Source organism: Phocoena phocoena, chromosome 6, assembly GCF_963924675.1.
Source record: "Phocoena phocoena chromosome 6, mPhoPho1.1, whole genome shotgun sequence".
Taxonomy (NCBI): Eukaryota; Metazoa; Chordata; class Mammalia; order Artiodactyla; family Phocoenidae; genus Phocoena; species Phocoena phocoena.
In genome coordinates, this window is record NC_089224.1 from 850,807 (window position 1) to 1,427,522 (window position 576,716).

Here is a 576,716-nt window from a genome sequence, read left to right on the forward strand (position 1 = left end):
TAGTCTTCAAAGTTACTGTGCTCAAGGCTGTAGTCCTGTTTGCTTTTTATTACCCTAGACTGAATGATTATATTCTTTTACAAATGACAGAAAAACACTTTAAAATATCAAGTATATTTAAATATTTTCAAGTTTATAAAAGAAACAAATATTTTAACACTTCTGCTCAATTAAGTAAATAAATTACACAGATGTATTTTGTTATTTATCTCTCTTTGGGATTCTGGAGAAGAATTCTAGAAAAGTATATTCTTTTTCGGAATGAAAATATATTCCTGAGATTGGCAAGCATATTAGTCGTTATTTGCAAACCTAAAATATTCTTAAAAGCTTGGCACCCTGACCTTTGCGGCTCCATTGGTTCCATTTGTGTTCAGATTTTCTTGCTAGAAACAAGCTGCCATTTTAAATTAGTTTCTCCTAATTGTGTTCAAGTTGTTAGACTATGAATGAAAAGCCACATTAAAAAAAAAAAAATTCCTGGAAACAATTACTGACTCAAATGGCCTGTAAGCTGCATATACTTTTTTTTTACGACAGTTTCATTTTTCTCCCCGAAGACACCTGAAAACGATAGGCCCACTGATCTTTTTGCTGTTCTGTTCAGACTGAGCTAAACTGAAATTTATATTCTTATCAATAAGTAACAGTTTTTGAGTTTTGAGGGGTCATACCAGGGTGTAACAAAGCTTACCCTACCTTATTCCTTTAAAACTGGCAACATGATATAATGTGAATATAATGGGTTTGGAATTAGGCAGACAGGCAAACGTGGTTTTACATCCTACCTCCTTGCTCGTTCTGTGGCTTAGAAAGATACTCTATGAGCCTCAGTCTCCTCACGAATGTGTGAAACAGGGAAAATAATAGCCAGTACGTAGGTTTGTGGTGAGGTAAAGTAAGACCGCAGAGCTGAAGTAAATAAGTTTTTTTGCACCTAGTAAATGTGCATTTGTGCGTCATTACAGCCGTAAAGGGACATTGGCTATTTATTTGAGGGTAATGAGAATAGAGATAAATTTGGTTAGAATATACACAAATGCATTTATAATCAGATATATAAATATAAATCTTAGATACATATATAAATCAACCTTATATATATGCTTTTCAAGATCGCCCAATGGAAGCAGGTCTCTCTTAGTGGATATGCCAAGTCATTCGTCTGTCACGCAGGCTCCTCCCCAACAGCCTTGGGGGACGATATCTATGAATCTAACGTTAAGAAAAAACGATTGAAGTAGCTGGTAATAAAAAAGTCCACTGCCAATTACATGCCTCATATATTTGAAGAAAGAGGACATGCTTTATGTATAAACAGCTAATGCTTGGAAGCAGACAGTTGATTCAGCAAGTAATAGTCTATTTTAATACGGATACTGTCTTCCTAGGAAATTCTGTAAGACCCTGTCCGTTGGTTGTATCCATGACGGATTTGGTATAAGGTAGGTGAAATTGGTAAGTGCCATCATTACAGAAAGGACCAAAATCTCAAGTGCTTAAAAAAATAGAAATGATCCAAGTAGTGCCAATTTTATAATGAAAATATCGATCCTATTCGTGACATCATTATTTTGGTGCCATGTTTATGGGGAGTGGGACGGTATGCTGAAGAATAATTTGGGGATAAAAACTCACTTACCGGTGGTCTCTGTGTCCACACCACTTAGTGGGAAGCACACCTCCTGCTTAGGAGACAGACTTTCTTTCCAGCAAGAGTTCAGCCTGGTTCCTGATTTGGTGACGTAGCTGTCATCGGACTTTCCTTGAAGAGATACCTGGAGATCATTTCAGTCCTTTGGTTCCCAAGTTCCACTGTCAAGAAGAAAGAGGCTGGGAGGAAGCTTTTTTATTACTTGTCTGGATTCGGGCAACTTGTTCTTAAATTATAAAAACCCACTGAGCCTACTTCATTTTCAAGACAGAGATAACAGTCACTCTTATTTGGCACAAAGCAATTCTCTATAACAGTTGTGCCTTCACTGTGCTGTAGTTTACAACCAGCTCCCGATAAAGAGAAAAAAAGCCCCGATTTGTAGGTTTTGCCATTAGCATGGCAAAAATACTCCAGCTGTGACCAATCTGACTGAATCTTCTGAAGTGATGTCACTAAATCTGGAAATGGGAAGAGAGTTGATGAATAAATGCAAATACGGATTTTCAAATCTTTTTGAATTAATGAATAAATCCAGAGGCTGACCAGTAAAAAAAATTTTTTTTAACGAAAAGAATTAGATTTTTCTTTTGCTAAAAATTCCAAATTCTACATTAAAAATTCAGTTGTTCAGATGCACTGCCCTCATTTCAAGTGTTCATGAGCCACATTGACTGGTGATAAATGTATCAGCGAGATTCTAGAACAAACCACAAGACAGACTTGACTTCCTAATTTTTAAGCCAGTAGGTGGCTCTTCTTCCTGGTTTGCTGCTGTTCTATGTGAGAACCCGCAGTGTATGTATCAGCATTTGGGAGGGTCCTCACCCCACGCCTGGACGTGTAGAGAACACTCACAGCCCTTCACCATCACAACACAGTCAAAGGCAGGGTGCCTTCCGGATGGAGAAAAGTGCATATTAGCAGAAAATAGGTTGATTAAAAAGGAAATACACATATCTAAAAAGACCAATGGGCTCCCAGATCAGCAAAACTTATTTGCAAACAATTTCAAAGAATACTCAGTCTAAAGTATGACAATCAAAGAAAGCCACCAAGGCAGAGGTGAAAAGCACTCATTCTGAATCCTCCTGGGACAGTTCTACCTCCGCCACAAATATTTCCCAGGAGTCACCAATTCTCTACTGGAATTTAATTTTTCTCGGTATCAAGTTCTAATAAAATGACCCATTAAAATCAATTTAATTAATACTCATTAAAATCTTATTTACCATTTATCAAATTCAAATGTATCCTGTTTATCCTATTTATCATTCTATTTAAAATATCCTCTTTTGGGCTTCCCTGGTGGCACAGTAGTTGGGAATCCACCTGCCGATGCAGGGGACGCGGGTCCGTGCCCCGGTCCGGGAAGATCCCACATGCCGCGGAGCGGCCGGGCCCGTGAGCCATGGCCGCTGAGCCTGAGTGTCCAGAGCCTGTGCTCCGCAACGGGAGAGGCCCGTGTACCGCAAAAAAAAAAAAAAAAAATCCTCTTTTATATATGAAGTCTCCCTCTTAAGAACATGTAAATAATCAACTACTACACAGTTTCAGTTTTTATATTTGTGTTTCAAACACAAATCATGCGTTTCAAATCATGTTTCAAACCAGGTAATTCCTTGAGGTAATAGCCAGTAACTTAAATTTTAGTATTGCATAATCTAGGTCTGGCATATCCTGTCAAATGTACCCAGGAGAGATGGCGCCCTCTTATTTCAGAGCTTTGTGTAGTTAGTACAACAATCTTCCACTTAACAGCTAAGCGTCTGCTTCACTCAGAGTGCTAGGCATTTCTGAAGCAAGGAAAAGCAGGGCTCTGACTTTATTTAGGAGCTGGGGAAACTAAGGATCGTGGCTGGGATTCCGGAAGTACCAAACATGTGAAGGGATTCTGCTCCAGGGCTTAACTCTGGACCACGCTATCCCTGGGCTGTGGCGGCCACTGTGACTGCCCTCCGCCTCACAGAACACGCAGGAAAGGCCCTCTGCTTTCACCCTTCATGCCTCCGTCACATCCTTCAACCCGTGTTAGCACAGTAAATTGAAAACTACATTTCTAATCTATCACTGCCTTGCACTTGCAGATGCACTTCCCCGCACCTTGAACTGGATCACCACAATTCTACTGACCTCAGATCCCAAAGGGACCAACACTGCTACAAGAGTGTCAAATGTTTCAATCTGTCATTCTGTCACCCAAGATCCTTTTTCCCACAGGTCCCAAATTACTGTGAGCCAGGGATCTCAAACCAGATAAAACACTGAACAGGAATCTTGATACACGTCAGACACCTTGCCTCGTGTCACAGATGTTATTGCCCGGAAGCAGCTAAACTTGTTAAAAGAGAAACGTATGATACCAAAGACTGAAAAGTAGCCTTTTATATTAAGAGAACATCTTTCATTTGGAAACATCCCAAGGTGCTTTTCTCAAGCCAAACAGTTTGAATTTGCTGCCCTAAACTGAAATGCAGGAAAAGAGCGCACAATTTCCTTGTAGCTGAAGTATGCATTCTTTCAGAACATGCAACTTTAAAACATTTCTGCTCCTTTAGGGTAATACCACCCTCCATGTCCCATGGTCCATCCTTCCTCCTGTATGACTGCTTGTATGACGTTCATGTGACCTGTTGATAACATATGGCCATCAACCCACCACCTGCTTTAAGATATTTGGTTTACAAGGAGCAGAAACTCTCAAGTTCCCAAATGGGTGGATTGTTTTAAGGACACACAGGAAGCATCTAGGAGACAGGCATGTTGCCTGAAGCCATGGAAAGAATCCAGGACAGAGCAGAGCCCCTGGGGGCTGGAGCCCAGGCAGGTCTGGAGGCCAGGGTAGCAGATGTGCACATCTCACCCTGATGCTCCAGGAGGGACACGGACAACTCGTTTCCCTGGGTCCTACATCTCCTCCTCACTCAACAGGTGACTCTCTGTCTCCAATCTCACTGAGCCTGTCGTCTCCTAAGTTTGGTTGCCATTCTCACCTTCCATCATCAGCTTGCACTATAATTGGTAAATTCCTTCAATTTCCCCAATTCACGAGAAAGAAAACACGTTTGCCGCAGCTCATCTTTTTTACACAAGGCCACCACTTAAACATCTCTGGCCATGTCTTTTGTTTCACCACCCTCCCCACTCCGTCTTATTCCATAGATCCATAGATGGCAATTTCTAGATCACGAAATTGGTCTTGTAACTTCTTTTCATAAACGTTTTTCGATGATTTCCCAGAGATTCTGCGATAACTCCAAACTGCTCGACATGGCATGCTGGAGCCTCCCAGTCTGGCCTCGATCCTTCTGTTCTCACCAGCTCATGCTCTACTCATCAACTGCTCTCCTTCTCCACGCTTTCCCTCCATCCCAGGCCTGCCTGCCTCCTCTTCAATTACCAAGCCGGGTTCTTGGATGCTTTAATCCACAGAAATTGATAAGAGGCCAGACCACAAATTCAGGCAAAGCCTTACTGGGACTCGTGCAGTAGTCCGAGGGAGCGAAAACAAGTACTCCTAGAGCTCAGCAATGAACCTGGTAAAGTTGCAGGATATAAAATTAATACACAGAAATCTCTTGCATTTCTACATACTAACAACGCAAGATCAGAAAGAGAAATTAAGGAAACAATCTGATTTACTGTCACATCAAAAAAAAAAAAAATACCTAGAAATAAACCTACCTAAGGAGGCAAAAGACCTGTACTCCGAAAACTGTAAGACCCTGATGAAAGAATCGTAGATGACACAAACAGATGGAAAGAGATACCATGTTCTTGGATTGGAATAATCAATATTGTTAAAATGACTATACTACCCAAGACAATCTACAGATTCAGTGCAATCCCTATCAAATTACCAATGACGTTTTTCACAGAAATAGAACAAAAAATTTTAAAATTTATACGGAAACACAGAAGACCCCAAATAGCTAAAGCAATCTTGAGAAAGAAAAACGGAGCTGGAGGAATCAGGCAGTCTCTTCCCATTCTCTGGGAAGACTGGACAGCTAAAAGTAAAAGAATGAAACTAGAACATTCTCTAACACCACACACAAGAATAAACTCAAAATGGATCAAAGACCTAAATGTAAGACTGGATACTATAAAACTCTGAGGAAAACACGGGCAGAACACTCTTTGATGTAAATCGCAGCAATATCTTTTTGGATCCACCTCCTAGAGTAATGAAAATAAAAACAAAAATAAACAATGGGGCCTAAAATTAACCTTAAAAGCTTTTTCACAGCAAAGGAAACCACAGACAAAACGAAAAGACAACCCGTAGAATGGGAGAAAGTATTTGCAAACAAGGCAACCGACAAGGGATTAACCTCCAAAATATACTAAAACCTCATGCAGCTCAATATCACAAAAACAAACAACCCAATCAAAAAATGGGCAGAAGACCTAAATAGACGTTTCTCCAAAGAAGACGTACAGATGGCCAAGAAGTACATGGAAAGCTGCTCAACGTCACTAATCATTAGAGAAATGCAAGTCGAAACTACAATGAGGTATCACCTCACACCAGTCAGAATGGCAATCATCAAAAAGTCTACAAACACTAAATGCTGGAGAGGGTATGGGTAAAAGGAAACCCTCCTATACTGTTGGTGGGAATGTAAATTGGTGCAGCCACTACGGAGAACAGTCTGGACGTTCCTTAAAATCTAAAAATAGAGCTACCATATGACCCAGCAATCCCACTCGGGCATATACGCAGACAAAACTATAATTCAAAAACACACATGCACTCCAATGTTCATTGCAGCACTGTTACAATAACTAAGTCATAGAAGCAACCTAAGTGTCCATAAGTGGAGGAATGGATAAAGAAGATGTGGTACATATTTACGATGGAATATTACTCAGCCATAAAAAAGAATGAAATAATGCCATTTGCAGCAACACGGATGGACCTAGAGATGATCATACTAAGTGAAGTCAGACAAAACCAAATATCATATGATATCACTTATACGTGGAATCTAAAAAAATGATAGAAATGGACTTATTTACAAGACAAAAACAGACTTACAGACTTAGAAAACAAACTTATGGTTACCAAAGGGGAAAGGTGGGGGGAGGGATAAATTAGGAGTTTGGGATTAACATATACACTCTACTATACTATATATATATATATATATATACACTGTTTTACTATATAAAACAGATAATCAACAAGGACCTACTGTATAATACACGGAACTTCACTCAGTATTCTGTAATAAACTAGGAAAAGAATTTGAAAAAGGATAGATATATGTATAACTGAATCACTTTGCTGTACACCTGAAACTAACACAACATTGTAAATCAAATATAATCCAATATAAAATAAAAAATAAAAAAAAAAACAGCCTCACTAAAAGACCACCATATTTGTTACTTTAAATTCATTTGCTAAACCTATATATAGCATTTGATTTTTTTTGTCTTTTTCCAACCAACCCACAAGTTACATTTTGTGATTTCTATACATTTGTTATACAGATAAGGTTATTCTGTCACTCTTCAAAAAATGCAGCTGCTATAGAAATTCAGCTAAATATGTTAAGTATAATACCACAAAAATGGGCTTAAAAATACCACCGTCAACAAAGGAAATGATCTACTCTGCAATGCTGTGACAAATGAAAACAAAACAATCTGACAAAAAATATTTTTAAACGTATCTAATAAAACAATATGCAAGATGTCAAGAGCTCTGACTTTGAAACTCAAAATTAAAAAAGAACTTCTCTAGCTAGTTTGTGATGTATGCTTCTTAAAAATCAAGAAACAGATTAAGAATCCTGCACGCTACCATCTATACCCCAGAAAATCATTAAGGAACAGTTTAATTTGGTTGCAAGGTTCTTTATTTTGTAAACTATACATAAACAGTAAAAAAGAAAATGCATTTTACCTTAAATATTACATAAAGTTAACATTAAAGATTTTTTTCTCAGTGTATATAAATCAAATGGAAAGAATCCAACAACTTTATTTCAGTGGATTGTATGCTGGGAAACCAGCTGACCCACTGTTTAAGTGGTGACGCCAGTGTGTAACACCCAACAGGTTTTTCCACTTTTATGATGGGCACAAAACCATAGGTCTGATATCCTTAAAAGCGATGGTGTACCAGAAGGGCTACATGATTAATTAACATGCTAACTTAAATACAACAATTAAAGTAAGTTTTGTTGCAGTTAAATCTTAAATGCTACTCTACACGATAATCATAAACAAGTCCACACGGTAACTATGTAACAGTAGAAAAAAGAAAGAAAGTATTCTATTTTCTTCATTCCAGCAGCAGTACCGGGACTGGTATTAATTTGTGATTAGGTGTGCCTATCTATGCCTAATGTCCTATGTGGGGATGCATGCTGAAACCTTTCTATTTCTATTTTGCAAGGCACCACACAGTATGTTCTCTAAGTTTCGACACTAGTAACAAAAATGGCATAATTCTTAGATTAAATGCAAATATTTATCTAACATAGGAAATAAAATAAGAATGAAGATTTTTAAGTTTGATATTGGGGCAAATGACAAACGTTTGGTAAAAATACGGTTTAAAAGAATCTTTCCCTTTGTCTTTCTACTTTAAGTTCTGCACCCTAAGTTGCTGGTCAGAAAGATAAAGAAACCTAGAAAGATAAAGAAATCATGCTGGTTAAGATTATCAAACAAATCAACATGAGACTGCTGTGTAAATTAAAATAAAAATTAGAAAGGACAACTATGTTTTTAACTTTCAAAATCCACGGTTTTCCCCTACCGGCCATTTTGTAAGATATCTGGGCACATCCAGAATAACTTCAGAACTAAAAACATCACTAAAACTTCGTAAGTAAAAACACACAAACATGGTGGAGGTCTCCAGGATGGTGACTTCGTTCTTCTCACTTTGTGCTATTCCCTCACTCACCTCTATATCCCTGCAGCTCTGGGAAGAGTCTACTTGGAAACTGCGATTAAGGTCATGCATATTTTTATAAAATCCTTAGGGTCCAGGTCACTAGTATGTTATCGTAGATTCAACTTAGAATTTCTCCCAGAAAAATACCACATACGACCTCAAGCACTGGTTGTTTTGTTTGTGGCAGACTCACAGAGATCAGTAGCTCTTCATAATTTTCTCTTGTCTGGCTAGACTCCATACGTGTTCTCTTTTTCATATAAAAACTCAAAGTAAATGATACTTCTCTAAACATAAAGTTCTATGACTTTAGTTGCAATATTTGAAATAATTATACAAAATATAAGTGAGTTTTAGAATCATTTTGTTTTGGGGCAGGAAGGTACTCCTCAGTAGGGGATCACTTGGTAAATAGAAGAAACACAGAATTGGTTGCTCTCGGCTCTCATCCATCAGATGTATCCATCCTGGTCACCACCATCATCATCATCCCCTTCATCCTCATCATCATCTTCAATCTCATCTTCATCGTTCATAATGTCATCTTCATCGTCATCAGCAGCCCATTCGCGGAAATCTCCACTTGCAAAATCTCCAGAGATCTCAAAATCAATAGCTTAGGGAAAAAGTAAACATCAGTGTTATGTGACTGAGTGGCAGGATAATTTCTGAGGGTCAGAAAATTCTGATGAAAATTGAGGAAATTCATAAACTGAGTCATTCTGCTGTATACCTGAAACTAACACAACATTATTAATCACCTCTACTCCAAGAACAAAAAACTTTTTAAAGATAAATAAAATAAAATTTTAACTTGCTCTTTAGCTTTCTTAACAAAAATAAGGTAAGATTCATTCTTTGTCATTTGTTAAAATATACAGTGCTAAAAAGCGGAATTGTTGCTGAGGTCTGATATGTACGATTTCCAGTTCAGTAATATTGAGCTCGGCCCAGGTTTTATAAAGTCCATGTCAAACTTTGAATTTTACGAAGAACTTCCTCTCTTAGTGTGTAGGCAAAATAGTTGCCCCTCAAAGATGTTCACTTGCTCATGGCTGAAACCTGTGACTGTGTGACCTTACATGGTAAAGGGGCTCAGGAGATGTGATTAAATCACGGGCCTGGAGCTGACAGGTTACTGTGGGTAACTGGGGTGGGCCCAGGTGATCACCTGCATCCTTAAAATCAAAGAACTGGTTCCAGATGAAGTCAGAGGGCAGTGTGATTACAGAAGAACAGTCAGAAGCTGGGCCAAGGAACGTGAGCGGTCTTGGGAGAGGACAGGGCCAGGAAACACTGTCCTCGGGAGGGAGCCTCAGAAGAACCAGCCCTGAAGACACCCTGACCTTAGCCCGGAGAAGCCCATGCTGGACATCTGATGATCAGAAGCGTAAGATCACACATCTGTGTGGGTTAAGCCACTAACTTTGAGGGATTCTGTTGCAATAGCAACAGAAAACTAACACAGCCAGTAGGTATTTCAAAAAAAAGGTTCAGTAATTTATAATGACTATGGAGGCAATAATGCACACATATCTCAGAATGTAATCATTTACATTTGTAAATGTAAATGTAACATTACATCATTTCGTGTAAACATTACATCATTTCCCCCTAGTACCAGTGTGTTTATTTTCTACCCTTTCTAATATTTCGGTCTAATAATTCTTTGGTAGCTAATTATAGCAAATCCTATTAATGTCATCCAGTGCTTATGAACTGATCGATTTCACAATACAACACACTGAAGTTCGTATCTTTTGTGAAGAAAATGGTATTTGTACTCTTCTACTTCTTGTATTTTCTTAATAATTTCAACATGCCGAGAAAACTCACAAGTCACGTTCCCAAAACCATTTCCCTGTCACCTATTGAATTCATCTCCATATAATTATTATTTATAAAATAAACACCTGAAATTCTGTATCCATCACGGATAACTGAAATAACTGACAGTGTAACTCGTTCAAACTCTGTGTTACAAAGCTGTGTTCTCCACATGTAACAAGTATGTAATGTAGCTATTGAGTGCTGCACTCCATCGTACGGAATCTGAAAACACTGGCCGAAAGCCAAAACCAAGCTATTAAAAGTGTTGTGGAATAAATAAATGCAGAAAAGGCATTTAAGCATTAAACGCGATTGCTTTTATATACCGTTTACCATTTATCTGTTTCTAAACAATCACAGTGTATCAGTTTAAAAATTGCATAAAGGAGAAAGCTAAACATTTTCTGAAATAAAAGACGGACCAAGTACTTTGTTTACATTTTGGTCATTTGTATTAGTTGAAACATAATCCATTAATTCCGTCTGTATGTGTGTGTGTGTGTGTGTGTGTGTGTGTGTGTGTGTGTGTGTGTGTACAGCTAAGTGGCTTTTGTAGTGAAAACTCTCCACAGTACAAACAGAAATACTCACTTGAAACCTGCATTCTGAAAAAATATTTCATGAAAGACAAAAGACATCACACTTAAAACTTTACAATGTGTGTGTGTTATGCTCAACTTAACTGTAATATTATTTTTTTAGGTTTATATGTAAAATGCATGCTCAGAAAAAGAACTAGAATATTAATTATAATTACCCTTCAAACAATTAAAACTATATTTTCTCACCCAAACATAAGGAAACATGTTCACACAGCTGCAATTTATGGACCTTTACTTTAAAAAGGTTATTTTTTCTTTCATTGGTGCTCCCATGTTCTCCCTGAGTGACCTTCTCCAAAGGCACATAGATGGGAGGGTGCTGTGTGGTGACACGGCAACCACCAGGGCCCGGTGACTGGGCCCAGGATGGATGACACAGTCTGCCTTACCCGAGAGGAACACGGAAGGCATGCGACATCCTCCCCGTACTTGAAGGAGTAAAAGCGGCCCACCTTTCATTATTCTTCCTTAAAATACCTAAGTTATGCAGTTCTACTTGTTAGTTATACAACTTTTTCTAACATGCTAGGAGTGAGCCTTCCTGTCCCCCCGCCCCGCCCAGTACACTCCGTAGGGTTTGCATAGAGCTGGGCAGAGAATGCGACTCTCCAGCACTTATCCTGCGGGGGAGAAATCGTGGCACGCGCGGCCCTCCTCCTTACCACAGTCCACTGCACCGCGCCTCCTGGACCCCACGACCTCCCTTCCGTATCGGTCCACACACCAGCACTGCCCAGCGCCGCCGTGGCACTGCGTCGGCTTGTAGTAACCATCTGCGTCACACTGGGGGACGTACTGTCCTGTGAGACACGCACATGTGGTAGGAACAAGGGTCACCAACCGTGCACTGACTCACTCAAGACACACACATACGAGCTCCGGCTCCAGGCTACGAGCTACGGTGCAGGTAGAACAAAGCAGGCGCTGTCATAGTGAACTTGCATTTCTTCTGTTGAGCAAAGTTACTGTCTTGTCTTTTTAATCACTCTGCAAAGGGGGCTGTTTCCAGATGTACAATATACAGAATGAGAGCCGATGAACGCCACGCATGATAAGTCACCCAGACCACCCGGCAGGGCATATGGGACCCTTCACCGTCTCATCACTGCCGATTTTTGACTTTCATTTCCCCAAATTTTCATTCATGTATCCTCAGCTCTTTCCGCATCAAGCTGTTTTCTACAAATGCAGTCCTGCTTCATCTCTCTATGCATCTTCTCCTCACCTGGAATCCCTCTCCTTCCCTCCCTCTTGCAATGTAAAACTTGACTGAAATGTGACCCCCTTCTGTTAGGCTGGAGGGTTTCTGATATATCTCTTCCATCGTGTGTGTCTCTCAGTGCATGCGTTGACCACTACTCTGTGGCATCCTCTGTATTGGGAACTTCCGGTTCTCTTGATTTTGATTGCTATACGAACAACTCACACTCAGTCTAGCGGGAAGCCAGACACTTAGTTTCATAATATAATATCTAACATGTACCTGGCACACTGCTAGTGATAAGTGTGCAATAATAACTGAGACGTGAATTCACATTCTTCAATAAACACTCCCACGCTACAGTGTAAGCTTCAGGAGATTAGACAATTTTCCTGTCTTTCCTGACCAACCGTCTGTTCAGTGACCAGATACACTATAGTTACTTGGTGAAAGAAAAAAGGAAAAACAATGACTAACGAACACATAAAACATGAAACTGTTCCATTTAGTCCTGCAACAATATGCGATCATTATTTAACCCCTTAAAAAAGTTTCAAAATTCTGATATATAAATAATCAATTTAGTTTGAAAATTATAATTCATTTGAAGGATCTGAACTTCTGGTCTTCGAGTGAGGTGGACCGGATATCACCAATATGGGAAACTCGAGAGCACCTTCTGTGGATTTATAGCAGGAAAGATAAGGAAGATTTTCAATATTATTATCTCTACCTCTTAAAAAATACCATAATTTGACATACTTGACATAAAAATGTTAAGACGGACAGTTAGCGTGGCCATTTAATTTGCTGTCTCCGCCAGTACACTTTGGAAACAGAAGAGCATTATTAGGAATTAGCCTAGAAATGCAGACACCAACACAGCTTGCAGCCTGGATGCATCGCACCTGCTACCGCATAACAGTGGACAGACAGACTGTCAGAGAAGGACGCTTTCCTGCCCATTTCAGAAGGAATATTGAAGGGTCAGTGCTCTCTAGTAATGACTTTCATTTTCATTACGTAAGATGAATAAAGGTGACTCCTCTCAATTGGGCTCTAAACATGTTTTCATTTTACGTAACATCAAATAATCAAAGCCTGGACGTTAATAGCTTTTTGTCACTAATAGACCTTGACCAAGTCGAAGATATTTTCCCGTTGAATGTCAATGGCTTTTCCCAGTGCACATGAATGAACTTCGATTTGTAGAAAGAAACAAACCCAGGTACCAAGGTAACGTTTCCACCTGTGAGCTGGAAAGGTGCATCTTGTAACAGAGTCAAAAGAATTGTGATACATTGTAGCTTTTACCTAATGATGTGGCTTCACATCTAAAATGCTGTATTAAAAAATTTAGTCTATTTATTTTGAACTGTGAATTTTCAAGTAATATGAAAAATTTTCTCATATAAACATACAATATTGTAATTACAAAGACAGCATATCATAACACAGATTAATCAGATCTAAAACCATAAAATTATGTGCCACTAAATACACAAAAGCATTAACATACATGAAAAACAACAGCAACAATGTTGCATATGTGGTGTTCTACACTGTATGCTAAAATAGAAAAAAGGACATGTGTGGACGAACTTGTGAAATCCACATAAAGTGTGAGGCTTAATTAATAGGATTATAGCAATGGTAATTTCTTAGATTTGATAAATATATGATAGTCTATACGTGGTAAGATGGTAACTTTAGATGAAGCTGGGTGAAAGATACATGGAAACTCTACTGTACTTATAAAATTTCTGAATCTAAAAGTATCCCAAAAAGAGTGTATTGAAAAATTGTATGTTGACAAAAATAAAGAAAATAATCATATGTGATAGTTTAACAATCAGTTAATAGCCAAGCATTCTAATATTTCAAGGCTTTGGGTGAAATTTGGAATTATCTATGTATCTATTTATCATCTAATACATACATTGACTTAGTAAAAGGAAGTTTATAAAAAGTGCTGATGAGAAACTAAAAAATCTGTTCCAATTTTCCTGAGGAACTCAGCCCATGCTTTTAACCATCTCTCTCTCCCTCCCTCTCTCTTCCCCTCTCTCTACATACATACATACCATCAATTTGTGAACCGTCAACCACAGAATTAGAACCTTAGTTTCTGCTGCTTTACCCTTAGCATTGTTTAAATTTCTTTTTTACTTAATAACTTTCAAAATGAGCATGATATTAGGGTAATAAAACAGACAACATATCTTTCAATAGGTAAGATAATAAAAGTAAGGCTAATGACTTTCAAAAACGTCATAAATTTTGTTGCCGAAATTTAGTGAGGTCCCTGTTTGTTGGATGAATATCGATTTTGTGTTGCTGTTTCCTGAGGGTTATTTATGTAAGCAGTAAAGGTGTCAGGGAGTGATCCACAACTCACCGAGGAGCTTCTTCACCCCGAGCCGCTTCTGAATACTGCCGAGCTCTGTCTGGCAAGGTGGGTCTGCAACGGCATTAATGTCACCTCAACGGTTATAGGTAAACAAAGAGGGGGTGATTTTTATGTTACCAAACCTTAGCTAGATTTACAAGGCTTTAGAAGACACGTTACATATCAACTGTTTTACTTATGGAGACACATACAAGTAGATACATATACATGTATATACACACACATCCATCTACACCTACCTCTATGCCTACACCTACCTCTATACCTATAGTACATGTGCACCATCATGTACATCTACATATATGTCATCTACATCTACATCCACACCTATATCTACACCATCTACATCTACATCTGCACCTACATCTACATCATCTACATCTGCACCTACATCTACATCATCTACATTTACACCTACATCTACATCATCTACATCTACACCTACATCTACATCATCTACATCTGCACCTACATCTACATCATCTATATCTACATCCACACCTATATCTACATCATCTACATCTACATCTGCACCTACATCTACATCATCTACAACTGCACCTACATCTACACCTACATCTACATCATCTGCACCTACATCTACACCTATATCATCTACATCGACATCCGCACCTACATCTACATCATCTACATCTGTACCTACAGCTACATCAGCTACGTCTACACCATCTACGTCTACATCTACATCATCTACATCTGCACCTACAACTACATCATCTACATCTACATTTATGTCTACTTCTCTATAGAGAGGCTTTTCTACTTATTGTTTGATTATCTTAATTTCCTCAGAATGACAGAATTGGATGAAAGAAAGGAGAATGGTATAAAATACTTATAGGATGGAAAATGGTTCTTTTCATTGACTTTTAAAAGGTCAATCAACTCTTTGATGTAAATACAACTGACAGGTTGCTTCCCAAACGAACTGATTTTGTTTTCCCTCATTTAAAACAGTTTCTACGATCAAGAGAAACAGCTTCACATTGAAACACAATCTAGGAAAACGTGAATGCTTCCAAGTTATTCAGAGACACTGTTATAAATTTTGATACTGAATAACACTGACAGGCTTCAGTCTTTTCAGTTTAACCCAGATGTTTGCAGTGTATACCCAATATGGAAACAGGATGTAATATACAATATTTCTGAGAAGCCATCTTTAAAAATAATAAACTTAGAACATTAAACCAATTTGGAAATAAGTATATGCCTATTTTTCAAACTCTTTAAAACCACTTAGAAGGAGATTAGTTTCAGAGAAGTACAAAATTCTAAATAGACATAATATAGTTTGGCTTATTATATTTAATTATATATTTTCTAATATATATACATATTCTTATCTGAAAACAGTTCAATGTACTTTAGACTCCTATTGTAAAAACTTGCTGTTAATACTTGCTATATAAAAACTGTACCACAAACTACTGAAACAGCAAAACAATACACTAGTACTTGCTCCACTACAACTTTTTTAGTGAAAAGGCAAGATATAATTCAAATAATTTAAGAATTTTTTACCACACCAAGCTCACAATATGCAATTATTAAATTTGCATGTAAGCCGCAGAGTGGAAAGAGACCATGAGACAAACAACTAGGTATGTATTTTACAGTTTAATATGTCAGGCCAACAATGCTTTTCCTGGAGGAATCAAAAATGTGAAGAAAAAGTAATTTGCTTGAAAAACCTGATTACCTTATCGTTCTACTTCACACTGATACTGGCTCAACTGACCCCTTCGTTTTTTCTAATAATTTGTGAGTCTTATATTATTAACAGAATAGGAATGAAGTTGCATAATATGGGCTTATAGAGTAGACCTAAAATTTACTGCCCTCCAAATATGACATTTAAAACCAAGAGGAAAGATTCTAGCTGAAGTTTCAGTACTACATTGAAAGCAACTCTTCTCACTGCTATGGGACAGTTATTGTAAGTAGAAGCGATATTTCTCTTATCTTCCTGTGGGATTGCCCGAAATCAGGCACGTCTGAGTCTGACTCTCCCTGAATAAACCTGGGGCAGCCACAAACTGTGTGATGGGGAACCTGCCAGATTTCGAGAGAAGTCATGACAGATTGGGCTGTTCCACTATATACAGTACTGGATGGAGAATATCTATCCTGTGCTCTGTCTGGCCTTTGACTCAGGTACACTCGGAGGGCGCGACTGAGATTTCGCCTCTCATTAACCTCTCTTGCAAACAACTGATGTAGATGAAAGGGCAGTGAGGTGGCAAAGTGCATGAAGGTTTGGACACGATTAGGCACAAGTTTATACACAAGATTTATTTCCCCCAATCTAATGGTGATTTGACTTTATGGAAAATTCTGATTTTATACGCTTAAAATTATATGAAAATCATGAGTTATAAAATACAGGCTTTAATGTAATCATTAAATTTGCAAGTAGTTATTCCCAACAGTAGTTTTAAAAAATAAGAGAAAAAAAAAGAATTAAAATCTTTTACTAGTTAATTTCAAAATGCTGTTTTTAAAAAAATTAACATTGTTCATTGTTTTGCATTCTGAATTTAAAACCTCAAAGCCTTATATCGGAACCATTCACACATTATCTATATTATGAATGGATAACTGTCAATGCAATGATAACAATGCATTTTTATTTTCCCACACAATTTTGAACTGAATAAAATGTCACTGGGAAAAATAAATAAGGAAATATCTCTATGTTTACAACAGTAATATACAAAGGTGTTCTTTCTATACTCACAACTAGTTATTTCTAGGGAGTATATTTCTATTAGCTGTCAAATATAGAGACACAAGGTGATGTCAAAACTGCTAAAAAGGTAGACATTGCAGAGGTATGTGCGTGACCCAGTGGGTGACACACACACCTGCAGGCGGTGCCACCTCCCTGCAGGGAGGGCACCCGGACCAGCTCAGCCTCTTTCTCGGGAGGCCTCTGCCCAATCCCTTTCCTTCATGGAGCCTCTCACAGAATGGATATACTTAAATAACTTTATCAGGTTTACTTTGTGCAAATTTCAAATATTCATAACGCCAAAGGACAACATTGCCTGTACTTAATATCTTTCATTAAATTAAAGAAAAACATCCTTTGTAAAACTAATGCAGATGACGCCCGTTCTGACATTTCCTCCTGTGGCTGGAAGGCATAAACGACCTCGAAAGATGCGACTGTTCTCACTGTCGTCCCATCGGGTGTATCACTGGCCGGGGTCCTGCCCTGAACAGGATTTGCCAGCAAGCTGCCTAGGGGCGTCTCTCAGCATTTTATGTATGAGGACTTCGCGCAGTCCGAACGTAAAGGTAAGGCTGCCGGAGATGCAAACCACTATCAATATATACAGGATGGATAAACAACAAGGTCCTACCGTAGAGCACAGGGAACTACGTTCAATATCCCGGGATAAACCATAATGGAAAAGAAAATGAAAAAGAATACACATCTATATCTACATATATCTATAACTGAGTCACTTTGCTGTACAGTGGAAATCAACACAACATTGTGAATCAACTAGACTTCAATAAAATTAAAAAAAAAATAAGAGGTTCAGCTGCTGGAGAAAGAAGTTCAGATCCCCGTCCCCTGCGCTCATTCTATAACATGAAGGACTTTAAGATCACTAAGTGTCATCCTCAGCTGTGGGCGAGATCGTTACATTCTCACAGGACTATATGAGGGATAAATGATTTTATGTGCCCGAAAGACGGCATGGCCCTGAATAAATGTTAATTTACTTTCTCTTTCCTGGATCTTACACAACAGGACTTTAACTGAAACAGCAAACTAATAAATTGAGGTACTTTTTTGAGTAGGGGCTTAAAATATATTTTATGAAAGTAAGTTATTAACACCTAAGGTAACAAAAATCCCAAATTAATGTTTTTCCTACTTATTCTTTTATAAGTAATTAGAATGAAATCACACAAACCACCATCATATCCATTTTGTGTTGCTTAATTGTCATGATTTCAGAAAATCAGTCATAGAAACAGATATGCATTTTAACTAATTACAAGCTTTTTTTAGGTTACAATTTTTTTCCCTTGGAAAACTACAAGTATTTCACTTGCCTGAAATTTTATATTCTCAACCTCATTTATTAAACTTTTGAAATTAAGCTTAATTTATTTTTGAAAGGTATTTTTTTTTAAAACAACACTATTACTTTATTTTTCAGATATTTTCCAACAACCATACAACTATAGTCCTGATTGCAGTTTTAAGTCAACCTGGATTAATAACACCCCATTATACATTATTCTCTCCTCCTCTCTCTCTCTCTCTATATGTACACACACACACACACATACATATATTACTCTAATTATAATGAACTTAGAAATTTGTTGTTTTTATTGAATAAACAGGAAAAGCACATTCTTTATAAGGTGAAACATTTGAAAAAATGTTTTTAATGTTTATTCTTTTCCATGAAATTACTTAATGAGCTAACTCCATAGTCAGTTACCCTGATAGAGCTTTTGTAATATTTTCTAGCATATTAATGAATGGAATTAGCTAAACTCTCCTAAGCATTTGCGAAGTTGTATAATCATTTATCAGGTACTAAATTATCTCTACCGTGTAGTAAATGATCTCAGAGGATGTCTTCATGTGACTACGAAGATCTTGATACTTTGGAAGTAAGTATCAAGAATAATAAATGAAAAGTATATAAAGCAGAATCTTTTGGGGACCTTTAATCAGTTCTACGAATATTACTGCAAAATCTAGGAATGTTTTAAGGTAAAAATATTTAGTTCTGCAGTAGAAACATTCAGAGTTATTCAGAATATTTGAAAATGTTCATGTATAAAAGGACACTTGGACATGCTATCATGATAATCAAAAAAACTTAAAATAACATGTGTCATCATAATAAAAGACCATGTCTCTTTATGGTAGTTTACCTGGACTTACGTTTTTATACTGTAAATCAGCAGTCCCGAATCTTTATGGCACCAGGGACCAGTTCCATGGAAGACAATTTTTCCACAGATGGTGGAGGACGGGGTGGGGGGGAATGGTTCAGGCGGTAATGGGAGCTACGGGGGTGGGGGGGATGGTTCAGGTGGTAATGTGAGCAGTGGGGAGCGGCTGTAAATACAGATGAAGCTTTGCTTGCTCGCCCACTGCTCACCTCCTGCTGTATGGCTCAGTTCCTAACAGGCCACCGACCAGTACTGGTCCGCAGCCTGAGGCCTGGTGACCCCTGCTGTAGATGATTTAAGGGTACACTAGTCATTTAAACCAGGGAAAAACTTTATAGGGGTATTCAGTCACCTAAAAAGCACATATGCAATGTGTGTTTGTGTCAGTATGTGAGTCTGTGTTTGTGAGTTTGTGTGTCTCTGTGCGCATGTGTGTGTGTGTATGATTTAGAATATTTTAACAAATCCAATCTACTTTTTAAACTGTTTAAAGTGGTTTATAAACACATTAGTGGTTTAATCTATGCTACAAACCCTGCTGTTGACTCACTGCTTATCAATTTATGCATAAGCATGTCATCCCTAATCACCGAACTATTACTAATATATGAAAAAGTAATTGTGATAGCAAAATGACTGATATAATGTGCTGGCTTCCATATGAAAGCCTGGGAATCATTAACACAGATTAGAGTAGCTCGTTCTTTCTGATAGCTGTCAAGGGCTTTAAAAGGCAGTGACGATAGCAGATGTATCATGTTAGACTAACTCCCAATTTGTTTTTCAAAATTAGCATCGAAGTCACACATGTCATTTTTTCTTAGTTTCCCCAAACTTCATCATAATTTGAATGTTTTGGGTCTATTTCCCTTGGACACAATTTTAGTTATCGTTTCGCTGATTACATAAGCATGGCTTCAATTTTCCCTTACGTTACCGTTTCCTACTGGAGCAGGACCCATAAAGGACAAGCCTCATCCAACCCTTCAGGCTGCCTCGCCTCTCCTGGGGAATCGAGACTCTTTCTTTGCTAGCGCATTTTCATAAAGCTAAGTTATCTAAAAAGTTTGAAAGGCTAAGTCATTTGAAAATCAAAAGTGTAAAAATAACTTTATGGTGAATGCTGTGGTTCATTTGGCTCATTTAATAAGATCACAAAATAGAACATTAAAACTACACAGTGCGGTGATAAAAAACCCATGGGCAAGGCAGATAGCAAATTCATTTAAATGATTACTTTTAATATCTCTGTTCTCATATCTCTGTTTCTTGGTGGTTCATAATGGAAACTATAATGAAGTGCATTAATAAAAAGTATTAATTACTATTTTTCATGTCATTTAGCGTGTTCTGCATCCCTGAGTTATACTGTTCAATGTGCTGCTTATTTGCTCTTTTATTAAACACTCTAATTGGAAAACTATTCCTCACAATGAATGGGGTGTCACATACCGGTTTTCTTTTTAATTGAAAAAAATTAAAAAAAAAATTTTCCTTGGAGTGTAGTTGATTTACAACGTTGTGTCAGTTTCAGGTGTACAGCAAGGTGAATCAGTTATACACATGTACATATGTCCTCTCTTTTGTGGATTCTTTTCCCATGTAGGCCATTGCAGAGTATTGAGTAGAGCTCCCTGTGCTGTACAGCAGGTCCCTATCAGTTACCTATTTTATACATAGTGGTGTGTGTATGTCAACCTCAGTCTCCCAATTCCCCCCCCGAACCCTTTCTCCCTGGGAGCCAAAAGTTTTGTTTTCTGCACGTGTAACTCTGTCTCTATTTTGTAAATTGAGGACAGGGTACAAATGAGCTTGTCTGTAGTGCATGGCTTTACTGCATGGACAAGATGGCCTTTGGCTTGGTACCTTGCTGCCTCTGGAAGCAGTAGCACCACTCGTTGTTGGAGATGGAGCTGTCCTTGTACGTGTCACAGGAGCTGAAGAAGGCCTCCGCGCACCGCTCGTTCTTATCCAGGTAAATGCTCCCAAGCTCCGACTGGTCCAGGAGCAGGTCGTAGTTTGTATCAAGTCTGGTAAACATCCAGCCGAGTGAATCCTTGCAAATTGGCAAAATACTGGTATCAAATCCTAAAGGCAAAGATGGAAAGATATTAGCTAAACATGAAAGTTGCCATCAGCAGCAAGCAAAGTAAAGAAGTGTCACAGCGGGTTTGTAAGAACAAATCTGACTCCATGTTAGATCTGTTTCTTTTTCATTAACCTTTGTACTCTATTGCTTTTGCTACAGTTAAGAATGTTGCCTACAGCCTAACATACACAGGATAGCCCAGTTCTCAAGGCTCTGACCTTTAAGGGGGTAACATTTTTCCATTCACATAGAGATAAAAAGTTGCCCGACAGAGAATAACATTTGTCTCGTTGGAGGTTTACAGGAACATCGTGACCTGACCTGCGTGGACAGATGCAAGATCAAGGATGCTGACACCTTGAAGTTCACAACAACCAGCCACGCCCCTCCCCCACCCGCCTTTAAAAATGCTTTGTGAAACCCTTCTGGGAGTTTGGGGTTTTTTGGGCCTGAGCCACCCATCGACTTGCTTGGCCCTGCAATACACTTTTCTCTGCTCCAAAACCTGACGTTTCGATTTGTTTGGCCTCACTGTACGTCACACATACGAATGTGCGGTCAGGTTCCTTAGGGCACCTACTCAACAGTCAGAAGTCGGGCTTACATCCACCTTGAGTAACTGGTTTCAGAGTGAAGTGGGGTAGTAATACACACCTCTCAGGATAGCTGTGAGAGTTAACTAACCAGAATACAAGGCGTCTAGTACTACTAATCAGTCTTTCGTTCAGTGGCACTTACTCCTGTAATTATATATTATTTACTATTCTTTTTGCTGTTCAGGCTTTTTCTGAATAAATATGCTAGACACGTGCCTTGCTAGGTGGATATAGCTATAACTGAATAATAATACCCTACTCGTAAAGAAATAAAATTCATTTTTTATTCAAAGAAATGAAAATGCCCTTTGAACAAAAGTATAATTAACACATAATAAATAATAACTTCAATAACGCTCTGTATCTCGGTACAACCATGGTGACCGTGATAGTTCACAAGTAAGATCCGAAGCAAGAAGAACCAGCAGGTACTTTACACACTGCTCTGTCTTCTGCTTCCCACAGGCAACCTTCTAAGCACACAGCCACTAGAGTTAGGAAGCAGGGTGCGCTGGCAGCAGATGGGCATCAGAGCCACACACCATCGAAGTGTGGGTTACCCGGGTCAGCTGCTGACCTCGTGAAGGCCCGGTGTCCTAAAAAGCAGCAGATGCAACGTCAGCGTGTGAAGCGTAACTGGGAAATTGACTTTCAACTCTTCTTATCTGTCAGGTTTAAGCTACCTTGAACGCGGGTTTTGTCACCCCCGGTTTTTGTTTTATTTGCTACTTTTCACGCATTGCAAGTGAAAAATACCATACTCGCGTCACTGGTATGGGAGAGAGGGTGTGTTTGGAGATATGATGGCTTTCTGAAGGCCGAGCATCAGAAAGACTGAACCTTCAACGGCAGGGGCTGAGGAGCCGTTGAGCCGTTTACAAGCGGAACCCCTCTCGGGGGTAGTGACGTGTATGTTCTAACAGTTACGTGCACTATCTTGATAATTTTAGTCTGTTGAAATTCGAGATGCAAGAATAAGTGCAGATATAGATATTGAAGGTTTCCTGTTCAAATCCTGTCTAGCATTTTAAGGATACTTAGGATTAAAAATGAAACAGGACTTAAACAATTCATAATTTCACCACCTTTTCAGGGTTTATTTTACTAATAAATTCAGAGCATATTTAGTGCTTTCTACCTGTGCATCACTGTCTCGCAATGGGGGCCAAAGGTAAAGTGGTATTGTGACACTTTCATAAAAGCAGAGAGACAGAAATTCAGTGGTTTTCTCACTGTTTGTATTTTTCTTTGTAAAATTGTTTGCAGAGCCAAACAGAATTCTCCCAAACAAACAGACAGAGAGCAAACACGAACTGCTCAATTCCTATTGACTTTCCAGGTCTTGACCCTGGCTCTGAGAATGCAGGGTGCAAACATACAGACAAGACCCCATTCTCTTAGAGTTTATTTTGAAAACCAGCCTGGTTTGAGATATTGGTTGAAACTGCCTCTTACCACCCAAAGTTGTCAAATGCCCAGGGATTACATGAAGAACGCAACCTGCAGAAAAAGATATACTAAAGTCTGTAAAACCATTCAAAGAACCTGAGTTCGGGGTGTGAGATTCTGGTGTGCCTTGGACCCCACCCTTCCGTCCCCAGTTCATTTTAGGAGGCAATGGAGAAACTTAACTGCCTTCAGCAAGATCTTTTTTGACCCACCTCCTAGAGTAGAGAAAATAAAAACAAAAATAAACAAATGGGGCCTAATTAAAAGCTTTTATACAGCAAAGGAAACCATAAACAAAAGACAAACCACAGAATGGGAGAAAATATTTGCAAACAATGCAACCGACAAGGGATTAATCTCCAAAAATACAAACAGCTCATACAGCTCAATATCAAAAAATCAAACAACCCCATCCAAAAATGGGCCGAAGACCTAAATAGACATTTCTCCAAAGAAGACATACAGATGGCCAACAAACACATCAAAAGATGCTCAACATCACTAATTATTAGAGAAATGCAAATCAAAACTACAATGAGGTAGCACCTCACACCAGTCAGAATGGCGATCGTCAAAAATTCTACGAACAGTAAATGCTGGAGAGGGTGTGGAGAAAAAGGGAACCCTCTTGCACTGTTGGTGGGAATGTAAATTGATATAGCCACTATGGAGAACAGTATGAAGGTTCCTTAAAAAACTAAAAATAGAATTACCATATGACCCAGCAATCCCACTACTGGGCATATACCCTGAGAAAACCATAATTCGAAGACATACACGCACCCCAATGTTCACAGCAGCACTATTTACAATAGCGGGACATGGAAGCAACCTAAATGTCCATTGACAGATGAATGGATAAAGGTGTGGTACATATACACAATGGAATATTACTCAGCCATAAAAACGAATGAAATAGTGCCATTTGAAGACACGTGGATGGAGCTAGAGACTGTCATACAGAGTGATGGAAGTCAGAAAGAGAAAAACAAATGTTGTATATTAACGCATATATGTGGAATCTAGAGAAATGGTATAGATGATCTTATTTGTGAAGCAGAAATAGAGACACAGATGTAGAGAACAAACGTATGGATATCACGGGGGAAAAGGGGTGGTGGTGGGATGAATTGGGAGATGGGGATTAAGACATATATACTATTGATACTATGTATAAAATAGATAACCAATGAGAACCTACTGTATAGCACAGGGAACTCTACTCAAGTGCTCTGTGGTGACCTAAATGGGAAGGAAATCCAAAAAATAGGGGATATATGTATACGTATAGCTGATTCATTTTGCCGTACAGCAGAAACTAACACAGCATTGTAAAGCAACTATACTCCAATAAAAGTTAATTAAAAAAGAGAAGGAAACTTACCTGCCTTTATGAACAAAAGGTCTTGGAAGAGGAGGAAGGACACTGGGAGTTAGTGATGCGAGTTTATCCCATCTCCCCACCTACTTCTGAAGGGAGGGGTCATCTGGCGAGCCTCCCAGAGCTCTGCACTGGGTCGGGGGTGGGGGGGGGGGGCTGCAAGAGCATCCCGTAACTGCACCAGTCTGCAAGGACAGGGACAGTCTGACCCCTGGGGGAAGGCCTGCTTATCTGCTTTTTGATGAGTCCTGTTGCTGCCAAAGTGGGAAAGGCAGCTGGAGTACAGCGGCAGGGACGGCTCTGGGTCAAGCAGAGCCTGGAGGCTCACTCTGGGTGCTGGGATGCTGAGGTGGATGGGATACAGGGCACCCCAGAGGAGGTGAGCAGAAGCCAGTGGCTGGGGATCAACAAGAGAGCTCCTTGTTGGGAGGAGTGATGGAGGACCAGCGCAGAGACCACAGAGCAAGCGTACCCTGTCCTCAGCAGTGAGGCTGCAGTTCTGACGTGATCGGACTTTGTTTTATTGGGTGGGCCCAAGAGTGCCTTCGGTTTCTCATGTAAAAATAAAAGACACAGTTTTCATTTTCACCAAGAACTTTATGGAACAGCGTATTCACCCTTTTGCTCCATTACTTTCTGCCATTTTTCAGGCAACTTGATAATTCCATCTTCCCCAAACTTTTTATCTCTTTGAGCAAAGAACTGTTCCAGGTGCCTTTTACAGTCTTCCAGGGAATTGAAATTTTCTCCATTAAGAGAATTTTGTAAAGACTGAAATAAATGGAAATCCGAAGGTGCAAGGTCTGGTGAATACGGCAGATGAATCAGAACTTCCCAGCCAAGCTGTAACAGTTTCTGCCTTATCAAAAAGTTTCTGGTTATCAAAAAACATGTGGTCTTGTATTATCCTGATGGAAGATTATGTGTTTTCTGTTGATTAATTCTGGACGCTTCTTGCTGAGTGCTGCTTTCAGTTGGTCTGATTAGGAGCAGTAATTGTTGGAATTATTCATCTGGTTTTCTGGAAGGAGCTCGTGATAGAGGACTCCCTTCCAATCCCACCATATACACACATCACCTTCTTTGGATGAAGACCGGCCTTTGGTGTGGTTGGTGGTGGTTCATTTCACTTGCCCCATGATCTCTTCTGTTCCACATTGTTGTACAGTATCCATTTTTCATTGCCTGTCACAACTGGTTTTAAACATGTAACGTTTTCATTACGTTTCAGTAGAGAATCGCATGCAGAAATACAGTCAAAAAGGTTTTTCTCGCTTAACTTAGGTGGAACCCAAATGTCAAAGCAAATTCACATAACCAAGCTGGTGCAAATGATTTTCAACACTTGATTTAGATATTTTGAGTACGTCAGCTGTCTCCTGCGTGGTCTAACACTGATTGTTCTCAATTGTCTCGATTTGATCGCTGTCAACGTCAACTGGTCTACCCGACCGTGGAGCATCGCCCAGTGAGAAATCTCCAGCACGAAACTTTGCAAACCACTTTTGACACGTTCGATCAGCCACAGCACCTTCTCCATACACTGCACAAATCTTTTTGTGCGTTTCAGTTTCGTCTTTACCTTTCTTGAAATAATATGCCGAAAATGTTGCTTTTTTCCCTTCTGTCTTCAATATTAAAATGGCTACACAAAAACACACCAATTTTGATGTCTTTTTTTAAATGCACGCTGATATGACAGCTGTCACATACAAACTAACAAAATTGTTTCAAATGAAGTTAAAGACAGCTAAGTGCTACTAGAGCCATCTTACGGAGAAAACCGAACAAAACTTTTGGCCAACCCAATAGAAGGAAAACAGCCTCTGCACAGCATTAGATGGGAACTGGGCTGGAAGCTGGGAGACCAGCAGGAAGTAACCATCACAGCCCTCGTGAGAGATTTTTGTGGGTTGTTTGTATCACATCTTCACTCGAGCTTCTTTTGGACAATCATCACTCTTTAAAATATAAGTTTTAAAATGATCTCTGCCCAGCTTTTATGACATGCCAGCCAACATCCTTGTCAGTTTTAATGCCTTGCTATTTTTCTCAGTATAGGGTGAAAGAAAAGTGGTCTTAACCATTCAGTGGTTTTTGTAGCTCTACTTTGAGGAGAGCTTGTCTACAAATCAGATATCAACATGAAAGAATATTTCTGAAAATATGACATGCATAGATACTTAACAAACCTTAGACACAACAGGACCAAGAGTTTATCCTTTATGTTACAAAGAAACGGACTTCTTATAGATTACATGCTCGGTGAACAATCAATTTGATGACGTGTGATGTCTTAGACGGAGAATGTCAGGGAATCTGATTTGGATTCAGGTCACTGGCCTGAGTTCTGCCACTACCTCGTTGTGGTTAAGTTATTTAATGTATCAAGGCTGTAATGTCCACATTGAGACAATGTGGGGATTTTTAAAGTATGATCTCCATGTTACCCTGGAGATAAAAAATACAGTGAGTTTACGTTATTTGAATGATATATTTATACACAAAGTTGTGTTACAAGGGTCACGGGAATGATAAGTAACAGAAAAGGACTACAAATAAAATGATTCTGATAGTCTAAACTATCAATAAATGTATACTATTCAGTACGATTCTGTTGCTGCTACAAATATAAAATAAAATTAATTTGGAAAAAATTTTAAACTTTTGGAGCCACAGATACTATGTGGTGACTTTGAGCATTCTTGGATATGCTACTGTATATTTATTATATATAATACAGTACAAATATTATATATGTATATGTATATATATATATATATATATATATAGAGAGAGAGAGAGAGAGAGAGAGAGAGAGAGAGAAAAGAACTTTAGGTCCAGCCAGAAATCTGACTTGGGTCACCAAAGTAAAAACTTTTGCTTTCACCCAATTTCTGAAGTCTACTTTGCCTCATAGAAACATAACCACTCCAGCTTTCGTATGATTAGTATTTCCACTATTTTACTTTCAACTAATTTGCATTTTATATTTAAAATGGGTCTCTGAGAGACAGCACGGTAATGAGTCTCACACTTTTTCCAAGTCTGACAATCTCGGCCTTTTTACTGAAGTGTTAAGGCCACATGCATTTAATATTATCAAAATGGTTGTATTTAAAACTTCCATCTTGTTATTATTTGATTTCTCCCTCTATGATTTGTCTTTTCCTGTCTTGTTTTTATTAAACATGTTGCTTTTAGTTTTTATGATTCCCACTTAATCTCCACTATCGGTTTATGTGGCAGGCAAAACCGTGGTCCCTCAAAGATATCCACGTGGACCTATGTGATGCCATATCCAAAAGGGAGTTATGAGTATGGGTGGAATTAAAGTTCCTAATCAGTTGACTTTAAAATTGGGAGCTCATCATGGACTATCTGCATTGACCCAACCTAATCACATAAACCCTTAAAAGTAAAGAACTTTTCCCAGCTGTAGTCAGACAGAAATGACACAGGAAAAAAAAGGCTTTAAAGACGGAGGAAGGAGGCTGTGAGCCCAGGAACACGGGTGGTCCCTAGGAACTGAGCACAACACATAGGAAAGGGGGCCCTGGTCCTACAGCCGCAGGAGCCGAATTCTGACCACCATCCACCGACCAGGGAAATGGATCCTCTCCTGGAGCCTCCGACACCTTGATCTTAGTGTGGAGAGACCTGCGTTACACCTCGGACCTACAGAGCTGTGAAACAATGAAAATGTGCTCCTAAACTACTAAGTTTTGAGGTAATGCTACATCAGCAGTAGAAAACTAACGTAGTTTATTCACTATATTTATTTTATTGTTTGGTGGTTGCCCAGGGTTTACAGTACACGTCACTGGCTATCATGTCTACCTTCAAATGATGTCACAGCCTTGACATCTGCTGTAAGGAACTTACCAGAGTGTACTTAGACCCCAATTCCTCCACACTTTCTGCAATTCATCCGTTTTAATTCTACGTATTATAAACCCCACGCGCTGTTACAATGTTTGCTCTAAACAACTTAATAGCTTTTCAAGTGATTAAAAATGAGAAAAGAAACCCTTTTAAAGGAAACTTTGTTTTCTACGCATAACACTCTGACACCAAGTGTGTGGGTTTTCCGCCCAGCAGTACTCTATTTTCTGTGGACGGCAGTGAGGGTCCTGCAGCTCAGTTCAGTCCTTACCTCTGTCCTCAGATCCCAGAGCCTATGGGCTGAGCTCCACAAGACGGCGCCCACCCCACATACCAGCCGCGAGAGGTGGGGACTTGGGTCGACTGGGTTGCAGACGGGGGTTCCCACAACACTCCTCAGGTTCTGACTTATTAGAATGGCTCAGAACTCCGGGAAAACATTACCTACGTTTGCCAGTTCATTATAAAGGCAATTATAAAAGATAGCAATAGACAGCCCGATGAAGCGGTACCCAAGGGGAGTTCTGGAAGGTTCCCGGGCCGGAGCTTGTGTCCCACGGGGCTGGAGTGTGTCACCCTCTCAGCACGGGGGTGCACCCACCAACCCAGAAGTTCTCTGGACCCTGTGATTGGGGACTCTATGGAGACTCCATCACGGAGGCATGAATGACTATTAACTCCATCTCCTCCCGAGAGGACGGAGCGGGCCTGAAAGCTCCTCCCTCCTAACAGGGGCTTGGTCTTTCTGGGGACCGCCCCCCAACCTGAGGCCATCCAGGAGCACCAGAGTCGCCCCCTTCCGTAGAAGACGCTCCTTTCACCCAGCAGTTCCAGGGGATTCGGGAGCTCTGTGAAGGAGCTCCTATTACTCTCATCACGCAGGAAATAACAAGGGTTTTAGGAATCCTGTGTCAGGAACTGGGGTCAAAGACCAGATATTAGAACAAGATATGCTCCCAGCACCTCTACTACTCAGGAAATTAGGGTAACACAGACTCTGTGTCAGGAAACCTGGGCAGGGACCAAATGCATTATTTCTCACCATGTCACATGTCACCCCGATAGTCCTCTGCGTAGATAGAAACTTCCCCATGGCATCACTACCTTCTAGAAATTCCTGTAACATTTCTTGAAATCTCTCAACTTTGGATTGTTTAAAATGTCTTGATTTTAGGGCTTCCCTTGTGGCGCAGCGGTTGAGAGTCTGCCTGCCGATGCAGGGGACGCGGGTTCGTGCCCCGGTCCGGGAAGATCCCACATGCCGCGGAGCGTCTGAGCTCGTGAGCCACGGCCGCTGAGCCTGTGCGTCCGGAGCCTGTGTTCCGCAACAGGAGAGGCCACAATAGTGAGAGGCCCGCGTACCGCAAAAAAAAAAAAAAAAAAGTCTTGATTTTAGCTTTCTTTGCCAAGGATGGTAGTTTTTTTTCTTTTCTTTAAGCACATTAGAAATGTTCCACTGTGTTCTGGCCTCAAGTTCTCTGGCGAAAAGCTTGCCGATGCCCTGATCTCTGTTCCTCCCCACTTTATTGTTCTTCCAGCTGCTTTTAAGAGGCTCTTCTTAATGCTGACTTCCGGCATTTTGATCAGGGTATGCTTCGGTTCGTTCTTCTTTGTTTGTTTCTTGATGTTTGTTGTACTTGTATCTGTGGGTTTATAGTATTCATCAAGTTCAGAAAATTTCAGCCATTATTTCTTCATATAACTTTCTAAGCCTCACACCTCCAGTACCGTTATTCATAGGTAACGTATCTGACATGGCCCCAGAGTTCACTAAGACACAGGCTTCTGTTTGTTTCTTTCTTCCTATGTGCTTTATTTTGGGTAGTCTCTATCATCTCTCTTCAGGTACATGGACTTTTTCTTCTGCAGTGTCCAACATGCTTTTAACTCACCCAGCACATTCTTCATTTCTTGCCAGCTTCCCCAGACATACTATGTGGGTGTTTTCTTCATATATCCCCTCTTGCAACTGCTGTCCCTGTTTACCTTTATATAGCTGCGCATATCAATAATATTTACAATAGTTGTTGCAGGTCCCTGTATACTCGTCCCACCGTCACTGTTATTTCTGGGTGTATTTTCTGGACTGCAGTTTCTCCAAGTTGTGGACCATATTTTTATGCTTCGCAGCATACAGCATACTTGGCAGATCTCAACTGGATGCCGCACCTTGTGAATTTTAAGTTATCGGTGGCTGGGTTTTCTGGAATACCTCTACGTGTTATACTTACTTCTGGCATGAAGTTAAAAACCTGCACGTCAGTCTGACTCTGAAGGCAGCTTTAAGGCTTTGTTATGTGGGTGCACAGCAGACCTTCACTCCAGGACAGATATAGTCCCACCAGCAAAGCAAGTCTTATTTCACCACAGGGACGAACACCCATTTCTTCATCTGCTCACCACTGGGTTGTGGCCAGTTTTGTAATTACAAGTAAAGTTGCCATAAACATTCACATATATGTTTCTATGTGAGTGTACGTTGTAATTTCTCAAGGATAAATATCTTGAGATGGGATTTCTGGGTCACATGGTACGTTTATGTTCCTTCTAGAAAACACTGCCCGACCGGTCTTCAAAGCGGCTGCACAACTTTGCATTCCCACCACCAGCGGACGAGAGACACAGTTACCCAGGCCCCACCTAGCACTGCTATTCATTTGGAGCCGTTCTCATAAGGATGTAACACGCATCTCACTGTGAACAAAAGTTTAGCATCTCCCTAATGTTGATGGACGTCCAGATTCTTTTCATGTGTTACTTACATCATATCCCTTCTTTGGTGATGTGTACAGATGTTCTGCCCACTTTTAGTTGGGTTGTTTGTTTTACCACTATTGAGAAATGAGTGTTATTTATATTTCCTAGATGCAAGTCCTTTATCAGATATGTATTTGCCAATATTTTGTCCCACTTTGTGGCTTGTCTTTTCAACGCTTCATCAGTAGCTTTCAAAAGTCAAACATTTTTAACGCTGATGGAGTTTGGCATCACTTTTTCCTTTTATGCATCGTGTCTAAGAAACCTCTGCTGACCAAAGGTGACGTGTGTTTGTGCTTATGTTTTCTCCTATAAGTTTTATAGTCTTAGTCTGTCCACTTAGGACTGACTTTTACTTGAGGTAAATGATGACTTTGGGACTCTCTTCCATGGACTGCTCTGTTGGACACAAGTGAAACTCAGGCCACCCTTACCCCACTTGGGGAGAAAGTGAACCTCCCAGCTAGGAGCAGGGACTACACGTTCCCTTGTGCTCTGCACGTGCTGTAGGGCCTTGTGTGGCCCCATCGCGGGACGCACTGCAGCCTGGGCCCAGTGATCACATGGCCTGCCGGCCACGGCAGCTCCTCAGAGGGAAGCAGACACCAAGCTCTGGACCACTGCCTGGTTTCCCCAGGCTCTCTCCTGGTCACAGAGCCCAGGACGAGGTACACAGACGTGGTCCCTTCCCCAGGGTGGGCTGCTTGTCCCACTTCTAATCCCGACACCACCAGGGTCACTGCGGGCTTTGTTCCCGTAGCCGCGCATCTCAAAGGGAAAACCAGGCGCAAATGGGATCCCCTCCCCACCCTGTCCCAGCATCTCTACTTTCTTTCCTGGGCCTCAGAACTGCAGTCAAGGATAATCAGTCAAAATCAGTGCAAGGAACCCCAGGATCTTAAAGACAGTGACGCAAAATTAGTACATTTATGGATTATTATGAATGATCCCCTTTTAGTTTATATGTAATTAACTTTAAAACTAGTGAGAAGGTAATACTTCATATAAAAAAATTACTCATAAATACATTTAACTCGTTACCAACCTTCGCATTTTCCTGCAGATGTTAGAACACGGGGACGCAATGCTACGAGTGATACAGTCGAGACTAAATAAACAGAAAGTACATAAACTGTATTTAAAAAGCACGTGATGCTGTCTGCTTCTAGTATTTCTAAAAATGGCTCGCTCCCTATTCTTCTCCACTGCTCTGACTGGGTCTGTGTTGTGCGTCTGGGTTATAATGTGGCCCCAGTGTCCCAGCTGCGACATTCTTCTCATAAAAGGCTCAATGCCCAATTTCCAGGAGCTCACGACTCACAGTGTTATCATAAAGACGGGGGATCTGTGTGTGAAATGCTTTCCCATTGTCACAAAAAGGATCAAATCTGCTAGTCTGTCAATATGAGATGAGAGAAAAAACAACTGAGGGATAATTTAAATTTATAAAACTGAAATATGTATCAGTTAGGAAACTGACACAACGCAACATTCAAAAATGGTTTTTTAGAGTCTAAGGTAATTTGTACCTTATAACAAATTCAGAAATAACACACAGCTAGCTACGTATGGTTTGCTCAGAGTGGCTTCAGGTCACAGGCTGTGGTTCTGCATGGCGTGGCCTGAAGGTCTCCGACGGCTGTGACTTCCTGAAAGTTCCCCTTAGGTCTTTGCAAGGTTCTCCTCGCTTGAGAATGATAACTTTCATGAACTTTTATGATAGTTTTTTGAAACAGAAGTAACCTAGGGCTCAATTTTATAATAAATGTCATGCTTGAGATACTTATATTTTTAGGATGTTAAAAGTATGTGGCTTTCATCTGCATTAAAAGAATATTATATGCAAACAATTATATTAAAAAGAATAAAATTACCATGTCTGTATGCAGACAAGGATGGGAACCGCATTTAGGAGGAGGTTAGGTCATTTACTTTCTTCTCCTCTCCAGCGTTCCTGAGATATAGTTGACATAACATTGTATTATTTAGTCCAAAGTGTGTAGCATCTCTCTTAGCAACTTTCAAATACACAACAGAGCGTTGTTAACTGTAGTGGCCATGCTGTACGTTACATCCCAGGACTTATTTATCCCCAGAACCTCTTATCTTCTTTTTTTTTTTTAATTTTTTTTTTTTTTTGCGGTACGTGGGCCTCTCACTGTTGTGGCGTCTCCTGTTGCGGAGCACAGGCTCCGGACGCGCAGGCTCAGCGGCCATGGCTCACGGGCCCTGCCGCTCCGCGGCATGTGGGATCTTCCCGGACCGGGGCACGAACCCGTGTCCCCTGCATCGGCAGGCGGACTCTCAACCACTGCACCACCAGGGAAGCCCTCTTATCTTCTAAGTGGAAGTTTGTACCTTTCAATCCCTTTACTCAGGTCCCACATCACCCATGCCCACCTCTGGGAACTACCAATCTGCTCTCTGTAGCCATGAGTTCTCTTTTTTTTTAGATTCCTCATACACATGAGATCATAGGGTATTTGTCTTTCTCTGTCTGACTTATTTCACTTCTATCTGGGATATTTAAAAGAGAACATTTAAGTAAAGCCACGGTAATTGATTTACGTTGTAAAATTTGTCATTATCTTAAAACGCTTTCGATAGTTAAACTGAAATTTTTTAACGTGGTGTGAGACTCTATCAAAGTTTGTCTGAAAAAAGTAATTCTATATTTTACTTGTTACTTATTTTGTAACTCAGGTGTTGCTCAGCCATCAAGCATAGCTAGGGTGGGAAGCTGGGCACTGTGTTGAAAATAAATTACAACGAACCTTGTGGCAGAAGATAATGCTTAACTCTTGAGACATTTTCCAACATTCTCTCCTTTTATTTATTAATCCATTTTTGTCAGTGTCCTTCCTTTATCTGTTCCTTAAGTATTGGTATTCTATCTAAAGTATGACACAAATGAACGTATCTACGAAACAGAAACAGATTCAGCCAGAGAACAGACTTGTGGCTGCCAAGAAGGAAGGAGCGGGTAGGGGAGGGAGGGATTGGGAGTGTGGGATTAGCAGATGCAAACTAATATATGTAGGATGGATAAACAACAAGGTCCTGCTGTGTAGCACAGGGAACTATATTCAATATCCTGTGATAAACCATAATGGAAAAGAGTATTAAACAAAAGGCTGTAAAAAAAATAGTAAATATTGGTATTCTAAGAACTCATTTCTCAACTCATTTTTTTCTATTTATTCACACCAGCTCGTGTAGGGATCACTCACTTACGAGGTCTTAACCAACATCGCTCAGAGCCCACAGCCTATGTCTTCAGCTCCCCTACCTTTTCTGAGGTTCACACTACGTAAGTATAAGCACAGGTCTTATCATATAAGACATTGTATGATAACAGTACACTGATTATATAATCAGATATACGCATATCTCAGACAAGTGTGGTTTATAGGATATAGTCTGAATCCACTTTTATTTTTCCTCTGATGCTCTCTACACATTTGTTCTTTGGCGAAAGTTTCATTCTATCTCTGGGTGAAAACTCAGGTGGTCCCCTAATTCCTTCAGCTCGGCTTCAGGTAACAAGTGTAGGTGAACTGGCATTTCAGAACGCCTGACTTCACGTCACCCACACAGCCCCAAACCTGACCCTCCCGGTCACTACCCGGGGATGTGGCAGAGGCAGTCATGTAAGCGGAGCATTATGTACCCCAATCCTTCTTCACTCCCTTTTTTTCTTATGACTCTCCTCTTACTTTCTCTTTTTTTTTATGACCACCTCCAGTTTGGAAGTAGGTGAAGGATACTTAAGGGCGGGTGGGGAGTTTCTCACCACACTGATGTCTGGCTGAGGACGGCTTTGTGCTGGGGGCGTTCATCAGGCTTTGAAAGCTTCACCTGTCTTTCTCCTTGTAGATCCTTGTATGGACCTTCCAGGGCTCCCCGGTGTGAACAACTGCATGTCCTGGGTATGTGACACTCCTCCGCCATCACCTCAGCCCCTGTGCACCGGGTGGTCCATTCTCTGTTGGGACTTACTCACTACTCCCTCTTGGGCAGAATCACGCTGGTTCTCACTCACATGGCTCAAATATTGTCCACAGTAAATATCCTTGTGTGTCTTGACCAAACACACAACTCCAAAGCAGCAGCAACTTTCCTTTGCTTTGACATCAAACAAGTAAGCAGCTCATGACTGTCTCTGACTCTCAGATTTTCCTGGTGAAATTCAGACCAGAATCCAATTGTCTGGGAACACACAGAAAACTGAGCGGTTTTGTTGAAATCTGTCCCTCAATTTGAAGTGAAGGGAAGAACAAATCTATCATCTTCTTAGATAACATTAAAAACTTTGGACAGTAAAACGTAAGTTTTTTTTGTTTTGTTTTTTTGCGGTATGCGGGCCTCTCACTGTTGTAGCCTCTCTCATTGTGGAGCACAGGCTCCGGACGCGCAGGCTCAGCGGCCATGGCTCACGGGCCCAGCCGCTCCGCGGCACGTGGGATCTTCCCGGACCGGGGCACGAACCCGTGTCCCCTGCATCCGCAGGCGGACTCTCAACCACTGCGCCACCAGGGAAGCCCCATAAGTTTGTTTTGAGGTAGTGAATACATTTAGGGAAAGACATCCAAAGCAGTACAAGTCGTTCATTATCAGCCCAGGACAGGGATCCGGGGAAGGAAACGCTTAGACAAGACTCACTCAGGGACTCGCTTGGGCAGAAAGACTGATATCCCAGACCTGGTCAGGCACAGTAAGGATAGGGGAGTATCCTTCACTCGTAAAAGGAAAGAGAAATCACTGTGCAGTACCCTCTGAATTTTATATACCCCATGACTTATGAAATATTTAGCATACAGAAATCTTCAATTAAGGATATAAAAATTATCATGGAAATAAATGGTTTATTGTATGAAAATCATCTCCTTAAAATAATCTTTGTAGGTAGAGATATAAAGTACTAGGGATGCCCACCAAAATACTTTTTCCTAATATTAAGGACATGGTTTTATTTTTTTTTTTATTTTTTATTTTTTTTAAATCTTCCACATTTGTTTATTTATTTATTTTTGGCTGTGTTGGGTCTTCGTTTCTGTGCGAGGGCTTTCTCTAGTTGTGGCAAGCGGGGACCACTCTTCATCGCGGTGCACGGGCCTCTCACTATCGTGGCCTCTCTTGTTGCAGAGCACAGGCTCCAGACGTGCAGGCTCAGTAGTTGTGGCTCATGGGCGCAGTTGCTCTGCGGCATGTGGGATCTTCCCAGACCAGGGCTCGAACCCGTGTCCCCTGCATTAGCAGGCAGATTCTCAACCGCTGCGCCACCAGGGAAGCCCAGGACATGGTTTTAATCATTAAATCTCAAGATACCAAAAACCTGGGTAGAGTTTTGAAATTTGCAAGTTAGCGCCAAGACTAATATGAGTAAATTTGACAAAGAGATAATTTAATCGACAAAGATCTTTCTCTTGTGAGTTGGTACAGATTATCAATATAACTCAACTCAAGAAAGCTTTAAATACATGTATTAATCCCACTCTACAAAAGTTATTTGTATTTATAAGAAAAGAAACAAAAACATTCAGAAACATGATAATAAAGGCAAAATAACGATTAGTAATTTTTGCAAACATTTTAAAAATCTTTAGCCAAGATGAAATAGGAAACTATCCTCTTCGTGCAAGTGTCTTTATATGTCTTTATGTGTACGAGTGTGTCAGAGGCAGCTATCACAATCGACGCGAATTATGTATTTGAACTAGTTTAATATTCTTTGAGTACTGAGAGATCCACTGGGAGGTTACACAAAGACGCAAAGAGCAGAAGTTCTTAAGTTAAGAGCCCACAAAATCTATATTCAAATCCCAGCTCTACCACTTACTTATTGTGTGACTTCACGTTTTAACTCTCAACCTTCTTCATTATAAAGTGGAGAAAATAATATCCATCCCGTCCCCTTATCCTCCACATTCACCAATCCTTATAATCCTTTAGAGCACTGAAATTCCCATGAGACATCTAAAATCACTTTTAATAAACGCCTAGCAATGTCTCTTCTCTTCAAAGATGTGGCAAAATTTTCTGAAAGGCAGAAGTTATCAAACACAAAGTCTTTATAATCGAAGATCGTCTCTCAACGTTCCTGAGTGTTTACGCCACTGTAGAGAATGGAGTTATTCACATCTAGAATGTAGACACGTAGCAGTTCAGTCCCTCATCTTAGGGAAATGCAAGCCTATATTAACAACTGCATCTGTTTAGGCAGCAAATATATCAGCATAACTGAGATTCACAAAAAATCAATGAAAAGCCATCCAAAGGAAAGCAAAAACTCATTAAATGTAAATTTTGAAACATAGTCAAATTGACTGATGGATTGCCCTTACTCAACGAAGGTTTAAAATTTTAAAGAGTACTGTAATACCAAAAAACAAAAAAAAAAACAAAAAAGAAGACTGTTAAATTCAGGAAGGAAGAGGGGTAAACAGGAATATGTAATGGAAGATAAAGTATCATTTTAGCCCACCTTGGGTTCAATACACAGGTCTGGTAGATTCAAAGACAAAAATAAGGTAAGACAAAAATCCTCTCCTCAACCTGTCATTTAAACAGTTATTTTAGATTCTGTTTCCAGTAATGTCTGAGTAACATATACTGGACTGATTCTCCTACTCATAAATTGTTAAACTCTGCACATAATTTAAAAAAAAGACAGGAGGGAACCAAAGAGTGGATAAGAAGAAGCAGGCACACTCTGGTGGGTAAGCCACACTCTGAGGAGGGAAGTTCTATAGAGTGAATTCTCAGGTCTCACTGTTTTTGAGCCTGGGGACAGATCTGGCATGGCAAATCACATGAGGGACAATGTTGGCAAAAGAATGCAGACATTCCAGCTTGCAAGAATCAAAAGACTGTTTAAAACTGCTGAAGATCTAGGTCGAAGCAATTCGGAAAGGAAAAGAGCCAGAGAGCCCAACATTGTCTGCCCTAGATTCTGATGACCCATCAGACACACACACACACACACACGCACACACGCACACCGTGGACTCAACTCACCTCCACTAGAGGCTGCAAATCTGAACTGAGGTTAGAGCTGGTGCCCAAGAAATATAGTTTTCATTTAGAGCTCAACAAAATTAATCATCTGCTAAAACAAAAAACACTCAGTGGACTAAACTAACATAACAAAGCCTCCCACAATTTAATATCCATAACCTTGGGGGCACCATCCAGAATTAGGAGATCTATAAAGCACCAGGGAAATGCGACATGTTCTTAAAAGAGATGATCAACTGAGAATAAACCTGAGACGAACCAGTTGCTGAGTTAGCGGACAAAATTTTAAAGCAAATAAAATAGCTCTCTTTAATGAAGAAAAAAATATGCTTGTAATAACTGCAATGACAGGGATGATCAGAAGAGAAGTAGAAATGATAAGAAAGAACTAAATAGAAATTCAAGAATAAAATAATAGATAAAGCTACACAACTTAAAAAAAAATCACAGATGAAGCCAAGAGCAGAAGTGACTTCACAGAGGAAAGAAAGATACTTGTGTATAGATCAGCTGCAAGGATCTACTGGAAGAAAAGCCAGGATAGGAATAAGTAGAGCCTCTGAGACTGTTACATTGTATCAGGGAGCATAACACATGTAATTCAAGCCCAGAAGAGAAGAGAGAGAGAAAGGGGCAGGAGAAGTCGTCGGAGGAAAGGTGGTGGAAGTTTTGATAAATACCTAAATTTACAGATTAAAGAGATGTAACAGTCCTCAAGCAGAAACACAAAGGAGGTCATTTCTAGTCGAACTGTTAAGAACTAAAGATAAACGACACAGCACAATTAAACGATTCAGTTAAATCCTGGTATCCCATCAGAAATTACAGAGTCCAGGAAGGAAGGGTTGAATGGTATCTTTAAATGAAGAAAGAAAACATGTTTTTAATGCTTTCAAAAATCTATATCCATTGAAAATATTCTTCAGGCAAGAATTCCCTGCTTCCACTGAGGGAGGAAGTTGAAAGAGTATTTTTCTCACCCTAACAATAAGAAAAATATGAATAATCTACGAAACCACAATTTTTTGAGCTCATCAGGGACTCTGTGTCTCTGGGTAGTGTAATAACTCAGGACCCATGACAGGCTTGGGGCTCCAGAAGGAGACAGTGCGAGCATGTGATCACCTGAGAAAGCCACAGAACATTATATAAGCTATGGAGGAGAACGCAGCCAAGATCTTCCATGAATTGCGGAAGGCTTAGTGTATGTCTACTCTATGACAGCAGACAACCCCTGGAAGCCACAAAAGGAAGAGGGATCCACAAGCACCAACAGATTTTATTCCACAGACCTCAGCAACTGCTTTCAAGAAAGACACGGGGTGGGACAAGAGACCCAGGAAAGCCACCTGAGAAGCAGAAGCTGCTGTGAGAAAGTATGAGGGTCCTCCTATGCCCCCTTTCCTGTACCCCTCACAGAGCAAGCCTGAGGTTCCTGGGGGAGAGCGGGAGCCTCTGTCACCCTGTGGACACAGCTGAGGATACCTCACCACAGGAGTGGGAAAGAAAAGCCCAGCTCTCTCTGAGTGACAGCAGGACAATATTCAGGGTACAGATCACGGGAGAACCCTGCCACCAGCGGAAGATCGGGTCTCTGAGAAGGCCCCACCTCGAGACCCAGGTACATGGTCCTACCTACAGCTACAGCTCAACCAGAACAGAAAGGGATCTCCTAGGTCCGGGTAGCAACTGTCGAATACCGAGTATCAGTAGCCTGCCAGTGGGGGAAAGACCATGAAGGGGGACCTTCCCTGAGGCTGGGTTTCAAAGGAAAATCGTAAAGAAGCGTGTGGAGAAAAAGGCCATGGTAGCTAGCCTCACCACAAGCACAGGGCAGCACAAAGGAATCTGAAGCCTGAGGTGCAGTGAAAGTAATAATAAACAATAATAATAACAATTATTATTATAATAAATAATAAACCAAAGCACAATAATAAACCAAAGCACAACCAAGTTCAGGTATATGACTGGACCGACTTGATCACCTTATCAAAGGCCAAGCAAAAAAAACAGGAGGCAACGTCACTTCCAGGCACAAATACTGTTTACCTCAGTCTTACTATCTACTCAACATGTCCACTTTTAACGAAAGAAACATACAAAAATGGAAGGAAAGTTTTAAAAACATTGCTATGAGACGAAACACTCAATAGAAACAAACTCAGATATGACAGAGGCAGCAACTATCAGAGAAGTAATTTAAAATGAATATGATTCATAGATTAGATGCTGTAGTATAAAAGGTAAAATCTGCATTAAAACTATAGGCAGAAACTGTAAGAACAAAAACCCAAAAGATATGTCAGGAGAAGTAGGGAGAGGGGGCGGGGCAGGAGTGCAGGGCATACAAGGTCTGTAGATCATTAGCAAACAGACCAACAGACAGTGACTGAAATGGCAGAAGGAAAAGAGAGAAAATAGGGTAGAAGAAGTATTTCAAGAGTTAATGAAGAATCCTCCAAATTAATGAGATACCTCAGACCATAGAGGTAAGAATCTTAGAGGACACCAAACAGGATAAGAACCAAACAGAGAAACAAAACCTAGACACGTCAGAGTCAAAAACCAGTGATGGGGAGAAAAATCTTTAAAGCAGCTCGAGGCACAATACACATTTCTACAGAGGAACAAAGAGACGAGAATGACCAGCTGACTTCCCAGCTGCAACCACAGAAGCCAGAATACAAGGAAAATTCATCTGTAACGTGCTGAAAGAAAATGGGCTCTTGACCCCAAACTATTTACCCAGAGAAATTACCTTTGCAAAAGAAAGGTGAAGTACCTTTCAAGAAACAAAAACGGGAGAAAATTTATTTAAAACAGATGCGATCTATAAGAATTGTTGAAAAAAAAAAAGATTTCTTTAGGCAGAATAAATATGATATTAGGTAGAAACTTGGATTGCTACAAAAAAGAAACTGAAGATTTCTGGATGCTGCATAAATGAAGATAAATAGGAAATTCAGGTTTTTAATTTCACATTGTTTTAAAAGATAAGTGAATGTCTACTCTAAAGGCATTAGCAATGCATTTGTATTTGTAGCATATGTAAAAGCAAAACATACGTCAAAATAGCACAAAAGATGGGATAAACTGAGAGCTGTAATTCCTTCTAATGTATACAAAATGGCAAAACAGTATTTGAAGGTAGCTTGTGAAAAATTAAATTTATATCTTATAAATCCTAGAGCAACCAATAAAAATCTTTTAAAAGAAGGTAAAGTAAAAGTAATGTCAAGAGCAGAGTCAAATGAAATCATAAAAATACTTAACTGGTCCAAAACAAGGCATTATAAGAAAAGAAAATGGGCAAAGAGGAGATGGAAAAAATAAAAAATAACTAGGAAGAAAGGAGATTGTAATTAAACCATATCAGTAACTGTATAAAATGCAAATAACCTAAGCATATCAATTAAAATACAAAAAAAAAATGCCAGGCTGAATAAAAAACCAAGGCTCAACTATATATTATCCTAAAGGAAATCATTAAAAAAATGGCATAGAGTGAAATTAATAGATGGGGAAAAAATATCACGCAAACACTAATGAAAAGAAAGCCAAACTGATTCTACTAATAATATATTTGACTTCAGAATAAGGAATGTTACCAAGATAAAAAGGGGCATTATATAATAATAAATTGTTCAGTAAGAAGACAAAACAACCCTAAATGCGCTTGTTATCAGAAATGAAGCTTCAAAATACGTGACAAGGGGATTTCCCTGGTGGTCCCGTTGTAAAGAATCTGCCTTCCACTGCAGGGGACGTGGGTTTGATCCCTGGTCCATGAACTAAGATCCCACATGCTGCGGGGCAACTAAGCCCGTGCACCACAACTACCGAGCTCCCATCCTCAATGAGAGAGCCCGTGTACTGCAAACTACAGAGCCCACGCGCTCGGAGCCTGTGCGTCACAACCAGAGAGAAAAAACCCTAAAGCCACAACTAGAGAGAAGCCCGTGTGCTGCAACGAAAGATCCCGCGTGCTGCAGCTAAGACCCAACACAGCCAAAAAGAAAAAAACCCGAAAAAACGAAACACATGACAAAAAACGGAACAGAACTGAATGGAAGAACAGAAAATTTCCCAGTTATATCTGGAGACTTCAACACTATTCTATAAAAAAAAAAATCATGTTTAAAAAAAAAAAAAAAAAACACCATTGTAAAGCAATTATACCCCAATAAAGATGTTTAAAAAAAAAAAAAAAAATCAGTGGAACAAGTAGACGGAAAAGAGTATAGAAGAGCCGAACAAAATTTGCAACAAACTTGAAATAACTTCTACCGATAGAACACTCCAACACATAATAACAGAATACAGGCTCCTTTCAAGTGCATTTGGAACATATTGTAAACCATAAAATGGACTTTAACACATTTGAAAGAACTAAATCCACATGAAGAATGACATCAGAACGTAACACAATTACAGGAGAAATGCATCACAGAGAAGCTCTCAAAAAACAGAGAGATTAAAGAGAAAATAGAGGCATAGAGAATAAATGTGGCTTAAATAATTGCAAAGACGTTATTTTAAATCAGTAAGGAAATATGATCTATTGCCAGAATCCTATCACACGCCAATAAACGGGATGGTTTAGAGATTTAAGTGCAAAAATATATACATTAGAAGAATATCCATATCAGTATTTTCTTAGGGAAGTCTCTCTCACAAACTAAGAACTCTGACATCAAAAAAGATGCCGTGAGAACATATTTGCAATACGATGACGATTTAAAAGGTTAAAATGATGGAGAGTAATCAGCCTGCTGCCACGTACTGTGTATAGTGTGAGATCATTTACATTAAAAATGCTTATGTGAATATATATGCTTGTGTGAGAATGAAGTAGGATTGGAAACCATGTGTACCAGGTTGGTAACAATTTTCACCTAATGAGGGGAAGGAACGGATGGAGTTGGTAAAAGGACAATAGTTCTCTTCATGTTCCTTCATGTGCATTAAAAAGATAAGCATGTGAAGTTCCCTGGTGGCGCAGTGGTTGAGAGTCCGCCTGCCGATGCGGGGGACACGGGTTCGTGCCCCGGTCCAGGAAGATCCCACGTGCTGCGGAGCGGCTGGGCCCCGTGAGCCATGGCCGCTGAGCCTGCGCGTCCGGAGCCTGTGCTCCGCAATGGGAGAGGCCACAACAGTGAGAGGCGCGCGTACCGCAAAAAAAAAAAAAAAAAAAGCACATGTTACACGTAATCAAAATATATGATATTAAAAATTAAATAGGAAAGAACAATGTTATATATGTTTCCTTCCCAGCTGTGACACATTAGAATAATTTAATACTCATTAATGTCTCAAAGGAATCCTCATAAAATGAATCGCTTTTTAATTGGCTAGCCTGTGGCCCAAGGACCACTGTGGTGTCTAGAATCACATTAAATAACCTACGGCAGTTATGCGTTTGAGCTATTTTATTTCCTTATTACACTTTGTCCCTTCGTTTTTGCTATCACTTTTTGTTGCTTTCAAGACATCTACTAAGCAAACATTCCAGGTTTTTGTGTATTACTCAACTGGCATTATTAGAGTAAAATTTGACAAAAATAATGCTTACTTATAAATGACTGAATATATATGGAATGTGAAACTTTATGTTTTGTTTTCTTTTTCTGTACAGATTTTAAAAAACCTCTGTTGTTTTTTTTTGGGGGGGCGGAGGGTACTTTATCCCTTTTTTTCTAGGTTCAAATAGTTCAAATTACTGGTTAAATGTGCTCTGAACACCCTACATGATTGTATTTTGAAATCAAGGTATTTATTTAGTCGAAAATGGAATGTAATAAAATTGACAATAGTTCACTTACCCTGTGAGAAGCAACCAGCAGCCTACTTTTTAATGATTCCCAAGTTTTCAAAGCTAATAATGATTTCCTCTATTTGGAATACTACACTTCCTAAAGACTAGTCTCACCAAAATTTAGTGCTAGTAAATTCAACTGGATAATTTCCCAGGTTATAATAACGTAACAAAACATTTTTATTATAATACATCATTCACTTAGCACCTTATTTTATATTTATCGTTTCAATCTAACTAAATATGAAATAATTTCAATCTAGCTAAATAGGAAATACATAATTTCTATAAAATTACATCTAAATATTAAGACAATACCTTAGCAATAATTAGTGTATAATTAAATTTTATTAAGGAGAGAGTTATTGGATCTACCTACTAAAAGTAGAAAATGCAGATAACAAACACAACAAGCAGTGATCTGAATTTTCATTTTATTACTTGAAATAAGAAAATTTATCCACCGACTTTAGAGACCTTTGTTTTCAAAAATGAAGTTCCCTGCTATACCTAGAATGTTCCTGATTAAATTAAAATGGGACATTTTACGAATGTGCCGATTACTTTACACATGCAAAGTAGAGTAGTGAATTTCACATTGTTTAAGGACAGAAAGCGCTGACAAAGCAGACCCGCGGGGACACCATTCTCCACTCTCCTGTGCCCACACTTCAGTGGCAGCCAGCGCCGTCCCTGAACTCATTCTCTGACTCGTACTGTCTATTCGTCTATAAGGTTAGATCAAAGAGATGTAAGTTTTCAGAGTTATTTTGTAAGAAAATAAATATTCTATTCACAAACAGTCTAACAACATAGAAAGTAAACTCTATATTTCCAGACAGTAAACAGGGGCCATTTTAATGAAAATTACCTTTGATTTAAACATCGCTAGAGATACAGATCCACGAAAAGACGAGTATCTATCTCAAGGGTAACACGGTACGTGTTAAACAACAGATACTGGCACTTAAGCATACTTATTTGCACAACCAGAAAAATATACCCGTCTTGGCCCTCCCTTACATATTCGCCCCTGGCAATAATATTTCGACGTTTGAATGCAAACAAGAATTTTTCTCTGAATTGTTTTCCAGATCTGTCACTCTTTCTAGGTTAAACGGGAAGTTGGCTGGTGAAGCATAAGGCAGGTACTCTGACCACTCAAAACGCAGTGACCTGCCCCCCACCCCCAGGATGGACTTCATTCTACTGTCCCCTCATTGTACAGCGAGTGTTGCAGTCTAAAGTTGGGGTGCAGGTCAGGATGGGGGCTTCCCGTCCCCACGGAGGGACAGACTAGGGGTCCGAGGATGGACAGGAGGGGACGGACTCTGAGAGCCTGGCCGCAGACAACCGTAGGCTCTGGGGAAGGTCAAGACCCACTCCCTCTAGCCCTGGCACCGCGGGCTGGGTTCCACGATGGAGGCCAGCCCAGCTAAGGGACCCGCGGGGGGGAGTGGCCTCTTTCAAGGCTCAGAGACCGGGGGCTTTCCTGATGCTTTGAGGAAAAGCCAAAGGGAGGCTCTTCCCACCTCGTGAGAGAAGGCTGCCAACGAAGGGTCGGCCCCTAACAGACGGGCCCCAGTGAGCAGACTAAGGAAGGTCAGCGCATGGAAAGGACCCAACAGCCGGAGGGAAAAATCAATGACACGCGGAGCTGAGTGAGTGAGGAGACAGCCCACTTACATTTAAACACACACTCGGGTGCTTCCGGGCGCACACATTTAAAAGTACACAACTGCTCTGTAGACCAAAAACCGTCATTTCCCGGCTAAGCCATCCCGCACGTGCATTGTAGGTGGGCAGCAAACTAGGGGCCCAGACGACACATCAGAACACAGACCAGAGGCGTGAAAGGGCTGAAATTCTGCGTAACATAGAGACGTCTGCAGGGTCTCACATTCCTGCTTGGTAGGTAAGAGGGTCAACCGCGCAGAGAAGCATTTCCAAAGTCCTCAGTTTTGCTGCCTCTTAATCCCCACTGCCCTCTTCCCCGACAAAGGTGCTTCTAGCCCTGCTCACCCCTTCCTGGAAAGGAAAAGCCTTCTTCTGTTTGATGTGAGAAGCTTGCAAGTTTGAGGTTGAGGTATTCTCCCCATCGCAAGAGTCTTTAAATAAAGTCTCTCTTTACTTAGTCTGGGTTTGTTCCCCCTTTTCTTTTCCCCCGAGACATGGATGGTTGATCGGATGGGGATCCCACACGTCTGAAGCAAGGCCCTGCAGTGACACCCCACCTTGTGGTGGATGGTGGGCAGGACACGCAGCAGGCTTCGCTCTGCGCTGCTTCTTATTTGACATTTTTATGGTGTCCTGAACACCCCTTGGGCCCCACTGTCTTCACCCAGGGCTTCTCTGCTCAGTCCCGACCCTCCACTCCTGCGGTCAGTCACTCAAGTTCAGGGCTCCGTCCCAGCAGGGGCAGGTCTCGAGGGGTTCAGGGGCTCCAGGAGCAACCACCTTGGGCTCAAAAAGCTCATTTTGTTAAAAATATAGTTTCATCCTAAGATAAAATTTACCCTAAGATAAAATTTATCCTAACACTAATTTTCAAAACCTGTATAAGATAAAATCTACACGGATACAAAAAATGATGAAATGTTCCCCCCAAAATTATTTGTCATGGTCACTGCTGGCTAATATTTAAAGAGTGTATTTATTCACATAATATTTTAAAATTAGTGTTAAATATTATACTGGTACAAAACTAAAATGTGATTTCTTTTCTTCTCTAATGACAAAATTTTCTTGGATTATTGGTCTACTCTTGAAAAGAGATTGTAGGGCTTCCCTGGTGGCGCAGTGGTTGAGAGTCCGCCTGCCGATGCAGGGGACATGGGTTCGTGCCCCGGTCCGGGAGGATCCCACGTGCCGCAGAGCGGCTGGGCCCGTGAGCCGTGGCCGCTGAGCCTGCGCGTCCGGAGCCTGTGCTCCGCAATGCCGGGAGAGGCCACAACAGTGAGAGGCCAGCGTACCGCAAAAAAAAAAAAAAAAAAGATTGTAAAATAACTTTTTCTTTGTCTTCTGGGCAATCTGCCTGAATGGTAAACATTCTGTGTCTGATCAGAATATTTTCCTGTGCCTTATGTTTATCTTAATTATTAAAATTTTATCTTAATTATTAAAAAGAGAGTCAGAAGCCAACTATGTATGTTTACAAGAAAGACACTGAAGTCTAAGTAATAAATAAAGACAGACAATAAAAATGTTAGCAAGTATATCAGGCAAATGTAATAAGTTTGAAAGTAGGAGTGGTAACATTACTATCCGATAACGTGAAATCTATGCTAAAAAGTGGTAAGTAGGGTACAGTGTAATAAAATAAAGGGATAAGAAGCATAATTAATGGATAAAACAGAAATAAATCCATATATCTAAAAAACAGAGGAGCAAACACATACAGCAAAAAGCACAAAAAGTACTAGAAGGACCTATTTAAATACAATTATAATGTAATCCATCAATATGGATTTCTCAGAATTAAACATATAAGCTGACATAACTTAGGACGCTTTTTTGTTTGGTTTTGTGCTATGGACTGAATTGTGTCCCTCACCCCCAAATTCATGAATATGAAGCTCTACCCCCCAAAGTGATGGCATTTGGAGGTGTGGGCTTTGGAAGGTGATTAGGTCATGAAGGGAGAACCTCATGACGCGATCAGTGGCCTAAAAGACAGACTCCAGATCTCTCTCTCGCTCTCTCTCTCTCTCTCTCTGCCTTGTGAGAAGACAGCTGCCTCCAAGCCTGGAAGTGAGCCTTCACCCAGACCCCAATCTGCCAGCACCTGATCTAGGACTTCCCCGTCTCCAGAATTTGAGAAGCAAATGTGTAGTATTCAATCCACCTGGTCTAGGGTATTTAATTATAGTAGCCCGAGCTAAGACATTTTATTTTGTTTTGTTGTGCAAAAGCCCCGCCAACCTTTGCCAATATTTTGTGAACAATTCACTACCAAAAAAGGAAACCAAGATTAGATTAACAATGAAATGTAACAGCATGCTCACCAGAATGAACAGTTAAAAAGAATGGTAGTGATTTTTTTACTTCCAGGGATCAAGGCAAAAGTTAACTCATCGTGCTTTGCTGTTAGAAATTAGAAAGGCCCTAAGCTTTTCGCAAAGCAGTCTGGTAACATCTATTCTTGTTTATAATTTGAAATGCGAAGTAATATTGACCTATTACTTCGACTACCTGGAATCTTCCTTATAGAAATAAAAGCCTACCAATTAACCACAGAATTGATTGAGAAAGAGAAAATAATCATTCCTAGGGGAACAAGTGCTTGATTAAATTATGGTGTATCCACACAATGTAGTATTTTGATGGCTTCTTTGCTTCATCCATCCATTAATTCTACTCAGTTTTAACGTTAGTGAATGCTACGTGTCAAATTATTCTACATTCTGATGATACAATGGTGATCTCTCATTTATGGTTCTCTAGTGTGCAGAGAGAGAGAAAATCAACAAAAAATGTGTAGATGAATATTACAGTAGACGGTGAGAGATGCTATGGAGGAAAAACAGGACTAGAAAAGAGATGGGGAGCCCAGTACTGGAGGGCCGGTGTCAGGAGAGGCTTCACCCAGGGGTAGGTGGGTCTCAGGAGCTGAGGGACTCGGCCATTCCCCATCTAGGGACTTGTCTTATCTTTTAACAGCTTCCTTCTGGAGATTTACTCCCTTTGGCCTCTGACCCCTTCAAGCTCTATAAATAATCCTCTACCTACTGTTCCACTGATTCTGCAAAGACATTCAACTCCCAAAGAGCTTCCTGTTAATTCGCCCACAATATTAAGACTGTCTCATTTTTTGTAAGAAAAAGCCAGAAAGGGAAATAATATTTAGGAGTGTGTACAATTAACCAGGCATTGTACTGCGTGTCCTACAAGCTCTCCTTTTATCCATTGCCAAATACAGGTGGGATTATTAGTCTTAACTAAGCTCAACAAAGAAAGGTGAGAGTGAGAAATAAAAATATCCAAGTATGAGTACTGGGTGAACAGGTGTGGACATGAATCAAAAAAGTCAACATGGAAGGATCTGGAACAAAACTTTGCGCTATGCCAGACATGAATACAGGGGCAAACATACTTTATTATTTCTATTAAGTAAGATCAGGCATCTTACTTACTCTCAAGGCATCAAAAAATTAGCTTCTGTCAAAAATTTAAACGATAATTCTGGAGACAAGCCTGGAAGCACTCCTACGAGGTAGGGAAATACTGTGGTTTCTTTGAGGACTTCCTAAGAAGAAGCATATAGATGTGGCCACCACACATTCACACACAATTATTATGTCTTTCTGTGAAAGCTGAATGAAAAATAATGATTACATTCTTTTGAACATAAATACGATCCATAAACACCAAGTGTTGGGATTACAGAAAATTCCTTGGTGACAGGAAAACAAATGGGGCATTTTAGGAAACACAGATTAGGGATGGCCGTGCCCTCTTTATCAAGTGATTCTGTTAGAAATGTGTAGCTGAGGGTTGCGAGTGGGAGTTCACAGCCTCATGGCAATAAGCAGCGGGCAATGGGCCCTTCTCTTGTCAGCCGGACACTGCCCCTGATCACTGCCCCACCTTCGCCCCTTGCATCTTAGAGCGAATGAGGCGGTCTTGGAAAGCTCCCCCCAATTAAGCTCAGGTTTCAGTATCTTTCTTTTACACGCATGAAAAATGCTATAGATATTTTTTATAAATGAAAAAATATAAAATGAAGAGTTCATAAAATTATTCATAGCAAGTGCACTATTTCAGGTTGCAGTTCCTATTTCTAAGAAATGAAAACACACTTTTACATAGATTATATAGATGAAAGAATCACGTAAGATTCGTTTGGCTCTTAGTTCCTTCTTTCTTTTTTATTTATTTATTTATTTTTTTGCGGTATGCGGGCCTCTCACTGTTGTGGCCTCTCCCGTTGCGGAGCACAGGCTCCGGATGCGCAGGCTCAGTGGCCATGGCTCACGTGCCCAGCCGCTCTGCGGCATGTGGGATCTTCCCGGACCGGGGCACGAACCCGTGTCTCCTGCATCGGCAGGCGGACTCTCAACCACTGCGCCACCAGGGAAGCCCCTCCTTCTTTCTTTGATGAATCTGATTTGCAGCGTGGTAAACATCCTGTTTCTACTGACATACTTGGGTCAAATCAGAAATGACTACAGTGGAGGAGGGCTAATCGTGTTGTTTAAAAATCTAAGCCCTTCAAAATTATTACCTTTGCTCCCCGTGTTGTTCTACTCTTTAGCACTTCAGCCAAAAGACTGGAAAATATTCCTACTCTTTCAATTCAACTGGAAGCTCAATGCTGTCTCTATTTCCTTTTCCAATCGGAGTTGTCACAAACGCTTTATTTCCTTGCAAAATACATGTCATGGCTGAGCTTGGAAGTAAAAACAACGTTCAGACTTCTGTTCAGCATCTAAGTAAACAGGAAACTTTGACCTAAGTGATTCACTGGACATAAAATCCCATATCAAAGACAACGACACACATCAAATTTAGAAGCCTTACTGCTTCTCTCCGGCCGCAGCGATGCTTTCGTCTTCTTGTTCTGGCCTCCACTCTCATGCAGGGCCTTGAACCAGTCCCGCAGTCTGCTGGCCATCTCCCTGAGCTCCAGGTCACTGCAGCCTGGAAACAAAGAGGAACAACACAAAGCCTGAAGAGTCACTGAGCATCATGTCAGAGCCAGTTCTCAAATTATTCCAATACCTAAAAGGGGAAAACGAATACAGTTGCTAATTGTGCTTTAGCCTTGAAGAACGAAATATGTGTTTGCAACATAACAAGATGTAGTATAACAGTAACATTTCTTTAATAAAGAAATATGACTAGTGGAATTCTGCCTGCACTCTTCAGAGGCTCTGCCTGTTAACATCACATGGATCTAGTCATAATATTTACGTACTGAATACATCACGGGAAGATGCTGGTGGATCGTCTGGGGAAACAAGGGGCTGAAACACCAAAATGAATACGTACACATTTATTATTGGCTCTACCTATTATAACAGCTTATGAATTATAAACCTCCATTAGTATGTGCTATATATATAGGAATTATCAAATATAAACATGTGCTGTTTTTATTTGGTTTAATCTTAATCCTACATATTTTTTGACCACAGAAAAGGAAGAGCTCTTATTTGACATTAGGAAAATATTTAAGAAAATGACACCATATTTCTGTTGTACAAGAAAGGTGTTAGCAAACGTTGACGTTTGGACTTAATTCCTCTTTTCAAAATATTGTTATTTACCAATAATTATGCTCTTAAAATCAGTCTATACAATAAGAGTAGCAGAATATATTTTATAATATGTATGCGTGTGTGTGAGACTAGTGCTAAAATATGGTACGTCAAATTCAGTTAATTTGTTGCCAAAATATTTTGAAAATATAAGAACTACTTATTTATATTGTTACTGGAGACCTCATTCCTCTTCAAGTACCTAATGTGTAATTTCCTGAACCAAGTGCCCTGTAACAGACTCAGATTGTTAAAAACAATAATTTACACAATGATATTAAAGTGTTACATTACACTTAATATATGCTATACACATTATATTACAATATGTATTATATATAATGTAACATGTACAACATAAAAAATAGAGTGTGTGGCAATATAATTTAAGAATCTAAGACCACTTCCTGGTATTAAATAAAACTGCAGACTAATAGGCCCTCCCGGTACCCAGTGAGGTGGAAGACCCGTATCAGCAAATCACTGTGACATTTCAGGACCCTGGAGGCATGAAACAAGACCCTAAAACAGCTGTGGAGGTAGAGCAACACGAAGTGCCGTGTGCAAAGAATAAAGACTTGGAATGTCTTCAGACTTTTCAGGAGTAACATTGACAGGCAGAAAGAAAACTGTTAAATTACTTCGTAGTTTATACTGGGAATCCTACATCCAGAAAAATCAGGTGGAAGAGTAAGCTAAAGATATTTGAAATATACAAGATCCCAAGATTAACCACCCACATCACCTTTCCCCAGGAGCCACTCGAAGATGTGATCCATCAGAGAGAGAACTGACGACTGGATGTGAGACACAGGAAATAAGAGCCTTAGGCGAGAAGTTAGGCGGTTTCTGGGACGACGGGAAAGAGCGTCCCAGGACACGTGCTGTGGGTTTGAGCATGGCTGGTCGAGGGTTAGGGCTGCAGGATTTACCGTTGTCATTTCATCCAGGGAAACAATAAGCTACGTGAAGGTGGAAGAAAACATTACTTTTACAGGTCATGTCCAGGCTGGCTGAGGCTGAGGGACGGAGACAAAGAGTCCCTCTAATGTGACCGTGGACACTCCAGCCTGCGGCTCTGTGCCCACAGACATCCAGGCGAGAGTCTGCTGACTCCACGAACTACTATGCAGAAGAAGACGAAAGCCTACCTGAAGAAAGGCATTCTTCTACATAAGTGCATATGCTCATTTACCTGACACGTATCTCTGGAGGGAAAAGACAAGGCTGGTGAGGCTAGTTCTCTCCAGCGGGGGGGGGAAACCAGATGAAGGAAGGAAAGTGCTGTGAGGCAGTCTTATGTTTACTGTTCATCTCTTTTTTCCTATTCAATTGTGTGCTTAAACCCCTATTAGCATTCAAAAATAAACAGAAAGTTTCAAATTTCTTTCAAGAATTAATTACAATGCTTCCAACCCTCCACCCAGCATTTCTCTCTCTTAAAAATTATCTTGCAGGTGTACCACACATACGCAAGCTTATTTAAATTGCCAAGGTCATTTACTCAGCACTTCTCTAACAGCAGGGGCGTTAACAACACTGCTGTCAGCAGTGGCCTGGTGGGATAAGCCAGGGACACCCACCCGCAATGAAGCTCTGAGTCACTAATACGTTAAGAAGGTCATTATGTAGAGACATGGAACAATACCTACACTACAGCTTCTGGTGAAAAAAGATGAACACAAAAGATGTCAGGTACACTTCCGTTAGTATAAAAAGGGAGGAAAATGTGTTTGTTCATGTATGCCTAAAATATCTCCGGAAACACACAGCAGAGATCGAGAGACTTTCACCTCTACAAGGGGGATGGGGGAGAGGAGATCCAGGTTGGAGGAGACGTCTGTGTATGTACATTTATACTTTTATTTTATTTTTTCCCACCCACATGAGAGTCCTTTATTTATATATTTATTTATTTAACTTTCATTTATAATTTTAAACATTACACCATGTTAATGCATTACCTACTTTAAACATTCAAAAATGAATTTTAGTTCTTTCCTTTATCCACCTTATATTTTTCCCAAACCACACCCAGCAAAGAGCAAAGTTTCATCCAATAAAATACCTGCTGAAGAATGATAAAAAGTCTGTTGAAAAGATGGCATAAATTTTCTTTTATTGTGTTAGTTAATTTTAGTGATATAGTGCCTACAATGTATATCTAATGAAATGTTTGTAAACTTGTATGATTTTTATGAGGTTAAGTGATTTACATTTAAAAATAATACCATTAAAAAAATTTCCTCAAATATGAGACATCACACAGCTTTACTGTGTGTCACACACACCTGAGCTTAAGTTTCAACAGAAGGTTATGTATGTCTCGTAATAGAACATTCCAGGAATTAAGAATCCTGTGGTAATAATGATATGATAACAGCAGGTAACACTACACACTTACTGCTAGTTCTTTACAGATATGAGCAAGTTTAATCCTTATAAACACTCTATGAAGATTATACTACTGGGAGGACCTTCAAGATGGCGGAAGAGTAAGACGCAGAGATCACCTTCCTCCCCACAGATACATCAGAAATACACCTACACGTGGCACAACTCCTACAGAACACCTACTGAACGCTGGCAGAAGACCTCAGACCTCCCAAAAGGCAAGAAACTCCCCACGTACCTGGGTAGGGTAAAAAAAAAAAAGAGTAAACAGAGACAAAATGATAGGGAAGGTACAAGCACCAGTGGGAGGGAGCTGTGAAGGAGGAAAGGTTTCCACACACGAGGAAGCCCCTTCGCGGGCGGAGACTGCGGGTGGCGGAGGGGGAAAGCTTCGGCGCCGCAGAGGAGAGCGCAGCAACAGGGGTGCGGGGGGCAAAGCGGAGAGATTCCCGCATAGAGGATCGGTGCCGACCAGCACTCACCAGCCCGAGAGGCTTGTCTGCTCACCTGCCGGGGCGGGCGGGAGCTGGGAGCTGAGGCTCGGGCTTCGGTCGGAGCGCAGGGAGAGGACTGGGGTTGGCGGCGTGAACATAGCCTGAAGGGCGTTAGTGCACCACGACTAGCCGGGAGGGAGTCCGGGGAAAAGTCTGGACTTGCCTAAGAGGCAAGAGACTTTTTAATCCTTCTTTGTTTCCTGGTGCGCGAGGAGAGGGGATTAAGAGCACCGCCTAAACGAGCTCCAGAGATGAGCGCGAGCCGTGGCTATCAGCGCAGACACCAGAGACGGGCATGAGACGCTAACGCTGCTGCTGCCGCCACCAAGAAGCCTGTGTGCGAGCACAGGTCACTATCCACACCCCCCTTCCGGGGAGCCTGTGCCGCCCGCCACTGCCAGGGTCCCAGGATCCAGGGACAGCTTTCCCGGGAGAACGCACGGCGCGCCTCAGGCTGGTGCAACGTCACGCCGCCTCTGCCGCCGCAGGCCCGCCCACACTCCGTGCCCCTCCCTCCGCCCTGGCCTGAGTGAGCCAGAGTCCCCGAATCAGCGGCTCTTTTAATCCTGCACTGTCTGAGCGAAGAAGAGACGCCCTCAGGCGACCTACACGCAGAGGCGGGGCCAAATCCAAAGCTGAACCCTGGGAGCTGTGCGAACAAAGAAGAGAGGGAAACTTCTCCCAGCAGCCTCAGGAGCAGCGGATTGAATCTCCACAGTCAACTTGATGTACCCTGCATCTGTGGAATACGTGAAGAGACAATGAATCATCCCAAAATTGAGGAGGTGGACTTTGGGAGCAACTGGAGATTGGGGTGTGCTGTACGCGACTGACCAGTTTCTGATTTTTATGTTTATCGTAGTTTACTTTTCAGCGCTTGCTATCATTGGTGGATTTATTAGTTCGGTTGCTCTCTTTTTTTTTAAAATAACTTAAAAAATTTTTAAAATAATATTTAAAAAATGTTTTATTTTAATATCTTTCTTTTCTTTTTTTTCTCTCTTTTTCTCTGAGCCATGTGGCTGACACGGTCTTGGTGCTCCAGCCTGGTGTCAGGCCTGAGCCTCTGAGGTGGGAGAGCCAAGTTCAGGACACTGGACCACCAGAGACCTCCCGACCCTACATAATATCAATTGGGTAGAGCTTTCCCAGAGATCTCCGTCTCAATGCTAAGACCCAGCTCCACTCAACGACCAACAAGCTTCAGTGCTGGAAACCCCATGCCAAACAACGAGCAAGACAGGAACACTACCCCACCCATTAGCAGAGAGGCTGCCTAAAATCTTAATAAGTTCACAGACACCCCAAAACACACCACTGGACACAGTCCTGCCCACCAGAAAGACAAGATCCAGCCTCATCCACTAGAACAAAGGCACAAGTCCCATCCGCCAGGAAGCCTACACATCCCAGTGAACCAACCTTACCCACTGGGGACAGACACCGAAAACAACGGGAACTATGAACCTGGAGCATGCGAAAAGGAGACCCCCAAACACAGTAAGTCAAGCAAAATGAGAAGACATAAAAACACAAAGCAGATGAAGGAGCAAGGTAAAAACCCACCGGACTTAACAAATGAAGAGGAAATAGGCAGTCTACCTGAAAAAGAATTCAGAGTAATGACAGTAAAGATGATCCAAAATCTTGGAAACAGAATAGACAAAATGCAAGGAACACTTAACAAGGACGTAGAAGAACTAAAGAGCAAACAAAAATGATGAACAACAAAATAAATGAAATTAAAAATTCTCTAGAAGGAATCAATAGCAGAATAACAGAGGCAGAAGAACGGATAAGTGACCTGGAAGATAAAATAGTGGAAATAACAACTGCAGAGCAGAATAAAGAAAAAAGAATGAAAAGAACTGAGGACAGTCTCAGAAACCTCTGCGACAACATTAAATGCACCAACATTTGAATTATAGGGGTCCCAGAAGAAGAAGAAGAAAAGAAAGGGACTGTGAAAATATTTGAAGAGATTGTAGTTGAAAACTTCCCTAATATGGGAAAGGAAATAGTCAAGTCCAGGAAGTGCAGAGAGTCCCATACAGGATAAATCCAAGGAGAAACATGTCATCTGCAAACAGTGACAGCTTTACTTCTTCTTCTTCATGATCAAGAAAAATATTAAAAGCAGCATGGGAAAAGCAACAAATAACACACCAGGGAATCCCCATAAGGTTAACAGCTGATCTTCCAGCAAAAACTCTGCAAGCCAGAAGGGAGTGGCAGGACATATTTAAAGTGATGAATGGGAAAAATCTACAACCAAGATTAATCTACCTAGCAAGAATCTCTTTCAGATTTGATGGACAAATTAAAACCTTTACAGACAAGCAAAAGCTAAGAGAATTCAGCACCACCAAACCAGCTTTACAAAAAATGCGAAAGGAACTTCTCTTGGCAGGAAACACAAGAGAAGGAGAATATCTACAATAACAAACCCAAAACAGTTAAGAAAATGGTAATATGAATGTACATATCAATGATTACCATAAATGTAAATAGATTAAATGCTCCAACCAAAAGAAATAGACTGGCTGAATGGATACAAAAACAAGAGACACATTTCAGACCTAGAGACAAACATAGACGGAAACAGAGGGGATGGAAAAAGATACTCCATGCAAATGGAAATCAAAAGAGAGCTGGAGTAGCAATTCTCGTTATCAGAAAAAATATACCTTAACATGAAGACTATTACAGGAGATAAAGAAGGACACTACATAATGATCAAGGGATCAATATAAGAAGATATAACATTGTAAATATTTACGCAGCCAACATAGGAGCACCAATACATAAGGCAAATGCTAACAACCATAAAAGGGGAAATTGACAGTAACATAATCACAGTAGGGGACTTTAACACCCCACTTTCACCAAAGGACAGATCATCCAAAATGGAAACAAATAAGGAAACACAGGCTTTAAATGACACATTAAACAAGATGGACTTAATTGATATTTATAGGACCTTCCATCCAAAAACAACAGAATACACTTTTTTCTCAAGTGCTCATGGAACATTCTCCAGGATAGATCATATCTTGGGTCACAAATCAAGCCTTGGTAAATTTAAGAAAATTGAAATCGTATAAAGTATCTTTTCTGACCACAATGCGATGACACTAGATATCAATGACAGGAAAAAAAACTGTAAAAAATACAAGCACATGGAGGCTAAACAATACACTACTTAATAACGAAGTGTTCACTGAAGAAATAACAGAGGAAATAAAAAAATACCTAGGAACAAATGACAATGAAAACACAACGGCTCAAAACCTATGGGATGCAGCAAAAGCAATTCTAAGAGGGAAGTTTATAGCAATACAATCCTACCTCAAGAAATAAGAAACATCTCAAATAAACAACCTAATTTTACACCTAAAGCAATTAGAGAAAGAAGAACAAAAAACCCCTAAAGTTAGCAGAAGGAAAGAAATCATAAAGATCAGATGAGAAATAAATGATAAAGAAATAAAGGAAACAATAGCAAAGATCAATAAAACTAAAAGCTGGTTCTTTAAGAAGATAAACAAAATTGATAAAGCTTTAGCCAGACTCATCGAGAAAAAAAGGGAGAAGACTCAAATCAACAGAATTAGAAATGAAAAAGGAGAAGTAACAACTGGCAGTGCAGAAATACAAAGGATCACGAGAGATTACTACAAGCAACTATGCCAAGAAAATGGACAACCTGGAAGAAATGGACAAATTCGTAAAAAAGCACAAAGTTCCAAGACTGAACAAGGAAGAAACAGAAAATACAGACAGACCAATCACAAGCACTGAAATTGAGACTGTGATTAAAAATCTTCCAACACAAGCCCAGGACCAGATGGCTTCACATGCGAATTCTACCAAACATTTAGAGAAGAGCTAACACCTATCCTTCTCAAACTCTTCCAAAATATAGCAGACGGAGGAACACTCCCAAACCCATTCTATGAGGACACAATCACCCTCATACCAAAACCATACAAAGATGTCACACAAAAAAGAAAGCACAGGCCAATATCACTGATGAACATAGATGCAAAATTCCTCAACAAAATATTAGCAAACAGAATCCAGCAGCACATTAGAAAGATAATAGACCCTGATCAAGTGGGGTTTATCCCAGGAATGCAAGGATTCTTCAACATATGCAAATCAATCAATGTGATACACCATATTAACAAACTGAAGGATAAAAATCATATGATCATCTCGATAGATGCAGAAAAAGCTTTCGACACCCATTTATGATAAAAACTCTCCAGAAAGTAGGCATAGAGGGAACTTACCTCAACATAAAAAAGGCCATATATGACAAACCCACAACCAACATTGTTCTCAATGGTGAAAAGCTGAAACCATTTCCACTAAGATCCAGAACACGACAAAGTTGCCCATTCTCACCATTATTATTCAACATAGTTTTGGAAGTTTTAGCCACAGCTATCAGAGAAGAAAAAGAAATAAAAGGAATCCAAATCGAAAAAGAAAAAGTAAAGCTGTCACTGTTTGCAGATGACATGATACTACACATAGAGAATTCTAAAGATTCTACCAGAAAACTACTAGAACTAATCAATGTATATGGTAAAGTAGCAGGATACAAAATTAATGCAGAGAATTCTCTTGCATTTCTATACACTAATGGTGAAAAATATGAGAAATTAAGGAAACACTCTCATTTACCACTGCAACAAAAAGAATAAGATACCTAGGAATAAACCTACCTAAGGAGACAAAAGACCTGTGTGCAGAAAACTATAAGACACTGATGAAAGAAATTAAAGAGGATACAAACAGATGGAGAGATATACCATGTTCCTGGATTGGAAGAATCAACATTGTGAAAACGATTACACTACCCAAAGCAATCTACAGATTTAATGCGATCCCTATCAAACTACCAATGGCATTTTTCACAGAACTGAACAAAAAATTTCACAATTTGTATGGAAACACAAAAGACCCCGAGTAGTCAAAGCAATCTTGAGAAAGAAAAATGGAGCTGGAGGAATCAGGCTCCCGGACTTCAGACTCTACTACAAAGCTACAGTAATCAAGACAGTATGGCACTGGCACAAAAACTGAAATATAGATCAATGGAACAGGATAGAAAGCCCAGAGATAAACCCATGCACATATGGTCACCTTATCTTTGATAAAGGAGGCATGAATATACAATGGAGAAAAGACAGTCTCTTCAATAAGTGGTGAGGGGAAAACTGGACAGCCATGTGTAAAGGAATGAAATTAGAACACTCCCTAAAACCATACACAAGAATAAAGTCAAAATGGTTTAAACACCTAAATGTAAGGCCGGACACTATAAAACTCTTAGAGGAAAAACATAGGCAGAACACTCTCTGACATACATCACAGCAAGATCCTTTTTGACCCACCTCCTAGAGTAATGGAAATAAAAACAAAAATAAACAAATGGGACCTAATGAAGCTTAAAAGCTTTTGCACAGCAAAGGAAACCATAAACAAGATGAAAAGACAACCCTCATAATGGGAGAAAATATTTGCAAACGAAGCAACTGACAGAGGATTAATCTCCAAAATATACAAGCAGCTCATGCAGCTTAATATCAAAAAAAACAAACAACCCAATCCAGAAATGGGCAGAAGACCTAAATAGATATTTCTCCAAGGAAGATATACCGATTGCTAACAAACACATGAAAGGATGCTCAACATCACTAATCATTAGAGAAATGCAAATCAAAACTACAATGAGGTATCACCTCACACCAGTCAGAATGGCCATCATCAAAAAATCTACAAACTATAAATGCTACAGATGGTGTGGAGAAAAGGGAACCCTCTGGCACTGTTGGTGGGAATGTAAATTGATACAGTTACTATGGAGAACAGTATGGAGGTTCCTTAAAAAACTACAAATAGAACTACCATATGACCCAGCAATCCCACTACTGGGCATATACCCTGAGAAAACCATAATTCAATAAGAGTCATGTACCAAAATGTTCATTACAGCTCTATTTACAATAGCCAGGAGATGGAATCAACCTAAGTGTCCATCGACAGATGAATGGATAAAGATGTGGCACGTATATACAATGGTATATTACTCAGCCATAAAAGGAAACGAAATTGAGTTATTTGTAGTCAGGTGGATGGACCTAGAGTCTGTCATATGGAGTGAAGTAAGTCAGAAAGAGAAAAATACCGTATGCTAACACATATATGTGGAATCTAAAAAAAAAAAAAAAAAAGGTTCTGAAGATCCTAGGGGCAGGACAGGATTAAAGAAGCAGATGTAGAGAATGGACTTAAGGACACAGGGAGGGGGAAGGGTAAGCTGGGACGAAGTGAGAGAGTGGCATGGACATATACACACTACCAAATGTAAAATAGATAGCTAGTGGGAAACAGCCGCATAGCACAGGGAGATCAGCTCGGTGCTTTGTGACCACCTATAGGGGTGGGATAGGGAGGGTGGGAGGGAGGTGCAAGAGGGAGGGGATATAGGGATATATATATATGTATAGCCGATTCACTTTGTTATACAGCAGAAACTACCACACCATTGTAAAGCAATTATACTCCAATAAAGATGTTAAAAAAACCCAATATTTGGTATGAAGCACCAATTGGAAAATTTGGGCAATTATGAATATTTCATGTAGGTTTTTGTGTCCATATGTTTTTATTTCCCCTAGTGAAGTCATTAGAATTGGAATTACAGGATCTTGGGGTATGTTAGTTTCATAATAAAAGTTTTTTTTCAAAGTTAAAAAAAAAGATTTTAGTACTACTGCTTCCATGTAAGTGTCAGGAAATTGAGAGCTTTAGAACTGTCTGAGCTCAGAGAAGTGGGAGGACAAGTTCTGAACCCAAAAGGATAGACGTCAGAGCCCAGGTTCTTAATCCTGACAGGAAAACCCCCTCAGTAGTCTCAATAATAATAATCACCACCAGTGCCGCAGCCACGGCAGCAAAGCCGTACTTAGAATAGCCAAGTCAAAGCTTCACTCCAAGGCCATGAATTTCCGCTCTGGGAATTGAGGACTGTAGTCCTCATTACTGATGCGTGGTGATCGCCACGCAGAGCTGGGTGATGTTAGCAAAACACACTTTTAGAAGAAAATAACACGAAACCTATGTAAATATATCTTCTTGACTCAGAAGGAATCACTTGTCTTCCAGTCCAATTTTTATGCCAGTTAAGAACAGATCCCAGAGATGTGATGAACACCAAACGGAGGAGAGTTTATGCTGCTACAGACCTCACAGCAGTTCACAAAGGCCACGATGAAGTCACAGAAGACGTGCCTTGGGGCTTCCCTAGCGGCCCAGTGTTTGAGAGTCTGCCTACCAATGCAGGGGACACGGGTTCGTGCCCCGGTCAGGGAAGATCGCACGTGCCGCGGAGTGGCTAGGCCCGTGAGGCATGGCCGCTGAGCCTGTGTGTCCGGAGCCTGTGCTCCGCGACGGGAGAGGCCACAACAGTGAGAGGCCCGCGTACCGCAAAACAAACAAACAAAAAACAAACAGAAGATGTGCCTTCCCCTAATCGTTTAAGAGAAGCCACAGTATTGCCATCACTTTTTATGAGTCCAGCTGCCCTTGCCATATACACAAAAAAGGACATGCCTAGCTCATGCAAGCTTGAAATATATTACTTATAGGACGACAGTCACAATTCCCTGGCTACCAAATCCTTTGCTACGGACACGCTCCGATAGGAACACGAGCAGTCAGACCCCACCCACGTGAGGGTCTGACGGCCAGCAGCACTTCAGTAGTGTTCTTTTCCAGAAAAAGTCAATGATGTCTCTTCCTTCCTGATGTTTTCCAAAAGTTCTACTATATTGATTTTTTTCTAGATATAGAATCTTGCATTTATACAGCATGAAATGCTTTGAATGAGGTTTCACATTTGATTTTAATGTCAAGCCTGGAAAATTAGGTTAAGGATTATTATCATTTTTTCTTTTTACAGCTATGGAAACTGGGACACAGAAGTTAAATGCTGCCCTAAGTTTTATAGCCAGTAGTGACTAGAGCAGGCTTCGTGCTCACTGATTTAATTGTATTTGTAGTCAGGAGTGAATAACAGAACAATAAATCATAATCAATGTGAACAAAAGAAAAGCTGGGTTTCAATGCAAGGTTCTTCAGTTGTGTCCAGTTATAAACTAGGGCCTGATATTACACAAAGCAAAGCAGTGAAAAGGGAAGAGGTCTTAGAAAAAGTTACATATTGTATTTATAGTTGTGTACAGACACAAAGGTCTTTGACAAGAGAAGAAAACATGTAGAAGAATGGATGGGATTATTGTAGAAGAGAAAATAAAAGCAAGAGAGAGGAGTTACAGAGGAAGAACAAAAAAGAGATGCTAGGAGACATGAGGGGATCCATCTAGAAGTCCAATATCTGACTTACACAGTTATTGAGAAAGAATTTGAAGTGGATAAATTACTTTAAAAATACAGAAAATAATTCCTATAACTGCAGAAGGAGAGAAGTTTTCAGAGAGAGGGACCCTGAGTTCTTAGCTGAATGAATTAAACATACACATATACACACTCACACAAAGACATCTTTGAAAAGAGAATATGAAATATAAAACGATTACAAGAGCTTTCAGGAAGAAAACAAAACTGAACAAATAAACAGTCAAACAAAAACAAACAAATGGTTACTACCAAAGGCAAAGGATCAGCTTGATATCTCAATAGTCATTAGCAATAATGGATTACAGACAATTACGAAGCAAACCTTCAACATTCTAAAGAAAACTGATTTGAATCTCGTATGCCACATCCATTCAATTAGCAATCAATAGGGCAGAATAAAGGCAGTTGAGCTGAGCAAGGACTCAGAGATTTTTGCATTTGACACCACCAGAAGAGTGGGCTGAAGCAAAATGAGAGGAAATTAAGAAAAACAAAGGCAAGAAATTCACAAAAGAAAAACGGAGAAGGACATACTCAAAGGAGCTGTGCAGAAGATCTGGGGGGACGGCTGGGGGGCGGGGAACAGACCCAGGTGGTGCGGAGAGGGACGTGACAGAGCTTGTGAAAACTCATCACCGTCAGTCGTGATAAAGGCAGCTGGGGCGGAAATGGTAGACCGCACTTCAAATTGATGCTGGGGATACTCTCCACGGAGACTGAAGGAAATGCACTTGCACAGACGAAATTCCAGCATAAATTCTCACTCTGCAGTGAACAATATTTACATTATCACTGTAGGGTCAAAGTTCTTGATAGCAAAGTGACTCAAAAAGAATTCCCAGAAGACCTACTGGTGGTTATAGTATAGTATAATCTAAGTGTCGTCACTCTTGGGAATGAGTGGTCCCACTATGGCCACTGGACATGGGGAGATAGAGGTGAAGACACGTAGAGTGAGTAGCCGATGTTCCCATTTTACCAAATGAGCAGACAAGAGCCACCTGTGGACCTGAAAGCAGATGGTTACGTGTTCTGGGTTTTGTTTTGTTTTTTTTTTGCTACTTCTATTGCTTTTTGAAATTGAAATAACTGGAAAACTAAGAATAACCATATCTTTATATTGGACAGTGGGAGGGAAGTGAAATTTATTCTCATGTATCAAAGCAAAAAATCTAGAGGTAATGTCTGAAGTTGATAAATAGCCATTTCACCAACAGCTAATCACCAGATGGGGAAAACCATCAGGGCTTAAAAATGACCAGCTCTGTGACCAGGGCTGGGATGAGAAGTGTGGCAGGGGGCCCCTGGGGGTTTTATTATAATCCCTTCTAAGCCTTTCACTTCTCAGCCACACTTGAAAGTCAGAGGGTCACTCCCCTCTCAGCACCATGTCTCCCCTTTATGCAAACCCTGGGGGGTTACTGTATGCACAGTGAGGGGCGGGAGCTGAGGGGGGCAGTTTGCATTACAACACGGAGGGACCAGCTTCCTTTACACACCTATGAGCTCAGAGCATTCGTCACCTCACTTCAAATCATAGCTGTTCGGTGGCAAATCTGGTACTGCTAATTCAGAACAATGTCTATTCTGCTAAACCAGCCTCTTTTCCCCACCATTAAACAAAATAATATTATTAAGATGTCACTGGCAGGGCAGACACAAAGGCCTGTGAACCCACAACTGTATGGATCTACATGGGTAGGATCACCCAGAGTGAGGACGGATGGAGAGATCTGGGGACATTCAGTGCCTTTAGATGCCCAAAGCATTTTCTTTTGGAGGCCCCTACCTGTAGCATACATTAAAAATAATATATTAGGTATAAAATCTTTGAAAATATTTTTTAAAATTTTGCAAGTTAATTTAATTTAAAACTCATTCATTTTAAAATTGGCAATGATTTATCTGAAAGTCTTGGGCAAATCAGGAATTCTTCCCAAATCAGAAACTTTAAACATTCCTGAAGTTTAATTAAATTTTATAAACACAAAATTTAAAAACTAGAGAAATGCAAATCAAAATTACAACGAGGTACCATCTGACACTGGTCAGAATGGCCGTCATTAAAAAGTCTACAAACAAGAAATGTGGAAGACGGTGTGGAGAAAAGGGAACCCTCCTGCACTGTTGGTGATATACCCAGAGAAAACTATAATTCGAAAAGACACATGCATCCCTATGTTCACGGTAGCACTATTTACACAGAAGCAACCTAAATGTCCATGAACAGATGAATGGATAAAGATGTGGTACAGATATACAATGGAATATTACTCAGCCATAAAAAATAATGAAATTATGCCATTTGCAGCAACATGGATGGACCCAGAGACTGTCATACAGAGTGAAGTAAGTCAGACAGAGAAGGACAAATATTAAATATTGTATGATAGCACTTATATACAGAATCTTAAAAAATGATACAAATGAACTTACTTACAAAACAGAAATAGGGTCACAGACTTAGATAATAAACTTATGGTTACCAAATGGGAAAGAGGGGGATAAATGAGGAGTTTGGGATTAACATATACACACTACTATGTGTAAAATAGATAACCAACAAAGACCTACTGTATAGCATAGAGGACTATACTCAATATTCTGTAATAATCTAAATGGAAAAGAATTTGAAAAAGAATAGATATATGTATATATATAACTGAATCACTTTACTGTACACCCAAAACTAACACAACACTGCGAATCACATATAATTCAATATAAAAGAAAAATTTTTAAAAAGAGAAAAAAAACTACACTGAGGTATCAATTCACACCAGTCAGAATGGCCATCATCAAAAAGTATACAAACAAAAAGTGCTGGAGAGGGTGTGGAGAAAAGGGAACCCTTCTACACTGTTGGTGTGAATATAAATTGGTGTAGCCACTATGGAGAACAGTATGGAGGTTCCTTAAAAACTAAAAATAGAAATACTATAGGATCCAGTATTGTCACTCCTGGGCATATACCTGGACGAAAGTATAATTCAAAAAGACACATGCACCCCAATCTTCATAGCAGCACTATTTACAATAGCCAGGACATGGAAGCAACCTGAATGTCCATCAACAGATGAATGGATAAAGATGTGGTACAGATATACCATGGAATATTACTCATCCATAAGAAAGAATGAAATAATGCCACTTGCAGCAACATGGGTGGACCTAGAGATGATCATACTAAGTGAAGTAAGTCAGAAAGAGAAGGAGAAATATCGTGTGATATCACTTACGTGTGGAATATGAAAAATGGTACAAATGAACTTATTTACAAAACAAAAATAGACTCACAGACATTGAAAACAAACTTAGGGTTACCAAAGGGGAAAGAGGGGGAGGGATAAATTGGGAATTTGCGCGTAACACTACTGTATATAAAATAAACAACAAGGACATACTGTATAGCACAGGGAACTACATTCATTATCTTACAATAACCTGTAATGGAAAAGAATCAGAAAAAGAATATATATATATATATATATATATATATATATATATAGCTGAATCACTTTTTTTTTTTTTTTTTGTGGTACGTGGGCCTCTCACTGTTGTGGCCTCTCCCGTTGCAGAGCACAGGCTCTGGACGCGCAGGCTCAGCAGCCATGGCTCACGGGCCCAGCTGCTCCGCGGCATGTGGGATCTTCCCGGACAGGGACACGAACCCATGTCCCCTGCATCGGCAGGCGGACTCTCAACCAGTGCGCCACCAGGGAAGCCCCTAGCTGATCACTTTTGATGTACACCTGAAACAGTGTAAGTTAACTATACTTAAATTAAAAAAAAAACAACAACCCAGTTAACAGTTCCTGCAGGCTTTGTGATGGACAGAAGAAAGTGTCTGGGGTCGACCCCATTACACGTGTTACAGGAGCCATGTCTCTGTGGCTCTAAGTACAAAATCAGACAAGTTGGCCTCCAGACGCTCTTGACCCTCACCCCACCCCAGACACAGACGCACAGACACACACAGACACGCACACACACACCTTAGAGAAGACTTCTCACCAAGATTACATCAGTCTGAGTGTGCTGTGCCTTAAAGTCATACTCAAAATTTTCCATGATAAATATGGAACTAGAACCATGAGCCTTCAGCACTGCTATAAATCATACAGTTTTATTAAAACATGAGCTACAATTTTTATAGCAGTTGAAGAATACTGATGCTCACAAGAGTATATGAAACTTTCTGATTCATGGATAATTTAAAAAAATTTTTTTAAATTAATTTTTATTGGAATATAGTTGCTTTACAATGCTGTGTTAGCTTCTACTGTACAGCAAAGTGAATCAACTATATGTATACATATATCCCCTCATTTTTGGATTTCCTTCCCATTTAGGTCACCACAGCGCATTGAGTAGAGCTCCCTCTACTATACAGTAGGTTCTCATTAGTTATCTATTTTATACATAGTATCAATAGTGTATATGTGTCAATCCCGATCTCCCAATTCATCCCACTCCCCCTTTTCCCCCTTGGTATCCATACTTTTGTTCTCTACATCTGTGTCTCTATTTCTGATTCACAAATAAGATCATCTACACCATGTATCTAGATTCCACATATATACATTAATATACAATATTTGTTTTCTCTTTGTGATTTCCTTCACTCTGTATGACAGTCTCTAGGTCCATCCACATCTCTACAAACGTCCCAATTCCGTTCCATTTTATGGCTGAGTAATATTCCATCGTATATATTTACCACATCTTCTTTATCCATTCATCAGTTGATGGACATTTAGGTTGCTTCCATGTCTTGGCTATTGTAAATAGTGCTGCTATGAAGATTGGGGTGCATGTGTCTTTTTGAATTATAATTTCATCCAGGTATATGCCCAGGAGTGACATTACTGGATCCTATAGTATTTCTATTTTTAGTTTTTAAGGAACCTCCATACTGTTCTCCATAGTGGCTGTATCAATTTACATTCCCACCAATAGTGTTTGCAGATTTTCTGATGATGGCCATTCTGACCAGTGTGAGGTGATACCTCAATGTAGTTTTGATTTGCATTTCTCTAATGATTAGTGCTGTTGAGCATGCTTTCATGTGTTTGTTGGAAATCTGTATATCTTCTTTGGAGAAATGTCTCTTTAGGTCTTCTGCCCATTTTTGGATTGGGTTGTTTTGTTATTGAGCTGCATGAGCTGCTCGTAAACCTTGGAGATTAATCCTTTGTCAGTTGCTTCATTTGCAAATACTTTCTCCCATTCTGAGGATTGTTTTTTCGTCTTGTTTATGGTTTCCTTTGCTGTGCAAAAGCTTTTAAGTTTCATTAGGTCCCATTTGTTTATTTTTGTTTTTATTTCCATTACTCTAGGAGGTGAATCAAAAAAGATCTTGCTGTAATTTACGTCAAAGGGTGTTCTTCCTATGTTTTCCTCCAAGAGTTTTATAGTGTCCAGTTTTACATTTAGGTCTCTAATCTATTTTGAGTTGATTTTTGTGTATGGTGTTAGGGAGTGTTCTAATTTCATTCTTCTACATGTAGCTATCCAGTTTTCCCAGCACCACTTACTGAAGAGACTGTCTTTTCTCCATTGTATATTCTTGCCTCCTTTGTCATAAATTAGTTGACCATTGGTGAGTGAGTTTATCTCTTGGCTTTCTACCCTGTTCCATTGATTTATATTTCCGTTTTTGTGCCAGTACCATTGTCTTGGTTACTGCAGCTTTGTAGTATAGTCTGAAGTCAGGGTGCCTGATTCCTCCACCTCTGTTTTTCTTTCTCATGATTGCTTTGGCTATTTGGGGTCTTTTGTGTTTCCATATAAATTAAAAAATTTTTTGTTCTAGTTCTATGAAAATGTCATTGGTAGTCTGAGAGGGACTGCACTGAACCTGTAGATTGCTTTGGGTACTATGGTCATTTTCACAATATTGATTCTTCCAGTCCAAGAACATGGTATATCTCTCCATCTGTGTCATCTTTCATTTCTTTCATCAGCATCTTATAGTTTTCTGAGTACAGGTCTTTTGCTTCCTTAGGTAGGTTTATTCCTAGATATTTTATTCTTTTTGTTGCAGTGGTAAATGGGATTGTTCCCTTGACAGATAATGTGCTTTTTGAGGACCAGCCTGAGGGTGGAGGGTTTTATTCTGAGGCATTTTGTTCAGACACGAGATGGCCCATATTCAGTGGATGAGCCTCCGGGGGGGTGTGGGCAGTGGTGACACAGGATTCGTCACCTGCTGACAGGCAGTGGCTTTGGGGATTTTAAAAATGTCTCTCTGAAAAGCAGGGATGACTGGAGGGGATCAAGCAACACAGCCACATTCCAGGCAGACATCTTAGAGATGACAAACTCTTGGGATATTTAATGTTCCATAAAACACAGTCAAATCCATGTCTGTCCTCAGGCTGGAAGGAGAATGAAGGTCAGGTTGTGTCAACACTTTTTAAACTAAATTATCTGAATCAACAAACTTGAGCCTTCAAATGTCTGCTGATCTTTCCTACTAATGGAACATGACACTAAACTTAAACTTATCTGTGACATTTAATAATAATGCAATCAAAAAGGCTATTAGAATTCCATGCCTGGAGTTATTACTAATCTGTATTTCTGGAAAGAGCAATGAGGTACATTTATCTAATTCATCTGAATATACAGATGGCCTTGTTTCTACCCTTGTATTAAATGCAGACTAGATGTAGAGGTAACAAGAGGAAAAACTCTTGACAGCTGCCCCATCCCTGTGAGGAAACCACAGCCCAGGAAGCCCCCAGTACAGGAAGAGGCTTCAGCAGCAGCTTCTAGGGACGAAGGTCCTTACTTAAATAGCTCTCTCCGGGGTGGGTCGAGGGCATCATCACACGGGATCCTGGTGGGTCTGAGGGTCCCCGCTGGACTCTAGGATCCAGCACAAATTCCTGCTATGTGGACTAGTTTGCCGGAGCTGCCATAACTAAGTCTACACGCTGGGCGGCTGAAGCAGCAGAAACTGATTTTCTCACAGAGCTGGATGCTGGAAGTCCAAGGCCAAGGGGTCCACAGGCTACGTTCCACCTGTGCTCCTACGGCGTCTCCTTGGCATCAGGTTGGCTACCTTCTCGCCATGTCCTCACATGTCTGTGCATCAGTCTGTGCTCTGTCCTAATCTCCTCTGTGACAAGGACATTGGTCATATTGGACCAGGGCCCACCTATCGGACCTGGTGTTACCTGATCTGCCTCCAGAGGGTCCCTCTCCAAATGCACTCACGTCTGACACCTGGGGGGTCAGGGCTTCTATGCGTGCCGTCAGACCCTGACAGGAGGGGAGCCCTGCGCTGGTGGGACATTATCACGGTGTCACAGGATGGAATACCAACCATCCAAAACTCACATCATATGCAGCTTAAAAGGTTCTCCTCAAAGTATGTTTTCAGGTATATTTTAAATCTTTATATATTTCTGCATTTCAAACATTAAATATCCTTGACCATCATCACTCATAACTGTGTACTGAGGAAAGTGATGAAAAAAGAACATACATTTCTCTTTTGTTCCTAAGTCGTTTGGTAATCACTAAAACACACTAATTAAACAGTAAATCCCATCATAGCACACACGCCTCACAGATCGCAGTTCTGGGAAGTATTACATTTTCTTTCATGAAGATGGGTTCCACAGTCACAAGTTTAATAAACACAGAGCTGAAAAAATTTTAAACAGATTTATTTTATGCATAATTTATCAAGAATACTAATATGCTTTCAACAAATACGCATCTCTAAGAGTGATAATATATATAGCATTATGAAAACGATTTTTGTTATCACAGAACCATATCTTCTCTGGACAGTAATATTCTATGCATTTAAATATATTACACTTCACAAAAGGGAAAAAGTACTACACCTGTCATATATTTTCATGAATGCCTAATCTTTTGCACAACACAATTACATTGATAATAAACAGGACTTGAAAAATTATTGGTTGGATGGATGAATGGATGGATGGATGGATGGCTGGATAAATCAATGGAAACTATAATTTTACTGTTTTGTTTAAAATTTTTTTTTGAGATTCTCATTTTGTAGGTCTGGCAAGTTTTAGATATCCAGAAAATACATTTGATAATCCACATACTTTGCAAGCATAGCACTGCATTCTAACAGGTTTCTTTCCTACTGGATGGTAATTTTATGGTCACATATATATATACAAACAGTAAAAATAATAGTCTATCGGATTTGAAAGATGAGGTGAAGTAAGGCAGATCCATTCAGATTATTATTTTATCGGACAGACTGGCAGATGAATCTTTCATGGCAAAAGACAGACATTAAAGGTCACAGAAGGTTAGACAGTAATCAAAAGTGCATATTTAATCCGATGGATAACATTCGGGAGCATGCTTTTACTCTTGCATAATGTTAATAGAAGGCATGCCTGCCATTACAATCAATTCTAGGAGCCGTTAAGAGAATTACTGTAGAGGGAGGAGACATGGGAACATGTGTATATGTATAGCTGATTCACTTTGCTATAAAGCAGAAACTAACACGCCATTGTAAAGCAATTATACTCCAATAAAGATGTTAAAAAAAAAAAAATCACTGTAGAGGGAGGAGACATGGGAACATGTGTATATGTATAGCTGATTCACTTTGCTATACAGCAGAAACTAACATGCCATTGTAAAGCAATTATACTCCAATAAAGATGTTAAAAAAAAAAGAGAGAGAGAATTACTGTAGGGCAAAAAGGAAGTCACAAGTGCAAAGGTGGGTACATTCAGCAATCATCTGAAATAATAAAACCTGCCTGGCTTTCCAAGTTTAAGACATAAAAGTCTGAAATAAGCAGAAGAATCTTTAAATTCATAAAACACTACAAATACATTTTTCAGAAAATCCGTTACAGTAAACACTATTTAAATAGTACAATTTCTTCCTCATAGAGTAAAAGATATAATGTAATTCTGCATTAGAATATAATTGCTGTTTGTAGGGAAGCACAATAAAATGTTGATGAATTTATACTCCCTGCCCTGAAGTCAAAGGTAATTGAGCGATGTAGAAAAGCAGTGTTATTTAGAAAAAATGGTGATGAAAAAAACTTAAATTATGCAATATTGTTAACATATAGCTATATATATATTTTTTGTTTTTTTGTTTTTTTTGCGGTACACGGGCCTCTCACTGTTGTGGCCTCTCCCGTTGCGGAGCGCAGGCTCCGGACGCACAGGCTCAGCGGCCATGGCTCACGGGCCCAGCCGCTCCGCGGCATGTGGGATCTTCCGGGACCGGGGCACGAACCCGTGTCCCCTGCATCGGCAGGCAGACTCTCAACCACTGCGCCACCAGGGAAGCCCTATAGCTATATTTCTAACTACTACTTTACTACTATTTAAGTATTATGTACACAACCACTATAGAAACAGTTAAGTGCACGTCACATTTACATTTGAGCCCGCAAATTAGAAAATGTCCTCATGTCAGTGTCTTGAAGTTCTCCACAAGGCTCCAGACTTTGTTGTGACCTCAGTAATAAGTATTTTGATTCTCAGAAATATGTGACGCTACACATTTTACAGCTTATTTTTGCAGTTTGCCACAAGTGAATAATTTTGTTTTAACAAGGTCATCTCCTTGGAGATTGTTTATTTCCTTGGCAATTTATCCATAATTAAGAGGAGTTGCCATCAGATGGGGGACAAAGCTTCAATTTTGCATGTAAATGAGCTAAGTTATTCAATGGTGAAATTACAAGGCTATTTGCATGACTTTTTGTGAAAATATTTCTTATCATGTGAAATACTGTTTTAAAAACCTTAAAGACTATTGCTACTATATGTATCAAACGTGAACATATTACATCTGGTATAAAAATATTTTAGTAAAATTTTAAGAGATACATTTGTTTGTTTGGATTATTTGTGTTTTTTTATTACAATTGATTTGCCTTGAAGTATACACTACTATGATTAAGGTTCAAATACTTGCAACGCTGACTCAAGGATGTTTTAGTAGCACATCTATATCAGATAAAAAAGAATACATGAGAATCCAGCCACCTGCTGTGTGGCAAACCAAACATCTGTACTTAGGTGTAGGGTGTTTCCCGCAATCTGTAGCCTGCAGTGAGGGGGTCCCCACGGCCTGGAGGACGGATGCCAGTCACAAAGTCTCAGGGGCTGAGTCACTCGCTGTGGGACCAGGTGACCAAACCGAGGAAAGCGTGGCTGAGGATTCTCCATGTTCCAGGTCCAGGTGACCGGCCCTGCATCTGGCGTGCTGGTGCCGGGCCCCAGCCTTGCTTAAAGAAAGTGCTTCTGTTTGGGGTACAACACCGTTGTGACCCCAGGACCCCTGCCGCGGTGGAGCCCAGTGAACGCTGTACTTAGCAATACCTTTTTTTTATTTTTTATTTGCGGTACGCAGGCCTCTCACCGCCGTGGTCTCTCCCGTCGCGGAGCACAGGCTCCGGACGCGCAGGCTCAGCGGCCATGGCTCACGGGCCCAGCCGCTCCGCGGCATGTGGGATCTTCCCGGACCGGGGCACGAACCCGTGTCCCCTGCATCCGCAGGCGGACTCTCAACCACTGCGCCACCAGGGAAGCCCAGCAATACCTTTTTGATTAAACTCAAGTTTCCGTTAGTTTCTTTTCCCAATCCTGCATGTTGAGCAGGACACAGAACGAAAATCAAATACTTAATCATCGTCTATCTCAACTCTTTTATTTTTCAGATAAAAAGAAAAAAGTCCTTCTTACTATTTGTATTCCTTCCCAGAGTATATTTACTTTCTGGTTCTTTTTTTTTTTTCTTTTTCTTTTTTGGTCATATGGCACGTGGGACCCTAGTTCCTCAACCAGGGATAGAACCGCATCCTCTGCACTGGAAGTGTGGAGTCTTAACCACTGGGCTGCCAGGGAAGTCCCCATACTTTCTAATTCTTAATCCCAGAGAGCAGTTGAGGTGCACAATATTTATGGGCTCTAAAATGATCTCTCCATGGATGTCGATGTCTTAGTCTGGAGAGCATCACACCACCATGGGAACCGCTGGCACTCAGGACCCCTGCCCCCATACTCTCTGGTGGTGTTGAAGGGCTGGGCGACGTGCACCACATTCCAGGAGCCCCGTCGGCACCTTCCGGACAGGACTCCCCTCAGGAGGGTTTGCGCTACCCTAGAGATGCAGAAGAGGGGCAGTGATGAAGCTTTTGCTCCTGCCGCGGGAGGATGGCAGCGTCGCACGTGGGATTCTGCAAAGGCCCCTCTGGACCTTCGTTTTCTAAAGTCACGCATCTTTAGTTTATTTCGCTGCCTACCACCTCCTGACAGGAGCAAAACCAAGAGTCTGCCCTCCTTGACTTTTGTTTCTCTGACCCCCTCCCTGGAATGGCACCACTTCACGTTACCTGACATACCTGAGCCTTCACGCACACATAACCGAGCCCCGTCTGTGAGGTGGGAGCCAGGAACACAGGCAAACTGGGTGGGCTCCCAAGGAATAGGGGCACCTCTGTGTGATGACGTGGAAACCCCATTATTCCCCCAATACAGCAAAGCCGCTGTGTCCCCACTTTATCAGTACTTATTGTACTGAGGAGAATCAGTACAATACACAGTGGACTGAAATGACCTTTTCAACAAGTATCTGTTGTTAGTAGACATAAATGTACTTCTGATACAGCCTGGCTGTTCAAAGAACCAGAGAGACAAGAAAACATGAGAATAAATACCCATTTAGATAAGCTTTAGGTCTTATTCCTAAACTTCAGTGATTCTCCTCTGTTCAATGTTCTTTAGCCTCCTCTGGCTAATGAGAGAACAAAGATCATAAAGTTCACGAAGCATTTTGGTAGCGATTTGTGTTTATTACATTGACCACCAACCAGTATGGAGGATGTTGAAAGGAATATGCTTTGAGTCAGAAATAAGACTCCAATCCTGGGTTTAGTTAGGCAAGTTATCCTCTGAAGTTTTCTAGTTGCTTCATCTGCATAAAAGAGCTAATAACATGTATCTCAGGATGTGGGTGTTAACAGCCAATTGATACAATACCTGCGAAAGAGAGACGCAGCCCTGACAGCTGGAGATGGCTGAGCATTAAGACTCAGGCCTCGGTGTTACACGGGGTCGTCTGGCCTCAGAGCTGAGCTGTGCTTCTGTACAGAGCATCCCCATCAGACACGGGGGCTCTGAGACCATGACCACGACGGGGCAGGACAAAAGGAAAGCTGCTCTGAGATCCCAATTCCATATGGGTGCAGACACAGAGGAACACTTCTCCATTGCATGGCGTAAGCCCGCACCCCGACCCTGCTCTTCCAGACCAAGGAGTAAGTTCAGTAATTGTATTAGTTAGAGCTCTAGCTCCACTGCATCCCTCTCATCCTATTGATAAAAATTATTAAGCAAATCAAACAAAATTCTCTTCTCTTCCGATGACACCTGATTCAGAGCCAAGTTCCCAGTGCTTGAACCTTTTTGAAACCATTTAATGCAAATCTAAACGTGGATTCTCTATGTGGCAAGGAGCCAGCAGACCTGTCTTTTTTGACTACAAGGTGTGTCCCCAGCAGTCTTCCACTGGAGGGAGCTGACATTGGATAAGGCATCTAAAACATGATAATGTATCAGTATTAGTTTCTTTTAATTTTCTTTACATCACACCCAATGTTACTGAGACAGTGACCAAGCAAATACCGTCTTCTGCAGGCCATGCCATGGGGACGCTAACACTTGTGAGAGTGTGTGTGTGTCCATCTTGTAGCCATGAAACAGGTTCAAGACATTTTAGAATTTGAAATAAGAAACTGGGAACCGCACATCACAGTCCAAACTGTGAAACTAATACATGATCAAATCCCCATTACACTGCTAGCTTGCTGAGCTAGTACACGGGATGTACTCTTAAAAACAAAACACACACCCCCACACACAACATGAATTATACATATGAGAGAGAAGAGAGTTTTCTCCTCTCAAATAGCTTCCAATTCTGAAGCTTTCATTGTCTTTTTAAACAAAATCTTTCATTTGATCAAAGACTGCAATTAAAATACCTTTCGATATATATTTTTCTAATCAAAAAATCCAAAAGCAAGTTTATAATCACATGCTTACTGCTGCTTTCACAATTGCTTGAAGCTTCATAGTATCTAATTTTTAGGAGCAGTTTCACCTGCATGGTTCCTTGTTTTCTTCACTTATTTTTAAAAACAGTTTGCCAATTGCCACAGTAACTGACCTAGGACTTATTTGTTGTAAAGTTCATTGTTTTGCGGTAGCATTGGTTTTATCACTACATACGTTTCGCACGTAATGTGTTACAACGTGACTTCTGCACACGCTACAGGAGGTGACCCCCCTCTAGTTCGCATCACCACACACCGGACCCCCTTTAACAACTTCACCCACCCCCACCCCTTCCCTCTGGTGACCTCGAATCTGTTCTCTGTATCTACGTGTTGGTTTATGTTTTGTTCGTTTATTTTGCTTTTTCTATATTCCACATATGAGTGAAATCATATGATCTTTATCTCTCTCATGGACAGAGCATATGCCTCCATTTATTTATGTTTTATTTTTTTAAACATTAAAAAAATATATTTATTTATTTTTGGCTGCTTTGGGTCTTCGTTGCTGCGTGTGGGCTTTCTCTAGTGGCGGAGATTGGAGGCCACTCTTTGTTGCAGTGCGTGGGCTTCTCATTGTGGTGGCTTCCCCTGTTTCAGAGCATGGGCTCTACGCACGTGAGCTTCAGCAGTTGCGGCACGCGGGCTCAGCAGTTGTGGCTCGTGGGCTCTAAAGGGCAGGCTCAGCAGTTGTAGCACGTGGGCCCAGTTGCTCCACGGCATTTGGGATCTTCCCGGACCAGGGCTCGAACCTGTGTCCCCTGAACTGGGAGGCGGAATCCTAAACACTGCGCCACCTGGGAAGCCCTATATTTTCTTTACTTTCAATATTTTATATTTTTATAGTGGTCTTACACATTTTGAAAGAAATTCATTGCTAGGCATCTGATATTTCTTGATACCATTTTAAGTGATAATTCTTAAACTTTTTATTTCTCTTTCATTTCATATAAATAAAAAATTAGCACTTTGATGAATTTATATAAGTAGTCTTTATGAATTCACTTATTCATCCCAAAGTTTACCTCCAGATTCCTTTGGGTTTTCAACAGATTCACGCTGTCTGTGAATGGATGCAGTTTAATTCTTCCATTCTCATCATTACCACTTTTAGTTAATTTTCCAGACTTACTGCACTTCTACAACAATTGGATGAAATGAGTGTATGTTACTATAGCAGCATCCTTGTCATGCACCCCGTCTCAAAAACAATGTGTACAACGTTTTGTCACTAAGTATATCTGCTATAGACATTTTTGTAGAAGAATTTTATCAGGAAGGAAGTTATTTGATCATTAATTTCTGAAGCTTTTTTGTCATACATGGACATTGGCATTTATCAAATAATTTTAAATGTGATTTTTCAATGTATTTTTAAGTGTTACAAACAAAACTGATTTTTCAGTGTTAAAATTCCCTTTAATTCCTGAATCCATTCAAATTTGTTGTGATACATTACACTTAAAAATATATATATTCCTAGACTAGTTTTGTTATTATTTATTAGGCTTTTTACAATTATGTCTGTACATGAGAAGAACATATTAATTTCCTTTACATATTTTCTTATCTAGGTAATGCTGGATACGTAAAATAAACTGGGAAGTGCTGCTTTTTATTTCTTATCTAAAAGCGTGTTAATAAATTTAGTATTTCTTCCCTTAAATATCTGGGCCAAGATTTTCTTCTGCAGGAAGATATAAATGATAAATTCTACCTCTGTAATATGATTGGATTATTTAAATTTTCTATTTCTTCTTTTGCCAATTTAAGCAAGGTGCTACTATTTCATTCAGGTTATCATTGGTTTATATTACCAAACCACCAACTTTTACAATCCTCTCAATTGCTTTTTTAATTGTGTTGTATTAATTTATGCTCTTGTCTTCAGTATTGAACAAGTTCATTGAAAATTTAACTCCAGTTATTAAGGAGCTCAGCACTTCCCCTAAACCATCATAACGCACAAAATGAACCAAGTTGTTTCTTCCAGCAGGATGATTTTTTTATGACCTGGCGTATGACACGTAACCCAATATTTCCTCACTTTCAGCTAGGTCTTCAATATTCTAATAAACGCTGTTTAAATAAAATTTAAACTCTAATTAATCAGACTTGTAGAGAAGGTAATGTTAATATTTATATTTCATTCCCAGAAAAATAAATTGGTACATGTGGTATTCCATCTAGAGAACTATGCCGATGACTAGAGGCTTCACATGATAGAAACTGTCACGCTCAGAATTCTCAACATAAACATTTTCACTTTAAATGTAGGAAGAGACGACTTCCCCGGTAGTCCAGTGGTTAAGAATCTGCCTTCCAATGCAGGAGATGCGAGTTCCATCCCTGGTCGGGGAACTAATATCTCACATGCCGCGGGGCAACTAAGCTTATGCGGCTCAACTAGAGAAGCCCGTGTGCCACAACGAAGACCCAGTGCAGCCACAAAAAAAAATGTAGGAAGAGATTCCAACTGAATGATATTGAAGGATTTTGCTGACATATTTTTACAAGTAGTGTTTCTATTTATATTATATTTCTATTTGTAATATTTCAACTAAAATATTCAAAATATATCAACAGGACGATATTGAAAATTTTTTTAAATTCTGAGGTATGCCCCCATTGGATCATAATTCTTCACTGGGATGAATTTAAAAAGTTTTTTTTTTGAGCACAGAAAGGTTTATTGCAGGGCCAAGCGAGAACAGGTGGCTCAAGCTCAAAAACCCCCAAGTCCTAAATTAAAATTTTTATTTAAAAATCTTAAACTCTTGGGCTTCCCTGGTGGCGCAGTGGTTGAGAGTCCGCCTGCCGATGCAGGGGACACGGGTTCGTGCCCCGGTCCGGGAAGATCCCACATGCCGCGGAGCGGCTGGGCCCGTGAGCCATGGCCGCTGAGGCTGCGCGTCCGGAGCCTGTGCTCCGCAACGGGAGAGGCCACAACAGTGAGAGGCCCGCGTACCGCAAAAAAAAAAAAAAAAACTTAAACTCTTTACATTTTAAAAGTGCACACATACACATATACCCACACGCAACTACACATGGAGTAACACTATTATATTTTCTTTAATTTCATTGCTCATGTGTTTTCATTAAAGGTATTACTGGTTTGGGAGGCTGTGGGAGGGGAGTGGAGTATATTTTTAAATTAATAAACATAAGCATTTTGATTTCTTTTCTTTAATGAAACATAATGAATTTTCTATTCCAATGATTCCATTTCATGAGATAATTAATACAAACACTATAGCTATCAAGCCGGGAAACACAGCTGCTTTCTCTCACTGCTTCAGACTCATGCCCCATACACAAATTCTGTGCACGATTAATGCATCGTAAACCTTCAAATGATTAAATCAAATTACGTTTTCATAAAGTAAATCTGATCTCAGTGTCTTGTCACAACTGGTGAGACCACTAGTACTCGGTCTACAGGGCAAAGACAGAATGGCTGTGTAGACAGTATATTTTCACACATATCACAGTCACACCTGAGCATCTATGGAACAAATAGCTAGCGGATGCAAGACTCAGTGAAGGTGTGGCACCGAGGAGCGTGTAAGACCTGGCATTGGTGCTCTGCGTACTTGAAACTGAAGAATGGCAACTCTGAAAATAATATTACATAGCAATTAGGAGCTATTCTCAGATGTTCGTTCTTTGAAATAATCATTCATTCCAGGGAGGAATTATCATCAACAGAGCATATCCAAAAATACGACTGGGATAAATTAGAGTAATATACGCCATTACATGCATCATGTTTTATAATATATATTATATGTCATGCATATATAACATACAAAATATCATATATATCAATTATATTTTGAGGGAATTAAGAAAATGCTTATATATTATTTAACGGCATATATAATCTGTTGCTACAAAAATAGTGGTCAGGAAGAGTGGAGAAAAACTTTTCATTTTATAAACTTCACGATGAAAACTTTTCCTTTCAGAACTTATAAAATGTAGCTGACGCAGGGAAACATCTCCTGTACTTGGGACTTTTTTCCTCATATTGTCAGAGCATCACTGAACAGATAATGGGCCTATGACCCAACCAGGAAAATAAAGACCTGTGACCACAGAGCTGTTTAATCACAAGAACAGAATGCAAAGTTAACGCATCACGACACTGAGTGAAGCCGAGCTATTTTACTAGTAGTGAAAACTGTGCATTTTTTACGGTTACAAAATCCCGAACAAACTGTCTGGTGTACCACAAACACGAACGTACACGGAACATGACCTAATAAAGGGATGTGCCCATTTTTAAGTTTCTAACACAAGTTAAATCTTATAACAGGCCTTCAGTACAAGTACTGTAGCCGAGCAGGACCCTATGAGGCCTTCCCACCCACGTCCTCTGGCTGGTTCTTGTCTGTAGAAAAACTTTAGTCAGAAAATAAATTTAATCAGAGAAGTGAGAAAATGCAGAAAGAAAGGAAAACAGTCAAGCAAGACAAAATGATAATAGTTTAGCCATTATACAAAGTCAAGAACCTCTAGTACCTCCTCAAGGGCTGTAGATAATATTCTGAGCCATGGCCTTCGAGCAGTTTTGCAGATACTGGAGCCCCCACCAGGTGGGAGAAGTTAACTGCATGCTGCCCACAAGCACGTAGACCCCAGACCGGCTGGAACCAGAAGCCTGAGGATGCTGACTCACCACCAGCCAATCAGAAGGGCGTCCATCAGCTGACCACACACCCCACGACCCCCCTCCCTCACCCTGTCTTTAACAACCTTTCCTCAAAAGCCTCTGGGGTGTTTGAGTGTTTGAAGCACTAGCTGCCTAGACTCCTTGCTTGGCGCCTGCAACAAACACCACACTATTTTTCCACCACAACCTGGTGTCAGTAGGTTGGCTTCACTGCACATGGGCGAGCGGACCCAAGTTCGGTTCGATAACAGTAGCTCATCTAGCCAGCCCTGAGAGACAGTTTCCCCATTTGCAGGAAGAGGAAACTGAGTTCAGAGCATCTCCACTGGTAACCCAAATCCACACAGTTTGCTAGATCCCATAACTATGTATCAAATCTAGTGATTTACTGGCTTTCCAGTCACGTTCTTCTTACTATTAAGCTGCAGCACCCTTACAATGACAGGATTCAAGAAAACCTTGTGTAATCTGGTAGGAACTAAATAATCCCTCTATTAAGACAAAGCAGTTGTCTAAAAAATGAACTTAATTTCTGCTTTAATTGCAGCTCACCTTGTCATTTTCTCTCCTCTTTGGAAATGAAAGTAATTCATTTCAAAGTCATTTAATGCAATTTTCATATAAGTAGCCCATAGTTTTTTAAAGAAAGTTATCCATAATCTCTTTCCTGGCTTTAAAATATGCATTGTCTGTTGTTCAGATGCAATTTCAACTGTGTAGGCCTATGCGATTCTTAATATGTGTTTTTCCTCTAGGCTGTTTCGAATTTCTTTATACATCCTGGGTAATTGGTGCTATAAATTTCATTATTCATTCTGTTAGTTCATGCCAAAATGATTCTTATGGGTGTGTATATTTTGGCCCTGCAGGTTTTTAACTAATTCCATTGCCATCAAGTAGCATTTTTATCAAGCACCCTGTATGCTTTGTAAGGCTGCAATTGTGTTATTTCTCTCTCTCTCTCTCTCTCTCTCTCTCTCTCTCTCTCTGAGAGGGCAGGATTCCTCTGGAGCCACACAATATCACTGTGTTGATTGGAAAGGAAATTATATACAGATCAAACACTTTACCTTAAGATGAATGCATAACTAATTATAAATCATGCGTAGCCTATGGGGTCTGACAAGATGCTGATACAGCACATAATCCTTCCTTTCTCCAACCCAAACCTGGAGAAACCACAGAAGCAAGAGTATGGATGGATAAAAACGATTCAGAAAAACACCATTCAGATCTCGTAGAAGACGGAAGGCTTCTGCTTTGGTGTGAGCAGAAAACTCCAGCTGGGAGGACTGGGGTGCAGCACCTGTGAAGAGGCCTGGTGCCCCTTTACCTGCAGACGGTGCTGGGTGGACATTTCCTACGACAGAAGGCCTGGCAAAGCTGTGAAGGGTCCGAGGCTTCCCCTGCTTACACAGTAGCCTCCACAGTTTTATGGACTTGGGTAGAAGACCCAGACTGTGGGCCAGAAAGAAAGGCCAGTTTATTGCAGAGACGGGAGCAGGCAGAGCACAATCCTCTCCCTGCTCCTTCCTGGGCCCTGACTCAGGGCAAGCGGACAGGACCTGGGGACACGACAAGAGCAGTGAGGTACGCCTGTGCCCTGTGCTGTTTTACAGGGAGGACCCAGAGCTGAGGAGCTGCAGGCAAACCTGCTTTGCTCTGAAGGGAACACATTCCCCCTCAAGATGGCACCATGTGGGGACCCAGCAGAACGGTCCCCGACAGGCAGCAGCAGAAGTTCAGGGTCACAGGGCAGTATCGGGGAACCAGAGTCTGACATGGGTGAGAAGCAGACTATTTAACTAAATACACTATCCACTCCTGAGTGGCCCTCTGTCAGCAGCACCTCCACATCCATGCTGAGGTTGGAACCACTGAATATGAAGAGAGGAGCTCTAAGAAATATTAAAAATTAAGGAATACACATAAAAAAATGAAACAGGCAATTCAAGTCAAAAGTAAACCAGAATAACAATATTAATATCAAACAAAATGGAACACAAGACAAAAAACAGTTCAAAGGACAGAGACGGATTTTAAGAGGAGCAGTAGATAAAGAAAACATCACCGGAACAGGATAGAAAGCCCAGAGATAAACCCACGCACATATGGTCACCTTATTTTTGATAAAGGAGGCAGGAATATACAATGGAGAAAAGACAACCTCTTCAATAAGTGGTGCTGGGAAAACTGGACAGCTACATGTAGAAGAATGAAATTAGAACACTCTCTAACACCATACACAAAAACTCCAGATGGATTAAAGACTTAAATGTAAGACAAGACACTATAAAACTCTTAGAGAAAAACATAGGCAGAACACTCTATGACATAAATCATAGCAAGATCTTTGTTGATCCACCTCCTAGACAAATGGAAATAAAACCAAAAATAAACAAATGGGACCTAATTAAACTTAAAAGCTTTGCACAGCAAAGAAAACCATAAACAAAGGAAAAGACAACCCTCAGAATGGGAGAAAATATTTGTAAATGAAGCAACAGACAAAGGATTAATCTCCAAAATATACAAACAACTCATGGAGTTCAATATAAAAAACAAACAACCCAATCCAAAAATGGGCAGAAGACCTAAATAGACATTTCTCCAAGGAGGACATACGGATGGCCAAGGGGCACATGAAAGGATGCTCAACATCACTAATCATTAGAGAAATGCAAATCAAAACTACAATGAGGTATCACCTCACACTGGTCAGAATGGCCATCATCAAAAAATCTACAAACAATAAATGCTGGAGAGGGTGTGGAGAAAGGGAACCCTCTTGCACTGTTGGTGGGAATGTAGATTGATACAGCCACTATGGAGAACAGTATGGAGGTTCCTTAAAAAACTGAAAAGAGAACTACCTTATGCCCCAGCAATCCCACTACTGGGCATATACCGTGAGAAAACCATAATTCAAAAGAACACACGTACCCCAAGGTTCATTGCAGCACTATTTACAATAGCCAGGTCATGGAAGCAACCTAAATGTCCATCAGCAGAGGAATGGATCAAGAAGATGTGGTACATATATACAGTGGAATATTACTTGGCCACAGAAAGGAATGAAATTGGGTCATTTGTAGAGATGTGGATGGACCTAGAGTCTGTCCTACAGAGTGAAGTAAGTCAGAAAGAGAAAAACAAATACCGTATATTAACGCATATATATGGAATCTAGAAAAATGGTACTAATGGCAGGGCAGGAATAGAGATGAAGACATAGAGAACAGACGTGTGGACATGGTGGGGAAGGAGCGGGTGGGATGCATTGGGAGATTAGGATTGACGTATATACACTACCATGTGTAAAATAGATAGCTAGTAGGAACATGCTATAAACCACAGAAAGCTCAGCTCTGTGCTCTGTGACGACCTGGATAGGCAGGAAGGGGGGTGGGGTGGGAGGGAGGTCCAAGAGGGAGGAGATATAGGTATACAAATAGCTGATTCACTTCACTGTACAGCAGAAACTAACACAACACTGTAAAGCAATTATACTCCAATACAACAGTTTTTTTAAAAAGTAAAAAAGAATAAAAAGAAAATATAACAGTAATTGACAAACATACACATAGCAACAGAACACTACGATAGAAAGTAAGGGAACTGAGTGAGTTCGTGCATGCGATGTGGCTGCTCTTGTTATAAAGCCTTTACAATTAGTGACCCTTTTAATTCAGCAATCCTATGAAGTAGGTTACTACTAATACCTTCATTTTTAAAAATAAAAAACCAAAACACGAAGAGTTACTTTGTTCAAGATCACAGGGTTAATAAATACTTTCACCAGATAATTGCTTTGGAAACTAAAATAGTCAAAGCTGTTAAATCCTTTGATAAAATGCCTGTAATTACAAACGTACTCAGTAGACACTAGCTGTTGTTATAGGACCCAACACCCGTTTCCTGCCGAGAACCAGTGTCTGAGCATAACGATAGCAGTAATGTTTCTGGTACACTGATCAGAGCTGTGTAATAATTATACATTTTTTTTAATTTAAATTTTTAAAATTAATTTTTACTGCAGTATAGCTGGTTTACAATGTTGTGTTAGTCGCAGGTGTACAGCAAAGTGAATCAGTTATATATATACACATACCCATTCTTTTTTAGATTCTTTTCCCATATAGGCCATTACAGAGTACTGAGTAGAGTTCTCTGTCCTACATAGCAGGTTCTTATTAGTTATCTATCTTATATATAGTAGTGTGTACATTTTTTAGAAGAAGTAATTTCATTGTTTCCCTTGGCAGAATTAGGTTTAACTTACTTTCTTTTTGATTTATGCAGTTTTATTTAGGTCAGTAGTTACTGGTTGTATTGTTTCGTACGTAATGTAACCCTGAATCATCATATCCATTAAATCCCTCTATCCCTCTGCCAACAAAAACAGACACTTCACTTATCACACCTCATGCTAAAAGCTGCTATTAAACATTGCACCGAAACTTACACTTCTTTTAAAAATTCATCTGTGAACATATAAACTCACACTTATGCTAAAATTGATTAAAAAACCTGTTAGCTTAGTATGCGTCTCATTGCAACTATAGACAGGACCCTTACAATGGTTTCCCATCAACAATTGAAAACAGAACCTCGTGAATTTCTTATGTTTATAACTGAAAGAGAATTATAAATGAAAATTGTTGAACCAGGACATTAGGTGCTTTTTAAAAGTCTCTAGGCCTCACTATAATTTGAATTATAGAAGTCCATTAGTTGGCATTGTATTCTTAATACTGAATTTCCCATTGAATTTTAGCACACCATGGTACTGCTAGTATTTGGGAAAAGTAAAGGAAGAAAAGTCAGATTCCAGTTTTCTTTGTCATTATTTCAAAATTATAATTATTAAGGAAAAAGAACACATGAAAATCTCAATGAATGCAGAAAAATCGTTTGACAAAATCAAAAGTCCAATTCATGACAAAAAACCTCAACAAACTACGAATAAGAGGGAACGTCTTCAACCTGATAAAGGGCATCTACAAAAACCCTACAACTTTCACTGTAATTGATGGTGAAAGTCTGCAAGGATGTTTGTTCTTACACTCACACTCAACTTTGTGTGGGAGGTTTTAGATAAATGAGGGAAGTAAAATAAACAAAAGGTATCAGGATTGGAAAGGGACAAGGTAAAACTGGCTTTATTGGAACACACACACAAGTATAAGAACTGATAACGGAGTTTATAAGGTCACAAGGATACAAAATCCATTACAAAAATCCATTACGATTCTATGCTGCTGATAACAAACAACCCAAAATGTAATCAAGGAAACAATTCTAGGGCTGCCCTGGTGGCGCAGCGGTTGAGAGTCCGCCTGCCGATGCGGGGGATGCGGGTTCGTGCCCCGGTCCCGGAAGATCCCACATGCCGCGGAGCGGCTGAGCCCGTGAGCCAAGGCCACTGAGCCTGCACGTCCGGAGCCTGTGCTCCGCAACGGGAGAGGCCGCAACAGTGAGAGGCCCGCGTACCGCAAAAAAAAAAAACAAACAAAAAAAACAATTCTATTCACAAAAGTATCAGAAAGAATGAAATATTTATGAATAAATTTAATAAAACAAGTACACACTGAAACTGGAGAATACTGCTAAAAGAAATGAAAGCTTTAAATAAATTAAGAGATAAACTGTGTCATGGATTGGAAGACTCAACCTTATAAAGACGTCAGTTCTCTCCAAATTTGTGCACAGATCTGATAAAATACCTATCAAAATTCCAGCAGACTCTTTTTCAAAAACAAGCAAGCCAACTCTAAAATTTATATGCAAATACAGAGGACCCCCAATAGCCAAAACAATGTTAAAAAACAAAACAAAACAAAACCCAAAGTTGGAGGGCTTACATTTACTGATCTCAAAATTTAACAAAACGGTACAGTATAGTACGGGTATAAAGACAGACATTTTAGATCAAGGGAAGAAAATTGAGACTCCAGATATAAACACTTATATTTTTGGTCCTATAAACCCATATATTTACAATCAATTGATTATTTATTTATTTTATTATTATTATTATTTTTTTTGTGGTACACGGGCCTCTCACCATTGTGGCCTCTCCTGGTGCGGAGCACAGGTTCCACACATGCAGGCTCAGCGGCCATGGCTCACGGGCCCAGCCGCTCCGCGGCATGTGGGATCTTCCCAGACCGGGGCATGAACCCACGTCCCCCGCGTCGGCAGGCAGACTCTCAACCACTGCACCACCAGGGAAGCCCCAATCAATTGATTTTTGGCAGAGATGCCAAGTCTCACTCCAAACACAAACATTTACTTAAAATGGACCACACACCCAACTTTAAGCTCTTCAAAAATGAAAACAGAAACAGCAAAAAAAACAAAAACAAAAAAAAGGAGTAAATCTTCATGACCTTGGGTTAGGTGATGACTTCTTAGCTACAAAACCAATAACACTAGCAAAATGAATTGATAAATCAGACCTCGTAAGAGTCAGAAATTGTTGCACTTCAAAAGATACCATCAAGAATATAAGAAGATAGGTCACAGCCTGAGAGAAACATGTTTGCAAATTACATAGCTGATAAAGGACTGGTAGCCAGAATACATGAAGACATCCTACAACTCAGTAATAAAGTGACAAGTAAACCAATGAAAAACAAAGGGTTTGAATATGTGTTTTCTCAAAGAAGCTGGAAGAGCACTCTAGGGAGAGCGGTCTAAAAGGGCCTGAACACTTGACGGACAGCATGTCTACAACAAAGGGTAAAAGGGCAGCACTGAGATGGCAGGAGAGGCTGGGATGCAGACTTGCTGAGGGAAGAAAACACTGCAGCCCCGTCCAGCGATCCACCACCAGGAAGGGTCACAAACACAGTTATTTTCCCCGAGGAACAAGGGATTCCAGCTCCACATCGGGTACGACTAATCCTTAGCTCCTGCACAGGAAAGAGGCGAATCCAAAACACCTGACTTTGGAAACCAGTGAGGAATAATACATCCAGGAAAACGACAGAACTACAGGGAACAGAAAACCTGCTCTTTACAGGCTCCTGTGTAGACTCACTTAAACCCAAACCAGCACAAAAACACCCGAATGAAAAGGGCACAGACCTTCTGTGAAGGGGACCCGCTCGCTCACTAATCTTTTTTGTTTTATTTTTTGCGGTATGCAGGCCTCTCACTGTGGCGGCCTCTTCCGTTGCAGAGCACAGGCTCCGGACGCGCAGGCTCAGTGGCCAAGGCTCACGGGCCTAGCTTCTCTGCGGCATGTGGGACCTTCCCTGACCGGGGCATGAACCTGTGTCCCCTGCATCGGCAGGCGGACTCTCAACCACTGCGCCACCAGGGGAGCCCCCGCTCACTAATCCTGAAGCATCTGTCACAGAGGGAGAAACCGGTCGGGATGTCCACTGGGGTTCGAGACCCTGGCCGCTTTTGTGATCTCAGGCACCTGCTGACACCAGCACTGGTGGCCCCATCTGGGGATCCTCCCTCTAACCTGTTCACACCGGTGGGCGGGCCCACTGAGACCCCCACCCACACCTGGGCTGCAAAAGGGCCTCACAGGTGGTCAGGTGAAAAGCCCACCCGCCAGCACCTGTCAGCACCAGGGCACCACAACAGCCCCGACCCACCACACAGGAGGGCACATGCAGCCACCTGGGGACACCCCTGAGCCCCTGGCCATGGTAGCCATGCAGGGCTGTGCTTCTGAGCCCACAGGACAGCTCCCCCAGGCCACACCTTCAAGACTGGGAGAGGTAGCTGACTTACCGAAGACAGCGAAATAAATACAGAGAGTAAAGCAAAATGAGGATATGAAGAAATATGTTTCAGTCCAAAGAACAAGACAAAACCTCAGGCAAAGAAGTAAACAAAATGGAGATAAGCTACCTAACTAATAAGGAGTTCCAGGTAAGAGTCATAAAATTGCTCATGGAGCTCAAGAAATGGGTGAACGCACTGAGAACTTCAACAGAGAGAGAGAAAATACAAGAAAGTATCAAACAGAAGCTACAACTGAGCTGAAAAATACACTAACCGATGGAATAGACTTGGATGAACTGGAGAATCTCAGAGTGTATCAGACAGGCTGACCCCGACCAGGTTAAAGACATGCCCGTTCCTCGTCCCCCTGTGAGAACCCTTGGCACCTGCAGCTTGTTCAGTGGACCCAATAGGTGACTGGATGGCACAGGTGTCAGTTAACACGCCAAGGTGATGTTGCCCCCAGGCTGCCGTTTTCTCCACGGCAGGCTGAGACCCTCACCTCCAAAGCCCACTGACACCAGACTCCAATTTTCACAATCCAATCATTTGAAAATAGCCAGAACACGCAAATTCTTGCCCATTTAGAGCCTGCGTGCTTTGCACACCCCATGCACAGCGCCCACCAATTGTGGCCACTGGTCAGATGGGGCCCCGATCTGAGCTGCCCTTCAGGGTTCTCTGGGATGGAGACCCCAACACCCTGCCCAGTGACAGCGCCCCCTCCCGGCACCCAGCTGCTCTCCATGCCCCACCCTCCTCCCGTCCAGATGTGGACCCTGGGCCTCAGACCTCCCCACAGTGCCACGTCCTGAGGGAGCCCTCTCTCAGCAGCCCGTCCCAGAGCTGCCCACCACGGGCCCAACCCCGAACCTTCTACAGCAGGTCAGAGAGCCCTGAGCCGTGAGTGAGCTGCCACCTCTCTCTCCCTCCACACCTGCAGGGCCTGGGTCTGCCCCCCCCCACCCCCCACTCGTCCACCTTCTCTCTCCAAAGCAGTCATGCCCGACGGTCTAAGTTAATTTTCCACTGACATGACTCTGAACCGGCATGTAACCCAGCTCTGACCAAAGACAGGATGGTAAGTCGGCTAGGGTTTCTGTGACAGGTTTCTTTGCTTAAAATTTTAAAAAGTTAAATAAAATAAAGATATAGGATCACACCTGATTGGTCTAAGTTAGTTTGCTAATGGCATGACTCTGAACTATTCACTGAACTCAACCCTGGAGCACCTACCTCCATACACGTTTCAGGAGATTATAAATCCTAGTATTTTATCTGTAGTTTGATGGGACGTCTCATATCCTCACAGGGGAAATTACCCCAATGATACACTTTACTGAAGTTGTATTGCCGATGGGAAACAAGTAATTGAAAACTACTCTACCAGGAAGAAAATACCAAATTTGTTATATTAGTCTCCCTAAAAATGCAATCAGATTTAATTAGGTGGAACTATGGAATAATCATTTGCCTTGAAAGATTTCATTTATTCAGACATTGTGCTATGCACTTTATTTCCATGCTCATAAGAAAGCTCAGGATGTACACTATGACCCATGGAAATAAAAAGGACACTCTTATATGACTAAAAAAGTACCTAAGCAAATAGTCCATTTGATAAGTCTTGAGAAGTATCAGATTTGACCTTGCCCTATCTTTTGTCATGGCTTCCAGTGTTTTCCTGTCCTGTTTTCTGACATAAGAACGTACGGTATTAGGACTCTCGTTGTTAAATTGTTTCCCTACAAAGTTTGCCTTTACTTATCTTTATTATAAAGACTTGTCAAATAAAAACTTTCACAACATGCGAAAAGTGATCTGCTTCTCTATAAGAGTCTGTGAAACAGGTTTTTACTGAGCTCTATTTCGCTCTGTTATTTGTAGGCCATCAATTTAAATATGTAAAACATTCATGAATTCCCAGTTTAGCCTTTGGAGCAAGACAGGAATTTGGGCACATTTCATCCAATGGGAACTTCGACTCCTAGTTAGACAAAGTCCAGAAAATAGCAGATCTTTGTGTAAACAATAAAAGAATGATTTCAGAAAAAAAAAAAAAAAAGATGCACGTATTTTCTCATGCAGTGAATGTTCTAAAAATTGGCTACCAGGATATTTTAAAAGTAAAAAGAGCAATTTCTCAGTGTCGTATAAAATAACGGAGCATCACCTGTACATTTTTGATTCAGTGAAATATGATAAAATAATGGACTTCAAGTCTAAATCAATCAATCAAGCAATTATTCACTCATTCATTCAAATAACAGGAAAGATCTCATTTCAATAAAGAGAATGCCAAGCCAGTTGTTCTATGTTCCCGTAACTGAAATTCTTGTGGAGGGCTCTGAATATACACTGAGGACTGTTTTTGAGTGATGGACTTATTGGGTCACAAGGTATGTCCAATTTTAGAGTCACTAAGTCAAATGTTTTTTCAATTTACATTTTCATCCGGGTTATATGAGAATGCCCCAACTCATAGAATGGGAGCACCACACCTTAACAGGAATATGAGTTTGTCTTTGCAGCTTTCCTTTTTTCCCCTCCTTCTCTGTAAATCTATCTTATCCTCCATTCCTTAGCGGCCTCTGTGTTTTGGGCAGAGCTTCAGGTCAGGAGGAGAGCAAATGGTCTGACCAGAAAATCAAAATATCCTCTCTTATTGCTCCATAGTTTGGAGAAGGGCTGAGGCTAAGATCAAAACCGAAACCTTCTTAAAAGTGTTGCTGGGCTTATTAAGAAGATAACATTTGACTTTGTTTTGTTTGTTTGTTTATCTAGAGCTTAAAGGAAATGCAGACTTGAAGTGTCAACAATCCCTATATTCATTTATTTAGTTTTTATTTTTACCAACAGTGGGGTTTTTCAGGAGCATGTACCCTGAACACTGGAATTAACTTATCTATTGTTAAAGTAATAGTCAAACTAGTTCTAAATGGAGATTTCCTTAAATATTTAATCTTTGACAAGTGATTTAATTACTATATACCCACTCCCTAAGACCACGTCCTGCCTTCTGAAAAGGAGATAATAAGAAATAATTAGAAGACGTGCTGTGTTGACATAAGATAAGGTCTGTATATAACCGAGCAGGACCCTATGGGGCCTTCCCAGGACAGACCCACCGGACGTCTTCTGCCTGCCTGTGGTTTGTAGAAAAGCTTTAGTCTCCCAGGCCTCCCCTGAGTCCCAAGAGGCTGGCTCAAGAGTTAGGACCAGGAATGTGAAGATACACAGACAAAGAGTACTTGTTGGGCCGGGAAACTGATAACATTTTGGACTGCCATCCAGCCACAAAGCAGAGTCACCAGGCTGCCTGACACACATCCCTAAACTGCTTTGACAGGAAGCAGACCCCGTCAGATGGAAACTGCTGACCTCAAGCACCTAGACCCCAGACTGGAGGAAACCAGAAGGCTGGTGACGCTCGAAACTTCACCTGGATGCCAACCAGTCCGAGGATCGTGCCCGACCTGCTCAGGCCCCCTGCAGCGCCCCCATATGGCCTTTAACCCCTTTGTCTCCTAACTGGCAACTTGGAGACCGGCTGAGGACATTAGGTCACCTTCTTCCCAGGTTGCTGGCCTCCTGAATAAAGCATCTTTTCCTTTTCCACCAACACTTGTCTCTCGAGTATTGGCCTTTCGAGCAGCCGAACCTGGGGTGGGTACCAGCCTCATCTGGTACCGCATGTAAAGTGGCTGGGACACTGCCCGGCAGGTAATGGGCATGCAGAGGTTGGTAGGCACTGGAGCTGCTCAGTGAGTTTAAACCACATTTAATAGCATTTAACAAGCACTTACATTGTGCCATGTACTTGGTTTCTCTGGTAGCAAGTCATATTTTGTTTATGGTTAAAAGTTATACATTCCAATTACTTTTTGTAAAATAGAGCTGCCTTCAATAACCAGAAGGCTTTACAATAGGAAAAAATAAAAGGTTTCAGGTCAGTATTCAGAGAAAACAAGAGGAAAAACAGCAAAAACAGCATCATTTTAAAATCAGAAAAGTGTGTTAGGATAATATATTGTGGCTAGCTTGTCTCTGGGCTACATGACTGGCTCTGGATAGCAATAAATCTATAGAGCTTGTAGCACCAACTATGCCCCATATATTACCACATTCTGTGCCTGACACCCACTGCAAATCTGAGAGTGAGAATAACAGCCCCTGTATATACTTCACTCCCGACAGAAAAAAAATCCTAGGACAAAATGTAAATAATTCCGAGGACACACTGCTAACACTTTTCATTTATTACGGAGCATCTTTCTTTTCTAGAAAAAAAAAATTAGTAGCCCATAAATGTAAGATTTAAATTTCCCCAAATTCACTGAATCTGAATCAGCGTTATTTAAAACAAATGGCACTTTAGAAAAATGCAGAAACAGTACAATTCTCAACAGTCTAATTACTGTCCCTTATTTAAAAAATCATCACAGCTCAATTAATTTTTGTATGAAATTTAGTATAATGTCTCCAGCTCAAAAATTACTGGTTGATATGTCCTATAGTCTTTTCTTTTTCTTTTTTACATATTTATTGGATTATAATTGCTTTACAATATTGTGTTAGTTTCTGCTGTACAACAAAGTGAATAAGCCATATATATACACATATCCCCTCCCTCTTGAACTTCCCTCCCACTGCCCCCATCCTACCCCTCTAGGTCGTCACAAAGCACTGATCTCCCTGTGTCTTTTCCTTACACATAATCTAAATACTGTAGAACTAGAGTGAATATCATTTGCTTTCTTATAAGCTGAAAACACAGAGAATGATTTGTCATAGTTTATGATTTTAGCACATAATATATGATTTTTTCTAAAGAGATAGTTTCATATGTAAATAATTAATTTTGATTTGCCAAATTTTTCAAAATTTCCTTTGTATTCACTTAGCAAATCTCACCTATTTCCAAATGTAATTTAGCTTGGATTTATACTTTTTTGTTTGACTATTTCCAGAGAAGAAAAATAGTTATCATCAGCCATATGTAGGAATTAGATAATACCGCATAATTTATCATGTTCTGTGGGCGACACCTTTTCCCAGCCAGAGCTCCACACCATGGTATTCTCTAGGAGTGTGTCCTAAGGTGCACAGATTATCCTATCACGGGGCCTAATTGTATTTCCAGGATGAGAAGCTTCCTCCTCACGATGCTAGGGAAGTGATTGCTTTGCATGTGGGCAGAGTGAAATGAGCATTTATACGGTGGATGCTTTTGCATTTTCGTTTTAACACATTAAGAACAAAAATGCCTACAGAATATGTGCTATCACACATGCAGTGGCTCGTACTGCTGAATTTACAAACAATACATTTCAACAAAGCAAGCATTTCTTTTGACCACTGATCTTCAGGTAAGTTTTCCCTAAAAGGCTGAAATCCACCAAGAGAAATGTATCCTGCTTTTAATAATAGGGAGAAATGTTGCGAGATATAATATTCCTGCCAAGAAGACTGATGGTACATCAAGATTGTTCCCCTAATAAATAATATTTTTATCTGGAATACTGAAAATGTTGTGAGTATGTTTATTTAGGACAATTTCAGTGACCCACCTTAGACAATTTACTTAAGCGATACCAATTCAAACTATCCTTTAAAAAAAAAAAAGCCAACTTGCAAACAAAGAACTTTAAAGAAATTGTGTACTCTCACCACACAAAGGCAAGCCTATACAAACGCAAAATCATGGATTAGATGAGATACTGTTGATACAGATCATATGGTAAATATCAGACTAATATGGCCCAATGAAATCAAGGCTGTTGTAATTTTGTTTAAGTAGAGCTTATCCTATTTGGAGGTTAGCAGATAATTCTAAAGACCACCTTTGGAAAGAATGACAACATTCATGACTAGCCAGATGGCAGACTTCATTTCTACTCGCTAACATATTTCTTTTTGTAAATAGGGCTGAATTGTTATAAGTTTAGGGCAAAAGGACTATTCTAATGTCCTTTGATTTCTTTCTAACTTGGGAATTTCTTTTTTGACCTATCAATCTTTTAAACTGAATAAAGAGTATGATTGCATTTATTTAGTTATTTGCTAAAAAGAATAAAAACCATTTTCACAGCACCAGCCCTCTGGAATGACCCCCTTATCTGTTACTGTTCTCAACTCAGAAACACTTACTCTGCAAAGTCTGACAGAGTGTCCAAAGGTCTCTGGGAAGCCCCTGCTGGGCAGGACAGTCCTTTTACTGCTGAAAATTCAAATTCTTTAAACAAAGGGCCTGTGCATGGATTGTCACCTATGTCTTTTGGAGACCTTTATTTATGAGAACTTTAAGAATCTTATTTCTATTCCATATGGCGACCCTCCTACTTTACAACACTCACCTCTCTGGACTAGCAACGTTTCACTTTCTTCAGGTAAAATACCTTAATTCCTTAAATCATTCTCCATAGTACATGGGATAAGTACCGTCACCACCCTGTCTGTTCTATGGTTGCACCTCTACATCTGGATGTTCCAATTAAACAAGTTTGCACTGATATCTTAACAGTAACCCACACTGCTGTCTCTAGCTGGCATACTGGAAACTAAATCAAGTTTGCTTTTCACAAGAATTGCTTTCAAATCAGGTCCCTCATTCTATGATTTCTGGAATCTAAAAAAAAAAGTATTTATAAATGCTTATGTTTATTTGAAACTTGCTGCTTCTAAATTATGTGATGGCTTATTCTGACAAGCCTGAGTCTCACTGTGTCATTCACAGAAGAATCCATTCTTCTGAAGCTTGCTGGATGTTCAGATTTGATAAGTACATTTCCTAAGTTACTGGGAAATTGTGACAAACAGGTTAGAACCAAGGACAGACTAATATATAAGCACAGCTAGGGAACTTCCTCAAGGAAGAAGTTAACTTCTAGTACATTTCCTAAGTTATTGGGAAATTGTGACAAACAGGTTAGAACCAAGGACAGACTAATATATAAGAATAGCTAGGGAACTTCCTCAAGGAAGAAGTTAACTTCTTCTGTAACATCCTCATTGGTGTGCACAGACTTCATTAAAAGCTACTCTTGGATCTTTTTTTTTTTTTTTTTCAGTACGCGGGCCTCTCACTGTCGTGGCCTCTCCCGTTGCGGAGCACAGGCTCCAGACACGCAGGCTCAGCGGCCATGGCTCACGGGCGTAGCCGCTCCGCAGGCATGTGGGATCTTCCCGGACCGGGGCACGAACCCGTGTCCTCTGCATCGGCAGGCGGACTCTCAACCACTGCGCCACCAGGGAAGCCCTAACTTGGATTTTGAAATCAGGTTATATGAATCTTCCAACGTTTCATTCTTTTTCAAAATTCTTTTGGGCGTTCTTGCTGCTTTGCTTTTTCACATACATTTTAGAATCAGTTTATCAACTTCTACCAAGAGAAAAACAAAATCCTGTGGGGATTTTGATTGTTAATGTGTGGAATCTACTGAACAATTTGGGAGACAAACAGTAGTTTGGAAGGGGAGAGGGGGAAGATGGCATTAGATTAAGACGCGGAGATCACCTTCCTCCCCACAGATACACCAGAAATACACCTACACGTGGCACAACTCCTACAGAACACCTACTGCACGCTGGCAGAAGCCCTCAGACCTCCCAAAAAGCAAGACACTCCTCACCTACCTGGGTAGGGCAAAAGAAAAAAGAATAAACAGAGACAAAAGAATAGGGACAGGACCTGCACCAGTAGGAGGGAGCTGTGAAGGAGGAAAGGTTTCCACACACTGGAAGCCGCTTCGCGGGCAGAGACTACGGGTGGCAGAGGTGGAAGCTTCGGAGCCGCGGATGAGAGCGCAGCAACAGGGGTGCAGAGGGCAAAGCAGAGAGATTCCTGCCCAGAGGGTCGGTGCCGACCAGCACTCACCAGCCCGAGAGGCTTGTCTGCTCACCTGCCGGGGCTGGGGGGGGGAGCTGGGAGCTGAGGCTCGGGCTTCGGTCGGAGCGCAGGGAGAGGACTGGGGTTGGCGGCTTGAACATAGCCTGAAGGGGTTAGTGCACCACGGCTAGCCGGGAGGGAGTCCGGGGAAAAGTCTGGAGCTGCCGAAGAGGCAAGAGACTTTTTCTTCCCTCTTTGTTTCCTGGTGCGCAAGGAGAGGGGATTAAGAGCACCGCCTAAACGAGCTCCAGAGACGGGCGGGAGCTGCAGCTAAAAGCACGGACTCCAGAGACGGGCATGAGACACTAAGGCTGCTGCTGCCGCCACCAAGAAGCCTGTGTGCGAGCACAGGTCACTATCCACACCCCCCCCTTCCGGGGAGCCTGTGCAGCCCGCCACTGCCAGGGTCCCAGGATCCAAGGACAACTTACCCGGGAGAACGCACGGCGCGCCTCAGGCTGGTGCAACGTCACTCCAGCCTCTGCCGCCGCAGGCTCGCCCCGCACTCCGTGCCCCTCCTTCCCCCCGCCTGGGTGAGCCAGAGCCACCAAAGCAGCTGCTTCTTTAACCCCGTGCTGTCTGAGCGAAGAAGAGACGCCCTCAGGCGACCTACACGCAGAGGCGGGGCGAAATCCAAAGCTGAGCCCCGGGAGCTGTGCGAACAAAGAAGAGAAAGGGAAATCTCTCCCAGCAGCCTCAGGAGCAGCGGATTAAATCTCCACAATCAACCTGATGTACCCTGCATCTGTGGAATACCTGAATAGACAACTAATCATTCCAAATTGAGGAGGTGGACTTTAAGAGCAAGATTTATTATTTTTTCGCCTTTTCCTCTTTTTGTGAGTGCGTATGTGTATGCTTCTGTGTGAGATTTTGTCTGTATAGCTTTGCTTTCACCATTTGTCCTAGGGTTCTATCCGTCTGTTTTTTTTGTTTGTTTTTTTACTTAAAAATTTTTTTTCTTAATAATTATTCTTTATTTTATGTTATCCTACTTTATTTTATTTTCTTTTATCCCCTTCCTCCCTCCCTTTCTTCCTTTCCTCCCTTTTATTCTGAGCCGTGTGGATGAAAGGCTCTTGGTGCTGCAGCCAGGAGTCAGGGCTGTGCCTCTGGGGTGGGAGAGCCAACTGCAGGACACTGGTCCACAACAGACCTCCCAGCTCCACGTAATATCAAATGGTGAAAATCTCCCAGAAATCTCCATCTCAACACCAACACCCAGCTTCACTCAACGACCAGCAAGCTACAGTGCTGGACACCCTATGCCACACAACTAGCAAGACAGGAACACAACCCCACCCATTAGCAGAGAGGCTGCCTAAAATCATAATAAGTCCACAGACACCCCAAAACACACCACCAGATGTGGACCTGCCCACCAGAAAGACAAAACCAGCCTCATCCACCAGAACACAGGCACTAGTCCCCTCCACCAGGAAGGCGAAACAACCCACTGAACCAACCTTAGCCACTGGGGACAGGCACCAAAAACAACGGGAACTACGAACCTGCAGCCTGCAAAAAGGAGACCCCAACACAGTAAGATAAGCAAAATGAGAAGACAGAAAAACACACAGCAGATGAAGCAGCAAGATAAAAACCCACCAGACCTAACAAAAGAAGAGGAAATAGGCAGTCTACCTGAAAAAGAATTCAGAATAATGATAGTAAAGATGATTCAAAATCTTGGAAACAGAATAGAGAAAATGCAAGGAACATTTAACAAGGACCTAGAAGAATTAAAGATGAAACAAGCAACGAGGAACAACACAATAAATGAAATTAAAAATACTCTGGAAGGGATCAGTAGCAGAATAACTGAGGCAGCAGAATGGATAAGTGACCTGGAAGATAAAATAGTGGAAATAACTACTGCAGAGCAGAATAAAGATAAAAGAATGAAAAGAACTGAGGACAGTCTCACAGACCTCTGGGACAACATTAAACGCACCAACATTCGAATTATAGGGGTTCCAGAAGAAGAAGAGAAAAAGAAAGGGACTGAGAAAATATTTGAAGAGATTATAGTTGAAAACTTCCCTAATATGGGAAAGGAAATAGTTAATCAAGTCCAGGAAGCACAGAGAGTCCCATACAGGACAAATTCAAGGAGAAATACGCCAAGACACGTATTAATCAAACTGTCAAAAATTAAATACAAAGAACACATATTAAAAGCAGCAAGGGAAAAACAACAAATAACACACAAGGGAATCCCCATAAGGTTAACAGCTCATCTTTCAGCAGAAACTCTGCAAGCCAGAAGGGAGTGGCAGGACATATTTACAGTGATGAAAGAGAAAAACCTACAACGAAGATTACTCTACCAAACAAGGATCTCATTCAGATTCGACAGAGAAATTAAAACCTTTACAGACAAGCAAAAGCTGAGAGAGTTCAGCACCACCAAACCAGCTTTACAACAAATGCTAAAGGATCTTCTCTAGGCAAGAAACAGAAGAGAAGGAAAAGACCTACAATAACAAACCCAAAACAATTAAGAAAATGGGAATAGGAACATACATATTGATAATTATCTTAAATGTAAATGGATTAAATGCTCCCACCGAAAGACAGAGACTGGCTGAATGGATATAAAAACAAGACCCATATATATGCTCTCTACAAGAGACCCACTTCAGACCTAGAGACACATACAGACTGAAAGTGAGGGGATGGAAAAAGATACACCATGCAAATGGAAACCAAAAGAAAGCTGGAGTAGCAATTCTCATATCAGACAAAATAGACTTAAAAATAAAGACTATTAGAAGGGACAAAGAAGGACACTACATAATGATCAAGGGATTGATCCAAGAAGATATAATAATTGTAAATATTTATGCACCCAACATAGGAGCACCTCAATACATAAGACAAATACTAACAGCCATAAAAGGGGAAATCAACAGTAACACATTCATAGTAGGGGACTTTAACACCCCACTTTCACCAATGGACAGATCATCCAAAATGAAAATAAATAAGGAAACACATGATACGTTAAACAAGATGGACTTAATGATACGTTAAACAAGATGGATACGTTAAACAAGATGGACGTTAAATGATACGTTAAACAAGATGGACTTAATTGATACGTTAAACAAGATGGACTTAATTGATATTTATAGAACATTCCATCCAAAAGCAACAGAATACACATTTTTCTGAAGTGCTCATGGAACATTCTCCAGCATAGATCATACCTTGGGTCACAAATCAAGCCTTGGTAAATTTAAGAAAACTGAAATTGTATCAAGTATCTTTTCTGACCACAACACTATGAGACTAGATATCAATTACAGGAAAAGATCTGTAAAAAATACAAACACATGGAGGCTACACAATACACTACTTAATAATGAAGTGATCACTGAAGAAATCAAAGAGGAAATAAAAAAATACCTAGAAACAAATGACAATGGAGACACAACGACCCAAAACCTATGGGATGCAGCAAAAGCAGTTCTAAGAGGAAAGTTTATAGCAATACAATCCTACCTTAAGAAACAGGAAACATCTCGAATAAACAACCTAACCTTGCACCTAACGCAATTAGAGAAAGAAGAACGAAAACTCCAAAGTTAGCAGAAGGAAATAAATCATAAAGATCAGATCAGAAATGAATGAAAAAGAAATGAAGGAAACAATAGCACAGATCAATAAAACTAAAAGCTGGTTCTTTGAGAAGATAAAATAGATAAACCATTAGCCAGACTCATCAAGAAAAAAGGGAGAAGACTCAAATCAATAGAATTAGAAATGAAAAAGGAGAAGTAACAACTGACACTGCAGAAGTACAAAAGATCATGAGAGATTACTACAAGCAACGCTACGCCAATAAAATGGACAACCTGGAAGAAATGGACAAATTCTTAGAAATGCACAACCTGCCGAGACTGCACCAGGAAGAAATAGAAAATATCAACAGACCAATCACAAGCACTAAAATTGAAACTGTGATTAAAAATCTTCCAACAAACAAAAGCCCAGGACCAGATGGCTTCACAGGCGAATTCTATCAAACATTTAGAGAAGAGCTAACACCTATTCTTCTCAAACTCTTCCAAAATATAGCAGAGGGAGGAACACTCCCAAACTCATTCTACGAGGCCATCATCACCCTGATACCAAAACCAGACAAGGATGTCACAAAGAAAGAAAACTACAGGCCAATATCACTGATGAACATAGATGCAAAAATCCTCATCAGAATACTAGCAAACAGAATCCCACAGCATATTGAGAGGATCATACACCATGATCAAGTGGGGTTTATTCCAGGAATGCAAGGATTCTTCAATATACGCAAATCAATCAATGTGATACACTATATTAACAAACTGAAGGAGAAAAACCATATGGTCATCTCAATAGATGCAGAGAAAGCTCTAGACAAAATTCAACAGCCATTTATGATAAAAACCCTGCAGAAAGTAGGCATAGAGGGAACTTTCCTCAACATAATAAAGGCCATATATGACAAACCCACAGCCAACATCGTCCTCAATAGTGAAAAACTGAAAGCATTTCCACTAAGATCAGGAACAACACAAGTTTGCCCACTCTCACCACTCTTATTCAACATAGTTTTGGAAGTTTTAGCCACAGCAATCAGAAAAGAAAAGGAAATAAAAGGAATCCAAATCGGAAAAGAAGTAAAGCTGTCACTGTTTGCAGATGACATGATACTATACATAGAGAATCCTAAAGATGCTACCAGAAAACTACTAGAGCTAATCAATGAATTTGGTAAAGTAGCAGGATACAAAATTAATGCACAGAAATCTCTGGCATTCCTATACACTAATGATGAAAAATCTGATAGTGAAATTAAGAAAACACTCCCATTTACCATTGCAACAGAAAGAATATCTAGAAATAAACCTACCTAAGGAGACAAAAGACATGTATGCAGAAAATTATAAGACACTGATGAAAGAAATTAAAGATGATACAAATAGATGGAGAGATATACCATGTTCTTGGATGGGAAGAATCAACATTGTGAAAATGACTCTACTACCCAAAGCAATCTACAGATTCAATGCAATCCCTATCAAACTACCACTGGCATTTTTCACAGAACTAGAACAAACAATTTCACAATTTGTATGGAAACACAGAAGACCCCGCATAGCCAAAGCAATCTTGAGAACAAAATTAAGTATTTAAAAATCCAAATATGACTTCTGCTTTGCCTGTTGAATCCCCTGAAAATCTTTGTCGACTGTTTTTTTCAAATATTTATTCAAAATATTATTTCTTTGTTATACATCATTATTCTTGGGCTTTCAAATATGATTTCCAAATAAGCAATCAAACGAACAGTGAAAAGATAAACTGTAATAAAAAACCATGAAGACATCCAAGAGATGCCTTTAAAATTAGTCTTTGAGGTATACAGAGTACACTGAAATGTAATTTTACTTTTGTAAGCAGTTTAAAATGAAAAAGCACAGCATAGTTTACATTCTCTAACCTGTAAAGAGAAACATCAATCCCACTTATAGGCAGATTTTTTTCAATAAATATATTGAAAATATTTTTGGAGATTTATGACAATTTGAAAAAAAATACAGATGAACCACGTAGACTAGAAATATCGAAAGAAATAAGAAAAAGTTAGGTATGTCATGAATACATAAAATATACGTAGATACTAGTCTATTTTGTCATTTACCACCATAAAACATGCACAAATTTATCACGTAAAGTTAAAATTTATCAACACTTATGTACACAATTACAGACCGTACATGGCACCATTCACAGTTGAGAGAAATATAGACAAACATAAAGATGCACTATTCAATCATCACCGCACACAGTTAACCGTGGCACATGCTGTCCTGCTGTAATAATTTTGTACTAGCCCTGCTGCTGCTGCACTAAGCTCAAGTGTAGTGAGGAACCACTTAAAATGCTCTGAGATGCTCATCATCTCTGTCTGAGCCGTTCGCCTCCCCAGGAAATTGCGAATTTAGTAAAAAGTGATCTCTCGAAGTTCCTGCGTGTTTCTCATCGTGTCTAGTGCAAAACTGTAAACCCTGAATAATGCCATGGGACCCAGGAAGTGCCACTGGCGATGCTGGCCGTGCTCCCAAGAAGCAGAGAAAGTCAGGACATGACGAGAAAAGGCTGGATTGTTTGATGTGCTCTGTAGATTGATGCCCGCAGCCGTGGTTGCTGCCATTTCAAGATGAATGAATCCAGCGTAAGGACCATCATAAAAAAAGAAAAGGAAATTCGCGAAGCTTTCACTGCAGCAACTCTAGCACATGCAAAAATCTTGTACTTTTTGTGAAATACTCTTTTATTTCCTATTAAAATTGCAGCTTTTTTTGTGGGTGCTGTAAGGAAGGCTTACCTAGAGACGATAATATTACTGAAGAAAAAGCAAAGTCATTATATGACAGCTTAAAGTAAAAAGAAGGTGAAGGAGGTAAAACTGGAGAACTGAAGGCCAGCAAAGGATGGCGTGAGAACTGTAGAAAGAGGTTTGGCTTAAAAAAATGTCAAGATAACAAGAGAAGCAGCTTCTGCCAACCAAGAGGCAGCAGGTGAGTACACAGAAGCCGTTAAGTAAACCACTGGGAGGGCTTCCCTGATGGCGCAGTGGATAAGAATCCACCTGCCAATGCAGGGGACATGGGTTCGAGCCCTGGTCCGGGAAGATCCCACATGCCACAGAGCAACTAAGCCCGTGAGCCACAACTACTGAGCCTGCGCTCTAGAGCCCGCGAGCCACAAGTACTGAGCCTGCACTCTAGGGCCTGCGAGCCACAACTACTGAAGCCCGTGTGCCTAAAGCCCATGCTCTGCAACAAAAGAAGCCACCACAATGAGAAGCCCGCTCATGACAATGAAGGGTAGGCCCCGCTTGCTGCAACTAGAGAAAGCCCATGCACAGCAACAAAGACCCAACACAGCCAAAAATAATAAATAAATAAACAAATTTGTAAAAAAAAAAAAGAGAGAAAACCACTGGGAGCCACGACCTGGAAACAACCTAAATGTCCATCGACAGAGGAATGGATAAAGAAGATGTGGTACATATACAGTGGAATATTACTCAGCCATAAAAAAGAATTAAATAATGCCATCTGCAGCAACATGGATGGACCTAGAGATTATCACACTAAGTGAAGTAATTCAGACAAAGAAAAATACCATATGATATCACTCATATGTGGAAACTAATTTTTTAAAAATGATACAAATGAACTTATCTACAAAACAGAAACAGACTCACAAATTTCAAAAACAAACTTATGGTTACCACAGGGGAAATGTTGGGGGGAGGGATAAATTAGGCGCATAGGACTAACATATACACACTACTATATATAAAACAGATAATCAACGAGGACCTACTGTATAGCACAGGGAACTCTTCTCGGTACTCTGTAATGACCTGTATGGGGAAAAAAATCTAAAAAAGAGTCGATATATGTTTATGTATAACTGAATCACTTTGCTGTACACCTGAAACTAACACAATGTAAACCAAGTATACTGCAACAAAATTTTTTTAAAAAGAGAAAAGAAAACCATTAAAGGGCATTTGTCTAAACAGATTTTTCATGCAGATCAAAGCGCCCTATTCTGGGGGAAAATGCCACAGAGGACATTTATTAATATGGAAGAGAATCGAGCCCCAGGATTTAAGGTAGAAAAGGATAGGCTAACTACTGTTTCATGCAAATGCAGCTGGGTTTAGAATCGGAACTGACCTAACCAGGACTTCCCTGGTGTCCAGTGGTTAGGAGTTCGCCTTCCAATGCAGAGAGTGCTGGTTCGATCCCTGGTCGGGGAGCTAAGATCCCACATGCCTCAAAGCCAAAAAACCAAAACATAAAACAGAAGCAATATTGTAACACTTTCAATAGAGACTTTAAAAATGGTCCACATCAAAAAAAAAAAAAAAAAGAACTGCCCTAACCTAGGAGGCTGCTGACCCCTGAGCTGCCCGTCTGTTGGTTGTACAACAAGAAGGCGTAGACAATAAGAACCCTTTCTCTGTGCTGGTCTCATCCGTGCTTTGCCCGTTATGTCAGGAAGTGACTGCCTTTTAAAGTTCTTTTGATATTAGACAATGCCCTTCGCTACCTGGAACCCCATGAGTTCAACACCAAAGGCGTCGAAGTGGTCTGCCTGCCCCAAACACAATGTCTCTATTCAGCCTCTAGGTCAGAGGGTCCTGAGGACCTTTAAGGCTCATTACATATGACAGTCTATGGAAAGGACTGTCCACACTGCAGAAGACAACACCGACAGACAGAACATCCTGAGAGTCTGGAAGGATCACACCGTTGAAGACGCCATCACTGTTACACAAAGAGCCACGAACACCATCAAGCCCCAAACAATAAATTCCTGCTGGTGAACACTGTGTCCAGATGCTGCGCGTGACTTCACAGGATTTAGGACAGAGCCAATCAAAGAAATCATGACAGAGTTGCTGGTGTGGCAAAAGAGGCGAAGGAGGAGAAGGGTTTCAACACGTGGGTCTTGGAGAAATTCAAGAGCTAACTGACACCCCACCCGGGGAATTAATAGAGGGCAACTTCGTGGAGATGAGGGCTTCCAGACCAGGCCCATGATGCGGAAGAAGACGCAGAGGAAAGCGGTGCCGGAAGCAAAGGGACATCAGATTAGTCAAGGCTGCTTCTCACTTCTTTCACGACACGGACCCTTCTATGGTCCGGGCGCGGGAACCAATGCTGACAGTGGCAGAAGGACTGGTACCATGTAGGAACGGTTTTAGAGAAATTGAAAAGCAAAAATGTCAGGCAGCAATTACAGCATATTTCCGTAAAATTACACAGAGTATGCCTGCCTCTGTCATCCCTGAGGCACCGGGAAGCACCTCCGCCGCCCCCGAGACAGCGGGACCCCCGCCTCCACCGCCCCCGAGACAGCGGGACCCCTGCCTCCGCCACCACAGAGACAGCGGGACCCCCGCCTCTGCCGCCCCCGAGACACCGGGACCAACCCCTCCTCTCCCACCTCCTCAGCCTGCTCAGCGTGAAGGAGGATGAAGACCTTTATGATGACCGCCTCCACTTAATGAATAGGAAATAATCATCATGTCATACAGTTACTAAGTTTATCTGTTGTTTATGTGTGTCTGTGTGAAAATCTAACAACCGTGTGAGATGCCTCTGTGTCATCACCATCGTTGCCTAAGAATTCACTGTGTAGACCACTGTGTGCAGGACTTGTATCGAAGTGGACAGCCTATCTTACATGAGCATAAGGTGATAATTAATACAAAGTTAATAACGTGTTAGTTTTCTTACTGTTTTGTAACTTTGTTTTCAAAGAATTACACTACCATACAGTATGCCTCTCTCTCCTGCAACTGGGGAAACTGTGTACCAGTCTGTCATCATAGGTTAAGTGGTTTTTTAAAAAATGTAACAATGTTTCTAGTATTGCATTATGAATATGAGTCTAATACTCTATGCCATAAAATTTTATATTGATCCATCCATTCATTAGTATAGAGACTAGGCTACCGTGAAGCAATTGTATCGATTACATTAGGCTACCATAAAGATTCATATTACTGCTTCTTCATTATCAGTGCATGAATCATTAAACCTCTAAATAAATATGAATTTCCTTTTCATATCATCTTTTCATCTTTGATGTATAGGGTTAGTAATACATATGACATCTCCAGTGTTTTGTATCATATAAGACAATATCTATGTACGTATTGGCAGACGGACCATTCATGTTGTAAACAGATGACATAAACTTATGGCATCGATAAATACAGTACAGTACTGTAAATGAATTTTCTCTTCCTTATGATTTTCTTAATATTTTCTTTTCCCTAGCTTACTTTATTGTAAGAATACAGTTTATAATATATACAACGTAAAAAATATGTTAATTGACTTTATGTTATCGTTAAGGCTTTTAGTTAACTATTAGTAGTTAATTTGGGGGTGGGGTTCAAAAGTTCTGCATGGATTCTTGATGTGGGACGTCAATGGCCCTAACCCCCAAACTGCTCACGGATCAACTGTGTAGTGTCTAAGTTCAACTAAATTACTTGTTCCAAACACATTTCACAGAAAAAGAATATATTCTCATTTTTTTGCTATGAATTCAATCTGACTTCATGCTTTCTTTCTTTTACAAAGTACAGATGCAACCTATTTTTTCCTATATTCTGAAATATAAAATCAACAATTTTTTATGAGAGTATATTTACCCTTCATTGACTTTGCTTTCCTTTTTTTGAGGCTTAAACTTCTCATCAGAATCTTGGGAACTCATTGAGAGTTTTGAGAAATCTGGTAAGCTACATAAAGAAACTGTAATTTAATCTGAAATATTATTTGAAAACACTGTTTAGAGTGTGTGATGCTAAACTTCAGATATATTTTTTTGATTCCTTTGTTTACAGAAGAATTTCACAGAATACCTTCTAAATACAAATCAATTGGCCTCACTTCTACATTTAGAAAGAGAGTAAAAATTCAGTATCAGAAGTAGAAACGCAAACATCTTATTATATAACATTACCTTTAATGTTGGTGGAAGGACAGACACTTCGTAGTGTGAGGTAGGTAATACCCTTTTAGTAAGTGTTGTGTGGAATGGGGAAGGTGGGCGTGTGTATTACTGGAAATAACATATGATTTTGTACCCTTATTTGTGGTCATGTAATTATTTATTCCTTGTTCTAAACTTGAATGACATGCAGTTTCTGTGTTAAGACTGACATCTCTATAAAGGTTTGAGTGCAGAGACAGTTTGGCTAACAGCTTCCCTCTCTCCATCCGGTATAACTGTATTAGTTCTTTCAAGAAATGTATGCATTTTACCATATAAATCTACATGGATTACATCCAATTCATTTCCGGGGAAAGGATCAACCGATATCAAACTCTTAAGGAATCGCAATATATCCCATTTTAAACCCAGAAATGTTTAGTTTCTAGGTCCACCTCTGGGTTGTTTTTGAGTCGAAGTCCAGTAAATGCTGGCAGCGCCATGGTGGTGCAGTCAATCCTGACCTGCTGGGCTCACGCCAAACCTGCTAATAAACTGATGATCACCCCTGCTTTTAGAACGTGCTTATGTTGCACATCGTAAAGAACGATTTTCAGAGAACACAGATCATACGCTGGAAAGGAGTTAACAAGGACTCAGTATAAATAGCCCTTTGGTATTGCAAGAAGTAATGCAGGGCTTCCCCACTTTTATACCTCGTAACATACAACTGCATACACTTGAAATATAAAATTTCTAACTAGAATTTATAGGGAAGATAGAAATAAATCCCACAATAATTTCATGTAGAAAATAAAATATTTGTGTAGAATTTGAAACTGATAGAGATCAATTTCAAGAGCAACACACACACACACACACACACACACAAACAGTTTTTCAGGGAAGAGTCACAACACCTGCACATTTAAAACCATCCCTTTCCTGGATATTCTCTATTTTTGAACAAATATTAATTTTAACCCAGGAATGTCTTTCAAATGTTTCAAAAGAATAACTTCACTTTTAATCATAAATCATCATGCAACGTTTTCCAATAATTTTATTTATCTTTATTTCTGTGGATCTAGTAAAACAAAATTATGGAAGAACTTATCATTTATGAATATTACATTTTACAGAGAAGTATGCATGTTCCAAGAGTATATTAATATGCTGATATTAAACTCTTTCTTAATGAAAATTCATGTCATCGTACAGGAGATATTCTTTAAAAGTCCATTCTAGAAATGAAATATTAAAAGTAAATTTTTGCCCATTAGAGAAAGACATAAATAAGTGCTTACTCAATGCTATTTTTTAAGATAAATAAAATTTATAATCATAACTCAGTAATTTAACAAATTATTTTTCTTAATAGGGCTCTACAGGACTCAGAGCATGAAATAAATAGAGAAAAAATGACGGTGTCAGGTCACAGGAGAACCCATTCCCGCATCTTGTCTTATTGTGGATAAATTTCTCAGGCTTTCTGGTTTAGCAAATCACAGCTCCCCACACCCGTCTAAAAATTTCAACCAGTCTTAGATGGGGTCTCGTCTGTTAAAAGAAATACATTTTTTTGTGTGTTGCTTAATGTCTCTGACCCCACACCAAACCTTCCTGGGCACCAACGACCTGAAACACGAGGGACTCAGAACTCATGCTCCCCCTGGTCTGAGCAGGTCCCAGGAGGGCGAGGCTGAGCCCCTGTCCTTGGTGCTGAACCCACCGCGATAGACCCTCAAGGCCCCGGGTTTGAAAACTTTCAGTCACTCTGCAGCGGCATATAGATCAAAACTGCTTTCCTGGGGGCTTCCCTGGTGGCGCAGTGGTTGAGAGTCCGCCTGCCGATGCAGGGGACGAGGGTTCGTGCCCCGGTCCGGGAAGATCCCACATGCCCCGCGGAGCGGCTGGGCCCGTGAGCCATGGCCGCTGAGCCTGTGCGTCCGGAGCTTGTGCTCCGCAGCGGGAGAGGCCACAGCAGTGAGAGGCCCGCATAAAGCAAAAAAAAAAAAAAAAAAAAAAAAAAAAAAAACTGCTTTCCTCGAACCTTCTTCCCGTCCTCTAGTGCCCAGTTTGCATTTTAATGCTCACATATTCCAATATAAACTAATTAGCAATAACCAAGCACTGAAAAATTTGAGGAACTTGAAGTAAATTAACTTCACAAAATTATAATCGCTAAAACAATGAAGGTCTAGGCATTAATAAATGTGTTTAGATTTGTAGTTAAGACTATCATAATACATCTTTCATGAGATCATAAATGACCCGGAGAGGGTATTTTTAATTACTAAAATAATATACTGTGTAACTTAGGTTAATATGTTTAGAATCTAGATAAGCAGACATTTATTTGAGAAAGCATAAATTAACATAATTGTTATAAGAAGCTATACATATGTACACACACACACACACACACACACTACAAAGGCCAGGAGCTAGAAAGAATGTGAAAGATTTATCAAAGAAAATAACCAACTATAATGCCTAGGCCCCAGAACTGTACTGCTGAGTTATTTCAAACTCTCAATGGACAGGTAATTTCTAAATTATATAAATGCTACTGACTATAAAAAACTCTCCAACTTATTTTTGTAATGCAACCTGATTTTTAAAAAGCAAAAAAAATAAAATTACAAGTGAGTGACATTTAAGGTATGAACAAATTCTACACTTTGTTAGAATTCAACAGCATTTTACAAGTATCGTCAATTAAAATGAAATAGAAATTAAAAGGTTTCATTTGAAGAAATACATCCATAAATCTTTATAATTTATGTATTTTGTATTTTACAGATGAAGAAACTGAGACTCATAAATTTAAATAAATTGCCAAAGGCCACACAGCTAGTGCAGAACTGGGATGCTAAAATCTATACTCTTATTAGGCAATGAATGATGCTACCCCAGAGGGTAACAACACAAAACAAAAAGAAATTCTCTGGAACAGTTAAAACACACACACAGACACACAATCAAAGTTAGGACCGAGTAACTCCTACGTGCAGAACAACAGAATTCCTGTCATTGAGCATCTGTTTAATTCTGACAGAATAAGGCACAGAGGAAAATATGATGAGTTACATCGGGGTCCCCAACCCCTGGAACGCAGACCAGTACCAGTCCGCAGCCCGTCAGGAACGGACCTGCACAGCAGGAGGTGAGTGGTGGGCGAGCGAGTGAAGCTTCACCTGTATTTATAGCCGCTCCCCATCGCTCTCATTACCACCTGAGCCCCGCCTCCTGGCAGCCTTATGGTGAACTGTATAATTATTTATTTATATATTACAACGTAATAATAATAGAAATAGAGTGCACAATTAACGCACTGCGCTTGAGTCATCCCGAAACCATTTCCGCACTCCCAGTCCATGGGAAAATCGTCTTCCACAAAACCGGTCTCTGGTGCCAAAAAGGTCGGGGACCACTGAGTTACATGATTCTCAGCTTCTGAAAAAAGGGACCTTGAGTTGTACAAAACAATGTGGTGAGGATATATATAATGGAGACCATGAACCACGGGCCCAGAACAATCTCAGGTGGCATTCTGGTTAGTCTTCTATAAACCACCCAGATCACTAAACTCACAATTACCTTTGAAACAGTCTGTTTCCTTGCCAATCGTATTCCATTGTGTGGATTTCATCTCAGCAACCTTACTCGAATTCAATCTCTCCTCTTAATTCTACATCTACTGCCTTTGCTGGGACCTAAAGGCCTTCTTTCTGAATTACTGAGCAGCCTTTAAATGCATCTCCTGGGACCGCACCACACAAACAAACAAATATCACTCCTATAGCACAACAGCCCAGATAAAACTCAGGAAAACTGTTTTGGAAATGCTCTCTGCTCAAGAGCCTTGACTTCTTCTTGTGTCTGACTCTGATGAATTAAACCCAGAGTCTGCACCTCTGGCCATGACCGGATGGCACTGCATCCTTTATGAAAGCTCCAACACTCCAGCACAAATGGAGCCCCATGCCTTCAATGCCTCCAGGGTTTCATCTTCTTCTATTCTGTCCTCTCTCACCTAGCTTTACCTGAGGAGATCTTTATGTTATTCTATTTTTTAAAATAAAAAGTGTCTATATTTAAGGTGTACAACATGATTTTATATATATAATACATACGTCTCTATATAGCTACAGATATAGTGAAATGATTGCTACAGTCAAGCTGCTTTTCATATCATCTCCTCACACAGTTCTTTTTTGTGTGGGGTGAGAACACCTGAAATCTGTTCCCTTAGCAAGTTTCCAGTATTCCACAGTCTTACTAACTACAGTCTCCCTGCTGTATGTCAGACCTCTAGACTTATCTACATAACCTCAGCTTTGCGCCCACTCATAGGCACCTCCCCATGTCCCCACCTGCCCATCATGGTAACCACTGTTCTACTCTCTGCTTCTATGCATTTCACCTTTTCTTATTCCACACACACGAGAGACCTGCAGTGCTTTTCTTCCTTGGTCTGTCTTATTTCCCTTCTCAGAGTGTCCTCTAAGTTCACCCATGTTGTTGCAAACGGCAGGATTTCTTTTTTTGTTTTAAAGGCTGAGTAGTATTCCATTATATGTATATACCACAATGCCTTTATCCGTTCATCTGTCAACGAACACTTAGGTTGTTTCCATATCTTGGGTAGTGTGAGGAACGCTGCAGTGATCATGGCTGGGCAGATAGCTCTTTGACATACTCATTTGATTTTTTTCAGGTGTATGCCCAGGAGTGGGACTGCTGGGTCATATGGGAGCTCTATTTTTAGTTTATTCAGGAACCTCCACGCCGTTCTCCATAGTGGATGCACCACTTTACATTCCCGCGGACACTGTAGGAGTGTTCCCTTTTCTCCACACCCTCTCCAGCACTTGTTTACTTTTCTTTCTGATGATGCTAACGTCTTTGATAGGTCTTTTTCTCCTCCATCTCTATGGCTATCTCCACTCAAACTCAACACTTCAAAATATGAAGGTATGTGAACGTTTGTTTACATGCATGTTACAGGTGACCATAAAAAATATTAAAGTCATATTATTTTAATTAATAAAAATTTTAAGAGATTAGATATACAAAGCCATAGTGGGTACATAAAACCCATAACAAGAAAAGCATTTGGGGCCTTACGATACTCAAATCTAAAGCAGAAGAAAAATGTCAATTAAAAGAATCTTCTGAATCTAGCCAACCAAATGAATAACCAAATGGAGCCCTTAAGATCTCTCACGGGTCTAAACTGTGCGGTGCTTACAAACCACGGATGAGTAGATAATTTAAGATATGTTTAGGGTACACTCCTTAGAGTTTGGTGTTACCAACTACAAAATAAATGCTTCCTAAGGCCCCTTCCAATGTTCTTGACCTTTGGCTCTGCAAGTTCCCTCTAAGATTTAGGATTGCTTTTTGTGTGTACAGAAAATCGGTTGAAACACAGTTCATGCTCACAACTATGAATCGTGTAGCAGCCTGGCTACCTAAAATATTTCAGGTATCTTTAAAAATCAGCTATAAAGAAATATTCTTTGAATGAAGTTGATTCACCTTCCAAATGATAATTATATATTTGTGATCAAGCAATGAATTTTTTTACAAGGGGAAGGAAGTAATGCAGTAAAGGGACGTAGAAGCACTGGCCTCTGTAATATTGATTTTATGAGTCAGAAAAGCAGAAAACTGTATATAGTTAGATTACTGATTAAAGAGGGGTGTGCTTATCTAGTTACATAAAGCAAAAATCTAGAATTTTTTAAAAGGTAAATTATTTTTCTTTATTTGGGTTATTTGAATGGATATACTTGGCCCAATTTGTGCCCATCCTTTACTGCATACTTTAGCAGAAGAGGGGAGAACTTTATTTTCCTTTCTATATAGACAAAATGCAATATATTTTACTAGTTTTAATATATTTCAAGGAGATTTAAAGAACCCATTCTGATCTTAACAGAGTGAAAACATAACTGAATCAATCTGACCGCAAAGGTAGGAAGTTAGAAAGATTTAAGCAATGTTTTATTGTTGGTAGTTTCCTCCTCACTTTTTACAGAACAGAGATGACATTGAATAGAATTCCTTGGGCTGTACAGTCTGCTGAAGGCCTGCTTCCAATGTAAACGGCAGATGAAAGATGGGAAATGGTACTGAACCGGGTCTTACATTCCCCACATCTCTTGGCCTTTGGTGCTATGTAGAAATGACATCACAGTTTCCTCACTGCTCTTCCACAGCAGCTGCTAACATCCTGGACTCGCTTTTCCCTGACAATCCATCAGAGCAGGACAAGTTTAAGTATTTCTCGCCTCTGTTTCTACATACACTGACCACAAACGCTCTCTATCCTCTGCTGATACGGATCTAGGAAGTTTCCTTCTTAACATAACAATATAAACACCATGCACAGAATTTGAACATGCAACACAATCCTGTTAACAAGCGGTCTTCTTCTCACAGGTGTAACCTTCCATCTAATGCACTTTTAGTTCATTCTGCAGTTCGTGGGAGGTTATGATACAGCAACCCCACGTCAAACATCTCTTCTCATACAAAAGCAAGTTTAAAGGCAGAACATATTACTGAGGGTTCCCTGAAGAAGAAAAGCTGTGTGAGAGGTCCACGTGCACTTAGGATGACTCTCCTCAAATGCTGTCCTTAAAAGTTTCCGATGAAGAGAAGGAGATGTGGGTGTTCAATACCAAGGTAGGAGGCACTTCATACCCGAAGTGACTTTCAAAGGAAGGTGTATTCCAAGATGTAAAAGGGGGCAGGGCTGAGGCAGGCACAGCCATCCAAGCACTTCAGTCCATAGGAAACACACACAGTTCGCTCTTAATTACACAGGAGCTGATCAGCGTGTTCAAGGTCATGCTGACCATCCTTATTTGATCTCCACTAGAGCCCCTGGACTGGGAGACGGGGTGGGGGTGGGTATCCAGAAGAACGAAGCTCGGAGGTGGGGACTCGGGACTGGAGGGAGGCAAGCGGGAACGGGAGCCTGCAAGGCAGCTCACAGCCTTTCGTACACTTGCGGGTGCCTCTCTGCACGGCGTCTAATGCTCGAACACCAGCTTACCACTAACTTGCAAATCAGTTAATTGACTTTTGATTAATAAAATAGATTACTGGCTTTACTAAAACGGAAACATAACACAGCTTTTCAAATTAAAATTATTGGAAGACCTGAAAGATGGTGGAAGAGTAACACATGGAGATCACCTTCCTCCCCACAAATAACATCAGAAATACATCTACATGTGGAACAACTCCTACAGAACACCTACTGAAGGCTGGCAGTAGACCTCAGACCTCCCAAAAGGCAAGAAACTCCCCACATACCTGGGTAGGGCAAAAGAAAAAAGAATAAACAGAGACAAAAGAATAGGGACGGGGCCTGCACCAGTGGGAAGGAGCCGTGAAGGAGGAAAGGTTTCCACACACTAGGAGCCCCTTCGCGGGTGAAGACTGCGGGAGGCGGTGGGGGGAGCTTCGGAGCCGCGGAGGAGAGCACAGCAACAGGGGTGCGGAGGGCAAAGCGGGAAGATTCCCGCACAGGGGATCGGTGCCGACCGGCACTCACCAGCCCGAGAGGCTTGTCTGCTCACCCGCCGGGGCGGGCGGGGCTGGGAGCTGAGGCTCGGGCTTCGAGGAGAGGGGACTCGGAGCGCCGCTTAAAGGAGCTCCAGAGAGGCTGCGAGCTGCGGCTATCAGCGCAGACCCCCGAGACGATTATGAGACGCTAAGGCTGCTGCTGCCGCCACCAAGAAGCCTGTGTGCGAGCACAGGTCACTATCCAAACCTCCCTTCGGGGGAGCCTGTGCCGCCCGCCACTGCCAGGGTCCCGGGATCCAGGGACAACTTCCCCGGGAGAACGCAGGACGCCTCAGGCTGGTGGACGTCACGCCGGCCTCTGCCGCCTCGCCCCGCATCCGTACCTCTCCCACCCCCGGCCTGAGTGAGCCAGAGCCCCCGAAGCAGCTGCTCCTTTAACCCCGTCCTGTCTGAGCGAAGAAGAGATGCCCTCAGGCGACCTACACACAGAGGCGGGTCCAGATCCAAAGCTGAACCCCGGGAGCTGTGCGAACAAAGAAGAGAAAGGGAAACTTCTCCCAGCAGCCTCAGGAGCAGCGGACTGAATCTCCACAATCAACTTGCTGAAGCCTGCATCTGTGGAATACCTGAATAGACAAAGAATCATCCCAAAATTGAGGCAGTGGACTTTGTGTGATTTTGCTTGTATAGCTTTGCTTTTACCATTTGTCCTAGGGTTCTGTCTGTCTGGTTTTGGGGTTTTTTTTTTAGTATACTTTTTAGCACTTGTTATCAATGGTGGATTCGTTTATTGCTTTGGTTGCTCTCTTCTTCCTTTCTTTTTTAAATTACTTTTTAATTTTTAATAATTATTTTTAATTTTAATTATTTTATTTTAGTTATTTTTTCTTTCCTTCTTTTTTTCTCCCTTTTCTTCTGAGCCGTGTGGCTGACAGGATCTTGGTCCTCTGGCCAGGTGTCAGGACTGTGCTTCTGAGGTGGAAGGCCAAGATCGGGACATTGGTCCACCAGAGACCTCCCACTCCCAGCTCCACGTAATATCAAATAGCTAGAGCTCTCCCAGAGATCTCCATCTCAATGCAAAGACCTGGCTCCACTTAATGAGCATCAAGCTACAGTGCTGGACACCCTAGGTAAAACAACTAACAAGACAGGAACACAACCCAACCCATTAGCAGAGCGGCTGCCTAAAATCATAATAAGGTCACAGACACCCCCAAACACACCAATGGAGGCAGTCCTGCCCACCAGAAAGACAAGATCCAGCCTCATCCTCCAGAACACAGACACTAGTCCCCTCCACTAGGAGACCTACACAACCCACTGAACCAACCTTACCACTGGAGTCAGACACCAAAAACCGCAGGAACTACGAAACCGCAGCCTGCAAAAAGGAGACCCCAAACACAGTAAGTTAAGCAAAATGAGAAGACAGAGAAACACACAGCAGATGAAGGAGCAAGGTAAAAACTCACCAGACCAAACAAATGAAGAGCAAATAGGAAGTCTACCTGAAAAACAATTCAGAGTAATGATAGTAAAGATGATACAAAATCTTGGAAATAGAATGGAGAAAATACAAGAAACATTTAACAAGGACCTAGAAGAACTATAGAGCAAACAAGTAATGATGAACAACACAATAAATGAAATTAAAAACTCGCGAGAATGAATCAATAGCAGAACAACTGAGGCAGAAGAACAGATAAGTGACCTGGAAGATAAAAGAGTAGAAATAACTACTGCAGAGCAGAATAAAGAAAAAAGAATGAAAAGAACTGAGGACAGTCTCAGAGACCTCTGGGACAACATTAAGTGCACCAACATTCGAATTATGGGGGTCCCAAAGAAGAAGAGAAAAAGAAAGGGACTGAGAAAATATTTGAAGAGATTATAGTTGAAAACTTCCCTAATATGATAAAGGAAATAGTCAATCAGGTCCAGGAAGCGCAGAGAGTCCCATATCGTATAAATCCAAAGAGAAACACTCCAAGACCCATATTAATCAAACTATCAAAAATTAAATACAAAGAAAAAATATTAAAAGCAGCAAGGGAAGAACTACAAATAACATACAAGGGAATCCCCATAAGGTTAACATCTGATCTTTCAGGCGAAACTCTGCAAGCCAGAAGTGAGTGGCAGGACATATTTAAAGTGATGAAAGGGAAAATCTTACAATCAAGATTACTCTACCTAGCAAGGGTATCATTCAGATTCGATGGAAAAATTAAAACCTTTTCAGACTGTAAAAGCTAAGAGAATTCAGCACCACCAAACCAGCTTTACAACAAATGCTAAAGGAACTTCTCTAGGCAGAAAAAGAAAGAGAAGGAAAAGACCTACAATAACAAACAGAAAACAATTAAGAAAATGGTAATAGGAACATACATATGGATAATTACCTTAAAAGTCAATGGATGAAATGCTCCAACCAAAAGACACAGACTGGCTGAATGGATTCAAAAACAAGAGCCGTATATATGCTGTCAACAAGAGACCCACTTCAGACCTAGGGACACATACAGACTGAAAGTGAGGGGACGGAATAAGATATTTCATGCAAATGGAAATCAAAATAAAACTGGAGGAGCAATTCCCATATCAGATAGAATAGTCTTTAAAATAAAGAATATTACAAGAGACAAGGAAGGATACTACATAATGATCAAGAGATCAATCCAGGAAGGAGATATAATAATTGTAAATATTTATGCACCAGCATAGGTGCACCTCAATACATAAGGCAAATGCTAACAGCCATAAAAGGAGAGATCGACAGTAACACAATCATAGTAGAGGACTTTAACACCCCACGTCCACCAGTGGACAGATCATCCAAAATGAAAATAAATAAGGAAACACAAGCTTTAAATGATACATTAAAAAAGATGGACTTAATTGATATTTATAGGACATTCCATCGAAAAACAATAGAATACACTTTCTTCCCAAGTGCTCATGGAACATTCTCCAGGATGGTTATCTTGGGTCACAAATCAAGCCTTGGTAAGTTTAAGAAAATTGAAATCGTATCAAGGATCTTTTCTGACCACAACGGTATGAGATTAGATATCAGAGGAAAAAAATCTGTAAAAAATACAAATACATGGAGGGTAAACAATACACTACTTAATAACCAAGAGATCACTGAAGAAATCAAAAAATACCTAGAAACAAATGACAATGAAAACATAATGACCCAAAACCTATGAGATGCAGCAAAAGCAGGTCTAAGAGGGAAGTGTACAGCAATACAACCCTACCTCAAGAAACAAGAAAAATCTCAAATAAACAACCTAACCTTACACCTAAAGCAATTAGAGAAAGAACAAAAGAACCCCAAAGTTAGCAGAAGGAGAGAAATCATAAAGATCAGATCAGAAATAAATGAAAAAGAAATGGAGGAAAAAATAGCAAAGATCTATAAAACTAAAAGCTGGTTCTTTGAGAAGATAAACAATATTGATAAACCATTAGCCAGACTCATCAACAAAAGAAGGGAGAAGACTCAAACCAACAGAATTAGACATGAAAAAGGAGAAGTAACAACTGACACTGCAGAAATACAAAGGATCATGAGAGATTACTACAAGTGACTATATGCCAATAAAATGGACAACCTGGAAGAAATGGACAAATTCTTAAAAAAGCACAACCTTCCGAGACTGAACAAGGAAGAAATAAAAAATATAAACAGGCCAATCACAAGCACTGAAATTGAAACTGTGATTAAAAATCTTCCAACAAACAAAGCCCAGGACCAGATGGCTTCACAGGTGAATTCTATCAAACATTTAGAGAAGAGCTAACACCTATTCTTCTCAAACTCTTGCATAATATAGCAGAGGAAGGAACATTCCCAATCTCATTCTATGAGGCCACCATCACCCTGATACCAAAACCAGACAAAAATGTCACAAAGAAAGAAAACTACAGGCCAATATCGCTGATGAACACAGATGCAAAATTCCTCAAGAAAATACTAGCAAACAGAATCCAACAGCACATTAAAAGGATCATACACCATGATCAAGTGGGGTTTATCCCAGGAATGCAAGGATTCTTCAGTATACACAAATCAGTCAATGTGATAAACAATATTAACGAATTGAAGGAGGAAAACCATATGATCATCTCAACAGATGCAGAAAAAGCTTTTGACAATATTCAGTACCCATTTATGATAAAAACCCTCCAGAAAGTAGGCATAGAGGGAACTTACCTCAACATAATAAAGGCCATATATGACAAACCCACAGCCAACATTGTTCTCAATGGCAAAAAGCTGAAACCATTTCCACTAAGATCAGGAACAACACAAGTTTGCACACTCTCACCACTCTTATTCAACATAGTTTTGGAAGTTTTAGCCACAGCAATCAGAGAAGAAAAGGAAATAAAAGGAATCCAAATCGGAAAAAAAGAAGTAAAGCTGTCACTGTTTGCAGATGACACAAAACTATACATAGAGAATCCTAAAGACGCTACCAGAAAACTACCAGAGCTAATCAATGAGTGTGGTAAAGTAGCAGGATACAAAATTAATGCACAGAAATCTCTTGCATTCCTATACACTAATGACGAAAAATCTTAAAGAGAAAGTAAGGAAACACCCACATTTGCCATTGCAACAAAAAGAATGAAATACCTAGGAATAAACCTACCTAAGGAGACAAAAGACCTGTATGCAGAAAATTAAAAGACACTGATGAAAGAAATTAAACAGGTTACAAACAGATGGAAAGATATACCGTGTTCTTGGATTGGAAAAATCAACATTGTGAAAATGACTATACTACAGAAAGCAATCTACAGATTCAACGCAATCCCTATCAAACTACCAATGGCATTTTTCACAGAACCAGAACAAAACATTGCACAGTTTGTATCGAAACACAAAAGACCCCGAATAGCCAAAGCAATCTTGAGAAAGAAAAATGGAGCTGGAGCAATCAGCCTCCCTGACTTCAGACTATGCTACAAAGCTACAGCAATCAAGACAGTATGGTACTGGCACAAAAACAGAAATATAAATCAATGGAACAGGATCAAAAGCCTAGAGATAGGGCTTCCCTGGTGGTGCAGTGGTTGAGAGTCCGCCTGCCGATGCAGGGGACACGGGTTCGTGCCCCAGTCCAGGAAGATCCCACATGCCGCGGAGTGGCTGGGCCCGTGAACCATGGCTGCTGAGCCTGTGTGTCTGGAGCCTGTGCTCCACAACGGGAGAGGCCACAATGGTGAGAGGCCCATGTACCGCAAAAAAAAAAAAAAAAAAAAAAAAAAGCCCAGAGATAAACCCATGCACATATGGTCACCTTATGTTTGATAAAGGATTCAAGCATATACAATGGAGAAAAGACAGCCTCTTCAATAAGTGGTGCTGGGAAAACTGGACAGCTACATGTAGAAGAATGAAATTAGAACGCTTGCTAACACCATACACAAAAATAAAGTCAAAATGGATTAAAGACCTAAATGTAAGGCCAGACACTATAAAACTCTTAGAGGAAAACATAGGCAGAACACTCTATGGCATCAATCACAACAAGATCCTTTTTGACCCACCTCCTAGAGAAATGGAAATAAAAACAAAAATAAACAAATGGGACCTAATGAAACTTAAAAGCTTTCACACCAAAGGAAACCATAAAGACGAAAAGACAACCCTCAGAATGGGAGAAAATATTTGCAAATGAAGCAACTGACAAAGGATTAATTTCCAAAACATACAAGCAACTCATACAGCTCAATATCAAAAAGCAAACAGCCCAATCCAAAAATGGGCAGAAGACCTAAATAGACATTTCTCCAAAGAAGATATACAGATTGCCAACAAACACATGAAAGCATGCTCAACATCACTAATCGTTACCTCAAAACTACAATGAGGTATCTCCTCACACCAGTCAGAATGGCCATCATCAAAAAATCTACAAACATTAAATGGTGGAGAGGGCGTGGAGAAAAGGGAACCCTCTTGCACTGTTGGTGGGAATGTAAATTGATACAGTCACTATGGAGAACAGTACGGAGGCTCCTTAAAACACTCAAAATAGAACTACCATACCACCCAGTGATCCCACTACTGGACATATATCTGAGAAAACCATAATTCAAAAAGAGTCATGTACTGCAATGCTCATTGCAGCACTATTTACAATAGCCAGGACATGGAAGCAACCTAAGTGTCCATCGACAGATGAATGGATAAAGAAGACCTGGCACATATATACAATGGAATATTACTCAGCCATAAAAAGAAACAGAATTGAGTTATTTGTAGAAAGGTGGATGGACCTAGAGTCTGACATACAGAGTGAAGTAAGTCAGAATGAGGAAAAACAAATACGGTATGCTAACACATATATATGGAATCTAAAAAAGGAAAAGTGGTTCTGAAGAACCTAGGGGCAGGACAGGAATAAAGACACAGACGTAGAGAATGGACTTGAGGACACGGGGAGGGGGAAGGGTAAGCTGGTACAAAGTGAGAGAGTGGCATGGACATATATACACTACCAAATGTAAAATAGATAGCTAGTGGGAAGCAGCCACATAGCACAGGGAGGTCAGCTTGATGCTCTGTGACCACCTGGAGGGGTGGGATAGGGAGGGTGGGAGGGAGACGCGAGAGGGAGAGGATATGGGGATATATGTATACGTATAGCTGATTCACTTTGTTCCAAAGCAGAAACTAACACAACATTGTAAAGCAGTTATACTCCAATAAACATGTTTAAAAAAAAAAAAAGATGCTAAAGGAGCAAAACACACACACAAAAATTAAAATTATTATCTCAAATGTTACTTAACAAGTAAAGACCAATATAAATGGCATGAATGAACTTCAAAAGTTTTATCTCTAATAAAATATTGATCATGGGACTGTAACATGGAATATCAGGTATAGAATGTTTAAGACAATAACGGCTTATACTAAATCCACCTCACATCCACTAAGTTGTTTTCCTATGCATATCCATTATTCATATTTGTCAGGAAAAAGGCAAAAACAAATTCTCTGCATTAAGGACCCACAATAGCAGTTGTTAAATTACAAGATTCAGATGGCTATAAAAATATGATAAATGTTGACGATGATGCTTATGAAACAGTCTTTGTCTCAAAGAAACACCTGGCCCCAGCATTTCTTCCTTCAACTACGGCTGTGAAGAACTGAAACTAGCAGCCATGGAGATTGTTTTGAAAGGCATAAACAATATCTCAAATATAAAAATGCCATGTAAACCACAATATATAACCTGTAAAAGTCAATTTATATGCTGTAACCTGTGTCGGGTTAAATGTACTTCATTACTTTATTACACATCAAACCAATAAAAATAAAGATTTAAGAACTCTAATTGAAAGAAAGTTTAACTTATAAAATTCTTCAGCAGGAAATTTTATATACACACAGGCACACATATACACACACATACACACGCTCTACATGGGGTAGACACCTTTATTTAAAAAGGTTAGTATTAATTGATTTACCAGTTTCATTTTGACCAAACTAATTTATCACTTACTATGTTACTACTGATCAGTTGTTGGCTCTAAATTAAAAAAGAGATGTAAAACACGCATTTTAGGCAGAATAATTCACAAGAGGCATCACTGTAGTTTTCTTATATGTAGAAATAATCAGCCAGCTGTTACTATTGAAATAACAGAAATCTACAGAAAGACATTACTTGCTATAATAATTGAGGCTAAAGGAAGAAAAAATTCACTTACAGTATAATTATAAAAGTTCAGTATATGTATAGAAGTAAATTTAATTGTGTATTCAATGACTTAACATTCACCGCAAAATATTTTAATAGACGAAACAAATGTAAAAGTATAAATAAATTTTCATCACCCACCTCTCTTCATATTCCTGCTTGAGCCGGCGGTCGGATCTGAAGGACACGGGCAACGCCCTCCACACTTGACTGAGATCTGTTTTCCTAAGATGCATGCCTGGTATTCTAGTTTGCACTGTATAAAAAGAGAAAAAATAGTAATTCAAGTACATTTAGTTATATCAACCGGAAGTCAAGAACATGACAAATGGGCACCTGCAGTTCTATGACACCCGCTATAGACAGGTGAATGGGACAGAGCAGAGCGTGTTACACCTGAATCCGCATCCCGTGATGCCACTCCCAGTGCGGTGTCTGGGCCAGCACTGAAACGTTCTCAGCCTCAAGTCCTAATATGAATAATGGGGAAGATAATACCTAATCTAGTGGAATCTAAAAGAGTGATACAAATGAACTTATTTACAACACAGAAATAGACTCACAGACTTAAAAAACAAACTTTTGGTTACCAAAGGGGAAAGGCAGGGAAGGGATAAATTAGGAGTTTGGGATTGACATATACACACTACTTTATATAAAATAGATAATCCACAAGGACCTACTGTACAGCACAGGGAACTCTACTCAATATTGTATTATAACCTATGTGGGAAGAGAATTTGAAAAAGAATACACATATGCATAACTGATACACTTTGCTGTACACCTGAAACTAACACAACATTGTAAATCAACTACACTTCAGTAAAAAATCTAATCCACAGAATTTTAAGAATCAAATGCTAGTAGCTACCATGAATCAGGCTCTCAGCAAATGTGAATAAAAGCTGAATGAAATTAAAGGCAAACGATCGACACTGTTATGGAACATTAGGACACTTTTTTTAGTTTATTTTTGTTTTAATTTTCTTTGTAAACATTGCTCTTTATAAAATTTAAGCCTGAGTAATTTAAATAATCCTTAAGATAATATTTTATAACTGTATATTTGACATGATTTAAAAAACTGCAAACCTACTCCATCATTTAAGAGGCAATAATTATCTTCCGCCTCTAAAAAATATAGATCTTGCTAATTCTGAAGTAATGTGATTTCTTTCCTGGCTGGGTCCGTAATTTACTCAGTGCAAATGATTTTAAAATTAAATAGGGCAGACTTTCTGGCTCCAACCGACAAACGTACCAGTGACTAATTTAATTCAGCTTCAGCTGATATCAGGAAGCATGGAATATACCCAATGACTAATCAGATTACTCACATATATGTAACTTTTTTTTCCTTGCCGAATAACTCTCTAATGGACAGGCAAAATTCTTAACTAGGCCTGTTACAAAAGATAAAAAATTATTATATTTGAAATACATTTGTAGTGGTTTAGTGGGCCTTTTTGGAGGAATAAACTCTTTCAAAGGTATCATTATTTTTCATTATTCAATCTTTCAAGAATCCAAGAAAAATGACCTTGTCACATAAAATCGCAATGAATTTTAACTGTAATTTAAAATGCCCAATAGTAATCAAATGTAGAAATAAAGAGATTATGAGTTTTTTAATAAAAGACAATTTATATGAAACCTTGAGACTTCAAATTTAATATTATTTACTGTAACTACTTTTAATTTAATATTTCAGAAACCTGGATTGGTCATAAGATAATGACACAATTTAAGAAAAGTTCAAGAGCAATTGTAAGTGGCGTATGAAGAGACAAAGCCAAAAGTCAATATTAATTACAGCTAATGTGGAATTTTGAAATTTGAAAATGTTAGGTCCTTTCAAAGATGCTATGCCATACTCATTTACATTTTAAATGTAGTTTATTTTAGCAGTGATTTTTTTTAATAAAAAAGGAATGTCTGAAAAATACCTGAATAAATAAAAATAGCACGATCTTTATAAAAAGTTGATTTAATTTTCATCAAAAAAGTTTGACCTCTTAGCTAATTTTCTTGGATATGTTACAATTTAAAAATTTCACAGCTGTCTATAAAACTTGCATGATATGATGAAGTTGTAGCTTTGTAAAGAATTCTTTATAAAGAATTACTTCGTAAATGAAACAATTTCTCTTTCAGAATGATTCTATGGAACACTTCTTTTCTGTATGCGTGTCTGTAAAGAGCAACAGAATCAGATGTCTAGCAAATACACCCTATGTGTATAGTTATACGAATCTAGCTTTCTGTCATCAGAAAACCATTTATTTTTTTAACTCATGAATTGATTTTGAAAAAAATCTTCATGAAGAATTTTATTCAAAGAATATATTAAAAGTACTATTTAAAAATTTTTAGCTACACCCACTGATTGCATTTCTAATTAATAATATTCAATTTACTTAATTATCACAAAGCTGAAATATTTATAACAGTATAAGTGAACTAAAATATCACATAAAAGGCATGCTCATTAGTCTGTAATTAACCCAAAATGCAAATACTGTAGAGGAAGACATGATTAATGCATTCCTGATTACCTAAGACCTTTAGTCTTGAGAACACTTGAGTTACCAGTGATCCTGAGGACTCAGTCTGCAAGATGGGTTTTCTAATGTCAAAACTGACAACTGTCAGGGAAAATAAGTTATTTGTTTAAAAACAGGGTCAAAGAAGAAGATGTGATCTTTCCACTCGCAGAAAAGGACTCTGGCCAGGAGACCCTGGGATTGGCCACTGGTAAGGTTTGCAAGATGACGTAACCCCCATGGTCAGGGACATGGCTTAGACCAGAGGTTCTTGTCCAGGGGCTGACTCTGCTCCCTGGGGACATCTGGGGACAGTTTTGGTTGTGACCATGGGGCGGGGAGCGGGGGGGGGATACTGCTGAATTACTAGCTAGAGGCCAGAAGCGCTACTGAACACCTCGCAGCACACGGGTCAGCCCCTCCAGATTAAAGCGCTACCCGGCCTCGCATGTCAGTACAGCCGAAGCTGAAGAGCCCTGTTAGGGGCGCTGGTCTTCCAAACGACATCAGATGGATTAACTAAACTCTCAACGCCTCATCCACACTTCCTTAGTGTGTTTTTTCCTGAGCATTCACTAAAGTAACACTTACAAAATAAAAACAATGGTATAAACAAACTACCAGCTACAAGTACTTTATTTTTTAAATTTTCTTTTTAGTAAATTTATTTTATTTATTTACGTTCGGCCGTGTTGGGTCTTTGTTGCTGTGTGTGGGCTTTTCTCTAGTTACGGCAAGCAGGGGCTACTCTTTGTTGTGGTGCACAGGCTTCTCACTGCGGTGGCTTCTTTTGTTGTGCAGCATGGGCTCTAGGCGCGCGGGCTTCAGTAGTTGTGGCACACAGGCTCAGTAGTGGCACGCGGGCTCTAGAGCACAGGCTCAGTAGTTGTGGCGCACGGACTTAGCTGCTCTGCAGCATGTGGGATCTTCTCAGACCAGAGCTTGGACCTGTGTCCCCTGCATTGGCAGGTGGATTCTTAACCACTGCGCCATCAGGGAAGCCCTACGAGTACTTTAATTTCTCAGAAAACCCAGAAAATACAAAGTATTTTGTAAGACAAAGACAACAACAGACAACAGACAACAACATACAGTTTATCAACAGCAACGTTCATGAGGCATCCCTGAGTGTGAAGCTCTGGGATTTGATGCATTACTGTTTTGATCATTGAGTAAGACAGGCATACTTTTAAAAATAAATTTTACAAGTCAAACTTAGCTTCTGCATCTGATCAGAAATATCAATACATGGCTCAAATGGGATTCAAGCCCTCTTTTATAGTGTTTCTAACGTAGAACAAGAATGTAATTATCAGTAGGTACAAACAGCAACTATGTTCTATGTGCTCTTGTAGTGATAAACACTTTTCTTCAAGTGAAAATAAACTGAGGGACACGGGATGCTACACATCACTTTTTAGCCTCCGTTCTACCTGGGCTGGACTGGCGAACGCACCACATCATCCCTCTTTAACACCTTAGAGGCCCAGTATCTCAGACACGCCCTGCGCTTTCACAGGTGGCTTTCCTCACGTCAGCATGGCGCCCCCTTACCGAGCACAGCCTCCACCTGGGTTTCCCGGTCCCTGCTCTGTGTGGCCCAGCCCAGCCCAAGGCAGCCTAGGAGGGGGTAAAACCCTGACCCCTTCCTTCAGCTGGGATTTACCATCTGCACGCACACCCTCATTTCTCTTTTTGGAACACCCTACGTTTCGTTAAGGAGCAACACCCCGCTGATTCGGTCACCTTACTTCTCTTTCCACTACAGAATGCTCCATCACACACCTCACATGGGGACTCAGGTGACCTGTCGCCCTCCCACATTCGTAACTGGACCTGGGGGGGGTGGGGGCAGGTCCCCTGGAGGCTCACGGCAGGTGTGGGCACAGACATGAGGGTCCCGCACCCGAGCAGTCTCCGGGGCTCCCCGACAGCCATGTCAGTCCCCTTCTTCCAGACACCTGGCTTGCCCTCCACCAGGCCTCCAGTCAGCATCTTGAGACCGGGCTTCGGAAGGGACCAGCGGAATGTGGGCAGACCGAGGTGAGGTCACAGGAGGGGCAGGAAGGATGCTTCAACCCGAGTTCATACATTTACAAGCCTTGTCCTGTCCTGTCGACATGAACAGGAGAATACTGCCGCTCCGGCGGGCGACTCAATCACCCGACAAGGAGAACTGCCGAAAAGAACGAGGCAAGAAGATCATCCCTAACCCTCACCTCACCACACACATCCTCTTACACCCAGTGTCGTCTCTGGACCAGTATGTCTCCAATTCTGCAAACAGGAATGAGTATTACAGATGTTCTTCCTTCCAAAATTAAACACGTCACCGCAGAAACCTGCCTTGCTTGGCACACAGAGCTTACAGCGTCCCGCAGGGCTGCATCAAGACACACCAAAGAGAAAACGGTGGGCGTGGAGTGCGGACTCAGAACTGGTTTGGGGCTGGTTTTCCTTTGCTCAGTCTTTGTTCCCAGGTGTCCCTGGGGTTTCAACACTGCATTCCGCCTTCAACTCAATTTAATCCAGAGTAATCCTACAATGTCAGGATGCGTAATGACCCTCACCTCAGGCTAGTGTATGCTAGGCTTTATGTATGCATAAAGAAAACCCGCTTTTCATACATTGAATCATTTAGTGGAGCTGCAGGACCATCTAGTCAGGGTCTCCTAGTCCACGATTTCTGTGCATAAGGAAGAGCTCATGTATGGATTTTCCTCTTTGTTAGGCCGTTGTTGTAAACAGTTATTCTAGACTTCAAAATCTGGTAATAAATTTAAAAGATTTTAAGGGTCAAAGGGATAGCATGTTTCTTTTACCATCATTTCATGCTTACATGTTTCATTGAATTTTATCATTAAACCAAAATTCTTACTTAAATTACTCCAGATGAAAGTTTCTTTCAAGTATCAGTAATAGTTTCAATTAAAATAAGACCTATAAAAACATTTTGTTCGATGGCTGATACAATACATACATGAAATTAATAAAATTATTTTAAATGACTATTGATTTGTATTTCCTTTATTTACCTTCAGATATATAACATGAACTTTGTAAGGTAACAACTGAGAATTTTCCAGAGGTGCAGGAGTGGTTAAAAATACTTAAGAAATGGATGAACACAGAAGGTTGTGACACCATGCACTCCTAAAAATGAGGATGACATATGAGGAGACACTATCTTTACAGATATAAATGACAGTGAATTTTTAAAAAAAGAATGGGAGTAGGAAACAAGAGGTGTATTTTGAAAAACATACAAGGAGATGAAAGAATCAGGACAGAAGGTTAAATTTAGGTAAAAAGAGAAAAGCCTCTGAAGACCTCAAAGCAGCAGAAGACACCAACGATAATACAAACATGGAAACACTGACGTGTGATAGTTTGTGCACACGTTTTAATGTCTGTGGGGCTTACATACTGAACTTCTCATTTTAACTGTTTTCTAATAAGTAGAAAGCACGAGGAAATTCCTTGTTTATCATGCTTAAGAAATACCAAGCACCTGTTAAAAAGTATGTACTACTCTTAAAGCTAAGACATGCACTGAAGGGTCAGCTGTCCTGTACAGTTTGATGCACTGGTAGCAAAGATGCCCTTTGGGATGAACGGAAAGAGAAAGAGGGGAAGAGGGGTGCCATCAGCTTTGACACAAAGATACCAGGACACAAGACTTGTTTTTCCCGCTGTGTCAAGTGTCCCCTTGAGTAAAGGGGAGGGGGTAACTGAGGAGCTAGTGCCTCCAGAGCAAGGGTGCCCTCTGTCCACTGACCTCAAGACCGTGATGGGAGAGAAGATCCTGCAACCAAGACCGTGATGGGAGAGAAGATCCTCCGCTTCCCAGGAAGGACGGACGGCCTGCTATGGGGTGGTCAAAACACAGGATGAAGGACGAGTTACTACAGGGAAGGTGAATGTAAAAAGGACAAACGCCAGAGTCAGGTGAAGCAGAGTGGCAGAAAACTAGACGGCCTTTCTGAGCCGGACACTGCAACCAATATGAAGAATAAACTACCATCCTGCTGGAACATCTACTCACACGGATGTACATCTGGGACCAATTCACTTGCATCCTTGTGTACAGAACTACTCAAACGAGTTCACACTCATCCCTCTGATTCCGATCCAACGCCCAGGATCCCTTCAGGCCTATTTTCCGTGTCTGTCAGCACTTGGTTCAACAAGGAGAAATGTGGATTCAGTCACGTGCTCGACCTACTTTCATAATTATTCCACAGCACCACTCACGGTCCTCTCCTCAGCATGGAAGGTCCCGGAGCAGCCGCACTGGCCGCCCAAGCTCTCAGGCACAGGCAGGCACCCCTCCCGGACCGAGGTACCGGTTCAACCCACCTCGTGCAGTGGGTCCCACGGAGCGCGAGGCCCAGGGAGGGACCTAACTTTCTTTCCTGTAGCTCCATCAGTTTCTAAGAGAGGAGCGCTGAGATCTCAGGATGTGTTAGAGAGATGCAACAGTTTCTCCCTGTAGAAACTGCTTTATGTATCTGGAGACTAACGATACACACATAAGACTGGAATTCTTCGATTTTCCAGGTGAATTAACATATTAATCATTAGGCAGTAATCCTTTTCATCTTCTACGGCTTTTATCTGAAGATCTAATTTGTCCGACTATTCCACAGTATTGGGAGTCGAGTCCCCAGGAATCTCCTGTGTTTCTACACGTCTTAGAGCAGAGGCACTGAGTGCCTTTTGCTTTGTGGAATCTCTTAAATTTGTCTGAACATCGAGAGTCCTTGCCGGAGAGAGATGACGTGTCCTCTGCAGAGAAGGCAGATTTGTTTGCTTCTCAGTAAAACAGACGTAACTCCCCCCAGGGGGCAGAGGGTGGGCAGGCCTGTCTGCAGCCCACGGTCACCCATGGTGCTTCCTGTGCTGTGACACAAACCCCGTGTGTGTGGAGCACACAGCTGGGTCACTCCGCACGGCCCTTGGGCCTTGTGGGGGAAAGAGAATGGACGCCAGCACTAAGACCGAGCTGTTAGTGTCGTAACAAGTGATCCAAGAGGCCCGTGTCTTCTGCAGCGCGTGTGAAACAGGGTAAAAATCCCAGACCCGCAGAGTTCTCCACAGTTTTTTGCGGCAGCAAAGACGCTTTCTGGAGAAGAGAGGACTCCGGGCCCCGAGCCCAGGTCAGAAGAGGAGGAGATACCCGGGGCAAACACTCTCAGGCCAGTCACAGGCCAAAGCCGGCGACGGGCTCACCCACTGGCCCCCGGTTCCCGAACCCCTGGGCCTGGGCGCATGGCACGGCACCGAGCGAAGCCGGCCACACGGGCCCTGCTTACGGCTCCCGAGCGCCGGGCGGGACGCGGAAGGCCGTGTCGCTGAGCACGAGGCCAGCTTTCCAGGTCCCGAACGAGGCGGAAGGCCACGCACACGCACCCTCCTCCGGCCGAGAGCTGCGGCCCTCGAGGGGCCGTGCAAGTGTGGCCGCGACGGACGTGCCGGGCCTGCTGGGGAGGGGCAGTTGGATTGAGCCGAGGGCCCGGGCAGGGCAGGCAAGCCCGCTGCTTTTTCGGGGGTCCCTTCTGGACCCGCTGGCGCCCACGCCCCGCGCTGCCTGAGCCCGAGCGGCGTGCCCTCGGGGGGGAGCACCCGGGCGCCGCCGCTGAAGCTCTCGCGCTGACCCCTTCCTCGCCGTCTGCCTCCAGAGCCGCCGGACGCCTGCACTGCCCGGCATCTTCGGCGTCCACAGGGGGCCCCGTGCGAAGGAGAGTCAAGCCTCGCTCTGCACGGAAGGGATGGCCGATCCACTCCGGACAAATTTCAGGGGCCTGTTCCCTACAGCTCCTTAAACGACGTGGGTGGTTTCGCACGGTCAGCGTCTCCCACGCGGAAGGAACGCTGTTACCCCTTAGGTCGCCACCCCCAAAGTAGCCCCGGCCCCGGACTGTTCCCTTAGGGCCTTGGGGGAAGAATGACGGTGCTCTACGTGGTCCTTTCATCAGCTCAGCTGAGAGGCTGACCGGAAGCCGTCCAGCGAGCTGTGTCCACGCCCCACTGCATCCCCGACGGGCCCTTCTGGGGCCTAATCTCTCCTGACCCGCTTTCAGGTGACACTGTTGCTACTGCAGTTGCATCAGCTGACCGTGGACGCAGTGTTGAGACATATCTGCGTTATGAGTTTGACGTACTGGACTATTTGTCGTTTGACCTCAGGGCAACTTTTATCACAAAATCTACTCATTCACAGGCTGACAGGCACAGCTGACTGCGTTGCATGGACAGTCCTTGCCCCTCACCGTCCACAAACTACTGACCTTGGTAGGCAATGGCTGGTCTCTTCAAAATCCTGCTCAAAAGGATTTTGCTCACTGACTAAGGCAGTGTGGTCACAATTCCACTGCTTCCAGAAAGGGAACATAACCACTCAGCTGGCTCCTGGGTAACGGAAGCACGAGAGAGACTATATGGACTTATTTAAACCTTCAGGATCTTTACTTTCTTTCCTAATTGATGTTGCAGGCTGGTCCGACGCTGGACCTCTGCGTGACGGCCTGTCCACAGGGGACCTTGGGCATTAAACTCAATTCTGGTTCCAGTCCCTGGATTCCCTTGTTGGATGGAGGTGGTCCTGGACGTTTGTCCATGCAGGTCACAGGCAGGGATGTAACGGGTCTCTCTAACAAAAGTGCCCTCTTCCCTCCTGGGCTGGACGCTTATGGATGAAATGTTTATGGCTGAGGTTGAGAGGCTGATAGGAAGAAATGGGACCTCTGAGTTGCTGTCACTGGCAGGGTAATTTTACGGTAATGCAGGGAGAGCCACAAACAACCCCAACGCCCGGGGAGGGGACGCCTCAGGCCCTGGGAAGTGGCGGAGGGAGAGGCATCACAGATGCTCCGTCTTCCAGAAGAATGCCTGTCTCTCCCCCTCAAGGCAGGTGCCCTGTGTGCCCTCCTAGTGCTGCAGATGCCTTATTTAAAATACCTGACTGCTGGAGTTGCCCTCCCTGGACCCCCCTTCTCCATCCTCCCTAACTTACCACGCAGCCTCCAGAAACAGGAAGGCATGGACCAGCTCCTGAAACTCCTGTGTAAACACCTGCTGACATGTCCAGATGCCTCTCCCAGACCCCATTCTTAGCCATCCTCGGAGGTGGATGGATGCCACCAGGACTGTCTTTTGGAAAAACATAGGACATAGGGAACAGGCTTCTTTCCAGCTTTCACTCCAAAAACAAGGAGCAGAGTCAATTATTCCAACTCAGCTGGGACACCTAAGCTCACCCAGCCAGGCTGGAGGGCACATGGGATGCCCTGTCATCCTATGCTCCCTGAACAACGTAGGTCCTGCCTGCAGGTCATGGCAGTTTTAACAACACTTTCTTTCCAGGACACCCTGCACATTACTGGTGATGGACACCAGGCATGAACTCACCTCTGTCTTAAAAAAATGGTGATGTGCTCCCGCTGGGTGGTCTGAGACCATCACCTGCTTTAGGAAATGCCCCTAGCAGATGGTGTAGCCTTCAGATACCTGAGGAGCTCTCTCCACAGGGAAGGGACCCTTGGGCATTCAGTTCCAGGTGACACACCTGACTCATTCCTACGAGCATCTTGCAGGAAGTTCTCTCCCTAACAGGAGGGATCCAATTAGAAAAGCTGATATAAAAACTGTCACTGATCTTAGGTGAGGTGATCAATGACACCATGTTGCTCCTGGAAGGGATTCACTTCAGCTTCAAGACTGACCACTGGATGACATCATTGTCCTAAAAGCCTCCTCGGCCAAGTGAAGTCTACGCAGTCACTAATGCATCCTGCTGTCCCTGGGATAAATCCTCAAGACAAGTGGTGAGACGAAGACGGACACTTGAGGCAAAAGCCACTTGGATTTCTAAGGCAGACCTTGGGGGTTTACGGGGTTTGTGGGGAGGTGAGGCCCGGGGCCCTGGAGAGTGGAGGTGTCAACACTGCAAACAGGCTGGTCTCCCCTTCTGCTTGGATCGCCCTGGGTGTCAGCCTTCATTAAATGCTGCCTGAGACAAACTGACTGGGATTGGCCCCTGCACTGTTGATCGTATGGATACAGTGTTTGATGGAGCAAGGTACTTACAGGAGAAGTCTCTGGCCAAGAAGATAGGGAATGAGGGTGGATATGATAAGAGGCAGTTCTGCTAGGTCACACATAGTCTGCATGTCTTCCCGTCAGAGGCAGAGACAGTTTGTTCTGTACGAGGATGTTTGTGTAGCAGTCTTGGAAGAGACTTTCTCCTGAAGTATCTGCTTTTAATTATCTTTAGCTTTCAATGTCGTCAGTGTGTTTTTCCACTGTTTTATGAATTACATTAATCTTGTTGAGATTGTCTTTGTTTGTGTAATGGTATAATAATTTTGGCAAGTAATATGGCTTTTTAATCTGGCTGGATTTTATTTTGATAGTCAATCATTTCTTCTTACTTTTCTCACCTGGCACATTGTACTTCTTGTATTTGTAGATTCATGCCTTTCAACATTTCTGGAAAAAATTTCAATATCTCTTTTAACATTTTCTCCACCTTATTATTTCTGGCTTCTCTTTCTGTATCTCAGATTAAATTTACTTATCCCTTCTCATTCTGGTCTCTATCCCCTATTACCCTTTTTGGATAATTTTTCTGAAATATTTTCTGAAATATATCAGTCATTTTTCTGAAATATATAAATACACAAATATATACACATAAACATTATGTTTATATACTTAACAACTTATTATTTTGTTACATATATTGTTTTTATATGTATATTATCACATGCATATATTGTAGTTCATTAATTCTCTTCATCTAATGTCTAATGCATCTGTTTAATTTTTAATCATATTTTTAATTGAATAGGTCATATTTGGTTATTTTGCAAATCTAATATTTTCTGAAATTATGTTGGTCTTCCTGTATCTTTCAATACCACGTTGAGTCTGTAAACATTTTACACGTTAAAAACGTTTCATATAGTGGTTGTATGTTGTTTTACCTAATTATTTATGATAGTTTTGATATTTAAGTGTTGAAACCTGTCTGATTTTGTTCTTACATTGTTCCCTCCTTACCTGTTGGCTTCTGTCATTTAGTTTGTTGGTTTATTTATATTAGTGTGTTTCTTCTACTTATAAGATTTATTGGTATGTGAGCAAAGAGTTGGCAGAATACCATCTGGAGAATCCTTAGGAGTCTGGATTCCTGGTACTTTTCTACAGAGAGAACTTATGTTGGGATTTTCAAGTGTCAGGGGTACTGAGTACACAGAATCCCTTAAATTCTATTTATCATTCTGGAGCTTCCCCGATCTCTGCTCTGAGGTGGTGAAATCCAAAACCCCAGGTCTGTGAGAGAACACAGGTTCAAAGGGATAAGTACCGCAATAATGGTATTATTACCCAATAATGGTATTATTTCTTTTTTGCCCCCCCAGTTTCTATATTAGAGTTTAATTACCTCCTAGTTTCAGCTGGCTTTTGTTTAATTAGCTTATTTCAGAAGCCATAGCATCCTTAACCTGTTGTCTGTTCACAGAACTGGACCAATTTCCTTGGTGGAGAGCATTGAGGTGGAGCGAGCTAACAGACACTGAAACACACAGTGATCACAGAGAGAAGGCAGGAAATCTATAATTTGCCCATGCGTTCACTGGAAGGGTATGACAGCCACACACTACTGTGTTTATTCCATAATTTACATGATTATAAATCTACACACATATAAGTACATACTATACAGGACACACTTGACTTTTCTTTGTCGAGAAAAATAATTTCTCACTGTATTAACACCATATTCCTATAATAATGTTATCCACATTGCTATTAATAAATCATTAATATGCATAAATACATACCATATTACATTACACTGATTTATTACATATTATTATTTCATATCTTTCGTACTTTTATCTGTAGCCACGTTATTAGCCTTGCTGTTTACCAGCCCTGTGACCTTATGAATATATTTAATATCTTTGTGCTTCAGATTCCTTATCTTTAAATTATTAGTGTTTTTTGTGTCTCCTACTGTTGTCTGAGGAATAATTCATATGAAAATTTCACATTACATTAATGAATACGTGCATTAATATAGTAACTCAGAGCAGCCATCAACACACACTAGGCAGGCACTAAGTATCAGCCTTCTGAGAATCTTTTCTCTGCTGGCACGAGTTGTGATTTAGACAAAAGAGATGCAGACACAGCTTTTCCAAAGGTGCCACCAGCACGCTGGCCCTGAACTTGCTAGAAACTCACGGTTATATCTCAGCGGGAATGCCTTCTACCAGCAGGGTAAGAATGCCTCAGTTAACTTCACACATGGATGCCTCTTTATCTTGCTATAACCTGAGTTTTTAAAGAGCTGGAATATACATGGCTTCTCTAAATCTCTCCTATTGCCTATCATGATTCTTGCTTCTTGATAGATTCGTCACCTGATAAAGTGACGAATAATTGAGGTTACAAAGGACATCACTAGGGTAAAACCCAGGCCTGATAAGTGCATCAATCAGGAGCTCGCTGGCCTGTCCACGCCCAGAACAGCACGGTGGCCACCGTGTGCCTGAAGCTGACCTTGATCCTGGCATCGTTACTTTCTAGCTTCATGGCTGCTCTGTGTCTCCTTTCCCTCATCTAATGATTATGGACCACTAGAGAATCTGTCTTCTAGGGTTGTTTTAAATATTAGGTTAGCACACAAAATATTTAGACCATTACTTGACATCGTTGCTCAATTATTTTAGGAATTCCTGCCTATATGACTTTCACAGCGACAGCTACTACATGCCAACGACTTAGAGAATATGTATATTCAAGCATGCTCTACATATGTAAAGATTTTTAGAAAACCGTCTCCTTAGAAATGCAAACCCTGTGGAATATTTACAAAATACAAGCTCCTTTCATTGAAAAGGCAAAAATTTTATTATCTAAGAAAGCACGGAGATTCCACCAGTGAACATATGTGTTGTTCTCCCATTTTTAATAGATAGTAACACAAAATATAGACACTGACCCTGCATGTTCTATTCTATGAGGGCTGCAAAGAACCTGATTAGCATATACAAAACCTGTATGTAACTTCATACCTAGTAGTAAAATACTGAAAACTTTCTCCTAAATTTGGATTAAGGCAAAGAGGTACAATGAACATTGTACTGAAAGCCTTAACCAGAATAATAAGGCAAAAAAAAGAAAAAATGCATAAAAAGAAGGAAAGGAAGAAATAAGTCTGTGTCTATTCAAAGAGGATGATTAAAAAAAAAAGAGGATGATTATATGCGTAGAAAATTCTGAGACAGCCACAACAAAACACTGCTAGAAATAAGTGAATTTAGCAAGGTGTCAATAAACAGGGTCAGTACAGGAAGATTAGTTATATGACAATATACTAGCAAATAAACATCACAACTAAATTTACAGTAGCATTAATAAAAATAAGTTAGCAATACATTTAACAAAAAATATTACAGGTCCCTATACCAAAAACTACAAAACTTTTATTAACTTTAGCTAACAAAATGAAGAGGTATACCTAGTGTGTGGATTTGAAGATTGTTATCCATCTCCTCAAATTTATCTACCGATTTGACAAAATCTTAATGATTATTCAAGCTGGTTTTTTGTAGAAACTGACAGACCGATTCTAAAATTCATATGGAAATGCAAAGGGCAAGTGCTGAAGCAGCGCCGAAAAGGTGGAATCAAGTCAGACTTGCAGCACTTGAATTCAAAACTTAACATAAAGATACAGGCAAACAGGTTGTACGGCACATCCTAGGGGCAGATGAATAATTCCCCGAGACAAAACAGACACAGAGGGCTTCCCTGGGGGCGCCGTAGTTGAGAGTCCGCCTGCCGATGCAGGGGACACGGGTTCGTGCCCCGGTCTGGGAAGATCCCACATGCCGCGGAGCGGCTGGGCCCGCGAGCCATGGCCACTGGGCCTGCGCGTCTGGAGCCTGTGCTCCGCAACGGGAGAGGCCACAGCAGAGAGGCCTGCGTACCGCAAAAAAAAAAACAGACACAGAAAGACTCACACTTTCAGGACCACTTCATTTTTGACAAAGAAACCTAGGCAATCTGATGGGGCAAGAACAACAAATGGATGTTCCCACAACTGGCTACACTGAAGAAGTGATATTCACCCCCTGCCTCTTACCAAACACAAAGACCAATCACCACGTACACACAAACCTAAGAGTTAAAACTTTCAGTCTCCTAAGAAAACACCGAAGATTGTCTTCTACAAGAAGTTATAACCATAGAAAACTGATGATTTAGGCTTCTGTATCATGCAAAAATCTCTAAAAATATAATTCTGAAAAATGGCTCTGAAACCACAGGCTTCAAACCAGTGAGAAACAAGCAACTATAAACTTAAAGGGCATATATATTGCCGTCTTTACTTAGTGATTCAAATAAAAATAGTTATCACATTTATTATGTGTAGTAACTAGAAAAAGATGAAGGGCACTTAATTTTTTAAAAAGTTTTTCTGCTCCAAATTCCTATTTAAAAAAAAAAAAGTGGGGACTTCCCTGGCAATGCAATGGTTAAGAATCCGCCTGCCAATGCAGGGGACATGGGTTCGAGCCCTGGTCTGGGAAGATCCCACATGCCGCGGAGCAACTAAGCCCATGTGCCACAACTACTGAGCCCGCGCACCACAACTACTGAAGCCCGCGCGCCTAGAGCCCATGCTCCACAATGAGAGAAGCCACTGCAATGAGATGCCCACATACCACAATGAAGAGTAGCCCCCGCTCGCCGCAACTAGAGAAAGCCCATGCGCAGCAACGAAGACACAACACAGCCAAAAAAAAAAGATATAAAAGCAAAAATGATTTCGATTTAGACAATGGACACTGGACTTCACTGAGACATTGGGCAAATTACTTCACTTCTGTGCATCAGTGCATCTATAAAAGGGACAACCATGAGTTAACATACCCAAAGAGTTTACAGTATCTGCCCCCAAAAAGAGCTAAATAAATGCTTGATCAGTGTAGACGCACGTATCTCTATGAGACTATGAAGTTCAATGTAGTGAAAAGGTCATGGGTCACCGCACTGCAAGATCAATGCACAGGTTACAGCAGATGTCAGACAAGAGGCAGGCACAGGGCTGGTCCCCATAGCCGAGCCCTGGCATCCGCCCTGGGAGGCACTGGTCCGAGCACTGGGAAGGCCCTCAGAACTCAGTGTCCAGCTGTCCCAGCAGCGTGGCCGAACTTCCGTGCCCTGGGGCAAGGCACCCAGGTCCTCGCTAAGCCTCTGTCCAAAGGTGGTCACTGCACAGTCTAGGACCATCGGGGATTTGAGAACAAAAAGAAGCAGAAGATGATAAGGGACTCATAGCACTGCCCACTGCTTCATTTCCACCTAGTAAGGAAAGAGTTTTGGAATAATCACTGAATCTGGCATTTTCTGAGTTGCTGGTAAATGTTGTCAGTCTTGATGAAGCCGTGGCAAAGAGTGTCCAGTGTGTCATGGAGCAACTGGCAAGGCAGAGTGCGAAACAAGCGGTAAAGACCACGGGTCAAAATGTAGATTCAGATTTTACTGATGGCCGCTACTCCAAAGTGTGTGACAACATATACGTTTCCCAACTTTTCATTGTCCTAAGGAGCTACATTAAACATAATTAAAGAAATTAATAAAATTACAAAACCTCTATAATATCTATGGAGTTTGGTGAAAGACCATTTTAACACACAGTTACTCACGCAAAAGTAAGATTATGATTTCAAAAATAAATCAATATATCAATGTAGAAACTAGTGAACACTGTCCTAAACTCATTCAATATATATAACTCAAGAGTCTTGAACAGGTCAGGAAAGCAAGCCTACGTCTCTGTCAAGGCTACGGAAAAGCATAAAATAATCCATGAAGCAAAGTCTTGGGGAAGGAGATGCAGGTGTTTGGGGTACCGAGAGATTAAAGCCTTAACCCTCAAAAATACAGCATCCCAAGCCAGGAGCCAAAAGCCAAGCCAAGTTGAAAAGCAGTTCAAAGAGAAACAGTGCACATCTAATTTCTGACTGTCGATCTTTCAAAATAAAATTAGCTCAAAGTGTTCAGGGGAAGGAAGGCAGGACACGTAAATACCAAATGCTAATAGGAGAACGTGGAAACTTAAAATGGAATTTTCTCAAATTACGATGAAAAGTAAATGCTTCCACTTCAGTGCTAATGTTACTGTTCTATTTTATTAAATACAAGAACAATAACTGTTATATCTAAGAATTCAAAGGCAATAGATTGAAGAGACGCAACAGTGGTTCTCAACCATGCCTACACATAAAAATCACTTGGGGAGCTTTTAAAATTTAGATTCCCAGGGCCTCGTCCCAAACCAATTTAAGTAGCATCTCTGCGGCTGGTGTCGGAACTGCAGAATAAGATGGAGAAGCTTTCTATTTACTTGCCTTTCCTCAACACACACACACACACACACACACACACACACACACACACACACACACGCAGTTTCCTATACTGACCGGTATTTATTGCAATAGTTCAGCTCCCAAGCACCGCATGACTAAAAATCAGAGAAAAGTATCAAAAACCACCCAGCACGTTGCGCCTGGGGAGTTCACGTTACAGACACCCGGCTGAGCTCTAGAACATCAGTATTATTTGCTGACTTCTGCTCAGCAGATGTAGCGTACAACCTACACAAGTCAGACACAAACATGCCCTAGTTCTAACATAGATGCTACATTGGAGAACAACTCCTGGTTTCACCGAAGCCGGGCAATACAATGCAAAGACTTTGCCTGAAGGAACAAACAGAGACCTTCATCTTTTGCGTCAATTTCAGGAACGATTACCTCTCATACAGCCTTGAACAGACTTATATTTCGATTCTTCTGCTACTGCTGAATTCGGAAGAATTCGGAAAACATGGGTTCTTCTGAAAAGAATGATTAAGCAGACTTCCAAAACAGTCCATCGCTTTTCTTAACATGAAAAAAATTAGATAACATTACAAAAACACTTTTTATGAAAATCACGAGTCCCAAGATTTCTCCAGGTAAATCTATGTTTTCACAGTTATTCATCTGTGCCTTTGTCTTTTCTGTAAACATTTTAAAAACACTCCTCTGAGGACTGCTACACAAGCTGACACATTCAGAGCCTGAAGGCTAATAAAATAATTAGTCAAAATCGGTTCCTTTGTGTAATGAGGGGCACTTTCCAAGATTAAATCCTTGTTATGACCTTTGACTCACGTTTCCTTTGGAGACCTTCTGATAACTGTCTTTCTCACCTCAGCCCCAGCGCCTGGACCTACTGTGCTTTGTAACGACCTCTCCTCCAATTATGTTGTATGGCGGAATATAACTTATAACTTCATCTAGATAAATTGAGCTGAAAAGTAATGAGAAAATATTGTGGGTCTAAAATAGAACATATAGGAACATGGTGTGCAGTAGTAAACCGAACCGAACCGAAAACCCTGTACGTCAATGCAGGGTGTCCAGAATACAGAGGGATGGTAAGAAGACCCGGATGTAGGGTCCCTCACTCTGGACCAGATGGCCTGGCTCTGGCCAGTCGTCATCATATCAGGGTCACTCAGCTCCAAGCAAGGAGCTTCCCGGATTGTGCGGAGCTTGGGATTTGGAGCTCTACCTTTACTGAGCACAAACGCCCACCAGTCCCCAAAAGCTGTTTAAATCTGCCCTGTCAGGGTTTGCCTGGTCTACTGACAAAGCTGAGTGAGGCAAGAGCCAGAAGAAGGGTCCCGTGACTCCTGCACCTGCCTTATTTATTATCTTGTTCGTATGACAAGATAAGCTTCTCCAGACACTGGCCTCTGCAGTCTTTGTTCGCGATGCCCAAAGAGCCTAGGGCAATGCCTGTCTCACAGAAGAAAGGCTGAGGCCTTAATGTGAATTTCAATCCCATGAATTTCTAAAAAGTGTTAGTAAGAAGAGTTTAGCCTGGATTCTTCCTGGGCTGAGATCACTATTTAGTTTGCATTATATTATACAGTTCAGCCTGCTGTCAGTGTAGACACTTAAGACTAGAATTGGTGATCAAAAGTGGAAAAATCACCAACTTAAATGAGAATCAACAGAAATGAGGATTGAAGTTTGGGGTGACTAAAAACTCATATTCATTTGAACCATGTTTTTTATTTTTATGTCTTTCTATACAAACAAGGCACGCATTGAAAATGAGACATATCCAAAGAAATGTTAAATTAATAATTCAAGGATGGATTATTTAGAATAATTCTATTGACGATATCAGTGAGCGTGTAGGATTGTAAGCTGGGGCTTCACAACAGTGGGAAACCCCGAGGAATTGTGAATCCACGTGAATTAGTCTACTTATGGCAGGAGTATTTAGTCCTGAGTGGCAGACTGCGTTTCTCTAAAATCATCAAACAAAGACTCCCACGTGGTCTTAACAGGTAGAAACCTCTTGTGATCGTACCTCTGTGCCCTGTGACAGTACACTGTCAGAGAACGGATCATGGTAAGAGGGTCCTAGAGAAGCAGGTGGCGGCCTAACGCTGGCCCTCTCCAGGGAGGATGACACCCTCCCCGGTGCTAACACACCAGGGCCCACAGCAAGTACATTCCTGAGGCTGAGAAAGACACAGGGCTCCCTGAGGGAGATGCCGGGAATGACCTCAGCCTCTCTCTTGACTCAACCTGTTCAATCATCAACGTCCATCAAGTCAACTTAGGAGTCAAATTTGCTTCCCAAGGAACTCCAGCTACCACACTGAATACTAGAATCTGCATCCTTTGTTGTGAGTTAATAAATCAGCATAATGCGATCCACATCGTGAGCTGTGGGATGTGAGAATATGAGGTGGGTTCCTTCTCCCTTGCACTGACAGCAGGAATTGCAGCTTGCAAAACAGAGGGTGCCCGAGATCGAGGTAGTGTTGAGAGGATGGGTGACACACTCCTTCCTCCTAGCAATATCTCCACCCCCACATACACCCTGAAAACTTTAGCAAACAGGCACAAGGTAGCCTCACCCAGTAAGTACTAGGCACGTACCTACTGACTGTATTAAGCTTCCTCGTCCCTGTAGCCCTCTTCTCAATTGTAAACTGCCGGTGCAAGGTGTAGGAAAATATTTTCTGAGAAAAAGTATGGTTCATAAAGTGGTATGCACCAAACACGGTGTTCTGATAGCCAAAAACTTCTGGAATTTACTTTGCTTTAAGCAAAACTAGATATGAACCGAGGTAAGGTTACTTTATAGACTTCATGGATCGTATTTAACTTGAATATACCTATAGTTTCTAAAAGAAATGTTGATCTGTTTAATTACAGGGTAAAGTCCCAGTGGGGACACTACATAATGTGCTATCTTACCTTCTCAAAATACACTTTAGAAAAATCTAAATTCATAAATGCATCTGACGCTGAAGTTTCAGGCCATGAGCCGTATTCCTTCCTATCACATAATCAAAGAAAACTCATCGACGTTCTATTATGTAAAGTTCTTAAAACCTCCTAAATATTTGAACGATATGGGGCATCAAACGAGGTACAGATTAATGTAGCTAGAGACACCGAATCAGAGAAGACATCAAATCTGGGCTTCGGTGTCAGCTAAATATGTGAAATGTGCTATTTCTTTCTGAGACTTGTTTTTCTCTTTTGCTGTAAGGAATTTTGGGGGGCTTAAATGAGATAATATAGGAAATAACATAGGAAATAAAATAGTAATGATATGGACGGATTTTAGCTGGGACAGCTGTTATAACTGTTAACATTACTACATACATGGTAACGCTTCTGCCCTCTCTCAGAGTATCAAGAAAGGAAACGTTGGTTTTAATATCTGAGGGTTCAGAGTGTTCACAGAATCAATATTTCAAACTTTAAAAATTCTGTATAGGAGAAACAAATGTACAAATGTTTGAATCATATTCCCAACTAGTGATATTAATCACATTATTTTAAAAGTTAAAGTATTTGGATGACCACACCGGAGAACTAACAGTTTTAATCACTTACTAATGACTATGTACATACATATATGAATATGTATATGTTTTATAATAAATGACTATCGTTGTCTTACCTGAGAAGAGTAGGTATGTCCATCTGAACCACAGACGGGGCTGGTAGACACCCCAGAGCACTGCTGGCAGGCGGATGTCGGGGGACCCCTCCACTGCTTCTGCCCAACTCCTGCATCTTTCATACTGTTGAAAAAATAAAACAAGCATACTTAGTACATTTATTTAAAAAATAAATTTATATTAGCATCATGCCTTTTCTCCACTGTCATTCCAACTCTTCAAGATAAATTAGAATCAGTAAATTGTATCCTCATTTCCAATGTATTAATCTATACAGCGTTCTTTATAAACTTTTGTTTCATAATCAAGGTTTTCCTATAATAAAATAAGAATATATTCCTTAAAAAGATTCCACTGGTTACATATAGACTACAGTTATACTTCATCACATGGATTCTCTGGTTTTAATTTGTGGTTGTGAAATGTGTTTTTAACAGCCCCCCAAACAATTCACGTGTCTGGAACCTTCCCAAGGGCCCACCTAGAATTCTACTAGAAATAGTATTAGAAAGCAGACACCTAATTCACCAGGCGTCCCAGAGGCACATGAAAATAAGAGCAGCTTACTTTAGAGAAAATAGCAATAAGAAACACTTTTCCAGCGAAGACCAGTATTTAGAGAGCCCAATTAGCAGGTTCGGTGAGAGCCAATCCTCTCTTTCTCGTATGGAAAGAACTCAAAATACATCCATCTGGCTTTGATCTGGAATAAAGTGGGAAAACCCATTCTCTTCCGCTACCTACTTCTTTTTTTTTTTTTTTTTCCTACTTCTAAATTATCCGTTTCTCCACTTTGATTAAACTGCTTCTGCTTGGCCTATTTGTGTGAACAGTTCACACAGAAATGGGCAAAGGCCTTAAAAGTAGGAATAAAAACAACAGAGAATCTCTACACAAGCATTTCGTAGTTAGAAGTCCTCCAGTAAATCAGCACTCGGTCTTGTTCATTAAAACTGCTCATGGAGAGTAATTTGATGTCTCTATCAAGATGAGAAACGAGGTTTTACTGGAAACATTTGCTGCCCTTTGGCTTTTCTTTTTTTTTTCACGAATAAATCAAATCTACAAAAAAGTAACCCCAAAAGACAACTAAGACGTGTAGCGTTAATCCTCATTATAGGGAAAGAAGTTCGGACTAATGTACTTTAAATTGTGATAACATTTGAGTGGGCTTTGGGAAAAGGTTTATCACCTTCTCTTACCCTCTCATCCCTCTCCCCCGGCCGCTTCCCCCTCAAAAAGAAGCCTATGATAGCTCCAAACACATTTTCTTCATTTAAATTTTGTAAATTCTGCCAAATGACCACTTTAAAATCTTGTCTGGCCACAGATATAACCTCATAAAAGACACAGAAGGGAAAATAACCGTGCTGCTATTACTGATTAGAAGATTGGCACATGGGCTTCCCTGGTGGCGCAGTGGTTGAGAGTCCGCCTGCCGATGCAGGGGACATGGGTTCGTGCCCCGGTCTGGGAAGATCCCACATGCTGCGGAGCGGCTGGTCCCGTGAGCCATGGCCACTGGGCCTGCGCATCCAGAGCCTGTGCTCCGCAACGGGAGAGGCCACAACAGTGAGAGGCCCGTGTACCGCAAAAATATAATAATAATAAAATAAAATATAAAAAAGACCTACTGAATGGGAGAGGATATTTGCAAACTATATACCCAATAAGGGGTTAAAGTCCAAAATATATGAAGAACTCATACAACTGAACACAAAAATGAAAGAAAGGAAGAAAGATGGAAGGAAGGAAGGAAGGAAGGGAGGAAAGGAAGGAAGGAAGGAAGAAGTGACCTGATTAAAAAACAAGCAGAGGATCTGAATATAAATTTTTCCAAAGGAGACATACAAATGGCCAACAGGCACATGAAAAGATGCTCAACATCACTAATTGTCAGGGAAGTGCAAATCAAAACTACAATGAGATGGCACCTCACACCTGTCAGAATGGCCATCATCGAAAAGAACGCAAATTAACAAATGTTGCTAAGGATATGGAGAAAAGGGAGCCCTTGTGCACTGTTGTGGGATTGTAAACTGGTATAGAAAGTATGGAAAACAGAATGGCGTTTCCTCAAAAAACTAAAAATAGAACTACCATAGGATCCAGCAATTCCATTTCTGAGAATTTTTCTGGAGAAAACAAAAACACTAATTTGAACAGATACACACACCCCTATGTCGATTGTAGCATTATTCACAATGGCCAAGATATGGAAACAACCTAAGTGTCCATCAACAGATGAATGGATAAAGAAGATGTGGTCCATATATACGATGGAATATTATTCAGCCAAAAAAAAATGAATGAAGTTTTGCTACTTGCAACAACATGGATTACCCTGGAAGGCATTATGCTAAGTGAAATAACTCAGAGAGAGAAGGACAAATACTGTATGATCTCACTTACATGTGGATTTTCTTTAATATTCCCCCATTCAAGGTGCTAAGTTTCATACCAATATACCTGTTATGTCTCTAACGGCTGGAAAGTTAGGCTCACAGAGAAGTGTTTATCTACGGCTTGTGTTCCGGCACACAGCTCCCCCACAGCAGCTGGGTTGCATCCCCTCTCCCTGAGCTGTCTTCCGGTCCTGACTCACCCTGCACATGGGTCTCCAGCATCACTTTCCAGACTCAGTCACACTTGGAAGCTCATTAGCCTCTGACTTTCCTAATAAATCCCACGTGCATTCCTTCCACTTCTGTTGACTCAGTTTCAGTCTACCTGGTTTTCTGTTTCCTTAACCACGTCGTGCATTTTGACAATACAATTTGAACACAATTTCCACGTTTTAGGATCTACCTTGATTTTAGAAAGTGCGTAAATAACGTTACCAAAATGGTCAGCTGAAAAAAGCTCATTCCATTTTGATCTGAATTGCACTTTTGACCGTGTCATCAATGCATCCTGGCAAGTCAGCAGCCTCCCTGGGTCTTGACTTCTTCATGGATACAATTTGAAGCTTCATCTCTATGGATCATTTGCTCTAGATCATTCCGCAGTCTATAAATCTTTAATAAAATTACTTATGTGAAGACACACAGCAAAAATCAGCAGCATAGACAGTGAGTACCGGACACGCATTGTGGTTTTTGACCTTGGCTTGCGTTACTGAGCGACACAAATACCTCATCACGGCTTGAAGGCTGATGTTCCATAGGGCGAGATTGCTTGAGATATCTGAATCATAGACAAGTTAGACTGATGTCTGTATAATATATTCCGACAAGTAAATATGTTTTATTAAGCAGTGAGCATACTCACAATTATTGAAGACATCAATAAATAACTTCAAAACAGACATCACTATCAATGACCCTCATAATCTATTTCTCAATCTGAGCTCCAATGGATTGAATGAGTAATAAAGCTTCGAAACGTAGAAAACGTAGATGATGTTGAATTCAGACTCTAGGGTTCCGGGTCTCTGACGTTTCCATGTATTTAATTCCCAACAGTATTTTACTTAGTAAAGACCTCTTCACTTAAACTATGGTAAAAGTATATTCAACTGTAAAGGATCTCCGTTATGTAAGATAAGGAGAGTCACTGTAGTTGTTATGGGCTAGAAATGTCCTCACGTCTATTTTCAGCAAAACACAGGCCAACAGACTGGGAATTCATGATCTTAACGTACGATAAATCTTAACATACCTAATTAATAAGTATGTATAAGAGAGTTACTGATTGCTTTCAAGCCAATAAAATGTTACCATAAAGCAAAATTTCAGGAACTGAGTCAAATGTTTACACAAACGTAAGGTTAGATTTTCACGTTGTTTTGATAGCCTTTCACATGCCAGACACACATATTACAATTCTATTATTGTAGCAATCTCATGCAATGTGCATTATTCTTTAAATTCTGAAGCTAGGAAGAGGGAGGTTGAGAGAGCTTCATTATCTTCTCGAGTCTGTACTGCTTGTCTTTGGCCACTGTGGATGTCACGTGTTCTCCTTTTCATCTTGAAACTGATTTTGAAACTTGCCATAAATGTACACACAAAATTTTAAATGTCATGGAAGACCACACTCCCACAGTTCATAAATTTCTAGATCAGTTTCACTTAATAGGTAAAAAATGACAGCATAGCTCAAATTTTACTTAAAAAAATATCTACCACCAGTAAGTGCTATCTGGAGAGTACATCTGGCCAATTAAACCTGAAAATTATCTAGAGTGTAATAAATAATACAACATCATATATGTGATTCTGATTCAGGGAACCAGTACGAAGATTAATTAACTAATATATAAACTGGCTCTATTTAATTTGTGTTGACATGCATGTTTGCATGTCAGATATGAGCATATGAGAATATTTGCTCACTATACTTCCTGTATTTAAAATAAGATTTAGAAAATGCTTCATTTTTCCAATTATTAATGTTCACAAGTAAAGCAAGCTTTTAACCATTAACTGTGTCCTTAATTTAACCTTCAGCAGTTCTACAGCAAAGCAGGAACTAAGATTTGAGTTCATGAAAATGTGTGATTCTTAAAGATCAAGGAGACTCTATATTTGGAAAACTGTCTTGACATTTTTAAAATAACAGTGACAGATATGCAGCTTAAAAAGGGAAAAATATTCCACCTAAAAGAAAATGACTAATAACACAGCACTTATCAAAACACATGGGAACAGACTGATCATTCAAGATGTATTTTATATATCAAAAATACGTCTTGGGCTTCCCTGGTGGCGCAGTGGTTGAGAAGCTGCCTGCCAATGCAGGGGACACGGGTTCGAGCCCTGGTCTGGGAGGATCCCACGTGCTGCTGGGCAGCTGGGCCCATGAGCCACAACTACTGAGCCTGCGCTCCGCAACAAGAGAGGCCGTGACGGTGAGAGGCCCGCGCGCTGCGATGAAGAGTGGCCCCCGCTTGCCACAACCAAAGAAAGCCCTTGCACAGAAACGAAGACTCAACCCAGCCATAAATAAATAAATAAATAAATAAAACCCAAAATACTTAAAAAAAAAAAAGTCTTGATTATGAAAAATTCTCTTGATTTTTGTTTGTTTTTCTGAACGTAAGAAATATTCTTAGCAACTGTTGGATAAATAGACCTGACAGCTTTGGCAAAAGCCTTAACGATTAAATGACGCATTTTGTTTAAAACAATTATTAAAGATCATCCAAAGTTCAGGGACGGAAAACAGAGCTTTTCCTCCCTGTGCTGCCTTCACAGGGGTCACCTGTACTGGCCTCCTCCATACTGCTTCGCTGGAAAAGCAAAGTTACAGAAACAAGAAAAAAGAAAGAAGCTCCATGATTTGCTCGAGTCTGATTTACAGGCTGAGAGAAAGGTTAGAAGTTCAAAACCTCCACGATGCACTAACTCTTACAGCATTTTCAAGTTAACGAGTTAGTAAAATTTAAAAGAAGCCTAAGTTTTTGACTCCATAGTATTTCTCTCTCTACCAGACCGTGTTTAATCCCTGTCCTGAAAGCATCTTCTCAGCACATGTCGACTGATGCTGGCGCAGTCAGGGGTAGAGTCACAGCTGCTGGACAAGGAAATGTTCTCAAGAAACACTCTCTCAATAATTTCTACCATCTAAAGGGTTGTCAGAAAGGTCTTTAAAAACAGTTCCATTATTTTAATTCATAATATGTTATTACGTATGGTTACAGTTACTGACCACGTTCTAGGAACAGAACGAGACCTCGTCCAACCTGCACCTGGCGTAACCAATAACTTGTCATCTTCTAACCTAGAAAGAGTACCCATGCATCCTTCTAAATACTGCTTTTGTAGCCGAGCAGGACCCTACGGGGTCTTCCCAGAATAGCCTCCCACCCATGTCCTCCACCTGCCTTCTGTCTGTAGAAAAACCTTAGTCAAAGAATACATTTAATCAGAGAAGTGAGAAAATGCAGAAAGGAAAACAAGCAAGCGAGACAAAATAAGAATAGTTCAGCCACTGAACAAACCCAAGGACCTTTAGTTCCTCCTCGAGGGCTGTAGATAATATTCTGAGCCACGTCCTTCCAGCTGTTTTGCAGATACTGAAGCCCCCACCAGGTGGGAGAAGTTAACTGCATGCTGCCCACAAGCACGTAGACCCCAGACCAGCCAGAAGCAGAAGGTTGATGCTGCTGATTCCCGATGACCTCACCACAAGCCAATCAGAAGAGGGTGGAGAGTGTCCACCAGCTGACCACGCCCTGCTCCTTGAACACTGTAAGACCCATCACTACCTCCTCCAGGGCGGGTCACACAGTCTTGAGGGCATTAGCCCACTGTGGCCCCCCCTCTGCCTGGCGAAGCAGTAAAGCTATTATTTTCTAGTTCACCCAAAACTCTGTCTTTGCGCTTCTATTCGGCACCAGCGAACAGAGGTCGAGTTTCGGCAACAACTTTACACATTTATTTAGTCATGAATACACCCTACAATGTGTCCAGGTACTATTTTACAATCTGGAGGTTCCAGACTGTAGAGTCGCTGAACTCAGGGAGCTCAGAATTCTTCTGGAGACACAGAGACAAGCGTAGCGTGGGGTGTAGCTCTCCCGTAGCCCAGGAAGTAACAAGGAGTGTGGGGTTTATCTGAGCAACCTGTCCTTGTCTCTGAGGTCCCAACTCCGATGCCGTTTCTCTTGTAAAATGCTTTCTGACTCCACCACCGGCTCCCTTTGTAACTTACACCTTTAGTTATCACTTCTAGTCTAACAGCCATGGGCCTGGTCATCTTTCTCGGTTTACCAGCCTACCCTCATGGGCACCTACTTCTGAGCCTCTGTCTCGTACCCATGGCCTCCGCTGAGCCATCAGAAGCATCCCTGTGCCTGATACCCACCCACTCCTCCCCTCCTTCTGCTATTTCTCCCGGCTCTGAGCGTGGGAGATGACAGAGCCACTTAAAGCAAGAGCCTGCATTTTGTGGCCCCCAAACACTTCTTGTCTCTGTGAAGCCCCCATTCGCAAGCGAGCGGAAAGCAGCTGGGCATCAAGAGACGGTGTGTAATGTGTATGCATACGGCTGATTCCCTTTGTTGTGCAATGCAAACTAAGACGGTATTGTGAAGCAATTACACTCCAATAAAGATCTATTTAAAAAAAAAAGAGAGAGAGACGTGTGTGTGAGTCAACACCCCAAACATTCTCACCTACAGCCCATTTACTCAATCATATTCCTGACTTCCTTTTGGTTAGACCATGCTTCCAGAACTAGCTTTCAAAACTGAGGAATGTTTCTGTCCTAGGTTTGCTGTAACAAATGACCAAAACCTTTCCGGTTTAAATCTACAGAAGTTGCCCTTCTCACAGGGATGGAGGTCAAAAAATCAAAAGTCCAAGATCACCTTCACTGGGTGCTGGCGGGGCCGCGCTGGGGGTGACAGGTAGGTCCCAGGTGATGATCTGTCCCTTGCCCTTCCTGTCTTCTGGTGTCCTTGGCACTCCCCGGCTGCTGGCCCAGCTCTCTCCGCGTCTCCCGCTCTGTGTGGCCCTGTCAGCACTCCCTCTGTCTCTGTTATAAAGAGAAACCGTGCTCATTCTTGGCAGCCCCTCTCTAATCCAGGACAACCTCCTTCTCAGACCTTCAATGTAACCGCATCTTTGGCCCTACCAGGTAACACTCACGGACAGCAGGGCTCAAGGTGTAGACAGATCTTCCGGGCTGATGCTCAGCCCTGCTAGAGGGAGGGTACTTGGCAAAAGAGAGGCTTAATGTCTCACGACCAAGTCACTTCAGCTCTGAAGCCCTGGTTCGGAGGGATGTCTCAGCGATGGTGGATCCTGCCCTGCACTTACACTAACGGTGCCCTAGCCGGTAGAGGATGGACGAAGGGTCCCTGGCCACACCTGGCGACCAGAGCAGCTCAGTGCTTCCCAGCCAGCGTGCTGTAAACCCACCTCATGTCTCCCTGAGTCACGGCATCGTTTTATTTCTTCACTCTACTGGTTCTTAAGGAAACTGCATGAGTGCCAGAGCTGTGAAGAGTAGAAAACAACCAAGTCCCCATTGTCCTGGTCAAACGATAAAAACAGGTCACCTCAACAAGGCCCATCTGACCCCCAGTGTGACTGGGAGAAGAACAGAGGATGAAGACAGTGGGGTTCTTCTTTTTGTTCTTTCGCACTTAGGAGTAGCGATCCTTGGGGGATGCTGAGAGGGAGCAGGGGTGACAGACTGAGTGTCACGGGTGGGAGAAGATAGACTCACCCAGGTCCAGGCCACCACGTTACACCAGAGCGCTGAACACAGGCTCCGCTCTCAGAGAGCTGGTTGTCTCTTCCCAATTTTGCTGGTCGATCTTTCCCAAGACTTTCCGACCCTCTCCACGAACACCTGTTCACCACAACTCACTGTTCTTTCCCCAGCAAGTTTCCCTGAGCCAGGCACATAGTAGGTGCTCAATAAATAGCACTGAATGGATAAAAGGAGTGAGGACGGGAGGGAGACCAGGGATCCCTGGCTAAGCACTGAGGGTGGCTCCTATGTTCTTATCTTAGCTCTATGTCCACTTACAAAGTAGAAATTCTATAGCATTACTTTAGTACTGAATAAGCTTTTTATAAATAATTGTTAAGTCCTTGTTAAAAGTCATTATAACTTGCCATATAAAAGGCCAGGCAACTGGAATAGGATAAAATAATAAAATGGGCTCTGAATTCAAACAACAGTCTTGTATTTCCCAACGATTATTTTATGCTACGTCACAAAGGAACGTGGCAAAGTTCTACACTGTTTCCTTCAATAGGTTCAGTTCCTCAAGGACTCTCGTCAGCCTCGTGTTTTAGCATCTTTAACCCGCCCTTCATCACTCATCCAGGAAGCAAGTGTCAGGAAACGAACAACGTGCTCCCCACGACTGTGCAGGGAACGGTGATTTCCACATGGAAATAACTAGCTCCTGTAAAGACACTGCTCATTTGCTGCCGTTTTTTCTTTCTCACCTGACTTTTTAGAGTAAAATCCATTTGTTCTACAGTCTCATGCTAATTTCCTTTGAAAATACTCCGCCATACTCTCTTGCCCCTGTGACAGGGTTTTTCTGACCACTGGGGGTTACAGACATACAGGAGACAAGAGCCCCCTGCAGCCCAAACTCCTCACAGCACTGCCTGCAGCGCGTAAAAAGATGGCTAGCGGGCTTCCCTGGTGGTGCAGTGGTTGAGAGTCCGCCTGCCGATGCAGGGGACGCGGGTTCGTGCCCCGGTCCGGGAAGATCCCACATGCCGCGGAGCGGCTGGGCCCGTGAGCCATGGCCGCTGGGCCTGCGCGTCCGGAGCCTGTGCTCTGCGACGGGAGAGGCCACAACAGTGAGAGGCCCGCGTACCGCTAGTGATCTACCATGTTTACTGTTATTTTACTGACCAAAGCTGGGGAGTGGGATTGCTGGGCTGAATAAAACGTTCCTGAGTCCCTGGGGTGGACTCTCAAGGCTGAGTAAAGGGCTGGAAGGTTCTCTTCTGGGATTTGGCCCCTGTCTTCCTATATTGAGGGGATGCTGAAAGGGGTAACTGAACCCAAAGCAGGTCTGCCCTAGACTTGAGATCAAAGAATGTCTGTGCTCTCCCTTGGTGTTTCTTATTGGAAGCTTTGTTTGCTCTTTGTTTTTTGTGTGTTTATTTTGTTTACATTGCTTTGATAAAATCCGAGCTTGGATTACTTAGGATTTGGAATGTAAGTAAGTAAAGAAACCCTTCAGCTTCTTTTGATCCTATTGATATGTTATGCAGACATCCCAGGTTAGGTGAAGAAGTGTTCCGTGGGTTATAGCAGGAAGACTGGCATGCACTGGGGTTTCATGCTGAAGCTCCAGTGTGGGCTAAGTATTAATTTATGTACATATTTCTTCTTTGCACATGTGTCCTTTGGTGAAGATTTGGGGTAATCTGGGCTCCTTTAATCACTTCCCAACAACAGACTAAATATAACCTTTGGTAAGCCTGCCCCACAAATTTCACTGGACGTACGTACAGATCTGTGTCCGTGTACCACCGTGACACTTGTGGACACAGGAACTCTAGAAGCACGTTTACAGAAAGAGTCTAGTCCCTGAATCAACAGAAGGAGGAGACCCCTTCTGACCAGGACCCCCCTTCTTGATTTAATACGTGGAAAATAAATTACTTTTTATTGTGGTACACCACTGAAATTTGGGGATAAATTTGCTATAACATAGTATTAGTATAAATAATATATATACTTAAAGCAATCTAGGCATATTAATATCTAAATTACATGTCATTTTAATGCAAACCATAAATGAAATGGTAGAAAGCAATTCCTAGCCTTTCTGATTTCAAATCAGACATCAATTCAACCACTGCAAATAAAATTTATTTTAAAAAAATTTATTACCTTCTTTAAGTTCCCCAAGCTTAGAACCTCACTCTTGGACTCGAAAGTATGAAGATATAAAAAAAGAATAAACAAAATTCTCAAAAAACATACATTGAAGTCAGTGTCATGTTTGTGAATTTCTTTTTCTTTCTTTTTTTTTTTTGCGGTACGCAGGCCTCTCACTGCTGTGGCCTCTCCCGTTGCGGAGCACAGGCTCCGGACACGCAGGCTCAGCGGCCATGGCTCATGGGCCCAGCCGCTCCGCGGCATGTGGGATCTTCCCAGACCGGGGCACGAACCCGTGTCCCCTGCATCGGCAGGTGGACTCTTCAACCACTGCGCCACCAGGGAAGCCCTTAATATACAATTTGAAAGAGTTCCAAGATGCATTCTATTTTAAGATAACTAATGGAAATCACATAAAGGCATTAAACTTAATTTTTTTACAACTCACTTTAACTAAGTAGGCAAATATGTCTATGTCCTACCGAGTTATCAAATAACGTTCTTCCTCTCGAAATTATACACATAAATTTACACAACCACCTGAGTGGATCCGTAGATGTCGTTTTTTTCAGAGCTCTAGGAATTTTTTAGGAATTTGTTGTTGAATAGCATCTCTATCATTGTCATCAAGAGAAAATAAATTATGATATCATAATGCTTTGGTGAAGCTAATTTGTCCAAATCCTTAGATTAGCATGCAGATGTCGAGTTGCTGCTGAAGCTTTACTAAGTATAGAACATAAGGAGAAATTAAAATGCAGTTGTGAATTATTCATTGAGTTTTATGTTCAGTAACCATGAGAGCCTGTGGGGTCTTTGATTCTGCCAGCAACTCACAGCCACCTCTGCAGAACTGCTTTCTCAAGGAGATGAGGAAAATTATACATCTTTTGACAGAAAATTGTCACCTTTGGCATTTGCTTCAGGCTACGTTCTCCAGATGCCATTTGAAATAATTTCCTGGAGAGGATTGAGCTCTGTCTTCTCCGATGACCTATTTGAACTTACTTTTCAGACTTCTGTCTCTGACAGAATTTTTAAATGTCTTCATCTTAATGCAGTACAATGGCTGGTGAGTGAGATTTCAACTTCTGTCCTTTCCTTAGGGCCCCTGGACCCACCCCTATGCGGGATCCTTGCACTCCTGTTTGATAGGACTCATAATTTTAGTTTGATTCATTAAGAAATTATATAATTACTTAAAGCAATTTTTAATTGTGTTACCCATAACATTTTGGAAAAATGATGCAAATATCTCATTATGCAAACTCACTATGTATAAGCCTTGACAGAGATAATGCCACAAGGTCTGAGGCACTCATGGTCAACAGGGGGGAAACGTCCCAGGGAGGAGATAAGATCCTTACATCATGAAATGACTTGGTGACAGTGACCTGAAGTTCTCTGTACTCACATGGTCATATTTATATCCAATACAGAGGTCTCAACTGCAAATTCCAATGAACACATCTTGTTAGCAGCAGTTGAATGACCCTGTACTATTGACTTAAAGATATATGTTAATTCATTGATGAAAACAGCATAGCACTGTTGTAGTGACTAGTGAAAACATCTTTTTCTTTATAATTTGTCTTCCTTTTCCTCTATTGTTAATTTCAATTTTTTGTCATTTAGCATTTTTCTCCTTGTATGGAAAACAACTGTAAAAAATAATTCCAAAATCAATATTTAAAGAGGGATAAGCAAACGTAGGTGTAAAGGAACAAAAGGTAAGCAACAATTACGTTACCTTCTACGTGAGGTTTATATGCTATCGAAGAGTAGAATTTGCCACTTATATAAACGATTCACTGATCCTAATAATGTTTTCTTAAAAATCCTGACCAATCTTTCATTAAATTAAAAAGGAATGTTAGTTTTATGTTTCGAACACTTATATATGCAGGGTTGTTCTGCTCTAAAGTGATGGGTTGGTACCCGGAGAGCACCAGCTTAGCGGTAATGTCCTAACCCTTCCCAATTCAGGAGTTAGCATCTCACTAGCTTCTCATGCATGTTCTGCAACTTCACTGCATTCCCAGAGATGTCAGAGTGCTCAGGACTTGAGGGCTGTGGATCTTTTCCTTCCTAATTGTGTCCACACTGTAGGTGCACAGAGACTGTTGACCCAATACCATTAAATCATTCCTGATTTTTTAATTTGAGTTGGGATCAGAAATCTTCCATAGAATATTTCAATAAGATCAATGGAAGGGGCAAATATATTTTACCAGTCTATCCTTACAGTTAGGATATGAATCCTGGTAAGATCTTCCTTCAGAAATCTGCCATTTCTATATATTAGTTTCGTCATAAAATCAAGAACCTCTCCTTTCAAATATCTGCTTAGTTTTTGAGTGCTCTTAGTATGTGTTGCTTAATTTAAATACAATAGCAATGTCAACGAGCGTTCTGCCTATGGTCACTTCTAGGAGTTTTATGGTTTCAGGTCTTACATTTAGGTGTTTAATCCATTTTGAGTTTATTTTTGCAAATGGTGTGAGGAAATGTTCTAATTTCATTCTTTTACATGTAGCTGTCCAGTTTTCCCAGCATCACTTGTTGAAGAGACTGTCTTTTCTCCAGTGTATAGTCTTGCCTCCTTCGCTGTAGATTAATTGACCATAGGTGCGTAGGTTTATTCCTGGGCTCTCTAATTTGTTCCATTGATCTGTGTGTTTGTTTTTGTGGCAGTACCAGGCTGTTTTGATTACTGTAGCTTTGTAGTATAGGCTGAAGTCAGGGAGAGTAATAATCTTCAGCTTTGTTCTTTTTTTCCTCAAGATTGCATAGGCAGAACACTGTTTGACATAAATTGTAGCAATATTTTTTTGGATCTGTCTCTTAAGGCAAAATAATTAAAAGCAAAAATAAACAGGACTTATTTAAACTTAAAATCTTTTGCACAGCAAAGAAAATCATCAACAAAATGAAAAGACAACCTGCTGCAATGGGAGAAAATATTTGCAAATGATTTTGGCTGATATGGGGTTAATATCCAAAATATATAAACAGCTCATACAACTCATTATATTAAAAAAGAAAGACAATTAAAAATGAGCAGAAGGCCTGAATTGACATTTTTCCAAAGAAGACATACAGATGGCTAACAGGCACATGGAAAGATGCTCAGTATCAGTCATCATCAGGAAAATGCAAATCAAAACCACAATGTGATATCACCTCACACCTGTCAGAATAACTATCATCAAAAAGAACACAAATAACAGATGTTGGTGAGGATGTAGAGAAAAGGGAACCCTTATGCACTGTTGATAGTATTGTAAATTGATGCAGCCACCATGGAAAAGAGTATGGAAATTCCTCAAAAAATTAGAAAGAGAACGACTATAAGACCCAGCAATTCCATTCCTGATTACACGTTTGAAGAAAATGCAAACACTAATTTGAAAAGATACACACACTCCACTGTTCATAGCAGCATTATTTACAATAGCCAAGATATGAAAGCAACCTAAATGTCCACTGACAGATGAATGGATAAAGAAGATGTGCTACATATATATTGACAGAATGGAATACTACTCAGCTATAAAAATTTAACAAAATTCTGCCATTTGCAACAACATAGGTGGACCTAGAAGGTACTATGCTTAGGAAATAAGTCAGAGAAACACAAATACTCTACGTTTTCACTTATATGTGGAATTTAAAACATATAACAAACAAATGAATATAAGAAAACAGAAACAGACTCACAGATATAGAGAACAAAGTAGTGGTTACCAGAGAGGAGAGGGAAGTGGGAGGGCAAGATAGAGTAGGAGATTAAGAGATACAAACTACTATGTATAAAATAGATAAGCCACAAGGATATACTGTACAGACAGGGAATAGAGCCAATATTTTATAATAACTTTAAATGGAGTATAATCTACAAAAATATTGACTCACTTATGTTGTACACCTGAAAATAATATAATATTGTAAATCAACTATGCTTTGATTTTAAAAAAGAAAATAAATAAATTTAAGTGAAAAATGCATAAATAAATCCATTAGCAAGATTTACAGTACTTCTCTTGCTCAACTGGAAAATAAGGGGATTCCTAACAATATATTTTTCTCTCCAAGCTGATCCCCACACCACAAGTCAGCTTTAACTGTTAGTTCAAGCATATGTAAAACTTAATTTTCAAAAAGATTTAAACAGGGGCTTCCCTGGTGGTGCAGTGGTTGAGAGTCTGCCTGCCGATGCAGGGGACACGGGTTTGTGCCCCGGTCCGGGAAGATCCCACATGCCGCGGAGCGGCTGGGCCCGTGAGCCATGGCCGCTAAGCCTGCACGTCTGGAGCCTGTGCTCCGCAACGGGAGAGGCCCCACCAGTGAGAAGCCGGCCTGTGTACCGCAAAAAAAAAAAAAAAAAAAAAAGATTTAAACATTGGAAATGTTTAATGTATAAGGTGTACATCAAATAATAGAGTGAGAATAATAACCATGGCAAAATGCAATGGTCTTTATTCAGATTAAGACGTTTTCATTTAAATAATGGTAAACTTTAGAAGGTTTCAATGAGGAATACAGACCATGATGAAAAATTACAGTTCTGTTCTTTTGGGGACAGTTTCTAGTAAGCTGTTAGCTCTCTAATTCCTCATTTCTGCACACTATTTTGAATTTAATCCTTTTGCTGTTACATACATTTGACTGACATTCTTAAGAAAAATGACTGCGCTTTCCAAAAGTAAAGAAAAGGAGCTGTAATGAGATTATGAAGAAAATATGATTTTTCCCTCAAAATAGTGAGGGTGGAGGTGTGGGAGAAGGGCAGTAAAACACAAAGTAATAAATGTTTACATACATAAAAGCTGTCAACATACCTCACCTACTATGTGTGCTACATTTGTGCAGGTTTTTTTTACTGTCATCAATCATTATATTTTACTCTATCGTTATTAAGTGTGTTGTACGTAGAATGGAGCTATTCTTACAAAATTGACATAAATCTTGTTTAATATTCTCTCTTTGTAAAAAGGGACAGTAACAAAGTTCGATTGACAGCTCTTTAATAATTCTGGTGGCACCATAAAAATGAAAAAAAAAATGCAGCCTTTCATGAGAGAAAATAAATCAGAGAGAAAAAACTGGAAAAAAATAACTGCACTATGAAAAGATCAGACACTTAGATTAACATAAAAGGCACTTATGGAGAACACTTGCATTTCCTGTCAAGTGATCATAAGACCAAGTACCGACAAGAAAGTTAACCCGTTTTCCTGCAAGACAAGCTGCCACAAGAACAACTTATTTTTGCTGCTAAATATCATCGTTTCGAGGAGATTTCTTTTAAGATCACATTTAAAATAAAGTTTTAAATATAAAACACAGTCTGTAATTAGATTTGCCATAAAAATATAAATATGTCAACTTGTCACTGGCAAAGAGTGAAAATGGGCTGTTTTCGGGTTTCTGCCGGTGTCTTCCTCTACGTTTCTTATAGATTCACATACATACCCACATACGTGCATACCCACACTCACATACACGCTCATACACACATGGGACTTTCGATCCTCACTCATGCTCTGAGCACCTGCACTGCTCTGGCTTAGTCAGGCTAGTGGCTAGAAAATGTTCGCAACACCTTTTGCCTTGAAACTGGAGTATCATTTTGAAGCCATGCACTGATGCACGTGAAAAATGCATTACCTTCCGTGATATTTCATAACCGTCCTCTAGATGTTAACTTTGCTCAGTCTAACCCTACTAGAATATGATATATAGCATTCAGTGCTACAGCCCCTGTGACTACAATACTCCCCAACATAGGTATCCAAGAAATATTTATTTTCAAAAACATGACTAATTGGCAAGAGTTAGTATCTCCTGTCTACATATTAGTGTCATTGCCCAGAGCACTAGATTTATGCTCAGTGTTTATTTTCACTGAAATGTTTCTCTTATATTAACTGCTTACATATTTCCTGAGGCTGAATTGGGCGCAGGTGACGTGGTTAAAGGTTTAAGTTCCTTTAAGGAGAAGGAGCCTCTCAGGTTCTCACAGGCCTCACTCAGAAAATTGTTGGGGAATTGGACCCGCCTTCTCGGTTATTTCTGGGTCTTCCCGAATTCTGCTGGGGTTTGGATCTTTTACTCTCTTCTTTCTTGGCACTTTGTACATCTCACACATCTCAAGCACGTGGATACAGGAGAACAGGGTAAGCGGATACCAATTATGATGTTTCCTAGGTAGTGACAGAGCTCACGTTTTGTATTCATCACCACTGTCGCTTCTGGCAAACTGCATTTTGACGTGCATTTTTAAAAGGTACACACGTCCCTGAACCACGGAAAAGAGCCTGAAAATACTGCCAACATTGTTTAACTTATCAGGGTTTCATAAACCCTCAATTTACGGAAAGACGTACAATTAAAGATGCTCTGTGAGTTAATTAACGTTAAATTATTTTGGAAATAGTTCAGGTATTCCTCACGTAATTCCAGATTTTCCAGGCCAAGTGCAGACTAATTCTGATAGCTTCAGAACTATAAGGAACAAGGTGATCGTTAAGCCAATATACACAGAAATATTCATTTTATCTTTTAGATGAGCCTACTTTTAGATGAAGTTTTTCTCGAAAATCCTGCCACAATGAACTCCTCTGAAGGTCTTTTCTGTTTTATAAGTAAGATGTAATGCTGGGAGATTCTTGAGGCACAACTATCAATTTCAGTAGATGTTCACTGATTTGTTTCCCATTAAAATAAGATCCAGGTACAATTTCTAAAAATTTAATTTTTAATAATTTAACTTCCTCAGGAAATAGTCTATTGGATGGATGGATAGATGGATGGATGAATGGATGAATGGATGGTGGATGATGGATGGATGGATGGACAGCAGTAAATAGATGTATTTTTTCTTGTTGATGAATTTATTCACTCTGCTTTTTTATTTATCTATATTAAAAAGCATAGGGCTTTTTAAGCAATGTGGTATTAAGAGCTGTCTCCCTGCTACACGGGAAAGCCTTTCTGTGTACATCCTGTCCCTCCAACCTTCACTTCAGAGGGTTGTGGCTGATACAGTAGTCAACCTAAAATACTACTTATTAAATCCTATTAAGTACAAAACTGACAACAACATGCACTGATAAATTTGCTAAAAGGTATCCTCTGGGAAAGAAAGTAAGTGTGACTGCCAAATCTTACTCAGACTTCAGATGCAAATAAACTGTGAATACAATGTTAAAACTATGACTATTACAGATAACGTTAATGGATCCTCAGATTCTCTTCTGGTTCCTTTCTTTGCACTGAAGTCAGAAGAGATTTCCAAAATGGAAAGCTTATCATGTCACTACCTTGCTGAAAAATAACAAAACAACCAAAGACAAAAAGCAAAACTTAAGTGCTTTCCCGGTGACCTTTGGATAAACAACAGGGTGGGTCTGCCCCTTCCATTTCTGCAGCCCCCCTCACCGCCCCCTCTGCTCTGGGCGCCCAGCCCCGCTACCCCTCATCTAGTGCCTCCACGACTTTCCCACAGCGCAGGGCCTGCTCACTACTCTGCCCTCTGTCTGAACCTATAAACCACCTACAAACCCTTCAGACTTCAGGTCCAGTGTTACTTCCACAGAGAGCTCCTTTTTTTTTTTTTGTGGTACGCGGGCCTCTCACTGTTGTGGCCTCTCCCGTTGCGGAGCACAGGCTCCGGACCCGCAGGCTCAGCGGCCATGGCTCACGGGCCCAGCCGCTCCGCGGCATGTGGGATCTTCCCGGACCGGGGCACGAACCCGCATCCCCTGCATCGGCAGGCGGACTCTCAACCACTGCGCCACTAGGGAAGCCCCAGAGAGCCCCCTTTTGACTGATGTTTCATTCCTTTCATAAAGTTGTTGCTCTCTCTCTCAGCATATCTCATTTCTCTTTGCAAACAGAAAAATGCTTTATTATGATTATTATCATAAACAACACAATGCACATTAGCGATCCAATTCTCCAAGTGCTCCTCCTATTTCCGTACATCTTAGAAACATAGCACCAACCGCCCGTAGTTCTGGACGATCTTTGCAAGGATGAGCGTACCGTAAACTGCTCTCGACCACAGACCTATGTCTCCCTATGGAAGAAAGAGTGAATTCTTCACTGCTCAGTAGAATAAAGACAGTGAGCTCATCGCAGGGAGGCTTACAGCTCCCTAAAAGATTATCTCACTGGGCTTCCCTGGTGGCGCAGTGGTTGAGAGTCCGCCTGCCGATGCAGGGGACGCAGGTTCGTGCCCCGGTCCCGGAAGATCCCACATGCCGCGGGGCGGCTGGGCCCGTGAGCCATGGCCGCTGAGCCTGCGCGTCCGGAGCCTGTGCTCCGCAACGGGAGAGGCCACAACAGTGAGAGGCCCGCGTACCGCAAAAAAAATAATAATAAAAAAAAATGACCTCACTTATGTCCTGTACTGTAACCCACAGTGTGTGCAGGGTCTAGCTGGGCCCACCCACGTGCCCCCCTGGGACAGGAAGCAGGAGGGATTGACAAATATGTGATCCTCTGTGCTCCCTCTGTGCCAGGGAACCAGGCTCTCTGCCTCTGACCAGGAGTCTGGGGTCTTTCACCAGCACCCACAAAACTGAGACAGGCTAATTTTTCAGCTTATAAATGGGGTAAAATCTCAAACTGTTTATAGTTCTTAATAATGTACAAAAGGGAAGGAAAAATGTGAACAATATAACAATAATACGAAGGAAAAATTGGAAGAAAAGGAACTAAGTAGAAGGCCATATGGAACCCCAGGAAATTAGAGAACCACATAAATTAGAAAATAAACATCACGCACAATATCACGACCCAAAGATATGCTCGGTGTCAGCTGTCTGATGTATTTGTACTAAAAATATCCTCTATGTATATGCATCTGCTATAATGATTACCACATAAAACAATGTTGTGATAAGTCCTATTTTACGTGCCTCTATGAGGTCTGAGTATTTCTACGGCATCAATTCCTACAAACTGAATTTCCAAAGCCAAGACAATGCATGCTGCCCTACTTTAGTGCTCTGCAGGGAAGCAGTCCGAATGGTACTGAGCGCTACCAAGAAAAGTAAGGGGGACGGGATTGTGCTTCATTTTTAAGACGAAGCAAAGAGCTGAAACGTTAATATTTAAGAAACAACCTTAAGGAGATGAAGGAGTAAGCTGTGAAAATTCCAAGCAGAGCGAACTGTAAGGAAAGTCAGCAGAGTTTAAAAAAAAAAAAAAAGGAGGGGGGGGGTTGGCCTATTTGAGGAAAAGCAGACAGGGCAGCACAAAGCCACACAGGCAGTGGAACCAGAGCACAAGGACACGCTGGGACCACCGCGGAATCCAGGTTGCAGGCCTGTGGGCAAGGAACTCCACGTGGGTGAGGACCCCATTCTTGCTGAGAACACCAAAAAGAGGCCCTGTTGGCTCTTCCCAAGGTTGAATTTCCTGCAAGTCACCTTGAGATATGACGTGATGTCTCCCCCTGGACACTGCAGGCTTCCTTTCACTTCTTGTAAAGTGATGCGACCCCAAGCTCCATGTTCTCCCTCGCAGCAGCCTCTACGTGAGCTGGTCCCCATTACAGGTCAGGAACCTGGGGACAAGGACAGCAGACACCAACACACAGCTCCAACTGCTGCTGCTGCTATGGTCACAGCATCCTCTGTCACTGACCCGGAGTCCCGGAGCACAGGGACAGCTGCACCTGTAGCTCCCAGGTGGGGTAAAAGCCCACACCTCGCATGGTCTTGACAGGTTACACCTACCACTGCAAGGATGTGACCAGGAGTTCCATCAGACGGTGCACACAAGATTAATGCAAAGAGCTAAAGGGTCACTGTCATCTGTGCAGGGAACAGACCGAAATAAGACAAGGTGGAGACACACAGGAAGCAATTCCATAAAGGCAGGCAGGACGTGGTGGCCGTCTGGACAAAAGTCCTGGCAGGAGGCATGCCGAGTGGTCGCATTCCAACATACTTAGACTGTGGAGCTACCAGAATTTCTGTATAATAAAATAAAAGAGTAACTCATGACGAGGTGCTAAAAGGATGGAGCTGGAATTAACCAAATTTATACAAGAAGCTCAGAATTGGAAATTTCAGATTAAGGGAGTTTCCTCCCATTCTCAGTTCGGTAAGAGTTTTTATCGTGAATGGGTATTGATGGATATTGAGTTAATAAATGCTTTTTCTTCAGCTAGTGAGAGGATCATACGTTTAACTCTTCGGTTCTGTTAATTACATTGATCACTGGGTCTTGCTTGCTTTCCCAGAAAAAACAACACTGAGCTGTGAGGCATTATCCTTTCATAAAGCATAAGACCTGCTAATAGTTTATTAAGAATTGTGTGTGTATATTCATAAGCTATTAGCCTGCAATGTTGTTGTTTTTTTCTTACTAGATCTTGTCAGCGTATATTGCAACTGATCACAATTATCGGGAACAAATTCAAATTCTACTATCTAGAAGCGTTTGTACAATGTTGGTGGGTTCTTTCCTTTAAATATCTAAAAGAATTCTTGAAAACACCTCAGCCTAGAGATTTCTTTATGGGAAGGCTTTCAAATATAAATTTGATTTCTTTAGTAGTAAATATTTCAGACTTTCTAATTTGTTCTGAATTGGTTTACATAAAATTGACTTTTTCTAGAAATCTGTACGTTTGATCAAAAGTGACATATTTGTTAACATGATACTGATAAGCTCTTACAATCTTTTTAAGGTCTATAGGCTCTCCAGGGATGTGTCTTTTTTTCATGTTTGATACTAGAGATGTGTCTTCTTTTTTCTTGATCATTCTTCCTAGGGGTAAATCTCTTTTATTAGTTTTCCTTCAAAAAACTAGCTTTAGCTGAGGGATTTTTTTTTTTTACTGTATATTTGATTTATATTTCAATAATGACCCCCTTATATTATTATTTTCTTCTTTCTCAATTTTTTTCAATTCTTGTTCTAACCTCTTGAGTTGAATACTTAGAATGTTGCTACTCATCCTTTTCTCTTTTCTGAAATATCAATTTTCAAGGCTATTTATTTCCCACTAACAAATTAAGCTAGATCTCAAGTCTTCATATTTTGATATTTTATTATAATTAAGTTCAAAATATTTTCTAACATTAATTGTGATTTTTTTCTTTGAAAACGAATTATTTATAAGAATAGTGCTTGATATCCAAACACTTTGGGCTTTCCTAGTTATTTTTTATATTAAGCATATTTGACTAAATGTCTCAGCGTGGTTAAAGAACATACTGGGAATAACTAATACTTGTTTTGTTCTGCTCACTACAAAAGGTTCATTTTTTTTAGTACAAGCTACAACAAGGACTTAATAGGCATAGTGGTTAACAAAGACACAGGGATAACCCCACAGCACATGTGCAAGGACGTTAACTGCAAACAGCCTCACATAAGTGTAAAATATAATACATTCTAAAAATTTAGAAACTCGGGAAATAACTTTTCCCCAGAGTTGACATAGAAAATCTTAGAAAATACGGGTTTAGTCAAGGCTGAGAATTACATATAAGGTATATATAATGCATTTCCAGTACAGATCAGTCTTCGTAATTGTGGTTATTCTCCTTTGGCTCAAAGAAAGTTTTGTTAAAGCTGGAGAGTTGTAAGAAACACAGCTGGAGGGATAATTGGGGCTTTGATTATTTTGATTGTTGCCTAAAGATGTTTCAATTTTACCCTCTAGGCAATGTGAGTCCATCTATCTGAACAGATGGCTAGAGAAGTGATTTTGAAAGATGAGTATAGCACCATCTGAAGAGACAGAGGAAAGGCCTGGTAAGCAGTTAAAAACCTGCTAAGGGGCTTCCCTGGTGGCGCAGTGGTTGAGAGTCCGCCTGCCGATGCAGGGGACATGGGTTCGTGCCCCGGTCCGGGAGGATCCCGCATGCCGCGGAGCGGCTGGGCCCGTGGGCCATGGCCGCTGGGCCTGCGCGTCTGGAGCCTGTGCTCCGCAACGGGAGAGGCCACAACAGTGAGAGGCCCGCGTACCGCAAAAAAAAAAAAAAACCTGCTAAGGCACAAATTAATACCGATGCAAAAGTGAAAGCAGAGACACAGAAAGGGACAGACATGAAAGACACTTGTGAAGGGAAAATCAACATAATGTAGACAGAGTTCAGGTGCAGGAATGAGCCAGATTTCCCTGAAGCTGTGACTTTGGTAATGTAGAGCTGTGTTTCTATAAAATGAACTATGAATATAGTAAGAGTATGCTGATAATTCTTTGGTTACAGACATTCTTGAATTTCAGATGCCGGTGATCAATGCGGTAAAAAATGTTTTGTAGGCAATTACAAGCTTATAACTTGAACCCAGAAGTGAACGTAAGTATGAACTTTCAGAATTTAAGGTAAGAAATAGGAAGCCAACAGTTTCATTTGTGGATATATATAAAATCTCTGAAAAGAGAATGAGGGGGAAAAGAATAAAAAGGGATATTGTGAGTTGCATACAGATGCAGAAGACAGGAGAAAAAGAGAAGGAGATGAAGAGGGTAGAAATGACATAGCATTTAGTTAGTCAACAAAGGCAGGACTAGCTGTACACTAGGTAATCTGAACGAGTAATCATATAGTTCAATACTGCAAATGTCTAGGAGGGACAGACTTCTGAGAAATGACATGCTGATGGGCAAAAGCAAATATTTCTGTTGGCAAGAGGAAGGGCACGAACATTTATTGAGTGCCTACTGTATGTCTGATTAGGTAAAGACACACACACACACCACACAGAAAGGAGGAGAGATTCTCATTAAATTCAATGAACCATACATGGGTAGTGCAATGTTGTAATAGGGAAAAACAAATCTGGCTCCATGTTAGATCTGTTTCCTTTTCTTTAATGCTTGTACTCTGAACAGACTGTGCTTAGTCATGCTGGCTCCGCACCTTTTGTAAAAGAATGTTGCCTGTAGCCTGAAATATACAGGAGAGCCCATTCTCAAGGCTCTGACCTTTCAGAGTCCATTCATATAGAGATAGAAAGTTGCAAAACAAAGAATAACATCTGTCTCCTTGGAGGTTTACAGGAACATCGTGGTCTGAGCTATTAATACGGGCACAGCTGCAGTTAACAATGGACTCCGATACCAAGAAGTTTGCAACAACGGGACCTCACCCCTCCCTCACCTGGCCTTTGAAAGTAATTTCCTGAAACCCTTGGAGGAGTTCAGGGTTTTATGGGTATGAGCCATTCTCCTTGTGTGGCCCTGCAATAAAACTCTATGTTCCAAACTCCCAACATTTTGTTTTGTTTGACCTCACTGTGCTGCGGGGCACGGGAACTTGCTTTTGGTAACAATCTCTATTTATAAAGTAAGGACAAGGCTCTCTCTTTAAAGTAAAAGGCATGCTCTATCAAATCCTAATACATGGTGCAACCTGGATTTTATTGATTCCAAACCTACCCTCACAAAGACAGGACAGATTTTAGTAATGTAAGGTAACTGGAAGTTTCAGTTTGTTAGACCTGAGGGGGATGAGGGTGAATTGCCAAAACTTACTTTGAGGATATAGTGAGAGCTGATGGGACACCCATAATTTGGATTCATACTTTCTTCCACTCATTCCTACAATAAATATCTACTATGAAAAGGGAACTATGCAGGATGACTAGGAACAAAAGAGGTCAGCATAAACACAGTAACAACAACAAAGCAATAAAAACAAATGTCATCCGAACTCCTCTTTAGGAAGATAACAGTACAGGGGAAACAACTGCGAATTTTAAAAAAAGGCCGAACATATGTAAAACTGCTACTGTAATACTGCAAGGAAGAAGTACATAATTAATTCTGTGACAGAAAATGATACCTGAGCTGAAATCTGAAGGAAGAGGAATTATTTACCAGAAAAAAATGCTTTTATGTGTGGCTGAGGGGAAGGGGACTCTAGTATGTATATATATATTTAGGACCCCAATAAATGATGGTTGAATTCTAAATTACGCATATCCAATGCCCTCAATCTTATTTTAAAAAGCTCAAAACCAGAGTTTGATCATAACATTCTAAATAATGTCATTTCATCTTTATGTTTAATACGAAAAAAGAATACAACAAACATATTCCCAATAAGATTGGTAAATATTAGTCTGTTTTCTCTTGTAAAAGCCATTGTTGCTAGAAAGACAGCAATTATTAAAATTATGACGAACTAGAAACACATAAGGTAAAATCCCTTAGTTGGTTTTACCAGATTTTAATTGGTGATAAACAGAGTAACTTAATGATGCAAAAAAATTAACATTTTCTGTAGTACTGAAGGAAGGACATTTAGATTAACAGAATAAATGGGAAAATGGGGACAATGCAATGGCCGGTCGTATGCATCCTGCATGGTGAGTCAGTAGCATCCTTTGTACTTTGTTCAGACAACCTAGGGATGGTTTTCAGGAAGGAAGAATTACTCTTTCTGGCAACTCAGTTATCCTTCTGAGAATCAAGAGACAATAATCTCTAAGAGTCACCTTTTGAGTGTGTGCCCAGATGACAAAATCCCTTCTCCTCTCAGAACTGCCAGAGGGTCTGGGCTCCTTTTAGCCACTACAGCTGCCCTAACCCCCTCAACACACAGCCCCTGGCTGTCTACACAGAGATGTGGATCCCACAGTCATGAGTAGTCACGGTTAAAATGGACTCAGGATGGAGAACAGACAGACCTGGGCCAACCAGTTTATTCCTCCAGAGAAGGTACAGGAAACTCTTCAAACCCCAGGGGGAGAATATAAAACAAGAATCTGTAAACAAGAGAAAAATAAAAATCCCATCTTTTCTTGTTGTGAATTTGTCCTGGAAAACGCAATTCAAGAAAAACATCCTTTACTAACTGCAGGAGCAAACATAGTACCATTTGAAGGGGTTTATTGCATATATACTGTAGCTTTCCCCCTCTGAGCCTGCTGCAGCGTTACTGTTCCCATAGTTGGAAAGATCAAACTATTCCCAAGAGAAGGAAATTCTAACACAGCTCATCCTTTAACATCCCAGTATCTGTGGGCAGGCAGCCTCTGTGGCGGCCGTCAGTGACCTTGGGACCTGCCACTACTTGAGTGTGGACTAAGGTCATCCACTTGCTTCTAACACAGACCACGAAGAGATGCCACTGCCTGGATCAGGTCACCAGGAGAGCAAGGTTGCCCTGTCTCAGGGGCTGGCTTTCCCCTGCCCTCTCTGTGCCCCTCACATTGGGGAAGCAAACTGCCAGCTTGTGAGTCAGTCCTTTGGTAAAGCTCATGTGGCCCCATAAGGCTGAGGCCTCAGTCCTACAGACAAGTTGCAGAAGCCTGACAAGGAACACGGGTGAGCTTGGAGAGGCATCTTTCATCCCCACACGAGACGTGAAATGATCCAACTCACGGCAATGGCTTGAACGCAGCCTCAGTAAAGACCTTCAACTGGAGAAAGTTTGTGGCTTTATGCAATTCAATTCTCAAATAACTTGCTACACAGAGAACTAACACAACATCCTTTCATATTTTAAAGCTATTTTGTACATATTTAAATGTTAATCTCCTTTAGACTTTCTAACAAAACAACCACACATGAAAATGTAGTTAATAAATCCACAGTTTGAGTTCAGATCATTCTGTGTTTCTACTTCTTGAAATAATTTTTCAAATGAATTGGCCTGTTAAGTCAAAGGGGATATGACCCTGGAAATATTAAGAAATCTTTTCCCTCAAAACAACCAACCACACTCATATTTCTATATCATTTTTATGCAAAAAACGAATATTCTATTGAGGCAAAATGTCAAAAAGAATGTAAATAAGGAAAAAAACTCAAAAGCTATGGGACAGCCATTGACAGACGAATGGATGAAGAAGATGTGGTACATATATACAATGGAATATTACTCAGCCATTAAAAGGAACAAAATTGGGTCATTTGTAGAGACATGGATGGACCTAGAGACTGTTCTACAGAGTGAATTAAGTCAGAAAGAGAAAAACAAATATTGTATATTAATGTATATATGTGGAATCTAGAAAAATGGTACAGATAAACCAATCTGCAAGGCAGAAACAGAGACACAGATGTAGAGAACAAATGTATGGACACCAAGGGGGGAAAGTGGGGGTCAGGTGGTGGGGATGGTGAGATGAATTGGGAGATTGATATTGACATATATACACCAATATGTATAAAATAGATAACCAATAAAAACCTGCTGCATAAAAATAATAAAATTCAAAAAGATACCAAGAAAACAAAAAACAAAAGCTATGCGGCAGAAGAGTAGACTAAGAATGCGCTATGGAATTTGGCTTAATACTTGGAAGAAATCACAGGTATTGATATTTGTATGATACACTCAAGCAGGATTTATAGCAACTTAGCAGCTGTATAGTAAATCTAAATGTCTTATAAAAGCCTGTTAAGCAATAATTGCTATTCAATATTCATGGCTTAATGAAAGTGACTTGTTGCAATTTGAAGCCACTTTAGAATCTTCATTATGTAAAACTTTGACATGTGGAAACTCTTTATATGAGATAGTTTGGGAGGAAATATGTGCACATAGTCTCGTTTTCTTCAGTATCAAGAAAGAAGAAAACACTGATTGCATTCCATTTAAATAGCATGTGTATGGTTTTGACAAAGCTTTCAGAAATGCCACTTGATTTTCTTTAAAGTTTGTCATTCAAGAACATGACATTAACATCTGAAGCAAAGAATCGATTTCTAGCCAGTCATATCCACTGGTCACACAGAAATATTTTTTGTGGGGCATCTCCGAGCACAGAACAAGTTAAAGAGAGGCATATTATACTTAAAGGTCAGAGTATATCGGATCTCAATGATATTATTTAGTGAAAGACTATAGTATAATTTGGCAAAAAGAAGACACATCATGAAAACGCAGAAACACTGGGCTAAAATCAACTTTAACATGTCAACTAATTTTTGGTCACTTGGTGAAAAAAGAGTGAATTGGGGGAAAAATGCTTTTCAAAGTTAAGTCAAAATGTATACCAAGTGTTTCTTTTTTGCTTATATTAGATATTCTGAAATACTGCAGAGTATTAAATCATAGGTAAATTCTTATTTCTTGTAAGACACAATTGTTTGGAATTTACTGAATGTGGTCACATATTATGCAAATTAACTGCACTTCCTTATTTTAAAATTATCATCTAAAAGAAAAAAGGCTAAATCAATAATCTTCAGATTAATGAGGAAGGGTAGTCTTACCACGAAATGCCAGCAGTACCCTTTTCCTTATACTTTGTAAACATTTCACTACTTAAATCTAACTTGTACAAACTTAAAATAAAAACAGTATAAAATCAAAGGTCTGGGCTTCCCTGGTGGCGCAGTGGTTGAGAGTCCGCCTGCCGATGCAGGGGACACGGGTTCGTGCCCCGGTCCGGGAAGATCCCACATGCCCCAGAGCGGCTGGGCCCATGAGCCATGGCCGCTGAGCCTGTGCGTCCGGAGCCTGTGCTCCGCAACGGGAGAGGCCACAGCAGTGAGAGGCCCGCGTACCAAAAAAAAAAAAAAAAAAAAAAAAAAAAAAAAAAAAAAAAATCAAAGGCCTGCAATTTTTACTCTGCAATTTAACACCAAAAATGAATGGCATTATTAGATATTAGCATAAATAACCATGATATTACAGTTGCCACAAAGACAGCTTAGAAAAAAAAAAGACAGCTTGATTCAATACTCTAGAAAGTATTTTTCAAAAGAGAGAAAAGCCCTCTTTCTACATCACATGGAGGGGACTGTACAAAGGTGTGTGTATCAGTTGCTGACATAACGCCCCATCAGCCCCCCAAAACTTCAGTGTGTGTTTGCTGCAAAGACACATCTTCTTTGTAACAACAATGCTGTCATGTGAATGCCAAAATTAATGTTGACACATTACTTCCACCTACTCTCAAACCCCATTCAAGCCTTGCTAATTGTCTCAAGAATGTCCCTTTTAGAAAATGAATGCGATCCAGAATCCTATTTTGTTGCACTCAGTTGACGTTTTAAAAACTGTTCCCTTCAACTGGTTACAGTTCTCCAGTCTTTTCTGGGCTTTTGCACTTTTGAACAACATGGACCGAGAATGACGTAGAACATTCTCAATTTGGGTTTATCTGAAGTGACGTCATGACTAGCCGCAGCTTGTGCGGCTCTGACAGGAGCATCACTGAAGAGCCGTGTTCTCAGCACATCACAGCCTGCGGCCCATGATCTCAATTTGTTCCATTAACGTGGCGCTTGGTCGTTAATCCTTCTATACAAGTATCTGTGGTGGAAGAACTCTGACATTATGTAAATATCCCATTCCTCATTAAGACTCAATTTACTCACTTCATTTATATTTCTGTGTTCTTGTGATTTCCAACCTTATTCTGTGGGTTATAATCTGGTACCACTGTCCTGACGATGCTCACGCTGTCCCTGACATGGCCTGTCAAGGCCGCTTGACCTGGCCTCTGTGACCTTTGGACCTGCCCCATCCCTCTTGGAGCACTTCCTTGCTGTCTGGCACAGCAACATGTTTCAGCCTCATCTTCTTGCCTTTCCCAGCTTGGATTCAACCACTGCTGCACATAGATTTGGTTCTTTTCAGTGCTGGGTGGTATTCGGAAACCAAGATCCAGGTGCTAGATTTGCTCACCACAACTGGGGTTACCACACCCAGGCCCTCTCAGGGGACAAAGCTAGAAAATATCCATCACCCGGGCTTCCCTGGTGGCATAGTGGTTGGGAGCCTGCCTGCCGATGCAGGGGACGCGGGTTCGTGCCCCGGTCCGGGAAAATCCCACATGACGCGGAGCGGCTGGGCCCGTGAGCCATGGCCGCTGAGCCTGTGCGTCCGGAGCCTGTGCTCCGCGACGGGAGAGGCCACAACAGTGAGAGGCCCGCGTACAGAAAAAAAAAAAAAAAAAAAAAAAGAATATATATATATATATATATATATATATATATACATCACCCTATCACATACAACACATCTACCTCCACTCTTAAATCTATACCTATTTTTATTATTATCTATAGGAATTCAAAACCATGAATTTCAATGATACCCTGGATTCTAATCCAACACTTTGGATGTATTCGGATTTTCCCCTTTCCATACGTGTAACTGTCTGTCCTAACAGGGAAGAAAGCTCCCGCCAATTGCCTTTCGTATGTTACCGGTTAGACAGACTCCCCAGAATGTAATCATTTTCTCATCCCAGACCCTGCCCCCAACCTCACACACACCTCGTCCTCACTCTGGCCGTCCACAAGTGCAAGCCCTGGATGTGTTCCCCCTGCCCTGACCGCCCCGCGTCCTGCGTGGGTGCCCGCCTCACCCCAGCCAACCACTCCGCTGGGCTGACACCTACAAGTGTCCCCGGGTGGGTGCCTTGTCTCCTCTGCTCTCACCTGAACCTCCACGAGGCCATGACTTGCGTGAAGCCCCCTTGCCCAGCCCCCCTGGGAGTTGACGCCTGGCTCTGGGCCCTCACAGTTCCCCTACTGCTGGGAACACCGACAGGCCCTGCTTCACCTGCAGGCTCTGGGGCCTGATTGTTCCAAAGTGTCCAGAGAGGGAGAGCCCCTGTGTTCACTCTTTTTTTTCTAAACATCTTTATTGGAGTATAATTGCTTTACAGTGGTGTGTTAGTTTCTGCTGTATAACAAAGTTAATGAGCTATACATATACATACATCCCCATATCTCCTCCCTCTTGCATCTCCCTCCCACCCTCCCTATCCCACCCCTCTAGGTGGTCACAAAGCACCAAGCTGATCTCCCTGTGCTATGCGGCTGCTTCCCACTAGCTATCTGTTTTACATTTGGTAGTATGTATGTGTCCATGCCACTCTCTCACTTTGTCCCAGCTTCCCCTTCCCTCTCCCCGTGTCCTCAAGTCCATTCTCTATGCCTGTGTCTTTATTCCTGTCCTGCCTCTAGGTTCTTCAGAACCTTTTTTTTTAGATTCCATATATATGTGTTAGCATACAGTATTTGTCTTTCTCTTTCTGACTTACTTCACTCTGTATGAGACTCTAGGTCCATCCACCTCACTACAAATAACTCAGTTTCATTTCTTTCTATGGCTGAGAAATATTCCATTGTATATATGTGCCACATCTTCTTTATCCATTTATCTGCCGATGGACACTTAGGTTGCTTCCGTGTCGTGGCTGTTGTAAATAGAGCTGCAATGAACATTGTGGTACATGACTCTTTTTGAATTATGGTTTTCTCTGGGTACATGCCCATACCGTATGACTATGCTCACTCTTTTACAGCCAAATTTAACTTTAACTTATCTGCACTATGTAAGTGCAGATTAACTTACCTGCATAATGCAAATATCTTCGTCTCCTATTACTTTGCATTACTTTTAAGAGAAATTATGATATTTCAATTATATAAATGAGTCAACCAACAGCCCCACAGCTTCCTATTATTTTCTGACTTTTAAAAAATTTTGAGATGTCGTGCCCATGAATACATTTTCATAGTTATACTGAGTCTGCCAACTTTTCCACTACTGCACGTTTTCTAAATTCTTAGAGTGATCATGTTGCAAAGAGCCCCACACTCCACATATGACACATTTCCTGAGTGTTCAGCCATTACAACACTTTATCTGCATCCTTATGCATCGACAACACTACCAAAGGGGAAAACGCTTTTGTAAGCAAATTCGTGCAGGTTTCGCCTCCTTGGAAACATTTCCCTTAGGAAACATCCTCAGAGATGAGATTATTGGATCAAAGGATACAATGTATTTCTGTCCCAATTACCAAATCAGTGACACACAAAAAATAAGGATCATAGTTTTTCCTGCTAAAGCTCACCAGCACTATATTTGATTTCTGGTGCTAGCTTTTCCAAATGTTCCCTGTATTACCTCTTTTTTAAAAAGCAATTTTACTGAGGTATATTTACCAAAATTTCATATAGCATTTTCATATAAAATGAAAATCCACTCATTTAACTGTACAATTAAATAATTTAGTAAATCTGCAGAATTAGGCGACCGTCACTACAATCCACTTCAGAACATCTGTATCAGCCCTAATGATTCATAGCCCGTCTGCAGTCACCACCCCCTGTCCCCCGACTCCCGCCCCAGCTCTAGACAATCAGTCATGCACTTCCTATCTCTGTAAATTTACTTCCTCTGGACACGTCACAGACAGGGACTCATGTAATGTGTGGTCTTCTGAATCTGCTTCTTTCACTGAGCATGACCTGTGAGGTTCATCTTTTAAAAATTTTTAAAATTTATTTTAACACCTTTATTGGAGCATAATTGCTTTACAATGGTGTTGTTAGTTTCTGCTTTATAACAAAGTGAATCACTTATACATATACATATGTTCCCATATCTCTTCCCTTTGCGTCTCCCTCCCTCCCACCCTCCCTATCCCACCCCTCTAGGTGGTCACAAAGCACCCAGCTGATCTCCCTGTGCTATGCGGCTGCTTCCCACTAGCTATCTATTTTACATTTGGTAGTGTATATATGTCCATGCCTCTCTCTCGCTTTATCACAGCTTACCCTTCCCCCTCCCCATATCCTCAAGTCCAATTCTCTAGTAGGTCTGTGTCTTTATTCCTGTCTTACACCTAGGTTCTTCATGACATTTTTTTCTTACATTCCACATATATGTGTTAGCATACAGTATTTGTTTTTCTCTTTTTGACTTACTTCACTCTGTATGACAGACTCTAGGTCCATCCACCTCACTACAAATGACTCAATTCCGTTTCTTTTTATGGCTGAGCACTTCTTGATAGTAACGATTCTCATTTCCCATGTGTATGTTCACAGTGATATTTCCTGGTGAGAACTCTTAGACCAAGTTTTTTGTCCGAGCAGCTATAAAGTAAAATGACTGATACGTGAATTCCTGAGTCACATGATTTATTCCGAAAAATATTTTTAAATAACTTTAAATACTGACACATAAGAACCTCTGTTAACATGTCTGGTTTTGGAAGAGAAGAAGCTACCCATAGGAGCTTCCCTATTTGGAAAAGAATGTGAGTTTTTTTAGAGTTCTGAACTGTCACAGGCCCTTCGTCTCTCGTACCCACGTACCCTCACCGGCTGTCCCGGTCCGCTGGCCACACCACCGACGTTCCCGTCCATGGGGACCCGCGGGCTCGGCAGCCACGCCACAGACTCACCTCCCCACTTCTCAGCACCCTAACGAGCTCATAGGCACAGTCCCGACATTTCCAAGAGCGCACAGCTATCTATCAGTGATGGGCACTTTTCCTTTGCAAATACGTAATTTCCAACGGCCTGCCCATTCCCTGCGTGTTCGCGCTCTAACCAGCTTGCCTGTCCCCTAAAGGTACTGCATCTCCAGGCCTCTGGAGCTTTCTCGTGACTGGTGCCGTGGGCAGGGCAGACGTCTCCGTAGTCCTCATTCTTTGTCCTTTTCCCCTAAGACCACCAGCTGCTGAAACTCACATCACTATCCCTCAATGGCTTTTGCTCCCTGTACCTTGTCACTGATTCCAGAAGAACTCTTGTTGCAAAATTTTATGATGTTAATATCCATATATAGGATATTTCCAACAGCTTGCTGACAGTGATCCTTTCCTCCATTCAGCCTCACTTCTCTGTTACAGGAGAGTTGATGTTACTACCAGTAACCACAGGCTCTCCATAACCTCAAATGCAAGCTCCTCCCCTTGCGTCCCAGCTCCAACAAGCCCGCTGCCCCACCGGGATCTCCCAGCCTCCCTCACGTGCCCCGTCCTCCCTTCTCTACTCGTCCAGCCTACAGCCCGCTCACTACAAGTAACATCTCCCCCTTCCCCACACAGATAGCAGAGCCCGTGCACCCAGGCGGATGTTGCGAGAAAACAGTCTCGGCATTCCGTCTCACTTGAGACTCAGGGACCACACGAGGTAAGTGGGCTCTGACAGCACACGCTATTGTCCTAGCACATTTATCCACTGCTCCCTCTTAAAGGACAAACTCATACATAAATCCATGGCCCCTTCCATCCCCTCTCCACTGACCTGCTGTCCATCATTCTCACCTCTGACTCCCCGTTCCTTCTCACAACTGAAAGCTGAAGCGGTTTTGGCACTTCCTTCAAAATGCATTCAATGTTCATGCACTGGTCAAGACCTCCCTCCGCTGAGCTGGACCAGCCATCGCCCGCCCTCCCCTGGATACAGAGGCGGCTTCCTGGCAAGTCTCCTGCCCGCACCCCTGTCCCTGCCCCACAGTGTTTTTCCAGCAAACACATCCAAGGATGCCCCCTGTATTACCTTAATTACATAACACAATACTTAGGAGGTAGAAAGTGCTATGGAGAACAGCCAGCCAAGAGGAAAAATGGTAGAGAGGGGCATGGGGATAGGTAGCAACTGATATAAGATGATTACGCAGAAACTAACACAACACTGTAACTCAACTATACGCCAATATAAATTTTAAAAAAGAAAAAAAAAACACGATTATGGAAGTCCAAATTGAGAAGGTGATATTTAAGTGGAGATGTATTTATTTATTTTTAATTTTTTAATTGTGGAAAAATATACGTAACATAAAACTTACCATTTTAAGTGTACGATTCAGTCGCGTTAAGGGCATTACATTACCGTGCTTCACCACTATCCACTTCAAGAACTCCTTTCATCTTGCAAAACCGAAACTCTGTACCAATTAAAAAATAACTCCCCGTTCTCTCTCTGTCAGCCCCTGGCAACCATCCTTCCACGTCCTGTCTCTATAAATTTGACCGCTCTAGGTACCTCCTATGAGTGGAATTATACAACGTGTATCCTTCCTCCCTGGCATATTTCATTCAGCACAATGTCCTCAAGGTTCATCCATGTTGTAACGTGTCAGAATTTCCCTTTTTTTTTTTTCCCCCACACACACTGTATGTTATTTTTACAAGATAAATCAACTGACACCAAGCATTGTAACTGGATGACAACAGAAGCTACAATGATTGCAATTACCAAACACAAAACACACTCACACTATGTCATAATAGTGACATTCAGTCCAGGAATCCTTAAGTGGAGATGCATTTATTTTGCTGATTTTCTTTCTCCTTCTAGAAGTTAAGTCTGGGAAGGATGGGATTTTTCTGTTTTGTTTACTGCTGTATCCCTAGAACCCAGGAATGCATTCCTTGGACCAGTGCCTACGAGGGACACTCACAAAGACCCATGGAAGGGATGATCAAGAGCGAAAGGCCTCTCTCCTTCTTTGCACTTTGTCAATAAATAAGGTGGGCCAAGGGAGGAAAGTGGCCAGCTTAAATAACGATATTTAAATCTCTGATGAGGTCTTATATTCAATCCCAACTCATTCCAAAGATATTAATTTTCATTTATAAAATTTGCCAAGCATGCAGCTGATGCTTTAAGCATAGCGTGAATTACTTTTTAATGATTTTAGAATGTGTGAAATGCCATGCTCATTGCAGATGTGGTTTGCTCATTTGACACTGTTTACCTGGTTCCAGTTAAGTTAATGAAGCAAAAAACAGAGAAGGAAATAAGAAGTGATCAAGGAAGACATGAATAAGTGAGAAAACAGAGCCTATGACTTTTTCCAACTAATTAATGCTTATGAGATAAAGAAGAAAAGATTTACTGAGGAAGTGAATGAAAAGACTGAATTCTTAAGATTATGGGGGAAAAAAGAGAAAAACATAATTAGATAAAATTGTGAAACACCACCTTTAAAAATGTAACTATAGTTTTTAGAATTTATAGAGATAGGTCAATTAGTTATATAGAATTTATAGAGATAGGTCAGTTAATAGTTAATTACTATTAACACTATTATAATTATAAGACTATTTTATAAGTACGTCATGTGACATACTTATAAAAAATAAAAGAAATGATCATACTAAGAAAGTAAACACAGACTTTCATTAAGGGAGCAGGCACAGAAAGGTTTAAAATTTTCTGTTTCCCTTTGGCTATATTCAAAATGAGCACAACAGAAACATACTAGAAACGTTTTAGTCTAATTAGAATTGATGATTCCCGAACTCTCATAAAGGTAGTTCTACAGTACAAACCTAATAAGCTCAAACAAAAATCCTTAAATTTTTTTCTGATTATGCAAGCTGTATACACTCACTATAAACATATCAGACAATACAGAAGTGTTTGATTTGAAAAGTGAAATCCCTTATAACTCAAGGATTACTCTTTTCAAGTTTTCTTTATATTGATTCGTTTTTTACATGTAAACATCAAATTTTTTGCTGGTTGATATGGGAATGCAGGAATAAAAAAGACAAGGAAAGTCACAGACCCTAGCAGATGGTAGGTAGCACTCATGTAACGTCTCAATGAGGGATACTCATTTCTGTGAGATTATACAAGAGGGAGAAATAAAGTCGGGGGGAAACATCATAAAAAATTCACCAAATATAAAGCAATTGGAATTTATGGGGAAGGATGGAGATATGTGACCGCTACCTCAGAATGTTCACTACCCCAGAGGACAAAGTACTCGATCTCAGGAGCTTTGCAGAGGCTCTGGTGGAGCAGGACAGCTACTCAGTGACACAGAAATAAAAGAACTTCTCTGGAAGGCCAACCTCTGCACTGACTATGACGACTGCATTCGGATTTGTGAGGACAAACCCCATTAGCCTTATCGGCAAAATCACTGCTAGGGTCAAAGTGGGACAGGTGGTGCCTGCCTTCAGAATAGGATGAACACTGATAACAGGACAGCTTTGTGTGTGAAAATGTACGTGCCAGGAACAGCAAGAGAAAAACAAGTGCAGTGGGCAGGTACACGAGTGACCAGAGCTTAAGAAACAGTCTGGTCAGTCTTAGCGTCTAAAGACAGGAAGGTTGGAATGAAGCTGGAGAGGATGTTGTCAAGTCACTCAAGGGCTGAGAGGTGAATTGTTCACATGTAAGGAAACTGAATTCATCAAAGGTTGGACCACTAGGGTAGAAATGGCCATTCTTGTTCCAAAGGATGACTAATCTGGCAGTTGTAGATTTAGAGTTTTCTGCTTGTTGAAATAATGAACGGAGTGCCCAGAATATACTTTTAGAAATTAACAAAAATTAAAAGATAAGAAAATGGGCTTCCCTGGTCGCGCAGTGGTTGAGAGTCCGCCTGTCGATGCAGGGGACACGGGTTCGTGGCCCGGTCGGGAGGATCCCACATGCCGCGTAGCGGCTGGGCCCGTGAGCCATGGCCGCTGGGCCTGCGCGTCCGGAGCCTGTGCTCCGCAATGGGTGAGGCCGCAGCAGTGAGAGGCCCGCGTACCACACACACACAAAAAAAAGATAAGAAAATGATAAAGGATAAAATCAAATAGCCTAGAAACGAAGGTAAAAATAAAATAAATCCACAGACTTCCCTGGCAGTCCAGTGGTTAAAACTCCATGCTTCCACTGCAGGGGTCACGGGTTCGATCCCTGGTCGGGGAACTAAGATCCCACATGCCAGGCAATGCGGCCAAAACAAAACAAAACAAAACAACAACCAAACCAAGGAAATCTGAATAAAAGATTGACTTTACAAACTAAACTAAACTAAAATAAATTCAACCTCAGCGAAGTGCGATGTAAATTGATAACATCTGTACCCACGAAATGGACAAAATTTTAAAATGTATTTTAAATTCATAAAACTTTAAAATATGTAAATTGTCCCCATGAAATTGAAAAAGATAAACACAATATTTAAACACAGATGCATATTTGCATCCATAGAAATATACAAAAATTTAAACATAAATATATGGCCTAAATGAGGATGTGCAGAATTGGACATTCTCACAATTTGATGACTGAAGTATTAATTGAAGAAACCTTCTGGAGAATAACTTAGCAGGAGTCATAAAAACAAATGCACGTGGTCCACTGGATCCATCAGCTGAGTATCCCTCACATTCTATGTACGTGAACCTGGCATACACAGGCAGAGAACCTGCGAAGCTATTCTCTTTTGAGAAAGAAAAATGAAACAGATGTGAAGATAGAGAGTTCCAATAGCATTTGAGTTCCTGTTCAAGTTTATCCTGGAGGCCTGGATCCGTTTTTCATTTTGAATCCTGGGAGTTGTTCCTTAACCCTCATATAAGATATCCTTCCCACAAACTTTCCAAAGGCAGTTTCAGACGGTTTCTATACTTGCAACTCAACAACAAAGACGGTAACAACAAATCAGAGAGGAAAAAAATACACCAATCATTTCAACAAATATAATTTTTAATCAAATAAGCCCTGGGGGAAGACCAGTAGTGTCCAGAAGCACCTTCCTCATGGCCAGCTCCGCTGAACCCAAGAATCCTCACCAGGGCAGCGGGAGCCACGTCGGCCCCAGCTCACATACTTCCTCTGTGTAGGAAAGGTGTTCACACATATGTGACACAGCACGTCGCAATGGTCAGTTCCGTCTTTACAAAATGACTGCTATTTAGCAACATAGGTCTTTCATCACAAAATGGCTCCCGTCCTGTCTTTATCTCAGTGACAAGCTTGCCCTTCAGAACTACGCTGCTATGTACGGACATCCGCTACCCTAACAGTGCTGTGTAGATTCTCAAGAACTAATGTCATGACTGCCTGTTCCAATGAAGGTGCCCCCTACGTGAAGAACGCAGACCACAACACAACGTACACTACGCTACTCTCTCTCGGCACACGACCCGGCAGAAGACTGAGTCGGCCAGGAACCTGGTAGCACACGTTGGTAGATGGTAAGGCGGACCAGGCTCCGCGGTGAGCCGATGACAGGACCTTACGCTGAGTCCTCTAATCTGCTGAGTATCGTGCTTTATCACTGAGATACAGTTGATGGATGATATTATGTTAGTGTCAATGTACTACGTAGAGATTTGACATTTGTACACATCATGAAATGATCACCACCATAAGTCTCGTAACCGTCTGTCCTCAAAGTTATTACAATATAATTGCTCATATTCCCCAGGCCGTATATGACATCCCTGTGACTTGATTATGTAACTGGAGGTTTGTACCTCTTAATCCCCTTCACCTATTCTGCCCCCCAACCCCCCTCCCCCCGGCAACCACCCATTTGTTCTGTTTGTTCATTTGTTTTGCCCTTTTGATTCCACATGTAAGTGAAACCACACAGTATTTGTTTTTCTCTGACTTCTTTCACTTAGTGTGATGCCCTCCAAGTCTATCTATGTTGCTGCAAATGGCGTTATTTCATTCTTTTTATGGCTGAATAATACTCCATCTTTTATATATATCACATCATTTTGATCCATTCGTCTGTCCATGGACACTTAGGTTGCTTCCATATCTTGGCTATTGTAAATAATGCTGCTATGAACACTGGGGTGCATATATTTTTTGAATTACTGTTTTTGTTTTCTATGGATAAATACCCAGAAGTGAGATTTCTGGATCGTATGGGAGTTCTATTTTTAGTTTTTTTGAGAAATCACTTCTCTCTCTTGAAATTTTGCCACTTTAATTACAATGTGCCTTGGTGTGGTCCTCTTTGGGTTCATTTCGTTTGGGACTCTCTGTGCTTCCTGGACCTGGATGCCTGTTTCGTCCCCCAGGTTGGGGAAGTTTTCAGCCATAACGGCTTCAAATAAGTTCTCTGACCCTTTCTCACTCTCTCCTCCTTCTGCGACCCTATAATGAGAATATTAGTATGCTTGATATTGTCCCAGAGGTGTCTGAAACAGTCCTCATTATTTCAATTCTTTTTTCTTTTTTTCTGTTCAGTTTTGGTGATCTTCACTACTCTGCCTTCCAGCTCACTGATCTGTTCCTCGGTGCTGTTGATTCCTTCTAACGTATTTTTTATTTCAGTTACTGTACTCTTCAGCTCTGTTTGTTTCTTCTGTACATTTTCTAACTCTTTGTAAATCTTCTCACTGTGTTCATCCATTCTTCTCCCGAGTTCTCTGAGCATCTTTTTCTAAATAATTAATTTTTATTTTTGGCTGCATTGGGTCTTTGTTGCTGCGTGCAGGCTTTCTCTAGTTGTGGCAAGTGGGGGCTACTCTTCGTTGCGGTGCGCGGGCTTCTCATTGTGATGGCTTCCCTTGTTGCGGAGCACGGGCTCTAGGCACGTGGGCTTCCGTAGGTGTGGCGCACGGGCTCTAGAGCGCAGGCTCACTAATTGTGTTACACAGGCTTAGTTGCTCCGTGGCATGTGGGATCTTCCCGGACCACAGCTTGAACCCGTGTCCCCTGCATTGGCAGGTGTATTCTTAACCACTGCACCACCAGGGAAGTCCCTCTGAGCATCTTTCTGGTCGTTACCATGAACTCTTTATCAGGCAGATGGCTTATCTCCACTTTGCTTAGTTCTTCTGTGTTTCTGTCTTGTTCCTTGGTTTGGACCATATTCCTCTGTCATCTCATTTGTATGTATCAGGTAGGTTGATAACGTTTCTAGACCTTGGAGAAGTGGCCTTATAGAGGAGATGTCCTGTGCGTCCCAGCAGAGCACTCCCCTCTGGTGAGCAGAGCTACAGGCTCCAGGGTTGTCCCCTACGTGGGCTTTGTGGGCTCTTCTGTCACACAGGGCTGACTATTTTGAGTGCACTGGTAGGTGATGCAGTTCCCCCAGTCTGGTAGCTGGCAGGCCCTGTCTCATGGGGAGGCTGCTGGCCACGGGTGCATGCGCTGGATCCCGGGGCAGCTGGCTGTGGGGACCCTGGGTCCTGGGAGCTCTACTACTTCTGTCACACTTGACATCAGACCTCCCAACTCTCTCTGGGAGTAATTTTCATCCTGTATTTTCCTACTATTTACTAAAATAGTAAGCAGGACCATTTGTTGACATTTTTGGCAGGTGGATAACAATATATACAATTTGGAGAGACAAACACAAATATGAGTAAACAGGATATTTATTGTTTATTTATGCTCTTTGTTATTTGGAAAGTAAGCCTGTCACTTACTTCACTTCTTACTGAGAATATGCCCTTAAATTCCCCAATCAGAATAACCAGTTTTCTGTTAATTACTGTTTCATTAAAAAATTGTTATTCCGTGAAAACAGTGGCTAGTTCTGCTTGCAACTCAACCACAGAAGTGCTGTCCCGTGAGACAACCACTGTAATTCATTTTGCAGCAAAAGATTTTAAGCATATTTCCAATTTTATCATACAGATAATTAATGTATTTTATGAATTTATCAAAGATACTCAAGTGAAGCTGTTATTTTCTACTCAATTTCACGGCAGTGAAGAATAAAATGACCACTGCGGTAGGTAGTTGGCGAGGCCTTAATTGAAATTAATTAATTTCAGAAGTTTTACTCACCATGCTTTGGAGACATAACTGCAAATGTTAACATAGTGAAAAAGGACAAATATCTATCATTATCGTCATCATTATTATTACCACTATTAAGTAGTTTGACCTCACTGACCCCCTAGAAGGGTCTTAGAGATCCCCAGGAATTCTGGGATCTTGCTTTGAGAATACTGTGCGAGTATTAAATTAGCCCAGCCTCCTCCAAAGCCTGGTTCACTAGATGTCCACTGAGCCCCTACAGGTGCCGGAAAGGGGCCTCTGGGCTCATCTTGTGAGACTCCTACCAACACGGGGTGTCCTCCAAAATCTCCAGTGGATGCATGCCCCATGAGCCACATCTTGGCCTGCACTTGGTCATCTTGTGTATTCGGCAAATATGAGAGGCGCCCTGTGCAGATTTATGAAGCCTCTCCCCTCTGTAGCTCCCTTTTCTTTATGAGCTGGATCTTCAAATTTTTACACCTCAGCAGCCCCAAATTCGGGCTCTGCCTCCCCAGCCCACGCTGTCCAATCTGCTCCGGGCTCCATCCGGACAGCTGTCCGATGCCCAGCTAATGTGGTTCCCCTCCTCCTTGGGGATCACGGTCCTATGCAGCCTTGGTCCAGCCTCTGACAACAGCTACCACACTGTCTGACTCACAACCTGGAATCTGGTTCCAGCACTTCACTGACTTTCTCACCCACACGTGGGCATTTTCTGTTTCTGGTCAGTTACCAGTTACATAGATCTTCAGGCTGACTTCGGTTCCTTCTCTTTAATTTTCATGTCTGGCATGTTATTGTAGAGGTTGAGGACTTTATTACCGAGTGTCTACACTTCTTTTGAACTCCCGTGAGGCTATAATATCGATGCACCATCATACTCGCTTAAAAGTCTACAGATGAGTACAGATTCCAGAAAAAAGATTTCAGAAAATAGTGTAACGCAGGACTTGAGGACTTGTAGTGTATCATAAAAGTGACATCATCCTAAAACCATAAAATATACCAGAGTCATTTAGTACCGTCCCAGCTCCAAAGGGAGAAAGTGGAAATAGATGACAGGCATAGGCATTTAATTTCAATGTGTAATATACACGATTCAGAATGAAGACCTAGAGGTAGCACCAAGATGTGACACAGAGAAGAAGAAGAAGGGTAAATGATTCGTAAGTTTTCTGATGCATAAATATTTGTGTAGGTAGCTTCCCTAGATTCTCCATGAATATGTCAAGAATTTTACTAACGTGCCTTTTCATTTTGCCTTCTCTGTCCCTATGCCTCACTAACATCTTGGTGGTGTTCAGCTCATGAATAAAAGAGATTTATTTTTCATCTCTTTTAAAGTGCTTGATTATTTTAGGAGTCAGAAGAGGGGAAAAGCGAGAAAACTGCTTTTAACAGGAATTTGGAGATTATTTTACGGAAGTGTTTTCATTCATTCTTGTGTTTAAAGTGTCCCTAATTCTCCCACTTCGTAAAAGGGATGGAGTCATATGCTTTCTCTTTTCAAAAGAATCGTTTTTCTTACCATCATCATATCTTTCTTACCATCAAGATATCTTAAAGTATTCGATGAAAATATATTTTTCATTCTTGATTTTCCGTGAATAGCTTTTATTTGCCCAAAACTACGTGTTAGATTTGAATCTGAAGAAACTTATAACCCAACACATGAAATGGTTAAGAATATAACTCATATAATTAAGCTAATACTCCATAAGTGCAATAAAAGTGACATATTTTGTGATGCACTTTCCTGAAACATCCTAGACATCACTAGTTTCAGCTTAAGAGCAAACACAGGGAGTTCCCTAGTGGTTGGTCCAGTGGTTAAGACTCTGCGCTTCCACTGCAGGGGGTACAGGTTCAATCCTTGGTCTGGGAACTAAGATCCCAAGTGCCGTGGGGTGCCTCCAAAAAAAACCAAAACAACCAGAGAGAGACCAAACACAAATGTTAAAACAATTTTCAACAATGGCAAAAGCAGTGTCAATCTGTGTGAAATTACTAGTGGCAGGTTAAGGTCCACTATCTTTAGAATAAAGGAATACAACCAAGGCACAAGGCACAGGCAACTTTCACTTTGCAAGAAAGGTAGTGATTCCCTGCTGGCCCCCGAGATGTTACAAGACAGAACCAGCACTACATAGGTGCACGGTAATTGTATTAACCCAAGTTACACAATAATATCGCCATGGAAGAAGTAGCACTGCTCACTAGTCGAATGCAAACCGTTCCTATAAATGCAGCCTCCGTGGTACATCACTTCCTGTGCAAACAAACACCGATAATACAACAAGCTGGAATGTCTGCCAAACCAGGAGATTGACAGCTCAAATTAGTCAGTGAAAGAGAAAGCCGTCAGCGGTTCAGAAGGCCTTGCTACGTAAGAATGATTAAGTGTTTCTGAACAAAAGCACACATCACAATAGTGAATCAGATGGAAATTTCCAATAAGAAATGTAAATGCACCAGCTGGTCTTCATCACACAGCGACACTGTAAAGTGAAAGGATGACACTCCAAACAGCAGAGCTGGCATCTTCCAAATACTACATCCCAAGCAGAGGCTGCCTGTCTTGACAAGAGCATCATAAAGAAAAACTGACAAATCGACAGAACGTCAACCACTTCTAACACTTCATGAGGGAAAAACAAAAGCATAAATCATGATTTTCAAATTGATAACTCTTCAATGTCTAAAATAAAAAGCTCGGTAGCCTGCGTCAAAAATGTACAATAATCTATTTAATACATATTAAATTTTACCCAGTTTTGCTTCAACATTATCTACTTTAAGTAAACACTGTGAGGCTTTATTTTTTAATTGCTGATCAACAATGAAGCCCATTACTCTACAGCCTTAGCAATGCACTAAACTATGTGAAATACTGCAAAACACATAACGATACGGAGACGACTTCTAACAATGTATAAAATTACTGGATGTGCGGTATCTTGATCTCTGAATTAAACCACACTTGATTTCACTCACACTAAAAATAATTAATTCAGTAGCTTGAGTAAACTGTGCCTGAAAACATCTGCCTTTCTCATTTTGAACCACGAACAGTGGCTTAGGCATGCTCACACGGGCATGTTACCATTTCCAAGCACAATGCCCGTAATTATCAAGAAGTAATTCCGAAACCTACCCAACACTTCCACCCTGCAGAGTAAGCAACTCCTTAAGCGGGGGACACGTCTTAGCTAAGAACAAAGTACAGTAAGTCCCCTACGTATGAACCTTCCCGTTGCGAACTTTCAAAGATGCAAATGTGCCCAGAGAAAGGATGAAGAGAGACAAGAGGAAGAAGTAACTGAAGAACCAAAGAGAATTCACGACGCAGGAAACGGCAAGGGGATTTCCTCTGAGGAGGCACTGTTAGTTTCTGAGGCACAGAACCCGAACGTAGAACGGTACCCGAAGGTTGCAGCAGCCGTTCAGAATGCAATCCAGTGCCACCGTGTCATCTATGACGAGAGAAAAAGAGCTACTACCCAGACATCACTGGATCATTTTTTTCAAGAGGGTAGATAGAATTGAATCCAGCAAGGACCCAGAACCTGTGCCATCCACGTCACGTGTGAATGAAACTGAAGCTTGCCCTCCGTCTCCTATAGCCGACGATCCTTCAGCTCTACTATCTCCCATATCCCCTCCCCGCTCCAGTCAGTAACTCCCCTTGCCTGTTCCCTCGACGCCAGCCCCTGGATGCCAGCTGTTGTACTGCACTACTGTAGTTTTCAAGGCACTGTACTGTATGATTAAAAATGTTTTCTTTATTTTTTGTGTTTGTTTTTTATGTATTATTTGTGTGAAAAGTATTATAAACCTATTACAGGACGGTACTATGTAGCCGATTGTGTTAGTTGGGTACCTAGGCTAACTTTGTTGGACTTATGAACTGGACTTACGGATGCGCTCTGGGAATGGAACTCTTTCGTATGTATGACTTCCTGTACTGATTTACCTCGTTACAGGTTGTCACTGGAACAAGGGGAAACTTCTCATTCAAAATCTTAAACGTTATCAAGTAACTTAATAAAAAATAAAATCTGTATGTAATGTAAAGGAAAATACTTGTTCACTCTTCCTGAATTAAAATTCATCCAAATAAATTTGCCCTAAATATATTACCATGAGGCAATGGGAGAAAACAAAAGTGGTCTGATCCCCAGTTGATTTAATTGCCACTGAAAAAGATGGACTCAAGATTGAAAAAGGATAACTTCAATGGAAAGGAAAGCTATTTTTAAGTTTCGAGGGTAAACAAAACAACTTTTCCCAAGGAAAATGATAACACAAGCATTTTGACTACAGAAAATACCTAAATACATTTTCAAAAACTTAATTATAAATTTAATTTAGCTATAACTAAGAAACATTTATGATGAACAAATTTTGCTTATTCATGTATACAAATTTAACAGTTCTTTAAAACATAAAACTACTGCCTTGAAAGTATTCATGGGTTAAATAGTAAACTGAAATGTAATATCAACGGGCAGAGCCCACCAGCTAATCTGTAAGAACTAAATCTGAAACGTCATTTTGAAGAATCCCATCAAAGCCTTAGCAATCCTTCAATATGATGCTGAAACAGGTAAGGTTACTGTGAATAAACTATTATTTTTTACACAGATCATTCAAACTCCACCGACAACAGTGATCAGTGGGTAACAATGTCCACGTTTTAGTTTTGACTTACTTTAAGCACACTGAGATTGTGAAATTGGAGTTTGGTGCAGGTGGTGGGCTGTATTTCTAGCTTTAAAAATTATTAATGTTAAAACCACATAATCATACTTCAGATAATTTGCAAAACATGTAAAATTCATTTACAATTAAATGATCCATATCTATTTGGATACGATTTATTTAGAGTCAATTAAAACATATTTCCAAACTAATTTTCATAATTAATATTTTAATAGCTAATAATAAATCACAAAGTGTGAGCCCTTTTTCTTTTTTTTGTAAATTTATTTTTATTTCTATTATTTAGTTTTGGCTGCATTTGGTCTTCGTGGCTGCACGCGGGCTTCCTCTAGATGTGGTGAGCGGGAGCTGCTCTTTGTGCGGTGCACGGGCTTCTCATTGTGGTGGCGTCTCTTGTTGCGGAGCACGGGCTCTAGGAACGAGGGCTTCAGTAGTTATGGCACGCGGACTCAGTAGTTGTGGCTCGTGGGCTCTAGAGTGCAGGCTCAATAGTTGTGGCGCACGGGCTTAGCTGCTCTGTGGCATGTGGGATCTTCCCGGACCAGGGCTCGAACCTGTGTCCCCTGCACTGGCAGGCAGATTGTTAACCACTGCGCCACTAGGGAAGCCCTGCATCATTTTTTTTTTAGATTCCACATAGAAATTATCATACTAAGTAAGCCAGACAAAGAAAGACAACTAGAGAAAGCCCGCGTGCAGCAACGAAGACCCAATGCAGCCATAAATAAATAAATGAATAAATAAATTTATTAATTTTAAAACAAACAAACAAAAATGGTGCAAATGAACTTATTTACAGAGCAGAAGCAGACTCACAGACACAGAGAACAAACTTATGGTTACCAAAGGGGAAAAAGGCAGGGAGAGATAAATTAGGATTTGGGATTAACATATACACACTACTATATATAAAAAATACATTATCAACAAAGACCTACCGTATAGCACAGGGAACTCAACTCAGTATCTTGTAATAAACTATAAGGAAAAGAATCTGAAAAGAATATATATACACAAAGATGTATGCAAAACTGAGTCAGTGTGCTGTACACCTAAAACTAACACAGCATTGTAAATCAACTATACCCCAATATAAAAAAATATTCATCCTTCCAGTCTCTGAGGCCAGACTTTTGGAGGTATCTTTGCTTCCTTTCTTTCTCTAGTCCCTCATGTCTAACCTGTTGTAAACCTGTCAGTTTTCCAGTAGGGAGATGCCCAGGGCTAACGACCTTCTCCCCACCTGTGCTGCTCCAATCCCACCTACAACATCACCACCCCCTCTGGACCCCTGCGGTGGTCAGCAGGCCCCTGCCCGAGCCCATTACTCTGGGCCCTGCGAAGCTCGAGTCTCCTTAAGACAGAGGACTCCTCTGCAGCCCTGGGACGTGCCCCTAGGATAAGGCCCCAGACACACACAGCCTTTCGGTCCTCGTGCTCTCAGCGCAGACGTTCACGGATGCGCCACTGAAACCCCTGACACCCAGCCCCCACCTCAGCAACACACTAAGCTCTCTTCTTCCTTTTTCTCCAGAAGACTAAGTTTCTGAACCTCTAGTGTCCACCGAAGCACATGAAACAAAGAAACGCTCAATAAATATTTACGGAGAAACAAATGGACTGGTACCTTGTTTCCAGTTTGGGGAGCTCAGTCTAACCATTAAATACTAAATGTCTCAACCACCTGTTTCACTATTTCTACACTCTCCATTTTTAGAAAACTAACATCTAGTGGAGATCTCCCAGGTGCCCGCCATACTGTAACTGAGCAGGACCCGATGGGGGCCTGCAGGAACACACCCTCTCCGTGTACTCCGCCTGCCACACATCTGAAGAAGAGCTCTAGCCTCCTAGGCCCACCCCGATGGCCAAAGAATAAATTTAATCAGAAAAATGAGAAAATGCAGAAAGAAAGGAAAACAGTCAAACAAGACAAAGTAATAATCGTTTAGGCATTGAAAAAAATTAAGGACCTTCAGTTCCTCCTCAAGGGCTACAGATAATATTCTGAGCCATGGCCTTTGAGCTGTTTTGCAGATACTGAAATCCCCACCAGGTGGGAGAAGTTAACTGCATGCTGCCCACAAGCACTAGACCCCAGACCGGCTAGAACCAGACGGCTGAAGATGCCAACTCCCGATGACCTCACCACCAGCCAATCAGGTTAAGGTCTCTGCCCAACCCTGCCATGATGGTTGCACCCACTTTCAACCCAGATGCTGAGGGACCAAACAAGGGCAGAAAAGAGGCAGCACCTTCTACCCCAGGAAGAAGCCCAGAAAACCATTGTTATGCCTCCCCCTCATTAACCTTGCCCTTACATCTTGCCTTAATTGTGCCCCTGGGCGAGAAGGTGATTTGTGAACTAAGTTCCTGCTTCTCCACGCTCTGACCGTTGAATAAAGTTTGTGTTGCTTCGATCTCAGCTTCGCTTTTGTTTTTGGTTGCGTGAACCTAAACAGAAAAAGAACCTTTCCCACTACGGCAGGGGCCGTGGTTGGGCTAGGGCCCAAGCGGGGGGTCTGCATGACATAATTTGGTAACAATATATTATCTAACTACTTTTCTTTCATTGTATCACTTGAGTCTTATGAAATTAATTTTGAATTATTATTAAAAATTAGCCAATTGTTATATGCGAGGAAACTGGGGTTCAGAAAGATGGAGCAGTGTGCCCAAGCTTCCAGAGTTATTACTAGGAAGCAGAGCAAAATTCAAAACAAAGTCTTCTTGTACCAAAACTCACTTATTCACAATATGACAAGGTGTGAGTGATTCTTTTCTATTTCATCAATGCACTTAAATGTGGAATACTGCTATTGTTTTCAGACATTTTACTCAAAACATTGGATCTTCTATGAAATCTGTTTCTTGTACTATTTGTTTTATAATGTCTTTATAATCATATTGTATTTAGTAGACATGTACAAGTTAGGGGTCGATTCCTTTGTTTCTAAAGGTCTTATTTTATTTGGAGTCTAACTCATTTACACTTAATCTCAGTTATGAAATTTATGTAAAATGATGAAGACCAAAAATGTATAAAGTCGTAAATCTCATGAACACTTTAAAATATTCATTATGATAATTATTAAATAGGGAAGACAGGATTACTTACAAAAATTAATAAGAATAGCATTCCCTGTTAAGATTCTAATTTTTCTTTCCCGATTGTTTTATCATTTTAAATTACAGAAATTCCAGTATTGTTTTTGTCTATTACTTTCACAGCTATGTATCATGGATTGATTCTGATACTCATGTTTGCAATTCCAGAATACATATTTTCAAGGGTATCTGGAGGATTTTTTGCATCAGATAAGTCTGAGAGAACATTCTAGAGTAAGTCATTTAAACCTAATGCTTCTTAAGTGACTGTTCCATAGACAGTGTGGCCAGAATACGATAGTCACTGGCTTTTTCTCTGGAAATCTTCCATTAGTTGGGAAGGTTGCCACAACTCTTGTCTTTTAGGAAGAAGGATATAAAGCAAATTTGAATCAGTAAAGCATGACATCAATTTTCTCTCTCTTGGCAAAACTGCAAAAGCACAGACACAAAGATGTTAAGCGTCCTATTAGTAACACAAGCCTTTGACTCAAGTGTAGCCATGAGTCAAAGTTATTGCTACAAATCCGCTTAATAGCCTCCACTGACTCTTCTGAAACAAAGGACAAGGCATCTGTTATAGAGGAAGCAGTTACTGATCCAGGTTTCTGATTTAGTCGACTATCATGTATATCATCAGAATGTCTTCACTGACGCTGGACCAAGACCCACATTAGGAATATCAGGATGGCAAATTGGTCAAGTCAAGACAGTTGAGCCCTCAACCTCCAAAAGTCTGGCTTCTCTGTTCCACTTCCTGTTGCTTGTTTCCCTGCCTGTCAGCTGGAAGCACCTCTGGGAGCCTCCTCAACCAAGGGGTCCTGCTCGAGACAGGACTGGGAGGGGCAAGCAGAGGGTCAGTCCCAGTGGGGACAAAGGGCAACGAGAGCAGGTCCTCATAGGTCGGAGAGAGAGGGAGTTAGAGGAAGCAGGACAGGACGGAGCCGAGGACAGGATGTGAGCACAGGTCCCAGAACCAGGCATCAAGGTCAAAGCTGGATGAACAAGACAGACCATTCATATCATGCCTCTGGTTTGCGGCTCAACTCTCAAAGCTCTCTAAAATATGGGAGAAGAGGAAGGAGACTAACAGTTACTGTACACCCACCATGTGCTGGGCTCCAGGTAATGCTCTAAATTCAAAATATCACATGTAGAATCTGTTTTAAACAATTAAAAGGCATGTAATGTAGCTCTTAAAAAAGGGGGAAAAAAAAGGAGGAGGCTCCATTTACTAAAAATGATCTCAAAAATACCCTAGTAAGTAAACACACAGAATGAAGATAATTGGAAATTAAAGGGAAAAGGGAAATGAATAAAATGCATATGTGGATCCTCAAGAGGGCAGACAGCAGAAGCAAGAAGAACTACAACCCTGAAGCCTGTGGAACAAAAACCACATTCACAGCAAGACAGACAAGATGCAAAGGCAGAGGGCTACGTACCAGAGGAAGGAACAAGATAAAACCCCAGAAAAACAACTAAATGAAGTGGAGATAGGCAACCTTCCAGAAAAAGAATTCAGAATAATGATAGTGAAGATGACCCAGGACCTCAGAAAAGGAATGGAGGCAAAGATCGAGAAGATGCAAGAAATGTTTAACAAAGACCTAGAAGAATTAAAGAACAAAAACCTACAAGAATTAAAGAACAAACAAACAGAGATGAACAATACAATACCTGACATGAAAAATACACTAGAAGGAATCAGTAGCAGAATAACTGAGGCAGAAGAACGGATAAGTGACCTGGAAGACAGAATGGTGGAATTCACTGCCAAAGAACAGAATATAGAAAAAAGAATGAAAAGAAATGAAGACAGCCGAAGAGACCTCTGGGACAACATTAAATGCAACAACATTCGCATTATAGGGGTCCCAGAAAGAGAAGAGAGAAAAGACCCAAGAAAATATTTGAAGAGATTATGGTCGGAAACTTCCCTAACATGGGAAATGAAACAGCCACCCAAGTCCTTAAGAAATTAAGAAAATAGTAATAGAAACATACATATCGATAATTACCTTAAACGCGAATGGATTAAATGCTCCAACCAAAAGACACAGGCTCACTGAAGGCTTGCTGAATGGATGTAAAAACAAGACCCATATATATGCTGTCTACAAGAGACCGATTTCAGACCTAGGTACACATACAGACTGAAAGGGAGGGGACAGAAAAAGATATTCCATGCCAATGGAAATCAAAAGAAAGCTGGAGTAGCAATTCTCGTATCAGATAAAATGGACTTTAAAGTAAAGAATGTTAAAAGAGACAAGGCGGGACACTACATAATGATCAAGGGATCAATCCAAGAAGAAAAAATAACAATTGTAAATACATATGCACCCAACACAGGAGCAACGCAATACATAAGGCAACTGCTAACAGCTATAAAAGAGGAAATCGACAGTAACACAATAATAGTGGGGGACTTTAACACCTCCCTTACACCAATGGACAGATCATCCAAACAGAAAATTAATAAGGAAACACAAGCTTTAAATGACACAATAGACCAGCTAGATTTAATTGATATTTATAGGACATTCCATACAAAAACAGCAGATTACGCTTTCTTCTCAAGTGCACATGGAACATTCTGCAGGACAGATCACATCTTGGGTCACAAATCAAACCTCAGTAAATTTAAGAAAATTAAATCATATCAAGCATCTTTTCTGACCACAATGCTATGAGATTAGAAGTCAATTACAGGGGAAAAAATGTAAAAAACACAAACACATGGAGGTTAAACAATACATTACTAAATAACTAAGAGATCACTGAAGAAATCCAAGATGAAATCAAAAAATACCTAGAGACAAATGACAACTAAAACATGACAATCCAAAACCTATGGGATGCAGCAAAAGCAGTTCTAAGAGGGAAGTTTATAGCAATACAACCCTACTTCAAGAAACAAGAAAAATCTCAAAGAAACAATCTAACCTTACACCTAAAGGAACTAGAGAAAGAAGAGCAAACAAAACCCAAAGTTAACAGAAGGAAAGAAATCATAAAGATCAGACAAGAAATCAATGAAATAGAAACAAAGAAAACAATAGCAAAGATCAATAAAACTAAAAGCTGGTTCTTTGAGAAGATAAACAAAATTGATAAACCATTAGCCAGACTCATCAAGAAAAAGAGGAGAGGACTCAAATCAATAAAATTAGAAATGAAAAAGGAGAAGTTATAACAGACACCACAGAAATACAAACCATCCTAAGATATTACTACAAGCAACTCTTATGCCAATAAAATGGACAAGCTGGAAGAAATGGACAAATTCTTAGAACGGTATAACCTCCTAAGACTGAACCAGGAAGAAATAGAAAACATGAAGAAACCAATCACAAGAAATGAAATTAAAGCTGTGATTAAATATCTTGCAACAAACAAAAGTCCAGAAAGGACCAGATGGCTTCACAGGTGCATTCTATCAAACATTTAGAGAAAAGCTAACACCCATCCTTCTCAAACTCTTCCAAAAAATTGTAGAGGAAGGAACACTACCAAACTCATTCTCTGAGGCCACCATCACCCTGATACCAAAACCAGACAAAGATAATACAAAAAAAGAAAATTACAGAATATCACTGATGAATATAGATGGAAAACTCCTCAACAAAATACCAGCAGACAGAATCCAACAACACATTAAAAGGATCATCAATCATGATCAAGTGGGATTTATCCCAGGGATGCAAGGATTCTTCAATATATACAAATCAATCAATGTGATACATCATATTAACAAATAGAAGAATAAGAACCATATGATCATCTCAAGAGATGCAGAAAAAGCTTTTGACAAAATTCAACCCCCATTTATGATAAAAACTCTCCAGAAAGTGGGCATAACGGGAACCTATTGCAACATAATAAAGGCCACATATGACAAACCCACAGCAAACATCATTCTCAATGGTGAAAAACTGAAAGAATTTCCTCTAGGATCAGGAACAAGACAAGGATGTCCACTCTCGCCACTATTATTCAACATAGTTTTGGAAGTCCTAGCCATGGCAATCAGAGAAGAAAAAGAAATAAAAGGAATACAAATCGGAAAAGAAGTAAAACTGTTACTGTTTGCAGATGACATGATACTATACATAGAGAATCCTAAAGATGCCACCAGAAAAGTACTAGAGCCAATCAATGAATTTGACAAAGTTGCAGGATACAAAATTAATGCACAGAAGTATCTTGCATTCCTATACACAAATGATGAAAAATCTGAAAGAGAAATTAAGGAAACACTCCCATTTACCACTGCAACAAAAAGAATAAAATACCTTAGAATAAACCTACCTAGGGAGACAGAAGGTGTGTATGCAGAAAACTATAAGACACTGATGAAAGAAATTCAAGATGATACCAACAGATGGAGAGATATATACCATGTTCTTGGATTGGAAGAATCCATATTTTGAAAATGACTATACTACAGAAAGCAATGCTACAGATTCAATGCAATCCCTATCAAATTACCAATGGCATTTTTTACAGAACTAGAACAAAAAAATCTGAAAATTTGTATGTAGACACAAAAGACCCCAAATAGCCAAAGCAGTCTTGAGGGAAGAAAATGGAGCTGGAGAAATCAGACTCCCTGACTTCTGACTATACTACAAAGTTACAGTAATCAAGACAATATGGTACTGGCACAAAAAGAGAAACAGAGATAAATGGAACAAGATAGAAAGCCCAGAGATAAACCCACACACCTATGGTCAACAAATCTATGACAAAGGAGGCAAGGATATACAATGGAGAAAAGACAGTCTCTTCAATAAGTGGTGCTGGGAAAAGAGGACAGCTACATGTAAAAGAATGAAATTAGAACACTCCCTAACACCATACACAAAAATAAACTCAAAATGGATTAGAGACCTAAATGGAAGACTGGACAATATAAAACTCTTAAAGGAAAACATAGGAAGAGCACTCTTTGACCTAACTCACAGCAAGATCTCTTTTGATCCACCACCTACAATAATGGAAATAAAACCAAAAATAAACAAATGGGACCTAATGATACTTAAAAGCTTTTGCACAGCAAAGGAAACCATAAACAAGATGAAAAGACAACCCTCAGAATGGGAGAAAATATTTGCAAAAGAATCAACAAAGGATTAATCTCCAAAGTATATAAACAGCTCATGCAAACAACCCAAGTTAAAAATGGGCAGAAGACCTAAATAGACATTTCTCCAAAGAACACATACAGATGGCCAAGAAGCACATGAAAAGCTGCTCAACATCACTAATTATTAGGGAAATGCAAATCAAAACTACAATGAGGTATCACCTCACACCAGTTAGAATGGGCATCATCAGAAAATCTACAAACAACAAATGCTGGAGAGGGTGTGGAGAAAAGGGAACCCTCTTGCACTGCTGTGAGAATGTAAATTTATACAGCCACTATGGAGAACAGTATGGAGGTTCCTTAAAAATCTAAAAATAGAACTACCATACCACCCAGCAATCCTACTACTGGGCACATACCCAGAGAAAACCATAATTCAAAAGACACATGCACCCCAATATTTACAGCAGCACTATTTACAACAGCCAGGTCATGGAAGCAACCTAAGTATCCACCAACAGATGAACGGATAAAGAAGATGTGGTACATATATACACAATGGAATATTACTCAGCCATAAAAAGGAACGAAATTGGGTCATTTGTAGAGATGTGGATGGATCTAAAGACTGTCATACAGAGTGAAGTAAGTCAGAAAGAGAAAAACAAATATCGTATACTAACACATATATGTGGAACCTAGAAAATGGTACAGATGAACTGATTTGCGGGGCAGAATTTGAGACACAAGTGTAGAGAACAAACGTATGGACACCAAGGCGGGGAAGAGGCGGGGGCTGGGGGTGGTGTGATGAAGTGGGAGATTGGGATTGACATGTATACACTGACGTGTATAAAATGGATGACTAAATAAGAACCTGCTGTATAAAAAAAATAAATTCAAAAAAAATGTTCTAAAGTTTATTGTGCTGATGTTCACACAGCTCTGAGAACAAAAAATAAGTAAAATGCATATGTGTATATGTGAATAGAATCTTTCTGGAAATATTCAGAAGACACTGAAAACATCATTTGATCCAGGAAAGGGAAACAGATGGCATGGGAGAACTTAGGAGGAGACTACCCTGAACGTACTTTAGCATATTTTGAATCTCAAAACATGGGAATGTAAGCCTATTGCAGTAACAGTAAGATATGTCACAGTAATTCAATTTTTAAAATAATTACTGCTAAGAACCATGATGACGTACTTCACTGCCTTTAAGAAATAGGAGGTATTAGGAAGAATGTAGTTTTCACAATTTACAATATACAGATTCACATACATCCGCACATTTTCTCCTATTCCGTTTGTCATAAGATTGGGGAGATGCCCCCCTTTCCACACTCCCACGTGTGGGCAGGATCCCTCACTTCACCCTCAGAGACATTGACTCTCTTCCTCCGGAACCACGAGTCTCTGCTTTACTGAAGTCATGTCTGTAACAACGGTCTCTGATGTAAGCGCCCAGCCTAACGTGAGACAAAACAAAACCCGACAAAACTCCTTGGTCTTTACTGAGACTTCCCCATTATTTTCTCTAGAGTATATCGATACTTTGTATTTCTTTCTTTTCCTTCACTCCCACATTTATCCTGCTCTGAATTCCAATCCCAAATTGTCAGATTCAGCAGTTACTTTCCTGTAAATATCCTGCTCAGCCTCTCTGTGGAGCGGACACAGCCAACACTTCCCCAAAGCATCTCCCAGCTCCTGTGTCACTGTGAACCCCGGATCCTCTTCCCACCTCATCAGCTACTCCCACTCCCTCTCAGTGTCCTCTGGGACTGTCCCTCAGTAGCTGGAGTTGCCCAAGGATCTGGTCTCTTTTCTGCCTTCCGTGTCTCTCTAAGGGTCCTCATCCATCCCCACGAGTTTTAATATCATGCGTATGTTGAAATCTAACGACAGGCCAGACTTCTCTGAGTTTATAAACCCCTTGCCTGTTTCACATCTCGAATGGATACCACATTGGCCTCTTAAACGAATATGTTCACAACGGAGCACCAGACGGTGATGACGATGACGATGATTACTATTGTCATTGTTCCCTCCCTTCCAGGCTGTCCTGACCTTCCAGAGCACCACAATCTGCTCAGGTGACCAACACGGGGCACTGGAAATCCTTGACGACTGTTTCCTCTCCTTCCGTCTCCATGTACAATTCATCAGTGAGGTCCCTTGTTTCCACCTTTAAAATGTTATCACTGCCACAGCCCTGCCCTCCACCTGCGGCCACTACCATCCAGTCCACGTCACCGCTGTGGCTCCACAGTCCCTCCTTCAGACCCTCAAACAGGGTCCACCCGTCCCTTCCTTGGGGCCTCCACACAAGCGGCTCCCCTGTCTCTCTCTTCTTCCTGTGCTTTGCGTGATGACGTCCACTTAGGCCTCCTTCTCAGGCTGTGATGTCACACTTTCAAGAGGTCTGACAACTCGTGCATTAGGACATCATGCCAATTCCATATTGATCGCAGCAGTGACCTCATTCTGTATTTACATACCTATTCTTTTTTAAGATTTTTTGGGGATATGGATCATTTTTAAAGTCTTTATTGAATTTGTTACAATACTGCTTCTGTTTTATGTTTTGGTTTTTTGGCCACGAGGCATGTGGGATCCCAACTCCCCGACCAGGGATCGAACCCGCACCCCTTGCGTTGGAAGGCAAAGTCTTAACCACTGGACCACAAGGGAAGTCTCTACATATACCTATTTTTTACTTTAGAAAAATTATATTAGATTTTAGCCTCCACAAGACGAAAATGTATGTCTCTTTTATTCATTAATATATATGCCATGCCTAGAAGTACTGGTATATTGCAGAAAATAAAATGGCTGAATAAAGAAATGAATGACTAACTGATCATCTAACCAACTAAAAAACTAAACAAATAAATTCAGTAATATCTTGTTTAGTCCTCCTCCATTACCATCACCAAGAATTTTCTAAATCATATCAACTTAGAGCTCTCTGCAGTGGAAAGTATGCTGTGTCCTTAACAAAGAGTGTACTGGCAATATAAAGCTGTCTTTCCAAGATTTTATAGTTCTCTCTCTTCTGTCATTTTATGTGGAAATAATCAAAACACTTTCATCGTAAGCCCACATCACAATGAACACATTAAACAATAACCACTAGAGATGAAAATAACCATCATTTTAGGGCTATCCAAGCAAATGATTTTAGGTCAGTTCTGAATTTTACCAATTGGAGTTTGGACTTACGATTACATTTCCATACATGATCTGGAAGAAATATACATTTGAGTCACTAGACTGACAAGTTACAACTAGTAGACATATGAGATGTAAAACTCGAGACATTTATTTTTTAGACATCTTCTTAACGTGGTGTCCCTATATTTAGACAGCCCATGTCTGCATCCAAAGCAGCATTCCTAGGAGCTAGGATAGTAGCCAATTATTAATAAAGCGGCAATATTTATAATTTATTAATCCGTCTCCCCCAAGTTCTTTCCTGAGGTAATTTGTCCAAGAAGTATAAATGGTAAGATAAAGTTGTACAAATACATAGATTTGCATTCCAATGATACAATCATTAACTCTGAGGATGTTTTTTCTATATAGAATGGAGTCTATACTCAACAGGGTAAAATGCAGCAATGGTGTCATAGGAAAGAGACAACTCAAGGACTGTCAGCACCATTCCTGCCAGTTTCTGCCCCCGACACCCTCTACTTGGCTCTGACGCACCGCACAGCACAGAGCTGGGTGAAACTAAGATAGATCTCATTTATTTTTCACAAATACATCTTAAAAGACATTTATATTTAAACGTATACTGTCTCCATGTGAAATTATATGGTTATGTGTCTATTAAACTTATCCTGTTCGAAAGCCAAGAGTATAGTGCATTTTTTACATGATATATTGAGTTTTATTAAATACATGCCTCCCCGCTCAAGAAAAGGAATATTATCGGTATTACACTACCTTAAAGACCCCCTGTGCACGTCCCTGGTGGCACCCCCTTCTTTCCACCAGAAAGGTAATCCCTGCCCTGAATTTTGTCTTTGGAATCTCCTAGCTTTTCTTTAAGTTATATAAACATACATTTATAGACCTGCCCTGAGTATATGCAGCCCTGGCCAAGAATCCATGGAAGCCTATGGACCATATACCCAATGTATACAATTCATAAATCAAGCTAGCAAAGTGTCAATTTAAAAAACAGTACGTTTTTCGGCCTCCTGCCTGGACAAGTGAACTTTCTTGAAAACCTAGAAAGCCAGATTCCAATTTCTCAGGTTACCAATGAGGTTGAGCATTTTTGCACCTTTACTGGCCATTCTTCTGCTGTAAGATGATTATTTTGCGATTTCTCTAATGGGTTGTTTTTTTTTCTTACTGATTTTTTTTTTGAGTCATAGAAGGGTTTTACATATTCTAGATACTAACCCTCTGCCCGGTTACAAGTGTTGCAAATACTATTAACTTGGATTTCCCACAGCATCTAGCCTCATGCCTTATGCATAGTAGGTGCTTAACGAGTATGCACTGAGTTGGAAATACATCTCCCCACTTACCTGAATATAATAAAGCAAGAGAAAGAAAGACCAAGCCTCACGGAGATGTCTGTCATGCAGTGACGGTTCCTCTTAGGGAAATGATAGAAAACCTAAGAAATAGCATCTTCCCTCAGCTGTATGCTAATCAGTCTTCAGACTATTAGGTATGAAAAGAATAATTCACGCTAACTGAAGCAGCTGCACTTCTACCTAGAAAATGATACTTCTTATAAAATCTAATACCACAAACACATTCAAATGCCTTTGAATTGTCACCATGTTCATATTTTTCCCAGTAATGCATTCATCTCTCTCTTGATAATGTACGAGATGAAAGAAAAGGTTATATGACCTTTCAGGATCCACTAAGATCTCAGGGGGATTGGTCACCGGGATCTAAAACATCGACAGCAACACAAAGAAACGCTGAACTTTTCAGCGCAGGTCAGGAGGATTTTCCTGAGGCAGCATTTCCTCCCTGTCCACGTGACACACATCACTAAATCATTTTTTAGAAAATTAACTACTTTCGCCATCCTCCGATAACACTGTTCTACAAACCCTAGAAAAGAATTCTCAGTGAGAAAACGTCAAGGATATAATTTGATGAACTGTATACTGAAGTTCGATTCCCACCTAAGCAGCCCTCCGTCCCCAACCCCTCCCCACAGCTGCCCCATTTAATCAACTACTGAACTGGCCAAACATCACTACTGAATCTGTGAGTGCAAAATGCTTTGCACTGATACTATTACAAAATGCTGAGGAGTTCTGTTTCTGTGTGTTGCTATCCGCCCCCCACCTTTAAAAATTCTTGATATGAGGACCAACAAGATAGATGTCACAGTCAGACTGAGCTCCATAAGAGGGAGAGATTTCTGGGGTCACGACAGCAGATACTGGATGAACAGGACCTGTGTAATAGGACTCAGCCCCGAAGCACACAGACGGCCTCAGTACAAAGACCCTTCTCTGTTCTAAGACCACAAACAATTCATGAGTTTTTCCTTTTCGCTTCTTAGCAGCCAGTCTATCTTTTCTATATTATTAACTACAGATTATGAAATGTATACAATGGTATCTTGGTTAAAGTTTCATTAAAAATTAATGTTTGTCCTTTCTAATGATTTTGTCTTTTAACAAGAGCTCTTTAATTTTTGTCTTTAATGGTCAAATTTTTAGTTCAATGCATGGATACATCTGCTTCTTGTCCTTAAAACTGAAGCGGGATAGATGATATTGTTTTGGAAGAAAACAGTAAATTGCTACCTAGAAGCCACTCAGATACAGACTGGGGATTGTCTACACAAAAAATTACACAGTTGAGCTTCTCGAAGAGAAGCCCAGGGCATAATATTCTTTTAATTGACAACTTCATCATTCTTTATTAGGTTTTTGAATCACTGCTGAGACTTGGAGAGAAATGGACCAACTGCAGTCTTTTTCATCACAGGGGGGCTTTGGATTGTTTGAAACCAAGGACCCAAGAAATTCCTGCCAATGAGACTTTAACATTGGAACAAGCATCAAAGCACGAACTTCCTTTCAAAATGCTCGCAAAGATCATCAGGTTGCTGTAATTTACACAGCCCGGACAGGCAAACTGGCAACAAGTAACACCTTCTTCTGGACCCATTATTCTGAAGACACGGAGATAACAGTGGAAACTGCGGTTACATCAAACCGTCGTATTAAAATGAGATGACACATTCCACTGTGTTGCACATCTGCCTACAAAGAAAAACTGCTTGCAGAAAACATGCCAATTATACTCATTTTTTGGTGTTCATTAAACACTCAGGACTTAATGTTGTGTTCAGTATTAGAATTTCATTAAATGGATAAACACCTACAATGATCACAATCCGTGGAAACCATTCTAAGAGCTCTGAAGTTTCAGTATGGGCTGTAAATATAAAATAATCAAAATGCACCACATTTTCTGGCATTCGGATTAATACTAGAATTATATAATCAGGTGAAAAGGTAGACAAATTTTATTTTCACATTAAAAAATACAGAGACCAATTCATGGAATGAGAGTTATTTATTCTGTGAAGCTAAAGGGGAAAAGGAGATGCCTCATCTCTCAAAGAAACTTTTTAATCTCACCAACACCAGAATATCAAAATTTCTGTGTCGGTTTGCTACATTTGTGCAAAAGGAATGGATGAAGGTTCAGCTGACCTTATAGCCCTGAGCTCTGAAAGTCTGCCATACTGTCTGTTCCCCTTTCTTCTACAATACTCCATTAAAATATATGGAATTTTGAAACACAGAGAGAATCTGCAAGTAAAATGATTCCACTTCAAAATTACTTCTTCCAAGTTTCCCATATTCCTTAAACTATTTTTGCCTTGGATCCTCACTGACTCCTAAAGCAAAGTAACATGCCGGGAAGCAAAACACCTCAAAGTCAAGTTTTCACCACGTTCACTTGTTCAAGAATTGTTCTCTGATTTCCCACAGGTCCTTTGCTCACAGGCAGCCCCAACCCTTCCTTCCAGGTGACTTCCACGGGGCTCCCAGTAGTAAGGCAGGCAGCCCGGGACCCGCCAGCCCAGCCTTGGTGATCGGCGTGGGGATCCGGGCCTCCCCAGGACCAGGCTCTGATGCTTCTAAGCTGCCTTCCCCACTGGTAAGTTTAAAGCACGTGGATACAGGAGTCGTGCGTGAATCCTGTGATGTGACGTGTGTCATCACAAAAGCAAGCTCCCGATTCCCGATCACTGCGACACCGCAGAGGGGAGACTACAGCAGCCGTGAAAGGGGCTCTCACCTTCCAGGAGAGAAATAATAGGATATACCCGGGTCGGGGAACAAAGGCCACGGTTCTATGGATTTTATGTGGCAATGGCTGTATGTAGTCATTTATCACAAATTCACAGGTTTCTTCCACACGTCCTCAAACAAGCCATCCAAGTCATCCAAAGGCCGATCGGGTTCACCTTCCAGGTGCACTCCGCCCCCCCTACTGTCCCCCATGACCCCCAGATTACAAGATCACCGCCTGACTCTGAGCCTGGACTGTCAGGCTGCTTCCTCAAGGCACCTGCGGGAGCCCCTGGGACAGGAGATTCACCTCTTATCCCTCTCTCCATCAAAGCCCTCCTGTGGCCGCCCACTACCCTTAGGATAAAAGCCAGGACCCTTACGTGATCTAAAAGCACCGTAAAAGCTACAAGCTCCCCTCTCTCAGACCTGGCATCCCACCTCCCTTGTAGACACTCCTGCCTTGGTTCTGGCTTTGGGGTACATGCCAAGGCTGCTTTTGCCACAGGTCTTTTCACTCTCTGTTCTCCGTGCCCGGATCACTCTTCCCTGATACCTGAAAATGACTGATTTCATCAGGTAATTTTTAATCATCTATCCTGAGAAGGCTGCGCCCTACCCCCTGTATCTCCCTTTAGTCAGCTCTATTTTACCTTATCATCTATCACAACCTTACATTATTCTGAGTATTGTGTCATTTCTTTATTTTCTGCCTTTCATTCCAAAATGGGAAAGGGACAAACTTCGGGGCTTTCTTTGCCCGAAATACACTGTAATCCAAGTGCCCCCATGAGTGATCGGCTCATGAGGGATGCCCAATATGTGTGTTCAATGAAGAATGAATTAATAAATGGACACAGAAAGCTCAAAAAAGATAAGAACAAAACAATAAACGATGAATCGGGCGACATGGAAATTACCAGTGTCCTACAGGAAAGTAGCTTCACTGCTTGAGCTGCATAAAAATTTTAAGTAAAGTAATTGTAAGTTAAAGACAAAATTCTCCGTTTATGGAAAGACAACTTGTAGGAATGTTTAATAATCACGTGCAGTGTGTGGATAATCAAATGAGAAGCAAAGAAATAAAAATGAAATTCTTCTAAGAGATTTGCCAGCAAACGGCAGTAGAATTGCCTGTAAGCCTTAGAAGGGGAACACAGGTAAAGAGGGAGTGTGGAGCTTTTACAGGCTTGCTTGCTTTTTTTTTTTTTCCGCCGCACCACGTGGCTTGCAGGATCTTAGTTCCCCGACCAGGGATTGAACCCGAACTTTCGGCAGTGAAAGCGCCAAGTCCTAACCGCTGGACCACCAGGGAAGAAACTTATATTTGTTTCTTGTAGAAACTTAAATTTGTTTATATACTCAAGTAAATAAGTAAACAGATAGAGAAAGGCTTAAGATAGTGTACTGAGTAATAATTATTAGAGCAAGGATTACAGAGATGGGATGACTGGAGTCTAGAACCCAAGGTGAGGGACTGGAGCTTACAAGAGAGAATGATGAGGGTTCTGCTGATAGTAATACTAACAATGACAGTCGCACTGCTTATGTGGAAGACTGACCAGGTGTTTCACAAGCGTTAATTAAACCGATAACTCAGCAAGTTAGTAAACAGAGCATCAGAGGGAACACAAGGATGGCTTCCCCCTTCTCCGTGAAGAAGCCGACACATTCACCCAAGGAACAAAACGAAGGTGGGAAAACAGGAAGCTTACTAAGAAGAGATCGTTTTATAACCACAGAACTCACAGAACAATTCCTAGAATGTGTGTATGGTCTACACCCTCGGGGGACATCAATTCTTAGAGCCACACAAGCCTCTGGATGCAGAAGGACCAGACTTTAGTCTTAAATATATTAATAAACAGCTGTGCGACTCCACAAGTGAGTTAACAGGTACCAACTGTGGCAGCGAAAACTGGGGGCTCAGACATCACTAAGGCAAAAACGCATCTCCTGGCTCGGCCACGGATGCTTGCGTGGACTTTGCAATTCATGTAAACAACCTGAGTTTCAGTGTCTTTACCTGTAAAATGAGGACAAGACAGTACCTACCAAATAAAGTAACACATGTAAAGTGCCTACAGATTTCCTAGTAAACTTAGCAATAAATATTTAGGCATTGTTTTCCCTAGGATACTCAACCCGAAACTCATCATCACCATTTCCATAATCATAAAAATCACCGCCTTCTATTTAGAATGCAGGGTTGAATTAAGTTGTCTCTAAAGAACGTTCCAGATTCAAAATCATTTCTTCTAGTTGCAAACCTTATCCACATATCAGTGGACCTAATGCTAAAACAAGAAGGGACCCCAGAGAAATGATGAGGCCTGTACTCTGTTCCCACAAGTGTGTTAGCTTCTTATCTTTGTCATCAAAGCACAAATATTATAAATAATTACGTGTTGCGTCTACGACTTAAATTAATACGAGTCAGGTAGTGTCTTTAATATAAAACAGGCAAAATCCCTCTAACTTTACTGAGACCCCCACAGTCTGGAGTAATTTTTTCTAATCATCTGGAAACTCCAATCAGTGGTCCCTGTGTCTCACATGCTACAATTTCATCTGCGAGAAGTATGCAAAGCTCCTCCAGTGGGAATGAAACACGCGCCACAGTCGGGTATGTGCACTCTGGGAGGCTGCTGGTCCTTCATGCTCAGGGGAGGCACCCCGTGGACCAGCTCTCCGACAGCTGTCTGTAATCCTGTGTTTGTAACCAACTTTGTAAAACTTGGTCACGACCATGACTCCACTACATACGTCTATTATTTTCCACCACGCATGTCATCCTCAAATTTTCTTGAGAGTAGATTTCAAATACACTTGGGATAATGCTAGCTACGACGGCACAGCTTAAAATGTCAGTGTCTTAATACAAGTTTATTTTTCTGTCATAAAATGTGCCGATGAGACGCTTCCTTGGATGACCTTGCACATGGCGATTCTGGTACCAAATTCCTTATTCCCTGGGGGTCTACCACACCCCAGGCCTTAGAATGACTGCCTTTAGTCCCTGGGCAGGAATGAGAGAGGAAGCGGTCACGCCCACTCCTGAATCGTCTCTAATGTGACAAACCTTACTTCTAGCTGGGTCCACTCACAGAAGCTCCTCACGTCACCTCACAAAGAGGACCAGGGTGAAATGCTGCTGAAAACTGTGTACGTGGCAGGGCAGCCACTTCCGGGCAACTGTCTACCCCATGGAAGGGAAGGGGGCCCCTCTGCTGTGTGGTCCATGGTCTCTGCCCACAGATGAACATCAGTGAATACAACTTACACATTCAAAATCACAATGGGAATAGAGAAAATAAATAGGAAGCATAGAGTGGCATATTTTGACGATAGGCCGAACGTTAAAAATGGTTTCCAAAGTATTTTAAAGAAATCTAAAGGAAATATTTAAGTAAAATAAATCAGGAATCTAGGAGAAGAAACACAAACCATTCACTGAATACAGTAGCACATGACTCTATATTCCCTAATTATCTACATAAATCAGCTACAAGAAAAAAGGCTTTCTGCAAAAGTTTAAAAATTAATATGCTCCAGCCTCACCCAGAAACACTACAGTCTCTCTGCCAACACTTGGCTAACAAGAGGTTCAGCTGTAATTTACCCAAAGTGTTGAATTTTTTAATGAAATCTTGGTACTAGAAAGTTCGGGTGTAAGATTTAAAATATCATAATTAAAATTAAATGAATTCACAGCTGAACTGGAAATCACAGTATTAAGAATCATCATATTAAATTCTCTAAAGTGCTAATAAATAAAATTATTTAAAGAGGGAACTATTTAGAATAAGAAATATTCATTTGATGAGGAAATTACCAAAACTGGAAACATGTAAAACAGTAATTAGGTTCATCAGAGCACCTGTCCATCAAACACCAACTGCTTTAAAAATAATAGGTCTAATTAATAGAGAACGGGGAAATTATGCACATTTTGTTACTGTTTAAATATCTAACACATACTTTCTAGTGTTGGGACCTTTTTTCTAAAACTTTTTTTATTAAACCTTCTTATCTCGTAATAAAACTATCCTCTTGTTTGGAAAAAAAAAAAAAAAAGCTGCAGGTCCAAAAAATGTTATTGGTTCGGTCAATTTCTTTAATTCACCACTATGTTTGTATCATGTTTCAACCATGTTACAACATGGAAGGGAATGACTGATATTAAACCACCAATCTATCCATTTTTAAACACACACACACGTTTCTTCTTGAAACTGAAAAGAGTTTTTTTTAAAAAAAAGCAAAAACCTTTATCTTCTTAGAGCAGTTGAAGGTCCACAGAAAAACTGAGAAGGTGCAGAGACTTCCCGTAGACCCTTTCCCCCTCCCCCCAAGCACAGCCTCCCCATTATCAACATCCCTACCTAGCGGTCCGTTTGTTACAGGTGAGGGACCTATATCAGTACACGAAGTCCACGGTTAACATCAGGGTTCGCTCTTGGTGTTGTACACTTGGTGGGTGTGGACACGTGAGTAATAACCTGTATCCACCATTGTGTCATACAGAGTAGTTTCACGGCCCTAAAAGCCCTCTGTGCTCCACCTATTCATCCCTCCCCCCTTCTCCCCCAACCCCTGGCAACCACTGATCTTTATACTGTTTCCATAGTTTTTGCCCTTTCCAGAACGTCATATAGCTGCAATCACACAGAATGCCATCTTCTTAGACCGACTTCTAAAGATCGGCTTAATAATATCCATTTCAGATTCCTTCATTATCTTTTCAGGGCTTGATAGCTCATTTCTTTTTAGTGCTGAATAATAGTCCACAGCCTGGATGCTACCCACGTTATTTACCCATCACCGGCCGAAGGACATCTGGGTTGCTTCCATGTTTCCGCAATTGTGAAAAGAGCTGCTATAAACATGCCTGTGTGCAGGGGTTTTTTTGTGGACATACATTTTCAACTCAACTAGGTAAATACCAAGGAGTGTGATTGCTGAAACACGTGGTTAGGATATATTTATTTATGTAAGAAACTGTCAAACCGTGTTTCAAAGTGGCTGCACCAACCTGCATTCCCACCAGCAGGGATGGGAGTTCCTGTTGCTTCACATCCTCCCCAGGCTTCAATGCTGTCAGTGCTGTGAATTTCCGCCATTCTAACGGGTGTAGATCTCGTTGTTGTCTTAATTTGCATTTCCCTGATGGCGTAGGATGTGGAGCATTTTTTCTTCTGCTTATTGTCATCTATACATCTTCTTTGGTGAGGTATCTGTTAAAGTCTGTGGTACATTTTTAAATTCAGGTTATTTGTTTTGTTATTATTGAGTTTTAAGAGTTCTTTGTATATTAGGGATAACAGTCCTTTATCAGATGTGTCTTTTCCAACTATTTTTTTTCAGTCTGTGCCTTGTCTTCTCATTCTCTTGACATTGTCTGTTGCAGAAGTTTTTACTTCTCATGCAGTCCACCTTATCCTTTATTTCTTTCATAGATTGTGTCTTTGATGTTATATATCAAAAGGCAGTGCCGTACCTAAGGTCGTCTAGGTTTCTCCTGTGTTATCTTATAGGAGTGTAACAGTTTTCTGTTTTCCATTAGATCTGTGGTCCATTATGAGTTTTTGTGAAAGATACAAGGTCCGTGTCTACATTCATTTTTTGCATGTGGATGTCCAGTTGTTCCAGCACCATTTGTTGAAAAGACCACCTTTGCTCCTTTGTCAAAGATTAGCTGACTACCTTTATGTGGGTCTACTACAGTGCTCTCTATTCTGTCCCACTGATCTATTTGTTTATTCTTTCCCTGAAACCATCCTGTCTTGATTACTGCAGCTTTATTCTAAGTCTTGACATCAGGTACTGTCAGGCCTCCTACTTTGTCCTTCTCCTTCAATATCCTGTTGGCTATTCTGGGTCTTTTGCTTCTCCACATAAACTTAGAATCGGTCTGTCGTATCCACAAAATAACCTGCTGGGATTCTGACTGGAATTGAACTGAATTTGTAGATCAAGTTGGGAAGAACTGACATCTTGACAATATCAAGTCTTCTTACACATGAACATGGAATATCTCTTTATTTCGTTCTTCTTTGATTTCTTTCAACACTTTTGTAGATTTCCTCATATACATATTATACTCATTTTGTTAGGTTATTCCTTAAGTATTTAATTTTGGGGGCACCAATGTTAATGGTACTGTTTTGTTTATATTGAGATATAACTTACAGATAATGCTGTGTAAGTTGAAGGTATACAATGAGTTGATTTGATACATTTTATATACTGCAACAGGATTGCCACTGAAACTTTCGCACCTCTATACATCAGGAAACTATCATTTCTTGTTTGTGGCAAAAACTTTTAAGGTCTAGTCTTTCAGCAGTTTTGAAGCACATAACACATTATTGTTGACAGCAATCACTACGTGGTACATTCAGTCTCCAAGACTCATTCATCTTCATCTTCTAGTTTCAAGTTTGTACCCTTGGACCAACATCTCCCCCAAGTTCTCCCAACTGCCAGCCACTGGGAACCACCATTCTATGCTCTGTTTCTATGATTTCAGCTTTGTTAGATTCCACATATAAGTGATATCATGCAATATTTGTCCTTCTCAGTCTGGCTTATCTCAATAAGCATGATGTCCACAAGCTCCCTTCACATTGTTGCAAATGGCAGGATTTCCTTCTTTCTTATGGTTGAATAATATCTCATTGTGTGTATATATATATGCCACAATGTCTTCATCCATTCATCCACTGATGGACACTTAGGTTGTTTCCGAATCTTGGTTATTGAGAATAATGCTACGATAGACATGGAAATATATATAACTCTTCAAACTCCTGTCTTCATTTCCTTTGGATACATACCTAGGAGTGGGATTGCAGGATAATATGGTAGATCTATTTTTAATTTTTTGAGGAACCTCTATATTGTTTTCCACAGTGGCTGGACCAGCTTACATTCCCACCAACAGTGTACGAGGGTTCCCTTTTCTCCACATCGTCACCAACACTTGTTATTTGTTGTCTCTTTGATAACAGATATTCTGACAGGTATGGGTTGCTATCTCATTATGGTTTTGATTTGCATTGCCCTGATGATTAGCGATGCTGAGGATCTTCTGTGTCTACTGACCATTCGTACGTCTTCTTTGAAAAAATGCCTAGACAGGTCCTCTGCCTATTCTTAAATCAGACTGTTTGTTTTTTGTTATCGACTTGTATGAGTTCTTCATATATTTTGGATAACAACCCCTTATCTGATATGTGGTTTGCAAATATGTCTCCCATTCGGTAGGTTGCCTTTTCATTTAGTTGATGGTTTCTTTTCCTGTGCAGAAACTTCTTAGCTTGGTGTAGTCCCATTTTCATCTGATGGGGGTGGTGACAGTGGGGAAGCTGTGCACACGTGGGGCAGGGGGCACGTGGGAAATTCTCTAACTTCTGTCCAATTTTACTGTAAACTGAAAACTGCTCTGAAAAATAAAGTCTATTAAAAAAATGGTGTTGCAAACAGTCTATATTCTAACCAAAGAGATTCATGGAGATACTCCATGAGTTACATAAACATCTGTCCAAAAACACAAAGTCCATTTATTATAAAAAAGGTAGACATGATTTCAAATCTTAAATCTGCCCTATTCCTCTCCCTCTCTCTCTGTCTATACGAGTAATCTCAGGCAGAATACCCAGAATCTCTGAGCTTCAGCTTTTGTTTCTGTATAATGGGCGCAATAATCTTTGGTATAAAACACTAGGGTTGTTGTAAAAACCAAATCAATTTAAGGCACTTAGTGAAGAGCTTTGCACACGTTAAGGTTGAAATAAATGTTGGATTTCACTCTCCCTAAGAACAATATCAATGCCTTCATGTACCATAGAGGGTCATTACTTCAAAATAGTTATTGTAAGTTCAATTCAGTTTAAAAATTTTGCTAAACTTACGCCTTGAGATTGAATCCTCCCATCATAAATATCTCAGTAGTATAGCCATGGAAATATAAATACCATAGCCATGCATTTAATAATTACCCAAAGGAATTCGATCTTCTTTTAAATAAGGTCATTAAAACTATGAATTCCAAAAGTATATTGTTAAAATAGAGAAGCTTTAGGATTCACTCCTTTGGTATCTATTTTTGATAAGGAGCATTTTAAACTAGCTTCACCATTCTTTGATTTAATGCCTTCTTAGGAGGCCAAAAGCATTTTCTTATTGATTTTATTTTCAATCTTTGGCGTAAATGAAGCCGAAATTAACAGGGCTGGTTCTGTCCTGTAACAGCTTCTTCAACCTTGCTCCTTGCTTATTTTGCCAAACCGTTTTTTTTTTTTTTTTTTTTAAATACCAGCAGCATCGATTGAAGCCCAAAACACTGATCTAGAAATAGTGCTAATCACCAGCAGCTGTACAGGCAGCAAAGGAGCAAAAGCCCTGGGCTCTGCTCACAATATGCAAACCCTGGACCCCTGTTCACAACACACAAACACTAGGGAACAAAACCCGTAGCTACCTGCATACTGGGAGCTCTTCCCCGGAGTAACAATGTGAAACGGGATCAGAGCCATACCTGGGAAGCCAGCACACACTTCATATCAAACCCCCTGCACAACTGGCTATGCTGCCATCGTGGAAAGCGTGCTGCAGTCCATGTGCTTTCTCACTGTTCATAAAACTATTTGGTTTCACAGTGATGGAAATGGAAAGAGTAACAGAAAGCTGTGCAAGAACACAGGCTTCATGCTGGTCTGAGACCAATTCTTCACAGAAAAAGCCATCAGGAGACAAACATCAAAACACATGACGTTAGGGCTTCCCTGGTGGCGCAGCGGTTGAGAGTCCGCCTGCCGATGCGGGGGACGCGGGTTCGTGCCCCGGTCCGGGAGGATCCCACATGCCGCGGAGCGGCTGGGCCCGTGAGCCATGGCCGCTGAGCCTGCGCGTCCGCAACGGGAGAGGCCAGAACAGTGAGAGGCCCGTGTACCATAAAAAACAAAACAAAAACATGACGTTAGACACCACATATGTGGAAGTTTACACAACGCTCTACGTCTGCAAAGCCAGCGTGAAGCACAGAGTGAGCTTTGGAAGCAGGCCGTTTCTCTGGTCAGAAGACAATTCATGTTATTTAAAGCACTAAGGAAGGAAATATTTACCAATTATCTTAGGTATTTGCAAATCTAAGGCGAGTACCTACCAGTTTCTTCAAACAGTTATGGACTAATCTCTCTCTCACAATTTCATATCTTCCTCACCCTTTTTTACTGGCAATAACTTATTTGTTTCAATCATTCAATACATTTACTTTAAAACATTTGTTGACTGACTTCTACACCCTTCCCAGACCACCTTCAACAAATAAGCACAGAAAACAACTTTTAGACTGGGGTTATCTAGACTAAACAATTCAATTGATCAAACTACTCATTTTTTCCTCTAAATGTTCTATAAATAACGGTATTTTAATACACTCTTCAACAAAAATATACACGAGCCAGTAAGTATGCCAGGTTCTGAGTATAAAGTGGTGAATAAGACACAAACCCACTTTCAGGAAATACCCAGTCAATTGAGGAGACGGTGTTAGATGATTCATCACCAGCATGGTGGGTGTCACAGGATGAGAAGTCCAGGGCACTATTGTAACAGGGACAAGCGTGTGCTATCTAGTTGTGGGGGGCGGGGGAGCTCAGGAAGAACTCTTTGGAATAAGGCAAGGATTCATTCTTCTCTTACATGAGATCGAGGAAAGAAACAATAAGTTGTTCCTATAATGAAAAACAGTCGGAATTTCTAACCTAAGCAATGTAAATGGCCGAAATTGATTACTTAAGCTCCTTTTCTGTTTCCATGCCTCACCCCCCAAAACACACACAATCCCCCAACGTAAGTAAGCTCTACATTACTTACATTAGTCGATTATTTACATTACTGATCACACTGCACGGTTGCCCTCCTTCCCTAAGTGCTGTATAAGCATTCCCTATGTGCCGACATCCTCAAAGCACGTCAAATATTAAGTTCATTTCTTCGGAAACTAGTTTTTTATTTATTGAATATAGTGTGTACTGAGTGCAATTTTTAAAGTCTCTATCGGAAACAGAAGTGGACTGAACACTATTTACAAAAACACTCCGGTGCCCACCTCCTCCAAGCTCAGCCCTCACGCAGCCCAGGCAGAGCTGGCCGTGGTCCTGCTTCAGGCCGCTTCACCTGCCTACACTCAAATTTAGCTCTTGGCCTCGGAGAGTCTTTACCAGGTTAAGGAAGTTTCCTTTTGTCTGTAGTTAAGTCTGTTTACAGTAAGTCAGAGAAGCAGTGAGATGCACATGGGCGAAAGGCACTGACACAGGTGTCAATAAACAGGAGTGGATGCTCTGAAGCTCCCTGGCTCTGTGACATCAGTTACTTCAGCGTCTCCCAGCTCATTGGTCAGCGGTCGTCAGGAGACCACCTCTGCCCCAGACATGCTATTAACTGGGAAGTCTTCACTTGCTCTCCTCCTAGGGGTTCGGGGAGCTGGGGTGAGATGGCAAAAGAGCCTTTCCCAAGGTGTTAAATGTGGGTGCATGGAAACCTCCCCGGGGTCTCGGAAACATGTAATGAAACAGTTTTGCTTTTCTATGAAATGAAGCGATGAACCCTCTACAACTTAGGGATTCATTTCCACACCATCCTCCTGACTTCTCAAGTAGAGATCGCCTCTCCCACACCCCTACATGTATGTTTACATACTAATATTTCAAGTGTTTGAGGACTAATTAATAGGAGCTCCAAGAAATTCAGAAACGGTTTGGAATTCTAAGGAAATACGGAGAAAAGTAAACTTCTGGCCCAAAGTGTTGCTGTCCTCCTATAAAACTGACAGAGAGGTCATGGTTGCCTGGGGGTAAATACCTGATAAATGCTTCACCCCCCTGTAACTCCCCCGCACCCAGAGTGGCTGATTTCAGGAAATGTTCTTTCCTGGGAGGCTCCTACACTTCCCGGCCCCATGCTGTGCTTCTCTTCCCCCCATCCCTCTATTACTTCCACAAGGAAGTTACTGATATGACACGATTCTTTGTCCCAAGTAAACTCATTCCCAAAACTCTTACCTGGGCTACACTGACCTGCCCCTGTATTTGGGTTCAGCCATCACCGCCTGGGCAAGGGGAATGAAGACCCCCGCTAATCTACTCAGCACGGAATAAGGGGCTTAATGTGTAAGTGCTTTCCTGTAAATAAGGAACATCAAAGAAACTTAAATGCTGGCTGTTTCCTAGAACTGCTACTTACGTTATCACTCTCTGATGTTCTCATTGTGGGTCGGCTGGTGTGTTTGACTAACACAATTTAGATGTCACTACACTAAAGTCAGAAACCAATTTGTCTCTGAACACCCCTGAAATAGCGAAATTCTCTTGCTCATTTGATGTAAAAACAAAACATGAATCACAGCCACTGTCACAGAAGAGAGTGTTCTCGTAAAGAGAGCTCCTTTTAGAGTAACACACCTGCCGCTTCGGTCAGCTACCCCGTGATTGCACTTTGTGGGTTGTGCCATGTTCCCATCCTGACTCGGCACCAAAGTCTACATCCTGTTTCTAAATTACTGGCACCTCTCCACATGCAACCTACCCGACAGAAGCAGGGCTGATCTTGACCTAAGATATTTAAACACTCTCTTCTCCTCTTGGGATTTTGTGTCAGCCTTCAGGGAACAGACCCCAGGGCTTCAGCAGTACCACTGCTTCCTTGAAGACCCAGACCTCTATTTGTGACTTTTCATCTTTTATTTTTAATAAACATCAATCATTCACTCTTTTGTCCTATTAACTTTGTTCCTAACTCTCCCCTGAGGGATATAGGACTTTTTGGGTTGGCATATGCAGAAATACTTAGAAGATACCCCAAACTGTACTTTCCTTAAACTTGAAAGAAGTATAAGTATGCAGATATAGCCCTCTAATGCAATCTTCACAAAACCCTCTTTTTCTAACAGTATATGCCTAAATTCTATAATCTAGAGTAATTCTGACTGATAACAATGTTTAACCCAAGTGAATCGTGATTGTATTAGCCAAGGTTTTACAACTGTCTCAATAAACTCTGGATAAAAGCTTAGCAGATGTTGCCAAACATTTATACTCTGCAGTAACTCCTGGTACAAAACCATTCAGTCAGTGGGACTGAGTTTACGAGGTTACCTGTGTGTGAGCCTCCGGTGACCAACGCAGACTGCGGTCTGAGAACCTTGAATAACGCACACTTCGTGGCGACTACATTTCAGCCTCAAGCACGGGTCTTTAGTTGGGTCTAGAGCTAAAAAAAAAAAAAGAAAGAGATCGCACAGAAAACGTTAAAGTAAGTTTCTGTACAATGGAGGTTCTAATCTCATCAAACACAATTTGATCAGGGAATTTACAGAGCGTTCAGCTGTGTATTTTGTTCACGTTTTTCCTCTATTAAGAGGTACTTTTGCTTCCACTCACGTAACAACACAGAGTCAACAGAGATTTGTAGTTTAGTCTCATCCATTCTGTTCAGAAGCTGAAATGCACAAACCCCTGTAATCAGACTATGTGTGATCAAAACAGAAACTTTACGACCAAAACTCTCTGTAGTTGCTACTGCCTTCTAAGCATTCAAGGTGGAGAAATGAAGGCAGGGTGTGTTGCTGCAATATTTGTATCGGTGAAGAATTATAAATTATACTTCTGCTTTTCCCGGATGGATGCAGGTGGGTAGAAAAAAAGGCTGAAACCCAAAAGGGTGTCAGTCGACATTAGAGCCTTGGGATCTCCAAGAAAAGTCTACAGCTGTATGCGGGGCTGCCTGAGGGCATCATGGTAGGAAATGAGATGTATTTTCATTTTTAAACTGTTTGTGCCTGACATCTGAACTACTGTATCTCCAGAAAAAAACCTCTATCTCGGTGGCTACCAACACAAAACTGTGTAATTTGCTGCTGTGGTTTTTTTTAATATCGGTTTTACTGCAATATAACTCACATACTATATGATTTATTCTTTTAAAGTTTAAATTTTGGTTAAGATTTGGTTTACTATATGATACATTCTTTTAAATTTTAAAATCTGCAGCATAGTCAAGACCCATACCCCTGTGTTGGAACCCCACAAACGGGAAGATAATCAAAATCGCAGAGGTTCTCCCTAAGGAGCAAGGGATCGGAGCCCCTCAAAGGGCTCCCTAGCCCAGGGGTCGTCATTCAACTCAGCATCAAAAAACAAACAACCCAATTAAAAGTTGGGCAGAAGACCTGAACAGACATTTTCCAAAGAAGACATACAGATGTCAACAGGCACATGAAAAGATGCTCGGCATCAATAATCATGAGGGAAGCGTAAACCAAAACCACAATGAGATATCACCTCACCCCTGTCAGAATGGCTGTTATCCAAAACACAATAAAAAAACAAGTACTGGTAGAGCATGTAGAGAAAAGGGAACCCTTGTGCCCTGTTGGTGGGAATGTAAAGTGGTGCAGCCACTGTGGAAAACAGTATGGAGGTTTCTCAAAAAACTAAAAATGGAACTACCGTATGATCCAGCAATCCCACTCCTGGGTATTTATCCAAAGAAAACAAAAACACACATTTGAATAGATCTATGCCACCCTATGTTCACTGCAGCAGTATTTACAATAGCCAACACGTGGAAGCAACCTAAGTGTCCACTGACAGATGAGTGGATAAAGAAGATGTGGTACATATATATAATGGAATATTACTCAGCCATAAAAAAGAATGAAATAATGCCATTTGCAGCAACATGGATGGACCTCGAGGGCTATTATGCTCAGTGAGATAAGTCAGATGGAGAAAGACAAATACTGTATGATTACACTTATACGTGGAATCTAAAAAACAAAACGAACAAACATAAGAAAACAGAAATAGGCTTATAGATACAGAGAATAAGCTGGTGGTTGCCAGAGGGGAAGGGGTGTGGGGGGATGAGTGGAGAACATGAAATGAGGTACGCACCTCTAGTTACAAAGTTAATAAGGCACAGGATGTAAGGAACCTTATAGGGAATAGACTCGACAGTATCGTAATAACTTTGTACAGTGACATATGGTAACTAGACTTACTGAGGTGCTCATTTTATAATGTACAGAAATACTGAAAAACTATGTTGTACACCTGAAAAGAATATAATATTTTAAGTCAATTATATTTTAATAAAAATTAATTCAATGGTTTTTCAGTATTTGTAAAACTATTAATCAATTTTAGAATAGTATTATCACCTCAAAAAAATAGCCATACCCTTTAGTTATCACACTTATTCTCCCAACCTATGACAACCACCTACAGTGGGCACTCGCTAATCGATTTTCTGTCTCTATAGATTTCATACAAATGGAATCATATAATATGTGGTCTTTTCTGAGTGGTTTCCTTCATTTAGAACAATGTTTTCAAGGTCCAACCATGTTATAGCTGCATCCTTACTTCATTCTTTTATGTTGCGGAATAATATCCCATTGCATGGCTATTCTACATTTACTTGTCCATTCACTGGTTGACAGGCATTGTGTCGTTGACACCTTTTCTCTAGTTTAAATAATACAGCTATTGGTGATGCTTAGTGATATTTTGTTGTGATTTATTATGGGGGGGAGGCCAGAGAGGGAGTTGGTATAGATAAGGAAAAGGCTGAGTGTCCTGTTTGGGTACAGGTCAAAGTTGAGAGAGAGAATCCATGAAACACAGCAAGCTGAAAATAAAATTCCAGTGCATGTAAAAGAATAAAGCCAGGGTGACCAGAAGAATGTGCATTTGGAATCTTAAAAAGTATCTGGGAGGACCCTGGGCTTTTCACCGGACATGAAACGTAGATTTGAGCCAGTCTTTTGTAGGCAAACGTAGGTAAACTAGAGCTAATACATGGTGTATGAATCGAACTTAGTTTTACGAATATGTTAAATCTTAGGCATATTTAGTCAATAACCTAAATAAATGGGTTCATTTTGACAATCAATGAATCCAATAAAATATGTATATAAAGATACATGTGTGTATATATATTGCATATAGACAGATATAGATAGATACGTATTTTCTTCCTTTAAAAATACAAACTATAGGGCTTCCCTGGTGGCGCAATGGTTAAGAATCCTCCTGCCAGTGCAGGGGAAGCGGGTTCGAGCCCTGGTCCGGGAAGATCCCACATGCCGCGGAGCCACTGAACCTGTGCATCACAACTACTGAGCCTGCGCTCTACAGCCCGTGAGCCACAACTACTGAAGCCCATGCGCTTGGAGCCCGAGCTCCGCAACAAGAGAAGCCACCACAATGAGAAGCCCCTGCACCGCAACGAAGACCCAACGCACCCAAAAATAAATAAGTAAAATAAATTTATTTAAAAAAAAATACAAAGTGTATCTGTGTAAAACTTTTATTTGAGATTTCAAACAAACATGAAGTTTAAAATAAAGAACATGAACACATATATTGATAAAATATTCCCTAACAGACATAGCATGATGTTGGGTTGGCCAAAAAGATCTTACGGAAAAACCCAAATGAACTTTTTGGGCAATCCAATAAAATGGTCAAGACATTAAACCCATGTATTTGCAACACAAATCTCCCATTTCCTCCAGTCTAAGCTAAACACTTTCTGATAAGCAATGATTAGCTCAACTATATTTACTCTTAATTTCTAAGTAGTATCAAAAATTAAGATAAACTATATTATTTTATTCCCTATAAAACATTAAGCATTCTTTGTTCAGTATGAAAATGCAAATTTCTGGGACATTCTCATTATACCGTCAGTTTAAACTGCCACTAATTAAAGAACTATTATACCTTGGAATCACACGATTTCTTGTTGGACAACATAAAAGAAAAACATACAATAACTTAGTACACATTAAAAATGTCTTGAGCTATTTCTAGTCCTCAGTCTATTTTGATTTTTAATTAATATGACTTTTAAATATTGATTAAAATTAAAGAATTCTGTCTAACAACTAAACAATGACATTGCACCTACAACTGTGCCTTGTACACGTACATGTCATATACTCATTGTTGATATAGTTAATCTAGGACATCATTCTAAAAAAGGAGTGTTTCCACTCTGAAATAAAACACTATACAGTACATATAAAACTATCACGGTTAATCTAATCTAACTGTACTTTGAATGAAGACTATTAATAGTTATAGTTAGTTCTTTCTTTCAGTTTTCTTTACCTTATACAGCCCACATTAGGTAATTTTCAAAAGTTCCATGACCCTCTCATGTTATATCTATTTAATACGACAGATCAGAACTCAAAAATTGATGTAGAGTGAGAAGGAAATTATCAGAATACAGCACGTGAAAAAGAATTTAATGCAAGTCTGGCATAAAACTTTACATAAATGATCAAATAAAAGAGCAGGAGCCTTTGTCAAGAGATGGAAAATATAACAGAAAGTGAACATGAGGAAGCCCGTACGGAGAATCTGCAACAAGAAGACGACACTTTCTGTGCATGTGATTTTAACCATCTGTACTTTTGAGTAGAACTCACATTGTTGGCAGCTTACAACTATAAAACATCACAGGCTATAAATACAGATGCCTGAGATTTTATTCTTGAAATCACAACAATGACACAACCATTTTCCTCTTGGCTGAAGCCCATGGATCACAACCAATCCTGTATCTTAGAGGCTGGATAAAACCATCTCCGCCCCCTGGCTGCGCTCCGTTCTTTCCGTCTTTTTCAAATTACCTAATCCTATTCTATCCTGCATTAGTGTTTTTAACTTTCTCTCAATCACCCAGTAAAGCCACACCTAGGAAGATTTCAGCTAGTGCATTCAATTCACTTGGTTATGTTCTTTTCTTCATCTACTAATCTAATAATAATCATCTAATAATTCAAAAATCTTTCTCATTGATATGAACTAACCTGAGGACTTAACTGATATTTTTTTTCTCCTTTTATTACTGAAGTATAGTTGATTTATATAAGTTACAAGTGTACAACATTTGATTGTTACAAGTGTACGACAAGTGATTCACGATTTTTAAAGGTTACTCTCCATGTATAATTATCATAAAATACTGGCTATATTCCCTGTGTTGTACAATATATACTTGTAACTTATTTTATACCTAATAGCTTGTACCTCTTACTCCCCTGCCCACTAGTAACGACTAGTTTGTTCTCTGTATCCGTGAGTCTGTCTCTTTTTTGTTATATTAACCAGTTGGTGGTATTTTTTAGATTCCACATATACGTCTTTCTTTGTCTGACTTACCCATGTTACTGCAAATAGCAAACTTTCGTTCTTTTCATTGTGCTCCTGAAGTGGATTATTGCATTTCAGCACACATGACACCACATACCCTACGTGCTCCCCACAGACTCAACCCTTTTACTGGAAGAGAGACGAGTAAATAGGTAAGTAGAATACACTGTTGGGTGTAAATTATATACGTGTGTGTGTGTGTGTATTTAGCTTTGTGGTAACAAACACACACACACGCAGATGAAGGGATTATATAATGGTGAGAGGATTCCCTATTCAGGGAGTGACAGACAGTTCAGGATCAGTGAAATGCAAATGTGGGCGATACCAGCAAGTAGTGTGGGAAAACACTGGAGAGATAGATGGAAGCTTCTGACCCACTGGAGTTTCACCTTGTCAGTAATGCTACATCGTTGAGGGATATTGAGTTGGGGAGTGGTGTAATGAGGTTTGTCACACGCAAGAATCTGGAGATGCTCTGAAGAATACGTGATCAACAGGGAAACTAACAAAATGTCCAGGAGAGAAGGGATAAGGAAGATGGGCACCACAGGGCAGGGCAGAAATGGTTTCAGGGGCCCAGGCAACGCCTGGTTTGAACAGGTGTGTGGAGGCAGCAACCTGAACCCACTGAAGAAACTTTCTGATTCTCCCTTCCACTACGTACACTTTGTCCAACATTAATATTGCCGTAACTGCTTTTCTTCTTCTGATTTGTAGCTTCCTGGTGAACTTTTCCTCCGATCCCTTTATTTTTCAATTGTTAATTTTTACATTTTAAAGGCAGCTTTCGAAACCCTTAGGTGGATTTAGAAGCCCAACCTAAGACAATTTATCTCTTTTTCTTTTACCTATTGTAATTTTTTTACTATAATTGGACTCTATCATGTTATTTTGTGCTACCTATTTTGCAGTGTTCTTTTTCCTTTGCTTTTCTTTCCCCTTTCCTGCCTCATAGTGTATTGGTTGTATTTTATTCATTTAGCACCTCTGTCCTTCCTGCTAGTTTGGAAATTATGACATCTCTTTAGCTGTTTACATGCACAGCTGGTGTAACTGATAAGAATACCCATATAGTACGTAGTTCGTCCTCCATCTGAAGGGAACTAGGACCTTTGAACACATCAGCATCAAATCTCTGAAATTCAGTTTCCTCACCATTTTCTTTTTTTTTTTTTTTTAAAGATGATATTGGGGGTAGGAGTTTATTAACTAATTTATTTATTTTTGTCTGTGTTGGGTCTTCGTTTCTGTGCGAAGGTTTTCTCTAGTTGTGGCAAGCGGGGGCCACTCTTCATCGCGGTGCGCGGGCCTCTCACTGCCACGGCCTCTCTTGTTGCGGAGCACAGGCTCCAGATGCGCAGGCTCAGGAGTTATGGCTCACGGGACTAGTTGCTCCACAGCATGTGGGATCCTCCCAGACCAGGGCTCGAACCCATGTCCCCCGCATTAGCAGGCAGATTCTCAACCAACGCGCCACCAAGGAAGCCCCCCCATTTTCTATTAGTTAGACCACACGTTACCACCCCACCCCTGCAAATTAGTCATTTTTTCTATTATTATTATTTTTACTGACATAGCCCATCTAAAATTATTAACTCTACCAATTTATGCCCATCATTGCTTCCTGCAGTTCACTCTTCCTTTTGGGTTTTCTTGTATGATTTCCTTCTATCTGTTGAAGCACATCCTTTTGTGATTGTTTCAACAAGCACAATTTGTGCTCTGCCTTCGATATTTATTTATTTTTCGGAATGTATCTTTTCCAACCCCTCTTAAAGGGTAATTTAGCTGTGCCTGGAACTTTATTTGATAATTATTTTTTCTTTACCACAATGAAGATATTAGTTCATGTTCTTTTGCCATCAGATGCCGCTAACTAGTATGTCTGCTTGCCGTCCGTGTAGGCAATCATTCTTTACCTCCTGAATATTATAATATTTTGTTATCATCAAAATTTTGTGCTTTGGAATGTTTATCTCCAGCTAGTCTAGAGAACATCTAAGCAAATGCACCCTTCTGAATTTCAATTGGTAACATCAAGCATATTTAGGTGATAAGAGAGCTCTTTAGCAGTTGGAATAAAACCAAGACTCAGTTGGATATTCGTCATGATTTAAGAGCAAGTGAACTGTGCCACTGAGAGTTGGGTTTAAATTTTGGAAAAATGTCAACATCACTAAATAGTAAAATCAACATACATATCAGCATTCACTCGGAACCTGTCTCTTTAAGCTTAACTGGGTGCTTTTACAAAAAATGAAGTAACCTGCAACCCCAAAATGAGATTAAAAACCTTCCTCATGCTTCAAGAACGAAGCATCCAATATGCTTTTGTTGCTCTTCTAACAATAGTTCACTTCACTATAACTCTACGCTGTGAAACTAAAGGAAGAAGTGGTCTTCTAGGGAATTTTTTAAACCTTGCCAGATGTTATAATGAAAGGCTGTGAGCAGCGTGGAAAACAGACTAATGCCTGAGAGTTAATTAGACTTTTGACAGCCAATTTTATGGTGTTAAATGTAGCCTCAAGTCTTCGCAGTGACTTGCTTACTTGGAAACCTTACTATCATTTCAGTTACGTAAAATCCACCCACTCTAACTTGGTGTCCCCACTACAAACACTACATATGGAGGTCTACACAATACACAGATTCAGATGCAATGGCTTGATTAATTTATTTTGTAATAAATAGATATCAAAGATAAGAGTGTTTATTTCAATAATATCCTATCTTATAAAGGTGTATTAAATGCACCTGACTACTGCATTGATCAATCAAAGTTCATGAAAACTCCAGGAGCCACAAGGCACAATCTCTTCCTAGAGTTGTTCTGCTCTAGTCAAAGACTGATGAAGATTTTCAACATGACATTCTCTTCAGTTCTTTATCATCCTTTTTCTCTGTCAATACATCATATTGACTCTTCAAGTGATAAATGCTAAGAGTGTTTCTTTTATAAAGTAGATGCATTCCAGAAAAATTGGTTACGTGTAAAACTCATTATTTTTACTGGTTTCCATTTTCAAATCTATTATTTCATATATAAAGATGATGACATCTAATCTCCATCATAAAGGTTTATATCTGGGATTTTCTTTCCAGTATCAGAGCTAAACATACCTATGATTTGGTTCACATTTACTAAAGGGCTGCCTGAAACAGAATCATAAGGAAAAGTCCCTAAAAATACAACAATAACAGCTTGTCTTATGAAATAACGTTTACCTACAGTTCCTGCTTATGTCCCCTAACTATTCTATACCCAATGTCTTCACCTATAAATGGAAGAAATTGGGCTAATTCTAAAATATAAAATAACATATTCTATAATTTTGTGCTTTAACTGACCCGGGAGCCGTGACATTAAAAAATAAGAAATAATTTAGAAAATGAGCACTGAGTTGAAAATATGTTTATGTGACTTTGCATAAATGTGTTAACTGCCTAGAACATTTGCAGATGTACAGAAAGTACTCCATTTGCCCATTCTTGTTTGTATTCTAAGGGACAGTTATTAAAGTCGTACAGAACTTCTGAAACTTGGCAGGCAGCTACAAGCACCTACCCTGAGCCACGCTCTGCCCTTGATCAGGCCCCTGACTCTAAGCTCACTGCTTCCCGAAGTAAATTCTACTCTTCCGTTTTTGCCTATTTAAAAGGAAAAATGATACTGTCCACATGCATTCTTTCTGAAAGGACAAGGAAGCTAAGCCCTAAGAGACACAGTCAGGGCTTCTAAGCACCTACACGCTTCGTCCTGAAACAGGCAAACATCTGATGCTGAGGGGCAGAGCAAACGGGAGGAACTGACCCAGGAACCCACGGCTCCTCCCAGATGTGGGATGCAGACCTCGCTGGAGAAAGCGACCACCCACTGGGTGCCTGAGCATATGGCTGACAGGACGGAGCTGGGCCACAGTCTCTGGAGAGCAGGCAACACCGTCCCACTGCCTGCATGGCTGGTATGGGTGCACCCAGGCTGGAGGGAGGGACTGCAGCTGGGGGGCACCAGGAAGCCTCCACCCACGTGCGGCTCGGCTGGCGCTGACAGGAGTGTGCTCGTGGGGACCCTGAGTATCGGGCATCCATTCTCCAGTGCAAGACCTGGGGTGTGAGGCGTCCCCTGAGCCTGGGATGTGCAAGCCTGCCATGGGATGCAGCCCTGCCTGTCTCCATCATGTACCCCTGCCAAGACATAAGAAGAAACCAGAGAGAAAAGCCCCCCCGCTATGCAACGCCCTTGTAGCCCCTCTACTGACAAAGCTGAACTTTGTGTTGGCTACAAAGGCCATGTGCTCCCGGATCCAGCTCCACGGCTGCAGAGAAAGGTGGGTTGAGAGATGACAGGACATAAACTGACGCCCTGCATGACCTCTCCGGAACGTACTTCAGCGCTTTGTTATATAGTTAAACCACACTACGTCTATGAATTCAGCCAAGATAATTTTTTTGCATGTTCACAAGAAGACTATTACAAAAATGTTTGTGGCATCCACAGTTATAAGAAAGAACTCAAATACCCATCAGCGGAGGAGTGAATCAACAAATTGCTGTCACGCAGACAGAATACTACCCAACAATAAAACAGACCCCAAAAAACCCCGGAACGTGCAAAAATGTTGGCGGAGTCTCAAAAACATTATACCGAACAAAAAATAGTAGACGAGATATACACACAGTGTAGTTCCATGTACATCAAATTCTAGAGCAAGCTAAACTAAATTAAATGAAAGAAGTCTGAACAGTTCGGAGCAGGGATGGCTTGGGTCAGGCCAGGACGGGGGAAGGGGCCGGGGGGTGGGAGAGAGGGCAGATTAGACAGTGTGAGGAAGGTTTGCTCTCTAATTCTACTTCGACTGAGGTGGTATTAATTCAATGATCTGCATCCACGAAAATGGATCAAACCGTATATTTTAATTTATTTCACTTTATTTTATGTAAATCATACAACAATAAAAATGAGGACAGCCTCATTTCCTCCTTTTTACGAGGCTTTCAAAAGAAAAATCTCCTTTCTCCAAGATAATACTTAAGGCCTTCTCCATGAACTACCTCAGCCCAGCAGAGGACACAATCAAAAATCAAAGATGACACATTTCACCTGAAACTTAGATACTGAAAATCAAGCCTTCCCCATCAGTGAAGCATGTTCTTTTATAAGGTAACTATTGTACACTAAGGACAGGTAAAGTCAATGAAAAACAAGTAATGACAGGAAAAAGAATGCAGAAGTAGATCTCACTTTCTCAAATGTGCACTTATAGGCTGTTGGTAACGTCCACAAGACTTCCACGTAACCGCTGGGATTTTAACACCTTAAATATGGAAAGAGGTTTTAAGTGCGCCCAGACCTTTAAAATTAAGACGGTTTTAGAGAACCAGTGATAATACTGGCTGAAGTAACGAATTAGTAGAAATCACAACTAAATGCTTTTTAACATAGTCATCTTCAGAACACATTTTATGAGTTAAATCTTTTAAAATGTTTGTCAAATATCCCTTCGTTCAGGTCGATGGCGCTCAAACAGCCGTGAACACAACCATAACAGACCATCCTGACAAAGCCCGACGATAATGACCCCCGGCAGGTGAGTGAGCCTCGAGGGTCTTCCTCGGCCTTCAGTTTGTCGTTTCCAGTTAATATCATCACTTACGAAAGACAGTCCTCTGCAAAGGATGGATCGGACGGTTGTTAAATGAAGATTCCATCGACTGCCACCGACTCAGCGTGATTAGATGAAATTCCAAACAACCAGCACAACGAAATCAGAGGGCAGTGCACTTTCTGATACTCACAGCCCTTTTCAGCCAGCGTATTCACCTGGTACAAATGAAAATGACCAACTGCTATGTTCTAGAGGACCGCACCCCTAGCACTGACCTACCAGCTCAATGGTTGGCCATTGTAACCACACAGGACCCTCTGGGGGCCTACGCATGTCCAGACCCCCGACCATGTCCTCTGCCTGCCTCCTGTTTGTCGAAAAGCTTTAGCCTCCTTGGCCTTCCCCGAGTTACAAAGAATAAATTTAATCAGAAAAATGAGAAATTCGAGAAAGAAAGGAAAATAGTCAAACAAGACAAAATAATACTACTTTAGCCACTGAACAAAGTCAAGGACCCTTAGTTCCTCCTCCAGGACTATAGATAATATTCTGAGCCATGGCCTTTGAGCTGTTTTGCAGACACTGAAACCTCTGCCAGGTGGGAGAAGTTAACTGCATGCTGCCCACAAGCACGTAGACCCCAGACCAGCCAGAAGCAGAAGGTTGATGATGCTGATTCCCGATGACCTCACCACAAGCCAATCAGAAGAGTGTCCACGAGCTGATCACACACCCCGTAACACCTTCCCTCACTCTGTCTTTAAAATCCCTTCCCTGAAAGCCTTCGGCGAGTCTGGGTGCTTTAAGCACTAGATGCCCTGCAATCCTTGTTTGGCGCCTGCAATAAACACTGCACTTTCCTTCACCACGACCCGACGTCAGGGGACTGGCTTTACTGCATGTGGGTGAGTGGACCCGAGTTTGGCTCGGTAACGCCACCACATCCAGCCAGTTAACATCCCTAAACACCTAAATTTAGAAATCTAAAGACACTGGAAATTTTTGTTGACTGAGGCATTTATCCAAATGTCCAAAACACTCAAAAAGTCTTCCTAGTCACTTTTTTGGGTTTGTAAATGGACAAGGCAATGGGGTCCGATCAGATCTAAACCAGAGCAGCATCCAGTCCTGGCACAAAAGCCGAGAATGACAAGATGCGGCTCCACATCAAACACACGGAATCAGCAGCGATGAACGGCTGCGTAGTTGTTAATAGTAAATATTAGAAATGTATCTTTCTCACGAGGCTATCGGGAAATAAAAGGAACAGAATGAAAACAGTACCATGTAACAGCCATCACGAAACTGAAGCATCATTTCACCACCTTCTCTGACCTTCTTGTGCTCAGTGGTTGTAACCCTGAGACTGCATCTAACTGGCCGAATGTAAGGAAAAGAGAGCAGCACGGTCACCGACTTCTTGCATTCACAGCCCCATGGTACATCCTTATTTCAGCTGAGAGGGGGACGTCCCGGGGCTTTAGGATGTCGGCCACGACGGCGACATGTGTTGTGTGTCCTAGACAAGCGACCGGACAGCTCCTGGAAACACTTGTGGACGAAGCTGGAGGGAACGTCCACTGAGTGGAGGCCCCCGACCTTCCTGCCCTGACACACAGCCGAGAGCCCCCCTGACAGGTGCTGACATGCTAAGTGGGTTCTGTTAGGGGCCAACCTCACAGAACCCGGCCTGCTGGGCAGGTGGCAGGCAGCCTGGAAGACGGAGTCCCCGCTGCCCAGCAGGAAATACTCTGTCAGGCGGTCACGTGCTAGGACTGTCAGGCAGGTGAGAAGTTTACTGAGCCTCCGGGAGAAGTGTTGGGAAGGTACTTGCCAGTTTCCAAAAAGAATAGCAGCATAAATTCAAAGTTTCTCTATAACATCCCAGTACCCACCTTTGCAGGAATATTAAAAGTGTCTTGAATACACGTTGTTTTTAATAACATTGTTTAACATCATTTTTCTCTATAAAAAATAATCATCTCCTGATTTCTCACTGCCAAAAGAAAAAGAAGGGACTTCCCTGGTGGTCCAGTGGTTAAGAGTCCACGCTTCCACTGCAGGGGACACAGGTTCGATATCTGGTCGGGGAACTAAGATACTGCATGCCTCAGGGAGTGGCGTAGAATAAATAAAATAAAATATTAAATAATAAAAGAAAAGAGGGCTTCCCTGGTGGTGCAGTGGTTGAGAGTCCACCTGCTGATGCAGGGGACACGGGTTCGTGCCCCGGTCCGGGAAGATCCCACATACCGCGGAGCGGCTGGGCCCGTGAGCCACGGCTGCTGAGCCTGCGTGTCCGGAGCCTGTGCTCCGCAACGGGAGAGGCCACAAGAGTGAGAGGCCCGCGTACCGAAAAAAAAAAATAAATAAAGAAAAGAAAAGAAAAGGAAAAAAAAATTGCTCACCTCTAAAACCCACTAAATCAAATAAAACACCAATCTAGGCACAAATAGTCCTGGCAGCATGGAGAAAAGGGAGGTGGTGAGGTGGGATGCATCCGTTTCTTAAGGCCAGAATAAAAAGGGGAAGGTACCAGTGAGGGAGGAGTTGAAAATATCTCACAATCTCTTAGATTCACTAAACCAGGTGAGTTTCCTGAGCATGTAACTGCAGAAACAGTAGGTGAATTGCATCATGTATTGAAACTGGATTAACAAAATACTATTATTTTATGCAATTCATGAAGTATAGACTGTAAGAATGTTGGAGCTTGAAAAAAATTAATCTTTAAACAAAAGGTTCAGACTTTACAAACTCACTGTTTGAAATAATAAATCAAATGATTTTTTTTTAGGGCAAGTATTTACTATTTCGAAGACAGAAAAATTAACATCTACTCATTCATTGCATTTTTATTTAACCTGTCTTAAATAATTTACTTATAAAGAAATCACCCAAATTTCATTGCTGCCATTTCTTGCCAGCTGGTCCTGGTTGGAGAAAAATGTTAGGGAAAATGATTATAGTAAAATCTGGTGATGCCCACGCATCAACCCTCTGAACGCAAATGTAAGTAAACAGTGACGGGCAAGTGGTCCCATTTCTCCCAGACGCGTTCTCAAGGTAGTCCTGAAGTTCTCATCCGGGGATGGTGACTTAGGCGAGGAAGACAGGGCAGGGAAACGTCAGAAGGCGAGTCCCACACCTGCCCTGGTCTCCCCGCGCGGTCTCCCCAGGTCAGGAGGACAAAACTGGTACCAACTAATCTGAGTCAGATTCCTGGACTCACAGCCACCGTCCTGGTAGTTACAGCAGCCACGTGGCCACAATGTTCCACAACCCTACAGAGACAGGTCAAAGACCACTACCAGGGACCCACACGGCAGCACAAAGGAAGATAATTTTGGAAGGCGTGGACGGGCCCAGGGACAACAGGACGCACAGACTTGCCTGGAAGTCTCTGAGCTTACATGATGCATAATGGACATTTTCACTGCTTAAACGATTTTGGCCCCCCATCTGTCTTAGGCTGGGGTTTACCATGTATACTCGGAAGTCAACACCTGGAGTTTATTAGCACTTAAGTTACTCATTCTACTCAATTGCCAGAATTTAATTTGATTCCTCTCTTGGAATAGGTCCTTCAATGCACAGTTAGTGTTCATTTTTCCAATCCTGCTAATTACCTTTATTAATGTTTCTCTGCTTTATTTTCCCTCGTGTCTTTTACAACTTTGATTTGAAGGCTCATCTTGACGAGAACAATCTCTCTCTCCTCTCTGTCTCCTTCCCTGCATCCCTCCATGCCTTGAGGGGCTGTTTGCATTTGGGCCTTTGAGGCTCCCAAACAAGAAATGGGATCAAAACAGGTCCAAGTTCCATCCAGAGGTCCGGCTGCTGGTATCGCTCGTCTAGTCACCGAGCTTACAGCCCAGAGAGGTTTGTCCCAACCCTGCACGTATGTCTCCCTCTGGCTCTACCCACAGCTTTACGTGAGCGTGAGCTGCCTTCAGGAAGTAGCTGTTTTCAAACATTACTCCTACTTCTTACACAGAGTTCCCTGCGAGAGCACTTTTAACCATCTCCCGGTAACGGAGCTTCTGGTCGCCTCTGTACTGGGTCAGACCTGAACCCACAGCCCACGCCGTCTGCTCTGCTGGTCCTGAGTTCAACGAGACTGTAGCTTTCCTATTTTCCCTTCTTCATAATTTACTTACCATATCATATCTTTGAGGCATAATCCACAAATTAAACTTAAAAAGTAAAGTTCACCAGAAGTTAATTAACTTGAGTTTAATCTTCATATTAATGTTAAGATAAATTCCTCTATTTTTACACTCAGACAAAAAGCATCCAATTCATAAAAAATCTGGTCTAATAATATTTTCATACTGATTGAGTCCTAGCCTGTCACAGGGTACTATATTACAGATATGAGAAAAGACAACATGAATAGAATAAATCCTACATGTATTACAGTCTGTTATGAATTGTTTTATTATATGGCTGAGCTATTTCAGTAAAGGGATATTCACATGTATTGAGGACAAAGAGAATAAATCTCCTTTATTATTCCTTATCTTCCACAAACACAAATGTTCCTTCACTTGACTAATATATTGTATTCTCTCACAGCACTGTAAGGTCCTAAACGTCACACGTTCTGTGATCAGAGTGTTGACGGACACATCCCAGTAGTAATGACGTAAGTGGCGAACGGCTCCCCTACCACAAAGCCACGCACGGTGAAGAGAACGTGTGGAGGTGGGAGAAGAGACACTTAGTTCATGAAACTAAAGCTCTGTCGTAGGAGGCCGCTCACCTCCTGTGGATGGAAGGGCAGAGTAAAGGAGATCTAGAAGCAAGGACCAAGCCCGGAGCAGAGTGTGATCGCCCGGGGATGGAACAGCAGGAAGAAAACAGGTGTGGATCGTCCACTAAAGCTCACAACGTATATAAACTCACCACAGCAGGAGCAGCTGCTGATTTACTTCAACAAATGAAGAGAGACTCTGAATGAAAAAGAGGAAGAGGCTGAAACAGTCCCAACTTACAAGCCTGAGAAACAAGAAATCAACCGCCATTAAATAAAGTCAAGATTTTAGGGCATTTTTTGAGGGGCGGGGGTGGGAGCAGGTATGTGAGGTAAACATGAAGTGTCCAATTTGTGCACATGACTTAATTATTGACTATAAAGATGCTCAATTACCAGCTGGTGTTTCAGAGGCAAAGATGCAGGTGGCGATGCTGGTGGGCACGCCAGCTGTCTGTCACTGGCAGGAAAGGAGAACTGGAGGACGGGACCCAGGGCTGGAAGTCCACCAGCCTCACAGGTTACAACACCGCTGACCTCTGGCTTCAACGTCAGTAAAGTCATGTAACTGTCCTGTGTGGTTCCTAAGGCCACACGGAACATCATGCATCCATCTCTGTGGGTGCTACATGCCCAGTCAAGGCTTGTAACTCAGTAACTCATGGCTGAGACCTAACACAGACACGAGGCGTGCTCACAGGTAAGCCCTTCTCTGCAAAGAAAGGATACAGGCGTTCTACCAAGACACACGGGTTTATTTCAACTCAGTTTTCTTAACTATCGTAGGAAACAACAACAACAGCAACATAAAAAAGCTGAGAAGAAAAGAGCCTGACTTTAATGACATTTTGTTCTGTCTCCAACTCTAAAAATTATCAGCTGCATTTCTATTTAGGTTCTGGAAAACACACTAAAGGTCTCCACTGTCATTAACTCTTAAGATGCTAATGAGGCAATAAGGAGTGATTATCGCGTTATTTTGGGCCAATTTGGACTCATCCTCTTCAGTTTCCTGTGAAAACCTACTACAGAGAAACCCGAATTCTTCAATTACGACCAATGGTTTTATTTCTCAACTGTTCAAGCTCAGCACAGATACTCAGCAGGGCTGCATTATCACCCACTGTGATTTAATTTAGTTCAAAGCCACTGGCAGAGATGTTAGTCATAATATCATGGTATCATGACATCATCGTCGCAATAAACACGACCACTAAGTTATCAGCAGGACATCAGCAGGGCCGAGCGTGAATACAAGACTTTTCAAAACTAAAAGGAATCCTTGACTAGAACTAATTTACCTTTGGGCATTTTTAAGGGTTTATATTTTTTAATAAATGCTCAAGGTAGCATCATGTTTGGGAAAACAAAAAAATGTATATTCGTTCTTTAAAACTGTAAGTCAAGAAGCTATACTTACCCGATAACATGTTATTAGGCATCATGACTGCTGCCGTTGTTGTTAAGTGTCTCGTGTGGACCGAGTACCATCCTCACTACCCCAGACAGACTATCTAATCCTCACACGTCCTGTGAGGGAGGAGTCTTTGCTCATCTGAAGACAGTAAATGAAAGCAAAATTGAGTGAAATATATTCCCTGAAATATAGGGGAAGAATTACGCTGAGTCAGCGGATACAAGGCAGGCAGGTCCATGGGAAGTCTCCACACAAGGCACAGCCCCTCCAAGGATGCTAAGGCAGCATCCTTGCCTGCCTCTGCCCAGGTACCAGAAACACTTGTATGAATTTACTGAAGGTGCTGCTATCCATAAACTGTCTCAATTCTCCACGTGAATTCACTGGATGAAGATTCTCCCAAATAAAATCACAACCAATCCTCTTCTTTCTTCTGATTATTGCACTTCAAATTCATCAGCTGTTTTATCACAAGTGTCTCACTGAATAATAAATTATTATGTTTGTCATATACTCCTGACTTCAGAATTCCCTTCTGTCCACAAGAAATTACATGTAACATGAGAAAATAAATAGTAATGGAGTAGCCACTACCTTCTTTCTGAAATGCCTTATAACAAATAACTTCCAGAAAGAATCTGAATATTGGAACAAAAAGATTTCCAGATTCTGAAAACCCTCCGAATTCTCTCGAATTTTAGAAAGCTTAAATAAAAGTGTAGCCAACCTAGAAATAGGGGACAAAATTTTTAATTCTATGTATACAAAATAATATTTATTAGTTTTCATGTCCAAAAAGTCAATCTCAAGCAAGATAATAAACTGAGAAATTTAGGGATAAAATTTCAATCCAAATACCCAAGGTTTATTTACCAAAAAACAACAAAAAGAAACTGCTGAAAACCAAAGAAAGTAGGCGTGGAAAGGAATAACTGATAAAAAAAAAAGCCATCCCTGTATTTCTCAGCAGGAGATAATGAATGTCTTTTGCGTAATTGAAAGATGGAGATAAGGTTTGAAAGCACAGCTTGAGGGTGAGGTAACCACCTAATTAAAAACAGGGCTGCCTGTGGAGCATAACTCAGCAGTATGGTGACAATTCCCTTCTATCAGCTCAGCAAGACAGCCATGTTCTGTGATTAAAACTATAGCTCTCACACGTGCACCCCCAAGAGCAAACTTTTACTAAAGATAAAGCATGGCCTCTGAGATCTGTATCTGTGAGAATTTCCATTAACTTAAACTAGCGGTGCTCTAGCCAGAAAAATTACTGCCACTTATGTATCTGCGTATAAAGCAATGCTAAATGTACGTGAAAGGGCACAGATATTTTGAACTAATCAACAATGATGTCATTTTCATAGTGAAATAAAAGTCACAGTGAAATAAAGTCTTTTTTGAATAAAAAGATAATTTATCTCCACGCAGTTTTAAAATCTTGAGACTCTTCACATCAGGCAATTATTTTGTCAACAAATACATTTGTACTTAAGTATATTTCGAGTAATGTATTAGTTCTCGAATTCACATCTATCATTGATAAAATATGCTGTTTTCATAAATTAGTTTAAACTTGATAGGAACTTATTCAGGATCAGTTTAAAATAGAAGTAGACTATAGTGATTAGCGAACAAGAGAGAGTTGACTGTCCAATTCACACTTAGATCACCTCCAAAGAAAAGGAAAACACAACAGGGGTGAAGAGTCTTAAGGCACAAAAATGCTATTGCTTCTACAGACTGTGACCGCACAGACCTGACATACGGGCACACTTTTGGTTTGTTTTTGTTTTGCTTTATGGCTTTCATTATTTCTATATGGTTATCATGACACCTAAGTGTGACCCCATATGTGGACTGAAGGGCGATGTCTGAAAGTGGGCAGGTTTCAGTGTCATGAGAGCAGAGGAAATAACGGAAGAGACGATGAGAGATATACATGTATATCATCATATACGTACATAAACATATAGATAGATACGTAGATAGATACAGAAATAGGTAGATACATACACAGATGATAGATAGAGATAGGTACATACATGATAGATAGGATAGACAGATAAAGAGATATAGTGATAGAGAGAGATGATAGATAGATGATAGATAGATGATAGATGGATAGATGATAGATAGATGGATAGATAGACAGATGATTAGATAGATAGATAGATGGATAATCTCCTAGAGTATGAGACAAGTCCCAACAGGACCCCGTTCCTTTGCAGAAGAAAATAAAGAGTCCCCGTTTAACAGGGAGGTGGATGGACCGAGGCCACTCGCTCTGCAGACCCGCCTCCTGTGGTGTGTCTATCCTGCTGTCAGGCTGCTCTCTGGCCCTTCATGAAACCTGGTCTGTAGCTTCCTTAGCCCTGGTAACTAGTTCTCCGTCTCCTTTCCCGCCACAATGCCTGCTGGCAGACTCCTCCCAGTTTCCCGGCTCTTGAGCCAGACCTGCCGAGTTCATTCACGTCTTCATCGCTGTGCCCAAGGCTAGAGGTCCTCTGTCTGAACAGGGACACAATGCCGGCTAAGTCCTGCCGACTCAGGTGCCTACTGCCAGGAGCTCTGCAAACACTGCCTTTCGCTGCAACCTCACATCACTCGTGCAGGCAGTGCCCTGCAAACCCGTCTCTGCCACTCCACCCCTTACCAGCCAGGACCTGAACTGAAGTCTTCACCACAGCATAGACACAATCATTAAGGATAAACATCCTAGGGCTTCCTTGGTGGCGCAGTGGTTGAGAATCTGCCTTCCAATGCAGGGGACACGGGTTCGAGCCCTGGTCTGGGAAGATCCCACATGCCACGGAGCAACTAGGCCCGTGTGCCACAACTATTGAGCTTGTGCTCCTCAACTAGACAGGCCGCAATAGTGAGAAGCCTGCGTACCGTGATGAAGAGTGGCCCCCGCTTGCCACAACTAGAGAAAGCCCTCGCACAGAAACGAAGACCCAACACAGCCAAAGTATAAATTAATTAATTAAATAAAAAAAGAGAAACATTCTGTTTGGGCTTCGGCAACAAAACTCCCAACCATATAATCCTGTTTCTCATCCTCACATCTTAAATGTTTACGAAAGACGATTTAACGTTATCTTGCCAAAAAACTTAAATTAGACTCCCCCTACTGCTGTCGTTACCCACTGACAGAACATGACCTTCCTAGTAAGACACACACTTGCCTGACCTACCTGAGCTGTGTCTGGTGTGCCTAGACGATATGTCAGTGTGTTTCCCTGGACTCTGAATTCTGATGGTCTGGCCTCAGTTACCTTCACCTGCTTTTCTTCTCTAAGCTACGTGGGACACACCCAAGAGTCTGGGAGCTCCTGCTCCTTCCAGGCAAGGTCTTCTTGACCTTGTTTCTTTCCTTCTGTCCCTGGTACAGTGTTGTGCTGAGAAACAGCTCGACTGGAAATACCTTTCAGTTCTGCTGTAAAGCAGGCACAGAAGAAAATACAAAAAATCACCTTAAAATATTTTTGCTGACAGTTATTTGGGATGATTTTATCATTCAGTGGACTCTCAAAGAGACGTGTGCTGTCCTCGGAAATACAGAACTTCTTGAATGGAAGGGTCTACTCATATCCTTCTTTAAACCTTCTCTGCCAAATACTGTCCTTCATGATGAAAATCTACAACTCACGGTGAGCAAAGTTATAAAGTCACATATCGACACCATTCTATATTCTAATGAACATCAATATGGCTTTCTAGATTTCTATGGTCTTACACTGAAAACATCAGGTGAGCAGAGGGATGGTTGCCCTGTTACCTGTTATGTCAACAACCAGAGCATTCTGAGAGACCCACACTGACGCGATATTTTGCGATTTTAGTCTTAGAGGTCACCTGGAATGTTTACTTCTCCCTGGATAAGTTTGGGTCCAGTTCTCTATTTTATTCTTACTGCCCGAAAGGGCTTGACCATGATGAAGTGGTAACACAGGGTGAAAATGTAGGTGATGTGATGTGTCTATGCAGGTTCATGAAGTGTAAAAAATATACTGCCTGGTGGGGATGCTGATGGCGGGGAGACTGTGCCTGTGTGCGGGGGGCAGGGGGCTTGTGCTAAATCTCTGGACCTTCTGCTCAACTTTGCTGTGAACTTAAAATTGCTCTGAAAAATAAGGTCTGTTTTTTAAAAAATGTAATAAACCGTGCTTAAAAGAGTATCTTTCTGTTCAGGCCTTCTCACCTTTTAAACAGTAACAGAAATAAATTCCCAGGCTTTACAGGTGAAACACTGATAAATCTTTTTAATACCATGACCACAATCAAGAAGATATGTTTTTTGATCAGATTATTTAAAATTTAAAAAAGAAAAGTAATTATTTTAAAGGGGGGCATTTCAATGTTACTCTTTTAAAGAGACTATTATGCTGTAGAAAATTGTCTTAATAACTGAATCCAGGAATGTATACTCCTTTTTACTACTCCATAAATGGTACTGATAAGCCTAATTGATTTCATCTTATTAATTACAAATTGTAATGTATGCTGCTTAATATAAGAAACACTGCTCTACTCAATATCATTACTCTAAACTTGTCAAGGAAGAAAATTTTTCACAAAATCTCTCAAAATAATTATTATTCAAGGGTATGAAGCCCAAGAATTTCTGTGACCACTCTAGCTGTTAAAAAATACTATAGAATGGACAAATACTTCATGTCAGGGCAAGAATACTGTTTTCAAATAAATAAAAGTAGTAAAAGTTTACTAATTTTTTTCAAAAGAAATATGAGAGAGAGAGAGAGAAGGAAAAATGCTAAACATTATATTACTGTGTGTATAGCTTTTACACGTTTTTCATTCAGTTTCACAACTTTTTGAGTTCGAATCTGTTCCTAATTTTTTTTTAATCAGACGAAGACACCTGTAGAATGGTTGTGTCTGGCACGAAGTAAGTAGCCAGGATTCCTCAGCTGTGACTCTAACTCACGTCTCAGTGGCCCAAGCAAACATTCCCCACAACTGGCCATTTATCTCAGGACCTCAGGAGCGCCTGGGCAGAGTCACCAAGAAACATGCTGAGGAAAGAGGAAAATATAAAGTCTGGGGCGAAGGAACAAAATTAGCGATCTATAAAAAACTTATATTAAATAATTTGTGAAATGTCAGAACTAGAAGAAACTGTGACCATGACATTCCAGGGTCTCTGTGAAGAGCAGCTGAGGATTCTCATCTAAAATATTCATTATGGGGCTCCCCTGGTGGTGCAGTGGCTAAGAATCTGCCTGCCAATGCAGGGGACACGGGTTCGAGCCCCGGTCCGGGAAGAGCCCACATGCCGTGGAGCAACTAAGCCCATGCGCCACAGCTACTGAGCCTGCGCTCTAAAGCCCACGAGCCACAACTACTGAGCCCACATGCCACAACTACTGAGGCCGTGAGCCACAACTACTGATCCTGCGCTCTAGAGCCCGTGAGCCTCAACTACTGAGCCCGTGCGCCACAACTACTGAGCCTGCACTCTAGATCCTGCGAGCCACAACTACTGAGCCTGTGCTCCAGAGCCCACAAGCCACAACTACCGAGCCCATGTGCCACAACTACCGAAGCCCACGCACCTAGAGTCCATGCTCCACAACAAGAGAAGGCACCACGATGAGAAGGCCGCTCACCACAAGGAAGAGTATCCCCTCCTCGCTGCAACTAGAGAATGCCCATGTGCAGCAACAAAGACCCAACACAGCCAAAAATAAATAAATAAAATAAAAATAAATTTATTTAAAAAAAATAAAATAAGATATTCATTAATTTAAAAAGTGATTCATTAAACAAAAACTCCTAAAAAGAGTATCATATTGGTTAGTTTCTAACATTCCAATAATTTTCATGTAGAAGAATGAATTTATCCACTCTTGATCATGAATATAGGACCCCAAATTGGACATAAGGAAAAAAAATGTTTGTTTAACTTAAGAAGCTGCCTTCACATGGTAAATGCCTGCCTGGCACATCTGAGGAGAAAGTCTGAGTCCAGGCTCCCTGAGATGCAGGCATTCCTCAGCTGTTTTAGGATACAGGCACCTCTGAGTTTCAGGGCCAACACTTCAATAACCTAAGAACACATGTACTTTCTGTTTTCATTTCGGCCGTGCCACACGACATGTGGGATCTGAGTTCCCCGATTGACCAGGAATCGAACCCAGGCGCCTGGCAGTGAAAGCGCGGAATCCTAACCACTGGACCGCCGGGGAATTACCAGGAATTCCCAACACATGTACTTCTTTCCTCCAGTGCTTGTAAAGGAAGTGAGGTGAGAATCGTGGTCAAGAGACTTCAAGGAAAAGTACTTCCAAGAAAGTATTCCACAAAGGCTTTCTTATGTCGTTAAAACATTTTCTTGCCTTGCAGATATGCTGTAATTGTTCCCAAGAAATGGAAATACACCCACTGCAAAAATCCTTGCACTTGTTGGATAATAATTACATAAGTGAGTTTAAAAATCTATATTCCTCTATTCTAAAATTAGAACACAAGTTACAAACACCTCCTTTCCTCGGTAGTGGAGCAATTCTAAACAGGGTACCACGTGCACTGGATGATTGCTAGCTATCGCTGTGTCATCCTGATAGGGACAGAGTAAAGGGACAAAGTAGGTGATTAAATAGTTAAGCCCACTAGGGGATCGTAAGTAGAGAAAAAAGTATGGGAGACCCTGTGAGTTAATGATCACTCAAGAAAGCAGGCTTGCTTAACAATAAAACCAAGCAAGAGGAGCATGAAACATGCGCCCAGACAATAAAACCATGGTGGAGGGCTTCCCTGGTGGTGCAGTTGTTGAGAGTCCACCTGCCGATGCAAGGGACATGGGTTCGTGCCCCGCTCCGGGAAGATCCCACATTCCGCGGAGTGGCTGGGCCCGTGAGCCATGGCCACTGAGCCTGCACGTCCGGAGCCTGTGCGCCGCAACGGGAGAGGCCACAACAGTGAGAGGCCCGCGTACCACAAAAGAAAAAAAAAAAACCATGGTGAACTGAAACCCACACCCTGCCCAGTGAGCTCAGTAAGTTCATATTTCCTAGGACACGCTCGTCTATGCACCTTAAAAACAAAAATATAAGGAAAAGGTGACATTATACTGAAAACTGCGATGATTTACCATTTTTTAGCATATGTTACCACCCCTCTCCTAAGTTAAATAGTGCTGTGACAATCCCGGCTTGACCACGTAGGGACAAGAAGACTCCCCCACCTTGTGTGAAGGAGCTGATGATGGAAGCTTGATGTCTACTCAAGAATGAGGAAGCAGGTTATCCTCTCTCCCTCCCCACTTTTCCTTTGATGATAAATACGGAGCCCACTAAATTCTAGGGGCAGCGCTGGATTGCTTGCCGGCATTTCTCACAAGCGTCCTACACTAATAAATCACTTCTTACCTACCACTTTGCCTCTGGCTGAATTCTTTCTGCGCCCAGACATAAAGAACCTAACCTCCTCGGACCCCCGCTCCAACCCCTGCCCACACATCCTGCGGTTTCGATCCCTACCGTGTCTCTAAAAAATACATCTGAGTTGAGAAACACAACACATGCATACAAGGCTAGAAAGAGGAAAGGACTCAAACCCACTAACAAGAGACTTCAGACCCAGCTACGCCTAGTAGCTTTGTTACCTTTACCGACTTCTCTCAACTTGTTTCCTTCGTAAAGAATGTATCTACTTTTTAAGGCTGACTGACACATAGGCAGTGTTTGTTCACTGGAAACTATGCTTCTGTCTTTGGGGGTTTCCTGATTCCCACAATCCATTCTCAAACTCCTTTGCACTTGCTTCTGGCACCAGCTCTGAAAAGGCGAAGAAGAGGTTATTTAAAATTCCCTGACGCTTTTGATTGCCTTCAAAAGAACAGCTGTTTTGACCATAAACTTCTCAGGACTGCAAAACAGAATGAGGAGATGAAAGGAATTATTTTCATGTCACTACTCGTACCCTGTGATTCTCAACTGTAACTGCATAAAATAATAAACAGTAGAACTTAAAGCAGAAATATATACATATCCATCAGGAGGGATATTGTTTTCAAGAAAACAAAATAACAAATATTGGTGAAGATGTGGAGAAATTGGAACTCTTCCGCATTGCTGGTGGGAATGTAAAATGATACAGCTGCTCTGGAGAACAGTATGATGGGTCCTCAAATAATTATCCATGGGATTACTACAAGATCCAGCAATTCCAATTCTGGGTATATACTCAAAGGAACTGAAAGCAGACATTCAAACAGATATTTGTATTCTAATGCTCATAGCTGCATTTTCACAATAACCAAAGTGGGGAAGCAACCCAAATGTCCATGAATGGATCAATGGATTAACAAAATGTGGCACATACATAATACAATAGAACATTATTCGGCCTCAAAAAGGAAAGGAATTCTGACACGTGCTACAACGTGGGTGAACCTTGAGGACGTGCTGCTAAGTGAAATGTCAGTCACAAAAGGACAGATCCTGCATGATTCCACTTACACGAGGGCCTCAGAGGAGTCAAATAATACAGATAGAAAGTAGATGGTGGGGACCGAGGGCTGGGCGGGTGGGATGGGGTGTGGCTGTGTAATGGGGTCAAAGTTTCAGTTTGGGAAGACGAAAACCATCTGGAGATGGATGGTGGTGACGATTACACAACTGTGTGAATGTATTTAATAACAGTGACCTGTACACTTAAAATGTGTAAAACAGTAGATTTTATGTTATGTAAATTTTGTCACAATTTTTAAAATTAAAACACACACACAAACACACAGGAAGTGCCCCAAATCTGTCCCAGACAAATTAAATCAAACATTCAGGGATCGAGCCCAGGAAGCTGCATTTTGACTGGGTGCTTAGTAATTCTCATGTGAGGCAGGACTGAAAAATCACCCCTTTATCCAGGGGAGGATTCCTGCTTAAGTATCATTTCCTGTATATCTCTAATGCTTTTCAACCTTCACAATACTTATTACTAGGTTAGATTAACAAGATTTGAGATAAAGATATTATTACTTATGTATCAGAACAGAATACTTTCGAAGTGAATTTGATCAATCCCTCGCTCTAAAAATCTGATTCACAATTTACTAACACATAAACTCACTGAAAAGAAATAAATATAATTCCCTTCTTGCCACCTATGCAGGCTACTGTGATACGAACCAAATGAAGTACCATTAATCTTGATCGTATCTTATAAATTAAAAACACAGACCAGGTCTTTATTATTCTGTGCAGGAAAAAAGGCACTATCTTACATAGAATGAAACAATCTAAGATTCCTGATTCCTATATTTTATAGAGTTTGGTATAAACCAAAATAAATACTGTTCTTGTATAAAGAAATCAAAATTGGATGGGGAGAGGAAATACTTTTCTCACTTAAAAGTCCTGTGTAGTTGTACACCCTGACATAGGGTAAATGAAGACACCCTGTTGGTTTCTACGTTGAACACAGGTTCTTTTGCAGGTTTTCCAGAGGGTTCTATAGCCAAGGTTGCCAACATGTGTGATATAACTAACGTATGATGTAAGAGGCATGGTCATTAGCCCTTGAAAACCCTAACAAGTACTCTGTCCAAAGTGATAAAAAAAAATCTGAAATCAATTCTTGTGTGTTGATCAAATAAAGGTTCAGATCAAATAACGGTTCAGAATTTACATTTTTAAATGAAAGCATTTTTAAATGGAAGATTTTTAAGCGGAAGCATTTAAAAATATTGTAATCTGGGCTTTCCTGGTGGCGCAGTGGTTGAGAGTCCGCCTGTCGATGCAGGGGACGCAGGTTCGTGCCCCGGTCCAGGAAGATCCCACATAACGCGGAGCGGCTGGGCCCGTGAGCCATGGCCGCTGAGCCTGCGAGTCCGGAGCCTATGCTCCACAGCGGGAGAGGCCACAGCAGTGAGAGGCCCGCGTACAGCAAAAAAAAAAAAAAAAATTGTAATCATATAAACATCTTTGCATATTGTCTCTACTGAATTTCATTTCTGGGAACACCAATTTTTCTACTAGAAAAGTGCCCAAATACCCCAGCCCATGAACTAAATAGCATCAGGGACCAGTAAGCCTCTGCTGGGAAGCAGGGCAGCCAGGCCTGTGGTCCACACGACCAATCAACACCTTCTCAGAAACATGAAAAAATTATCCTCGTGAACAAGTGAAAAGTTAAAGGCATCTGGGAGAAAGACAATTCCTACATGTGTCACCACATACGTGCACCTTCAAGAATATGGGGGTACATTTTAAGAAGGGAAAGATGAGTTTGGGGGGTGTATTTTCCCAAACACAAGTCTTCTTCAATTTCAGAAATAATTACAGCCACAATACTCAACAGCTCTGTTCACTGAGGGGGAAAATGCTCCAGATGAAGCCTCCACAGCTTTCCCTTTGCAGCCAGAGGCGGGTTGCAGAGGGTGCCTCAAGCTGTGACTGTGGGAATATGTGAGATGCTTTGCAAATGAGTAGGAGAAATTAGGGGAATCAGGTAAGTTCTGAGACCTGCTCCTGGAAAGACAGAAGCAGTGGATAAGTGTACAACTAAGTCTTCTTCTCAGCCCTCCACTCCCGGGCAAGGACGGCTCATGCGGACACAGAGCTAGCTGCCCGTGCTTATCTCTCACAGCTAGATTTTGGGCGGCTGGCGTTTAGGAATGGTGTCCTAGCACATCACCTCTTCAGGAACGTTTGTTTAATTTAAATACAACTTAACCAGCCAGTAGGAGTCAAGCTACCCTTCCCAGAGAGGGCCAGGCTCAGAAACAGAGCACAGTGCGAAACTGCGGTGACACACAGGTGCTGACGGAAGCACAGCTACACTCCTGCCCTAATTCCATATCCCTGGAAATCTGCACCAGCAGGGGAAACACATCAATAACAGAGAACTGATCTGCCTGAGATCTCTGGATCTATTCAATTCGGCTTCTTTACGTAATTCACCACACGGTAAGGACCAAGGGGAGGACTCTCAGCTGGTGTGGAAGGTAAAACTGGGGAAATACAGAAAACACATTTAGCCTGAATCTCTTTCATCTCGGGGCTCGGTAGATATCAAATGCTGGAGAAAAAAACTCTTGGATAAAAGGTGATCCTTAGATACACAGCACTTCGGGACACGTAGATTCTCTAAACAACTCTCAAGAACGAAGGCTACAAATTCCAGCAACTTAGCTATTGCCCAAATTAACCCCCAACCAAAAACAAGGCAGGAAGAATGTAGTGAAAAGGAAACAAGTGACTATGTTTTACATTTACAGCATATTTATCTGAAGCATTAATTAAATTATTTAAAATCCATATCATAGTGCCCCTCTAGGTTCATTCCTGAACTACCCCTTCAGTTTCTCATGGCAAACACAGAATTTTTATGCCACGTTCAAGAAGGTGCTTCCTCATTAAAACTATTCTTCAGGCAATTTATGTTGCGTCCACTAAACAGAAGTAATGGCACAGAAAATTCTAGGTAGAGCAATCAAAAGCAATTTCTTTATGGCATCGGTATACTTCCTTTTACTTTAAAGCAAGTTCACCGTCACCAAAATAGATTTACTTTAATTCATTTAAAACCGTTATATTTTTTCCAAAACTCTTACTATTTTAGTGGTTTAAAATAAGTGGGAACGTTCTGATTAATTAAAAAAAGAAACTCACAAGAAATGGAAAATGTCACAGCAAAACCAGAAGGTACATAAGCTATATGTGAACAATCAGTTGATTTTTACCTTGAGGCAAGTTTGCCTGTGGCAACATGTGCGTTTGCTGAGTGTGTAACTATGTAACCATGTTGTGTATGTATGTGTGGGTACATCTACGGATATACATAAAGAGGAGCTTTGCGCTCAGAAATTATGCCATTAATTTTATGAAATATTAAATAACATTTAAATTAGTGGTATTTTTGCATATTTTGTGGAACACAATAGAAATGGAAGTAAATTATAATTTTAAATGAGTATGGTAAAAATGATACAAACATTATCAGAAAAATGTTCTATGCTAACGTAAATTTTTCTTTGCTCCTTTTAGAATTATGCAAGACCCCCAGTAAAGATACTGGGGAAAATCAATTTATATTGATATGATATTGATGTCCATAAGCCAATGAAAAATGTGATATATTAAAACTTAAAACACTCATAAAAAGTATTCTGAGCTATGTTCAACAGCTCAATCATTTTGAAAATGATCCTTAATGGAAAGTTCCTTCATCAGAAAGAACAAGGAACATTTGAAGTTAACATATGTCAAGTGTCTATTCTATCCCAATGAGATGACACTATCTATCTTATTCAAAGCCAGATGAGAACAGGATGACTTTTCTCACTCCTCACTATAGTCTACAAATGGGTTGGTTAATTTGACTCAACACAAAAAAACAAAATAGAAAACAATACACGTAGTTCAAACTAATTTTCCCCTCCTTTCTTATTTTTTGAATACAAAACTTTCCCATGTATATTTATCAACTATATGTTCAATCAATCAAAACCTGATAGTGTACAGAATATCATGTTAAATACAGAAACAAAGCTAACAACAATATTTCAAAGCTCAGTCAAGTAAATACTTTTTTTTTGCGGTACGCGGGCCTCTCACTGCCGCGGCCTCTCCTGTTGCGGAGCACAGGCTCCGGACGCGCAGCCCCAGTGGCCGTGGCCCACGGGCCCAGCCACCCCGCGGCATGTGGGATCCCCCCAGGCCGGGGCACGAACCCGCGTCCCCTGCATCGGCAGGCGGACCCTCAACCACTGCGCCACCAGGGAAGCCCTAAATACATATTCTTAAAGCACAACCTTCAAAATTCCATTTGTATGCCACTATTTCATCTTAGTGCTACCATACGAGTGACAGTACCTCCTAGCAATCAGGAAACGGGGTGCAGGGGTCACACTGCCTGGACCCAAGGCCAGGCTCTGCCACTTTGTAGGACTATGACCTTGGCAGGACCTTCAACGCCTCAGGCCTCACCTTCCCCATCCACCCAGCGGGGTGACCGTGAAGATGAATGAACTAATGTAACTCATATACTGAATACTTAGAACAGTAACTGCATATAGGACACTGTACAAACATTAGCTATCATCATGCCTGAGCTAGTCTCTGCTTGATAAATATGGTATCTGACAAGTTGTTAGGTCAAAAACTTCTTCAAATAGTAAAGTACATCGGTCTTACCAGTACCTCAGGATTTGGAAGCCTCTCTATAACGATCTCTTTTTCTTCTTAAACAAGAGATAAATTGCAGTGCAACACATATTCACTCACACAAATGAGAAAAACAAAGCATCTTATTTGTAATTGGCTACACCAAGTACGGCAAATTTAAGTGTTAACATCCGTTTCATAGATAACTGCAATTTTTCAAGGTTTATGATTCCACAATAAGAATTCATTTCCCAAGAAAGCATGCACATATATCTCAGTCTGCATTTCATTGCAGGCATACCTCAGATTGTGGGTTCGGTTCCAGACAACCACAATAAAGCAAATATTGCAATAAAGTGAGTCACATGCATTTTTAAATATAAAATTAAAAAGAAAAATATATTTTATATATAAGATATTTAAAATATATAATAGTTATGTTTACACTATACTGTAGCCTATTAATTGTGCAATATGTCTAAAAAAAACAATGCACGTACCCTAATTAAAAATACTTTTTTGCTACAAAATGCTAACCATCCTATGAGCCTTCAGTGAGTTATGACCTTCTTGCTGGTGGAGGGTCTTGCCTGGATGTTGGTGGCTCCTGACTGATCAGGGTGATGGTTGCAGAAGGCTGGGGTGACTGCGGCAGTTTTTAAAAGTAAGACAACAGGGAAGTTTGCCGAATCAATTGACTCTTCCCTTCATGAATGACTTCTCAGTAGCATGAATGCTGTTTGAGAGCATTTTACCCACAGGAGAACTTCATTCAAAATTGGAGGCAGTCTTCTCAAACCCTGCTGCTGCTGCGTTATCAACGAAGTTTATGTTCACATTCTAATACTTCGCTGTCATTTCAGCAGCCTTCACAGCAGCTTCAGCAGGAGTAGATTCCATCTCAAGAAACCATTTTCTTTGCTCTCCCATAAGAAGCGGTTCCTCATCCATTGAAGTTTGATCCTGAGATTGTAGCAATTCAGGCACATCCTCAGACTCCACTCCTAACTCTAGTTCTCCTGCTATTTCCACCACATCTGCAGTTCCTGCCTCGACTGAAATCTTGAACCCCTCCAAGTCATCCATGAGGGTTAGAATCAATTCTTCCAAACTCCCGTTAAGGTTGGTATCTTAAGCTCTTCCCATGAATCATAATGTTCCTCTTCGATCCATGGGCTGCAGAACAGATGCTGCGTCAGCACAGCAGATATGAAAACGACATTAATCTCACTGTCCATCTCCATCAGAGCTTTGGGTGACCAGATGCCTTGTCAACGAGCAGTAACATTTTGAAAGGATTTTTTTTTTTTTTTTTGAGCAGTAGGTCTCAACAGTGGGCTTATAATATTCAGTAAAGCATACTGTAAACAGATGTGTTGTCATTCAGGCATTGTTGTCCCGTTTATACAGCACAGGCAGAGTATATTTAGCATAATTCTTAATTATGGGATTTCCAGAACGGTAAATGAGCATTGGCTTCAACTTAAACTCACCAGCTGCACTAGCCCCTAACAAGAGGCTCAGCCTGTCCGTTGAAGCTTTGAAGCCAGGCATTGACTTCTCCTCTCCAGCTATGAAAGTCCTAGACGGCATCTTCTTCTAACAGATGGCTGTTTCGTCTACACTGAAAATCTGTTGTTTAGTGTGGCCAACTTCATTAATTATCTTAGCTAGATCTTCTGGATAACTTGCTAAAGCTTCTACATCACCCCCTCGCTGCTTCACTTTTATGTTATGGAGACTGACAGCTTCTCTCCTTCAACATCATGAACCAACCTCTCTGCTAGCTTGAAACTCTTCTTCTGCAGCTGCCTTACCTCTTTCAGCCCTTACAGAACTGAAGAGAGTGGGGCCTGGCTCTGGATGAGGCTTCGGTTTAGGAAATGTTGTGGCTGGTTTGATCTTCTATTCAGCCACTAAAATTTTCTCCATGTCAGCAAGAAGGCTGTTTGGCTTTCTTAGCATCCATGTGTTCACTGGAGCAGCGCTTTTAATTTCCTTCAAGAACTTTTCCTTTGCTTTCAGAACTTGGCTCACTGTTTTTGGCCTATCTCGGCTTGCTTTTTTTTTTAAAATCTCTGTTGAACTGTAGTTTATTCAAAATGTTGTGTTAGTTCCAGGTGTACAGAAAAGTGATTCAGCCATATATGTATGGCTGAATATATATATGTATATATATCTAGATTCTTTTCTAGATTCTTTTCCATTATAGGTTATCACAAGACACTGAGTATGGCTCCCTGCGCTATACAGTAGGTTCTTGTTGGTTATCTGTGTATATGTTAATCCCAAACTCCGAATTTATCCCTCCTCCCACCCCTTCCCCTTTGGTAACCATAAGTTCATTTTCTAAGTCTGTGAGTCTATATCTGCTTTGTAAATAAGTTCATTTGTATCTTTTTTGTAGATTCCACATATAAGTGATATCATATGATCGATTTGTCTTTCTCTGTCTGACTTACTTCACTTAGTATGATAATCTCTAGGTCCATCCATGTTGCTGTAAATGGCATTATTTCATTCTTTTTCATGGCTGAGTAATATTCCCTTGTGTACATGCACCACATCTTCTTTGACCATTCTTCTGTCAATGGGCATTTATGTTGCTTCTATGTCTTGGCTATCGTAAATAGTGCTGCGATGAACATTGGGGTGCAAGTGTCTTTTTGGATTATGGTTTTCTCAGGATATATGCCCAGGAGTGGGATTGCTGGGTCATATGGTAGCTCTAATTTTAGATTTTTAAGGACCCTCCATACCGTTCTCCATAGTGGCTGCGTCAATTTACATTCCCACCAATGACATACCTTCCTCACTGGGCTTCATCATTTCTAGCTTTTGATTTAAACTGAGAGACTTGTGACTCTTCTTTTCACTTGAACACTCAGAGGCCAGTGTAGGTTATTAATTGGCCTAATTTCAGTATTGCTGTGTCTCAGGGAATACGGAGGCCCGAGGAGAGGGAGAGAGACGGAGGGAAGGTTGGTCGGTAGAGCAGTCAAAACACACAACATCTATTACATTTATTGTCTTATTTGGGTGGAGTTCGCGATGCCTCAAAGCAATTACAATAGTAACACCAAAGATCCCTGATCACAGATCACCATAATAAATACAACAATAATGAAAAAGTTTGAAATAAGGTGAGAATGACCAAAATGTGACCCGAGACAGGAAGTGAGCAAATGTTGTTGGAAAACTGGCACCAATAGACTTGTTGAATACAGGGTTGCCACAAACCTTCAATTTGTAAACACAATATCTGCAAAGTGTAATGATGTGTAGCATATTTGCCTGTATTTTTTCACTGCCTGTCTTTTAGTGCCTTTCACTTGACTTATAGTAACCAAATCAAAATCATTTCTATGTAAATCCCACAAATTAACACACTGGATAATAACAGTGAAATCACGAAGTAAGGAACAAAGAAAGTAATGTTACAGGAGGGGCAGGATGTGAATTGCTGTTTCCGACTGAAGGTTAATTTCTACGTTGACCACAATCCTTTGTCCATCCCAGCTGGTCCCTACTCAGAGGCTGGCTGAGGTAGCGTTCATCCCAAATATTAGGAAACACAGCACAATACTGTAAAGCTTCCTTTAACGGCATAGTATGGCTCATTTAAAAAAAACAACTTCTACTTTTAAGTAATACTGCTCCATGGATACCATGTTATGTAAGGTTACTACAGACGATGTAAAGTAGAAATTTCAAACTTTAAAAGAAAGAGTCTGGTTCTAACAGTGTACAGTTTGGTAAACTAATCTGTTTACTAACATAATTACGACTGCATTGAGATCGGGCATCTCCTGCACCCAGGGAAGGGCTTCCCGTCCCGAGTGTGTGTCCTGCCCTCCGTCTCAAGGGGGCCAACCAAGACTACGAACTGCGGGTACGGTTTTTCAATACAAGAGTTTTCCTTTCGGGTCTTACTAAGACACCAGCTGAGTCTAATTACCAGACTGCTCCATTTTACAGGAAAGCTTTTATTTACTGAAAATGAGACAGCAAAGCCATTTGTTTTGAAATTTTGCAAAAATAAATCTCTTTCCTAGTGAAAGTACTTGAATATATCTGAGAACTGGATGAAGTGACTTGTATCAACTAATGAGAATGGACACAGTAAAGTTCAGAAGCCTAAATCAGACAAATCAGATATGATTCTAAAAATGAGAGACACCTTGACAAATCACAATACCTAAGTAACTTATCTCTCATGTTCTGAAGTGAAAGTAATTATGGCATGAATCTTTTCCATTCATCTAAGCTCTCCTATTTAGTATTTTAAAATCTAACCAGGCAATAAATATCACGTTTGAAGTTCAGTGATTGTAAACATGTAAAAACATTTATTGGAAAGTAATGACATTCTTACCCCCATCGAAGGCCTTTCCTGGACTCCAAGTGCGGAAATAATCATCCTAAGGGAAAAAATAATGTGAATTGAGTGTCTGTGAGTAATTAATATGTAAAGATTCATATGAAATCAAAAATAAAATGTGAATACAGAAGCTGAATACAAACCTCTACTTCCTGCAATGGCAAGCAGTAAATTACAAAAAAAAAAAAAATAAACAAAAAGAAAAAAAAGGAACAAGAGAAAAACAATAGTTATCAAATGAGAATACATTGTTAACACGTTATAGAAGTATCTTTCAGTAAATGTGTTCATTTTCATGGCAAGTCAACATTTACTATACTGTAAGAACTTAACTGTTCTGGTTGCCACGTCATCTAAGTATTATAATGCGATACTTTCAACGCGCAGTATGACACACAATTACGTGAAGCTAATAAGCTTATAAAAGCATCCACCAGTTTCCAATGACACAACTGCCTTTTGCGCTAGTACATGAGTAAATGGAGGGGGGAAGGGGGGATAAATTGAGAGACTGGGGTTGACATGTACACACCACTATGTATAAAACAGATGACTAATAAGGACCTCTGTATAGCTCAGGGGACTCTAATCAATGCTCTGTAATGGCCTGTATGGGAAAAGTACCTAAAAATGAGTGTACCTATGTACGTGTATAACTGATTCACTTTACCGTACACCTGAAACACAACACTGTAAGTCAACTATACTCCAATAAAAATTAACTTTAAAAATATGCTATAATTAAATATGAAATAAATAAGGAAATTGGGGAAAAGAGCCACATATTTGGCTATAAGATTTCAAGCAAACAAAGTAAATTGAACATGAGATTTCTGTTCAATTAAGTGTCTCTGAGATAATAAAAAAAATTACTTTCTCCTCAAAAAAAACAAAAAAGAAAACAAAACAAACCAGTAACTGTAACAGTTACCATAGCAGGAAACATACCAGGTGACTCTGTAGCGGCCCAGACACTATAAACATACTTTATGAACATCAGTCACATCTAAGGAATTCATCAGAATGCACCAGGAAGCTTGAGAAAAAATGTGCACCTAATTAAATCTTGCCTAAAGTTTCAATCTTTGATATGGGAAAGAATCGTTACATTTACTGTATATTTAGTACATTTGACCATAAAGCACAAAAGTGGGGCAACGGATAGCGCACAGAGCTGAGTCAACTGACTGACTCAATTTTATCCACCGTTTTTACCTAAAAACCTTGTAAAGGCACCTCAAACAGATCATCTCTTATGCAAACAGAACCGGTTTCACTGTTCAAATTAATAAGCTATTTCCACCGTCATAAGCAAGAGAAGTGCACTATGGGATGCTCCTTGATGAAACAGTCCCCAGCCCCAAATCCTAACCCACCAGAAACCTCAGAACGTAGGGAACCCAGAAGGCCAAGCAGAGATTCTTTCAAGCTTCTTCTACCCTCTTTGCTAACACCCTCCCGTGTACTGGGAGGAAACGTAGAGCATTTTAATTACAGAAATAAATATACTTCCCTAATTGATTTATTGAACATTTTTTAATTGTTACAAAACGTTTCCCTTATTGTGACGAATCACTCATTACCACCTTTTTCACCCCCATCTCTCACCCTCAAAGGAAAGAAGAAAAGAAAAACCACAGAAGACATGTCTGTCTGTCTTCTATTTATGTTGAGATAGGGTTATAACAAGAGAGGGGGCATTTTAGGGCAAAACACGCTGACAGGTTCTGCGCTAAATTATCCAGGCTTAGATGAAGGATGGATAACACCACTGGATAATTAGACAAATACTGATTGTTTAGTCTCATCTTAAAATCTCACTTTTAAAAAAATTACAGCATGATACAAACCTTGGGAAACTAGGTTTTCAAATCAAGTACCTACACTCAAATTCTCAAACTTCAGCTGAAGATCACAGCACACTCACGTAATCACATTTTCAGGTTACCGCTCACTGCGTGGGGAAGATGACTGTGTTCCATTCCAAGCGTGGAGAGGGTTGGGATTCTGCTGAAACACAGGCAAAGCCAGACTCTGGCACCTGGTGATGGCTCTGGAGATGCAGACCTGAATTTGAAGTCTGGCTCCACCATCTAATAACTGCAAGAGGCTAGAGAAAAAGATGGTCTAAACCTCAGATGCCTGTACTAAAGTCAGAAAAAGAATACCTACCTGGTCTGGTAAGGGTGGTGTGGGGATTAGTTACAAAAATGCAAAGCACCAGGCCACTCTTGGCAAGAAGCAGGTGCTAAAGCATGTTTGCCAGTCAGAAGGACTAAGGTTATCCCTTTAGTGTCTGGTCAACATCACCACCGGACAAGTTGTCACGACTGCTGACAAAGTCCTGTAGTGTTTCTGTTTTTTTGTAGAAAGAGCTACGGACCCCTCATCACATTTTTCAAAGTGATGTCCACACTGCAACCCTCCCCCAAATGTCAGATGTGAGATGCAGAGAACTTTTTCAAAGCCAACATTAATGACTGTGGTTAATGCCAGAAGACAAGTACTTCTGCTGTCCCCTCAGACTTTCTGAAGCGGTACAGCCACCATGGCACCATCCAGAAAGGTGCGAGAAGGTGTTTCCTACAATGGTGACTCTGGGCTGTGGAAAGGCTGGCACAGGAATGGAGCTGACACTGAGGCCTGATAACATGACAGCATCACGCCTGCCAGGACACGGAGTGTTTGAAATACTCAACACTGTATGGGTTAGCAGGAAGTACACGGGCATGTAGAGAAAACAACGCGATGGTAAAAGCGAACCTCGACGACTTAACTCAACGTCCTTCAGAATAACATGATCACACTGGCTTATTCTGGGATCAGAGCTATAAAAAATCTGTAATCATAATGTACAACATGACCTGGCTTTTTGTTATGTCACGGGCATCACGGACAGCTGGCCATCTGACATGGTAAAGAAAAGCAAAGTCCTTCCCCTATTAGCTATTTTTAGATATTTTTCTTTGTGTTCTCATATCACGAGACTTTTATTTTTCTGAAAATGGTTTCACCGCATTAAATCTTAGGAATGTTGCCAGGATGAGAAATCAAAGTATTTTCACATAAAGTGTTCATTCAGGCGCAATTTCTTTTGTCTCAAAAAGCTTTAGTGACTATTGGTTGTTCCCAGGCTTCAATTTAGATCCAGAATAAGCCAACTGGGGATTTAGAAAACAACTCAGGAAATGCCCACGACTGGGCATTCTCCTGAAACACAGGCAAAGCCAGACTCTGGCACCTGGTGATGGCTCTGGAGATGCAGACCTGAATTTGAAGTCTGGCTCCACCATCTAATAACTGCATGAGGCTAGAGAAAAAGATGGTCTAAACCTCAGATGCCTGTACTAAAGTCGGAAAAAGAATACCTACCTGGTCTGGTAAGGACTGGAGAAACTCAGGTTCAGAAGACTGACACCAAGCCCGAGGGCCCACTGGGCAAAGCTCACGCTCCAGAGCTTACACCGTGAATTATAGTGACAATCAGAGTCAGTTCTGCACCTTTTCCAATTTCTCATATTGAAAGGAATAATATTTGACAGTTCTCGCCTAAAATGTGGTCTGTATAAGAAAATTTGATTTCTGCATCCTGTGATTTAAGCCTTTTCCTTGGGGTTTTAATGTCCTATTTTTCCTGATTTTAAATAAGATACATGTTTAATGTAGAGCACAGTTTCTCACCCTCGCCACCACTGACACTATTGGTTGTTCCCAGGCTTCAATTTAGATCCAGAATAAGCCAACTGGGGATTTAGAAAACAACTCAGGAAATGCCCACGACTGGGCATTCTCCTGAAACACAGGCAAAGCCAGACCCTGGCACCTGGTGATGGCTCTGGAGACGGTAATTCTTTGTTGTCCTGGGCGGGGGCAGGTGGGGGGACGGCTCTGTGGAGCATCGCAGACTGCTGAGCCGCATCCCTGACCTCCACCCATGACAGGCCAGCAGTGACCTCCCTCGAGGTGTGGCATCAAGACTGTCGCCGAATACTGCCAAGCGTCTCCTCAGGGGGAAAACCACCTACCTGAGGACCCGTGATGCAGAGTTTTTGCGAAATACAGAAACACAAATGAATCAAATTATCCTACAGCAAAGAACTCCTAAGGAACAGAGTTTCCTTCACACACGTTTGACTATATTGAGATAATACTGTATGTTCAATATTATATCCAGATGTTTTGTGCATTTTATTAAGAGCACTTTACAACTGTATTAATATGTTTGGTCAAAATACTGAACGTCTCACATCCATCTGTGTGGATTTACCAACCTTTAGTTATTTCTTCATACGTCTGTGCTTCCACGTTGCTTATAGTATTTTATAACAAATCACGCATACATAAAGGTCTAAGTACTTTCTTATACATTCAGAATATATGTTTCAGAATGAGAACCATGCCCAGAATAGAGAAACTAGTTTCCCTTGACAATAGCTGGTCAGAATCAGGCTTTGTCCAGATGAAGTAGGTGGGAAGGACCAGTTTATATCCTCGGATGAACTGTCTGGTTCATTCACTCATTGCTGCATCTACGGTGATTAATGCTCCCGATGCCTGAAAGAATCACAGGGACTAGAAAACTAGGGCAGGGATTACTCAGTATCCTCATGGATTCTAACACGTGATTAACTGGGAATAGGAGAGGCTGGAGGCTTCAAGAGCCCCCCAAGGGCTAGAGCTGCACGTGAGAAGAGCTACACTTGGGCATCATACCGCCTGTGCTAAGCCACCCAAGCTGCTCCCGAGGCCACGAAGGTTTGCGCAGACAGTGGGACCTTCCTGAGATATGTATTTGAAAATTGCTAGCAGGGCACACCACCTTTAAATAATAATCAATAAAGATTCTATTGATGACTACTGGACACAACTGTGTCCTATATTCCCATAAGTGTTCTGTAATTTATATTAAATAACTGGTATAAAGGACTGTTAAGCTATAAAAGGAAGTATTTACACGATTACAAAATGGGACACGGAAGATAATGCTTTTGGAGACACTGTAAAAATAAAATAAGTGCGAAAGTGATGGTTATCAACGGTGGGTAGTTCTGAAGCGCCATACTCATATCCCCAATATATGACAGTCCAGTTTCAGGTGGGGTATAGGACTTTAGGGTCAACCTACACCAAGATCGTTTAGGTGACAGTATTTCCATGGTACTTCCCTTCCCCATCTGAAGTCTGCTATCAGAGTATCTAGGATGTCACGTGAGGTCTTTGTATTAGTCATCCATTTGGAACACACACACACACACAAACGCACACACTCATGCATCTATGTCAAAATATATACATATATATAAATGTATACATATATATTTTAAATAGATGAGTCTATTATAGAGATACGTTTCATGTCTGTGTAAAACATTTAAATGACATTTAAATAATATTTTAGTCATATGAGACAACTCACAGGCAGCTATGTTTTAGCCAATCAGCTTTGCCCTTCCCCCCCAAAAAAACCCATGGGGTATGAGATTGATAAGATTTCTTTCCAGATTTGCACAACTACCTATTTATGACTATGGAAACCCAGCAATCTTAGTCCAGAGACAAAGTAAATAAATACACATCTCTGCTATTTCCCACTATGTGCACTGAGACTTATTACAGTAAGTGTCTTTGGGATAAACTCCCCCCTGAAGTGATGGCATCAGGACAAGAAGGAGAAAGCCCCCCTCACCAGCTGTCTCCTAGTTTTGCTTTTAATTGACAGTCTCACCTAGATTGCATCTTTTACTCTAAGGCATTTGTAAGTATATTTCATCATGTTAAGAATTTACATGTTGTATTTCACTAGTGATGCACTATTTTAAGTGATATAACAGATCCAAGACTGCCGGACTTGATTGAAAATGATTGAATCTGCAGTGTAAAATGTGGGTCAACCACGATTAGGAACTGAAATTTAGTGTAAGAGAGAAAAGGACTCGATGTAACCACATCTTGTAGCTACAAATCCCAGTACAGAGCACTTGGGGGACCGGAGGGAGCGGGTTGGTAAAACAACCAACCTCCAAAAGCAGTAGTGTTTTATCAGTGATGTCATTCATAGAACAATTATGTTTCAAATATTTTTATGAATTATGATGAAAAACGAAAGTCTGAGAAAACGTCAGAAATAATAATTAGGAAGACAAAGATAAACTTATCTTGGTACAAATTTTCAAGTCCTAGCTTGACAATTTCAATGAATGACAATAAAAAGATATGAAGAAAGAAAAGAAAGAGAAACATATAATAGGACATCGGCGGCCCAAGAGTGAGGTTTCCGAATAAGAAACGCCTATATTTAAATTCCGTATTTACCAGTTACTCTGATATTTCAACTCTGACCGTAACTGTTCTTTTCTGAAAATTGAGACTGGTAATAATGCCCTTAAGCTGAGGAAGATTAAATTATTAAAATATGCAAAGTATGAATATAGCTTATAGCTCACAATAAGCACTTAAAAATTGGTACCGGGCTTCCCTGGTGGTGCAGTGGTTGAGAGTCCGCCTGCCGATGCAGGGAACACGGGTTCGTGCCCCGGTCCGGGAAGATCCCACATGCCGCGGAGTGGCTGGGCCTGTGGGCCATGGCCACTGAGCCTGCGCGTCCGGAGCCTGTGCCCCGCAGCGGGAGAGGCCACAACGGTGAGAGGCCCGCGTACCGTAAAAAAAAAAAAATACATTTTACTTACAAAAAAAAAAAAAAAAAAAAAAAAAAAAGGGTACCTATTATTATTCCAGCCAGAAAAACATTCAAGTAATTGTCACTTACCATTACGATGTTAAGAATGACTATCCTTCTTAAATTGACATCATATGAAAATGGGATTTTTCAGTAAAACATGTGGAGTTGCTGGGGGAAGCCTGCAAGCTATGGGAGGGCAGAGGGAAAGACGCCTTTGGAGTACTGTGACCCCTGACCTCTGAAGCCACACGCACGTCGTGTGACCTCCTTACTCACCATCCAATGTTGTATCAGAGACTCAGGATGTGTTTTGTTCAATCCTTCCAATAAATATTTATTTTGCTTCTAGTAGATGCTAAGGAAAAAGAAAACCTAGTGACACGTGGCCTGTGACTTCAAGGGGCCCAGAATCTGATGTGAGAGCCGGATGCAGTGCAGATGGACCCTGTTTCAGAGAAAGCAAGCAGATAATCTGCAATGCAGGTGAGAGGTCTTCACACGCTCCTGTAGGACACGGAGACCCGAGGGTGAGCCTCTACCCAGGTCTGCAAGGATCACCCTGTCCTCCCAGGCCTCCCTCTGTGAAAGGGCATTGGAGCTCCCGACCTGCAAGAGCAGGTACCCATCGGGGGCTTTCCTCTTGTGCATCCTTCCTTCCTGTCACTCCCAGGAAAGGTGCAGGGCATCCCCCGCCCCTAGCCCAGCCTGGCCCCATAACTTGCTCATCAACAGAACCTGGAGTGGGGGTGGGGCTGCTCCACGGGAAGCCATCATCAGCCACGGGCAGAAAAGCCACTTGCCCCATCCCCTCCTGAATTCCCAGACGGCATCCAAAATCAACCACCATCACTTTCTAGAGACTCAAAGTGATACCGGGCTGAGCACGGTCAGAGCTCAAAAACATGAGAGAGAATAGAAAACTGTGGTATACTAGCAAATAATTAATAGCTGGAAGGCCCCCCAGGTCATACAGTTAGTTAGTCCTGAGGATGAAAAGGTACACACAAGCTCTCCACCTCTGGCTTGGTTGCGCCTTCCCATACACAGACTCCAGAATCTCCAAAGAGCCCTTGTTGGCAGAATTTAATCTGCAACCCATAAGGTAAATCCTCACAAGGTCAGTCCCACCGGGAATCTGATGCTGCAGGATGGGTTTGGCCTTGGAACGGGGCCACTGGACCTGCAGCAGATCCAGGGGCACGTCCCAGGGTGTCCTCAGCATCCTGACTGTGTGTGTGTGTGGACATCAGTCTGTCCTCTGTCCATTCTTCCCTGGGAATCCCCTGCTCATCCTCTGACCCTATTTCCCATCCTGGACTTTCCCGGCATCCCCTGCTCCCCTTCGATCACTCTGCATCCATACCCACTCCCCTGACATCGCAGCCTGGACCCTCCGGCCTCTATTTGGTGAAGTCCTGATTCCCAGCAACGACCACAACCACCAATAGCTTTTCCACAAGCCAGCAGGAGACAAACGACTTCCTGGTCACCCTAATAGGACACAGTCACAGAAGCATAGAGACAGAGAGAGCAATTTGGGCCCTTAGTCATCTTCCGGAGAAGAGAGATTGGGCCAAAGTTTCCACACTGAAAGATCTGTGTATTCCCAAGGAGCAAAGAATCGGCAAAGCGTCTGCATTTGGGGAATACGTAAAAGACAGGAATACACCCGATTCCGAACTGCTGTACAATCGTACTTTTGGATTCTAACCTCCAGAGTGAAAGCAAAGGTAAGTATAAGCTATTGCTCTACTTATTAACAAAAGCTCTGTTAATCTTTGTAAATGTCCACAGAAGTCAAACAGTATGATGACGCCTGTGTGGGCCTACGCTGAGGGCTGGCGAGGGAAGTTCCCTAGAATTTCTGTGATTTGCGATTACATTCCCCGAGCCCTCTCGCACTAAACTTTAGGATTTCCCAACTAAAGTGACCTCTTCTTCTTTGCTGTGTTTCAACAGCTCAGGGAACTCACGAGGCACTGCTAGTTCTACAAGCTCAAGCACAGCAATGAAAGTCTGTCTGTTTTTTGCAATGTGTTCTATGTTGTGACAGCCTCATGTACATCTCAGCCCATCATGGGAGGAATGCCCAGCGTAAGAGTTAAGCCAGTACATTTCACAAAAGAGGAAGCCCCCCCTTAACACATGATTTGATCCCAAAATAGAGGAAGTAAGCTCTGTCTGGGCACAAAGGAATTATCCATGAGACAACCAACTGTTTCAGCCCCCAAGGCCGCGTTTATTACTCAAGTCCCCCTCGTTTCTCCAGTGATGTCCTAGGACCCTGAGAGAATTCATTTATACCACTTTAGTGAGCCCTTTACTTCTCAGAGAGCACTTTTATGCTCCCTGACTCACGGCAGATTATTAAACACATAAACAAACTGTGCCAAAAGAAATGTGCACTGGGGGATTCCTCAACTGTCTCTGCAAATCCCTGCACATCAAGGCTAAAATTCTTCTGCATATGTATGTGGGCTGGTTAGTTTCACACTGATATACAAAACTTACAATTCATTAATTTCAGGGAATGACACAGAAGTATTTGCCTTAATAAATAAAATAAGGACTTTCAAATATTGGGAGCCTTGGTTTTAACTATAAGAACACCAACAGGAACAAAAACTGAGAAGCACAGTGGCCTGGGGCTCCACTCGCTTGCCCTGGACCAGGTTCCCAGAACCTAGCTTTCAGCATCTATAAGAGGCAGCGTGTCTGCTGTCACTTCTCTCTCTGCTTCCCTGGCCTCACCTGTGCAGCAGGTCAGCCACCTGCCGAGAACACACGCTTAAACCCCCCGAGAACAGCACAGGTGAGCCAATGCACCCCATGGGTGGCCCAATACCTGTTTTCACAAATAAAGTTTTATTGAGACGAGGCTGCTCTGCCCCGCCAACCCAGAGCCCATCATATCAAATGTAAATAAGTTTATATTATATACAAATATTAAATGCATACTATCAGTCTGATACAAATCATTAGCACATAAAAGTCAATGAAAATATAGTACTAGTCAAAACTTAAATACTGTGTAAAACAGACAGAAGTTACTCATCAGAAATTTCTCGTTTTTAGAATGTGCTATGTTAAGAAACAAAGGATATTAGTTGGTTCCTTACTGAGCCAAGAGTATATTTCTGTGCTCATTTACACCTCCAGCAGCAAAAGTACGCTCTTCAGAGGCTATACTGACAGAGTGGGCAGGGGATATACTTATACACGAACTCCGATTACGTACAACTGTCCTTATTCATGATCAATACCTGGGAACTCCTTTCTGAACGTATCTATATTTAGACAAAAATTGAAAGCTATTTGGTTCACACTGAGATTTCACTTTTGGGTTTAAGACATTTTTTTTTTTTTTTTTTTTTTTGTGGTATACGCGGGCCTCTCACTGCTGTGGCCTCTCCCGTTGCGGAGCACAGGCTCCGGACGCGCAGGCTCAGCGGCCATGGCTCACGGGCCCAGCCGCTCCGCGGCATGTGGGATCTTCCCGGACCGGGACACGGACCCGTGTCCCCTGCATCGGCAGGCGGACTCTCAACCACTGCGCCACCAGGGAAGCCGTAAGACAATTTCTGATTTGCCCTCATGGTTATTATTACTATAATTTTATTTCCTCATGTACAAATTGAGATCCTGATGCACAGCTATTATCTCTAGTAACACCGCTACGTTCACAGTTCACTGGTTGATAAAATCTTCGAACTAAAGTGTGATGTGTTGCCCTAGAAGTTTCGCTTTGTGAGTACTACCTTCTTCCTCTTCTCTGCAGAGAGAGACGACTTTCTGAAAGAATGATCCTTTGCTCAATTCAAAAGATTAGTAATGTATACATATTGGGGTTTGTTTCAATATTTAAGGTTTACATTTCAGACTTCTTACAACACTGAAACAACAGTACTAACACCATCAACACAGTTTTTAAAAATAGCCCAGTTACCAGAAAGCCAAAAATGAGCATTACAATCAGGAAAGGATAATGAGGACAGTGGCTAAAACACAGTCCCCAGGAGCTACTTGCTCCTCTGTGCACCAGGACCAGATAAAGCAACCCCTCCTTTTAGGCCCAACTCTAGAGGCTTGGGACGAGAACCATCCATCTTAGAGTTCTGGAAGGTCCGGAATCCAGGCGTGGTTCAAAGGCTCTCTCAGGGGCAGTCAAGGTGCCAACCAGGCTACACTCCCTCCTAGAGGCCTGACTGACAAAGAGCTTCCGATCTGCCAGGCATTTTTGGTGATGTAGCATCCTTGCTCCCTTCTGGATGGGGGTTCCAGCTCCTGACTGGCTCAGCCCCTTCCCTGCCACACGGGGGTCCCCACGGGGCCACTCTCCGAGTGAGAACCCCGCCAGGGAGCCTGGCACACAAGACGGTCTCTTTACGCTCATCCCAGGATGACACCCCATCACTACTGCACCTTTGATTTGTTCACAGCGAGTGGCTGCACCCACCCCATCCAAGCCCAGAAGCAAGACCACCAGGATGTAGGGCCCTTCGGGCTAGGTTCGAGGTGCTGGAGACCCTTCCCCTCTTAGGACACAAGAACATTTCATTTTTCCACCGTCAGGATTTTGAAGGAAAGGAATTTCAAATCTCCCCTAGTCTCTTCAATTGCAAGATTCAGTCACTCCACTGTTATGCCTGTGCGGTGCGGCAGGGCCTCAGAAGGGGCAGGCTGGGGGGAGAACATTTATTTTTCCCAAACATTTCAGAACAAGCCTTTAGTAAAATACAACAAAACGAATTATTAAAAAATGAAACCGGGCTTCCCTGGTGGCGCAGTGGTTGAGAGTCCGCCTGCCGATGCAGGGGACATGGGTTCGTGCCCCGGTCCGGGAAGATCCCACATGCTGCGGAACGGCTGGGCCCGTGAGCCATGGCCGCTGAGCCTGCGCGTCTGGAGCCTGTGCTCCACAACGGGAGAGGCCACAACAGTGAGAGGCCCGTGTACCGCAAAAAAAAAAAAAAAAAAAAAAAAATGAAACCAAAACAGACATACAAACCCAAATTCATCACTACTGGAGTTAATCCATAGAAACAGAGATCAATATAAATGTTCGTGTAAAATAGCTAAGAAGGGTTTTCAATGCTCAGTCCCATCTCTGTCCCTGCCCAGCACAGGCTGCAAACCACACCGAGCTTGTGCGCACCCTCGGCAGCTCTGGTGGACTTGATGTGGACCTAGGTCCTCACAGGTGTGCCCCCCAAATGTTGTGTATCTACGCTGACAGTGTTTTCTGATAAAATGCTATGAATCCAACAATAAAAAGAATCACATCTCCAAAAGGCTGAGAACATTTCAGCCAATTTGATAGCTGGAGAAAAATTACGCTAAAGAATATTTTTCCTTATGATAAAGAGGTGAGATAAAATCAGTAACAATATTTGCATGGGATTTAGGACAAGTATCAGTTCATCCCTCCTCCCTCAGTCTGCAGTCATCAAAAAGCAGCACCTATCAACAAATGTAAGAACAGGAAATAAATGTGTTTGCACACTAAAATTTATATGAAAATGAATTACAGTAAAATTTTATAACATAGGGAATCCTATACAGAGCTGGGCATTTTCCAACTCTAATTATAATGAAGCACACAACCTAGAAACCAATATAAAAATTATAACCTGTATGCTTGCTAATAGCCTCTTCCACAATAAGAAATCTACAAAGTTTTAAACTAGTACAGTTTATTTTCTTAAGTGTCCACTAATTAATTAGGCTTATGCTCTACTAGAAGACTTTTTTTTTGCATTAGGTAATCTAAGAGCCAAAATATATAATTAGAAAATCAGAAAAGTGTGACTTCAGATACCAGCAACCAAAAATTAGAAATGTTTTAAAATTTATATAGTTCTCTTCATAAGTCAGCTTCCTACTTTTACATCCTGTCAGAACCAAACCAATAAAAATAAATTTACCATAGTGATATCATGTCCACACAAAGAGACTGAAGTGGAAGTCTGACACATACATCTAAAAGTATGCATGCAACTGAGTTGATTTTTTTAATCACGCTACAATAAATACATCAATTGAAATAAAAACTAAAACCAGAAGTTGTACGGTTGAGGTTCACCCCCTTTATCCTACATAAAGGAAAATAGGAAATAATAAATGTACCTTAAATTTAAAAACATCATATTCTTTTGGTATTAATTTTATGATCTGAAAAGATGAGTTTTGAAAGGATAATTAATCTTTTGTAACAAGTATGTGTGTGCATACACAGGTGTTCACACACATACACACCCACTTTTCATAGTTCTTCAGATTTGCACACAACCCTGCAATGCCTACCATCTTGTACTACTGTGATCTCATCCTTATAAAAAGAAAGACAAAAAACTATAGCTCAGATGAAGAGAAATGAAATTCTTAAGGAAATACACATGATATTCTTATCAACTGCATCTTGTAGCTCAAATTACCAGAATGTTTTTAAGGGAAGAAACCTTCTTTTAAAGGAATCTGATGTAAAACAAGACAATATCTACATTACATGTGCTTTCAGCTGGAAAAAAAAAGTAAGCCGTTTTATACGTGTAACTTTTAGAACAAACAATTCTGCTTCCTTTGTCTTTCTCCTGAACACACCAAAAAATGAATAAATTATTTAATGGCTCAGTGCTAACGTTTAGCCTGTGGTATCCAGTTTTACTGGTGCTCTGCGCTCCCCACTGGTACTTTGACAAGGGCAAACGTTAAGTAAGTTTTGAATATTATGGAATAAAAGGTTAGTATTAGGGCTTCCCTGGTGGCGCAGTGGTTCAGAGTCTGCCTGCCGATGCAGGGGACACGGGTTCGTGCCCCGGTCCGGGAAGATCCCACATGCCGTGGAGGAGCTGGGCCCGTGAGCCATGGCCGCTGAGCCTGCGCTCCCCAACGAGAGAGGCCACAACAGTGAGAGAGCCCCGCGTATCGCAAAAAAAAAAAAAAAAAAAAAAAAGATTACTAATAGTACCCATTATACTACATATGTTTGGTTTCATTTTGTATTGCACTTAGTTACTGCAGGTGAGCCATTTACAGAAGGAGGACAAAGAGAAAAGGATGAGGTGGGAGCAGCAAGGGGGGAGGGAGGGGGAGCTTCACAAATGTCCATTCAAAAGCTTTGAGAGGCCAGGTACAGGGGAGGCTCTGGCTGCTGGAAGGTGAAGTACGCAGGCGCAGCCTCTGTTCTCCCGTAATTTAGCCCAGCGGTCCCCAGCCTTTTTGGCACCAGGGACACGTTTCGTGGGAGACAGTTTTTCCATGGACCGGGGCAGGGGTATGGTGCAGGCAGGCAGTAATGCGAGCAATGGGGAGCGGGAGATGAAGCTTCACTGGCCCGTCACTCACCACCTGCTGTGCGGCCCGGTTCCTAACAGGCTGCGAACAGGTGCCGTTCCACAGCTCGGGGTTTGGGGACCCCTGACTTAGTCTACAAAGAGGTGATCGTGGTGGTAACATAATGTAGCCACATACGAAGTGTTAAATCTGCCTCAGCCTCACAGGGTCAGGGTCAGAGGACATGAAACAAGAACTGTGGCTTCAAAATCCACAAGAACAGGGCTTCCCTGGTGGCGCAGTGGTTCAGAGTCCGCCTGCCGATGCAGGGGACACGGGTTCGTGCCCCGGTCCGGGAGAATCCCGCGTGCCGCGGAGCGGCTGGGGCCGGGGGCCGTGAGCCGTGGCCGCTGAGCCTGCGCGTCCGGAGCCTGTGCTCCACAACGGGAGAGGCCCGCGTATCACACACACAAAAAAAATTCGCAAGAACAGTCATTTCCCACAGAAGCAAATGGAAAGGCATGCGGGCAGGAGAAAGCTCGGAGAAGTCTGAAGACAACAAGTAGTTCAGTGTAGGGATCGTAACTTGCGTGTGCGTGTGTGTGTGTGTGTGTGTGCCTGTTAGTCTGTATGTGTAGGAGGACAGGTCTGTTGGGAAAGAGTGGCGATGGGCTGGGGGGTTTCAGGACAGTCGAGGTGTCCAGGCAGACACAGAAAGGCAAACTCATCATAACCAGAATTGCTGCTACAAGATATATTTGTCCTTTCCTTCCAGATTCAAAGTTGGTCTAAATGTTTTAAGGTTGCCATGTGGCCTCTAGAAAAATCATGACGTTGGTGTATTTGTACGAGTCCTTAAGACCTACACAGAGTCCAGAATCAGGGACTAGTAACAAGAATAATAACCACCACCTCTAACGTAGTGTTTTTATACAGCATCACTCTTTAAACACTGGAATCAGCCTGGGAGGAAAGGCTGACTGACGGGGTCCCATGGCCGGGACCACCAGACACAAGACCTAAACCCAAACCACCCATGGCTGTGGTCCATTCTCTTCACCACTTTCATTACGCTTCAGTTTTCTAAGTTTTCATTTTATTAATTTCCAATTGTTAATAGCACTTTTGCTATGCAAAATAATCTATGAATTCCAACCTAAATTATTTTTGCTCACTGATTACCTAGCAAATATTTATCATCTATTGTGCTCCAGTTCTAAGCAAGAAACTAAAATCAGTGAATAAGATAAAGTGTCCTGTCTCCCTGGAGCACAGAGTCTGACTCTGGGGCTATGTCACAAGACGGTTCTGAATACTATTTATAGGTAAGAGAGGTCCTATGATATCGGGAAGATCCCTTTTGTTTTTCCAAATTCATTCCATTTTGATATTTACATTTTATTCTTTGCTTCTCAAAATGGCATTTGAGCAAACGCAAAAAAAAAAAAAAAAAAAATCTACCCTAGCATTCATAAGAGTATATGTGCAGAAATCTTACATGCAAACTCAGAATACTGTCAAATATAAAGATGAAACAGCTGTGAATGTCTGAAGCATATTTTAAAGACACAGAACTAAACCTTGTAGCTTTCTCCTCATATGCCAGTTTTCAAAAGTTTCAAAACTATTAACGACTTTTTAAAGCTTCCCACAAAATTGTTTTGTCAGTATCCATTCATGAGGAACGTCCTATATCCCTTGATAGAACCTAATTTATGCTCCTTGCTGTGTTTTCTTTGAACTATCTTGGATTTAATTATCTGGAATAACTGTTCCTCTTGACAAGAAATACTGTTTCTTGGGCTTATTCCACATCTGTAGAAATTTAGAAGCAAGATCCAATAGAGAGGGAGAAATCTTTATAGACTAAACCTACCAAGAAAATAAATGTCCAAGGAGCATGGTGAAAAGATCCATTTCCTTAGTTTTAATCAGTGATTAGATGCACATAAGAAAAAAAAAAATCAAACGCAATAGCCAATTTCTCCCTGAACGTGTGATTAATATCACTAGTCAATGGAATCTTGTTAGTAGTTCAAAGTGTTGTTAATTACAGTCCAGGGCAAAGCAAATTCAGTATCAAACACTTTTAGGCAAAAGTAAATGGGATTTTACTTTGGTGTTGGCAATGGTAATGTGTCTGGAGCTGTGCTATTTCATACATTATTAGCAGAGCTGTTTATGGACCTGCTGATACGATATTTAAAATGTACGCTGATGTAGGTATTAAATTAGATCAGAATTGTGTTTACCAGTTTTGGCTGGGAGGCCATATATGCTACAAAGATAAAAGGATTTAGACAGCTGAAAAGCCAGCAAGTAAAGTTAAAAATCCCTGTAATGAACTCAAGAGCCTCTGCTGTCTGTGGGAGCAGGCAAGGTCTTGCAAACCCATCGATGGTGAGTTCTCCTTTTACCAGTGATCTCCGCTCCTGCCATTTTTCCACACGTGGCTATTACTAACGGTCTCCACCCTCAGACATAATTATATTTGTCCCTAAAGTCAGATTCCTACTCTGTAGGGCTTTTCACATCCTCAAACATAAGTGCGGTTTCCCACAGCACAGTCCCGACCTGTGATCTGTTGCACCAGAACTGAGGGAGCGAGTGGCAGGTGACACTGGGACAGCCACCTGCACACGAGTGTCTGGTGTCCCCAGCAATCTGTTGCTTGGATTGATCAGCTCTCCGTCTGCGTTGCCAGCATCCCCTGAGGGCAAGCAGTCCATCATCCCTGAGAAGCAGTTACAGGAAGGCAGAGTAGCTCGGGATTCCCAGTCACAGGGTGAGCCTTTCTCCTAGCGCCGTCCCAGAGGGAAGTAGAAAGGACAAGGAGGACCTTATAAGTCATCTTAGGAATGCAGAGTGCTTGGACACCCACCAGGCAGCCGGAGGGGAGTGGCTTCAGATGAGACCCAGGAGAGTACTAGAAGAGACAGAAAGCCATCACGAGCCGTGAACGGCGCCTCAGCTTTGGGGCGTTAAGCCCGAGTCTCCTTCCTCCTGCCCGACCCTGAAGGCAGGCTGTGATGACGTCACGACGGAAGGAGTCGTTGCCTCGCCGCGACTCCGCCAGCTTCTCCTCCTGCTTGGTGGTGACGCCCTGCCCCCGTGGCAAGGCTTCTCTGAAGCTCACCCTGCAAACCTCCGCTTCCACTACTGTGCTGGCTCTTGAGGCAACGCGGAATGGCTGACGGTGCAGAAATACTACAGACACGGACACAGGGAAAGCTCTAGCTCTACAGTCAACTGGTGAAGGACCGTGAAAAAGCTACACACTGGGCTTCCCTGGTGGCGCAGTGGTTGAGAGTCCGCCTGCCGATGCAGGGGACACGGGTTCGTGCCCCTGTCCGGGAAGATCCCACGTGCCGCGGAGTGGCTGGGCCCCGTGAGCCATGGCCGCTGAGCCTGCGCTCCGCAATGGGAGAGGCCCGCGTACCGAAAAAAAAAAAAAAAAAAAGCTACACACTTTTAGCTTCAAATTCTTCAACTGAAAAACTGGATAAAACCACCTTTACTGGGAACCTGAAAATGCAATTTATGGCATTTAATGAGCCCTCAAATAAATAAAGCGTTGCTGCCTTCTTCCAAATGTTAGTGAACTACTATCAGAACTTCCTGTTAATACGTTCATTCCTTCAATTCTTTGCTCGCTCACTCATCCATGTAACTGCACTCAGTATATTAATGCAAAAGATGTCAACGTGTAGTTCCTGTGTAAGAAAGACAACATTCATCTACCAAAGAGACCCACCCCGACATCAAACTTTGAAAAGGGCAGAAAAGTCCTTTCACAACAACATCACGTTCTGGCGATTAAATCTCCCTCTCTGAATGGGAACCGTGCAGAGAACTAAGCTCTTGGAGCAGCAGCAGCAGGACAGAGACAGTGAAAGAGCCCAGGGGCCGGCAGTGAGCAAGGCTATGGCTGAAACCAGGTGTGAAGGAGAGAAGACAAGGCGGGGGGCCAGAGCAGGCTAAGGCCTTACTGGGAGCCGGGAGGGAACAGACACACTGGCCAGTGCCAGTCCCCACCTTCCTAATGACAGCGTGCAGGGAGAGGCTTTTCTTCCTCCCACCCCACCATGTGCCCCCCTCTTATCAACAACTGCATCCTCACGAAGCAGACAGGTAAATCCTCCGGGTGGAAATTCACTTTAAAACACGTGGTAGGCAGAGCTTGGACGCAGGTGCAGAACTTAACCGTGCATAAGGCCTGGAGGTGACCCGGCAGCACCTGAGTTGCCCGAAACAGGAATCGACATTGTAGGGACAGCTACCGAGTGATCACAACCTTGTGAAAATCTACAGGCGATTTTCATTACTTGGCATCAGACGTGCACATGTAGGAGAGAAAGTGCAGGGGCCCCAAAGCCCTGGTGAGGTCTGCCTGGTTGGTGTCATCTCTCTTCATAGACACGCGACCAGAAGCGCGACCAGAAGCCTGGCCGATCTCGCCTTTTCATCGGAATCCTGGAAACACCAGCCCACGGGCCACAGAAGAAGGTCCGCTGCCTCGTTGGTAAATACAGGTGTGGTGGCGCCCAGCTCATTCTGTACATATTGTCTTACGGCTTCTTTGGGCACTTCAACACCGGAGCTCAGTAGTCGTGACAGAGACCCCAGCCCAGAAAACCTAGCACATCTGGCCCCTTACAGAAAGTTTTCTGAGCTCTGCTTTACGTCACCGTCCCCGCAGCGGGAACCACTCCTGCAGGGATCATGTCAGACTCTGAGGTTTTCAAGCACATGGAGCAGCGGCATGACGGCGTCCGTGCCTGTTCACTAAAACGGCTGTGGTGAATCTGGCCTCAGTCTTTCTGGTTCTCACCTCATGGTGAGGTTGGGGGAGCAGTAGCCCACGGCCTCCACCGCCCTAGACGGAGTTCCCGGCAGTGGTAACAGCAATCCCCACACAGGATCAAGTCTGCAGGGTGTTGGCTCCAGAAAGGAGAGGAAAGGAAAGGAAAGGAAAGGAAAGGAGGGAGGGAGGGAAGAAAAGAAGGAAAGAAAAGGCTGTCCTGACATCCAGGACTTACCTGACCCTGAGCTCGGGCCCTACACGCCCGCACGCTCCTCTGACTCAGAGCAAAGCAACTGATGAGGAATTCATCTCCAAAATCTATAAACAGCTCATGCAACTCAATATCAAAAAAACAAACAACCCCACTAAAAAAATGGGCAGAAGATCTAAATAGACATTTCTCCAGAGAAGACATACAGATGGCCCAAAAGCACATGAAAGTATGTTCAACATCACTAATTATTAGAGAAATGCAAATCAAAACGACAATGCGGTATCACCTCACACCAGTCAGAATGGCCATCATCAGAACAATCTACAAACAATAAATGCTGGAGAGGGTGTGGAGAAAAGGGAACCCTCTTACACTGTTGGTAGGAATGTAAATTGGTAGAGCCACTCTGGAGAACAGTATGCAGGTTCCGTAAACAACTAAAAATAGAGTTACCACATGATCCAGCAATCCCACTACTGGGCATATACCTGGAGAAAACCATAATTTGAAAAGATAATACATCGACCCTAATGTTCATAGCAGCACTATTTACAATGGCCAACACATGGAAACAACCTAAATGTCCAACAGATGAATGGATAAAGAAGATGTGGTACATATATACAATGGAATATTTACTCTGCCATAAAAAAGAAAGAAATAATGCTTTTTGCAGCAACATGGATGGACCTGGAGACTGTCATACTGAGTGAAGTAAGCCAGACAGAGAAAGACAAATATCATGATATCACTTACACGTGGAATCCAATGCATTATTTCACGAACGGTCTGAAACAACAGGTCATCCACAAAGAAATGAAAGAAGCTGGATCACGATCTCATACTTTATATACACAAAAATACTGTCTAAATTTTAAAATTAAAAGCAGATTACTGAAAATTTTGTCTTGCATTTAGAAGAATATCGGCATCACTTCACAACTGGGCAGGATATATTAAGAGACAAGGAATTCTTTCCAAGAGGAGATATTAATTTAAACACACTAAAATTCCCAACTTTTGACGTCAAAGCCACCCGTTAATACAAGTTAACAAAAATAAAGCAGTATGGAGCGAGAGAAGTTATTTGCAACATATAAAATCAACAAAAAAAAGATCTCCATAATTTTTTAAAGCGGCAACTGAACAACAACAACGGCAGCAAAAACAGGTGACCTGACGGAAAATGAGTAAACTTCATATAAACAGGCACTTGGAGGAGCAGAAAGCACCAATGGCCAAACTTTATCAAAAGAAAAAGGTCTCAAAGTTATTCAGCCAGGAAAAAACAAATGCCAACCACATGGGATACCATTTGAAGTCCAATACACCGGCTTTTATTTGTTTCTTTCACACTGAGAATTCCAAGCATTGGCGTGGACATGGACTCATAACTCAGGACCACGTGCACTGTCACGTTTCTGCGTGTGATGATCTGCTCGTTCCCTGACACAGCAGCTCCGCTACCAGAGGTCCACCTACAAGGATAAACAGTCCCCAATATCACAGTTTGCAGAAGCAGGAAAACAGAACCCACGTGTGTCCACCGACAGGGGAAGGGATGTGTGTATGTGTATATATATATTTTTTCCATTTATTATCATTGGTGTATAGGATTTAAGTGAATGAATACTGCATCTCATCACAGTATAGAATGCCACAGATTTTAGTAATATATTTATTCACTGGAATTATATATATATACACAGATATACTATGTATCTGTAATATATTCACTCGAATTAAATATCTGTTATAGGTGAATCTCAAAATCAGTGCTGAGTAACAAAAGCACGTCATGGAACAACATATACAACATGATGACATGTATATAAAAATAGAAAACAAGAGGAATGGGAGATAAACGTGTAGTAAGCTAGACTGAGAAATCACAGACTAATAATGACAGAATTCAGATTGGATGTTACCCTTGTGTGGGGCAGAAAAAGAATTCAACTGGAAAACTGGGGACTTTAGGAGTATTAACAATGTCTCTTTTTTTTTTTTTTTTTTTTTTTGCGGTACGCGGGCCTCTCACTGCTGCGGCCCCTCCCGCCGCGAAGCACAAGCTCTGGACGCGCAGGCCCAGCGGCCACGGCCCACGGACCCAGCCGCCCCGTGGCACGCGGGATCCTCCCAGACCGGGGCACGAACCCGCGTCCCCTGCATCGGCAGGCCGACTCCCAACCACTGCACCACCAGGGAAGCCCAATGTCTCATTTCTTAATCTGCTTGTGCTTACATTCGTATTTTTTGTTAGTTTTACACTGTGTATACATTATTTTACCTTGGTTATATGTAACTCACAAAAGATTGTGTTAATCGGTCACCTATGAGAGGATGACTAAACAGAAGCTGCAGGCAGTTAAGGAATATTAACTTCAATATATCAAAGTCATACGTTTTGTCAATTATCAGGTGCAGGGACAAAAATCTATGTGATTTATACTTGGTATTTTAATTCATCAACCTACTAATCTCCAAAGATGTTTCCAAATTCTCATTATTACTTGAAAACTCAAGCAATGATTTCATGCATGTGTTCATGTTTTCATTTAACCAAATGTCTAGTAAGTGCCAGGCCCTTTTTTGTTAATGGGTGTACATCATGGAAAACAGACAAAATTTCTCACCTCTGTGATGCTTATATTATGGAGGGAGTGAGACGGATGACAAAATCTTTTTTCAGTAAATTAATGACAGTGTTATATCGGGTGTATGTTAGAATGCAGTAGTAGTATGAGAAAACTAGAGCAGGCAAGGGGCCCTGGGATGCTGCCAGGTCTGCCCTTCCTGTGGGGGCAGCAGAGTCCCGAGTTGTCTTCTGAGACACAGGATTTCTGATTTAGAACACGCCTTCAACTGTCAGACCAGTTCCTTGTTCCTGGATACTGCATCCTTAGAAATGAAGATAAAGTCCTCAGAGACCAAAAATATAATAAAACAGGGTAAGTATCTAAGTTTCAAGCTTCTTATTCTATTCTAACCAGTCAAACCTCCGCAAAATATGTTCAAAATAAGTAATCAAAATCCTGATGCTTGGATAGTGGAAAAATCTGAAGGTATTTGTGCTATGTTAGAAAAGCAACATATAAATGGAAATAAAAGTCATTTACTAGAAGACTTGATTATCTACAGGTTTGTGAGGTGCTGAGTGGGATGAGATGTGGTTTCAGCCGCCCCCCCCCAAAATTTTCCAACTATAAATCTCCATTTGAGATTGTAATTCTTATAAATTGAAAAAGGCACTGAATTTGGGACCCTACAAGTAATGAAGAACTTCAGTCACCTCACTTGTATTGATAAAAACCAAAAAAGAGAAGAAGCAGGGTTGGGATGAGGTTCGCATGAAATTATTCTCAAGGATTAGGCTCCCTTTTACTTATTTTTATTAATTTATTTATGCCCTAAACATTTAATTTATAAACTCCTTCTGTTCGCCAGTCACTGGCCTTGGTGCCATTGTGAGAACTGGGGGCCAGGCCCCGGGAGTCTTCATTACCATGTTACAATTCAGTGCTTGCTACCCATTGTCACTTGCACTGCACAAGGTCCTAAACGTCCAGCCCCTGCCCTTCCTCTCCACTTCATCTCTACCCACTCTCCTCTCCATCCACAGCAGGGACACACCTTCTCTATCCATCCTCCTCTTTCCACACCAGCGACACATCTTGCTGCTGCCGTGAACTGTTCCTATTCACAGCCTCACACTGCTTCATTAGACCTCACTAAATGTCATCTCAAATGTGTTTTCTCTCACCCTTACTAAAACTGTCCATCACTCATCATCCATTTAGACTGGTTTTAGTTTCCAGGTTTCCAGATAGTCTTTATCGTACCTGAAATTACATTACATATTCATTTCTTTGGCTATTAGGATACAATAAAAAGACATAAAAATGAGGAGTATATTACTTTAACTGCTTACCAGTATGCATTGATTATTCACAAAGAAACTGGACTAAATCACCAAAACAAAAAGAATTCCATCTTAGAGCTTTAGTATGATTATGATACAATATGGCATGTGCCATGAGTCAAAGTATATGATACTTTTTCCACTGTGATAAGGCAACATCTCCAACATACTGGACTTCATGAGTTAAGATGAATTATGGGGCTTCCCTGGTGGCACAGTGGTTGAGAGTCCGCCTGCCGATGCAGGGGACACGCATTCGTGCCCCGGTCCGGGAAGATCCCACATGCCGCAGATCGGCTGGGCCCGTGAGCCGTGGCCGCTGGGCCTGTGCTCCGCAACGGGAGAGACCACAACAGTGAGAGGCCCGCGTACCACACACACACAAAAAAGATGAATTATGTTCATAGTAAGAAAACTGAAACAACTGAGGAGAAGGAAACTGAATCATCCAATCAATAATTCTTTGGAATGTCTCTACCATTTTTATTATAGAGAGCTTTATGAAACTTACTGACAGCTTGGCGAGCGAAAAAACGGAAGGCATAGACAATCAAGAAAAAGCCCTACTGTTTACTTGACGTTATGGAGACTATGGCAGCTGAAAGAGAGACTGACCACACTGCGTATCGGAGAAATGTTCAGGGTTGATAAAGGTGATGCTTTTAGGAGCTACTAAATGTATGGATTATCAAGCTTTTGAATGAAAAACTCTATTATTCTTCACTGTTGGGAATTTTACTGGAATTTTACAGCATCTTCCTCAGTGTCTAGAGAAATGAAGTTAAAAAGATGCAGAACCTTACCACTACATAGAACAGAGCAGGAAGTTTACAAAAGTAGTGCCCAGGACAATGAAAGATCTGACTAAAGTTAGTCTTTAGGATATTCTGGTAATTTGTATTCTCCAAGTTATCACTGTTTCCAATTTCCACAAAGAATGAAGAGCTACATTTTAAAGTCAGATCAACACCAATTCACTGCAAGTTTCAAATGCATTTTATCAAATCAGAGCAGTGCAGTCATTCTGAGAGAATTCAAAGGGAGTCATTAGATAAAAAAGAGAATGTCTGCCAGGAGTATGCTAGGATCTGGAGCAGGGCGGGCTTGCAAAAGGAAAGTAGAAGGAGGTGACCCAGAAAGCACAGTATCTTTGCTACTTATATTCCTAACGGGGGAAACCCCTTAGACCACACATTACAGCTTCCATAAAGGGAAATGCTGTAGTTCTACTTTTCTCTTAAAATACTCTCTTAAAGGGAGTATTTACACAAGCAAAATGATGTGCATTTATTTACCATATTTGTAAAGTAAGTTTGATCTATGGCTTGCATGAAAAAAACTGTGATAAATTTCTTAAGCTATGAAGTATATGCAAATGTAATGATAAACTAACAAAGAGGTTATCACGGTTTCAGTGACGCCTCAAATCTTTTCCACAAAAATCTATTTGGAAAATGAGTGAGAATGTCACACCATGCTGAAAAGGAAGTTTAACCCTGAGGCTTCTAGAAACAAAATACACTGTAAATGCGTAGTTTCTTTAAACATTTTAATATGAGTACAAAGCCTTGGTTTGGAGTATAGCTGTTCATAGGATGAATCTGTTTAATCAGAAAAATTAAATTTAATCAATAACAATAAAACTCATCTCCTGGACTCTGCTTGATAAAAACTGTATAATTGCTACAGATAAATAAAAAGAAAAAATCTAATTAAATTCCTTAAAATTCCACAGAAATTAAAGCACTTCTTTTTAAGCATTTATAAAAGAAAATTAAACAATGGTGAAATGATCAGTTTAAATAACTGACTCACAATATCATGTCATATTAATTCCTTTTATCTCATATATAACGGGATCAAGATAAACTATTGCGTTTGTCAGAACACAGATACTACAGAGTAAAAGCAACAATTGGCAACATTTATTGACATGAAATATTAATCTGGGCTACCATCATTCTAAATCATTGGAGCATATGATTAAAGGAAATCAAAGAATAAAATCTATCAGTCTATTCATTTACCAACATTTATTGACATGAAATATTAATCTGGGCTACCATCATTCTAAATCACTGGAGCATATGATTAAAGGAAATCAAAGAATAAAATCTATCAATCTATTCATTTACCAGACTACCACATTTTATGTTAAGGAAGAAATAAGGGGTACAAATTTAAATTGTCTCTGCAAAATATTAATAAGTATATAACTATCAGATAATTCAATTTAACATATTTGAAACCAGCGAATTTTTGTAGATCTTACCAAATACGAAAAAACGTCAATAGTTAAGATTATTCTGCTACTGGGGATTCTGGCTAGAAAGATAAGCTATCAGGACAACATGAAAACGGAGAGAATTTTGAAAAACTTAGAACTTCATAACTACATCTCAGCTTTTCTCCACTTTATTCACCAGATGAACCTGGGAAATCAGTTACTTCAGTAACACGATGATTCCAGGAACCTGGATATTACTTTAATTTCTGTTTTCACTTTCTTCCTTCTATTTTAATTTTGCAAGAAACAGAGTACAACTCACCATGGAATTTCTATAGTTAGCTCTAACTCATGATTCTAAAATATAATGAGATAGCTTCTTAAATGTTAAATGCTTTAAAATAAAATCTTTATAACACAGTATTAGATTTACAGAAAACTGAGAATATAGGACAGACTATTCTCACATGCCCCACAACCATGCCCCCCTATTACGAACATTTAGCGCCTTACGGATGTGCATTTAAGAGCATCCTTGGCTTGACTGATCACTTATTTTTATTGCTGAATAATATTTCATTGCATATCTATACCCTCTTTATATCTTCTTCTATTGAAGGACATCTTGATCTTGGGTACCTCTGGCTTTTAGTGATTATGAAGAAGGCTGCTAGAAACATTTGCGTGCAAGGTTTTTGTGCATGTGAGTTTTCCAATCTGTTGGGTAAATACTTAGGGTTGCGACTGATAGATCCAATGAGAAGACGGTTTAACTTAGTGAGAAGTGCCAAACTGTCTTCCAAAGTGGCTGCACCATTTTGCATTCCCAACGGCAAAGAATGAGAGTTCCTGTTGCTCTACACCCTTATCAACAATTGGTGGTGTCATCAGACTTTAACCTTCCTAATAGGTACACAGGTGGTATTATTGACTTACTTTTAATTACCTGTTGACAAATGATCTTGAGCTTCTTTTCATATGTTTATTTGACAGCTCTTTATCATCTGTGATGAGGTATCTGTTCAGATTCTTTACCTGTTTTAAAATAAATTTGTTTTCCTACTGTTGAGTTTTAAAAGTTCTTTGTTAATTATGGACACAAGTCCTTTTTAGTAGATATATGTTTTGTAAATGTTTTCTACTAATCTATGGTTACCTTTCTTTCTCCTAGTAGTGACTTTCACAGGGTAGAAGTTTTTAATTTTAATAGTCTACTTTATTTTTTCTCTCATAGATTGTGCTTTCAGTGCTGTATTTAAAACCTGATCACCAAACCCAAAGTAATATTTTATCCCATGTTTCCTTTAAGAAGCTTTATAACTTTGCATTTACATATAGGTCTATGATCCGTTTTGAGTAAATTTTGTGAAAAGTCTGTGTCTAAATCCTCGTGTGTTTTGCACGTGGACATCCAATTGTTCCAGCACCATTTACTGAAAATGCAAGTTCTTCTCCATGAATTTGACTTTGCTCTCTTGTCGTACGTCTGTCGACTGTATTTGTTAGTCTATCTGGGCTGTTTCTTCTTTTCCCTTGACCTATGGCAATGGTCTGAATGTTTGTGTTTCCCCCAAATTCCTATGTTGAAATCCTAACCCCAAAGATGGTGGTATTAGAAGGTGGGGCCTTTGGAAGGTGCTTAGGTCATAAGGGTGGAGTCCTCACGATGGCACAAGAGCCCTGATAAAAGAGGTCCCAGAAAGATCCCTCATCCCTTCCACCACATGAGGGCAGTGAGATGGTATCTACTATGAACCTGGAAGAGGGTTCTCACCAGAACCCAACCCAACCCAACCCATGCTGGCCCCGTGATCTTGGACTTTCAGCCTCCAGAACAGGGAGAAATAAATTTCTGTTGTATATAATCTACCTAGTTTGTGGTATTTTGTTACAACTGAAGTCACTTATATATCTATTGCTCTGCCCATATAATACTGTCTTGATTATAGTAGCTCTACAGTAAATCCTCTGATACGGTAGTTTGAGTCCTCATTTTCCTTCTTCAGAACTATGTTGGCTCTTCTGAGTCTTTTACTTTTCCAAATAAAGTTTACTATCAGTTTTTCTATATCTAAAGATATATCCTGCTCAAGAAAAGCCACAAGACTGGGAAAAAAATATTTGCAAAACACACATCTGATAAAGGACTGTTATCCAAACACACCAAAAACTCTTAAAACTCAATAATAAAAAACAAACAAGGCTTCCCTGGTGGCACAGTGGTTGAGAGTCCGCCTGCCGATGCAGGGGACACACATTCGTGCCCGGGTCCGGGAAGATCCCACATGCCACGGAGCGGCTAGACCCGTGAGCCATGGCCGCTGAGCCTGCGCGTCCGGAGCCTTTGCTCCGCAATGGGAGAGGCCACAACAGTGAGAGGCCCGCGTACCGCAAAACCAAACAAACAACCTGATTAATAAAATGGGCAAAAGATCTGAACAGACACATCACCAAAGAAGATATATAGATGGCAAATAAACATATGAAAAGCTGCCCCACGTCATATGTTATCAGGGAATTGTAGATTAGAACAAAATAGCATCACACACCTATTGGAATGGCCAAAATCCAAAACACTTGACAGCACCAATTGCTGGCAAGGATGTGGAGCAACAGGAACTACCATCCATTGCTGGTGGGAACGCAGAAGTGGTGCAGCCACTTTGAAAGACAATTTGTTGTTTTCTTACAAAACTACGCATACTCCTACCTATGATCCAGCAAGCAGGCTCCTTGACATTTACCCAAATGAGTTGAAAACCTACACATGAATGTATCTTAGAGCAACTTTGTTCATAACTGACAAAACTTAGAACCAACCGTGTCCTTCAGGAGGTGAATGGATAAATAAACTGATACATCAAGAAAGCTGAAAAGAAATAAGCTATAAAATCAAATGGAAGAACCTTACATGCATATATCACTAAGTGAAAGAAGCCAACCTGAAAAGGCTACACATGGTACGATTTCAACTCCATGACTTTCTGAAAAAGGCAAAACTATGGAGACAGTGAAAGGATCAGTGCTTGCAGAGGTTACTGGGGAGGGAGGATGAATTGGTGGTGCACAAAGGACTTTTAGGGCAGTGAAATTATTCTGTGTGACATTATAGTGGTGGACACAGGTTATATTATACATTTATCAATACTCCCAGGACGTACGACACCAAGAGTGAACCCTAATGTACAATATGGACTGAGTGATTACAGTGTGTTAATTGAGGTTCATCAATTGTAACAAATGAACCCTCTGGTGGGGATACTGATGGTAGGGAGGCTGTGCATCGGTGGGCACAGGGGTATATGGGAATTTTCTGCACTTTCCACTCACTTCTGCTGTGAACCTAAAACTGCTCTGAAAAAATAAAGTCATTTTTAAAAACTGCTTGCTGGGATTTTGAATGGGATTGCACTGAATATGTAGATAGAATTGAGAAAAACTGACATCTGAACAATACTGAGTCTTCCTATCTGTGCACCTGGAATACCCCTAAATTTATTGAGATAATTATATTTCTTTCATTCAGGTTTTAGAGCTTTCCACACACAGACCGTCTGAATTTTTCTTTTTCAGTTTTACAGCTAAGTATTTCATTTGCTGGGTTATATGGTAAATGGCTTTGTTTCCTTAAAGTCAAATCCTAGTTGTTCCTTGACGCACACAGGAAAGCAGTTGACTTCTGTGTGTTCTCCTTGTTTGCTGTCTCCTTGCCTCTTTGCTTATTAGTGCTGGAAAGCGTCTTGTCGAACCACTGGGATTCCCTACTTATACAACGTTTTCAGCTGTGAACGAAGAGAGTGTATTAGCCATGGTTCTCCTGAGAAACAGAATCAATAGTGTGTGTATATGTGAAAAGATTTATTATAAGGAACTGGTCGTGTGATTGCAGAGGCTGGAAAGCCCAGGCCCAGGAGAACGGATCGGTCCAGTTCCAGTCCGAAGGCCTGAGAAACAGAAGCGCCAACGGTGTATGCTCCAGTCTGAGTCCAAGTCCAAAGACAGGAGAAGATCAACGTCTCAGCTCAAAGACGGCCAGACAGAGAGAAAGAATTCTTCTTTATTCAGGCTTTTATTCTACCCAGGCCTTCAATAGATTAGAGGCCTCCTCAGTTATCAAATTCTCCTGATGAGAGGTAGGGAGTTTGTGTCTCTCAAGAAACTGGTCCATTTCGGCTAAGTTATCAAGTTGTGGGCCTAGGGTCATCACACTATTCCTTTATGGTCCCTTTCATGCCCACAGGTCAGCAGGGAGGACCTCTCCCATATTTCTGATATTGGTAAACTGTTCCCTCTCTCTTCCTCTTCTCCCAAATGCTACAATTTATTGACCTTTTCCCAAAAAATTAAATATTGATTTTATATACTATTTTCTTGTTTTCAATTTTATTAATTTCTACTCTAACTTTTACTGTTTATTATTCTTTACTTGTTTGGGGATTACACTGCTCTTCTTTCTCTAGTTGCTTCAAGCGTAGACTTAGATTACTGCCTTTCGATCTCTCTTCTTTGACGATATAGGTGTTTAATGTTATAAACTTCCCTGTAAGCATTTCTTTTGCTGCATCCCACACATTCTGATTAATTATAATTTCATCTTCACCCAGGGGAAGGTATTTCTAAATTTCTCTTGCAGATTTAGAAATGTGTTGTTTATTCTCCCGATAGTTTGGAACTTCCAGCTACCGTTTTGTTACTGAATTCTAGTTTGACTCCACTGTGTTGTGAGAACATACTTCGTACAACATCTATTTCTTAGTTATCTGTTAGTTGTGTTCTGGGGCCCAGGGTGTGAGGTTTCCTGTGAGCTTGAGAAGAGTGTCTCTGTTGCGGTTTAATGCTTACTTCTAACAAGTGTCAACGACAACAAGGTGATTGACAGGACTGTGTAATCGTTTGTATCTTTGCCGATATTCTGCCTGTTTTATTGATCAATTACTGAAAGAGGGGTTTTGAGGTCAAAACTACAATAATGGGTTCAGCTATTTCTCCTTTTATATCCATCAGTGTCTGCTGTACGTATTTTTGTAACCAGATAGGGGAAGGGGTCCCCAGGGAGAGAGAACCAGGCATGGCTTTCCCGACATAAGAGAAGCCATTTTTGGCCGAAGCCATTTGGGGATCTGAGCCTGGACACAGTGCTTACCCTTGAACGGGTCTCGGTAATTAATCATCTTCAGGGAACAAAGGAATGCAGGAAGGAAGGAAAAGCCGTCAAGAAACAATCGTTCAGCAATAAGACAGAGTCCGAGTTCCTCATGGGATGTACAGAACATAGTGCTACAATTCTGCAGGAACTCAGGCTCCCTCCCAGGTGCAGGATGGAATGATGACGTTGACCCTCTTGACTTCAATCAACTAAAGACTGGACTCAGTTGACCTTTGCCCCAGCTCTATGCTGAAGTCTCCCCTGCTCAACCCCCCTCATGAATATGCATATAGCTTTAGCTCTGAACTTCCCCAGTTTTGCTGTAGGGGAGACACTGCTTTGGGAGAGATCCCCGGTGTTCTCCTTACTTGCTCCATGTAATAAATCCTTCCTTCTCCCAGTCTTTGCCTTGGCTACACCTATGCGCTCAACACCCACCAAGAGGGGAACCCAGGTTTCAGGTGCCATTTTGACACACTCATTAGCTGCAAACACATTTAGCATTGCTGTGTCTTCTTGGAAAACTGAGCCCTTTATTATGATGTAATGCTCCTCTTTATCCCTGCTATTTTTCTTTGTTTGGAATTAGAATTTTCCAGAATCAATAAAGCTACTCCAGCTTTCATCTGATTGGGTTAGCATGGCATATCTTTCTCCTTCCCTTGACTTGTGATCCAGCTGAGTTTTTATGTTTAAAGTGAGTCTCGGGGCTTCCCTGGTGGCGCAGTGGTTGAGAGTCCGCCTGCCGATGCAGGGGACACGGGTTCGTGCCCCGGTCCGGGAAGATCCCACATACCGCGGAGCGGCTGGGCCCGTGAGCCATGGCCGCTGAGCCTGCGCGTCCGGAGCCTGTGCTCCGCAATGGGAGAGGCCACGACAGTGAGAGGCCCGCGTACCGCAAAAAAAAAAAAAAAAAGAAAAAGAGAAAGAAAAAATAAATAAAGTGAGTCTCTTGTAAACAACATATGGTTGGGTCTTAGGTCAACAGCTACCATTTTTCTGCCTTCTATTTGTCGGATTTGCTATTTTTAACCCCTCTTTTTTTTCTGCCCTCTCTGGTTTTATTTGAGCATTTAAAAGATTCCACTCTATCACGTCTCTCTGTCCATCTGTATCACTTCTCCTCAGCTCCCTGCTGTGCTCCTTCCTGACTTTGGTTTCCTCAATACTTCTCAGAGAGTCTGTCCTGCATCTGCTCTGCTATAACCTAGCTGTTATACAGAGCCGGCTGGTGTGACGGGAAGCTGTGGGCGGGAAGCCCTCTATTCCCTTATGATTAAATCTGAGTGTTCCAGTGTGTCTGTATCTCTGGGCTGTGACCTTCACAACTGTTTCTCCGGTGGTAGGGCTTTCCTTCCCCTTAGGAGGGGTACTCCATTATTGAGAGTAAATCCTCATCTCAGAGCCTCGATAAAGTCGCTTCCCCTGGAGACCACGTGTTTCTTCTGGAGAATGCTCTGGGCATGTGAGTAGAACACAGGATACAGCCATCCCCCATCTAGACACAGACCCACAGGGTTCTCTCATTCTCCTGTTGGTCTGCATTCAGCCTCCGGAAATTTGTCTCAGTTACCATCTAAGTTTCCTACCGGTTCATGGCGCAGGGGCTCCTGGCTCCACAGATGGAGACCTATACTGCACTTACTTCAATAAATTCCATTTTTCTGACTTGTAAAATTTTCAAAAGTAATTCCCCCCTTAGTGAAATATTCACAGTTGCAGGACTGAGCTCGATGCCCAGCTCTTAGCATCTCACAGCCTTGCTGAAAATCCCTAAACCTCCTCACGGTTACAGAACCAATAACCAAGCTCAACTGCTTCCCCACACTGTTTTTCATTCTGTTTCTGACCCTCTGACCCAGCTGGGTTTCCTGTTTCCAGCATTTTATTCTAAGCATGTTCTGTCTCTCACTCAGTACATCCCTTCAAAGCTGTGTACCGGCCCCAAAGCAACTCCAAATTCTAAAACCTTCAGTGGCCAACCTCTCCATAAAGCCTTTCAGATCCCCCAGAAAAACAACTCTCCTCTTCTTTCTCCTAAGTTCCCAGGGCATTTTATCCATCACGTTCTGATGCAAGGCTCATTTTCTATCAAGTCCTATGGTTATTTATCTCGCAGATTATGTCTTTTACTTTAGACTATGTTCCCTAGAAGGAAGGGATCAGTGTATAATTCATCTTCATAATTTTGAAATCAACAAGTTCTTCCCATAGAATATCTATAAAAATTATTTTCTGAAAGAGTAAAATAGAATAGTTGCTTTTGATTCTTCTTAGGGATTTTTCCCCAATCATTTTTATTCTTCCTCCTATAGCTAAAATATATAATTGTAATTGTGAAGCTAGGTTAATGTCTTGAAACCAAGATAAAGTGCACCATTTCAACTATTTACTCACTTGTCAGTAAATAGTTTTATGATTTTAATTCATTTTTCCTTATATTTTTAAAAAGTACTTGGAATTAAATATGGCTGATTTAATGAAGCATGTTTCCTGATTTCCTAGTAAAATGATTGAAAGGCACAAACATATAAACATACAAGGACGCATATAATGTAGCCCAGAACAGACAAGATATATCAACAGAACTTTGTTAGTTGGAAATTAGAGGCACATGTGATACATGACTCTGCAGATCAGAAATACATGGAACCTTAACCCTGCAGAGGCTGGAGTTGATGAAAGGCAAACGTATTTGACTACAGGACCTTGGAAAGGCTCGGGAATTGGTGGCCCACACAAAAAACGTACCTTACGCTTTTCTTGTAAGCTTACATGAGTCTAAAGCTTCTCTTAATCAGAGTTTGCCCTTTCCCTTACCCCCTGAAACCAACAGTGTTGCACAAACTGGTCATTAAGCATTTGTTACCTCTTTCCACTTTTTTTCTTTTAATTTATAAAAAGTGTCGCGTTGGCATTTAATGGACTTAAATCCTGTTGCCAGCGCCTGTCATTTTTCCTGCTCTATGTTTAAACTTTCCCTTTTTGAATGATTCAACTATTACTGCACAGAGAAAATGACATTCACTACTATATTCAAAATCACTCTGAAAATAGCTGAAGATCTTAACAAAACTGAAGTGCAATTTGACACGTTAATTTCTTTCTCATGACACTCAGTTCTGTAGTTTGCTCTGAGCTCTCACCGTAAGCATAGCCTAAGATCACCCCAGCCTTTCTTTCTGTCTTATAATGTGTTCAGAAGCTGATTTATCCTCATATTCTGTATCCGTTGATGCCTGTGCTACTGAAATATAAGTCTATCCTTTTCAAGAGCAGTCAATACCACATTCCCACTATCAACTTACTTCTTATGAAATATTTTATTCCCATCAATAAATAATGTGCCCCGAGGTGTATTTTGTCAAAGCCTCTCCTCTCAGGAGTTTCCAGTGTCACTGAACGCAGGAAGCTATTGTTAGATGCTCTCTCTCTCTCTCTCTCGGACTGACGGACCTCCTGTACCCAGTTCTTCTGTTCGGGAGCTGTCCATCTTCTCTCCTGCTCAAAGCGACCTCTCACTGCCTGCTGAGCTCAGAGAAACACCCCCAGTGATCCCGTGCTCCTGTCACTTCTCTCACACACACACAAACACCGCCTCGTTCCCTGTCAGAAGACCATTTCTCAGATTTACTAAAGGGTCGACGAGAACTCAACTTCATCCACCCACCCACCCACCCACCCAATAATCCTTCTGCATCAAGAGTCTGCAGAAATAAGTAGGATATAAAGAGGATATGAAATATCAACTCAAAGGCAATGACTTTGCTTCTAATAAAATATTAAGATATTCTCAGAAAGTTCTACTGTTTCTATTTCATTGTGTACTAATGCTTTAAATGTTGCCTAATTTTTGAAAAGATGATCTCAGTGAAGCAACATGGCCATCAGTCAGATTATTTTATTCCCTAACTAAATGATTCCCAAACGTGCAACCAATGGAATTTATTTCTAAAACATGTTTCTGAGAAACACATATGTTGCCCCTTTAACCAAATCTTTGTGGTTTCTGCCATTTGCATAGTGACCTTGCAGGATTCAATCCCTTGAGGCAGTATCATCAGTCTCAAAGCCCCCGCAGTTAGCTCATGCCCCTACACACGTCTCCTTAAACCGCCACCTGGTGACGTTTAAACTCATGCTCAGGCTTTGGTGAAGCTGCTGACCTTTAACCCCTCAGTCTCCATAGTTTCAGCAGAATTTCCCCCGAAGTCCACCCAGGCAGTGGCTGTTTTCTGCACCAACTGTGCCCATGCCCACAAAGGCCTGGTCGTGGGATCAGGAGTTGTCACAAGGCCTGGCAGTCGTTTCTAAAAGCACACGCCCTCCCCGTTCCCTCCTACAAGGTACTAGCTCTGAATCCGCAACTTCAGGACGCACTCACCTTCCTCCTCCCTAACGATCATCTTTCTTTTCTTGGACCCCTTTTTCTTTCCTCTTATTGCTCCAAGGCTTTGAGTGGCCACTTCTCACAACTCCTCCCAGCACAGCGCTGGGCGATGCCAGCGGCCACGCCGAGGGCCCTCCCTGTGTCTCAGCCCGTCCACGTCCTCTGCTTCTGCTCAGCGGTGGCACGTCCAGAAACCCCAGCCGCTCGCACTCTCGGGAGCACAGAACAGCCCACAGCGGCCATTGCTTTCAAGATGCAGCCAAACACCCCCCTCGGCAGCACCCTCCCCTCCCTCCAGAAAGTCCAGCAGCAAATGGCCTCGGGCCACCTACACCTTCAACCCATCAGTCCTACCGCGTGTCCAATGTTCCTTATCACCCCCACCCCTGACGTCCTCCTCTCTAGCCTTACCAGCTTAAATTCCTTAGTACATTACTTTAATTTCTTTTGGGCACAAACCCACAATTTGCTCCCTTCACAGGATGTACTCGCATGAATCCCAGTCTTGGTTTAAGCAGAATCTCCGGCTCCTCGGGGTCCGAACGCACAAAGTTGCGTAAAGCACACAGCCGTGCGAGCCCGGACACAGTTCGTGCCCTCTCATCAGGCGGGAACTCGGTGGTACCCAGCACCCATCTCCCTGGTCACTCCCTCCCCGCATTCCTGGAAGAACATCTCAGACCACGTCTCCTCAACCCCCTCCCCTCATCCTTACTCAGTTTGCGACCTGTTTTTCTCCGTTTCTCAGAAAAATAACAGACAGAAAGAAATAATAGATATTCCACAAACTCCAGCCGTGATATTTGTATCTCCGTTTAGGCTAGAAAGTGTTCTAGGCACAAAGATGTCTTTTAAAATCTTGCTTTGTTTAAGGAACACACACAGAGAGAGATGACATCCTCATCTGTTAGTTCTATGACTCCTTAACTTCCAGGTAAGGAACCCAGTGTAAGGACGGGCAGACCAATGAAAGACTTCAGTGAAAGCAGGATCGGTGAGTATCCGTCAAAAACAGAATGCACAATACCTTCGTTTGTGTTCTATTTCATCATTTATCCATAATACACATATCCACTGACCCCCGACTATGGGTAAGGAAGTACTCAATAAATGTTGAATGAACAAATGCATTGACACACAGGAGGAAGGAATAGATTCTAAAATACAGCATAAAACTCCAGGCAACTTTTCATTAAACAGTTAAACAACACTTTAAAAAACCTCTTCCAATGTTAGTGCTATCAGTGGCATTTTACAATTTATTGTCCCAGGTGAGAGAGGGCTTTATTTTTCATTTAAAAAAAAACTTTAATTACCAGGAGTATCTGTGTCAAATATTTATAATAACCATGTTTCAGAACGGCATACAAATATACTTTATTTCATAGTAAGCTAGTGACCACTTACAAGGCTAAAGAAATCTAAATATAATTTAATATAAAATAATGTTACTCACTTTTACATAAATGATATGTTGATATTTCTAAAAGTGGTTACATAGAACATGTTCTAAGAATAATTCTTAAAGAAAAAATTTCAAAACTAAAAAATGGTGAAAATTTCTTAACTGAAACCTACGTAAGTGTAAACATGTAAATAAAAGCATAAGGGAGATAGCAAAATTTGCTAAAGCAAGAACATATTTTCCTACCAAAAAAAATAACCTAAACACAGACTTTACATTCTGCACCAAAACTGACTCAAAATGGATCACAGACCTAAATGTAAAACACAAAAAAATAAAATTCCTAGAAAGTAGCATAAATGTAAAACACAAACTATAAGATACCTAGAAAATAATGTTGGGGAAAACACAGATAACCTTATGTGTGGCGGTGCCCTTTTAGATACAATAACAAAGGCAGAATCCATGAAAGAAATACATGATAAGCTGAACTTCTTTAACATGAAAAACTTCTGCTCAGTAAAAGACAATGTTAAGAGAATGAGAAGACAAGCCACAGACTGGGATAAAATATTTGCAAAAGACACAGAGACATAATGGACTGTTATCCAAAACATACAAAGAATACTTAAAATTCAAACATAAACCTGATTTTAAAATGTACCAAAGATCTGAACAAACATCTAAGACGATACACAGATAGCAGATCAGCACATGAAAAGATGTTCCACATCAGCTGTCATCAGGGAAATGCAAAAAACAACAACGAGATACCACTACACACCTATGAGAATGGCCAAAATCCAGACACTGACATCACCAAATGCTGGTGCAGATGTGGAGCAACAGGAACTCTCATCACTGCTGGTGGGGATGCAGGATGGTGCAGCCATTTTGGAAGACAGTTTGGTGGTTTCTTAGAAAGCTAAACATTCTCATCACACATCCAGCAATTGTGCTCCTTGGTATCGACTCTAAAGAGCTGAAAAGTTATGTCCAGATAAAAACCTACACGTGGAAGTTTAGAACAGCCTTATTCATAATTTCCGTAACTTGGAAGCAACCAACATGTCCTCCAGTAGTTGATGAATAAATAAACTGATACGTCCATCGAGACAATGGAATATGACTCAGCACTAAAAAGAAATGAGCTATCAAGTCGTGAAAAGACATGAAAGAACCTTAAATGCACATGACTAAGCGAAAGAAGTCAGTTTGAAAAGGCTGCAGATTGTATGATTCCAACTATATGACCTTCAAGAAAAGGCAAAACTGTGGAGACAGCAAAAAGATCAGTGGTTGCCAGGGGTTTGGTGGGAGGAAAGCTGAACAGGCAGAGCACAGAGAATTTTCAGGGGAGTGAAGATAATTTCTCTAATATTATAGTCATGGATACATATCATTATACATCTGCCCAAACCCATGAAACGCCAAGAGTGAGCCCTAAGTAAACTATGGACTTTGGGTGATGATGTGTCACTGTGGGTCCATCAATTGTAACAAATGTACCATCTGGTGGGGACGTTGATGTTGATGGTTGATACAGAGGTATAAGGGAAGGCTCTGTATCTTCACCTCAATTCTGTTGTGTGCCTTAAATTTCTCTAAAAAAATAGTCTTTTTAAAAAGAACATAATTTCCAATTGTAGTTCAATTTTGAAATATTTTCATAATTTAAATACCAACGCCAGTCACTTTTTCCCACTGAAAGTTGACATGAGTGACTGGTCTTTATTCGAGTGCGTTTTTACATTTTTACATCACGGCCTCAAGAACTCTGTCAGCAAACTCTCCGGAGCACCAGCTGAGAGGACCATTCCAAGCAGCCCACCTGCCCTGTTCCTGGATAATTTCCAAAGAAGCTATAACAATACATTATTCTAGATAAAACCTGCTTAATTCTTTAAATACCAATTTTTAAAATCTGAAACTAGCTTCCAACCAGACACGACAAATGAAAACCTCAACTTTTCATCTTTTAACATTAATTCATCACATTTTAAGAGTCTGTCATATAAGTATCACAGATGAGCTCCACAAAGGCAGCTGCCAAAAGACAAAGTGTGCTGTAAATTTTTAAAATTACCCCGTTGACAAGGTTGATTCCCAGATTTATAACAATGGATTATAAAAAAAAATATTGCCGCTCTTTTTTATTTTATTTTATTTTTTGCGGTACGTGGGCCTCTCACTGCTGTGGCCTCTCCAGTTGCGGAGCACAGGCTCCACATGCAACAGGCTCAGCGGCCATGGCTCACGGGCTCCCAGCCGCTCCGCAGCATGTGGGATCCTCCCGGACCGGGGCACGAACCCGCGTCCCCTGCATCGGCAGGCGGACTCTCAACCACTGCGCCACCAGGGAAGCCTGCCGCTCTTTTTTAAAGTAACTTTTAAAACCTTTGGTGAAATAATCAAAAGGAAATATACTAGCATCTTAAATCAGTATATATGCTTTATCACCCCTGAAAGCTATTACCACAGAGCATACCTGAATAAAATATGGTTTCGGCAAACACACAAATCCTATGAATCCCCCCCAGTCTGCTCCCTAAAGAGGTGGAACAGGCAACTGCAAATAGGGCTCAGGGTTCCAAAGATTTCCCAGGGCTCTTCCAAGATCTCCAGCTGGTTTTTATACAGATTTATACAGGTTTCAGTGGTCTGTTAGCTAACTGATAAACTGAGGGCTACTGACCTGCTCTGACTTAGGGGTTCTGCCAACACGCCCACCTTTATTCCCAAGGGAAGGGAACAACTGGTTGGGTTTTCGTGAACGAGACCCGGGATTCTGGCAGGAAACCCCAGGGCTGCAGGGTTGCTGGCGATGCTTCACAGGACTCGCCTGCCTCCACAGGAGGTGGAGGATGGAAACGGGACGGGCAATGTCCAAGGCTCTCCATCCCCTCCCAACACCCCGTGAAAACGGTTCCATTACAGACCTGATCGCGACCCCTCTATGTCAGGTGAAACACAGAGATGGAGAAATGACAGTCGGGGATATCTCTCAAGGCTGCTTTCGAAGGAAAAGAGAAATGCCATGCGGCATCATCGAGAGACGTCGGAAATGAGCCTCTCATCCCTGCTCCCTGGATTCTACGCTCTTCGTCAAATACATGTACCAGATCTATGAGTATAAATCTAGAAGAACTGCATCCATGGCCTGTGCACCTGCCTTATACACGTTATCAGCACACCCAAGGACACTGAGTAATGAGATTTTCTCCCCTATTTTCAGGCCAGTCCACTATCAAGTGATTTGCCTGCTTGATTATATCGATTTTGCATCTTGGCAGCAGGTAGAAAGAATCAATGTGAAAAGGTCAGCGTGTCAGGGGAGGGACCGCAAATCCCATACAGGTGGTTGCAGGGGTGAAAACACGCCCAAGCCAGCGGATGCCTCTCCACTCTCTTCGGCCCAGACCGCGCGCTCATCTACCGACTTTTCCCTGTGGTGTCGCTGTTCAGTCTCACCTAGAAACTCTGCAGACCTCGTTCTACAGAATAACCCAGCACGTGCTTCTCAATCGTGTGTCTCCTAGCTGCACTGTTCACACTAAGGCACCCTTGCATTTGGGGAAACCTCATGAAATGTTCACTGTTATCTTTCAGGTTTTAACTCTTGGTCAAATACACGTTTGCATAAGTTAAAAGTCCCTACTTTTGGACAAAACCTTAACTCCCCTACTCATCCACCCTCAGCAGACCCTCTAATTACACAGATTAGGATGAACATGTAGACCAGACAGGGTGTAAGAAGGAGGCACACCCAGAGGGTTAACGGATAAAACCTTACCCAGGCGGCTCTTCAGAGAGGAGCTGGTGGGATTCAGGGCACAGATGAGGGTGGTCACGCAACAAGGTTCAGGCAGCAGCGGGAAACCCATCACCTTCTTAAAGACACGGTGCACGATGGGGGCTCAGAGCCAAAGGGAAGCCAGACCCCGGGAGGGCTCCACCCCCAGGACCTTGGCCAGAGGGTGACCAGGCGTCTGCCCACGAAAGGAGAGGGTAGGACGGCCTCTCAGCCGCAGGGCCGGGTCCCCTGGGGGTGCCCACCCCTGCTCCGAACCCAGTTGGATGCCAGACCACAGAGTGTGGGAAATGCAGTTTGCAGGACATCCTGAGATGCAGAGCAAGGGAGAACCATGCAGAGAAGGACCGTGACACGGCACGTGGAAAATAACCTGCATAGAAAGAAGGAAAGAGAAGAGACCGCTCTGAACTGTTTCCCAGAGACTAAAGAGTAATAGATGAACATCCATCCCCAGGAACGCTGGACCAGCCTCCAGCTGCCCTCTAAAAGCAAACCAGGGAAGCCAGAAGCCAATGAAACAAGCCAACAAAGGACCAAAACAAACATTATCTGAAGGTACTGAGGACCCAGCCGTGGGCCAGGGAGGCAGGGTCCAGGTGCTGGGAGAGGGCTCACCTCCCACAGGCCGGCGTCTGTCTCTAAACCAACAGAGATGCTAGGAAGCTGGGCAAGGATCTGAACAGTTTCCCCCCATTTCTTAAGGAAGTGACACCCAGGTGTCCAGGCTTCTAGGACAGCCAAGACTGAGGATTCAGGACCCTCAAGAGAAGGCAGAGTGAAAAAAAAAAAGAGAGGGCAGAGTGGACACGTGAGCTATGCACACACCTCCTCTGGGTCCCGCGTCCTCATCAGGCCACGCGGGGCAGGTGCAGAAGAGCCCACAGCACCGGGTGTGAAGAGGCGAGAATGTAGTGGAACCTTCACGGGGGCCTGGGGGATAAATCATGGCAGATGGGGCCTGCCAGAGAACAGGCGATCGATTCCCAAGACTTTCACTTGGGACCACTGAAAATAGAGTACCCCTGGATCTACAGAGAAGCAGAAATACACCGAGTGTTGTAAGTACTGAAGCTCCGCCTCGATAACGCTCCCACTTGGTGATAGGAAGGTGATGCATACCCCTGCGTCGACGTCTCATCCAGAGCCTTTGCGGTTGGTCACACCAAGACTCCAGCCGCAGAAAATAAACAGGCAGAGCAGGAGAGGTGACCAAGAGGGAAAACGAGCCCTAGAAGTACACTCAGAGTTGATCCAGATGTTGGAATTATCAGACACAAGTGTTAAAATAATTATAATTGATATGCTCAGAAAAATAGCTGGCATTATGCTAAATGTCACCAGGGAACTAGAGTCTATAAAAAGAGCCAAGTGTAAACTCTTGACATAAAAAACACAGTATATGAAATTATGAATTCAATAGGCTATATTAGACAAGGGGGTGGCAAACCTCAGCCTGTGGGCCACATCTGGCAGACTCTTGGTTTCGGTAATTAATTTTTATTGGAACAAAATCGTATCCATCTGGTTACCTACTGGCTATGACTTTGTTGTGTTATAATGCCAAGTTTTCTAGTTGTGACCAAGGCTATAAAAGCATACGATATTTACTCCCTGGCCTTTTACAGAAAAAGATCACTGATCCACGGATTAGGAAAAGAATAGACAACTGCAATAAAGTTCAGGAGAAAATCTCCAGAATGAAGCACGAGGAGAATCTTTATAAATGAAAATAAATAAGGGAGCATAAAGATATAACAGGTTGGGCTTCCCTGGTGGAGCAGTGGTTGAGAGTCCGCCTGCCGATGCAGGGGACACGGGTTCGTGCCCCGGTCCGGGAAGATCCCACATGCCGCGGAGCGGCTGGGCCCGTGAGCCATGGCCGCTGAGCCTGCATGTCCGAAGCCTGTGCTCCTCAACGGGAGAGGCCACAGCGGTGAGAGGCCCGAGCACCGCAAAAAAAAAAAAAAAAAAAAAAAGATATAACATGTGTCCAGATAATAAGGTCTAATTTATGCCACTGTAATGAAAAGAGAGAAGGTGATGCTGACATAATACTTGAATAATGGCTGAGATTTTCTAAAAGTGGTGAAAATATCATGCTATAGGTTCAAGAATCATCACGGACACCAAGCAGGGAAACACAAGCAAACATAAGATGAAGCAAACTCAAATATAAGGTATAGAAAACTCAAACATAAGATGAAGCAAACTCAAATCTAATGAGCAGCTGAGGGGGGTACTAGGAGTTTAACCTTCTTTGGCTAACAGCAAAACTGACAGTTTACTGTTATCCACTCAAATGACAAAAGCCAGAAGACAATAAAATAACCTCTCTAAATTCCAGAAAGAACATGACTGCCAAAAAGAATTCCATGCCCATATCCTTTGGTTTGAAGAATAAAAATAAGTTTTTCCAACCAAACTAAAACTGAGTGAAGTCATCAGAAGTAGACTCTCATTGGAAAGAATGAGAAGAAGTGGTTCTTCAGGTGCAAGGATATGGCAGAGAAAAGCACTCAACTCGGTAAGGCATAGAGTAATGGGAAAAAAAAACATGTGGATAAATTTAAATAAATCATAACTGTAAGAACAATAACAGTCTGTCATGGAGAACAAAACACATGCAATTAAAATAGAGGTGAGATAGTCCATGATTCAGAAATCCCAGTCCTATAGATGTGCCGAGAGCTACATACACACACACAGGTGTGCGCGCACACATGTGCACACAGTCTACACACGCACACGTACATACACACACAAATACATCCAAAGACATGAGAAGAAAATTCACTGCAATATTAATTTTAATTTCTAAAACTGGAAACCGGGTACACATGTGCCTCCCCAAAGCCAATTCCAGTTACGGCTAAGACGCACAGGACAGCAACGCCTATCGCTCCCACTTGAAAAGTGAGAAGAAGTCAGAGAACTCTGAGAGCACATGTGTTCAGTCCATCTGTTAAGTCATCCAACGGGACTGAAGGAAACCGCCAGGCACGGACTTCCAGATCAGGGTCAATGCTTCCACGGCCACCTCGAGCCCCGGGCGCGGGTGGATACAAGAGCAAACCCGCCGTAAAGAAGAGTTGGTAGAAGACATAACAATTCAAGTGCCGCTTGTGGGCCTTGGTCTGGGTCAGGGGTAGAATTCAGAGAAGCCCTATCACAGGGCAGTCCTCATCCCACCAGCCCTCCGCAGGGCCCCGAGCTGGCTCCTCAGGGGCAGCTGGGGAGGCCGGACTGGGCTGGAAGCTGGGGCACAGCTTAGGAGGCTGAGAGAACGGTGACCCTCACAGGAGGGCAGGAGCCGCCCAAGGCCAGGGTCACGGCGGGAGGTGGGTGGGGCTCTGCTCCAGGGCGAAGCGGCAACCCCTCTCCACCAGCCTCTGTGAGTTCTACTGAGCGAGCGTGCCGCGCATGTGATCGTTCTTTGCGTGTGTATGTGATTATAATTAATCCGAAATATAAACGGGCTAGATGCAGATGCTAACGGGATTCTAAAGCTTATGTAACAGAATGAGACTCACACATCTTATTCAACAGGTTTCTTATCAGAGTATCTCCATAATCACCTGTAAATCCAACATAATTATTTCCTTACTTTTCCTTTGGTTACTAGACTGTTGGAGTTTCTCCTATCTCTCACGTCCACCCTCAGTGAAATAAATTCAGCCCAATGACACCCTGAAATACCCCCATTACTCACTGTAAATACAAGGCTGCATAGGTTTAAGGGCTGAAATGTTCCTGTGAATTATTTATAGGTTGAGAGACTGTCTCATTTATCCCGACTGTGTCTATGGTCTATGTTTGCTTATGGAGCATTTTCAACTGTAAAATTCACGTCAATGGACCCTCTCCTGAGTCCCAGCTGCCACCCCCGTTAAACCTGAAATAGACAAACTGCTCATATTTCCTTGAAAAAGCTTCATCGAAGTGGCATTATGCCCTGTTTTACAAGTACGTTAAGTTCTTTTTCCACCAGAAATAAAGAGCAACTTGGCCACCAAGTTGTTCAGGAAACAGAAACGCTGGTTTCTTAGGGCCGTTCTGTTACTTTCCTCTGAAATACTCAAATGTCACTAGCAAATCTAGGAGAAGGAATTTCACATAATCCTGACCAGGTTTCCAGTATTTACGCCTCTTCTTTTCTAGGACCTGCCCTGGTTCCCACTCCTGTCCTTAGAGGACTTCAGGCTCTGCCTCGTCGCCCTGACACCAACCTCTCCCTTGGATTCACCCACAGCCTCATGGAGAAGGTCACCGCGGCTCCGGAGCAGACGAGAGGGGCACGAGAGCGAATATACGAAAGCCAGTCCCCTGCAGTTCTGTGCTCTGAACCACAAGGAGGAAAAGCGACATTTCGTTTCAGCTACCGGAGCCTCAAACACGATCTGTAAGGGCAACCGTGGGGTTAAACCAGCAAGACTCCCACTGGTTTGGGGAGAACTTGGCTCTGACACAGGCGGCGGGTCCCTTCTGGTCCCTCACCATCCCTCACCCATAAAAGGCAGGATGCAGCAATCATCCGCTGTACAAGACAAAACTCAGGTGCAAAGACACAGTGAGCCTTGAAAGAACTGCTGATAAGTTAAGTACAGGTTAGAACAGATGTTTTGGATGGAACATTCCTGGGCCTTATCAAGGAAGTCTTCATTCTAATGAAGAATTTTCATTCTAATTTTCCTTAACGATTACTTTCACCATCTGAAAATAAAAGGTTACTGAAATTTGTTGGAAAGAATAAAAAAGGAAATGCCTGTTGGTATTATACCTTATGATTTAACCAAATAGCCGTCTCTAAAAGAATTTCCACCGAAGTCACTGAAATCATCATGACAGATACTTACATAATTATACAACAGAAATAAGAAACCAGCAGTGAAGGCCTGAGGCTGACATCAGTCAGATCTGTTCAGTGCATACTGTAAAAACAGTGAATTTGGGGGCTTCCCTGGTGGCGCAGTGGTTCAGAGTCCGCCTGCCGATGCGGGGGACACGGGTTCGTGCCTCAGTCTGGGAAGATCCCACATGCCGCGGAGCGGCTGGGCCCGTGAGCCATGGCCGCTGAGCCTGCGCGTCTGGAGCCTGTGCTCCGCAACAGGAGAAGCCACAACAGTGAGAGGCCCGCGTACCGCAAAAAAAAAACCAGTGAATTTGAAGTGTTGAGGCAGACTGTTATTATGTCTGTAATTTACCACCATGCCTATTCCTCCCTATCGTCTTATACGTTTAATAATTTCCATTACCTGGCTGAGCCCTGAAGGCCTGTCGATCACCACTACTGTCGACCAACCTTCTTCCTTCTTACCAATGCCCGAAAGTCTCAACAGAAACAAAAAACAAAAAGGAAAGAGAAATTCCTTACTGCTGAGAATCCCTACAAATGTCCCAAGATTTCCACTGAAGTATCTTGTTCTGTGAACAAAGTTGCACTTGAAGTCCACGCATGGTGGGCTCTGGGTTTCTATGAAGGAGCGCCGTAAACTGATGCATAGATATAGGTGTCTTCGTACACTAAGACGCAAGTGTCAAAATCACACCATATTCAACAGGCACAAGAGTCTGTGACCAACCAGAGCGACTCTGGAGCCACGTCAGCCTGGGTTCCTGCTCCCGGACCCTCCAGCCTCAAGTGACCTCAGATGTGTCACCTACCACCAGGTCTCAATTTATGATAACAGTATTTATCCGTAGGGCTGTCTTGGGGATTAAATAAACTCATATTTGCAAAGCACACAGCGTCTGACATGTAGTAAATTACACAACTTTAGCTCTTAGAGTTATTATGAATACCTCTGTCCAAAGAGCATTCCTGGAAACAAGAAGAACCACACTCTGGCTGTCTTGTTATGTAACAACGACTTGAAAATCAACCCTGACTGCTAAAATAACTTTTGAAATCAAATAATTCAATCACTCTGAATGTTTGTACTGTGTTGTGTATGTAGCAATTTCTGCTGGCATATCCATCCATTCAAGAAATAATGTAGATTTTTTGTGTGTGTCCTGGTGTTTAGGATTTGTGACTGAATTTACCCCGCACAGGATTCATGGACGCCCCCCACTCAGAGGGTATCATCCTGCAGGTCCAAAATCACACGATTGCATCGCATAGTTCAACGAAGTTAGACGCTTTAATTTAACGGAAGCTAATAACGACAAAAACACCCATATCTAAATCTATATATTTAAATAACATAGAATTCATATAATTGTGTGAATACCCAAAGTGGTTTTTGGAATACTGACATTTAGTGCACAAGACTTTTTCAGGTTAAAGAAGGTCTTTTCCTGTAAATGGCTTATACTTCTCCCATCACATCACAGGATGGATAATAATATACCTTCCTCATCAGACTCTCTCTTTCAGCCAGTTCTCACACTTTAGGCTGCCCACTGTGCCTTCCCCAGAGTTTTGTGTAACAGCCTTAGGTGAGAGATGCCAGAATCCACTGGTGTCTCATAGATTTCTTCTCAGGTTTCAGGTAAGAAAAGTGAATCAAATGTAAGAGACATTAGTTAAGAGACGAGGGAACACTGAAAGCGAGAGTGGAGGACTACACTGTGTCTGACAGGATTCCTGGCTTTATGTAATTGCAGAGCAAGATTTTATACTAGTGACTTCGAATCGTGGGTAAATCACTAGGCTTTATGTTCGGCTACTAACCCTCCATTTTTCACATCCTTAAAGAACAGAGACAGAGCCATGACTGTGACTGTCCTCTGTTCCAAAAGAGCCATTTCATTTCGACTGTGGGAGCCGCAAGGAAGACTTTTTTTTTTTTTTGGCCGCAACGCGTGGCTTGTGGGATCTTAGTTCCCAGAGCAGGGATGGATCTCGGGCCCTCAGCAGTGAGAGCGCCGAGTCCTATCCACTGGACCGCCAGGGAGTTCCCCAAGAAAGATTTTTAATGGCAAAACTGTTTCAGTGGTTCTGAAATGTCTCACAAAGAAGTCATGCCCCGTGAGATATTAATATAGGGAGCATATTAATCCATAATATCCTTAACAAAAAATATTACGACTATGAACAAATAGTACAATAGAACGTAAAATCGCTCCTATAAACACAAATAACTGCAAAATAATACAAAAATAAACCTGCGAACTTAACCATGCAAAACTGTTATTCCAAGTCCCCTGTTAATAATTTTCACGAGTGTATTTGTTTTGCTAGCAGATTCTAATAAAAAAAAATGTAAAGCGCCATGCGTTCACGTGTTCCTCCCTGTAGACTGGATTAAAAGTTACTATTGCCTTCTTTAGGGGTAGAATACCTCAGTGAACATTACAAATGACAGTGCGGGATGAAGCACAGTCTTACTGTCCTGGCGAGGTCACCACAGATTCAGACAGACGTGACACACCACTGACATGACACCCACACACGTCAATCAACCCTCCGTCTCTTACAGCTGGTGTCTGAAGGGTGCAGTAAACGCCATGAAGAGATATACGTGTGAGATTCACAGTCTCCACACAACTCAATTAGACAAGTCCTGGAGACCATTAAAATCACAGAACACATTCTCAATATTTTCTCATCAGTCCTGCTAAAGAACAGTAATCAACTCATAAAACGTACTGAGTACTGCAGTGTCTTTTCCAAAATCTTTTTCTTGTATTCAAGACAATAGTAACATGAGCCTCAGGAACATGGGAAACAGAACTAGACTCTGTTATGAAATGATTAAATAACAAACCCTATATTGAGTTTTCAGAAGTAAGGGAACAGTAAAAAGAAAAAAAAGGTTAAAAAAAGTCATGTTCTCAAAACCAGTGTTGTAAAAGCAAACAGAAGGTAGAAGGGGCAGAGAGGGCGGTATACAGAAAGTTTGAAAACATTATGCCAGTTTTTAAGAAAAGGAGGAAGACAAAACACCAATGCAAAAGTTAAATAGCATTTAAAGTGGTAAATTACACTTTGCTATTACGATGCGAAGACTGCCTGTTCTGAAGGCTGTTATACAGGAATGTCACACAAGCTCACAGGCTAATGAGTAACAACACAGGTAATGGAACTCATCATATTTATGCATCTCTGAAAGTCCAGCATCGACTCTTAAAGGGCGTCCTGCTTTCAGACTTACAGTCGCCACTGACTAGTGAAGACTGCCTGCCTCCTCCCTGGTAAGGCACAGACGGGGCTGCTCCAGTCTCCGAGGAAGGCGTCAAGGGCTGAAGGTGAAGCACACGGATCTGCAGCAAAGCACACCGTCTACACTCCAGGCTGGATCTAGTCACTATTCAAAACCGCCGACCACGTGCCTGAGTCAGAAAGCTCTGTGCTTCCAGGCCGGGCCCTGCACTGTCCCCAGGCCCCCTCACTCCAAGTGACAGCCTGGAGAAACCCCGCCCACATTACCACGCCTCCCGCCACGCCCCGAGCTGGAGCCCACGTCCCCTATTACATCTCCTTCCCCGGTCGAGCGGACAGAGGCTCCCCGCCATTCCTCCCGCCTTTCTGTCCTCCTCTCCTCCTGACCGATCGACGCTTCAAAGACCCCCCACCTCAAGACGAGTCCTGGGACCACTTTTCCTTCCCACCTCTCACTCCCCAGGCTCCTGGGGCTTGGGATGAAAATCCAGCCTGTGTTTGCCCATGTCAGGGTCTCTCCACGTACTCCTACCTCACTCGCCTCTCAGGCTGGCTCCTAGGAGGCCCCCAAATCAGCGAGTCCCCCAAATCAGCGAGTCCCAAGCCCCTGCGTCCCCCAGGGTGGGCTGCGCTCCAGTGAGACGGCAGTTCACGGAAGGGCAGCCCTGTTCCTCTCGCCGCTGTCACCACGACCACGGGCACATCTTGATGTCACCACGACCAATAACAATGTAAGATATTTTTTAATGACTGAATTATACAACACTGTATTGTAAGCATATCGTGAGGAAAGATTAGACCCCAAGGTGCTTTAAGATAATAAAATACAATCTCTATTTAAAAGATGTTTTAACTCAAGGTGGAGCTAATTCTAAGGAGCAGGTTACAGGTGTCATTGACATCTGCATTCATCAAGCGAGTACAGGGATACCGTGCACGAGGCTCTGGGACTGAGGGTGAACAGAAACCAACAAACCCCAAGTGGGGCATTTCCTGTAAACTCACGCTGTTCGAATAACTCTGAGGCTCAGGTCATCTTGTAAATGTTACTCGGTCTTTCTGCCACACACACACACAGACTCGCTCAGGATCTCAGGGTGGGTGACAGTCATTTACCTTCGTTGTTTGTGGCTTAAGTTTTCCTTTTCTCCCCAGCATGCTAAAAATCAATAAAAACAAAGACTTGAAAACAACCTTACGGTTACCAAAGGGGAAAGGTGGGGGTGGGGAGGATAAATTAGGAGTTTGGGAATGACATGTACACGCTACTATACATAGAATAAACAATCAACAAGGACCTACTGTAGAGCACAGGGAACTGTACTCTGTATTCTGTAATAACCTATATGGGAAAAGAATCTGAAAAAGAACAGATACCTGTATATGCATAACTGATTCAACCTGCTGTACACCTGAAGCTAACACAGGATAAATCAACTATACTCCAATATACAATAAAAATTAAATTTAAAAAAATAAATAAACCAACCCAAAGACAAAAACATGTACTCAACTGCGGCATGAAAACCAGGAGCCTTTCAAGATGGCTGCTCCAGGGCCCCCTCCTCCCTGACTGGCCACGGAGGCCCGTCCTGCCCTAAACACACCACGTGACTGCCCTCAGTGGAAAACAATTTAGACAGCATTCAAGCCTGGGTCAAAAATAAAAGATACAGTCAAAACAAACGAGAAGAAACATAAAAAAAAAGACCATAGGGCTTCCCCGGTGGCGCAGTGGTTGGGACCCCAGAGGACAGAGAGATGGACGGAACACTTGGACTTAGAAAGAGCCTGTGGGGCGGGGGGCCCTCAAGACCGGGAATCTGTGGACACGTGGCAGTGTTGGCATCCATGCCCTCTCCTGCCTCTCCTCCTCCTTGTTCAGGTTGGCGCTGCCCTGGAGCGTGGATGTCAGCGTGTTTTGCAAGAGGGCTGCCAGGTTCTTGGATGTCTTTTGGAGGAACGCGCCGCCCGGGTGGGGGCGCCGTTACGTGCACGTACAGGTCCTCCTGGCAGGGGCCCGTGTCTCCGCAGTCCTCCCAGACGTGCAGCTTGTGCCGGCGCTGCGTGTAGGCATTCTGCCGCCGCGCCCCGGGCATCTTCTCCAGGTGGGACCCCGAGGAGCAGCGTTGGTGAAGGCTTTGAGGCAGACGTCACATTTGTAGGGGCGAATGCCTGTCCGACCGCCGTTCCAGCCCTTCCTTTGGCATCCCAGCCCAGATCTTGACTTTCTACTTGTGAGCAGAACATAAGGGAAGGGTTTTCAGAGGGCTTTGTTGCCTCAAATATACATATACAGTATTTAATTCTTGGCGACTGATTTGAATTTTCCTCGACGTAATATCAAAGTCTAGATGAAAAGTGAAAAGACCATTCATTCATTCTATAAGTTTATCCATGAAGGCTAAAAATGCATACACAGCCAACGTCTTGTTTTAAGCCTTCATTTCCACTAGCATTCAAAATAGAGTAAATATCTGTAAATTTTTCAAAACGTGAAATGTTCAATTTCAAAATGTGATGCACACTGAAGGAAAAAATAATTTCTGTTCTTACCATCTTTTTCCCTAGAAAGAGCACGCATCAGAAAGAATAGCTTCAGATTTTCCTCAGTGGAAGATAATATTCAATCAGCTTCAAAAATGAGTAGTTTCAACCTCCCTCATCCTTCTGCAGCCCCACTGGAGAGGGGTCACATGTCTTCGCCACTTAGGAACATTCTACCAAGTACTGCGTGAGTCATATCGTTGAGAACGTCCTGGAAATTCACAGCAATTCAAGGCCAGGTGCATAGGCAATATTCCACAATTTTTTTTCAATATAGACACATTGACGTATTTATTATCCTACATAAAATGTGTGTTTGTGTGTGTACAAAACTGAGTTAGGCTGTTTTAATCCACCTGAGACTACAACAAATTTTTAAGATTTACTGTTAAATGAATACCTGTCAAGGGAATGAGTGCGTACAGCAAATCCATCTGCACAATGCCACTCCCCCTTCCTCCTACCTCTGACTTGATCAATCAGTAAACCAGAAAGAGCGTCTGTATTCTTTTGATGTCCTATTAGGAATGAACAACTTTGGAAAATGTAAACTTAAAAAACTCCTTCCGAAGCGGCAAACCAGAGGAGAGCAAGGAAAGGACCATTAACCAGTGGCTGAACCTGCGTATAGGGCCAGTATTTTCCCTCTACAGCGGTGGTTCTCAAGTGTAGACGTCAGGACCACGGGCCGTCACCCGGGATGTTGTCAGAAAACACACCTTTAGCCCCACCATCAACCGGGAGGCTGAGAACCCCCCTGTAGGGCCCAGGAGTTACCAAAGCCCCATGGGGTTCTCACGTTAGGAAAGTTCCAGAACGATTGTTCCGTGACCATGTGTGAACAGAGGGGTGTGATGTGTGTGTGGTGTGTGTGTTCTCACACACAGACCCGTACTGTCGCCAGCACTCAAAGTACATACTCATTTGCTACATGGTTTCCAAACTCCCTTCTAATAATGGAAATACTTCTGTAAATGTGAGGATATAAAAATACCAAGTCAAGGGAGGCAACGAGTACTGGGCTGAACCGTCTCCGCAGTGGGCACGACTGGCCTGGAAAGTGGCCTGGGAGGGCACCGGCATCGGTCACCTCCACCTCGGCACGCGGCTCAGCATTTCTCACAGGAGCCCACTGTCAGCAGAGTATAAAGCATATTTGTGTGTTTTCGCATCTTGCAGTAGGTCTACTTCTCAAGAGTGAGAAAGGTCCCATGGTCCTGTATCCCAGCCGCAAAGCTCTTCCCGAGGAGCCTGTATTTGGGGACGTTTGTACGGATGCAGTGAGAGGTACCAACTCCTTCCATCCTCGAATAATTTAGAGGCAGCTGATTTTTCATATTTCCTCCTTATTCTGCGGATTTTCACTGCTGCATTTATGCCGCTGGATACACACTTGATTCTCTTACGGAGACATATAAATACATATTCTACAGTCCCATTTCCATGTGAGTACCTCTTAAGTGATGAGAATATTCCACTCCTTTCCACAAAATTTTTTGACCCTTTTTCTAATTTTTGAGACGAAATGCATAAAACTTTAGTACTTTCCTGACTTTATCCAATGATATATTTGCCCAAATACTGGTAAAAGCTACACGTGAAGGTGATATGGATTAAACTCTGCTGTTGTGTGATACTTGCTCATCAGAAACTTAGCTACACAGCAATGTTAATAAATGGAAATTTTAACACACTGAACTTACAAAGTTTGACCTGTATAACTTTCTATTATAAATTTTCTAATTCTCTATATAAATTTTATAGTGATAACTTCAGGATTTAAAAAAAATTGTGCCCACATCGGGCTATATTCAATTATCCAGTCTATGTTAATATTAGTAATATTTTAAAGATAAGACAAACATTATATGAAAATACTCAATATGCCGAGGACATAATCTATAGATCATGAAAAATGAGACACGACACAAAAGTCGTGTCTGGAAAAATGAGACACGACACAAAGTTAACTACGACTCTAGCGCTCTCCTCGCTGTAAGATTATGAAAGCTTTTCAAGTTTTTCTTAAAGACTTTTCTGTGAACCTTGTACTATAATCATACATATTTCTACAAAGACATAAAATAAATGTGCCAACAAAAGCACTCAAGTAAGGCGGTCAACAGAGAAAGTATATTTCAATCATGTTTCCTAACATTAGTTTAATCACCAATACTGGTTATTTGTAGTAACAGATAACTATCAGTGAACACATCTTCAGAAAATGTCTACACTTCGTACCGTAGAGTTATTTTTGCTGAAATAACTCTTCTGGCATATGCAGAATTACTAGAGGCAATGTGAACAGCCAAAAAGCTGAGAAACTGTTCATTTATGATTTCTTAAAAATTCCAAACATGAGAGCTTACTCATCTTGATAAAATTTCCAAGTGCTGCGGAGAGGCAGGTGTTCTGGAACAGCGTTTAGGAAAACTGGGTCCCTCCCACGGGAATGTGGGTTCCCCAAGAGCAGAAGAGCCCACGTTACATTCAGGCAGGTTTCAAGGTTTCTGAGGCTGAGAAGGGGTGCGCAGGGGACGTGCTCTGAACCGTCTGACCTTGAACAAATGACCCTGAAAGTCCTCTGTTGCCTGGCATCTTAACCCTCTCACCCATAAATCAACACCTGCGATTCTGGCCCAACCCAGCATCACGATCCCGAAATCCCAGGCAGACTGGATCAGTATTTGTTCGGGTTAGTACTGAACTGTCCAGGAACCAGCCCCTCACTTCCTTTTCCCTGCTGGGTAGGGGGCTTCTCGGAGGCTGACCTAGATGGGCCAGAGGAAACCTGCATCTCCTCTAAAACGTCTGGAGGGAAATAAGTAAATAAATATGCTCAGTGAAAACACAAATCATGTAAAGGAGATGTGACACATATATACAATGGAATATTACTGAGCCATAAAAAAAAACTGAGTTATTTGTAGTGAGGTGGATGGACCTAGAGTCTGTCCTACGGAGTGAAGTAAGTAAGAAAGAGAAAAACAAATACCGTATGCTAACACATATATATGGAATCTAAAAAAAAAAAAAAAATGGTTCTGAAGAACCTAGGGGCAGGACAGGAATAAAGACACAGACGTGGAGAATGGACTTGAGGACACGGGGAGGGGGAAGGGTAAGCTGGGACGAAGTGAGAGAGTGGCATGGACATATATACACTACCAAATGTAAAATAGGTAGCTAGTGGGAAGCAGCCACATAGCACAGGGAGATCAGCTCCGTGCTTTGTGACCACCTAGAGGGGTGGGATAGGGAGGGTGGTGGGAGAGGGAGATGTAAGAAGGAGGAGATATGGGGATATATGTATACGTATAGCTGATTCACTTTGATATACAGCAGAAACTAACACACCATTGTAAAGCAATTATACTCCAATAAAGATGTTAAAAAAACAACAACCCAGAAATCATGGATACTATGCTCATTTCTATCCGAGCGTTTCTCATCCCCAGCCTCAAGTGACGAAAAGGACCTGAATTAACGAAATAGGATACAAAATAGATTTGATTATGTTAATCTTAGCTTTGCATCTTTTTAAAACTTTAAAATGGAGGATAAAATACATTTTTAAACGATTATTTTCATTGAAATATTGAAAATTTCTTATTACTTTTACTGATTCAGTTTTTAGATGTTATGTGACTTTTGTGCATATGCTATTTAAACTCTGAAATGGGATTTTAATTTGGCTATCTTAGTTATCAACATTATAAGCAACACCACAGACTGACGTCATTCATAGATCATTAACTCTTTCATAAAGGGCTCCAATTTTTTTGCTTATTTGTTTTTTGATTACACGGCTAATCAGAGTGGCTAAGCTATGGCCCTTGTAACAGACAAAATACAGATGGGGGATCAAAATTTTAAACTACTTAAAACACAAAAATATCTACTAAAATATTTTAAGTATGTTCAGTCTTTCATACTAGCGTACATAAAATATGCATGAATTTTGATACAAAAACAGTTTTAATACTTATTTGTGTATCCATCTGTTCTGATGGGACTCTTCTATTGGTTTTAAGCTAAGGTGATAATTCTCCATTAAGAGATCCAAAAATAAAATACACATTTTTTTCTACTAAGATATTTACGATATCACACTTTAATATTTAAGTTTTAAAATAACCTGAAATCTATTTTAATATTAGTTTTGGTACTAAAAGTATTCTAAGTTTATCTTTCAATAAGTAACCAAGTTCCCCAGCACTGTTTCACAGAGAAGTCACTTCCTCAGGTGACCTGTAGATAAGAAGAGTGCAAATTCCCTGCAGGCCACCCGTTTACCCCCCACCACCAGGTGTGTGCGCAGTCCTTGGGAATCAGACAGGACAGAGGGAAGGAGGGGACAAAGTAGTAGTAAGGCTACACCTTGGAAGCAGGCAAGCATTAACCGAGACCATTTCTACATTTCCAGAAATTTTTCCTTTAATGTTGAGCCCTAATTACTCAATTTCTATGACTGAACAAGATTCTTTAACATTCTCATGACTTCAGTAACTGTTTACCCCTAGAGTAAAATTTCATTGAAGATTTGTCTTTGAGAGAGACGCACGCAGAGACTTTGGGAGGACACAGAAGAGCAGCAGTTGGACTCAGATCTTCACTCCAGTCTCCGTGCTTTACAGCGTTACTGCGGTGGAAGGAAGGACTGCTCAACGTTACCATAACGTCGGATTACTGTTCTCTTTCCCACCTACTGCAGGAGTCCAGTACGCGAGTACAGTGTTCGTACCCGGTCAATAAAAATACAAACAGGATCCTGTCATGAAAGCACAAGACGGGAGAAAGAAGGACGCTTCTTGCTGCATCCCCACCAGTAACAAAGAGCTACCTTTGCACTGGGAAGACATTCCTGGAAATGTTATTACTTTTCCAAAAAAGAAACCAACAAACGCAAAAATGGAGAAGAGGAAACATACTAGGAGGAACTTTTTAGCCAGATACTTTCTCTTCCAGACACTTCCAGGGGTCAGTCATTCGAAGAGAAACAAAAAAATCACAGGACTGAAGAAAATTAATGCAGGTCTATGATCTCTAATTAATATGACAATTGAATTATTTCATTAAATTTTTAACAACAAAAATGTTAAGACACTGCAGTAGGAAAAAAGGGGTGGTGTGACATTTCATTTGATAGGATCAGTTTTTAAAAGACCTTACTACTAAGTTACTTTTCTGTATTTCGAAGGGGTTCTAGCAGAAGTCCTTAAGGTCTACATCAATCCATGCTTCCTTTGTGAGCTCACATCATAGTTCCACTGATCCAGTGATCCATTCTGAACCATAGGTTAAAGCAAATAAAGAACTGAGTGTATATATCTAAAGATACTGCATTAAGCAGTTTTTCTGAAGATACAAAGTAGTTTATTTGTCCATCAGTGAATGTCATTCACTCAACTGATACGTATGTGTAAGTGAACTACACTGGAAGAAGAAAGAAATGAAAATGATACATTTAAGTGGTATAATGATACACCACTTGCTGGTGGTCCAGAGGTTAAGACTCCATGCTTCCAATGCACGGGGCACTGTTCGATCCCTGGTTGGGGAACTAAGATCCCACACGCCATGTGGCATGGCCAAAACAATAAAATAAAATAAAATGATGAAGCTTTTATTTAAAACAGAGATACATTTAATAATGTGTTTCTAAATGTGGCTTGAATTTCTGTGAGAACCTGAATAATTCTGGTGGAAAGCACAGAAAGTAATTCCAGAAAAACTATGGATTTGAAATTACTGCCACGCTGCGGGTTACATTCACTATGAAATAGAGACCTCTGAGCCAGCAAAGTAGATAGAGAAATAGGTAATCATCCATTTCTTGATATATTTCTTTCTTTTTAAGATTTATTATTTATTTATTTATATTTCTTTTTGGCTGTGTCGGGTCTTAGTTGCAGCACGTGGGACCTCTGTTGACGCATGAGGATCTTTCCTTGCGGCGTGTGGGCTTCTCTCTAATTGTGGCGTGAGGGTTTTCTCTTCTCTAGTTGTGGTGTGCAGGCTCCAGGGCGCATGGGCTCTAGTTTGCGGCACGCAGGCTCTCTAGTTGAGGCGAGAGAGCTCAGCAGCTGTGGCGCATGGGCTTAGTTGTCCCGCGCCACATGCGATCTTAGCTCCCCGACCGGGGATCGAACCCGCTTCCCCTGCATTGGAAGGCGGATTCTTTACCACTGGACCGCCAGGGAAGTCCCCTTGATATATTTCTAATGTATAAAATTGCTTTTATTTCTCTTTGTATGAGAAATTGGACAATGTGGTCATAAGGATTTTGAAAATTAAATGATCACATTAAAGGTTTATCTTAACACCATCAGCAATGACTCATATTTTCACAAGCATATTATTTGTGGAACTTTAATTCCATAAAATTTCATTGTACAAAATCATTTCAATTCAGCGTTAAAAACACAATTCAAAGAGCATCTCTATTATTGCTTTCATCTTCATATTTCAGATAATTATTCTAAGTCAGTCATGATAATTACATTGCCCTAGCCAATTTTTATTTTAGGAAAGACCATCTGACCCAGCTGTGGCGAGGTGGCCCGTTCTGGGTGAGCGTTTCCTGGGACAGTTTTCTTCTTCTCACCGAGACAGACAGAGCAGGCATCCCCAGCCCTGCTCCACTGGGCGTTGTCACGGGGTACCTGGACCTGCATGCGAACATGCTACCTACAGCCTGTGCTCAGAACAGGAGAACAGCTGGAGACAGGGGCAGAAAGGGTGTGGGCACCCAGTCACAGCATGAACAGCTCAGTTAGCCCGACGAGGCCATCTCGTACCTTTGATTTCTTCATGTGAGATGATGAACCACTTTACTTTTGAATCTGAACTTGGTTTTCAGTTGCTTGAGGCACAAAGGACCCTGTAATACTACATAGGTGTATATGCTCCAACAAATCCACTCAAGAAAGTAAATTTTCTGAAACATACTGTTGGTGACGGGTGTAAATATTTTGGAAGATTAACTTTACTAGAAAATGTTATACACATTTATCTTAATAATTAGAGTTTATTAGAGTTAATCAGTCTTATGACGCTCATAGCCTGGCTGCACTGAAAACAACTGGTAGCAAAGAACTTATTATTTATTACTCTTCAAATAGGTCCTTTTGACCCAATCATATACAGTGATGATGGGTAACCGACAAAGAACTGGGTAACACCTCAATACACTGGTAATACACTGCTGCAATTTTCTACACTAAACAATGATATAAAATTGAAAAATATTAAGTAACCACATTCACTATGTAGGTTGGTTTTACTTATTTGTACTCACCTCCCCTACTTTACATCAGTAAGTAAAAAATTATATTTGTCTCCATTTTTCTTCAAAATGGAAATCACTTTGCTTTCTTCTACCACAGCAACTACAGAATCCAAACGTTTAGGGCTCATTACATCCCAAGAGCTGATCCAACTCTCTCCTTCCAGTTGGACGACGTGGAAGAGAAGAGCAGAGGGCCAGGAACCAGACGTTTGGGTCTGAGTCCGAGCTCCGTCACAGATCAGCTTTGGGAAGTAGGCAAGTCAGCTGAACTCTGTGTTTCAGCTTTCTCTTTGCAAAACGGGCTATTAACCGCATTTCTCTCTAATAGGTGTTCTGAGGTGAAGGGCACTGGATCCATAGCACGACCCAGGAGCAAGAGGTGCTTTTGTTTTCATTATTATTATTATTACCTAAGTCAATCCATACCTTTCATGTTTATGTTTTTCTTTTTTTTCAATTTAATTTTTATTTTATATTGTGGCATAGCTAATTCCTTTTTATCTTTTTAAACCTTACGACTCAACATCTTGGGATCCTAAGGAGTTTTTTTTTAAGTTTGAAAATTATTTTAAGCTCTGTGTTAAGATACAGATACATGTATCAACGTATATGTGTAAATTTTTGCTCCCCAAATCCCACAGATACTACAGAAAATAGATCGTTTTCAAGTCCCAACGCTGGGAAAACTAGCAGAGGAAACCTGGTGACCAGATCGTGGGAGCTGGGAAGCAGAAAGGTGGGTGGCTTCTCTGAAGTCACTGGTGGGAAAACTAAGGGCCAGACCGACTGAGCCTGAATCCTCCTGCAGCTCAGTATAAAGAGGGTTGTGAAAATTCAGAGGACTGAGTTAAATCTGTTTGAGAACAGACCTCTAGAGCACGGCCACGTTGGCCGAGAGGACCACCCAGAAGGTCTGCCTGAGGAGTGACAGATGTGGGTTCCAGGGGAGAGCTGGTGCCCTAACAAAACCAGCGGCAAGGACTCAGCCCTGAAGCGGGAGGCACCCGGTCCTCTCTGCCGGTGAGGGCCCTGAACCTCCAGCAACAAGACCCTCACCCTCCAGGAAGGACTCTGGGCACTGCCATCACACCAGGAAGGAAGAGCTACAGATGCAGGCACTGAGTGACCTCTGCATCCCTCGTACCTCATCCACTCAAGCCGCAGAAACACTCCGAGGAAACAAGCCAAGATTGTGTCACTTAAGCAAGGGGCCTGAGATCCCCCTTTGCTTTTTCAGTTTTTATTCCTCCGTGGGATGGAGGTGGGGACTTCAGGACACAGAAACTGTGCTGGTGAAAGAAAGTTTCAGGGACTTCCCTGGCGGTCCAGTGGTTAAGACTTCCAATGCAGGGGGTGCGGGTTCTATCTGTGGCCGGGGAGCTAAGATCCCACATGCCTCGTGGCAAAAAAACCAACACATAAAACAGAAGCAATACTGTAACAAATTCAGTAAGACTTTAAAAACTGGTCCACACCCAAAAAATCTTTAAGAAAAAACGTTTTAAAAGCACCTACCGCCTTCACACCAGTCAGAATGGCCATCACCAAAATGTCTACAAACGACAAATGCTGGAGAGGGTGTGGAGAAAAGAGAACCCTCTTACAGTGTTGGTGGGAATGTAAATTGGTGCAGCCACTATGTATGGAGGTTCCTCAAAAAAAAAAAAAAAAAAAAAAAGTGAAAAATAGAGAATTCCTTGCAGGTCCAGTGGCTAGGACTTAGCGCTTTCACTGCCACAGGCCTGGGTGCAATCCCTGGTCGGGAACTAAGCTCCCACAAGCAGTGCAGTGTGGCCATAAAAACCAAAAAAAAAAGAAAGAAAGAAAAAAACTAAAAACAGAGTTGCCACAGAATTCAGCATTTCCACTCCTCGGCACATATCTGGACAAAGGTCTAATTCAAAGAGACACATGCACCCCACTGTTCACAGCAGCTCCATTTACAATAGCCAAGAGATGGAAGCAACCTAAGTGCCCATCGACAGAGGAATGGACAAAGAAGATGTGATACATACGTACAATGGAATATTACTCAGCCATAAAAAGGATGAAATAATGCCATTTGCAGCAACATGGATGGACCTGGAGAGTATTACGCTTAGTGAAATAAGTCTGACAGAGAAAGACAAATACCGCATGATATCACTTATAAGTGGAGTCTAAAAAATGAAACAAACTAGTGAATGTAACAAAAAAGAAAAAGAATCATAGATAGAGAATTAGTGGTTACCAGTGGGGAGAGGGAAGGGGGGATGGGCGATAGAGGGGGAGGGGACTAAGGTACAAACTACTGATACTACGTATAAAATAAATAAGCTACAAGAATATCTTGTACAACACAGAGAATAGAGCAAATACTTTATAGTAACGTTAAATGGAGCATAACCTTTAAAAATTGTGAATCACGATGCTATACACCTGAAACATAAAATACTGCACATCAACTACACTTCAACTTTAAAAAAAGAAAGAAAATGAAGCTTAAAAAAAGGTAACAGGCTCAAAGCAATAGAGTGAAGTCCACGGACTAAGGGTGCCTAGACTTTTGCTCACAGAGCTTTCCCATCTTCACAATCTCACTCTCGATGTCACAGAGGGAAAAAGAGGAAAATAAGGGAGGAAACTACAGAGTGAACTCTCCTCAAGATGGTCTCCTCTGACTGTGAAGATACGGTCACATCCAGCTGCAGACTCATTCTAGGACCTTCCACAGCTAATGACCTCAATTAAAATTGCTAGCAGAATGGCTTGCAGAGCAGAAATGGAGAGGAGTCCTATTAACAACTCTCTTTTCAGAGAAAACACCGTAACTGGTTTCTGAAACCCTCACTGAGAATTTAAAAGGTAACACATAATGGAGCTCCAAGTATAGTAAAGAGGAGCAGTACAATTAAAAGAAAGTGAGCGGGCTTCCCTGGTGGCGCAGTGGTTGAGAGTCCGCCTGCCGATGCAGGGGACACGGGTTCGTGCCCCGGTCCGGGAAGATCCCACATGCCACGGAGCGGCTGGGCCCATGAGCCATGGCCGCTGAGTCTGCGCCTCCAGAGCCATTGCTCCACAGCGGGAGAGGCTACAATGGTGAGAGGCCCACGTACCGCCAAAAAAAAAAAAAAAAGAAAAGAAAAGAAAGAAAGTGTATTTTTGGAGATAAGACATAAATATCCTGAATCATTGTAAACACAGCACAGTGTACCCTAGAGCAGCCATTAGCTATGGGGCATCTAAAAATAATTCCACAGCTTAAGAGACGGACCTTAAGTAGGCTGTTAACAGAAATGTTCCAGAAAACTGTTTTGGGACAATTGCTAGATAAATATAAATTTCCGCGCATCTAGGTCAGGTTACCCATAAACAGAGACTACCAGATGATAAAGGATAGTAACATTAGAGGAGATTGTGGCCCACGCTATAATCAACATTTATAACACCCATGGTGTAGCTTCTCAAGGTACTGGGTACGGAGAATAGAACTGATCAAAGCTGTTGAATAGAACGGTTAAGGCTCATTTCCCTGACAGTTCCATAACAGACATCTCACACATCTGTGATAAAAGCATCACTTGGCACTTTAAAATCATCAGAACTTGGAATAAACTGAAATGCAAACTCCTTTAATAATCACTGCACACTTAAATCCAAAGAGAATGGAGGTATGAGCAGCTGCTGATAGCTGAGAGCAGAATTTTCTTACTTGAGAGAACTAACCCTCTTTTTAAAATGTAGGGAAATGTCCACCTAACGATTAAATAAAGCATCACACGCTTGCAAAATAGCACAGCAATCTATTCGAATATCTACCTTAGTATATTGACCAGGATATTAGGGTATCTTTTATTTTACTATGGATACATTGACCAGGGTATGGTTTTCAAAAATGCTTTCCAAGTACATCGAGACAGAGATGGAATCTTCTGGAAGGTTTCTTCTTTATCATTTCCCTGGCATAAACTGAAGTGAGCTCATCTACCTGGATATCTTGACAATTATCCAAAGCAAAAGAAATCCAGTAATATCACCCATGTACCGACTAACAGCATGTCAGGCACTATTCCGAGATGCTTACATCTGTTTAATTTCGCTCTCACCGTGAGAGGGATATCATTGCTCCCGGTTCTACAGAGGGTAGGCTGGGTGACTTCCCCGAGGCAGTGACTCACATGCCGTCGGCACGCAGCCAGGCTCAGACTGCCGGACCTCTACGCCCGGGCTCTGCCCACCCGCCACTGCATACCTGGCAGCACCCCAAGAACACAGGATCCGTGGGGTGTCCACGTGATGGGAACCAGAGCATCCGTGGATGCCAGTCTGAGACACTGCTGCTTCAGAAGCTGTTAGACCATGTAAATCCAAGGGGACAGCCCTACAGCCTCTGCTGTCCCTACGTAACTACTGGAAACCAGGCTCAAATTAATTACAATAAAACAAAATATTAACATCGGCCATACTGGCCACTTTTCCACGGCTCAATAACCACGCACGGTAGCTGGTGGCTACCGTACTGGACGGTGCAGATGTGAAATATTTTCATCATCTCAGAAAGTTCCGCTGGACGCCACTGTTGACTATCACCTTAAAAATCTTAGAGTCAGGAGGTAGACCATAATCTAAATTTTAGCAATATTTTCCCTAAAGTGTCTATAACACAAGTAGTACCACATCAGCATTCTAATGATTCTTAGTATCAAAGCACAAAGAGGAACTTTGTTTCTAACTCATCAACTTATAAATACTGTTTACGTGTTGGAGTGGTGGTGGGGAGGAAAGATGAGAGCCATTCCACTGGTTTTCAGGGGAAACTAGAATCCCCTTCACAACTGTCTCCGGTTTCTCTCCACGCCTGTTCCCTTCCCATTTTCTGCCCCAATTCCCCGACGGCGGTCATAGTCTCTAAGAATCACATATACTAGGCTATCGAATCTTGGGTTTTCTTTTATAGTGTGACAACTGTTATTTCCATATAATCTATTTTCTTTATAATCCGACATATTTTATGATATACATTTGAAAACATTACTCCGAGAAGAGGTCCACAGACTTCACCCAAGTGATTCCCTGTGACAGAGAGGTGTTTCTGAACAACTGCATCTGGTGAGAGCCGAAGGTTACATCCTCTCTGGCTTCAGCTCCATGATTTCCAGGACACAGTGTCAGGACCCAGTTGGGTCAGGTACGTATCCTGGGATCAGGCCCTGAACACCCCGAGGCCCCGGCAGAGGTCATATATGGGGAATGAGTATGGGTTAACAACACGAAAAGTTGGGTTACTGTTTCAATGTGAGAGAGTTAGGGGAATGAAAAAATTACACCTCTCAGCCACGCTAAAAGATCCTGAGTTCTCAGTTTCTATGCAGAAATCATATATTTAAACAACTGAGCAAAAGAAACAAGTTACTTCAACAGAAGCGGGGAATCAGAAGTTCGTTCAACATTCATTTTTAGTACAATCCTGTCCTGACCTCTTCAAAAATCCCCCCTGCCTCTGATTATTTTGCGATTCAACAAAAATGGAAAATTTCTGTCATTTCAGTGTCTTCTCAATAAACGGGTCTTCTCTTTCCAGAACTGCTACAGATGCTGAGGACATCACTGTGAACGCCTTTTGTACTGGAGTCAACGACTGAGACACAGACGCCTGCAGAGAGCAGCTCCAGAGTCCGATCACACGATCCGGACCTGAAATTACCAGCATCCAGCAAAGCAGGGACCGCAATGTGCTTTCCGATCTCTCCTGCTTTCTTCTGCTCAGTAGTTCTGATGATGTAAGGAAAAACATCTTCAATTATCCTAACGCTTTGCCTGGAAATTATTTTAATCTAGTGCCTGTGTTAAATCGTCCATCCCAGGATGTGTCTATTGCCCTCCTAACAGGAGATTATATATGGCATGTCTGGTAATATTACGTAATTTATTCCAAGACCTCATCATACAGCTAGTCCTTTAAAATGCAGAATATGAAACAAAGCAATATTCCCAAATGTCTTAACTGAAGTCACAATAACAAAAGCTTGATAGAATACATAACCCATAAGACACACTCACAATTGGTGTGTACAGCAATTCAAAATTGATCACTTTTCTACTCACAGAAGTCCGAAACTCCTTAAAATACACTTTTTTTGCGGTACGCGGGGCTCTCACTGTTGTGGCCTCTACCGTTGCGGAGCACAGGCTCCGGACGTGCAGGCTCAGCGGCCATGGCTCACGGGCCCAGCCGCTCCGCGGCATGTGGAATCTTCCCGGACCGGGGCACGAACATGTGTCCCCTGCATCGGCAGGTGGACTCTCAACCACTGCGCCACCAGGGAAGCCCCAGAATACATTTTTGATTGACTTGAGTTTTACTGCTTTCACAGAATAAATTTTAAATCGTTGGGTATTAAATGAGGACTTTGTTAACCAAATATATGAGGCTTAAGAAGATCAAAACATTAAACTAAAATGCCAAAAGTAAGACTACTAGCTGCAGTATTTGGAAGACACAGAGCAAATACTGTCTAACAAATTTCTGTCTAACAGAAATCATATGTGAGCCACACATGCAATGTTTTTTAACACATCTTTATTGGAGTATAATTACTTTACAATCGTGTGTCAGTTTCTGCTTTATAACAAAGTGAATCAGCTATACATATACATATATCCCCATATCTCCTCCTTCTTACATCTCCCTCCCACCCTCCCTATCCCACCCCTCTAGCTGGTCACAAAGCCCCAAGCTGATCTCCCTGTGCTATGCGGCTGTTTCCCACTAGCTATCTGTTTTACATTTGGTAGTGTATATATGTCCATGCCACTCTCTCACTTCGTCCCAGCTTACCCTTCCTCCTCCCCGTGTCCTCAAGTCCATTCTCTACGTCTGTGTCTTTATTCCTGTCCTGCCCCTAGGCTCTTCAGAGCCTTTTTTTCTTTTTAGATTCCATATATATGTGTTAGCATACCGTATTTGTTCTTCTCTGACTTACTTCACTCTGTATGACAGACTCTAGGTCCATCCACCTAACTACAAATAACTCAATTTCGTTTCACACATGCAATTTTAAATTTCTAGTAGCCACGGATACAAAGTAAAACAGGAGAAATGAATGTTCATCGCATATTTTTCTTAATCCAATATATATGAAACATTGTGCTACCTAGTTGATGTAAGAATTGATTTTTTAATAAATGATGTAAGAATTTTTTTTTAATAAATTTATTTATTTATTTTTGGCTGTGTTGGGTCTTCGCTGCTGCACGCAGACTTTCTCTAGTTGTGGCGAGCAGGGACTGCTCTTCGTTGCAGTGCATGGGCTTCTAATTGCGGTGGCTTCTCTTGTTTAGGAGCACGGGCTCTAGGTGCACAGGCTTCAGTAGTTGTGGCACAAGGGCTTCAGTAGTTGTGGCATGCAGGCTCAGTAGCTGTGGCACATGGGGTCAGTAGTTGTGGCTCACGGGCTCTAGCACGCAGGCTCAGTAGTTGTGGCGCACGGGCTTAGTTGGTCCGCGGCATGTGGGATCTTCCCGGACCAGGGCTCGAACCCGTGTCCCCTGCACTGGCAGCAGATTCTTAACCACTGCGCCACTAGGGAAGGCCTCATCACATTTTTTAAACTCCACTACAATGAAATCAGTATTTTTTTTTTTTTTGCTTTTATAAACACAGAAACAGAGAACATACTATATCGTCTTTGGCATCATGTCAATACCTCCCAAAGTGGTTTCTGCTCTGTTTTTAAACACAATTATTTAAAAATACTTTCCAACAACTGTAAAAGACGTTAAAACAAAATACCAAGCACCGAAAGATGTTAATGTACATACGCAGCTCTATAAGAAGTGTGTTGGGCGTCCCGATCAACCCTCGCAGCCACAGCCCAGCACACGTACAGTGGGGTCTGGAGGCTGTTATCACCATACACAGGGGACCACTCTCCTTAACAGCTACTCTTCCGTCTTGAACCGAGCAAATAACCTTTCAGAGCTTCTCAGAGAGGAGCCACCTCTCAAGGGATCTTTCAGAATGTGATATGTAACCGTTCTTCACAAAAGCCCAAGAACAGTCCACTTCTCAGAGTTCCACGCAAATAAACTCCATTTCCTTGGAAAAGTGTAGGAGAAACAAAATGGATAGTAAAATTATATCTACACGTATTATCAAGTCTTTTGACCTGAATTTATTTTCCATATGTTTAACAACAGTAGATATCACCTTGGATGTTTTAAAAAATGTAATTGAGGTAAAAGGTCATCAAAATATTTTTGTTCTTTGCCTGTTTTCTCCCCTGGGAGGAGTTCAGTAAGGATAAAATATCCCCTCATGCATGTTAGAAGAACTAGTCAAAAAGAAAAACATTAAAAAAAAAAAAAAAAGAAAAACATTATTGTATATATGGCTAGAGGAAAAATGTCTAAAAAGTAAATATGGTGGTTGAGCTGGAATATTAAACACACACGAGGTTGATATTTGCTAGCAAAAACATGAACGCCTACACAAGTGGAGGTCAGTTCAGCCATAAATCCTTGTTTGAACCCAAGATCCTTTAGAACCTGAGCTAAGTCACTTAACCCAGTGAAACTTTGGCTTTTTCATCTGAAGAGTAATGGCTATCTCACATGATTGCTGTATTAAAAGATAAGTTCTGTGAAACACAGGTTCAACCCTGTGTGTACCAGGAGAATAAGTGTTATAGTAAAATACACTGAACTTTATTTAAGCACTGCCCATGTATTATCTCATTTTCACAACTGACCTATAAACCCCCAAGTCTGAGCTTTTCAATACAGCAGTCACTAGCCCATGTGGCTATTTAAATTTAAATTATTAAAATTAAAAATTGGTTTCTCAGTCACACTGGTCATATTTCAAGTGCTCTAGAGCCATGTGCCTCGAAGGAGTACACGTTACACAGCAGAGGGTGTAGAAAACATCTCCATCCACACAGAAAGTCTATTGGCCGGCACGGCCCCAAGGTGTATATTTATATATTGTCACACGTCTCCGGGATGAAGCATGGCATCCTGATACCATTCCTTACGGCAAATGTTCAATGCACGCCAACTGCATTCACACTCAGTTTTTATGAGGCTATAAAGGTAAGGGTAATTTAAAAAATCAAATATGGATACGCACATTGTTCATACAGTAATCATGCTACATTAAGTTCTCAAGAGAACAGTACGCAAAATTGTAACAGAAAAATTAAACTCTGGGGACGGACCTACAGGTGGCCTCTGCAGTCTCAATAATAATCTACATTTATCCTCTTTGCTGTTGCATGGTGTTTGATTTGTGATTATTAAATAAAATGTAAATACCTGATTCATACTTTTTTTCATAATAAATGATGAAATGTAATTGAATTATATTAAATAATTAATATTTTTCTTAGATCTTTAAATTATACTTTTCATGTAAATACAGTTTTTTTTACTAGTTGAACCGAATCCTGCAATTAACAGGACAAAGTTTGGGAAATCCTTACTACAATAAACGTGAGGAAATGTTTTCCTTAAACCCTCGTCCCTTATACCAGATTATCTTGACCAGCAAGTTAGCTGATGATCACTCAAGTGGACAATGTATAAGTTTCAAGTCAGTGTAACTCAGAGAAAACACAAACCTTGACTCTGAAGGTACACGGGATCTCTGACAAGAGTTAATGATGTTTGTACCTGACGTACCTGACCTCATCGCTTAGCTACTAGAGTCTACGAGCAAAGAAGTCCTCACTTGTTCTGTGAAAAACTAGACATGGGAAGCAATCGTCCAAGTTTTAGTTGAGGCCTTAGAATAAAAGATAAGATCACAGGATTTGAGGTTATCTCTCAACCTCCTTTTCTCCAGAGTATCAACCCCAGAAATAACAAGACTATTCAGTCCTGTCCGAACAAGACTGGCTCCAAACTCCGTCCGGAAGAGAAACAGTAACATCCTGTATCAGAACCAAGGAGGAATTCCATCCTCAACCGACAATTCAATTTTGCATCATGGAGAACAATTCTAACCAAGAGAATATTTCACCACATGCACATATATACAAAACTCGTGTGGGTTTTATAAGTAATACAATTATATTACTCTAAATCTTCAAAGTATTTATTTATCCTAAGTCTGTATATATGGATTTGAAAAAAATATGTAAAACGATGTGAATTCAAGAAATTAATGAGAAATCAACTATACTTCAACCAAAAAATAAATCATTAAATTTTTAAAAAAATTAATGAGGTCAAATAAACGTATCAGGAACATGCGTACCAAACAAGGTAGAGGTTAATATTCTTCCTATGTTAAATTTAATTAAGTTCCTGGAAATGAGATACATAAATTGAAAGTATAAAATCAATAAATAAGCAACGGATTTTAAGGCTACATGTAAATACCAATAAGAGAAGACTTTCTAGTGGAGTGTGTGGCGTGGGAGAGGTATGCCGAGGCAGCAAAACACTTCACATCAACAACACTGCACTGCATACAGTGGGAGTTTGCAGAGATTCAGGAAACACCCAACAAACGTCCGTGGATACAGATGACATGACACTGGAGGACAGCTCTGGGCTAAGGCGTAAGATCTACTGGGGACGGGCCGGGGACCCGCATCACAGGGGCAGAATCTTCACCCGATACATAAATGGCATCATTAGTAAAACCAACGATTGGTTTATGAAAATGTGTATGTTTTAAATGCCTTATGTTTTAAATTGTCAACAAGTGTAGACAGAGAACATTTATTCCAATATCAAGAGCTTGAGAAACATGGATTTAGTTTGTCAATAAATAGTTTTATGAAATAGGTTTATGAAAATGTGTATGTTTTAAACGAAGGCAAATTACAATACTATTCAACAGACAACCACAGAGAAGTCACTCATAACCCACATTCAACGGGAATTCCACAGAGAAAGAAGATATGGGGAAAGAAGAGTTACTGTTTAAACGTCATACTTTACTAAGTCCAAAATGGCTATTTTCTTTGATACTGTAGATAACTGAAAAATGTTTGCACCATTTTAATATTCCCTGGACAAAACCAGAACACTGCAGATAAAGGTCTATTTTAAAGTAAGAAGTCAATGCCTACTAAATTCTAAGGAATTAAAACACAACTGCGGGCCCCACAGCATCCGACAGGCGGCACACAAGGCCATCCTGTTTTTCTTACTTTCTGGTGTCTGACAGCCCAGGACTTGGCCCTCTCTCTGTTCTGCTCTAAGAGGTAAACTGATCTGACAGCAACATGGGGACCACAAACCATCTCTCAAGAGCAGGGGAATGTTGAATTTCTTACTAGGTCGTCAGCAGTTCTTGTGCTCTTACTGTCAGAGTTTTCTCCGTTTTTATAACTCCCGTGCCAAAGCACCTATAAGCCTTTCCATCAATTAGTTTCCTGGGGACTAGTTAAGCGTTTCCTGTCACACAGCTAATTTTTATAACAATGGTTTTATAAGAGGGGAAGGTAACCAGTCGGCTGAAATGATGTAGCCCACCACGCACTAATTTCACTCCTCAGCAGGACAAGAGCATTTGAAAACTGTTAAAAATGTATGTATGGGATTTTGAAATGGCAATGGTTTTAAAATACTCTCAAGTCTTTCTGTACCACAGTTCCGTGGTGGAATAAAGTATAAAGCAACCCATTCTGAGTATTTCTCAATGATTTTAATCATGAGAAACAGACTGAGTCTTTTCAAAATGAATTACACTCATAATGGAGTTCCATGTCTTAAATCTTTGAGGAACCAGGAAAAATTAAATTCCAGTATATTCCCAGGAGTTTATGGGACACTGCCAAGGCCAATGTCCTCATATGACACCTTATTTTATTTTATTTTTAATTCCTGATGGGCCCTCCTAAACTCCTTCAGTAACATTCCTCTGTCCCCCCCATTGCAAATTCCATCTTGATATTTAGTACTTTTCTGTATTTTTCCTGATTAAGAATGGTACAGTTAAATTACAAAGAAACATAATGGGTCATCAATAATTCCAGAGATAGACATACAAAAAATAACATTCACAGTGTCGAGACTTGACTTGTTTTATAAGTGATTTTGAATTGAGGGGGGGAACCAGGGGTGTAATCCCTTTTCCATTGTGAGAGCTGATTTTGTTTTGTAGTGACAGTAGGGGTGATTTTTGGAAATATTCCTCCTTCGCCTGCTGCCATGGGCAATTCCTAATTATTAGATACCATTCAAAAGCAGGGACTTAGTCTTGCAAGTGCCTTGCAAATTCAATATAATTATCTTGACTCAAACTTCATCTGCCTGTTAAAATTGCTTTGGAAAATGGTAATAAATCATCAGCTTAGAGGGATAGTGCTTCCCACAGATTTGAGAGTATGAAATCAGAATAATTAGTATCTTTCTGTGCAAGAACTGAGGCTAAGAAATATGAAACCCCATTTGCCCCGACAGAGGATCTGTATAGCGAGAAGGCACAATAGGATTAAATTGAGTCCAATTAAAAACCATAAACTCGGGCTTCCCTGGTGGCGCAGTGGTTGAGAGTCCGCCTGCCGATGCAGGGGACACGGGTTCGTGCCCCGGTCCGGGAGGATCCCGCATGCCGCGGAGCGGTTGGGCCCGTGGGCCGTGGCCGTTGAGCCTGCGCGTCCGGAGCCTGTGCTCCGCAACGGGAGAGGCCGCAGCAGTGAGAGTCCCGCGTACCGCAAAAAAAAAAAAACAAAAAAAACCATAAATTCATTTGATTTGATTTGATTTGAACAATCAGTGGAGAGAACAAGTGTAGAGAGAGAACATTTATTCCAATATCAAGAGCTTGAGAAACATGGATTTAATTTGTCAATAAATAGTTTCAGTTTTGTGTAGATATCCTAAATCTAATATTGCAAGTATTGGAAGTGCAGGGGAACTTAACACATATATAAATAATGTTAAATAGTAGTGATATACATAATAGTGGTAAAATAGTATTAAAATTGCTGAAATTCACCTCAAAAGACAAGTCATTTCTCACGTTTATATCCAGGGTCACCATTTTTGAAAGCTTCTCTTTTACTATTGTAAATATAAATAAGGGATATTGCCTAACTGATTTGTCCTACAAAAAACGCCAGAATAAATCAACCTGAATTTTACAAGCTCTCAGACAGTTTTTGAATGTCTGGTACCTTTAAATAACTCAAAGAGAAAGCTCTAAAAATGCACCAGGTGTTTATGAGAATATAGAGTTGATACATCATTCATTCATTCGTTCAACAAATATTAACCATATGCCTCTGACACATACATACTTCCCCAGTTGAAATAATCATGAGAGCCAACATTTACTGAGCCATTTCAATGGAAAGACACTGATCTAAGCACTTTACTTCTATTCACTCATTATATCCTCGTATGACTTTCTAATTATGCCGGTTTTACTGATGTGATAACCGAGGCACAGGCAGCTCACAACCTCTTGCAAAAGCCACACCTAGAAAGTGGTCAGGGTTCTCTCTGAAGCCTGGCAATTTAGCTTTGAGCCTACATTTAAACCACTGGTCTCTATCGATTCTGTAAGTTCATCTTCTTATAGGAAAACTTGATAAAGAAAATAATCAATCATCTGAAACCTGAAAATACCTCAGAAAGCACGTCATGTTTCAGAATGCGGAGGTGCTGAGAGCCCCAAGGTGGTGAAGTCAAATTTCAACCTTTCAAACTTAAAGATGATTCTATTTACTGGTTTAGAAAATCAAAAGACAGTAACAGGGGCCTGACTCAAGGTGAAAAAAATCAAGTCAGCTCAAAGGGTTCAAAAGGAAAGGCAAGTGGGGTGCCAGGAAAAGGACAAGAAAGAGAAACTTGCAAGCAAAGAGGGAGAAAGAAGCAGAAATGATCAACTACAGAGAAGCTTTCAAGTATTTTTTAACCGTATTGAAAGAGGCTGACTGACCAAATCACCAGATTCCCCAAGTTTATCATTTAAAATACTTTCACTATGAATGAAAATCTGACTTATTAACTAGAGGCCTTGGGAAGGGAGGGCTCATTTGTTTGACAAATGCTTTATTCTGATTCTTCCAAATGCCTAGTTATACACTGAAAGTGTCTACATAGGTTGATCAGAAACTGAAATTATACAATTTTATAAAACTTCATCTATTTAACAGCATGAAGTACCCTGTTCATCATTAAAAGCCTAAGATAATACAGAAGTCTCCAAAAAGGAGGCAGATTGGCTTCCAAAGGAGGACTCATCCGAGGCTTTTGTCAACGGGAAAAAAATGTATAAAAGGTGCTCAGGTTAATCATCGATGGCTTAATCAAGCCTTTAATTTAGCTGAAATATTAATATTTACAATAAATATTTAGACTAATATAATGCCAGTATGAAAATGAGAAAAATTCATGTTTTCTCTTACATGTTTGAGAAAACACCATAGATTTAATTCGAGGAAATGAGGAGGCAGGAGAGAGAATCTAAAAGCAGACCCTACGAACTTAAGAAAGTTAAGAAAGTTTTGAAAGTTAATGATACTATTTGGTGTGGGGGGGATAGATCTAATTTTGCATTACATCTATGGATTATCTGTCTTTAACTTGAAAGTGTCTCTGTCTTATTCAATATCCTTCTCATGATCTGACCTACTTCTCTTCTCTTGTATATGGAACAGGAGAAGGATGAATGGAAAGATCAAAAGGAAATTTTATAAAAAGAAGCAGAAGATTCCTCCTCCCCACCCCCCTGCCAGATAACTTCAAAAGCAACAGAAGAGGCTGAGGAGACAGGAAGGATGCTGAGAGGAGGGAAGAAGGTACTAGATGGGAGAATTTAGCTGGGCTCAGAAAGAGAAGAGAGAGCAAAGGGGAGCACAGCCCAGGTCAGCTGCCTGCGGGGGAGGCTCCCGGTGGGAGGTCCGGAGTCCCTGAGGCTGAGGCCAGTGAGGAGGCCGACAGTGAGAGCAACAAACAGGTCCCCGCGTGCTGTTTACAAGTCCAGTGTTCCTTACCCTAAAACAACCAAAGTTTAGAATTAGAATTTTTCCACCAGGCAACTGTTATAAAGGTCACTGATTTAAATGTGTCATTATTCTGACAGAGACTACACTGGATTTTAGTTCGGCAATTAGCAAGTAATTATCGAATATCATTTTTCAGGGCAGCGCTCACCCAATGAAGGGACATCCCCTTCCTAAAATAATGCGTCTTCAGTGAAAGCGGGAGCTGCTCCATCTAACATTTATATGACCCAACAAGTAACCATTCATATCCACTTACTGAAAGAGAATTCCTGATAATTATTTCTTCCTTTGTATTGTTCAAATTAACTATCCATTGATATATAAGAAACTGTATTTCCTAAAACACACAAGATAATTTCAAACTAGTTTCGCCTGATTTATCCAAATCAGTTAAATCAGTTCATTTATATTACAGCAAAGTGGTATACAGGCACACATTTTTCAAAAATTGATTATAATTTAGAAAAGATAGGTTTTCAAAAATAATATATTTGTATATTCATTTGTCTATACAGTCATACACACATTCCTATACATATGTGTATTTGTATGTATATCTATGTACACATGTATGTACTGTATCTATATATACCTATATACCCTGTCTATATGCATATATGTACATATGTGTATATACACATATACATGAACCTATGTGTGCTTGTGTATATATACATATGCATCTATCTACATAAGAATGTATGTACATATGTATCTCTCTCCATGCAGACATTTCATTTGGGAAAGACATCTCTGGTTGACAGTTTGCCAAAGGTTTCAGGGGATTTGGCATGATCTCAGAGCTCATACTTTTTCGAGAGTAAGTTAAATAATTTTTCATGTACTAAATAGGAACAATCTGACAAAATTGATCATGGGAATGAATCCCTGTCTGTTAATTTTTTCATATTCTTTACATTAATTAGGCTGGAAGTTTACAGAGCGGATGCAAACAGAATGTCTTCCTTTCACCTCTAACTCATCAGCACCAGGTATCTGCAAGTCAGGCTGTGTCCATGGTTGTTTCCCACTTGCCTTGAGTGGTGTTTTTGTATTTTTTTGTTTTTGTTTTTTTCCCCCAAAACCTATGGTCCTTTTATTATTACTTTCTGCTTTCCTTTATCAGTTTTTTTTTTAACTGAAGTATAGCTGATTTACGATGCTGGTTTATTCTCTGCTCTACAGCAAAGTGATTCAGTTACACTTTGATTCAGTTACAATATATATATATTTTTTTCCTTTTTCATATTCTTTTGCATTATGGTTTATCCCAGGACACTGAACATAACTCCCTGTGCTCTACAGCAGGACCTTGTTGTTTTGAGTGGTGTTTTTATGACTTCCCACTTTTATCCCCCAGGATACAAGACATGAGTGGGTGCCCTGAGCACTTGTTTATCTACACAGAAAAGGCACATCATTCAGTGTTACACGCAAACTGAAACATCTGTGTTTTCATTCCCATTATTTTCTGCTCTTTTTATTACAGTGGGTCCAATCAGTGCTATTACAGCTTCTCAACACACGTGTAAATTGTTTGCACAATATTGCCTTCCGCAGTATTTAAGCTCCTTTGCGTTTGGTAACTTTTCTTCCTGATACTTTAATCCTATATTTCCAAGTACTTAGTAAATTTCCTGAAAGAAGTGTTCATCTTTTTTCCCCCCATATCTAGCCAGTGCTCTGAATCTAACAGATATTTATTAGATACTAATGTCTTCACGTGACCTTCTATACTTTTCTACAGTGACAACGACAAAGAGAAAAATCTCTCTTAATAGGAAGAGCACTCCACCCCTGCCCTGGTGGTTTCTTCACTGGGTTAAGTTTTCTTGTGTAAAATTCCACAAACGTTCACTGGGAGGCTTTAGGGAAGGGCACAGGCTCGGGGCTGGTAAACAAACAATGACCAACTTCTACTTCGAGAATCTGCATACAGTGAGAGAGAGGCTGAAATGAAAGAAAGAACGAAAAGCAATTGGTGAAATTCCCTAATGAGGTAACTGCTGAGATGCTGAGACACACTGGATTGAAGGACTCAGGAAACACTTCAAGGGTGGAGCAGAATCTAGAAGAAGAAAGGAGATATAACCAGACAGTCCCAGCAGAAGGAATAGCTAGAGCGAAGGCAATATGGGAAAGGGGTCAGTGTAAGCTTCTAATGGAAGATTTTCCGCATTTAGGTACAGAGATTTGTTACAGCTTCAGGGTAAAACAACAGCATTCTGGTTATCACTTCTGTATGAAAGAACACAAGCTAACAGCCAATCTAAGTAAAATACACAATTACATGACACTGATTTCAAAAGCAGCCATGAGGTGCTGTATTCCTTTAAGGTTTGTCCAATATGATATTCCTATTATTCAAGAACTGTTTTATTCATACAACAAATGGCAATTTTGTTGCAAATTTTCTGTAAAAAAACAATAGTACGTGTTTTCTAAAGGTCAATAAAAGGTGTAGGACTTCAACTAGAAATACATGTGATCCTACATATGAGAAAAAAATACATTTTAAAGATGCATTTTATGTTTCATGGAACCAAGGTGTGAACAAAACTACTCCTTATAAATACACTACAAATAGTAACTCTAAAATTCTGAAAAAAATCACATAAGCTCCCTAAAGCAAACAGATAACTTAGGCCACCACTGTCCAGAATGTAGAGGATGTACAGTTACTGATGCTTCAAATTCCCCAGTAAAAGGGGGAGGACAGCTATGCTGGTGGGGTGCAGGGAAGGTTTTTCCAAGAGGAAGAACACGGTAAGAGCCTGTGGGGTGGGAACAGAGGTTCTAGGAGCCAAGAAAGATGCTGAATTTGGAGACGAGGCTGAAGCAGACACGAGACCTTCAGGTGAAACAGCCTCAGAAAAAAAAGGTCCAGACCAGGTCCCTGGGGGCTCAGAAATGAGGTTCAGAGAGCCTACAAAAGACCTGAAATTTATGCAAAGTCCGTGTTTCTACACCCACGCACACACACGGGCACTTTTCCGGTGAGAAACCAATCTTTTTTGTGTAAAAATATTCTCAAAGAGTCCTTGAATTGTTAATCCCCACTGATCCAGGACAAATCTAAAGAGAGTCAGATTTCAGAGGTGGACGTGATATGGTTTGTTTCCTCTATGGCAGAAGGCAGCTGCCACTTGCCAGACTGGACCGATTTTTTTTTGTCCACCACCTACAGGATTGTTGGGGATGCTCACAAGGACACAGTAACTACACACCTACGCAGACCGCACGGGAAACCACGCGTGACTTAAAGAACTTACAATTAGCTACGTACGTTCTGGACGTTGATAAAGGGAGTTGTTTTTAGAAGGAGCAAACCGTCATTTCCCATAACTGAGTCACCCATGGTACCATTTCTTATTAAAGCAGCAAGTCAGGGACTTCCCTGGCGGTCCAGTGGCTAACACTCCACGCTCCCAAAGCAGGGGGTCCGGGTTTCAATCCCTGGTCAGGGAACTAGATCCCGCATGCATGCCACAACAAGAGTCTGCATGCCACAACTAAAAGTCCCGCGTGCCACAACTAAAGAGCCCGTGTGCCACAACTAAAGAGCCCGTGTGCCGCAACTAAGACCTGGCAAGCCAAATAAATAAATAAATATTACAACCAACCAACAAACAAACAGTAAGTCAGTGTCTCTACAAAAGAACCACCTTAGTCAAATGAAAGTCATGGTTAAAATAACTCTTAGATACTTTCTGAGCATGTGGTCATAGCTCTCACATTCTAGGATTTTATTTTAATTAAACATAATAACTCTTTTGGACTCTTTGTGCCCCCTCCACTCATATGTTAAAGTCCTAACCCAGTAGCTCAGAGTGTGGTCTTATTTGAAGACAGAATCTTCACAGAAGTAGGTTCAACTGAGGTCATTAGGGTGGACCTCAAAGCAATTATGATCCAGTATCCTCATAGAAAGGGGACTTTTGGACACAGAAACACACACAGCGGGAAGACAATGTGAAGACAAGGGGAGAAGACGGCCGACTGCAAGCCAAGGAGAGAGGCCCGAAAGAGATCCTTCAGGGCCGTCAAGTAGAACCAACCCAGCCGCCATCTTGGTCTTGGATGTCCAGCCTCCAAATTGTGAGACAATAAATATCTCAGCTCGTGGTACTTGGTTACGGCAACCCCAGGAAAGTAATACAATAATATTAACAATAATAAAGCTATCATATTGTACTAGTTTCCTAACGCTGTTGTTAACAAATCACCAAAAATAGCTTAAGCGATACAGATTCACATCCTATGGTCCCAGAAGTCTCCGTAGACTGCAATCAAGGTGTCGTCAGGGCATTCCTTCTGGGGCTCAAAGGGAGAACCCCTCCCCTGCCTTCCCTACTTTCTGCAGGCTGCCCACCCCATACCCCTTGGTTCAGGGCCCCACCGCTCTGACCTATGCCTCCATCACCTCACCTCCTTCTCTGACTCTGACCCTCCTTCCTCCCTCATACATGACCGTGTGATTACATCATGCCCACAAGATAATTCAAGACAACCTCCCACATCACGATATTGCATCACACATGCCAGGTGCCTTCTGCCACATAAAGTACTTAAGGTAAGCACAGGTGCTGGGGGTCAGGACGTGAACGACTCTGGGGGGCATTTTCCTGCCTTTCACACATACTGAGTGATGAACAGGCATCCAGCTAGGAACTCAGGTACCTCAGTTTCTGCATTTAATTTCCCAGCCAGCTGCTCCCGCCTTCTGAGATGGCCCATACTCTGTCTAAGTGTGTTTCTCTCCAAATAAATCCACTTCTTAAGTATCAAAAAAAAAAATCAAATCTTCCCAGCCATTTCATGGAGTGGATACCATGATTATGCCCATTTTATCTAAGGATTTACAATTAACAATCTGTATGTTTATGCCATGAATTATCCCGCTCTAAACCTTCCCAATCATGTAATTAAGGGCCGTATTTATTCTCAGTGTGTTTCCATTGTCCACATATATAATTGCTTTTTACAGAAAGATGATGCATCCATTTCTTTCAATTATTAGATATCAATTTTTTATCCATATTCAGTACTGTCAGGACTCCACACTGTTACTGAAGTCCATCTCCTGATTTTTTTCCCCGAAAGGCCCAGGTGGAAAACGCACAGAACAAAATCTCCCCATCCCGGGCTGACAGCCATGGCCAAGGAGCCCCACTCAGCTTGCAGAGTCTGTGCCCAGATCACAGCCTCAAAATAACAGAAGCTGCTATAAAACTCATCAGAGCAGGGAAACGAGTGCAAATCTAACTTCCCTTTTCCCCCTGGGCAGTTCTGGTCCCAGAAACCTCTCTGATTTGCTAACATGACTTCCCAGAGGAAATGTTTTTTATAATCAAGTGACTTTTATTCATTTATGGATGTTTTATCTAATTTACGATGCATGAATTTCTTACAATCGTAATATAAAAATTTAATGAACGGCCACGATAATCTATACTGATTTCACTTAATGTACTTTTAGCCTTGGAAAGAAGTGGACACTGCACATTTTGTTGTGTGAAGACCAGAATGACAGGACACTGCAGTCATCAAGATCTTTTCATTCACAGTATACAAGAGGCAGGGGTCCTCGCTGTGCCAGAAATGAATTTTAGATGTGTCTTCTGGGAGAAGACATATTACGAGACATATTTCACTTATGTTCAGAATTTTTTTGCACCTATGCACCCATTTGCATGGAAGCTGACACATTCTCTTTGGAAAGAAACTCAAACGACTGAAACCGAACAGGACCTTACAGGGCTCCTGGGCACAAAAGCCTTTCTGTGTCCCGCATTTTCTTGTTTGCAGGAAATATGCTTCATTCAGCCTCCATGACCTTCCCGGAGTTCCAAAGGGCAAGTTCAAACAGTTGCTTATCAGGGAAGGGAGGGGATGCAGAGACAAGGGAGGAGCAGTCTGGAGAAACAATAGTGCAGCCTTGGGGCAGGTGCTGGCTCCCCCTCAAGGGATACACACAACAATATCTTTGAGCAGTTTTGCAGATGCTGAAACCCCTACCAGGTGGGAGAAGTTAACTGCATGCTGCCCACAAGCATGGAGACCCCAGACCAGCTGGAACCAGAAGGCTGAGGATGCCGATTCCCGATGACCTCACCACCAGCCAATCAGAAGAGTGTACAAGAGCTGACCACGCCCTCTTTGAACCATTCCTGTAAAACTCCTCACTACTCCCTCCAGGTTGGGACACACAGTTTTGAGGGCATTAACCCCTCGTGGCCCCCTTTGCCTGGCAAAGCAATAAAGCTATTGTTTTCCACTTCACCCAAAACTGTGTCTGAGATTCAATGCGAACCGTGGTACAGAGGCCAAAGTTTGGCTACATTATCATGGTGAGAATTAGATAATTCACAAGATGGCTAATACAAGTGGCATGGGGGTGGGGAAGGGAGAGGAACTTGTGCCCCCATGTGTAATTTCTGTGTAAAAGGCAGAAGGGATGTGGCCTTCCTGGGAGGGGTCTGGTTATTAACACTTGGAGCCAAAGGCAGAGCTGAGGGTCTGCGACAGATGGAGCTTCTCAGTAAAACTGTCACAAACTTGTTTCATCTCAGACAGCCCTTGTTGGGGGCAAACTGGAGAGGAAAGAGCCCAGTGAAGACAGGAAACGTAGGAGCCACTCGGGGTCCAAGAGCTCCAGGCTGCAGTGGTCCCGAGCGGACAGCGTTCAGGGAGGAGGGAGGTGGTCTCGGCCATACTGCACCGCAGCCGAGCACTGTGTCTGAGGAGTAGGACAGGGATGCTGCAGTCCAGACATGGCCGTGCATGCTGTCAGAAGCAGCACACGGACACTGAGAAGAGCCTGCTGCAGGGAAGAGAGTGGGGCGCGAGAGGATGCTCACGTCCCAGGTCACGGGCAAGTCCCTGGGACGGCCGCCGAGTGTGGGTTCTCGGTTTTGTGCAGGAAAGAATTCAAGAGCGAGCCATGGTGAAGCGAAAGAAGGTTTATCCAGGGACATACACACACCACAGGCAGAGTCTGGGCCATCGTGGAAAGCGAGAGGCCCCAGGGTACGGGGTTGTCAGTTTTTATAGGGGTGGGTAATTTCACAGGCATTAATGAACAGGAGGATTATTCCAACTATGTTGAGGAAGGGGTGGGGATTGCCAGGAATTGGGCCACGGCCCACTTTTTGACCTTTATGTTCACCCTTGGAACTGTCGTAGCACCTAAGGTTGTGTCATTTAGCTGATGTGTTACAAAGGGCCTATACTGGGGCTCAAGGTCTAGTGGACCTCGACTAGTCTGCCGTCTTGGACCTAGCTGGTTGTGACCAGTTTATGTCTTGTCCTCCGGCTATGTCATTCTTTTAACGATTGTGCCCCGCCCCCTTCCTGTCTCAAACCCACACAGGAGCCTCGGTGGCCGGCAGGACAGTGAAATATCACGTGAGCAGCGGCCCAGGACGAGTGTCAACCACATCAGAGCTCACATTTCATTATCCTTGAGGAGAAAACACAAAAATAATAAAGGGAACCTTGAAGAGTAATTGTGTTCCTGTAAGTCTGTAAGTAGCAAGAAATACCGAAGCCTATATAGTTAAGGTCTCATTTTTATGCACAGAATAATGAGGCCTCGTGATATTTCAGCATTTATACTTTAAAGATAAATAACCTGGTTAGTGATTTTCTTATTCCACAGCCACTAGAGCAACGGGGGAAAATAGTTAAGTTTATGACTACGAGCTCATCAATCCAGGTACTGAATGAAGGTCAAACTGAAACCAGGAAGATGTGGCCCAACATTTTGAAGGGTATCCACGTGAGAGACGATATTCTGGTTTTTAATGCATGTGTTACAGATAAGTCTGCAGCCACCTGACGAGTTAAAAATGGATGTGTTCCAACTACACTGAAATTTAGAAAGAACAGACTGTTCGTCTAACTCTAAATTAAAATTATTTTGGTGCCATTTAAGTTTCTACTATAAAAACAGAAATAGAGTTACAGATGTAAAAAATAAACTTATGGTTACTGGAGGGTAAGTGGGGGGGAGGGATAAACTGGGAGATTGGGACGGACATATACACACAACTACATATAAAATAGATAGCTAATAAGGCCCTACTTCAGGTACAGCACAGGGAACTCAACTCAATATTCTGTAATAACCTCTATGGGAAAAGAATCTAAAAAAGAGCAGATATGTGTGTGTGTGTGTGTGTGTGTGTGTGTGTGTGTGTGTGTGTGTGTATATATATCCGAATCACTTTGCTGTACACCTGAAACTAACACAACACTGTAAATCAACTATACTCCAATAAAAATTTTTACAAATAAATAAAAAATAAATTTCTACTATAAGTTGGGTCATGCTGAGGAGGACCAATTCCCAGGCACTGATTCACCCCTTACATGGCTTTAAATACAGACTGTGGCCTCTGACTCCCAATCCTGTCCCCATTTCCTCCAGGGGAGCACCTCCATGTAAACGCCTGCCCACAGACTGGGCTGTCTGGAGAAATCTTAAACAGGCACGCTGACAAACATCTGACTCTCCCCACCGGCCTCTCCCTTTCCCAGCTTGTTAAAGGCGACTCCATTCTTAAAATGCACAGGACAGGGACCCTCGGGGTCATCGCTGGCTCCTCTGCCAAGGCTGACCTTCAATCTGCCAGCAAATCCTGTGACTCGTCCTCCAAAACCCAGCCCAAGTCTGACCCTTTCTCACTGTCTTTGTTGACACCAGGCCACCGTGCAAGACGCTACAAGAAATTCCTACCTAGACTCCACATCTGCTCTAGTCTGGTCTGCAAACCATGGATCAAATAGTTGCCGTCTAAAATCTCCCACTGGCTTCCCATCTCCCTGAAATCCACATGGCGGCCTGGCCGCAGCTGCACTGAGATCCAGCTCCCTGAGGTCGTGACTGTAACCCCCGCAGCCTCACCTCCCTCTTCCTGTCTTCCAGCCTGAGGCTCCCTGCCATCACTCAAGTCCCCAGGCACCTGCTTTGACCCCTAACTAAAACGATGTTCAATGAAATACATGGATGGCTCCCCCTCTTACTTTTTCCAAGCCGGACTCAGAAGTTCCACTTTTAGGGATGTCGCTTTGATCCCCTAATACCGCCTGGCACGCCTTCTTCCTCTCAAGAACTTCATCTTTTATTTTCCTTCACTGCAATACCCTCCCAAACTAAACCCATTTTGTGAGTGTTTGTCTCCCCGCTAGAAGGGAAGTGCCATGAGCTCGTGACACTGTTCACTGTACCCCCGTGGGCCCCAGGTGTGTATCAGATGCTCAGTAAAGATCTGCTGAATCAATTCAATAATCTCAAAAATTCAGGACTTCATAATTTACAATGTGTCCTGCTTAAATCTATTCTTTCATGACTTCTAAATAACTCATTGGGCAGAGTTACAATTAATGAAGTTCTAGCCATTTTTATGTTTTTAACAAATTACTGGAGAACACATTACATGCAGTCTGGCGGCCCTAATGTTTCCCTTGGTTACCAGTTTTAATCCATGCTTTGTTTTCTAACCCTCGAAACACAACCACAGACTGTAATACCTGCTGTATTTGCGACAGAAGAGAAATTATGTATAATATAATACAGCATAATATGTGAAAACATATATATAAACATGTATAAAACTTTAAAATATAGTATAATAACACGAAACCAGAACTCACGTGTCCACACCGAGCCCCACTCAACCCTCCAGTTTTACACGAGCAGAACATGCAGCGGGGGCGGGCAGTTCTGCAGCCACAACGAAAACAAAACCTAAAGGTCAACTCGCTCCCCATGCTCAGGCTCCAGGGTATCTGAGAGGCACTGGAAACGAATAGTTAAAATCTACAATTACGAAAACACACCTGTCGGCTTCTCACAAAATGGGCTCTTGTGTCCTTTCTTACTCATCCTTGGCAGATCTCCTGAGATCACTTTTGTTCCCTGGTCTTCCCAGTGATCCAAGCAGACCCCGACCGCCCTCGTGGTCCAGGACAAGAGAAAGGCACGTGGACCAGAGCACGTGCACGTAGCCCTCAGAACCGCAGGGAGAGCACAGTCTCCAGCACCAGATCCTGGAGAAAGTGCTGGGCTGAGCCCAGCCACGGATGCTTGAAGGATAATAAACCATCATTGTTTGAAGCCACTGGGTTCTGAGGTAGTTTGCTATGCATCAGTATAGCAAGCCAGTATCATCTTCTTTCCAGAATACTCCTTTAAACTTCCTAAAAGATTTCTTCAAGAAAAGTCAAAAAAAATGTTCAACCAAGTACAAAAACATGAAATGACTTCCAACCAAAATTTAGCAAACAGCATGAAAAACATGACCCTTGAAAAAATGCACAGAAAGAATTTCTAATGCCTTATCTTCTTATAAAAATATGAATAAAATGTCATACTGAGGTGCTTTCCTGATAAAGAAGTCTGAACAAGACAGAAGAGGAATAATGAGAATGGAGGACTTGTGATATTCACTGACGTATATTATTATTCCGCAGAGAATTTTAGCGTACAGTAGCCACGTAAAACTACAGTTTGCCTACAAGAAATGAGTTCCCAGAATAAGAGTTATCCTTTGAGAAACTTAATGAAGAGAAGTCTACATCTTATCAGACTATAAATAAGAGACTGTCTAAAAGCCTCTGAGAACAATGCCAGCAAAAGGTCTTCGGCTGGCAGAGTTTCCCAGAATCAACCTAACGCTCCCTCAGGGCCCGTCAAAAGAAGTCACAGAAGAAATATCCAGGCACAGAAACTTTTATAAGAGTTCACCATAAAACAATGATTGGAAAACCTTTTTGAATATCATACCAGGAACACTTCTTCGAAGCCCACACGGTCCATGAGTCACCAAGATGGCAATAAATCAAAGGGTTGTGAAAGTAATTTTCTTAAATTCCCATTTGTTCTTCTGAAATATACACACCGAAAGAAATTAGCCTTTTTATGTGTACACGGAACATGTTTCTTAAAGGAAGACTTCAATTTGGAGGGACTTAGAAATGAATCCCCTTTCACCCTTAGGCCTGTTTTCCCCCAAAGAATCATCCTACATATACCTGGACATTAGCTATTCCTTTACTCTGTCAAGAGAATCTATCACTAAACTGAACTGGGAAATGGCCAAGCCGGCTTCACGTGGCACATTTCATCTCATGGGAATCAGAGGGCTCACGGCGTGGCCTCTGGTCACTGCGTCTCCAAGGCTCCTGACCCACCAAAAGCATCTCTCCTACTGTAACCGGCAACCCCTGGGGTCCAGAAAAACCACACCCACCCACGATTCAGTAACAGGTATGCACACTGAGCTACACACCAACACAGGTATTTCACCAGAGTTAACTCCTTCAAGCCCGTAACCTAGAAAACAGACCCTTACAGATCAGAGAAACGAGTCTCAGCTTTGCTGAACCAACACAGAACCAGGATGACACACCAGCCAGCCAGCATATCACAACCTTAGACACTGCAAAATAAAACAGCTGGCACCAGATTTCATCTCAGGAAGAGAACAATCCAATTTGAAAAAATACCTTGAAAAACGTCTTCGTTTGGGAGCTAAGAGAAATCGTTATTTTACTTTTTCCAGGGAAGAAGCTAAAATCTATTGTTGACTCCCCGTTAACATGGAACACATGGCGATTTGGTGTTGAAGGGGGAGCAGAGGTGAGCCTGACGCTTATTCAGCAGAATGGGAAGGAGAGGTTCTTTTAAAAACAGGGGATGTCTGCTATTCATCTTGAACTGCTTGCATCATAACCTCCGGGCCCTCCCTATGCCCACCAGCCTAGGGCAAAGGGATCCCACCTCCAGGTCAGGAATTTAAATGAATTCCGTGGGAAGCAGAAACTCCATGTGACAGGGATGAAGACAACATCAGGATATTGGAAATCCACAGGAATCTGAGGAGATTCTCAGGGCTCTGGAGTGTCACCAGGTCAAGAAGTGTGAGGGCAGTGGGGACATTCAGACAGTAAGGGAGTGGCTGAGCCTGCATGAAGAGCAGATCAGCACTGGTTTCTTACGTAAACATCCCCAGACTTGGTGAGGTGCCTCCCCTGCACCCCCCGCCCAGCCCCTTCCTTCTCGTCCTCCAGGAAGCAGCCTTAAGTGTCCCCTGCTCGGCCTGGCCAGCACTCAAGCCTCCCCTTGGAAGCACCACCTGCTGGGTGGGTTCCACACCCACGCATAATCCAGCTCACTGGGGAAACTCATTATTCAGCCAAGTCACACCTTATGACAAGAAACAGGGAAAACTGGGATGGATAGAGACGCTTGTACTTCAACTCAAACCAGGCTGTGGAGGGCATCCTCCCCAGTAACAGCCCCCCCTTCACACAAATTAGAACTTCGGTCCTGACAGCATGGTGGTAGGAAAAGTCCAAGGGCTGATGAAAGGAAAACCTACATACAAATAACTACCACTGAGTTCAGGGGTGGAGGGGGGAGATCACTTCTCTTAAAACAGGATTTTATCCCTATTTAACTTTTTTAAGAAAAATGCCTTTTGGAAGGCAGACAGCAGAAGCAAGAAGAACTACAATCCTGCAGCCTGTGGAACGAAAACCATTCACAGAAAGATAGACAAGATGAAAAGGCGGAGGGCTATGTACCAGATGAAGAAATGAGATAAAACCTCAGAAAAACAACTAAATGAAGTGGAGATAGGAAACCTTCCAGAAAAAGAATTCAGGGTAATGATAGCGAAGATGATCCAGGACCTCGGAAAAAGAATGGAGGCAAAGATCGAGAAGATGCAAGAAATGTTTAACAAAGACCTAGAAGAATTAAAGAACAAACAAACAGAGATGAACAATACAACAACTGAAATGAAAACTACACTAGAAGGAATCAAAAGCAGAATAACTGAGGCAGAAGAACGGATAAGTGACCTGGAAGACAGGATGGTGGAATTCACTGCTGTGGAACAGAATTTTAAAAAAGAATGAAAAGAAATGAAGACAGCCTAAGAGACCTCTGGGACAACATTAAACGCAACAACATTCGCATTATAGGGGTCCCAGAAGGAGCAGAGAGAGAGAAAGGACCAGAGAAAATATTTGATGAGATTATAGTCGAAAACTTCCCTGACATGGGAAAGGAAATAGCCACCCAAGTCCAGGAAACCCAAGGAGAACCATGCCGAGACACATAGTAATCAAATTGGCAAAAATTAAAGACAAAGAAAAATTACTGAAAACAGCTAGGGAAAAACGACAAATAACATACAAAGGAACTCCCATAAGGTTAACAGCTGATTTCTCAGCAGAAACTCTACAAGCCAGAAGGCAGTGTCATGATATACTTAAAGTGATGAAAGGGAAGAATTTACAACCAGGATTACTCTATCTGGCAAGGATCTCATTCAGATTCGATGGAGAAATCAAAAGCTTTACAGACAAGAAAAAGCTAAGAGAATTCAGCACCACCAAACCAGCTCTACAACAAATGCTAAAGGAACTTCTCTAAGTGGGAAACACAAGAGAAGAAAAGGACCTACAAAAACAAACCCAAAACAATTAAGAAAATGGTCATAGGAACATGCATATCGATAATTACCTTAAACGTGAATGGATTAAATGCTCCAACCAAAAGACACAGGCTTACTGAATGGATACAAAAACAAGACCCATATATACGCTGTCTATAAGAAACCGACTTCAGACCTAGGGACACATACAGACTGAAAGTGAGGGGATGGAAAGAGATATTCCATGCAAATGGAAATCAAAAGAAAGCTGGAGTAGCAATACTCATATCAGATAAAACAGACTTTAAAATAAAGGATGTTACAAGAGACAAGGAAGGACACTACATAATGATCAAGGGATCAATCCAAGAAGATAAAACAATTATAAATATATATGCACCCAACAAAGGAGCACCTCAGTACATAAGGCAACTGCTAACAGCTCTAAAAGAGGAAATCGACAGTAACACAACAACAGTGGCGGATTTTAACACCTCACTTACACCAATGGACAGACCATCCAAAATGAAAATAAATAAACAGAAGCTTTAAATGACACAATAGACCAGATAGATTTAATTGATATTTATAGGACATTCCATTCAAAAACAGCAGATTACACTTTCTTCTCAAGTGCGCATGGAACATTCTCTAGGAGAGACCACATCTTGGGTCACAAATCAAGCCCCAGTAAATTTAAGAAAACTGAAATCATATCAAGCATCTTTTCTGACCACAGCGTTATGAGATTAGAAATCAATTACAAGGAAAAAAACGTAAAAAACACAAACACAAGGAGGCTAAACAATACATTACTAAATAACCAAGAGATCACTGAAGAAATCCAAGAGGAAATCAAAAAATACCTAGAGACGAATAAAAACAAAAACACGACGATCCAAAACCTATGGGATGCAGCAAAAGCAGTTCCAAGAGGGAAGTTTATAGCAATACAAGCCTACCTCAAGAAACAAGAAAAATCTCAAATAAACAATCTAACCTTACACCTGAAGGAACCAGAGAAAGAAGAACAAACAAAACCCAAAGCTAGCAAAAGGAAAGAAATCATAAAGATCAGAGCAGAACTCAATGAAATAGAAACAAAGAAAACAATAGCAAAGATCAATAAAACTAAAAGCTGGTTCTTTGAGAAGATAAACAAAATTGATAAACCATTAGCCAGACTCATCAAGAAAAAGAGGGAGAGGACTCAAATCAATAAAATTAGAAATGAAAAAGGAGAAGTTTCAACAGATACCACAGAAATACAAAGCATCCTAAAAGACTACTACAAGCAACTCTATGCCAATAAAATGGACAAGCTTGAAGAAATGGACAAATTCTTAGAAAGTTATAACCTTCCAAGACTGAACCAGGAAGAAACAGAAAATATGAACAGATCACTCACAGGTAATGAAATTGAAACTGTGATTGAAAATCTTCCAACAAACAAAAGTCCAGGATCACATGGCTTCACAGGTGAATTCTATCAAACATTTAGAGAAGAGCTAACATCCATCCTTCTCAAACTCTTCCAAAAAATTGCAGACGAAGGAACACCCCCAAACTCATTCTATAATGCCACCATCATCCTGATACCAAAACCAGACAAAAATACTACAAAAAAATAAAATTGCAGACCAATATCACTAATGAATGCAGATACAAAAATCCTCAACAAAATATTAGCAAACAGAATCCAACAACACATTAAAAGGATCATAAACCACGATCGAGTGGGATTTATACCAGGGATGCAAGGATTCTTCAATATACACAAATCAATCAATGTGATACACTATATTAACAAATTGAGGAATAAAAATCATATGATCATCTCAATAGATGCAGAAAAAGCTTTTCTTTTCTGCTTTTCTTTTCTGCAAATTCAACACCCATTTATGATAAAAACTCTCCAGAAAGTGGGCAGAGAGGGAACCCACCTCAACATAATAAAGGCAATATGTGACAAACCCACCACAAACACCATTCTCAATGGTGAAAAACTGAAAGCATTTCCTCTAAGATCAAGAGCAAGACAAGGATGTCCACTCTCACCACTATTATTCAACATAGTTTTGAAGTCCTAGCCACGGCAATCAGAGAAGAAAAAGAAATAAAAGGAATACAAATTGGAAAAGAGGAAGTAAAACTGTCACTGTTGGTAGGTGACATGATACTATACATAGATAATCCTAAAGATGCCACTAGAAAGCTACTAGAGCTAATCAATGAATTTGGTAAAGTTGCAGGATACAAAATTAATGCACAGAAATCTCTGGCATTCCTATACACTAATGATGAAAAAATCTGAAAGAGAAATTAAGGAAACACTCCCATTTTACCACTGCAAGGAAAAGAATAAAATACCTAGGAATAAACCTACCTAGGGAGACAAAAGACCTGTATGCAGAAAACTATAAGACATTAATGAAAGAAATTAAAGATGATAGGAACAGATGGAGAGATATACCATGTTCTTGGATTGGAAGAATCAATATTGTGAAAATGACTATACTACCCAAAGCAACCTACAGATTCAATGCAATCCCTATAAAATTACCAATGGCATTTTTTACATAACTAGAACAAAAAAATCTTAAAATTTGTATGGAGACACAAAAGACCCGGAATAGCCAAAGCAGTCTTGAGGGGAAAAAAACCGAGCTGGAGGAATCAGACTCCCTGACTTCAGACTATACTACAAAGCTACAGTAGTCCAGACAATATGGTACTGGCACAAAAACAGAACCATAGATCAATGGAACAAGATTAAAAGCCCAGAGATAAACCCATGCACCTATGGTCAACTAATCTATGACAAAGGCAGCAAGGATATACAATGAAGAAAAGACAGTCTCTTCAATAAAGGGTGCTGCAAAACTGGACAGCTACATGTAAAAGAATGAAATCAGAACACTCCCTAACACCGTACACAAAAATAAACGCAAAATGGATTCGAAGGGCTTCCCTGGTGGCGCAGTGGTTGAGAGTCCGCCTGCCGATGCAGGGGACACGGGTTCGTGCCCCGGTCCGGAAAGATCCCACATGCCGCGGAGCGGCTGTACCCGTGAGCCATGGCCGCTGAGCCTGCACGTCCAGAGCCTGTGCTCCACAATGGGAGAAGCCACAACAGTGGGAGGCCCGCATACCGCAAAAAAAAAAAAAAAAAAAAAATGTATTCAAGACCTAAATGTAAGACCGGACACTATAAAACTCTTAGAGGAAAACATAGGAAGAACACTCTTTTTGTTTTTGCTTTTGTTTTGCGGTACGCGGGCCTCTCACTGTTGTGGCCTCTCCTGTTGCGGAGCACAGGCTCCGGACGCCAGGCTCAGCGGCCATGGCTCACAGGCCCAGCCGCTCCGCGCCATGTGGGATCTTCCCGGACCGGGGCACGAACCCGTGTCCGCTGCATCAGCAGGCGGACTCTCAACCACTGCGCCACCAGGGAACCCAGGAAGAACACGCTTCGACATAAATCACAGCAAGGTCTTTTTTGATCCACCTCCTAGAGTAATGGAAATAAAACTAAAAGTAAACAAATGGAACCTAATGAAACTCAAAAGCTTTTGCACAGCAAAGGAAACTACAAACAAGATGAAAAGAAAACCCTCAGAATGGGAGAAAATATTTGCAAATGAATCAACGGACAAAGGATTAATCTCCAAAATATATAGACAGTTCATGCAGCTCAATATTAAAAAAACAAACAACCCAATCTAAACATGGGCAGAAGACCTAAATAGACATTTCTCCAAAGAAGACATACAGATGGCCAAGAGGCACAAGTAAAGATGCTCAGCATCACTAATTATTAGAGAAATGCAAATCAAAACTACAGTGAGGTATCACCTCACACCAGTTAGAATGGGCATCATCAGAAAATCTACAAACAACAAATGCTGGAGAGGATGTGGAGAAATGGGAACCCTCTTGCACTGTTGGTGGGAATGTAAATTGATACAGCCACTATGGAGAACAGTATGGAGGCTCCTTAAAAAACTAAAAATAGAATTACCGTATGACCCAGCAATCCCACTACTGGGCATGCACACAGAGAAAAGCATAATTCAAAAAGAAACATGCACCCCAATGTTCACTGCAGCACTGTTTACAATAGCCAGGTCATGGAAGCAACCTAAATGCCCACCGACAGACGAATGGATAAAGAAGGTGTGATACGTATATACAATGTAATATTTCTCAGCCATACAAAAGAACGAGATTGGGTCATTTGTTGAGACGTGGATGGATCTAGAGACTGTCATACAGAGTGAAGTAAGTCAGAAAGAGAAAAACAAATATCGTATATTAACACATATATGTGGAACCTAGAAAAATGGTACAGATGAACCGATTTGCAGGGCAGAAGTTGAGACACATATGTAGAGAACAAACGTATGGACACCAAGGGGGGAAAGTGGTGGGGAGGGTGGTGGTGGTGGGATGAACTGGGCAATTGGGCTTGACACGTATTACACTGATGTGTATAAAACCGATGAGTGATAAGAACCTGCTGTATAAAGAAATTAATTTAAAAATTAAAAAAAAAGAAAAATGCCATTTATTTTTAAATAAAAATGAAAATGTTATGTTTTCTTTCCCTCCCTTTTCTCCCAGATTCTGACAGCCACACACCTTGAGAAACTGCTGTGAATAGGGTGAGGATCAGCTGACACTGTTTACCATTTCCAAACCACATACGCACTTCCTTGAAAATGACACATACCTCACGCCCTCCTGTTTGTTCAGATTTACCTGACAACAGCGCTGTAACAATATAAAAATATGTGATACTGATACTGGACGAGGACAAAGAGGGGAGAATAACTGAGATTCCCACAGCAGATAGAGCTTCTCTTTAAGAGAAACCTTTAGTAAAACAAACATTGCACGAAACAACTAATTATAAAATGTTAGGCCTGGATATTACAACTAAACTTATGTTCATATGTAAACATGAAATACAAAACTAAAATAATTATGTAAAACATAAAAAACTCAAATGTTGCTTTTACGTTTTAAAATATATATTCCAGGGCTTCCCTGGTGGCGCAGTGGTTGAGAATCCTCCTGCTAATGCAGGGGTCACGGGTTCGAGCCCTGGTCCAGGAAGATCCCACATGCTACGGAGCAACTAGGCCCGTGAGCCACCACTACTGAGCCTGCGAGTCTAGAGCATGTGCTCCGCAACAAGAGAGTGAGCGATAGTGAGAGGCCCGCGCACCGCAATGAAGAGTGGCCCCCACTCGCTGCAACTAGAGAAAGCCCTCGCACAGAAACGAAGACCCAACACAGCCAAAAGTAAAATAAATTAATTAATAAATTCCTACCCCCAACATCTAAAAAAAATATATATATATTCCAACTTTATACTTTTGGTTTCATCAATAGTTGTGCGTATTAAAAACAAACCTCCATTCAAGACAGGAGTCCACTTGTAGGATATAAGATATACAATTTACAAAATAGGTCAAGAAATGATAACTGTATATTAACTTGACATTGATTAAGAAAAGAAAAATTAACAAGTCACAGAGACCACCTCATCCCCGACGGCCTCACCTTCCTCCAGGATGTCCTGGCTCAACCTCCCTCTCCACCTTCTGTGTCTCACGGGCACGAAGCTTGGCCACTTCCTTCTAGAAATGTCAGGTTCCCACCCAACAATTCACCAGGTGGCCTCCCTCAGTTCCCTCTTTCCCCCTTTTTATCAGCAAGCGTTGACCTCAGACGCTCTTTCCTAAACACTTTCCTCACATCACCTCCCCAATCACAAACCTAACCTGCTCTCTGCTTTCTCCATAATGTAACACCTAAACATGCCATTTTAAAAAAATTATTTATTTTTGGGGCCACACCACGTGGCTTGTGGGGTCTTAGTTCCCCGACCAGGGATCGAACCCGTGCCCCCTGCAGTGGGAGCGCAGGGTCTTCACCACTAGACCGCCAGAGAAGCCCCCATTTTTTTCACTCACACATTTTAATAGTCTACTTTCCATTCCAGCCAAAGCTGAGTCTCTGTGTCCCAGAATATTTAATTATATTTCAAACCCCTGAAATTTTTCTAATGTCTCAAGTGTATTAGGTTTATTCCCAAATTGCCTTAACATCCCCCAGAAGCCAGCACAGAGCTGAGTAAAAACGTACTCAACTCAACTCGCTTATTTGCTGACTTGTAATCCCAATGTCTTCCAGAATTTCCACACTTTCTACTTACGTTTTAGAAAAAGAGAACTGAATATTCATCATGCAAACAAACAGTTCAGTCAAGTTTCTTTTCACCAGGTTTGAGCTGGCTGGTCTAGTCAGCCAAGTGGATGCCCCTAAATGTTCACCATTTCTACTTGGACATCTAGGATGCTGGGTTATTTTAAGATATTTTAAAAAGTTTCCAAGAAAGAAATGTTTTCTCAACTCTTCTCACAAGGATGAAAACACTTACTCTATAGGTTTTTCAGAATTCAGTAATTCCCGAAGAATCCTAGATAACTTTCATTGCTCCTAGAAGAAAACCAGGATTCTTGGTGCCAAAGGAGTTCTGATAGGAGATCTACCTGTTTGTCTGTTTGCCTCACTAACAGGAGTAGTGAGGGAACAGCACGTGCTGGTAGTCGAATATGCCGGAATTCAAACAGAAGCTCTGTCCATAACTTGCCGGTGATTATAGGTGGCAAATTTAACTAACACGGAACTAAATCCAGAATTTGCACTAAAGGAAAAAAGATGATTTCTGTAACTATTTTGAAATAATAATTTATGTATGTTTGTGATCTTCCTTCAAGCAATCCTATATAAAACTATTCAGAAATACATAACTTAATTGAATATAATGTGATTAAAAATATTCTGGTATTCATGTAGGTAATTAATGGTATCAGAAAGCCTCATGGTAAAGTTCACAAAGCAGCATTATATACAACTCACACCCACTTTATCTGATTCATCATTTGATGAAAAGGGATGCACATTTCTGAAATTCTTGATCAGAAGATAACACATATGGAAATGGAAGTTCATAATCAAGAGATTTTAAAAGAAAAATTAATAATAGCATATACAGTGTTTTATCATCTAAGAAAAATATTAAAGAATGCATAAAAAGATTAGTCATTGCATTGTTTGTAATAAAAAAAAAAGACTGGAAAAAACCTCTTATGAGCAGCTATATTTCATTGATTAAAGAACTTATGGTCTAACCATACCATGGAATACTTTGCAGCCATAATAAGGAAGGAGGCACAGAAAAGACAGAGGTCAAGGGGGGACTTTCATGCATGCCACCAATTCACCACAGAAAGGGAGAGGTAAGTTACAAATCTACCCAAAGGACAGGATTGTGTATAACTTTATCAATTCACTGATTTCAACGTCATGGATCTAGGGATACACTCAGAGCTGTTAAAAAGGACAAAACAGATATTATTAACACCCACAAAATGTAGACTGCAATTTAAACATTTATATATATATATTTTTTGGCTGCGTTGAGTCTTTGTTGCTGTGCGCAGCCTTTCTCTAGTTGCAGCGAGCAGGGGCTACTCTTCATTGTGGTGCAGGGACTTCTCATTGCAGTGGCTTCTCTTGTTGCGGAGCACGGACTCTAGGTGCGCAGGATTCAGCAGATGTAGCACGCAGACTCAGTAGTTGTGGCGCACGGGCTTAGTTGCTTCATGTCATGTGGGATCTTTCCGGACCAGTACTCAAACCCGTGTCCCCTGCATTGGCAGGCAGATTCTTAACCACTGCGCCACCAGGGAAGTCCCTAAACTTATGTACTTTAATTCGCAATGTGTGAAATCAGAGGCTATTACTTACAATGTAAGGGAAACATAAGGAGAGTGAAAATAAATCATTGGAATCCAAGGATGAGAAACCTATACTTCACTAACTTTCAATTTCTGTATAAATACTTGAAAAGTAAATCTCCTTAAAACTATTTGAAGGTTGTTCTCTAATGTGTTAATGGCTTTTAATCAGAAAAAAAAACATTAAACCAAAGTGGCAAGACATTTTTATGTCATTTAAATAATGTTAAAATAATTAAGAAACAGGATGTAGACACAGATTGTCATAAAGTGAAGTAAGTCAGAAAGAGAAAAAGAGATATCGTGTAATACCGCTTATATGTGCAAAAATGGTACAGAGGATCTTATTTGCAAAGCAGAAATAGAGACACAGATGTAGAGCACAAACTTATGGTTACCAAGTGGGGAAGGGGCAGTGGGATGAATTGGGAGATTGGGATTGATATATACAGTATCGATACTATGTATAACATAGATAACTAATGAGAACCTACTGTACAGCACAGGGACCTTGGGAACTCTACTCGATGCTCTTTGGTGACCTAAATGGGAAGGAAATCCAAAAGAAATGGGATATATGTATACGTTACGTATAACTGATTCACTTTGCTGTACAGCAGAAACTAACAGAACATGGTAAAGCAACTGTACTCCAGTAAAAATTTAAAAAGAAAAAAAAAAAGAAACAGGATAAACTTAAGCTTTCGTCACAAATTAGCCATTTCCATTCCTAAATTCACCGAGTGTACATGTCATGTTTCGACGGCAGGCTTGAAAATTAAGCGTAGTCAGTGAGGTGGGCTTCCACACGGCCTTTGCAAGGAAGCACCCCGCTCCTTACGGAGAGCAACCCTCTCCTAAGTGCGCCACATCCCTCTCCGACCTGCTTCCCAGCTGCAGGAGGGCTCCTGGAGACCCTCCCACCCCACCCCCCAGCTGCTGGGCTGCCCCGTCTCTAGCAGGGTCACCTCCTACATTCGTGTGTGCTCATCTTACTTTATATTATATATTTTTAAAATCTATGTGCACGACTTTTCTTAGTTCCCTCCAATATATCTGGGATCAGATCATGAATACTGATAGCCAATGACAGAAATAAGAGTCTAGAAAAACATATTTTGCTCTTGAAAATAAGAGAGTCAAAACGGAGCTGAGCGGAGAGCCAGTTGCTCTTATGAACTCAATCATAAATTCCTCTGTTACTTAGCATTAAAAACAATAACAACAACAAAAAAAAGACAATAACAAAAAAACGGATTTCTGTGGCGATCCCTGCTGTAACGCACAGAGCCCAACCAGAGGGCCTGGAATGGCTTGTAATCCTGCTGGGTGATGCCCCATCCAGCAAACTGGTTATAAACATTTTTGGAGAAAAACATGAACTCACACCTGGCTGGACCCACAGCTTCTTTAGAAAAGTGAGGATTCATGGAATTTCCTAAGCACATTGGTCTCCCCCATCTCTAAAATGACCAGGTTTCTGAATACATGAAGGAGTACTAAAATCTGCATTTAGTTGATACACTCACAGAATACAGCATCTGCTATGAGGGCCCTGCCCATCATATCTGCATATGACATATGACAATACTTAGGAAAGACCATAGTTGTGTTGGTTTGTATCTGCGTTTTCCCTCCTTCACCTTTGAACTCTCTTTTAGATTTCCTATGAATCCAGGCTCTGCCTCTCACAGACCAATCCCACCCCTCACTTCTTTCCCCAGCTCTGTCTCCAAGGACCACGGCTTAAATCTGACCACGGGGATCTCAGCCCCTCAGGGGTAGATGCGGGACAACCACACACTTAGGTGACAAAATCAAACTCAATTAGTGGCTCTCATCAAGTAAACTGGAGTAAAAGTAGCAGATTTCCATCCTATGTAATCAGGAATATAGAATATAGCCCTAAAACTTGTCCCTTAACTTAAGGGAAACCTATTACGTAGTAGCTAAAATCACCCTTCCTTTTTATGGAAAAGATCTCACAATTCACCTTGTGTTGCCCATAGGTCTATTTCTGAATACACAAAATAGTCACTAATGGTACAGAATCCTCAGAAAAACAAGTCAGAAAAGTTAAAACTGCGTTCAGGTTACCGGAGGGCAGCGTGAGATGGACTGTTGCCTGAAATTTCAAATACATCAAGTCACAGAAATCACTGTAAAGTCTAAAAGATGTCGAAGGAGGAGACGACTTACGAACCCTGTCCCCGTGCTTCGCGTCCTGTGCGCATGTGCAGCGGGAGCCGCTCTGCCCAGGTGCTTCTCTGCCCAGGTGCCTCTTCAGGAGGCAGGCGTGACTCCCCAGGTGACGCGTGACTCCCCAGGTGACGCGTGACTCCCCAGGTGAGGCGTGTGGGCTGGTGACGGCGCACAGGTGAGTCCCCCACGGACACCGCCACGGCCACGCTCCATCCCTGGGGCCGTTCTCCGGTTCCTCACTCAGCTTCACCCCAGGTCAACTCCCCTCTGCCCAGCCTGCTTCCTTCACTCCACAGGTGTCCCCGCAAAACCTCCTGCTCTCAAATCCCAGGGTCTGTCTCCGGGGAACCCAACCTATTACAGTGTTCATGAAATTTAAAAAAATAATAACTTTAAATCCCAGTACAAATAACCATGGTTACTACAGGATGATGACATCACAGGCAGTATTTCTTCTTCTCTGTGCTTTTCTGTACTTACTGTATAATTTATTCTAAACCTTGAATATTTTTATAACTTTAAAGAGAATCTCTTTTGGAAAATATTAATAATGGAAACAATGACTGTATAATTACAAAAAATGCAAAAAACAATCCATGCGTAGTCTACAATCTACCGAAGGTACACGTTTAACAGTGAATGTTTATCTTGGAAAATGTAAGATATAATAAACACCTTCAAATATCTGTGTCATTATCAGCTGGACAAGGAAGTATATATATATTTTTTTTCTTTTTAAACATCTTTATTGGAGTATAATTGCTTTACAAGGGTGTGTCAGTTTCTGCTTTATAACAAAGTGAATCAGTTATACATATACACATGTTCCCATATCTCTTCCCTCTTGCGTCTCCCTCCCTCCCACCCTCCCTATCCCACCCCTCTAGGTGGTCACAAAGCACCGAGCTGATCTCCCGGTGCTCCCTGTGCTATGTGGCTGCTTCCCACTAGCTATCTACTGTACATTTGGTAGTGGATATATGTCCATGCCACTCTCTCACTTTGTCCCAGCTTACCCTTCCACCTCCCCGTATCCTCAAGTCCGTTCTCTAGTAGGTCCGTGTCTTTATTCCTGTCTTACCCCTAGGCTCTTCATGACAATTTTTTTTTTCTTAAATTCCATATATATGTGTTAGCATACGGTATTTGTCTTTCTCTTTCTGACTTACTTCACTCTGTAGGACAGACTCTAGGTCCATCCACCTCATTACAAATAACTCAATTTCGTTTCTTTTTATGGCTGAGTAATATTCCATTGTATATATGTGCCACATCTTCTTTATCCATTCATCCGATGATGGACACTTAGATTGTTTCCATCTCTGGGCTATTGTAAATAGAGCTGCAATGAACACTGTGGTACATGACTCTTTTTGAATTTTGGTTTTCTCAGGGTATATGCCCAGTAGTGGGATTGCTGGGTCATATGGTAGTTCTATTTGTAGTTTTTTAAGGAACCTCCATACTGTTCTCCATAGTGGCTATACCAATTCACGTTCCCACCAGCAGTGCAAGAGTGTTCCCTTTTATTTTTATGTTTCTCCAGAAGGCAAAATCAGCACCCACATGTGGAATTCGTCCATTTGTATGTTAGTTAAATACAATGAAGCATCTTCCGATAATCACTGCCCGTTTGATACTTCAGGATGCAAAGGAGCAAGCATCAAGGGGATTCATCTGCTTGCTGGAGTGAAATCCTGCTTACCGTGGATGATCAGCTTAGAAACTTCTACGTATTCGAAGAAATGCAATGTTATCTACTCCTTCCCTAAAACAGGAGTCAACGAATCTCATCAATTTCAGCGAGAAGCAGGTACAATGCAACCAGGACATACTCTTTCCCATGTTTAAGGAGGTCACGTGCCATTTCATTAACAGCTGAATCCACAGGTTGATATTACAAACTGCAAAATACAGCAGGTGTTGCTATACTGAGAAGGCCATGGACAGCATCAGTCACCAGAGACAGCCCAGAGCACCTCAACACGTATCCTTCTCGTACATTCCATACATAAGCACTTTTCTGCAATAACTAACATATAGTATTACAGCCGGTAACAGCTCCAAACAGAAGTCTTCAGAGAAGGAGCAGATACCGAGGAAGAAGAGAAGTCCGGGGAAGCAGACCTTGTAGAGGAGTCCAGGCCCCCACCAGGTCCACGACCCGGGAGCAGAGAAAACAGCTCAGCTGCAGCTGAGTTCGAAGCCGCATCTCATCAGATGTAACAGATAGAAATGACTTGTTTTACAGAGAGCAAAGGTACCTGCCACTTCTAACCGGCAGAGAATAAACCCTGCCCTCTTGCACAGCCCTTCGCAAGGCTCCACAAAGACGGACCAGCTACAAACGCACGACTGCACTGTAGCTCTCCCTGCACAGCCTACCGAGGCTTCGGATCAAACACTGAGACGTGTGCACTGAATGAAACTTCCTCTCTGGATGTTGGCAGTTTCTCCTGGGGGCCATGGAGAGAGAAGCTGGGAAGGGGAAGGGGGAAGAAAGGGGGAAGGGGAGACGTGGGAAGAAGAAGAGAACAAAGGAGAGCAAGTACTGAATAAAATGTGCTCCTCTAAGAATTAAGAACGAGTATAGAGGCTCGAAAACCAAAAGTATACTGCATGTGTGATCTTTCCTAATGGTAGTAACAAATACAGTATCTGTACACTGTTAGAGCACCTTAACAGGTTAAAAGTTGTGTCCTGCTGGTGACGACAACATCTTTCTTGGTCATGTAATGAACAATGTATGATAAACAACCTGCATCCAAAAAGTCTATATATGGGAGTTTTGAGAAGAAAAGAAATATGAACACTGATCACAAAACCTCTCCCCTATTTTCCTTCATGTATCTCATGGAAATTGAAGTCCAATTTAAATTGGAGTTAAACTGAAGTCCAAAACCACTAATGGAACAAAACAGCTGAAGATGAATGCCTGCCTAGTTTTGCAAGAGTAATACTATCTAATTAGTAGACATATTTGTATAAGTTCAGGTAATGAATAGAATATAAAAATGGTTTCTTGCGTAAATATGCATATTAAAAGCACACCTTCTAAATTACAACAGAAGGACTCACATTTACTTTCCCTCCTACAGCCACTACTAACGTGGGACTGTTTCACCCACTTTGGAAACTAAAGCCAAACTTCACCCAGTAGACGTGACATACTCAAAGTCAGGAATACAGGAGGAGAAGGAGGTTTAACCTCGAACAGCTTCTAATGATCCAACTGAAGGAGTCTCGAGCCGTCCTGCAGACACTCCAGAGAACACCCCACTCCTGCAAAGATTCTGGGGCGACTTCTCAGCTCCGTATATCGCGATCATAAACTTGTGAGGGTGTATTTGCTCTTCTTCAACTTTATGAACTTTACTTAATGTAATGGCCAGAATTTATTAATCTCTTGGTCAACTCAATATACTCTGGCTTCCGAAAATAAATACAACTTTATTAAATCACAAAGAAGTAAATGTTATTTCATAACTTTATGACCATTATTAGAACTGGCTCATTGGCCTAATTGGAAAAGTCATATCAACTTTCCTCTTAGCGCCATATCCTGACGGCACACCATGTAAGTTTCATCCAACTGTGTTTCCAACTATGCAGTTCTATACCACTAGCAGTTGCAATTATCTACTGTAATCAAATGGCAATTCTGACTGATAGAATACTTATGTCATAGTTTTGGTTCACTTTCAACAAGCAAATATAGATACGGATGTAGAAAGAAAAAAATACACTACGCACATGACATTTTACACAAAGCCCAGAAAAGATAAGATTCCTGAAGGTGAACACTGCAAGCAGTTGGCCGGTAACGTAAAAGCACACCTGATATACAGAAGATTTTTTTCCAACCAATGCCCTGGGGATGTTTGGGCACACCACATAAATCCAACTGCTGACACCACAGACCAGTTCACATACTCTGTCATTTGCCCTGGGATTAGTTCTATAACTCACTCTCTTCAACTTTGTAAACTTGTCTTAAACAGCAAAGTTCCCATATCAACTGTGAAACGTACACTCCCCATGAACTAAGGCTCTCTTTACACTTTCAGTGAATAACTATCCCTGAAATAGTCTTACAAGTATTTAATGCAGGAAACTAGAAACACTGCCTTTTTTGTCCCATTTACACATTTTTAGCTCAAAACCAGAGGTCAGCAGTACTAAGATACAGATGAAGAGAAATAGCAAACCACTTGGCCTACATTTGACAATTTTTTAGTATTATGATTTTTTTCTCTCCTTTAAACACACCTTTGAGAGTTTTAAGATTCTTGTATTTGGTCTTTTCTTTTATAAAATATTGTAAAATAACGATTTTGTTGGATCAATATTACTATCAAGGCTTACATAATTAAAAGAAAAAATATGGACAACAAGGACTGTCTCCTTCTACAAGTTTTATAGTTTTGTGCTTTTATATTTGGGTCTGTGATCCTTTTTTGTTTTGTTTTGTTTAACGGTACGCGGGCCTCTCACTGTTGTGGCCTCTCCCGTTGCGGAGCACAGGCTCCGGACGCGCAGGCTCAGCGGCCATGGCTCACGGACCCAGCCGCTCCGCGGCATGTGGGATCTTCCCGGACTGGGGCACGAACCCGCATCCCCTGCATCGGCAGGCGGACTCTCAACCACTGCGCCACCGGGGAAGCCCCCCAGCACCATTATTTTAAATTGATTTACATTATTTTCCAAAATCAGTAAAATTTAATTCTAATAAAGATTACTTTTAATTTTAGAAAATTTGGAAAATGCAGTAAAGAGGAAATACTGTTACTTATAATATCAGCACCCAAAGAATAACCACCGATTATATTTTGATCTCTTTCCTACCTGTTTTTTAAATGCCTTTATAAGCATAAGTTAAACAATATGTATTATTACTATAAGATAATGTGTTTATTTGAGAAAATTTTTAAATTATAGGGAAAAGCACAAAGAAGTTAAAATTACATCCTTGAATATCCTTTAAATAAAAATATGACTATTCCTGGGGCTTCCCTGGTGGCGCAGTGGTTGAGAGTCCGCCTGCCGATGCAGGGGACGTGGGTTCGTGCCCCGGTCCGGGAGGATCCCACATGCCGCGGAGCGGCTGGGCCGGTGAGCCATGGCCGCTGAGCCTGCGCATCCGGAGCCTGTTGCTCTGCAGCGGAAGAGGCCACAACAGTGAGAGGCCCGCGTACCGCAAAAAAAAAAAAAAAAATGACTATTCCTAATGTGAAAAAATTATAAACTATTTAACCAGATTAGTGATTTCACAGAAACTTTTTTCAAGCATTACAGATTTTTCATATTTTGTTTTTACTATTTTACATGGAACTATACACTGGTAGTTATTTACTACTAAGATTTAGGAATAGCATTACTACAATGACACAAGGCCATAAAGAATTTTTATTTATTCAAAATCCAATGTTAACCATATCACTTCTTACTTTCTATTAAAACTGCCACATGAGTTTTCTAGAGGAATGTTTTTGAAATAAATAAGTAAACATCTTATCCACAATTTTTTTAATTACATAACCTAACTGTGGCAAATACTCTTGGACGCCATCCAAGCAGACTTTCCCAAATATCTTTTCTGATACAGCACATTTTCACAATAAAGGTGCTAAAAATAACAATACTAATATCCCTGCAACCAAGGCAAAATCTTGTAACTCAATATTAGTCACTGAAGCCTGAGAGAAATCGGCCTGGGAGATTATAGAAAACGTTCTCCTATCTGATGGAAAGAGAGAGAGAGGGAGGGAGGGAGGGAGAGAGAGAAGGAGAGGGAGAAAAGAAAGAAAAGATGGAAGAGAATGAAAGAGAGAAACGAGAAAGCCACAGAAACTGCTCTTCCTGCACTTGGACATGGCTTTCTGAGAATGCCATGCCTGGAGCTGCATGTGACTATGGTCACCAGCCACCTTGTGACCATGAAGACAGTTATTCATACTGTGAATAATTATGAGTGGCAATCTTGCTGAGGATGTGGAATGAAAATGTAGGAAAAATGTGGAGTCCTTGATAAATTTCTGAGACTTAAAACCAGTTCTGTCATAGCTCTACTTATGTGAGGTAAGAAATATTCTTATATTTTAACCTACTTATAGCTTTTCTTTTTGACCACACTCCACTGCTCATGGGATCTTAGTTCCCTGACCGGGGATTGAACCCAGGCCCTCGGAAATGAAAGCACAGAGTCCTAACCTGGACTGCCAGGGAATTCTCTAAGCTACTTAAGAGTTGAATTCTGATGCCTGCAGTTGAAAGTATCATAAATTGATACATTAATATTTAAGACAAGCAATGTTTATGTAAACTTTCTAAAATAAATATATTCTAATATTTCTGTAAGACAAGAGGCTAGTTTTCCCCTAATATCCATTCTCCCCTTATTAGCAATAGAACCTCTGATTTTAGATGTACACACAGCTAAAGACTGTTTCCCCACCTCTCTGCAGGCTGTGAACTCATGTCCCTAAGTCCTGGCCAAACAGATAAGACTGGAATTGTCATGTACAATTTCCCAGGTTGAACCCTAGAAAGTGCAGGTCCTGCCCCTCTTCCTAGAGGCTGGATGAAGGTGTGATGGCAGGGCTAGGGCAGCTACCGTGAACGACGTGGCAGAAACTCCTCTGGGAGGAGGTGAAAACAGAGAAAGGAGTGTGGGTTCTGCCCCCTGACGTCCTTCAGCTGCTACACCCAGGAGGAATAATCTTCTAAGTGTGTGAGTCACTGTTCTTCTGTCTTTTTTTTAACTGCAGTTGAGTCTTTACCTTAATGAAAACAATTCCTAAACAGGAAAAAAGGCGCTTTTTTTGCAGCCTAAGTTCGTTTAAGTACTTTAGAAAAAGTTTTTCTTTTCAACCTGTTTAAGCAACTACCTGTCAGAAGTTTCATTACAAACCTGTAATTCTAGAAAGTATTGCTAAAGAAGTATGTTTACATAGGTTGCAGATACAGGTTGAACCCTTACATCATGAAGAGAAAATAATATTTGTATCTGCAAAAAAATTTAATGAATAATTTTTATTAAATAACAGCTGGTTTCAAATATATAAACATTACATAAAACAATCAAATTATTGTGTTGTTGATAAATCCATCAAGGGGAATGTCACTTTCCTGAACAAATGTAGATGTTTGCTCCGGTAACTAATGAATCTTGAGGAAAAATAAAAATTTCCAGGGCAATGTGAGTTTTAGTCTAATGAACAAGTTGTATGGCTGAAAATTATCAAAACTAAAGACTAAGAGACCAGCTGTCCATCTGAAAATTCTCCATGGAGTTTGTCTTCAGGTTGGAATAAAATTACATGAGAATACACAGGTAATAAACCTGACAGATTCGATTTACCCTTTAGATATGTATTATTATTTGTTTATGATCTCTGACAGTAAACTGGGACTATTACTTTGACAAAAAAATTAAGACTTGATCATAGAGATATGTGAACATTCAAGTGCTAGCACTTTTGGAAGTAGCGTTATGAATGTATTTTAGAAATGTATTAATGCAATATTATATATAGTAATATGATACTATATTGTCTGGCTTTCTAATAAAAAGAGGTAAAGTTAATATAAGAAAGTAATACTCGAATAGTAACTATTTTAATTACTATACCATCCGTGTATTGGGTGTAAAATTATTTTTTACAGTTTTTAATACGAACCTTTAAATACTTTAATCCGTGGTGAGCGTAACATACAATCATGTTGTGTACTCGGTTATCACCTACAAACCCACTGCAGTCCTATTCACAATACTTTAATATGCCATTTTAAAAAACTGTGAAGCATTCTAGACATTTCTTGAGCAACGGTAAATATAAATCTACTTCAATAAATTAATACACAATTATCAGTTTGGGATCACTCATTTTTTGAGCTCTATAATAAAGATTCAATTCCAGATTGCCTCTGCTCTCCAGCAAAGGCTGAGCCATGGTGCTTTCATTGAGTTTATGATCAAGGAAGGCAAGTCCACGTTCCCTTAGGGCCAAGGAGCCCTGGTTTGTAAGTGTCTTTCCAAACTTTCCTGGGGCTTTCAGTCTCTTACCCTCTGCTCCTCCGACTTGAATGCCGCCCTGTCCTCAATCCCTGACACCGTATCTCAGCACTCAGACCCCAGGAACCTCCTCTACAAGACATTTCCAGACCGAAGCCATGAAGGCAGAGCCCTTACACACGTGTCTGAATCACCACTGCTGAGCACAGCAGGACACGTGGTGAGGGGACACACAGAAGTCTACTGAACGATGAGTGGAATTAAAATGGTGTAGCAACAGAGGTAATGTTTTCAACCACTTGCTATTGGCTACTATATTTGTAGCTGGCCTTCTTTATGAGCAGGAATAATAGGAAACGTGGGTGCTTTATTTCGGAGCTATTATTTCTCTCCAAGTTGTTAGAGACTCAAGTCATTTACTTTTAGGAAAATGCAGTCTAATCGGGGAAGCCAGTGGAGAACTCTGACTAAGAACCTGGGCTTCAGGGTCAAGCAGGCGCCTCTGAGACCTCCCAGCTAAGTTACCTCAGACAACTACCTTAAATTCTCAACTTTATTCTCCAAATTTAACTGGAATTTATATTTTCTTCTTTGTATCTTCTTATACCTTTCTGAAATAAGCACATTTTTGGAATTGGGAACAGATTTACTACTTGATGGTAGTTAAGTGAATTACATTCAATTTAGATTTTCGTTTAAATAGTAGATCTTATTGAAAATATGAGAAAATATTTCTATAAATTTAGCATGATTTCAGCTATTATAATGAATATGATCATTTTATGAGTACTTCGCCAGGAATACTGACGAAGTATTCTTTCATATAGCACTTACAAGTAATAAGAATCTAAAACAGCATCCTAAAAAGAAAACATATTAAATCTTTAAACATTAAATACAACAGTCTATACATCCTCAAACACTACATGCGCTAATTATCATTTTTTTGTGTTCTGCATATTAATCACTAGCAGTTAAATTTCTCCTTTGACATTTTAATACATAAAAAACACGGGAAGGGGCTTCCCTGATGGCGCAGTGGTTCGGAATCCACCTGCCAATGCAGGGGGGACATGGGTTCGAGCCCTGGTCCGGGAAGATCCCACATGCCACGGAGCAATTAAGCCCCTGCGCCACAACTACCGAGCCTGCGCTGTAGAGCCCACATGCCACAAATACTGAGCCCATGTGCCACAACTACTGAGCCCATGTACCACAACTACTGAAGCCTGGGCGCCTAGAGCCCGTGCTCTGCAACAAGAGAAGCCACCACAATGAGCAGCCCACGCACCACAACCAAGAGTAGCCCCCGCTCGCCACAACTAGAGAAAGCCCATGCACAGCAACAAAGATCCAATGCAGCCAAAAATGAAATAAATTAAATACACTTAAAAAAACGGGAAGCAGGCAAGTGTCAGATTCAGATTCCTTTCTCCTTTGTTGCAAAACCACCACGACTACTCCAGTCACAACTGAAGCCAGAAGGTTACCAGCAGTTTGGTTCCGATGAGCCAGGAGGGATCGGGTACCGCAGTGAACACCATGTTACCAGCCCAGGCACGAGGGCTGGACCACACGCCCGGGGACGCCCTCGCGCTGGAGAAGTACATTTGCTTCCCAAGCAGTGAATATTTGAAAATATTCTCTTCTGTTGCAACAACGATTCATGATGCTTAATCTGGGTTTTCATGGATGACTTGAGTTTGTCTTTTGTACCAGAATGGAACGCAAAAGGTATGTAAATTTTAAAGAAAAATGCTCTTTTCAAAGAACCGATGCAAACACTGAAAAGTACTGCGATCTGATCTAGTATGGAAATTCAGCTGTCTCCTGGGTTTGGAGGCTAGGAGGGAAACTTTTAGGTCTTTATAAGTCCTCATGTTCAATATATCCGAATTCGTCTTAGGGATTTCCTGATGCCCAGTTTGGGATACAAAATTCTATCAGTGCTCATTCCCACTTCAAAAGGAACACTATGGGGCTTCCGTGGTGGCACAGGGGTTGAGAGTCCGCCTGCCGACGCAGGGGCCGCGGGTTCGTGCCCCAGTCTGGGAAGATCCCACGTGCCGTGGAGCGGCTGGGCCCGTGAGCCATGGCCGCTGAGCCTGCGCTCCACAACGGGAGAGGCCACAGCAGTAAGAGGCCCAAGAACCGTTAAAAAAAAAAAAAGCAGCCTTTCCTTGTTTTGATATAATTTTAGTCTCAATGATAAATATAAAGTTTATAAATAACAAAAAAATTAATGTGTATATTTAGAAAAGAGAAACTTAGATTGCTAAATGGATGAAGAATATTTGTTTTTGAAATGATATCATCCTTTAGCAATTTATTATTTTCCAAAGTGTTTTCATGGGCATTTGATCGTTTGTTATTTATAACAATCATCTGATTTTCTGAAAGAGCAAATACTGCTCTCATTTTACAAGCCAAGTAACCACCTCTTGCAGATGTTCTGTGATTAGCTCTAGAGCACATAGGTAAGTGCAAACTGCTCTCAATCTATAAATATTTTTCTCTTAATATCTGATACTACTTCTGTCATTGAATAGATACCTGTAATTTACTGGAACATGCCAGATCCTACATATTTCAGACAACATGCTTCATCTAGACATGGCTCAGTTGTTGAACAATGAATGATTTAAGTTCAACTTAAATTGTAAATTTACATAATGAAATAATGATGATCAACACATATCATGTTTTGGTTTTTGTTAGTTTTCTTTTTGCGGTACGTGGGCCTCTCACCGTTGTGGCCGCTCCCATTGCGGAGCACAGGCTCCGGATGCACAGGCTCCGGACGCGCAGGCTCAGCGACCATGGCTCCGCGGCATGTAGGATCTTCCCGGACCGGGGCACGAACCCATATCCTCTGCATCGGCAGGCGGACTCTCAACCACTGCGCCACCAGGGAAGCCCCATATCATGTATTTAACATATGCCCATGTGAATTAAGAACCTCACACCTACGAACACCTCACCGCCGAGTACAACCCTGTGCAGTAGGAGCCGAAGCACGCGGCAGAAGGGGACCCGCCAAGGCCACTGAACAGGAAGTGCAGACCTGGCTTCAGACGCAGGGGTTCTGGCTGGAGGACGAGGATCATCCCACAATGACGCGTTATAGCGGCAAGACCCGACCTCTCAACACCCAACAGCGGGACCGTGTTACACTAAACCAAACAACGGCATCTCCACGACATTTACGGACTGTGATAAGGCAGGCCCCTGCTGTCACTTGAATGGAAGCATTTCCTCACTTTTCTCTGGTTGAATGCATTCAGCCCAGCAGTCAATCGATCAACAGCATCAGGTTTTGATTTTCCTAAGATGTTAATAACACACAACTTACGAACTTTCAGAAACAGGTGCCTAGAACTCTAGGGAGCTCTGAATAAGCTCATTCCTGTTTGATCAGTATCTCCAAGAACAAGACACAGTAAAACTGTTTTTCTTTATAAATCATTTCATATTTTTTCTAAGACTTTACAAACATGTTTTTTCTTACATACACTATTATTTGTAGCCCAAGACCCACACCAGCTCTCCTGCATAACGCCCCAAAGGAAGGGGGAAAGGACACTTTTGATGTGGTTCATGTCTTCACTTAAAAGGGATAATGGTCTTGGGAAATGAGAACTGTTTTTCCTGGATGAGAGAGCAAATTTCAAACTACCTTTCTCCAAATAAAATGGAAATATTTGTCCACGTAATCTAATGAGCCCTTTGCTAATACTGTCTTAGATTATGTCAAAAACCAAGATATGCACTGTGGTTTCTGACTTCTTTAAATGGGCTTTTAATGGACCATTAAATACTAACAGGCAACTCACTTCAGTTAATCCAACTAGCTTTGTATACAGTTTAGTTTCTTTTTTTTGTATTAATGCTTTTTATTATTACTGACCATATTAGAGCCACTGACATGTCCAAAATCATTAAAATAAAGACATATCGGGTTGCTCCTACATGAAGCTCAAACTTTAATATCATATCGTTTCTTTCTTTAAATCGTATTAAGATTGTTCCTACCTTCCTAATTATTGAATAACAGTTTTTAGAAACAAAACAAAAAAAACATTGTCATATTAAACCTACACACAGACTAAAAAATTCATTTCAGTTTCAGGAATGACTTTTTAAAAGTTATAAAATATGCATATTTGAATGTAATAAATATGGTACTTTTCATTTTAACAACAGACAACAGCTTACTTGTAATCAACGGTGTTAGGCATTTTTCCTGTTAGGCTGTGCATGTCACCATAAAACACAGAGACTTCACCGTCTTGTTACATGACTACTTACAAAGTTTTTCAAGCTACTACACACTAAACAGGGTAAACACCCTGATTCTAGCATCATGAGACATGATTTTCCCACTTTTTGAAAAACCCTCTGAGGGCTTCCCTGGTGGCGCAGGGTTGGGAGGCCACCTGCCGATGCGGGGGACGTGGGTTCGTGCCCCGGTCCGGGATGATCCCACATGCCACGGAGCGGCTGGGCCCGTGAGCCATGGCCACTGAGCCTGCGCGTCCGGAGCCTGTGCTCCGCAACGGGAGAGGCCACAACAGTGAGAGGCCCGCGTACCGCAAAACAAACAAACAAACAAAACAAAACATAAAAAACTCTCTGAGCATTACTTTCTATTCATCTAGTCGCTCAGGCTGTACGCTAAGTATGGATGCTACGCCTACATTTCAGGGCTGTTGTTACAGACAATGCACAACAAAAGCAGCTTCACCCCATGCTTTTCTGCTCCTGGGTGCTGTTCTCTGAGTTACCCTCAGTTTGAGTCTTCACCGAAGCTGTTGTTTTGTCTCTGACTATTTTTTTAAAGATTTATGCTTTTACCTCTCAACTACGGACAAAGATCTGCATTCAAGAAAAATTGACTATTTTAACTTAAATCATATTTTCCTCTATTCCTATTGCTTCAATAAGAGCAAAAGTTATTTCTGTACTATAAACCATTTCAGGGAAATCAGGGAATCAGGAACCAAGGGTCACGTTTCTTCAGCCAGATCACAGTATAGAGCAGAGACCTCATGCGATCCAAAATCCACTGAAAATCACTTCAAAATTGACACAACAGTTTTTTCAACTTGCTTACGTAACGTCACTAGAAGTCCTGTAGTGTAGGGAGCGAGAAACCTTTTAACAAGGTCAAGTATTTTAGAAAATTGCAGTAATGTTTGCATCTTTTTTTCAAGGCATATGGCAAAATACGAAACAAATAAAATGCAGTGTATTCGTCTACGTGAATTTAGGAACGACCTTACCATGTGTGGTTTGGCTACGGTCCCACCTGTGGTGAGAAGAATGCTGGGGTGTGGTCTCCCCCTGAGCAGCTCCAGACCGCACCACCTGGGCCTGGAACACCAGGTTTGCATCCGCGGCCGGTGCCAGACTGTGCTCAGAGGTGACGCAGAAAGTGGCAAAGCTGCTCCTATGGCTGTCGGTTCCCTGTAGGGAAACAGGTCTACCCTCCTCCTGTAACCACTTGAAACAAACAGCCACTAATGTGTGAGAATGAGGTACTTTTAATTTTACTCTTGGCTTAAAATGAACTGTTTACAGGTGAGATTTCTTCCTGTGTTTTTGCCAAGGCAGATGTCGTTCTGTGTCGTAGGAAGTCACAGGAGGTGCAGAGGAGAAGGTGGACCACCTGTAGGATTCCACAATAACCCTGGGTGGGAACACACAGCCGATTCATTTATAGCTTTTCTAACCATTAACGGTACGGTTGCATCAATTAAATAGTAATAGAACCCCTACCTTTAGCCTTACCTGTCATCAATTTATTTAATCAATTTAAAGGGCATTTTATGGGAAAATGAGCAGTCATTGGGTACTTTCATAAAGGAAAAAAAAGTACCAAACTAAAATGTTCACTTTTCTATAGTTTTGCCATCATGTCTGCTATCTGTAAAACGGTACCAAAATCTAACCTCTTTTATGACTAATTTTTTCTGGACAGTACTCAAATCACAACTTTTTAATTTGCTGCTTCTTTTCTGATTTGAATTTGATTATTTTTATGTAACAAAATTACATTAAATAGCATTTGAAGTGACTATATATAAAATTATAGACATATAATATACAACAATTATAGATATATAATAATTTATTTAAAAGTTGTAATCATTTTTAAATCTTTTCTGCTGTACATGAATAACTTATTTAAGTATTTATTTTTAAAGTTGTTAAACTGCATTAATAACCTTTAAAAAATCATGTTCTAATAATGTAAAAGAAACTGTCCCCCAAATTTAGAAAACTTAAATATTTAGTAAGAAAATTTTTATTTAATTGTCATTTTTCACTAATATCAACTGCTACTTAGTGTTAACCAAGAAACTGGAGGTCTAGTTTGAAACACAAACACTATTGCCAGAACTGTTTATTTAAATATAAAGAGAGGGACTTCCCTGGTGGTTAAGACGCTGAGCTTCCAACGCAGGGGGCGTGAGTTCAATCCCTGGATGGGGTACTGAGATCTCACATGCCATGCAGCGGGGCAAGAAAAATAAGTAAATAAGATTAAACAAAATAAAATGAAAAATGAATGAATGAATAAATAAATAAATTAAATAAAAATAGAGGAGAAAACAGGAATCTCCTTTCCACTGTGATCTGTCTCAGTAACAATCTGATGGCGGAGGTCATGCAGAAGACGTGACTGCCAGCTGATCATGAGCTGGACCTGGGTAACCGGAGGTTCCTCACCCCCTCCCCTCTGTCCCCAATCACTGGAACACAGGCTCTGCCCACAGTTCCCACCCCAGGAGCCATTGCAAGGATGCAGCCTTGAGAGAGTAACGCGGTGTTGAGACCACCTGGACTGAATACGCCGTGAGTCCAGATGAGGCTTCTGTATAAACTGTAAGACTCTGGCGGGTGGGTGTGGTGATCTACTCGTCCTGTGGCGCCAGAGTCAGTCCCCTTATTCATTACACCTGTTGCCTGCCCACCCAGAGGGTCTGCCTCGCTCTTTGGTCTCTCCCAGCCCTCCGTACACGGGGGCCAGTTTCAGGTCTCACCCAGAGAACTTCTCAGGAGGTTTGTGAACCAACACAATTACAGATGAAAACAGTCGTGGTTTTAATACAACTTAACTATCTTGTATTATAAACCCCAGACCCTGAAAGTATAAGAAAGTAAGCACTGAATTTCTGAATCTTTAAGATTTTTTCAAAAGAGCACTGAATACAAAATTCTATTATCACGATGTTAATTAGCAGAGTCACCATAAAAGATGGTAAACGTTCAGATGACATTTCATCACGTGGGTCTGCTCATTTACCACACTGTCACAAGACTGCAGGATTCAGATCTGTGAAGATTTATTATAACGACAGTCAACGCCTTGATCCTACACTACTCTACTATAAAATGATATGGGAATATTCCAGCAATTGGAACGCATGATTTGATTTCAAACTCTGCTCTCAGAGGCCTCATTTCTGCTTCGGATTTTACAGGTGTAGATACCACCTCCATGGCAATTGGCTGAGGACGCCGTCAAGATGAAAACTGAGAAACCGCTTAAGGAAATATACAAACCACTCAATAGCTAGTGGAGATAATTCCTGGTTTGGGTCTTTTATGTGTTGTTATTACTGTTTTCATATAGTTTAAAGAATAAAATATCCACAAATAGCAGTTGTTACTATCCTTCTTAAGCAACTTTAATCTATGTTATAGATTATATATCTGTCTTCCTTCAGTAATTTAGATTCTCCAGAGCTGAATGCTGAACACGATAGGATTACATGTAGGAAGAAGAAAGTTTATGTGAGAAGTCATTTCAACTGCATTTAGGATAATTAAACATTATAGTTTTCTTAATTCACATGATTAAACTTCAGGCTACAAAATATATCTCAGAGCACTTGTGTCTTTTCGAGAGGGGTTTTCCAAATGGTTGTTCTTAACATTATATTTTTATTACAACATCAGGTTAAGAAGTTTCCTTTCAACACATGCTCTTCCAGAAAAGAAGAAGAAATCTATAAATTTCCCTCTGCTCCACTGTTACGTACAGTGAAGGAACAAATCCTCTGAGTTTTAAGGGCACTTTACGATGTTTCTTCTTTCTCAGGATTCTCATGTTTAGAGAGTTTGAGTTTAAACAAAAAGACTAAGGGAAAATCCTTTTTCTAGCTTTGAAACCTTGACTTGGGGCTGCTAACTTCTGTGGCAACGTCTGGCAAAAATCCAGCAGCCTACTGTTGACATTTTCCTAGGCGTTATAGACCAGGAGGTGTAAGAACATGTACGACATGGAAACCCTTACTAATGTTCTTTTTTTTTCTTTTTTTGCTGTACGCAGGCCTCTCACTGCCGTGGCCTCTCCCGTTGCGGAGCACAGGCTCCGGACGCGCAGGCTCAGCGGCCATGGCTCACGAGCCCAGCCGCTCCGTGGCATGTGGGATCTTCCCGGACCGGGGCACGAACCCGTGTCCCCTGCATCGGCAGGCGGACTCTCAACCACTGCGCCACCAGGGAAGCCCTGTTTTGTTTTTAAATATAGTTCAAACTTGATGGTAAAAAGCAACACCGTTCTTATAAAATAAACGAGAGCTTAAACGCAGAAGTCAGATACTTAAGAAAGATTGTCTAAGGAATTGGGAAGGAAGCCAAGTTCCATGATGACACGCGCACTAAAACCCTGGGAAAAAATAAAATAAAATGCTGTAGCATCAACTACTAGTATCCACCTGGGCTCTGAGCTCTGTGTTAACTGTGACTTTGCTCACCTGAGCGGAAGGGCCGTGGGCCCGCCCACGCGCCCCGTGTCTCCCAGTTTCATGAGCCCCCTTCTGCGGCCTGCAGAGCAACGGCACTGCCCCGCCACCAACACCAGCCTCGCCAGGTGTGTCAGGGCAGGCGCGGGAAGAGGGAGGCTGCAACCAACTGTGGAGAGCAGGGAGGGGTTAGGACACACTGGCACAAAAAATGAGAACTGTTAGGGGAGAGATGAGAAGCTGGGCAAAGGGCCCCTGTGCAGGCGTTCAGGTGAGAACCGCCTAGAGAGAAGGAGGGATGCTGGCCCGGCTGGGGTGTGGGTGCCTGAGACAGAAAACAGGGAAGAGAGCAGGTGATGAAGGGCCTTGGATGGCAGTGGGGCTGACATTTGAACAGGAGCTCCTGGTGAGACGTGTGTGTCCCCAGGAGGGTCCCAGCTGTCCACGGTGACCTCATGCTGAGATGCTACCTGGAGGGACTTCCCACCACCAGAACCTGCCTACAGCCTGGAGGCCTGAGAGACCTGGTTCCATCAGCAGGAAGCAGTGTCCCTGTGGCTGGTACCGTCTCTTCCCGAGGCTGAGCTCCACTGAAATCACGAGTGGGCTGGGTGAGCCCGGGCCTGAAGAGGAATTTGTGTCACCCACCTGCTGCAGAATCTCAGACCAACCTCAGAAGCAACCACTGTCTCTCTCCTGAGCTATTTATCTTGCTCACTTCAGAGCCCATCTGATGAAAAATCTTCCTCCGAGTATGTTTTACGATTGCAAACAGCGAACCTCAACCCTAACAGGTTTAGGAATCGCACAGTATCCCTCTAAGATGACTCCACACCTATATGAACTGATCTGTTATGTGGCAATGCCACAGTTTTTCTCATGGAGGGAAGTTTACAGCTGCAGCCAAATGTGGTCCTGCTCTGTCATAAGTGAAAGAGTGAACAGGAGTTTCCAACAGAGGGGCAAAAAGATCCAAGCTGTACTTTGGAAGAAATAATGAATTGATAAAGCGTTAGACGCTGTAGGCACAGAAGTGCCTAGAAACATGGAAGCCATCCATCCACAAGACTAGCCCCAGTGGAAGGGGGGGATCCCAGCCCAGGATGAGACGACCTTGTGGGACCTTGCCGGTGAGCTGGTAGGGACAGTGCGGGCGAACAGGGACCCACACACTTCAGTAAATATTGCCCTGAAACTCTGAGAGCCTTAGGAAAATCTCTGCACAGCTGGAAGCTGAAGACTGTCCTAAGCTCTGCAGAAATGGCTATACTGATATTGTGACATCAATACTGCTAAACCCCTGTAAAAATTAAACTGTACAAGTGTCAAGGAGAAAGTTCTTTAAATTCATAGGTTAATTCAAATGTAAAAAAAGTTAAACCCAAGAACTACAATAAAAAAAGGTTTTCAGGGCTTCCCTGGCGGCGCAGTGGTTGGGAGTCCGCCTGCCGATGCAGGGGACGCGGGTTCGTGCCCCGGTCCGGGAAGATCCCACATGCCGCGGAGCGGCTGGGCCCGTGAGCCGTGGCCGCTGAGCCTGCGCGTCCGGAGTCTGTGCTCCTCAACGGGAGAGGCCGCGACAGTGAGAGGCCCGCGTACCGCAAAAAAAAAAAAAAAAAAAAGAAAAAAGGTTTTTATTCAACCACAAATACAAATCAGAAACACTGCAGTCTAATCCAGAACAAAAAAGTGAAAATTAGTTATTCCAGTTCAACAATTAAGAACAAAGGGGTTTTAATTACACATAAGACCACCTGTACCTAGAACTACCTACTACTTACAAGGATTACTGCTCACAAAGAGCTTATTTTTGGAGTCCAAGGTGAGAGCTATGGAGTCAGGAAACTTGAGAGCCATTCAGGGCACACAAACAGGCAGACCAATTAGAAGTCAGCGAATAGCTTTCAGCTCAGAAAATGATTACGTGAACAGGAACATACATGTCCCAGAGCCCCATGGTCGTCAGCTTCGCCCTAGAGGACATCTGTTGCTTTACTCTTCTTCTGATCTGGGTAGCAGGTGAGGGAGCCACACCCGAGGCCAGCGTGAGCAGGGGACCAGCAGGAGAAGTGCCCTTGTCACCTGTGACCTTGGTGACCCGGCCTCCCAAACCACAAGTCAGACCAGCAGCACGTGTAAATAAAGAGGCCCTCAGTCAAAGAATAAACACAAGGCTTTCAGCAGCAAAGGCCAGCTGGCTTTCGGCTACTCAGCAAACAAAGCAGTTCTGAAACTGGATTTCCAGATCCCACCGCCTGACCTATAAGCTGTGGCGGTTCTCAATGATATTCAAAACTGGATGCATGGCAAACGTTCAAAATGCACACCCCCCCCTCAAATACTTCCTATTCGCGAGATGTCTTCTCCTATCTTGACTAGTAATTTGCTATCCGAATTAAACATGTCATTCCCCACTGGCAATTTTCCCGTGTTTTAAATTCTCTTTTACTTAGGCAAATATGTGAAATAAAAAAACTAACTGAAAGCATTCAATTCTGAAACCAACGATTTTCAGCGACAACACTAGCAAGCCAAGCAGGCCTGTGTGACCAACAAGAAATTCTGAGGATAACGTGATCAACGTGATGATCTACCTAAAACCATGACTTTCCCTGGGGGTGACTTTCAAATGTCACGGCTTCCAAACCAGCAGCGCCTCAGTCAGACCAGCATGGAGCGTGCCCTTGATTCACACAGTTTCAGGAAGCCCAACAGTCCTTTAAAACAATAAAGCGTTTAACATCTGAACTCCAAGAAATTATGTTTCATGTCAAAGAAACAGTTTGCAGGTCATACGAACGTAGTGCTTGTTGATACCATGTTCCAGAAAAGCTGTGCTTCAGGGAATGTTCATTGAGGTGAATGTGACTGCCCAGGGACGTGGGGGAGAAGCGCAGACGTCACCAGGACGGTCCTACTGGAATACTATAACTTCACCCTACACTGTACACTACAGAAGGCCTAGAAATATCCCCGTATTCTAAAACTGCTCTTCAGCAGATGCTAATATCACGTGTCCAGGCAACTAGCAAGCCCACATTTCAGACGCTTGAGAAGATCCTGCCTAGAAAGCCCCGCGTAAATATTCTGAAAGTCATGGAGTAAGCTGGTGATAGAAGAGTCAAAACGAGCTGTGATTAAGGGACCATCAAATTACTATTTGAGGAGCTAGAGCTAGTAAGCATTTAACCAGATTCAGGAAGCTAATGGCCTGCAATGTTTTATCTACCTGGGGACACAATTAGATTAAGTTGTTGCATTTCTGGCCCTCCTCCTTCTTTTATTCCTGCTAAATAATGGGCTTTTCCTTATGCTAAGAGTAAAAAACCCACAGAATTATCTGGAACATGCAACACATACCAGAATAACTATAGAATATAGAAATTATTAAATCTTAAATCACTCCATATTTTCTTCAGTATGCAGCTAAATTAATTTTGCTCTTTTGTTACAAAACTCTAAAAGCAGAGAATTCGTGTTCAGTGAAATAGTTCATACTGAATAACGTCAATGAAATTCTAGATGGAGAAGTCTCCAAACAGAAGTAGACAACAAAAGCATTTTAAAAGCAAGACATGCCCTAACCTATCTTAAATATGACGCAATTTCATTTTTTAAAAAAAAATCAACGGTGTTCCATCAATCTTTGATATTCAACGTGGGAAATGTAGAAAAATAAGTGATCTACCATGGACAGAACTTGGCAGGCTGCGCCAGCACCCATTCAACAGTGATCACACTTACAGGAGTAGGTGTTGACTGTATACGATAAAAATTTCTGGATTTCTAGTCTAAAATTTTAAGACGTAATTCCTTTTCCACTTTCTTGACTTTGAAAATAAATCCACACCTGTAGCAGGAGGAATGCAGGCACAATGGTGCAGAGTGGTTCCCAAAGATGCTATAGGTGTCCTCAGCCCAGCCACAGCCACATAAGGCCACACTACCCCCCCTTTTCACAGCACTCCTGCCCACCGAAGATATATTCAGAACTGTACTGTGATATCGAAAAAATTCATTACTAAGTAAAAACGCTGGTACTATGCATGGTCACATATACTATGCCTGTCCGGATAAAACGCTGTTCTACTGGAAGTCTTCTATTGTAGCTTCAAGATGAAACAGTCAAACTATAGTAATATCACTGTAACTCTGTATAAGAGACACTCCCTCCATAATTGTAATAAAAATGCCAAGTCTTTATCAATTTATTGGTCTAGCAGACAAGAAGCAAAAAGATGGTAATTGTGACCATTTAAAAGGACCCAACATAACATTTCAAATGAAAAAAAAAACTAATTTCAGTTGCTTGTAATTACTCATTGAAAGTGGTCAACTGTTAAATAAACAGAAAAACATGTCTCACTAATCTTAAGCAGGCTAATTAAGCTTGTTGAAACTAAGTCTTCCCCATTTGTAAAACATATATCAGTAATGTCTATTTCTCAGGTTGGTAAAAAAATAATGATAAAAATGGGCAAAGGACTTGAATAGACACTTCTCCAGGTGACATACAAATGGCCAATGGGTACATGAAAAGATGCTCAACATCACTAATCATGGGGTAAATGCAAATCAAAACTACAGTGAGAGGGGCTTCCCTGGTGGCGCAGTGGTTGAGAGTCCGACTGCCGATGCAAGGGACACGGGTTCGTGCCCCGGTCCGGGAAGATCCGACATGCCACGGAGCAGCTGGGCCCGTGAGCCATGGCCGCTGAGCCTGCACGTCCGGAGCCTGTGCTCCGCAATGGGAGAGGCCACAACAGTGAGAGGCCCGCGTACGCGGAAAAAAAAAAAAAAAACAAAAAAAACTACAGTGAGATACCACCTCATACCTGTTGGGATGGCCATCATCAAAAACCAGAAACAAGTGTCGTTAAGGATGTGGAGCAACTGGAACCCTTGTGCACTGCTGGTGGAGAAGTAAATTGGTACAGTCACTATGGAGAACAATATGGAGGTTCCTAAAAAATTTTTAAATAGAACTACCATATGAGCCAGCAATCCCAATTCTGAGTATATATCCAAAGTATTGAAAGCAGGATCCTGAAGACATATTTGCACACCTATGTTCATGGCAGTCTATTTCTACAGCCAAGAGGTGAAAGCAATCCAAGTGTCCATCCATGGATGAATGGATAAACAAATGTGTGTGGTGTATACACACAGTGGAATATCATTCAGCTTTAGAAAGGAAGGAAATCCTGCCATTTGCAACAACATGGATAAACTCTGAGGGCATTATGCTCAGTAAAATAGCCAATCACAAAAAGACAAATCCGTACGATTCTACTTACATGAGACGCCTAAAGTCGTCAAATTAATAAAAGCAGAAAGTAGACAGGTGATGGCCAAAGGCTGCGGGAGGGGAACAGGAGTTGTCTACCAGGTGCAGTTTCAGTTTTGCGACATGAAAATGCTCTCGAGATGGTTGTACAACAACGTGGATACACTTAACGCTACTATACTATACACTGAAAAATGGAAAATATAGTAAATGCTATATTATGATTTTTACTACAATTAAAAATATTTTTTAAAGATTCTACTAAATGTAATTATATACTTAATATGTCTGGCACCTAACAGACACCGAAAAATAGTAATTATAGGCCAAGAAGCATAATACCGCAGTGCAAGATCCAAAATGTCGGGACTGGGGAAGCCCTGACTGGTCCTTGTCAGCCCAGTGACCCAGGAGGAAAAAAAGGTCGAGGTCAAGGCAAACAGCTCACTGGAAATAATAAGAATCCCTTCCGTGGGCACAGGGAGTATTTCCAAGAAATACTGAGATGGTTGAAACAGGCCCAGTAGTGACCTGTATCTTCCTCCCTGTACCCGCCTGGCCTCCTTCCTCCCAGCATCCCTCCCGCCCCTGTGATAAGCTGACATCCTGGCTGCCCTTGGAGAAGGGAAGGGAGCCATGTCCCTCACTCCTGGCCTGTGGGACAGTCCCACCTGGCCACCTGCGGTCCTTTCCAGCACAAGCTGTGTGCCCCCCACTCTCTCAAGTCCCTCCTGCTGGACAGAAAGTGGCCACTGATGGAGACCCGAGAGGATGACTGAATCCCAGGCCTGGACCACCCGCTTCCTGAGGGCCGGTTACACGGTGGGGAGGTGAAATCCTATCTGTACCCAGGCACTCAGATTCAGTCCCCTTAGGCAGGAACTCAACACATCGCTACCTGAAATACCAGCAATTGTAAGTGAGGCAGAAGTGACGGAAATGAATATATCTGGTTGCGCCGTGAACTGTCTGGACTCAGACGCACATCTATGAATTGAAGTGCAGTAGTCACATAAGAGGGGGGGACACTGGGTTTGACATTACCTAGTGGGCAGCAAAAAATCTCTAAAGGCTTTAGAGCAACAGTGTTCTGTGGTAGAAGAGAAACTGCAGAAGAAGGAGATGGATTGGCAGAGGGGATGCAGGGATGCACAGCATCACGGTCAAGTGGACGTGGTCACAGTGGCCCAGCACGTCCACCGGGGCACACTGTGGACTGACGGGTGAAGGCAGTTCAGGATTTGACACCTGACATTTTATAACAATTAAATATTTATTCAAATTACAAAACTGGGTGGGGGTGGCCAGAAAGGGAAATGGTCCCTAGAAAGCACACAGATCTGAAAGGCTTTCCCTGCGACCGGGCAGGTGGCAGGTGAATCTCACATAGGGCTCCTTCATGGTCAGTGTTCTCTAATCTTTACTCCCAGCTGGCCACTGTGCGGATGCCCATGAACTGCAGGGGTGTGGGGTGGAGAGAGCACAGTCTACTGTGGTATAGAGTTCACAGCCCAACAGGGCAGGGAAATCTGTAAGCTAACAGAAGTAGAAAGAGCTGAAAAGATTAAAGGATGTTCATAGATGGAAAGACGCATGTAAATACTCCAGGAGCGTATGGGACTTGGATAGTGAATGTAGAAGACTCACAGATTGCTTAAAAAATAAATACAGAAAATAAAAGAAAAGAATTCTGGCCCAGATCATGAAAACTCAAGCTGTATAAGGACAGAAAATGTTACTCTGAGTCAGAGGCCTGAGATCTAAAAGCAGTCTTACATGGAAACAACCAAAATGTCCATCGACAGATATATGGATAAAGAAGATGTGGTGCATATACACAATGGAATATCACTGAGCCATAAAAAAGAATGAAATAATGCCATTTGCCACAACATGGATGGACCTGGAGATTATCATACTAAGTGAAGTAATTCAGAGAAAGACCAATATCATATGATATCACTTATGTGTGGAATCGAAAATATGACACAAATGAACTTATCCACAAAGCAGAAACAGACTCACAGACATAGAGAACAGACTTATGTTTGCCGGTGGGGAAGGGGCAGAGTGGGAGTTTGGGATTAGCAGATGTAAGCTATTACATATATTCAAAAGGATGGATCAACAACAAGGTCATACTGTAGAGCGCAGAGAACTATATCCAATACCCTGTGATAAACCATAATATAAAAGAATATGAAAAAAGAATGTATGTATAACGGAATCACTTTACTGTACAGCATAAATTAACATTGTAAAGCAACTATACTACAATAGAAAAATAAAATAAAACCAGTCTTATTGTAAGAGCAGGAAAATAAATGCTTTATAGCAGTGCTTGCTGTTCCTTTCGTACATCTAGCTAAAAGTTTATAAAAGTGTATCTAGCATAGAAACCCCAACAAGCTGACTTCCCATAAGAACCAGGAAAGCACACGGGGACCACACACACGTAACAGCAAACGAGATCACGTTCTCAATTCATGAGATGCGGAAAACTTAACCAGAAAAAAAAACACTGATCCGTGTCTTAACATTTTAGGGGGACTGTCTGCTTTCTAACTAACATATAAAAATAGTATCTACAATACAATATACCAACACCTTGGTTTTCTAATTATTTAATCTGTTACCTATTTGAAGAGGCACACACACAGGTAAACCATATATACAACACATATACATTTATGCACAGACCACTATGTACATACGTATACACATACAGAACATGTATTCACACACACATACAGAGTAACTTATTTCTCAATCCTCTTAGTTACACTTTCTTAATAATTCACGAGAAGTTATCAGAGCTGGAGAGTTAAAGTGTTACCCATGCCCCTAACTTCTGTCAGAACGAAGCCAGGGCAAATCGACTCAATTTTGTACTCGGTTCAGGCCTCCTGATGCGGTCTGACAATGCAGTGTCAGCTCCACCCAGGAGCCCCTCTGCAGAAACGGCAGGTCCCTGGGCATCGTCTGACCTGCTTCCTCACATGATGCTAACTTATCTAAACCTACCCTACATTCTGACACCGTGGTGAGTGTGGGGGGGCGGGGGGGGATAGTGATATGAAACAGGGATGTGGAGACTGTATAAAACCAGTGCTTAAACAGGGCCAGGGCTTAAGCAGGGCCAGGGCTTAACCAGGACCCTGATGACCAGGAGAGGTCAGGATGCTGCATGGGGATGGCCCCTTGCTGCTGACGCCACTCACTGGCCCATGGCCTTTAAAGCCTGTTTCTTCCTTTAGGAGGCCAACCGTCTGTCTCTCTTGTAACCCCGATTTCAACAATATGAACAACAGTCCAAGATAAAAAAACATCTCATGCTATATAGTCTCACCAGCTCTGATCTGCAAATACAGACACTGTCTACAAAGGCTGCTATGGATTTGGATTTTTTCTTTTTTTTTTTGCGGTACGCGGGCCTCTCACTGTTGTGGCCTCTCCCGTTGCGGAGCACAGGCTCCGGACGCGCAGGCTCAGCGGCCATGGCTCAGGGGCCCAGCCGCTCCGCGGCATGTGGGATCTTCCCGGACCGGGGCACGAACCCGTGTCCCCTGCAACGGCAGGCAGACTCTCAACCACTGCGCCACCAGGGAAGCCCACGGATTTGGAATTTTAAACACACTGTGGCCCACTGTCATCAAAAGATTAAAAGACACAGAGAAAAACAATCGTCAAAATGCAAGGAATTAACTGTGAAGAATTCCCAAGAAGACCCGATGTTCTCAACTGTGATAAAACATAATAGTGTCACATTTTAAAATGTGGTTTCATAGTGAGAAGCACTAAAAATATACTTTAAAAAAAAATCAGAATTGGATATCCACTACTGAGAAAGTATTCCTGAACATAGAGAATAATGGTCTAATGTGTTAAATTTCCCCAAATTGTTATTGTTTAATTGGATTTTTGGTGCATATTGTTGAAAAGCAAAGTAATAAAAGTCTTGCCTACTATTAAATTACCACAAAAGGGGTCATTTCACAAGACATATGAATATGAACTCATCACACCATACACCTTAAATATATACAATTGTATTTGTCAATTATATCTCAGTAAATAAAAGAGCCTCAGTTTTGAGGGGACACCGGGTAGTCGGGACACACAGCCAGGGCCCTTTGTAAACCTAAGAAACTCACTGAGAGGGGTCTTTTAAAGATTTCCATTGTCTGAACTGTAATGCCTTTCATTTTTATTTTTTTAACATCTTTATTGGAGTATAATTGCTTTACATTGTTGTGTCAGTTTCTGCCGTATAACAAAGTGAATCAGCTATATGTATACATATATCCCTATTATCCCCTCCCTCTTGTGCCTCCCTCCCACCCTCCCTATCCCACCCCTCTAGGTGGTCACAAAGCATCCAGCTGATCTCCCTGTGCTATGCGGCTGCTTCCCAGTAGCCATCTATTTTACATTTGGTAGTATATGTAAGTCCATGCTACTCTCTCACTTCATCCCAGCTTACCCTTCCTCCTCCCCGTGTCCTCAAGTCCATTCTCTACGTCTGTGTCTTTCTTCCTGTCCTGCCCCTAGGTTCGTCAGAACCTTTTAAATTGTTTTTTAGATTCCATGTATATATATGTTAGCATACAAGGTGAAGTAAGTCAGAAAGAGAAAAATACTGTATGTAATGCCTTTTAAATCAAGACTAGTTTCCTTGGAGTAGGCACAGAAACCATCCTATTTACTTTCTAACAGCTGTGTCCCAGTTAACAGATGACGGGGTTGGGGGGTGCTTTATTCCTCAGCAGCCACTAAGGACGCGGAAACATCCCCCCCACATCAGCCTTCTCTCTCAAATAATCTGTTCGCTCGAACCCCAACTCAAATGAAAAGGGAAAGAAAAAGAAAAAAGTTCGTAAGAGTTTGAGATTAGCAGATGCAAACTATTATAGAGAGAATACATAAACAACAAGGTCCTCCTGTAGAGCACAGGGAACTACTGTTATGTTCAATATTCTGTGATAAACAATGAAAAAGAATAAGACCATACACACACACACACACACACACACACACACACACAACTGAATCAATTTGCTGACCCCAGAAATTAGCACAACACTGTAAATCAGCTATACTTCAATAAAATTTTAAAAACAAGAAGTCCGTAAGTGTTTACTTACTATTCAGTATATCCAAATCAGGCATTTTTAAAAGACCAACTTATAATTTGAGTGCCTCTGAGACACCTCGACCTATATTTTACATTTTCACACCACTTCACATGTCCCTTAATTTACGTTAAGGTTGCATTTTTAAAGTTAAATTGTAACACTTTACTACCTACTGCTTCCTATACATCTAAAGAGTATTAAAAGTTACTCAAGGAACAAATGTAATTGAAGTTGATTTCAGGTTTGCAGCACAAATGGTAACCACTTCTTAAAACAGTGTTCAAAACGAGCCCCCGGTTTTTAATATGTTTTTTGAAGTGATGGAGTTGTGGTTATGATTTTTTTTTGACTCTACTTTTTTTTTTTTTTTTTTGGCTCTGTTGGGTCTTCACTGCTGCGCACGGGCTTTCTCTAGTTGTGGTTCGCGGGCTCTAGAGCACAGGCTCAGTAGTTGGGGCGCACGGGCTTACTTGCTACGCGGCATGTGGGATCTTCCCGGACCACGGCTCGAACCTGTGTCCCCTGCATTGGCAGGAGGATTCTTAACCACCGCACCACCAGGGAAGCCCCTTAAGACTCTACTTCTGTAGAGCAGTTTTAGGTTCACAGAAAAACTGCGAGGAAGGTACCGAGATCTCTCATATACGCACTGCCCACACGTGCATGAATTTCCCTTGTCACCCTTCCCACCGGTTGGGACATTTGTTACAATTTTACAATTGATCCCACTACAGGACACATCATAGTCACCCAAAGTCCATGGTTTACCTTAGGGCTCACCTTTGGGCTTGGACAAATGTACAGTAACATGTATCTACCACCTTACTATCCTGCAGACTATTTTCACTGCCCAAAATATCCTCTGTGGTGCATGTATCTTTTCAAATTATAGTTTTCTCCAGATATATGCCCAGGAGCGGGATCGCTGGATTATATGGTAACTCTACTTTTAGTTTTTTAAGGAACCTCCATACTGTACATATCTGAAGAAAACGAAAACACTAATTCCAAAAGATACACACACCCAAATGTTCACAGCAGCATTATTTACAATAGCCAAGACATGGAAGCAACCTAAATGTCAATGGACAGAGAACTGGATAAAGAAGTTGTGGTACATATATACAAATGGAATACTACTCAGCCATAAAAAAGAAGGAAATAATGCCACTTGCAGCAACATGGATGGACCTAGAGATGATCATACTGAGTGAACTAAGTCAGACAGAGAAAGACAAGTATCATATGATATCACGTATATGTGGAATCTAAAAAAATGATACAAATGAACTTATTTACAAAACATAAACAGACTCACTCACAGACATAGAAAACAAACTTATGGTTACCGAAGGGGAAAGGTTGGTGGAAGGGATAAATTAGGAGTTTGGGATTAAAATATACATACCGCTATATATAAAATAGATAATCAACAAGGACCTACGGTATAGCACAGTGAACTATACTCAGTATCTTGTGTGTGTGTGTGTGTGTGTGTGTGTGTGTGTGTGTGTGTGTATATATACACATACATACATATATCTTGTATATATATATATAAAACTGAATCACTTTATTGTACACCTGAAACTAACACAACATTGTAAATCAACTATATTTCTGAAAAAAATTTTTAAAAAGTATCTTTGATAAAAAAAAAAAGATTTCTCTGTGATCCACCTATTCATCCCTACCTCTTCCCCCTACCCACCACTACCAGATATTTTTATTGAAAAAGAAATGTAACTCAGAAGCATTGGAATTTCAATTTAAGGACAGAATTCTGATTTGATTATATGAGTTATTTAAAAGTAGCATGACCAACACTGCCACTTTTGCTAGACTTTTATTGTACTGCTGCCAACATACAGTATCCCTCTATCATTCCTAATTAGTGTATGTCTTCCAGTGAAATCAATAATATAAAAGGTTGATGGTGGTATTATATCATTCACTGTCGATTAATTTATTGGTTTCCAAATTCCATACTCATTTATTACATGATAAAGAGTATAATTGACTTATAAATCATAAATGTTTGAAATATATAATATATAAACCATGTGATTCACGGTTTCCTTATAATGATACTGATATCCAATTCTCCTAATAGACTGGTGTATATATTCATCTTTGCAAAAACGGGGTGAGGGGGTCTCTACCCTGTACCTGGTGAAGGTCGTAGTATTCCCACAATTCCCCCACTGAGGAGTCTTGGGTTCTGGATTTTATCACCACTCAACAGAATTAAAAAAGTAGAAAATGCCATGCAACCAGGGTATCTACTTAACATACCCTGAGGTTGAGAGTTTTTTGTCTGCTTTATTTCAACATCTCATCATTATACCCTGAATAGGCTGGCTCAATCTACCACACTTATTTTAAAATGTGTTGACCTCTTTCTATCTTCAAATTAAACTTTTATTTTTCCTAAAACATGGAGACTAGAATCTCTACAGGAATTTTATACCAATAACCAAATATAATACATCCTTTTGATTTTCAAAAGGATACAAGTTCTCTGTCTATACGTCATTTTGTACACTTTAAAAGGGCCACAAAAGTTTATTCAAAGAGCGTTGCTAGTACAGGGTACAGAGTGGTCACAATTACTTGAAGCTTCTCCTATGTTAATACTTTCTCACTGTAAGCTTGCCTGTGGTTTTCTTATTTCTCTGTGATTTATCCTGAGGAAACTGGGAAGATGACTCATCCTTCACCACCGAGTCATCAATGATCCTGCTTCTTCTGTTCACCTACTCTCACGTATTTCCTAACCATGGTCCTTATTTCTAAAGCTCTATTATATAAAACAATTTATATTATATAAAACCTACTTCAAGACTACATTTATTTTTAAAAATCATTCAATTAAAATAGAATGATTAATTGTATTTTCAACTATTATTCAAAATAGTTTTCAAATATTATTCGAAAGAAGATATATTTCCAGCTTGCATTAAGGAGTTACTTCTAAAATAATGGTAACTGTGTAAAATAGCCACAAGAAGGTAAGAATTCATTTCAGCATCAATTATGCTGAGAAATCTCAAAGCTTTTTTCTAAATGAAATTAATTATATTTTAATGGGAGAAAAGCACTCAACAGAAGTGCTTCAGTCAAACTGTTTCCAAAAGAAGAGGTACAGATTTCCTTGTTTCTTTGCCTTTATAAAACTGAGTATGCAACGCCATCATTTAAGGTATCAGAGCTGAGGCAGAACATTTAAAGGTAGATTCCGTGCAGTACAGACTTGTTTCAAGCAATGCCTCCTAACCATGTGTTCCCAGTTTAAAATGAACCAACCAATAAACAACATTGTGAAAAAGACAGAAAGAAATTATCAAGCTAACAACTCCCCAAAACGTAAAGAAAATATGTAAATTGGCAGTGGGGTGGGTGGTCTAAATAAGGATCCAGCGTGCATTCTGCAATGAGACCTCACACTGTCAGCACACCTTTTATCATGCTAACAATAAGCTACAGGTGGTTCAAACGGGAACAATCACTTATCTCCTGCCTGCCCTCCAGAAACCATCCACAAAACTTAACTGTCTTACTAAAACGGTAAGCCTAAAACCTTGCAGAAGTTTTTCAAATAAATCCTTATTACATTTGCATGTACTTCAAACATGTCTGCCAAAAAAAAAAAAAACTCAGTAAATCCTTTACTTAAATTTAACATATAATTTTGATGGAATTTGCCCCTGAGATCACATAAGAATAACTGCAAACACGATAGCAAAACAATAGTCTACTTGGTCTCCGTAGAAGCTGGCTGCAGGAATCCTGGAATATTTAATCCTTCCAGGCCACTCAGCTTTCTCAAGTCGTTTAAATCGAGCACATTTACAAACTGTCCGAGTATAGACTGGTTTGCTCTTAATAATTCAATAATTTGAATGAAGTCAGAGAATACTAAGGTATTCAAGATTTAAAATATGTTTTAGAGAAGGAAGCATAAAATCCATTTTCTAAAGATTTTTAAAGTAGCCATTCAGCAACGAAATGTCATAATAGGAAGCATTATTGGAACAGTTACAAATGTTCAACCCAAACGAAGGCAGGATGAATAGAAATTTTCCCCTAGGTTTAGAAATATCTCATTCGCCTGCCGGCCTTTTGGATCGTATTCGACATCAGCATCAACTTGAATAAAACAGGAGTGTAAGGGGTTCGCCGGTACAAGAAATTGTACTCAGTAGTAAAATGTAGCTTAGGCTTCACTCACAGGCATGTAAGACAGAGCCCTGCTAAATGCGACCATCATCGTTTTCCACCACCTATACGCAGGCCTATTTTCAATGAGATGCAACGTCGAATTTTAGGTAAAAATGAGCGTTTCTTGCGGAATCCGGCTGCCAGAATCGGCTCCGCGTTGGGCTTGGCTTGTCAGCCACTTCTGATGAGGGGTATTGCGAGCGGCTGCGGGTGAAGGGCGCAGGATGAAACTAGCCCGAGCTTCCACTCACTTTCCCAATTTTCCAAATGAGGACGGAGTGTGATCTGCCCGAGGGAGCAGATCCGCCTCTGCGCACGAGGCGCTGCGGGCGGGTCCTGAGGGTCCTCAGGTGTGCGGAGCGCTGCTGGCGTCTGCCAACGCGACCACAGAGGCTTAAGTGGGGCGGGGGGAGGGGCAGCCCCACCGGGACCACCGTGCCCGGCCCCGCGGCTGCGCTGCGTCCGCGTGCGGTGGACACTGACCAGCAGGTGCACAGCGACCCGCGGTCGGGTCTCAGGTACAGGCTGCGTCTCGATAGCCCTCATCGTCCCTGAGGAAGCTCCCAGGTAGGATGCGGGACTTGGGGGGGGGGGGTCCCCAGCTTAACCCTGTCACTGCCGCCCCGGCAGCCCACCCTCGCCGCACAGAGTCTGCAACATCGTGATCGAGTGCAGGTCCTCGCCGGGTGTGGAGGCTGACTCTCACCGGGGCCCCAGACACCCGCCGTCCCCGGGAGCGGGCGGGCGCCTACGAGCCCACACCTTCCCGCTCCCGCCCCCCAGGCCACCGGGCGCGCCGCCAGCCGCGGGATCGAGTCCACCTCAGCGAAACGCCTCGCCAGCCCCCTGGCCGTACCCGCCAGCGCCAGGCCCCGTGCAAAGTTGGGCAGGTGGCACTTTGCGAACCTTTGGGGGCGGGGAGAGGACCGTGGGGACCTGGGGGCACCCGGACCCCGGGTAGGCGACCCCCCAGCACGGCGCGGCCTCCAAGGCGCCCACTTCCTCCCCGCGCCCCAACCTGACCCCCACCCCGCCCCGGGCAGCGCGCTCGAGCGCGGGAAGGCGCCGACTTACGTCTCGGAATCGGTTCCACTGTCCGGCCTCCCGGTCGTACTGGGACACCGTGCTGAGCCATTGTTTGTCGTCCAGAAAATTGCCGCCGTCCGGCCGGCCCGCGGCCGCCGCCAGAGCCTGCGCGCACCAGGCGGCCGCGCACACGCACAGCACGGCCGGCGCCCGGAGCATCTGTGGACGGAGAAAGCGGGGCCGGTTCACACGAGGGCCCGGACCGCGCGTCTCGGCCGGGAGCTGGGTGGGGCGGGAGGAGGTCCGGCGCCAACCCCGTGGGCCGCCCGGCCCCGCCGGACGCACTGGACACGCTCCCGGAGCCGTTCCCGGTTCCCGTGGCCGCCGCCAGCCCCGCGCGCCCGTGCCCACCCGCGGCCGCCGCTCGGTCTGCGCGCCCCTCCGTCCTTCCCTCCCCCATCCACGCTCCCTTTCCCCGCCCCGCCTCCCCGGGACCCCTCCCCGACCCCTCTCCCGTCCCGCCTCCTCCGGGCCCCCACCTTCCTCCCCGGATCCGAGCTGCGGGCGCTCCGGATGCGGCTCGGCTGGAAGCGGAGGACGCGGCGCCCGCGCGGACCCGCATCCGCCTCCCGCCCCCTCCGCACCGGCTCCGGCGCGGCCGCCGACCGGCCTCGCTCCCGGGGGCGCGGGGCTCGGGGCGCGCTCGGCACCGGGTCGCAAGCTGCACCGGGGCTCGCGGTCTCCCAGCCGCTGCCCTGCGGCTCCGCGCTGTGCGGCCGGAGAGGGACGCGAGCTGAGGACGACTCGGTGCGTCACCGTCCGGCTCCTCCGACTGCCCGCCCCGGGGGAAGCCGCCCGCGGGGCCTCAGGGATGCGCCGGAGCCCAGAAAATTTTAGCTACGTGTGCGTGAACTTCATGTTAAAGGGCGGAAGTTCTTTTCCTTTCCCTTCTTAAGGAGAAAATCTTCACTACGTGGGGCGAGTGAGTCCGCCCCCATCCCTCACGTGCTGTACCTTATTCTCCTTTCATCAGAACGCCTTGGCTGCTGTAGTTTACGCTCTAGGACTTGAACCGAAAACTTAAAAGCGCAGTCTGTGTCTCCCTACTGCACCATGGAAGAGAGCTTTGAAACTCATTTTGCCTTCCAAATCTGCATTTATGACAAAATACTCGGCTCCCTCTGGCTTCTCCACATATTCTAAATAAACTGGAAGGAAATCAGTCATTGGCCCCCTGTGAGCAGAATCTGACGAAGACAGGCTCTCCCACAGACTTAGATGATGTAGGCGAAGTGAACATTAAATGCATATCAGCAGATCCACAGAGGCTAAAATACTGCGATCACGTTCTGTATCTCTGTGTGAATCGTTAGAGATTATTTCAGCCAGAAGTCCATCTCCCAAAGCTGTGACCTTTGAAAATGTCCTGGAGCTTCTGAAACTTGAGGAGCTATTTGAATAACAGCTGTACCTTCTCACGTTCTCCGTTTCAATCTCATGTAACATTTGTGCAACATGTTTCAAACTATATTAAAATAGGAGTCAGACATGATTAATTAACACTGCTATTTTTTAAATACAGGATTTAAAAATGTATAGTATGTAAAAATGAAAGAAAAAATCTATTTTTTAACTCAAAAAAATTTTTCCCACCATTTCCCCCTTTTCCACTCGAATGATAGCAAGGGGAGAAAAAAAAACAGAATCTACAATTGTAATTCAAAGATGCACCGATTGATGTCAACACGTTTCAGATAACTTGAGAACACTGATGTGTACTAATACTCCAAAGATGTGTGTTTGGGCCTCTACAGCTGGCCGTTAGTTTAGAATGTTCTAATTCCTGCGTACCACATCATTAGATCATCCTTAGGTCAGCCCACTGCTGTGGCCTCTTCCGGATGCCCTGTCCTTCAGCTGCCTGCATCCTAGCCTCACTGCTCTACTGCAAAATTGGAAGTACTTTACTCTCAATTCAATGAGAATATTTTAATATGTTTAAAAAACCTCATTCTTTTTAATTTAAATCTGATAGAAAAAGCACAGAAAGTGTGCTTTAGATGAAACTTGATGCACAGCAGAAGTAATTATTAAATTTAAAATGACCTTCCAGGGCATTCCCTGGTGGTCCAGTGGTTAGGACTCTGCTTCCACTACAGAGGCCCTGGGTTCGAGCCCTGGTCAGGGATTCCCACAAGCCGCACCACGTGGCCAAAAACAAAAACAAAAACAAAACTTCCAACCTCTAAGAAAGATGTGTGTTCTTTGCTACAGAATATTTGATTATTGGATGAGAGATAGTGCTACAGACTCTCCCCCTTCAGAATCCATAGGGATCTGGATTTTAGCATGGTGATCGCCATCTGAAGCTAACATCACCTTCAGATAGATAGATATAGATATAGGTATATTCTCCATTTACCCAAAATGCATGTATTTCACTGCTGAACCTCAGATGTTCATAGAATCTCTTCACATCTAGCTGTCACTGGCAACTTCCAAAAATGCAGCCCCACGTGGACTGCTACCTACCAGTTGTAAAAATCTGTGGAAAAACTCACAGTGACAGTGGTACTTGTCTTGGGAGAAAAACTTCCAATAGGGCGTCAAACTCCAGATCTGACAGTGAGCAGGATTTACCAACAAAATGCAAGTTTGAAATGGTGTGAGTCCAAAGAGGTAGAACGAGCCTGTCTGCAGAGAATTTATGCTGGCCTGGTGTGGCCCAGCTCACCTCCCCCAACTGGCAAAACTCCCAAACCCCAGCCTTCTTCCAAAGCCACAGGGAAGTCCCTTGTTTTGCTCCCTATGTAACTGAATGTTTGGGTCTTTAAAGAGCCTGCTTTCAAAATTTAAATAATCCAGAGAGAATTCACACTTCAATTAACACCGGGGTTATCATTTAACACCTCCATGGGGGTTAACAGAAAGCTTGCTGTGAGCAAAGCACCACAGGGGGGAAAAAGGAAGAGAATTAAGTAGGCGGTGAGACATGGGAGGGGTAGCTGGGACCTTGCAAGTCAGAGTAGGGGGTCCAGAGGGGAGTAATTCACTGCCTGCTTCCCAGTTGTGTTGAGAACCAGTGTAGGAAAGGGAAAGGCTAGAAAAGCAGAAGAGGGGTGAGGTGTTTGGGGTGGGCAGGGTAAGACACTGGTGCAGGACAGTACCAGACAGGGCTAGAGCTTGTTTTTGTGTTTCTGAACATGCTTTACAAAATCGGTCACAGCAAGACACAAGTCTTCAGATTCCCAGCCCCTTTCCTGTCACTTCTGTCACCTCACGCCAATTAATAACTCATATACATCATGAACAGCCAACATTGGGGTCACTCTGACCTTGAACTTGACCCAGAGGTCGAGTTTCTTACTTATTTCTTTATCCTTTTAACAATTCCTGTACTAAACATGAAGTTAATCCATCAACGAACACCTATTATAGAAGACACTTTGCTTGGAATTTTTTTTTTTTTGAATTAAGTCTATTTCTTCTCTAAGTTTTCTTACCCTCATTTTCAGATCCGCCACAATTCTAGAGAGAAATAGCGTAAAGTGACAAGAGGTCTCTTTCTAACCACCTTTGAGATTGGGATCTCTGAAGACGTTGATGGAGCTCCATTTCTTCACACACACACACACACACACACACACAGAGCCATCTTTCATTAGTCACTTTCTTTCTCAGCTGCTGTAATAACCATCACGAGGATGTACAGGAAAGGTCCGACACATCGCGCATCTCCCTATGCCACGCGCTTTACAGGATGCCCTTTCGTCTTCGCAGACTGCCCAGGACCCTGTTGTTAGTAAATACACAGGAATGGTTGTGAGGGACTGTGAACTTCTCCAGGGTGGGCGTGCTTCTCTGCTTCTAGGTCTTCCCTCTCTAGAGAAACTGCTGTTTTGATCTTTTGTTTATGTTCTTTGGTTCCTCTCCTGCCCCCATCTTTCCTCCCCCGCCTGCTGTGCATTTCTTTTTTTTTTTTTGGAATTTTATTTTATTTATTTTTTTTATACAGCAGGTTCTTATTAGTCATCCATTTTGCACATATTAGTATATATGTGAATCCCAATCTCCCAGTTCATCCCACCACCACCCTCCCGCCGCCACTTTCCCCCCTTGGTGTCCATACGTTTGTTCTCTACATCTGTGTCTGTATTTCTGCCCTGCAAACTGGTTCATCTGCACCATTTTTCTAGGTTCCACATATATGCGTTAATATACGATATTTGTTTTTCTCTTTCTGACTTACTTCACTCTGTATGACAGTCTCTAGATCCATCCACGTCTCAACAAATGACCCAATTTCGTTCCTTTTTATGGCTGAGTAATATTCCACTGTATATATGTACCACATCTTCTTTATCCATTCGTCTGTCGATGGGCATTTAGGTTGCTTCCATGACCTGGCTATTGTAAACATCACAGCAATGAACATTGGCGTGCATGTGTCTTTTTGAATTATGGTTTTCTCTGGGTATATGCCCAGTAGTGGGATTGCTGGGTCATATGGTAATTCTATTTTTAGTTTCTCTGTTTCAGTCAGAGCTGGAACACACCCTTACTCAGAGTCAGGGAAAGAGGTGACATGAAAGCAAGGAGCTCCCCTAGCACCTTGGTCCCTGCCTCAAATGACCTCATCCCCTCAGACGCTGGGTCTCAGCAGCAGCAAGCCAGGAACCAGCAGGTGACCCACCTGGTGGGCTGAGATGGGAATTGACCAAACTGCAGCTCTGTCTTTAGGAAAAAATGTTGTTTGCCAACCAAGCAAGTGTGGTTGCCTTTCCGTTACAGCCAGCTGGTGCAGACAAGGGGCCATGGAGGTTAATGGGCTTTGCAGAGTGTCTGATGTCATCAGAGCTGTGGTTTAGGGTTAAGTGAGTTATCCTAAGGCCATGTCTGAAATATTACATTATAAGACGAGGGAACCAATATCTGAGCTATAAAAGTCTACTGTCTAGAGTGATGCCTTATGCCATCTCCATCTATAAGCTTGAATTCAGCATATAAAAAAGAAGAAAAAATGAAGCAAAACCCTGGGTATTAAAAGTTCAGGACCAAATTAAAGACCTGCCAACACCATCCTGGAATCATGCCAAGAGCGATCATTCTGTGTCCTCATCTCAGAATTTTATTTACTGAAACCATCTAAGTCTTATAAATCATCTGATCTTAATTTAACAGAAAGTAACAATAATTTCTAAAATTTTCATTAGGGGCATCAAAAATAAATAAATTTTGGGGCTTCCCTGGTGGCGCATGGTTGAGAGAGATGCAGGGGACACGGGTTCGTGCCCCGGTCCGGGAGGATCCCATGTGCCTCGGAGCGGCTGGGCCCGTGAGCCATGGCCGCTGAGCCTGTGCATCCGGAGCCTGAGCTCCGCAATGGGAGAGGCCACAGCAGTGAGAGGCCCACGTACCACTAAAAAAAAAAAAATTTTTAATTTAAAAAAAATAATAAATTTTTTTAAAAACTAAAATGGAATTGCTAGGGTAGTATAACAAGCTTTGTTGTTGTTTGGTTGTTTTTAGAGACCAACCCCACTTAAACAAACTTGATAAACAGGCCCTCTTGTGATTTAACTTAAACATTCAGTAGATAAATTGACTTTAAAAGCTATAATAAATATGAGAAGCACATCAATCGTTTAATTATGGTAATTCTTAAAAAGACATTTTTCAATATATAAACCAGAGAGTGAATCTGATTAAATTATTGATTACTAAATTGATGGTACTGGAAAATGACCAATAAGGCAATTAAAATTTGTTTTTACTTTACCTTGAGACATAACTCTTGACTATTTTTAAGAAAAATATTTTAAAATTTTAAGGAACATTAATTATAAATACATAAATTATACTGAGGGGTAAAAGGTACTGACACAAAAGTGTATAAAATAAAATATCAGAATGTTCATACAATAAACTCTCTTTACACATAGGCACATTCTTATACCAAGGTTATTAAATTGAAAAACATGCAAATCAAAGAGGTTTTTAAAAATAATTCTGTCCTTGAGATTAATACAGATATGTTTTTAAAAGTTGTTTGACCTGCATATTGATTAATATAGTAACCTTCATATAAGAATGTGTGTGGAGAGAATTTATTCTTTGACTCAGAATGTTATTTTCCCTAGGCCGTTACCTGACACAAGTTCAAGCGCCCAACACGGAGTGAGGTCAAACAAACCAAAACGCTGGAGTTTGGAGCAGAGAAAGGTTTATTGCCGAGCCATGCAAGGAGATGGCTGGCTTGCGCTTAAAAACCCCTGAACTCCCTGAAAGTTTTCAGCAAAGCATTTTTAAAGGCAAAGTCGGGGGGGGGGGGGGGGGGGCGGGGCGCAGGGTCCCAGGATGTGTGATCAGCTCGTGCACAATTCTCTGATTGATGGACGGTGATCAGTCCTTAGGTGCCAGAAGGTCTGGGGGCTACATGCTCCTGATCATCAAGTAGTTAATTTCTTCCATGTGATGGTGGTTTTAGCATCTGAAAAACTGAGGAAATGGGCATCAGATACTCTTTTCTGGGTACTTCAGAGAGGAGCTAAAGCAGACGATATGGGGGGAGGGGTCTGTCCCAAGAAGGCCCCATAGGGTCCTGCTCGGGTTCAGGGACAATATTTTGTCCTCAAGTAGCAATAGATAGAGTTTCTAAATCAAGATCTACAAAGAGCCTTTTATGTTTATCTTTGTGAATTTTTGTTTACTTATTTTAGCTGGCTAGTGCAAAACAAGCTTTTTGCTCTTTTTAAAAATTTTTTTAAACAAGTAATGCTAATTAGATTTGCTGTAGTAATCCAGTTCTGGGCTGCAATCAACAACAATACAGCTCAATTTAGTTCAAGTTGTACTTTGAAATGAGATCTTGAGATATTTTTCTTAACATTTTTTATTTCCTTTCAGGAGCTTTTTAATTACAAGCTTAATTTCTTTACTTGGTAGAGGACTATTCAGGTTATATGTTTCACTATGGTTGAGTGTTGATAGTTGGTGATTTTAAAGGAACTGATGCTTCTAAGTTATCAAATTTATTTGTTATTTGTAATATTCCCTTTTCATCCTTTTAGTGAATGCATGATCCATAGGAACAGCCCTGGTTTTATCCCTGATACTGATGATTTGTGTCTTCCTCCCATCTCTGTCAGTCTTCTTAGAGCTTTATAATTTTTATTAATTTTTTTAAATCAGATTTTTGTTCCATTGATTTTTTTCTATTTTCCAATTTTATTGATCTCTTATCTTCACTATATCTTTCCTTATATGCGTTAATTTTGCTCTTCTTTTCTCTAATTTCTTAAGATAGGAAATTAGATTATAAATTTTAGAACCTTGTTTCCTAATTATAAGCATTTATTGCTATAAATTTACTTCCTGTACTGCTTTAGCTGCATCTCACACGTTTTGATATGTTGTATGTCCATTTTCATTCAGTTCTATGCATTTTTAATTTCTTTTTAAAAGTTCTCTTTGACTCAGAGATTGTTTACATGTGTGTTGTTTGATTTCCAGATGTTTGGAGATTTTTATATTGTTTTTATGTTGTTAATTCTAGTTGGTTCCATATGGTCACAGAATATGCTGTGAATGATTTCAATTATTTTAAATGTATTGAGCTTTGTTTTATGACCAAATGTATAGTCTATCTTGGTTTCTCTAGATATTACCATATACATATTTAACTGATAATAGTCTACTGATATGGAATTTTTATCTCTGAACAAAGTGCAGAAACCTTATTTCCATTTAGGTCAATTTACCCTCTTGATTCTTTAAATATAATTGTCTTCAGAATTTCCTCTACATATGTAGGACATCACTTAGGTGATGTTTTAATTTTGCTTTCACCATCAAATATGATTTAAGAAACTAATGAGATTAGTCTTATTTGCCCCTCTTTTTTGCCCATTCCAATGTTTTATTTCCTTCTAAAGTCCCAGGTCTTCTTTTGCTATCATTTTCTTTCTCTTTAGAAAATTTCTTTAGCCATACTTAAAAGATAAGTTTGCTAGTGATCTTTGTTTTCATTTTCTTTTATTTGAGAACATCTTTATTTCCTGTTCATTCCTGAATGATAGTTTCACCAGATATAGAATTTGTGGTTGGCAGTTCTTTTCTTTCAGTACTTGAAAAATGTTTTGCCATTTCCTTCTGTCCTCCGTGGTTTCAGATCGGAAATTTCCTGTCATATGAATTGTTGTTCTCTGTAAGTAATATGGTCCCTCTCTAGCCAATTTTAAGATTTTGTTTGTTTGTTTAAAATTTTCAGATGTTTCAGGAGTGGATTTCTTTGAGTATAACCTATTTGGTGTTAACTCAGTCTCTTGAATCTGTAGGTTTACATCTTTCACCATACTTGGGGAGTATTCATGCATTATTTCTTCAAGTATTTTGTCAGTGTCTCTTTCTCTGTTTTTTCTTTAGTGCAAATAATATGAATGTTAATTCTTTTGTTTCTTCACAGCTCACTGAAGCTATTCCCTTATTTTTTTAGTCCACTTTCTCTCTGATATTCAGATTAGGTAAATCCAATTATGTATTCACTGATTTTCCAGTTCATTCATCCTAATCCTCTGTCATCTTTGCTCTGCTATTGAGCCCACCTAGTGAGTTTTTTTATTTCAGTTATATGGTCATCTGGTTCAATTTATCTGTTACCTTGTTCTATTTATAGTGTTCACTTCTTTGGTTTTCTGGTTTTCCTTTTGTTCCAAGATAATTTGTAAGTACGTGTTGAAGCATTTTTATGCTTCCATAATCCTTGTCGGACAATTGCAACAACCGATTCATCTTGGTATTGGTGTCTTGATTATCTTTCTCATTTTGGATATTATGTTATGACTGGATCCTATTTAATCTTTTTTTTTTAAGTAGGCAGTTCCCCTGTTAGGTGACAACCACAGTGCTAGGTGGGTTTGTAAATTCAGCTTCTTATCTGGACCCTGCCAAACTCACTGCTTGCAAAAATGAGGCACTCATTCATAGCAGAACTGCCTCTTCATGGGTGGTTGGGTTGTAGGTTCAGCCCCTACTAACATCTTCCCAGCAAAAGTGGGATTTCTCACTGCCTCTGAGAATGGGGGACATGGGGATGGATAAGGACAGAGTGTCTGAGTTTCCCCTGGGCCCTGATGGCATCATGTGGAAATGAGGGGATGATGCTATGTGACTTTTGAGGCTAGTAATAAAAAGAATGGTTTCTGTCTGGCTGGTTGGCTGTCTCTCTGATTATTTGCTCCCTGGAGAGACCACCACCAAGTTGTGAGGACCCTCAAGATGCCTATGTGGGAAAAACTGAGGGTCCTCAAAGCTGGCCAGGACCAGGCTGCCAGGAAGGCCAGTGAGCTACCTCGGAAGAGACTGTCCAGCTCCAGCTGAGCTTTTGAATGACTGCAGTTCTGGCCAAGATTTTGACCGCAATGCAAGAGGGTCTCTGAGCCCAAACCATCCAGTCAGCTGCTCCTGAATTCCTGGCTAGGGCAGAGTTAGAGGTCTCAGCTCAGCAGGTGTACATTTGCTTAATCTCCCTGCATTTGGATGTAAACTCCACACATCTGGGCATGATCAGCTCGCTCCCAGGGATCCTGTGTTTTATCCTCTAGAAAATTCACTGCCCTCTCTTGCAGGAGGGAAGGGCCATTGGAGTAGGCCTGACTGCTTCTTATGTGAATCTTCAGCCATTCCTCCTTACCTTAGCCTTATCCTTTTACCTAGACATGAAGAAGTAACCACGTGCTGTTAATTGTGGAATCTCCTGGGGATCAAGTGTTTTCATCCCGTCCACCTTCTTAGGGTTCTGTGCTCTTGGTCCCATTACTCTCCCTACTCAGCCCAGTTCCATCATCATTCTGCAGCTGATATCATCTGCTTTTTGGTTTATGCATGTTTAAAAACCCCTCTGTCATTATTTTATGGTGGTTTCAAGTGAGGGGAAAGTTAATATCTGCCTCCAATTTGCCACCTTCCCTGAGGTCTTCCCACCCAAAATTATTCTTAACTGACTCAAAAGTCTAATACCTCACTCACTGAATCAGAGTGCATTTCAGATGTATTAAACATTTAAATCATAGAAACAGAATCTTTAAAAAAAATTGTATTAAATATGTAATCTTAGTGTTGCAGGAAGGGGGACCCCTTCCAGGGCCCAAGAGTGAGCTCTTGTCTAATACTCAGAAATGAATTGTCCCAAGGAGACACACATGCTGACAAAGCACGAGACGTTCTTGGGAAGGGGTGCCTGGGCAGAGAGCAGGTGGGTAAGGGAACCCAGGAGGACTGCTCTCCACGTGGCTCTCAGTCTCGGATTTTATGGTGATGGAGTTAGTTTCCGGGTTGTCTCTGGCCAATCATTCTGACTCAGGGTCCTTCCTGGTCGCACATGCATCGCTCAGCCAAGATGGATTCCAGCTTGATGGCTTCTGGGAGGTTGGTAGGACACATGGACTGGAGTCTCCTCTCTCCTTTGACCTTTCCCAAATTATTCCAGTCGGTGGTAGCTTGTTAGTTTCCCATTCCTTACCAGGACCTGCTGTTGTAAGATAATTCATGCAAGGGGTTACTATCATGCCTGGCCAGGGTGGGCAGTTTCTGTCAGTGGTTCCCCTAACATTAGAACGGGGAATACATTGTTAAGCATAACCAAAAACCCCAAAAGCAAAAACATGGAAATGGATAAATCTGATTACATAAAATGCAAATGCTTGTTATTCAAAATAAATGAAAATTAAACAGAAATTTATTGTGACAGAAACAAAGGAATAACAACAAACTGAGAGAAACTGACACAAATAACATAGGGTTAATTTCATTTATTCAAAGAAAAATTATAAATTAATGAGGAAATGTTTTATAATCCAGTAGAAAAGCAGACATTGAATTAAGAGAGGTATAAAATAGAAAATATGCTAATTTCAATGAGCAAGTTTAGGAAATGTTCTTAGTGCATCACATGTTAAGCAAGCAGTAAGTATGATCACATCCTAAATTTTCAATGCATGTTGACAAAATCTATGGGAAGAAGATGGGAGTGATTTTAAGGGTCCCTTTGATATTTACAAGACATAAGATAGATTGTTCAGTTGCCCAAACAAGAGGTTGGTAATGAGTTTATCTCCACACCTACTGAAGATAGTAGTGTGTCTCTCAATTGACATTAGTCTTCTTTTCTGAGCGTCAGTACCATTTTAGAATTTTCTCCTTATGCATCTTTCCACATTTTTTTTTTTTTTTTTTTTTTTTTTGCGGTACATGGGCCTCTCACTGTTGTGGCCTCTCCCGTGGCGGAGCACAGGCTCCGGACGCGCAGGCTCAGCGGCCGTGGCTCACGGGCCCAGCCGCTCCCTGGCATGTGGGATCTTCCCGGACCGGGGCACGAACCCTGCATCGGCAGGCGGACTGTCAACCACTGCGCCACCAGGGAAGCCCTCCACATTTTTTTATTTAAACTTTCTTTTTAATATTTATTTATTTATTTATTTGGCTGTGCCAGGTCTTAGTTGCAGCACTCAGGGTCTACTCTTATGGCATGTGGACTCTAGTTCCCCGACCAGGGATTGAACCTGGGCCCCCTGCATTGGGAGCACAGAGTCTTAATCACTGGACCACCAGGGCAGTCCCCACATTTCTTGTCCTTTGAAAACGTATGGTATTGCTGTTGGTTCAGGGTATGTGAGTCCTATTCCAATGATTGTTTCTAAGTGACTGTTTATGGCTGGGAGAAATCAAGTAAATTTACTGCCAGTAATGACATTTAGCTTCTTTGTTTCCTTCTATGTTTCCTTTGTTTTTTATCTTGTTGAGTTGGTTAGGACCTCTAGTAAAATATTAAGTAAGAATCATGAGAACTGATCTTGCTTTATCTTCTTATTTAACGGGAATACAGTTGACCTTTGAACTGTGTGGGTCCACTTATGCAATTTTTTTTCAAGAGTAAATACTACAATACTACACTCTCGAAGCTTGGTTGAATCCATGGATGTGGAACCACGGATCCAGAGGAAACTCAGATATAGAGGAGCCACTGATAAGTGGGGTTGACTGTGAGCCCCATGAGTTGATGAAAGGTCAACTGTGTGCTCCCTATTTCTTCATTAAATGTCGTGCTTGTTAGAATTAACTTATACTGTTATTGCAGGTCGACAAGGTTTTTCATCTCTATATAATGATTTTTGAGGATTTTATCAAAGTCTTTTAACCTCACATATTCTCCTTCTTCTTGCCCAACTATTAATGTGGTAAATTACATCGACAGATTCTCTGTCCTGCGAGGATAAACCATGTGTGGCTATGACCTATTAGTATAGAATTGGATTTCACTTTCTAACGTTTTATTTAAAATTTTATTTTTACGAGGGAGAACTCTCTCTGGGATGTTTATGTCAGAATCTTACTTTGCTTGTGGAATGAATGTGGAAATATTTTCATCTTTCACTATCACTTTGAATAACCTGATGGACAATAGGTATTGCCTGTTTGTTGCTGATTTGGTAGGTGTCACATATAATATCACCTGGGTTTGCTTTCTACTTGGGTGATAGTTTTCAGAATATCTTTTCAGATTTTTGAACAATTCCGGTTTCTTTAATTCATGAAATTGTATTTTCTAAGAAATGTATCATTTTTTCTAGGTTTTTGTATTTATCAAGCTCAAGTTGTACATAAATGCCTCTACAATGTTAAGTTCTGAATATATACGTGTCAGTCTCCTTCTGTGATGCTCACCTTATCTCTTCATCCCTTTCCTTTCCTGATCGTATGTGCCAGATGTTTATTGAACAATTTTGTTTTCTCTTGCTTGTTTTTCTTTATTCTTTCAAGAATTTTGGAAATAATTTTGTGTTCCTCTTAATTTATTTGTTTCCTAAAAAAATTATTGTTTTCCCTATTTTGTTTTCTAATTGATGGCTTTAAAGCTAAAAATTTCCCTCGGATTACTACTTTGGCCACATCACACAGTTGTTGATACATTGTGATTTTTTTTTTGTCACTTAGTTCTTAATCATTTTAAATTTTGTACTGTTTACCTATTCATTCAAAGAGTTATTTGGATGTATGCTTTTTAAGATGCAATTGTTGTTAGTTTGAGTATATATTTTCCCCCTTTTTAAGTATTGACTTACATACCTAGTGGTTTAAAAGAACTTTAAAAAAATATATTGGGAATTTCTTTGTGGCCTACTATATAATCAAAATCGGTGAATGTTCAATGCATATTTGAAAATGATATCTATTTTCTTTCTATTAATTACAGTGATGTGTATATCTGTATAGATATATTCCATACGATGTTTGAAATTTCTGTTATCCAAAACTCTACATCCCTACTTGTGTTCTACTAAGCCATCTGCTACTTTCTGAAAGTTGTGATAAAATCTCCTACGTGACTGTGAGAGAAATTGGGGCTCATTTATGTTCTATCAGTTTTCGCTTTTCTTTTTGGACTTAAAAGCTATGATGAGGGCTTCCCTGGTGGCGCAGTGGTTGAGAGTCCGCCTGCCGATGCAGGGTACACGGGTTCGTGCCCCGGTCCGGGGAGATCCCACATGCCACGGAGCGGCTGGGCCCGTGAGCCATGGCCGCTGAGGCTGCGTGTCCGGAGCGTCTGCTCCACAACGGGAGAGGCCACGACAGTGAAAGGCCCGCAAACCACCCCGCCCAAAAAAAAGCTATGATGAATGTTGAATACTCTTTATGTCTTGAATTCTAGCCCCAAGTGTGCCATCAACAGTGGAACTTAGAATAAGTCAACAGTCCAGCCGCTAGATTTTTCCCACCAAGATGATAACAAGATTAGCTGACTTCTAGGGCTCTTACAAATCTGATACTCTGTGACTTCAATATGCAACAGTGTTTTCACCTTTGGGGATCAATTACTCAGAATCCTTTATTTCTCTGTTGTTATAAAAATTGAAGGACATATGTAAAACAGATAAGGATCCTAATGCTAGTCCTAGTGGTGGAAAATCTCTTCCCCGTGTGAATTGATCTTAAATCCAAGCACAGACAGAAAGGCTGTAGAAATGGTGTCTTCTCACTGAGAGATCGGCTTCAGTTCTCAAGAAGCTACAAAAGAGACACTGCTTGTAATTAGAAGAGGGATTCATCTTTCCCCCCAGAAGCACTGAAATTGGATTTTTCCAATTACCTAAATATTATTAATCTCTTTTATGTCATTACATATTCTTCAGTGTGTAATTTTAAATAACTGCAGAGTATTACATTGTGCGAGTGTACTACAGTTAAAATTAACCAATTACCTTTTATTAAACATTTGCACTCTTGAAAATCTTTGCTACATAAACATAATTAAATTTGTGTTATTGCGTGGTTATTTATCCTAGATAACGTTGAAAAGGTTCAGAATTTTCTACAGTTATTAGTAATGATCCTGTAGCATTCTAGTTTTATGCCAACCAAGGTTCTTAATTTAATTACACTGACCACAGCAATTTGATGAGCGCTGCATTGATACATATCTTCTTATCAGAGAATACTTAGTAATTTCTAAAGCTGTTTTATTGGACTGATTGAATTGCTTCAGATAAAAAGTTTAAACAATGCCATGACTTTCTTGAGAGTTTATTTGCTGGAGAGATGATAAATTTTAATCTTTATCCTCAAAAGACCAATAAAAATGGACAGCTTTGGAGGGCAATATTTTTGACATATTGTACCCTTTATGTATATTCACCACTAAAGGATATGAATGTTTGAAAACTTACATTGGCTTTAATAGCTCATACAATATATTTCTACATTAGAAAATTTTTCAGTAAAATGTGAGGAAAGTACCCACCACTTAGACTCAAAAGAAAATATTGCCTAAAAAAAAATAAACCTAATAAAGTTGTTTGGAAGACAGACCCAGTCCTCAGAACTGCCTTGTAACAACAAAAAGCACATCAGAATTCAAAATTTCACTTGTCCTAAGTGTTTCTTATAGAATATGTGTTATTCATTAATGATATGATTATTCCTATTATTTTGATAATTTTTTGAGAGTAACATAAATATATGAAACATAAGCAAAATGTGGGTCACCCTTCAAATTACCTAAATGTTGGTCAGAATTATTATAGTCAGAGATTGTCTTAGGAAATCAACTTTTAATAAGAGAAGTGCCTCTGTGGTCATGAATACATCATTTAAAATAGAAGCTATAGTTTTCAGAATGACACTTCATCTTAAATTTCAAAACAGGGTGTAGATTATAGGTCAACAAGGAATTCTGTAAAAGTATCATTAATTTTTCAGAGAATTCTGTTTTAGTACCCCAAATTTAACATCCTTTAGAAGATTCACTCATTTGTTGCTAAATAAATTTCTGGAGGCATCTCCTGTATAAGAGGGTTACATAAGTTTATCACGGTTCATGAATGCATTTCAAAATTCACAGAATCCTCTTAACCAGCTTTATGCTAAGTCAACCACAGTGGCAATAACAGAACTTCATCAAAGACCTGAATCCCGATTTTAAGACCTTTAAAGTAAAGAACGTTGCCTTGAAATTTTCAGAATGAGTCATGACAGGTGGTGGTTGACCTTTCCTCTTTTTCTTCATCATGCTTTTCAATCATTACTCTGAATTTGCAATTTTATTTCTTAAATCCTTTTCTTTATCCAACTTGTTACAAATTGGCTTACTTCCTACAACTTTACTGAAAGTAGTTACTGAAAGTAGTAGCCCAGCTTTCATGTTGTTTTCTCCTATTCATGAGGGACTGCATCTTTCAGCAGCATTTGACACAAGAGAATGTACTCAGCTTGACTCACACAAAACCAGCCTATTCTGTTTCTTCTCCGCCCACTGAACTAATTCTCCCCGTTCCTAAGTTCTGACGTTTCTTAGATTTCTGACATAGACCCTTCTTTTTCTTCCTCTACACATATGTTTATCCATTTTTTACTAGATCTTAGATACATTTATTGCTGTTATATTTCTCCACCTGAATAACAAACATGTACCTACACAATCCATATCAAACTGAAGTCATGAGTTTTCATATATCCTCTTAGCAACGTTCTCCAATTTCCCCCCTTATTAATGTCTGCCATTAGTGTGGCACATCTGTTACGATTGATGAGCTAGTACTGATCCATCATTATTAACTAAAGTCTGTAGTTTACAATAGTGTTCACTCTTGGTGTTGTGTACTTTGTGGGCTTTAACAAATGTATGATGACACGTATCTTTACAGTGTCGTACAGAGTAATTTTGTGCCCTAAAAATGCCATGTGCTCCAACTATTTATCCCTTTTCTCCTCCTTTGGAAATCTTGGCAACCACTGATATTTTTACTGTTGCCATAGTTTTGCCTTTTCCAGAATGTCGTGTAGCTGGAATCATACAGTTTGTAGCCTTTTCAGATTGGCTTCTTTCACTTAGTAATATGCATTTAAGGTTCCATTTAAGGTATCTTTCTGTGGCTTGATAGCTCATTCCTTTGTATCCCTGCATAATATTCCACGTATGAATGCACAGTTTGCTTATCCACTAACCTGCTGAAGGACATCTTGGTTTTCCAAGGTTTTGGCAATTGTGAATGAAGCTGCTATACACATCGTGTGCAGGTGTTGTGCGAATATACGTTTTCAACTCCTTGGAGTAAATACTACGGAGCACAACTGCTGGATCGTACAGTAAGGGTATGTTCAGCTTTGGAAGAAACCGTCACGCTGTCTTCCAAAGTGGCTGCCCCATCCTGCATTCTGACCCACAGGGAATGGGAGTTCCTGCTGTTCCACACCCTCACCAGCATCTGGTCTTGTCTGTGGTTTGGATTGTGGCCATTCTCATAGGTGTGTGGTAGTAGCCTACTGTGGTTTTAATTTGAATTTCCCTAATGATATATAATGTAGAGCATCCCTTCAAATGCTCTGTGTATCTTCTGTGGTGAGGTATCTGTTCACATCCTTTGCCCATTTTTTAGCTGTATGGTTTATTTTCTTACTACTGAGTTTCAGGAGGTTCTTCGACTTTTTTTTTTTTTTTTTTTTGGTCATGCTGGGCAGCTTGTGGGATCTTAGTTCCCCCAGCAGGGATTGAACCCCAGGCCCTTGGCAGTGAAAGTGCCGAGTCTTAACCACTGGACCACCAGGGAATTCCCATCTTTGACTATTTTAAATACTAGTCTTTTATCAGATATGTCTTTTCATTCTTTTAACAGCATCTTCTGTAGTGAAGAAGTTTTTAATGTTAATGAAATCCAACTTATCAATTATTTTCTCATGGACCTTGCTTTTTGATATTGTATCTAAGTCATTGCCAAAAGCAAGGTCATGTCTGATTTCTCCTATGGTACCTCCCTGGAGTTTTATACTTTTGCACTTTACATCTAGGGCTATGATCCATTTTTAGTTTATTTTTGTGAAAGGTCTGTGTCTAGATTTTTTTTTTTTTTTTTTTTTACATATGGATTTCCCTTTGGCCCAGAACCATTTTTTGAAAAGACTGTCCTTTTGCTCCTTCTTCAAAGATCACTTGACTATATGGACTATTTCTGGGTTCTCTATTCTATTCCATTGATCTATTTGTCTACTTTTCACCAATATCACAACGTCCAGATGACTGTACTTTGCAGTAAGTCTTGATGTCTAGTCTGTCTTTGTTGTTCTACTTAGATACTGTGTTTGGTTATTCTGGGTTTTCTGCCCTTTAATATGTTTTTTCACATTGACATCGAAATACATCCATTCTTTATTTGCTTCTCTTTCTCTCCGCCCGTCACCCTCACCATCATCGTACTATGAACAGTCTTCGATTCCTCTGAAATTTCTGTCATGAAATCTGCTCTCCTCTGTGGCATTTCTACCACCGTCTTCACTCAGATCCTTACCTTTTATCATAATAAGGCATCGTTCTCTTCAGCAGTATTTTTGCTATGGTATCTCCATCTACCTTTGTGGTTCACCTCCATGTTGCTATCGAAATTGTCATTTTTTAAAATCAAGATAACATTTACTTCAACTAACAACATTTAGGGGAATTCAGATAATCTGAAATATCCCATAAGTTTTCATAAATACATACTCTGTGCAAGGATGACCCTAATCAAGATTTAGAGCTTTTTAATGTCTCCAGATAATTTCCATTCAGTCCTCCCCCTCCCAGCAACCATTGTTAGGATTTATAGAATAAGAGATTAGTTTGGTTCTTCTTGAACTTCATATAAATGGATTCATCCAGTATGTATTCTTCTGTGTCTGGCTTTCTTTTTGTTTTTTTTTTCTTTTTGCGGTACGCGGACCTCTCACTGCTGTGGCCTCTCCCCTTGCGGAGCACAGGCTCCGGACGCGCAGGCTCAGCGGCCATGGCTCACGGGCCCAGCCGCTCCGCGGCTTGTGGGATCTTCCCAGACCGGGGCACGAACCCGCGTCCTCTGCATCGGCAGGCGGACTCCCAACCACTGCGCCACCAGGGAAGCCCTGTGTCTGGCTTTTTTGCTTGGCGTAATATTTTTGAGATTCATTCATGTTGTTTATTTTTAAAGATTATTAGTTTTTTAAAAAAATATTCATTTATTTGGCTGCACCGGGTCTTAGTTGCAGCATGCGGGACCTTCCTTGCTGTATGCGGGATCTTTAGTTGCGGCATGCGGGACCTTTAGTTGCGGCATGCGGGATCTAGTTCCCTGACCAGGGACCGGAACTGGGCCCCCTGCAATGGGAGCGCGGAGTCTTTGGACCAGAGGGAAGTCCCAGATTATTAGTTCTTATTGGTGAGTAGTATTCCACTTTGTGAACAGGTAACAATTCGCTCATCTACTCTGCCAGCAACTGATATTTGGAGCATGTTAAGTTCAGGGCTCTAATGAATAGTCAGGTGAACATTCTTCTGCAATCTGCTTTGCAAACATATGTTTACCTTTCTCTTGGCGTCAGTGTCTGGGAGTGGATTTCCTGGGTCATGCTTATTTTTAAGCGTTGTAAAAAGCTGGCAAACACTTCTCCAAAGTGATTGTACCTTTCCCACTCCCACCAGTGGCTCCATATCCTTACACCTTTTCACATCATCAGTCCTTTTAGGTTTTGACATACCATTAAATGGTATCTTATTGTGGTTGTCAGAATGAGAAATGAGAAATGAAATTAGCTTGTTTCATCACCTCTTTCAACACTTCTGGTGACCGCGGAGCTTTCTGCTGGCTTCAGAATACCTTCCCGTTCCTCACCCCACATCCTGGCCTCCCACACGGCTCCCAGAATAGCCCGTGCCCACGTGTGTCCACCCTTCTGTCTCGTCGGCGTCTGTCCATCCCCTCACTCCTACTCTTCTTCTGTTCCTGGTACATGGACCCAAGTTCTCCCGAATCCCCATTTCTACGCTTTCGTGTCTGCTGGTTCCTTCCCACTGACAGCCCTTCCTTCCATCTGTCCAGGAAAAGAATTTTCACTTGACCAGCTCAGGTGCCCGCCTTCCCTGGGAACTGCCTCTAATCCTCTGTGCAAAGCTAGAGATTCCTCCTCTGTGTTTCCAGAATATAGTATGTCTTGTGTCCATGCTTCTAATTTAGCTTTTTTTTTTTAACTTTAAAAAAATATTTTTGGCCACACCACGCAGCTTGCGGGATCTTAGTTCCCTGACCAGCGATCAAACCCGCACCCTCGGGCAGTGAGAGCGTGGAATCCTAACCACTGGACCACCAGGAAAGTCCCATCTATTTTAGCTTTTATAGATTATTTTTTCATGTCAATATTTTTACCAGAAGACTGTGATTCCCCAGACCAAATTATGCAAATAATTCAACCCTGCACCCTTAACTCCAGAATAGTAGCTATCAGTCTTACTTTTCAGTAAGAACTATTTATCACACGAAAAAATGAGTAATATGCTTCCTGTCTTCTTTAATCTTCCTTGGGGAAGCATGTCCCTGTGTTTTCCCAAGAAGGGAGAACAAAACATTTCTCCTTACATGAATGACTTTTGAGTTTTTGTTCTATTTTCAAGGCAAAAAAAAAAAAATCCATTGTCCAAAAAATTCTAATTTTTTAATAGACTCTAAGTGATTGTCATAAATTTAGTTCAAAGTAGACACTGGCTCACTTAAAGTAGACTCTATTAATGGAAGCATGATTTTAGATGATTTAATCGAGCCACCTTCAGTAAAAAGACTTGGTAAGCGTTTATTAAATTGTAGGTTTTATCTCAGGCTTTTTTATCTATTACATATGTTAAGTAAGGTATATAAGTGTTGGCTTCAGGGTATGTTTGATACTTAACTAACAAACTTCCTGATATTTCTTGGAAATTTTAACCGAGCTGGTTTTCCTAATAAACTGTCATAGAAATTCCATTTCTTTTTAACCATGATAAGGGTTAGTGACTAAAGGACAAAAAAAAAAAAAAAAAAAAAAAAAAAAATGCATCTAAGATAAATAAATATACTGGTGGGTGTCAAAATACCTGGTAATCTAATGCTGGTTGATGCCATGGGTTGCCTAAATCTTCTACCACTTTTTCCTGACGGGCAACGGCCCCACCCCACAACAAAAGGGTCAGTGCAGACCCTGACTTTTCAAACCTAGTGACCCTGTCCTGGCTGAGGAACCTGAAGGAACCCTTGTGGAGAAGACATTCCTCCCTGAAGGAGAGGCACCAGTGAGCCTAACTCCATCACCAAAGGGACATGCCTGCTGCTAACCCGTAATATGAATGGGCTCCCTGAAAACGTGGTCTCTGCAGCTGTTATGACCGTGAACCACAGGATAAAATGCGCTCTGTGACCAGGCGTTTTCTGGTCTGTAAGAACTTCTCCTCGAGTCGCGTGGATGAGCCTCTGACTGGAGATTCACAGGACTATTTTGGCTCTGGTCCATAGTTGAGTCCGCCCTGACTGCACAGGAATTAGGAAACGGCATTGAGGAATTCCTGCCAGCTGGGGCCAAGCACCAAACTGGGACTGTCCATGCCGGGTTCAATGTTGAGGCTGCTAATTCAGCAGAAGTGGGTCAGCAGAAGAGGAAGAATAATGGAAATAGATGTGCCAGTCCTTACCCTACTCTGTCTTTGTCACAGTGTTTGTTTCCTTCTAACATGGTGTATAATTAATTCAACAGATAGATGGATTATGCCTATTACTTATTGTTTGTCTCCTACAACTAGGAACTTGGTTCTATGTCTGTCAGGGTAATTTTCCATTGCTAAGTACCAGGTGCTAAGGATGACGCCTGGCAGATAGACAGTATCCAATTTTTAAATAAGTGAATATATAGTTTTAAATTTGGTTCATTCTGAAACAACAGATTTACTCCAGTTAATATGTAATCTTGCTAGAAATTTACTGATCATTTTTTGCACAGTTTAAAACATTCAAAATTATTTGAGTCTAAAGAGTTTCAAAAGAGGAAATAAGTTCTGATCACAGATGGAATAGAGCAGTATAACTTTAGAACTGGCTGGAAATGAAAATGTCAAGGAGCCAACTAAATCCCAAGGTGGGATATTCAAATTTACTCATAATTGGCAAAACAAATGGAAAATGCTGGGTTTAAAAAAAATACAGTGTCTTTTAGATGTTAAATGGCTCTTTGCATCCCTGAGTCGAGTAAGCAGAGGGGAGAATGTCCTGAGAACACATCAAAAATAAAACATACCATTAGTGACTATGTGCTCAGAGGGATATTTAATTTAAAAGTAAAATTTGTTAGAGTGACCCCAGAGACAGCAGTGGTGAGAACAGCAAAAGCCTTGACTATTTCTCGAAATGTGTTTGTAACTTGTGACTCAGGTACTCTGGGTCTTTTTAGACCTAATCGAGGATAACAACCACCAAAGTAAATAAATAAATAGAGGCAGATAGATAGATAGATAGAGTGACAGATAGATAGAGTGACAGATAGGTAGAGTGACAGATAGATAGATGGATAGATAGATGGATAGATAGATGGATATAGAGATAGATAGATGTAGGGATGGACAGATAGATAGATGGGTATAGAGATAGATGTAGAGATGGATAGATAGATAGATGGATAGACAGATGGATAGATAGATGGATACAGAGATAGATAGATGTAGGGATGGATAGATAGATAGATGGATATAAAGGTAGATAGATGTAGAGATGGATAGATACATAGATGGATAGATGATAGATAGATATTAGATAGATGATAGATAGATAAACAAATAACTTGCCATATTTCTTGACTTGATTAAGTTAACCATGCCCCCTTAATCTCTGGCTATTAAACTTTTCTGGCTGGATTGTTAATATTTGATCTCTGAATATGGAAAGGAAGAGTATACATTTTTTGTGATGATAAATCAGGGGTCCCCCAATCCCCGGGCTGCAGACCAGTACGGAGGCCCATTAGGGACCAGGCCACACAGCAGGAGTTGAACACTGGAGAGTAAGCAAAGCCTCATCTGCCGCTCCCCACCGCTCCCCGTTGCTCCCCACCGCTCCCCATTGCTCCCCACCGCTCCCCAATGCTCCCCGCCGCTCCCCACTGCTCCCCACCGCTGCCCATCACTCCCCGCCGCTCCTTGCCACTCCCCACCACTCCCCATCGCTTACATTACAGCTTGAACCATCACCCCCACCCTGAAAAATTGTCTTCCACGAAACCAATCCCTGGTGCCAAAAAGGTTGGGGACCACTGTGCTAAATCAGCTAGGGTCTGGTCCCTGCTGAATAGCGATGGGAATCTGGGTAAGTCACCAAACATCAGAAGCAATACCATTAAGTCCTGTTTCCCAGAAATGTATATGCTTTTCATGGGTTTCACATTTGCCAAATGACAGTTTAACAGAACAGACCGTGACAGCACTAGGGGACTGATTCATAGCTTACTGGGGGGTTTCACGTAGATGTCGCCGCTTCATCCAAACAACAGAGCAAGAGGAGCAAGGAAGTCGCTTTTATTAACGCATTTCACTGTTAGGGAGATGGAAGCCAGTAAGCTTTAAAGGTCAAGGTGGCTACACAAACTCTCAGTGTGCGATGTATTCAGGGAAATCCTGCAAAAGTCAAAGTGCACAAGTTTCCCCAATGCAGGGGCAAGGCCACCTCCAATGGGTTCCACTCGTGGTCAGGATTTATTCCCTCTTAAAGGACAGGAAGGCAGAGCAACTTTCCTGAAGTGGGTACGACGCCCCTTCGGTACCCGAGAACATCTGACAGGTCTCCGTGGGGGCTAGGACCCAGTGGGAGGGGACCCCTGGGCCAGGTGGCGTCTGGTGACACCTGCCGACCTTCCCCTTCACTCTGTTTCCCCGTCTCCTCGTCATTCACTGAAACTTCACCTCATTGCTGCCCCTCCGCTCCTGTTGCTCAGAACAGCCTCAAGACCTCCGCACTTACCTGTCCGCCTCAGAATCCTGTCCCCCATATCTTCTGACGGCGACTCCTACCCAGCACAAATGGAAACTAACGTTCACTTCCCGTCGGGTCCTCCTTCCCCGTGGCTGAGCCCGCATCACCTTGTGTGGTTCCTTCCCGGAACCTCTCTGAACCCGAGACGATTTTCTTTATGCACTTCTGTGGTTCTTGTCATCCTAGGAAGAGTTGTTTTCAGAAGAAGGCAGCTTCTCCTTGGCAGATAGTAACGAGCACTGCTGTGACGTGGCCATGTGCCCAGAGATACGGGTCCACGCACTTCTTGATCTTAAGTCTCCTATCCACTAAGACCCCACTGTGCGCCCGGATCCATGCCGGCTTCTGTGCACTTCCAACTTGCAGGGACAGGCGGTATTTGGAAATTATGACTGAGCTGGTCCAAAGATGTAAATAATAATAATTCGTAGAGTTATGGAAGACTAAAAACATTGTCGGTGTTAATAACGCAGCCCTCTCCCCCGCGGACAGTCAGCAACTTGAGGATGGAGACTTGTTCTCCGCTGCATCTCCATCGACTAGAAAGTGGAGAAAGTGGTCAGTAAACGTGAGTTACTAATGAAATTCAGAACAAAACCAGGCTCCCTTCTTCTGTCTCCCGCCTAGGCATTAACCCACATCTCTCACTGCCTCTCCCGTCTCAGGCCCCAGTCACTGCTCTGCTCCCCACATCTGGCCCGTGTCTTCCTGCCGGGCTCACCCCCAGGTCACAACAACCTGCGTCTCCTCTCTGATGTTGCGGGGGAAGTTTATGCAGGTTACCAGAACTATCTTGACACCCGAGTCCTGCCTGGGTTTCCATGATACCCGTGAAGTGGTCCTTACATACCAGATGCCACTTCCTTCTCCTGGACCGGTCCCTTCAAACCCCCTCTCCTCTCTCAAATGCCTCTGAAAGAGCTGGTGTTCTTTCTAGTTTGTATAAATAGTGAAATATCACTGAGAAAAATACTCTTGAGGTCATCCTCTGATGACATTATGCATGTGACATAGTCACTGAGTGAAAAAGAAAATCCTCAGAGGGGCATCTAATCGATAAGGATTGTCAAGACATAGCTGTAAAAATAGAGGTAGGGTTTCTTTACCCTTTTATTAACAACTAGAGCTTCTTAATTAGGACAGAGATCTCTTCACAGTCAACTTTGACTTAAAAGGATCTGCCCTTGGGTCTTCCCTGGTCCAGTGGTAAAGAATCCACCTTAAAATGCAGGGGATGTGGGTTCAATCCCTGGTCAGGGAGCTAAGATCCCACATGCCCCAGGGCACCTAAGCCCACACACCGCAACTACTGAGCCCGCGCGCCTCCACTAGAGAAGAGAAAACCCGCATGCCACAACTAGAGAGAAACCTGTGTGCCGCAAAAAAGACCCGATGCAGCCAAAAATAAATAAAATAAATAGATAATAAATAAATAAATCTTTAAAAAAAGAAAAAAGGATCTTCCCTTGCTGTTACTTGGCTTTGTGTGGAAAACAGCAGCAGGTGGAGCATTGGGGCGAGTCGTGAAATCCACGTTCCTTGTGGTGGATTCACACAGGGTTGGAAACCACTAAGAGCTTGACAGGGCAAGTCATCGAATAGGCTGCTTCCTGGGTAACTCGTGGAAAACAAGTAGGACAGTCCTTGGGAAGGTATTGGCATTCATTATCAAGACTCTTAAAATTTTCTCTATCTTTTGTGACAACAGTTTCATTTGTGGGAGTCTACCAAAAGGAAATAAAGCAACAACATTAACAACATATTACACTTGAAAATATTTATTACAGCGTCTATAGCTGCGACTTGGTGGGGTTACCTAGTCAATAGTACAAGCAATGCTCGTACCTTAGATAAAATGCAGACTAATCACTATACAAGGGTAACAAACAATTTGGAATTACTATGATATTACCCGATAGTTAACCAACAGGGTATTACACAGCAATTCAAAGTATTTCCAAAGATCTTAAAAGAACATGGGACTTATTATATTTGGAAAATTGAAAGAAATTCGTATAAAAACAACAGCAACGACAAAGTAATTGTGTATACTGAGATCCTAAATTTATCAAAACTAATATGAAGAAAAATGCTAACAAAACAACAAAGATAATATTAAGTATAATAGTAATATATCAATAATTGTTTTTTCTTTCTAAGTTTCTATAATTTAGCATTTTTTATAATGAGTATTGATGCTTACTAAAAGGGAAATATGAACAACATACTTTAGAGAAAGATGGTGAGTCACCCACTTCAAAGAAGGTGTGTCACAAAAGAAAGGATTCAACCAGCTGTTAAATTCATTGGCATAAAAATCTAGTCTGATTTAACCCACCCCTAATTTCTGAATGAATTATAGAGAAGAAAAAAAAAACATAGGAACCAGAAACACAAGCACATTTCCACTAGCATGTCTAAAAATACTCTCCTAAATATTGTGGATATGTGACACCGTGAAAGTGTTTTTTAGACAGCCCATCATATTCTTATGATTTTGGAGAAAAGTATAGAGAAGGATCAGAAGGAGGATGGTTTTGTAAGAGCAGAGAAAGAGATCAAGGTATTAACAGGAGGAAGAAGGAAGGAGGAAGGAAAGGAAGACGATGCTTCAGGCTCAATCCTGATACATCGTACAGGGGCTGTGCAGGTACATGCATCACCTTTTCTCAGGGTAGTTTATCATTCCTGGCACATGTGCATCACTCAGAATTTCAGATATGAGTCAACAGACTGTATTATGAAGAACAATGGTTTATTGCTTCCTAATGTCTTGAGCTTGGAAACACTTCTCCAATGATCTCGATTTTGTTTTTATCCTCCATTTCTAAGTGTTACTATCATGTATTTTTAAAACAGAGAACAGTTTTGACCACGAGAGAGCTATATCCTATAGTAATATTAATAAAATGCGTTGACAGGGAACTTGGACTTGCTTTTTGGAGGGTGTAGTTTTCTTTAAGAATTCCATGCAGTTAATGAGTTTTATTTTACAAGAAACAAATCATGACAAACACAGTTTTTTCAAGTATCTACTGCCTTAAAATTTAATGTCATTCTGAAGCCTAAGAGTCATGGTCACCTGCACAGAAAATGTATTTCCTGGTAGCTATGACATTGTGGAAAAATCCCTGGGATTTGAGTGGGAAAATCTGAGTTCCAGTTCCAAGCCCATAACTAAAACTAGCTGTGGGCCTTTGACACATAACTTGGCTTCTGTAAAAGGAAGCTTATCAAATATTGTTGAAATTTGATGATTAAATGCAAGGTCAAAATGAGTGCTTGATATAAAGTGAATAGTAACATTAAAAAATATAACACAGTAGTTGATTTTAAAAATCTATGAAAGACATGACACCATAAAACTCCTAGGAGAGAGCATAGGCAAAATATTCTCTGACATAAGTCATATCAATGTTGTCTTAGGTCAGTCTCCCAAGGCAACAGAAATAAAAACAAAAATAAACAAATGGGACCTAATTGAACTTAAAAGCTTTTTCACAGCAAAGGAAACCATAAACTAAATAGAAAGACAACCTACAGACTGAGAGAAAATGTTTGCAAATGATGTGAGCGACAAGGGATTAATTCCCAAAATACAGAAACAGCTCATACAACTCAGTAGCAAAAAACCAAACGACCCAATCAAAAAATGGGCAGGGGCTTCCCTGGTGGTGCAGTGGTTGAGAGTCCGCCTAACGATGCAGGGGACACGGGTTCGTGCCCCGGTCCGGGAAGATCCCACATGCCGCCGCGGAGCAGCTGGGCCCGTGAGCCATGGCCGCTGAGCCTGCGCGTCTGGAGCCTGTGCTCCGCAATGGGAGAGGCCACGACAGTGAGAGGCTCGCATACCGCAAAAAAAAAAAAAAAAAAAAAAAAAAATGGGCAGAAGACCTAAAGAGATGTTCTCCAGAGAAGACATACAGATGGTCAACAGGCACGTGAAAAGATGCTCAACATCACTAATTATTAGAGAAATAGAAATCAAAACTACAATGAGGTACCACATCACAATGGTCAGAATGGCCATCATTAAACACTCTACAAGTAACAAATGCTGAGAGGGTGTGGGGAAAAGGGAGCCCTCCTACACTGTTGGTGGGAATGTAAATTGGTGCAGCCACTATGGAGAACAGTATGGAGGTTCCTCAAAAAACTAAAAATAGAGCTCCCATCTGATCCACAATCCCACTCCTGGACATATATCCAGACAAAACTATAATTCAAAAAGATACATCACCTCAATGTTCATAGCAGCACTAGTTACAATGACCAAGACGTGGAAACAAACTAAATGTCCATTGACAGAGGAATGGCTAAAGAAGATATCGTACATGTATACAATGGAATACTATTCAACCATAAAAAAGAATGAAATAGTGCCATTTGCAGCAACATGGATGGACCTAGAGATTATCATACTAAGTGAAGTAAGTCAGACAGAGGAAGACAAATACCATATGGTATCACTTATATGTAAAATCTAAAATATGACAAAAATGTACCTATCTATGAAACAGAAACAGACTCACAGACAGCGAACAGACTGGTGGTGGCCACGGGGGAGACCTCTGGGGGAGGGATGGAGTAGGAGGTTGGGGTTAGCAGATGTAAGCTATCATATATGAAATGGGTTAAACAGCAAGGGCCTACTGTATGGCACAGGGAACTATATTCAGTATGCTATGATAAACCATGGGAAAGAATATTAAAAAAAGAATGTCTATATATGTATAATGGAATCACTTTGCTGTACTGCAGAAATTAACACGTAAATCAACTATACGTCAATAATTTTTTTTTTAAATAAAAATTTTCAAAAAATCTATGTAATACAAATTTACATCTAGAGCCACAACCAAGATATGATTATATCCAGCATGAATTCTAAAAGGCAGATGTTCATATAATGAGAAGAAACCAATAAAAGAGCCTGTGATGGCTTAAGATGAGGACTGTCTATTCCTAATGTTGGTTCAACAGTATTTATTTTCAAAATTCATATGACTTTGCTCGGACAAGTTTGTGTAAATGCTGCAAAATTTTAAAATATACTTTAATATAAACTATTATTATATATTGTTTTAAAAGTTTAACCCAGAGTCATTGCAATCTTGGAACACGTCAGCATGTAGCTGATAGTTGAGAACTCAATAAGTACGTTGCTTTGTTTACCAACGGTTTTGATCCCTAATTACTTGAATGCTTATTATATCCGATAAAAATATTACCAAAGATGATTATTAGAATCATTGATATCAGAGATAGAAGGATCTTAAGAGTTAACCTTTTTTTCATTTTGCAGTGGAGCAGTGGGGAACCCCAGGGGTTAATCGATCCACCCGCAGTTGGACAACTAATAAAATGTCAGAGCCAGAACTATATCCATGTGTTTCAAATGCAGAGTCTGGGCTCTTTTCGTTAGTACCACCAAAGTTTAACTACTGTAGCCTCTTCTCTAGATGTTATTGGTAATATCCTCGAAAAACATGCATATATTTATGATTTTAAAAAGGTTTTCATCTGTTGGATTAACTTGGATCAGAATCTTTCATTGGAAACCTTTGAGGTCTAAATAAATCAGCCTAAGTTGCAATGTTAACACCACAGCAGCAGGTTTGACCTTTATTGTTTCTCTGGAAACCCTTATCCTCTTCACACAGAAAGGCAGAAAGGACTAAGGCCTTAACTGCTAGAGGTAACATGGAGTTCTCCTCTACTTTTCATTTTTATATCTGACCACTGATCAGAATAATAGGTGATATTCCTGCTTAGTGTAACTCTGGTTTTACACTCACGTGGACTACCTAGTTTATTTCCATTCCCACCATCCAATATTTCCACTTCCAGTATTGGTCATAATGGTAAATAATGTACCTGAGTTCATCCTCAAATATTATCAACATCTTGAGTCACTTAAAATAGCATTATCATCATATAGAGAGAATAAGAACATTTTATTTTAATGCAGGATATATTATGGATTTCTACTACAGCATCTAAAATAGAATATTCAGGGAAAGATAAAATATTCACTAGTTAACAAAAGAAACATTTATAAATGGCAGCCTCATCAATATTCTTCTCAGGATGAGCAGAAAAAAGATACAATTTCAAAAATTCTATGCCTAAAAAATACAAAAAGAAATGTTCTAGAACTCATGGTCTCAGTCAAAATACTTACTAATTCTCAAGAGAAATTCCTTTTTTTGTATTACAATTTAAAAATAAGTTTAATTCGCTATATTTTTTGCTGCAAAAAAGGTACTTTTATATGGATAGGGTCACATGTTCAGAATATTCTAAACTTAGCATTGAAAATAGTATTAGATGTGTATGAATGAACTACTATATCATTAAAAAATATTTTTTTAAATCGAACACTCAAATCATTGCCCTTTCTCCTGATGTAGATAGTAAAAGATTTTTCAAATCTTCTAGGGCAGTGATTTAAAAAAAATTGTATGTGTAAAGAAAAATTATGAATGAATATGCAGAATCCTGGGCTCTGTTACTCACTTCCTGCCCATACCAATCTTCCAGCCCCAGGTTCAGAAGTCAATACTTAATAAGACACCCAGGTGATTATCACATACTCCGGATTTCTCTAAAGATGCCTATCGGTCAGGAAAACAGTATTCCTTTATCTTCTTTTATGAGTTATTTATTTTTTTAATTTTTTACTTTTTTAATTGAAGCATTATTCCTGTATCTTTATGCAACTTTATTTTAAAAATTCAAATGCTAAATACGGGTTTTACTTAATTTCTTCTTTCTCTCCCTGGCAGAGCCGAGTCTATGAACCAGTTTTATTTTGAATAAAGGAGAGTATGTAAAAGGACAGGGAGATAAAAATTGATTTCAAAAAATGTGTATCTCATTACATGTGAGCAAATAGAATAATTCACCTGTATTGTGTGTTTTTGATGGTCAAAATTTATGAGGGTTTGGATAAAAGTACCAAAGAACCCTGGAAATCATAGGCCATGTGGTAACTCTGGGTACCTTCTAACTGGTAGAGAGAATTGTAAGAGACTTATTAATTGGCTATTAATTTTCATATTCTTAGTTTTCTAAGCATAAAATGAAATAAAACAAACCCACTTAATCCCCCTACTCAGTGAAAAGTAGAATTATAGAATGTACTTACAAATCTCTAAGGAGTAAATCTTATCCTTGTGTCTCTCAGGGCCAACTGCAGAAAGGACAATTAACACACTCCTAACTGTGATGTATCAATTTCATTCATTCAGACTCTGAGCATACAACTTAGGTTTCACAAATATTCAAGGATATGAAGATATTTTAAAAAACAAAACAAAACACTCAGAGGGGCAAGTGGGGCAAAGTCACTAACTACCTGACGAGAAATGACACAGAGTCCTCTCAACTGAATCAAGCTTTAAGATAAACAAGGAAGAAGCCATTTAGAGATTTGGCTGAATCAGTATAATAAATCTTGAAGCAATGGTATTAAAAGGAATTTAGCCTTCACAGCCTACTCTATAATTTGACTCCATCTGACAGATGTATTAAACTAAACCAAAAGGTAAATCCTTAGAATTCTAATTAACTTACAGGAAAACTACTAGTAAGCCAATCCATTTGCTAACAAAAGAAGTCATATATTATGCTTAAAGAGCATGGTCACCACTAAATAAAACCAAAATCTTTGCAGGCAGGAATTTGGATTATATAACCTTAGCATTCTAGGATATGCGGTTATCAAACCACTATTCAGTTATAATACCTTGGGTTAAACACAAGTTTTTCTGGCTGTAAATAAAACTTCTCCTTATCCAAAATTAAATTTGGTAACATGATCTTAAACACTATGGCTTCTCAATATGCATCTCCTGCATTACGCTCCACTCACTCATCCTCTGTGAGCCGAGCTATAAACCCACTACAAGGAAAGGGGAGAAAGTTAACTGACAGGAGTAAATCTAAAGAACAAAAGCAATACCAATTGTCCTTCCTGGTTAACATATCATAAAATTAATGCTGTTGAAGAATTTTAATTTGTTTACCATTTGAAGAATTTTACATGAATTTGTTTCAGAAAAAGAGTGTGATGATTAATTGTATGTCTCAACTTACCTCAATATGTTAACACACATTGTTTTGGATATTTCTGTGAAGATGTTTTTGGGAGATGAACATTTAAGTTAGTACATATTTAAAGTTTTATGTTTTTAATTAGAGATACAATTCCTTGAATAGATGCAAGCTATTCATATTTTCTATTTCCCCTTGTTTCCAAAAGGTCTACTTTTCTAGGATTTTGATTATTTCATCTAAACCATGAAACTTGTTGGCATAAATTTGCTCATATTATCCTCTTAATATCTTTTTATCTGTGAGATCTGTAGTGATGTTACCTTTCTTGTTAGTTACACCAGTATAATTTATACTTCATCTGTTATATGCTTTTTTCTTGATCACTGTCACGTTGGTCAATCTTTTCAAAGAACTAACATTTATCTTTGTGTTATAAATGTATTTATATGTATACGTACACACACACCCACATATATATACATACATACATATTCCATGAAAGTTCACCATTGTTTTTGTAATTTCCATCTTCTCTCTTTCACTTGATTTTTTTTTAAACTTCTTGAGGAAATGTTTTCAAAATAGATTTGCTACCTTATTGTTTTAATATATACAATGGATTTAAAGCTACAGACTTCTTTCTAGCTATATTTTAGCTATATTAGAAAGCTAATATATAACATATATGTTATATATTATATAGTATTACATATATTGCATATATAATAATTTAGTTCAAATATTTCCTAATTTCCTCTGGGATTTTTTTTTTTTTTTTGCGGTACGCGGGTCTCTCAGTGTTGCGGCCTCTCCCATTGTTGAGCACAGGCTCTGGACGCGCAGGCTCAGTGGCCATGGCTCACGGGCCCAGCCACTTCATGGCATGTGGGATCTTCCCAGACCGGGGCACGAACCCGTGTCCCCTGCATCGGCAGGCAGACTCTCAACCGCTGCGCCACCAGGGAAGCCCTCCTCTGGGATTTTTGACTTGTTTGTTATTAAGAATTGACTTTTAGATTTCTAAACATGAGAATTATTTTAGTCTTTTTATTTCTAATGTCTAGCAAAAAGTCATTGCTGTTAGAAAATATGCACTGCATGATTTTATATCTGAAATTTGTTTCACATGCTTAGCATACTAACATATGGTCATTTAGAAAAATGTCATGTGTATTAGAAAAATAAGTTTTTCTCTGCAGTTCTTTTGTACCCATATGTTATTTAGGAAAAGACTAATTAAATTGTTTATATCTTTATATCCTTACTAAACTAGTTTATTTGTATTATATGTTACTGAGAGCTGCTTGTTAAAATTTTGCAATATGATTGTCAGATTTTCTATTACCTATTTTAGTCTTGCCACATTTTACTTTTTTATATTTTAGGGTATATAAAAGTAAAATTGTTACATTGTCTTGGCAGATTCAAACTTTTAACACTGTAAAGATCCTTTTTATCTGTAGGAATGTTTCTTACATTAACATCTACTGTTTCTAATTACACTAGTAAATCAGCTTTGTTTGACTTAGTGTTTCCATAGATTATTATCATGTTTTTCTTGTTTCTTTTCATGTTTTTCCTTTTAATTTTTCTGTTTCCCTATATTTTTAATTGTGTCACCCATTTTTCTAATCCAGTCAGGCAGACTTTTTCATGTAATTGTAGCATTCACTTCATATGTTTAATGTAATTTCTGATATATTTATGCTTAAATATTCTATTTCTATTATTTTCTCTTTCCTTTCTTGATTTCTTTTAGATTAAGTGAATATTTTTATCCTTCCATCTTTACACCTAATAAGCTTAGTAATTAAACATTTTTCCTTTCTGTTTTTTAAAGCCTAGTGTGTGATTACAGTATGCGTCTTTGAGTTATCAAAGATGTACATTAAGACTTGACCTCTTTCTAGAGATTGGTTCAAGATGGCAGAGTAGAAGGACATGCACTCACCGCCTCTTGAGAGAGCACTGGAATCACAACTAAATGCTGAGCAATCATCGACAGGAAGACACTGGAACTCACCAAAACAGATACCCCACATCCAAAGGAAAGGAGAAGCCACAATGAGACGGTAGGAGGGGTGCAATCACAATAAAATCAAATCTCATAACCGCTGGGTGGGTGACTCACAGACTGGAGAACACTTATACTGCAGAAGTCCACCCACTGGAGTAAAGGTTCTGAGCCTCACATCAGGCTTCCTAATCTGGGGGTCCGGCAACGGGAGGAGGAATTCCTAGAGAATCAGACTTTGAAGGCCAGCGGGATTTGATTGCAGGACTTCGACAGGACTGGGGGAAACAGAGACTCCACTCTTGGAGGGCACACACAAAGTAGTGTGTGCATCGGGACCCAGGGGAAGGAGCAGTGACCCCAGGGGAGACTGAACCAGACCTACCTGCTAGTGTTGGAGGGTCTCCTGCAGAGGCAGGGGTGGCTGTGTCTCACCATGAGGACAAGGACGCGGGCAGCAGAAGTTTTGGGAAGTACTCCTTGGCGTGAACCCTCCCAGAGTCTGCCATTAGCCCCACCAAAGAGCCCCGATAGGCTCCAGTGTTGGGTCGCCTCAGGCCAAACAACCAATAGGGAGGGAACCCAGCCCCACCCATCAGCAGGCAAACAGATTAAAGTGTTACTGTGCTCTGCCAACAAAGCAACAGCCAGCTCTACCCACCACCAGTCCCTCCCATCAGGAAGCTTGCAGAAGCCTCTTAGATAGCCTCACCCACCAGAGGGCAGACAGCAGAGGCAAGAAGAACTACAATTCTGCAGCCTGTGGAAGGAAAACCACATTCACAGAAAGACAGACAAAATGAAAGGCAGAGGACTATGTACCAGATGAAGGAACAAGATAAAACTCCAGAAAAACAACTAAATGAAGTGGAGACAGGCAACCTTCCAGAAAAAGAATTCAGAATAATGATAGTGAAGATGATCTAGGACCTTGGAGATCGAGAAGATGCAAGAAATGTTTAATAAAGACTTTGAAGAATTAAAGAACAAACAAACAGGGATGAACAATACAATAACTGAAATGAAAAATACACTAGAAGGAATCAGTAGCAGAATGACTGAGGCAGAAAAACAGACAAGTGACCTGGAAGACAGAATGGTGGAAATCACTGCCATGGAACAGAATAAAGAAGAAAGAATGAAAACAAATGAAGACAGCCTAAGAGACCTCTGGGACAACACTAAATGCACCAACATTCGCATTATAGGGGTTCCAGAAGGAGAAGAGAGAGAGAAAGGACCCAAGAAAATATTTGAAGAGATTATAGTTAAAAACTTCCCTAACATGGGAAAGGAAATAGCCACCCAAATCCAGGAAGCGCAGAGAGTCCCAGGCAGGATAAACCCAAGGAGAAACATGCTGAGACACATAGTAATCAAACTGACAAAAATTTAAGACAAAGAACAATTATTAAAAGCAACAAGGGAAAAATGACAAATAACATACAAGGGAACTCCCATAAGGTTAACAGCTGATTTCTCAGCAGAAACTCTGCAAACCAGAAGGGAGTGGCATGATATATTTAAACTTATGAAAGGGAAGAACCTACAACCAAGATTACTCTACCCGGAAAGGATCTCATTCAGATTCAACAGAGAAATCAAAAGCTTTACAGAGAAGCAAAAGCTAAGAGAATTCAGCACCACCAAAGCAGCTCTACAACAAATGCTAAAGGAACTTCTCTAAGTGGGAAACACAAGAGAAGAAAAGGACCTAGAAAAACAAACCCAAAACAAGAGAATTGTAATAGGAACATACACATCGATAATTTCCTTAAATGTGAATGGATTAAATGCTCCAACCAAAAAACACAGTCTTGCTGAATGGATAAAAAAACAAGACCTATATATATGCTGTCTACAAGAGACCCATTTCAGATCTAGGAACACATACAGAGTGAAAGTGAGGGCATGGAAAAAGATATTCCGTGCAAATGGAAATCAAAAGAAAGCTGGAGTAGCAATTCTCATATCAGATAAAATAGACTTTAAAGTAAAGAATGTTGCAAGAGACAAGGAAGGACACTACATAATTATCCAGGGATCAATCCAAGAAGAAGATATCACAATTATAAATATATATGCACCCAACATAGGAGCACCTCAATATATAAGGCAACTGCTAACAGCTATAAAAGAGGAAATCAACAGTAACACAATAATAGTGGGGTACTTTAACACCTCACTTGCACCAATGGACAGATTATCCAGACAGAAAATTAATAAGGAAACAGAAGCTTTAAATGACACAATAGACCAGATAGATTTAATTGATTTTTATAGGACATTCCATCCAAAAACAGATTACACTTTCTTCGCAAGTGCACACAGAACATTCTCCAGGATAGATCATATCTTGGGTCATGAATCAAGCCTCGGTAAACTTAAAAAAATTGAAATCATGTCAAGCATATTTTCTGACCACAATGCTGATGTTAGCTATACATAACAGGGAAAAAAACCATAAAAACACAAACACATGGAGGCTAAACAATACATTACTAAATAACAAAGAGATCACTGAAGAAATCAAAGAGGAAATAAAAAAAGAACCTCGAGACAAATGATAAGGAAAACACGATGATCCCAAACCTATGGGATGCAGCAAAAGCAGTTCCAAGAGGAGAGTTTATAGCAATATAATCCTACCTCAAGAAACAAGAAAAATCTCAAATAAACAATCTAACCGTACACCTAAAGGAACTAGAGAAAGAAGAACCAACAAAACCCAAAGTTCGTAGAAGGAAAGAAATCATAAAGATCAGAGCAGAACTCAATGAAATAGAAACAAAGAAAACAATAGCAAAGATCAATAAAACTAAAAGCTGGTTCTTTGAGAAGATAAACAAAATTGATAAACCTTTAGCCAGAAGTATCAAGAAAAAGGAGAGGACTCAAATCAATAAAGGTAGAAATGAAAAAGGAGAAGTTACAACTGACACTGCCGAAATAGAAAGCATCCTAAGAGACTACTACAAGCAACTCTATGCCAATAAAATGGACAACCTGGAAGAAATGGACAAATTCTTAGAAACGTATCACCTTCCAAGACTGAACCAGGAAGAAACAGAAAATATGAACAGACCAATCACAAGTAATGAAATTGAAACTGTGATTAAAAATCTTCCAACAAACAAAAGTCCAGGACCAGATGGCTTCACAGGTGAATTCTATCAAACATTTAGAGAAGAGCTAACACCCATCCTTCTCAAACTCTTCCAAAAAATTGCGGAGGAAGGACTACTCCTGAACTCATTCTATGAGGCCACCATCATCCTGATACCAAAACCAGACAAAGATACTACAAAAAAAGAAAATTACAGACCAATATCACTGATGATTATAGATGCAAAATTCCTCAACAAAATACTAACATACAGAATCCAGCAACACAGTAAAAGGATCATACTCCATGATCAAGTGGGATTTATCCCAGGGATGCAAGGATTCTTCAGTATATGCAAATAAATCCATGTGATACGCCATATTGACAAATTGTAGAATAGAAACCATATGGTCATCTCCATAGATGCAGAAGAAGCTTTTGACAAAATTCAACACCCATTTATGATAAAAACTCTCCAGAGAGTGGGCATAAAGGGAACGTACCTCAACATAATAAAGGCCATATACGACAAACCCACAGCAAACATCATCCCAATGGTGAGAAACTGAAAGCGTTTCCTCTAAGATCAGTAACAAGACAAGGATGTTCACTCTCGCCACTATTATTCAACATAGTTTTGAATATCTATTTCTTTCTCTTTCTTCTCTGAATACACTTTCTTCTTGAATACGTAAGAATGATCAAAACTGAGTAACAGTAATGTTAATAATAAACTGAAAATAGACAAAGGACTTGAGCAAACAGATCACCTAGGAAGACAAACACATGACCAGCGAGCCCATGAAAAGAATTCGTCATTGGTCACTAGAGAAACACAGGTGATACACCTCCGTTTACATCATGTAGAATGTCTGAAAAAGTTTCAGATCGGGTGACAGCAGGTGCTGGTGAGAACGCAGTGTAACTGGTAGGAGTGAAGCACTGGAGAAGCTTGAGCGGAGCTACACTTTTGGTGCAAAGTGATTGACAGAGAAGCAGTCGCAGAATGAGTTCTGTATCACGACTGCAGTATTAGGACGTGTATTTACATACATCCTGAAATGTGGGTATGCAAGAAGTGTGTGATGATCTAAAACTCTGGGTGTATAAATACCCAAGGAAATGTCTATGTAGGTTGGTATCAAATTCCTTTTCACAGATATTAACACAGTATTTAAACTGAATATTGCTTAGATTTAAATCTGTGCCTCTCTTGGCTGTGGGCATCAACGAACATAGAACATTTCAAGACCTAAATTGTTAAGCAAAGTTTTTTCTTAAGAAGTGGGTCAGGGCTTCCCTGGTGGCGCAGTGGTTGAGAGTCCGCCTGCCGATGCAGGGGACATGGGTTTGTGCCCCGGTCCGGGAGGATCCCACATGCCGCGGAGCGGCTGGGCCCATGAGCCATGGCTGCTGGGCCTGCGCGTCTGGAGCCTGTGCTCCGCAACGGGAGAGGCCACAACAGTGAGAGGCCTGCATACCGCAAAAAAAAAAAAAAGAAGTGGGTCAGCATAAGTATCATTTGGATGAAAAAATATCAGTTCAGACTAAAATAGATTTAGTACTTTTCATGTGTGATACACCTGGATTCTCTAGGACTTCCCAAATCAACACCTTACAATAATTGTGAAGCAACCTGTGTGGTCTCCTGAGACATAAATAATATAGAACTGGCACCACTGGGTGATGAGGAAAATTGTGTGGTCGATCTTGTAACTTCAGGTTTCAGGTTTTCTGATGTTTAAGTGCTAGAGAAGAAAAGATTTGTGTTTCTTTTTAAACTTGGACCTCCTTCTGCGGCCCAGGACACATTGTATTTCTGAACTCAATTTTGGGTGAAAGACTCACACCAGTGTGTTGGATTTCATGTTTCAAGGACATGATATTTCAGAAGCATCTTCACAGAGGCGCCAGGAGTTCTGTGAAATGCAATGTTTCCTTTCTGGGTCACTGGTGGAAACTGGCTCCTTAGTGGGGTCACAGGTAAGGCCGACCTATGGAAAATCCTTCAGTCAAACAGGCCTTTACTGAGTGGAAAGAAGGTTAGGACTGGCGTCGGCACCACCCCCAGGATGGGCGTTGCTAACACTGGGGGCCCGCCAACATCTCGCCACGGACAGCAAAGCTGTCCTGCGCATCATGTACCCAGGTTTTCTAGAGGGCAGAAAAGTTTTCTTTAAAATGAACATGGTGTCTAATTTTCTGATGAAATTGATTTTTAAATGATTCCCTACCCAGAGTGAAAGTATGAACTTAACAGAAACAATAATAAATTTCGGAGAAATTTGGGAGAAATAATAATAAATTGGGGTGCTTAATAGATGCACCTCTTAAGCACGACAGGAGAAGAGCACAGAAACATTTATTTTTATTTTTTTTCAGTTGATGATGAACAATTTTATTAGAAAATGAAAATTTTTTTCCAATTTTTTTAGACGTAATTGACATATAACATTGCATAAGTTTAAGGTATAGAACATAATGATATGATATATGTATACATTGCAAAATGATTGCCACGTAAGTTTAGTAAACATCCATCACCTCACATAGTTAAAGATTTTTCTCTTGGTTTCTAAAAAAATTTTTTTATTGAAGTATAGTTGATTTACAGTGCTGTGTTAATTTCTGCTGTACAGCACAGAAATTCAGTTATACATATATATCTATATCTATATAGACACATCCTTTTATTATTTTTTTTTGCGGTATGCGGGCCTCTCACTGTTGTGGCCTCTCCCGTTGCGGAGCACAGGCTCCGGACGCGCAGGCTCAGCGGCCATGGCTCACGGGCCCAGCCGCTCCGCGGCATGTGGGATCTTCCCGGACCGGGGCACGAACCCGTGTCGCCTGCCTCGGCAGGCGGACTCTCAACCACTGTGCCACCAGGGAAACCCATATACACATTCTTTTTTAAAATATTCTTTCCCGTTATGGTTTATCATAGGATATTGAATATAGTTCCCTGTGCTCTACAGTAGGACCTTGGTGTTTATCCATTCTATATATAGTTTGCATCTGCTAATCCCAAACTCCCAGTCCATCCCTCCCCCACCTCGCCTCCCCGTTGGCAACCACAAGTTTATTCTCTGTCTGTGAGTCTGTCTCTATTTCACAGATAAGTTCATTCGTGTCATATTTTAGATTCCATGTACAAGCAATATCATACGATGTTTCTCTTTCTCCGTCTGACTTACTTCACTGAGAATGGTCATCTCTAGGTGCATGCATGTTGCTGCAAATGGCATTATCTCATTCTTTTTATGGCTGAGTAATATTCCATTGTATGTATGTACCATATCTTCTTTATCCATTCACCTGTCAATGGACATTTAGGTTGCTTCCATGTCTTGGCTATTGTGAATAGTGCTGCTATGAACATAGCATGCATCTTTTTGGATTAGAGTTTTGTCTGGATATATGCCAGGAGTGGGATTGCTGGATCATGTGGTAGTTCTGTTTTAGTTTGCTGAGGGACCTCCATACTGTTTTCCATAGTGACTGCACCAATTTACATTCCCACCTATAGTGTCGGAGGGTTCCCTTACAGAAACATTTATAATGTTGAGTTAACAGTATGCGTTTGGTTCCTTATGTGTAGAGCATTCATATCCTAGAAACATGCAAAGAGGAGAATGAAAGAGTAATCATCAAGATGTACACTGGAGAGTGGTATTGACATAAAAAGATGCAGTATATTCTTTTATTCATATGTGTCTGGATACTGAGAATGATTGACATGGGTCTTAGATCACCACTACTGCTTAGAGGTTAGTGTTATATCAAGGCTTGAAGCAAATGTACTTAGAACCAAGCCTCTACTTTACCATCTCATCTAAAGGAATATTGGGTTTTCCTTCATATTTACTTTACGTTTTCATAAAAGATGAGCAACAGAGACTCAGAGATTCTGCCTACTGTTCTGCTATTTCTTCACTAGCCTAGATATAGAAAAGGTTATAGGGAGAATAAAACGCAATGGTTAAAAATAGCATATCATTAGCAAAATTTATTCAGATCTACTTGAGTCACTAAAAATAGTTTACTATTGGGCTTCCCTGGTGGCGCAGTGGTTGGGAGTCCGCCTGCCGATGCAGGGGACACGGGTTCGTGCCCCGGTCTGGGAGGATCCCACACGCCGTGGAGCGGCTGGACCCGTGAGCCATGGCCGCTGAGCCTGCGCGTCCGGAGCCTGTGCTCCGCAAAGGGAGAGGCCACAACAGTGAGAGGTCCGCGTGCCGCAAAAAATAAAAGTTTACTATCTACAGGTAAATAGGAAAGCAATGGTTCTATGAGAATAGATTTCTCATGTTGTCGTTGTATGATAAAACTAGTATAGGAATGGGTGGCCTGCATCTTATACTATGTTAAATAAGCAACAGAATTCTAGAGAAAGCCCTAAACTGTAAACTGACATAAATTCGTACAGTATATCTTACTCAACTAAAAAAATCGAAACTGTTAAAATAATTTTCATTTAGGCCCTTCTTTTTTTGTAATATATTTTTTAAAAGAAAAAGAAATATTTCTCAAAGAAAGTTTTAAAGCATTTACCAGAATCTCCTGACTGCTATGACTAGGTGGATATATTAAAAAACAAAAACAAAAGTAAGCTTATTTATTTCAACACTTGAGAACCATAGCTTAATGAAGTACTTTACATATTAATTTAAGAAAAGGCAAAGCAATCAGTGTGTCAATTTTCCTTATCTCACAATTAGCAGCTAGAATTTCTTTACTAGATCATAAAGTTTTAAAAATTTAAAATGCAAGTACATTGATGTCAACCCTAAAATTAGAAATCGTTTCATTTTAGACTGTATATGGCACTGAACGTTTTGCTGGAGGTTTAAGTTCTTTGCTAATTGTTCAGTGTCCTTTCTGGTCCAAATATGTGTTTATGAAGCAGAATAAATGCCCCATGATTAAGGGTAAACTCTTGATTTGTCTTTTTTTTCATTTCCTTCAGAAGCTGTCTGTAGTGAGAACGCCCCATCTTGAGCCCCCTGCTGGCTCCGATTTTCTTCTCTTTGAGTTTCTGTTCTCTTTTCATAAAACTATATATATATATATATATATATATATATATATATATATATATAAACTCAATGGAGATTCTCCTTTTAAGAATCAGTAAATTAAAAAAAATCTTTTCTGTGATTGTGAAGAATTAACTAATGGAAATATATTTGAGAATAATTACTTAGGAAGTCTTGAATTTTGCTTTATGAAATTTTTTTTTAACATTTAATAGACAATTGGGGGGCTTCCCTGGTGGCGCAGTGGTTGAGGGTCCGCCTGCCGATGCAGGGGACGCTGGTTCGTGCCCCGGTCTGGGAGGATCCCACGTGCCGCGGAGCGGCTGGGCCCGTGAGCCATGACCTCTGAGCCTGCGCGTCCGGAGCCTGTGCTCCGCAACGGGAGAGGCCGCAGCAGTGAGAGGCCCGCGTACCGCAAACAACAACAACAACAAAAAACAATTGAAGTATAGTTGATTTACAATGTTAGTTTCTGCTGTACAACAGAGTGATTCAGTTATACATATATATAAATTCTTTTTCATGTTTCATTCTTTCTCATATTCTATTGCATTATGGTTTATCACAGGATATTGAATATAGTTCCCTGTGGTATATACAGTAGGACCTTGTTGTTTATCCATTCTGTATATAATAGTTTACATCTGCTAATCCTACACTCCTAATCCATCCCTCCCCCAACCCCCATGAAATTGGGATTCATATACTATCCTTTGCTAACTTCAATTAAAACATGAAAATCATTCAGATGTTGAATTTTAACAGTGTTATTCTGAAATACTTGGAAAATAAAGTTATCCAAATAACATGCATAGAGGGTTCAATGAAGGGTTATAGAACAACAATTTCATGAACAAATTTATAAAATAATACAACAGATATGATATGTAGGGCAGGGCCAGAGGGAAAAGAAATCATGTAACTATAATTATCCTTTATTGCTTCATTTCAAAGAAGAAATATAACCTAGAAAAATCCTTAAAATTCACAATTCTGAATATTTTTCTACTTATTTACTATGAGAATATTATCATTTCTTTAAGAACAAATGTATATTATCTTCCAGAGCCTGGTTTCACAATTATACTTAACAAGAAATACGGCAGATGTAATTTTCATAGCTGTAATTTCCTGATCCTTATCTGACCTGCTTCACTCAGCCTTTGAGTGTTTTCGAAAATTACTAAGAATTTTGTGAAGCCAGTGTTCCATAGCACTGGCTCCAGAATGTCGGAAATGAGTACTTTCACTGAATCCTCCATCACATTGGAAAGGTCCCAGGTTCTTCTTATGCCCGTTGAGCGGGTGCTGTCAATGCTTACCCACTGAAATGTGTGTATCCGACCCTCATTATGTTCACTGTTATTAACCAATAGCTCACTTTAGGATGATAATGTCTGTGTTCAATATTAACTGACTGTTTAGACGACAGAATGTCTGATGCCAGTGCGTGTGAACTCTGAGGATGGAAACTACATCCTTTTCCTTCCTTTCTTTTCCCTGATTTCCTTTCTTCCCTCCTTTCTCTTCCTTTCCTCACACAGAGTAGGTACTGGATAGATATTTGAGAACAGTGAAAATGAAACAAAGGATGAATGGGTGAGTTCTGTTCTGTAGCTTGTGGCCTCACCCACCCCACCTTAGATTCATTCCCAGTTTAAACCAGTCTTTATTGTAGGGGTGAGAGATCACCCCCTCCAGTTACACTTGGTCACCGTGTCTTCTCCACGAGTGTTGCTGTGAATCAGTTATCCCTCGGATGGTGCTTTTTTAAAAATTTTATTTTATTGAAGTATATTTGATTTACAATGTCGTGCTAATTTCTGCTGTACAGCAAAGTGATTCCGTTATAGGTATAATACATTGTTTTTTCATATTCTTTTCATTATGATTTATTACAAGATATTAAATATAGTTCCCTGTGTTACAGTAGGAGCTTGTCGTTTATCCATTCTATATATAATAGTTCACATCTGCTAATCCCAAACTCCCAATCCTTCTCTCCCCCTTGGCAACCACAAGTCTGTTCTCTAGGACAAAGGTTTTCTTGGACAGGCAGACCTCAGAGACATTGCAGTCTGATTCCAGGCCACTGCAATGAAGTGAACATGGCAATAAAATGAGTCACACAAATATTTTGGTTTCTCGGTGCATATAAAAGTTATCTTTACACTATACTGTACTGTGGTCTATTAAGTGGGCAGTGGCATTATCTCTGTAAAACAACATACAAACCTTAGCTAAAAAACACCTTATGGCTAAAAATTGCTAGCCATCATCTGAGCCTTCATTGAGTCATAGTATTTTCCTGGTGGAGGTTTGAAATATTGTGAGAATTACCAAAATGTGACACAGAGATGCAAAGTGAGCAAATGCCGTTGGAAAGATGATGCTGGTGGACTTGCTCCATGCAGGGCTGCTACCAACCTTCAATTTGGAAAAAAACCCACAGTAACTGAAAAAACAGAGTATCTGCAAAGCACAATAAAACGAGTTGTGCCTATCGTGGGCCCTCAATATTACAAGAAACAAAAGCAAAACCTTTGTTTTCCCTACTGACCAAAGAGAATTAAACGTACTTCCTTCTTCACCAAAATGCTCATTAAGACTTGTGTTCAGAATGGATGGGGGCTTGTGTTCAGAATGGATGGGGAGGAGAGGCCATATTTTGAATCCAATTCATTGATGTCTCTCTTCCCCTGTCCTGTGTTGTCTTCCTTTTTATTACACTCTGTTATCTTGATGGCTGATTCACGGAGAGTGCTAAACAGATAAGAAACACATCCATGGAACTCGACATTTCTCAAAGCATTCATCATTATTTATTTGTATATTATTATTAGGTTTGTTTACTTCCTGGTGTCAATATTTAAAAAGAAACCTGCTAGTATATGTTCTCACCATGAGTCCCGGTTATCTAAGTAAACAGCTGCTATGGCCCGATAGGAACAGAGCACGGAGGGTTCCTTGACCTTGGCTCGAGGCATACAGGTGGTCCAGCCATCACTGCCACGCCTGCCTGCAGGTGACTGTGACTGATTTTAACAGCGATCTCTCAAGTGGGTTTGTCTGATTTTTGTCAAGATTTGATTCAGGTTATTTCTGGCAAAAATACCACAGAATGAGGACTCTCTAAATTCGTGATATCTGAGGGTACATAATGTTGATTTGTCTTATTATTGACAATGTCACCCGTAATCACTTGCATAAGATGGTTTCTGCTAGGTTCCCCTCTGTAAAATAACTATTTTCTCATACTAATCAATAAATATCTTTGAGGAGATACTAAAAGATTATGCAAAGAAAGTGCAGCCAAAAAAAATAAATAAATTTATATTTTAAAAAAGAGCTATATCTTCTACATTTATTTCAGTTATTCATTAGTATGGATATGGATTTTTTTGAATATATTATGATTTTATTCATCTTCTTGCTCAAATTTTTCTAGTTTTGGTCACGGGAGACCAGTCACATTGGTTTCTATACCCTTTCAACATGCCTCATGCCTCATCCTTTTTTTTTTTTGCGGTACGCGGGCCTCTCACTGTTGTGGCCTCTCCAGCTGCGGAGCACAGGCTCCGGACGCGCAGGCTCAGCGGCCATGGCTCACGGGCCCAGCCGCTCCACGGCGTGTGGGATCTTTCCGGACCGGGGCACGAACCCGTGTCCCCTGCATCAGCAGGCGGACTCCCAACCACTGCGCCACCAGGGAAGCCCCTCATCCTTTTTTTAAAATTAATTTTTAATTTTATTAGTTTTAGATTTGCAGCAAAATTGTGAGGATAGTACAGTTTCCCCTGTTACTCAATCGTACTTTAGTAGGAGTGAATTTGTTATAATTAATGAACCGATATCAGTGTATTATTATTAACTGAGCTACATAATTTACTGAGATTTCCGTAATTTTTGGCTAATGTGCTTTTTTGTTCAGGACCACATGACTTTAGTATCCACTGTTCCTTAGGTGACTCGTGGCTGTGACCTTGACTCCTTTGAGGAGAGCCGGTCAGCTGTCTTTAAAAGTGTCCGTCTGTTGGGATTTGTCTGATATTTGTGTCATGATGGGCTTGTGTTTATGCATTTGGAGAGGAAGACCAGAGGCGAAGTGCCACTTTCACAACCTCACAGGAGAGGGACAGATCTCAGCCTGCCTGGTCCTTGCGGATGCCGCCTGTGGTCCCCTGCAGGAGTGCGTTTGTCTGCTTCCTGCTGGAAAGTTACCCTTCAGCCCCTTCCATATGTGCTCTTGAGATGGAGCTCGCGCACACAAGCCGCACATGCAGAGTTGAGTTATGCTCACGCGCCTGCGTCAGGGTCTCGCTCACGCGCCTGCGTCAGGGTCTCGCTCACGCGCCTGCGTCAGCATCTCACTCACGCGCCTGCGTCAGGTTCTGGCTCACGCGCCTGCGTCAGGGTCTCGCTCACGCGCCTGCGTCAGCATCTCGCTCACGCGCCTGCGTCAGGGTCTCGCTCACGCGCCTGCGTCACGGTTTTTTTTCACGAGCCGTCGGTCCTTCGGCACACACTGCCGGTGCTCCCGCATCGGTGCGTTCCCTCACAGACTTAGGTCAGTTGGGAGGCAGGGAGTCAAGGATATTTATTTTATACTGTTGGTTAGAATCTAATACTGCTTGATTTTGTTGCTCAAGTTTTTTCCAGCCTTGCCCAGTGGGGGCCTCTTTCAGTTGCCTCCTGTATGCCCTTGACGTGGTGGGTCTTTTGGGGGCGCTTTCTTACTTTCTGCTACAGGATGTTCCAGGCACACCTAGGTTTGCCATCCAGGCCCCCAACCAGCTGGTCCTCCGGCCTGTGCCTTTCGGGAGGGTTTCTCCAGCCCTAAAGCTCCCCCTATCCATTATGTGAGATGGGAAGGACACAGGACCTTGGCTTCAGGAAATGCTCGTTCCCTGTTGGATAAATCTCTGATAGTCTCTCCGCTGCAGAGTAGGCGTTTGTATAAAGAATGCTCTGGAGCATTTCGCCAGGGGAACTCTTCCTCTCTCCCAGAAGGAGCCACGAGGGGATTGATCCCGACTTTTCCTTGTGACAACCTGGTGTGCTTCCGGAGATGGCGGCCGGAGGATCATGGCTGGCCGGTGCCGCGGACACAGGAGCGCCTCATTCTCACGCTGGTCCGCACGCAGCGTCTAGCAATTTGCTTAAATTACCTTTACGTGTTCCCACCAGTTTCTGGGGATGGGGACATGATAGCAGTTGGCAGCTTCTGCTCAGGGTAAGGTGGTCTCAGCTGTAACAGCCTGAGTTTGCTGTCTTTTCAGATTTCAGATGGGCTGTTTGCCCTGCAGCCGCAGTCCTCGGATGGACTAAGAGAAGGTTCTGATGTTCGGTTTAAGATTTTTCTCACTGTGAAAAGAGGAGTGAGGCTGCCAAGCCGTTTACGTGGAGCACCTGGACGAGAGGTACTGCCTTATCTTTTATTGGGCACTTTCATGCATTCCGCTCTTTCAGTTCTGTGGTTGATTCCCGCTTGTGAATTTTTCATGTTGTTTCTTTAAATTTTAAAATATTGGTCAACTCTGAAAGCAACCTACTTTATAAACTGCCGATAAAGCATTTTATGTTAAATATGTGTTTTAACAGGTTAAATAATTATTAAACATGTAATTGTAATATCAGATATAAACAAAGCCATACAAATGAAAAAGCTCATAATTAACTACTTTCACTTTCCAATAAAAGTGAAATTTTGCCCTCTGACAATGATGTCTTTAAGAATTGGCTCTTCTGAAGAATGAAATTCTGCCATTTGCAGCAGTGTAGATGGACCTGGAGGGTTATTATGTTTAGTGAAATAAGTCAGAGAAAGACAGATACTCTATGTTATAACTTATATGTGGAATCTAAAAAATAAAACAAACGTAAACAACAAAACAGAAGCAGACAAACTAGTGGAACCCAGTGGGGAGAGGAAGGGGGAGGGGGGAGACAGGGGTAAGGAATTAAGAGACGCAAATTACTATGTATAAAATAGATAAGCAACAAGGATATAGTACAGACGGAATATAGCCATTACTTTGTAGTAACTTTAAATGGAGTACTGTATAATCTATGAAAATAGTGAATCATTGCTCTACACCTGAAACTAATGTAATATTGTAGGACTTTCCTGGTGGCGCAGTGGTTGAGAGTCCGCCTGCCGATGCAGGGGACACGGGTTCGTGCCCTGGTCCGGGAAGATCCCACATGCCGCGGAGCGGCTGGGCCCGTGAGCCGTGGCCGCTGAGCCTGCGCTCAGCAACGGGAGAGGCCACAACAGTGAGAGGCCCACGTACAGCAAAAAAAAAAAAAAAAATTGGCTGTTCTCATTTCTGCTCATTTGCATTTTGGTTTATACTGTTCTCTAATAGCACTTTTATAATAGTGTCCAAAAGGCACTGAAAATCACTAAATTAATAAATCAATCAAAAAGAAAAACAAAAATTTGAATACCCTAGTTAATGTGATTTTATCATTCTTATAATTGGCCAATAGGTAGTCTAAGGTTATGTAAAATCATATTCTCCAATTTCCATCAAAATAACCTAGCTAAGAATTACAAAATATAATGTAGATCATTATTGGTTTGATATATCCAATGACTTGAAATAAAAATTAAATTTAATCATTATACTCAGAAATGATAGTAACAGCTTTTCTGGGCTATTTCCAGACTCTGAAGCTTTCAGCTTCCCCGTAACATTGAACTACATTGCTCTTTAAAAATGTAATGCCCACATTTCAACAAGCTGCCTGCTTTTGACCTTGAACAGAATATAACAAAACAACGTATGTTGAAAACTCACTTGTGACTACAAGTATTTCTTTAGGAGGAGTGTGTGCGCTTATGAAGCTGATCTAAAAGGCATAGATCTATGAACTGAAACAGCATTTTTGAACTGAGCTTGTATTATTTTATGAGGGTTTAACAAATTATAAAGAATAAAAATGGAAAAATATTCAACATATATAGTATAAACTAGTATAAACTAGTTTCACTCTGTTCTGTGGAAACTAGCAATGAGGTGTTGGGTTTTAATAATTTGCATATAAGTGTGGTGTTCACTATGTCTGGAAAATACGATATGAATTATCACCCACAGCCATTCAGTCTTAGCTTCTGAACAGGATCACATTCGCATGTTTACAAAAGAACCATATTTTTGAAGATACAGTAATTAATGAACTGAACGATCAGGCTGAAAATTATATGACTTCCTCAGAAGAAGTATGGCTTAAATAGCATCTTAGAACTATCAGAGCAATAAATTGCCTTAGATAATTTTAATCAAATTTTAATAACATTGAAATAAAATCAAATTACTCTGATTATGTCAAAGGATGCATGACGTGTGCATGCTTGCATAACTGTGTGATTTGGAAAGCTTTCTGTTCTGCAAAAGTACCTGGAAAGAAAGCCCTTATTTAATCATTTGAGCACGTCTTACTCAGCCCTTTGACTCTTCATGGCTGTATCTCAGTTCTCAGACTTCCTCATTTCCTGAGGAGGGCAAATGGATTCTACTATTAATGGCTAACACATCAGTATCTACCATTAATGTCAGGTAAGTCAACAGGGATAATCAGTGATTTAATGCTTCAATGCATATAGTTATACAGGTGTCTAGTATCTTCTGTCATAATGTTCCCGCAGTTGATCAAAAACTATCTGAAGTGAAAATTTTCTCTCAATTCGGTTTACCTTTGAATTTTGAATTCACATTTCATATTTAAATTATCTTTTGGAGCATCCTAGGAAACCAAACTTGTTAGGAATATTTCTATACAATTTTTGTTTCTGATGCCTGAAACAAAAGTGGTATGGTGGTTTTATTTGCCTAGACCCAAATGTGAGCTAAAAACTCACATCGTTGGATTATCAAATCTGGGCATCAAGTCAGTCTTTATATTTAATCAAAACATATACTTGGCTTTCGATGAACAGTTCAGGGCCTACTCTATAAAGTACGCTACACAAAATTTTATTCTGTCAATATTTAGGAATGACTTGGTTGTAAAGTGTGCGTCTCTGTTAAATGTTAAAGACATGAGTTAACAGGAAAACACACTCCTCTTCATGAAACCTCTTCATTTTTTTCCCTTCAGGCCATCAGAATGTCAGCCCCATGAGAGCAGGAACTTGTCTTGGTCTCTGGTATATTCCATTTACTGCAAAGAGTGCCTGGAAGGAATTAAATGAATCTCTTCCTCAGAGGGCACCCAGTGTATGCCTAGCCACCTCTTTTTACCATCTCTGGATTTCACATAAAGTCATAATTTCTATTCTGACCATATTTCTTTATTCCATATCAATAACTTTGATCATTGAACTATAAAATATATTAAGAAATGAAATTTTTAAGAAACAGGTGTATATATTTACATGTTCCTTTAAAAGGAATGTGACCAATGTAAAAGTTGTAGAATAATAACATATCTAAATTTTGAATAACCAAACATTCTAATTAGGAAAATATGAAGGTATTTAAAGAAATCAATACAGGAGCCAGGCTTTTTACAGAGGTACAGACTTTGAAAGAACCAGCATACAAGGGAGCAGCTAGAAACAAGAGGAAATACAAAATAAACCCATAATGACTTGTCAGAATTATTAATTGCAAAGTATGAATCACTACAAACTAAGCACAACATTTTTTTCACCTTCACTTGAAACATAAAAGAAAAATAAATGGATAACTCCAGTGGATAGCCAATATGTTAACATATGACAGGGAAGAAAAAAAAAAAAAACCCTTTCTAGTTAGCGTCTGTATTTTCTAATAAAGATAATCCTCAATGTAAAAAAAATGAAACAGTGTAAAAATAGATTTGGAATTAAAATATGTGCTTGAGGAGGGTTTGGTGATAGTTCACCACATCCCTTGAAATAAACTAGGTCTCATGGCTGAGGTGAGTGACGTCATAGGACCAAAGGTTTGCAAACGTGACTTCAGGTCCAGACACCACTGTGTATCTGAGGATTCACAGGCATGACCAAGTTGGCAGAAGATTTAATATAAACGGATATCAGGAATTTCCAGAGGAAAACTTTTTAGAAGCCAGATCTTATAATTGCAAATATTTATATCAGTCTCATTCGTATTTTGTTAAAAGATGTATTAGATCATTATTTAGATAGTTTGTGTGGTTACTTAGCAAAGCATAACTAGATTTTAAATACCATTCATTAAGACTATACTGGTAATCAGTTACCTTTCCTTTTTCCGTGGGTTTTTGATGAAAAATGTTGAGAATTTGTACAAACATTTTATGCTAAATTTATTGGCTTCTTTGCATAGATAGCTATTACGCGCATGGAAATGTTTTTTAGTTAATTACAGATTTATTCAAAGGGCATGGCCTAATGACAATGAAAAAGCTGAGTGGAAATCAAGAGGTGTGTCCTCGGCCCTATTCTAGTCCATATGTCAATCAGTTACTTGGACCAAGACATAAAATGCAGGTTTATCACAATATTAAATGGCCAGGCATTCAGTTGGAAGTGCGTCTTGTGAGGGTCACTGACAAACTAGAGAAAATCCAAAAACTAGTGGTAAAGATGGAGGCTAGTAACAAATGTAACGATTAAACAGAAAAACAGATAAATAAAAAGAACTTGAGTATCTAGTCCAGAGAGGAAGGAATGGAGAGGACACAGAGGCAGGGCTATCGTGCTGTTTGAGGTCAGAACAGGGGGATCTAGGATAGCTTTTGGGAAGCAGGAATCTTCCCATCTTTCCAGGTGCGTGCCGGTCTAGGAGTGCAGATGTGCACACGGTAGAATGAGTTGCGTGTCTAAAAGAAGAAAGTTGGCATAAAATTCGCGTGGAGGCCACGGAGTCCTGAGGGATGCTGGATGGTAAATGCACACTGTGAAGAGTGGAAATTCGGCCACGTGGGCCGGGCTTGGGGTAGAGGAGCTTCCTAGGTGAGAACAGAGAAGGGAAGGCAGGGTGCAAACGGCTGGGGCCGTTTCACTCTTCGCCCATAAAGGGTGGTACTCAAGAGGAATTTTGTTCCATTTTATTAGAGGAGTGATGTAATCAAGCATGGTTCAGAAAACAACTGGGGGCCTGGCGGTTGAGAGAAGACAGAAGAGCTGGGATGAGATTTGCAGGCGACGTAGGGAGAGCCCAGGTGAGGATGAACGAGATGAGTTGACAGAACTTGGCAATGAGTGACCATCAAGGGAGGAGTGCCCCGGGGGCGCAGAGGCACTTTTCCAAAGGGAAGCGGGAAGGGAGGGTCAATGTCGCTGGCTGGAGGGGCCCGTTGCACGGAGATGAGGGCAGGGACCACGCAGGTGACAGCGGAGGAGGATGATGGTACTTTCTCTGTCTTAGAGCATCTCCCTGCCTAGAGGAATAGTTCAGTCCTGACTGACTCACTTGATTTCACTCAGATGAAGTTCATGTTATACAGTACTCTGTCCTAAAGCCATATGTCCACAGTTTCAAATTGCATATTGATTTACACTCCAAGCGCACTTTACAGGAATCTCCCAATGTTTAAAAAAAATTATTGTAAAACAGACGTACATGATCAGGGCATAAATTCATATGTATACAATTTGATGAATTTACGGTAAATGAGCTCATCTGTGTAACCAGAACCTAAATACAGACGTAAAACATTTTCGTCAGTGTAGATGCTCCCCCTGACCCCCCTTGAAGTAACAGCTCTGCTTCCAGTGCCCCCACTGGCCCAATTTCCAGCAGTCTGCTTTATATTGTATACAAATGAACCAATACAGGATTAACTCTTTTACGTTTGCCTCCTTTTGATCAAGATTGTTTATAAGATGCATCCATAATCGTTGTGTAGAATAGTTGCAGTGCTTTCATTCTTAATGCGACATCACATTCACCGCGTGATTCATTTACCCAGTCGGCTCCTAGTGACATCTGATGGGCCCTTGGGGAGTGTGCAGAGTCTGTGTACTAGTCATGATGCTGCTGTGACCATCCTTACACATGCTGGTTGATGAATGTATTACACATTTCTGTTGGGATTGTACCTTATAACTAGGAGAGGAATTGCTGGGTCCACACTATGCCATGTTCCGTTTCAGCGGACGTGGGTGAGCACTTGCTCCCACCGGCAGGTAGGGACGGGTGCCTGCCCTGCCATCTCCCCAGCACTCCAGGAAGCCTGAAGGTCTCAGGGAAGCTGCCCTGGGAGGGTGTGGTGGTTTCAACTTATGTATCTCTGACGACAGATGAATTGAAGTATTTTCCGTATGCTTATTCAGTTACACATTCCATTTTATAAAGTGTTAAGAGAATTTGTCTTTATTTCTACAGAACTTTCTTCTCTGCTATGATTTGTAGTAGTTCTCCATATATTCCGAATGAGTTTTCATCAGATTCACATATGCATTGCAAGTATCTTCCCCTGTTCTGTGGTTTTCCATTTCACTCATTTCCTTGTGCCTTTGGGACGGAAATTCTTAATAAGAATGTAATTCAATTATAACATTTTTCTTCCTCTGTGATTTACATTTTTTCTATTTTTTTTAAATTGAAGTATAGCTGACTTACAAAGTATTACTTTCTGGTGTAGAGCAAAGTGATTCAGTTATATATATATATGTACACACACACACATATATATGTATATACATGTGTGTATATATATATAGTCTTTTCCATTATGGTTTATTATAAGATATTGTGTAGAACTCCCTGTGCTCTACAGTAGGGCCTTGTTGTTTATCTATTTTAGGTACAGCAAGGTGTATATTTTAATCCCAAGCTCATTAAGCCCCCTTCCCACCCTTTCCCCATTGGTAATCATAACTTTTTTTCGAAGTCTGTGAGTCTCTTTCTGTTTTATAAATAAGCTAGTAGCATATTTTAGATTCCACATATAAATAATATCGTATGGTATTTTTCTTTGTCTGACTTAGTTCACTCAGTATGACGAGCTCTAGGTCCATCCATGTTGCTGCCAATGGCATTATTTCATTCTTTTTTATGGCTGAGTAATATTCCATTGTATGTATACACCACATCTTCATCATCCATTCATCTGTTGATGGACATTTAAGTTGCTTCCGTGTCTTGGTGATTGTAAACAGGGCTGCCATGGACATTGGGGTGCATGTATATTTTTAAATTAGAGTGTCCTCCAGATATATGTGCAGGAGTGGGATTGCAGGATCATATGGTAGCTGTATTTTTAGTTTTTCAAGGAACCTCCATACTGTTCTCCATAGTGGTTGCACCAGTTTACATCCCCACCAAAAGTGTAGGAGGGTTCCCTTTTCTCCAGCATTTATTATCTTTAGTCTTTTTAATGATGGCCATTCTGACTAGTGTGAGGTTATACCTCATTGTAGTTTTGAATTACGTTTCTCTGATACTTTGGGATGTTGAGCATCTTTTCATGTGCCTATCGGTCATTTGCACATCTTCTTCGGAAAAATGTCTATTTAAGCCTCCTGCCCATTTTTTGATTGGGTTGTTTATTTGTTTGTTTTGATATTGAGCTGTATGAGCTGTTTTGTATCTTTTGGAAATTAAGCCCATGTCAGTTGCCTTATTTGCAAATATTTTCTCCCAGTCCATAGGCTGTCATTTCATTTTGTTTATGGTTTCCTTTGCTGTGCAAAAGCTTATAAGTTTGATTTTTTGTTGTTGTTGTTTTTGCTTTTATTTCTTTGCCTTGGGAGACTGGTCTAAGAAAATATCGCTATGATTTATGTCAGTGAATGTTTTGCCTATGTTCTCTTCTAGGGGTTTTATGGTATCCTATCTTATATTTACATCATTAAGCCATTTTGAGTTTATTTTTGTGCATGGTATGAGGGAGTGTTCTAGTTTCATTGATTTTCATGCAGCTGTCCAGCTTTCCCAGCACCATTTGCTGAAGAGACTGTTTTCCCCATTGTATATTCTTGCCTCCTTTGTTGAAGATTAATTGATCATAGGTATGGGGGGTTTATTTCTTGGCTCTCTCTTCTGTTCTCTTGATCTATATGTGTTTTTGTGCCAGTACCACACTGTTTTGATTACTGCAGCTTTATGGTATTGTTTGAAATCTAGGAGAGCTATGCCTCCAGATTTGTTCTTTTTTTTTTTCAGGATTGCTTTGGCAATTCTGGCCCTTTTGTGGTTCCAAATAAATTTTAGGATTATTTGTTCTAGTTCTGTGAAAAATCTCATGGGTATTTTGATAGGGGTCTCATTACATCTGTAGATTGCTTTGGGCAGTGTGGCCATTTTAACAATATTTATTCTTTGAATCCAAGAGCATAGGGTATCATCCCATTTCTTTAAATCATCTTCAGTTTCCTTTATCAGTGTTTTATAGTTCTCACTGTGTAGGTCGTTCACCTCCTTCATTATATTTGTTCCTTGGTACTTTTTTTTTTTTCTTGGTACTTTTTTGACCTGACTTTAAATAGGATTTTTTTGGTTTACTTTTAGAGAAAAGGCTTTTTAACTTTCTACTTGAGTATGGTGTTAGCTGTTGTCTTGACATACATGGCCTTTATTTTGTGAGAGATATTTCTTTTACACCTAATTAGTAGATACTTTTATTATGAGAGCTTGAATTTTGTCAAGTCCTTTTTCTGCACATGTTGACATGATCATGTGATTTTTATCCTTCGTTCTGTTAACAAGCAGTATCTGATTTATTAATTTGCATATGTTGACCATCCTTGCTGGCAGGGATAATTTCCACTTGATCATGGCGTACAGTACTTTTAGTGTGCTCTTGAATTCAATTTGCTAGTATTTGGTTGAGAATTTTGCACCTATGTTCATCAGGGATATTGGTCTGTAATTTTCTTTGCTTTTAGTGTTTGTGTGGCTTCAGTGTTAGGGTAATGCTGGTCTCATAAAATGAGTTTGGAAGTGTTCCTTCCTCTTCAATTTTTCAAAGAGTTTGAGAAGCACTGCTATTAATTCTTCAAATGTTTGGTAGATTTCACTAGTGAAATCACGTGGGCCCGGGTTTTTTTTTTTTTTGAGAGATTTTTGACTCAATCTGTGTTCCTTATTGGTTTGCTCATAGTTTCTATTTCTTCATAATTCATTCTTAGTAAGTTATATGTTTCTAGAAACGTATCCATGTTTTTAAAGTTATCTAATTTGTCGTTTTCATCCAGAGTGGCGGCAGAGTCAGGGTCATAGGATCAGGCGCACATAGAACTAGCACAGCACCTGGGTCCTAGGGCTAGGTGCACTCGCTGTCCTGGTGCAGGTGTGCAGGTGTGGGTCTCCTAGGAAACCGGGATCAGGATCTTTGGGCCTCAGCTAAGTGAGTCAGGTCCTGGAGGGTTGGGGCAGCAGCACAAGCCCTGTGATGCGGGCACGGCCGTAGCTTGGGCCCAGGAAGCAGGGCGCAGTTGCAGCGCATTCTGGGGATGGTGGTTCAGAGTCATGACTCTGGCCCCAGGGTGCAGCCACAGACCAGCAGCAGCTCACCCCTGTGATGACAGGTCAAAGCTGGGACTTTGGACTCTGGGTGGGGCACATGTCTGCAGCAGCACAGCCCATGACGATGGGTCAAAGCTGGGACTTAGGACCAGGTTTAGGGGGGCACAACATCATGGCCCTGGTTAGGGAGGGCCAGAGCCCCAACTTCAGGCTCTGGGGTGGCGTGCAGAGCAGACAACTCTGGTCCCTTGGATGGCAAGGCGCTGTGGTGTCCCAGGGAGTGGGCACAGTAGTGACCAGGCTCCTGGCGACAGGTGTCCCTGCAGTGACCTTTCCAGTGCTGGGAGGAGATGGTAGCAGGGCCTCCAGGCAGCTCTGCGTGCGGAGGTCAGCGCTGGTGAGGACTGGGGCGCTCTCAGGAGCGAAGGCTGCAAATGTCCACGCAGCGAACAGTGTTGGGGCCTCCTGCTGTCCTTCTCCCAGGGGACAGCTCTGGGGGCCCAGCTGCTCTGGGCTGGGGGCAGGTGACCCAGGTAACATGCTTCCTACACTACTCACCTGGCTGTCTTCAGTTTTTAAGCTGCATGGACTTGCTGCTGCTCTGTTGTAGCCCAGGGCTTTCTCAGACCTATTTCCATTGGTTTTTTTGTTGTTATTTTTGTGTGGGTGTTGATCCCTCCGTCTTGCTGTCAAGTTACTGTAACTTGTCTGTTTACATGTACATACACACACATACACACATAGCTACACATGCACACACACACACACAACACACACATAACACACACACATACACACATATACACACATACACACACACACAAGCTTGCTGTGTTTTGACTGTAATTACACTGAATCTATAGGTAAACTGGAGAGAACTGATATTTTTACAACACTGAGTCTTACTATCCATACACATATCATCACGTCTTAAGACCTTCTTCAGTTTCTTCAAATGAGGTATAACATTTTTATCTGTGTAGATGTCTTACATAGGTTTTATTAGATTTATTCCTACACATTTCTCGGATCCTCTTTTTTTAAAAGAACACTTCGGTAATATGAAAAAAATACATTGCGGTTTGATTGTCTTATAGTTTCAGACCTTTGAATGTTGTCTTTACTCAAAGTTGTGGTCTGTGAACTGTTACTGTAGGTTTTTGTTTGGCTTACATTTCTTTTTTCGAGAAGCTCTTCTTTGAGGATGTCTTTAGTTCCTGGCTATTATTATTACTTGTAGGATGTGAAAAGGTTATGTATGAACTCTCCTAGTCTCAGTATACAGATGGGTTGCAGGATGCTCGAAACTCCATGCTCCTGCACCCTTCCTCGGGGAAGCAGTTCTGTCTAATTTCTGGCTTGGATTCAGGATATTTGTCACGGGCTGAATGCAGATGTTCCATCCTTGAGGCTAGTCCCCACCAACCCAGCAATGCTAACTCCTTAGAAGAGTTTTTTTTTTTAAAGTCAAGTCTTTTATGTATGTATGTATGTATTTATTTTTGGCTGCGTTCGGTCTTCATTGCTTCGCGGGCTTTCTCTAGTTGCGGCGAGCGGGGGCTACTCTTTGTTGCGGTGCGTGGGCTTCTCATTGCGGTGGCTTCTCGTGCTGCGGGGCACGGGCTCTAGGCACGCAGGCTTCAGTAGTTGTGGCACGCAGGCTCAGCAGTTGTGGCGCACGGGCTCTAGAGCACAGGCTCAGTAGGCGTGGCACACGGGCTTAGTTGCTCTGTGCCATGTGGGATCTTCCCGGACCAGGGCTCGAGCCCATGTCCCCTACATTGGCAGGTGGATTCTTAACCACTGTGCCACCAGGGAAATCCCTAGGTGAGTCTTTAATAGTGCATTCCTGTGGTCTCTTTGGCTGCATGAAGGTGATGCACTAACTAGAAAGATCAGTGGATTCCATAATATTGCCTTGGAGCAGCCCCTAGTGAAATCCCTGTGATACATCAGCCCCCCTGGGAGAAGCCCTGGGTGGTGATGGTAGCAGTAACAATACAAGAGGGAAGGCAGGCCAGGCCCCTAGAAGTATCAATCCTGTGAAGGCCAGTGGGATACTCTCGGAGTGGAAAGGTCTGTTGTAGTTGTCTCCTAGAAGTCACACGCTGGTCTTCTTAGGGTCTGGGACCATGGCAAGGCCGGGTGCCGGTCCTGTTCCTGGCAGGTGGAGGCCCACAACTCGAGGAGCCACATCCCCCTTGCTGAGAAGGAGGGCCTGTGAGGCATTCACAGCTTCCATCACTAGCTCTGTTAGTGGCTCATCACAGAGGCCCTGGGATGTGGATATTCTGAAAATCAAACTTGTGGAGTGCTTTCCTGCATTTCTTAGAAATTTGCTGTAGAGATACTGATATCTTAAAAGTATTTTAATGTAAAATATTTCTCCAAATGAAAAAATATTTTTAGGGTTTAATATCAGAAATTTATTAATATCAAGAATATTTCCCAAAGGTTAGAAATTTTCCTTTATTAGATATTGAGAAAGATGTCATCCATTACATTGCATTGATTTAGTAAAGGAAGTTGAGAGCTGAATTTAGTAATCAAATATAGTAACTAAGCTCTATGTAGCTTTTCCGCACCCTCCTCCAGTTCATTGCATGACTGTTGGTCATTCATCAACCCATTTTTTAAAACTGCACATACGTAGAGAGAGTGGGATAAAGAATCAGCAGCATTGGGGTGAGTTGTACCTTTGGATGTTTCTTTGATCATTTGTGCTTTAAAAGACTCATATAGAATATATCAACAGTATAAAAATACGTGTGGAAACAACAGAAAGGCATGTAGGAAAATGTTAACATAGTTGTGTTAAGGGGATTCTGGCTGTTTTCATTAAAGATAAATGTATTATGAAACGATGCTCAACATCACTAATCATGAGAGAAATGCAAATCAAAACTACAGTGAGGTATCACCTCACACCGGTCAGAATGGCCATCATCAAAAAATCTACAAACAATAAATGCTGGAGAGGGTGTGGAGAAAAGGGAACCCTCTTGCACTGTTGGTGGGAATGTAAATTGGTGCAGCCACTGTGGAGAACAGTATGGAGGTTCCTTAAAAATCTAAAAATAGAACTACCATACGACCCAGCAATCCCACTACTGGGCATGTACCCTGAGAAAACCATAATTCAAAAAGAGTCATGTACCACAGTGTTCATTGCAGCTCTATTTACAATAGCCAGGACATGGAAGCAACCTAAGTGTCCATCGACAGATGAATGGATAAAGAAGATGTGGCACACATATACAATGGAATATTACTCAGCCATGAAAAGAAACGAAATTGAGTCATTTGTAGTGAGGTGGATGGACCTAGAGTCTGTCATACAGAGTGAAGTAAGTCAGAAAGAGAAGAACAAATACCGTATGCTAACACATATATGTGGAATCTAAAAAACAAACAAACAAAAATGGTTCAGAAGAAACTAGGGGCAGGACAGGAATAAAGATGCAGACGTAGGGCTTCTCTGGTGGCGCAGTGGTTGAGAGTCTGCCTACCGATGCAGGGGACATGGGTTCGTGCCCCATTCTGGGAAGATCCCGCATGCTGCGGAGCGGCTGGGCCCGTGAGCCATGGCCGCTGAGCCTGCGCGTCTGGAGCCTGTGTTCCACAGTGGGAGAGGCCACAGTGGTGAGAGGCCCACGTACCAAAAAAAAAAAAAAAAGATGCAGACGTAGAGAATGGACTTGAGGACACGGGGAGGGGGAAGGGTAAGCTGGGATGAAGTGAGAGAGTGGCATGGACTTATATATACACTACCAAATGTAAAATAGATAGCTCGTGGGAAACAGCCGCATAGCACAGGGAGATCAGCTCTGTGCTTTGTGACCAGGTGGAAGGATGGGAGAGAGATGCAAGAGGGAGGGGATATGGTGATATGTGTATATGTATAGCTGATTCACTTTTTTATACAGCAAAAACTAACACACCATTGTAAAGCAATTAGACTCCAATAAAGATGTTAAAAAAAAATGTGCTATGGTATGGGATCCTGGAACACAAGAAGGACATTAGGTAAAAACTAAGGAAAAGTAAAGAAAGCATGGAGTTTAGTTAATAAAAAAATAAATTAATGTATTAAACTTTTCCAAAATGTTTATGATGATCCACTCTTACCTTTATAATCAGAAAAAATGACTATTTAAAAAGCAGTAACACAGGGGAGTTCCCTGGCAGTCCAGTGGTTAGGACTCAGAGCTTTCACTGCCCTGGCCTTGGGTTTAGTCCCTGGGCAGAAAACTAAGGTCCCATTAGCTGCACAGTCAAAAAAAAAAAAAAAGAAAGTAGTAACACAGATTTCTTTATACAGTATAAATGCAAAAATATGTAAAATTATTACACTAAAATATTAAGAATTTGAAATATGAATTAGAGACCTCTAGATAATTTTGTTTCTAATATTCTGCACCTTCTATTATGCTTTGATATTCTCTTTATGATAGAAAAATAACAGTTTTTAAAAGGAATGGGTAGGAATTTTATATAAAGCTGTTGGGTGGGTGAGAGGATTCTAGAGAGAAAGGATGAAATGGTAATTTGTTATACTGAGAAGAAGGACATGATGGTGGAAGAAATAAAGAAGGTAGCGAGGCATGTTTTTGCAAAGTACCTGCGAGAAAAGCCAAGGTGGCTGAGGAGCGAGGCTCAGAACCTGGTTCTGTTTTTGTGTTGGACCAGGTGTTGCGCTGTAGGTAACCTGGGCGGAATTGACGGGCCTCCCGTGCTCCCCCCCTGCCCTGCCCACAGGTACCGCAAACCCGCTCGGGCTCACATCACCAGTGCAGAGCGGGCAGAGGGCGTTTCTACACTGGGTGTGATAAACCCTGGATTCAAAGTTTGTCGGCTTTGCAAAAACATACAAAATTCTTTGAGACTTCAGCCAAGCACACGTACGTACACGTGCACACCACACGCAGACAGAAATAAGAATATATTATTTAAATTATGAATATTAAACATTTTAAATTAAACATTTAAACATGAACGAATGAACTGTAACTCAACGAAGTTGATAAAATGTGTATCAAAACCAAAATGATTTATTGTAACAGAATTCTAATCAGTAAGTCATTTTAAAGCTTTCCAGCAAAACTGTTTAAAGTGGGCTATTTGGAAAATTTACTATATTGGCCATGACATAAAGGGAGAGGTTTCACAATTTACAGTGTCTCAGGCCTGCAGGATTTTTTTGTTTGTATGTTTGTTTGATATTATTTATTGAGAGTAACTTAAATAGCATATGTTCATTTGCTAAATAGAGAAAAGTTAATCTGGTCCCTATATGTATTGTAAATACTATTACAGAACATATTACAATGTATTTCAATATAATCTTTAATAATATACCACTCATATTGATTTTTAACTTAAAATAACTTCTTTACTTTCTCGTCATATATTTTTTAACATCTTTATTGTAGCATAATTGCTTTACAATGTTGTATTAGTTTCTGCTGTATGTATAACAAGAGTCAATCAGTTACGAAACAGTTCTTCAAAATGCTCAAGCCACAGTTTTCTGAGGACAGGCGTCCAAGTTAGCAGGAAACCACAGAAACAGAGCGAGCCCAGGAGCAGGGCGGTCACAGGGCCGGCATCATAGCTGCAGCGTCGCCTCCCTGCCCACCGCTGAGGCCCTGCACATGTTAGTATTTTCTGGGAAAAATGGATCCTTTGGGGGTGGGGGTCAGAGAAGGTCCTTTTTCTTTCACTTGCTGGGTAGGTGGAAACGGTGCTGTTGTCCTTGGCTTGGAAGATCTCGGGGAATGGATGGAGCAGTGTATTCTGAATGCGGAAGGGAGTGGTCTTCTTGGGACAATAGGAGGCCAGATGTGCGGGGCCCCAGTGGGGTCATGCCAGACTCTCAGGAACCCGGGCACCAGCCAATGAGATCGGTGCATCTGCTTACCTCGGAGGTTTCATGAAGGAACAGAACTGAAGTAGCTAGGGATGAGATTTCTCAAAACCAGGGAATGAACTGAAAAAATAGATGATCTAAAGCACAGAATCAAGAACTGTGCATGTATGTACCTAAACGTGTTGGCAAGTGTCTGTAGGGTGTGTTAAATTAACGAAGGAAGATCATTCAGGATTTAATTAATATGATTCTACTGAGGCTTCTTAATGAGTGACAAGGCTAGGATACCACATACACAAAGATCATCTTAGTTTTCTTATTGTAATGACCACTTTGGGCTGTTAATCGTGCTGTTAAAAGCTGCTGTTGTCTTGCTATGTTTGTGGAGAGCTGTGCGTGGTGACTGCAGGATGGCACCCTTCTGATAAGCTCACATGTACAAGCAGTGACCTGAGTTATCTATGAGTGACCTTGAAACCAGGTCCATGGCTTGAGGACATCAGCCTCCCCTGGTAGGGATTCCAAGGGGAGCATTTGTAGCTACATTGTGTCTGCACAACCGTGGTTATATTCTGCTCACCCTTTATTTCAATGTTCTGTGTAGCCTGTTTACCTCAAACTCTCAAGCCTTTGAATATCCTAACTTTAAACATTGCAGCCTATTTCAGGATGACACAGTCATAGGTATAAAACACTGGAAAAAAGGAACTTGACATAATAATCTGGAAAAGAAGCAATTTTTAGGAAGCTGTCTGGATGTAGCTACATGCCTCTTGAAGACTGGCTGGAAATAGAGGACTGAGAATGGGCCAAACAGAATGTCTCTCAGATCTCTGTTGTTGGTTTTTCAGTCAACATCACCAAATAATCCCTTACGTTCCCATTTTAATAGCGTCAAGTATGTTATTTACCATAAAAGTTATATAATTGATCTCTCATCTTGGTTTTAGTTTTGCTTGACGGATGTTCCCTACATTTGTTCCTTAATAAAATCAACTGTTTGCTCTTTAAATCAGACGTATGGACATTGAGTACATGCATGTGAATATGAATGTATTTTGTTATTTGGTCCACAAACATATACAGTGATTTCATGTTCTTTGAATTCTGATTTCTGAGCTTAAATTTACCCATCGCTCCAATATTTGGTCACTGTGCTTCTCGTTCTCGGATGAGTATCTCATCCACTTTCATCTTTGCACTTACCCTCCTCTTTGTAGTAAAGTCCAATTTCCTCTCATCTCTGGGTATCATGGTATGAATGCCAGAGCCATTTAGTTCATTTATTTTCCATATATTCTTAATGTGAATTGTAATCAGTGCCTACATCTTTGACTTGGATCCACAAGATGAACGTGTCTGGTATTCAAGAGCAACGTTATACTTTCCAGAGAGGCGGTTATGGTCCATGTTTTGTAGGCTTTGGGACGCACAGTTGTGTTCATTTGTCAGAAACTGTCAGCATGCACTCAAGATTTGTGCATTGAATTGCATCTAAGTTTTATATCAAAAGAAGAAAACTAAAAAAAATCATGTCTGGATGGTAATATGCATGCTGAGTTATTCAGGGGCAAGAATACTGATATTTACAACTTACTTGCAACTTACTTTGAAATGCATGAAACATAAGCTGCCTTAATGGAAGAGCAATGATAGATATATGACAAAGCGTAATAAATGTAAGTAGTCAAATCTAGGTGGTGGTTATATGAGTGCTCACTGCAAAATTCTTTCACCTTTTCAGGATGTTTGAATTTTTTCATAATAAAATGTTAGGTAAAATAACACAATATTCCATATTTTGAAAAGAATTCCTGCTTCAGTCATGACTGATAACGTGAAGATATCACCAGTATCAACTGCAGATATTGGTTTCCTGAAATGATTGAACTACTCAGTCAAATTTTGATCGAGTTCTTCAGAGAAATTGTTGAGCAATGAAAACCCATCTTTTATTGCCTTTTCCTATGTACCAGGCACTGTTGCAGGCACTTTAAATGTTTTATCTTTTAAAATCCTTACCATAATCCGGAAAGATAAACATTATTATTCTCATTTTCCCCCCTGAGGCTTAGAGAGTGTTGGTAGTGGCTTCGTACATTCAGCATAGTTAGTAAGTAGGAAAAGCAGAATTCCACTCCAGTTTTTCTGGTTCCCATATCTGTGTTCTCCCCATTCTATTCTGCTGCCTCCTTAGCTATTCTCGCTTAAATTAATAGGTACCAGTACAAAAGTAGAACATTTGAAAGTATGTTTCTAATGCTGTTTTTGGCTGTGTTTTCTCGTAAGAATAATATTACCTCAGAGATTTTATGAATGTGTAATTGATTATACCCTTAAAAGCTTGCATCTGTTTTTTAAGTCAGGTATCTATGCTGGTGCTGTCCGGCCTTAATGCATGATTTGGACTTCTGATGTTGAAGATGATTTAATCATTAAGCTGAGTAGACTGTTTTCCATCTCTCACTATCTTTATTTTCTGTCCAGTGATGAAAGTGATTGGAGAATCTGTGACTGAAAGGTGGTCAGACATTTAACTATATTTTCTCATAAACTTACTTGGTAGAGAGATTAAGCATAGCTTCTAAAGGAATCACATTGCTAAGATGTTTATATAGCAGTCAAGGATAATACATTTCACATCAATCTTTAATAGAGCGTTCATCTGTTTGCTTTCAAATTTGGAGGCAGATATCATTTAGCGAGAGAGCTTTTCACAAAACTGTCATTCTTTGTGGTGTGCATACGTTTTCTAAAGAGTGTAAATATTTTTATTTCTCTTTTTTCTGAATTATGTTAAGGTACACAGAATGAAACACCTCGTAAAACCTGATTTCCCAAATGAAATATCACATTCTCTATGACTTAATTTGTTCCAACAGTTTTTGGAACGACAATACAGTTTTCTGACAAGTACGATTAGGTTTGGTAAAACACACCTATTTCATGTTTTGGAGAAAGCACCTTCATTCGAATGGAGAAATATCTATGACAGAATGGGCGGTGCAGGAGCAAGATGTAGTACATTTAAGCAAATTAATATTAAACTGTAGTTCATAAAACATGAAGCAAAGCCATACACCACTATCGTGAGAGTTTAAGCAAGGACCTCTTTAAAATAGAATAAGTTGCATAATGGTATATTGCCTTTTAGATTAGGAGTTGAGAGAGAAAAAAATATAAATGTGGGGTGAGAGAGAGAGAGAAGGATTGATTTCTCTTTTAAATTGCTAGACCTTTTAAGGTCTTAAAATCACAGAAAAAGGAGCAAATGTGAGACTTGGTCAGATCTCCCTCTTAGAAGCGTTGATGGCATCAGAAATCTTTCCGTCATCACATGTACCAACTTTGGGATTTCACACGTGGCTGTTGGACACCTGTTGAGTATCTGCCCTACTCACAGGGTCACACGCCCCACGATGGCTGAGACCATATCTGCTTTCTCTCAACATTTTCTTCAAATTCCGAGCACCAGGGCTACCCCAAAAAGGGACATCTAAAATATTGATGGACTTTAACTGTCTGAGATTATCTCGTAAATTAATGCTGTTTAACACCTAAATTCTTTCTCTAACACTATAAATTTTATAAAGTACAGCTTTTCTAAACATCCATTTACGCAGCCCATCTTTATGGTGTCTTGTAAGTCCTGGGGCTCAAATCAAAGTCTGGTGCAGATTCTGGTGTTCTTTCCATTATGCCATCTGCTTTGCTAATACACATTTTTTCCTCCAGATTTTATTTTATTTAATTAATTAATTAAAAAAAATTAACATCTTTATTGGAGTATAATTGCTTTACAATGGTTTGTTAGTTTCTGCTTTATAACAAAGTGACTCAGTTATACATATATATATGTCCCCATATCTCTTCCCTCTTGCATCTCCCTCCCTCCCGCCCTCCCTATCCCACCCCTCTAGGTGGTCACAAAGCACTGAGCTGATCACCCTGTGCTATGCGGCTGCTTCCCACTAGCTATCTGTTTTACGTTTGGTAGTGTATATATGTCCATGCCACTCTTTCACTTTGTCCCAGCTTACCCTTCCCCCGCCCAATATCCACAAGTCCATTCTCTAGTAGGTCTGCATCTTTATTCCCATCTTGCCCCTAGGTTCTTCTGACCATTTTCTTTCTTTCTTTCTTTCTCTTTCTTTTTTGGATTCCATCTATATGTGTAAGCATACAATATTTGTTTTTTTCTTTCTGACTTACTTCACTCTGTATGACAGTCTCTAGATCCATCCACCTTGCTACAAGTAACCGCAGTTTCGTTCATTTTGATGGCTGAGTAATATTCCATCGTGTATATGTGCCACATCTTCTTTATCCATTTATCTGTTGATGGACACTTAGGTTGCTTCCATGTCCTGGCTATTGTAAATAGAGCTGCAATGAACATTTTGGTACATGACTCTATTTTTCTTTTTTTTTGTGGTATGCGGGCCTCTCACTGTTGTGGCCTCTCCCGTTGCAGAGCACAGCCTCTGGACGCGCAGGCTCAGCGGCCATGGCTCACAGGCCCAGCCGCTCCGCGGCATGTGGGATCTTCCCGGACCGGGGCACGAACCTGTGTCCCCTGCATCCGGCAGGCAGACTCTCAACCACTGCGCCACCTGGGAAGCTCATGACTCTTTTTGAATTATGGTTTTCTCAGGGTCTATGCACAGTAGTGGGATTGCTGGGTCGTATGGTAGTTCTATTTTTAATATTTTAATGAACATCCATACTGTTCTCCATAGTGGCTGTATCAATTTACATTCCCACCAACAGTACAAGAGGGTTCCCTTTTCTCCATACCCTCTCGAGCATTTACTGTTTGTAGATTTTTTGATGATGGCCATTCTGACCAGTGTGAGATGACATCTCATTGTAGTTTTTTTTTTTTTTTTTTTTTTTGCGGTACGTGGGCCTCTCACTGTTGTGGCCTCTCCCGTTGCGGAGCACAGGCTCCGGACGCGCAGGCTTAGAGGCCATGGCTCACGGGCCCAGCTGCTCCGTGGCATGTGGGATCCTCCCGGACCGGGACACGAACCTGCATCCCCTGCATCGGCAGGTGGACTCTCAACCACTGCACCACCAGGGAGGCCCTCACTGTAGTTTTGATTTGCATTTCTCTAATGATTAATGATGTTGAGCATTCTTTCTTGTGTTTGTTGGCAATCTGTATATCTTCTTTGGAGAAATGTCTATTTAGGTCTTCTGCCCATTTTTGGGTTGGGTTGTTGGTTTTTTTGATATTGAGCTGCATGAGCTGCCTTTATAGTTTGGAGATTAATCCTTTGTCAGTTGGTTCCTTTGCAAATATTTTCTCCCATTCTGAGGGTTGTCTTTTCGTCTTGTGTATGGTTTCCTTTGCTGTGCAAAAGCTTTTAAGTGTCATTAGGTCCCATTTGTTTATTTTTGTTTTTATTTCCATTTCTCTAGGAGGTGGGTCAAAAAGGATCTTGCTGTGATTGATGTCATAGAGTGTTCTGCCTATGTTTTCCTCCAAGAGCTTGATAGTGTCTGGCCTTACATTTAGGTCTTTAATCCATTTGAGTTTATTTTTGTGTATGGTGTCAGGGAATGTTCTAATTTCATTCTTTTACATGTAGCTGTCCAGTTTTCCCAGCACCAATTATTGAAGATGCTGTCTTTTCTCCACTGTATATTCTTGCCTCCTTTATCAAAGATAAGGTGACCATATGTGCGAGAGTTTATCTCTGGGCTTTCTATCCTGTTCCATTGATCTATATTTCTGTTTTTGTGCCAGCCTCATACTGTCTTGATTACTGTAGCTTTGTAGTATAGTCTTAAGTCAGGAAGCCTGATTCCTGCAGCTCTTTTTTTCGTTCTCAAGATTGCTTTGGCTATTCAGGGTCTTTTCTGTTTCCATACAAATTGTGAAATTTTTTGTTCTAGTTCTGTGAAAAATGCCAGTGGTAGTTTGATAGGGATTGCATTGCATCTGTAGAATGCTTTTGGTAGTATAGTCATTCTCACAATGTTGATTCTTCTCATCCAAGAACATGCTATATCTCTCCATCTATTTGTATCCTCTTTAATTTCTTTCATCAGTGTCTTATAATTTTCTGCATACAGGTCTTTTGTCTCCTTAGGTACGTTTATTCCTAGCTGTTTTATTCTTTTTTTTGCAGTGGTAAATGGGAGTGTTTTCTTAATTTCACTTTCAGATTTTTCATCATTAGTGCTTAGGAATTCAAGAGATTTCTGTGCATTAATTTTGTATCCTGCTACTTTACCAAATTCATTGATTAGCTCTAGTAGTTTTCTGGCAGTGTCTTTAGGATTCTCTATGTATAGTATCATGTCATCTGCAAACAGTGACAGCTTTATTCTTCTTTTCCGATTTGGATTCCTCTTTCTTCTTGATTGCTGTGGCTAAAACTTCCAAAACTATGTTGAATAATAGTGGTGAAAGTGGGCAACCTTGTCTTGTTCCTGATCTTAGTTGAAACGGTTTCAGTTTTTCACCATTGAGGACAATGTTGGCTGTGGGTTTATCATACATGGCCTTTATTATGTTGCGGAAAGTTCCCTCTATGCCTACTTTCTGGAGGGTTTTTGTCATAAATGGGTGTTGAATTTTTGTTTGTTTTTTTTGGGGTTTTTTTTTTTTGCAGTACGCGGGCCTCTCACTGCTGTGGCCTCTTCTGTTGCGGGCTCCGGATGCGCAGGCTCAGCGGCCATGGCTCACAGGCCCAGCCACTCCACGGCATGTGGGATCTTCCCGGACCGGGGCATGAACATATGTCCCCTGCATTGGCAGGCAGACTCTCAACCACTGAGCCACCAGGGAAGCCCTGGGTGTTGAATTTTGTTGAAAGCTTTCTCTGCATCTGTTGAGATGATCATATGGATTTTCTCCTTCAATTTGTTAATATGGTGTATCACGTTGACCGATTTCCGTATGTTGTGAGGCCATATCTATCACACAAACTAATTTGAAAAATAAAAAATTGAGTTATCTGCCCAGTGGATTAGTAACCAGTTTTTGGGTGTGTTCCTTTTGAGAAACAACTGCACTTTTGCAGTAGGAATGAAAACAATCAGTTAAAAAATGGCCTGAGTCAGACTACATCATGTGTTTTTTCATCAGGCTTACTCTTCCATAACGTTCTTGTATACTTTCTTGTTTTTCCTCCTTTTGTGCTATGCCTTGAATAGAATATTTTTCCTCTGATGATTTGTGATACATTCCATTTTACTATGTGATGTGGCTAATTTTCAAATAATACTAAAATATTTTAACCTCAGTTGATTTCTTAAACTTATTATTATCTATATATTCCCCTTAACAAGCCAAGCTCTCCAATGTGCTCTCATATTTCTTTTATCTACCCATTTATCTCCTCTTGTTGATAGTGTATAAAATTTGAGACAGTATCGTCGATTTTTAGGTAATACAAGTAAATATTTTACATTTATAATGTATATACTTGATCTGATGACCCTGTTATATCTTTAGAATAATTATTATTACCAACATAGCTGATTTCCCTTATTTTCCACATCTCTTGCCAAATATTCTGGATTTATTTCTTTACCTGTTTATATACTTCTCATAAAAGAGTTTTCAATGTGGGTTTTGATGTGGCAAGCTTTCTGAGGCCAAGTTTGCCTGAAAGTATTTTTATTATGGTCTCACATTTGTGTGGTATTTTGGCTCGGTATAAAATTTTAGCATCAAAGGTTTTTTTTTTTTTTTTTTCTTAACCATTGTTCTTAAAAATGGTCACTCTCCTGGCTTCTATAACCAAAATTGCTGCTGAAATTCTACCAGTGATCTAATTCTTGTTCCTTCATGAATAATCTCATTCTCTTTTTAAGCTTCTAGCATTTTATCTTAGCATTTAACTATCTTAAGTTTATTATAAATCCAGATGTTGGTTTTCTCCTATCATCCTTGTCTGGAACATTATATGCTCTTTTGATCTGAGAACTTGAAAACTTCTTCAGATCTGGGGAATTTACCTGAATTACTTCTTTAATATTTAATGATTTCTATTTTTAGGTTCTATTTTCCTGGGACTTCTGTTTTCATGATGCCACCAAATCAGTTTTCATTCTCCAGATTGCTTAGCTTTTTTTTTTTTTTTTTTTGCGGTACGCGGGCCTCTTACTGTTGTGGCCTCTCCCATTGCGGAGCACAGGCTCCGGACGCGCAGGCTCAGTGGCCATGGCTCACGGGCCCAGCCGCTCCACGGCATGTGGGATCTTCCTGGACCGGGGCACGAACCTGTGTCCCCTGCATCAGCAGGTGGACTCTCAACCACTGCGCCACCAGGGAAGCCCTGCTTAGCTTTTATGTTATAATTTTTACCTCTCTTTTTATTTTGGCTGCTCTCTTACAGAATTCCTCAGTCTGTTCTTCCAACTCTCTAAGTGATTACACAGTTATTTCAATTCTACAATTATTTATCTGGTACTTTATTTGAACTCATATTTTTATCTAATGTTTCCACTTCATCCTCCCCCTGCAACTAACTTTACTGAGGAATAATTGACAAATATAATTGTATGTATTTGAAGTTTACAGTGTGTTGGTTTGATATATATATTCATTGTGGAATGATTACCAATATCAAAATAATTAACACGTCCATCACATCACATAGTTAAATATGTGTGTGTATGTGTGTGTGTGTGTGTGTCTGTCTGTGTTTGGTGAGAATGCTTCAGATCTACCCCCAAACTTTCACTTATACAACATTTCATTATTAATTATGGTCAGCATGCTGTACATTAGATTCTCAGAACTTATTCTTCTTATTATAAGTGAAAGTTTGTTCTCTTTGACATCTCCTGATTTTCCCTCCCCCCTAGACTCTGGTAAACAGTATTCTCTGTTTCTATGAAATATTGAATAATTTTGATTTTGTTTTAGATTCCACGTATAAGTGATAACATACAGTATTTGTATTTCTCTGTCTGACTTATCTCCCTAAGCATAATACCCTCTCAGTTCATTCATGTTGCAGCAAATGTCAGGATTTCCTTTTTATGACTGAATAATATTCCTTTGTGTATATATACCGCATTTTCTTTATCCATTCATCCACTGAAGAGCATTTTGGTTTTTTTCCATATCTTGGCTATTTTGAATGATGCTGCAATGGAAATGGGTATGTAGATATCTATTTGAAATACTTACTTAATTTCCTTTAGATAGACATCCAGAAGTGGAAATGCTAGATCATATGGTAGATCTATTTTCAGTTTTTTTGAGGAACCTCCATGGTGTTTTCCATAGGGGTTGCACCAATTTACATTCCCACCAACAGTGCACAAGGGTCCCCTTCTCTCCACATACTGGCCAACATTAGTTATCTTGTCTTTTGGTAGTAGCCATTCTGACAGGTGTGAAGTGATAGCTCATAGTGGTTTTGATTAGAAATTCCCTGATTATTAGTGATGTTTATCACCTTTTCATATGCTTATTTGCATTCGAATGTCTATTTTGGAAAAATGTCTGTTCTTTTCCCATTTTTTAATTGGATTATTATTTTTTTTTGCTATTGAGTTGTATGAGTTCTTTTATATATTCTGAATATTAACCACGTCAGATATATGGTTTGCAAATGTTTTCTCCCATTCTGTAGATTGTATCTTTAATTTATTAATGGTTTCCTTTGCTGTGCAGAAGCTCTTTAGTTTGATGTAGTCCTGCTTGCTTATTTTTGTTTTTGTTGCTTGTGCTTTTGGTGTCTTGTCCAAGAAATGTTTGCCAAGACCAATGTCAAGAATCTTCTCTTTGTGTTTTCTTCTGTGAATTTTATGGTTTCAGTTCTTACATTTAAGTCTCTGATCCATTTCAAATTCATTTTGGTTAGTGGTGTATGATAAGGGTACAGTTTCATTCTTTTGCACGTGGCTATCTTGTTTTCCCAACACCACTTATTGAAGAGACTGTCCTTTAAAACACAAGGGTGCTTTTAGCTCCCTTGTCAAAAATGAGTTGACCTTATGTACATGGATTTATGTCTCATATCTCTATTCTAATCCGCTGGGCTATGTGCCTTGTTTTATGTCAGTAACATACTGTTTTGATTACTATAGCTTTGCAATATAGCTCCACATGATTTCAGTCTTCCTAAGTTTGTTAAGACTTGTTTTATGACCGAATGTAACGTCTATCCTGGAGAATCCTGTGAGTATGCTTGAGAAGAAACTGTATTCTTCTGTTATTGGCTGGAATGTTCTGTATGTCTATTAGGTCTCCTGGAAATTAAGTGTAGATCAAGGCTTTTTCCTTACTGATTATCTGTCTGGATGATTTGTCCATTGTTGAAAGTAAGGTATAAATCCCCCAATTATTATTGCAATGCTGTCTGTTTTTGCTTTCAGATATGCTAATAATTGTTTAATTAGGTATTCCAGTTTGGGTACACATGTACTTATAATTTTTATATGAACTGACCCTTTGTCTCCTGTTACAGCTTTTGACGTAGTCTATTTTGTCTGATATAAATATAAACTACCCCTGCTCTCTTTTGGTTTCCACTTGCTTGGAACACATTTTTCCACCCTTTCACTTTCAGCCTGTGTGTGTCCTTAAAGCTTAAGTGGGTCTCTGGTAGGCAGCATATAGTTGGCTCTTGGTTTTTGTTTTTTTTTAAACTATTCAGCCACTCTTTGTATTTTAATTAGAAATTTTCCTTTATATTTAGAGTAATTACTGATAGGCTAAAACTTACTATCACCATTTTGTTTTTTGCGTTTTGACTGTTTTGTAGTTTCTTTCTTCCTCTTCTGCTGTTTTCCCTTGTGATTTGGTGATTTTTTTAATAGTGATATCCTTTCTTTTATCTTTATCATTTGTGTATCTATTACAAGTTTTTGCTTTATGATTACCATGAGGTTTTCATAATATCCTATAGTTATAACAGCCTATTTTAAGCTAATAACAACTTCATTTGCAGAAAAATTTTCTGCACATTTACTTGTCCTGCACCATATTTTATATTGATGTCACAATTCACATCCTTTTATATTGCGTTCATTAAAAAACTGTAGCTATTTTTAATACTTTTGTCTTTTAGCGTCCATGCTAGAGTTTGAAGTGATTTACACACCATTATGGTTGTATTAGAGTATTTCTAATTTGACTATGTAGTTACCTTTACTGGTGAATTTTATACTTCCACGTTTTCACGTTACTAGTCAGCATATTTTCATTTCAGCTTAAAGAACATCCTTTAGCATTTCTTGTAAGGCAGGTCTAGTGGAGATAAATTCTTTCAGCTTTTGTTTATCTGGGAAAGTCGTTATAGCTCTTTCATTTCTGAAGGACACATTTGCTTCATAAAGTATTATTGGTTGGCAATTTTTTTTCCACGGAGCCCTTTGAATATATCATCCCTTGTTCTTGTGGTCTGCAAAGTTTCTGCTAAGAAATCTGCTAATAGCCTCATTGAGATTCCTTTGTAAGTAATGAGTCTTTATTTTCTTGCTAATTTCAAAATTCTCTTTTTCTTTGATTTTTGAGGACTTGATTATAATGTGTCTCAGTAAAGATCTCTTTGGATTAAATATGTTTGGGGCAGTTTAAGTTTTATGTACCTGGATGGCCATCACTCTCTCTGGATTTGGGAAGTTTTCAGCCACTATTTCCTAAAATAAGTTTTCTGGTCCTTTCTCTCCCTGCCCTCATTCTGATGTCCATAGTGCAAATATTGTTCATTTCTTGGCATCCCATAATTCATGTAGGTTTTCTTTGCTTTTTTCATTTTTATTTCTTTTTTCCTGCTGATTGCATGGTATTGAGAGATCTGTCTTTAAGTTCACAGATTATTCATTTTGATCAGTTGAACCTGTTGGTAAAGCTTTCTATTGCATTTTTCATTTCATTCCTTGTATTCTTCAGCTCCAGACCTTCTATTCGGTCTTCATTCCTTTCATTGATTTCTAGCTCTTTCTTCTCATTTTGTTCATGCTTTGTTTTCATGAGTTCATTGTCTGTATACTCTCAAATATTGCTGTAATTTCTTTTTAAAATTTCTTTTTATGTATCTATTATTTATTTGTTTATTCTGGCTGCACTAGGTCTTAGTTGCAGCACGTGGGATCTTTAGTTGTGGCACACGGACTTCTTAGTGGCAGCATGTGGACTCTTAGTTGCGGCATGCGGGCTTCTTAGTTGCGGCATGCAGACTTTTAGGTGTGGCATGCATGCAGGATCTAGTTTCCTGACCAGGGATCAAACCTGGGCCCCCTGCATTGGGAGTGGTCCCACTGGACCACCAGGGAAGTCCCTGTAATTTCTTAAAATTGTGTTTTTGAATTCCTTTTCAGGTAATTCCAGAGTTCCTTTTTTTGGTGTGGGGGGGTTAGTTACTGGAAAATTGTTCCTTTGGTTGTGTCATCTTTCCTTGCTTTTTTGTGTTTTTGATGGTTTCATGTTGGTGTCTGCACACTTGAGATATCAGTCATGCCTTCCGGACCCAGATGGGCTTTGTTAGGGAAACACTTTGACTGGAAGGTGTCTCTGAGCACAACAGCTGGGCGGGGTACACTGTCTCTGATTCCTGATTCACTACAGCACCATAGTGTCTGTGCAGTTACATCAGCTAAGGCCAGCATCAGCAAAGACTGGCAGTCTTCTGTGGACAAGAATGTTGAGGTCCTGTGTCTGGCAGGTGTGGCTAAGGCTGTTGGGGTCCTGACACATGAGGGCTACTGGGGTCCTCCTGTTTTCCTTTTGTTGCCCTTGGGAGGAAGTTCTGGCCGAGGTGAATTCCTCTTGACACCAGGTGTGGTGCACCGATGCTCAGAGTGACAGTAGAGCTGGGGTCCTGGGATCAGTTTCCCTTGGAGCTGTCACAGTACCTAGGTCCTCGGGCACGGGTGCACTCGCTGCAGCAGTAGGACCTGAGGTGGGGTGCAGAGCAGCAGCAGCGTGGCCCCAGTAATGATGGGTCAAAGCCATGACTTGGGACCCAGGAGCAGGGAGCAGGGCAGCAACAGTTCTGGTCCCATAGAAGGCTAGGGTCTGGGCTTCCTGATCCCAAAGGGAGGGCGCAGCAGTGACTGGAGCCCCTGGGAGAAGGTGTCGCAGCAGTGATAACACCATCCCTGGGGACATATGGTAGCTCTGTCAGCTGTGGTCAGCATTGGTGTGGACTGGGGTCCTTGGGAGCAAAGGCTGCAAATGTCCATGCAGTGAGTCCTGCTGGGACCTCCTGCCATCCTTCTCCCCATGGGGTAACACCCCTCTTAGGGGATCCCTGCTGGTTCCAGCGGCTCAGGATTGGGGGATGGGGTGATGCACGTAACAAGCTCCCCGTGAGGTCTCAGGGGAAATCAGAGTATTGAGTAGTATAAGGGATTGCTTTCATGAAATAAAAAGCCCTCGACTGTAGTCACAGAGTTCATAGTTACTGCTTTCAATTTTATAGAGAGGCACTTATGACCAGTCCATAAAAAACTTGCATTTTTCCCAGTTGATGTGTTACCTTGAATTACTTTTTTGCTCAACATTTGTATTCATGATCTGTATGTGAATGTATCTGTATGTATCTTTTGATCTGTATGTATCTGTATGATCTGTATGTATCTTTTATGATTGCCAGGATCAGCTTTGGCTGCCTTAAATTTCAAACTTTCTAGGGCAAAGACAGCTTCCATGTAATGTTGTCCTAAAGGCCCACATGCCTCTCAAGCTACTAGGGGTTAGTGTCAGTCAATAAAGCTACTTCCTGGTCCCCCAGCTCTTGCTCTGACAGCCTGGTGCCTGGGTATCACAGATAGAAGCAGATGTTATTTTCATCATTTTATGGACGTTGTGAGCAAATAGGTAGAAGGGAGATATTTTCTGGTGTACTCCTCGGTATTGACTCATAACTTTCCCAGAACATCAGGACCTGGAAACACATGCAATCCCTCGGCTGATAGAAACAATCCTACTGCAGCAGAAGCAGACAAATTGCTGCAGAGCTATTTGTGAGAAATCCTGGGCCTTTCTTTTTGATGTTCCCTTAGGCAAGGTAGAGGAGTAACTGACATGATTTTAAATTCCAGATTAAGTGACCTTCTTCATAGAGGATGTTTGAAGCCCAAATCACTTGACTAGTAGGGATACTAGACTTTTGCAAAACCTGAGTTGTTTCCACTATCAATTGCTTTAAGAAATGTTATGATTCTAATATAATGAGCAGTGTTTATTAAAATTGTGAAGGATTCTTCCTGTATACCATACTGTTCTCTGCTTGAGAACTCTTAAATATAATCCAGGCAACAGTGATGCTTGAAGTCTCAACATTTTCACTAAATTCCAAACTGGGGGTAAAAACCAGAAAGAGAATCAAACTATTATATCCATAATATGGACTATTATTTTTAGGCATTTAGCATTTATTTAGGTGAGAATTGTTTACGGTATTTTTTAAGTGAAATATTTTCAGTTATAACTGTCAGTAATAATGAAGAGATAGAAAGTTGGTTATAAGGTGGCAACTGTTTTAAAAATTGTTTTTTCCCGTCTGACTAAAATTAATTGCACTATTAGAAGTACGGGATTTGAGGTATCTTGGGAGCATTCCAATCTTCCCAAATGAACAGATCATTATTCCTCCTTCTAGAGGGGAGACAATAGCTTTATATCCACCCCATCGAGACCATAAACCTGCTGACTGTTTCCCTGAGACCGAGATGGTTATCCTCTGTTTAGCAATGGAATAGAAACAAATCCCACCATTCATTTTTCTTTAAGTCGTATGCTAAGCTCTTTGACAACACAATAGCTGTGAGGACCAAGAGAGGAGTCTGCTAATTACTATAATGATGCGGTCCATTTGCCGAATGATGAGAACATCAGTAATTCACAGGAATGAGCTGCTAAAACATTTAATGTCAGACAATGCAGGCCTGCGACTCAGATGGTCATCTGTATGCACTAGTTGACATTCAGACACTTCCTTCCCATCATGAACCGCGAACCCGTTTGCTTTCTTGCCCCAGTTTAGATTATAAAGACGGCAGGTCTTTATAATAAAATGTCTGGCCTGACTGTTTGCAGCTCCAGGCCGGCTCAGCATAGAGTCTGCAGATGTCTCCCACTTAGAGAAAGTCCATCTTACAAGATTTTAAATGCGAGTTGAATGTCATCTCTGCATAAGCAATTATATGAAAGAAACCATAATAGCACAAATATCAAAATGTGGAAAAATCGGTTTTTCACATTGCAATGAATAGAGGAACCTTGAGTCCTTAGGTGAAGTCATGTTACCAGACTGAGTCTGGCACTTAGATTCTTGGTGTCCCGAAGTCTTATGTGTCACCTAACAGTTAAATCTGCCATTGAAATTTTATCTTGTTTATTTCTTTAGTATCTGATGGACCTTTATATGTTCATAAAAGAAAGTAATTTAAATCATTTCTTCTAAAAAAATCTCATTTTTGAAATAAAACGTAAGAGCAAATGATAAGGTTTTAAAGTGCTTATATCAATTTTTAAAAATCAGTAGTAATAAATATCCATAAAGTTACCAGTGTGAGCAACCGTGACAGGTGATGCTTACGAGCCAGGAGAAATAACTCCATGCCTTTAACATTAGGATAATGATGGCTTTAGTAGATTTGATATTCAAGAAAAAGTGATGTGAACTGAGATGAAAATAGTTTCAGTTGTAATAAGAGATTTCTAATCTGCAAAATCAAAGGGAAAATCCCAGTATAGCTGGATAAAGCTGAAAAATTGTTTCGGCAAATGATTCCTTAATGGCTCAAACAAGTTAATGAAGGTCTTATAAAATAATCTTCATACACACAAGAAAGTGAATTGCTTAAATCCCAAAATCGTTAAATCATCGGTGTTTCAGTCTAAATGATTTTTCTCAGGCTAAATCCACATAGAGTTCTTTATTTTTCGTAAGTCCCAGTTGTAATCCTTTATTAAATGTTTGATTGAGTCCTAAAGATGTAAGCCTCCTTTCTACAAAGGAGGTTTGTTGAAACCTCTGACACTTTTGCTTTGAGTACAATTATTTTCTATCATTTTTTGTACTTTGGCAGCATAACTAAAGGCAACATCTTTAAATTGGTTAATTATTAATATTATATAATTGTGACATTTTTTTCTGGCTTTCTAATGAGGAAGATGTTAATAATACCACCTCCAGCGTAATTTTGCCTTTCATCCAACTTACATTTTTCTTCAATTAAATTTTCATGATATCAAGGAAATTCTTAGACTGAAACAATTTAATGATTTTTATATCTATTAAGCCCTGCTTCCACTAATGAAAACTGTCATATATCCATAAAGTACAGCTCCAAGAAATTTAGAGTGATTACATAATCCATAAATGAAGAAATTTTACATTTACCCTATGGGAACTAGACTAAGAAAAACTTTGTTCTAAGACCATATAAAGTAAGACACAGGGATCTAGGTGTTGGGTTCAATTTTATTTTATTGTAAGGCACTAGGTGATCATTTGATCACATTCAGAAATACATCAAAACAAGTAATATGTTAATATGGCTGATTCTCACTGTTTGCAAACTTGACTTTCAGTTAACACAGGGAAGGAATGACATAAACAGTGGCGTAGGAGGCCCTAGGTGGGCAGGGCCCGTGTACCCCCAGGTTTTTTGCAAGTTTATAAGCATCAGTCTCTCTTTCTTTCTTTGTGTGCAATGTCAGGTCTTAAAAAATGAATTGAAGTTTCTTTCTTTCTAGAATCACAGACGGGCAGCTTCTGCTATTTGCTCTTGGGGAACGTACCATGCTCCCTCACTGCCTTCCATCGGGGTGTGCTGTAGATTGGATATGTGTGTCCCCACGGTTCAGATGTTGAAATTCTGTCCCCCCATGTCATGTATTTGTAGGTAAGGAATTTGGGAGGTGATTATGATGGTCATGGGGGCAGAGCTTTCACAGATGGGATTAATGCTTTAATAAAGGAGACCCCAGAGTCTCCCTCACCCCCTCCTGCCATGTGACATACAGCAAAAATATCCCCCATCCTGGCACCAGGAAGTGGGCTCCCACACGACCCTGAGTCTGCCGGCGTCTTGATCTTGGACTCCAGAACTGTGAGTGTAAATTCCTGTTATATATAAGTCACCCAGTGAGATATTTTTGTTATAGCAGCCAGCACAGACTGAGACAGAAATCAGTATGAGGAGTGGGGCACCACTGTAATAAATACCTAAAAATGTGACCTCTGATTAGAGGTCAAAGAGCTTGGAGGTGAAAAGCCTCCGTTTCTGTGGGTGAACCATCACAGGTGAGTTTGGTGAGAACTTGGAAGAAAAGAGGACCGAGAGAGATCTTTCGTCTCAGAGAATACCTAAGTAGTCTTGAACAGAATGTTGGTAGAAATACAGTTGATAAAGGCCATTCTGATGAGTCTCAGACAGAAACGAGGAACGTGTGATGGGAAACTGGAAGAAAGGTGGCCCTTGTTGTTAGAAAGCAGCAAAGATCGTGGCTGAATTGTGTTCGTGCCCCGTGTTTTATGGAAGGTGGAACTTACAGGCTGTGAAATTGAATGTTTGGTGAGGAAATCTCTGAGCAGAGTGTTGAAGGAGCCTGGCTTCTCTTGATCGCTTTTAGTAAAAGGCAAGAGGAAAGAAATCAAATCAAAAAGGAAGCAGAATGTAAAGGTCAGGAGAGTTCACAGCCTGTCCAGAATGGAAAGAGTGAGGAAGCCTGTTCGGGAGAGACCCCGCAGGGTGCGGCCAAGGGCCTCGGACAGAGAGCTGAGCGCGATCAGCCAGAGGAGCCGGGCTCTGCTCCAGCACACGGCAGTTCAGGTCCAGAGTTTGTGTGTGTGTCTGTGTGTGTCTGTGCCTGTCTGTGTCTGTGTGTGCCTGTCTGTCCCTGTCTGTGTGTGTGTCTGTGCCTGTCAGTGTCTGTGTGTGTGTGTATGTGTGCTTGTGTGTGTGTGTCTGTGTGCCTGTGTGTGTCTGTGTGCCTGTGTGTGTCTGTGTGTGTATGTTTGCTTGTGTGTGTGTCTGTGTGTGTCTGTGTGCGTGTGTGTGTGCCTGTGTATGTGTGCGTGTGTGTGTGTGTCTGTATATGTGTGCCTGTGTGTGTCTGTGTGCGTGTGTGTGTGTGCCTGTGTCTGTTTGTGTCTGTGTGTGTCTGTGCCTGTGTGTGGCAGGGGAACTAGGAGCAAGGAGCTGGGGCCAAAGCGGTTTCAAAGGAGGGGCCCCTGCCACTGGTGGGCCCCGTGCTGCCCGGGCCAGCTCACGCGGCAGCCCCTCCCCACACGCTGGTGCCACACTCCCTAGCTGCCCACGTTTTGCCCCCGTGCAGCAGGGCCCTGGCGGCTGCCCTCGGAGGGTGCACACAGTGCACTCAGGTGTGTCTGAAGGACACGGATGTGGTCCCTGCTGGTGTGGCCAGGGCTGAAGCCACGGGCCTGGACACCGCCACATGGATTTCAAAGAACAGGGCTGCTGGGCTGAACCTTGGGCCCAGGGCTCCAGCAAAGGGGTGCTGGGGGCCCCGCTGAGCATGGGGTGATTCTGACCCCACACTGGGCCTGGAAGGCAGAACCCTGAGCCAAGGAGGATAATTCATTTTTTAATTTTATTGAAGTAGAGTTGATTTACAATGTTGTGTTAATTTCTGCTGTACAGCAGAGTGATTCAATTATACATATGTGTACATTCTTTTTTTATATTTTCCATTATGATTTATCATAGGACATTGAATATAGTTCCCTCTGCTATACAGTAGGACCTTGTTGTTTGTCCATCCTATATGTACTAGTTTGCAACTGCTAACCCCAAACTCCGGGTCCATCCCTCCCCCACCCCCTCCCCCTTGGCAACCACAAGTCTGTTCTCTATGTCTGGGAGTCTGTTTTTGTTTTGTAGCTAAGTTCATTTGTGTCATATTTTAGATTCCACATATCAGTGGTATCATATGGTATTTGTCTTTCTCCTTCTGATTTACTTCACTTAGTATGATAATCTGTAGGTCCAACCATGTTGCTGCAAATGGCATGATTTCATTCTTTTTTATGGCTGAGTAATATTCCATTGTATATATGGACCACATCTTCTTTATCCATTCATCTGTCAATGGACATTTAGTTGCTTCCAAGTCTTGGCTATTGTGGATAGTGCTGCTATGAACATAAGGGTGCATGTATCTTTTTGAATTATAGTTTTATGTGGATATATGCTCAGGAGTGGGATTGCAGGATCATATGGTAACACTATTTTTAGTTTTTTGGGGAACCCAGTGAGGATAGTTCTTGAGCCTTAAGGTTTAATGTTTGCCCCTTAGGTCTTGAACTTACCTGGGACCTCTTCCCTTTCCTGTCTTCTGCTTCTCGCTTTTGTAGTAGAAATGGCTATACTATGCCTGTCCCACCATTTTAAATTAGGAGCACGTAACGTTTTTGGCTTCAGGCATTTGTAGGTGAAGATAGATTTTTGCCTCAGAATGAAAAATACTTTGTCTCACCCGTATGTGATTTAGATGGTATTTAGATGGGCTTTAGACTTTTGTGTTGATGCTGGAACAAGTTCAGAATTTCAGGGCTATTGGGATGGACTGAATGTGTTTTCCATGTGAGAAGGACATGAATTTTGAGGGTCCAGGGGAAGAATGCTATAGGCTGATTGTATCCTCCAAATTCCTATGCTGAAATCCTAATCCCCAATGTGGTGATATTTGCATTAGGAACTTTGGGAGGTGATGACATTGGTGCTTTAATAACAGAGACCCTGGGAGCTCCTGCACCCCTTGCATCCTGTGAGGACTCGGCAGAGAGGTGGTCGTCTGTGCACCAGGAACTGAGCCCTCACCAGACACTGAATCTTTTGGCAACTTGATCTATGAATTCTCAGCCTCCCGGGCTGTGAGATACGAATTTCCATTGTTGATAAGCCACCCAGTCTATGCTATTTTTGATATAACAGCCAGAACAGACCAAGACACAGGCCCTGGAGGCCTTTCCATTGGACTCTACGTTAAGGAAGCAGGCTGGATGGAGATCAGAAGGTAGAAGAGAGGAGATGTGATTTTCTTCCTGTTTTCTGTTTCCCTCAACACTGGTGCAGCAGCTGTGGGATCCAAAATTCTGCTGCCGCTCTGTACTTGCTACATGACGCTTCCTCCTCAGGTCTCATCAAAGTCCCTGCAGGACCCCTCCGCTGAGCCCTTAAATTCTTGAAATAATACCTTTTTCGTTTTGTTTCTTCAGTGCTGGAGTTAGTAGCTTTTCCTGGTAGTCATTAAACTCTGGATTATCTTATTTTTTGCTCTTTTAGCTTTCAAACATGGCAGTGACCAATTTCCTGAATTAAATCTTCTCTGTTTGAAATACCTGTTGCCTTTTCTGTCTCCCTGAAGGGACCCTATTGGGAAGCCACTGATGGATTTTAAGCAAGGTACCAGCAACGTTAGACCTGTGTTCTGGGATAATCCCTCTGGTTGCATTGTCGAGACGAGCTTGGAGGAAGGCACAGGGCAGATGTGGTTGTGAACAGTTTGGAGACTATTTTACTAAATCAGAAGAGAGAATGACTAGGATAACCATGATAGAAGTGGAATCAATTAAGTAGATTCAAGATGTTGGGTATAATATTGGCACTATTTGGTGATGAATCAAATATGGGGAATTAGAGAAGAATGACAAGTGACAGGGTTGCGTGTGCTATCACTAGGTATGATTAATGTCACTGGAGAGTGAGGAGATTTGGAAGTAAAAACGCACTTGCATGGTTGAAACAACAGAATTTATGTTGCCTATGAGTCATCCAAGAGGAAATATTCAGTTAGAAGAGGTCATATGAGCCTAGTGCTAACCGGGAAGGTTCTGGGCAAGGGATGCATTTACGTACTGTGTGTTTAGGTAGATGTTGATGTCGTAGGTCTTGATGAATAAAATGGACCCAAGCTTGAGGAAATTCAGCATATAATGACCTGGTAAAAAAGTCTTCAGAGGCGGAAGAGGAGTGTCTGTTGCTTTAAGAGGAAAATCAACACGGTGTGTTGTCAGATAAACCAGTGAAGGGAAATACTTAGGAAACAGGAAGTAATCAACATTGCCAGTGGCTGATAAGCTGGGAAGTAAAACACGAAGCTGAGCCAGTTTGATTTAGTGTGTGGTGGTGTGGCCAGGAAAGGGAGAGTTAATAATTGGTAAGGAAATCCTGTTTCTGAAGAGATTATGAATAAAGGGCTTAACTTTTGAAGGTGTTCACTGTTTCCATATTTTCAAACATATGGAATAACTATAATAACTTGTGGTATCTCTCTAACCACAGCTGATATTCTTTCAGTCTTTGGCTTGCCTGGGTCATCCTTCTAGAGATAATTTAAGTCGACAAACTATACATGGGTTCCAGTGTCTGATAACACATATCACTATATGGATTCTGAGAATGGTATTCATCATTGTGTTTCACAATGAGAGTCAGGAATAAACACTGACTTACTCACATCATAAGATGCCAAGAAGATAATCTCCTTCTCTTGGTCAGTAGTATTTTGAATATCGGAAATCCCTGTCCCTTAAATAGGAGCAAGGGTGATGATTATAATAGAACCTTAACAGTCCATTAACTTCAACCCATAACGTCCTACTTCTCAGCCATCGCTGAAAATAATGGAGCTGGTAACAATTCTCAGTGACCACAGGCATTATGAAAATACCTCACTACTGAGTAAATTGTCATTGAAATTTTGTCCACAGCTACCACCGTATTGAAAAGCTATGGTGTAGGGCTGTATGGTCCGAAGCCTCACTATGACACAGGAGCAATATTCATCGATTGTAAAAGGCTTTCAAAACCTGGAACACTGGTTGTTAATAGCAGAAATTGACTTCAGGCAAATGAACCAGCAATTTGGCAATGGTTTTGCTAATTTCTCTCTGAAGCACATTACTTAGAGGATTTAAAGAACTTTATTTAGTTCCTAATTAGCTAATACACATAACTCTTTGATTTCGCATTAAGTGGATCAGGATTTTAAGTGTATTTTGTAATGTATTCGTCTCTGAACCTGCAAATAGTGTTGTTGAGGCATCACGGAGGGATGTGAGCTTTGAATTGCTTTTTATGGTGGATTTGAGGATAGGTTGTTGCATGATTCACATCTGTATTATTTTGTCTGTGAAATAAAATCAGATAGATGCAAAGTAGTTATCTCAGCTCTGCCACTCACTAACTGGGAGAGTTACTTAACCTCTCTAAGCCTCACTTTCTTCATCCCAGTGGGAATCTAAACTTGACTTCATTGAGGCATTGTGAAGATTAAATAAGATAACGCATGGACAATTGGTGGCAGAAAATTTTGCCCTGTTTTTAATAGTAGATAAAGTTTAGCCATGCTTGCTTGCACAGACGTATATATGACACAGGCAAGGTCTTAGCTGGAACTGTTGCCTTTGGCTACAATATAGAACAAAAACAGTAATATTCTTATTTCAAATAATGTCCATCCATCCATTCATGCAACAAATATTTATGTGGTGCCTACTTTGTAGAAGATAATTTTCTATTCATTGGAGTTATGGCACTGAAAAATAAAAATTAGTCACTGCTGTCAAGACTCGCTAATGGGAAAAAAATAAAACATAATTAATTATTTACTTAATAATTAATTAATAGCCAGAGCAAGATAAGGGCAAAGAGAGAAGCACTGAGCAGGTTGTCCATTCAGAGGTGCTGTCCTGCTGAGGCCGCTGTGAGGAAAGGGGGCTGCCGTCCCCGTACGGGAGGCCGGGCCTGCTGGACAGAGCGGTCAGCACGTACTCCCGCCCCTGCTCCTGCCCAGCAGTTTCTCCATACTGGAAGCACGGCTCTGGTTTGCTCATTTTCATCCCTCCTATCGTTTTTACTCATGCACACAACAGAGGGGGCCTCTAGTTCGATCTGTGTCCACAAAGGTCGAGGCTGGGCCCTGAGCACTGCTCTTGGTCTCTTTGTCACGGAACAGAGCTCCGCCATCGACAGGTGAAAATCGGGACAGGTGACAACAGGTGACGTTCATAATCATGTACCAGTAGACAGGCCCTGAGGTGAACACTTTTACGTCATTATCTAGTTTGAACATTTGCACAACCACACGAGACGTCTTTTGTAATATTCTCATTTTACAGCAAATGAAACAGAGGCAACAGAGACTAAGAAAGTGGACCGTGGTTTCGCAGCCAGTTGTACAGCTGGGTGTGAACTCAGGCAATCTGCAGGTGTGATGTTAAACCTCCTCTCAAAGTGTATATATACACATATACACTGTGTGTGTGTTTTTCAACTTCATGGTAGTTGTGGGGAATATGCAATCCCAAGCCAAAGGCAATCCTAATAATTATCTTCCTGTAGTAAAAATCTGTATGAAGAGGGTAGCAGGCTGTGTGTTTTATGGACTTCTTAGAGTCAGTGCTTGATGGCCATATAGGAACATTTGAGTCGATAATCTAAACTAGCAGACAGTTTAAAAGTCACTTACATGGATTTAATGTTTCACCTCTTTTCATGTGTTACTAACATTATTATTGATTTCAGTAATATACAGTTAGCTATTTAAAAATTTTAGAGCACACTTGTTGGCACCGTAGGACTGTATGTAATGAAACAGAAATGCAGCGTAGAAATCAAAAACGTTCTCACATTTTGGCATATTTCATAGTGTGAAAGAGACCTTACAAATGCTACAACACTTAGTATTGTGGGACAGAAAACCTTGCCTCTGTGTTGACCAAAATGATGCCTGTGACCCAGTTCTGGAGATCCCTGTGATGCTCTTATGTACAGGTGCTTGAGGACTTTCTTTGTTTGCCTTCATATACATTTTAGATTGTACTTTTAGATCTTTTCAGTTTGGGCAGTAATTTCTGCCATTTAAGAGTAATAAATAACTCTGTTAAGCAAAAGTCATTTGAGCAATCAACATGGGTTGTGCACTTAACGTACGAAATTACTGTTGTAACTTATAAAAGAAGATACTGCTTTTCTTTTGAGATTAATAAACTGACTCAGGAGGTGATTGCAAATTGAACTTTCAAACATAGTATTTTACTTAGAGTCTTGTAGTTTTCATCCTTTCCTTTGGCCAGTATACATTTGTGATTACTGTTCTTTTAACATATCGATACTTTATGAAGAAAAGTGAATTCTTCTGCAGTTATGTCAAAATAAATTAACTTTCTAGATTATAGAAATTCCCTTTTCTGCTGACAGAAATTTTCACTAAAAATTTTTTGTTGAGATATATTTGATATACAACATTGTGTGTAACTTTAAGGTTTAAAATTAGATAATTTATATTGCAATATGATTGCCATTGTAGTGTTAGTTAATTCTTCTATTGTGTCAGAAGATTATTTCTTTTAGTTTTGGGAACAATTCAGATCCTACTCACTTAGTAAGTTTAATGTTTATAATACATTTTTGTTGACTATAAGCATTGTACTGTGTATTAGGTTTCCAGGATTTATTTATCTACTAGTTACAAGTATGTACCCTTAAAATCGGCTCTCCTATTCCCCCAACCCCCAGCCCCTGGGGACCACCATTTTACTCTCTGCTTTCATGATTTTGGTTTTCTTAAATTCCAAGGTATTTGTCTTTCTCTGTCTGACTTCTCTCATTTAGCATAATGCCCTCTGTTGCAAATGGAAGGATTTCCTTCTTTCTCGTGGCTGAACAGTATTCCATTGTGTGTATGAGTGCGTGTGTGCGTGTGTGTCTGTGTGTGTGTGTATACATACCACATCTTCTTTATCCATTCATCTCACAACAGACATTTAAGTTGCTTCTATGTCTTGACTATTGTGAATAATGCTGCAATAAACACAGGACTGCATATGTCTCTTCCATAACCTGTTTTCATTTTCTTTGGAGGTATATATATATGTGTGTGTGTGTGTGTGTGTGTGTGTATGTATGTATGTGTGTATATATATATATATATATATATATATATATACCCAAAAGTGGCATTCCTGGATTGAATGGTGGTTATATATTATAATTTTTGAGGACCTCCATACTGTTCTCCATAGTTGCTGAATCAGTTTAAATTCCCACCAATCGTGCACAAAGTTTGCTATCTCTTGTCTTTTTGATAATAGCCATTCTGACAGGTGTGAGGTGATAGATAACTCATTGTGGTTTTGACCTCATTTTCCTGATGATTAGTGATATTGAGCACTTTTTCATGTCCTTTGGGTCATTTGGATATCTTCTTTGAAAAAATGTCTTTTTAGTTCAAATGCCCGTTTTTTAATTGGATTGAGGATTTTTTTTTTTTGGCAGTTGTTATTTAGTTGAATGAGTTCTTTATAGATTTTTGGATATTAATGCCTTATTAGTTACATTGTTCACAAATATTTTCTCCCATTCTGTAAGTTGCCTTTTCCTTTTGCTGGTTGTCTCTTGTGCTGTGCAGAAGCTATTGGGTTTGATGTAGTCCTACTTGTTGATTTTTTTTTCTCTTTTCTTGCTTGTCCTTTGGTGTCTCATCCAAAAAAATCATTGATAAGACCAATGTTGAGGAGATTCTTCTTATGTTTTCTTCCAGAAGTTTCATATTTTCAGGTTTTACATTTAAGTCTTTAAGCTGTTTTGAGTTTAGTTTTGTATATTTTGTGAGGAAGTAGTCCAGTTTGATTGTTTTGCATGTATCTGTCCAGGTTTCCCAGCACCATTTATTAAAGAGACTGTCTTTTCTCCATTGTATAGTATTGCCTCCTTAGTTGTAGATTAATTAACCATAAGTATGTGGGTTTATTTCTGAGCCTTCTATTCCATTCCATTGATCTATGTGTTGGCTTTAGTGCCAGTACCATGCTGTTTTGATTACTGTAGCTTTGAATGATAGTTTGAAATCAGGGAGCAAGATACCTCCAGCTTTGTTCTTCCTTCTCAAGATTGTTTTGGTTATTCAGAGTCATTTGTGATTCCATGCAGATTTTAAAATTGTTTGTTCTAATTCTGTGAAAAGTGACACTGGTATTTTCATAGGGATTGTATTGAATCTGTAGGTGGCCTTGGGGACTATGGTCATTTTAACATTATTAATTCTCCCAGTCCCTGAGCATGGTATATCTTTCTCTTTGTGTCATCTTCAGCTTCTTTCACCAATGTTTTACAGTTTTCCAGATACAGGTATTTTACTTCCTCGGTTAGATTTATTCCTAGGTATTTCATTCTTTTTGATGCAATTGTAAATGGAATTTTTTTTTAAACTTTCTATTTCTGATAGTTCAAATTAGTGAATAGAAGTGTAACAGATTGCTGTACTTAATTTTGTTTCCTGAAACTTTACTGAATTCATTAGGTCTAATAGATTTTGGTGGCATCTTTAGGATCTTCTGTATATAGTATCATTTCGTCTGCAAACAGGGGCAGTTTTACTTCTTCCCTTCTAATTAGTACTCCTTTTATTTCCTTTTATTGTCTGATTCTTGTGGCCAGGACTTCCAAAACTATGTTGAATATAAGTGGTGAGAGTGGGCATCCTTGGCTTGTTCCTGATCTTAGAGGAAATGCTTTCAGCTTTTCAATGTTGCATATGATATTAGCTGTAGGTCTGTCGTATTTGGACTTTATTATGTTGAAGTATGTTCCCTTGATACCTACTTTTTTGAGATTTCTATCATAAATGAATGTTGAATTTTGTCAGAAGCTTTTTATGTATCCAGGAGATGGTTATATGATTTTTTCTTCACTTTGCTAATGTGGTATATCATGTTGATTAATTTGCAGATATTGAACCATCTGCACCTTTGGAAACCATGGGAACCATCCCATCCTTGGGATAAATCTCACTTGATCGTGGTGTATCATGGTGTACAGTCCTTTTATTGTATTATTGGATTTAGTATGCTAATATTTTGTTAAGATTTTGGCATCTATACTTACTGGTGATGTTGGCCTGTACTTTTGTCTTTTGGGGTGTCTTTGGTTTTGGTATCAAGGTGATGCTGTCCTTGTCAGAATGAGTTTGAAAGCATTCATTCGTCTTCAGGTTTTAGAATAGTTTGAGAAAGATAGGTGTTAACTCTTCTTGGAATATTTGGTGGAATTCTCTTTTGAAGCTCTTTGGTCCTGGACTTTCGTTTATTGGCAGTATTTTTATTACCAGTTCAATTTCATTACTGATAACTGCTCTGTTCATATTTTCTATTTCTTCCTGATTCAGTCTTGGGAGAGTCTACAGTTCTGGGAATTTTTCATTTCTTCTAGGTTGTTCATTTTATTGATGTATAATTGTTCATAGTAGTCTCTTATGATGCTTTGTATTTCTGTCATGTTGATTGTAAATTCTTGTCCTGCTGGTTTCTCATCTTACTTATTTGGGCCCTCTCTTTTTTTTTTTTGATGAGTCTGGTTGAAGGTTTACCAATTTTAGAATTGCTACTTAATAAGTCATGAACAGAATTTTGCATGTCTAGTTTAAAGATGTAGAAAAGGCAAGAAGACAGATGTTACAGTTAATTACTAATTTAGAAAAAGCCTTTCAGTTCCATTGTCCCTCACAAACTTTCAGATGCCATATGCTGTATTTATGTCATTTTCATATTTCCATGTGTATTTTCACACAATAACAGTGTTTGACTCTGTTGATGGTTATAAACCTCTGTGTTATAATTAGTATAAGCTTACTGTCTGTCTTGTTTGCTTAACTTTTAAAGTATTTATTGAAGTTAGCTCAGGATATTTGAGACACTTAATGTCTGTTGTGTATACTGTTATTTATTTTGTTAAGGTTTAAAATTTAGGTTAAATTTTCCAAGCCATAAAAAAATACATGAAAAGCCAGACTTTTCCTAATTCTACCTCCAAACCTTTTTTAAAATAAAAAGCAATAGGTTTATTAATTTTATAAAGTTGTAGTAAATTTTCTTTTTTTTACAGTTTTTTTTTTTGACGTGGGCCAATTATAAAGTCTTTATTGAATTTGTTGCAATATTGCTTCTGTTTTATGTTTTGGTTTTTTGGCCACGAGGCATGTGGGGTCTTAGTTCCCCAACTAGGGATCAAACCCACATCCCCTGCATTGGAAGGTGAAGTCTCAACCACTGGACCATCAGGGATTTACAAAAAATTGTAGTAAATTCTTAAACTTTCAATTCTTTTAGAATCAATGACATTTTAAACATATTAGTTTAATCATACAACTTTTAAAAAATAGCAACTACTCCTTACTCCTGGGGGTGCAGGTGGTGTGGGCAGGAGGGGCTGTCAGTGTCATGATCACTGTCCATCACCCTATCAGGTTGACACTAGGAAATGTTGTAACAGCTGGAGCTTTTGTGAATGGATATCCATTTCCCTTTATCCTGCCACACTGGATGTGAGGAAGTAATAAAGGCAAACAGATTAAAAAAAACCCTATTCTATCTATTAAACAGTATGGTGCATTCTGAAATATTACAGGGACTTGTACCAAGAAAGACAAGACCCATATGCATGAAGCACAGGAATAAGGAGAAGGAAAAATTTTCCGGTACACAGTGAAGAAAACCTAAGACTGAGGGCCGCAAACAGTAAAGGAGCATTTTACCATTTTAACTGAAAACTTTTAATTTAATTTTCCCCATATGATAGGGCCTTGCTTTGCTTGTTGATGAGATAAACTAGTTAACAAAGTTAAAATCGCCCATCTGTGTTAAAGGCAGGCTCTTGGATATTATAGCGTAATGTCCTCCAGGAGAAGTTAGAAATAAAATGAAACAAATTTAAACAATTAAAAAACATGTACTCAATCTAAAAAAGAGGGGATATATGTATATGTATAACTAATTTACTTTTCTGTACACCTGATACTAACACAGCATTAAAAATCAACTATACTCGAATAAAAATTTTTTAAAAACCCACAAAATAAAGAACAATTTACTCTGAGACATTGTCCTACCACAAGTATGTCTAAGACTTGTCTCCAGCTCTTTGGAACTGGATTTTTCTTTTTTCTTTTTGCGGTACGCGGGCCTCTCACTGCTGTGGCCCCTCCCGTTGCGGAGCACAGGCTCCGGACGCGCAGGTTCAGCGGCCATGGCTCACGGGCCCAGCCGCTCCGCGGGGCACGAACCCGCGTCCCCTGCATCGGCAGGCGGACTCTCAACCACTGCGCCACCAGGGAAGCCCCGGAACTGGATTTTAATAGTTTGACTTGAAATTGATGCATCTTCTTTTTGAAGAGGATTAGCATGGACCAGTGGAGGCTTGCGACCCCTTCAGAAACCTCTAGACTGGAAGGTGGTTCAGACGCTGTGGTTTGCACCCCCAGACCCAAGACCTCCTGCTGTGCACTCTCTTTGCTAACAGCTGGGAGGGAGCAGGACGGGACAGCCCACCTCCCCCTCGGACCCCGGGGTGCTCCCCTGTGGACTCACCTGTGACACCGCATCCGAATGGGTCAGCTCTCTGTCTGCATCGGCAGCATCCGGCAGGAGAGTCAGAGTCTGCCCTCTGCCTTGAGGGGAGTGATTTTCTTGGAATCCCTCCCCCACCTAACCCGAAGGGAAGAAGAGCACCTGCCCTGCTCCCCGCTGAAGAAGAAAAGCATCACTTCCCACGGGACTGCACACTTCATGCTCGTCCACCAGGCTGCCCACACCCGCCCCTCCTCCTCACTGCCCGGGAGAGGGCCGGTGAGCTCCGGCACCAGGGGGACAGGGACCAGCTCCAGATGGTAGCAGCGAAACTCTCTGAAGTTCAGTACCTTGCCTTTAGCCTCAGTTCCCAGAAAATGTGTGCAATTCCTATCAACAGCCTATTACAAAGATAAATAAGTACGCTTGTCAGAAACAGCACTCTGGCTGCAGGGTGGAAAATTGTGTGTCAGGGAGTGAGCCTAGACATTACCGTGCTGAGTATTTTCATCAGTTACTTGAGGGGAGGTGTGATCGTGTTAAACATATCAATATTGGAAATAATACACACATCAAATAAACAGATATGTTTCTGCTAGTCTGAATAGGTCAATGGCTCAAAAGCAGTTACATGCAAAATTATTAACTCAAAATGTAGTGGTTCTTGTATTTTGTTCCTGAAAGTGATGAGTAAACAAATACGGGAAGGTTATGTGTTACTAGCCCTGATGAAGGAGACCGTCCAGAGATTTCCTCAGCAGAGACTGCCTTGGCTCCTAGCACAGAGTTTCGAGGGGGTGTGTTTACCAGACCGAGTTTCTCGGTGTTCACTTGCACCCCTACTTCTCGGCATCGTGTCCATCACAAAGTTACTTGTCGGAAAGTTGTTGAAGTGACAGAAGCTTACTGACTGGACAGTGGGATCCGTGGGCACAGTGTCTGCACAGAGAGAGTGGTACCCAGAGGCTGCCCTTGGGGGCCAGGCCCCTCCTGTGTCCTAGCGCACATAGAGCTCGCGCACACCTCCTAATGGGGTTTTCAAGAGTGGCCTGAGGTCACGGCCGAGGGCCTGCAATGATGATGGCACTCAGGAATGTATCATGTGAGGAGCAGACAGAAAAAATGGTGGAGGCGGTGGTGAAGTGATGCCGGGATGGGGATGCTGAGGAGATTGAAGCTGGGCTGCCTCGTCGTGCTGGATGCCCTCGGGGACCCTTCTCCTCTGACCCGGACATTTTGTAGGAGGTAATTCAGTAGGACACCACACACACAAAGGTCACAATCCCTCACATCGCTGTCCTCGTTTCACCTGTCAGACGCTGTACTCAGTGGTGTAGTATTAACTCATTTAATTCTTAGAACAGCCTGTGAGATGAGTGTTACTAGTTTCATCCCCATTGCACAGATGTTGGAACTGAGGTGCAGGATGTTCGGCCCCCAATCCATAGCTAGGAGTTGGCAAAGCAGGATTCACACGTCATGGCTCAGCAGCAGGTGCAGGAACTCATAATCACTACAGTCTTGTCAGGATTCCCTTAGAAGGAAGCCATAGTGTAGAGCTCTCTCCAGCTGTCTCCTTCTCCCTCTTCGCTACTCTCACCCCAAACACCTGGCAGGTAGGGCTTCTCCTGAGAAGCACACGTCACATTTCACTAACCGACTCCTTACTTCCTAGTGTTGGCTCCTCTGGCACCCAGCTTTGCAGGTGAAATTTACCAAGTGAGTGGGAATTTGTGCTTTTTAGAAACCCGTCAATATTTTATAAAGGATTTGGAGAAGAAACACCAATTCTAGATTCAAACTGGAGAGATGGGGGCGGGAAATGAATGAATCACAGACAGAAAAGAATGAAAGTTCTTAAGGTCAGAGCAATTCTAGATAATGGAACATAACAATAAAGAAGATTTATTTCATACAATCCATTGCCTTTCTGGAACACTGGAGGGGAGGGACTTAACATTAGGAATTCTTTAAAACGAATCTATTCCAAAGGATATCATTATTTCGAGACAGTTGCTAAACATTGTTTTTATTAGTGCTTCAAGCCGAACAATTTTATGATTTGTGGAAATATCATATACTGTTTATTAGAGTCAAGGAAGGTATTCTGGGCACTCCAGGGATGTTATCACATAACTGCTCCGATGAATGGCAGGACGGGGTCAGGAAAGGCAGTTCGTGTTGTAAGAAATAGGTAATGACTGGTGTTATTGAAAACCCTTTAATGGAGCCTATAAGGAAAGGGATTTCCTGAAATGCCCTTATCAAGATGAATAATATGGTGAATCAAATTAGCCTGGGTTAATTTGCATTTGCAGAGGTGGTTTCTGATGTGTATCTGATGCATTTATGAAAACAGAAAGCTGACCCTGAAGAAAGCCTTTAGATGTATTTTATGAGGGAGACCGTGTAAGGAAGAGTCAAGACCACCTTAAAGCTGTGCTGTAAAATTGTGCCTCACGTGGGATGGGAGCGACTTGCGGGGCAGAGATGCTCGCTCATGCAGCCCGTGAGCGCATTCGAGGTCCACGAACACCTTTCCGTTTGGGTGAGACCTGGACCTGTCCTCCAACATCAGAGTCTGGTAGGCAGGGTTGAAATGATTATTTGTCAAAGGATGTACAATAAACAACACTTTGCATAAATATGCCAATTTTAGGAATCAAACTTCAATATATGGAAGTCTGGGTTATATGCAAGTCAAGTGTTGCAAAGTCAGGGACATTTCCCTGAAGGTGTCAATGGTAAATACAGTAAGAGGTTTTGCTTTCAAAGTGTATTTCTTTTGGCTTTTAATGTCTTAAAATGTCTGTTAGTCTTAACGTATTCCTAAGTGGTACATTTGAACACTTTTTCTTCCAGTTGTTCAGTATTCCTTGAGATTTGTCGTCTTAAGTCATTTCCATCAGTCTCGGGCTCTTAATCACCCCTTTGCTTTACTTTCTCCCATAAAGTGAGCACCCTGCAGGCAGAAGGGTGCAATGAATAGATTCCAGCGCATTGTGAGATGACTACACTGCGCTTAACTTTCTGGAACCGGTCGAGGTAACCCTGGACGTTCCCACTTTTTCTCACTTATCTCAACAGAAGTACCTGCACTGTAGACTCTGCTCTCTTTTTCTCAACCTGCAGTGAAAACGTTTGCTTTTGTAGACATTTTAAAGGTCACGTCCTTCATAGCATTAAAGAAAGGCATCTTTCACAGATACTGTGTCCCAACATCCAACTGCAGAGACCCACGCCCCCCCCAGCATGGGACTGTGTACTGGGACCTTTGGGAGCTTTTGTTAGTTAGCCCCCATCATCACACACTCAAAGTGCTGGACCAGAGAAGCGCTGCGGACGGTTTTGCCCGTCTGTGGCTGTGTGTGCAGTTGTGGGAAACATGGGCTTCCTTGCCCCTAGGAGTAAACCCGCTTCAGTTCCTTTCACTGCTGTACATTTTGATCAGAGGTTTATGTGAGGAGGTGTTTTCTCTATAGCTTTGATTCAGGGAAATGAGCTTGGTAAGAAAAGGAGTTAAAGGAAGCAGCCTTACAACATGTGGAAACACACAGAGAAACACAGTGACTGATGGGTGAACATTACACCTGGATGAATATCTTAACTACAAACCTATCGCAGGCTTGGGAAGGGCAAAGGGGAGCCGGCGCTGGTCTGATTGGCCAACTTAATTAATAATGAACTGATTTTCTTAGGGGATGTGATTTATGTATTAAACATTGCCCCGTCCTTGGGGACAAAGTATTATTTTCATTATGGAAATCTTACAGTCATGGACTGAGCTAGATATGAGAGATCAAACTACCTTCAAGGCTCCTATACTAATTATTGGTGTGTGGATTCACGCCTCATGACCTATAGTCAGGTCAGGGCCACCCAGGCTCAGAAAGAAGAGGAAGAGGTCAAATCCAGATGTTAAATATTATTCTTCCCCTACAGTGACCCCTGTTCTCCGCCCTAACTTAAAAGGAATAGAACCTGCACAGACATGTTAAACACACACACACAATTCAATAAAATGTGCACGTTTATCTATTCTGTCCATTGCTTCCCAAGTGAGAAAAATATGCCACGGATTGTGGTTTCCTAAAAGCCCCAGATGTTACATGAATAAGCAGAGTAGCTTTTGTTTTTCATGGAAAATTAACACTTGTCTTGTAAGAAGGTTCTAGAAATGGTAAGGGTTTTGTGAAAATAAACTTTATCTTATAGCTGAAATTTCAAATCATAGGTTAAAAAAAGTTTCCTCTAACGTCAGTTAAGAGCTCAGCAGTGAGAGGATTTATCTGGTTAAAAAAAAAAAAAAAAAAGAACTCACAAGAACAGCTTAGAAAGTTATAATCAATTCTTAACGGTTCAGATTGGTGTTAGGAGACCCATGACATAAACTATTATAAACCTGAGGTCATTGCCTGGGCATATCAAGCAGTGGTTCATAGAATTTCTTAACATTTCCATTTAAATGCTGGGTAAGCTATGTTACTTGATAATATAGAAATTAACCCGTGGATAATGTTGAAATGTCCCTTGGAAATTTTTTCAGATACTGCGAAGTGCAGCTATTGTGTCATAAAATGTAAACGGATAATGTATACTCAGCACCATTAAAACCAAGTTAGCCCATTAAAAATGAAGTGTTCTTTACAGGAAAAGATAGATATTTTCACGTGAGAAAGTATTTTATGAGTATACTTACAAGGAACCGTAACGTTGAAAACTTGTCTTTCTTTAATTCTCCTTAATTAAAGTAGGAAAGTGCCAATAATTTCTTCCTACGAACTTCATTTGTGATTGGAAACCTCCCAGTGAAACTGGGGCAGGGAGAATTAAAATATACTTTTGTTCAGTTACGTTAATTCTTGTCTAGAGAACTTGGTATTGACTGAATTATGAAATTGGGGCGTCCTTTGCTCTCGGTTTACTGGTGTCTCTAATGGGATGAGCAGAGAAGGAAAACATACGGAGATTCGGGAGAGACCGTGACCCAGGATTAGAAGATTGAGTGTTGTCATTATTGTTACCCCTGCATATATCTGCTGGTCCTGCCGCTTTTTCTCAAACGTGATCTCATTTCCCTGCCGCTCTTCTTACCCTGTGAGATTCCTGGGCTCTTGCTTCTTGGTTCATTTTATCCTGATGAAACCCTTGGTAAAAGCCTCACGCCTTCCCTGGACCCTCCCCGAGCCTCCGCGCTCCCGTCGGCAGCCTAATCCTCCGTCTCCAGGGAGCAGGGGACTCTGCCCTTTGTCCTCCTCCGGCTCTCGGTGAGCCTGTGCGCCTGCCTTCCTGGGTCCTGACCGCGCGCCTCTTCCTCTCTCCATCCTTGGGTCCAGCGTGCGGATGAGGTGACAGCCGTGTTGCCCCCCAAGCCTCCCATTCAGGCCCTCAGCTCCCAGGACGGCCACCTGCTGACCACGCAGCCCCGAGGTCCTCCCAGGAATTTCTCTCCACGGAAGGAAACCCTCATCCAGGGACCCGCCCTCCTCTAAGGCCGTCCACCCCCATGACTGTCCATGCACAGAAGCAAAAACTCAAGACTGTTGCCGAAATTCGGCCTTTGTACACCAGTGCTGGATTAAATCTTGAAGACAGAGTTTTGGGTGAAGTAGAAAGAAAAAGCTTTCTTGCTTTGCCGGGCAGAGGGGGCCACAGCAGGCTAATGCCCTCAAGACTGTGTGTTCCGTTCTGGAGCGGGTAGTGATGGGTCTTAACAGTGTTCAAGGAGCAGGGCGTGGTCAGCTGGTGGACACTCTTCTGATTGGCTGGTGGGGAGGTAAGTGGGGGTCAGCATCATCAACCTTCTGGTTCCAGCTGGTCTGGGGTCTACAGTGCTTGTGGGCAGCATGCCGTTAACTTCTCCCAGCTGGTAGGGGCTTCAGTATCTGCAAAACAGCTCAAAGGCCATGGCTCAGAATATTATCTACAGCCCTCGAGGAGGAGCCAAAGGTCCTTGGCTATGTTCAGTGGCTTAACTATTATTATTCTGTTTTGCTTGACTGTTTTCCTTTCTTTCTGCATTTTCTCACTTCTCTGATTAAATGTATTCTTTGACTAAAGTTTTTCTACAGACAAACGGCAGGCGGAGGACATGGGTGAGGGTCTATTCTGGGAAGGCCCCGTAGGGTCCTGCTCGGTTATAAGCCCTGACCTCAATTGAGGACAACTCTGCACGGTCGCTTTAGCTCCAGGGCTGCACACAGAACCTTCCAGTTCCCTCTCCTGCAGCTGGATCTTAGCTGTCTCCCCTCCCTCTTCTGCTGGTCCCCCCAGAGCCCCTCAGAGGTGCTGTTCTGGGACCACCCAGCACACTTGGAGCAGACAGACATCTGTCTCCCAGGGAACCCAACCTAAGAGGGTCAGTGCCACCAGGAATGACATCTAAGTTATGTCTAGAACACTGCTTCCTTCTACGAGAAAGAAAATAGTCAGTGAACAAAAGAAAACTTTTCTTTCCGTTTCTAAGTGCATTTATTGTGTCATTCTTCAATCCGTCTGAATTTATTTCCATGGATCCATATACTGGCATCATTTATTGGATAATGTATAGTTGACCAACTTAGTGAAAATGCAAGTTTTATCCTATACAAATGCCTCATTGAGCCCTCTTGCTTGAATTTCTCTTCTCTTCAATTTATTTTATTCCAGTTGGTTCTCTGCAAGAACTTACAACATGGGCTTCATTAAATTAAAAAATAACTAGAATTCTTATGGAGATTATATTAAATTCAGAAAAGATCATAGGGAGAATACACAACTTTATATATTTCAGCCTTCCTGTCCATATCCTGAGGGAGCATCACTAATGTTATTTGATAAATTTTTATATTTTAAATATTCTTACACTTTTGTTGGAAGATTTAAAATTTTCTTTTGTTAAAAATGAGAGGGACTTCCCTGGTGGTCCAGTGGTTAGGACTTGGCACTTTCACTGCCGAGGGCCCGGGTTCAATCCCTCCTCGGAGAACTAAAATCCCTCAAGACACACAGCCAAAAAAAAAGAGAGAGAAAATGAGTGCACATCCAGGACCTCTTAGTTCCCTGCTGCTTCTAGTTCTATTAATATTCAGAGCATAAAAGCTCTGGTCGAGTTTATAACATTTACATTCTGTTCCTTGAGCACAACGAGAGAAGAGCCAGCCTCGGTTTTTCTGCCATATTCACGCCCACAGGTGCCTTCACTGGCTCAAGTTCATCTTCTAGTGACTTTAGGAAGAACTCATTGAAGCCGATGCTTGAAAATTTTTCCTGGTGCCTTTCTACTCAAATGCCAGAGTGGCTGATGATGACATTCTTGGTTATCACTTCTTGAGAAGTTTACAGACATTCTTACGATGACTTCTAACATTTAACGTTGCTGGGAGGCCTGAGGGCCCACCAGGAACTTTTCTCCTCATGTGTAACGTGTTCTTTCCACCGGCTGAACCAGAGATTCTTTATTTAGCTCTCAAGTCCTCTTTCTCAGATACAAGTTCACACTTTAGTCTTTAGATTCGAGGTGTGTGCTCTTCACAGTTTCCATGGTGTTATGATTTTTCACATTTTGCTTCTGGACCCTGTCATCTCGTGTTTTTTCTTTCCTGTTGTCTCTTCCTTGAGCTCACAATCTGCCTAATGCTGCTTCGTGCTCACTTTTATACAGGTGACGGCTTTCATTTCATGGTGAAATATACGGTCAAACATTTTCACCTGCTCCAAAGTAACAATTTCTGAAGATGTTTTTCCCGCTTCTGCTTGTTTTTTCCCTTCTCTCTCCATCGTCTCTGTGATCCTTGTTTTCCGTGCAGTTGCCTTTTGAATCCAGCTCATATATACCCGCGTGTATTCTTCCTCAACTTGCTGCTCTCAGCGTTAGAGCCATTGATAGCGGTCCAAGGGAATAAAGGACAGAAAGAAATCTGACTTGTTTGAAATACATCCACCCCAAATCCATGTGTTGAATCCTAACCCCCTCGGAGGTGATGGTATTAGGAGGTGGAGCCTTTGGGGTGATTGAGTCCTGAGACGATGGGGTTAGTGCCCTCCTAAAAGAAGCTCCAGGAAGACCCTTCGCCCCTTCCTGCTCTGAGCCGGGAGCAGGGACCCCATTCCACCCTGGTCCTGGGCCTCCAGCCCTCAGCACTGTGGGGAATCCATCTCCCATCCCCTGACCTGTCACCAGTGTGTTCCGTTGGCTTAACTTGCTGGAACAGAACCTCAGCAGGAGGGTTGGAGCTGACATCTCCCTCCAGCGTGGAGCAGGCTGAAGGACCAGCCCTGGGCGGATTGGAGCCAAGACTCGCTCTCCGCTCCTGCCAAGCCTGGCTCTCTTCATCACCTCCCCCTGGGCGAGGCTCAAAGAACCGCATTCCTTGTGCTTTCAAGTGGAAATGCATTTGGCTAAACCGAGATGAGGCTCTTGGGTTGTAGGGATGAGGGATGGAAATGACTTTGATGAAATTTTAGTAAAGAAAGGATACGACTTGGAGCCACGAGTAACGTATGTACCTCCGCACAGAGGACTTGAGAGGGACCTCCGGGCGTGTCCAGTGCAGGCCCTGAAACTAGAAACTGCTCCCGACGGGTCCACCTCCGCTTGCCTCTTCCTGTTCAACAAGGCAGGTATTTCTAGTCCTTCCCACTCAGGCCTGGGCCCCCGTTCCCCCTCGGGTCACTGTCTCTAAGAAGAAGGAACAGGATGCCAGGGAGACGCATCTCAGATGCTCGCAGGAGTTGGAGACGCAGAGCCAGGGAAGCTCTCCTGGGAGGAGGGATGGAGAGCCCCAGCTCCCAGGGAACAGGGAGGAAGCCTCTCTGTGCCATCTGTCTTCGGGACCAGAGCCACCCACGTGCCACCCTGCGTGGAAGCAGCCTGCGTTTACTTCGTTCATGTCCTTCATCTCCTGTGGAAAGGGCCCCAGCAACAGCCAGACGTGTGGAAGGAACCAAGGCACTTTGCTGGGAACCTGCTTTGAAGAGCTTGGGGTCTGAAGTCAAGCGCATGTGTTTGAATTTATGTTCTAATACTTTTCTGCAAGTTCAAGTACCTGAGCCTCAGAATTCTCATCTGAAAACTGGAATAATGATCGGAAGGAGAGTGTAGGGTTCATTTGAGGATAAAATCAGATTAGTAGGTGGGATAGTGAACACAGAGCACTTACCTGGTATTAGTAGGCTCATGACTATATATATATTTTAAATTTTTATTGGAGTGTAGTTGATTTACAATGTTGTGTTAGTTTCAGGTGTACAGCAAAGCGGTTCAGTTATACATCTACATATATCCAGTCATTTTAAGATTCTTTTCCCATATTGGTCATTACAGTGTATGGAGTAAAATTCCCTGTGCTAGACAGTAGGTCCTTATTAGTTATCTATTTCATATACAGTAATGTGTATATGTCAGTCCCAATCTCCCAGTTTATCCCTCCCCTCCCCTTTCCCCCTTGGTAACCATAAGTTTGTTTTCTACATCCTTGACTCTATTTCTGTTTTGTAAATAAGTTCATTTATACCTTTTTTTTTTAGATTCAACATATAAGAAATACCATATGATATTTGTCTTTGTCTGATTTACTCAGTATGCCAATCTCTAGGTCCATTCATGTTGCTGCAAATGGCATTATTTCATTCATTTTTATGGCTGAGTAATATTCCATTGTATATATGTACCACATCTTCTTTATCCATTCCTCTGTCGATGGACATTAAGGTTGTTTCCATGTCTTAGCTATTGTAAATAGTGCTGCAATGAACATTGGGGTGCATGTATCTTTTCAAATCATGGTTTTCTCTGGATATATGCCCAGGAGTAGGATTGCTGGATCATATGGTAACTCTATTTTGGTTTTTTGAGGAACCTCCATACTGTTCTCCACAGTGGCTGCACCAATTTACATTCCCACAAACAGTGTAGGAGGGTTCCCTTTTCTCCATTCCCTCTCCAGCATTTATTGTTTGTAGATTTTTTGATGATGGCCATTCTGACGTGTGTGAGGTGATACCTCACTGTAGTTTTGATTTGCATTTCTCTAATAGTTAGTGATGTTGAGCATCTTTTCATTTGCTTTTTGGCTATCTGTATGTCTTCTTTGGAAAAATGTCTGTTTAGATCTCCTGCCTATTTTTCAGTTGGGTTGTTTGGTTTTTCGATATTGAGCTGCATGAGCTGTTTGTATATTTTGGAGATTAATCCCTTGTAGGTTGCTTTGTTTGCAAATATTTTCTCCTATTCTGTGGGTTGTCTTTTTGTTTTGTTTATGGTTTCCTTTGCTGTGCAAAAGATTTTAAGTTTAATTAGGTCCCATTTGTTTATTTTTGATTTTATTTTTATTCTAGGAGGTGGATCAAAAAAGGTGTTGTTGCGATTTATGTCAGAGAGTGTTCTGCCTATGTTTTCCTCTAAGAGTTTCATAGTAGCCAGTCTTACATTTAGGTCTTTAATCCACTTTGTGCTTATTTATGTGTATAGTGTTAGAGCGTGTTCTAATTTCATTCTTTTACATGTAACTCTCCAGTTTTCCCAGCACCACTTACTGAAGTGACTATCTTTTCTCCATTGTATATCCTTGCCTCCCTTGTCAGAGATTAATTGACCATAGGTGCGTGGATTTATCTCTGGAGTTTCTGTCCTATTCCATTGATCTATATATATTTTGTGTGTGCCAGTACCATACTGTTTTATTACTGTAGCTTTGTAGTGTAGTCTGAAGTCAGGGAGCCTGATTCCTCCAGCTCTGTTTTTCTTTCTCAAGATTACTTTGGCTATTTGGGGTCTTTTGTATTTCCATACAAACTGTAAAATTTTTTTGTTCTAATTTTGTGAAAATGTCATTGGTAATTTGATAGGAATTGCACTGAATCTGTAGATTGCTTTGGGTAGTATAGTAATTTTGACAATATTGATTCTTCCAATCCAAGAACACAGTATACCTCTCCCTCTGTTTGTGTCATCTTTGATTTCTTTCCTCAGGGTCTTATAGTTTTCTGCGTGCAGGTCTTTTGCCTCCTTCGGTAGGTTTATTCCCAGGTATTTTATTCACTACTATAATTTTGCTGGGACCTGAGGACTTGTTGGGCATATGTGTGCACACTGACCAGACGGCCTTGACCTTGGCCTAGGTAAATTCTAGCCAGGCTCCTTCCTGACTCAAGACCCTGACCTCCATTGGCTTAGAGCAGGGGTCACCAACTCCGAGGCCAAGGACCAGTACCAGTCTGTGGCCTATTAGGAACGGGGCCGCACAGCAGGAGGTGAGTGGCGGGCCAGCAAGAGAAGCTCTGTCTGTATTTACAGCCACTCCCCATCACTTACATTACCGCCTGAGCTCCGCCTCCTGTCAGATCAGCGGCGGCATTAGATTCTCACAGGAGCGTGAACCCTACTGTGAACCACGCATGCGGGGCATGTAGGTTGCGTGCTCCTTATGAGAATCTAATGCCTGGTGATCTGAGGTGGAGCCGAGGCGGTGACGCTAGTGCTGGGGAGCGGCTGCAAATACAGATGATCCTTAGCAGAGAGGTGTGACGGCACAGAGACCATCATAAATCAGTTGCTTGCAGACTCAGGTCAAAACCTTCTCAGTGAGTGGCAAGTGACAAGCTGCATCTGGTGGCAGGCTTTAAGTCAGAATCTGACATATATTTTAGTCCGTGCGTGGCCTGCCCATTATTTTATTTACCACTTCCATCCATGCCTCTTTCCTGCACTGTGCACTTTTCACAGTCACAGTCCTAGTAAGCCCACAAGCTAACCCTAGTCAAAATGAGTAAAAAACAAATGTCGCTGGAGAGCTTCGTTGCAAAGGGGGAAAGACCCAACGATGAGACAGCAGAAGACTCTAAGACTGCCAACAAAAAGCAAGCTGCATTGAAAAGAAAATACCAAGAGCCCTACTTACATTATGGGTTCATCGCAACAGGTGATTCACATTCTCCAAGCCCGCTTTGTGTAATATACGATGACTGGCTATCCAAGGAAGCGATGAAACCTTCAAAACTGCTTCACCACATGGAGACCGAGCACCCTGCATTAAAAGACAAGGCTTTGGAGTTTTTCAAAAGAAGAAACCATGAACACGAAGAACAGAAGCAATTACTGAAGGCCACCACTTCCTCACATGTGTTTGCACTGAGACCATCATTCTGAGTGGCTAACCGCATTGCTAAACCTAAGAAGCCCTTTACTGTTGGTGAAGAGTCGATCCTGCCTGCTGCTAAGGACATTTGTCGTGAACTTTTAGGAGAGGCTGCAGTTCAAAAGGTGGCACGTGTTCCTCTTTCGGCTAGCACCGTAACTAGACGAATTGATGAAATAGCAGAGGATGTTGAGGCACAATTGTTAGAGAGGGTCAGTGAGTCACCGTGGTATGCAATCCAGGTTGACGAGTCTACCAGTGTTGACAACAAGGCAACAATGCTTGTTTTTGTGTGATATATTTTTCAGGAGGATGTGCCTGAGGATGTGTTATGTGCGCTTTTGTTGCCAAACAACACCACAGCACAGCTGCAGAGCTAGTCAAGTCTTTGAATGATTACATATCAGGAAAACTGAATGGGTCATTTTGTGTCGGTATATGAATGGACAGAGCGGCTGCCATGACTGGATGGCTTTCTGGTTTCACTACTCGGGTCAAAGAGGTCACTTCTGAATGTGAGTCCACACACTGTGTCATCGTAGAGAAATGCCAGCTAGCTGAAAAATGTCACCTTAATTTAACAACGTTTTGCAGGATGTGATTAAAAATATCAACCACGTTAGAGTACACGCCCTTAACTCACGTCTGTTCACGCAGCTCTGTGAGGAGATGAACACACAGCACCCACGTCTTCTCTTATACACAGAAGTGAGATGGTTTCTAAAGGTAGATCACTGGCCAGAGTATCTGAGTTACGAGAGCTGCTCCAGAGATTTCTTTTAGAACAGTCGCCACTGGCAGCACATTTCAGTGACACAGAATGGGTCGCAAAACTTGCTTACTCGTGTGACATATTCCACCTGCTCAACGACATCAATCTGTCACTTCAGGAGAGAATGACAGCTGTGTTCAAGTCCACAGATAAAGTGGCTGCATTCAAAGCCGAACTGGAATTATGGGGGCGGCGAGTAAACATTGGGATTTTTGACATGTTTCAAACATTAGCGGAGATTTTGAAAGACACTGAGCCAGGGCCTTCTTTCTCCCACCTGGTGAATGGTCACCTATCTCAGCCTTCAAAAGAGTTTGAGCATTACCTCCCAACCACAAAAGACCCCTGAACTGGGAAGGAATGGGTCCGCGACCCATTTGTGAATGAGCCAGGTCAATCAACTTTGTGCTAGAAGAGGATCAACTGCTTGAGATCTCAAGTGACGGTGGCCTTAAAAGTATGTTTGAGACAACGTCAAATCTCCGTATGTTCTGGATTAAAGTCAAGGTGGGGTATCCTGAGATCGCCACAAAAGCACTGAAAAGCCTGCTTCCATTTCCAGCGTCCTATCCTTGAGAAGCGGGGTTTTCTGCAGCGATGGCACCCAAAACGAGATCACCGAGTAGAGTAGACATAGCAACACACTTCTGGTGCCACTGTCTCTCAGCAGCCCAAGGGGGGACCGTCTAGTTGCAGGAAGACAAGCTCAGGGCTCCCACTGATTCTGCCTTATAGTGAGTTGTATAAGTATTTCATTATGTATTACAATGCAGTAATAACAGAAATAAAGTACACAATAAATGTAATGTGCTTGAATCATCCCGAAACCATGTCCCTGCTTCTGGTCCGTGGAAAAATTGTCTTCCACAAAACCGGTCCCTGGTATCAAAAAGGTTGGGGACTGCTGGCTTAGAGCATTTAATTTAGAAAACTTTCCACATCTTTCCCTGCCCTTGGAGATGTTAATCTTTGGAAAAGCCTCTGGCCAGTTTTACAACCCAGGATTGTCTTTCTCAAGACAATGGTCCCGACTGACCAAACCTTTCAAATGAGATCAAACAGGATGATAACCCCCTGGACTCTGGGGCTGGGAGGAGCCTGACTCCTGTGGGTCCCTTGCTGCAGGATGTAAGAGGCTTCCTTTCCTGAAGGTAAGAGACAGTTTAATTTGCCTTTGGGAAGCACCACTGAGGAAATGCACGTGACCTAGCATCTTGCCAGTCCACCTCTGCACACCTTGCCTGCCCTTCGTTTCAGTGGAGTTAACCTCAGACGGAGTCTGGCTCCTCTCACCTGTGTAACGGCCCTGGATGAAGTCTTCCTTGCCTGTTCAGCTGTGTCTGGGGAAATTTTTGCTTTGACAGTGCTATGAGTTCAACAAGTATTCTTAGACATAGTCTTTATTGAACCTTACGGTCAATAAGAAGGCTTAGCACCTTCGTCATGCAACAAAACTGTATTTGCATATAAGCAATTTTGCACTGATGCAGAGCCACAGAAGTTGAAGAATAATAGTGTAATTTTAAAAATATTTCACTTCAGGGCTTCCCTGGTGGTGCAGTGGTTGAGTCTGCCTGCCGATGCAGGGGACACGGGTTCGTGCCCCCATCCGGGAGGATCCCACATGCCGCGGGGCGGCTGGGCCAGTGAGCCATGGCCGCTGAGCCTGCGCGTCCGGACCCTGTGCTCCGCAGTGGGAGAGGCCACAGCAGTGAGAGACCCGCGTACCAGAAAAAAAAAAAAATATATATATATATTTCACTTCAGAATGTAGTCTGAAATTAGTGTACTTTTATGATCTGAATGTTTTAGTGATTTTTATCCAAGCAAATAAGCCAATTTATAAAACATTGATTTAAGAGTCACATTGTTTTTCCAGTTTGTTTTCCCTAAGTGAATCCACAGGTCTTTATCGCCATCTGAACACATGTTCCCGGTTTTCTTCATTTATGCTCTCCTCAGAGGAATTCATTATAAAGATAAAATTAAGTGCCAACTTAAAGAAATGCACTGGTTTTGGACATTTAGTTTTCATATGATTTCTGTGTTTTAGAAGGTAAATATTTTGATTTAAAAGACTCCTGCCAAACTGTTGGACCCCTGTAATTTGACATCTATGGAGAATATGCATAAGTAAGAGTTAATTTTTTCAGTAGATGTATCTCTACTCTTTAATCAGCTTAAATATTAATATTTGAAAGCCAACTTCCCTCATATATCGTGACTGTCTTATAGAATGATACCCTGTTAAACAGAGTTACAAATTAATTTGATAACTAAATTATGGAAGAGGACATTTGAAGAATCTTTATGGAGAAATTATGTAGAGGGTCCTAGTATGTAACGTTAATGGTTTTTCCTTTGCCTCTAGAGCCAGTTTTTCATGACATTGAGGGGAGAATATTTTACAGCTCTTCCTAGATCAAACCTGGGTCCATTTTTTTTTTCAGTTCTCCATCTATTTTATTTTATTATTTTTTAACATCTTTATTGGAGTATAATTGCTTTACAATGGTGTGTTAGTTTCTGCTTTATAACAAAGTGAATCAGTTATACATATACATATATCCCCATATCTCTTCCCTCTTGCATCTCCCTCCCTCCCACCCTCCCTATCCCACCCCTCTAGGTGGTCACAAAGCACCGAGCTGATCTCCCTGTGCTATGCAGCTGCTTCCCACTAGCTATCTATTTTACATTTGGTAGTGTATATATGTCTATGCCACTCTCTCACTTCGACCCAGCTTACCCTTCCCCCTCCCCGTTTCCTCAAGTCTATTCTCTACGTCTGCATCTTTATTCTTGTCCTACCCCTAGGTTCATCAGAACCATATTGTTTTAGATTCCATATATATGTGTTAGCGTATGGTATTTGTTTTTTTCTTTCTGACTTACTTGACTCTGTATGGCAGACTCTAGGTCGATCCACCTCACTACAAATAACTCATTTTTGTTTCTTTTTATGGCTGAGTAATATTCCATTGTATATATGTGCCACATCTTCTTTATCCATTCAACTGATGATGGACACTTAGGTTGCTTCCATGTCCTGGCTATTTTAAATAGAGCCGCAATGAACATTGTGGTACGTGACTCTTTTTGAATTATGGTTTTCTCAGGGTATATGCCCAGTAGTGGGATTGCTGGGTCATATGGTAGTTCTATTTTTAGCTTTTTAAGGAACCTCCATACTATTCTCCATAGTGGCTGTAGCAATTTACATTCCTACCAACAGTGCAAGAGGGTTCTGTTTTCTCCACACCCTCTCCAGTATTTATTATTTCTAGATTTTTTGATGATGGCCATTCTGCCCAGTGTGAGGTGATACCTCATTGAGGTTTTGATTTGCATTTCTCTGATTAGTGATGTTGAGCATCCTTTCATGTGTTTCTTGGCAATCTGTATATCTTCTTTGGAGAAATGTCTATTTAGGTCTTCTGCCCATTTTTGGATTAGGTTGTTTGTTTTTTTGATACTGAGTTGCATGAACTTCCTTTATATTTTGGAGATTGATCCTTTGTCAGTTGCTTCATTTGCAAATATTTTCTCCCATTCTGAGGGTTGTCTTTTCGTCTTGTTTATGTTTTCCTTTGCTGTGCAAAAGCTTTTAAGTTTCATTAAGTCCCATTTGTTTATTTTTGTTTTTATTTCCATTCCTCTAGGAGGTGGGTCAAAAAGAGTCTTGCTGTGATATATGTCACAGAGTGTTCTTCCTATGTTTTCCTCTAAGAGTTTTATAGTGTCTGGCCTTACATTTAGATCTTTAATCCATTTTGAGTTTATTTTTTGTGTATGGTGTTAGAAAGTGTTCTAATTTCATTCTTTTACATGTAGCTGTCCTGTTTTCCCAGCACCACTTATTGAAGAGGCTGTCTTTTCTCCATTGTATATTCTTGCCTCCTTTGTCAAAGATAAGGAGTCCGTGTGCTTTTAAAGCTTTTATTTCTCGAGTCATTCTCAGCTCAGTAAATACCCATCTGCTGTTTCCTGTCCCCTCATATCACTGAAACAAGAAGGAATTGATGCCGTTATTTTAGCATTTTAACAAAATTACCACTGAACCTCTTCTTCTCTTGCCTAATTATCGTATAGTCTATTTTAACAAAGAAAGAGAAAATATATAAAAGTGAGAGGGTAATCATATCCCTTTATTACAAGGCTAATGCTAATATTCACAGAGATATTCTTTTCATAGTAAAGACCAAAATTGCCTCATCATATTCAAGACAACACAATAATAGACACCATCTAGGTAATTTTTTCTTGAATATATTGAAATTTCAGAGAACATATAAATTCAAATATTCTATGGAGTATTCTAGTAATGGTATTATTTCCGTTTAGAAGCATTTAAAAATGAATTATTTTGGGGCTTCCCTGGTGGCACAGTGGTTGAGGGTCCGCCTGCTGATGCAGAGGACCAGGTTCGTGTCCCGGTCTGGGAGGATCCCACATGACGCGGAGCGGCTGGGCCCGTGAGCCATGGCCGCTGGGCCTGCGCGTCTGGAGCCTGTGCTCCGCAATGGGAGAGGCCACGGCAGTGAGAGGCCTGTGTACTGCTAAAAAAAAAAAAAAAAAAAAAAAAAAAATGGATTATTGCTTCTTTTCTATCTTTTCACTGTTATCAAAAACATTTATTCTAATGATATGCAGAGAAATTTTGGAATATGCTTTTGAAACTAGCCTTCCCCTTTTCTTTCTCATATATTTTATTTCAGGGTCATTTTTATGTCTTAATAGTATCTAGTATTTTCTCCAAGAACACTTCTGTTTAAGACATTATCAAAAGTTTATGTCTACTTACCAAAAAATGTACTTGATAATAACGAGAAACTCCCTATATCATTAACATTATCATTTTTAAAGTGATAAAAATGATAAAAGAGGAAAGAAGTGAAATGTACATTAGACCCGGATGAAGATAACCATTGTTTGCTTCCTAACACCCATCACCGTGTACGATATCATTGGAAGAAAATGGATTCTGCATTTTATGTAGACCAAGGCACAAATTACTACTAAGTAACTATTACACAGTTAGTTTAATACTAGGTTTCCTGATGTAATGCCCATGGGCTATGCAATATTTTAAATAACTAGTGTCCAATACTAAAAGCTTTATAGCTGCAATTTTGAATGTTATCATTTGGTAAAAACTAAAGTATGAAACATGCCACAAATGAAAAAATGGCTGTATTTTTATGAAAAATATTCTTGATATTGAGGTTTAATCAGAAAAACCGGGAAACTTAAAGCCTCAGAAGGAATTGCAACTCTAAAACATAGAGGCTCTTAAGTTATTTTCATTACTAAGGTTGCAATGCTTATTTATTTCCTTAAAATGCCGTAATGCCCAGCAGATAAGATGAGACACAATAAGAAAAAGCAAAAGACGATTTATGTAGGTAGGAGGGAGGTGGGCTGTAGACGGAAATGTGCAAGGAGTGGGGAAATACATGAAGGAGGAGAAATGAGTAGAACAGCTAACACAGAAGAAGACAGGATCAATGCTGGGGAGGTGCTGTGGGCTCCAGAAGTAATCGAAATCAATACATGAAATCTTGAGATGCTTTATCCTGAAAGTATTTTGAGACATAATTGTGTATAGTTCTGAAAACAATCGAATGCTTTATTAAGTGCAAATTTGGAAATATTTAGTGTCTTACCTTAACCCATGACCCTAGATTATGGAACTCTTCATGCCTTATTATACATGAGGAATTTATTAGGTGATTAAAAACAATTATTGGACATAAAAGTTCAAATTTCAAACAGAAAAAAAATTAATAAAAAACAAAAAAAATTAATGGAAATAAGAGCTAAATTAAATAGACCAATAACTTAAAAGTTTAATTTTTGATATAATGATATGTAACATTTCACTTCTCTTTTCATATTAAGATAAATTTTCAAATCACCAAATAAAATTTAGTGTAGAATTTTAGAACCAGAAGTAACCTCCATGATCATCTAGTAAAGTGACTAAATTTTGTGCAAAATGATGTTAGAAATATCAGATGACTCTCCCAAGTTAATACAGTGTGCTAATGGCAGATGTAGACCCACATCACGAACCCCTTCTTGTCCTTTAAAGATGAGTGTGCTTTCAATGTCCCATAACATCTGGTCCCAAGTCCAGGAGATAGTTTTCAGGGCTTGAGGCAATTTCGGGTCAAGAAAACCAGATTACGAGTGTTTTCATCTTACGATCGCATGGGCCCATCCTCCCTTTGGTCCGGATCCTGAAATACTCTCCTAGTGCGCTCCCTTTCCTTCCATTCATGTTCTGAGCCCACACTTCCCCAAAAAAATGAATATCATTCAGTTCACATCTGTCTCCTGCTTGGAGTTCTCTGGTGTTCTCATCACATTTGGAATAACATCTGGGCTTTTTGCCTGGTCTGCAGTGGTCTGACCTGACCCCACCCACCGCCAGTGCAGCTGAGGACACTCCCGCCTCATCTGCCTGCTCCGTTCCACCTGCTAACCACCCAGCACCTGCCGTGATGCCAGGAGACAGGTGTGCCGCTCTCCCTAGCAGCAGGTGAGAGAATGGAGCTCAGAGGGAGTGAGCAGGTGGCCAGGTCACATGGTGGTGGAGCCGGGACGTAAGGGGATCCCTGACCCTGGGGTCTGGCCTCCCCGTCCGCTGAGCTCCTGCTTCTGCAGGCAGGCTTGCTCTTCTCTGGTTTATTCAGCGTTCCAGGTTGTGTGCAAAGCTGGGCTGTTTGAATCGCTTTTCCCTTTGTCTGGAATGCTCCTCTTCCAGATCTTTGCATGGTCTGGTTTCATTCATGGATAATCTACAGAAATAGCAACATGGAGATAAAAGTCTGGCCCGTCGTTAATACAAGGTTTTTTGTCCTAAGTGTGATGCTTTTTAAGGAGGGATTAGATATGCATCCATTAAAGAATTTGCCTAGATATAAAACCTTTTAAAACAATATAATTACAACATCTGACTACAGATAGGGATATGAAGATGTAAAGAAAGAAAAACATAAAACCAACATACAGTGTCCTTTTTTAGAACTCCGAGTCTTAAATCCAGAACACTGATAGGTCTGATGAAACCTTCTATATTATACCAGCTTCATGACGATTATCCTAGAGCTTTGGGACAATGGAAAAGAAACCCTCTAAGGAGGTATCTGTGTTGGAAAAGATAATTCATGAGTTGAAACTGGATTTCAGGACCATGGCTGAAGATGCTGTCATTTTGGTAGATCTGAGGGTTCAGTATCTACCACACCAAGGATGGGTAAGAAATAAACCTGAATTGAGACTCTAAAACAGGACAGTAATTATACTCTTACTGTGAAATGAAAATCAAGATTGGAAAATGGCCATGTGCTGTGGGCATTCCATCATCGAGAGAAATATACTTCTTTTTCTTTTTTTTTAGAATCACCAGAGAAGGACTTTTAAACATTTATTCCAACTATATTCCATAAGTTCAAACGGTGAAGTAGACACTTCGGAAACATAAAAAGGACCCAATCTAACCTTAAGAGATGAAAGCTACAGTGTCTGAAAGGGAATGTATTGCAAGGGATTAACAAGGACCAATTAGAAAATGTAGAAGAAAAAATCTTGATAGGAATTGCATTGACTCTGCAGATCACTCTGAGTAGTACTGGCACCTCAACTACATTGAATGTTCCCCTCTGTGGAGGCTGTCTTTCCATTTCCTTAGATATTCTTTTTTGAGGTTTTTTTTTTTTTTTTAATTGGAGTATAATTGTTTTACAGTGTGGTGTTAGTTTCTGCTGTACAATGAAATGAATCAGTTATATGTAGACATACATCACCTCCCTCTTGGGCCTCCCTCTCTCCCCGCATATCCCACCCCTCTAGGTCATCACAGAGACTGATCTGAGCTCCCTGTGCTCAATAACATGTTCCCTCTAGCTATCTATTTTACACATAGTACTGTATATAATATGTAAATCCTAATCTCCCAATTTATCCCACCCTCCCCTTCCCCCACTGTGTCAATATGTCCGTTCTCTACGTCTACATCTCTATTCCTGCCCTGCAAATAGGTTCATCTGTAACATTTTTCTAGATTCCACATATATGCATTAATATACGATATTTGTTTTTCTCTTTCTGACTTACTTCACCCTGTATGACACTCTCTAGGTCCATCCACATCTCTACAAATGACCCAATTTCATTCCTTTTTATGGCTGAGTAATATTCCATTGTATATATGTACCACATCTTCTTTATCCATTCCTCTGTCATTGGACATTGAGGTTGCTTCCATGTCCTGGCTATTGTAAATAGTGCTGCAATGAACATTGTGGTACGTGACACTTTTTGAATTATGGTTTTTTCAGGGTATATGCCCAGTAGTGGGATTGCTGGATCATATGGTAATTCTATTTTTAGTTTTTTAAGGAACTCCATACTGTTCTCCATAGTGGCTGTATCAATTTACATTCCCACCAACAGTGCAAGAGGGTTCCCTTTTCTCCACACCCTCTCCAGTATTTGTTGTTTGTAGATTTTCTGATGATGCCCATTCTAACTGGTGTGAGGTGATACCTCATTGTAGCTTTGATTTGCATTTCTCTAATAATTAGTGATGTTGAGCGTCCTGTCATGTGCCTCTTGCCCATCTGTATGTCTTCTTTGGTGAAATGTCTATTTAGGTCTCCCACCCATTTACTTCTTAAGAGGAAAGGCAGAGAAAAAAATGTAGTTCTTGAAAGCATACAACTTCATGGAAATATATAAATGTGAGGGTAGAAACTTGCTGAAAACCAAGGGAGAACAAGACAAATGACATGAATAATGGGATGTATGATTTGCTTTTCTATGGATGGAAAGAGTTGGGTTTTGATAGAAGACAACATCTTCATAGAGGAACTTCAAACAGGCGGCTCTGTCGGATATTGGTTTGCTTCAAACAGTGTCTGAGAAATTCCTGAATGGTTTTGTCCACAAGGTCTTCTCTCAGAAATCAGAACAACAGGTTAGGGCAACCTCTACTCTGTATCTTTGTATTTAATTCTGATTTTGCAAAAAAAACAGTGCAATGGAAGCGATGGGCTCCTTAGAACATTGCACTGTTTTTGTCTTGACAATCACAGAAGAAATCATAGACTTGCTAAGATATAGACCCCAAATAACGCTCAGCAAAAGTTTGAAAAAAAGAAAAAGGGATGATTCCAGAAATTTCAGAGAAAAGTAAATCCTGATGTTGAAGATCAGTGAAGTGGGTTCTCTGTGCACCAGGGCTGTACTTGCTGGTGCAGAAAGCATTCCTGAGAGAATAATTCCAGAACAATGTGTGGTTTATCCCTCTGTCGACTAAAAAAATATATTTACAACCTAAAAGTTGACAGGGATGTTTTATTCGGTGGGAATTTTTAGGACTTCAAGCCTGGGAGGCAGCATCTCAAGTAACCCTGAGAGAACTGCTCTGAGGAGGTGAGGGGAAAGCCAGGATACATACAGGAGTTTCTGCAACAAAGGGCAGGTAGTAGGAACAAAAGATTACTGTTAATATAAATAAATGAGATATCCCAAGTAAAGAAATGTAGCGCTTTTCTCTGTATGGGACGATTTAAGAGTCTGGGCTCACTGAAATCATTCCTGTGATATGCACCTCAACTCTCTGGGGCCAGTGTCCTATATTTTCACATCCTGAGTTTCTTCAGGGCTCACCGCAGGGAGTGGCTGCAGTCTGATGGCTGCTAGATGGCAGGTATTCTTTTCCTTCCCGAGTTCCCTCAGGGCTCACCGGCTCACTTTGGAGGGCTGCAATCGCTGATGACTGTGAAGTCCTTTGTTTAATGATGTGGCAGGAGATATTCCATTTCTTACCTCTTAGGAAGTATTGCATCATTAACTTATGCAAGGTCATTTTAGTATCTGTTTGTTGCTGAATAGCAACCTGTCCAAAATCCAAGGCTTAAAACTATGCTGAATTCATTTTGCTTGTGAGTCTGCAGTGTGGGGGTTGATAGAGCAGCTCAGGGGCCTCAGCTGGCTCCGGGCAGAGGCTGGAGGCTGGAGCCCCCCGCCCCCCGCACTCCGCGCTCTGCTTCCCTGGACCGTACGTCTCCTGGTACATCTGGTTGTGGGCTGGAGCAGCCTCACCTGGAGCTGCTGGGGGCACATCACGGGGACAGTCGCTTGGCTGTTGGTTTCTGCACAGCTCGGCGGCTGTATTTCAAGGAGGAGGGTCCCAGGAGCAGAGGGAGAGATGGGGAAGCCACGGGGCGTCCTGTGACCTGCAGGCACAGAGCAGCATCAGTTCCGTCTCAGGCTACGGTCTGAAGTGAGTTGCTTGGACCCGCTCAGATTTAGGGGAGGCGCATCAGACTCCTTCCAATGAGAAGACAGAGAACATGCAGGCGTGTTTTGAAGCCAAGACAGATGCTTTGAAAAACTTAAGACAGTGAAAGGTGTTTCACTTCACATTTTCTGATTGTCTTGCGCAAGGTACTTTTTCTCACGTGTTACTTATTAACATCTTGTGACAAGTCTGTTCTTAGAAAACCAGACTGGAGATGCTTTTGAGGACGAACTTCCTGCAAGTCCATAGTATTAATCTGCATTTACTTGGGCAGCAGAACCTCAAAGACTGGGATCAGAGTCACCTTCAGTGTATTTCTAAGAAAAGCTTAGCCACCCAGACGTCTGAAATGATATTCGCACTTCCCCATCCTATAAACAAACAGGCCAGTAACTAAACAACTTCACCTTTTTCTTTTCCCTTCCTTAATTTAGTGCTCATTCGTCTTTTTGCTGTTAGTAAACCTCCAAGATGATTGAGCCAAGGGGACACAGACACACATACCGGTGGTACCGTGATCTGTCGATAGAAAATGAGATTTATTGGGTAAAACTTACCAGCAGAGAAGCTTTAAATCATTCATGGGTCTTCCACTCTCTCCTTATTCTGTGAATAGACATATTTAGGCCAGAGAGAGCTGGATTGGACACAGCACGCAAAGGACCACAGAAGAGAGCCCTGACCCAGAAATATTTCATGTCTCTGTATGTAAAGAAAAAAAAAAAAAAACAAAACACCACGCATACTTGACTATGTTGCATGTTACTAAATACTTTGAAAAAGGTACATAGCACAGGACATTTACCCGTTAAGCATTTATTAACACTCCCAGGCAGAGGTGGCTTCCTCCTTTGTACTTCCATAATATTTTGAATAATTTCCTGTATATTCAGAGCCATTTTCTTATTTAATCTTATTCCTACCTTTATCTTCAAATTCTATACTGGCTCTTTTTTTCCCCAACATAAATGTATTTCAAGACTATCATATTTAAACAACAATGACGTCTCTAAAGCATAAATGTCCTGCTTACCGTGAAGCCCTTTTGCTTGAAAAGCTATGTGTATTGTGCAGATTTTGTGATGTCAGATTCACGACCATCGTAACTTTTCTTTCATGGCGCCGTGGAAACCCCTCCTCCCAGGTCCTCAGAAATGTCCTGCTTGGGAAACGCAGGGGCTGCTCTCCAAGTTCTCATGGCCTGCCGTTCCTGTTGCCTTTGGCAAGGGGTGACCGCCCTGCCTTCTGTCCAGCTGGTCCCAATCTGCCAATGTCAACGTACAGCTTACCCAATATCTCTGCCATTTAAGAAGGCTCATATCTCAGGAAGTGCTGCTCTCACGCTGCTAGTTTTTCCAACCATAGCTCCTGAAATCTGGGAGTCTTTCTTGATGCCGAAAGCTTGGCCTCTGTGCACTGGTGCTGAATCGAATCTCAGACAGAGCGTTGGGTGAAGTAGAAAAGAAGAGCTTTATTGCTTTGCCAGGAAGAGGGGGACACGTTAGGCTCGTGCCCTCGAAACTGTGTGTCCCAACCCGGGAGGATTGGGTGAGGGGTTTTATAGCAATGGTCCAAGGGCAGTGTTGCTGATAAGGATCAGGGTGTGTGCAGGGCCTGCGCTCCTTTAATCTGGCCTCAGGTGGTCTCCTCCCTTGTCTCTGCATCCCCTCCCTTCCCTGATCAGCAACTGTTCGAATCTGCCCTTTGGGACTCAGGGAAGGTCATGGAGTCTGTTCCCTACAAACAAGAAACAAGGGACAGAAAGCCTGTGCTCGGGAGCCCCACAGGGTCCTGCTAGGTTTCAGTTTCTCTCACCAAGTACGATCAAGTCTTTACCTATAGTCTCGTAAATGCTTTTTCTCGTTGCTTCCTCTTTGTTAAGTCAGGGCATCACTATTTCCTCCGTGGATTATTACAAATGTTTCCAATACCTTGCTGCCTTCAGACTAGCTCCCTTGAAATTGTTCACCCCACTGGTGCTGGAGTGGAAATCTCTACCTGCCGAAAATCACGCCTTCCTGCTGCCGTCCTGACAAATTTGTGGTTTCCAGGGCTCTGCGATCCTTCTTCTGTTTTACAGGTTGCTCCATTGCTCGGAGTGTTTTTTCCCTCTTCACTGATAAGCTCCCTGCCCTTGATGATGTGGGTTAGAAAACACATCCTCTGACAGCCCCTCCCTGTACCCCTCCCTTCTGTCTGATTCTGATGCAGTGATAGTACATCTCCACATTATCATCTTGAGACATTTCAACTGTTTATTTCATGGCTTCCCCATAGATAGATTCCATGCTTCTTAGTTTTCTAACCATAGAGCCTGGATCATAGCCCACACCCGATAAAAGTGGGTTTGCTCAATAAAAGAATGTGGCCACAGGAGTACCTGTCCCATTTCAGTGTAATTATTTGTAAGTCGGCCTCAATTAATTGAATTTAATGTATAAGAACCATAATTCATATGTTCTTGTATTTATGATCCTAGTACCTGGAACACAGTAATACTATTTAAACATATGTTGAATAAATGACAGGGGACAAATCTGAGAAGAATGGCATTAACAACTTTTCCTTGTTATGAAAATCTGGGTAAATAAGATCTAGAGGATTCCAGCACAGTACTAGCCCTGTAATTGTGCAAAACACCATCCTTTAACTGTTTGAGAAGATAGCCATTACTTCTATTCCGACGCATGCCTGTTTCATTGGTTCACTTTTTCTGCACTATTTTAGCAATGTCACAGTGGATTTACCAATAAATCACAAGAAACTTATGGATTGCTTTTGGCTCACTTAACAAAGTTCTTTGTACGGGTACCTCAAAAAGAATGAAAGAGAGTAATCGAATCAATGTACATTTGAGTGAACTTCTGAAGAGGTACTGCGGAATTGCTCTATCACCAATCAGAAAGATTTGCTTTTGAAAAATACTGTAGGTAAGCCTACCAAGGGCAGTATAAATAAACAGCTTGATGTAAAACTTGCTAGGATGTTTTAGGCACCATAATGGACACTCTTAAAACTGAGAATGGCTCTAACCACAAACATATTTTCTTTTACTAAAAATGGTAATAAAATGGTATGCCATTTTATTAAAATTATATTTTTATATTGCTACCCATATAGAGAGAAAGACAAATCTTTTAAATGGAACTCGTGTCCATGGTGGCTATCTTAATTCTCTATTTCTATGCCCCAAATTGGCAGTCAATAAATTTTCAGACTGTTTACTACTTTGCAAAGGAAATCCCTATTACACCTAAAATCTGGTACAGATCTAAAATCTAAAAGCATGACACAGAGAATTCAGTCCTGGAGGACAGAGCTTTTCCTGTGTTTTTCTCCTAATGCGTCCTCAGTATCCAGAACAGTGTATGGCACTTACTAGGCACACAGTAAATATTTTTTTGAATCACAAAGTCTGGTTTGAATAGAGATGAACATCTGACTTGAGAACCATCTACACTATCGCCATTGTCAAGGAGGAAATATAACTAAAAATGTATATGCATTTCCCTTCCTATTGTCTATAAATCACTCATACCTCCATTGAGACCATATTCACATCCTCTGGTAGAGACTGTTAAATGACCAGCCTATCAATTTAACAAATTTTCAATCTATCACAAAAAAATCTATTAAGGTCTCATAGAATTTGAAAAAATTTAATAATCACACCATTTTTTTATAACCTTAATCCTTTTTTTTTTTTGCCATACACGGGCCTCTCACTGTTGTGGCCTCTCCCGTCGCGGAGCACAGGCTCCGGACGCGCAGGCTCAGCGGCCATGGCTCACGGGTCTAGCCGTTCCGCGGCATGTGGGATCTTCCCGGACCGGGGCACGAACCCATGTCCCCTGCATCAGCAGGCGGACTCCCAACCACTGCGCCACCAGGGAAGCCCCAACCTTAATACTTTTAATAACCACAAACATCTTGCGACATCACAGTATTTTCTCATTCTCAAAAGATGTGATCTGGGGTTTCCCTAGTGGCGCAGTGGTTAAGAATCCACCTCCCAACGCAGGGGACATGGGTTCGAGCCCTGGTCTGGGAAGATCCCACATGCCACGGAGCAACTAAGCCCGTGTGCCACAACTACTGACCCTGCGCTCTAGAGCCCATGAGCCACAACTACTGAGCCTGCATGCCACAACTACTGAAGCCTGCGCTCCTAGAGCCCGTGCTCCGCAACAAGAGAAGCCACCGCAAGGAGAAGCTTGTGCACTACATCGAAGAGTAGCCCCCGCTCACCGCAACTAGAGGAAGCCCACATGCGGCAACGAAGACCCAACGCAGCCAAAAATAAATAAATAAATTTATTTTAAAAAAAGATGTGATGTAATGAGTATTTTGGAGGGATGAGGCCTAGTTCATTAACTAGCTACAGATGCACATGCTCACACCATGCAGGGCTGCCCTGCTCCTCCTTGGGATGCATGACACTCATTCTGGCAGAGATTAGTGGGATCTGTAAACAATCCCTCACTGTGCAGAAAACCTGCTGTGATCATGCCTGTACTTCCTCTCCTGCGCCCTTAGAGGTTACCAGGGTCCACGGCTCCCCAGCTGCACCAGGTCTTAGCTCCTAGCTCTTCCCTCTAGAATGTCTTTTTCCTTCACTTGCTCATCCAGCTCACTCCCTTGGATCACTCAGGTCTCCGGCCAAGTGGCCAAGTGTCAGATCCTTGAGAAGGTCTCACCTGGTTGGCATATCCCTCCCCACTGCTGCTCTGTTCTGTCCCAGCACTTACTGCTACATGAATGCATTGCTTTCTTGATTTTACTCCCTAATGTTAGAATGTAAGCACCATGAGGGCAGAAACTTCCTCAGTTATTTTTGGTGCTACATCCTGGATAGTAACTAGCACAGAGGAGGCACTCTATCCATATATATTTTTTTAAATTTATTTTATTTTTCGCTGCGTTGGGTCCTCGTTGATGTGTGCAGGCTTTCTGTAGTTGCAGTGAGCGGAGGCTACTCTTCATTGCAGTGCGCAGGCTTCTCATTGTGGTGGCTTCTCTTGTTGTGGCGCATGGGCTCTAGAGTGCAGGCTCAGTAGTTGTGGCTCGCGGGCTCTAGAACGTAGGCTCAGTAGCTGTGGTGCACGGAAGCTGTGGTTGCTTCGCGGCATGTGGGATCTTCCCGGACCGGGGCGCGAACCCTCATCCCCTGCATTGGCAGGCGGATTCTTAACCACTGCGCCACCAGGGAAGCCCATATCCATATATTTTTGAATAAAATAAGAAATAAATGAAAATGAGAGGGTTGATTTGGTTGCAGGGAAATTGATAGGACATCTTTTACTAATAAAGCAGACTGGGTGAGTCTTCATCAAATGATGAGGGGGACATGTGAGAAAGAGACTCTTAGCAGATCCTGCCCCAGCATGAAGTAGCCAGATACCCTTTTCCCCGTATGCCTTTAAGGAGATCATGTGGAGGACTAGGTCGTGAAAGGGTCCTTTCCAGGTGAGGAGGGAGGAGACTTCATCCCGAAGCTCCCTGACCCGCCTCCCCTTGGTCAGTGTCCCCACTGGGTATCCGTGCACCTACAGTTTCGTGCTTGTATCACAGCATCTCAGCTGTCACTGGGGAGGCGGGTCCCTGCGGCTGGTGGACCCCGACCGCGACGGGCTCACCTATCAGCTAGCACCACAGGTATGGGGTCTCCATTCACAGCAACAACAGTGGCCGCAGCAGTGACCTGGCTGCTCGGGCATTTTGAGCTTGTTCAGCAATCATAACACATGATATTTAGGTTCCTATTAGTTTCAGGGTAAAATAATATAACTTTTTCTCATGCAGTCTCTCCTCACGCTCAGTTAAAAACCAAAGTAACTACTGAATCGGATGTTTTGAAAATGTGAATTAGTGATCTGACATCCAAATGATGAAGATCTTACTTTAAGTCTCTTAACTATGGTTTGCAATCCAAGAGTTCTTGACAGGTAAAACGTATCCACTGGTCTGAATCTCTGAAATCATTTGGCTCTAGTAAGTATTTAAGTGGTAGGTTGATCCGTTTCATAGGCTTAATTGTTAAATGTTCATTTTGTGGATTTTTCTTAAAGAATTATTTTGCCTGCTGAGGAAATACTCTCTTTCCAACCTAAGATGGGCTTTTGTTAAGAGAGCCAATACAAGTCGCCTCTTCCTAAATATCTTGGAAAGCCTTAGGCAAGTGTAGTTAAAATTGTTTGTCTGAAACACAGGGGTTGTTATAACATGACCTCTAATTACTGACATGTATGTAGTAAGTGGTGAAATTTGAGGAAGCAGCCACCATACACCCAACCCCAGAGACTCATCACCACTCATTTAGTTGTTAATTCTGGTAAAATATAAGCCCCATTAAGATAATGTGTCTATTTTATTCACTTCTTATATATCATGTGCCTAAAAGTATTTTTTTGTGGCTAGAATGTCTAGAGGTGGCCCAAATAAACAACTCTCTCCTGCTTGTTTTACCAATCTAAATAATTTTCTCTGTTCTCATTTTGTTTTCTGGTTCCTTGTGCAAATGTGTCTTTTCTTATATATGTGTGTGTTTCTCTCTCCCTCTGTATGTGTGTGTGTGTGTGTGTGTGTGTGTATATACACATGTACTTGTACATATACATATAAATATCTTATATGTATATTCCTTGGGTTCCACTGATTAGAATATAATTATATTATTATACACCTTCATTGTGGAGTCATTAATATTAATAGTATTAATATTAATAATATATTACTAATATTTATATTCCCCTTATCATCACCCAAAGGGCCTTCTTTGAGTTTACCCATTTCAATCTTGGATAATATATTTTCAGTGCAAACACGTTACATTGTTTAAAAAACACTAATGCCTGGGTGAAAAGTTGTTAGTGCCGCAACAGGAGTTATGTTGAAACTAAAGAGTGCCTCAAATAACCTAGGTCTGTAAGTCAGCAGATTTAGTAGGGCCTTTACCTCGTCATTGCTGGTCACACAAAAGTACTGACTAGAAAAATGTCCTTGGAAATGCTTGGGCTCTGCATGCTGATGGAACTGGACTTGGACCTGACCCACCACTTCCTTGTGGCGAAACTTACAAATCATGGAGCCTCGGTTTCCTTATCCAAAAAACAGGACTTTAAAAAATTTTTTAAAAAATTTTATATGGGAGTATAGCTGATTAACAATGTTGTGATAGTCTCAGGTGCACAGCAAAGGGACTCAGCCACATATACACACGTATCCATTCTCCCCCAGACTTCCCTGCCATCCGGGCTGCCACGTAACATCGAGCAGAGTTCCCTGTGCTATACAGTAGGTCCTTGTTGCTTATCCTTTTTAAATATAGCAGTGCGTACATGTCGATCCCAAACTCCCAATTTATCCCTTCCCCCCTGCCCTTCCCCCCCAGTAACCATAAGTTCGTTGTCTAAGCTTGTGAGTCTGTTTCTGTCAAAAACAGGTCTTTATGGGACCACATTTTCAGAGATACTGTGAGATTGGATGGAACACATGGTGCGTAGCAGGCTTGCCCCATTTATTATCTCACAACACCTTCAAGGTGAGAGAACCATCAGATATTTATATGTGATCTATGTTGACATTTAATTACTTCTGCCATTTTCTGTCGTGAAATCCTGGGCCATTCTCCTCTCCTAACTGCATTTTCCCTCTGCTGCAGAAGAACAACCTGAGGGTGATGTGGTGTCACCATGGCTGGGGAGGTTCGTCTGTGTTTACAAGTATATTAAATCAGGCGTTTCCTGTTATCTTAAAGTTTTGGCAAAGATACCCAAAGGTACAGAAAGGTAAAATGAGTGCTGTACCTCCGAAGTAAGACTAGATAAGAGATATCGAAAATGTTTTGTGACCTTTAGTTTATTCTCCAACTCAGAACAGAAATAAGATTTGTTTGAAAGTTGTAGAGATTGGAGAGTGTGAATTTATTTCAGAAGAAATGCCAGTCTGCTGTGCTTTGGGAGATAAACCTACATCACCTTAAGCTATGTAAGGGAAGATTCAAGATAGCCATTTGTGGCCTTTGGCACGTATGCTTTGGAATTGAAATAGCTCAGGGAAAGATTTCCGACTCCCTTCTGAAATGTCTAGTTTGGCATCTGCTTTGGGGCTGAAGACTAACAGAGGATGCTTGAGGACTTGGTGTGTGTGCGGGGACAGACATAAGAGGGCCTTGTTCCCAGAGGCAGGTGACCTCAGCAGGTCTGTGTTGGCATAAATTTTCAGATGCAGAACCCAATGTGGAAGTTCTAAGCTTCAGTTAGAAGCTGCGTTTCCTGAGATTGGATGGCCCCAGGCTACTACAGGAGATGCAGGGAAAGAAGAGACCACACACCTTTCTACCTGCAGACCTCCCAGGGTAGAGTAAGAAAAGCCAGGGGATGGAGGATGTCCCACGCTGCGAGTGTGGGGTTTTAGTTTACACAGGACTGGATGTTCTAATTCCTGAGAAAGTACATCTGTTTCCTGAGAGTGAGGAAAATGTGAAAGTTGACGAGGAAGTAGTCCATGGAGATGGGTAAAGAGTTTTCTCTCTTTGTGCCCTAATGTGTATAATTCATTTAATAACTACTTCCATGAACTTAGGTGCCTTGTAATATTTGGGCAAGTGGATTCAGGTGAACTCTCTTCCCTTTGGAATTGACTGACCCACTCTTCAGGTGAGCTAGGACTCCACGAGCACAAGGTTGAGAGGGTATCATGGAACGGAGATTATCATCTGTGGTACACACCAAGAGGCTCCACCCAGACCCCTCTGTAAGGAGGGACTTGCTTCCCGGCAGTGAGAAGTACACTCAGCAGACCTTTCCTTTGTACAGTAAAATGCCCACTGTCCAGTGCCACACCCTCCTGGGGAAACCTGTGTCTCCTCTCTGAGCAAGACGGGGGTGAAGGGCACAGCCACGTCCACCGTAGGGAACCACCTGCTGGGCAGTAGTTGCTCTCGAGTCCTCTGCCAGGTTGGCCAGAGCTTTCCCTGGTCTACACTGCAGTTCAGCTTCTACCCAATCCTCCTTACTTCCCCTCCTCTCACAGGTACCAGTCCCTAACATCTTGCAGCCAAATCCCTCTTGGGATCTGTGTCTACACAACCCGACTGCAGCAACGTGCAGGAGACGGGGCTTTAGAACTGGATCGTTCATTGCATGGCTGCAGTGAAGGCCCTACCCACCATTAGATAGAACCCAACCCAAATTGACGGGTCGGCTGCAAAAACATCCCCCAGGATGACTGCTGACCACTGCAGGCTCAGTGAAGTAGTTGGCCCTGTTGCAGCTGGGACTCCAGTTGTAGTGTATTTGCTGTATCCATCTTGTATGACCCCAGGCAGGTGGTATGCAGCCAGTGATTTGCTGAATCAGTTATTTTCTATCACAATAAGAAAAAAAATAAAAGGATAAGAAACACTTTAGATTCACATGGAGAGGAAAAAATCCAAACATTTACAGTTCTTCTCCCAGGCTCTGTTAGCTTCCCTACCCTCTAACATAATATAGCCTAAAAGAATATGGACCACCTGCACATCCTGCAGAGCATTCCACAGTCCAGTCCATTAATGACATTACGTTACCTGGTCCAGATGAGCAGGAAGTGACTAGCACCTTGAAGGCATTGGTGAGACAGGTGTACTCCAGAGGGTGAAGGACAGATGCTACAGATTCATAATCTGGACACAGGCATAAATTTTAGGAGCCCAGGAGTCCAGTGGTCAGTCCGGGATGTGTCCTCTAGGGTAAGAGCTAATTATTGTTTTGAACCGCTTAGTGTGAAAAGGAAGTGTGTTACTTGATGAACCCTTTTAGGTTCTGAATTCATTGTGCTCCATACTTAGGGACACTGGTTGCCCAATCACTGGTGGCCTGAAAGGTAACCAGCTTTGAGTGGAGCAGAGGGAAGGATGTGAGCCATGTACTTTAGCAGACCCTCTGCATGTTGGAAGTGGTAAGAGAGATTGATTCTAGAAGGAGACAAAGTGAGTCTCTATTATCTGAAACCTTAACCATTCAAAGGAAATACTGGACAGCTTTCTTTTGACATCAAGCACCTTCCTATCATGCTTTACAAGATTCATGGAAAGTAGGGAGAATCCTCAATGCTACGGTTCCATCAGTGACAGGGGATGTATATAATATCAGGAAGTCCACAGACCGGCTCCCCTGAGAAGTTCATGAAGTCAAACAGATTTGATTCAAAACAGGCCAGCCCTGGACATGACATAAGCCTCTTGAAGTAGCACATGGACCATTTCAGAAGACTATTGTACATATAGTCCTGTAAAATTTGTTTGATGTTTAATATTACAAAGAAGTTTATGGAGTCTAATGAAGAAATTGTGATAGTAGATAATATGGTTAATACTTCCATGTCTGGTTCTGAGAGTTCTTATACTGTGGATGGGGTGTGTTTTCTAGGTTTAATCCTGACACGCTTGGCTCTTGACTTAGAAGTGGACCATGCACTCCAACCAGTATCCTTCTGTTAACACCTTCTCTACTGTAGGGCTCAAATGTGTCATCTCCAGAGCTCTGAACCCATCAGATGATGTAACAAATAATCATGCCCACCCCCCAAAAAAAGAGAAAACCTTGACATGTATGCAAGTTTTAAATGTAAAAAAATTGATACATACAGTAACGTGGCTAAATTTCATGGACATAATGTTGATCAAAAAATGTCAGAAAAGAGCATACTTTGTAAGTTCACATTTATAAAAAGTTTTAAAACAGGCAAAACTAATGAATGAGTGATAAAGTCAGAATTGTAGTTACCTCAGGTTGGGGAAAGTAGGGGATAAATGTGAAGGGGAGTGAGGGAACCCTCTGGAAATATCCTCTATCTTTATTTTGGTGATAAATACCTGCGTGTATTCACATGTAAAAATGTATAAACATGTATACTTAAGACGTGTGCAGTTTATGTACATCTCAGTAAAAAGTATTAAAGAAAGAAAAGACAAAGACAGTAAAAAACAGCAACAAAAACCTTAGGAGGAAACCAGTGATGGTAAACGCAACAAAATATCGAGAAATGCTGGGATATGCACTTTATCATGGTATCTAAGACTGATGCTGTGTACTAATCCCCGTCCAATTCCTAGGGTCTTCCATCCAAGGCAAACTATTTATAAGGCTTTTTGAGTTATCATCCTTAAGCTCGTGCTATACTTATGATAAAAACCATCATTTCAGCTTATACAGTTTTCTCATATACTCTGTAGCATAAATATTTTTAATAGTTCTAATAGTTATGCCTTGCTATGAACTAAAATATTTATAATTTTTCTTTTTTTGAAAATGCTGCATTCTTCCTTATAAAATACTTTATCTGCTCAATAACTGGCCATTAATTATAAATATTAGATTTCAAGTTAAAAAATAATATCAACTTTACACTGAAGCAGGGGTCTTCTTCATATAGTGACTTTGCTTATGTTAAGATTAAGACTTTCAATGTTTATGCACATAGCTGAACTACACCTGGAAAAGAAAAGTCATTAACGAAATTTCTAGTTCATTAAGAACACAAACAAATTTAATCGTGTAAGTAAAAATATGTCACTCTTGACATTTTTGCCTCACATATTGGTTTTTCAGCTAAATGATATAATTTTATGACTCTCTTAAAACTCCAAACTAAGATCTCAACTAATGTGTAAATGAACTCTGGGACCTCAATTCAGGAATTAAAAAGTAATATTGAAAATAATATAATTACCTAAATTGGAGCCAGGGAATGAAAAAACAGAGTAATTTTAAATCGTAGGAGATGTCATTTGTACAGTTTTACTTTTCTGAATTTGAGAAATGAGTGTCTAGTTATTCCATTTTTCAAATATATTGACTATCACAGAAGATTAATACAATTTTGAGTTCCGTTGGGTTTAAAGGAATTTAGCTAGATATTAGAGCATTCTATATTCAAAGTAGACAACTTTTAAGTATTTAAATTTTAGGAAAACATGCATTGCTGTATAGGTGTCTGTATAAATAGCTGAGTTATTCTCTCTCTAAATTTTAGGAAAACATGCATTGCTGTATAGGCATCTGTATAAATAGCTGAGTTATTCTCTCTCCGTAGTCTAATCCCAGGGATACTCGTTTAATCACCTTTGCTACTCTAGCACTTCTGTAAACAATGTTCTTCTAACCTGCACTCTTAATTGCCATTTTCTTTTTTTTTTTCTTTTTAACATCTTTATTGAAGTATAATTGCTTTACAATGGTGTGTTAGTTTCAGCTGTATAACAAAGTGAATCAGCTATACATATACATATATCCCCATATCTCCTCCCTCTTGTGTCTCCTTCCCACCCTCCCTATCCCACCCCTCTAGGTGGTCAACAAAGCACCGAGCTGATCTCCCTGTGCTATGTGGCTGCTTCCCACTAGCTATCTGTTTTATATTTGGAAGTGTATATATGTCCATGCAACTCTCTCACTTCATCCCAGCTTACCCTTCCCCTTCCCCATGTCCTCAAGTCCATTCTCTACGTCTACATCTTTATTGCTGTCATGGCTGTCAAAACCTTTTTTTTTTTTTTTTAGATTCCATATATATGTGTTAGCATACGGTATTTGTTTTTCTCTTTCTGACTTACTTCACTCTGTATGACAGACTCTAGGTCCATCCACCTCACTACAAATAACTCAATTTCATTTCTTTTTATGGCTGAGTAATATTCCATTGTATATCTGTGCCACATCTTCTTTATCCATTCATCTGTTGACGGACACTTAGGTTGCTTCCATGTCCTGGATATTGTAAATAGTGCTGCAATGAACATTGTGGTACATGACTCTTTTTGAATTATGGTTTTCTCAGGGTATATGCCCAGTAGTGGGATTGCTGGGTCATATGGTAGTTCTATTTGTAGTTTTTTAAGGAAACTCCATACTGTTCTCCATAGTGGCTGTATCAATTTACATTCCCACCAACAGTGCAAGAGGGTTCCCTTCTCTCCACACCCTCTCCAGCATTTGTTGTTTGTAGATTTTTTGATGATGCCCATTCTGCCCAGTGTGAGGTGATACCTCATTGCAGTTTTGATTTCTCTAATGATTAGTGATATTGAGCAACCCTTCATGTGTTTGTTCGCAATCTGTATGTCTTCTTTAGAGAAATGTCTATTTAGGTCTTCTGCCCATTTTTGGATTGGGTTGTTTGTTTTTTTGATAGTGAGCTGCATAAGCTTCCTTTATATTTTGGAGATTGATCCTTTGTCAGTGCTTCATTTGCAAATATTTTCTCCCATTCCGAGGGCTGTCTTTTCATCTTGTTTATGTTTTCCTTTGCTGTGCAAAAGGTTTTAAGTTTCATTAAGTCCCATTTGTTTATTTTTGTTTTTATTTCCATTCCTCTAGGAGGTGGATCAAAAAGGATCTTGCTGTGATTTATGTCATAGAGCGTTCTGCCTAGGTTTTCCTCTAAGAGTTTTATAGTGTCTGGCCTTACATTTAGGTCTTTAATCCATTTTGAGCTTATTTTTGTGTATGGTGTTAGAAAGTGTTCTAATTTCTTTTTTATACATGTAGCTGTCCCGTTTTCCCAGCACCACTTATTGAAGAGACTGTCTTTTCTCCATTGTATATTCTTGCCTCCTTTATCAAAAATAAGGCGACCATATGTGCGTGGGTTTATTTCTGGGCTTTCTATCCTGTTCCATTGATTAATATTTCTGTGCCAGAACCATACTGTCTTGATTACTTTAGCTGTGTAGTATAGTCTGAAGTCCAGGAGCCTGATACCTCCAGCTCTGTTTTTCTTTCTCAAGATTAATTTGGCTATTCGGGGTCTTCTGTGTTTCCATACAAATTGTGAAATTTTTTGTTCTAGTTTTGTGAAAAATGCCGTTGGTAGCTTGAGAGGGATTGCGTAGAATCTGGAGATTACTTTGGGTAGTACAGTCATTTTCACAACGTTGAGTCTTCCAATCCAAGAACATGGTATATCTCTCCATCTGTTTGTATCATCTTTAATTTCTTTCATCAGTGTCTTACAGGTTTTCTGCATACAGGTCTTTTGTATCCTTAGGTAGGTTTATTGCTAGGTATTTTATTTTTTTGTTGCAATGGTAAATGGGATTGTTTCCTTAATTTCTCTTTCATATTTTTCATTGTTAGTGTTAGGAGTGCAAGAGATTTCTGTGCATTAATTTTGTATCCTGCTACTTTGCCAAATTCATTGATTAGCTCTAGTAGTTTTCTGGTAGCACTTTCAGGATTCTGTATGTATAGTATCATGTCATCTTCAAGCAGTGATAGCTTTATTTCTTCTTTTCTGATTTAGATTCCTTTTATTTCTTTTTCTTCTCTGACTGCTGTGGCTAAAATGTCCAAATATAAGTTGAATAATAGTGGTGAGAGTGGGCAACCTTGTCTTGTTCCTGATCTTAAAGGAAACGGTTTCAGTTTCTCACCATTGAGAATGATGTTGGCTGTGGATTTGTCATATATGGCGTTTATTATGTTGAGGTAAGTTCCCTCTATGCCTACTTTCTGGAGGGTTTTTATCATAAATGGGTGTTGAATTTTGTCGAAAGCTTTTTCTGCATCTATTGAGATGATTGTATGATTTTTCTCCTTCACTTTGTTAATATGGTGTATCACATTGATTGATTTGTGTATATTGAAGAATACTTGCATTCCTGGGATAAACCCCACTTGATCATGGTGTATGATCCTTTTAATGTGCCTTTGGATTCTGTTTGCTAGTATTTTGTTGAGGATTTTTGCATCTGTGTTCATCAGTGATATTGGCCTGTAGTTTTCTTTCTTTGTGACATCCTTGTCTGGTTTTGGTATCAGGGTGATGGTGACCTTGTAGTGTGAGTTTGGGAGTGTTCCTCCCTCTGCTATGTTTTGGAAGAGTTTGAGAAGGATGGGTGTTAGCTCTTCTCTAAATGTTTGATAGAGTTTGCCTGTGAAGCCATCTGGTCCTGGGCTTTCATTTGTTGGAAGATTTTTAATCACAGTTTCAATTTCATTCCTTGTGATTGTTCTGTTCATATTTTCTGTTTCTTCCTGGTTCAGTCTCAGAAAGTTGTGCTTTTCTAAGAAATTGTCCATTTCTTCCAGGTTGTCCATTTTATTGGCATAGAGTTGCTTGTAGTAATCTCTCATGATCCTTTGTATTTCTAAAGTGTCGGTTGTTACTTCTCCTTTTTCATTTCTAATGCTGTTGATTTGAATCTTCTGCCTTTTTTTCTTGATGAATCTGGCTAATGGTTTATCAATTATGTTTATTTTCTCAAAGAACCAGCTTTTAGTTTTATTGATCATCGCTCTTGTTTCCTTCATTTCATTTTCATTTATTTCTGATCTGATATTTATGATTTCTTTCCTTCTGCTAACTTTGGCATTTTTTTTGTTCTTTCTCTAATTGCTTTAGGTGTAAGGTTAGGTTTATTTGAGATTTTTCTTGGTTCTTGAGGTAGGATTGTATTGCTATGAACTTCCCTCTTAGACTGCTTTTGCTGCATCCCATAGGTTTTGTGTCATGTTTTCATTGTCATTTTTTTCTAGGTATTTTTTGATTTCTTCAGTGATCTCTTAGTTATTAGTAGTGTATTGTTTAGCCTCCATGTGCTTGTATTTTTTACAGATTTTTCTTCCTGTAATTGATATCTAGTCTCATAGCGTCGTGGTCAGAAAAGATACTTGATACGATTTCCATTTTCCTAAATTTACCAAGGCTTGATTTGTGACCCAAGATATGATCTATCCTGGAGAATGTTCCATGAGCACTTGAGAAGGAAGTGTATTCCATTGTTTTTGGATGGAATGTCCTATAAATATCAATTAAGTCCATTTTGTTTAATGTATCATTTAAAGCTTGTGCTTCCTTATTTATTTTCATTTTGGATGATCTGTCCATGGGTGAAAGTGGGGTGTTAAAACCCCCTACTATGATTGTGTTACTGTCGACTTCCCCTTTTATGGCTGTTAGCATTTGCCTTATGTATTGAGGTGCTCCTATGTTGGGTGCATAAATATTTACAATTGTTATATCTTCTTCTTGGATTGATCCCTTGATCATTATGTAGTGTCCTTCTTTGTCTCTTGTAATAGTCTTTATTTTAAAGTCTATTTTGTCTGATATGAGAATTGCTACTCCAGCTTTCTTTTGATTTCCATTTGCATGGAATATCTTTTTCCATCCCCTCACTTTCAGTCTGTATGTGTCCCTAGGTTTGAAGTGGGTCTCTTGTAGACAGCATATATACGGGTCTTGTTTTTGTATCCATTCAGCCAGTCTGTGTCTTTTGGTTGGAGCCTTTAATCCATTTACATTTAAGGTAATTATCGACATGTATGTTCCTATTACCAGTTTCTTAATTGTTTTGGGTTTGTTATTGTAGGTCTTTTCCTTGTCTTGTGTTTCCTGCATAGAGAAGTTCCTTTAGCATTTGTTGTAAAGCTGGTTTGGTGGTGCTGAATTCTCTTAGCTTTTGCTTGTCTGTAAAGGTTTTAATTTCTCCAACAAATCTGAATGAAATCCTTGCTGGGTAGAGTAACCTTGGTTGTAGGTTTTTCTCCTTCATCACTTTAAATATGTCCTGCCAGTCCCTTCTGGCTTGCAGAGTTTCTGCTGAAAGGTCAGCTGTTAACCTTATGGGGATTCCCTTGTATGTTATTTGTTGTTTGTCCCTTGCTGCTTTGTATTTAATTTTTGATAGTTTGATTAATATGTGTCTTGGCGTGTTTCTCCTTGGATTTATCCTGTATGGGACTGTCTGCTTCCTGAACTTGATTAACTATTTCCTTTCCCATATTTGGGATGTTTTCAACTATAATCTCTTCAAATATTTTCTCAGTCCTTTCTTTTTCTCTTCTTCTTCTGGGACCCCTATTATTCGAACGTTGGTGCATTTACTGTTGTCCCAGAGGTCTCTGAGACTGTCCTCAATTCTTTTCATTCTTTTTTCTTTATTCTGCTCTGCTGTAGTTATTTCCACTATTTTATCTTCCAGGTCACTTACCCATTCTTCTGCCTCATTATTCTGCTATTGATTCCTTCTAGAGAATTTTAAATTTCATTTATTGTGTTGTTCATCGTCATTTGTTTGCTCTTTAATTCTTACAGGTCCTTGTTAAACTTTTCTTGTATTTTCTCCGTTCTATTTCCAAGATTTTGGATCATCATTACTTATCATTACTCTGAATTCTTTTTCAGGTAGACTGCCTATTTCCTCTTCAATCTCGTGGGTTTTTGCCTTGCTCCTTCATCTGCTGTGTGTTTTTCTGTCTTCTCATTTTGCTTAACTTACTGTGTTTGAGATGTCCTTTTTGCAGGCTGCACGTTCGTAATTCCCATTGTTTTCAGTGTCTGCTCCCACTGGCAAAGGTTGGTTCAGTGGGTTGTGTAGGCTTCCTTGTGGAGGGGACTGGTGCCTGTGTTCTGGTGGATGAGGCTGGATCTTGTCTTTCTGGGGGGCAGGACTGCGTCTGGTGGTGTGCTTTGGGGTGTCTGTGACCTTATTATGATTTAAGCAGCCTCTCTGCTAATGGGTGGTGTTGTGTTCCTGTCTCGCTAGTTGTTTGGCATAGGGTATCTAGCAGTGTAGCTTGTTGGTCATTGAGTGGAGCTGCGTCTTAGCATTGAGATGGAGCTCTGTGGGTGAGCTTTCGCCGTTTGAAATTATGTGGCACCGGGAGGTCTCTGGTGGACCAATGTCCTGAACTCGGCTCTCCCACCTCAGAGGCACAGGCCTGACACCCGGCTGGAGCACCAAGATGCTGTCAGCCACATGGCTGAGAAGAAAAGGGAGAAGAAAATAAATAAAATAAAGTTATTAAAATAAAAAATAATTATTAAAAATAAAAAAATTAGAAAGTAATAAAAAAAAAACGAAGAGAGCAACCAAACCAAAAAAGAAATCCACCATTGATAACAGGTGCTAAAAACTATACAAAAAGAGAAACAGCCAAAAAAAATGAACAGATAGAACCCTAGGACAAATGGTAAAAGCAAAGCTATACAGAAAAAATCACACACAGAAGCATACGCATACACAGTCACAAAAATAGAAAAAGGAAAGAAATATATCTATATATTTAAAAAAAGGAAGAGAGCAACCACGTCAATAAACATCTACCAGTGATAATAAACTCTAAATACTAAACTAAGATAAACATAAAATCAGAAACAAATTAGATGCAGAAAGCAAACCCTAAGTCTACAGTTGCTCCCAAAGTCCACCACCTCAATTTTGGAATGATTCATTGTCTCTTCAGGTATTCCACAGATGCAGGTACATCAAGTTGACTGTGGAGATTTAATCCGCTGCTCCTGAGGCTGCTGGGAGAAATTTCCCTTTCTCTTCTTTGTTCGCACAATTCCCGGGGTTCAGCTTTGGATCTGGACCCGCCTCTGCGTGTAGGTCGCCTGAGGGCATCTGTTCCTGCCCAGACAGGACGGGGTTAAAGGAGCCGCTGATTCGGCGGCTCTGGCTCATTCAGGCTGGAGTGGGAGGGGTACGGATGCGGGGCAAGCCTGTGGCGGCAGAGGCCGGCGTGATGTTGCACCAGCCTGAGGCGCGCCGTGCGTTCTCCCGGGAAAGTGGTCCGTGGATCCCAGGACCCTGGCAGTGGCGGGCTGCACAGCCTCCCAGGAAGTGAGGTGTGGATAGTGACCTGTGCTTGCACACAGGCATCTCGGTGGCTGCAGAAGCAGCCTTAGCATCTCATGCCCGTTTCTGTTGTACGCTCCGATAGCCGCGGCTCGTGACCGTCTCTGGAGCTCCTTTAGGTTGTGCTCTGAACCCCCTCTCCTCATGCACCCGAAACAATGGTCTCTTGCCTCTTAGGCAGGTCCAGACTTTTCCCGGACTCCCTCTCGGCTAGCCGTGGTGCACTAGCCCCTTCAGGCTGTGTTCACGCCGCCAACCCCAGTCCTCTCTCCCTGCGCTCCAACTGAAGCCCGAGCCTCAACTCCCAGCCCCGCCCGCCCCGGCGGGTGAGCAGACAAGCCTCACGAGCTGGTGAGTGCCGGTCGGCCCCGAACTTCTGTGCGGGAATCTCTCCGCTTTGCCCTCCGCATCCCTGTTGCTGCGCTCTCCTCCATGGCTTCGAAGCTCCCCCCTCCGCCACCCGCAGCCTCCGCCCGCGAAGGGGCTCCTAGTGTTTGGAAACCTTTCCTCCTTCGCGGCTCCCTCCCCCTGGTGCAGGTCCTGTCCCTATTCTTTTGTCTCTGTTTATTCTTTTTCTTTTGCCCTACCCAGGTATGTGGGGAGTTTCTTGCCTTTTGGGAGGTCTGAGGTCTTCTGCCAGCGTCCAGTAGGTGTTCTGTAGTAGTTGTTTCACGTGTAGATGTATTTCTGCTGTACCTGTGGGGAGGAAGGTGATCTCCGTGTCTTACTCTTCCTCCGTCTTGAAGGTCTCCCAACTGCCATTTTGTTAATTTGCATCTATTAAACAGTCTAAATTCATATTTTTTCATTAAAATTTTTAAGCAACGATGCAGGAAAGACACTCTTAGGGACTGTTTTCACCCAGTATTTTCCCCTATGAATTTCATCCATTAGTAAGTCTTGGGTGGAGCTTTATTCTTAGCAATACATTTCCAGAGGTGGAAAATACATTCATGTACAAAGAACACCAAGCGCTTTGAAATCGATGTCTCTCCTAAGTAAACAGTTTCCTAAGGCAAACACTGAAAAGCGTATACCTAAGTATTGTGGAAAAGGGGCCCACTGTAGGACTAAAAACACTATGTGATGTATTTCCTACAAGTACACTGAACATCAGAAGTTGTGTGCACTGCACATCAGCTGACTTTTCATCCATATCTTTATCCACATCTATTTTGAGCCACATTTCTTATTTTACACATATATTCCCACATGTTGATTGTATATGTTTATCCACAAATATGTGTAGAATATATATGTTTTTTCTAACAGATACATAAAAGCTTACTGTTTTCAATTTATGTGGTGGTAACATGACATTGACCTTATTGACAAGGAGCTGATGAAAGTTAATTTGCAATTTTAAAATTCTAGTATCTAAATTAGATATCTAAATTTAGATAAATTTAGAATACTACATTTACTTAGTATTTATTGAATGCCTCTTATGTACAGTTCATTGTGACAAGGTCTGGGTTTGATAAAAATTGCGGTTTCATCTATGAAGAAGTCTAATCACAGGGAACTTATAATGTAGAAGACGAAAAGTTAAATTTCCTTCTCACGTATATTTTGAATTCACTCTAACCCACTGCATTGCTCTTGCCGCCTTAAGTGTGGAACGCTTCTAGTAATGTTTGTCCTGTGTGGTCTGTCCTTTTAGGAGGATTTCATGAAAACTGAATCTAGGCGGCTCAGCACAGTTCTTTATTAATATTTTGAAATTGGAACTGTGAGGTTTTATATCTGTCTTTTCTGGTACCTTAAGCAGAACAAATAAAATTTAGGACTTCGTGATGTGGCCGTGCTGTCCATATAGTGAATAGTGTGAAGTGGAGAAATGTGATCTTTGAATTTTCACTGAGCTCTCACACTAGAAAAGGGGAAAAAAACTTTATCAAATAATCACACAGTTATTCATTATTTAACATTGAGATGACGGTTCTTATTCAAGAGAGAGGGAGAAACGTGTTGGACATGGTTAGGTTCCTATTAAACGACACATAAATGAAGAAATAAAAGCTGAGTAGTAATTAACTAGAGGATGGAAGGGAAAGGATCACTAAAATATTTCGGTCACTGGGAAGGGTGTGTGACAAGTCCTGAATCAAGAGAGAACGTGACTCAATCAAGGGTCCGAAACGAGGGCATGATTAAGTTAATCGCTCAGGGTAAACAAGAGGAGGATCTGCAGAGGCTAACAGCTTATAATACAGCACCTTCAGGTCAACTGATAAACAAAAATGACAGAAGATGCAAATTACTAACATCGAACTTACAGTAATAAAAAAGATTACAAAGTAATAGGGTAAATGATGGTATGCCAATAAAGTATGTAACTTCGTTGGGTAGACAAATTCCCAGAAAGAAACAAACTACTGAAACTGACTCGAGAATAAATAGAAGATATGTATAGACCTCTGACAAATAAAGAAATTGAATTAGTACTCAAGTAACTATTGACCAAAAAATACCTAGGCCAGGGGACTTCCCTGGTGGTCCAGTGGCTAATACTCCACGCTCCCAATGCAGGGGACCTGGGTTTGATCCCTTCTCAGGGAAGTAGATCCCACATGCCACACAAAGATCCCACATGCTGCAACTAAGACCCAGTGCAGGCAAATAAATAAATGAATAATTTTTTAAAAACCTATGCCAAAATGGCTTCTTTTAATAAAATAAAAGGCCTAAAGATTAAATGAAAGAGGTAAATTGTCTCCATTTGTAGATGGCATGATCTTGTATACAGAAAATCCTAAGGAATCCACTAAAAAACTAGTATAACTCAAAAACAAGTTCAACCATTTTATAGGATACAAGGTTAATATAAGAAATCAATTGTGTTTCTAAATAGTAGCAATGAACAAATTGAAAATGAAGTTAATAAAAACATTTCATTTACAGTAGCATTAAAGGAATAAAATCTTTAGGGATAAATGAAACAAAGTTCAAAATTTATACTCTTAAAACTACAAAATATTGTTTAAGAAACTAAAGAATATCTAACTGCATGGAGATACATTGTATTTTCATGGATCAGAAGGCTGAAATTTCAGTACTCTCCAGTTGATCTATAGGTATATAGATGCAACGCAAGCTTTAACAATTCCAGCTGGCTTCTTTGCAAAATATTGACAAGCTGATACGAAAATTAACATGGAAATTCAAGACACCCAGAATAGTCCAATCAATCTTTAAAAAAACAGAACAAAGTTGGAGTTCTCACATTTGCAGGTTTTGAAACTTATTACAAAGCTTTGGTAATACAGACAGCATGGTCCTAGTATAAAGACAGATATGTAGATCAATGGAATAGAGCTAAGAGTCCAGAAATAAACCCACATTTCTCTTGGAAACTGATTTTTGACAAGGGTGCCAAGACCATCTAATGGGAAAGAATAGTCTTGTCAACAAACGGTAATGGGACAACTGGGCTCTGTGTGCAAAAGGATAATGTTGGACCCTTACCTCATAACAGAGACAAAAATTAACTCAAAATGAATGTTCGATAGAATTTGCCTGTGAAGCCATCTGGTCCTGGACTTTTGTTTGTTGGGAGTTTTTAAATCCCAGTTTCAGTTTCAGTGCTTGTGACTGGTCTGTTTATATTTTCTATTTCTTCTGGTTCAGTCTTGGAAGGTTGTACTTTTCTAAGAATTTGTCCATTTCTTCCAGCTTGTCCATTTTATTGGCGTAGAGTTGCTTGTAGTAATCTCTCATGATCCTTTGTATTTCTGTGGAAGGATACCATTTCTATGATAATTTCTGATGAACGTAACACTGGAGTTCTTAGCTGGCATACCAGACAAATGATTTGAATGAAAGATTTCAGAAAGAGTTCTTTGTTTAAGATCAGTATATAAAAGGTATTGCCTTTTAGTTAACCAGAAACAAGGTACATAGAGACAGATCTGACAACATCAGCAGGTAGGTTATGCAGAAAATTATATAACTTTATTGAAGAACGCCAAAGAATATTTAGGTTAATGGGAAGCCATTCCATGTTCTTGGATAGGAAGACCAAATATGAAGAAGTTGTCAGTTTTCTAATTGATCAGCAGATTCAGTGCAATACCAACAAACTCTCCCAGCAGTAGTTTCCTTTCAGAGTCTGACAAGCTGATTCTAAAGGTCTTTACAGAAAAAGCAAAGGTATGAGGCAGACAGGCTGTCACACGTGTCGGTGGTCCTGCTCTCACACTTGCGTGCACCAGAGTGACCTGGGGAGAGGGGCGCAGTTAAACATAGATGTCCGGGCCCCAGCCCCGGACTTTCTGATCGTCAAGTCTGGGTGCTGCCTGTGAATCTGCATTCCCAGTGATGCTGCTGGTGAGGAGCAGCCCTTTGACAACTTACCTGTGTGCTCACTGACCTGTATGTATTTCCAGATCTTCCTGTCCATTCCTCGTGCACCGTCACACACCCCTCAGACTGGAGGAGAGCCGCACGGATCAATGGTTAATGTGCCCCGACTCACAGGTGCCGTGGGCCTCAGCCTGCTTGTCTGTGTCACAGAAACCCTGAAACAGATCTCCACACCTTTCTGCTCAAGCACCTTCATAGCATTTGGTAACCCAAACCTTAGGTTGCGTGGTGAAATGTACTCTTATTATGTTCAAATAATAACATACACAAAAAATGAGTTGGGGACGGTTATCACTTTTGGTCTGTTTCTATTTCAATAAATTGATCTTTTTTAATTGAAATATAGTTGATTTACAATGTTGTGTTAGTCTCAGGTGTACAGCAATGCGATTCATACATACATATTTTTTTCAGATTCGTTTCCACTGTAGGTTATTACAAGATACTGAACATAGTTCCCTGTGCTAAACATTAGGTCAAGATTAATCTGTTTTGACTTAAGTAATGTGTATTATTTGGAGATCTAGGTACAATTATATACATATATAAAAAGATGTATATATAATATCTATAATACATACGTATATAATAAGGTATATAATAAAATTATATATATATTTTATATATATATATATACAATAAGATGATTCTAAAGATGCTATGATTTACCAAAATAAAAGTTACTTTTTTGGGACTTCCCTGGCGATCCAGTGGTCAGGACTCGGCGTTCTCACTGCCCACGGCCAGGGTTCTATCCCTGGTCTGGGAACTAAAATCTCACAAGCCACACGGTGCAGCCAAAAAAGAAAAAAAATTTCTTGAGTTTTTGAGGAATAAGGAGTATATCATAAACTATTTTTGGAATATCTGTTAGACTAGGAGAAAACACCTTGGAATCCCATCCCTCTCTGTGCTTATTTACTCATCAGAATTCTGCAGGCAGGTCCCTTGAGGAGCCCTCTGCCGTCTGGAGTTGGGCTGCTCTGGCTTCTCGGTAGAAAGCAGCCCCCCGGGAGCGCTTTGCTATCAGGAGCTACATCTCAACCGGCAGCCGAGCAGGTGGAGATGTCTGGGTTCCCGCTCTACCCGGTCACGCTCAATTGCACGCAGACGCCTGTGATCATTAAAGGCGCTGCTTTCTCCTGGCGGCTTCCTGGACGTAGTCCGCAGCTCCTCAGCATGTGAATTTCACACTCCCTTGAAATTGGAGCTGCTACCCGTGCCATGCTGTGACCTTTGCCTGTGGTTTTTTCTCCCCTCTGTGGTTCGATAGGTGTGGGCACCTCAGGGGACAGTCGCATAATAAAATGTGATAGAAGAGGCCTTGATAGACACCAGGTATGAATTTAGTCCTGGTAGGAATCTGACTTATACGTTATTAAATATGTGGGATTTAGAGATTGTGAACATTGCTTTTATTTGCAGTTATTTTAGTGGAAATGCCATCTGAATGTTAAAACTGTTTATTCTTATTCAGGAAAATGTAACTTCCAGTTTTTGGGTGGTTTGTGTGTTGAGGACCCAGAGAATCAGTGTAATCTTTTTTTTTTTTTTTTATGGTACGCGGGCCTCTCACTGCTGTGGCCTGTCCCGTTGCGGAGCACAGGCTCCGGACGCGCAGGCTCCGTGGCCGTGGCTCACGGGCCCAGCCGCTCCGTGGCATGTGGGATCTTCCCGGACCGGGGCACGAACCCGCGTCCCCCACATTGGCAGGCGGACCCCCCAACCACTGCACCACCAGGGAAGCCCCAGCGTAATCTATAAGTGATTTAACTACTCGCAATTGACTTCAAATTGCGACTCAACCTACGTATTTTAAATTCCGTGTCTCTTGTCATCCTGGTATGGGGTCATGCCTTGGCTACAGTTTTTAAACCAAGTTTGATTTTTACCATTCCTACATTATGACCCAGTGCCACCATTGGCTGCTGGGATACTCTTTTAATGAATTCTTGCGTAAGCCAGGCAGCAACTTACTAAATGCACGTCAGGCCCATCTTAGCAGATTTGTGTTGGTCCTTGGGTATCTTACGGCCCAGATGCTCGTAGTAGTTGTTTTGGACACCTGTGAGGAATAAAGCCGTGGAAAAGATGGAGATGATGTGCATGTCCTCACAAGGATATTTAAGGGAGATGAGACGGCGAAGGACCTTAGCTTCCCTAACTCAGCTAAGAACACCCCACTTACCTGATCCTTTCTCTGCCTGGAGGGGAGACAGTGGGTGCACGCATCTGCCTATGAGTGTCCTGGGCTCATAGAAAAGGAAGAAAATAAAAGAGAGAAAGAAAAAGGAGAGGCACAGGCTGGTTACCCCCAATATCAGCTCCCCAAACAGGGTGCTCACTGCAGGCAAAGTCATAAGGGGAGGTGGTGGGTTAGGGCTTTCTCTGGGCTTTTCAAGAGAACTACTTGGAGCCAGGTTTCCCCTCTGTGACCTCTGCCCTGGAGAAGGATTGTGAGATTGTGCAATGGAAGCACTTTATGAGTTACACTTGGCTTGTAATCTGTCTCGTCAGTTACATAAACGGCATGGATCCTGTGGGGAAACTGAAGGATTAAGGGAAAGCTATATTCCTTGACAGTTTCCCCCAAATCATTAATGAGGTCATTCATACGTGCCTCCCAACAGAGAATGAAAGCCAGCTCCACAGGAACCTGAGGAAATATGGTCCATATTCTCCATACCGTCCATAGGAACCAGCAAAATGTAAAGTATATGGTGAAAACGAAAATCCGTGTGTTGAGAAGAAAACAGCTTCTTAAAATTCACCTGCCATGGACAGGAATAAAGACACAGATGTAGAGAATGGACGTGAGGTCACGGGGAGGGGGAAGGGTAAACTGTGACAAACTGAGAGAGTGCATGGACATATATACACTACCAAACGTAAAATAGCTAGCTAGTGGGAAGCAGCTGCATAGCACAGGGAGATCAGCTCGGTGCTTTGTGACCACCTAGAGGGGTGGGATAGGGAGGGTGGGAGGGAGATGCAAGAGGGAGGAGATATGTGGACATATGTACATGTATAGCTGATTCACTTTGTTTTACGGCAGAAACTAACACACCACTGTAAAGCAATTATACTCCAATAAAGATGTTAAAAAAAATTCACCTGCCATTTAAGGTAATACCAAGGAAACATTTAGTAAATAAGAGCTATACACATGATGGTCTAAGATAAAAAGGGTTTTGAAGAGAGAAAATTGAGAAAAAAAAGCAGTTGTAATTCCATGCTATCTGAGTCAGGTCCCTCAGGGAGACAAAGTGGCAAAGCAGTTTCACAAAGTAGCATAGGAATTACATGAAGTAACTTGGTTTTATAACTGACCTAGATCCCTAGAGTTGTAAATAAATTTTAGGTCGATTTTTTTTTTTTTTGCGGTACGCGGGCCTCTCACCGTTGTGGCCTCTCCCGTCGTGGAGCACAGGCCCCGGACGTGCTGGCTCAACGGCCATGGCTCAGGGGCCCAGCCGCCCCGCGGCATGTGGGGTCTTCCCGGACCGGGGCACGAACCCGTGTCCCCTGCATCGGCAGGCGGACTCTCAACCATTGCGCCACCAGGGAAACCCTAGGTCGATTTTTATGACTAATAAGACCAGACTCTAGGATGGCTATAGTGGGACCCTGTTGGTGGTACCTCAGCTCTTGCTTTGGAATCATCTGGGGCAGATCAATAATAAAGATTCTCATTCCCCACTGGAACTCACACCATCCAGGTCTCCAGGAGTAGAATAGAGAAATCTGTATTTTTAACAATTTTAGCAGTTTTTCCTGGTTGAAAACAGCTGAAGGTCCCTCTGAGAGGAATGGCCCCTGAGAGTAGAGTGTAGCTCAAAGTAATAATACACAAAATTGCTTCTACTCTGTAGGCAGAAAGAGGCCCAGGGTCTCTGGGATAAATCATTGCTCTACGGTGACTTTCCCTGGTCATTGTCATCGTGGAGAACCTCAGCTCTTGAACACACTTTCTTCCGTGTGATTTGATCCTTTTCTGGGTGACAGTGTCCCTGAAGGTGTTACTTACCCTGAGGGATAAACGTGGGGCTGTATTGATTAACAGGAAAATAGCGGCACTGACAGCAAGAGTTGTGGGAACAGATGTCGTATCTAGCATCTGTGACATTTTTCAGTTTACAAACGAGTTTTTTTAACTTTTTATTTTTTATTGGAGTATAGTTGAATAACAGTGTTGTGATAGTTTCAGGTGTACAGCAAAGTGATTCAGTTATACATATATCTATTCTTTTTCAAATTCTTTTTCCATTTAGGTTGTTGCATAATACTGAGCAGGGTTCCCTGTGCTACACGATAGGTCCTTGTTGGTTATCTATTTTAAATAGAGCAGTGTATACAGGTCAATCCCAAACTCCCTAACTATCCCTTCCCCCCACGCTTCCTCCCTGGTATCCATAAGTTCTGTTCTCTAAGTCTGCGAGTCTGTTTCTGTTTTGTAATTTCATTTATATCATTTCTTTTTAGATTCCAATTATAAGCAATATCATACGATATTTCTCTTTCTCTGTCTTACTTACTTCACTCAATATGACAATCTCTGAGTTCATCCATGTTGCTGCAAATGGCATTATTTCATTCTTTTTTATGGCTGAGTAATATTCCACTGTATATATTTACCACATCTTCTTTATCCATTCATCTGTCAATGGACATTTAGGTTGCTTCCATGTCTTGGTTATTGTAAACGAGTTTTTCAGACCTAATGTGAAATAATGCTGACAACAACCTTATGAGGTTAGAGAACTGCCCTCAGCGTTTGCACTGTCGGTGTTGAGCTAGGGCTCAAGTTACCTGAGGGACCTAGCGAAGGAGGTTTCTAAGGAACGTGTTTAGCCTGACACCTGCTTTCTCTGTGCTGCTTATAGTAACATGAGATAATGGAGAGATGATAGAGGGAGAGTCTATTAACCATAAAGGAGCCAAGACTTGAGAATTTTGAAAAGTCAACTTTTCCAAATGTTAAATGAGGTCAAGATGACGAGTTGGCTTCTGAGTCAGTACTGAATCCAGAGCATTCCTGGGAAAACGTGGTCTAGAGATGATGCTTAGCATGTAGCTGTAATAACTTTAATCAGACGTGGCTATCAGAGTTTTTAGAAGAACAGTCTATAATTCCACGCACAAGTTCATAATTTTTAGCCCCAAATTGTGCATTTTTCTAACCACATTTTGAGCCGACGTGTTGCTTCTGCTTCTTGAAGAATGTTAGCAGTAAAGCACTGCCGTTCTTTTGCCTGGATCTGGAAGTTATTTTAGAAATCATTCCTGAAATAATAGTTTTTCTGTGTCATCAGCCTGGAGAGATGTTCCCTTCTTAGCAAAGAGCATGGGTGTACGATTTTCTTACAGGGGTAGAGGGAGATACAATCTCAGCACGTTTCTGTTTATTTTTAAATAATACTCTTTTCAGCGTTGTCCTCAGAAAACAAATCCTATTGTCACTCTCCTGCCTAAAGCTCCAGCTTTGGCTTCAGGTGGTGTACAAACAAATCCAAGCTTCTTAATGCAACACATAAGATCCTTCAAAATCTTCTCCCCAACCTGCCCACGACCTCGTACTGGCCACAGGCCCCCTGTTTTTCGAGAAAGATAATATCCTACAAGTTGAGTGAGTGAAGAAAAGATTTCGAAGGACCAGTAAAGTGAGGCAAATTCTGCTTATAGGTCCCGTGTTATGAGATTGGGTGAATTGTCCTTGATTTAGGGATGTAGATGTTATCTAGAACGCTGAAGAAAACAGCGTCATTAGAATAACAGGGTAAAATCTTGAATGGGGTTTAGAGATTCTGAGATGATTGAAGGTGACGGTGGAGTCAGGGACCCAGGGGGTCAGAGGGACGCCGTCGGAACTGGAAGCCTAGGTGGGACCCAGAGAAGATTTGTGCTTATTTGTGTCTTTTTAATATGAAAGAAATTAAGCCATACTTGCATGCTGATTTGAATAATCCAGCGAAGAGGAAAAGTTCAATGGTGCAGACAACATGCAAGAGTCTGGTGGAAGCGATGCCCCTGAGGAAGGAGGGACGTGAAGGCCAGGACGCTGGAAACTGAAACCACCGATGGTGGGCACAGCATGGGCCACAGGGGCGGGTGGCCAGTCGGTGTGGTCACAGGGAGTTATGAAAGAGTACCCCGTTTGCTTTAATATTTTCAGTGAATAAGCAGTTGAGTTCATCACCTGAGCGTGAAGATCATGGGAGAGTTGTGGGTCTGAGGACAGAGGACACAGCAGGGCGGGTCTGTGTGGAGAGCAGACAGAAGCACCCTGTGTCTGTCACGCGCTTGCTTGCAGGGACCTCCCTATTTAGAGCTGTTGACAAGCACATAGGTGACACATCACCTCAAGGACGTAATTATTATAAACACAGAGAGAAGCAATGGGGGTGGAAGTCCAGCTTTGCCGAGTCGCCTAAGGGTGCAAGATCCATCACTCCCTGAGAAGCATTGTTTACTTACTTTCAGTCCAACAGGTGGGGATTTTTAAAGACATTTTCACTAGAACCAGGGATAAACTTCTTCCTCCACTGCTCAGCTTTCATCAGATGCTCCTGGGGAAACTGAGTGCTTCCATCAGCCACGAAACCTACCTTCCAACTGTGGTCCATTGATGGAATTTTTAAGCTGCTTTTTTCCTTGGGTGGAGTTTGGCCTGATGAGCAGACCCTCCGTCTGAGAAGTTTGGCCCCTCCTCTCAGAGGAGGGTCAGAAGCGTGTCTGGATAACCTACAGGTAAAAATGGGAGTGGCTGGCCTCCTGTCCCCGGGAACTTGACTGGGACCGTTAAGCTTCTAAGCTAAAGCCATGCTGTAGCGCTGCTGATGGGGTTGGGCCTTGTGAGAAAACCACTGGCTCAGGTTAAATATACGACCATTAAACATACTTCAATTACAGTGTCTATGCTGGAGGATGTATCATCTCACAACCCCGGGGAGGTCACAGTAACAGGGCATCGGTGGATAAAGTGGGGTCACTGCAGAGCTGCCCAAAGCCCCCCTCTTACCTGCTGGACACTGTGCATGAATGATTCCAAGAGAAAGATCAGAAGTGAATGGGATGGAGATGATAGGACATCACAGACAAGTCTGTGCTCACTGCTGTTGATGAAAAATTAATCATTCGATCTAAGAAAGAAATGGAAAATTCTCTTTGAGCCAAGTTCGAGGATTATAACTCTGGAAGAGCATCTCAGGAAGCTCTGAGAAATGTTCCATCTGTTAGAAGTCAAGGCACAGTTATTTAAGTTTTTTGAGACAGAGGGCGTTACAGCAAATGATGTTTTATCGACAGTTGACACAATCGAGATCTAAGTGCCATGTGATTTCTTATGAGGTCAAGAAGGAATGTTATGTTTAAGGAGCTGTCTTGTTGATGCTGGGAGAACGTTGCTCTTTATGGGCGAGCAGGTGTTTCTGCTGATGGGGAGGTTTGGCCGATACATAATGCAGACACGCAGTGCACAGTGCAGAGAGAGAGGTGGCCAAGGGGCAGAGAAAAAAAATTTTTTTTTTAAATTTTCTCGTCTTGCCGTAAAATATGAATTTTATTTCACACTGCCTTACTGTTTGCTTTACAACTTAAAAGACACCATGGACTTCTCTGAATATCCCATGTTATCAGTTCTGTGATTTGGTTTCTGCTTTCAATTAGTACGTATTAGATCTGTATGCGCACATAAAAATAGAAATGTTTTTGTTTTCTAGTTAGTTTACACTTACTCTAGGTGTTTCAAAATGAAAACTTGTAGGTAAGTATTGATATAATACAATGTTATGTGAAACTGTTACCGTTGTGAGTCACTCTGTACACACCACAGATGACCATGTTGGTTATAAATTGAAGACAGTGAAATAGGACTGTTGAGAGTAAATTCAGGGCCTTACACCAATAGCTGGTTCTTTTGTTTGTTTGTTTCCACAAAGAGACGATCACACAACTCCCTTCTCATGATACTATTGTTTACTACCAGTAATCAGGGTTTCCTCAGTGGGTCAGCAGAACTGGACCTTCCAGTGGGAAAAACAAGGTGACCCTGGGGTATTTCATGGCTGATGGGAAGCAATGATGCTTCCTAAAATTTCTGGTTTGTTAAAATGTACCGGGGGACCCAGCCTATAAAGGGGACTCTGATGCCAAAAACTGGGCCACTATGCACCATGCCAAACCAAATCTCAGAGACAGAGTTTCGGGTGAACTAGAAAAGAATAGCTATTTCTTGGCCAGGCAAAGGGGGACACAGCAGACTGTTGCCTCAAAAACCGTGTGTCCCAACCCGGGAGGATTTGGTGAGGAGTTTTATAGCTGTGGTTCGAGGGCAGAGTTGCTGATAAGGACCAGGGTGTGTGCAGGGCCTGTGCTCCTTTAATCTGGCCTTGGGGGGGTGGGGGGGTGGGGGGGGGGTCTCCTGATGAGCTTCTGTGGTTCTCAGCGTTATCAAACCATGACCTTCTCTCTGGAATGAAGGTTGCTTCATCAACTAGTTCATCTTCCATTGGTTGGGGATTTTATTTCTGTAAAGAGCTCAAAGATATTGTTATGTGTACCCTTTGAGGTAGAACCAGGACCCTGCCCCAAGGCTGCACTGTTGTTTCTGACTGCTCCTCCCTTGTCTCTGCATCCCATCCCTTCCCGGATTAGCAGCTGTTTGAACCTGCCCTGTGGAACTCAGGGAGGGTCATTGGAGGCTGAATGAAGCCTATTTCCTGTAATCAAGAAAATGGGGGGACACAGGAAGGCTTTCGCGCTCAGGAGACCAACAGGCTCCTGGTCAGTTTCGACTCCCATTCTTACAAATAGCAAAGTAAAAACACTAAGAATGAAAAGCAAAGGTTTTAGTCACCTATAGCTAGATAAACTTTTAAGTAACTAAGACCGCAAGAAGACTGAAGGGGAGACAGCTATGTGATTTACACTGAGGGTTAGAAGGTAGCAATTCTCAGTAACTTTTATTGAAGGTGATACTGTATGTTAGTGAAATGAGAGTCTTGTACCAAAAGTTTGGCCAACACCCAGAGGCTGACCTAAGTTTTTGTTGTCTAAGAGACTTTAAACCTAAAATTTGTAACTTTTGAAGGTTCAGAAACTATGCGGTATTCTTCCATACATTTATGTGTGTGAGAGAGAGTTGTGTCTGATAAGTGAGGAACAAGTTAAGATATTTTATGCTTAGCCTTACGTTCAGACATAAACCCCAAACCACAGAATCTGACATTTTCAATGCCTGTGAAGGCAGACCCACTTGGCCCTGGAGATGGAAACTAAGAAATTGCCCTCAATCGTCTGTCCAAAGAGGTAGTGGGGAATATGTCAACATGCAGTAGAGATCTGTGCTATATTATTCTAAATAATTCTATTGTGGCCAAATTAACTCCTTGCTCAACGTTTGTTTACATTACACTAGAAGCAGCCAGTTCCAGACGGATCCTGCTGCCTGGAACCCGACTGGTAGCTGATGTCATGACCGTCATACAGTCTCCTTGTTGGCCTGTGAGTGTTCACATGACAAGTTTGGAGGACCCCACCGCTAGGAATCAGTTTGAATGATAGCCTTCCGGCTTGAGAGAAGCTCTTAATCAGACCCTAACTAAGAAATGGTTGCATAATTGCATCAAAGTCAGTAGATCTGTTTGTTCTTTGCCGTCTGTTGATCAGTCTCTAACCTCTCTTGCTTTCTTGGCTACATTCCATGGCTGATTGGGACTGGCTGAGGTCCACATGACAAACAGCAGAAAGTTCCAAAGGTCAGGGACCCTCTGCTAAAGCGCCACCAACTGCTACGCTTCTCTGATGCTGAGAAAGTGCTCTGATGGTGACTTTGTGCTTTTGGCCTCTAGTCATAGGTGACCTCTCATTTGAACGAGAGGTGGTTGCAGTTACATTTTTCGTCAACGAGAAGAAAAACTTCAAAGCTTTCAGGTCTGCAGAGAATGAGGATGAGCTAAGGCTTTCACCCCTTAGGAGCCAAGCCATGAGTAAAAAGTCTCCTTCCCTGCCTCTGTGAATTTTTGCACAGGGTTCAGCAGTCACAGCGAACGGGCATCGTTTCCCTCAACCTCTGCTCGTATGTCAGAAGGGTCACTAGATCTGAACCTGAATCACAGACCTTTGTTTGTTCATTTGTTTAAACCACAGTGCCACTTAACCAAACACTCTTTGAATACATCTGAGTTCTTATCTCCAAGGGTTCATCTCACATAGCTATAGTTTATGGCATTCGGCATGATTCCTATGCCAAAGAACGCCAGTTAAAACAAGAATATACATATATTTAACTTTTTAAGTTTATATTGGAGTATGGTTGATTAACGATGTTGTATTAGTTTCAGGTGCACAGCAAAGTGATTCAGTTATACAAAAAATAGATATTTACTTTAGTATTGGCACTTCATGTAGGTAAAACTCTGGGCTATTATCAAAGGCACTTGTGGATTCATTTTTACATGAACTTGAAAAAACATCAGAGGGAAACATTTCTCCCTGTAGCTACACACAAAGCACGCTTGACTTCATATTATTTCTGTCTACACGTGTACAGGCAAACTGGTAGGTGATGGACCACACTGCCAACTTCTCTCTCAGCTCACAGAATACAGATGATACCTTTAAAGTGGGTGGAAACCTAATTAATCTTATAGGCGATGTAAACCTTTTCTCCTTAACCTGATAACAGTGTGGAACAGTAGGAAACCCACAGTCTTCATGATAAGGGAGCCCAGGTGTGAAGGCTGTGTATAAAAATATTCAAACAACAATAAAGTTACTTTTTTCTCTATCATAAAAATAATGGAAATCATACCCTGTCATTCTCTGAGGTCTTTTCGAAGTGCTACACAGCAGGCTTTCTAGATACTGTGGTTGATCATGCAAATTACAGATCAAGTTAAGAAGCATTGGATGTGCTGGTCTTTTTAGGTTGTATCCTTTACCAGCTTCACACACAGCACCTCCAGTGCTTGAATTGATGTTTCCTTGAGCTGCTGCTAAGCAAGACTTCCACGCTGTAAGGAACCAGCAACATCTTTCGAAGCCTGTTGAGAAGATAGCTTGCTTTCTTCAATTTAAATCATGACCCTGGGCTGGAGTCATGCTATTAATAAAGGGAATTTTTTTTAACGGTAAAACCATGCCTCGTATAAACGTAAAAGAGACATGTATTAAAGATTTTGTTTAATTAATTAATGAGTGAAACACTAAGGTGTTACAGTTGGTTCCAGGGAGAATCCAAAAAACCACACATATATTAGGCACTTAGAATGAGAAATGAATTTCCAAATCGATGCAAAAGTGGCCAGTATTCACTGGAAATAATCAATTCCTTTGCATTGGACAGTTTATTTGCATATCTGAACAGAATCATTTGCAGTAGTGTCAGTTTTTTTGCAAGGTAGAGATTTGCAAACTATCTCAGAGAGAATTAAAGATGAAGATAGCCAGAAGACAGGTACCCAGTGATCTTTTTGCCCATTTCAAAGTTCACACATTTTCTCTAAAATATGCAGAGGAAATACTCAGGAACAACTTGGGATGTCGTGACTAACAAAAGAGATAATTAGGCAGAACATATATTTTCAAGCGAAAGACTTCCCATTAAGTGTTGAATACATTTTTGCAGAACAGCTATAAGAATTAAAGGATGAATTTTATAGATTACTGACACAATTTATGTCTGCTGCAACTTACATAAATAATTTTGGGCAGAGGATATTCCCAAGAACTCAGTGTCGTTTGAATTTGGTCACAGTTGCTACTGAAAATTTCCCCCTTAAATAATTTATAGATAATAATTTGGTGAGAACAGGCTGAGGGACTGATATCTGATGTTTTCTGAAGGTATTCAGCAGACTTCCAAAGCAACTAGGGAACCTGGGACAAAATGATGTTTGGAATTTTCATATTTAGGGAAAATTGTTGAATTGTTACAGTTTTCCTGTATTTCTCATGTGTGTGGGTGCACGTGTGTGTGTGCACACGTGTGCCTCTGTGTGCGTGCATGCATGTGCCCCCCTGCACACCCACATGGACACTAGGGTGAACCCCTTGGCCATTCTTGCTTCCTTTCTCTTTCTCACCCACACACCTTCTGCTTTTCTGATTGAAGTTCACTGATTAGTGTATTTTTATTAATGGCTGGTCAGGTGGTCCAACTTAGGAAAAACTCGCTCATATTTCCTGTCTTTTGACCTCTGCCCCTTGACCATATTTCCTGTCTTTTGACCTCTGCCCCTTGACCCCTCTCACCCTTCCTCACTCTGCTTGGTTTCCAGCTAAAGCCCTGGGTTCTGTGCCGTCTGAACGTAGAAGGAAGGGGAGGAGAGGGCAGGGCTGCTGCTCTGCTGTGTCTCCGAGACGTCCCTCAGGGTCACCTGGCCTGGCCCAGGGGCTGCCCCTCAGGGTCCTCTACTGGCCTATTTGTCTCCAGTAACTGCGTCTTCCCTTGGTTACCCTAAGTCTTGAGGTCGTAGCTGCCCCTCTGTTGTCACTAGACCGAGATGGTCACACGTCCGCTACGGGTCCTTTATACCCATTCACATTGTGGTAAGTGCTGTTTTGTTGGTAAAACCTCCTGGAATAGTTTTAATTTGAGGGACCCACGTTTTCTGGTGGGCTCCTGGCTGATATCCTGCCCAGGTGTGTCTTTATCTTCTGAACCATGTGACTGGCCACAGGGGTGGAAATTCCCAAGATTTTAATCTAGGCTCAGAGAAAGGACAGGCTCTCTCAAACGTTTAGTCTTGACCGGGGTCAGCAAACATTATCTGCAAAGGGCCAGAGAGTGCATATTTAAGGCTTGGTGGATCGTGCCGATAGTGGGCATAGATAATAAGGAAAATGGGCATGACTGTATTCCAATAAAACTTTATTTATAAACAGAAGGGGTGGTGCTTTGGCCTTTGGGCTCTAGTTTGCTGACCCTGGTTTAGACCATAAAATTTAAACCGGGTTTATAAGAGCTCCACACTTGGGTCTCTTATGGTGCTATTAATAACAAAGCATTATTTTGTCTCAGTTTATGCTGTGGTATTTTCCAAGTCTGTCAAAATATATAAACCTAAAGATTCAAGAAACTGCTCAAAATCCAAATAGGACAAACCTGTAGAAATACATGTCAAGATGTATCATAATCAAATTTCTGAAAACTAAAGGCAAAGAAGAAGTTTTGAGGGGAAACAGAGAACAGACACATTCCCTATAGAAGGATAACTCATCAAACCCACAGATTTCTCATCAAAATGGGCCAGAAGAGGAGAAGCGTTTTGAAAACCAGAACTCTCAATCGAGAATTCATCCTTTAGAAATAAATGTGAAATAAAACAGTCTCAGTTAAAGGAAGTCTAAGAGAATTTGTCACCTGCAGAATGCTCTAAAAGAATTGCTAAAGGAAGTTCTTCAAACACCAAGGAAATGATGAGAGAAGAAAACTGGGAGAATCAGAACTAAGGAAAGAGCAAGAAATATGGATAAAGAAGTAGACTCTTCTCTTGACACTTTAAAATTATAAAATTTTTATCTGATATTTCCATGTTTGAAGAGATAATAATAGTATCACAGACAGGAAGGCCCTAACCGTGGGGGTGTTTTCTATTTGAAGTGTTAACATGTCGATACTAGTAGATTATGATATGTTACTTAAGTACGTTGTAATCCCTAGAAAAACCATTTAAAAATACAGAGGTATACACAAAACACTGCAGATAAATCAAAGTGTAATGTGGTCTGAAGTCAGGGAGCCTGATTCCTCCAGCTCCGTTTCTCTTTCTCAAGATTGCTTTGGCTATTCGGGGGTCTTTTGTGTTTCCATACAAATTTTAAAATTATTTGTTCTAGTTCTGTGAAAAATGCCAGTGGTAATTCGATAGAGATTGCATTGAGTCTGTAGATTGCCTTGGGTAGTGGAGTCATTTTGACAATACTGATTCGTCCAATCCAAGAACATGGTATATCTTTTCATCTGTTTGTGTCACCTTCAATTTCTTTCATCAGTGTCTTATGGTTTTTGGAGTACAGGTCTTTTGCCTCCTTAGGTAGGTTTATTCCTAGGTATTTTATTCTTTTTGATGTGATGGTAAATGGGATTGTTTCCTAAATTTCTCTTTCTAATCTTTCATTGTTAGTGTGTAGAAATGCAATAGATTTCTGTGTATTAATTTTGTATCCGGCAACTTTACTGAATTCATTGATGAGTTCTAGTAATTTTCTGGTAGCATCTTTAGGATTTTCTATGTATAGCATCATCTCATCTGCAAAGAGTGACGGGTCCAAGAGGGAGGGGATGTATGTATACTTATAGCTGATTCACTTCGTTGTACAGCAGAAACTAACACAACACTGTAAAGCAACTATACCCCAATTAAAAAGAAAAACAGAAAAAAAATAACTGAGAGAGTGGAGAGGAAGTGATTAGTATAGCTAGCGTAGATAATTAGTTCTATTTAGGGCATAGGAATTAGAAGTCCTAGGGAAATATCCAAATAGACTTCCACACAGGTGTACAGCTCAATTAAATGGTCAGGGAGATGGGATGGATAGATAGGTAGGTGGATAGATAGACAAACAGACATAAAGGCAGAGATTTGAGTGTTGCCTACCCAGAGTCCTTACTGATTCTTCCACTTCATCTACTTCATCCAATCCCTGTTTGCTGGACATTTTGTCTCCATAATTTCTCTCACACCCACACCCAGTTTTTTTTATTCTGACTATCACTGTTTCACTAGGAAACCATCATTATTTTTAGCTGGAACTATTTACTACAAGTGTCTATTGTAATAATCATCTAAACCCATTCCACTGCCTCTGGTTCCTCACTTATCCCACCCCTTTTATTATATTGCAACCAAAGTTATCTTTTTCTTCCTCAAGTCTGATGGTTTCATTCCCTTCTTTAAAAGCCATTGTTTGCAGAGCAACCTCAGTTTTAGCAAGGTATTTGAAGTACCCTGCGTTTGGTACCAAGTGTTCGTTCCACATCTTCTCATGTAGTTTATGGCCTTCCATATAATCTGCTGGGGCACGTTATGTGCTTTTGCTTGAGAATACTCTTAAGAGTTTTATTCAACGATTAGTATCCCTTGCACATTATAAGTTAATAGCTAAGTTCTTTTAATCATAAGCGTAACTAGTTAAACATAATATAATTTGCAGTATATTTGAAATATCAACATGTTAAAATCAAGTTTTTATATCACACTTTGAAAGTGTCCAGTGGGATCTAAATAAATGGCAATTGGATACTCACTATCATCCATTTAGAGAATATACAAACTAAGTTTTTTTTTATACAGCTAACAATATTGTATCTATTAAAGAATAATATTTTTAAAGGAGTAAAATCATGACTCTCACACAGAGATAAAATGAAAACATGTTAAATATTGTATTTAGTTCCCGATTAAGCATGAAACCAGGCAGATATCTACTGGTTCAAATGAGAAGAAGGAGGAAAAACAAATGCATGTGGAGTAAAGAGATGCTGACATTAATTTACACTGGACCCAAACTGGCATATTCTAGGGAGGTGGGGAATGTAAGTCACTTCAGTATTTACTGGACAGTTGTTTGCCTGTCGTAGACATAATTTATTTTGCATATTCATCAGTTATCTACCACGTACAGAGTTTTAAAACAGCACAAGGGTAAAGAAAGACCAGAAAACCTGGGCAATGGGCTCTGGATAATGGGTGATTTTGCACTGGGCACACCCAGTAATCTTGTTGTTTATTTCAGATTTCCTTACAAACGATTCCTTTTTCTTCCTGAACTCGTGTTGCAATTCCCTTTATTTACAGACTTATAACCTATTATATTATTTTATGTTTGATGGTCTTTTATTGGTCAGTCCTAAAGTAATTGTTTGAATATAAATGAGTACATGAATTGAAATATTAGTTTTTGATATAGTTTCCTGTCACCATGTGGCTGTAAGTGTTAATAAAACTTTCTTCTGGTTTGGCTTATTGTTCCAATTATTAGTACTAAAAAGTGATCAAAGAAACCTAAAAATCTTACTGATTTTGATATATTAGTATTCCAAATAAGGATGAACTTTTATTTGAAATACATCTAGTTATAAGATTGATAGATTTTTTTCCCCATGTTGTTTTTTGTTTTCATGGGTGAATGTCACTTTCGGTTGGAATGACCCAGAATTCAGCATTAGTTCTATTCTTATTTTTCTTTTTATAGAAATACAGACTGACAAATTTTGAAGATAAAAGATGGAAGAAACACTTATTCCACTGTTTCTAAGTGAGTTTGAACTCCTTGCTGAATTCACAAACTTATCTATCCCCCAGAATTAATTTAGAAAATCCATCACATGACATTTTCACTAGATTTCCCTTTATTTTTGTTGAAAGTAAGGAAAGTAGACCACCTGACTTGCAAAAGTTGGTTCATTTGGAGTCATATGTTAACTAGTTAAACAATCTCCTATGTAGAGCATTTTATACTCATTTACCAATAACTATAATTTACTTACATGCGAGCCTTTAATACTGATTTGCATTACTTTGTATCGTTGGGACTTTCCCCCAGAATCAGGCACAGTCCTATACCAGATGTGTGCTCGTAGGATGAACAAACTTCGACGGAGGAAGGTAGTAGCCTGACAAAAATATGGGAGGACATGAGTGCTAGCAGCAAAGTATTTGGAGACACACTCACGTGAACTTGATCTCCAGCTCCATACCCTCGGGGTGCTGCATATTCTTCTTTAGGGCTCTGTGTCCAGGTAAGATTTGGATAATTCCACAGATCCACAAGAGTATAGGAAGAATTAAATGAAGTAATGTAAAGTGCCTGGAACTCAGTAAATCTTCAGAAGTATCGGTTTATTATAATTATCATCATTGTTATTATTAGTACCAAAGTTGGTGTTCTGTAACATCCTCTATATGACTTTTAGAACAGATGCATACTTCCCATGGTCTAGACACGTGAAATATCCCACAGGAAATATTGCAGTAGGTGCTTTGTTGAAGTTTCTCTCATGGCGAGATCATTCGTTGGTGGGAGGAGAAATTACTCATTACGGCATTAATAAGCTACTTCATTGTGCTGAAAGAGAAAAAATAAGAAAGAAAGGAAGTGAAGAAGAAAAATAATATAGGCAGGAAACTGAGGGAAATCTTAAAACCAAATATGTGAGAGAATGGAGAGCACAAGCAGTGGAGAAAAATAGTAAAATAATCACACTAATAGCAATATTTGTAGACTTTTTGTAACTTTAAAATGCTTTCTCATCCATTGTCTCCTTGATGTTCTTACCAATAAATAAATAGGAGAGAAAATGAAGTTAAAATGACTTGTTCACAAAAGCAGGGATAGGGCTTGGAAAAAGAGATTTTGAATTTTAAAAAGGCAGTGAGGTGTCAAGAAAAGCCTTGTTTCCTCCCTTTGGCAGAGATAAATCCTGGACATATTCAGAGCCATCCCACGGCAAATAGTTGTGAATCGTCCTGGTTGACTCTCTTCCCCTTATTCTCAGCAGGGGGCTGTCATATCATTGTGTGTGTGTGTGTGTGTGTGTGTGTGTGTGGTGTGTGTGTGTGTGTTTGGTGTGGGGTGTGTGGGGGGTGTGTGGGTGTGTGTGTGTTTGGTGGGGTGTGTGTGGGGGGTGTGTGTGTGTGTGTGTTTGGTGTGGGGTGTGTGGGGTGTGTGTATTTGGTGTGTGTGGGGGTGTGTGTGTGTGTGGGGGGTGTGTATTTGGTGTGTGTGTGTGTGTGTGTGTGGTGTGTGGGGTGTGTGTGTGGGGGGGGTGTGTGTGGGGGGTGTGTGTGTGGGGTGTGTGGGGGGTGTCTGTGGGGTGAGTGTGTGGGGGGTGTGTGTGGGGGGTGTCTGTGGGGTGAGTGTGTGGGGTGTGTGTGTGTGGGGTGTGTGTGTGGTGTGTGTGTGTGTTTGGTGTGGGGTGTGTGTGTGGGGTGTGTGGGGTGTGTGTGTGGTGTGTGTTTGGTGTGTGTGTGTGGGGGGGTGTGTGTGGTGTGTGTGTGTGTTTGGGGTGTGTGTGTGTGGGTGTGTGTGTGTGGTGTGTGTGGTGTGGGGCGTGTGTGTGTGTGTGTTTGGTGTGGTGTGTGTTTGGTGTGGGGTGTGTGTGTGTGTTTGGTGTGGGGGGTGTGTGTATGGTGTTTGTGTGGTGTGTGTGTGGTGTGTGTTTGGTGTGGTGTGTGTGTGTGGGGTGTGTGTGTGTGTGTGTTTGGTGTGTGTGTGGGTGGTGTGTGTGGGGTGTGTGTGTGGTGTGTGTGGTGCGTGGGGTGTGTGTGTGTGTGTTTGGTGTGGTGTGTGTGGGGGTTTGTGTGGTGTGTGTGTGGTGTGTATGTGGGGTGTGTGTGTGTTTTGTGTGGGGTGTGTGTGGGGGGTGTGTGGGGCGTGTGTGTGTGGTGTGTGGGGTGTGTGTGTGTGTGTGTTTGGTGTGGGGTGTGTGTGTGGTGTGTGTGTGGCATGTGTGTGGTGTGTGTGGGGTGTGTGTGTGTATTTGGTGTGTGTGGGGTGTGTGTGTGGGGTGTGTGTGGGGTGTGTGTGTGTGGGGTGTGTGTTTGGTGTGGGGTGTGTGTGCGGTGTGTGTGTGGGGTGTGTGGTGTGTGTGTGTGTGTTTGGTGTGTGTGGGGTGTGTGTGTGGGGTGTGTGTGGGGTGTGTGTGGTGTGTGTGGTGTGTGTGTGGTGTGTGTGTGTGGGGGGTGTGTGTGTTTGGTGGGTGTGTGTGTGGGGTGTGTGTGGTGTGTGTGGTGTGTGTGTGTGTGTATGGTGTGTGTGTGGTGTGTTTGGTGTGGGGTGTGTGTGTGTGTTTGGTGTGGGGTGTGTGTGTGTGGGGGGTGTGTGTGGCGTATGTGTGGCGTGTGTGTGGTGGTGTGTGGGGTGTGTGTGTGGTGTTTGTGTGGTGTGTGTGTGGTGTGTGTGTGGGGGGTGTGTGTGTGTGGCGTGTGTGTGGCGTGTGTGTATGCCCCACCACAGGGGTCTTGTCAAAGGCAGTAGCAGGAGCGCAGCCTTCTACGTGTCCCTCACGTTCAGTGTGAAGCACAAACCCCTCTGCAGGACCCTTGAGACCCTCTGTATCACAGACCCCTTTGTTATTGGTATCCACCCCTTGCTCAGGTCTCAGAAAGAACAAGAAGCCTTGAATAGACGTGTTCTCTATACCTTAGGCCCTCCCTTCTCTGACCTGGCGGTCCCCTGGGGACCTAATTCAACTCAGCCATGGGCTCCTCTGGGAGCTACTGGCATCGGCTGTGTGTCCCGTGACCCTGCTCCCGCACTGGGATTGCTTATATTATTTACTTGTTATTAGTTTGTTCATTCCTGCAACAAATGATTATTGAATGCTGACTATATGTATTTATTTATTTTAGTGTTTTCACAGAATTGTTTTTCATTGAAGTATGATTGATTTACAATGTTAGGCTTCTTTCAGGTGTACGTCCAAGTGATTCAGTTATATATATATATATATATATATATTCCAGATACTTTTCCCTTATAGGTTATTACAAAATATTGAGTATAGTTCCTTGTGCTATATGGTGCTTGTTTGTTATCTATTATGTATATATTAGTGTGTTTTTGTTAATCCTAAACTCCTAATTTATATCCCCTTTCCCCTTTAGTAACGATAAGTTTGTTATATCTGTTGGTCTGTTTCTGTTTTGTGTATAAGTTCCTTTGTATCAGTATTTTAGATTCTACATATAAGTGATATCATATGATATTTGTCTTTCTTTGATTTACTTCACTTAGTATGATAATCTCTAGGTCCATCCATGTTGCTGCAAATGGCACTATTTCATTCTTTTTTATGGCTGAGTAATATTCCATTGTATATAGGTACCACATCTTCTTTCTGCGTTCCTCTGTTGAGGGACATTTAGGTTGCTTCCCTATCTTGGTTATTGTAAATTGTGCTGCAGTGAACATTGGGGTGCATGTATCTTTTCAAATCTTTTCGAATCTGGATCTATTTTCAGTAGTGGGATTGCTGGGTCATATGACAGTTCTATTTTTAGGAAACCTCCATACTGTTCTCCATAGTGGCTGCACCAGTTTACATTCCCACCAACAGTGTAGGAGGCTTCCCTTTTCTCCACACCCTCTCCAGCATTTATTGTTTGTAGACTTTTTAATGATGGCCATTCTGACTGGTGTGAGGTGATACCTCATTGTAGTTTTGATTTGCGTTTCTCTGATAATTACTGATGTTGAGCATTTTTTCATGTGTTTATTGGTCATTTGTATGTCTTCTTTGGAGAAGTGTCTCTTGAATGCCAACTGTATTTAAAACACTGGTCTGAGACAGGAACACAGCACGATGCAAGCGAGGTGCTCTCTTCCCTACAAAGCTGATGGTGAGGGGGTGGGGCTGAGAACCCCTGAGCAGGTCACGGCTGCGTGGTTGTCTGTGAAGCAGGGTGCGGGCACCGTCTGATCTGACTTGAGCATCTTGTGTTTATCTAGCAGAGTTCTCATTGTAGTTGATTTGAAAACAGGGAACTATGCCTTTATCACTGTATTACAGAAGCCTGATACATGTTTGTGGAACTAATAAGTTAATAATAAATATTATTTTAAATATGATCTCCCGAAAAGATTATACATTTACCCTCAGTAATCTGTTCTTGTGATTAATGTTTATTAGTAAAATATTATGTTTATATTACATTTAAATTTAATTGCAGTTTGAAAGAGCTTCCTCTTATGTTTTCAGAAAACTGACAAATCCCTTTCTGTATTCGAAGGCTACTGTGAGATTGTCAGGTCATTGCTGACTTGAATTTGGTAGTTTGATCCAGGAGGCTCTGAGATGGGGTGACACCGCTCATCCCAAGCCCACGGTTCTGCGCCTTTCCATTCTTATATCCGCACTAGTCTGGGTCTCATCCACCAGGAGAGTAAAAAGGGACCAGGTTCCTGGCCCCTCAGTGAGCCTTCCTTCCTTAAAGGAGCTCCCTCCTGCCTTCACCACACTCTCATTCCTCTAACCTGCCACGTCGTTCTCCATAGCACTTACCGGTACCTGGCATTGTGTGTCCACTTGTGCGTTTTTTCAGTCTATGCCTTGGGAATGTAAGCTCCTGAGTGCGCGGGCACGCGGGCATCTTCCTACTCAGTGGTGCATTGCCATGGACCAGAAAGCATGGCGGACCTCAGGTAGCGTTTGTTGAATATATGGAAATATGAGTAACCTGGAGGGAAGACTGGAGAAGAGGGATTTGGTGGATTCTGTGTGGTTGAGAAGCTAAGGCAAAAAAAAAAATCAAGAAAGGTAGAGAAGACCCAGCATGTCTGTTCTTGGGTCAGGAAGAGAGCGTCCAGAAGCACTGATGTTTGATAAACTTTGATGCATGTAGTGTCCTGGGTAATCGTTAGATGTAGGGTAACAATGTGATCCCATACCAGGAGGCCGTGCTCACTCTTTACCCTGCTTCCTGGGCCCACAGAGGTTGGCTAAAGTCAGATGCATAGATTAGGGCTTCTCTGGACGAAATCATCTGCCTTCCATCATTTCTCATCATCATTCATATTTTCAAATACGCTTTTCAAATTCTTATCATTCTTTTAAAAAAATTCAAAATCTCCACATTGATTTGAAGGCAGGATTTGACAAAAAGAGATCTCTGTCATGTGGATGCATGCCTATCTTGGGCCAATGTGAAATTAGGACTAATAGGTTATGCTGGGCTCTTCATGTTGCTAGTCCAATGGGTCGCATTGGTTTATTAAGCATAATGTCTTTACTATAGTAAAACAACAATTAAAAACCAAGTATGTAACCTATTTGCTCTGATAACCTTGAATGTTTTTCATTATGTAAGAAGGCTTTGCATCGTGTAATATGTTTGTACTTTTAAATATTAACCTGTTTCTTGAGAGGAAAGGCTTATAATAATTGAAGCTGTAACAAGTTTTCTAGATTAAGATATAATATTTGCTCTTGTTTTTTACAAGTCTGAGAACATGAAAAGGAATGTAGGGACAGCAAACTCAAAAGGATTTTCCAGCTTCCCTTCTGTTTTCAAATAGTTCCAATTTTCTACAGTCTGATATATTTGATTGTGGGGATCACGTGTCCTATTCCCTCTGTGTTTATCAGTTTACTAAAACCAATATAGAAAATTCTAATATTGCTCCTCTTATCTTCCTGCCAACTAACCATGAAGAGGACCAGTCAAGTAATTCCTGTATGAAGGGTTGATCACTGCTGCGGTGACTTGTCACCGAAAGCATCTGGTTTCTGTAAATTCAGGTAATTAAGTTGTGCTTGCTAAAAATTTCAGAATAAGAGGTTGACTCATTAGAAAGCTTAACATAATAATCGAGTTATTAGTAATCATTATCCAAATGAAGTATATTATATTAGGAAAAGGATTTCCTTGCATCATGGCTCCTTAGGAGCAATGAAAATAGAACTTTATCATGCAAATGGTGCAGTTCTTCTCTTTGTCCTCTGCTAGCCTTGCAAATGAAGAAGAAGCTCGGTAAAAACCACAGTCAGAGATTCTGGTGAGATGTAGATGTAGTAAAGGGGAGAGATGGCATCCAGGAATCAAAGAAAAGAAAGGCTAAGGCTTACTCAGAGTCATCAAATTCTATGTTTTAGGATCTTCACATAGAGATGAGATGAAACTAAAGGAAGAAGTAGAAATGTGTTGCATTAGACACTCTTTCCCCTGATCCTGGATGTATCGTAACGGACTTGTGGATTATAATGGGTTTTTTGCCGTGGGAGATGTGAGTCCTTTAGAACACTGTTCGTCTTCATACTCTTGATGCGCCAGCCCATCCTTGGCTCTTATACCCCTACAATAGCTCTGTGTTATTTTCCATCGTTGGTACCACATTTAATGACAGTGTAATGCATTCCTTACTAAACTTCGCTTTAATTAAAAGCTATTTCCGTTGCTTAAAATCAAATTTTGTAGGTAGCTTTTATTCTGTGTAGATAGTCATGGATTCAGTACCTAGTTTTCCCTTCTTTCTTTTGTCTATCTATCATCTATCTATCTCTCCCTACCAATCGCTATATCTATCTACCTACCTACGTATATAGCTGTTCCCTATCTATTCCCTATCTATCTATCTATCTGGCTATCATCTGTCTAAGGAATCTGTCTATCTTGACTTTGCAAGTACCAAGGGTCAGGGATGCCAGGAGTCCTGAGAAATACAGAGTTCTCCACACTGAAACACAGAAATTCAGTGAACAAAAACGTAGGGTAGTAGCTTTGAGATTTCAGGGTTCCACATAGTTTTCGACTTTAAGAAGATTTGGATTTTTCTATTCACCCTGGAACTTTACTAGGCACTTACTTTTTAGCTGTACTGGCCATGCCTGGATTTCATGTAGTCTTATAATAAGGAAGAAAATTTTTATGTGGAAACCTCAATGCATTTACTACCTGTCAGAATTAATTGGATGTGGTCAGTGAGTATCAGTACCTCAGAGCTCTGCACAGGGTCCAGTGGAAAAAGAAAATATCTTTGCAAGTTCAGTATCACTTGACAAGAAATCCATGTAAATGAAAACGGGGCAGGCACAGAATGACAGAAGAAATACGCTGCTTTTCCTGATCAAGAACACCCACGGGAAGCCCAAAAACATAATGGGAAAAGCTCAGAATCTACCAAGGACTTTATTGCCTCAGTTATTCTCTGAACATTCTCCCCCCACGTGCTCTCTTCCTCACCTGTTCACATCCTCACTGTGTACCAAGAGTTCAATGTGATCAAGCTCAAGGTGTATGGAAAACTTGTGCTGAATTCAGTGGTTCTGCCTTTTAACATAGCACTTAAATGCATGCCAAAGTAGCAATCCATCATTTTATTTCTTTCTAAGGATCTCGTGGTGGGAACAGTCATCTCCCCTTCCCTGTTGCCGTCACTCTTTTGAATAAAACATCTCTTTCCCTGTGCCCAGGTTGGTTTTTATCTGTCAACACAGGAATGTTTTCTATAGAAACTGAGCTGTGAGGAGGGGGTGCACACAGTACGTGTGAGAAACACACACACCAGTGCTCGTGCAGAATGTCAGCAAATTTCAGTTCCAGCTCCTTTCAACCAGGAGTAGATTAGCGGGAGGGTGGCATTTAATGAGTCAGGCCTGCACCGTGAATGCAGTGGTTGGTGTGTGTGGGCAGGAGATGGGGGAGAGCTCAGAGTGTCGGACTGGCCTGGAGGGATTCCTTCAACCCCGCCACCACGCCACCCCAGACTTTCACACGCCCCTCCCCCAGGTCCCCAAGGCCAGGGAATTTGTTTGTATCACTTCAAACCTCCTCTGAAAATCCCCATATTTCCTTCCCCTCTGCAATCACGACCTTGGGTTGTGGGACCAGCAGAGCTCAGCTCAGCGTAGGTGGATGGGGCCTCTGGTCTGTCCTGGGTAAAAGCCTGGATGAGAAAATGAAAGAGCTGAAGGGGAGGTGGAACAGTGGCTGAGATGTTGTGTCTAGGACTTGCTTGTTAATGGTCATACTCACGTCTGGTAAGATTGTAAGGAAACTTCTCTTGTCAGACGTCCTTTGGGAAAGACCCAGACCTAGAATTTCTTTGAGAGCCTCCACGTTTATACTACTCAAGAGCAATATGTAATCATTCATCATTTTAAAAAAGCCAAATAAATATTTTTGTCATTAAAACACAATTCTATTGTTCAAATAAGTGTAACATCGTCTTTTCATTCACAGTATAATTAATTCCTGACTATAACGCGTTGTGGTAGCATAATCTGTTGATGTGAAAATTTGTTTAGTTCCAAGAGTAGAGGGTGGTCTTTGGAGGACAATGCTTAATATTTAGGTATTTCTTGAGTTCAAATGTAAAATAATTTTTAATCTTTTGGGTAACAAATTATTTTGAGACTTTCTAGTAGATTTTAAGGATTTGTGAATGGTTTCTCCTCTTGACCACATATGTTGAATAAAGCATACCATTAACTGCAGGCAGTGAACGGAACAACAGGTAAGAAACAATTTGGACTGGAAAGTTAGTCTTAGTTTGAATCAAGTCAAATTTTACAATAATACATGGAAATAATTGTAGAGGTGCTCACAAAACTGTGGGTTACAGTCAAGATCAGTTCCTAACATTTTTCTGATAAATGTAACACCATAACTATTCTGGGATTTATACATGATGTCTAAACTTACGTCTTCTCTTGTTTGTCCTCATTTCTACCGTTTGTATTACAACCCTATACTCCATGGTATTTCTTAAAGGAATAAAAATAAATCCATTCGTAGGGAAACAATTATATTAGCAGATCCTTCTCTCCAAAATTCCAGTTACCTGCTTGGACTAATGGGAAGACAATATCGGTTTATTCAGTATGCCCGTATGGAGAGGAAAAGTTTTCCTCAACTCTTTAGGTCCCCTGGCTGGGTCTGAAAATTACAATGACAAAGACAGATGGGCAGGAGAAAGGCATACATATTTATTTAAGTTTCACGTGACCTGGGAGCCTCCACAAGGACATGAGCACCCGAAGAAACACTTTGATGCTGAGTGTGGTGAAGGGCAGGCAGTTGTGGAGGATGGAGGGGGTCAGGGAGGATGAGTGATGTAGTAACTGGGGTGTTAGCAGGGTCTTCTTTTTGGGATACTTCTTGGGTCCCTCTGTGTCTGGAGATGCAGATGTTCTTTTCCTCTGGGTTTAGGGAGAGCATCTCTCACCTGAGGCTTTTGTGACCTGCCTCGGGGAGAATTGTGGGGGAAGGTCAGAGGAACCTCCATGCTTCTGCCATGTTCTCAAACTCTGTCAGCTTAAAGTATTCAGTATGCCCAGGCACCATATTTTGGGGTATTATGTTCCGAACCCCATCACCAGTGACCATGTAAAGTTTTTATCTCTTTTATCATTACTAGCTCGACCTGCATCTAAATTTTTATCTCCCAGTGTGCTCAGTGGTAGTTTCAGCTTGTTACCAAATTGCACGTTGTAATGGGATCCTTTCAGTCTCCCTGACGCACATCTTCAATTTTTAGCTCAGGTCAGGGTTTGTTACTCCAGAGGCTGCAGCCAGATTCTGCAGAATAAAATTTTCGTGCACTTAGTAATGGAAAGAATATAAACAACTCTCATGATGGAGATTTAGAGACAGCTCTTCCAACAAGGTTTGATCTGGGGACTAAAATAACACCACCAAGTACCCAGCTGTCTCCTTCCCTCGGGTCTGGTTACTGCAGCGCCAGCTTCATGTTGGCTCTTCCTGGTGGCCCCGTGCAGCTCTTCAAACATTCTTTTCATATAACATTCAGATGGAAGAAGAAATCCATCTTCCAGCAGTTATTGTGGGATGCGATGCAGCTTTTCTTTCTCCTGAAGTCTCATTTGACATTGTGTTATTTCTTATTGGAGATGGAAACAAACATTATCGTGTTATGTCTGAAAGAAGTCCATTTCACGCGATTCTCACATGTAATGAGGAGGTAGGTGTGCTAATTTCTTAAAGGGCAGGGCAGGTAGCCGACGCCCACCGGGGTCCCAGGCACCCGTCTCTGATGTCCTTTCTCCTGTCCTGCCTGGTCCCTGCCTGTCACACTCCCCCACTGTGCTCTCAGCCCTGGTAGCGAGGACGCTCTTCCCCAGCTGCCTCTATGGTTCCACCCTCACTGCATCATTTGAGGGTCACTTCAGTGAGGTCCACATCGAGGTCTTTTTAAAAACTGCAGCCTCCCCCCAGCCTTCTCGTTTCCGTTCTTTCTGGCTGAGTGCTTGGTTTGCCTTTTTAAGAGAACTTGTATACGTATACAGGTCCACATCTATATACACATATGCACATGTGCATCACTACATACGTGTATTCATCTCAGTGTCTGTCTCACTCTACCCCCACCCCCACTTACCAGACACACACACACACACACACACACACACACGAAAACAAACACCACACGGACAAACATTGGGGGCCATTTTGTCCATTGCAGAGTCCCCAGTATCTTGTACAATACCATACAATAGGCTGCACTCCATAAATAGTTTTTGAACAAATAATTCCAACTTGCTGTTTCTGGTGTTAACAGAGATAATGTTTGACTTACTGATAAGGTTATGTGAAGCCATTTCACACATTCTTTTGGGAACATCAGATCTAGCTGAACTGTCGTCCTCTAATAAATAAATCGGTCTAAAAATCATCGTGTTGACTTGTCACTCCGTTGGCATCCAGCAGAGTTCTTTCTCCCTTCAAATTGTCGCGGTGAAGCTGGGGTAGATTTTAGCTCTTAACTGGGAAACTATTGCAGATTCGTGTCCCAGGTTCATTCCTTACCTCCCTCTGTTCCCACCTTTTGGAAATGACATCACGGAGAGGCAAGTGTTAACAGGGCTAGGGGCGGGATGCAGTCCTGGCAGCTGGGTGGATCTGGGGCTGAGATTCCCGGAAAGTGGGGCACAGACCGAGGAATCGCACTCTCGGCATCAGGAAATTAACACGGGAGGATGCGGGCAGCGCGTCAGTGCGCGTCTTGACGTGCCGTCTCAGCGGTTTATACGGGGATCATAAAAAATTGACTCATCAGAGGAACCTTATTATGAGCTGAGCACTATTGTCAAATGTGTCTCTGGAGCATTTTTCCTGGCAGCATCTCATGTTTTTGAAAACATAATGGATTCAACAGGGCCTTCTCTTCTGCCATCTGTTATATTAAGCACCATTCACATCTTGAACAATTAAGTTTCTCTTCAGGGATGAAGACTCAGGAAGTGCATAGGCAAATGCTGGTGAGGGGCAAATGCTATGAGAATCAAAAGGTTTATCTCTGGAAATACATCTTACCTAGTGTTTCCTGTCATTGTTCTCTACAGAATGACAAGATAAGTGTTCATAGCAAAACAAACATAGAATAAAGATGATGACACGTAAGACTAATAGAAACCCAGTTTTATTATAATGTCTTGTTCATGTATTTTCCGTTTCGTTTGTGCAAAATAACATTAAAAAGTTGGAGGGGCTTCCCTGGTGGCGCAGTGGTTGGGAGTCCGCCTGCCGATGCAGGGGACACGGGTGCGTGCCCCGGTCCGGGAAGATGCTGTGGAGCGGCTGGGCCCGTGAGCCATGGCCGCTGAGCCTGCGTGTCCGGAGCCTGTGCTCCACAACGGGAGAGGCCACAACAGTGAGAGGCCTCTAGGTACTTACAAAAAAAAAAAAAAGTTGGAGACCGCAGTTTAAGAAAACAGAGATTGCAGAAGAAATTGTTGGACTTTCTTATCTTCAAAGAATAAAGGAATATTTTATTGGAGGGTAGGGATAAGACTATGCCCAAACATTTCTGAAAGAAATTAAAGGGAAGGTGCTATAAGATTAAACTTAATGCTGCAAGATTATCTGGTTAATACACATGGGCGGGATGCTGTTATAAGGTAAAGGAAATAATTTTTTTTTTTTTTTTATAAATTTATTTATTTATTTTTGGCTGCATTGGGTCTTTGTTGCTGTTTCTCTAGTTGCGGCGAGCGGGGGCTACTCTTCATTACATGCGCTGGCTTCTCTTTTTGTGGAGCATGGGCTCTAGGCGCTCAAGCTTCAGTAGTTGTGGCTCATGGGCTCTAGAGCGCAGGCTCAGTAGTTGTGGCACACGGGCTCAGTTGCTCCGCAGCATGTGGGATCTTCCCTGACCAGGACTCAAACCCGCATCCCCTGCATTGGCAGGCGGATTCTTAACCACTGTGCCACCAGGGAAGTCCCAGGAAATAATTTTATAGTTAGGTGGTAATTCATATGATTCACATCAACTCAAAAATCTGGCAGATTATGTTGAATAAATATCTGACAAACATGTTTGAAACTAATTCATTAGAAATTTGAGACATGTATCTAGATACATATATAAAGAATTGAATAATAATAAATATACATTACATAGCCTGTGTCAAGAAATGCCACCCTACAATTTATATGGTATTGTAGCCCATGCTTTTCCACATAGGAAATAATAATAATATAGGGGAGGTTACATTTATTGCTAAGATTCTAGTATGTAAGGAACATCAATATATTTTAATTTCAGAGAAACGAGGTATACCTAGAGGCAAAATGAAGTCTGTTCAGAAAGACTCAAGGGAAAAATACGAATGATTTAATCTGGGCTTTGTGGATTTTTTAAGCAGTCAAATATTTCAGTTTAGGGAAGTTAAGTTTTGAGACTAGAGAAAAATGGATAAAATAAAGCTGCAGGAAGAAAGAAGTATATAGGGGAGAGGGCAAACCCGGGGCTGGCGGGGGTGTGTGGGGGGTAGGCATCTCCCAGACTGAAGGCTGGGAGGGCTGCAGGAGGCGGCTGAACCAGTCATGCACAGTAATGGACAGGAGCAGCCCCAGGGTGTAGGGACCCCCGCCCCGCCTGTGCTAGAACCCTGTGCGCTGGTGGTCTTTGCCACCTTCTCCCTGCAGCAGCTCCCTCCAATTCAGGCAGCCCATTCCCAGTACAAAAGCAACTTAGAGAACATGAAGGAGAACTTATCAATGGAGACGTTCCTGTTTGCTACTTAGAATTGAATAATTTTCTTAGCGTTTGACATAAATATGTAAAATTTACAAAAACACTATTCAACAAAGCAATTGGCAAAGAATCTCTCCTTGACCAAACTCGAGTTGGGCTCCTTTGAGCCGTTTTCAGTCAGACCTCATGCTTGGCATGTCCTTAAGAGCCCCATTAAAAAAATTTTATATTTTATTTTTATTTTTTTCATATTTAATGATTTACTTATCAAAAACATGCATTTGGGGGGTAACACTTCTTAAAGTTATGTCATTTCACAAAAATGGGAATTTACATGTAATACTTTAATATTGAAAATAAGTTAGACCCTTATAAATTTTGGTTTTACAAATTTTCACTTGTTGAAGTATAGTTGATTTACTATGTTGTGTTAGTTTCAGATGTAGAGCAAAGTGATTCAGTTATACATATACATGCCTCTATTTTTCAAATTCTTTTCCCATTAAGGTTGTTAAAGACACAGACCTACTAGAGAATGGACTTGAGGATGTGGGGAGGGGGAAGGGTAAGCTGTGACAAAGTGAGAGAGTGGCATGGACATATGTACACTACCAAACGTAAAATAGATAGCTAGTGGGAAGCAGCCGCATAGCACAGGGAGATCAGCTCGGTGCTTTGTGACCACCTAGAGGGGTGGGATAGCGAGGGTGGGAGGGAGGGAGACGCAAGAGGGAGGAGATATGGGAACTTGTGTATATGTATAACTGATTCACTTTGTTATAAAGCAGAAACTAACACACCATTGTAAAGCAATTATACTCCAATAAAGATGTTAAATATATATATATATATATAGAGAGAGAGAGAGAGAGAGAGAGAGAGTAGAGTTCCCTGTGCTATACAATAGGTCCTTGTTGGTTATCTATTCTATATATAGCAGTGTGTACATGTCAATCGTAATCTCCTGTCAACTACAGATTGGCATTTTTCATTGGCACTTGCCATCTACCTCTAGAAGGATCAAATCCTGAGCTGCTGCGGCTGCTGGCTTTTCGCACCCCTGAGAGGAGTTCAGGGTGGAGAGCAGGAATGAGGCAGGCACTCTGGGCTCTGGGGAATACTGACAGAACAGGTCTTCAGATAGATATTTTTAGGAGAAGATTTTATGAGCCCAATTCTTGCACCTCCTCGTATGTAGAAAAGCACTAAAATCTTTCTTGATGATGTCTGCTCCTCGTGACCGGCAGTAACCTGCACGAGACTAGCAGAAACCTTCTGCAAAAAGTATGTGCTTGATTGCATGTACTCTCCCTTCGCCAAAATCATGTGTGTACTGACCTCCCCACCCCCCCCACCTCGCCTCTTTGGAGCGGTTTCTCAGAGCTCTCTGGCGTGCTGGCTCCAGGGCTGCAGTCCTCATTTTGCCCCAAACAGACCTTAACTTGCAATTCTCATGTTGTGCATTTTTTTTTTAAGTCAACACAATGTTGTGTTAGTTTCAGGTGTACAGCAAAGTGATTCAGTTATACGTCTACAGGCATCTATTCGTTTTCAAATTCTTTTCCCATTTAGGTTGTTACATAATATTGAACGGAGCTCCCTGAGCTGTACAGTAGGTCCTGGTTGGTTATCTACTCTCTATATAACAGTGCGTTACATGTCAATCCCCAGCTCCCAGTCTGTCCCCACCCCCCACCCTCCCACCCTTAATTTGGACCCTGCTAGTCAGTTCAGCCAGAATCCCCCAACCCCAATATCGGATCCCTGTCCGTGTGCACAGTTCCCAGCCCCCGCCCCCCAGGTGACACGTGATCGCCCAGTCTGCCTGCAACAGGAACCCCGTCGGTTGTTTCAGCCAGAACAGCCCCCACACACACACTTACCCTGGATGCTTCCTTTTAGCAAATTTCCACCCACCGATGTCCCCACCCTGTGCTCCTTGGCCACAAACTCCTACTTTTCCTGGTCATGTTTCAGTAGAGTTCAATCTGTCTCACTGCAAAACCCCACTGCAGTAGCACGTGTACCTATCACCTAGTCCTGAATCAGGTCTGCCTTGCTGTTTTAACACGTATCACAAATAATATTTCCTTTGACACGAGCTTAGTTTGAAATGAGAGGAAAGGAAATTATGAAAAAGGGAAAATTCACTGAAAGAATGCATATCACACTGATAAGCACATTTACCTGTGGGAAAGGGACGGGGATTTGAGTGGTGGGTTACAGATCATTTCCGTGACTCTATAACTTGAGATGGTCCTCCGTGAAAGTGTATTTGCATATTAATGTGCTAATGTGTTGCTTCTGTAAATGGAAAGGAAAAAAAAGCCAAGTCTTTGGTTTGGTTGTATTTTTTGTTTGTTTTTTCTGTACACGGGTCTCTCACTGTTGTGGCCTCTCCCGTTGCGGAGCACAGGCTCCGGACGCGCAGGTTCAGCGGCCATGGCTCACGGGCCCAGCCGCTCCGCGGCATGTGGGATCTTCCCAGACCCGGGCACGAACCTGTGTCCTCTGCATCGGCAGGTGGACTCTCAACCACTGCGCCACCAGGGAAGCCCTGGTTGTTCTCTTTACTGTATGTTTTACAGGTCTGAGCTGTTGAAAGCATCACATAAATAGCTGTGATTTTTAAATGTAATGTTAACATAGCAACAACAGCAGAGGTGCATTAAGATGTTCTGCTATATAAGTGCCATAATTAATATCAAGGAGGATAAATTGAATGCAGCCTCTTTCCACTTAGATCACCCAGCAGACAATGAAAGAGGTGCTTAGGAAGCTTTGCTGGGTCATATTAACGGAAGATTTTTCTTTCAGAGCTCTTTGCCAGAGATTTGTGTGGGATCACTGCTTAGCAGAGCCCTTAGTGAATGTCTGCATATGTACAAGTAGCCCCAGAGCTGAGTCTGCTGAAGGGAAATAGTTCTTCATAAAAGAGTGTGAGAAATGTTCCACTTCAAAGAAACTGGGGGTGGGGAATGGAGGGGGCTGGAGAAGGCAGGGAGAGACCTCTAAAAAGCGATTATTATTATTAAATCACGTGCTGCGCTATGCTAGAGTACTTCATCTTGCCTCACAGTTTCAGGAAAGGTCTGCAGTGCACAGTTCCCTTTGGTGAGCTATTACTATGAAAATCAAGGTAAAAAAGCTTTGTTTCCAGTTTTAGTCCTTGCAGAGGGGAAAGTGAAGCTTAGATGCTGAGAGCAAATGATCTTTAGGAGACCTCAGAGCAGCATTGGAGCAGGGGGAAACACTGGAGTTTCCTTTTTTGGAAATTCAGATATTGAAATTAAAGGTACCCATTGTTCAGGTGATGCATAAAAACACAGTTAATCTTTGAATTGTTAAAAGAAAATTTCACAGATACTTAATTTTTGATGTAGTGGCTTGTATTTAAGGATTCATGAGCCAGGAAGCATCCAGTCCAGAAAAGAGAAAGGGAGCTCCAAAGAGTTGTCAAGTGAGAGAGTTTTATAGACCAAAGTGAGCAGTGATGGGAGCCATGTTCACATATTGAGGGCGGGGAAGTCATTCTGGCTTATACGCGGTTTAACTTCAACTAGAACAACTGTCTTGTGGCCTGTCAAACAGGCATCATGCATCTGCTTCCAGCATTGAAGAAAAGAGTGCTTTTGAAAATTGAAATGGGGCTTCCCTGGTGGCGCAGTGGTTGAGGGTCCACCCGCCGATACAGGGGACACGGGTCCGTGCCCCGGTTCGGGAGGATCCCACATGCCGCGGGGCGGCTGGGCCTGTGAGCCATGGCCGCTGAGCCTGCGCGTCCGGAGCCTGTGCTCTGCAAGGGGAGAGGCCACAACAGTGAGAGGCCCGCGTACCGCAAAAAAAAAAACGGAGTTGGGTGGCCTTTGTGGGTGTGGTTTCAGACACATTCCTGCATCCCTGAAAACTTGAGTTTTCTCTAAATTGTATCAAACTCAAGGACACCACCAGCCTTTCTCAAAGCAGTATCTGCAGCAGCTGTCAGCTGTACCCTTATGGTCCCGAGGTCTCCCCTTTTTAACTGTGCAACCGATTCACACCCCAACCAATCCCTGCTTAACAAGCACCCGTAATTCTTGCAGCTCCGATCCTAATTCATGATAAACAGCTTATATAACTTCATAGTTTTTGCCTTGATAAGCTTACCCCTTGTCGCCTGGAGGAAAACAATTCAAGTGCTTCTTTAATCTGCATTTCCTGAGCTAGAGTCCTCAGTTTGGCTCAAAACTCTTTGCTGTTCCTGTTATAGGTTGTTTATTGATCATTTCCATACACAGCAGGAACGGGAAGTTACACGGTGTGTCTGCTGACCGGAAAAGCAGAGTCACGTTCTTCATGTGGAGCAAGGGGAAGGTGCGGGGTAGGTCAGGTGACTTTTGCTGAACAGCAGACGTGACTGGTTGGCCTGGGACTCCCTTTTCTGGGAGAGCCCAGCCTAGAAGTAGGTAAATTTCCATTTGCAGACATGGGGCTTAGCGTCAGCGACTCCATCTTGCAGTCTGGACGCTTTGACAGGGTCTGATATTTTCTTAACGAGAGGAAGGAAGAGACAGGGTGACTACCTACCAACTTTTGCTGGTTTGGGAGAACCAACTAGGGAGTCCTACCCACACCTGTGACAGGTGTCAAATAAAAAACACATCCCGACTTAGTAAGGAGAGACTTTATTCTGATGGGGTTCAGGACATGATACCCCAAATATGGCACCTTGGGATGTGGATATTTTAAGTTGACGGAGTTTGAGAAAATAGCGGAAGCACGAAGGTCCCTCTGAGCTTCCCCCCACCTCTCTCCCCTGAAGCAGGTCACAAAGCCCTCAGGTGAGAGGTACCCTCTGCACACCCAGAGGAAAAGAATATCTGCATCTCCACACACGGCGGGAACCAAGAAGAGTCCCGACAAGCAGACCTTGCTGACCCCCCCAGTTACTACATCACTCATCGTCCCCGAGCCCCGCCGTCCTCCACGACTGCCCGCTCTGCACCACACCCAGCATCACGTGCTCAGCTCTGTTTCTTTGGGTCCTCGTGTCCTTATGGAGGCGCCCATGTCACGAGAAACTTAGATTAATAAACATGTAGGCTTTTCTCCTGTCCATCTGCCTTCGCCAGTGTAATTTTCAGACCCAGCCAGGAGCCCTAAGGTGTTGAGGAAAACTTTTCTTTCCAGCCATTTGAAAGGATTGTTGTGTGTGCTGGTGGGTGGAGGTGCCCTGTTACAACAGGGGGAGGAGGATATTGTATTTGGGCGAACACTCCAGGGGACAGAAAGTAATTTTCCCTCTACCCTTTTAGGTTCTTGGTTGAGACCACAGTAGAAAACCGAACGTAAGCTTGGATAAGTATACCTCCTGTATACACGGGGACAGCCAGTGAAACTGAGTAACTCTGAAATGGCCCCAGTCATCACGTTAAATATCATCTCCAGCTAAAGGCAAAAAAATATTTACGGGAGTCGCGGGGCCACTGCTGGGAGGTTATCAGGAAACAAGTGTGAGGCTGTGATGCAGATTTAAGCTGATGCCTTCCCCACTGATAAGAGTTCCTGGGGATTACCCTCCTCTTGCTGGTGTGGAGTCGCTCTTACATATGGAGATTTCCCTTGTAAACCCTTGTAAAAAGGGTGACTTCTACTTGGTTTTCTGAGCTTTCCCCGCATCTGCTGTGTCTTAAAAACAATCAGCCCAAAGTCATCCTGATGCCAAGAAGGCCAAATTCTGCTCCCCTTCAACATGGTGACCATAAGATCTGCAAGGTCAAGAATTAGGGCAAAAGTGGGTTTCTTTTTTTTTTCTAATTTTTTTTTTTTTTTGGCGGTACGCGGGCCTGTCACTGTTGTGGCCTCTCCCGTTGCGGAGCACAGGCTCCGGACGCGCAGGCTCAGCGGCCATGGCTCACGGACCCAGCTGCACCATGGCATGTGGGATCTTCCCGGACCGGGGCACGAACCCATGTCCCCTGCATCGGCAGGCGGACTCTCAACCACTGCGCCACCAGGGAAGCCCAAAAGTGGGTTTCTTTTAAGAGAAGTGTACAAAGGCTAGAAAGACCAAGAGTGGAGACATGGGCTGAGAGGTGGGATTGGGATCATGGCCACCTTGAGGCCAGTCTGTTCTGGGAGGGGTCCTCAGGGAGTCGAGGGGGCCGTCTGCTGGCTCGGGCTGCGTGGGGGCCCAGGTGTAGGGCCTGGGGGAAGAACAGATGCTTAACCAAAGTTTGCTTAGCAAGCGTTTTTTTCCCATGGATCAGCGGGTACGAGACAGTCCAGCTAATCTGTTAGAAGACAGCAGAGAATGGGGGTTTGGACAGGTTGTGTCCGGCACTGTCACAGGTGAACAAGGGGGCTGTGCCTGAGTGCTACCTGGTGTCGGGGAGATTCGTCACCCTAGGCTGGTCCCTGGAACCCAGAAGGGGCGAGGACAGAATTCCTTCAACCTTCCCCACTTTCCAGGAACCCAGGGCTCAGGTCAAACTCAGCCTATCACAGGATAACTCTTCCTCGGTCAATGTGCCAGGGTATATTGTTTGTGTAGAGTATATATGCAATATTTATAGTGTAAATAGAGCAGTTTTCAAGGACAAGTTATGAAACTATAGAAGGTTTTACATGATGCACACAATACAAATACAAATCGTAATGCTGTTAAAAGATACGTTGAGGCATATTAAAAACTTAATAACTTATTTGACTCAAGTCGGGCAAGGTCATGGCGGGAGTAGTCGGGAGGCCCCGCCGCCAGGAGCTGGGGGCCAGGCTTTTGTAGAGAAGACACAGAAGCAAAGCAGGGAAATTCTGTGATTGGCTACAGCTCAAGTGGTGCCTTATTAGGGAAGATTAGTCGTCTGTTTGGATTTCTTAATCTTGAGGCGCGTGGAGGGTTGGTTTGCTCACACAGGCTGCCTCTGTGGAATGGCCTCCTTGTTTAATTACTATTATAAAACCATTGCTAGTCCAAGCTCAAGTCCGCCTAGTGATTACCATGGACCAGGCACTGTGCCGAACACACTGAATGTCTCCTCGGAATTAGTTCTCAAACAAAATGGTGAGGAATTTATTATTAATACATTCATTTTACAGAAGAGAGAGTAAAACCAAAGAGAGCTAAAAAACATTGTCCAAGGTCACAGAGTCCAAGGGCAGACCCATTTCTTATTGGTTAAGCGTTTCCCTCTTTTCTGACAGTCATGCTACTTCAGGCACTACGTGGGTTCTCGCCAGCTCCCTGGTCAAGTTCGAGGTGAAAGGCAGATTCACGGGCTTAGAGGCTGAAGAGTTAAGTGATACAAAGCAGTGTGACTGAGTCTTCCTGGGGCTCTAGGGCCCAAGTGAGTAGAAACACAACTTGGATCAAATTCTGTTCTTATACGTGTGGCCATTTTTACAATAGATCATTACCTGCCAGACATGTCTTTTCCTTTTATTGTTTTAAAATTTCTTTGGAGTGTAGTCGATTTACAATGTTGTGTTAGTTTCAGGTGTACAGCAAAGTGAATCAGTTCTACATATACATGTACCTATTCTTTCTAAGATTCTTTATCCATATAGGTTAATATAGAATATTGAGTATAGTTCCCTGTGCTGTACAGTAGGTCCTTGCTGCTTATCTATTCTCTATATAGTAGTGTGTGTATATTAATCCCAAGCTGCTAGTTTATCCCTCCGCCCACTTACCCCCGCATAACCATGTTTGTTTTTTTGTTTTTTTTTCAACTCTGTGAGTCTGTTTCTGTTTTGTAAATACATTCATTTGTATCATTTTTAAATTAGATTCCACATATGAGTGATATCATATGGTATTTGTCTTTCACTGACTTACTTCACTTAGTAGGACAATCTCCAGGTCCATCCATGTTGCTGCAAATGGCATTATTTCGTTCTTTTTTATGGCTGAGTAATATTACATTATATATATGTACCACATCTTCTTTATCCATTCCTCTGTTGATGGACGTTTAGGTTGCTTCCATGTCTTGGCTATTGTAAATAGTGCTGCAGTGAACATTGGGGTGCATGTGTCTTTTCAACATATGATTTTCTCCAGGTATATGCCCAGGAGTGGGATTGCTGCATCATATGGTAGCTCTATTTTTAGTTTTTTGACTTTTTCTTTTTAAAGGATGCCAGATCCTTTAAAAACAATTGTTCTTGACAATCAGTGCTTCTCTTAGTTAAATTTAGAAGACCATAAGATGCGAAATGTTTGAATTATGTATTTAAATTTTTGTCTCAACAGTTTAATATATGTAAACTATCTACTTATCTTCATATAATTATTATAAGAATTATGTATTTACTAGATGAATAAAACAGTATTTCTGTAAAGAATAAATCAATGATAAAGAAGAAAACTCAGGGACTTCCCTGGTAGTCCATTGGTTAGGGTTCCACGCTTCCACTGCAGGGGGCACAGGTTCCACCCGTGGTTGGGGAACTAAGATCCTGTATGCCGCGTGCTGCAGCCAAAAAAAAAAAAAAAAAAGGTAAAAAAGAAGAAAATTCTTATAAAGCATTTGATAAAATACCTAACATAATTAAGTAAACTTTTCCTTTCAGAAGTTCAGACTAGATTTGTCCACAACTCTGCTTTACAAACCAGGTGTGAAATTCAGTGAATAGCCACTACTTCTTTATATTAAAGTGTTATTTGGAGATGCTGATTAGCTTATTCATGAAGGCTAAGTACCGGGGGATTTCACATTCAGAAAGTTATTTTGGGATTTTATTTCCTCTTCAATAAAAAGCCCACTGTTATCAAATCGGGCTTTTCATCCCTTGTATATAAAATAGATAAAAGGAAAATGAGGTCATTTTGTTGGAATACAGTCAAACGGGTAATCAGGAAAAAGATTAGAGAACATTTTACAGTAACATGGTGGGTTCCCTTGGAGTATTAGAAATCATCACACTTGCAACATCTGTTAATAAAATATTAGAAATGATAAAATGATCTGCATATAATTTTATGTATAAATGTCTGTGTCTGTGCTATATTATGTAAAGTGAATTAGCAAATTGCCAAGTAAAATTCTGATATGGGCAGAAGCCATGCTCGTTTGCATATCAAATTAAGGTATGATGAGAAAAGAACGGATGATGGCTGTTTTCTGTTTTGATTTTAAGTGTTTGCAAATGTATGGTTCTATATCGCCTCTTCTTATTTCTGTGTATTTTCGATGGATTTAAACTTAGAAATAAAGTGTCTAATGAGGACATCTAATGAAGGGAAAAGAAAGTCTAATTTCTAAAAATGCCAACCTGCTCATGCAGGATAAATATTCAACATGGGTTATTTTGGCTAAAGTATTCTTCTTTGAGGAAATATGGGCTTGGAATCCCTTTTACCCTGATCTTAGAATTTATTCTTTTTATTCTGTTCTGTGGCTCTCAGTGTATTTGTGCAGCCACTTAACACATCAGTATTTGTTGAACTCCCACCGTAGCCAGACACTGTATTGTCTGCTGGAAAATCTTATGAAAAGGTTCGAGTGGAGCAGTGTCTTACTGTTACTTGGGCGTTCGATGTACTGCTTTGGCGTGTGAGTCCTGCAAGGGTGGGCGGTTGAACGGACAAGGCCGGGGTCTGGAGCAAACACTTGCTCTGTGACTTCCAGAGAGCCAGCTGTGCACAGCTGTGCCTCGAGCGACTGTGGCATCTCTCCTGAGGGCAGGCCTCCGTGCTCCCTTTGTAGGGCTCACTCTGCGCAGAGCCCTTGAAGCTGCTGCAAACTGTAGTCTCTCAACAACACATGAGCCAGTCATTCATTTATTCATGTCTGCATTTATTTATTCTCTAAATCTTTATCAATCCTTATCTGTTCTGTTTTAGGAATTTTGCTAGGGTTTGGAATCCATGTCATTATTATTTGCGGTACGCGGGCCTCTCACTGTTGTGGCCTCTCCCGTTGCGGAGCACAGGCTCCGGACGCGCAGGCTCAGCGGCCATGGCTCACAGGCCCAGCCGCTCCGCGGCACGTGGGATCTTCCCGGACCGGGGCACGAACCTGCGTCCCCTGCATCAGCAGGCAGACTCTTAACCACTGCGCCACCAGGGAAGCCCTGGGCTCCATGTCATTATTGATCACAGCCTTGAATCAGAAACACAGACTTTGAGCAAATAATTTGAAGTGTAAAGAGTATTACAAAAGCTCAAATAACCTTGAGGGAAAAACCAACTGAGACCTGAAAAAAAAGTTGGATTTGGCTGGAGGAGACTGGCGGGTGTCGGGGGTGATGGTGCAGAAAGGGCCATCCAAAGAGGGCTGCCTAGAAAAGCCTGGAAGCCAGGAGAGAGGGGGCCTAAGGGAAGGTCATTTACATGTCATGTTGAGAAAAATGGGGACAGGAAAAGATCAGACAGGCGGGGGGGGCCGGGTCACAGGAAGTGCTCTGCCTGTCCATGGAGAGGACGGTGCCCCTCTGGTTTGCTGCCGGGCACAGTCCCCAGCCAGTGGCAAGAGCACCATCATTTCTGTTAAGTGAGAAATAAATGTACTTCTAGTATCATTTGAACTAAGCCATAATTTTTAAATGGAAGTAATTAATCCCTAGAGGCTTATCTATGGGCATAGAGGTTAATCTGCCTACAAAGACTGGCCTTGACATCTAGTTTCTGCTTTGGTTCAGTAATCTGCCCCTTTCTTCACCTGTAAATTTTTTAAAATTTATTTTTATGTTTTAAAAATTTTATTGGAGTAGAGTTGATTTACAGTGTTGTGCTAGTTTCCGGTGTACAGCAAAGTGATTCAGTTCTACACATACATGTGTTCATTCTTTTTCAGATTCTTTACCCATATAGGCTATTACGGAGTACTGAGTATAGTTCCCTGTGCTATACAGTAGGTCCTTGTTGGTCATGTACTTTATATATAGTAGTGTGTGTATGTTAATCCCAAACTCTTAATTTATCCCTCCCCGGCCATGTTTCCTCCTTGGTAACTGTAAGTTTGTTTTTTGAAATCTGTAAGTCTGTGTCTGTCTTGTAAATAGGTTCATTTGTATCCTTTTTAAAAATTAGATTCCACATATGAGTGATTTCATATGATACTTGTCTTTTGCTGTCTGACTTCTCTTAGTGTGATAATCTCTCCATCTTCACTTGTAAATCTGTTTTTAAGTTGCTGTAATAACTCTTGGCTGGAATGAAGAGATCTGTCTTAATTTTTATTAAATAAATATATTAAAAATCTGATCCACATAGATTTCTATTTAAAATATCCCTAGCTATATTTTCTTTGTTATATTTATAAATCATTTAGTAAATGGTTTGCTCCCAATCACATCCAATTACAAGGTGAAAAATTATTGTCCTGCACACAGTCCCCCTCCACATTTTAAAGCTGTTAGTACCATTTGATGTCCCCCATCACGTAACCAACATGTGTCCTGCCTCTTAAGTGTTAAGTTTGTTTTGTGTATAAAAGTTTTGTACACATTTTTGAGACCGTATGCAGCATCGTGTTTATTTTCACAGTTGTTCTCATTTAGGGTTGTATGAACACTTTTGCCATTACAGAATTATTAATAACCTGTAATAGTTGCCAGAGTTTAGGTGCCTAGAAAATATATCAATTCTTAACCTGCGATTGCTTGGTGGGCTTCAGCGTGCGAATGACCCCATGATATTTTCGTGAAATACTGAAGGTCTGTGTATGCATGCATTTTATGGCCAGTAGGGAGAGCTACCATATCTTTTACCCTATGCTCTGATGGGCCTGTCACCTTTCGCTGAAAGTTCAGACCCACGGTTGTAAAGAGAGACGTTTTCTCTAGGGTTTTATAGAAGCACAAAACTTCGCTTTAGAGAGTGCCCACCTCCCCCAGCAACTCATTCCTCATTCTTGAGACTTATTTCTCACTAGGACCAAGCAAAGCAAGATGAGTTTGAATCAACTGATTGCACATTTGGGGGCCATCCGTTGTGTTGCTTTGGTAACATAGAAAAGCTGTCATCCCTTTTTTTTTTTTCCTTTTTCTTTTTCTTTTTCTGGCTACGTGCAAGGCATGTGGGATCCTAGTTCCTTGACCAGGGATGGAACACACACCCCCCACACTGGAAGCACGGAGTCTTGGCCCCTGGACCGCCAGGGAATTTCCATCCCTTTGGTTTTTAATTAATATCATGTCCCAAAGCAGGCAGAGAACAGTGGTCTTTAACCAGATGGTTTTAGGCAAATGACTGGCATCAGCTTATCCCCATCCCCATGGGGCCATAACTACACGAAGTCATTAGTCCTCACCTGTCAGGTCCACTTAAGGCCGGCTTAGTAATCAACAAGGCATCACCCTGGCAGAGCTGTCTCTTCAGTGTCTGGATAAACACATCTCTGCACTTTGGTTGGTTCCTTTTCTTTCTCTTGGTTCCGAGACTGTCTTTTTTTTTTTTTTGTAATAATGCTAGGCATCCTGCTACTATCCTTTTTGGCAAAGGCTTTCAGAACCTTTTAGAAAGCTACCTGGCTGTCGATTACCCTCAGAGCTGTCCTCTGCTGTCTCAGGTACAAAGTGAGTTTGAGCACAGCGTCCAGGGAGAGAGCAGACTGCTTTTGCTCACCCTGCATTTCTGGGGGTTCCAAACTTGACCCCTGCAGACAGAGTGCGGGAAAGAGGCAGAGGGTCCCTAACACAGTGTCCATATATGCGAATAGGGTTTCAAAGTCATCGTTTAGTAGGGGGCTTTCAGCTGTCTGAAGTATTTTTATAAACACAAATTACCTATTAGCACTTCTGATCTGAAAACCTTCGGCCTCCTGCCTGTTCAGGGGCTCCTTGTAAACTGAAGTATTTACTTGGGAAGATTCCGTAAGTATGGGGCCACGACAGGTCTCCACTGGCTGAGGTGTTTCAACCATTACCTGTAAAGCAGAATATTAAGTAGAATTGTTTGAATTCCTCACCACGATTAAAATAGATAGATGTGAAAGAAGGAAAAGAATGTGTACCGTAAAATCAAGTCAGTAATTCTGTGCTGGTCCAGACCAGTGATCATCATCTAATCTCAGAATATTTGGCATCTTTCTTTTTTCTTCAAATGTGAACTACCTTTTAAAATCTTAAGAATCATAAAATGAAAGGCACCCAAATTAGTATAATGTAAGAAAGTTTAATGTGTTGTTATAATAATACACCCCTAGATTTAATAGTTTTTAAATTTTATCATCTTTTGTCTTTTTAAAAAATGGAATCATGCTAAACAATTAGTTCTGTTTTTGTTTTCTTTCTTTCTTTCTTTTTTTGGTTGCGTTGCATCTTTGTTGCTATGCGTGGACCTTCTCTAGTTGCAGCGAGCAGGGGCTACTCTTCGTTGTGGTGCACGGGCTTCTCATTGCGGTGGCTTCTCTTGTTGCGGAGCACGGGCTCTAGAGCACAGGCTCAGTAGTTGTGGCACAGGGGCTCAGTAGCTGTGGCTCATGGGCTTAGGTGTTCCATGGTATGTGGGATCTTCCTGGACTAGGGATCGAACCCATGGCCCCTGCATTGGCAGGTGGATTCTTAACCACTCTGCCACCAAGGAAGTCCCTTGTTTTCTTTTTAATAAACTTTATCGCTTAGAAAATTTTCGGGTTTAGATCCTTTTTTTTTTTTTTAACATGGATAGTACAGAGTAGCCATAAACCTGTTTACCCTACTGTTCATGCTTTACATTAGTAGGTGCATTTGTTATAATTAATGAGCCAGTGTTGATGCATTATTATTAACTGAAGCCAATACTTTTATTCAGATTTCTTCAGCTTTTACCAAATGTCCTTCTACTTTTCCCAGAACCCCATCCTGGTACCACATGACATTTACTTGTCCTGTCTCCTGAGGCTGCCCTTGGCCGTGATACTTTCACAGACGTTCCTTTATTCTGATGACCTTGACAGTTTTGAGGATGGACTGGTAGGGTTTTTTGTAATATGTCCTTGTATTGAGATTTATCTGATGTTTTCTTATGATTAGAATATAGGATTTGCGGTTTGGGGGAGAAGATCACAGAGGCGAAGTACTATTCCCATCACGTCACTTCAGGGGCACTTGCTGTCACCAGGATTTGTCAGCAATGACCTCACCCTTGACTGCGTGGGGAGGGGTATTTATCAGGGTTCTCCTCCGTGAAGTTGCTTGCTCTCCCCTTCTGTCCTGTCCCCTTGGGAGCCAGCCCCTCTGTGCAGTTTCCCCTGGGGAGTTATGCTCCCTCCAGGAGAGCAGAGCGTCTATGTAAATTATTTCCAAACTTCCTGCAGATGAGATTTGTCTCTTCTGTTCTTATATTTATGCAAGCCATCATATTTATATCAGTCTGCAGTCGTGGATATTTAGTTTATATTGTGGGTTATAATCCAAAACCACTTTAGTTGGTTGCCTCCGTTATCCAAGCTTTGGACAGTGGGAGCTTACAGTTGGTTCCTGTGTTCCTTCCTACGACCTCATGATTATGGCTTTTTAAAAAAGCACTTTCTTATCAACTGGCACTACACAGCATTCCAGGATCATTTTATATTTATCTTGAGCTAGTCCTGAAGTCAGTCATTTCCCCAAGTAGTCCTAATTCTCTTTCCTTTATTCATCAGTTTGTTTTTAAGACGTAGCACATGTAGATTCATGCAAATCCAATGTATTTGTTTGACCTGTCATGTAGTATTCCAGTTTACATAATATTCTGTGAGGACTCTCAACCACTGCGCCACCAGGGAAGCCCTCTTAGCAATTTTTTCCATGAGCTCTTCTCTGTCACAAATTTCTATTAGTGTGCACATTGCAAAACTCTTCCTGTTGGTTACTTACGTTTTGACTTCTTTTGTTGTCTCTTTGTAAACTTATAATAGCAATGTGGTGAGATTTAATAAGCTGCTTTCTTCATGTGTGTGATGTTTTTCTTGGAGGACAGGTGGAATGGGTTAAGAAAATATTGTCCTGTCGCATGGAGATCATATAGTTTATCTACATCTTTCCTAAGAGTTCCAAAATTTTGTTTTTAAAATGCAGATATTTAAAATATCTAGAAATTAGTGTTATGTGCGGCCTGAGCTTGCAATCTTTTGTTTTCAGTGTGGAAATCCAGTTCTCTCGATGCTATTTATTTTATAATTGATGCTGTTCTCACTTATCCTCACGCTGATTCTACACAGACCAGGTTTCCGTATCCGTGTTTGTCTCTCTGGTGGACTCTGCTAAGGGTACATCAACGTATTTATCTACCATTCCAATACAATAATTTTAATTATTACAGCTTTACAATAAATCTTGATAACCGGAAGATTTTTTTCCCCTCCAATTATTTTACTAGTTCCTAGAACTTCCTTCTATTTTTTACCTTTATTTTATATAAATTCCTGAACTTTATTTTTTTAACTTTTATTTTATATTGGAATATAGTTGATTTACCATGTTGTGTTAGTTTCAGGTGTACAGCAAAGTGATTCAGTTATGCATATAATCTATTCTTTTTCAGATTCTTTTCCCATATTTCCCTGTATTTTTTAGAATTAACTTTGTCAAGTTCTATTAAATTACATACTTGCATTTAAATTGGAGCGGCAGCCTCATGAGGAGATGTGAGTGGGAATGTCGCTCTTAGAATATTGTATTTTATTAGTTATTTATTGCTACACAACAGATCACCACTACCTCAGCACCTGAAAGCGACACCCTTTATTTGCTTCCAATTCTGCAGGTCAGAAATCGGCATGGCCGGTCTGGGTTCCTGCTCAGGGCACCTTGAGACTGAAATTAAGGCCTTGGTCAGGCTGACTTCCTGTCTGCAGGCTCTGGGGGAAATCTCGTGTGAGTTTAACAGAAAGCTAAAGAGGAATGTAGAAGATGTATAATAGGGCTTCCCTGGTGGCGCAGTGGTTGAGAGTCCGCCTGCCGATGCAGGGGACGCGGGTTCGTGCCCCGGTCTGGGAGGATCCCACATGCCGCAGAGCGGCTGGGCCAGTGAGCCATGGCCGCTGAGCCTGCGCGTCCGGAGCCTGTGCTCCGCAACGGGAGAGGCCACAGCAGTGAGAGGGCCGCGTACCGCAAAAAAAAAAAAATAAGCGAAATATGGAAATCACCTTGGCGTCTGCCACCACTGTCTTCAGGCTTCACGTTCCTGATGTCACAGTTTTAACCTCTGGACCCAGACTTAAAGGGTGCACGTGATCGCCCATCTGGAAAATCTCCCTACCTTGAGGTCACCAGATTTGGGTCCTTAACTGCCTCTGAAGACTTTCTTCTCATTCCTAAGTTGTATCAGGTCCTGGTGAGTTTGGCCTAGTTCAAGTAGATACGTCCAGACTGTTGACCTGAAACTCTAGGAGCTCAGAGTCCTCTGATCACTCCTATGGAGGTGGGAACATGCACGGACACACACGCACGCATGCACACACACTACACACACACAGACCTCAAACACCACTGAAGCGTTGGAGGGATGGCTCTGCTAACTGTTAGGATTTGTCCATGTGGTCCCAGAGGATGAGGTCAGGTGACTGGTCTGTCCTCATCCCTCACAAAACACAAGGACAGCAGAACTCCGGAGCACTTACCTCAAAAAGAATGTGTCCTGACCCTGCATTTGCATCCACGGATGGGACCCGCTGCTCCCCGGGTAGGACTAGGCACTCTGAATAAAGCACCTTTGCACACCTTCCTCTGCTCCCTCTCTTCTCTTTGGAACCCAAGAGCAGGAAGTCGGGAGGCGGTGGAGGTATGTGAAGGGTCCCACCTTTCCTCCTTCCCTTCAGCCTGATTCCCTCTGGCGTTTGGAAGCACTGGACTTTATCCTGCATTGAAGGGCAGATAAGGGCAGCCTGGAGGCGCTGCCTTCTCCTGCCTGTCCACTGTGGCTGCAGCCCGAGGCTACACTGATTCCGTTAGCACCACGTCTCTTGTGATCCTTCACTTCCAAATCCAGGCTCTGACCCATGGGCCCTAGGCAGGTTGCCATCCCTCTGATGTCGGTACAAAATAAAGGAATTCCAGCAATCAGAAACCACGTGGGTGGGGAATGTGGCCCCAATCCTGGGTGCCCGCCGTGGTGACCACTGCGAGGGTGAGCCAGAAGCTGCAGTGCTTCAAGAAATAGATGTCTGCCAGAAGCCACAGGAGTGGGAGTTGCGCACATTAACTCCTTTGTATTTGGATTCTCCCAGGGACACTGTCACCCGGGTGACCCTGGGTTCGTTGACGTGTCCTCACAGAGGCTGACTTTTACTACTGATGTTTCATGATGCTGTGTCTTCCTTAGACAGTGAGTGACTCAGGGAAGAGCGGTGGCCATTCCCTAATCCTCTAAAGACCCAACTCTACTTCTAGGTCTTGCCAGCTTCCTGGTACTCTGATTGGTGGTATTGCCCTTTCCTGTGAATCAAACCAACGCCAACAACAGCCTTCAGATCTCTTAAACAAGCATCCGTGTTGGACAGGTCCCCCACTATACTGGATGACCAGAATTTCCTAGATTTTGGAGGAAGTTTGGGAGAATTTGGGAGACACTGATCACTCATCCATTCCAGGTTGAAATTTTTCGTGAGTGCCCTCTGGCCGCATTGTAAAGAAGCAAACTTCCCAGGAGGTACTAGTCATAGGACTACATTATCTCAGACCTGGTCTTATTCCCCAGTATCAGGTGAGCGTCAGGTGTCAGTCATCGTTTTCCTTTCTCTGTGCATCAACCCTCCACCCTCCTGGGTCTTCTGCGGCATCTCGGAACTAGCCTTGCTGCTCTAAAGGGTGGAGATGGTGGAGATCACCGAGCAGGCTGGGATGCAGAGTCCACCAATCATAGAAGGGCGATGGGCTGAAAGGTCATGGTTAATTTATCCAAAACGACACTCTTGCACACTGGCATCTGTGAAAGTGTTTGGTCCCTTACAGAGGAAAACAATTTGGGAACTCAGACTTTCTCTGCAGGAATCGGCAAAAGCCAAGTGCTGAAGTCACTCATCCTGGTGGAATGCTGACGTGGGGCTCGGGGCAGAAGCTCTGTGTCCCTGTCACAGCACAGCTGCAACCTCGGGCTTTGGGCTGCAGCCCCTGGCTGTCCTGGAAAGGGGCTGGTGCATCCCAGCCAGACTGCTAAACCCAGAACAAGGATGGAGGCCCAGCCTCCTGCACACCGTCCATCTGGGAGGATGCAGCTACAGCCAGCAGGAAGCTCGGTCAGGCTCAGGGACTGGCCTGTGTTACCCGCAGTCACGCAGTTTACAGACCTCCACAGCCCGAGGGCTAATGCCCCTCGCCTAAATTCTGACATCCAGAACTGATCGGTCCCGATCGGTTCTGAATTCATTGCATCGTAGTCGGGAAACAGGGTCTGATAACCTGTATCTTTTGGAGATTTCTCAACGTTGGTCGAAACTACCCACCTGCCACTGCTTCTCCTCTGAAAAATTCCTCATGCTTTTATCTTTTTTAAAAAGGATATGCTGATATTTCATTGAGGATTTTTCATCTATTTTCACACAGTGTTGTTTCCTGATTTTCTTATACTGTCTTTAGCAAGTGTTAATTTTAATGTCCTAATAGGTTATTAAAATGACTTGGATAGCCATCCCAACACCTGGAAAAATCTGCAGAAGAAGAAACTAGTGCTCTTGGTGTTTTTGCCAAAACTCTCTCAAAACACCGTCTAGGATTCATGACATTATTTTATTTATTTATTTATTTATTTATTTATTTATTTATTTATTTGCGGTACGCGGGCCTCTCACTGTTGTGGCCTCTCCCGTTGCGGAGCACAGGCTCCGGACGCGCAGGCTCACGGGCCCAGCCGCTCTGCGGCATCTTCCTGGACCGGGGCACGAACCCGTGTCCCCTGCATCGGCAGGCAGACGCTCAACCACTGCGCCACCAGGGAAGCCCCATGACATTATTTTAAATTACTAATATAATATATTGGTTACTGATATATTCACATTTTGGTAATTTATTTATCGTATAACATCTATTCCATCTGTGTTTTAAAAATTTTTGGCATATATTGCTTCAAAACATTTTATGATCTTTCAAAATCTCTGCTAAATACAAATTCTGTCACTTTCAAAATTTCAAATATTGTTTATTAATGACTTTCTTATTGAGTCTTTCCAGACCTGTGGCTATTTCGTTTGTATTTTAAAAGAGCTAACATTTAATTTTGTTCATCACTTCTTTTTCCTTTACTTGTTTGTTTTCTATTTCATTAATGTTGACTTGGACCTCTAGTTTTGCTATCTTCTCTTTTCTTTGAATTTACTAATTTAATTTTTTTTTCATTTTCTAGCTTCTTGCTTTAAGTGTTTGGCTCATTTATTTCCATCAGCTGATGTTTCAAGGTTATAAATTTTCCTCTAAATATTATTTGAAAATGTATTTTGTGTACCTTTGGTAGATAATACTTTTGTTGATTTTCAGTTCTAAATATTTCATAATTTCCATTGGATTTTCTTCTTTGATGCAAGAGTTAAAAGTGGTTAATTTTTAAATCTTTTGGATTTGATTTTTAATTTTATTGCATTGTGGTCATAGAACAGGGTCTTATGATCTGTATCTTTTGGAGTTTTTTGAGGATTTTTGTGTTTTGTATTGGGTCAGTTCAAAAATATGTTTAATAGAACTAAAAACAAATGTTTATTCTCTTTGGGGGAAGTTCAGATTTTATATACCTATACACTCAAAGTTTGTTAATTATAAGTTTGGCAAGCTGGCTAATTTTTGTCACTTTTTATCTGTCAGTTTCACAGTGAGAAGTATTAAAACTATTTTACTGTTATGGAGAACTGCCCAATTTCTTAAAATTTTGTGATTTTTGTGACACATTTGGGATCATGTTTTTAAGTGTGGGGAATTTTTTTTTAATTTGTGTTCTTGGACCTCAAAAGCTGGACTGACTGAAGACTTCGAGTAGGTCCAGGTTAGGCATCTACACTTTTATGTTTCCAAGTGAAAAAAGAACTCAAGATCTAATTGTTGTAGATTGGGGTGTACTTTTTTAAGCTTCCTCCCTTGATGGTCTTATCCATGTGCATGATGTTAAGCTGTGCTGTGGGTATTTACCCCTCCCCCCAGGTCTTCCACATTCAGTAAAGAGCATTACAGACACAAAGCAGCTCAAGAGAGAGGCCTGAGAATCCTCTTTGTTCTCCCATCTCCTCCAGCCATTCCCACCATTTAAGAGAGAGTATCAGTGTTTATTCCTCTAAAATACATCATATCTTCCCTGTCTCTTCATTCACAATCCCATCACAGAATAATTCTTCCTTAGGACTCTTGTGGTAGCTTCACACTTGTCTCTTAAATTCCTTTTTTGATCGAACCTGTGCCCCCTGCAGTGGAAGTGCAGAGTCCTAACAACTGGACCGGCGGGGAAGTCCCGTGGTCTCCTCAATTCTGAGAAATAAATGTTTGATAATATAATTTGTACATTTTTAGTCCTCTCTGTGTAGTCCTTGGGTGAATTCCCACTCCAGTGCCCTTCCTGGGGCCCCGGCCCTGGGTTCTCCTCCCTCGCAATCAGTCACGGGCCCCTTTCATTCTCCACTGTTGAAGCCAAGGGCTCGCTCCTGGCCGGAATTTCTTTTCTCTCATCTTACTCTTTACCCTTGGCAGCTGTGGCCCCAACCCCCTGTCTCTACATCCCTTTTGTGTAAAACTAAATTCCTTCCTGCAAACCTCCCCTCCCCCTTCACTACCTCCTTCTGCTTGTTTAAAGATGGTGGAAAGTCTGAACTTCTTCTTCACACGAGTCCTGGCCCTTGTAATTACTTATTCAATCTCGTGTTGCACATGAAGCCCTGAGATCCAGGAGGGCAGTTCCATTTATCTAAAGCAATGCCTTATTTTCATTGTCCATCTGTGTGCCTGGTCACAGTAGGTCATCAACAAACAAAAAAACAAGAGATGAATAAGCAGTAAGAGTTTTCAAGCGTTAGATGCATGTCTGAAGCTGTTGGAGAGAATATAGAGGTCTGAGGGTGGTGGAAAAAGCCAGTGCCTCAACTTTTTATAAGTAACACACAATGTATTCACCTGCACCAGGTGTACACCTATAATGTATTCACCTGCACCAGGTGTGCACGTGTTATGTATGTGCATACATATGCATGCAGATATTTCAAATAAATAAAAATGTTAACCTGGTGTTTTATAAATATTCATACACACATCTATTGCGTGTGTCTGTGTACAAAGAAAGAGGCAGAAAGATAGATGCAGAGAGATACAGAAGAAGGAAGAGAGACAGAGAGAGAGATCTGTAGAGCTTTTCCCAAAAAACTACCAGGAGATTAAATTACTATGTATGTCTTTAATTTTTTTCCATGAAGCTACATTTCACACGTGCAATTATTAGACCAAAAGATACAAGATTTTGACACTCAGTGACGAATCGTATTTCCAGAAATGTTAACATTTTGCACTTTCCATTAGCAATATGTGATTGGATCCCAAATGAAAACTCTGTATATAATTTTCACATTTAAAGATCATTGCTGAGTAGGGGAAAAATACTACTCTATTCTTACTTTAAAATTTCTTTGATGAACTGAAGGTTGAACATATTTTAATATTCTTTGGAATTTCCTACTTCTTTTGAGAAGTTTTTGATTCTCTTTTTAAAAATTTCGGACACTCACTGTTTCTTAAGGATATTTAAGAATTCTCTAGTATATATTGTTATTTAAATATTTTGATTATCATACATGTTTTAAATTCCTTTCTAGTTTTCTGTTAAACTTTATTTCTACCGGGTAGACTTTTTATTATATGTAAAAAAAATCTATTTTTTCTTTATGATTTCATACTCCCTTTTAAATTTAGAATGTGCAGCCTTAGTTCAAGATGAAATGTTCTTGTTTTCTTCTAATTCTTTTAATGCTCCTATTTATGCATTTACTTGACTTTTATACCTTATTTAGTGATACTGAAAAACTGACAAATTCTATTAAAACTGGGAATTTGAATGTTGATATGGGCCAGCTAGTAAAAAGTCACTATTTTCTTTCATAGTGTATTGAGAAAATAATGATACCAAAGTAAATCTGAGCTCTTGAACTACACCAAGGAAAAATAATGTGGTATTTGTGATACAGGTTCTTAAAGACTTGATGTAAAGTTGATCATTCTAGGCAGAGGGATTCTGTAGATGTGACGGTGGATTTATTACATCTGTATCTTTGAACAACTACTTACATTCTTCTGAGCTTCTCTCTTTTATTACTAAAATACATTTCTCGGCTTATCATTTGCTTTTAGATGGTAGGTGGTTGAACAAGAAATAAAGAAACATATTCACTTATTTGTTGGTAGGTTTAGAGGGAAGACGCACAGCTATTTTGAAATATGATAAAAGTCACTTTAAAATTCAAGGACTGACATGGTTAGTTCAGAAATCCTCCAGATGCCTTTGGACTGAGCTTTAACTTTGTTCCTGGAGAATATTCTAAAATTTTATATAAAAAAGACAATTGTCATTTAATATTTTTACTGGAATGTCTAATATAATTTCATACTCACCTTTCCTTTCTCTTATGACCCCCTATTTGCCAGTTCTTCACAGTGCTGTGAATTATTGTGACTGCCTTAATCAAAATAATAAATTCAGTTTATCTGGTAAAAGCAGATGCTGAGGTAGATTCCGTAATTATCACGTAAAATGGACCAATACATATGTATGACTTTATCAGGTAATACCAGGCACTGAATATTCATCCCTCAAGCCACAGTGGCTTTGTATCATAAATTTATGACTTGATATTCACTACACAGGCTGCTTCCAGCATTCTTAAATCAGCAGACCCCACCTCTCTTTTTTTTCTGGGGTTATGATGGATATTTTTATATGTGTGTACATACCTATATATCGTGTATACATTTATACGGCTTTCAGAATGCAAACCACAACTAATCACAGAACGATGATCCTGCGTTTAAGAAAAAGGGCTCTCTGAAATGGCGTAAAATTGAAGATATTCCTGCCAGAGAATCACTTGTGTCCAGAGGTTAACAAACATGCAAATTAAAAATGTTTGAGCGGAGGCATGCAACACCTCTACAGATAATAAGATTGCTTGGCAGTGACCTTGAGGCTTAGTGTCTTAAATAGTTTATGCATTTTTCTTCCAGGGGATCAACTTTGGTAAAACTTGTAGAATCTTACATAAGATGTGCTAGGGCCTCTTTATATTTACACAGGGCAAAATCGTTTGCCTTCTTTAGGAAGAAGTTCTTTTTTTAAAATTGAAGTCTAGCTGATTTACAGTGTGTCAGTTTCAGGTGTACAGCAAAGTGAATCAGTTATACATACATATATATATATGTATATTCTTTTCCATTGTAGCTTATTACAAGGTACGGAATATAGTTCCCTGTGGGATCTTGTTGTTTAGCTGTTTTATGTATTAATATACGTATCTGTATATTAATTACATATCTGTATCTGCTAATCCTAATCTCCTAATTTATCCCTCCCCACCCTCTCTCCTCTGGTAACCATAAGTTTGTTTTCGATGTCTGTGAGTTTGTTTCTGTTTTGTAAATAAGTTCATTTGTGACATATTTTAGATTCCACGTATAAGTGATATCAAATGATATTTGTCTTTCTCTGAAGGAAGAAGTTTTCTGAAAATACAAATACAGACACTCTGCCCTGTGATACCTACTTTTGGAATGAACTCTATAAACAGTGACTATTCTTAGGATACAGAAGGGACTTAGAAACACTTGGGACAAGACATTCTCACCTGTCAGCCTCCTTTGTACCAGCCAGGGGGGATTCAGTGTAGCCGAAGAGAGATGACTATGGCTCATTTTTCTTCTCTCTTTAAAATCGGTACACACGCCCCTTGCCTGCCATATCACCTGATGCCCTCTTTGCCTGAGAAAGCTGGAGCCAGGAGGGACCAGCCTCTCACCTTTCATCCAACCTGCCCTGCTCTGGGCTGGACACTCTCCCTTCTGCCCTGTCCCCTCGGAACTTAGATGATGTTCCCTCTGCCCACCCAGTGGTCTGTCCTCCGGCTGTGGCACCAGCTTTCCTCTCTCTAACAATTACACACTGTCATTTCTTCCACCTTGAAAAACTCCTCTCTTGAGCCTGTTTCTGTCATCAGCATCACCCCTTTTTCCTCCTTCCACTTCCAGAAATTTTCTGAGTTATCCCTTCCCACTAGGCCCTGTTCTCCCCTGGACTGTCTCCTAAAGCCTCTCTGGTCAGACTGTAGCCTGCACCCGGTCCGGAGGAGTTTGACGCCTCCTCTGGAGTTTTGTGGGCAGCTTTGATGCCTTACCCCTCGCCCCCACATCTGGACAAGCTGATGAGAAAGCCTGCCTGCTGCCTTTTTCTACAAGGATGAATTTCAAACCTTGCAAACAGCGGTTCCTCACTCTGGTCCCACCTCCGAGCCACAACAAAACCCTAAGCCATCCTCCTTTCTCTGGTCTCTAGAGCCATTTGGGACCAGCTAGGGAAGCTGCTCTGCTCTCCACAGAAGCCTCATTCTGGATAATAGGCAGTTTCACGCCCTTTCCACATGTGTGTGTGGGGGGCGGGGGTGGGGGGAGGGTGTCATCAGGTACCACATGCTTCTGTTTCTTCTGAGCCCTCTGACTGCCCTTCTCCATCTGCCTTGCCAGTCCGTCCCTTGCCTCTACGGTGAACTGGGCTCAGACCCAGGGCTCAGACCTCAGATGGCCCATCTTTCCTGTCTGCGTTCACTTCCTCATGATGTCATTCAGAGTTAATAAAAAGCATCTCTGTGGATGACTCTCAAATTCATAACTCTACCCCACATCCCTCCCCTAAAAGTCAGACTCAGACATTCAAGTCACTCTTCTCAGAACATTTGATTGAAAGTTTAAAATTATTTTTAGTTTGGAAGTAAAATTTGTGAAATTTCAGCTTCACAACCAAGTCTTGGCAATGATATCTAAATTCAAGGTTTTTTGGATCACTTTCCTTTTGGAGTAATCTTTGGAGTTTGGAATAATCTTCATAAATGTTCCTTCACATATGACACTTAAGATTTCAGGGCCTCTGCAGTTTCATGTACTGATACTTTCAGGTTCTTTAAAAATAGGTGACGTTCATTAACCCGGGAATGAAGAAGATGATCCTATTAAAATTAAGTTGGCAGCCACTTTGGGAGGCAGTTGGCGGTTTCTCACAAAACTAAACATACTCTTGTCATACAATCCAGCACTCGCACTCCTTGGTGTTTACCCAAACGAGTTGAAAACTTGTATCCACACAAAAACCTGCACACAGATGTTTATTGCAACCAAGCTATAAACATGAAGCAACCGTTATCCTTCAGTAGGTGATGGATAAATAAACTGTGGTCCTTCCAGACAATGGAGCATGACTCAGAGCTAAAAAGAAATGAGCTTCCAAGCCATGAAAAGCCGTGGAGGAGCCATAAGTGCATATCACGAAGTGAAGGAAGCCAGTCGATTCCAACCATATGACATTCTGGAAAAGGCAGAACTATGGAGACAGAAAAAGGGTCAGTGGTTTCAGGGGCTGGGGGGTCAGGGCAGGGAATGATGCAGAGGCAGAGCACAGGGGATTTCTAGGGTCATGAAATGCTCTGTGTGATGCTATAATGGTCGATACATGTCGTTATATATTTGTCCAAGCCCATGAATGTGCAACGCTAAAAGGGAACCATAATGTAAACTGTGGATATGGGGGGATAATGACATGTTGATGTAGGTTCATCAGTTTTAACAAGGTACCACTGGTGGGGATGTAATGATGTGTTGAGAGAAGGCTGTGCATGTTGCGGGGGTAGGGGGTTTAGGGGAAATCTCTGTACCTTCTGCTAAATTTTGCCATGAACTGAAAACTGCTATAAAAAGTCTTAGTTTTTAAAAAACAAGAGAGAAAAACTGCAGTTAGGTCAGCTTGCCCCTGGGCTCAGTGTACTGTGATGGCTCACCACTCCCCTCAGTGTGGAAGTGGAAGTCTGTCCCCATAAAGATCCCAGAATCGCTGACGGTCGGTGGTCCTGACACCTGGGCCTGTCACGTCATTTACTCGGACACGGCCAGCCTCCTTCTGCGCCCGGGCCTCTACGCCGTGGGCCCCTCACACCCACTCCTTTATGCCTCATCCTAACGCCACCGTGGAGGACGTCCTGGTACCTCTGCAGGCTCTCCACTCTCACCCCCTTGTCCCTAGTTCGTCTTTCCTGTTCATGCTTATCACTGTTCAACACGCCCATACTTCACGTATTTAGCTCATCGTTATATATATATAGAATTACTTATAAATTAACTTATTAATGTATCCACATACGTTATTTTTCTGTTTTCTTCACATGAATTTAATCTCCATGAAGTCTGTGATTTTGTTTTGTTCACTGCTGTGTTCCACTGCCTTGCACACTGCACTCAATAAATATTTGTTAAAGGTACTCAGTGCATTTTTGTTAAATGAATTAAAGAACTTCAGTTAACAGAAGTTTAAAAAATGTGGGAGGGTAGACTAAGTGGAGACCCCAAAAGTCTGCAATATTTTAAAGAATTAATTCTGTGGGACTATATGGAACTAAACATCTTTTAAGCTGTGAAATATCATTTGGGATATGAGTAACATTTAATTCTAGGTCTCTTTATTTGCCTTATAAGTCAGTAATTTATGTTTGAAAAATCTTTAGGATAGTTCTAGGAGGTTTGTTAATAAACATAGTATAAGTTGCAGAGGATTTTTTTTCTCTCCCTCTGGAAGTGCTAAGTGCAGAATTTAACTATTAACTGTTTTTCTGATAATGTTCACTACCCAGAACCCCCTCTCTGTTACCCAGATAGGGAGAAGACAAAAGAACACACTTATATCTGGGCATACGTCAGCTCTACAGTTTAGGTTATTTTGGAAGAACGTTTTTCTTCTTTACTAAATTAAAGTCTCTTTTTCTCCTGCTCTATTATTATGAAAACCATCCAACCATACTTCAACAATGAGGGTTTTTCATTTTCATCCTGGACCGCTAAAAAATTAGAAGACACAATCTAAATATAAGCCTTTAGGTATAAATCACAAAATAGTTGTCTTATAACATCCATAACCGTAACCTGACAATAATGTGCTGACCGAAAAGAAGTACATAGAATTGCGTTCGTCTGAGGAATGATAAATACCCTCACTTTATTATATATCAAAGCTGGTAAGAAGGTACACTTTTGCTAAAATATACGTTCTCAAGATAGCTTCACAGTATTGCTAAAAATCAAACTAAAATTATGGAGCGGAGGCACCACTTTCACTTCTGCTGTACCTTCAGTGAGTGCTTCACAGAACCTGTTTATTTCCTGGGTTAGCCATTCAAAATCCTACCTTCTGCCCCCCAGGTCCAACCCTACCTTTAGAAAAGGCTTTCTCTGACAGGGTACACAGCCCTCCTTGGGTACCCGCAGAGGGTTGGTCCAGGACCCCGTGGACACCAGAACCCAAGGATGCTCAAGTGCCTCACATAAAATGGCCTAGTATTCGCATGTAACCTACATGCACTTTAAATCATCGCTAGATGGCTTATAATACCTAATACTACAATGTTAATACTATGTACGTATTTGCCAGCTCCGGGCAAATAAGTTTTGCTTTTTGGAACTTTCTGGAATTAAAAAAAATATGAATTACCATCATCTTCAAAACACCACCCCTGTGCTCCCCCGTCACCGATGTTTAGGGCCCTGACTGAGGAGCGGGTGGTCCCCTGTTGTCTTTGACATCACTCCTCCCCATTCTCTTCCATGTTTTCATGGTTGAACGACACCTGCTGGTTGGGGTACATATTATAACTTAGTCTTACTTCTGCAAATAACTGTCCTTTTCATGCTTGTTACCACCGTGAGGTTCCTGTCTACATATCCCCTGGTGAGGATTCGCAGGCTTTCATGTCCAGAGCATTTCGTCTGTTATTTGAAAGTCACTTTTTCTGGACATGAAACCTTTGGATCATATTTTCTTTCACTGAATTTCTTAAGTATGCTACTTTTCCTGCTGAAGTAAGCATTTCTGCAGAAAATCTAATTTTAATTTTCCTTGTAAGTCACCCTATCTCTTTGCCTACATGCCCAGAAGACTATTTTCTTCCCTTTAAAATTTGGTAACATTGTTTGAATGTTTTGGTGTTGGTCATTCTGGATCAATACTACATGCGAATTCAAATTATTTAAAAATTTTATTTAGGAAAGCTTTTATTTTAATTATTGTATTTAATGTTTATCTCTGTTTCTTTGTTTTGGTTTTCATCTTCAGGATTGATATTATGTTGGATATTCTTTGCCTCATTTTAATACTTAACGTTTTTTAAATTATTTGAGACATATTTTATTTATTTTGATTATATTTTTTCAACTTCTGCTCCTCTAAAGGAATTAACTGTTCTTTTACTAGTTCTTGTGTTCTTTCTAATTTAATATTTATTTTTGTAATAACCTTTCATTTTATTTCTAATTCTTTCTAAGTTCTTTTACTCTAAGTTTTTTTAAAAAAATCTTTGTCATTTTTTTCCGGGTTATATATCATTCTCTTGTGTCTTTCAGTTAATTTTAAAAGAGTAGGCTATCATTTTTATATGTTGGTATACTTTCTGGAATAATTTCATGGTCAAAGGAATGTTATTCTGTTCCGTATTCTATTTTGTTTTCTTCCTTACAGAACTTTTGCACAGGATTTGAACTCGATTCTTTTCTACATTTTGTTTTTATCTGAGATTTGTATTTCCAGTTTTTGGAGTTCTGATTTAGTTAGAAAGCGTGGCAAAGGATCAGGTAATCTAACTTCTTAGAGGTTTGTTTCTGCTGTTCAGAGTTAAAAATTGGTGGCTTGTATTCCGAGATGTTCTGATTCGGTCTCTCTCTGTCCCTTGAACCTGCTTTCTTCCTTTGACTCTGTCATCATCGACTCAGATTTGATTCTGTTCTGAGCAGCTTCCGCTGAGTGCAGACTTGGGGTGTGAAACTCCTGGCTGGTCAGTGTCAGGAGTTCCTGTGGGTCCACAACCTCTCCCCGCTAACTCCTTACTCTGGGACGGTGTCAGCTCCTGTCTACACGTTGCCTCCAGGTGGGTATGCTCGTGGATCCGTCACAAACCCTCTGGACTCTTGATCCTTCCTCTTGTGCTGATTCAGACCCACGCAGGTCTTCTGGGTTTAGTGCTTTGTCCCCACTTGTTTGTATTTGGGCGTCTGCAGAGGTAACTGGTCATTTAGTTTTGTTGTCAATATTTTCTATGGGTTTTTGGCTTTCCTGTTTCACTGCCAGCTGTATTTTTGTGAGGGGATCCGGAAAGATTGAAAAACTACCCTGATGCCATAGTTTTGAAGAACCTATAATTCTGAAGAATCTAAATTTGGCAAAATATTAAAAAAAATCATAAATACAAATAAATTACTTGACATTATTTTACCATAACATCGTTAAAGAAAAGCACTCTGGATGGAGAAAAAAAGACTGTATCTACAAATTCTGTATATTTCAATTAAAAAATAGAGGTGTAAATAGCCTCCAGCAGAATTCATTCTCAGTTTCCCAGAATCCCAGCACATGAGAAATATTTTTCTCAATTCAAAATGGTATATTCTAAAGAGAAACTTCAGTTGCAAGTGTTAACTACTTCAAATTTGTTAAGCAAAAAACGCAACTTTGAAGAAAACTAGAATCAACTTTATTTAAAAATAAATAAATTCTTCAGGAAAAATATAGCATTTTAGAAATAGGTATGTCTAGGAAACTGGTTAAAATATGTGAGTCTGTAGCATATAATAATTATGCAGTTGATTACATTTCAGCAATACTTTTTTAATGTTCAGAGGCTCGATATAATATTAAAAATTTTTGCTTTAATATAAATAAATCTATACTATTTTTACATAAAAAAACTATCATATAGGTCCATCAATGTAATAAAATCTATTTGTTGGTTAATAAACAAACATGTCAACTAATTAGATAATTTTGATTATTTTGAATGTTCCTTTTATTATGTGATGAATTGGGAGATTGGGATTGACTTATATACACTAATATGTATAAAATGGTTAATTAATAAGAACCTGCTGTATAAAAAAATAAAATTAATAAAAAAGGTTTCTTGGTTTGGAAGATCACTTGTATGATTCTGGCAGTAATGGACATTGCAAAACTAGTAGGGTCAACATATGAGAGCCCTTAATAAGATGAAGTATAGCTATTAGAACAAGAAATATGTGGGTGTGATCAGAGAGGAATTTACTTGGGGTTGAGATTTTGGTAATTATGTAGTTATTGATAACGACCATGACTTGGGTATAAGCATGAGAATAGGTGGGCTAACCCTGGGAAAGACAATATTTTGAAGGCGAGGGGATAACAAACTTTAAACCTAGGAGGTTATACTGGTGTTGGGAGGAGGAGGACTAAAAATCAGAGACAGGAGGCACATCTCATCCTTGCGATGCGTGAGAAGGAATGAGAGATTGTGCACAAAGACTGTACATTGTAGTCTCATGGCACGTACTTCATTGGATATTATTTGTCCTCTCAAAGTGAACACATTTATCACACGTAAAGTTACCTAAATTTCTCACATCAACTCTTATGTGTTTTGGAGGCTGTAAATCACAAAAGACAAAAAGGAACGGTGAGACCACAGAATACACATAACCTTAGATGTTGAAATGCAACAGAAAAACTTCCATCCATGAGGATAAAGTGTAAAGAAGCAGGTCAAACTAGATTTAGAAAGCTCTCTCCCTTAATTGGGGTATCTAATACAGGTCCTCCAATTTCTTAAGAGTCCCTCACAAAAAGTAGTCTATATCTGTATCTATTAATCATATTAAACTTTCGTGAAGCATGTTAAGCACGTGTGCCAAAACTTTACATTTATTCCTTAATTAACATAATAATTCAGTGGAATAATTTGGTCACTGCTTCATAAGAGAACTGAGGTTTACAGTGACTGGGAAATCTGTCCCGTGTCATGTCGTCAGTAGAAGTTACAACTTGCATTAAAATTCTCATATGTTAGAGAATGAGCTCTTTTCGTTACGTCATGTTGCCTACCACTTTACATTTTTGTGCAACTTTTCAAAATTTTAATCCTTCTAACGTCAACATTTCTACGTGTATGTGACAAATATTCCCCCATTTTCTGTCATTGAGATATAAGGA

At 41.3% G+C, this 576,716-nt stretch overlaps 1 protein-coding gene across 5 annotated transcripts; it reads right to left on the reverse strand.

The window, feature by feature from the left end:
- Window positions 1-9,022: 9,022 nt before the first annotated feature.
- Window positions 9,023-385,474, reverse strand: SPOCK3 (SPARC (osteonectin), cwcv and kazal like domains proteoglycan 3). 5 transcript variants are annotated; one of them, XM_065878631.1, is made up of 11 exons: window positions 385,445-385,474; window positions 378,958-379,128; window positions 250,247-250,292; window positions 215,884-215,998; window positions 142,968-143,091; window positions 122,494-122,608; window positions 51,078-51,197; window positions 21,436-21,657; window positions 14,602-14,664; window positions 11,665-11,802; window positions 9,023-9,186 (listed from the first exon to the last, which is right to left on the reverse strand). In XM_065878631.1, exons 2-11 carry the CDS (start codon window positions 379,126-379,128, stop codon window positions 9,023-9,025), a joined length of 1,278 nt encoding a protein of 425 aa, XP_065734703.1. In that variant the 5' UTR covers window positions 385,445-385,474. The 5 variants fall into 5 exon arrangements, with proteins under 5 accessions (XP_065734703.1, XP_065734700.1, XP_065734699.1 ...); XM_065878628.1 differs by lacking the exon at window positions 385,445-385,474 and adding an exon at window positions 250,396-250,404; XM_065878627.1 differs by lacking the exon at window positions 385,445-385,474 and adding an exon at window positions 295,766-295,779 and having other exon boundaries at window positions 378,954-379,128.
- Between the last annotated feature and the right edge of the window lie 191,242 nt (window positions 385,475-576,716).

What these genes read in the sequence shown, in the direction of transcription:
- SPOCK3 (XM_065878627.1), bottom strand. Translation starts at nt 379,128, where the DNA reads ATGCTCCGGGCGCCGGCCGTGCTGTGCGTGTGCGCGGCCGCCTGGTGC. An exon ending in AAGCAGGAATATGAAGAGAG is followed by an intron (nt 51,198 to 122,493) that starts GTGGGTGATGAA and finishes CTTTGTTTCCAG; the next exon opens with GCTGCAGTGACCTGGAGCTC. An exon ending in GCTGCGGCCGGAGAGAAGCA is followed by an intron (nt 21,658 to 51,077) that starts GTAAGGCTTCTA and finishes CTTTGCCTTTAG; the next exon opens with GATTTGATACCAGTATTTTG.